This window comes from Oryctolagus cuniculus, chromosome 3 (genome assembly GCF_051225735.1).
Source record: "Oryctolagus cuniculus isolate XC-2025 breed Fujian yellow rabbit chromosome 3, ASM5122573v1, whole genome shotgun sequence".
In the NCBI taxonomy this organism is placed as follows: Eukaryota; Metazoa; Chordata; class Mammalia; order Lagomorpha; family Leporidae; genus Oryctolagus; species Oryctolagus cuniculus.
The window spans coordinates 108,295,294-108,755,000 of record NC_142869.1 but is presented as its reverse complement, the minus strand read 5'-3'; the positions used below and the strand labels follow the sequence as shown (position 1 = coordinate 108,755,000).

General features: G+C 43.3%; 5 protein-coding genes, 3 long non-coding RNA genes and 1 pseudogene across 36 annotated transcripts in view; 3 read left to right on the top strand and 6 right to left on the bottom strand.

Moving 5' to 3' along the window:
* TMEM163 (transmembrane protein 163) overlaps positions 1 to 11,566 on the bottom strand; it is a 262,138-nt gene extending 250,572 nt beyond the window's left edge. Inside the window, exons 1-2 of one of the 4 annotated variants that reach the window (XM_089329309.1) lie at positions 11,039 to 11,566; positions 3,641 to 3,760 (exon numbers count right to left, since the gene is read on the bottom strand). In XM_089329309.1, coding sequence (XP_089185435.1) covers positions 3,641 to 3,760; positions 11,039 to 11,240 — 322 coding nt within the window. In that variant the 5' untranslated portion in view covers positions 11,241 to 11,566. The remainder of the gene's footprint in view (positions 1 to 3,640; positions 3,761 to 11,038) is intronic. The other 3 variants (XM_089329310.1, XM_089329305.1, XM_017342800.4) reach the window with 3 other exon arrangements.
* Positions 11,567 to 15,984: 4,418 nt separating this feature from the next.
* On the bottom strand, positions 15,985 to 34,905 carry LOC138849006 (uncharacterized). Of its 2 annotated transcripts, none has more exons than XR_016231592.1 (3): positions 34,309 to 34,905; positions 33,999 to 34,114; positions 15,985 to 17,909 (listed from the first exon to the last, which is right to left on the bottom strand). It is a non-coding gene; the product is annotated as an uncharacterized LOC138849006 (long non-coding RNA). The 2 variants fall into 2 exon arrangements; XR_011387312.2 differs by lacking the exon at positions 15,985 to 17,909 and adding an exon at positions 30,765 to 31,116 and having other exon boundaries at positions 34,309 to 34,767.
* A 71,945-nt stretch (positions 34,906 to 106,850) lies between these two features.
* On the top strand, positions 106,851 to 180,706 carry ACMSD (aminocarboxymuconate semialdehyde decarboxylase). Of its 6 annotated transcripts, none has more exons than XM_017342804.4 (11): positions 106,851 to 107,045; positions 113,622 to 113,666; positions 128,130 to 128,226; positions 129,546 to 129,595; positions 131,220 to 131,456; positions 135,804 to 135,897; positions 138,222 to 138,317; positions 139,440 to 139,612; positions 165,657 to 165,755; positions 165,904 to 165,985; positions 170,282 to 171,717. In XM_017342804.4, the coding sequence occupies exons 1-11, from the start codon at positions 106,989 to 106,991 to the stop codon at positions 170,284 to 170,286; spliced, it is 1,035 nt and encodes a 344-aa protein (XP_017198293.1). In that variant the 5' UTR covers positions 106,851 to 106,988; the 3' UTR covers positions 170,287 to 171,717. The 6 variants fall into 6 exon arrangements, with proteins under 6 accessions (XP_017198293.1, XP_008256729.1, XP_089185419.1 ...); XM_008258507.5 differs by lacking the exon at positions 170,282 to 171,717 and adding an exon at positions 166,263 to 166,399; XM_089329293.1 differs by lacking the exons at positions 165,904 to 165,985; positions 170,282 to 171,717 and adding an exon at positions 180,527 to 180,706.
* LOC127491784 (uncharacterized) lies at positions 134,306 to 182,026 on the bottom strand. Of its 2 annotated transcripts, XR_011387310.2 has the most exons (4): positions 181,815 to 182,026; positions 163,198 to 163,319; positions 135,752 to 135,964; positions 134,306 to 134,550 (listed from the first exon to the last, which is right to left on the bottom strand). It is a non-coding gene; the product is annotated as an uncharacterized LOC127491784 (long non-coding RNA). The 2 variants fall into 2 exon arrangements; XR_011387311.2 differs by lacking the exons at positions 134,306 to 134,550; positions 135,752 to 135,964 and adding an exon at positions 143,284 to 143,618 and having other exon boundaries at positions 181,815 to 181,990.
* Positions 182,027 to 182,067: 41 nt separating this feature from the next.
* Positions 182,068 to 221,984, top strand: CCNT2 (cyclin T2). 11 transcript variants are annotated; one of them, XR_007920689.3, is made up of 10 exons: positions 182,068 to 182,240; positions 183,060 to 183,141; positions 201,516 to 201,644; positions 204,172 to 204,232; positions 205,992 to 206,054; positions 209,573 to 209,937; positions 211,075 to 211,238; positions 217,221 to 217,291; positions 217,792 to 218,950; positions 219,052 to 221,984. XR_007920689.3 is itself a non-coding variant. In XM_002712420.6 (10 exons), the coding sequence occupies exons 1-10, from the start codon at positions 182,083 to 182,085 to the stop codon at positions 219,117 to 219,119; spliced, it is 2,001 nt and encodes a 666-aa protein (XP_002712466.1). In that variant the 5' UTR covers positions 182,068 to 182,082; the 3' UTR covers positions 219,120 to 221,984. The 11 variants fall into 11 exon arrangements, 10 of the variants coding, with proteins under 10 accessions (XP_002712466.1, XP_008256732.1, XP_089185412.1 ...); XM_002712420.6 differs by having other exon boundaries at positions 209,573 to 209,618; XM_089329286.1 differs by adding an exon at positions 196,785 to 196,947 and having other exon boundaries at positions 182,203 to 182,240; positions 209,573 to 209,618; positions 217,792 to 221,984.
* Positions 221,151 to 290,396, bottom strand: MAP3K19 (mitogen-activated protein kinase kinase kinase 19). 2 transcript variants are annotated; one of them, XM_051849600.3, is made up of 14 exons: positions 290,140 to 290,396; positions 281,131 to 281,326; positions 279,138 to 279,326; positions 277,030 to 277,184; positions 274,351 to 274,466; positions 268,946 to 269,061; positions 262,574 to 262,670; positions 254,579 to 254,654; positions 253,119 to 253,321; positions 243,423 to 243,466; positions 238,691 to 241,111; positions 236,590 to 236,739; positions 234,292 to 234,989; positions 221,151 to 229,770 (listed from the first exon to the last, which is right to left on the bottom strand). In XM_051849600.3, exons 2-14 carry the CDS (start codon positions 281,302 to 281,304, stop codon positions 229,704 to 229,706), a joined length of 4,506 nt encoding a protein of 1,501 aa, XP_051705560.3. In that variant the 5' UTR covers positions 281,305 to 281,326; positions 290,140 to 290,396; the 3' UTR covers positions 221,151 to 229,703. The 2 variants fall into 2 exon arrangements, with proteins under 2 accessions (XP_051705560.3, XP_089185411.1); XM_089329285.1 differs by having other exon boundaries at positions 234,807 to 234,989.
* A 16,590-nt stretch (positions 290,397 to 306,986) lies between these two features.
* On the bottom strand, positions 306,987 to 307,447 carry LOC100350565 (small ribosomal subunit protein eS17). The gene has a single exon (XR_016231131.1). It is a non-coding gene; the product is annotated as a small ribosomal subunit protein eS17 (long non-coding RNA).
* A 1,123-nt stretch (positions 307,448 to 308,570) lies between these two features.
* On the top strand, positions 308,571 to 424,955 carry RAB3GAP1 (RAB3 GTPase activating protein catalytic subunit 1). Of its 8 annotated transcripts, XM_089329280.1 has the most exons (26): positions 308,682 to 308,707; positions 308,809 to 308,864; positions 314,523 to 314,673; positions 315,260 to 315,335; positions 333,555 to 333,687; positions 340,205 to 340,283; positions 361,977 to 362,096; positions 363,904 to 364,069; positions 372,228 to 372,327; positions 376,337 to 376,418; positions 377,729 to 377,797; positions 380,013 to 380,086; positions 381,652 to 381,744; positions 382,192 to 382,361; positions 386,267 to 386,356; positions 387,333 to 387,505; positions 389,757 to 389,811; positions 390,046 to 390,417; positions 403,303 to 403,440; positions 407,397 to 407,624; positions 413,782 to 413,878; positions 413,977 to 414,080; positions 414,196 to 414,311; positions 419,504 to 419,606; positions 422,325 to 422,345; positions 423,181 to 424,955. In XM_089329280.1, exons 6-26 carry the CDS (start codon positions 340,222 to 340,224, stop codon positions 423,415 to 423,417), a joined length of 2,670 nt encoding a protein of 889 aa, XP_089185406.1. In that variant the 5' UTR covers positions 308,682 to 308,707; positions 308,809 to 308,864; positions 314,523 to 314,673; positions 315,260 to 315,335; positions 333,555 to 333,687; positions 340,205 to 340,221; the 3' UTR covers positions 423,418 to 424,955. The 8 variants fall into 8 exon arrangements, with proteins under 8 accessions (XP_008256739.1, XP_002712470.1, XP_069927108.1 ...); XM_008258517.5 differs by lacking the exon at positions 314,523 to 314,673 and having other exon boundaries at positions 308,571 to 308,707; XM_089329282.1 differs by lacking the exon at positions 314,523 to 314,673 and having other exon boundaries at positions 308,660 to 308,707; positions 340,205 to 340,275.
* Positions 335,599 to 340,033, bottom strand: LOC138849133 (zinc finger CCHC-type and RNA-binding motif-containing protein 1 pseudogene; annotated as a pseudogene).
* Positions 424,956 to 459,707: the final 34,752 nt, after the last annotated feature.

Here is a 459,707-nt window from a genome sequence, read left to right as displayed (position 1 = left end):
AGTCCTTGGGCCCCTGCACCCACGTGGGAAACCCAAAAGAGGCTCCTGGTCCTGACTTCCGATCAGCTCAGCTCCAGCCACTGTGGCCATTTGAGGAGTGAATGAGCGGATGGAAGACCTCTCTCTCTCTCTCTCTCTCTCTCTCTCTGCCTAACTCTGACATTCCGGTAAATAAATAAATCTTTAAAAAAAAATAAGGTTCTAGAAATCTGTCTCAGGGGGCTGGCACTGTGGCATAGCAAGTAAAGCCACCATCTGCTGTGCTGGCATCCCACATAGGTGCTGGTTCCAGTATCCACCACTCCACTTCTGATCCAGCTCTCTGCTAATGTTCCTGGGAAAGCAGCAGAGGATGACTCAAGTGCTTGGGCCCCTGCATCCATGTGGGAGACCTGGATGAAGCTTCTGGCTCCTGGCTTCTGGACCAGCCCAGCTCTGGCCATTGCAGCCATTAGGGGAGTGAACCAGTGGATGGAAGATCTCTCTGTCTCTGTCTCTGTCTCTCTGTCTCTCTCTCTATATATATATATATAATGCTGCCTTTCAAGTAAATAAATAAATATAAAAAAATCTGTCTCCATTTATTCGTTTAACAGTTGTAAGGACTGAATTCATGCAAGGATGATGGATGCTCTTCCTGCCCCTGTTTTTTTACCATCTGCAGTGGTAAGAAGATAAGACCATAGGCACATAAATATACAAACACAGTCCGTTTGTCTTCCCCATGATTAATATCCCCTGCCAACACAACACACACACACGTGCAAGCACACTTTCTCATGAGCACACACTATAACGATTTCTCTTCCATACTACAGCACTATATCTAGTAATTCTATAGCAGTTCTCCTAAAAAGTGCTAACTGTTCAACCTGTCCATTTCACTGGATAGGACAAGGTTCACTAAGCCAGAGTTTTCCATTTCATCCATTCTCTACCAGCTACCTCTTTGGAGAATAAGCTTGGGGCTCTCAGGGACACATTTAAAAAAAAAACTTAGGGGTGAGGAGTGGGTATTCTGGACAGTGGGCTAAACTACCACCACTTGAGATGCCAACATTCTAGACTGAGTGCCTGGTTTGAGTTTCAGTTATTCCACACTTCCAATCCAGCTTCCGGCTAATGCACCTGGGAGGCAACAGATGATGGCGCAAGTGCTAGGATCCTGCCACCCACACAGGAGACCCCGATGGAGTTCTTGGTTCCTGGCTTCAGCCTAGTCCAGCCCCAACCTAGCCCAGCCCTGGTCTTTGCTGCCATTTGGAGAGTGAACCAGTGAATAGAATCAATCTCTCTCTCTCTCTTCCTATCTCTCTGTAACTCTTTCAAATATATATATATCCCAATCTTTTTTTTTTTTTTTTTGGACAGGCAGAGTGGACAGTAAGAGAGAGAGAGAGACAGAGAGAAAGGTCTTCCTTTGCCATTGGTTCACCCTCCAAGCAGCCAGCACGCTGCAGCCAGTGCACCACACTGATCTGAAGCCAGGAGCCAGGTGCTTCTCCTGGCCTCCCATGCGGGTGCAGGGCCCAAGCACTTGGGCCATCCTCCACTGCCTTCCTGGGCCACAGCAGAGAGCTGGCCTGGAAGAGGGGCAACCGGGACAGAATCCGGCGCCCCAACCGGGACTAGAACCCAGTGTGCCGGCGCCGCAAGGTGGAGGATTAGCCTCATATTGAGCCACAGCGCCGGCCTCTCAATCTTTTAAAACTATGAAAGGGATTGCAAAAACTGACTGTCAACTTGTAAACAGCACTTTTAAGAGGATTTTAAATATTTCATACTATAAACACATTTAAGAAGCTAAAGAGTAAAACCAACAACTTTCACAACAGGCAAGTCCAAGAGTTTAAAATATGAAACACACACACACACAATAAAGCCAATAAAGCTACTCTACAATTAAAGTGAGGGAAAATATAATTCATCTTCTACCTTTTTAGGTTTAACTTAACCAAAACAAGTTGAAAGCAACTTATGAACAAACTGAATGTACTATAGAAAATAACGGGCATCACATTATAAGCTAATAACATTTTGTAGGCAAGAAGTTAGGGAATTTAAATACTTGCTGTAGTAAAGGGGTGAAATCATAAAAAGCAAAGGAAACCTTTTCCACAAAGCAATGTTGTAATTCTGAATATTACACATTGTTTAAACAGAAATGGAACAAGATTTTTAAGACAACCAAATCGATCAGGTAAAACCAAAATTTTCTCATAATTTTTCCCTATTATGAGACTTAGTTATAGCAAATACAATCTTATTCTCCTGAAGGGAAGACTTGCTCATTATTTCTTCCCAGTCAGGTCCTCAAACATTCACACAATGAAGTCCTAACAGCTTTATTAGGCACATGGACATGTCTGAGTAACCATTATTCTGTTTGTAAACCACCCGCCTTCCTTCCACTCCTCTTTCTTTACATATGTAAATCACAGTGTCTGATCCAGAGGCCCCCACCAGCCACCACAACCAAATTATCCTCCAGGGACATCAATCTGGCTTGTTATTCTTGCTTCAGCATTCAAAAGGGAGGGAGCCCGGAGTAGCTCTTTTCAGGAATCAAAATTCCTCTTGATTAGATTTCTGGCTGGCTGGTAAATGTTTATCCCCTCTAAAAAATGCATTACCCTCTGCTTCTAAATGTTTGGCTTTTCTAGAGCCAAGCTATGGCCCAGTGTTCCCAACATGAATTGCTTCAAGTAATGTCTGCCTAGTTTTGCAGGGAGCATTTGGTCAAATTCTAACATTCCCTCTTGGGAGCCAATTGCATCTTCCTGCAGCAGATCTAACCTTGCAGAATAGAATTTTAAATACACACACACACACACACAGCCCTGTCTTCCAGCGGACACAGTCCTTTCTTTCTCCTACTCTCAGACACCTGATATTGTGCTCACTGCTTAAAGATTTTTCTGTGAGGTAATAACGGCTTCATCACGAAATGCCCAAAACATTCTTTTCTCTGGCATTAAGAAAAACAACAACAAATAGAGCCACAGTTTCTGGCCAAGGTTGGGCCATCACTGGCAATGCTCCAGCCTGTGAATCATCACACGATTAATAAGAATAAATAGCACACGCACATTTCCACAGGAGGCAAATGGTAATGGAGAAAACACATGTCACAGAGTACAGGATCATCTGTGGGCAGGAACCACCCCATTCCCTTAATTGTCATCATTGTTTTTGCTTCCAAGGCCACGGACAACTCCAGAGAAGCACCTCCCATTTTTCTTTCATTAAAATGTACACGTGAATTCACTGCAAACCTTACAGACTGATATCATCTGGGGAAAGGAGAGCGCTCACTGCAATTCTACACTCGTCATGTTGCATTAGGCTTGAAATAAGCATCTCGAGGACACGTCACGTGTCACGTAGCAGCTCAGGCGGAAGGCATCCGACAGGAGATCACTGCACTCCTGGGCTGCCGCTTCCACAAAGCGGCAGACCAGGTCTGCCTCTCTTCCCCTGAACACCCCTTTCCTCTGCAGTACCCTGACATCCAACCAGCTCCAAAAATGTGCTCATCAATAACAGTCAACGCAGAGCAAAAGCGCATCCCGCAGGAGTTAGAGCGTAAGACGGGCAACAGCGCAGGCATGGACCCGCGAGGCTCCTGATGGACACTCACTGAAGGCGGCCACAGCGAGGGCCAGCGTGACGATAATGGAGAACCAGGAGACCCACAGTGCCTTCTTCCGGTAGTTCTGGGCTTCGTGGGGTTTCAGCCGGGTGCTGCTTTCTAGTAAGCCTGACAAAGGCAAGGAGAAAAGGAAGTCAGACATTTTCTTGTTAAGAAACCCACGCCAGAATGGCAATTTCTTATCCAAAGATTGCAAACTGACAGTCGGTGGGCCAAGATGTGTTGTGTTTGGCCCATACTGTGTTGTAACAATTAGGAGATTTCACATGAGAAAGCAGGCTTGCTGGCATGCCCTGAAAACGCTCAGGCTCTGGCAAGGTGACACGGGCAACGTGACATGTGCAAGGTGACAGCAGCTGTCCCTTTGCAACTCTGCAGACCCCAGCGTTCCCTGACATAGCACCCCAGGCCTTTCCCCCATTGCTACCTTAAGCTTTGTGACTCAAGCACAATGCTGCTCCTTCCAACAAGGAAAACAGCCGGACATGCAGCTGGCATTTGGAGCCCTCAGCTGTGGGCATCGATTTCCATGGACCCACCAGCACAGTCCCAACAGGTGGACAGGCCTTCGCCCAGAGCAAGGAGTCAAGAAGTACAAATGCTTTTCTTGCTCCTTCAGACAATTCACAAGAGGAGATGGCCATTTTCTCTTTAACCACACCCAACAACAGCCACCAGACCCAAATTGTGACAGGGCTTCCAAAGTTCGTGGAAACGTATATTATGAAAAACACTACATTCAAAAAAGTTTTTGCACCGAGTTAGCGTTTGGTGCAGCAGTGAGGAAGCCATTTGGGACAGCCCACATTCCATACTGGAGTGGCTGGGTTCAAGTCCTAGCTGTCCTGTTTCCAACTTCCTGCTAACATGTACCCCGAGGCAGCAAGTGATGGCTCAAGTCCTTTGTTCCCTCTGAGAGACTTGGAGTGAGATCTAGCTCCTGGTTCCTGGCTTCAGCAGGGCCCAGCCCCTACAGCTGTAGGCATTGCAGGGTGAACCAATGAATAATAAATATCTCTCTCTCTCTTTCTCTCTCTCTTCCCCTTTCAAATAAAATAAGTCATTAAATTTTCTTTTTAATTTTTTGCATCAAAGCAATCATCTTTCAATTCCATTTTTCACAAACTTTTTTAAAAAATGTATTTGAGAAAAGAGAAACAGAAAACGTCCATCTTATGGTTCATTTCCCAAAGACCCACATCAGTCCTGCCCCGGAGACCAAAGCCAGCTGTCTGCAACCCAAGCCAGGTCTCCTATGTGGGTAGCAGGAACCTAATCATGAGCCACTACCATTAGTACTTCCCAGGGTCTGCACAGGCATGAGGCTGGAACCAGAGCCAAGCTGGGCACCAAGACCCTGCACTCTAACACTCAACAAGTGCATCTCAACCACCATGCCAAATGTCTACCGCTGTACACAATTTTTAAAGCATCATGGTACATGTCATGTTTTCTTCTCTCGAACCTTTATACCAAACCCATGTTAAAAAAAAAAAAAATCCTCGTAATTAAAGTGAGAGAAAGCTGATAAAACCAGAGTTATCTTCCCAGGCAGGCCAGTCTTGCAGGCTTTGAGCGTTGAAAGTCTTTGACGACAACAGAAATTCAAAATGATGCCCAGTCCATGCCCAAGTTCAGTTGCCTGGGGTCAAAGGCTAAAACTTCTTCAGGTTGCCCTTGATGTATGGTTTTTTTCTTCTCCTTTGAAAACAAATTGTATATGGCATCTCTCGGTTACGAAGGAAGCCAAAATTCGCATAAAAAGGAGCCTCCTGCGCCATCTCCGGCTGCACAATCCACACCTTTCCCCCCACAGGCCGAGCAGCTGTAGCACAGCAGCTCACACCACCTGATGCAGGAACGGGTATCACAGGTCAGGCACCCACACAGCATGGGACACAGCACACCTGCATTCACATCAAGACAGCATCCTTTTTCTCTTGCTGGGCGCACACCAAGCCTTGGGTTGCCACAGGAGCCGAAAGGCTGTGTGACACCTTTCCTCCCCCATTAGAAGGGTCACAGCCAACAAAGAAACAGGCTCACAGGAGAAAAGGCCTAACAAGCGTATTTAGTCAAAGTTCTATGTGACGCAGGAGCCTTCAGAAGCAAAGACCCCAAGGCTCACTCAGTGAAGAAGGAGCAGCTGTGTAAGAACGTGACCGATGGGAGGGCCTGGCCTGATGCTAACAGATCATCGAGGGGGAGACGCAGCGAGGCCTGGGGTCCGGATACCTCCTTCCCCTTACGTCTAGGGCAGGATCCCCTCTGGAATGAGGGTCTCATGATCTATAATCAGACAGGGTAGATCTGAAAATTTCTTTAAGGTCAGCTCTTATACAGTTGCGGGGGGGCGGGGGTTTGCAGTAACAGTTCTAGCTTTAACAGCCATCTCTGCAGGAGAAGGGTTTTAGTTTCTACGACCCTCCTTGAGGAGGAAGAAGTGTAATTTTTGTGGACTGCACTGGAGGAGAAAGAGAAGCAGGAGAAAGGGCAGGAGGAAGCCAGGAAGACTCTGCCTCCGAGGCCCTGCCAGCATCCTTTGGTTCGGGGAAATCAGTGAGTCCAAGCACCACCCTTTAGGGTCTTGTTTTCTAAAAAGCTGCAACCTGTTCATGAATTTGAACAAGGACCCTGCTAAAACTTCTCAGTTCTATTTCTTGCCCACACTTGGGCATCCCTGGGCAAGCCCTGCAAAAGCAGGAAGCATTGTCAAGAAGGCTGTGCAGTGAGCCCACGTACCACCCAGAAGATTTTTAAATGATCAAAACCTCATGCGGGAGCAATGCACGGGGAACACACTCGGGAAGCGCAAACACCATCTCTACCACCTCACTGCAAAGATCTTCTCAGACCTCCCTCAGAAATGCACTTGAGAGAGAAGGCAAATACCTTGTCTCTCTCTCGGCAATCCTGCCCAAGCGATGAGGCACAGGAAAATCACAGGTCCCTGAGTCTACTTGTTCCTCACCTGCTGAAAAGTCGTCTCCGGCTAAAGCTGCAACCTAGAACAAGCAGGTCTCATACGCCCAGGAATGCATTTCTCTGCTCCCAAGCAACAGAAGAGGCTTCCTCTCCTGGCCGGTTGGATTTTCAGGGGAAGTGAAGCTATAACACTCAAGTACTGATCCAAATACGCAGTCTGTTTGGTAGGGGTTTTGACAGCAACAATATCAAGAGGTTGATCTGGGGGCCGCGGCCATGGCTCACTTGGTTAATCCTCCGCCTGCGGCGCCAGCATCCCATGTGGGTGCCAGGTTCTAGTCCTGGTTGCTCCTCTTCCAGTCCAGCTCTCTGCTGTGGCCCGGGGAAGGCAGTGGAGGATGGCTCAAGAAGGCAGTGGAGGATGGCTCAAGGCCGTGGCAGCCATTTGGGGGGTGAACCAACAGAAGGAGGACCTTTCTGTTTGTCTCTCTCTCTCTCATTGTCTGTAACTCTACCTGTCAAATAAATAAATAAAAATCTTTCTTTTTAAAAAAGAGTTTTATCCACCAGGGGCAAAAATAAGTTTCCTTGTACCAGTAGCTCCATGTTCTACAAGAAGTGACCACGATCTGGGCTCCCTTTCATGCTCTAACTTTCATTCTTCCCTCCAAAGCCAGCTGGTTTCAACAACCAGCAACAACACGTGATCCACACATGCAGGACAGTCCACACTCTTTGTCTACCAGTGGGGCCCCTGGAGGAGTTCGAGGTGACAGCCCACATGGGCTGGATGGCCACCAAGGTGGCCCTGGGGTCCTTCCAGCAGGAAGACTGGTGAGTCTTCTGCAGACCGCATCCTGTGTGTGTCACCTCCGTAAGATTTGATTTTTTAATTAAAAAACAGAAATGGAGCCCGGTGGGAAAATTGTCCAAAAAGAGAGAGACTTTCCCATTCCTACCTAACTCTATTTATTTCCTAGCAATTTTTTTTTTGTCTGAACATATAGCCAACACTATATGTGGCAAACATCCCATTCCCCAAAGAGAAGTGGAATAGGATGGCCCACCAAGACCTGGCCGAGAAACGGCCGGTGCACATACTGGGGCCTCTACCCCGTGTCAGATGCGGGTTCACTCACCATTCACTAAGATGTGGTGAGGATTCCCAGGGTTTTCAGGAAGGCGGCCTGGTACCAAAGGTAGAAGAATGATGTGGTGGGGAGGCAGGATAACCTAGGGAAGCTAAGACAAGCCCCCCATGTGCACACAGAGCTGTGTCTTCCCTACCCCTAGCCTGGATTTTTCAGGCAAATTTCCTTTTTTTTTTTTTTTTAAGATTTATTTGTTCAAGAGGCAGAGTTACAGAGAGAAAAAGAGAGAGAGGGAGAGACAGAAAGATCTTCCATCTGTTGGTTCACTCCCCAAATAGCCACAACGCCAAGATCTGGGCCTATCCAAAGCCAGGAGCTTCTTCCAGGTCTCCCACATGGGTGCTTAAACCCAAGCACCTGGGCCATCTTCCACTGCTTTCCCAGGCCATAAGCAGAGAGCTGGATAGGAAGAGGAGCAGCCTGAACTCGAACCAGCACCCTTAAGGGATGCCAACGCCACAGGCCAGAGGCTTAGCCTACTATGCCACAGCACCAGCCCCCACAGTCACATTTCTAATCTTGCTCCAATTTTACTATCTGCCACACAGGCCTGGCAATACTAAGCATACAGTTGGATTAACGACTCATCCCCTTATTTATGTGGGGGCAGCAGAAAGCAAATCTACATGCAGAGGTCGGGGCCATCAACTGCTTCCATACCGGCTAGAATTTGTTCCAGTTGCTTTCCCCTTAGACTTTGCCATCCTTGTGTTCTGAGGAGGGGGATTTTTAGTAGATGGAGAGGTAGTGGAAAATGCCGAAGCAGCAAAGTCGCTACAGCTAAGCGGGGCCCTAAGGTCCGAGACAGAATAATAGGAAAACATTTTGGGGGAGAGGGGAATGCTTAAAATCAACTTGGCCTGTTTCCTATGAGTTTAGCCCCTAACACACAAAGCACTTGCTCAATGAAGTACAAGACTCAACCAAATAGTCCGGCAGTCACTGACATTCCAAGCTAGCTTGGTTTCTGGGCACCAGCGCATGTCACTTCCAAGGGGAAAATGCCTCCCAAGTCCCCAAACCCTGGGTCATAAAGCAAGCCTTTGATCAGAGTGAGAGGCACTCTGCAACAGGATCCTGATGGCTCAGGAGGAAGTCAAGACAAAAGACAATGCCAAATACAGGCGCAGATCAAGGGTACCCATCCCCCCACACACACCCTATAGGTATCCAGGCCTAAAGATGGCAAGCCTAGCAGGACGGAGAAGCACAGCAAGCCATTGGCTAGGCTTCCTCCCCCCTCCCCCCCAAACCCTCTCCCCAGCAGGAAAGAGGTAACAGCCCTGGAACCATTCCCAAGGGACGCAAAAAAATCCATCTGGGAAAGAAGCGGCCTGCAAGAAACGAATAACAATACCAAGCACCAATACAAGAAGCCTCCCCAAGTCATCTCTTGGTTTATTTAACCAAAACAACCTGCGCGTCTGTCATTAACTCTTCACCATCAGGAGCGAGCCAAACAAAAGAATGTGACAGCGGCTCTCAGCTCTCCCTGCCACGCACGCGGCTGTGGGCTCTTTGGGGGCCAGGATTTGCCAACAGAGAGGCTGTGTGCGACAAGCAATGCCTTCACACAGGGCACTTGTGAAAGCCACCACATAATGCAGAATGAAAGTCCGCTGGTCAATAGAAAATAATCCGAAGAATGAATCCAGTTTTTTTTTTTTTAACAGACAAGTGTGAGCTGTAAAATAATACTAAATATTAACTCACACCTATCGTTTTGCAGGGTGGGGTGAAAAAGAAGCCGGCTCTTATAGATGACCCGCATGGCTACCAAAAACAACCTCAACTCACTGCGTTCTTCCCCAGTACAAAATCTTTCTAATTCTACGATATTAGGTGCAAGGCGCAAAGGCAATTAGCACACCCCCAACTAAGTACTAGGTTTCCGTGGCTGCTTGCCATGGCACCGGTGGCACCGATCTTGGGCTCTGCAATGCTATCTAGTTAGGCGGGCTTCGGAGCAGAACCGCAAAGCTAGGTGCAGAACTCGTTGTAACTGGAGCCGCTCCAGATCGCGATGAGCCGATCTGCCCATTCTCGGGGAACTGCCTTTTCCATGTCATTTCTTCACTTCTGATTCACATGCTGCAGTTTAGGATTTCCAAGGAGAAAGAAATCGTGCATCCGAACACGAATCCGGAATAAAAATGTACAGGAGATTCTAAGAATAGGACAGAAACCTGCTAAGACTAAAATATACTATAAACCCGCCACAGCCGATCAAATACAGCTTCCAAGAAAAGGGGGTGGAGATGCCAAGAGCCAGTTCCCCGGGGAGAGCTTGGGCTGCAGGGACCCCGCTTCGGCCCCTCAGCGGCTTCAGCAGAGCCCTTGTGAGGGGTCCAATTTGGAAGCAGCAAAAAGCAGAAAGGGTGTAGATGCGGCCAGGAACTGGGTTCCCCCGGCCAGGAGGAATCCAAGCCAAAAGGAAACGAGCGAGAGACAGAGGAGCGGAGGAGTTGCGCGGGAATGAGGTTGCCCCGTTTTCCGAGTGGGCCACTCCCTGGGGGCACGGGTGGGCGGCCGGCGGCTGCATCCGCCTCCCCTCCCCCCCGGGAAATGGCCGTTTGCGGGGTTCCAGGCCAGGGTCCAGGAAGGGCTTTCTGCGGGGATCGGAGATGAGCGCTCCGAAAACTGCCAGGTTTCAGTGACATCCGTCCACATGAGGTTAGTGGCCCGATCCCAAATGCTTCCTGCCTCACCTATCAGACATGTGGGCAGTGACCCGCAGTGACCCTCGGTGACCCGGGTGCCGGTGCGGGGCTGGGCTGCCCAAGGGTGCACGGCAGCCCGGGCCCCGGCTCACACCCGTCCACGAACCCTCTGCTGGAGCAAGCAGCCCGCTGCCGGCGAGGGACACCGCGAGACTCAACTCTCAGAAGGAACTTCCCCTAGGAGCCGAAGCTGGCAATGAGCCCGGTCCCTCGGAGCCGAGCGGGACCCGCAGTCCCCCGGGAGCGCTCGGCTCTGAAAGCAAAAACGCCTCCCGCAAACTTTTCGATTGGTGCCGGCTGGGGCCGGTTGGGGAGGAGGGCGCGGGCCCAGGCGGGGTCGGCCGGGAGGCAGCCGGGTTCTCCAGGCTCGGGGAAGGAGTCGCTGCCGAGGCGGTGCCGGCCGCAGGAGGTGGGGCTGTCTGTCTCCCCCTGCTCTCCGCGCCTCGGCTAGGAAGTCCGCGCTCCGGGCCCCCGCGTGCTCCGAGATGCCGAGCCCAGCGCCCGGCCCTGCCCGGCCCTCGAATAGCGGGAGGCGAGCCGGCCCCGGTCCGCGGTAGGGGCCCGGGAAACCCGGGGCGGTGCCCGCTCACCTCGATCCTCCAGCCCGTCACTGAACTGGCCGCTCTCGCTGATCCGCGGCTGCCGCTCCTCCTCGGGCTGCGGCGGCTCGCGCGCCGGGGTGCCCAGCGGGCCCGGGCTGGGGGCAGCCGCCAAGGGCGTGTGTCCCCGGGGCGGCGGCTGGACGGCGGAGCCAGGGGGACTGCGGCGCTCACTGCCCAAGGCCGGCTCCATGGCGCCGGGCTGCGGATCCTGGAGGAGGCGACGAGTCCGAAGTGCGAGGCGCCGCAGCTCCGAGGGGCTTTGGGAGGGACAGACGGACAGACCGCGTGGAGAGGGAGGGAGGTGCACCGGGATGGAGGCGGGGGAGGTTGGAGAGCCGCGCGGCTAGCGCGGCCGGCGGCGGAGGCTGGGGCCGCGTTGTCGCCGCTGCGCTCCGCCCATGGGGGCAGGTGCGGGCGGCGGGGACCCGCCCCAAGGCGCCGGCGCCGGAGCCCGCGCACCGAGGCAGCTGAGGAGGGTGCAGTGACTCGGTCGGGCCACAGGCGCGGACGCTAGGGGGACTGGCCTAGGGGTGCGAGGGGATGAGCAGGCGGATCCTGCAGTGCTAGGAGAGCACGCGACGAGGGACCCGCTCCACCTGCGCCGCTGGGTGGTGCCCAGAGGGGACCGCTCGCGGTCGGTCAAGCCTGCAGGCAACTGAGCGTTACAAGGTCCGCGCCTGGGCCTCACTGCCCGTCCGTCCCTTCGGTCGTGGGCCTTCTCGGAAGCTTAAACTCTCCTCCCAGTGTCTCTCTCCAGCACCAGCTTAGCCAGTGGACCTGGTGTCAGAGACAGCGGGCGGCTCTGCTGAAGGTGCTTGGAGCCCCGCAGCACCCTCTCGGGCCTTGGATGTCCCATCCAATTCCATAGCCAGCTTGTCATTTCCCCCATGAAAATCGTGCCGGTCTCCAGGACTGCTCCTGTGTCCCTCCCCTGCCTGCCCCTGAGCTCTGGGCTTTGCACACCTCTGCCTGCGCCGCCGCTGGTACCTGGCGCTGGGTTTCAGCGCAGAAGAGAACGCACCATTTTCGAAGCTTCAGCTTGGATATGTAGGTTTCACTATCCAAGGTCTAGAATCTAGATTTCATCTTTAGTCTCTAAATTTAACCAGAGCACTCTGAAATGCTTCACATAAGGGAGTCCGCCCGGGTGGTTTTTTGTTTTGTTTTGGTTTTGGTTTTGATTTTTTTTTTTTTAAGAGTAGCGGGTTTCTTTTCTCCTTGCTTCTTTGCTTAGAATCAAAATCGGAGAATGATGGCCAGCATCTTTGGTGCAGGGGAAGCAGACCTAGAAGTGGGGAGAAGGTCTCATTTTGCTGGGAGGGTTCCATTTAGGAGATCTGCCTTGGCCTTCACCTTGGCCATTTCACTTCACCTTTGTGACCAACTCATTAGTAAACTGAGGTCATTTCAAAGGCCCCTTCCTACTCAGATTTTAAAAATAATAAACAACCTTCAGACATGCTTGCAGACTCCTAGCCCCCACTATCTCCCTCCAGGTTATCCCATTGGGTCCTTCTATCAAGGGCTCTCAAAGAACCACCTGGAGACCAAGCAAAACCAGCCAAGCCTCAAGACCGCTGGAGACTGACCTCATGGCTGATGTGACTGGTCTTGCTAGGACCTGGGTGTGGGTTTTTTTTTTTTTTTTTAATCACCTCCTCATTCTGAATCACCTGGATGTTTGTTTTGTTTGTCTGTTAATGCCTATTCCTCCCTGGCTCTCAAATTCTGATTCAGTAGAATTCAGGTGTTAACTGGGAATCTTTGCAACCCACCTTCTCTCTCTCTCTCTCTCTCTCATCCAGAGAGCAAGCACCACTGTGCTTTCCTCCGGCCCCTCAATTGGGTCTGTGGTCCAGTGCATGGTAAACATGAATGTGCAGGTGCACATGTCGGGGCTCAGAACACAGTACCCCAAAGTATGCCGTGCCCCAGCACACTCAGTACTTTAAAGCAAAAGAGGCTCCGAAGCAATTTTAACTGTCTCCTGCCCTTCTTTCGAAGCTTCCGTTTCTCCCTGGAAGATGTCCATAAGAAATTTGAATTCTTCTTCCGCAAAGTGGGTCCCAGAAACTAGGATGCCTCTCCCTCAAAGAAAGCCATAAAACCTAGACTCTTATCCTACCCTTCCCACCTTTCTGTTTCAGAGCTAGCCGTCACCGCAGCTCACTAGGCTAATCCTCCACCTTGTGGCGCTGGCACACCGGGTTCTAGTCCCGGTCGGGGCGCTGGATTCTGTCCCGGTTGCCCCTCTTCCAGGCCAGCTCTCTGCTGTAGCCAGGGAGTGCAGTGGAGGATGGCCCAAGTGCTTGGGCCCTGCACCCCATGGGAGACCAGGATAAGTACCTGGCTCCTGCCATTGGATCAGTGCGGTGCGCCGGCCGCGGCAGCCATTGGAGGGTGAACCTACAGCAAAGGAAGACCTTTCTCTCTGTCTCTCTCTCACTGTCCACTCTGCCTGTCAAAAAAAAAAAAAAAAGAGAGCTGGCCGAAGAGATCCCCTGACCTGCGCTGTACAATAGTACAGCCTCAAATCTCACTATGGAAGACCTCTGTCCTGAACCCAGGAAGGAAGGATGCCACGTAGAGGCCAAGAAGAACCCACACAGACAGAGTTTACCCGTCCAGTCTGTTACCCTTAGATCACACTCTTTGTTCATCACACTTGTGCACAGCTCTCCATTCTCCACCTGATCAAAGTATAAACATGGATAGCTTTCCTGGTCCTTGGGTCTTGGTTTCTGAATGCTCCCGTGTCACATGACAGTTAGATAACAAATTTGTTATGGTTTTCTTTTGCTAGCCTTCTTTAGCTATAGGAGTGTCGGTCATGACCCTTATGATGGGTGGGGAAAAGTATCACTCCTGCTAAAATTGGGGATCCTAGAAGATGCAGATTCTCAGCTGTTCTGGGATGGAGGTAAGATCCTGCAATTCTCACAAACCTCTGTTGCGGCTGCTGCTGCTGGCCTGGAGACCACATACTGACGAGGAATGATCCAGGGGTTATTTCTTATTCATGGGATAAATATATTTCCCTTCATGTTCCAGCTGCCCTGATTCAATAAGCCACTATTGTCTGCTCCAGAAAGATCCCTCTGACTCCATCCCTCTGACACTCATCCCTGGGTGCTCCTTTTCTGAACTGCAAGCGATTTAATAATTCACTGCATATTTCACATATAGGGCAAGGATGGTGGTGCTTGTCTGATCCACATTACCCACTCACATACACCTGCCTGGGTGCCAAGGATACAGCCCTTGCTGATTAAGTACAAGATAATATTAGCTTACCTCCTTGAAGGACATGCGATGTGCCAGGCACTTTGCTAAGTGCTTTGCATGCACTGTCTTCCTCACTCAGTTACTACTGTCTTCACTTGCTATAGGTAGAAACCAAGGCAAGTCTCCTTAGCGCTACAGTCCGCAGCAGCAGTGCCCCCTAGGGGAGCATCTTGGACATTTTCAGGTTCTTTCTCAAGTTTATCACAATGAGGGGAGGAGGCAGCCGCTGGCATTCAGAGGGAGTGACAGGGATTTGGGAGACATTGTCCCACATGGCCCTCATATGGCAGTTAAAATGTGCTGCTTCTTTGTAAAAATATATTTTTAAATATTTATTCATTTTATTTAAAGGCAGAATTACAGAGAGAAAGGGAGAGACAGAGAGTTTTTCCATCCACTGGTTTGCTCCCCAAATGGACACAACAGCCAGGGCTGAGTCAGGCTGGATGCAGGAGCCAGGAGTTTCATGTGGGTCTCCCACATGAGTGGCAGGTGTCCAACGCTTGGACTGTCTTCCACTGCTTTCCCAGGCCATTAGCAGGGAGCTGGATCAGAAGTAGAGCAGCCAGGACATGAACCCTTGCCTATATGGGATGTCACCATCACAGGCAGCAGCTTTGCCTGCTATGCCACAATGCCAGCCCTTAAAATGTGCTTCTAATTATATTAGAACTTTAATTCTGTTTCACATATAAAAAAATTTTTTGTACCTTTTGAACATACACAGAATTTTCTGGAGCTGCAATTACTGTTAGGTCTAGGAAAAACAGTCCTCTCTTCACGACTTTGAAAAATCAGGACACAGGAGCCTCTTCCACTCACGGCATCTGGGTCAGTAATCAGCACATCTGTGTTTATCCCACGTGTAACTGCCATGGGCAAGCAATCCCTAATGTACACTAATATATTTATTTAGCTCTTCTTTCAAAATGTCAGAAATAAAGAAAAAGTGTCCATGGTAATCCAGAATCTTGTCTTTCTACTCATCAATTGTAAATCCTCACAACTCTATAAAAGTGGGTACAGTATTATCATACCCTGTTGTGAAGATAAGAAAACTGCAGTACGTTAAATAGCATTGCTAAGGAGCTCCTGAGTCTAGCTTTTAACACTCCACTGCTTGACTTCTATGGAAGACCCTAAAAATGACCTAGAGCATGGCTTCTGCCCCTGTTGCTGTGGCATCAGATTTCAGACTGAGGTTGCAGACTAAGTGTGTACTTGTTTCACTTTGTTACATGTGTGGGCTTTGGGAAACCAAACAGAGACATAATATTCATCTTTTGCAAGTCTTGAAGAAACATAAGCAGTACCTGAGAGTTAGGGCCACCCTGGCTGACGTGAACTCCAGGACTGGGGCTGCCTGAGAACCTGCCCTGTACTGCTGTGATTCTAAGCTGACTGCCAATGTCAACCTCAACAGCCTACACAGCAAGCGCCCTAAGGTCTCCTCTTGGAAAACAGGTAGTGTGTGTATCTGCCTGTGCCTGCAGGTGTATGTGTTGAATTTATCAACTCCCTTTCCATTAAAAAATCATGATAAACTAGGGTGGGGTAACAGAACATTTGGAGAAACACATTTATTTGTGATAAGCTTTATTTTAAGAGGCTTTGTGTGCAAAATGTTGTACACTCAATCTTTCATATCTCTGTGTGCATCAACCAACCCTGCATTGAAAAGATTTTTTTTACAAATTGTGTTTATGCTGAACATGTATAAATTGTTTGCTAGTCATTGTTCCCTAAACAATTAAGTATAACAACTATTTGCATCACATTTACATTGTATGAATTATGATAAGTCATCTAGAGATGATTGAAAGTATACAGGAGGATATGCATACGTTACATGCAAATACTATGCCATTTTATATAATGGACTTCAACATCTGCAGATTTTTCCTATCTACACAGGGTCTGGGAACCAATCCTCCTTGGATACAAGGCACCACTGTAATAGGAGACATACAACAAGAATTTCTGCAGCCAGCATTGTGGCACAGTTGGGTTAAGCCGTTGCCTGTAACACTGGCATCCCATATGAGAGCCAGTTGGAGTCTTGACTGCTCCACTTTCGATCTATCTCCCTGCTAATGCACCTGGGAAAGGAGAGGAAGATGGCACAAGCACTTGGGTCCCTGCCACTCTCCTGGGAGACCGGATGGAGTTCCAGGCTCCTGGCTTCAGTCAGGCTCAGTTCAGGCTGTTATGAACATTTGGGGAATGAACCCACAGGTGGAATCTTTTGCTCTCTTGCTCCCTGTCTTTCTCTCTGTCTTTCCCCCTCTCCATCACTCTGCCTTTCAAATAAATAAAACAAATGTTTAAAACAAAAGAGCCTACAGTCTAAGCAGGAAGGTACAGTCGCACAGGCCAGACTTTGTCACTCCCTCTATGGAACAGTGAGCTTTCACATTACCTACACACAATCACCAAAGATAGGGCAACCAACTCATCCCGCTTAGCCAGAGACATTTCTGGAAGTTCCACGTCCTGGAAACCTCCCTCAGTCCCAGGGAAATTAACACAGCCGGCCCCCCTCTAGGATGCTTTTACAGCCTCCCCCCTCCTGAGCAATGGCGTCAGAACCTCCAGGATGGGGCCCGGGTGTGAGTGTTTGGGGAAGACCTCCAGGTGAGTCCAATACACAGGAACCAAAACAATACCCAGGGCACATCAATCACCTGGTGATCTTGGGAAACTGCAGGTTGCAATTTCGCAGGTCTGGGGTGGAGCCCAATTTTCCTACCTTTAACAAGGTCGCTGGCATACCAGAGCTGCTGGTGAATGGGGCCCCTCTGAAGAGCCAGGAATATACAAACAGTCGATTTTGTTTTTATTTGAAAGTCTATACTAGAGGCAGGAAGGGGGCAGGGGTGAGGACTAATTTAACAAAAGGGGAAATGTGAAAATGGAAGTAGCTAAGGATACAGGAAAGAGAGCAGGCAGGTTCAAGGACACCTTAGCCTCTGGAGTTCTCAGCACTCAGCACACTCGAGATGCTGCGGGCACTGAGCACACAGCTGAGGTTCATCTGGAAAAGCTTCGTGGGAGTGAGCTCTAACAGGGACTTGGCAAGGATGGGGGTGCCTCCCAGACAGCACTGGACATGAAGGATCTGGGACAAGAGTAGCACAAAGCCTGTGAATACACAGTCCCACCATTCTCTCCATACTGCGGTTCCTTTGGGGTGAAGACGATTGACATGGGGCACTGTGAAGAGACTTCTAGTGTTGCTGGTGCTTACATTATCATAATTCACGAAGCTTTGCATTTGATTTGCATAATTTCCATTACCAGTTTTTCTTATAGTAAAAATATGTATTACAATTTTGGATCCAGAATGACCAGATATATTGGGCGGGATGGGTCAGGCAGGCTGTGCTGAAGCCAGGCAGCAGTTGCCAGGGGCTACTGCCTGGGCAGGACTCATGCGGCAGCCCTGTGAGCTCCATGGAGAATGTCAAAGATGGAGAGGGGCAGCGGATGACAGAGGATGACAGATAAACTTAGCTGCATCTGACATGAGAAGGGGAAGTACACAAGCTCGAAAGTGTTTCATTTTCTTCTGCTCCTGTTCAGAAAAAAAAAATCTTTTCAGTGGCATCCCCTCCCCCTGATCCTCTTCCTACCCATCTCTGGCTGCTCCTCAGAGCCCCAGACCCATCCATCCAACTCCTCCAAATATCCCCCAGCTGAGTAAGCCCCCCAAATTTAATAGCCCCCAAGTCAGAACCCCAGAATCTGTGCATCTTCAGCCTCCCTTGACTGGTAAATTACAGCACCATCCAGCCCATGATCTGGAGTAAGAATCCTAGAGGTAACTCCACTTGGCTCCTCCTCCCACAGACATGAACAAATGACAAAGCTCTGTTGCCTCCACCCTCTGAACAGCGCTTGCATCTCCCATGCCCGGCTCCTAGTGCTTCTCTGCAGACCTCCTGGCCAGTCTGTCTTGCCCGGGCACAGCCACCTCCAGGGCCCTGCACACCCCTGCTACAGTGCTCTTTCCAGGAAATTGCTCTAAAGACATTGTCCCTCTGTTCACTGTTGTTTCTAAAGTAAAGCCTCAAATCCTTTGTGTGGGTGGAAGATCCTCACTCTCTCTGTCCTGCCTCCCTTCTCTCTTCCTGTACTGTGCTGTCTCTCCCCCTGCCCTCCAGCCTACATCTCTCCAATGGGGCAAAGTATTTTTGGTTTCCCCAAATGGTCTGGATAACTCCATCATCCCTCTGTATAGCTTTTTGCTCTTCTCTCTTCCTGGACCAGTCTTCTCGGCTCTCCTTCAGTCCCAGTCAAAAGCAGGCACACCCTAGGACCTTCAACTCTCTTGAGATTTCCAGTCTGCACAAGTCTTTCCTGATACATCCCCCACTAAGGGGCACCAACTTGTCCTCTGTTTCTCTCCTACTATTTATATCCTATACATACTTCTAGTATAGCCCTCATAACATTTTTTTAGATTTATTTTATTTGTTTGAAAGAGTTACAGAGAGAGGAGAGGCAGAGACAGAGAGAGAGGTCTTCCATGCGATGGTTCACTCCCCAGTTGGCCACAATGGCCAGAGCTGCGCCGATCCGAAGCCAGGAGCCAGGAAATTCTTCCCAGTCTCCCACGTGGGTGCAGGGGCCCAAGGCCTTGAGCCTTCTTCTACTGCTTTCCCAGGGCATAGCAGAGAGCTGAATCGGAAGAGGAGCAGCCAGGACTAGAACCAGTGCCCATAAGGGATGCCGGTGCTTCAGGCCAGGGCTTTAACCCACTGTGCCACAGCGCCACCCCCCCCCCCATAACATTTTTTAAGGTTTATTTATTTATTTGAGAGGCAGAGTTACAGACAGAGAGAGGGTGACAAAGATAGGTCTTCCATCTGCTGATTCACTCCCCACATGGCTGCAATGGCCAGAGCTGGGCCAGACCAAAGCCAGGAGCTTCTTCCAGGTCTTTTATGTGGGTGCAGGGGCCCCAGCACTGGGCCATCTTCCACTGCATTCCCAGGCCATTATCAGGAAACTGGATCAGAAGTGGAGCAGGGCCGGTGCCATGGTTCACTTGGTTAATCCTCCGCCTGCGGCGCCAGCATCCCATATGGGTGCCGGGTTCTAGTCCCGGTTGCTCCTCTTCCAGTCCAGCTCTGTGCTGTGGCCCAGGAGGGCAGCAGGGGATGGCCCAAGTGCTTCGGCCCCTGCATCCACATAGGAGACCAGGAAAAAGCACCTGGCTCCTGGCTTCAGATTGGCACAGCACCAGCAGTGGCGGCCATTTGGGGAGTGAACCAATGGAAGAAAGACCTTTCTCTCTGTCTCTGTCTCTCTCTCTCTCTCTCCTTCTCTCTCTCTCTCTCTCTCTCATTGTCTGTAACTCTGTCAAATAAAAAAAAAAGAAGTGGAGCAGCCAGGACTCGAACTGGCACCCATAGGGGAATGTCAGCACTGCAGGTGGTAGCTTAACCCACTACGCCACACCACCGGCCCCAACCTCATAACATTTTATTTCTCTAATTCTGTTAACATTTCCTTTTTTAAAAAAAAGATTTATTTTTTATATTTGAAAGGGTCAGCAACCGAGACAGGGACACACACACAGTGACAGAAAGAGAGAGATCAATCTCCCATCTGCTAAGTCGCTCCCAAAATGGCTAAAGCAATCAGAGCTGGGTCAGGCCAAAGTCAGGAGTCAGGAACTCCATCCTGGTCTCCCACGAGGCTGGCAGGGGCACAAGCACTTGAGCCATCTTCCACTGCCTGCCCAGGCACACTAGTAGGAAGCTGGATCAAAGTGGAGTAGCTGGGATTTGAACCAGTACTCTCATATGGGGATGCCAGTGTCACAAGTGACAGCTTAGCCCACCGAGCCGTAACGCCATCCTTAATATGCCATTTTATTTTTCCTGAGTGATAGAAAATTTCTGGAGGCAAGAACACAGTTTATTCATCCTATTGTTTAAGGCATTTACTTCAATGTAGGAGGCAGAAAGTAAGTGCCCAGAAAAGAAATGGAAGAAATGAAGGAAGAAATGAAGACAGCTGCAGTTGCTCCTCTACTCAGCCTTAGATAACTGAGCAGACGGGAGAGTTCGGACCTGATCCAACAGAAGCCGCCGTGTCCCGGCTCATCAGTGGGAAAAGGAAGAGAATGCAGTGTGCTAGCTGTCAAACTGCTGAGATTTTCCTCTAGGAAAAAAATGTAACTTTGTATCCCCCCCTCTTAAAGATGACAAACAACCTCCCCTCCCGCTCGGCAGGTACCAGGGCAGATGCTGTTGACATTCCATAATTTTAAACTTGACCCCCTTTTAGTATCTTCCCAAAAACATGCAATATTTTGTGTAAATGTTCTATTGAAGTTTTTTTGGTGTGTGTGTGTGTGTGTGTGTGTGTGTGTGTGTGTTTTTTTTGACAGGCAGAGTGGACAGTGAGAGAGAGAGACAGAGAGAAAGGTCTTCCTTTGCCGTTGGTTCACCCTCCAATGGCCACCGCAGCCGGCGCACAGCGCTAATCTGAAGGCAGGAGCCAGGTGCTTCTCCTGGTCTCCCATGGGGTGCAGGGCCCAAGCACTTGGGCCATCCTCCACTGCACTCCCTGGCCACAGCAGAGAGCTGGCCTGGAAGAGGGGCAACCGGGACAGAATCCGGCACCCCGACCGGGACTAGAACCCGGTGTGCCGGCGCCACAAGACAGAGGATTAGCCTAGTGAGCCGCGGCACCAGCCCTCTATTGAAGTTTAACATATAGGTAGGAAAGTACAGGAATCTTAAGGTTACAGCTCAATAAATTTTCATAAGGTGAACACACGTGGAACCACTTCAGTAAACCAAATATTATCAGTGCCCCCCACAAACCCCTTCATTGCCCCTTCTCAGTCACTAACCCCCCCACCCCGCCCCTCATGAGTAGCCTGGAATATTTACAATGTAGCTCTAACTATTTTGTGGAAAGTTTCTGTATTTTACTACTGCATTTATATACTTTTCAAAGTTTTTAAACATAAAATAAAGCAATACATGCTCATTGTAAGAAGTTGAGACTTAACAGAAGTGCAGAAGTATAGAAAGTAAAGTGAAAGACTTTCCCCCATCAACCTTCCAGCCACACACATACACCATTCCCAAGGTCAAACACTTGGGACAGCACGGTGTGTCTAACAGTTCACACTATATAACAAATAGTGAGAAACTCAATTTGAAGTGACAGAAACAATAGGAGAATGTATTGGCTCACTATTTAATAGTTTTCTGAGTCAATGAACACTGAGGTTGTTTCCAGTGTTGTTATTGCCAACAATGTCACATTGCACACAGAAACTGTAACGAGACTCTGAAAGTGCAGCGGCAGGTCAGGTGCTAGGATTTCTTCAATTCAGCCACTCAACTACGGCAGCAGAGACTCAGTTTCTACCTCCTCGCTCCGCCTTCCACGGTCCCAGCTCCATGCTAGGGGTGGTCACCACCGGGCCGCAACACAGCTGCGGGAAGAATGTGCACTTCCGCAGAGACGGGTTCAGTGAGGGAAAGAACAGCAGAGAGGGAACAAGAGAAAATGGCAGCCGTGGAGTCAAAGTCCGAGGGTTTGGATTGGGCCACATTGGGCTACAAGGCACTCACCAAGACCTGCACAGTTCCCATTCCTGGGTCAATCTTTGTGAACGGGGCCAACAGCTGGAGCTGGGTGTGGGGTCAAGCCCACCCAAACCAAATACATGGCTATCACAAAGTTCATGGGAAACTATGAACATTATGAAAAATTACGTGAAGATTTCAAAAAATCTTACATCAAAATAAATGTATATTTAATTCAATTTTCCATGAATGCTATGAAGTACCCCTTCATGCACAATGAGGGTAGAGTTAGAACGGATCCTAGGTAGGCACCATCATATTCACTGAATAGCCTCTGAGACCTTCTCTGTGTCCAGAATGCTCTCATGTACATGAACACGTAACAGGATCACACTATTCCGCAACTCACTATCCAGCAATTTTATATACAAATAAATCTACTTGGGCTTTTAAAGTTGCCAAGCACCATTGAATAAAATAAAGCAATAATTCAAATACTTTCTAATTGATGAATGTTTAGATTATGTTAAACACTTCTTGTACAAAAAGTCTATATTATTTGTTCATTATGAACAATATCTTAGAAAATACAATCTTTGAAAGGGTTAATTTAAGGTGGTTTGGTTGTATCTGAAGTTCATGCCTTTGAAAGTCTAGGTACATCTCCGTCTAGTCGCCATCCAAATAACAATTTCCTTTGCTTTTGCCATTCACTTAATACAGATAGGAGCTATCCTGCCTCTGTCAAGACAGTAGTAAATAGTTCATTTTTGCTTCGCTGGCAAGGAAATAAAAGCCAGCTGCAGTGACCAACTTCAGATTGGGAGAAGGGAAAATATTATCTTGTCAAGGAGAAACCCGAATTGCATGAAACAGCAGGATGGAAATGAAGCGCAGGGTCACCCAGCCCCGTCTCCCATCTTCTAGCCCAAATCCCAATCCAAACACAGGCAACCTCCTAGTTAGAAAGTCACCTGGGCGCAGTTTGGAGTCAAATACAAAATGGTTGATATGCAGATTTTTCTTGTCTCATTCAACCGTGATCACAAATCTTTATTTCCTCTCCTGGTTAATACTGCGCCAGTTTTGATCCCTTTACTCTTTTCCCTGGCTTCCCGGGGAAGAGCTGGTTCAGCCCTCAGTGGGCTGTCCCAGGATCCAGTTCTGCCCTGTCAGGTGCTTTCTGAAACCTGAGCTCAAACACTCCTGCTGCAGCTCTGGCCTGCGCGCTCTGCCCTTGCTGGGAACACAGTGTTTATGTGCTCTCCTTCCTGGTAGGTGTCAGGGCCCATCTGTCTTGCTCTCTCCCTTTGCAGCTCTGGGATAACTTTTCTCAACTGAATTGTGTCCCCTCTACCCCCAAAATTCACAGGGACATGGAAATCCTAACTTCCCAACCCTCAGCATGGCCGTACATGGAGAGGTAATTAAGGCAAACTGAGGTCACTCAGGTGGGCCCTAGCCCAGTACCACAGGTGTCTTTATGAGATGGGGAGACAAGGACATGGGCTCACAGAGAGGACAGACCACGTAAGACCCGGGTAGGTGTTTATTGCACTACCAAGAGCCAAGAGAGGAGACAATCTGAGTGTCTATAAACTGATGGATTGGTAAAGAAAACGTGGCATATTACTCAATGGAATACTGCTTAGTCATGAAAGAGGCTGAAGCCGTGTCATTAGCAACAACATGGATGAACCTGCAGCACATCAGGTTAGGTGAAATAATCCAGGCACGGAAAGACAAATGCCGCACAACATCACTCACGTGTGGCACCTCAAATACTTGCTGTCTTACATGTAGAGAGTAGAGCAGTGGTTGCCGCAGCCTGGAAAAGGTAGCAGGAGTGGCGGGATGGGGTGAGGGTGGTCAATGGGTGCAAAGTTAGTTGGAGAGAAGGGGTAAGCATTGTGGTTCTGCTGCAGAGTAGGGGGACTGAAGCCAACAATAGCAGAGGGCATCTCTCAAAATAGCTGGAAGAGAAGGTCTGAAAAACTGTCGTCATCACAAAGAAACAGCAAGTGTTGAAGGTGAAGGGTATGCCCATTACCCAGAATGCATCACTACATGTATCACAACACCATAGTGTGGGGTGGGCATTGTGGAACTGTTGGCTAACTGTTAATACTTGGGAAGCCTTCATCCAAGATTGGAGTGCTGGTTCTTTTTTTTTTTTAATTTTATCTTTTTATTTTTTATTTTTGACAGGCAGAGTGGACAGTGAGAGAGAGAGAGAGAAAGGTCTTCCTTTGCCGCTGGTTCACCCTTCCAATGGCCGCCACGGCCGGCGCGCTGCGGCCAGCGCACCACGCTGATCCGATGGCAGGAGCCAGGTGCTTCTCCTGGTCTCCCATGGGGTGCAGGGCCCAAGCACTTGGGCCATCCTCCACTGCACTCCCTGGCCACAGCAGAGAGCTGGCCTGGAAGAGGGGCAACCGGGACAGAATCCGGCGCCCCAACCGGGACTAGAACCCGGCGTGCCGGCGCCTCAAGGCGGAGGATTAGCCTAGTGAGCCGCAGTGCCGGCCGGAAGTGCTGGTTCTTGTCTCTGCTATTTTACGCTTCCAACTGAGCTTCATGCTACTGTGCCTGGGAGGCAGCGAAGGATGGTCTAAGTTCTTGGGTTCCTGTCACTTACTTGCACGATCAGCTGGTGTTCCTGGCTCTTGGTTCAGAGCTGACCCTTGTGGGCATTTGGGGAGAAGACAGCAGCAGATGGCAGATCTCTCTCTCTCTCTCTCTTTATCTCTTATTCTGCCTTTCAAATAAATACCTCTTTCAAAAAAACTCCATCAAATTGCACCTCAAAAATATGTATAATTATGTGTCTAAAAAAAATCCCCATGCCCAAGCCCACCTCAGGTAATCCTGATTAACTCATCTAGGGTGGGGTGTAGACACCAGCATTTTAAACACATTTCTCAGGAGATTCCAGGTTGCAGCCAAGTGACACCCACCTGCCCAGACCCACTGCGTCCTCCGGAAGTCAAGCTGCCATTTTTCTCCCCTGAATTGAGCAGGAACCACTACTGGCTCCCTCTGCTTCTACCTGTACTGCTCTCCCCACGCCCCTCATTCTGCATGCGCAGCTGGAGGAACACTGCTCAAGTACAGGTTTAGTCACCTTCTTGTATCCGCTACAAATCCACCAACTCTTCGTTTGTTAGCCTGTTGTTGACAAGCTCCTCAGCTGAAACCCAAAGCTGTCCACGTGGCCTCTGAGGGCCCCTGCACCTTTATATCACTCCCCACCCCCAACCTCCAGCCACTGTCCTGTCCTGGATTCCCCAAACCTGCACCCTTCATTGTCCTACCCGCTGGATTGCCCTCTGCCTGGCTATTGCCTTCCATCAGTGATGATGTGATCTGGTAAACCCTACCTGACCCTCTCCCCACACCCAGGCTGGGACATGTGCCCTCCTCCCACCAGAGCATGCAGGAAACATACTGCATTGTAATTGCTTTTCCCATCTGTCTCCTTCTCCAGACTGCTAGTCTTTTCTCCCAGCTTCCCTGGGTCCTAACATAGCACCTGGTATGCAAATAGGAATTGCATCAGTGGCAGAGTTCCTTGAATGTATGAATGAATGAATGAATGAACACCTTGCTTGCTCACTCCCAGTTGTATGCTCTCCAAAGACAAGGTAGGACTCTGGGCTGGTGAGTTTGCACATGAAAGGCACGCTCTAGGCTAGGCCCTTAGCATTCTCTAAGAATTGGCTAGCCCCAGGAGAGGCGGCCTCTTCTCAGTAAGGAAAGTTTAAGATGTCAGAACATTGCAATAGGGGCAGGCGTTTAGCCATGCAGTTATGCCATGAGTGAAGACTCCTGCATCTCACATCAGCACAGCTGGATTCAAGCCCTGGCTCTGGCTCCTGACTCCAGCCTCCTGCTAATGCAGACCCTAAGTGGTAGTAGTGATGGCTTAAGTAAAGGGCCTTGCTACCCACACAGGAGAGCTGGATTGAGTTCCCTGCTCTCAGCTTCAGCCCACCCCTGTCCTGGCCATTGTGGCTATTTGGGAAGTGAAACAGTAGATGGGTGTTCTTTCGCCCTTCCTCCTCTTCCCTTCCCTTCCCTTCCCTTCCCTTCCCTTCCCTTCCCTTCCCTTCCCTTCCCTTCCCTCTCTTCCCCTCTCCTCTATTCTCCCCTCTCCTTCCCTTCCCTTCCCTTCCCTTCCCTTCCCTTCCCTTCCCTTCCCTTCCCCCTCTCTCTCTCTCCTCCCCACCCACTTCTCTGCCTCTAAAATAAATAAATATTTTAAAACATTGCAATAGGTGTGGGTGTTGTGGCACAGCAAGTTAAGCCCCTGTTTGGGATATTAGCATCTGCTATCAGAATGCTTGGGTTCAGGTCACACCTCTACTTCTGATCCAGCTTCCTGCTAATGCACACCCTGGGAGGGGAATGAATCAATGAATGCAAGCTCCCATGAGTTCTCTCTCTCTCTCTCTCTCTCTCTCTCTCTCTCTCTGCCTTTCAAATAAATAAAAGTAAATAAGCTTTCAAAACACACTGCAATATACATAAAAATTTAAATCTCTTTACAATACAATGGGGAAGGAAACAGGCTAACAAAGGGCCTTGCTCCCCAGGAGTGGGTCCCTGGGCAGTTTGCACCTTTATCCTGCAGTACCTAAATGACCTGTCCTTAAGGCTGTGCTCTGTCAAATGTCTTCAGGATGGGTGGCCACCTCACCAGCTGGTTTGCCAGTTTATTCACTGATGTATCCCAAGTGCCTGGGACAGGGTCTGCTATGACATTAACACAGTTACAAAGTGGATACATATGGGGCCAGCACTGTGGTGTAGCAGGTAAAGCCACTGCCTGCAGTGGTGGCACCCTATATGGGCGCCATTCAAGTTCCGGCTGCTCGACGTCCCATCCAGCTCTCTGCTATGGCCTGGGAAAGCAGTAGAAGATGGCCAAGTCCTTGGGCCCCTGCACCCACGTGGGAGACCCAGAAGAAGCTCCTGGCTCCTGGCTTTGGAACGGCACAGCTCTGGCCATTGTGGCCAGTTGGGGAGTGAACCAGCAGATGGAAGATCCCCCCCCCCCCCGTCTCTCCTTCTCTCTGTGTGTAACTCTGACTTTCAAATAAAATAAATAAATCTTAAAAAAACAAAACCAAAGTAGAAACATGCTTGTTGCCCTAGTAGGTATAAATGAACAAACCCCTTCTTCAGATAACTCAGTCTTTCTCAGGACTGCACAGGCTTGTCAAACCCCAAGTTCCAAGGAGGCTATGTTGAAAGGTTAATATGAGGTTTTCTTCCCTTTTTCTCATGTGGAGATGGAAAATGATAGGGATGCATTGGATAGAAACGCACAAGATCCTCAGATGAAAGCCCCTTAATCGCTGTGTGTGTATGGGGGCTGGGGGGGGGGGGAATCTGTCCTGACAGCACTTTAATTTGAAAATAGCAATCCCCACCTCAGGAGACTGTGAGGTTTTGTAGCTGTTTATAAACTTGAAAATTGGTTCTAATTCATCATTGCCTGTTAGACAAGTTGCTAATGACCTTGACTTCCAGGTCCTCTCTGAGTCACTGAAATCAGCTCCAGTTGTTCTACATGCAAACAAAATTTGACAAGAAAGATGTCTTCCATGACTTCTTCACCTAATGGAAATGAAAAATCAAGTGACCGGGTTCTAGTTCACCTTGGCCTATCTGTGAGTCTTTATCCTGCCTTGACTTTCTAGTGTCTAAAAACATCCGTTGATATTTATGTATTCTACCTATTGAAATGCAACCCATATCCAAATATCCCTAAAAGCAGAGACTAGATATCACTGGGACCCAGCCTCCCATTCTTAGCCCAAGGTGTCCTGCCTGTGGTTTAGGATCAAAAGGAACTCACTGAATTGAGGGAATAATATAGCTGACCCTACCTGATTCAAGAAGCCATTTGCTTCTCCAACAGCTAAAATCCCATTGGCCAGTACTGTCCAGAGGGATTTGTTTCGGGGAATCCCAGGTCCAGGCAAGGACATGCCAGGTCTGAGGCAGAAGGTAACTGTTAGGAAACTGGCGCAGTTGTAGCCAGGTGGCCGAATGGCCCAGCTACCTGAGCCAGGCTCCACCCCCATCCTAATGGGATTCGCTGCTCATGCTTCCCTGCCCGCCCTCGGGCAAAGTTTTAAAAGGGCCTGTTCCTGAACACGTGCTCTCTTGGTCCTTCTCTCCTGTGCTCTCTTGGCCTCTCTTGGCTTCTCTCCTCCTCTCATCTCTCTTCTCTCTCTCCTCTCTCTCTCTCTCTTTCCCTTCGCCGCCCCTTCCCTCCAGCCTGCTGGGTTTTCCCCAATAAACCCTCTCCCTTACTCCAGTGTCCAGTGTGTTTTGTGATGGCTAACATTAATATATAACAGTAACTCCCTGTATGTAACCCTTCCTGCTGTTCCCCCTACCCCCTCATACCAGCAGACTAAAGCCCACCTGGCTATCATAAAAATCCCCTAAAGAGACAGCACCACTGACCAATCAGAGGAAGGTCACGAGCACTGACCAACCGGGAACTTGAACACAAACTGATCACACACCTCTCAGCCTCAACTTCAGTCTATCAGAACCTTCTCCCCTAACCCCATGGGGACCCAGGAATGAAGCACTAAGGGCCGGGCTCCTTGCCCTGCACTTTGTAATAAGCACCTACTTTCTTTCACCACCCCAATGTCTGATTGGATTTCTGTGCACCAGGCAAGTGGACCCAAGTTTGGGGGGGTCTACAGCTACACCTCTAACTCATTCGGGAGGTTGTTCTGCAGCACTAGGTCCTGAAGAAAGCCAAGAAATTCACTGTGGAGTGCTAACATGAGAGAATTCACCTACGTTCCACCCAGGCTCCCATTTTACAGGTGCAGAATTTGAAGCGCAGTAAGGTGTATCAGTTTCCATAAAAAATTACTACGAGCTCAGAGACTTAAATAATATAAATTGACTGTCTTACTCTTCCGGGGGCGAAGTCTGAAATGAGTGCCCATATGTGAAATCACGGTGTCCGCAGAGCTGGCTTCTTCTGCAGGCTCTGGAGGAAGGCCACTGCCTCGCCTCTCAGCACCTGGAGGCGGCCGGCACGCCTCACCTCCTGCTGCCTGCTCCCGTGCTCTTACCACCTTCTTCTCTTTGACTCGGATTCGCTGCCTCCGTCTGATGAGGACCTTTGCGTCTGTCTTTGCGATAGTCTTCCCATCTCCGGATCCTTATTTTATTACATTTATTGGAAAGACAGAGTTACAGAGAGAGAGAGATCTTTCATCTGATGGTTCACTCCCCAAATGGCTGCAATGGCTGGAGCTGAGCCAATCCAAAGCCAGGAACCAAGGAATTCTTCAGGGTCTCCCACATGGGTGCAAGGGCCAAAGGACCTGGGCCATTCTCTGATGCTTTCCCAGGCACATTAGCAGGCAGCTGGATCGGAAGTGGAGCAGCTGGGACTTGAACCAGTGCTCATAAGGAATGCCGGTGCTTCAGGCCTGGGCTTTAACCCGCTGTGCCACAGCACCAGCCCCCCAATCCTTAATTTAACAGCACCTTCCAAAACCTTTTTGCCAATGAGGCCTAAGGGAAAAACCATGGGTGCTGGAGACTAGAACCTGCGTCCCTGGGAGCCCAGCCTGCCACACCTGCAGAAGTTAACACCACAAGGACAGAGCCAGGCAGCCAAAGACCAAAGCCTCTCATCTGCTCCACTTTATCTTCCGCCTGGCTGTCAGCTGAGGCCTGCCTCTCATTTGAGAGGGAGTAAAACTGAAGGGAGCGCCCATCCCAGGTCCTGCAAGATTGGGCTACCGCCCCGTCTCCCACTCCCCGAGAGCTCCTGCCACGGTGGGAATGCCTACCTCCCCCTGGGTCCTCTACTCCTGCGGAAGCTCTCTGCCTGCTCCTGGTTCCCTCCCACCCCGGCCTGTTCCACGCACCGGACTCAAATCTTTTAACAGTAAACAGTCATTTTTGTTCCCCAAATAAAGATCATTTTTCAAAAATATTATTTATTTATTTATTTGAAAGGCAGAATGGCAGAGATAACTGTGTCCCGAATCACTCCTCCGATGAGTGACGTAGCCTCTGGGGCAGCTCACACTAAGGCAGGAGGTAAAATCAGCCCACAAGAATTGGTCACATCCAAGCCTCTGGAAGGCACCTGTGACCACACTCTTGTACTCCCCACAGCGCCTCTGGCCAGGGGTGTCCTTACATTCAAGAGCGGATGCACCTGGGATGCTCCCTTTCTTTCCACACTCACCGAGAAATCCCTCCTACTATGTACTGAAGGCCTCTGCCCCTCCCCCACCCCCAAAATATTCCTATGCTGAACCCCTAACCTCTGAGACGATGGGGTCTTTAGGAGGGTATTAGTGCCTTTAAAATGAAAGGTTTGTTTTGTTTTTGTTTTTGTTTTTTTGACAGGCAGAGTTAGAGAGAGAGAGAGACAGAGAGAAAGGTCTTCCTTCCGTTGGTGCCCCCACCCCCCACAAATGGCCACTACGGCCAGCTGCGCCGATCCGAAGCCAGGAGCCAGGTGCTTCCTCCTGGTCTCCCATGCGGGTGCAGCGGCCCAAGCACTTGGGCCATCTTCCACTGCCTTCTGGGGCCACAGCAGAGAGATGGACTGGAAGAGGAGCAATCGGGACAGAACCAGTGCCCCAACCAGGACTAGAACCCCAGGTGCTGGCGCTGCAGGTGGAGGATTAGCCTAGTGAGCCGTGGCACCGGCCATTAGTGCCTTTAGAGAAGAGACCCCAGAGAGAAGCTCCTCTCTGCTCCACTATCGGAGGTTACAGTGAGGACATGGACATCTAGGGAAGCAGGCAAGCCCTCACCAGAATCTGAATCTGCACACACCTTGACCTTGGGCTTGCCAACCTTCAGAACTGTGAGAAAGAAATCTCTATTGTTCACAAGCCACCCAGGCTATGTTAATTTGGGATGGTCATCCAAATGGACCAAGCTACTCCTTCAAATCTTTTAACAGTAAACAGTCATTTTTGTTCCCCAAATAAAGATCATTTTTCAAAAATATTATTTATTTATTTATTTGAAAGGCAGAATGGCAGAGATAACGGGAGAGAAAGAGAAATCTTCCATCTGCTGATTCACTCTCCAAATGCCCACAACAGCCAGGGCTGGGCCAGGCTGAAGCCAGGAGCCAGGAACTGGTTCTGGGTGGCAGGAGCCCAAGTATTTGGACATTATTCCATGCCTCCTAGGTGCATTAGCAGCAAACTGGATGGGAAGCAGAGGAACCAGAAATTAGAAAGTCACTTCCATACAGGAGGCAGGTGTCCCAAGTGGCAGCTTAATCTGCTGTGCCAGAATGCCTCCACCACCACCGCAAATAAAGACCTAGCTTACAAATTCTGCTGGATAAGAGTATCCACTATCTCAAATCCACATGAAGTGTTGTTGACTGATAACAGAGCCTCTTCTGAGAAGAGACTTTAATGCAGGGAGAGACGTGAGCACCTTAGATGCAGAGAAACACCTGGCCTCCGCCCAGGCCAGCACTGTAGCCAAATCTCCCATCATCACCAACCCCTTGCTCAGAACTTCCAGGCGCCAGCATTGTGGTGCCAGGAGTTAAACCTCCACACGCAACACCAGCATGTGGTGACAGCCCAAGAGGTTGAGCACCTGCCATCCATGTGGGAGACCCGGATGGAGTTCCTGGCTCCTGGCTTCAGCCTGGTCCAGCCCTGGCTGTTGCAGCCATTTGAGGAGTGCACCAAATGGAAGATTCTCTCTCTCTCTCTCTCTCTCTCTCTCTCTCTGATGCTCTTTCAAATAAACAAATAAATCTCTCTCTCTCTTTTTTTTTTTTTTTTTTTGACTGGCAGAGTGGACAGTGAGAGAGAGAGACAGAGAGAAAGGTCTTCCTTTGCCGTTGGTTCACCCTCCAATGGCCGCCGCGGCCGGCACACCGCGCCAATCCGATGGCAGGAGCCAGGGGCTTCTCCTGGTCTCCCATGGGGTGCAGGGCCCAAGGACTTGGGCCATCCTCCACTGCACTCCCTGGTCACAGCAGAGAGCTGGCCTGGAAGAGGGGCAACCGGGACAGAATCCAGCGCCCCGACTGGGACTAGAACCCGGTGTGCCGGCGCTGCAAGGCGGAGGATTAGCCTAGTGAGCCGCGGCGCCGGCACAAATAAATCTTAAATAACAAAACAAAATAAGCTTCCAGCCTTACCCTGAGCTGATCACTCTTTCCTCTGGGGAAATGAGACAAGGTGAGGAAAATCAGAGCAGGACAGAAGGCCCTCTGAAGATCCCCTCTGACCAAGGTTTTCTGGCTGGCTCAGATCCTTAAGCTCTGGATTGCTTTCGGGCTCATTCACAGCCTGGTCAGTTTTTTCCCAGGTGTGAGACCTGGTAATTCTCCCCCTCCAAGCCAGGAGACCTGATTTCTGGCCCTCATTCTCACTTTCTGATGTCTGCACTGCTGCTCTCCCTCTGGGGGCTGTGGCCGGTCCCCTGGACTTCCTCCACCTTGGCATGCAGTTGTGCTTAGTGCTGTGAGGTGCAGCAGACAGAAACTCACTGGAGGCTTGAGGAGGTGGGAAAGACGGGGCGATGGACCCAGGACTACACCCGTGTGGAGGTGACAGCGGCTCTCTGCCCCACCTCTAGGAGCTGGTGCTCTCTGGATGTTGGTTCACTCACCATCACCTCAGAAAGCCTTCCTCCAGGTGCAGGAAGGATGGCCACTGCTGGCCCCAGGTTCAAATCCTTCCAGCACCTGAGAGGCAGGAGGCTGCCTTTCTCCCCTAGTTTCTACAAAACACAACCCTCCAAAGAAAGGCTGTGATTGTCCTGGCTTGATCACGTGTACAAGGACACCTCACTCTGTCAGGGGTTCAAAGAAGACTCAGCTGCAGCTGCAGCCCCATGACCATTAGGACAGCTGCGAGGAGCACACGGAGCCCCAGTTTCTGCAACGTGCGTGCTTGGGTCTAGCCCAGAGAGATGGAACACCTACAAAACTCAGACACGGCAGCATGATTACACATGGGTAGGCAGCAAGAATCTGCAGAAGCCTAGAGGCCAGCTCAGGAAAGCTGCCCAGGGGCAGGGCGGTTTGGGGGAGGGTGAGGTGGAGTCCTGAATGCGCATGCCTCACATCTCACTGAACCTGGGGACCCTGAAAGCACTCTGCCCATGGTGCCACTCACAGATGACTGAGCACCGGCGTTACAGAACATCCTGTGAGGGGGTACGAGGACATTTCCAGCTCCTCATGGGTTGTTGCACTCTCAGTAGTACCCGCCCAAGAACTGCGAGCAAGAAAAGGAAGAGCTAGACTGGCCCAAGTCTGCCAGGGTCCTGTCTTCGAGGCAGCCATGTGTGCTTTTCTAAGCTAAGCTCTGTAATCAGCAGGGGATAGTGCCCTGGTCCAGCCTGGGTCATGTGCCCCCACGTGGCTACTGTGGGTGGGTGGGTAGGGACAGTATGTGCTATTAATAGAAGGAATAGGAGGAAACTCATGTTCAACAGCCAAAACGCCATAGTACCTCTACCACCAGCTTGGTCTGTGAGTGCCCAATGGCTGTAGTCCACAGTGAGAGATAGAAGACCATGAGACAGAAGTCAGGGGAAGAATGAAGATAAGAACGAGTGAGCCCAGAGGTGTGTGACCTGGGAAGTGGCTCATCTAGTTCTTGGGAGGCCGCAGCTTCCAAGAGGGAAGCTGAAGAAGAATACTCCTACATGGCCAGAAAGCCCAGAGCCATGCCACACCTCCAGTGGTGAGATGCAGCACCTACAAGGGTGCACCTCCAGCCACCTCCAGCTCCACGTTCTCCCACCCACTGCAAAATTCGTAGCATGAGTGATCTCAGAAGGGGCATGAGACAAGCAGGACAGAACAGAGGGAGAAGCCAAGAAAAATCTAGGTTCAACAGAATTCTAACCCCAGAGTGATCCCATGGGAGCCCCATAGCTCAGAGACCACAGAGGGGGGTGGTTATCAGGTCTAGAGAGAAGGAACCTCTTGCACCCCGTATCTGTCACTCTTTGCCTGGGGCCACCCCCAGAGAAAAAGCAGTTATTTGTAGGCACCTATCAGCTGAGAGCTCAGCAGAAGGAAGCAGCTATGCGTAGCCAATACTCACGGCAGCTGGGTGCCTGGTGCACTGAAGAGGATCTAGGTGAGGCCCATAGGCAGGGCTACTGTGAGAATGGATATCCAGTTCTGGGAGCCATTGTCATCACCATCCTGATGTTCTCCCTGTGGGACAGAAGCATAGTAAGCATCACATAGTGCATGATTCTTGGCCGGAGACAACACAAGCATGCATTGGCTGCGGGAGTCTAGAGCCGCAGCCCGTGCCAGCCGCAGTGTGGACTATTCATGTGATCTGGGGTGCATAATTTGATCCCTTTGAGCCTCAGGGTTCTGATCCAAAAAAATGGGCTAATAACCAGAGCTCCATCCTAGGGCTTGTTGCAAGGATGACGTGAGATGTGGGACGTTCTTGGTGCGGTGGTTGAAGCAGGAGGACTTGAGTGGCCCTGGGTTGAGTATCCGCGTCTGCGGTGAGGGCGTCTAAGGAAGCCAGTGCTTGTCTGGAGGTCGTGAAGATGCTGCTTCACTCAAGAACAGGAGAAGGCATTTGCATTACATAAAAGAGGAAGTCCACTGTGATTAAGGAAGACAATCCGCGTTCAGAAAGAGGATGTGAAAGCCGCCTCTGAAGACAGGGGCGATTCATCAAGGCAGTGCCAGCATGCAGGGCCTTCGCTTGGCAGCAGCTCCTTGAGCCCGCGCGGGTCACTGCTCAGAACTGAGGGGCCTCACCCTGGGCTTGCACAGAGATCTGTCAGATGGAGGTCACCGCCTTTAATTTCATGGGTCAGCTTTCCCTGCCTGTAAGCTAACAGCAAGGACGCATGACAAGCAGCAGGTGAGCCTGCGACTCTGACATCAGATCACCCTGGGGCCGCCCGCCTCTGCCCTCAGCAGCTGTGTGACTGTTAACTGGATACTCAGCTTCTCTAAGCCTCATTGCCTTCTTGGTAAACAGGAGAAAATACTACCTCCCTTTAGGGCTGCTTTAAAGAACTGCATTACAAGGCATTTACAATCACTTGAATCACTACCTGGTGCTTCCATCAGTGCCTTTCAATCAATGCCTACTTCCTAAGAATAGCTATTATCATTGTTATTGATGTTCATTTGCTCAACCAATATGTATTGATCATGCCCTCTATGGCAGCACCGTTCCTGGAATAAGGAAAACCCCAGTACAAAAACCACAGAAGGCACCTGCTAAGAAGAAGCAGCAAGGATCTTCATAGAAGGAGAGATATTAAATGAATAAGCAAGAAACACTCCAGGAAGTGTTATGCATAGAATTAAAATAGGGTGATGGGATAGAGAGTGACAGAGTAGATCCGTCAGCCTGGCCTCCCCTGTAGAAAGGCCTCTTTGAGGAGGTGAGGTTCAGGTCGAGATGGACACGATCTTGGAAAATGATCTTGGGAAATGACCAGTGCAAAGGCCCCAACACGGAAGCATGCTGGGCATGTGGGAGCAAGCTCACTATGTCTGAGCGACACACCAAAGGCCAGGGTGGCTGGGGTACAGTGGAGAGGGTTGTGGACAGGGGAGAGGTGAGTCTGGAACAGCGGACAGAGAGACCATGCAGTTTTATAAGGAGCTTGGATCTTAATCTGAACGGGACAGGAAGCAATAGAAGGAGTCTAAGCTAAAAAGAGATATAATCTGAAATAGGCTTCTGCAAGTTCTGGTAATTCCATGCAATATTTAAAGAAGCAGTAACATCACCCTACATATCTTTCAGAATACTGAAGATGGGAAACACTTGCCAATTCATTATACAAAGTTCATATCATCCTAACTGAGGGAATCTGGGCCCAGAAGCAGGCCAGACTAACTCCACCCCACAGCTCCTGGCCAGCACGTACACACTAAACAAAACAGGAACGTTCTTTCTCTGTGGCAACCAGGTGTACAGCTGTCTTCCCACTAACTGTTCAGGGACCTGGCTTCCTGTTTCCCCTTTGTCCTACACTCCTCTAATATCTCCTTTTATCCTCGTAATCACAGTGCTCCTACTCTTACCATGTGTAATTAACATATCTCAAAAGTTCTTACAGGAACGAATGGCTGCTATATCCCAAGCCATCACGCAGGAACAGCACAAGACTGCACTTCTTCAATCAACTGATCCAGAGTACAGATACCTGGCCCCACGTCAACACCCCGAATCAGCAGGAAGTAGCCAGAAACTGGTGCCCCACCTCCCTGTCTCTACTCAGAGCCAGGATTGACGGAACAAGGACGTCAGCCTCACCCATCTTAGTTCCCTACCTGGAAGTCAATCAAATTCCCCAGTGGGCTCCTTTCAAGGGGCCAGTTCAGTCTCACACCCTGTACTCTTCCCCACCCCACCCTCTGCATTCCTTCCCAGGTTTGAAAGCCTGTGGAAAAACCTGGAAAACCTGTAAGAAGAAACTCACCTCCACCTACCAGTCCCTCCTGTGGATCCTTAGCCCACCCTGAGCTACGTAAGACCCAGCCCTCTGGAGGACTGGGCCCTCTGCCATATGTTCAGTCTGTGTGCACACTGGCAGTTCACCACCTCTGCAAATCTGTTTTTCTTCTTGAATAAATTCATCTTGGCTGTGAGTTCGGATCCTGTCTCCTCTCTGTTCTGCTCCCCTTTTCCCTACACTAACAACAAAGCCAGGAGGGCATCACAAGAAAACTGAAGACTAATTAGTCTCATGAAAACAGTTGCAAATATCCCTGACAAACTGTTAGCAGCCTGAATGCAGCACTGTGTAAAAAGAATTGTGCACCATGACCTAGAGGGAGTGACCCCAGGAATGCGAGGCTGACCCAACATCTGAAAATCAGCACACGTACCACTCGTACCACATCTTACTAACACCACAGAGGACAGCCGTACATGTTCACTTCAACAGATGAGAAAAATGCAACATAAAATGGGATGGCTGCTATGGAAAACAGTGCAGTAGTTCTTCCAAAACTTAAAAACAGGATGACCACGATTTAGTAATTCTGCATCTTAGTGTGTATCCAAACTAGGGACTTGAGTACACATTTCTACACTCCAGGCATCCAAGTTCAAAGTAAACCAAGTGTCCTTGGATAAATGAATGGGTAAACAAAATGTGGTCTGTACCTACAAAGGAATACTATTCAGGCCTGAAAAGGAAGGAGGGACAAACATCTGGCCTAGCAGTTAAGATGCCGATGCAGAGGACTGCGTCCCACATTGCAGTGCCTGGGTTCTATTCCAGCTTCAGCTTCTTGCCAGTGTGGACCCCAGGAGGGAGCAGATGGTAGCTCAAGTACTTGGATCTCTGCCACCCATATGAAAGACCTGGATGAGTTCCTGGATCCTGACCTTGGCCTGGCCAGCCCTAGCTGCTGCAGGCATTTGAGGAATGAATTGATGGATAAGAGCTATGCACCCCTCCCATTTCAAATAAATTAAATCAATCAATCAAACTTTTAAAAAAGAGTTCTGGAGATGGTTAGTGGTGATGGTAACACAATGATGTGAATGTACAAGGGTACATCACAAATTTCATGAAAATGAATATTATGAAAAAGCTATGCATGGCTTTCGAAAGTCATTTGTAACAAAAGAAGCTTATCTTTTAATTCATTTTGAACTTTTCCAAGCATCTTTGTATTTAAGACTTATTAAGAGGGGCCGGTGCTGTGGTATAGAGGGTAAAGCCCTGGCCTGAAGTGCCGGCATCCCATATAGGCGCTGGTTCAAGACTTGGCTGCTCCTCTTCCAATCCATCTCTCTGCTATGGCCTGGGAAAGCAGTAGAAGATGGCCCAAGTCCTTGGGCCCCTGCACCCATGTGGGAGACCCAGAAGAAACTCCTGGCTCCTGGCTTCAGATCAGAGCAGCTCCAGCAGCTGCAGCCAATTGGGGAGTGAACCAGTGGATGGAAGACCTTTCTCTCTCTCTCTCTCTCTCTCTCTCTCTCTCTCTCTCTCTCTCTGCCTCTCCTCTATCTGTGTAACTCTGAATTTCAAATAAATAAATAAATCTTAAAAAAAAGACTTACTGAGCTTCACATTTAAAATGGTACATTTTATGGCATGTGCAATTGCAATTTTCTCACAACTTCTTAAAAACAAAGTGAAAGTCACTATGGCCACACAGCAGATGAAACAGTGGCTTCACCGGATCCCCCTTAGCTCAGGACTGCAGAGCCTGGGTTTCCCATTGCTTCAGGCCGAAGAAATGAGTGATGTTTCCTCTGATGTTCTAGCTGCGCCTTCAGTTTGATTCCAATTCCAAACATATTTAACGTCAAACACTTTATTTTTTAAAAGAAGCATTTGAAAAAAATCCAACACCCTTCATGATAAGATCTCTGAACCCCATAGAAAAAGGAGACATCCTCAGTCTGATAGAGGGCATCTAAGGAAAAATCTACAGCTCACCTCACACTTCTTAGGAAGCACTGGTTATTCCCCCTCAGAGATCAGGAACAAGGCAAGGCTGGCCCCTCTCACCACTCCTATCCAACACTGGACTAGCAGTGCCACTGCAAAAGACAACATAAAGAAATCAAACACTTCCAGATTGGAAAGGAAGAAGTTACACTGTTTTTATTTATGGGTTATATGATTTTGTAAGTAGAAAAGCCTGAGGAATCTATCTAAACAAAAACAAAAAACTCAAACTACTAGAACCAATATATTCACAAAAAGTTAGAAATCTGATTTTTTCTATAAGCAAAGAATTTGAATGGCCATTTCACCAAGTATATTCAAATAGCTAAAGGACATACGAAAAGATGCTTCACATCATTAATTGCTGGAGAAATGCCAGTTAAAACCAAAATGAGGGGCCAGGGTTATGGCACAGAATGTTAAGGTACCACTTACAATGCTGGCATCCCATAACAGGGTGCTAGTTCAAGTCCTGGCTGTGCTCCTTCTAATCCAGCTCCCCGCTAATGCACCTGCTAACCATGTGGGAGACCAGGATGAAGTTCCTGAGTCTTGGCTTCAGCCTGGTCCAGATCTTGTTGCTGAGGCCATTTGGAGAGTGAACCTACCTCTCTCTCTCTCTCTCTCTCTCTCTCTCTCTCCCTCCCTCCCTCCTTCTCTCCTTCCCTCCCCCTCCATGTGCATGTGTGTGTGTGCACATGCATGCACACATGTGTGGCTCTGTCTCTCCCTCTCTGTTGCTTCACTTTTCAAATAAATAAATCTTAAATAAAAATCCAAATGGGACATTACCAATTACCTAGTAGAACAATCAAAACAACTGACAATATCAAAGGTTGGCAAGGATGTTGAGAAACTAGAGCCCTAAATACTGACAGAGGACTATCAACTAGTACAGCCATTGTGGAAAATTTTAGAAGTCTTTCAGAAGTTAAGCATGTACTTATCACACAACCTAGCAATTCTACTGCTATTTGCCCCAAAAAATGAAAAATGGATGTCCACAAAAAGACAAGCATGCAGATATTCACAGTAGACTTACTCACGACAGCCGCAAACTGGAAATGATCAAAATGCTCATCACTAATGAGAAATCCAAGTGCAAGGTCTCCACCCAATAGGATGCCCTTGAGCAGTAAGAAGGAAGTGAGTACTGATCAATGCTGCAATGTGCACGAATCTCAAACATTTTGCCAAGTGAAGGAAATCAGACATAAGCAATCACATGTAGTTTGAATCAATGTATGGGAAATTTCCAGAAAAGGCAAGTCTATGAAGGCAGAAAACAGACTTAATAGTTGTCTGCAAACTGGTGACATCCCTGTTTGGGGACATGGAAATGTTTCCAAACTAGATTGTGGGAAAAGCTGTACAACACTACAAATTTGCTAAAAACAATTGAATTGTATGCTAACAGTGGGTGAAATTCACTGAAGAAACATATACCTCAATAAAAACATTCAGAAAACTTGGGGTAACTAGTAAGTGAAGGGAGCTGTTGTAATGATCTCAGGTGAAGGTGATGGTGGAATAAACCAACAAATGGTGGAGCCTTGGGTACACTGTGCTGGCACTGAAAGGACTCGCTGATGGATTAAGCACCTAGAGGGGAACTACATGTAGTGGTGGTGTGGTTGTATTTTTCTCTGTAGAGAACAGGCATTGTGGTTAAATTCTGAGGGTTCCCTGTCACCCAGCGGGCTGAGAGCTCTGGCATATGTGTGGATGGATGGGTGCAGACGTGTATGCATTGGTGGGCGGTGGTGCTTTGAAAAGTACAGCTACTGGATCAGAATTTCAAGGGGTTGTCACCTCAATCTACTTTAAAAAAAAAAAAAATTTCCCTGGGGAGATTCAGAAACACAGCAAAGCTTGTAAACTAATCTGCTACAGGCATTCGGAATTTAAAACAATCCATGAGTTTTGTTCATGGATCTCTGTAAACTCATGTCCATCTTGAAGGTCAACTGCATAGCTGTCCTGTTCCCATTCGCTGTCCCTTGGTCCTGAGAAAATCCAGATCAAAAGTCCTTCCTAAGGGGAATGTCCAGCTTGCTCTGTGTGCTCTGTTCTTCCACTCTTAATTCCCCTTCTCCAGAATGGTGAGCTCTGCTCCCAGGACAGAGAGCACTGCTTGGGAGGGGAAAGCTTGGACAGTGATGGTGTCTGGATTTCCCAAGCCAGACCCATCCACGTGGGAACCTTCTGAAGTGACCTAATCACCAATCCTCCAATAACCACAGAAATCTTGTGGAATTAACTGAATTCACACATATTCCCAACAACCCCTCTAAACTGATCTTTCTTTCTTTTCTCTCTGACCATATCCGCCCCTTCTAAGATCATTGATAGGAGATTTGTGAACTTCTTTGAATCTCTGTACCCCATAACTAGCAATTAGCTTATTTGTATAGGGAAAGTAGAATAACGTCAGCAAGACCAACACTTCTTGGTGGCACATTAGCGTCACCGGGGAAGTATTTAAAAATTGGTGGGCCGGCGCCGCGGCTCACTAGGCTAATCCTCTGCCTAGCGGCGCCGGCACACCGGGTTCTAGTCCCGGTTGGGGCGCCGGATTCTGTCCCAGTTGCCCCTCTTCCAGGCCAGCTCTCTGCTGTGGCCAGGGAGTGCAGTGGAGGATGGCCCAGGTGCTTGGGCCCTGCACCCCATGGGAGACCAGGAAAAGCACCTGGCTCCTGGCTCCTGCCATCGGATCAGCGCGGTGCGCCGGCCGCAGCGCGCCAGCCGCAGCGGCCATTGGAGGGTGAACCAACGGCAAAGGAAGACCTTTCTCTCTGTCTCTCTCTCTCACTGTCCACTCTGCCTGTAAAAAAAAAAAAAAAAAAAAAAAAAAAAAAAAAATTGGTGATGCCCTGGCCACACTCCAGATCAATTCTGTCAGAACCTCTGGGTGGTAGCACGGGAACATGCCCAAGTGATTCCAGAGTGCAGCCAAGGCAAAGAACCACTGATGTAAGTGATCATTAGGGATCCCTAGAGCCTTTTCTCTGATCTACACAAGGGAGCCTCCAAAAAGTTCATGGAAATGCATATTATATTTTAAAAAAAACCATGCTTGGGTTCCAAAATTATTTTCACATTGAAATAAAATCTTATCATTCCATCTTCCATGAGTATTCTTAAACATTTTTTAGAATTTATTTTCATTTTATTTGAAATGCAAAAAGAGAGACAGAGAGATCTTCCACCCATGGATTCACTTTCCCAGATACTCCTAACAACCAAAGCTGGGCCAGGCCACGGCCTGGAGCCCAGGGCTCCATCTGAGTCTCCCACATAGGTAGTAGGGACTAAAGTACTTAAGCCATCATCTGTTGCCTATAGGATGTGCATTAGCAGGAAGCTGTATCAGAAGTGGAGTAGTCAAGGCCGGCGCCGCGGCTCACTAGGCTAATCCTCCGCCTTGCGGCGCCGGCACACCGGGTTCTAGTCCCGGTCGGGGCGCCGGATTCTGTCCCGGTTGCCCCTCTTCCAGGCCAGCCCTCTGCTGTGGCCAGGGAGTGCAGTGGAGGATGGCCCAGGTGCTTGGGCCCTGCACCCCATGGGAGACCAGGAAAAAGCACCTGGCTCCTGGCTCCTGCCATCGGATCAGCGCGGTGCGCCGGCCGCAGTGCGCCGGCCGCAGTGCGCCGGCCGCGGCGGCCATTGGAGGGTGAACCAACGGCAAAAGGAAGACCTTTCTCTCTGTCTCTCTCTCTCACTGTCCACTCTGCCTGTCAAAAAAAAAAAAAAAAAAAAAAAAAAAAAAGAAGTGGAGTAGTCAAGACTCGAACCAGGCACTCCAATACGGGATGCAGGCATCCCAAGTGACAGCGTAAACCACTGTGGCAAACACCTGCTCCTCCATGGACTTTTTTTTTCTTTTCTTTTTTTTTTTTTTAAGCAAAACCCATCTCCCTGAATTGCATGTAAGACCCTCCTTGGTATCTCCTAAACTAGAATAAACTACTGGGGCAGATGTTCTGGTACCCATTTCAAGTTCTGGCTACTTGTGTGCTTCTGACCCAGCTTCCTGCTAACCTGCATCCCAGGAGGAAGTAGGTGATGGCTCGAGTACTTGAGTCCCTGTCACCCACAGGGGAGTCTCAGGCAGAGTTCCTGGCCCCTGGCCTTGGGCTGGCCCAGACCTGGCTGCTGTAGACAGTTGGGGAGAAACCAACAGATGGACCATCTCTCCCTCTGCTCCCCATCGCTCCGCCTTTCAAATAGACAAATAAATCTTTTAAAAACATTTTTTAAAATTATCACCTTGTGAACAGCAGGGGTCACATCTTTTAAAGACATTTCCCAGAAGCCTCCAGAGTCCTCAGAAAGGTGTTGATGGTTTGCTTTTCCATCTTCTGTTTCTGCTAAATGGAGTGAGTTAAAGACAGGACATGTTGACTTTGCCAAGCAGAGACTGTTTTTAAATGTTAATGTGACCTTTGGATTGATCAGATGTCAGCATGAGGTAACAGAATCCTTAGAAATTTGTAGGAAGCTAACTTGGAAATGGAAATCTCTAGACAGCTTAATTCTCTTTGGATTTAGGCATTGCACATTATTTTACTAGAGATTTTCAAAAAGATCATGGAAAATGTATATTATGAAAAAACTACGCATGGGTTTCTCTTTTTTTTTGACAGAGAGAGAGGTCCTTTTTTTTTTTTAAAGATTTATTCATTTATTCGAAAGTCAGAGTTACACATAGAGAGGAGAGGCAGAGAGAGAGAGAGAGAGAGAGAGAGAGGGAGATCTTCCATCCGCTGGTTCACTCCCCAATTGGCCTCAACGGCCAGAGCTGCACCAATCCGAAGCCAGGAGCCAGGAGCTTCCTCCAGGTCTCCCACTTGGGTGCTGGGGCCCAAGGACTTGGGCCATCCTCTATTGCTTTCTCAGGCCATAGCAGAGAGCTGGAAGGGAAGAGGAGCAGCCAGGACTCGAACCAGCGCCCATTATGGGATGCCGGCACTTCAGGCCAGGGTGTTAACCTGCTGCACCACAGCGCTGGCCCCACATGGGTTTCAAAATCTTTTGCACCAAAATAATCTTTGAAATACAATTTTATTTTTTTTTAAAGATTTATTTTATTTATTTGAAAGAGTTACAGAGAGAGAGAGAGAGAGAGAGGTCTTCCATTCCACTGGTTCATTCTCCAAATGATCACAACGGCCAGAGCTGAGCTGATCCGAAGCCAGGAGCCAGGAGCCAGGAGCTTCTTCTGGGTCTCCCACACAGGTGCAGGGGCCCAAGGACTTGAGCCATCTTCTACTGCTTTCCCAGGCCATAGCAGAGAGCTGGATCGGAAGAGGAGCAGCCGGATTGAACCGGCACCCATATGGGATGCCGGTACTGCAGGTGGCAACTTTACTGGCCATGCCACAGCACCACTTTCTGAAATACAATTTTCTATGAACTTTTCGTAGTGCCCACATAAGTGGCATCAATCATTCCTAAACCTCTACAAAAAGTTTGAAGACAACAAGAATGGCACAGAGGGCTAAGCTGCTGCCTGCAATGCCAGCATCCCATTTTGGAGCACCATTTTCAGTCCTGGCTGCTCTGCTTGCAGTCCAGCTCCCTGTCAATGTACCTGGGAAAGCAGCAGAGGATGGCCAAGTGCTTGGACCTCTGTGTGGGGAATCCGACAGGAGCCCCAAAGATGAGTCATGGATCACCTCTTACCCAACAACCAATATTAGGTGGACCGTGGAGAAATTCATGGTAGTCCCAAATAAGTTACAAAGCACTGCTAACCACAAGTAAACTAAATTAAGAATGGAGTTACTTATGCTAAGCTAGGAACTGATGACATCACTTATGCCAAGTTTAGTGTCTGCCAAGAAAAACATCTCCTCATTAGACTAAACAGACGCCTCTGGACAGTCTGATAATGTGTGTGCTAAGGACGGTAACCTCAAGTCCCCTCGATACAGCACAGTGATTGGCAGCACCCGAGGGACACAGCTGATACGCCCTGTCCTAGACAGCGGATTGGTGGCACCCGGGAGATTCAGGGAAAGAACCCGACTGATGACACCAGACCCCCACCAGGGGCCTTTCCCCTGGAGTGGCAAAGATAAAAGGAGAGCTCTTTTCACCGCTCTCCATCCTCTTGGGGTCATGGCCCAGTACCCAGTACATGTGAACCTCTGGATCTCCACATACCTGGAGCTGAAAAACCAGCTCGCTGCTCTGTAGCGGCACAAGATGACTACGGGATCAAACTCCATCAGAGCCGACACCTCGACACCTCTCATCAGCCTGCTGCCAGACCCGACAGAGCTGGACCAGACCTTTCAGCAGGGCACCTCTCCAGCTCAGCACCTGGCTGTCCGCCTGGGAACTTGGAGCCTACTGCCCAGGCTGAAAGTCATCCCACAACTTCCTGCCTGTAAGTGACTGTTCTGAGAGCCCTCTCTCTCTCCGAGTGGTAATGGAGTGGACTCTGGACTTTGGACTTTGACTTTTTGTGACCGTGATACAAACCTTGAGAACGCAACATTTATAATATTAGCCATGTGTAATATGAAGGAATGTGCCTCTATCCTATGATTAAGAATAATGCTGGCCGGCGCCGCGGCTCACTAGGCTAATCCTCCGCCTTGCGGCACCAGCACATTGGGTTCTAGTCCCGGTCAGGGTGCAGGATTCTGTCCCAGTTGCCCCTCTTCCAGGCCAGCTCTCTGCTGTGGCCCGAGAGTGCAGTGGAGGATGACCCAAGTCCTTGGGCCCTGCACCCCATGGGAGACCAGGAGAAGCACCTGGCTCCTGCCTTCGGATCAGCACAGTGCGCCGGCCGCGGCAGCCATTGGAGGGTGAACCAACGGCAAAAAGGAAGACCTTTCTATCTCTCTCTCTCACTGTCCACTCTGCCTGTAAAAATAAAAAAAAAAAAAAAAGAATAATGCTATATGCTTGGCTGCACTTATGTTATTATAGTTGGATTGCCTTTGAGACTGCTTTGATACTAGGTATATGTTAAGATCTGTGGATTAATGAATATAACTACATAGATTGGTATGCAGTAGTGAAGTCGTAGTGTGAATTGGTGTGAACAAAAAAACTTTTCATTGGAAAGACAGTCTTGTGTCCATGTGCTCTTTCTTTCCTGTACTCCGACACGTTGCCCTTAAGCATTGTAGAGCTGCGTGATAGTGGGCACTCGTGACTCTGCCACCACGTAGGAGACCCAGGCTTCTAGCTTTAGCCTGGCCAAGTTCCTGCCATTGCAGCCATTTGGGGAGTGAACCAACAGATGGAAGATCTCTGTCTCTCTCTGTCTCTCCTTTTCTCTCTGTCACTCTTTCTTTCAAATAAATAAAATTAATTTTTTATAAAAAATTTTAAAAAGAGAATGTCTGAAAACCTCACATTGCCTTCCTCTCATTTTAGCCACTGTAAAATTATAACCTCGCACAGGGTCTCCCATTGCAGTCCTTGGCACTATGTAAAAACCCCATGTCCTCCTGGAACTGCCCCTGCACACATGTATGCCCACCGCATCAGTATATCCCCTGGGCAGAACCATCACAAAACAGATGCTTCTCAGCTTGCAGTGGCATTATGCCTTGATGAAGCCAGCATAAATCTGAAATACCATAAATCGGAAATGCACTGGAGACGCCTGACCTGCTGACCCTCATAGCTCAGCCACATAGTGCACTGCATTCCTGCTTGCTCACCTTGGCAATCACAAGGCTGGCTGGGAGCTGCACTGGCTGCTGCCGTGAGCACCATGACAGCATCCTACCACACACGGCTAGCCCAGGCAAAGACTAACACTCAAAGTTCGAAATAAGGTTTCTACTGAATGCCTATCAGCTTCAAACTATTGTAAAACTGAAAAAAAAAAATTATGTCAAACCATCATTAGTCAGGGATAGTCTACGTAACCCTACTCTGATTTTTTTTCCTCACAGCCCTTGTCTAAGCAAGTATCCTCTCTTTCCTGGATGGTGTTTTGTTGTTGTTGTTGTTATTATTATTGTTATTTGTTTTTTAGAATTATTTTATTTATTTGAAAGGCAGAGTTACAGGAGAGGGGGGGAGAAATTGAGAAAGAGAAGTCTTTCATCTGCTGGTTCACTCCCCAGCAGACAGAAGGCAAGAGTCAGGAACTCCATCCTGCTCTCCCACATGGGTGGCAGGGGCACAAGCAATCATGAATGGTGGTGAGGGATGGGGTATGCCTAAAGATGGAAGAAAGGAGGGGAAAGATTCAGACCTTAATGGTTTCAATGAGCCACAGAAACACCTGGAACTGCTGGGTTTCATCCTAAGCAAAGCATTCTTTTTTTTTTTTTTTTTTCCCGACAGGCAGAGTGGACAGTGAGAGAGAGAGACAGAGAGAAAGGTCTTCCTTTTGCCGTTGGTTCACCCTCCAATGGCTGCCGCGGCCAGTGCACTACAGCCAGCGCACCACGCTGATGCGATGGCAGGAGCCAGGTACTTCTCCTGGTCTCCCATGCGGGTGCAGGGCCCAAGGACTTGGGCCATCCTCCACAGCACTCCCTGGGCACAGCAGAGAGCTGGCCTGGAAGAGGGGCAACCGGGACAGAATCCGGCACCCCGACCGGGACTAGAACCCGGTGTGCCGACACCGCAAGGTGGAGGATTAGCCTATTGAGCCATGGCGCCGGCCGCAAAGCATTCTTGAATGTCCTTAGGAATGAAGCCAGGCTACTCAAGAATCCTATTACATGAAACCCAAAGCATCTGTTTCGAAGATTAATTAATTAATTAATTAATTTGGTAGAGTTACAGAGGGGAGAGAGAGAGAGAGAGAGAGAGAGAGAGAGAGAGAGGAATCTTCCATATGCTGGTTTACTCTCCAAATGACCACAACGGCTGGAACTGGGCGAAGCAGGAGCCTGAGATTCTATCTGGGTCTCCCATGTGGGTGCAGGGGCCCAAGGACTTAGGCCAACTCCTGCTGCTTTCCCAGGCATATTAGCAGGGAGCTGGATCAGAAGCAGAAGATCTGGGACTCAAACCAGCACTTATATGGGATGCCTGTGTGTTTAACCCCCTGTACACAATGTAGGCCACCAAAGTATTTAAGATTAAAATAGATAAACAGGCAGATAGATAATTCATTTATTTGGGAGAGAGAGAATTTTCCATCTACTGGTTCATTTCCCCTAATAGTCACAACAGCTGGGGCAGGTCCGGACAAAAGTCAAGAGCCAAGAAATCCGTCCGGGTCTCTCACATGGGTGGCAGAGGACCAAGTACTTGAATCGCCTTCTGTTGCTTTCCCAGGCACATTAGCAGGGACCGAATAGGAAGCAGAGCAGCCAGGATTTCAGCCAGCTCTCTGATACGGGATGCCAGCATTGCAAGTGGCTGCTCCACAGCACCCACCCTCAGTCAAAGCATTCTGACATAGACGCAACTTACCCAGGACACACTGCTGGGAAGTGGCAGGGCCAGGATGCAAAGTCGCATGCTTGCTGCAAAGCCAAAGTGAGCGGATCTCACCTGTGCCCCACGCCTGGTTCTATTCCAACCCTAGTTCTATAAGAAGCTGCAGTCGAACAAGCCTCGAAGCTCCCAGGCCAGGGCTGGCGGTGTGTCCAGAGCTGCTCTTCTCACCCTCCTGGGCCAAAGCTTCTTGCACACGGGCTCTGCGGGTGCCAGGCTCCCTCCTCGGCTCTGTCAGGGGTGGCAGTCCACATAACTACCAGTGAGCCTTGTGGGAAGCCGCTCAGCCTCAGCTTGCACTGCCTGCAGCTCACTGTGCTTACATCTGCAGCTTGCACTCAGCCTGGTTTCTGGACTTGGAGCTCAGCAGGAAAATTCTTCCCCTGAGCCAGCATGTTCTCTTCTGGGGGCCCCAGAGATCCCAGCCACTCATCCCACACTGTCCCCAGAGGGCTTAGGAGGCATGACTGGGGTGCTCTTCCCTTCCCACTCCTGCCCACTCCTGCTCCAACTCCACACCCCAGGAGGCTGGTCCATACAGGTTGAAGCAAATAGGTACCGTGGGATGCCAAAAGCTTCAGCCACCTTCAAATGACTTCCCTGACAACCTGCTACCAGCTCAGCAACTCCACCTTTGGCTAGTCCAGGGACACACAGCAGTATCTGCAGACTCTATCTTTTGCCCAACAAATATACTACTTAACAGGCCCGGCAGATCACTTCCTTGTTTTATGTGAGACTGATACGCTGCCTCCTTTATGGGGAAATAAAACCTATCTCTGTTTAAAACAATGGACTTTGAAAATGTAATTCATTTTTATTCCTGTTTCTCTTTCTCAATGGTCTGTAAACTCTGCAAGTGGGAGGGGCTTTATTTTATTTTATTTTTTTTACTTGCTATTGTAGGCTAAGCATCTAGCACAGTACCTGGCTTACAGTGGCTGTTTATAAATATGTACGGAAAGAATGAGGGAACCGCAGTACAGTAGGGTGTGAAGGGGAGACAGGCAGTGAGACAAGTGGAAACAACTCACTCTTTTAAGGAGATTGGCTGGGAGGGGAGAAAACGGGAGCTGGCTAAGGAATGACATGGGGGGGGGGGCTGTTGCCACTGCTGTTAATGTGGGAGTTGGGGAGAGAGGGATGGTATAGAAGGAGGATTTTCAGACCAACACTGACCACTGCCGACTTCGAGAGGTGGCATCCACTCCGTTTTACAGGTAAAGTGTGTGGTGCACCAGCCCAACTCCATGTAAGAAGGCAGTGGTGCCTGCTGGGGAGGAGGGCAGATGGGGCACGCTCAGAGCACAGTGTGGCTGTAATGTGGTGCTTATCCTTTGAGGCTGGACAGAGGCATGGACAAGGACTCAAGTGGGAGATAGGAAATTAGGGCATGTTTTTCCCAGTGGTATGTTTCTCTTTTATTTTATTGTATTGCATTTTAAAGATTTATTTATTTGAAAGGCAAAGTTACAGAGAGAGAGAAAGAGCGAGGGAGATAGAGAGAGAGAGAAAGAGAGAGAGAGAATCTTCCATCCACTGGTTCACTCCCGAGATGGCTACAATGGTTATGACTGGGCCAGGCTGAAGCCAGGAGCCAGGAGCCTCTTCCAGGTCTCCCACTTGGGTGCAGGGACCCAAGAACTTGAGCCATCTTCCTCTGCTTTGCCAGCAGGGAGCTGGATCGGAAGTGGAGCAGCCAATACTCAAACTAGCACCAACACGGGATGCAGGCATGGCAGGCAGCAGCTTCACCTACCATACAACCATGCCAGCCCTAAGGTTTCAGTGTTATAGGAGGTGAAGCCATGCAGCTTGGAGAGGGCTGGGGCTGAAAGAGCATGAGGAGGCTTTAGAAGAGGAGAAAGTTGACTAAAGACAAGTGAGAGACTGCAACTATGTCTAGGGTTCCCAGACCTGCATCATGGAGAACTGACCACGCTCAGTGGGAAAGAGAGGAAGCCTGGGATGTGACACAGCGCACGGGGGAAGGCTGGAAGGTGTCTTCCATGTACAATCTCCTAGTCTCAATAGCACATAACCCGTCTGTAACGAGCTGTCTGGACTCAGGGATCATGGTCCTAGGGGGACTATTACAGTGCTTTGACAGCCCAGCCGGCAACCAGTCGAAGCCCATCTATTCTCCAAAGTCCCTGAAATCATGAGCTAATGCCCATGCAAACTTCAATGTCACCTCCCACTAGAAGTACTTAGAACCTCTGTCTGGGGAAAGTACTCCCAGTTGTGGATCCATAGACCAGGAACTCCTGTGCCCACCACCACCTGTCTCTGGGGCTCTCTCCCAGCTTCCCTGTCCCACATGTGGGGAGAGTCCTGCACACACAGAGGCTGCAATGCCCTTCGCTCAGCAGCCTCTGGACCCTGCAAGCATTGGAACCAGACTGACCGCTCCCCAGGGCTTTGTGGAGTTGCACAGCAACAGCAGTGCCAGCACCTGCGTTAGAGGGGGTACCCCCTTGACGGAGACATCATTTCCATATCAGGACATTTGACCATGGAAAGGGCCTTCAGACTCTGACCCGGCAGTATCCTATTGCTAGGATTTTATCAGGCTGAGACATCTGCACAGAGGCGTGAAGATAATGTTTGAAGCTGTTCACCGCGCCACTCCTTCTAATCAAGAAAAACTGGAAATGATGAAAATACTCACCCATGGGAGAATGGGTCCATTAGTTATGCTATCCCTGTGTCCCCATACAGAGGAAGGTCCCCATGTGACCTCCGAAAGGATAAAGTAGGCTCACAGACAGGGATATGGTGTGTGATTGATGAAAAAAGTGGGCTAGAATCTAGAGGATGTGTGATAGGAAGTTAGATGCGGATCTAAAAAAGAAAATATACATGTGAAATGCGTGTGTGTGATTACCAATGTGCTTATTAAAAACACCTCACAGGATGAATGCCTCATTATAGACAGTGGTTACCTCTAGAGGAAGGATTAGGAGAGAAGAAATCTGACTTTCATCCTGTCTCTCATAAATTATAAAATTGCCAGAACCATTTTTACAACAAGCGTGTCTTACATCTATAATAAAAGAGGCTTTTAAACCAATCTGAAAGGATATTAGTCACTGTAAATATGTTAGTGCATCATACATTAATCTATAAATATATAATGTTCTCCCAATGAAAATACCAACGTTATAGCAAGCTGATTCTCAAGTTCCTATGGAAAAATAAACAAACTAGAATAACCAGAGATTTTCTGAAAAGGAAGACAACGACAGCAGGTATTAAAATGCACTGTCAAAACTGCAATAATAACAGCATTGCCTGGGTTGTAACCCATGTGTCAGGATTCAGCTTGGCATGACCAGAGTCTTTCTGGTGGTGGGTGAGCACCAGCTTGCCCTTGGGTGACACTGACAGTCCATCCCAAGGGCTGTGACAGGACAACTGAAGTCGTTAGCACAAACTTCAAGCTTGTCTTGCCAGGCTGGCACCTGCAATACTCCTTATTGAAGGCCTCAGTTCCCATTTCCTGACAAAGTCCAGGCATGCTTAGGTTAGCCCCTCACGACTCGCTGGGGCCACAGGGATCCAAGACCACGCTTCTGTCCATCAGTCCCCAGGAAACTGTGTTCTGTGTAATCTTGGATCTGTCCTCTTTCTTTAGTCTCGTAACTTTCTGCCTCACACCCAGGGTTCTTCTGAACCGTCACAAATAGAGAGGTCAATTCAACAGAAGAGAGTCCGGATATAGACACAGATTCTTCTGAAAAATTGTGTTGGGTAAAGATGGCACTTCAAACCAGTGGCAAAAACCAATCCTTCAGTAAATGGGGTTGGGACAACGGGGTTGCTGCTTTGAGGGGAAGGAACAGAACCCCTCATTTGAACCCTGCACCTGATAAATGTCAGGCAAATCTAGATTTAAACATAAAGGATAAGAGTTACCAAGGTATTAGGACAAAGTGAAGCATAATGTGAGACTCTTTAATCCTACAGGAATACAGAGGGCTCTTCTAAGCAATGCACACAGCCAGAGAGTTATACAGGATGTTACTGATGCGTTTGGCTTGATAAGATTCAACTTTTCCTGTGAGGTGATAAATGTCATGAGCAAAGCAAAACAAACCGCAGACCGGAAAAGTATCTGCAAAATGCAAGAGGGGTTAACTTAATATACCAGGCACTTCTAACTCAATTTTTTAAAAGATTTATTTATTTGAAAGGCAGAGGGGAGAGAGAGAGAGAGAGAGAGAGAGAGAGAGAGAGAGAGAGAGAGAGATCTTCCATCCACTGGTTCACTCCTCAAATGGCCACAATTACCCAGGCAGGGCCAGGTTGAAGCCACGAGCCAGGAGCTTCTTCTGGGTCTCCCATGTGAGTGCAGGGGTCCAAGCCCTTGGGTCATCCTCTGCTGCTTTCCCAGGCCATCAGCAGGGAACTGGATTGGAAGTGGAGCAGCCGGGACTCGAACTGGCACCCATATGGTCTGTTGGTTCTGCAAGCCCAGGCTTTAACCCGCTGAGCCACAGTGCCAGCCCCTCTAGCTTAATTTTTAAAAGAGGTCAATGAACCAATAGAAAAATGAGAAAAATCATGAATGGAAAATACACAGTAATATAAATATAAATACAAAAGGTGCATGGCCACATGAAATATGATCCTTCTCACACAAAACGACACAGCATCATTTTTCATCTACTAGGCTGACAAAGACAAAATATTTAAAATAAAGTTTTAGTGAGGCCAGGAGAAAACAGACTCCTGCCTTGCTGGTAAGGGTAGGTACACCAGTGTGGATGTTCTGCCCAGCAGTGAAAACACCACCTGGGTTGTCTGAATCCCATGTTGGAGTGCCTGTTTTGAGTCTCCACTCCTCTGTCTTCAATCCAGTTTCCTAATAATGTGCATCCTGGGAGGGAGGAGGTGATGGCTGAAGTGCCTGGGTCCTTGTTACCCACATGAGAGACCCAGATTGAGTCCCAGGCTCCTAGATTCAGCCCCAGCTGTTGTGGGCATTTGGGATATGATGTAGCAGGTAGAAGATCCCTCTCTTTCTACTTTTCAAATAAAATAAGAATAAATGAATAAATGCTTACAAAGAGTTGTATATCTTCTTGGAAGGGAATTAGGCTGTATCAGGATAAAATATGCACCTACTCTTTGACTCTGCACTCCACTTCTGAGAGTTCTCCCTTCAGATATACATGCGTGCAAAGATGTAGTCACGCATCGCTCAATGACAGGGACACATTCTGGGAAATGCGTTGCTAGGAGATTCTGTCATTGTGTGAATATCATAGAGTGCATTTTCACAAACCTACATGATGTAGGTCAATCACAAAATGTAGCCTTTTGATGCAATCAGTAGATGCAGTAAAGATGGGATGTAGGAACTGCTGCCAGCATAGCACAGATCATTGTTTCCCTGTCAACCTTTTTTTAAATAGAATACACAATATGATAACAATAAAAGTATAGTAACATGGTCACTTACCATTATCAAAAGTAGTCTGGAGGCCGGCACAGTGCCGGCATCCCATATGGGTGCCAGTTCGAGTCCTGGCTATTCCACTTCCGATCCAGCTATCTGCTATGGCTTGGGAAAGCAGTAGAAGATGGCCCAAGTGCTTGGGCCCCTGCGCTCACGTGGGAGACCTGGAAGAAGCTCCTGGCTCCTGGCTCCTGGCTTTGGATCAGCACAACTCTGGCTGTTGTGGCCAATTGGGGAGTGAACCAGTGGATGGAAGACCTCTCTCTCTCTCTCTCTCTCTCTCTCTCTCTCTCTCCCTCTCTGCCTTTCCTTCTCTGTGTGTGTGTAACTCTGATTTTCAAACAATAAATAAATCTTTAAAAAAAATCAGTGCATTTTTGTATTATAAAATATTCTCACTCTCATTATCAAGCCTTATGTACTGTACATAACTCTATGTGCTATACTTCTATACAACTGGCAGCCAGTAGATTTATTGACACCAGGATCATCACAAGTAAGTAAAGCACTGTGCTACAGTGTTATGATGACTACAATGTCGCGAGGCAACAGTAACTTTTCAGCTCCATTATAATCCTGCAGGACCTCCATCATTCACAGGCCTATCACTGACCAAAAAGTTAACTATGTAGCGCCTGCCTGTATACTCACAGTTCACAGAACAAAGAGTAGACACAACCTGTCTATCACTGGGGAACTGGTCAGATAGGCTGAGGCATGTCTATGTCCAAGAATGGAACACTTACAGAAAAGAACCCTGGCCACTTCTGTTTGCTAATAAGTCAATTGTCACATTATCACTTTCTAGTGACAAAAGCAGTGAACAAAGCAGTGTGTGTGTTAAACTGCAATTGGTGGACAAAAGGAGAAATTATACCTGTACTCTAAAAATCTAAAAATCTCTGAAAGCCTACGCTAGAAACTGTATGGTATTTGCATCTCTGGCAAGAGACCAAGAACATAACATTTGTGTAGAACAGAAACTTATTTTTATCATATGCTTCATTCAGACTATTTGAATTGTTTACCAGGTGCATGCATTCATTTTTCAGTTAAGCAAACAAATGTAGCTCAAAATGCAGCATTAGAGATCATTAACTGAGTCCAAATCTCCCGTTCTACAAACAAGGCAATGGAAGCCCAGCCTAATGTCTTCAACAGATGTTTGTGCATACTGCCTTAGTTTCCCATTGCCACAGCAACAAATCACCTTCCACTCAGGGACTTGAAGCCACACAGACTCACTCTGATAGTTCTGCGGGTCAGAGGTCTAAAACAGGGTGTAGGGCCGTGTTCTTCCTGGAAGTTCGGGGGGAGAAGCCATTCATTTCCTGACCTTATCCAGCCTCAAGAGACTGCCCACATTTCTTGGTTCATGGCCCCTTCCAGAATCTCCTTGTTTCTAGCCCTGCCTTCATCATCACATCTCCTCTGGCCCTGGCTCTGCCCCTTCTCCCCTCCTTGGTAGAAGGACCATTGGACCCATGGTGGGTATACCCAGGTAACACAGGATCATCACCTCTCCACATCAAATTCCTTATTGTTATCACAACTGCATGGCAGCATTCACAGTTTTGGGGGTGTTGCGGTGCAGGCATCTTTGGGGACCTACCTTGAGTGCCTTCCTTGTGCTGGTGCCTACTCTGTCCCAGGCGCCGAGGATACAGCTGCAACAACAGCCACACAACCCCTGCCTCATGGAGTTCACACCAGCTTTGGGGGGAGAGACAATAAACAACATGCTAGATGGTGGTCAGTGCCCCAGCGAGAGGGAGAGAGCAGAAAAGGGAGTGAGGGACAGTTGAGACCAGGGTGGAAGGATTTAGAAACAGAAAGCCCTCACTGGGAAGAAAATATGGGTGTGAAGGGCTGGAGGAGATAAAGGGACAGCCAGGACAGCAAATGCAAAGGCCCTGAGGCTGGGGTGCATCTGATATGTCCATGGAGCAGAAGGTGACAAGTGTGGCTGGAGGAGCGGTGGGCAGTGCTGAGAGGGGAGGCCAAGCTGGCAGCGAGTAGCTGATGTGCCATATCGGAAGCCTGCCATTTACTTAAGATGACCTGGATGGAACCTCTGGAAATTTGAGCAGAAGTGTAACAAGATCTGACTTACTAAACTCCAATAAAGCAAGAGAGGAAAGCAGGAAGCGACTGCGGTCTTAGAAGGTGTGGGTTAAAGCGGTAGCAGCGGAGGTGAAGAGCAACAATTTGATTGTACAGGGGGTGGGATAAGGTATCCACGCCAGCCGGATACAGACGGATTGCATGTGGCATGAGAGAGGAAGTTTCAAGTCCAAAACGAGGCTGAGAGTTTGGTCTGAGTGCTGGAAAGACAGAACAGACAAAGGCAAAGCAGGAATCCAGAACTCCTGGCTCTGGTCCTCCCGCCCTGGGGACCTGAGGTGGAGAACTGTTTTTGCATTGCTTATTTTTTGCTTTGCTTAAAAATGATTAATTTCTGTTTTCTTTTTTACGTTGTCATTTGAGAGACAGAGACACACAGAGATCTTCCATCTGCTGGTTTACTTCCCAAATACCAGCAACAGCAGGGGCTGGGCCACGCCGATGCCAGAAACCAGGAACTCCAACTAGGTCTCCCATGTGAGTGGTAGAATCCTAACTACTTGAGTCACCCCTGCTGTCTCCCAGGCATACAGCAGCAAGAAGCTGGAATTTGGAGCACAGCTGGACCTTGAACCCAGACATGGTGATATGGGATATGGGTATCCCAATTGGTGTCTCACCCACTAGCCCAAACACCCACCTGTGTTTCTTTCTTTATCTTTTAAATAGGAAAGCAGTTCATGTTCAATTTACAGACTTTAGAAAAACTAATAAAACATCAAAAATAAAAATGACCTATAATTTCATGAACCCATAAAGAATCCCTTCAAACTATCTGCCATCTTTCCTTTCAGACTCTTGCCAACGCGGAGTAGGTATTTTGTATGCCACACACTGACCAGGCAGTAGGAGCTGATTTGGGGTTTTTATTTTAGAAAGGAATGAGGGAAGAGAAGTGGGTGTCTCCCTGAGGAAAGGGGTGTCACTGCCCCAAGCGCAGGCTTCCTACGTGGGGGTGCTTAGTCTTGGGTGCTGGTCGGTGCCCAGGCCTGGGCTGTGTGCTGCCCGGGCTCTGCCACCCTGGGCAGGTAAGGGGGCCAGGGTTCTGACAGGTGCCCTGGCTCCTGGTGTACAAGCAGGTAACGGGCCCTGGCTGGCGGGATGGCCTCGCAGACCTGGTCGCTGCACGGCTTCCACTCTGCCCAGGAGCCGGGTAAGGGAGAGGCTGCTGCTGTGACAGCAGGAAACATACTTCCTTCCCCAGCTGTGGGATGCAGGGGAGGTGATTGAGCAGCGGTTCCACAGTGGAAACAGAAAACAGTCTCAGGCAAAAGAGTCGGAGAAAGTCTCGGGAATGCATTTCGCTTTTTCGGCTCCCAGAACATCTCCTTCAAAGCAGAGCTGTCACCTTTCTATTCCTGGTCCTGCACGAGGCGCGGAACTCACGGCCCGCCTGCCTTTCCCCTGGGTGTCGTTGAGATTGTGAGACCCAAAGTGTGAGTCCCCAGGGCACAGCTGTTCCAAATACTGCTCGGCAGGGGGGCAGAGAGAGGGCCCAGCCCCTCTGCCCTCAGCTCACCCTCCCCGCTTCCCCGCCAGGATAAGGAGGCCCAGGGACCCCAGACCAGGGATTCTCGTAAGCATGGGGGTGAGTCATGCCCAGCCTCCGTGACCCCAGGACACTTAGCCCTGCCTCCGCAAGAGCCCTGCGGGATGCTCTGTGAAAGCACACCTGGGCCCAGAGCCCACCCAGAGCACGCTCCTGCTCCTCCCTGCCGGCTCCCCCACCTGCAGAGAGGGAGTGATGATACACGCCCCAGAGGGCGAGGCTGACCAAATAAAAAGGCTGCAAAGCCCGGCCCGTGGCGGGGTCCCGGCAAGTGTCACTTCCCTTCCCTGCTCACAGCGGCCAGCCTGGTCCATGCAGAGTCCCTCCCTGGAGATGTCCCCTGGCCACGCACCTCTCCTTCAGCATCTTCTAGTGCTCCTGAAAGGAGCATTTCATTGCCTTGGGAAAAAAAAAAAAAAAAGTGATGCCGTATTTAACGGCTGAAAGTCACAGTTCAGAAGGTTCAGAATAGAAATGACCTGGCACGAGAAGACTAATCCGGGGAAACGGGACTGTGCCTCCTCTGGGGCAATGCAGGTCACTCAAGAAGCCGCCTGCCTCCATGGCAACATTCAACAAGGAGAGGCCTGCAGGGGTCTGCGGACAGGGAAGGAAGCACCGCCCTGTGGTCTGGGGGTCTCTTGGATCAGAGCTGCTGCACGGGGCCAGGCGTGGCCTCCAGGAGAAACATGCATGTGGGTCCCCCAAGTGGAGCCCTGCTATCCGGAATGGCGTCATCCGATCATCCCATGGACCCCTGGCAGAGCACCTGGAGACAAGCTCTCCCAGCCTCTTCCCCATGGGCCGCATCTATAGGTACACAGCAGAGAGCAGTGGCAAATGAAAAACAGCTTCCAGCTAAAGCTCAGGTTCCAGTTTCAATGATTCCCACAAATGGGTACTCAGTGCCTGTGGTGTGGCAGGTGGGATCAAGGCCAACTGCTCCCCACAGCACCATGTGCCCGTACATGCCTCCTCGACAGGCTCCACACCAGCCACTGAGCTGCAGTCACTCCCTTGACCACCTGTCTCACATCTGCAACCTCCACACACAAGCCCTTCCTTCTTCCCCAACCCTCAAGCCCATTCAGATGGCCCCGTTTCACTGTGGACAGGTAAGAGGACCTAGGTCTACATTTGGCCTAACTCTGGGCTGGAAGTCCCATCCAGAAACAGGGACTTTGGTAAGAGAAGAGAGAGCTCTGTGGAACAAATATTCCTGCTATCTCCAGGGACATCTCCTGTGCCTGTAAACTGCCTTTAGGATTTTGTCATAGGCCAGGCATGACTCCCCACAGGCTGGGGCCTTCAGGTGTCTCCCAGCGCATCAGTTGTCCCAGTCAAGACCTTGTACTCATGCTTGGGGCCAGCACTGTGGCATAGCAGGTTAAAGCCCTGGCCTGCAGAGCCAGCATCCCATATAGCCAACAGTTGGAGTCCTAGCTGCTCCACTTCCAATCTAACGTCCTGCTAATGCACCTGGGAAAATAGTGGATGCCCCAAGTGAGAGATGCACCCACGTGAGAGACCCAGAAGAAGCTCTTGGCTCCTAGCTTCAGATTGGTTCAGCTCTGGCCATTGCAGCCATTTGGGAGTGAACCAGTGGATGGAAGACTTCTCTTTCTCTCTCTGCCTCTACCTTGCTCTGTAACTCTACCTCTCAAATGAATAAATAAAATCTTTTTAAAAAAAGATTTATTCTATTTATTTGAAAGTCAGAGTTACAGAGCGAGGTAGATACACACACAGGGAGAGAGAGAGAGAGAGAGGGAGAGCGAGCGAGCTCTTCCATCTGCTGGTTCACTCCCCAGTGGCCGATCCAGATGGCCTAAATGGCCGGAGCTGAGCCGATATGAAATCAGGAGCTTCTTCTGGGTCACTCACCTGGGTGCAGGGGCCCAAGCACTCGGGCCATCCTCCACTACTTTCCCAAGCCATTAGCAGGGAGATGGATTGGAAGTGGAGTAGCTGGGACACGAACCAGGGCCCATATGAGATTTCAGAGCAGCAGGTGGAGGCTTAGCCTACTATGCCACAGCACCGGCCCCTAAAATAAATCTTAAAAAAAAAATAAAAGACCACGTGATCCAGCCGTGATTACCTGGTTTTCCTTCAGAAGGGGTGCAACGAATGCCTCTGATTCGGTATTTCCACTGACACTTGGCTGATCAGAAGAGCGAGGGCCAGCAACTGCTTTCTAATGGTGAAATCAGGGACTTGCTAACTCTCCTGAGTCCTGGTGAGACAGGCACTCTCAGTGGTGAACATGATGGGGTGGAAGTGCATGGTCTGGACAGAATATTCAGAGACAAACAATTACAACACAGTTTGCTAAATAAGGCAGGCAGCTTAGAGAAGACACAGCGAGACTTCAAAAGCTACAGGCACAATCTCCATGGGGCCCCGAAGATATGGCACAAGTGGCAGGGGAAGCAGCAGGTGAAAGGCATTCAGAGGAGGGGCCAGGAAGGGGGCCCTGCAGGAAATTTCACTTTTTTATTTTTTTAAGATTTTACTTATTTTATTTACTTGAGAGGTAGATTTACAGAAAGGGAGAGGAAGAGACACAGAGAGAGGTCTTCTATCCACTGGTTCACTCTCCAAATGGCTGGAACAGCCAGAGCTGGGCCGATCCGAAGCCAGGAGCCAGGAGCTTCTTCCAGGTCTTCCAAGCAGGTGCAGGGGCCCAAGGACTTTGGCCATTTTCTACTGTTTTCCCAGATCATAGCAGAGAGCTGAATCAGAAGTGCAGCAGCCAGGACTCAAACTATCACCCATAAGGGATGCTGGTACTGCAAGTAGATATTTAACCTACAGTATGACTTAAATTTTTTGTTGTTGTTGTTGTTTTATAAGAAGAGAGAAGGGAAGAGAGAGAGAGCAAGTACTCTCATCCACTGGTTCACTCCCCAGAATGCCAGGGCTGGGCCAGCCTGAAGTCTGGAGCCAGGAACTCAATCCAGGTCTCCCAGGTGGGTGGCAGGAACCCAATTACTTGAGCCGTCACTGCTGCCTCCCAGGGCCTACATTAGCAGGGACCTGGAGTCAGGAGCCAGAGCAGGTCATGGTGGACATGGTGGACACTCTGACACAGGAGGCAGTGTCCTAACTGCTGTTTCCACTGCTAGGCCAAAGGCCCACTCCTATGGTGTGGCATTTTTTGAGACGAGCCCTTTCAGGATATTTGCCCATAATATCTCCTATACACAGTCCATAATGAAGGCATTGTGAGCCGAAGGCCCCTTATCCCCTAATCCTGGTATTCGAAAAAAAGAACGCGATTTATCACTGCTGGCAAATCCTGTGGCCGCGCAACTCCCCACCTGTTGAAGCAGTGGCCTTCTCTGCTTCAGATCCCACTGAGACCACGGCAGTCACAGCTCCGCTTGTCCTTTCAGACAGACTTGAAGTCTGTGGGGAAGATGCTAATCTTGGCAGCTGGGCTTTGTTGAGTGACAAAACTATTTTCTAAAAAAAAGTCCCTTTAAATAAGAAGAAGCAAAACTTGGACCACAGAGGAGGATAGAATTTGAACAAGGAGAAAACTTCAGGAAGGGGACAGTGATTAGGGGCCAAGAGATCAGATGCGAATGTCCTGGTTTGCCCTGGGGGGTTAGAAGCTTCCAGAAGGAAAAAGATGCCCACACACGTTCTGAGAGTCTGAGAACACTGAGGGCTCTATGCCAGAGGGGACTGCAGGGAACTCTAAGAACTGCACACGGTTAAGGGCCCTGCGCCAGATGCTGTGAGGGAGAGGCAGAGCAGATCCATGCAAGGGGAGATAGAGGTCCCAGTGGACCAGTCTACACACCCCAGTAGGACCACAAGCACCAGACAAGGACTTGGCAGTGCTAAGAGAACTGGCAGACCAGAGAAAGCCTGGGCGACAGAAGAGGCCACAGAGCTTGGGGCCTTGTGACTGAAGGCTAAACTTCAGCAGCGACCTGCAGAATTCCAGCTAGGAGCCACTTACTCTTCAACGTCATCGGGTGAGATGCTCTCAGACCCCGCAGGATGAGAGCCACCTAGTGGAAGGCAGGGGTAATGCAGAACGCCTGCAAGTCCCTGAGCCCCAGCAGAGGGGGATTCCAGCCCAGAGAATGTGAGCTGGAATCCACAGTTTACCCACATGGACAGTTTTAAACTGGAAGATGCCGAGTTAAATTTAATAAGTGAGAGGCTGGCGCTGTGACGCGGTGGGTAAGGCCACCACCTGCAGTGCCAGAGTCCTGTGTGGGCGCTGGTTTGAGTCCCAGCTGCTCCACTTTCTGATCCAGCTCTCTGCTGTGGCCTGGGAAAGCAAGATGGTCCAAGTGCTTGGGCCCCTGCATCCGTGTGGGAGACCCAGAAGAAGCTCCTGGCTCCTGGCTTTGGAATAGCCCAGCTCCAGCCATTGTGGCCAATTGGGGAGTGAACCAGCCGATGGAGAGTTCTCTCTCTCTCTCTCTCTCTCTCTCTCTCTCTCTCTCCCTCTGCTTCTCTGCAACACTGCCTTTCAAATAAATAAAGAAAATTTCATAAGCAACTGTGTTTTCCTCAGCAGGGGCAAGGAGGGGATGGTCCCAAGCAGGATGGGCTCTGTGAGTGATAAGGTCTCTATATATCATCTTTTTTTAAGATTTATTTATTTATTTGAAAGTCAGGCTTACACAGAGAGAGGAGAGGCAGAGAGAGGGAGAGAGAGAGGTTCACTCTTCAATTGGCCACAACAGCCGTAGCTGCGCCGATCCGAAGCCAGGAGCCAGGAGCTTCTTCTGGGTCTCCCACGTGTGTGCAGGGGCCCAAGGACTTGGACCATCTTCCACTGCTTTCTCACGCCATAGCAGAGAGCTGGATGGGAAGTGGAGCAGCCGGGACTAGAACCAGTGCCCATATGGGATGCCAGCGCTTCAGGCCTGGGTGTTAATCCGCTGCGCTACAGCGCCGGCCCCCATATATCGTCTTTGTGTGACATTGTCGTGTGTAACCTTTCATCCAGCTTCACATATGTAGGGGACTCCAGAAAGTTTATGTAAAATACATATTTTGAGAAAACTATGGATTAAAAAAATTAGGTACCAGAATAAACCTCCTTTTTAATTCTCCTTTTCCACAAACTATTTTAAAAACTGTCATGTGTATTCTCACACACATACACACACATGCATACGCACACAGGCTTTTAAATTACTTCTATGGCAGAAATTACCATCCCCCCCAAAAAAAAATCTGCTCCAAAGTATCATTGTGAAGGTCAACTTTCAACTGGAAAGAGGGAGGACTCAGCTGGGAGGCAGTGGCAGGCGAGCCAGACCTGCAGACTCCAAACCCTGGATCTGCACCCACTAGCTGCGGCCTCGCACAAGTCATCTGTATCTCCAGGCCTCCATTTCCTCACCAGCGACATGCAAGCAGCAGCACTCACCTCCGAGGGCTGTCAGGGGTGGTACGTGAGCTGATATCTGGGAAGAACTTGTAGTGCCTGGCACGCAGTCGGTGCTGGCTAAGTGTCTAACAAGTCGACTTAGCTCCCAGAGCCTCAAACTCTTGTGGATCTTTCTACTGAAAGACTAATGTGGGATAATGATGTAGGATTTTTAAATTCCTTTTCTGGAATCCGGGCAGGCCCTCTGGCTACAGCCCTCCTTGTCCTCTGATCTGTCTATACCACAGATATAAGATTCTTTTGTCTGTTTCTTACACTAAATGAATAAGACGTCTTTGAGCGCTTTGAGAAGTGTAGCATAAATAAAATAGTCTTTGAGGCATTTTTGGTAATCTCTAATGTTTAGCTGTTACATGCTTATTGTTTTTTCTCCTAGGATTCTCCACTTATTTGGTAGCTGAAAAAAGAACAGAAAGAGAAGAAAGAATACCAATCATTCAAAAATACATCTCAGGATGGGTATTTTTGGTGCAATGGATTAAGCTGTCACTGTTTGGGATGTCCACACCCCAAATCAGAGTGCCTGTGTGAAGTCCAGGCTACTCCAAGCTTCCAATTCAGCTTCCCGCTTATGTGTCTGGGGAGCAGCAGAAGATGGCTCAAATACTCGGGTTCCTGCCTCTCATATGGGAGACGCAGATGGAGTTTCGGTTCCTGGCCTCAGCCTGGCCAAGCCCTTGCTGTTGTGGGTGTTCGAGGAGTGACCTAGAGGAAGAAGACCACTCTCTCTCTCCCTCTACCTTTTAAATAAATAAATCATATATATGATGTTTCATGAAGTGTTTGTCATTTAAATCTCATAAAATTAAGAGCTGAAAGGCCTATAGTGTGTCTCTCATATATTTTCTTGGAGATTTTAAAAACATATTTCGGGCCGGCGCCGTGGCTCACTAGGCTAATCCTCCGCCTAGCGGCGCCGGCACACCCAGTTCTAGTCCCGGTCGGGGTGCCGGATTCTGTCCCGGTTGCCCCTCTTCCAGGCCAGCTCTCTGCTGTGGCCCGGGAGTGCAGTGGAGGATGGCCCAAGTGCTTGGGCCCTGCACCCCATGGGAGACCAGGAGAAGTACCTGGCTTCTGGCTCCTGCCTTCGGATAGGCGCGGTGCGCCGGCCACAGCGTGCCAACCGCGGCGGCCATTGGAGGGCGAACCAACGGAACAAAAGGAAGACCTTTCTCTCTCTCTCTCTCTCTCTCTCACTGTCCACTCTGCCTGTAAAAAAAAAAAAATATTTCATCACAATGGTAACATTTAACACATGAGAAGGAATTTCTCTTAGATCTGAATCCAGAAAATTAATCTGACATCTTTCTAAAAATAGAGATGGTTTCTTTCTTGTGTGTCCTTTGCTCTATTTTTAACATTCCACAACTCATTCATTCGCCTTTCCCAGATGTTAGCTGGGAAAAGAAAAATCTTTTCTGAAAACCTAGCTAGAAAAACTCACAGATACACAAAAGTGTTGATAACACCAAAGGTGCAACTGACATCAAAATCTCACCAAAGTCAACATTTTAAGGCTTTTTTGTCGCCACTTCAGCTTTCATTATTACATGCATAGAAATCACAAGATATGTACCTGTGAGAATTTCTTGAATTAACAAACATCCAAAATGTAGAACTAATGGGGATGACATTTAGGCTCTGAGGCAGAGCTAAAATCGGATTTTAAAAGGCTGGTCAGCTGCACAATGCAGATACTGTTTCTAATCTAGTGCAATGCCCACTTCATTGGACAAGGATGCTTCTTGAAGTGGCAGGAAATTTGGGGTTTGGGATATTTTTAGAACAGGCAGTTCCTGCTCTGTTCCTGGACACACACATGAATCACATTCTGCCACCTCCGCACTCGTCACCTCAAGCAGTGTTTGTCCAACTGGGTCATGACCCAATCAAAGGCTCTGACATCAATGTATGGACAAAGCCAGCATTAAAAGAAAAAGAGGGACCAGCGCTGTGGAATAGCAGGTGAAGCTGCCACCTACAGTGCCGGTGTCCCATATGGAGGGCAGTTCGAGTCCAAGCTGCTCCACTCCCAAACCAGCTCTCTGCAATGGCCTGGGAAGGTAGTGGAAGATGGCCCAAGTGCCTGGGCCCCTGCACCCATGTGGGAGACCTGGAAGAAGCTCCTGGCTCCTGGTTTAGGCCTGGCCCAGCTACAGCCATTGCAGCCATCTGGGGAGTGAACCAGTGGATGGAAGCTCTCTCTCTCTCTCTCTCTCTCTCTCTCTCCCTGCTTCTGCAACACTGTAACTCTTTTAAACAAATAAATAAATCTTAAAAAAAAAAAAAAAAAAAACAGGGGGCTGGCGCTGTGGCCTAGAGGGTTTAGCCGCCACCTGCAGTGGCAGCATCCCATATGGGCGCCGGGTTGAGACCCGGATACTCCATTTCCTGTCAAGCTCTCTGCCATGGCCTGGGAAAGCAGTAGAAGATGGCCCAAGGACTTGGGTCCCTGCACCCACAGGGGAGACCTGGAAGAAGCTCCTGGCTCCTAGCTTTGGATCGGCGCAGCTCTGGCTGTTGTGGCCAACTGGGGAGTGAACCATTGGATGGAAGACCTCTCTCTCTGCCTCTACTTCTCTGTTACTCTGCCTTTCAAGTAATTAAATAGATTTTTTAAAAGAATAAGAGATAATAGTAGTATCAGAGCAGTGCATTAGACAATACTGAGAAAGAAAGTTTCATTTCAGTTTTTATGCGTTGAGATATAAAACAAAATATGTGTCTAAGGGTGAATTGCAGTTAAAATATTTGAAAGCCAACGATCTAAGATTACTACATGTGTTTTTCCAATCAGTATATCCTACTAGAAGGAGAGGATATTAGTATAAACCTAATTGAAAATATCTTTTTCTTGGAGAATTGTGTTTAAAGAGTATCATAGACCTTGAAATGATTCGCATCTTCTAAACCATCTTTTAGAGTTAGTCCATCTTTCTGAATATCTATTTATCTTGAGGGAGTAATTCAAAATTCAAACTTCTACACAAAAATATTCACCACACTGTTTGTTACTTGTGATACTGGAAACCATGAACAGCTTAACTGTTCAATAACAGCAATTTCAGAACATGAAGACTGGTTAAATATTGTGCCATCATTAAAAATAGTATTTTCAGAGGATTTATACTAACATGAGAAATGCTCACAATATAATACTGAATTAAAAAAAAAAAACAAACAAGGATTAAAACTGCTCATGTCGGGGCTTACATTTGATCTGGCGGTTCAGACGCTGGTTGGGATGCCTGCATCCCAGATCAGAGTGCCTGGGTTCCATTCCTGACTCTGCCCCCCACTCTTAACTTCCTGAAAACACAGACTTCAAAAGGCAGCAGGTGACAGCTTAGCAGGTTGGGGTCCTGCCACCCACTTGGGAGACCTGGATTGGAGTCCTGGCTCTCAGCTTTGACCCAGCTTGGTCCCAGCCATTGCAGGCATCTGGGAAATAAATCAGCGATGGGTGCTTGTTCTATCTGTCTCTCTCAAACTTTTAAAAATTGCTCATCCTATACTATCTTAGCACAAAACTAATTATAAGAAAAATGCTAAAGTAGTGGTTTTCTGCGCAACCGAGTTATGGGTGGTTTCATTCTGTCTTTCCATAGTTTCCAGGTTTTCTACAGTGCAAGTGTAAAAAAGGATACTTCAAAAGGTTGGTGGAAAAATTGAATTAAAATATAAATTTAAGCACAAGCATTCGGTCTAGCAGTGAAGATGCCCTCATCTCTAATCAGAGAACCTAGGTTCAAGCAACAGTGATGGCCCAAGTAGTTGGGTTCCTGCCATTCACGTGGGACATCACGTGGATTGAATTCCTGGCTCCTCATTTCAGCCTGGCCCAACCCAGCTGTTGCAGGCGTTTGGGGAATGAATCAGTGGATGAAAGCTGTGTGTGTGTGTGTGTGTGTGTGTGTCTGTATGCATGTGCACACACATGCATTTTTCATCTCTGCCTCTCAAGTAAATAAATAATAAACATCTTTATTTTGGAGCAAGATTTTTTGAAATCCACACGCAGTTTTTTCATACTATGCATTTTTCACAAATTTTTTGAAGATCACTTGTATACCTATTAATTAGGGGAAAACGTGTTTCCCTCCACTCAAGAGTTGGTGGTATTTTGTTAGGTAGCAACGGTGTGCTCATCACTGCTTTCGCAAAGATGACATTTGGCTGACTCTGCTGTTGGGCCCGAGTGAAATTTCCCTGTCTTAAAATGCGTTTTCATGGCACCATGTTTTACCTTTTCCCTGGGTGACTGACGCAGAAGCAGCAGCAGCAGGGCCAGAGTTTCTGGGCTCCTCGGCAGCAGGCCGTGTAAGTGTTCTTCCTTCCCCCTCCACGAGAGCTGTTCCCTGTTGCTTGCAGCAAATGATCACTAACCTGGTGACCTCGTGGAGGTCGGAATTCTGAAATGGGTCTCCCTGGGCACAAATTTAAGTGTCAGCAGCCTGCGTTCCTCCTGAAGCCTCTCGGGGAGAATCCGTTCCCTTGCTTTTCCATCTGTGCTCTGGGGATCGGGTCCTTTCCTCCAGCCTCAAAGCCAGCATCATAGCATCTTCCACTCTGCTTCCGCCCTCGCCTCTCATTCTCTCACTGTGACCCCTGCCTTCCTCTTAACACAGACCCCTGTGGTTACTCCGGGCCGGCCAGGATCATCTGTGGGCACTCCCCCTCCTCAACCACCTTGTCCTACTGACCTCAGCACAGTCCCTTTGGCCACAGACAGGACATACTTATGCGTTGTGGGCATTAGGACACGGACATCCGGGCCTGGGGCTGTGGCCCTCATTTTCTGGCAGCCATGCTTGATAGAACATCTGGGAACTGTGGGGATTTCGGCTCTGGTAGTAGAGTGGTTCGAAATTTTACTGGCCCAATCAGTTGTCCCAAACGCAAGGGGACCTTGTGGCTTTCCCACAAGGGGGCACTATGCATTAATAACAATGTCCCTCACCCGGCACTGAGGTGGGCTAGAAAAGAGATGGTAACAAAGCTGATGGTTACTCTGCAACTCTCTAGCACAGGCAAGGTGCAGAACCAACATAAATGGATGCCACAGGCCCTGCAGCTGCAACCAGGGAGCCTTTCTATTGTGTTTTCAGTGATCACGAAAACCAGAGAATGGAGATTATGGGCTCAAAACCTTTACGGGTTCTCACGACTTCCTTTTTATATTAGAACGTTAAGTTCCTCAAGTGATGTCACATTTAGAAAACTTAGAAGATGTAGGGAAGCAATTTTTAAATGTCACTTTCTGTGCTTAAAAAGTGAATGCAAAGTAATTGTGTCCGTGTTCTATCTATTTCTAACATTTTTATTTGTTTATCTTAGAAGCAGGGAGAGAAATAGAGACAGAGAGAGCTCTCATTTGCTAATTTACTCCCCAAATGCCCACAATGGCTGAGGCTGGGCCCAGGCAAAGCCAGGAGCTGACAATTCATGCCAGGTCTCCCACGTGGACCCAAGCCTCTTAAACACTCGGCCAAATACCCACCCCTCAGTGTTTCATTTTGTAAAGACTTTATTTTTTTTTTTTTTACTGAGTTGTGGATTTAGAAAGTTAAAATACATTTAAAAACAATAAGAACACTTGGTTATTAACTATCTTCATACTTACTGTTTTGGGCTTGTTAGTTTTAAACTCAATAGGGTACTGATTGGTTTATTTATTTATTTATTTTATTTACTTGACAGGCAGAGTTACAGAGTCAGTCCTACTGGGTTCTAGAGCCACAGTTGTCTGCAGGCTTAGGATGCTAGTTTTTCTTTCACAGTCTCCAGTGGGTGTTGCTAAAGCTGATAGATGAAATAAAATGCCAGCATTCACAAGCCAATGGACAATGGACGCCGTGGACAAAAAAGTAATTTGATTCTTTCCCATCTGTCTCTTCATTTCCTTTACATTTTTTCCCTCGTAAGACATTTTCCTGCCTGAAATAGTCTGCCTTCCTCCACATTTCCCTAATCTCTGCCCACCCACTCAAACCCCAGCTTAAACACGGCCTCTTCCAAACAGCCGGAGAGAACCCAGAGGCCAGAACTGATCTGGCCCTTCTCTGAGTTTCTCTGGAACTGAGGGTCTGCCCCAAGTCTGACATGAATCACCCAGGGGGGTCCCAGGCATTTTCACGGGACCTGGCGTTACTTTTCCTATCTTTTACAGCTTGGGGAACCTCATCTCAGGTGTGGCAAAGTCTCCCACAAAGTCAGCACCAGTGCAGGACTTGCCCAGCGCCGGGCTGCCCCTTGTGCACAGGATATTGTTGCAAACACGTCTTGATATTTTATAAAGAGAAGAAACTTTTGGATGTTTGTGTCTTTTCACCCTACATACATTATATATGGTTTGAAGATGGAGATATATTTACTTATGCAAAGTACAGCAAACATCTATCGAGTTCCTACTATTTGCCAGACTCTGAGCCAAGTGCTGGAGATGCAAGGATAAATGAAGAGAATCCTGAGCGTCTACGTTCTTAGAGTCTGGCACCGGCCAGAGAAGAAAACCAGCAATGGCCCTGCAGTGTGAAGCATCCTAATGCGGTGAGATGGCAGGGGGTGGCCCACACGGCCCAGGAGACAGGAACACCTTTCCAAAGAAAAGGTGCCAACTGAACCCTGAAAGCAAAGGAGAGCAGAGGGGAGGAGACCCAGCATTCATCCAGCAGATCCTAGGTGCTCCAGATGAGCCAAGAGCCACCCGGGATACATCATTGGGTCCTCATAGCAATACGTGGGGAGGGCTGCTGTGATTCACCTACTGCATTTCACCATCCATTACTGGTAACAGCAACCTCACATGAAAGGAACCTCAGAAAGTTCAAGAGGGAATGGAGCTGTGATGCGGCAGGCTAACTCACTGCCTGTGACATCAACATCCCATAGGAGTGCTGTTTCAAGTCCCACCTCCCTCACTTCCAATCCAGCTCTCTGCTAATGCACCTGGGAAATCAGTGGAAGATGGCTCAAGTGCGTGGGCCCCTGCCACCCAAGTGTGAGACCAGATGTAGTTCCTGACTCCTGGCTTCAATCTGGTCCATCTCTGACTGTCGTGGCCATTTGAGGAGTGAACATGTGGTTGGAAAATCTCTCTGTCTCTCTGTGTGTGTATGTGTGTGTGCCTTTCACATAAATAAACCTTTTTTTAAAAAATTCATGAATGCACAGGTGCTGTGGCATAGCAGGATAAGCCACCTCCTGCAGTGCCGGCATCCAATGTGGGTGCAGGTTCGAGTCTCTGATTCTCCACTTCCAATCCAGCTCCCTACTAATGTGCCTGTTATAGCACAGAAGATGGCCCAAGTGCTTGGGCCCCTCCATCCACGTAGAAGACCTGGAGGAAGCTCCTGTCTCCTGGCTTCGGTCTGCCCAGCTCTGGTTATTGTGGTCATTTGGAGAGTGGATGGAACTAGTGGATGGAAGACTTCTCTCTCTGCCTCTCCCTCTCCCTCTCTGTAACTTTGCCTTTCAAATAAATAAATAAGTCTTTTTTAAAAAGTTCATGAAAAAATAGAATGAAATGATAAGTTTATTTTTGTGCAAAAGATGTTGAAATATTTGCATTTTTTCATAATACATGATAACCATGAATTTTTGAAGACTCCTTGTAGGCAAGCATCTCAAATTTTTTTACACCAAAATAAACTTATCTTTGATTCATTTCCACAAACCTTTTGAATTGTGGTATTGACCTTACATACATAAACCTTGTGTATGTAGCATTTATGTGCTGACACTATTCCAACCCCTTCATGAAGGTTACTTGGTTCATCATGCATTTAAATTACAATAACTCTGTGGAGTAAGCACTATTTCATAGGTAAGTAAAGAAGGCACAGGCAGGTTAAGTAACTTGCTCATAGTCACACAGCAAATAAGTGAGTGGACCAGATTTAAACTAGGCAATCCAGCTCCAGAGTGTGTGCTGCTACGCACCTTACTATATAAATGTCTTCTATTAAAAAAAATGCATTTATGGGGCCGGCACTATGGTGCAGCGGGTTAACGCCCTGGCCTGAAGCACCGGCATCCCATATGGGTGCTGGTTCGAGACCTAGCTGCTCCACTTCCTATCCAGCTCTCTGCTATGGCCTGGGAAAGCAGTAGAAGATGGCCCAAGGACTTGGGTCCCTGCACCCACAGGGGAGACCTGGAAGAAGCTCCTGGCTCCTAGCTTTGGATCGGCGCAGCTCTGGCTGTTGTGGCCAACTGGGGAGTGAACCATTGGATGGAAGACCTCTCTCTCTCTCTGCCTCTCCTCTCAAATAAATAAATAAATCTTTAAAAATTTATTTTATTTATTTGAAAGGCAGAGTTACAGCGTGGCAGAGACAGAGAGAGAGAGAGAGACAGAGATAGAGACCGAGAAAATCTTCTATCCGCTGGTTCCCCAAATGGTCGCAATGGCCAGAGCTGAGCCAATCTGAAGCCAGGAGCCAGGAGCTTCCTCCAGGTCTCCCACACAGGTTCCGGGGCCCAAGCACTTGAGCCATGTTCCACTGCTTCCTTAGGCCATAGCAGAGAGCTGGGTCAGAAGTGGAGCAGCCAGGACTCAAACCAGTACTCATATGGGATGCCGGCACTGCAGGTGGTGGCTTTACCCACTATGCCATAGTGCCAGCCCCAACTCCAGGCTTTTCTAAGAGGCGATGGGCAAGGGGGATATGATCCCACTGGCTGTTCAGGAAGGTCTCTCTCGGACAGTGTATGGAATAGAATGTCAGAGCCCAGATCCAAAACAAGACATGGGTAAGAATGGACAAATGTGAGGGCCTTTAAAATGATCATGGAAAATGGACTTAAAATCTAAGTTATTTTGGTGCAAAAATGTTTTTTTTTTAATCCATGCTTATAGTGGGCCTTTGAAAAAATGAAAAATGCGTAGTATGAGAAAACAATGGGCTGGCGCCGCGGCTCAATAGGCTAATCCTCCACCTGCGGCGCCAGCACACCCGGTTCTAGTCCCAGTTGGGGCACCAGATTCTGTCCCGGTTGCCCCTATTCCAAGCCAGCTCTCTGCTGTGGCCAGGGAGTGCAGTGGAGGATGGCCCAAGTACTTGGGCCCTGTACTGCATGGGAGACCAAGAGAAGCACCTGGCTCCTGGCTTCGGATCAGCGCAATGCGCTGGCCACAGCGCACCGGCTGCGCCGGCCATTGGAGGGTGAACCAACGGCAAAAGAAAGACCTTTCTCTCTGTCTCTCTCTCTCTCTCACTGTCCACTTTGCCTGTCAAAAATAAATAATTAAAAAAAAGAAAACAATGGGGGCAGCCACTGTGGCGCAGTGGGTTAAAGCCCCAGCCTGTAGCGCCAGCATCCTACATGACGCTGGTTCAAGTCCCGGCTGCTCCTCTTCTGATCCAGCTCTCTGCTACGGCCTGGGAAAGCAGTAGAAGGTAACCCAACTCCTTGGGCCCCTGCATCCATGTGGGAGACCCAGAAGAAGCTCTGGCTTCTGGCTTCAGATCAGCTTAGCTCTGGCCATTGCAGTCATTTGGGGAGTGAACCAGCAGATGGAGGACCTCTCTCTCGCTCTTGCTCTCGCTCTCGCTCTATCTCTCTCTGTAACTCTGTCAAATAAATAAAATAAATCTTTTTAAAAATGCATAGATTTCTAAATCTTTTTAGGCCTAAATAAAATTATCTTTTCATTGTGTTTTTCCATGAGCATTTTGAAGTCCCCTCATGCTACTGTTAATATGGGAGGGTGGCAACATATTGGATGTGTGTCTGCCTTGACCCCCCAGCCCTAGTGTTGGACCCAAGGAGTAAATTTTTTAACTTTTATTTAATAAAAATAAATTTCCAAAGTACAACTTTTGGATTATAGCAGCTCCCCCCACCATAACCTCCCTCCCACCCACAACCATCCCATCTCCCGCTTCCTCTCCCATCCCATTCACATAAAGATTCATTTTCAATTATCTTTATATACAGAAGATCAATTTAGTATGTACTAAGTAAAGATTTCAACAGTTTGCACCCACACAGAAACACAAAGTATAAAGTACTGTTTGAGTACTAGTTATACCGTTAATTCTCATAGCACAACACATTAAGGACAGAGATCCTACATGAGGAGTAAGTGTACAGTGACTCCTGTTGTTGACTTAACAATTGACACTCTTATTTATGGCGTCAGTAATCACCTATGGCTCTTCATGAGTTGCCAAGGCTATGGAAGCTTCTCGAGTTTGCCAACTACGACCTTATTTAGACAAGGTCATAGTCAAAGTGGAAGTTCTCTCCTCCCTTCAGAGAAAGGTGCCTCCTTCTTTGATGGCCCTGTTCTTTCCGCTGGGATCTCACAGAGATCTTTCATTTAGGTTTTGTTTTGTTGTTGTTGTTGTTTTTGCCAGATTGTCTTGGCTTTCTATGCCTGAAATAAGGAGTAAATTTTTTATCCTTGAGGAGTTTGTTTGTGGTAGGAAGCTGATACATGACAGAATTTCAACACTGGTTCTAGGAAGAAAAACTTTTGTCTTTGTTTTACTGATGATTGTGAAACTTCTAGAGAAATTACTTTCTGAGAAACAGTACTTCATTTACAGTTGTGGAAAATGTTCCAGGGGCCGGCACTGTGGAGTAGTCGGTAAAGGCACCATCTGCAGTGCCAGCATCCATTTGGATGCCAGTTTGAGATCTGGCTGCTCCACTTTCCATACAGTTCTCTGCCATGGCCTAAGAAAGCAGTAGAAGTTAACCCAAGTCCTTGGGCCCCTGCACCCACGTGGGAGACCTGGAAGAAGCTCCTGGCTCCTGGTTTTGGATCAGCACAGCTCTGGCTGTTGCAGTCATCTGGGGAGTGAACCAGAAGATGGAAGACCTCTCTTTCTCTCACTCTCTCTGCCTCCACCTCTCTGTAATTCTGCCTTTCAAATAAACAAATAAATCTTGAAAGAAAGAAAGAAAGAAAGAAAGAAAGAAAGAAAGAAAGAAAGAAAGAAAGAAAGAAAGAAAGAGGAAGGAAGGAAGGAAGGAAGGAAGGGAGGGAGGGAGGGAGGGAGGGAGGGAGGGAGGGAGGGAGGGAGGGAGGAAGGAAAATGTTCCAGATGGTTCAGGCTTTCTGAGGTCAGTGCTATGGACTCACCACTAATGCTTCCCCACGTTCATACGTTCACATCTTAATCTCCTCTGTTACTAGGTGCTGTCTTCAGGAGGTAGTCAGACCAGGAGGGTGAACAGGTTGAGCGCCCTTACGGAAGGGATCTCAGAGGGCTGCCTTGCCCCTTCCTCCATGAGGATCCAGTGAGAAGCCATCATCTATGGAACAGGAAACAGGCCTGCACTTGACCCAGGCTCTGCCAGTGCCTGATCTTCAGCTCCCAGGCTCTGAAACTGTGAGAATAAGTTTCTGTTGTTTCGGTCACTAGCCTGCGGTATTTTGTGATAGCAGCCCTGACTGATCGAGACAGTCACTCACCTGCTACCTTCTTTCTGGGGCTACTAGGGGAAAGTCTGCTGCCTGGGATCTCCCACTTGCTGGGCTTTTCTCTGCACCCAAGACATCCATGTCTGTGTGAAATACCTAGACCGGGGACACAGCTTCCCAACTGCGTACACAGTAACCACCATTCCTCCAGCAGGCAGCACTAACCCCAACAGCCACACTGCATAGCAAGTGAGCAGGGAAGAAGCGTGGCCACCAACCAGGGCCCTGCTGGTGGGAGCTGGGTGTGCAAAGGGGGTTCAGTCACTTCCGAAGACCACAGTGTGGCAGAAGCAAGTGGGCTTGTTGCTGGGAGGCCGGGTACAGGACAAAGCTAAGGTAGTATAGGTCTTTCTGTCTTAGAGATGCAAGTCCTGACCAGGACATGGGATAGCCTTAGCCCAGGGGAGTAACTAAAGAGCTAACCTGCAGCTCTCTCTGGAATTCCAGTTCATAAGTGGACCCCCACCCCACCCCGCAGTATCTACCCTGAGGCTTCCAATTTGTCCAGTTTTTGTAGGCTCAATAGTGTTTGTTGGTCTATCGCGCTGTCTGTCCCAGAACACTGATAGCAGCAAAGAGTAACTATCTGCTCATCACCTGAAAGGTACCTGGGCAGAGGCTCGACACAACGCTTCAGACATCACAGTGGGAAGCACAAGCTGTCTGAGAGTGAGAGACACACTGACGTCAGTCACGGAAAGAGAGCAGACAAAGGACCGCATTCCCTAGGGACCGGCTGAGAGACATTTTCAGTGGAGAATGGACGGGACAGAACAGAGACTCCATGTTGGAGCAGCAAGGAGCGAGGTCAGACATGCAGCAGCCGTGTGTACCCCACCAGCAACCCCTGCAGCTGGCGCCCGACTGCGAAGCGCCGTCTTCCCAGAGCTAGGTGAGAGGAGGCTGCCGCAGCCTGCACCACTGGCGGCTTTGACTGAGGGAGAATTCCAGGGTCCCTGCTGACCTTGAATCTGGCCTGGGGAGCCAGCAGGGGGCAGAGAGGCCACACTGCTTTCCTCCTCGGCCCCCAGCAAAACACCTGACTCAGTTGGCTGAGGCGAAGCTGCAACCAACGCCCTGCTGACTTGGGGAATGGCAGGTGGCTTGCTCTGGGGACACGGCAGCTCTCAGAGTGGACAGCAGCCCCCGGGCACCCTGTGATTATGTCAAGAACCTCAGACGCTTGTGCCTCCACCACATGCGAAAGCAATCAATCGTAACCACTGGGGAACAGTGGGAAATGTGGCAAGGCCTCCTGTAATCCCAGTCATTCCAATCCAATTTTGTTTTCTTGGCATCATCATGTTGGCCAAACCAAATACTGTTGATCCTCATTGCTTGCAGATTCTGTATTTGCAAAGTTGACTACTTGTTAAAATTTATTTAACCCCCAAATCAATACTCGACTGTTTTGTGTCATTCCCAGTCATGAACTGGGCAGCAAAAAACCTTAGTCTCCTCATGCACTCCTTCCCAGCAAACATCACACAAGATAACTCCCTGCCTTCTTTCAGCTGTACTACTGTAAGCAAATACCCTTCCCTCGACTGAGTGAAGGCCATATTTTTGTACTTTTTCTTAGGACTTCTGCTGTTTCAAATGGCCAAAAAGGTGTTGTGGCATAGCTGGTTAAGCCACCACTTGCAACAATAGCATCTCATATTGGAGTGTAGGATCAAGTCCTGGTTACTCAGATTTCAATTCAGCTTCCTACTAATGTACCTCAGAAGGCAGTGGGAGATGCCCATATATGTCAGCCATTGCCACCCTACTGGGAGACCAGCATGGAGTTCCTGCTCCTGGCTTCAGATTAGCCCAGAACTGGCTATTACAGCCATTTGGAGAGTGAAACAGCAGATGGAAGATCTCTTCCTCTCTCTTTATCTCTGTTACTCTGCCTTTCAATAAATATTTCTTTAAAAAATAAAATAAAATGGCCCCCAAGCATAGATCCCAAGTGCATTTCTTAAGCATAAGAAGGTTGGAATGTGCCTAACAGAGAAAACAGTGTGTAAGATATTAAATAAGATGTCTTTAAACAGAAAGCAAGATTGATTCCCTGATCAAAAACTCCTGTCTTCTGATCCTACATACCCCCTAACCCTGGTTTCCTCTTAGGAGCAATTATTCAGTTTGCTACTTCAATGTTAGCCATGATGTAAAGAACTTGATGACCAGGAATAACAAGAATCACGTGTCTCTGAAAGCTCTTCATTTGACTGTCAGTCTGGTAACTCCTACTCAGTGACCTGGTTCTCAAAGTTTTATCTTGCAGCATTTTGGAAGTATGATGCATGGTTGGCGTTGGGATGCACAATAAAGTACCAGAGTCTGTGTACAACCTTTAAATTATTAAATGAAATTTGCAGTGGTATATGTTGTAATATCACACCCTGTAATGCCTTCTAGAATGGGGGAGGGATGTGTCAGTCATCACAGTTCCCACAGAAAAAATGTGGAGACAGCCTACCAGGTCTTCTGCCTGCGCTTTCTGTTGGCTAAATCCAACTGCACACAGGTGACAAGGGGAGCCAGGACCAACCTCTACAGCACAAAGGGTGAGGAGCGGTCTGGAGGGAGGGTCCTGTGGGAAGTATACCAGCCCAGGGAGCCAGAAAGCAGTGAGGCAGTCATTTCATAATTAACATACAGATACACACTAAGTGCCCCCAAAGGAAAAGAGCCTGATGTTCTGACTGCTTGGAACACAGGAGTGAGGTCTGAAAGGGGGCAGGGAGGCAGGGAGAGGCTCAATAGAGCTGAGCTGGTGCCTGAAGATGAGTAGGAAACAGCATGTGCAAAGGCCTCCAGAGAGGAGGAGCGGGTGCTCTCAGGGAGCTGCTGTAAGAACACAGTCACTTGTTTGAGATCAACTAAATCTTTTTAAATGTGCATGGTTTTCAAGCCAGAAAATCCCCTTATTTTAGGAAAACAAGGTTTCTATTCAAGGAAAACCCTTTACACAAAGACACAAAGCAGCAAGAACCAGATGTGGAGGGCAGTAGCGTTTGTTACAACAAAATTCTGTGTGGTATGTATACACTATGGAGAACCACTCAGCTGTGAAAGGGAAGGGGAGGGGAGGGGAGGGAAGGGAAGGGAAGGAAAGGGAAGGAGGAAGGAGGGGAGGAGGGGAGGGAGGGAGGGAGGGAGGGAGGGAGGAAGGAAGGAAGGAAGGAAGGAAGGAAGGAAGGAAGGAAGGAAGGAAGGAATCCTGTTATTTGCAACAAAATGGATGCAACTGGAAACCATTACACTTAGTGAAATAAGTCAGTCCCAAAAAGACAGACATTATAGGCTTTCCCTGATCCAAGGTAACTAACAGAGTACTCATAATGCATTGGAGGGCAATGGACGTTTTAAGATTCAATCATTGTTTACAGCCCTTGTCTCTTCTGTTGAGGAACAGTGTTTTCTTTTTTTTTTTTTTTAATATCATTTGTTGAACTCTTTTACTTAGTGTAGGGTTAACTTTATGATCATTAAGTAAATTGAAGGTAGATCTTTGTAAAAATTAAGAGTGAGAATGGGGGAAAAAAAGAGAGAGAGAGGGAATGGGAAAGGGAGGAGGAAGAAGTATTGGAGACTGGGCAGGAAAGAGGATAGGGTGAGAAGTATCACTGTGTTCCTAAGTCTCTATATATGAAACACATGAAACTTGTATAACTTAAAGAAAATTAAAAAAAAAAAATTCTGGAAACAGCCTTTGTCCATGCACAAAGAATGATAAAGTCCATCTTATGAGTGGCAGACAATTAAGAAGGCTAAAGTAGACTCAGAAATGCTAAACTGGAAATATCTAAAAGACTCAATGGTCAGGATAAAAAGGATATTTGAGAACAATATAAAAGCATGGTAATGTTTGTGTAAAAAAATCTATATTTATATACACATCTACAAATGTAATAGCAATAGAGAAGGTCCGAATGGATGCCCCCGATATGTGAATGGGAGCAAGAAAAAAATTACTCTTTTTTAAAAGGTTTGTTTATTTGTTTATTTGAAAGGCAGAGTAATTGAGAGGGAGAGAAAGAAGAAGTTGTTCCATCTGCTGGTTCACTTCCTAAATGGCCACAGCAGCCAGGTCTGGGCCAGGCCAAAGCCAGAAGCCAAGAGCTCCCTCCAGGACTCCCATGGGGTAGCAGGGACTCAAGTACCTGGGCCACCATCTGCTGCTTCCCAGGTAGGTTAGCAGGAAGCTGAATCGGAAGATCAGAAGCAGAGATGAGACTCAAACCCGCACTTCAGTGGGGGATGCAAGTGTCCCAAGTGGCAGCTTCACTGGCTCTATTGCAACACATGCCTCAGAAAATGAACTTTGCTCCTTTAAAATCTACCTATTGACTTAGACTCTGTTTGAAGATTTTCCAAGGTAACTTGTGTATAATTCTCATAATTAAATACAGTGATCTATTTAAAAACAGAAAACAAGCTTTTTTGACTCAAGTGTTGCTAGCATCTATGAGTTTTACTCTAGAAAAGATAAGTTCACATACACTAATTACTTCCTACAATTCATCTTAATCCTCAAAGATCCTTTAGGCAAGTTGTTTTCTTTTTTTGTTATTTATTTGAGAGACAGACAGAGACAGAGACAGACAGAGAGAACTCCAAGCTGCTGGTTCACTCCCCAAATGCCCATAACAGCTAGCAATGGCCAGATTAAAGCCAGGAGCCAGAAACACAATCCAAGCTTCCCTTGTGGGTGGCAGAGATCCAGTTATTTGAGCCATCACCACTGTTTCTCAGGCTATGTGTTAGCAGGAAGCTGAAGTCAGGAGCAGAGTCACAAATCAAGTCCAGGCACTCTGAAATGGGATGCAGGCATCCCAACCATCATCTTAAAGGGCCTGGCCAAACATCCACCCAGCTCAGTGGTTTTCAACCCTGGCCACACACAGGAATAAACCAGGGAGCTTTCAAAAATGATGGTGCTCAGGCCTCACATCCAGAAACTGAGTAAACTGGCCCAGGTGGGCACCAAACAAGTGGATTTTGTAAAGCTCTTAAATGATTCCAGTATGCAGCCAAGGCTGAAAAGCCCTACTCTTCGGTATTTTTATCTCATGAGTCTTAAAGGCAAAACCTGGATGAAAGATTTGAGTATCTTGCAGTTGCCATGCTCTTGCAAAGACTAGTGGCTGGAATGGCTTTTGCTAAACCCAACACCACCTGACACTATGAGTTCTGTCAGAGTTAGCAGGTGCACATGCTGACCTCAGAGTTGAAAAGATACCACTGACTACCCAAAGACTGTAGAAGGCATTAAGTCAGGGACTTTGAAGACCAACACAATTATGGAGGACTATGCACTTGGTTATTTCTTGTGCACCTGCTATACTCTAGGCCCTTCAGAACAGGGCACAGACTCTGCAGTCAAGGAGAGCTGAGAGGGTCTGCAAAGACCTCTGAGGGCAGGCAATGCTTGAGGAGTGCCCTAGACTGAGTTTCCAGGCTGGACAGGATGTATACTTCTTATGTACACAGCTAACTGTCCATCTGAGGTTTAGCCAAAGCAGGCTGAGCCTGTGGGAAATCCAAAAGAGAAATCAGACCTACCTGTATGCTTAAGATATGTACTGTCCATTTCTAAGACACTGTGATGGAGGTGACCATTGGAGAAGATGGGTCACTCACACAGGATGAACTGTCCTGGTGTCACGGACTTAAAGTGTCTCTCTACAATTCATATGTTGAGGCACTAACTCCTTGGGAGATAATGAGACTGAGATGAGGTTATGCGTGTAAGATCCTCATGATGGGACTGGTGCCCTTATAAGAAAAAATCAGGGGCCGGCACTGTGGTGTAGTGGGTAAAGCTGCCACCTGCAGTGCTGGCATCCCATATGGACACTGGTTCCAGTCCCGGCTGTTCCACTTCTGATCCAGTTCTCTGCTATGGCCTGGGAAAGCAATAGAAAATGGCCTAAGTCCTTGGGCCCCCTGCATCCATGTGGGAGACCTGGAAGAAGCTCCTGGCTCCTGGCCTTGGATCAGTGCAGCTCTGGCTGTTGTGGCCATCTGGGGAGTGGACCAGTGGATGGAAGACCTCTCTCTGCCTCTGTCTCTCTGTTACTCTGCCTTTCAGATAAATAAATAAATAAATCTTTAAAAAAAAGGAAAGATCATAAATACCTCTCTCTCTCTCTCTCTCTCTCTCTCTCTCTCTCTCCCTCCCTCTCTCTGACACAGAAAGATGGTAGCTATCTGCAAGCCAGGAAGGGAACCCTCACCAGAACCTGACCACACTTGCCCCTTGATCTCATACTTCCAGCCTTCAGCCTTGTGAAAAACTCAAGGCTGTAGTTTAAGCCACCCAGGCAATGGTGTTTTATTATAGCAGTCTGAGCTGACTGAGGCACCTGGGATAGGAGACTTTCTGTTTTATAACAGGGCAGTCCTGACAAACCATCCTTGGTTCTATGAGCCTTGGCCATTCTGTACTTAAATCAGGAAAGTCCCAAATAACTCAGGATGAACTGGTAACCAACTCACCACATATGATGCTCCTATTTCTAAATGGGGCTTTTGTCCCTTTTATTGGACAAAGGCAAGATCGCGTTGCTTCACCCGCGCGGTTTTGCCCCTGAGATGGAAGCATTTGCAAACAAAGGTTAATCCTCCCTTGGCATAAAGATCGCTGCTTTCAGAAACTAAAAGTGGAAGGCTTTTTCTCATGAGCAAAACTTGCACTGCTTTCATGACTCTGAGTGTGAGGAAATGGCCCACAGAGGGGTGCCTGACATTGTACTTATTTTCTATTAATAAACCTAGGCTTCTCTTGAGGCACCAAGGTAAGCTTGATTCAAGTTCTCTTGCAAATGATCACCAAGTGGGATCCTTGCCTGCAATTCAAAGTCAAGTGCAGCTCCTTGTCAGATGGTTGCCGGGAGATAGCCTAGGAGCCAACTCCCCATCTCCTGTGCCATGGTAACGCACAATTATTTCCTCCTCCTCCATTGTCTGGTAGGAGGCTAGATTTCTGAGTGTAGTGTGCTGCCCTTGAATGTTTAGCTTAATCTGGCAGAGAGTAAAAGAGCCCTTCTAACCTTCCTTCTGCACAAACCAAGCTCCCCGTGTGGTGCCAGCCTAGCACTGACTTTTCCTTTGTGATCTTGCCCTGCGGCTGCCATCATTCTTTCTCATCCTCTCGGGGCTTCAGCAAGACACTTTTCAAAGCAGAATACAGTACTCTTTGAACCCCTAAAAGCACAATATTCCTGTAAATGGTGGCTTCTCAAACAGCAGGTAAATTCTGTAATGTTTTCTGACCTAATAGCAGGACGTGTGTTGAACCTGGAGTTGATGGAAACAGGGCTCATGGAGTGGTTTGGCCTCTCCATCGGTAAACTAGAGGTGCAGATTACTGTGGAGATTAGATGAGTGAGTATATGCCATGCTCTTGGAACACTGCTGTCACTAGTAGGTGCTCAATTAACAAGTATACAGAAAGAAGGAAGTTATCATAAGTGTTAGAAGCTTCACTGCTGTCAATCCCCAAGTTGCCCTATGTAATGACATCACGCTGGCCCCATGTTGAGTTGTCTTCAAGCAGAGCTGGCTCTGAGGGATGTGATAGAGTAAGCAGGACCTGCCCTGTCTCCCCATTACTTCACTCTGTTTTTCTGTTTTCTGCACCCTCTGAGAGGTACTCTCTCAGCCTCAGACATCAGATGTGCAATGCACCACCACTCCTGGTTGACTTCCATCTATGAGAATGGATGCATGAATTCAAATGGCCAACAGACACATCAAAAATTGCTCAGGATCACCAGCCATCAGGGAAATGCAAATCACTACTGCAATGAAGTTTCACCTCACTGCAGTTAGAATGGCTCTCATGCAGAAATCAACAAATAACAAATGCTGACAAGGGTATGGGGGAAAAGGCACCCTAATCCACTGTTGGTGGGAATGTAAACTGGTGAACCATTGTGGAAGACAGTATAGAGATACCTCAGAAATCCGAAAATAGATCTACCAATGACCCAGCAATCCCACTCCTGGGAATTTACCCAAGGTAAATGAAATCAATATATGAAAGAGTTACCTGTATCTCCATGTTTATTGCAGCTAGATTCACATATCTAAGATATAGAATCAACCCAGATGTCCATCAACTGATGACTGAATAAAGAAATTATGGTGTATATATATATATATATATATATACACTATGGAGTACTTAAAAATGGAATCCTGTCTTTTGCAACAAAATGGAGACCATTATATTTATTGAAATAAGCCAGTCCCCAAAAGACAGAAACATATGTTTTCTCTGATCTGTGGTAATTAATAGAGTACCTAAAATGTAATTTATACATGTGAAGTTGACATTTTGGGATTTGATAACTGTTTACAGCCCTTGTCTCTACTGTTGAGGAACAGTGGTTCTTTTTTTCTTCATACTATTTATTGAACTCTTTACATAGTGTAGGGTTAATATTATGAGTATAAAGTAAACTGAAAATAGATCTTTGTAAAAATTAAGAATGGAAATAGAAGAGGGAGGAGGAAGCAGGGTGGGAGCATGGGTCAGAGAGAGGGTAGGGTGGGAAGTGTCACTGTGTTCCTAAATCTGTGTATATGCAATACACTGATTTGTATACCTTAAATAAAATTTAAAATAAAAAATAAAAAGAGAGAATGAATACATGAACATGTCATATAGTTTAGTTCTATTGAGTTTTATCCAGGAGTGAAAATCAGAATTGTTTACAGCTTGTTACAAATCCAGATGTCCAGGTCCCAGATAGAGAAATCCTGATTCGATAGTACTGAAGCAAGACCCAGGCATCTGTATTTTTAAAAATTCCCCAGATGGACAGGCATTTGGTCTAGTGGTTACACCACAAGTTAGAACATCTACATCTCATATCAAAGCACTAGATTTGAGTCCCACATCCAGCTCCGGACTCTAGTTTCTTGCTTATAATAAGTACCTTGGGAGGCAGCAAAAAATGGCTCAAGTGGTTGGGTCCCTGCTACCCATTTGGGACACCTGGACTGAATTCCCAACTCCTTGCTTCAGTCTGGTCCAGCCTTGGCTATTTGCAGGCATTTGAGGAGTGAATCAGCAGATGGAACTCCCTCTCCCTCTATCTCCCTCTTTCCCTCTCTCCCTCTCTCTCTCCCCCCTCTCTCCCTCTCTCCCTCTCTCTCCCCCTCCCTCTCTCTCCCTCTCTCCTTCTCTCCCCCCCTCTCCCCCTCTCTCCCCCCTCCCTCTCCCCCTCTCCGTCTCTCTCTCCCCCCTCTCCCCCTCTCCCTCTCTCTCTCCCCCCTCTCTCCCTCTCCCCCCCTCTCTCCATCTCTCTCTCTCTCTCCACCCTCTCTCCCTGTCTCCCTCTGCCCCTCTCCCCCTCTCTGTCTCTCTCTCCCTCTCTCCCCCCTCTCTCCCTCTCCCCCCCTCTCTCCCCCCTCTCTCCCTCTCCCCCCTCTCTCCCTCTCTCCCTCTCTCTCCCTCCCCCCCCCGTCTCTCTCTCTCCCTGCCTCTCAAAAACACCCAGAGACAAAACAAAAACATTTCTGTAGGATAGTCTGATGTATCATGTATGGTGGTAAATATCTACATGCCTTTCTGTGTTCTGATTTTCCTCTATTTAATAAGGAAGGCACACATGCTGTATATACTTGTAGGACTTTTAATCCCAAGCCCATGAATCTCGGGAAAGATAAAATACCATTGAGAATGCCTTCCTTATGTCCTGGCTGCACTTTTACAGCGATCAGTCACAGCCCTTATGACACTCCTTCACCCACTCGCTTATTCCTCTCATCCTCTTTGCTTGGTGTGAGGGACATAGGGATCAGAGACCCTACTTCCTGGAGCAGGCACCTGGTCTAGCGTTTAGAATGCCTCTATGAGGCCCACATCCTGGATCAGAGTGCCTGGGTTCAAATCCTGCTCTGTTCCCCATTCCAGCTTCCTGTTATACAGACTCTGGGAAGCAGCAGAAGACAACCCAAGTAATTGAGTCCCTGCCACAAATGTAGAAAACTCAGATTGAATTCCATGCTCCTGGCTACAGTCTGGCATAGCCCCAGCTTTGCAGGCATTTGAGGAGTGAACCATGATTGAGAGATCTCCTCTCTCTGTCTCTCTTTGACTTTGTGTGTATGTGTGTGCGTGCGCGCGTGCCTCACCAATAAATATATTTTTAATTTTATTTTGTTTATTTTTAAATATTTATTTATTTGAAAGTCAGAGTTACAGAGAGAGAGAGAGAGAAAGGGAAAGACATAGAGAGAGATCTTCTATTTGCTGGTTCACTTCTCAAATGGCTGCAATGGCCAGGGCTGTTCCAGGCAGAAGCCAGGAGCCAAGGATTTCTTCTGGGTGTCGCATGTGGGTGGCAGGGGCCCAAGGACTTGAGCCCTCTCCTGCTGCTTTTCCCAAGCACATTAGCAGAGAGCTGGATCAGAAGTGGAGCAGCCAGGACATGAATCGGCACTCATGTGGGATGCAGGTGTCACAGGAGGCAGCTTAACCTGCTATGCCACAACGCTAGTCCCCATCAAAAAATTTTAAAATGACATTTCCTGCCTCTGAGAAGCTCCTAGAGCACCGAGGAAAGTGTTCACCATGATGATGAGGTGAGAGGACAAGTGAGAGGACCACATGAATGATAAGGCCCGCGATGCATACAGCTTGTATGAGGTATGGGGGCCACAGCGAGGCTGCTACTGCTTACCCATCTGTAACCCCTTCCCCCCACCAGGAGACTGTAAGCCCCTTGAGAACCCTGAATGTCCTCATGTAGGTTTCTCTCAGGTTCAAGGAGGTTTGCAGAGGGTGCAGAGAGGCACGAAAAATATACAGCTGTGAAATGACAAAATTACTAATACATAATTGGATAGAAGCATGCATATTCATTTAGAATGTGAAAAGAAACCAGAACAACTATGGGAGACTTGGATATTGCAGTCCCTTTAGTGCTGGGTGCCTTTCAGTCATTTATCATAAACACAGAGCAGCACCTCTCCTTGCTGACCAGTCTGGCTGCCCACATAGAACGCTTCCCTACCCAGCAGCCATTGGGACTCCAAGGGCCCTGTAAGTGAGGGGTAGGGGACTTCAGTATAAAGCACTTCACATGGAGTATTTCTTCCTCTGCTTCTCCCATGGACAGTCCCACTCTTCATGTCTCCCTGTCTCTCCCTTCCCTTGCCCATTCAGACCTAGGAGAGCTAAGTGCACCCAGTGGTTTCCAACCTTGGGGTACTTCACCACCCCAGAAGCTTCTCCACCACTCCTTGCCCACACTTTGGAAATAGGCCCTTCAAATTAAAGTCTCACAGAGGGGCCGGCTCCATGGTGCAGTGGGTTAATCCTCTGCCTGCAGCACTGGCATCCTGTATGGACACCAGTTCTAATACCGGCTGTTCCTCTTCCAGTCCAGCTCTCTGCTGTGGCCTAGGAAAGCAGTGGAGGATAGCCCAAGTGCTTGGGCCCTTGCACCCGCATGGGAGACTGGGAAGAGGCACCTGTCTCCTGGCTTCAGATCAGTGCAGCTCCAGCCATAGCGGCCATTTGTGGGGTGAACCAGCGGAAGGAAGACCTTTCTCTCTGTCTCTCCCTCTCATTGTCTATAACTCTACCTCTCAAATAAATAAATGAAAAATCCTTTAAAAAAATAAAGTCTCATAGACATTCTCTCCTAATTTAAAAGCACCACCGTGGCTTTTGGTTCACATAGACTAGGAATGTGTTACTGTCTATGTCACATGGGTAAGCTCTATGTATTACTGGGTGATGTACACTATTATATTATGTACCCTACATTCTATATATGATGTCCCTATGATGAATGTACACACTATTCCCAGCTCATTTTAATTCACTGGCATGAAAGTTCATCATTGCTCTTCTAGTGACAGAGATGCCAACACCAATAGAAACCTAAAACAGAAAAGAAGTAAGCCAGGCCTTCCCCTTGGAGCAAACCTATGATGACCTGCAGACAATGAGCCAGCCCCTTCCAGTCTCTACAGGTAAGTCCCAAAAGCAAACGAGGACTCGCAGTCAACCTAGGTCACCTCTGGCTCAGGGGCTTATGTTGCTCAGTGGGCAACAAGGTGAGATCTTTGTTTTGAGCAGAGACAATTTGTCAATAGGCTCCAGCAGGACATGTGATAGATCAAACCACCTACAGCAACTAGCACTGTAAAAATGTGCCAGAACAAGTAACATGCAGAGTCATCCTGGCACTCCAAACTTTAGCCAGTAAGCAGAATTTCAACATGACAAGGGGATCAAGTTTCAGTGATGCAATCAACTCAAATTAACTGAAAACAAAACAAAACAAAAAAGAGATGTGCTAGATAATTGCACAAAAAGTCCAGGGGGCAAGGCTTACTTCAAATGTAGCTGGATTAAGGTAATACTCAAATGATGTCACCAGGAATCAACCTCAATCGATCTCAATCTCTCTCTCTCTCTCTCTCTCTCTCTCTCTCTCTCTCTCCCCCCCCCTCCCATTTCTTCTTCAGTTCTACTTCCTTCAGGGTTGGTTTTCTTTTCATAGAGGCTCTTCCCAAGTGGTGATTAATGACTGTGAATACCCTACCAATTTTATACGCTACCAAAGAGATAGCAACTTTCTCCTTAGAAACAGTCACTGGTATGAGGCCAGGTCTGGCTCACATGTTCATATCTCTAGCAATGTTCCTGACTGCCATCCAGGATGGAACTACAGGGTATGGTTATCCCCACTGAAACCACATCGAGGGGCCAGCACTGTAGTGTAGCAGGTAAAGCTGCCGCCTGTAGTGTTGGCATCCCATATGGGTGCTGGTTCGAGACCTGGCTGCTCCACTTCCAATCCAGCTCTCTGCTATGGCCTGGGAAAGCAGTAGAAAATGGCCCAAGTCCTTGGGCCCCTGCACCCATGTGGAAAAAGCTCCTGGCTCCTGGCTTGGGATCGGCACAGCTCAGGCCAATGCAGCCAACTGGGGAGTGAACTAGCGAATGGAAGACCTCTCTCTCTCTCTCTCTCTCTCTCTTTCTCTCTCTCCTTCTCTCTGTGTGTAACTCTGACTTTCAAGTGAAATAAATAAATCTTTAAAAAATAAAAAGAAAGAAAGGAAACCACATGGACTACGACAGGAGGAGGGTGAGAGGATCCTGTTACCTACAGAAGAGGCAGACATCCTAGAGAGGAAAATACTACATACACGTATGAAATCATGGCTATATAGGCACTGGACTGGGGCTCAAGGACTCAAATCTTAACACAGATACTGGGGCCAGGCTTTTGAGGGTCCTGCGGTTGTTAGGTAGTGGAAGGAAGGGAGACTTGGCATCCCAACCTGGCACATGACCCCAGACTATCAGGTCATTTTACTTCTCAGGTTTTAATGTTCTCAGCAGCAAACCATGGGAGATATAATGCAAGATAGACACTATAACTATTGCCCAGAAAGTCAGAGGGGCATTAGAGCATGGATGAACAATTTTAGTGAAGGCCCATTTCTTGACTGGTAGGCAGCATTTCACAGGGAAATACAGTTAAATAATGTGTAGTTGCAACATGGAATCAGAGTAACATTGATGTATTTTTTGTTCTATTTACATTAAAATCTATTGACTAACCTACATTTTGAATGATTTTCTAGAAAGTATCTGTTCTCTGAGTTATGCACATCTGGTGCATCTTCACACGTTTGACTATATACTATTTTTGTAAAGATTTTATTTATTTGAGAGGTAGAGTTACAGACAGTGATAGGGAGAGACAGAGAAAGGTCATTCATCTGCTGGTTCACTCCCCAGATGGTTGCCATGGCAGGAGCTGAGCCGATCTGAGGCCAGGAGCCAGGAGCTTCTTCTGAGTCTCCCATGCAGGTGCAGGGACCCAAGGACTTGGGTCATCTTCTACTGCTTCCCCAGGCCACAGCAGAGAGCTGGATCAGAAGAGGAGCTGCCAGGACTAGAACCAGGGCCCACATGGGATGCCAGTGCCGCAGGCAAAGGATTAACTCACACCACAGTGTCGGCCTCTATATACTATTTTTTTTCCCAAAGCAACCTTTTATTTAAGGAATACAAACTTCATGCATCTCATAAGTACAGCTTTAGGAATATAGTGATTTTTCCCACCATACCCACTCTCCCACCCACATTGCCACCCCTCCTCCTTCTCCTCCCTCTCCCATTCCCAGTCCCATTCTCCACTAAGATCCACTTTCAACTAACTTCATACTCAGATTAACTAATATATTAACAAATGTATTCCTACCAGTTGTATCAGCAAGGTCTGTCAAGTGTTGGGAAGCTGTTGAACTTGTGGAGACACATGCAAGTTCCCTCAAATTTCAGTTACTGCTTGGAACCTGAAGTGTTTTCATTGGTGAAAATAGTTGTTGATTTCCTTCAAGTCACAAATTCATTTTGTTAATTTTATTTTAAATATTTATTTATTTCTTATTTTTGAAAGACAGAGCTATAGAGAGGGAGAGAGAGAGAGAGAGAGAGAGAGAGAGAGAGAGAGAGGTCTTCCATCCACTGGTTCACTGGCTGCCACAGCAAGAGCTGAGCCAATCTGAAGCCAAGAGCCAGGAGTTTCCTCTGGGTCTCCCATGTGGGTGAAGGGGCCCAAGGACTTGCTTTCCCAGGCCATAGCAGAGAGCTGGATCAGAAGTGGAGCCACTGGGACTCGAACTGGCACACATATGGGATGCTGGCACTGCAGGCAGTGGCTTTACTCACTACACCACAGCATTGGCCCCCATTTTGTTAATTTTAAAGAAACTGTAAAGTATGCACATATATTTTTCAAGGTGTTCTTGATGTAGACATCTCATTTTGCTACATAGAATACTAAAAGATCTATAATCAAAAGCTTAGATTTGGGGCAGCTGGGGTTCTGGCACAGCAGGTTAATCTAGTTTGCAGCACTGGCATACCACATCAGAGTGACAGTTCAACTCCTGGACACTCCACTTCCAATCCAGCTCCCTGCTAATGCTCAGTGGAAGGTGGCCCACATACCTGGGCCCCTTTCACCTGTCTGGGAGATCATGGTGGAGTTCCTGGCTCCTGGCTTCAGCTGTTGTGGCCATTTAGGGAGCGAGCCAGTGGATGGAATCTCTGTCTCTCTGTCTCTCTCTCTCTCCCTCCCTCCCTCTCTCTCTCAGTTGCTCTGCCTTTTAAGTAAATAAATATTTTAAGAGTTTAATTTAACACAATTTAAAAAATTTTAAAGTTTTCTATTTGAGAGACAGGTAGGGATAGAGGGCTCCTTTTCTCTGGCTTATACCCAAAGTGTCTAGAACATCTAGGGCTGGCATGAGGCCAAAGCCAGGAGCCTGCTACTAATTTTCAAGTGTTGATTTGGCAACCTGTAACTTCACCAAATTTTTTATTGGTCCTAATAGTCTCTTGGTGCACCCATGTGGGAGACCTAGATGAAGCTCCTGGCTGCTGGCTTTGGATCAGCACAGCTCCAGCCTTTGAGGCTAACTGGGGAGTGAACCAGCGGATGGAAGACCTCTCTTTCTTCTCTCTCTCTCTCTCTCTCTCTCTCTCTCTCTCTCTCTCTCTTTCTCTATCTGCTTCCCCTTCTCTGTGTAACTCTTTCAAGTAAATAAATAAATCTTAAAAAAAAAAAAAGTGGGCACACATGACTTTGTCCTTGTTGTCACCTCCAGTTTCTGCTGTAACAGTTGCTTTACTTCAATATAAACTAAATGCTTCTCTGCTTGTATATTCTTAGCTTTATTCCAGTCTGTTCCTTGGTCCATGGACATATGACTCAATGACATGAGACTAGAAGAAAGTGGGACAGACTATTTGCATGCTAATTTGAAACTGAAAATCTTTTTTTTTTCAATATATAAGCAGATGCATTTTCTTCATTGAAATACATAGCATATGTTTTGAATAAGAACAGATTGTATTACTGATTCTCAAAAGTTGACAAAATAGTGGCTTAAGAGTTCACAATTTTCTGGTTTTTTTTTTAGATTTATTTATTTATTTGAAAGTCAGAGTTACACAGAGAGAGAGAGAGAGGTCTTCCATCCGCTGGTTCGCTCCCCAGATGACCACAATGACTGGAGCTGCGCCGATCCGAAGCCCAGACTCAGGAGCCTCCTCTGGGTCTTCCACGAGGATGCAGGGGCCCAAGGACTTGGGCCATCCTTCACTGCCTTCCCAGGCCATAGCAGAGAGCTCTATTGGAAGTGGAGCAGCCAGGTCTCGAACTGGTGCCCATATGGGATGTCAGCACTGCAGGTACTGACTTGACCCATTATGCCACAGCGCCGGCCCCTACAATTTTCTTAATCACCATTTTTTGTCTAATTAGACAGGCCTTCTTTCTATCTGGGCCATAGAGCTTTTATTTTTTAAAAATGGATTTTTTGGAAAATCCTTTATATTTTCTCCATGAATTCCATTTATTTCTTCATATATTAAAACTTTGAAATATAAGGAGGGTCACTGGCACCGCGGCTCAATAGGCTAATCCTCCGCCTTGCGGCGCCGGCACACGGGGTTCTAGTCCCGGTGGTTAGGGCACCGGATTCTGTCCTGGTTGCCCCTCTTCCAGGCCAGCTCTCTGCTGTGGCCAGGGAGTGCAGTGGAGGATGGCCCAAGTGCTTGGGCCCTGCACCCCATGGGAGACCAGGAGAAGCACCTGGCTCCTGCCTTCGGATCAGCGTGGTGCGCCGGCCGCAGCGCGCCAGCCATGGCGGCCATTGGAGGGTGAACCAACGGCAAAGGAAGACCTTTCTCTCTGTCTCTCTCTCACTATCCACTCTGCCTGTCAAAAAAAAAAAAAAAAAAAAAAAGAAAGAAAGAAAGAAATATAAGGAGGGTCTACTCTGTGACCAGGTAGTATCATATACAGATAGAGACCAAATGGCTGATCCCCAAACAGCACCTCTATCATTTTAGTCTTGTTGGAAGTACAGGAAAGGAAAGAGTAAACTGACTTCCACAAGTGACTTCTCTACCTTGGTTCTCGTAATAGCCTGTGCAGGAGGTAGTTGTGGTGGGCAAAATACTGGCTCCCCAAAGAAGTGTATATCCTCAGCTGTGGAATATATTACTTTACAAGGCAAAAGAAGATTTTTCCAGATGTGATTAAACTGAAGATCTTGAGACAGGACCATCCCTTTGGATTATCTATGTGGGTCCTATATAATCATAAAAATGATGATGAAGGACACAAGAGAGTCAGAGATGTGACAATGGAAACAGCTTAGAATGATGCAGGGCCCCAGGCCTCAGAGTGCAGGCAGCCTCTAAAAGCTGGAAAAAGCAAAGTAGCTAACTCTGCTCCTTATGCTTCAAAAATGAATGCACCCTGCCAGCACCCTGATTTTAGGTCACTGAGACTCATTTTGACTTCTGATCGCTAGATCTATAAGATAATAAATTGTGTTATTAAAGCCCCTAAGTTTATAGTAGTCATTAGAGCAGCAATAGGAAACCTATACAGTTGGAAACCATTATTGCTCCCGTTCAACAAATGAAACATTAGAGCCAGGTGTTTGGCACAGTGATTAATACATTGGGGTGCCCACATCCCTGGTGCCTGACCTATGCTCCTTCTCTCTCACCTACCCCACCCCTAGCTCCTCTCCATGCCACAAGGGGTCTTGAAATGCAGCCCATGTGTACAAGCTCCATTTACACACCCGTAAGCAGCTACCCCTTGGCTACCCTTTGGGCCTAGGGGTGTACACACAGTGGCACACTCTGTCCTTGGGAAGTTAGGTCCAAGGACCCACATAGAACCTGGAAGCAGACTCAGGGCCACTGGGGATTCCAGGGCCATGGTCTACAGGGGGAGAAGTGGTTACAGGTGGGCAGGTGGACACAGCCTCTTGGCTTCTTGTACTCCTCACTCTAGAGGAGGGCTGAGGCCAGAAGAAAACCAGATCCAAAATACACTAAAGCACGGGGCCCTGAGAAGAGATTCCTTCTTCTCAAACCCAAAAGAAATATTTTCTGCCCCCAAGAAGTGCTCACAAAGATAGATCCTGGGAGATGGACAGAATGCAAGGTTCAAGCTCAGTCAATCACTTGGTGAACAGAAGGGAGCAGTGAGGACAAAGAATCATGATGAACTCAAGTGTTAGACAAGCAAACAGTGGGGGAAGTAATTAGATTAGACATTACATAGCAGCGATACTTTAGTCAGGTCTAAGCTTGGATTTAAATGGCTAGCAATTGAGCAATGATGAAAAATAACATTCTTGTTTTTGTTGTTAATGTTGTGAGAATATTTAAGCATCCTGCCCACAACTGCCGCTTAGAATTCATTCACTCATGGCATGCAGGTCCATTCCTAGGTTGTTGGAGGCTCTGTGGATTACAAGGAACTCAATATCCCTCATGTACCTAAAGTAATGGGTGTTTATTGTTAGGCTATGATGGGTCCCATTGCTAACCTTGGTCTACACCAAGAATTCCTCTCGCCCTGCCAACTAAAAAAAGATTCTGACAGGGCCTGCTCTATCTGGTGTCTATGCCTGTTTTACTAAGTCAAATCTCCATGATTCTGAAGTGCAAAATTGGGGGGAGGGGGGGAGAAAAACTAAAAAAGAGGAGGAGAAAAACTAGAAATCCAAAAGTTGGGTCTGGATAAGAATTGGGGACATGAGACTTCATGTGAGAATAATGTATTTAAGGAAATTTTAAGAAGTTGTATTATGGTCTGTGTGACTCCTTCATAGTGTTTAATAAATACAAGTTAGAGACTTGAGTTACTTTGAATTACATTTAATTGCTGTAATAAACTCTGTTTGTTGACTTGGTGATGTGATGAGACTCCATAGATGAGGGTTTCACAAGTGGACAGCATGTACAGAATAAGGAACCTAGGAAACTTAGAGGGACGTAGGAACAGCCATACTAATGCACTCATGGAAGCCAGCACATAATGCAGCCTTTGATGTGATTTAGAACCAAAAGAAGCTTCCACAACCATCATCTTATGAACCCTCAGCCTCAGACTGGTCAATCCCCTCACACACCACTCACTATGTGACTCAGCTCATCTATACCTGTACTTCTGCTGCTTCCGCCTGACCAACAGTCAGGGTCTTCCTCAACTCCTGGTTCCTGTGATCTCATGACCTCTGCATGCACTCCCTTTCTGTCAGTTGTTTTTAGTGTTAGCCCCTGTGTGCTCATTAGAACCATTTCCAAATCTTCTGGCTGTCTTTCCTTCTAAGCAAATGGTAAGATTGCATTTATTTGCTCCACTAGAAGGTATGTTCTAGCAGAGTATCCAAAGACATTCTTTGGACATTGAAAATTAGTGGAACTGACACATATCATTTCCAGGGGAAGCTTTAAGGGCCAGAGTGTGCATCACCATCATCTCTCCTTTCCCCCTGCCCTGTTGGTCGTTCTGTCCGCCTGGGTCTCAGAGTGAAGAAATCAACATTGTGGACCAGAGCATGCAACTGCGTGGGGACATGAGCAAGAAGATAAGCCTTCACACTGTGAGACCACTGAGATTTGGAGGCTGTTACTGCCATATAAACCACCCTACTCAGTCTCCAAATGTGGTCCCTAAATCAAAAATAGCAGCAGCAGCACCTGAAAACTTGTTAGAGATGCAGATCCTTGGATTCCGGGCCAGACCTAGTGAATCAGGACCTCTGGGAGTAGAGTCTGACAACCTGTATTTTTAGTAAACAATGAAAATTATTCTAGAGCTCACTAACATTTTGAAAGCCACCAACCTAACCTATCCTGTCTGATTCTTCTATCACCAAACATGTGATGTGCTATATCCATAAATAAAATGCACAAGGAGAGAATCTGTTGCTCTTACTGGACCACTGGAACCCTACTGGCAGAGTTCTTGTAACACACCACCTCAGGGACCACTGTCTAGACCATGAACTGACTGTGTTGGGGCACATGCCCCTCTGTGGTTCATCAGCCTTAGCCCCAGGGCCAAAGTTCGGAAGGAGAAAGGAGGGTTATGGATTTGGACAGGGCCACAGTCTGCATGTGGAGCTGTGGAGTTGGCAGGCACTATGATTATTCTCCTCAGTGTTTTAACAAATATAGGTTACAAGAAAACCTAGGAGTTCATATGGGCTTTACTGGTTTATCTTTCTCTTACCTACTTTAGCTTGCCCTCTGCCAACCATAAAGGAAAGTTTTTAAATTTTAGCCCAATCTTTCTGAAGTTTAATGCATGTTAGAATCACTCAAGGAACTTCAAGGACCAAACCTGTGAATTCTGAATCTGGTTTGAGGGTATGTTATGCACCAGGTTTGGCCCCAAGTTTAATTTGAATTTCAAATAAATAATGAAACTTTTTAAGTATAAGTATATCCTGTAAAATATTTGAGATAAATTTTCACTGAAAATATTATTTATGGTTCATCTGAAGTTGGAATTTAATTAGACATCCCTGGGAAACTGGGAGAACTGCAGTGTTAGTCAGTTCTCATCACTATAACTAAGTACCTAATACAAGCTATTTATGAAGGAAGTTTATTCTGGTTCTTGTTTTTTTAAAGACTTATTTATTGATCTATTTTAAAAGCATAGTGACAGAGAGAAAGGGAGAGGCAGAGAAAGAGAGAGATTTTTCATTTTCTGGTTCACTCCCCAATTGGCTACAACAAACAGGTCTGGGCCAGGCTGAAGCCAGGAGCCAGGAACTCCATCCCACATGGTGGCAGGGGCCTGAGTACTTGGGCCATCATCCACTGCCTTCCCAGGTACACTAGCAGGAAGTTGGATCTGAAGAACAGCAGCCAGGATTGAACTATCATCCTGATATGAGATGCAGTAATACAAGTGACGGCTTAATCTGCTGTGCCATAACACCAGCCACCTGCCTTGTGGTATCAGATGTTCACAAGCCATGATCAGGAAGGTCCCATTGATTCTGCCATTAGGTGAGACTGGAGAAAGGCAATGGCAGATGGCAGATCACACGGTGGGCCAGGGAGCAGAGTGGCCGGGCCCTCCTTGGCTTTGATAACCAGCCCTCTCTCCAGAACTACCTTCTGAGGGCACACACTCAGTGACTTAAGGACCTCACACTAGGTCCACCTCCTGAACACATCACTGGATTAAGCTTCCACCTTCTTACTACCATCAACTTATGACTTTGGCGATTAAACGTCTCTAAGAGTTCAGGAGTCAAATCTTGTCCAAACCACAGCAGGTGGGAAGGGGCAGGACGGTGGGAGGTGACTTGTCGCTCCCCGTCTTCGTGGAGGAACGACACAGGACCCTGCACTGTTCTTTTGTCTGCTCGGCCCTCCCCAGGTTTACTGCTGGTTCTTCCCGGGTTGGCTACCGACCCTTCCACCTCCGTGGAAGGGTGGTTCCCCCTGCCACTTTCCCCACTTCCGCGGGGGTGTGGCACACCTCCGGCCGGCTCTCTCGGGGGCTGCACAGGTGTTCCTTCAGATAGATGTTCCTGGTGCATGTTGTCTCTCTCCTCCTTTATAGTCCTCTTCCACCAATCCCAACTCTGCTACCCACACACCGAGTACGCTGCTCTCCTCCAATCAGGAGCAGGTCCTGCTGTGTATTGGTTGAACTGGAGGCAGCTGTGTAGAAGCTGTTTCCTCCTCTCCCAGCGCCATATTGTGGGAGAGCAGATGCATAGAATAAGTCTTAATTCCAGTAACAGTATAGTCCGAGTTGCTCCCCACAGTGACTATCAGTACTTGTAAAGTTCTCCCCAATGACTACCACTGGAGGTTTAAGATTTAGATCCAGTTTTGCCCAACCTGTCCTCAATCCCATGAGAAACAGTTATGATTTTCTATCATCAGAGCCCTAAGTAAGTACAGAGTGGAATTCATTATCTTTTCAACACACACCAAGCAGCAGATTTCACATCCATTTATTTCAGTCTCTCCCTTTTATAGTATTGGAAAGGTATGCAATGACTGACACCCTAGAACTATCATTATGAGTGAAAAGCACATAATTCCCCATTATGTGAATACTACCACTCATTTCTGAATTAGTCATCAGTTATAATAGTGAATGAAGAGGCTGCATCAGAGAAGAGGTGATACTGGATTCAAAGTCACAGTGATAAAAATGATTAAACTCAAGTGCAACACTAGTCTTTAGGATAGCACTTGTATATCTGATTTTTTTTATTTATTTGAAACTCAAAGAGAAAGAGAGATATTGATCTTGCATCCACTGTTTCACTCCCCAGATGGCCACAAAGGTCAGGACTGAGCCAGGCTGAAGACAGGAGCCAGGACTCAGGAACTTCATCCAGGTCTCCCAAGTGGGTGGCAGGGGCCCAAAAACTCAGGCCTTCTTCTGCTGCTTTTCTCAGGCTTCTGCTGCTTTTCCAGGGAGCTGGATCCGAACTGGAGCAGCTGGGATACAAAATAACACCCATCTGGGATGCCAGTATTGCAGGCAGAACTGGACCATATCTCATTTTCTCTTTTAATATTTATTTATTCACACATTTGAAAGGCAAAGCGAGAGAGAGAGAGAGAGAGAGAGATCTTTCATCTGCTGGTTCACTCCCCAAGTAACTACAACAGCCAGAGTTGGCCAGGCCAAAGCCAGGAGCCCGGAACTTCATCCTGGTCTCCCACATGAATGGCAGTGCCCCAATCACCTGGACCATCTTTTGCTGCCTTTACAGGTTTATCATTAGGAGGCTGTATCAGAAGCAGAGTGCTGTGTCTCAAACCAGTGCTCTGATACAGAATTCTGGCATTGCAAGCAGTGGTTTATCCCTTTGTGCCACAACACTGGCCCAATATCTGGTTTTAAGCAAGTCGATCATTTTGACCCAGTTCCAGTAGGCAAGTGCAGAACCTTATTAGGTTACTCTGATTGGGAAAAAAGCTAGTGCACTCAGAGGAGATCCTGGAATGAATCTCAATTCTTGTTCCTGCAGTTGATTGCAAAAAGAGTTTACAGGGTGGGTGTTTGGCACAGCAGTTAAGCATTGCATGGGACACTCACATCCCACAGTGCAATGTCTCAGGTCAAATTCCAGCTCCATTCCCATTTCCAGGATTCCTGCTAATGTGTACCCTGGAAGGCAGCAGGTGATAGCTCAAGAACTTGGGAACCTGCCACTCAGTGGGAGACCTGAATTGAATTCCCCACTCCTTCCCTAAGCCTGGCCCAGCTCCGGGTTATTGTGGGCATTGGAACAGTGAACGGGTGTGGATGGATGATCTCTCTACCTCTGTGTGTCTGTCTCTCTGCTTTTCAAATAAAAAGAGGAGTTCAGGAGGCATCTGGAGTAAGTTATACAGGGCTGTGGGGGTATTGACTCTGTTTTGAGGGAAACAGGTATATGCCATGTCTAGCTTATCACAGTGGGATGAGACATTGGATTAATCTATGACTAAAATGACTCAGAGAAGACAAAACATTGTGTTTCATAGGAAAAGATGGCATTAATGATGGTGACTTTTGAGAACAGTGACAATAGGACACATCAGAAATTCTTTTTAATTATGCTTTTATAAGCCTTTCAAGAGATCAGTGTATTATCACTGCATTAGAAAATATTTCAGAGATAAAAAGTCGCTCATAATCTCACTACTCTAGTAGAAGTGCAGGATGCTTGTGACTGCTTTTCTTCTAGACTTTAAAAATCACTTGGTATATTTCTACCTGAGTATCAGTTAAGCATTCTGAAAGTCCAACCACACAGTAGCCCTGATGCTACTGTAGCAAGTCACCTAGCGTGGAACTCGAATGCCATTTTAAAACTGCTTCTTCTCTGTGAATCTCCAACTCCGTCTCTGTGGACGGTGGACGCCCTCCCTTCCCACCCCATAAAGACCAGAAGGAACAACAGCTCAACACATCTTAGCCTCATCAGATCCTTTCAGATTTTCCTTTGCCCTCCAATGGTCAGAAGATTCTTCCTCTCCAAAGCAACCCTCCACCTGCACTCTAGTGTCCGCCCCACCTGCCCCCTGAGCTAATCTTTCACCTGCTTCCTGGTCCCCCGCTGGATGCCTCCTTGGGTAGCCCACATCCATTGATAACAGAACCCAAGCAGAGGGAGATTAGCATTCCCAACCACCCCTCAAAAGCCTCCCTATCCATGTAATCACACCTAGAATTCCTAGGTGAACTTGCAAAGTTTTACAGGTATGTAAATATACAGATGAATACAAAATATAATTTTTTTCTAGAATTCCTGTCAACTGTTAATACAAGTCCCATGCCATCAGAAGTTATTTCAGGATTTCTCTTGCCCACACAATTTTCCTTGAAGTGCAGTCTAAATTCTGGTGGGCTTGTGTAATAATATGAAAAGCAGCAACTAGAGGCTGGTGCTGCGGCTCAATAGGCTAATCCTTCGCCTGTGGCGCCGGCACACCGGGTTCTAGTCCGGGTCGGGGCGCCAGATTCTGTCCTGGTTGCTCTCTTCCAGTCCAGCTCTCTGCTGTGGCCCAGGAGTGCAGTGGAGGATGGCCCAGGTCCTTGGGCCCTGCACCCGTAAGGGAGACCAGGAGAAACACCTGGCTCCTGGCTATGGATCAGTGCGGTGCGCCGGCCGCAGCAGCCATTGGGGGGTGAACCAATGGAAAAAGGAAGACTCTCTCTGTCTCTCTCTCTCACTGTCAAAAAAATAAAATAAAATAAAAAATAAAGCAGCAACCAGGGGTGGGTGCTTAGCCTAGTGTTTAGGATGCCCACCTCTCACATCAGGTGCCTAGGTTGGACACCTAGCTGGGGCTCTTGATTCCAGCTTCCTGGTTCCAGCTTCCTGGTAACGAGGACCCTGGGAAGTGGCAATGATGACTCAATAGTTGGGTTCCTGTCACCCATGTGGGAGATCTTGATTGAGTTCCCAGTTTCCCAGCTTCAGTACTTCCAGTTGTTGTGGTAATTTGGAGAGTAAACCAGATATCCTTCTCCACCCGCCTCCTCCCCACTCCCCTCTCCCTCCCCTCCCCTCTCTTCTCTCCTCCACTTTTTTTCCCCTCCCCTCCTCTCCTCTTCCTACCTCTACCCTCTTTAAAATAAAAAAGCTGGAGTATTTGCCCTAGCTATGACGATTGGTTAAGATGCCTACATCCCACACAGAGATCTTGAGTTTGAGTCCTGGCTATGGCTCCTGATTCCACCCTCCCGCTAATGCACACCTTGGGAGGCAGAGGCTGATGGCTCAAGTAGGTCTCTGCTGCATACATAGAAGACCTGGTTTGTGTTCCCAGCTCCTGGCTTTGGCCTGGCTCAGGCTCTCAGGCCCAGCAATTACAAGCACCTGGAAAGTGAACCAGCAGATGGACGTTATCTGTCTGTTTGACTGCCTCTCTATCTCTGTCCCTCTGCCTCTCAAATAAAAAACACTGATTCCCCTTACATACCACTTACTCTCTGATACCCATTGTTTTATGTGCCTTCCATGTCTTTACACATTTAATCCTTGCAGTGGCCCAAAATTCCACTATTGTTGGCCCTTATTACACACAGGAAAACAAGTATGTGGAGAATTCAGTAATTTGCCCAAAGAAATAAAGTTCGCAAGTCTAGGCTAGAGTTCCTACTTTGTCGTCCTAGACCCTCTGACTTCCTCTGGTAGTCTACTGCATTAGCAAGAAAAGGAGGTATCTGGTTTGGGTCACTGTTTATGTTGGATTCGTTGAAGCATCTTCCTCCCATCATTAACACACACAGCTACCTGCTGGCTCATTTCTCAGCCTTCAGCACAAGGCCCGTTGATGCCTGGCTTGCTTTCAGCTCTCAGGCCTTGCTAAGCCTCAGGTGCTGTTTATCTACAGACCTCTTGTTTCAGACACAACAGTCAGCAGTTTGCAAGGTTCCACTATCTGATCAAATCCCCCAACTCACCTGAAGTTTCTTTCTCCCACCCCAATCTAGGACCTGCCTCTGGAAGGTAGGGCTTAGGGATACCCTCCTCTGGGACCCACAGTAGCTACACACTGCCCTCTCCTCTGTCTCACTTTTACCTGATCTTTATGTAGTCAGAAGAAAGTTAAAATTTACTCTCAACCCTGGGTCCTCCCAAGTCTATTGCTTAAAGTTTTGCCATTAACCACTGAGGCTAAGATTTTTTTTAATAGAAAACTTTTATTTAATAAATATAAATTTCAAAAGTACAAATTTTGGATTATAGCAGCTTTTTCCCCCCATAACCACTCTCCCACCCACAAACCATCCCATCTCCTACTCCCTCTCCCATCCCATTCTTCATTAAGATTCATTTTCAATTATCTTTGTATACAGAAGATCAACTTAGTATATACTAAGTAAAGACTTCAACAGTTTGCACCCACACAGACACACAAAGCATAAAGTACTGTTTGAAGACTAGTTTTACTGTTAATTCTCATAGTACAACACATTAAGGACAGAGGTCCTACATGGGGAGCAAGTGCACAGTGATTCCTGTTGTTGATTTAACAAATGACATTCTTATTTATGACATCAGTAATCACCCGAGGCTCTTGTCATGAGCTGCCAAGGCTATGGAAGCCTCTTGAGTTCACCAACTCCGACCTTATTTAGACAAGGCCATAGTCAAAGTGGAAGTTCTATCCTCCCTTCAAAGAAAGGTACCTCCTTCTAGGCTAGGACTTTTAAAACTTAAATCCAAGCTGGCCTCAGCTTTTATCCTTATTTTTAAAAAAAGAATATTTGTTTACTTATTTGAAAGGCAAAGATACAGAGAGAGAGAGAGAGGTCTTCATCCACTTTTTCACTCCCCAAATGGCCACAATAATGAGGCCTGGGCCAAGCCGAAGCCAGGAGCCAGGAGCTTCTTCTAGGTGTCCCATGTGGGTAGGTGGGGGCCTCAGGCACTTGGGCCTTCCTCCAATGCTTTCCAGGCGCATTAGCAGGGAGCTGGATCAGAAGTGGAGTAGCTGAGACTCAAACTGGCACCCGTGGCATGTCGGTGCTGCAGGTAGTGGCTTTACCCACTACACCACAGCACTGGCCCCTACTTTTGTTATTTTAGAATTTACTCTTACTATTTACCAAAAAGAATTCACTGTAAAATTGTCTACCATCGCTCTCATTCTCTGTCTTTTCCTTCTTTGCCCCTTCCTTCCGGTCTATCAGGTTTCCCCCAATAAACTTTTTTTTTTTAATTGGAAAAGCAGAGAAATTTATTTATTGGGAAGAGCCAGAGAAATTTTCCATTTGCTGTTTTTTTTTTTAACTTTTATTTAATGAATATAAATTTCCAAAGTACAGCTTATGGATTACAATGGCTTCCCCCCCATAACGTCCCTCCCACCCGCAACCCTCCCCTTTCCCACTCCCTCTCCCCTTCCATTCACATCAAGATTCATTTTTGATTCTCTTTATATACAGAAGATCAGCTGCCCAATAAACTCTTTCCCTTAAAAAAAAAAAGAACTGTCTACCACATTATGCCAGCTGTGGCCTCATATATCTAATAACTGCACCCAGAGGCCATGTTCATTGATTGACCTCCACCATCTGGGTTAGAGCAAGTGCACTCACTGAAGTTTGCACAACAATCCAATCACCTCCTGATGCACTTCTTAGAACATAACTCTGCCAATAAATTTTATATGTGTGCGCATATATGTATGATAGAGAAAATATTTTAAATATTTATATACTTATTTGAAAGGCAGAGTGACAGAGAAAGAGGAAGACACACACACACACACAGATATCTTTCATCCACCATCTGGGTTCTCCCACACGGGTGGCAGGAGTCCAAACACTTGGGCCATCTTCTGTTGCTTTCCTGGGCATGTTAGTGAGAAGCTAGATTGGAAGTAGAGCAGCTGGGGCTCAAAGCAGCATTCTGATATGGGACGCCAGCCTTGCATGTGGCAGCTTAACCTGCTGCACCACAATGCCAACCCGGACAGAGAATTTATTTTAAGGATTGTGCTCTGACAGTTACAGAGGGTGGCCAAGTTCAAACTCTGCAGCAAAGGCCAACAGACTGAAGACCCAGGGAACTAATACTGCGGTTCAAACCCAAAGGCAGTCTGCTATCAGAATTCCCTCTTGTTGGGAAGTCAGGTTTTTTTTGTTAATGCCTCAACCAATTGGATAAAACTCACCCACACTGTGGAGGGTAAATTGCTTTACTCAAAGTCTACTTATTAAATGTTAATTCTACCTACAAAAATACACTTTTCAGGAACATGTAGAACAGTATTGGATGAAATATCTGAATGCCATGACCTAGCCAGGCTAACACATAAAATTAGCCACTGCAAGTACCCACTTGGCTTCTTTTCACACAGAGCTTCATTAATTCAATAGTCCAGATGCAGACAAATTCAAATTCAAATTTAAAAGACTGAAATTAGCTGCTCTCCAAATGGCAAGTATTGATAAAAAAAGGAAAAAATATCAAGAGATCTCTGGGTGCCCAAACCCAGGAGTAACAGAAAGGGACTCTGCTATCTTTGAAAACAAACTTGAACTCACACACAACTTTGCCAGCATCACTTCTCATCCCTGTGCTCTTACAAGGAGATGTTGCCCCTTCTGCCATTAGGGGGCAGAAGTAGTCAAGAGAGGCTTTAGGGGCCGGCATTCGGCACAGCAGTTAAGATGTTGCTTGAGATGCCTGCATTCCATATCTAAGCGCCTAGGTTCAAGTTCCAGCTCCACTTCCAATTCCAATTTCCCACTAATGTACACTCTAGGGGGCCCCAGGTGATGGCCCAAGTAACCCTGCCACCCACAGGAGAGACATGGATTGAATTTCTGACTCTTGACTTCTGGCTGGCTCAACTCTGGCTGTTGTGGCTGTTGTGGATTTGGGGAGTGAACCAGTGGATGAGATATCTGTCTCTCTTGTCCCCTCCCCACCTTACAAATAAATAAAAGAAAATAAACATTTAAAGAGGGAGAGAGAGAAAGGGAGATGTTTTTCCCAGAAGAGTTGATATTTAAACTAAATGTTGAGTCACAGACAGGAGTACCCTTGGCAGAAGGAAGGGCAAGAAAAGATCATTCCAGACTCTAAAGGTCAAGGAAGTAATTAATTAAGACAAACTGGGAATTCGTGACTCTGGGGAAGGCACAAAGTGTTCCCTATGGCTGGAGCATAGGGCACAGTGGCTAAACATGTACACAGTGAGGTGGAAAAGTACATTTGGGGTCTTGTTCCACATGGATGCTTGGACTTAGCAGTGACCAACCGTGGAAAGGCCAAAAGAGGCTTGGGGATGGATTACAGTGGGCCGAGACTGGAGTCAAGAAACCATCGGTAGGTGACCAAAGGGTGCTGGAGAGAGATGATGAGGCCTGCAAGTGAGATGAGAGAGGAGGGAACAGCACTGGGAAATACAACAGGGCTACAGTTTTTAAAATGGTTATTTACTGGGGCCAGTGCTATAGTACAGTAAGTTAATCCTCTGCCTGCAGCACTGGGATCCCATATGGGTGCCAGTTCTAGTCTCGCTGCTCCTCTTCCACTCTAGCTCTCTGCTATGGCCTGGGAAAGCAGTGGAAGATGGCCCAAGTGCTTGGGCCCCTGCACCCATGTAGGGGACCCAGAAGAAGCTCCTGGCTCCTGGCTTTGGATCAGCTCAGCTCTGGCGGTTTGCAGCCATTTGGGGAGTGAACCAGTGGATGAAAGACCTTTCTCTCTGTCTCTACCTCTCACTGTCTGTAACTCTACCTCTCAAATAAATAAATAAAATCATTTAAAAATGATTATTTGTTGATTGTGGAGAACAACAGGCAGAGAGGAAGGAGGGTGGCCTGAATACTTGGGTGTCACTGAGAGAGAAAACACAAGAAAAGGAGAAGATATGGGGTAAAGAATTTCATTTTGGAATGGGAGCTTTCAGAAGTGGTCTGTTCAACCAGTGGAGCTGCCCATCTTCTAGTGCACCACACAGGCCTAGCCGAGGAGAACACAATCACCATCACCACCACAGAGTGAGACATGCCCCTTCCCATATTCCTGGCTCACATAAACTCAGGATTCTTATACAGTGCAAAACAAGGAGGAGAGAAGCCCCTTAATTAGAATGCTAACCCATGTCTTGCTAGTATTTACATATGGTGGACTAACAAATGGATTATGTGTAGTGATATAATTGTTAGGTAATAGTTTCATCTGACTCAAGTTAATAATACCAGAACTCTAAGAAATCAATGGTGGTTCTATTTTGCAAATCATTTTACAGAGACTAAGTACCTCATCCAAGACCATCCAGCTAATAAGTAGCCAAGGCTGAAGTCAGTCCTTGGTATTTGAGCTGATTATAGACATTATACTAAGGCCAAGAGAAAAGAGCTACTCAATCTAATTCTAAACAATTTTTTAAGGGCTGGCACTCTGGCGTAGCAGGTAAAGCCGCCGCCTACAGTGTCAGCACCCCATATAGGAGCCAGTTCAAGGCTCGGCTGCTCCACTTCTGATCCAGCTTTCTGCTATGGCCAGGAAGAGCAGCCCAGAGAAGATGGCCCAAGTCCTTGGGCCCCTGCAGCTACGTGGGAGACCCAGAAGAAGCTCCTGGCTCCTGGCTTCAGATTGGCGCAGCTCCAGCCATTGCGGCCAACTGGGTAGTGAACCAGCAGATGGAAGACCTCTCTCTCTGCCTCTCCTTCTCTCTCTAACTCTGACTTTCAAATAAATAAATAAATCTTTAAAAAAAATTAAAAAGATGGCTTAGAGCTCTGTGGGCTAGGCTGGAGGTTAGTTTTCTTTCCTTGTGTGATGCTTTTGAGATCTTTGGTGGTTCCTGGGCATTGGGACTCCTCTCTGCAGCTCCCAGTAGATTACGTTCACTTGATTGACGTAGGAATAATGGAGCTACATATATTGGGGGTGGATGTTTAGCATTCCTTCTGTTCCTTCTCTGCTTCTTTTTCACAGGAGGGGCAGGAATCCTTAGAGATTCCCCTTTTGGCAAGTAGTTTCTTTTCTCTAGTCTACTGCTTCACTAAGGATCTAGTGATATAGACCATTCAAGATTTTCAGCTTAAAGTGCGAATTTTAGCTTTGTACAAGCCCATAATATGATCTTCCATTCCCCTGTAGGATGCTAATCCCCAAATCTCTAGAATTCTGAAGCCACACTGTATGAGTTCAAACACAGTCTCTATCACATAGTGATGTGTTGCAGTTGATTTCTCAACAATGTTGCACTGGGTTCGTTTCTGAGAGGAGGAGCGTGGTGGGGGCAAGAGGCGGGGAGTCACCACACAGATCCCGGGAGCCGGGTGAAAGCAGGCTTGAGGCGAGCAGCCCGCAGATTCATTTATTTCAGTTAGTACAACAGCTTATATAGCCAAGACCAGCCAATCCGGTCAAGGGGCGGTCTATGCCCCAACCAATCACATCCTGTTGCCAGGCAGTTTCCAAAGCTATCCAATCACAGCCTGTTGCCAGGCAGGCTCCGTTTGCCATGTGGGTTTCAAAGCCATCCAATCACAGCCTGTTGCCAGGCAGGCTCCATTTGCCAGGTGGGTTTCAAGGCCATTCCTGAGTAACTGACGCTGGCTTGCCAGCGGCCATCTTGGCATTGCCTTCTCATTCCACCAAAGTGATGGACAAGCTACTTAATTTCTCTGGCTTCTCCTTCTACAAAGTAGATAATGGTAATAGTTCCTATCTTGTGGGACTGTTATCAGTAACAAATGAGCTGATATGATTAAAGTACTTGGAGCAGTGCCTGGCCCACACACATTGCTCTACAACTGATTGTACCCTTGCTGGGTACTGTCATATGCCTACATGCTAATGTAAGGCTCATTCATCTGGTTTTAGCTCACTTACTTTTAAAATGGATTTTTAGCATTTCTTTTATTTGCTTTCATCTGAGCAACACTGAAAATCGTATCTGTTATCATTTATCCAGATTTGAATTATAGTAGCTGGGCTTTTTGACTCCTTGGTCCCTGCATTGTGCAAGCTGAGCTGAAGGGAGAATCCCAATGCAGAGTCAAGGCTTTGCCAGGGGCCCCGGGGTCCCTTTAACATTGTTTTTTAAGATTATTTATTTATTTGAGAGGCAGAGTGACAAAAAGAGGGAGACACACACACACACACAGATATTGCATCTGCTGGCTCACTCCCCAGATGACAACAGAGCTGGACCAGGCCAAAGTTGGGAATGTGGAACTCCATGCTGGTCTCCCACATGGATGGCAGGGGCCCCAGTACTTGGACCTTCATGTGCTGCTTCCCAGGCACATTAGCAGGGAGCTGCATCAGAAGCAGAGCAGCCAGAACTCAGAACCATGGTTCTGATATGGGATGCCGTCTTCACAAGCAGCAGCTTAGCCCACTGCACCACAACACAGTCCCCCCCTTTAACATTTCACGTGTTCTGGGGGAAAGGGTGGACACAGAACAATAAAGAGCTGTTTGGGTCCAGGCTTTCTTTAGAGGTGGGATGGTGAGCCCCACTTTATGCTCAGGGGAAGCCCACCCCATCTGCTCTGACAATCCCCAAAGGAAACAGTTTCTGTCTTATTTCCCTGACTCTTGGGCTGTGTGTAGTTACACATTACAGCATGCATATCCTCTAACCTCTCACTCAACTGCATATCCTTAGCACACACTAGGTCTCAGTACCTGTTTATTAAATGCATGCATGAATGAATGAGTGAGGGAAAGATAACAGAGGAAGGATATATATGAACAGTGCTCTCTTTCTATGATTTAAAAGCAAAAATGAAATCTTCCCCACAACTTCTCAATATGACAAATTTTCATGAACAAGCAAGTTGTTAAATATTCTTTAATGACATGGAAGTAACTAACTGAACAAAAAGCAAAAGAATCCAAATTGCTTGCTTCTGGGGAGTGAAACCAAGGCCAAGGATCTGTCACTTTTCTTAAAAATCTCTCTGTATTGTCTGATTTTTAACCATGTACTGTTAGACTTTTAACCATGTATATCTTGAAAAAAAAAGTTGAAATATGTAAAAACAAAGACTGGGCAATTTTTGACTTGCTATAACCTAAAGCACCCCTCTGTACTTTTGACATCAGAGGGAAAGTACATTCCTTTTTGACACTTTTTTTTTTTTAATTTTGTGCTCAGAGTCCTGATTACCAAAGAGTGTTGACCCAAAGCCAGGTTGTCAAATAAACAGTGCTTTGAACTTTAATAAGGCAGTTCCAATAGACCAAGACTGGACTGGGCAGGGCTACTAACTGGTGCCTAAAGTAGTCATAAGGAGACTTAGTATATCCATTTACTCCACGAATCTCATAGAGATCCTCTGATAGCAAAACTCCTTTCCTTACATGTGTCTCCTCTGATCCTGTGGAGATGAAAATTGACATCCATAGTCATATTCTACCAAAAGAATGGCCAGATCTAAAACAGGTAATGATGATTAATTTGTTGAATTACTTTTGGAACATTTCCAGAGTTTCTCAATGCCTCTATTTATAGACCTTTCTCTTCTCTGAGGAATTTGATGTTATCTTTCTCTGCTCCTGGGGTGGTTTTAAATCATTTGTTAGCTCTGATTTCCTAATTTCTAAAACTGATTTTTACATTTATTTTGAAAGCATTGGATCAAAGAAGTAGTGCTTTCTTCCCCTCGAATGAAGCATTCTTTAAAATTTCTGGACAATTTAAATAAGGCAGATTTACTTCCTCTAAATCACATATTCTGCTGCTGGGAAGATACATGCCAGCTACAGAATTTAAAGATTTGTTTCAAGTAAAAGACTATTAAAAATGGAATGTGATAGGTTTTAAGGACTTCGAAAATACATCTCTCTTCCAGAATGTTTAAAATATGGTTTAGAAGAACCAAGCTTTGTGAAATTCTTTTAGTCTATTTTAGGATGCTGTCTGAAACCTTTCCTTTTTGATCTGTAAGCTGTAAATTCTTGTTATGAAGAACTAGGGAGTAGGTACATCAAAAATCCCCAGAATAAGTGACACACAAAGGTTTTGCACAATGCATGTCTCTAAAGAGTATTCTCTATGCTTCTCTAAAGATGGAAATGTCCTTTGGTCATTAAGAACTTTTGAAGGAACACTCAAAGAGGAAGGTGGGAAACATGACAGAAATTTTAAATTGGCTTAGTGTCAGGCCTTCCCCAGTCTTTGGCATTTTGCTAATACTTTCACACCACTGAAAATGTTTCATCTCTTTTGTCCCAAGTGGGAAAAAAATGAATCAGCCTCAACTCTAATTAAAATGTGGTTCACTGTGCAAGTAGATCCAACTATTTAATTCTCGTGGTTGTCTCCTGGAAGAACATCCATCTTGAGTGTTTCACTGCCCATTGATACCTTAAGTGAGATGAGTGGTGGGAAGTGCATATTGAAAACTACAAGTGATGCGGAGCCATCTTTGAAAGCCCATCCTACTATAGCTAATGGTAAAAGCAAAACCTATCCTTCTATGGACACAGTCCTGCAAAAGGAGTCTAAATACTAACGCAGGAACATGCTGTTTTGAATACTATTGTCCTCGTCAGATTTTGCTAAGGTGTAAACACCACTTCACAATGTTGAGGATTTTATGAAGGGAATGCACCAGTTACTTCATGGGAGCAGGAGTATGACTGGCTTGTCTGGGAGCTGCATGCAGTTGTCTACTTCCTACAATACTCACCATTTCTATCCTTCATTGATGAGTAGTTGCCTAATGAATGATACAACAAATAAATTTGTTAATTTATGACACAGGCTATGGAAGGAATGGTATATTCCCCAATCTGAGAGTTTTAGAAAAAATCCAAAGTTTAGCATTTGGTATTTTACAATAGCCCTTGGTATATCCCAGCAAACAGTATTAATTCAACATGATGGTTTTTCTCTTCATTTGCATTTCAAAGAACATGCACATGAAATGCTCTAGGAATCACGATAGTCTTTAGAGACACCACCTACCTGAACACTTGGCCAAGAAATCTGGCCAGAATGGCCCATCCTCCAAGACCATGTTAGAACAACAGGGGCTTAAAGCTCCATAGCATTCACATCCTCATCTGGTCAAAGGATTCTGAGGCTGACAGAGTCCTGTGGTCTTGTATGTAGTCATATGTTGAAGTCCTCATGCATAGGTGATAGTATCAGGAGATGAGGCCTTTGGAGGTGATTAGGTCATGAGAGCAAAGCCCTCAATAATGGGATTAGTGCCCTTACAAGAAAGGCCCAAGAAGTTCATCCATCCCTTCTATCATTCAAGAAGTGAGGAGGTACCTCCAGACACTGAATCTGCCAGTGTCTTGACCTTGCACTTGCCAGATTTAAGAACCATGAGTAATAAATGTCTTTCCAGTTGATGGAATTTTGTTACAAGGGCCCATATGCAAGACAGTCATAATTCAGTTGTGCAAGCAGTCATTGTTCAGATATTTCCATCACTTCAGGAAGGAATTTTCGGTTTCTTCCACAAGCAGTTAAGGTACATTGTGCAAAGAACCTGGTTGTTCTATCAGTTCTTGTTGATTTCTCAGCATGGAATTTGGACCTAAAATCAGTCTTCAGAAATTGCCAAACTGATTAAAGCCAACATCCAGAGAAATCCCTTTTCCTGGGGAACACACTCTTTAGGTTCCTTGGGAAGAATAATTGTCTTCCCAATAAACCTAGGTCCTGATGAGATATTTATTCCCTCTGGGCTTGTCCCTAAGTAAGCTGCAAGTACCAAGATTGCCTTCATATGCATTCAACTTTCACCATCTGGAAGACCACAATGCCCTAACATGGTGCTTCCTATTGGCTAAGAGAGGACAACTTGCAATCAGTATTCTGTACCACAACCTCACCTTCCCCCCAATCTTCTGTCTCCCATCCACAAGCCTGCCTCTAGTTTGAGCAGAGAACTGATTGCCAAAAGCTAGCAATTCCTAGGTATACCACCCCATACAGGGTGCCAAAGGCATTCTTAAAACTGCTAGGAAACTGAGAGACACAGAGCATGGGAACAGCCTTACATGCATGTCCTGGAGACTTCCCTGGGACATGTTCAGCTGGCTCTTTCCCCTCCCATAGCCACCTGCTGCCTGAGAGAGGGATGGGGGTTGTCCTGATAAGCCAACCCTCTCACATCCAGGAGTCTCAGATGCTGCAAGCAGATAAATGACACACTTCATAATGATAATAACAGTCAAAATACTCTGTACTTTCAAGGAGATAAATAGGTAGGCAGATAGACAGATACATATAAGAAATCTGAGTCCCTTAAAACCTTGTGACATATGCAGATAAAACTCATATTAGCAACACTGAATGATGAATGAGGTGCTTGAGTCCCAGAATGGACCATAGAATGCCAGAGTACATGAGACCACAAGGTCCCTCAAGGGCATGTCCACTCCACCCACCTTGAGAAAGTGGCCCGGAACATCGCTTCTGTTGGGAACATCCCACTTCCCTCTGCTCCCCAGTGCCTCCTCCATGACCAGCCTGTCCCCCACCCCTCACACTCACTGAGTGCAGCTCCATCACAGGGTCACCGGAGCCTGGCTTCCCAGCCTTAAGTCAAGCAGTTCCGTCAGTTACATGTGAATGCTAGCAAGCTGTGGATGAGAAAACTAGCAGAAAACACAGCTGGACTTTCAAACCAGGACAAGCAAGATAGAGATACACTGAAATGGGGCTGGTACTCCCCTCTCCCACTTCCAGTCTGTATGGTCAGAATGAAATGAATATTAAAGTGACACTAAACTGGGGTGAGCATTTGGCCTAGTAGTTTGGATGCTGGTTAAGACATCCACATTCACTATCAGAGTATCTGGATTCTATACCTACGTCCAGTCTTCACTTTAGCTTCCTGTTAATGCAGACCCTGGCAAGCAACAATGATGTTGCAGGCATTTGAGGAATGGCCCAGCAGATGGGCCCTAGCTTGATCTGTCTCTCTCTCTTGCTCTCCCTACCTCTCAAATAAGTTTTTAAAGTTTTTTTAAGTAACATTAACTGGAACAGAGTTTCCTCTGTCTTCAAACTGTTTCTGAGAAAAGATATTATTTTAAAACATCAGTGTCTAATCTTTTCCCGCTATTTTTTTCAAACTCCCCAGTAGAAGAACGAAAAAAAAAAAAAAAGTAAGTAATACTTTTATTTTAAAAGAGAAAGTTCCTTTGGAAGAACTAATAACTCCTTTCAAACTGCCTTTCCTTCTTAAATATTAATAGACACACCTCCATAACTTTGACCTTCTTGTGCAATGAATCAACACACCCAGGTTGATGATTAACTACCAGTTACAAATGGCCAGGGGTGAAGAAATCTTTCATTTTCACTTGCTAATGATGAGCTTAGTAAGAGTGACAGCATCCTTAAAAAAAAAAAAAAAAAAAGAATCCACCTGTCCACCTGAGGTGGAAAGACAACAGATCTGGGGGCATTTGGTTAAATTCTTTCCGATGAGTCAGGATTCATATTTTCTGCTGTGGCCCAAGAGGCCAGGGAGGAAGAAGTTTCAGGTTGAGCTACAATGAAATCATTTACATTAATGACGATGAAGATGAGGCTTTCCTTTTTCCTTCAACAAGACTTTATTGACTGCATTCCCTGTGCCCAGTGATAATGTCATGGGCCTGTGCATCTTAATCTTGATTCCAGGTTCTTGCTCCCACAGAGATAAGAATTCACAGCAGAGGAATAAACACACTGCACAAGTGAAAGAAGCATTTAAGAGAGACAGAGAAAACTACACTCATGCATTCAGTGTGGACCAGCCTCCACAGATATATATCCATCATGAGTGAGCCAGAGAGTTCCCCATGGTGGGGGAGAGGGGTGGCCAGAGAAGGACCCATACATATGGTCCTGAAGCCAAGAGCAGTCTCTTTTATGAGATAGGAAGTGATGCTCTAATCAAATATACAAATTGGGTAGAGTTCAGACTACATAAGGCTTTGTGAGGGGTTCACAGCACCTCCACTTGGAGCTTAACTTCCACATGGCCATCATGGTGTCTCCTCCTTCCTGGTCCTGGATGAGACAGGTATATCATGGGAAAGTGGGCACATGGATGGCCAGGTAAGCAGGTAGAGTTACAGTAAAGAGCTATGCAGAAATTGTCATAAAATATTCCAGCTCAACTATTCCTTCCTGATCTTCCTGCCTAGTTTACGCATATCAATAGGGCTTTCAAAGATTCTTCTAATAAGGTAAAAAAAATTCTGGCCTTTAACTTAAAAATCAAATATTTACTTATTTTGTTAGCAATAATTTAATTGCCCTTGATCACTATAAGTTTTTTGTTTGTTTGTTTGTTTGACAGGCAGAGTTAGACAGTGAGAGAGAGAGACAGAGAGAAAGGTCTTCCTTTCCGTTGATTCACCCCCAAAATGGCCGCTAAGGCCAGTGCACTGCACCAATCCGAAGCCAGGAGCCAGGTGCTTCCTCCTGGTCCCCCATGTGGGTGCAGGGCCCAAGCACTTGGGCCATCCTCCACTGCCTTCCTGGGCCACAGCAGAGAGCTGGACTGGAAGCAGAGCAACTGGGACAGACCCTGGCACCCCAACCGGGACTAGAACCAGGGATGCCAGCACCACAGGCAGAGGATTAGCCTAGTGAGCCGTGGCGCCGGCCAAGGTTTTAAGAGACAAAAATCTCAGACAAAATTTGACTTAAAGAACCGTTCTGAGGAAAGAGATGCCTGTTTCATCACCCAGGAAGTGCATGCCACTCCATTCATCTACGCTTACTCATAAATACCCATTTCAGAAATGTATTCCCCTGAATTTTTAAAACAGGCTTTTGGGGCCAGCGCCGTGGCTCACTTGGTTAATCCTCTGCCTGTGGCGCCGACATCCCATATGGGCACCAGGTTCTTGTCCCAGTTGCTCTTCTTCCAGTCCAGCTCTCTGCTGTGGCTCGGGAGTGCAGTGGAGGATGGCCCAAGTGCTTGGACCCTGCACCCCATGGGAGACCAGGAGGAAGCACTTGGCTCCTGGCTTTGGATCTGCGTAGTTCTGCCTGTGGCAGCCATTTGGGGTGAACCAATGGAAGGAAGATCTTTCTATCTGTCTCTCTCTCACTGTCTAACTCCATCTGTCAAATAAAAAATAAACAAACAAAAACAAAACAAAACAAACAAACAAAAAAAACACTAGCTTTTGATTTGTCATGCCCGTGAATGCCTATGGGATGCTGGTCATTGTGAGTCAAACACATTCAGACTGTAAATGCCTCCTGGAAAATGCTGTGACCATCATCACTCCCAGAATCCTATATTTTAGATCCCAGGTATGGTTCAATCTAGGATGAGAGCTAGGGGACTATGTGAAGCCCAGACTCAGAGCTGAACAAAGTTGGCCTAAACAGATTGGGTCTCTGCTAGGAGCCCAAGACGTAACTTGAACACTACACTTTCCAAGAAAGTTGGGGAGAACACAAAGTGACAGAAAGCCTCTTCCTTCAATGTTCACCTTAGTGTCTGACTCCAGGGCAGTACACCCAGGAATAAGGCTCTCACTAATACTGCAGCCCCCACCGTATCACCCCCTGCCACCACCATAAACCATCATTGCCACCACCACTGTCACCTTACTATCCACCACAGCATTATTATTACTGCCTCATCATCGTCATCATTGTCATTACCATCATCACCTCCACCACCACCACCACCATCACCATTGTTAGCACTTAAGAAACCCTCTTTATAAGCCAGGCCTGGTGTAAATTCTTTGTATGAATTATCTCAGTTAATTACCTAAGTTAATTCTTTAAAACCCTAAGTCTCAGCCACTCCTGTTAGTCTCATGTTACACATGAAGAATTTTCTTCTCAAAAAAATATACTTAAGAGAGGAAAGTTGACTGATTTCTGTATAAATACTAAGAGATACTTGGGTAGGGGGAAGATGGCAGGGTGATGCCTGAAAGGATGGGGCTCAGGACCCTGTGCTCTGAGGCTGCCCCTGACTGCTGCCCTCTCTTCTGTGTGCTTCAAGTCTGACCGTGTCTCTCTCCACTGCAGAGATTCGGCTATGGAGGCTGGGTGCAGCTCCACCACCACAGCAAGGTGAGTCCCTCTCCAAGTGGGAGCGGGAGGGGGGCCCGGGGCACCCTGAGCCTTGAGCTACCTCACGGCAGGTGCTCCAGAGAACTCATCTCCTCTACCCTCATATTAACTTTGCAGTAGGCAAGAAGGTGGCAGGGGGATTTCTCAGAATTATTAGAAAAAATGGGCATGCCTTCAAAGAGCAGCACTTAGAAAGGTGAATAAGAACTTGTGAGTCCATTAAAAAATTTTTTTGCACTGTATCCAATTTTATCAGTTATTGCTCTGCTGCAAAGAAACTACCTGTTTTCTCCCCGCAGGCTGCCACAGTATACTAAGGCTGCCCAAATACAAGGAAGAGGTAGCTGTGAGCACACGCTAGGGAAATTAAGCTCTGCAGATGAAGGGAAGGAGCTACTGTTATTAAAGGTTTAGTCTGATAAGCACTCAGCCATGGCTGGTTCCAGTTCCTCAAATTATGGTTCGTTGGAATTGGTTCAGAAGTACCTGGAAACTTGGGGAAAATGTATATTCCTGGGCCCCACCCCACACCTACCAAATCAGGAACTCTGGTGGTGGGGCCAATAACCTCCATTAACAAGCCCCATCCCCACCCCCAACCCCGGTTATTCCGATTCACACTCAAGTTTGAGAATCTAAGGATCAACCATTCATTTGTTCACTCACTATTTTCACTGAAACTTGTTTGGTGCCAGGCCCATCAATCTAGACACTGGAAATGTGAACTAGACATATATACTTCCTACCCTCATGGTGCTCAAATTCTAGGCAAATACAAGTCAACATGATCTACTCATAAAATGGAAGTAAAAACATTGCTCAATAGTGAGTGGTAGGCTGGCTATCCAGTGACCTAGGAAGCCCTTGGAGGATAGGAAGGCAAAGCCCAGAAAAGCATTCCTGGCTGAGGTAAAGCAGTGGCAAAGACCAAGTGTGAAAGAGGTGATTTAAGCCGACGCCGCGGCTCACTAGGCTAATCCTCTGCCTTGCGGCGTCGGCACACCGGGTTCTAGTTCCGGTCGGGGCGCCGGATTCTGTCCCGGTTGCCCCTCTTCCAGGCCAGCTCTCTGCTGTGGCCTGGGAGTGCAGTGGAGGATGGCCCAAGTCCTTGAGCCCTGCACCCGCATGGGAGACCAGGAGAAGCACCTGGCTCCTGCCTTTGGATCAGCGCGGTGTGCCGGCTGCAGCACGCCGGTCGCGGCGATCATTGGAGGGTGAACCAACAGCAAAGGAAGGCCTTTCTCTCTGTCTCTCTCTCTCTCACTGTCCACTCTGCCTGTCAAAAAAAAAAAAAAAAAAAAAAAAAAAGAGAGAGAGAGAGGTGATTTGTTCTAGAATGACATTCGGTGTAAATAACACTCTGACCTCAGAATCAACCCTTAAGGCTGATCTGGCTGAAAGGCCTGTGAGAACATTTCAGGCATGGAAAGCCAAGATTCTGTGGCAAAAAAATATCCTACACAGAGGATCTCTGTAAGACCTCAGTGGAAAGAAAGGGTCTTTAAAAATCAAAGAAGGGCCGGCGCTGCGGCTCACTAGGCTAATCCTCCGCCTTGCGGCGCTGGCACACCGGGTTCTAGTCCCGGTCGGGGCGCCGGATTCTGTCCCGGTTGCCCCTCTTCCAGGCCAGCTCTCTGCTGTGGCCAGGGAGTGCAGTGGAGGATGGCCCAGGTGCTTGGGCCCTGCACCCCATGGGAGACCAGGAAAAGCACCTGGCTCCTGGCTCCTGGCTCCTGCCATCGGATCAGCGCGGTGCGCCGGCCGCAGCGCGCCGGCCGCGGCGGCCATTGGAGGGTGAACCAACGGCAAAAGGAAGACCTTTCTCTCTGTCTCTCTCTCTCACTGTCCACTCTGCCTGTCAAAAAAAAAAAAAAAAATCAAAGAAGGATATACTCTTCTCTGAAGGGAGGAGAGAACATCCATTTTGCTTATAGCTGTGTCCAATACCGATGGAGTCTATGGTCTCAAAAGGCTTCCATAGCCGTGGCAGCCCATAGCAAGAGCCTCAGGTGATCACTGACATCATAAATAAGAGTGTTAATTGTTAGAGGAACAACAGAAGTCACTGTGCACTTACTCCTCATGTAGGACCTCCATCCCTAATGAGTTCTACTATGAGAACTGACTGCAAATTTTGTTCCCAACCTGTACTCTGTATGTTGTGCATGTGCATGGGTGCAAACTGTTGAAATCTGTGCTTAACATGGAGTTGGTCCTCTCCGCGGCTCAATAGGCTAATCCTCCACCTGTGGCGCCGGCACACCAGGTTCTAATACCGGTTGGGGTGCCGGATTCTGTCCCAGTTGCCCCTCTTCCAGGCCAGCTCTCTGCTGTGGCCCGGGAGTGCAGTGGAGGATGGCCCAAGTGCTTGGGCCCTGCACCCCATGGGAGACCAGGAAAAGCACCTGGCTCCTGGCTCCTGCCATCGGATCAGCGCGGTGCGCCGGTTGCAGTGCGCCAGCCGCGCCGGCATTTGAAGCGTGAACCAATGGCAAATGGAAGACCTTTCTCTCTGTCTCTCTCTCTCTCACTGTCCACTCTGCCTGTCAAAAAAAAAATCAAACTAAAAATGAACCATAATGAAGAAGGAGATGGGAGAGGGAGAGGGAGGTGGGATGGAAGTTGGGTAGGGGGAGGGTGGGTATGGGAGAAAGAACCACTGTATTCCTAAAGTTGTATCTGTGAAAAAATGCTTTCATTAAATAAAAACTTTAAAAATAAATAAACAGATAGGCAGTACGTTATCACTATCTACAGTCATCCTACTGTGTATTAGAAACATCTTTCTGCTATCTAATCATATCTTAGAACTTGTTTATCAGCCTTCTCCCACCCTTCCCTTCTCCTATTCTCCCTATCCTCTGGGAACCACTATTCTACCCTTAATTTTTATTCTACAAACTTTTTATAGATTCCACAGCAGTGAAGTCATACAGTAACTTATCCTTCTGTGCTAGATTATTCTACTACACATAATGACTTCCAGTTCCAGCCATGCTGTTACAAATAAGTAGATTTTATCTTTTTTTGTGGCTGAATGACATTCCATTGTGTATGGGTGCCAAATTTTCTTCATCTATTTATCAGTTGATTGATAATTAGGGTATTTCCACTTATTGGTTATTGTGAATAGTGAATGTTTGCAATGATAGATATGTTTAACATGACTTGATCATTAAACATTGTATACATTATTTAAAAACATCACATGGTACCATGTAAATATGTATAATTGCTTTGTACCAGATAAAATAAAATTAAAATGAGGTATTAAAAAAAAGAGTTGATTTGTTCAAGGAACAGAAGCAATGGGACTGAGAGACAGTCAAAGGAGATGGTAGGAAATGGGCTTGATCACACAGGGACTTGTGGGACATGCTAAGGAATCTGGTTTTTTTCTCTAAGCAATGCAAATTCTTTGGAAAGGTTTTAATGGCTTTAAAACACCCCTTTGGGGCCGGCGCCGCGGCTCACTAGGCTAATCCTCCACCTTGCGGCACCGGCACACCGGGTTCTAGTCCCGGTTGGGGCGCCGGATTCTGTCCCGGTTGCCCCTCTTCCAGGCCAGCTCTCTGCTGTGGCCAGGGAGTGCAGTGGAGGATGGCCCAAGTGCTTGGGCCCTGCACCCCATGGGAGACCAGGAAAAGCACCTGGCTCCTGGCTCCTGCCATCGGATTAGCGCGGTGTGCCGGCCGCAGTGCACCGGCCGCGGCGGCCATTGGAGAGTGAACCAACGGCAAAAGGAAGACCTTTCTCTCTGTCTCTCTCTCTCTCACTGTCCACTCTGCCTGTCAAAAAAAAAAAAAAAAAAAAAAAAAAAAAAAAAAACACCCCTTTGGTTGCTCTGCACCAGAGCAAGGAGACAACCCAGTATTTATTTAGAATTTGAAAATTCTATTTCCCTAGATTCCTTTGGTAAACAAACATTTGCTGCCCCTGTGATTGACTTAACTTAGAGATTCCTGTTACCTGAAAGGTCTTTCCAAAACATTTCTCTGATTTGCCCTACTTATTTATTCTCTTCTTAACCTTTGGTTTTTCAATGCTCCTATAATGAATTCAGGGATAGTTGTTTGCCATGGTAAAGACTTGCTCAGATTTGAAATATATAATTTGTCTTTTGGTTGAACATTCATAAAATTTAAGTAAGACAGTCCTTGGTTTATAGGACAATCTAGTAGGAACTACATGGGGTGTGGGTGGAATTACACCCTGATGTCCAGAATACCTGAGAGCATTTTAAAAGCTTCAACCCTGGAGTATAGATATAGGGTTCATTTCAAAACCATAGGTCAGCAGCATGTAGAAACACTTGCTGAGTTTCCCAGGACCCTCTAAATTAATCTGTGGGAGCCCTGACCTCCAACATAATGGTACTCAGAGACATGGTCAGGTTATTAGGTTAAATGAGGTTCTGATGGTCCTCCCATGATGAATAAGAAGGCACACCAGAGATCTTGCCCTCTCTCCACTATGTGAGAACACAGCATGAAGACAGCCATCTGCAAGCCAGGAAGAAAGCCCTCTCCAGGAACTGAATCAGCAAGTGCTTTGATCTTGAACTTCACAGCCTTCAGAGCTCAGAGACAGAAATGTTGATGAAGCCACCCAACCTCTGGGGTTGTGTTATAGCAATCCAAGATTAAGATCCTCTGCTCTCAAGATGATTTTCTCCTCACTGGGTAGGCAGGCAGACACCCAAATGGACAAAGAACATATCTATAGCAGTAATTATGTGATGGATGAGCAAAAAAGACAAGAAATCAAAAGGGAATTCAGAGGAGGTGAGGTGCCCAAGGAAGGAAGCAGTGTTCAGAAAGGTAAAGAATGGTATCATGGTAGAGCCAGTGACCATCTAGTCCAGAGTGTGCAAATATGCCCATGGTAACAGTCAATATTGTTTCATGAAACTTTTATCTCCATTTGTATCTGTATAAATAGATATTTATATATAGATATTCTGGGTCACCTTGAAAAATGTATTTTTAATGTGTGATCACAGCCAAAATTGGCTAAAAGCCATTGATAGAATCCAGTGTTCTCGTATTATGTTCTTATTTCTAGGATTAATTTTTTATTACATAAATGATATTGAATAAATTCTCCTTTAATACTTTAAGCCATTAGAAATCAAGCTATAATTTCCTTGATGAGCACTCTCATCCTCAGAAGAAACTCCTATTAACAGTTTGATGGGTCTCTTCAGATCTTTTCTTGTAGTTACACTTCAATATGCATGAACCTGTAGAAATGGCAGTATTATTTCACATGTTTAAGTACAGTTTTAGCTGTATCGGTGAGGTTCCAAACAGAGAGCAAATGACGTATTTAAATTAGAATGCTTTGAAAAGAGTTAAGGAAGAGACTATTTATAAAGGTGCAGGTATGTAAGGAAGTTACAGAGGCAGGCAGGGGTTAGATCATGCAGAGTTTTATAGGTCAGGTTAAGGAGTTTGGATTTTATCTTTGGGGTAATAGGTATCCATTCCAGAGTTTTAAGTGGGATAGTGGCAAGACTTGAGTTGGGGACCAAAGTTTACTCTGATGGCATGTGGCCACTGGATTGAAGAAAGACAACAGCAGAAACAGGGACATCAGGCCGGAGGCTGAGCAGCTGTTTAATGAAAGAGGATGGGGGCATGGACCAGGGCTGAGCAGTGGACAGACATGGACTACTGCAGGATATATTCTGAGATGGAATCAGTGGTATAAGGAAATGGATTAAATGGTAGTATAGCAGGCAGAGGGAAGTGAAATGACAATGTTGTCTCAGAGATAATGCAGGCAGCAAGAACAGAAGTGGTCAAGCCAGGAGGACAAGGAGGTCAGGCAGAGAGGTGAACAACAGGCTGAGCAAATCAGGTATGAGGTGGTTGTAGCAAGGTCTCCCTTTGGAACCTAGGAGTGTGGGACATGGAGTGATGACTAAGTTCGCTTCCTAGTGACAGCGTCTAGGCCATTTCTGCCAACTCTACACCTCAAGCCCAACCAGCAAGACAGCTGGCATGGTCTGGAGGAATAGCCTAAATTCAAAAATATATTTCTGATAATCCATGTGGTGTCAAACATTTGAAACACCAGCCATATTTGAATTTATTTGGAAATAGCATGAGAACCAGAGCTCAAGAATCAAAAGTTCCATAGATTAGGGTCACTAGGACTCTCACTTGGTGTTGGAGATTAGCATGCAGGAGGTGGATCAGGAAGTGCTTTTGGTGTAGACACCAGGAGAAGGAAAGAGGTGGAGGAAGGATACAACAGAAGGCAACTCAGTAAAGGCCTCCACTGAACCTATAAGGAGTTCTGAAGCTAACCTTCAAAACCCTCCCAAGTTTGTGGTGCAGGTTGGGGTAAGGAATATGGGAGAGGAGTCTCCACATCTCATGTCAATCAGTCATTAGAAGTGAACTCTTCCCTGAAAACAGAACAGGACCTTGAGGGAGGCAGCTCTCTTCAGCCAAGGCCATCCAATGGGGGCTGAGAGTTCTCTTCCGGCAATAGTCCCAGAAGCTGGGAAAATAGGCTTTTTTTTTTTTTTTTTTTTTTTTTTTTTTGACAGGCAGAGTGGACAGTGAGAGAGAGAGACAGAGAGAAAGGTCTTCTTTTGCCGTTGGGTCACCCTCCAATGGCCGCCGCGGCCGGCATGCTGCAACCGGTGCACCATGCTAATTCGAAGCCAGGAGCCAGGTGCTTCTCCTGGTCTCCCATGGGGTGCAGGGCCCAAGCACTTGGGCCATCCTCCACTGCACTCCCGGGCCACAGCAGAGAGCTGGCCTGGAAGAGGGGCAACTGGGACAGAATCCGGCATCCCAACCGGTACTAGAACCTGGTATGCCAGCGCCACAGGCAGAGGATTAGCCTATTGAGCCACGGCGCCGGCCGCTCTTTATTCCTAAAGGGGGATCTTGGTGGCCCACCATACCACTCACGAAAGAAGGGCCTTGTACATATTTATTCTAAGTCTTTATTTTATGGTGTTAGGATCTGAGATTCCAGAACAGTGAGTGGTTCACACACAGAATTCCAGACTGCTGACTCTCACAGTATCACACTTTCCACTATACTGTGCTGTTGTTCTGGCCTGAAAAATAATAGTGGTGTATTTTAAATGGATTATATGGATAGTTATGAAGGCTTGGAGGAATTGTTTAACTTTAAAAACTTGGTTTTCTTTCAAGAGCTTGGGAAAAAATGAGATTGAGTTCTGGGTCACATAATTTAGAGCATTTTGCTCACATTACATGGTTTAGTTTAAGATCTGCATTGGTATTGAAGTCAATGTTAGAAGAAAAAAAAAAAAGTGACCTAATAACCTCCTATCTCCTCCCTAAGAAGGAAGTGCTGACCCCTGAGGCACATTTACGGCCTTGTAGGAACACAGGATTCCTGAACATAAAAAGGGATTAAGAATTGATTTTTCTCTATGGCTATTCAAATTTCAAAATTCTAGCTAAAAAAAAAAAATGAGAACTGGGGGCCTATTATAAGGGCACAGCTGTTGGGTAGCAACTTTCATTCAGAAAGAATGATCATTGCTATCATTCAATGTTCTTAAAATGGATCCAGTATGAAGGTTGTGGAGAGAGAAGTTTAATGAGTCTAATTATCCTGCTGTATAATGAGGGCAAGCTCCACTCCCCCTTACACTCTTAAAAAAAATTTAGGTATGATGGGAAGAATCACTATCCTGAATTTGTATTTTTGAAACTTGTACTCACTGAACAAATGGTTTCTTTGGGGGAAAAAAAAAAGATTTATTTGAAAAGCAGAGTTACAGAGAGAAAGACAGGGAGAGTCAGAGAAACAGAGATCTTCCCTCCACTGGTTTGCTCCACAAATGGCCACAAAGGCCAGAGTTGGACCAGACCAAAGCCAGGAGTCAGGAGCTTCATCTGAGTCTCACATGTGAGTTCAGGGGCCCAAGTACTTGAGCTGTCTTCCACTGCTTTCCTAGGTACATTAGCAGGGAGCTGGATCAGAAGTAGAGCATCCAGGACTTGAACCGGTCCCCATATGGGATGCCGGCACCACAGATGTTGGCTTTCCCCGCTATGCCACAGTGCTGTCCCCAAAGATCAAACTCTTTAGAAAATTATAGTAATTAACTTTTGTTGATAAGATGGACACCAACTGCCAAACTATCAGCCTGGTGGGGTAGGAATTGGATTCAGGAACCTAGGTTCTTGCCTAAGTATCTGCTAAGTATCAACTAAGTATCTGGCCTTGGACAAGTCACTGCACATCATGGACTAACTGGTAAAATGCGAAAGCAGAACTAAATGATCCAATTCCACTTTAACATGCTCTGCTTTATCTGAAGTAGAAACTTACTCAGACATCTCACAGAGAAACCCAATTTCCTCTCTTGCACTAGGCTAATATGGTGAAATCTTGCCATCATTTATCGAGCATGCTGTCTGGTCTGGTGAGAAGTCCTTTACAAGCATTCTATTATTGAAATTTTCTGTACCAGCAGGTGTTTTTAGTGGCAAACAATAGAATCCACTCTGGCTAATTTAATTAGAAAAGCAACTCACTGAATTCCTGGGCCAGAGATCAAGTTCAGAGGCTGTGCTGATAGGAACAGTGTCCCCATCACACCCAGTGAGCTGCTCCACTGGAGATGTCAGTACTACCACTTCTTGTCACAGACTGGAGAGCAAGTGTCCTGTTGCTCCTGAGATTGGAGGTTGGAAGCTTTACCAACACTGCCCCAGCCGTCTCTGATCACCTGTCTATAGATGGACTCTGCATCTCCCTGCTTCCTCACACTATTCACGTCTAATCCAAAGTCACAGGTGGATGCCTGTGATTGGCAGTGCCCAGAGCACACGCCAATGTGTCAGCTACAAGGGCGACTTGGAAAGCAAATTTGGATTCTACCTTAGGAAGGCAAAATCATAATGTGAGCATTTCTTCATACATAGGAAGTGTTCCAGGGATGTAGGGTGGTCACAAGCATGACACGTGTAACGATCCACATTTTACAGACAGACAGATAAATAAAGTAAGGCTTAAACTCCAATGGCCCACAACTTAACTAGATACACTGACAGTAAATAATTTAAGGATTTTAAGCCCAGGTTTATCTGAATGCAGAGACCATGGTTTTTGGCACTCTGCTGTACTGGGTAGTTTATGGGGATTCAGCTTTCCTAGTAAGCAACAAAAGAAAACTAAAAATTCTGATTTGTGAGCTGGCGCCGTGGCTCACTAGGCTAATCCTCCGCCTTGCGGTGCCGGCACACCGGGTTCTAGTCCCGGTCGGGGCGCCGGATTCTGTCCCAGTTGCCCCTCTTCCAGGCCAGCTCTCTGCTGTGGCCCGGGAGTGCAGTGGAGGATGGCCCAAGTGCTTGGGCCCTGCACCCCATGGGAGACCAGGAGAAGCACCTGGCTCCTGCCATCGGATCAGCGCGGTGCGCCGGCTGCAGCGCGCCAGTGGTGGCGGCCATTGGAGGATGAACCAATGGCAAAAGGAAGAATTTTCTCTCTGTCTCTCTCTCTCTCACTGTCCACTCTGCCTGTCAAAAAATTTTTAAAAAAATTCTCATTTGCAAATCAAAGTTTCCCAACTTTTTTCCTCCTTGCCATCACTACTCTTCACTTCCTTCTTTACCAAATGGAAATACATATGTTTCTATTTCTTATTTGTGTGATTAGTATCAGTCAGGACTCTTGGTTGCAAGCAACAGACATCAACAATGGTCAGTTTTAAGAAGAAAAGAAAATTTTCCTAAGTATTTTAGGCCCCTCAAGAACTACAAAATGTATGGAGATCAAGCTCATGCAACATGAAGAAACTTAGAGAAGACAAATGACTGATGCCATAGCCCAAGCCACAACTTCAGAACAGCCTGGCTTGGAAGCTGCTGCCCCCAAATGGATTCTGGACACTGCCACCAGCACCACTGCCAATGGAAATTGCATGCATGCCCATGGCTGAAATCACTGGTGGAATAAGCTCAGCTATTTCCATCTTTTTGAAGCACTTGCTGTTGATTCAAAACCAAACACTGACCAGCCAAACTTGGGGTGAGGCGGGCAAGCTCCAAAGCTTTCGGACTTTTGTAAAGGGAGTCTGGGCCCTCATCCACCAAGATCCCTGCATGAGATTCTCTAACCAGGAACATGGTTCAGATGCTAGCCTGGTCAACAGAGGCTCAGAGCCTAATCAATCCTGAAGTCTTGATGTTAGAGATCCAGCTCTGCTGGATATAGACACTTGTCACAATTTCACAAGTCACTTGCTCACTGACCTGTTTCTCAGGCCCTGAGAAATAAAAACATGGATCTGAGGTCTTGCTCATGTATGCGAGATATAAATGGGCGGCATCTGCAGTACTTAAGGATGAAAAGTGGCCAGCTTTCTCCACGCAGGGGCAGGAGGAAAGTCTTGTGTATGGAACAGAGGATGAAGAAAGAAGCTGTGGCAAAGCTTGCAATTCATGATAGAGCCAGACGGAGAAGGAGTAGGGCACAGGATCCCAGCAAAGTGGAGCTCCTGGCTTGCGATCACTACACATCCACTTGTCCAACCCATGGGGCCCAAGGAAAATCCTGAGGCCTGCAGGTGCACCTTCATAAGCAGGGAACAGCAGGAAATAGCCTAATCCACATAATTAATACTGGATAATACTACTTAACATGTGTCTTATACTCCACAAAGTGCTTAGATATGGATTATTGCATGTCATACTGATAAGACCTCTAAGATAAGTCATATTAAATTTTTAGTAGTCTTATAACTATCCCTATATCAAAGAGGAGTTATCTGAGGCTCAAAGATGTTGTTTAACTCACTCACTGCCACATAGTAAGTGGTAGAATGTGGATTTGAACTTGGGTAGTTTGACTTCAGGGTCCCTAGTCTGGAATTTTCTCCTTTTCATTAGGAAACACAAGCTGAAGGTACAGTTTGGAGACCACTGTCATGTTTTGCACAACTATTCAGTTTGGCCCCCTGCATTGAGTATGTAAAAGCTGTATTACATAATGGGCTATACCAATTTATATTTCCACCAACAGTATAAAAGGGTTCCCCTTTCTTTGTAGCCTAATCAACACCTTATCTTTTGTCTTTTTGAGAAAATTTAAGCATACATGAGGTGATATTTTATTGTGGTTTTAATTTTTGTTTCCCTGATGACTAGTGAAGTTTACTTTTTCCTACACATGTTGGACATTTGTATGTCTTCTTTGAGAAATGTCTTTTCAAGTCCTTTGCCTATTTTTTAACTGTATTATTTGTTTTCTTGCTATTGAGTTGTTGGAGTTCCTTCTATATTTTGGATGTTATCCCCTTGTCAGATGTATGGTTCCCAAATATTTTCTCCCATTCTGTAGATTGTCTCTTCACTCTGTTGATTGTTTCCTATGCTGTGTACAGGCATTTCAGTGGCTTTGGCTTTGTTATTTTTGTTCAAGAATGCTTTGGCTATTTGAGGTCTTTTGAAGTGCCCTATGAATTTTAGGATTTTCTTTCTATTTCTGTGAAAAATGTCATTGGCATTTTGATATAGACTTCATTAATCTGTAGATTACCTTGGATAGTGTGGGCATTTCTACAATATTAATTCTTCTTATTCTATGAGCATATCTTTCCATTTGTGTTTTCTTCCATTTCTTTCATCAATGTTTTGTAGGTTTTAGTGTACAGATCTTTCACATCTTTGATTAAATTCATTCCTAAATATTTTATTTGTTGATGCTTCTGTAAATTGGGTTGTTTTCTGGATTTATTTTTTAGATAGTTTATTGTTAGCTTATAGAAATGTTACTGATATTTTAAAAAAGATTTATTATATATATATTTTTTATATTTGAAAGGCAGAGTTAGAGAGAGAGACAGAGAGAGGGCCCTTCCAACTGCCAGTTCACTCCCCAAATGGCCACAATGGCTGAGACTGGCCAAGACAAAGAGTTAGGAACTTCATCTGGGTCTCCTACAAGGATGCTGGGGCCCAAGGACTTGATCCACTTTCCATTGCTTTCCTAGGTGAATTACCAGGGATCTGGATCAGAAGCAGAGCAGCTGAGTCTTGAACCAGCACACATATGGGATGCTGGCACTGCAACTGGTGGCTTAACCTGCTGTGCCACAACACTGGCCCCAAAACACTGTTGTTTTCATGTTGATTTTGTAATCCACAACTTTATCAAATTCGGTTCCAACAGGTTTGGGTTTTTTTGTGGAATCCTTTGGGTTCTGTAATATCACCTCATTTACAGAAACAATTCAACATCTTCCTTTCTGATTTAGATACCTCTTATTTCTTTGTCTTACCTAACTGCTCTGGCTAGAACCTCCAATTCTATGTTCAATAGAAATGGCAAGAGTAGGCATCTTTGTTTTGGTCCTGAGCTTAGAGGAAAAGCTTTCAATTTTTCATTACTGAGTAAGATGTTAGCTGCAACACTGTGTTGGGTACATCCCTTCCTTTAAAAAAAGATTTATTTATTTATTTGAAAGAGTTACACAGAGAGAGGAAAGGCAGAGAGAGAGAGAGAGAGAGAGAAAGAGGTCTTCCATCCGATTGTTCTCTCCCCAATTAGCCACAACAGCCAGAGCTGCACCAATCCGAAGCCAGGAGCCAGGAGCTTCTTCCGGGTCTCCCACGCAGCGGCAGGGGTCCAAGATCTTGGGCCATCTTTCAGTGCTTTCCCAGGCCATAGCAGAGAGCTGAATCGGAAGTGGAGCAGCCAGGATTCAAACCGGCACCCATATGGGATGCCGGCACTGCAGGCAGGGCTTTACCCACTATCCCATAAAGCCAGCTCCAGGGTACATTCCTTCTATACGCAATTTATTAAGAGTTTTTTTTTTAATTACAAAAGAATATTATAATGTAGCTAATGCTTTTCATGCATCCATTGATATGATTATACAGGTTCCTGAGCTAATTTAAAATAAAACTACCATATGATCCAACAATTCCATTTATGGACATACATCTAAGGGAAATGATCAGTAGGCTGAAGAGATAGCTACACTCAATGCAGAATATTCACAATAGCCAAGACATGGAATCGATATAGGTAACCATCAAATGATGAATGAATGAAGAAAATGTGGTGTATATACACAATGAAATACTACTCAGCCTCTTAAAAAAAATGGAAATCTATCACTTTCAATGATCTAGAAGCACATAAAGAACATTATGCTAAGTGAAATAAGTCAGGCATAAGAAGATAAATACTGGGGCCGGCGCTGTGGTAAAAGCCCTGGCCTGAAGCACCAGAATCCCATATAGGCATTGGTTTGAGTCCCGGCTGCTCCTCTTCCAATTCAGCTCTCTGCTATGGCCTGGGAAAGCAGTAGTAGATGGCTCAAGTTCTTGGGCCCCTGCACCCGCATGGGAGACCCTGAAGAAGCTTCTGGATCCTGGCTTCAGATCAGCTCAGTTCTGGCCATTGTAGCCATTTGGGGAGTGAACCAGAGGATGGAAGACCTCTCTCTCTCTCTCTGTCTCTACTTCTCTCTGTAACTCTTTCAAATAAATAGAAATAAATTTTTAAAAAATAGAAGATAAATACTTCACGATCTCACTTATGTATGGACCTTGAAAAGTCAAACTCATAGAAGCAGTGAGCAAAATGAGTTACCAGGGGCTGAGGGGAGTGGGGAGATAATGGGAAAATGGTCAAGGGATACCAAATTTCAACTAGACAGTTGGAGTTAAGTTCGGGAGAGCTATTGTACATTATGGTGTCTATAGTTGATAACAATGTATTGTATGCTTAAAAATTACTAAGAGAATAGATTTCAAGTATCTCAGCACAAATAAGTAATAGATATGCTAATTAGTGTGATTTGGCCATTCCACAATGTGTGTGTGTGTGTGTGTGTGTGTGTGTTTACAGTTTGCTTCACAAAGGCAGTTACACAGGCATGATGGCCAGCGGAAGTGAGCAGTACAGCGACTAATTCTGCTCATTGTTCTGTTCTAATTCTCTTCATTGCCTGCTTTCTCCTGTAGGTGTTCAGATCAGTGTACCCTCCTCTGTTGAACAAACCACTCACCCTCGCTATCCTTATGTTGCTTCATGATAAAACAAGAGGGTTTAACTAAAGAGTCTATCGCAAAGGCCCTTTCCAATTTTAAAATGTAATAGATCTAACATTGTCCAGACACTGAGCCATCCTCTTAGGTGTAATAGCCAGGGGTTCAGACTGGCAAGCCCATCAGCCATCCCCAGTCATGTAGCCCAAAAAGGCCATGACCGTGACCTCACTGTCTCTATGTCCAGCCACTGATACCCACAGAGCACACCTGCCTTGAACTCCAGTTCAAAAAAGACCTGAAGAAGAAGAGCTGAATTCCATTAAATGAACAGATTTCTACTTCTGTAAGGATTAAGTCAAAATCCCTAAAAATGTAGAAACACGTTCCAAAGCATATAGGAAAAGATTAATCAAGTGGGGTTTGGTTGCCTTTTGCTGATGTGAGTATTCTGCCCTAGGGAGAAGCAAAAATGATGAAAGATGGGAAGGTCTTCAGAGTGGTCCAAGAGAACTGCTGGGATCCAGAAGTGCGAATTAGAGAAATGGATCAAAAAGGTACTCGTGATGAGAAATGCTACCAATATTTGCATCTGATGGAAAAGCAACGTCTGCTCTTAAAGTCGTCTGGCCAGCCTGCATGATTTAGGTGGTGACAATTAACGAGCCCCTTTTTTTCTGCCAGGCCAGGCTGTTCTGGCTTCACTAGGGAAGAAGAGAGCCTTCCGCCACAATGCTTTTAGAGTGTGGATTTAAAGTGTTTTTAAGTCAGTTAGACTCTGCCTTAAAATAGTCTATACTATCAAAAAGATAAAAATGGTATTTTATTATTTAAAACATTTTTAAGTTCAAATTATAGACTTATCATAGAAGCAATTAAATGACTAAAAATTAGAAAGCACAGATGAAGCGTGCCAATTTCCTGCCTCGCCAGACTTAGGATCCCATTCCTTTCTGTAGTTTTTCCTGGTGAACTACATACAGAACAGCCCTGATGACACAGAAAGAGTGGAAGCAGAGGCAATTTAAAAAAAAAAAAAGTTAATTAATTGTGTACCCTCAGAATACTGTACAATGGAATCAGTCCAGAAATTTTAAAGAAGAGGAGGAAATTTTTGTTTCAAAGCTGAGTCACTGACTATTTCAAAGAACCACTTGCATTCCTTATATTTAAAAACCAACTAAGTCACCACAATTTCAAAGAATTTCAAAGTCTACCTAAAATAAGATGTGATGACCCTGTTATGCTTTCACTTATTACTCCCTGGCTGACTGTGCTCTCTCTATTATTTTTAACAGTTAGCACTGGATTTAAGTGGCATTCAAGTGCACTTTACAGAAAGCCTATAGCAGCTCTGTAGACCATTCCACAGAACACAGTGTATGTAGCCCTGTTCTAAAAGTACATTGGGTTTGGAGGGGAGCTAGAAAAAGAACATGATTTCCAGACCTAGTTATTCCAGATCACAGAACTCCATCCAGGCCCACTTGGGAGCTTAATCAAATGCACAGGGAAGGTGACTGAGTGACACACTCTGCTATGCATGACCTGAAACAACTGGTGAAGAAATGTGCTGCTTCAGAAAGATGTTACAGGAAGGAGGGTAAAAATTAACCCTTGGCAAATGGGATCAATTAAGTTTTTCTGGAAGGGTCTCATGTTCGTCCTCCCTTCATGCCTCTCCCTAAAAGCTGGAGCTGAGAGGTAAGGGAGACCTGGGAAAGGGCCTGAAAGAAAGGGTGGGGAGCAGCAGCAAGGAGGGGCGGGCAGGAGGAGGCTGGGTGGAGGTTTGCAGGCCTCCTGTTCTAGAAAAGACAGAAAAAGTGCCCAGGTTGTTCTTCTCACCAGCTTTGCCTTTCTTTGTGTCTGTGTCTAGGAGTAACGGTGCAAGCTCTTTCCACAGTTCCCATCATGTTTAGCTACTGGGTGAGTGTAAAACCCCACACCATCTCCTTGATTGTGAAGGCTCATGTCCAGCTCCCCAGCAAGTGGACAGATGCCTCAGTCTGCATGTTAGTCCTACCAAACCCCCATCAAATGTCCTCCCATCCAGAGACCAACAGGGTCCCTCAGCCTCTCACACTGGTGTCCCTTTCCTAGCCTGTCTTCTTAGCCATGGCCGTGCTCCAGCATGGCAGCCAGTAGTCACATGTTGCTATGTGACTCATGTTATAATTCCACTGGCCAGCATGGTTCTAGCCCAGCCCTAATATCCCTCCAGAACTTGCCTCCTCATTCCAGACATGCTCTGCTGTGATTTTGGTGTGGGAACAATAATCATAGCCTAATATGTTGCCTCTCTCAGGAAACACACAGTTCAATAACAGAATTGGAGGCCTTTTGCCAAGTGAAGAAATCTCAAGTACTAACATTTCAGGCACAATTTCAAATCTGTGGAGAGACATTTTGTGCTGAGTGGAGCACACACTAAGCACCTGCTCAACCAAGCAGACAGTCATGCATGCTGTGACTTAAGGAGAATGGAAATATCACCTGCCCACAATACTTTCCTCACCTGTGTTCATAAATCCGGTGTTAATGACTCAGTCCTTATCCGTTCCTATGATAGAATCATTACTTATAATAACGTACCCCAGAAGTGGGTAGTTAGCCTAACGGTTAAAAGATCCATGTCCAATAATGGAGTACCTGGGTTGGATTCGCAGCTCTGGCTCCTGATTCCAACTTCTTGCAGTACAGAGCCTGGGAGGCAGTGGTGATCTCTCTATTAACTGGGTTCCTGACAGCCTGTGGGACACATGGATAGCGTCCACAGCTCCCAGATTCAGCCTCAGCCCAACCCCAGCTGTTGTAGGCATTTGGGGAGTGAACCAGTAGATGGGAGTTCACTCTGTTTCTGTCTCTGTTTCTCTCAAATAAAAATTTAAGTAAAATGAAATGTCCTTAGACTTCAAAATGCCTGAATTTACCAGACTCAGTACTATTCTGATGGGACAACTGGTACTGAGAAACGTATCAGATTCCCAGCCATGGGGTGGGGACAATGGGGTGATGTTGAAAGGAAAGAAAACAATGAAGAAAGAAGTGAGGGGAACAAAAAGCAAAATTCGCCTCAGCATTTTTCTAGGACAACCCTGAGTGTCATAGCCAACAGCAAGGACAGGAAGGAGGACAGGCAGGGACAGAAAGGGTCGATAAGGCAGCCTGGCCTCCCTTAAGAAGGCAAGACAAGGAGGGGTCTTGACTGTGGCTTTGGGCACTTGGCCAGGCCCAGCCTCCTAGCCATAGGGAGGCCATGGAAGATCTGTTCATGGTTGGTAAACTCAGTCCACACACAGCATGAGGATGCCTGGCTCAGCCTTCTGATTCCAGCCTCGATTTTTCTCATTAATCAGCAGTACAGTAGGTGCTTTCCTTGAAAGTGCAGTCTTTACAAAGACCGGCTTCTGGGTGATCTGTGCTTCAGTTCTCTGAGGAGCAAAGTCATGGAGAAGGATGAATACTTTAGCTAAGAAGGGGTAACGTCCAGAAAAAGTGTCTGAGGAAGTAGGTTTTAAAGATGTGCTTTTCCCTTTCCTGTCTCCACCAGGCCAAACCTCAGGACACTTTAGACTTGTGCCGGTTTTTAAATGATGACCTAGCTGCCACCATTGCAAGACACCCCAGGAGGTTTGTGGGTCTGGGGACACTACCCATGCAGGCCCCCGAGCTGGCCGTCAAGGAGATGGAGCGCTGTGTGAAGGAGCTGGGCTTCCCCGGGGTCCAGATTGGCTCCCACATCAATGAGTGGGACTTGAATGAGCGGGAGCTCTTCCCCATCTACACAGTGAGTAGCAGAACTCGCGTGGGCAATACACAGCTGCAGAACGCCCAGCAGGGGCACCGTACGGGGGGCTGACAGGAAGATGAAGGTGCCACCACTCTGGGAGGGAGACTGAGATGCCAATGACATTAGATCTGCTAAAACTCCCCCCAAAGGACCAGGGCATTCTATAGAAGTGCACTTCTGGGTGGAAACACTTCCTAAGCAAGGCCTAAGTTAACTCAGTGATGAAACCTCTCTTCTTTGGATCACCCTTGCTGTCTTTTTAATCTTTGATTTGGAAGTCCAGTTCCTCATCATAGCCACTATGCATAAGAACCTTGTTAACGGCATGCCCTACCCCCACCCCTCAAAGAAAAGAAAAACCACAGTATTTATTTTTGCTTTGAAAAAAAAAACTAATACTTTTCCAAATTATGAAGTAATTTTTAAGAAACTAGAAGATACAGGCCAGCGCTATGGCTCACTTGGCTAATCCTCCCCCTGTGGCACTGGTACCCTGGGTACTAGTCCCGGTTGCTCCTCTTCCAGTCCAGCTCTCTGCTGTGACCCAGGAGGGCAGTGGAGGATGGCCCAAGTGCTTGGGTCCCTGCACCTGCATGGGAGACCAGGAGGAAGCACCCAGCTCCTGGCTTTGGATCGGCGCAGCGCCAGCCTTAGCGGCCATTAGGGAGTGAACCAACGGAAGGGAGACCTTTCTCTCTGTCTCTCTCTCACTGTCTATAACTCTCTTTCCCTCTCTCACTGTCTAACTCTGCCTGTCAAAAAATAAAAAAAAAAGAAAAAGAAACTACAAGATACAGAGAAGCAAACATCACCTATAATCCCACAATCCAAAAATAAGTAGCCACTGATAGTTTTTTATCTGTTTTTTATTTGCATATACCTATATTTTCATGAAATTGGAATTCTGCTACACATCTGCTTTTGTATCCTAATTGAGAACTCCTAACCTAAATGAAAATTCTCTTAATGTATGATTTTAAATAACTGCAGAATATTCCAGTGTATGGATATGTTTTTATTTATTTAACCAATCATCAGTTTAAGTTTTAAGCCATATATTTTGAAAATGTATAAAAATATGCAATGAAAAATAATTCCATGAAAATGTTAACATCTGATGAAAGTAGATGGTGAATATATAGATGTTCATGGTACTATTACTCATGCTTTCTGTATTTAAAATATTTCATAGGAAAATATACTTTCAAAAGTCTATATCATCCTTTTCTGAAGCATACAACTTCAAGTATACATAGTCTTGTAGTCCTCCTCATCAGTCTCCATCAGAGAGAGAGAGAGAGAGAGAGAGAGAGAGGGAGCAAGCTTCCATCCACTGGTTCATTCCCCAAAAGCCCACAATAATCAGAGCTGGGCCAGGCCAAAGCCAGCAGTTCAGAACTCAATCCAGTTCTCAAAATGGGATGGCAGGGAGACATCACCTGCTGCCTCCCAGGGTGTACATGGGCAGGAACTGGATCAGAAGCAGAATAGCCAGGACTCAAACCAAGCACTCTGATATGGGACACGGGCATCCCAAGCAGCAGCTTAACCACTGCATGACACATCCGCACAGTCCCCTCTACTTTTTAATCTTTCTGTAACTAAAAGTGCTGTCCTCAGTACCAGGATACAAGACACATAATTCTTAACTCAATTACATCATTAAACTTCTAACTTTTCTTTTAGAATTATAGTAGTGTCATTTTCTATTATTTTCATTGCAAATGCAAAATCTTTAGTAATGCATTAGATAGATGTTTGTGGACTAACCAAACACTGTAATCACTGATTTATTCATTTAATATTTATTGAGCTCTAACTATGTGCAAAGATTTGTCCATGTTTGTATCTATGGTGACTGCCCACCAGTTGGGGACCTGCCTATTAAATTGCCTCCTAATGACCTGAAAGATTTAATGTTCCTCTAAATATTGAACTCCCTGATGTTTACTGGCTGCAGTGGCTTAGCTGATGCAGAGAATGTTTTCTGGAAACATTAATGAGCGTTGAAAGAGGATTTATTTACTTCTACATCCAAGTTGTTTCATCACAGTGTGAGAGAGACTTCAGCTGCAACTTGTTTTATTATTTATTGGAATTGGGTTTATGAATTGCTAAAAGGCTTAGAAAGCAACCCCAGCCAGTTGGAGTCCATATGGATATTTTCATTTGTGTGACTTGCTTGACTCATAGATTATTCTAACTAGGCTGTTGTGGGGGGCTGCCAGTGTCTGGGGGGATTCAAGAGCATGTCCTGGCCCAGTTGACCCAGTTGACGTGTGATGTCCTGGAGCATGTCCTGGCCCAGTTGACCCAGTTGATGTATGATGTCCTGGAGTAGACAGCATGGTTGTTTGGTTAGCAAGGCTTACTGCCTCACTGCTCTCTAGCTTACGTCAGTAATGTGCTCAAACAAAGAAGAGAAATTACCATGAGCCAAGTTGGTTTTGTCATTTCAAGCTGAGCCTGGCACTCCAATGCATCTAACTACGCCCCTTATCTCCTAGAGTGCCCTTCCTGGTGAGTGAACCCAATCACACATGCTCAGGTCAGCATGAGGCAGACACAGTGGTAGCGCCAGAATTAGTTACCCAGCCTCTATCTGCCTCAGTTTTCTCCTCTGTAAAATGAGGGTAATAAGAGTTCTGCTCTGATAAAGGATTAATTAAAAAGTCTAACAGCCTTTGGTACATGATATGTTCTCAGTTAATGTGAGTTCTGATTCTGAGAGTTTAAGTCACTTCTTTTTGCTTTAGCTACAACCTGTCACAGTACACATGGAGATCAGAAATACTTGTTAATTTGAATTGAATAGAAATGAACCATTACAGGGACACATTATACAATTTTGTTTTGTTTTGCTTTTTAGTTTAAGGCAAAGTGACAAGAGAGTTGGAAAGATAGGGGCGGGGCAGCAGGAGGCAGAGAGAGATCTTCCATCCATTGGTTCACTCCCCAAATACCATAACATCTAGGAATGGGCCAGGCTGAAGCCAGGAGCCAGGAACTCCATCCAGGTCTTGCACATAGGTGGCAGGAACTCAAGCACTTGGGCTATCCTCCACTGTCTTCCACACACATTAGCAGGAAGCTGGATTGGAAGGGAAAGTAGTACTCAGTCCCAGGCACTCTGATATGGGATGTAAGTGTCCCAAGCAATGGCTGAGCCAGCTATGCCATAATACCTACCCCAGAATAAAGTTTTATCCTGATGAAGAGTCAAATCCCACTGATATACCATTATCACAGACCTTTGCCAAACCCAAACTGTCCCAAGAAGTCTATATACTCTTCCCAAACAGCATCCACCATCAGGCATCAGTTAGCTCTTATATTTCTTTTGCTCCCCAGAACCTGTTGAGTTAGGAGTTCCATCTTCAGTCTACACTTTGTTTGCCACTTCCAGAATCCCTTGCTGTCCAAATTATTTTTCTATTTTAAAAATGCTTATTTACACAAGTCATATCGCATCAGCCTGATTAGCACAAATATTTATGTATGAAAGTAAAATGAATCACTCCAGCACTCTAATACTTACATATTTTGTTTTAGGGAAAATCTGTTTTGAATCTTTATAAGCTCTAATATTCAATGCCCACTGAGGGGACTTATTTTAATTAAACACTTGGTTGGATGAAGGTCACTCCATCCAGATGGTATTTCCATTTCTCAGAAGGCCCTGGAACAGGTTTGCCCATGACATTCATCTCACTACCTGCCTGCTGAGGCATCAAGCGCTCTTTCCTCTAAGGTCATCTCATCACACATGCTTTTCAGGGACTCAGATGGTTGCTAGGGGCTATGTGAGTGCCTACAGGCCCCAGAAATTCCCACCCAGTGTTGGGTTCTAATTGGATGATGGGTCAGGCCAGCCTGGTTCCCCACCCTATCACTTTCTCACATTCCACAACCTCAGGTTTCCAAGTGGAAGGGGGAATACTCCACCCTGGCTCTATGCATAGTCTCAGCAGTCATTCTGAGCCAAGTAGGAGTCAGGAGGGAAAATTTCCCCTAAATTCAAGGTACAGGGTTAGTTCTTGGGCATTTTGCTACCAAATGTTTGAGTGACAGATGGTTCCTGTGACTTGCTTTGTCAACCAATATATTAAATTCATCAACCTCAATGATAAATCCACCTATGTCCTCTGTTAATTCTAAGTGTCTTTCTCATTTTCTAAGCAGGAACAGAGTTTGTCAATGAATCTTTTATATAGGTCAACTTCAGAAGTATTTTAGTTCATTTATTCATACCAGTGTAGACTCAGAGAAAACCAGTTTCCCTAAAACAGTACCTGGTATTTCCGGGCTCATCCAAATAACCTCTCTTCCATTGCTTCTTTGAAGGCAGCTGAAAGGCTGAACTGCTCCTTGTTTGTGCATCCCTGGGACATGCAAATGGATGGACGGATGGCCAAATACTGGCTCCCTTGGCTTGTAGGTTTGTGTCAGCATGGGGTTCAGAATAGATGACTAGCTCTTGAGTTTTTCCAATCATATATGGAACCCTATTATGTCAAAGACAGAATGAATAATTAACAGGATTGTAATAGCAACTATTAGTAATGGGGCTCTTTCTCTGATAAGTGTTGTATATATTACCTCATTTGATTGTAATCAAATCCAGTAAGATCTTGAATAAATCACATCATAAACAAAATATGTATGAGGGTACTTCTAAAAAGTTCACAGAAAATGGACATGAAAGATCAGCTTATTTTTGTGCAAAAAGCTTTGAATTCCATGCATAATTTTTCCATTTTCCATGAACTCTTTGAAGAATACTAATATGCATGGATTTAAAAGTTTGTACCACCATTGAGATTTAATGCTATAACGAGTACTCAAACAGTATTTTTCACTTTGTGTTTCTATGTGGGTGCAAACTGTTGAAATCTTTACTTAATGTATACTAAACTGATCTTCTGTATATATAGAAAATTGAAAATGAATCTTGATATGAATGGAAGGGGAGAGAGAGCGGGAAAGGGGAGGGTTGCGGGTGGGAGGGAAGTCATGGGGGGCGGGGGGAGCCAATGTAGTCCATAAGCTGTACTTTGGAAATCTATATTCATTAAATAAAAGTTAAAAAAAAAAAAAACAAAGTTTGTACCAAAAGAAAAGATCTTTCAATTCCAGTTTTCCATGAACTTTGTGAAGTATCCTCATATTTAACCTATGAGGTTGACATTATAAAGAACATTTTACAGATGGAGAAACTGAATCTTGGAGAGGTAAGGAAACCAATGTATTTAGTAAGGCAGCTGCTTAAGCATCTGGAAGGAAGAAACAACTGAAGAGGCTCAGTGTTGTCCAGCTTTAAACAAACTCTCATCCTGATTCACATACTTTGACAATCTTATAGTTATTGCACTTTCCCACATCAAAAATTAAGATGAGCATTTGCATATAGTCATGTCATTATTAATTTATGTAATACAGACATACCAATGCCCTCTGGTATGCTAGGCCCTATACTAGCACTGAGGATTTAGACAGGAACAAAATCTCTGCCCTCATAGAACTTACATGTGCTGGTTAGAGAACAGAAATGATAAACAATGACTCAAGCGAAAAAACAAATAGTCAGCCAATTTCAGAATTTTATTCTGGATACAATGATGGTCTTAGTGGGTTGGAGGATTCCCAGCAGGGAAGCATCACGACCCAACTCACACTGTAGATGTAGCTTAACTTTTGGCTCCTGGATGGAAGGTGGATTGATGGGTATGGCTCAGATAATGGAGAGCAGAAGCTCAGGACTAGTTGGAAGTGATTATGTCCATGCACCCCCAGCCTTCACGAAGTTCTACACACAAGCCATTCCCAGGTGGATCTGAACCCATCATGCTTCCAGAATTCCCAGGAAGCTTGGGAGCCAAGAGTGTCTCTGCCTCTGGAGTAGCAACGGGCACCCAGTGAAGCCTCGTACCACAGCTGGAAGCATCAGGCTTCCAATGAAGGCCCGGGGCACAGCCACGCAGAGCTAGAGAGCTCAAAATCACAGTCTGAAAAGCACTCATCTGGCAAAGCAGTCCACAGCTCTAGCAGCATCACAAAGCATTCAAGATAATTCACTTTATCCCAGTTATTTTCAACTTCAGCTCCAAGAGGCAGCAAAGATTTGGCAAGAACAGAATAAGAGTTAATATCCAGTGAGCACTCACTGCCAGGTGCTGTCCACTGAGTGCTCAGAACAACACTCCCTGGCAGGAACTCACTGTTATTACCCCTCATTTACAAATGGGGAAATTGAGACACAGGCAACTCATATTTGCTGAGTGACTACAATGTGAAGTTCCAACCAGGCGCTTCACTGATGTCATCCTTTGCGAGGCTCCATAGCAGACTTGTAGGATGGACAACACTGACCCCATTTCACAATGCCAGCTCCAGGACACAGAACAGCTTGTCAAAAGCCAAGAGGCAGAAAACTGGAGGAGCTAAAGTTCAGCCTAGACTTACAGTGGTCTGCATCCAAAACTGAAGTAGCAGAGTCAAGACAAAGGCCAGGTCCTCTGTACACTCGGTTGTTCTGCCCATTAGACAACTCTCCCTGCAGTGGTAAATAGGAAGCTTCAGATGGGTCTCCTTGTGGAGTAATGACTTCCATTCACTCAGACCAGCCAGAGGCACAGAAGCCCCCTGTATCTTAGTACCAACAATTCCCCAGCCATCAGCTGACAGGACCCAGCATTAACGCCACTGAGCTTTATCTTGTTTGAAGTGACAAGTCCTGAGCCTTGTGACTATCTCCTCTTTCAGGAATGCCTGCCGAGACTACCATGGCTGTTTGCTCCATGATCATGGGTGGAGTGTTTGAGAAGTTTCCTAAACTGAAAGTATGTTTCGCCCATGGAGGTAAGACTCCATCTGCATTAATCAGCTCAAGCTACCACAACAAAATGCAGATTAGGTGACTTACAACAGAAATGTGTTTTCTCACATTCTGGAGGCTGGAATTCCAAGATCAAGAGTTGGCAGCTCTGGTTTCTAGTGAGAGCTCTCTTCCTAGGCTGCAGATGGGCACCTTCTTGAATTCTCACATGGCCCTTCCTCTATGCATGCAGGGGAGGGGATAGAGGATAGGGAATCACAAAACAAAAACTCTTCCTCTTAGTAAACGTACATCAGTCCTGTTGAAGTACCATCTCATAATCTCATGTAACCTTAATTTTCTCCTTAAGGCCCTTCCTCCAAATACAATCACATTGGGGGTTAGGGCTTCAACATATGAATTTTTGGAAGGGATATAATTCAGTCCATAACATCCTTCCAGCCATGATGCTAGTCACATGATGTGTGAGTACCAAATTCTATTTTGGTAGGCAAGTTTAGTTTGGCTTGTACAGTTTTTTCTTTTTTTATTTAAATGCCTCTACTCAGACCATGCATTCTCTGGTCTGCAATGGTCCCCATCATTCTCTCATTTACAAATGGGCCTATTTCATTCATTTACACTGCCTGTCTCGTCCCTGTAGGTAAAGGAATTTGTGACTCTTGGACACACATGTGCACACATATACACTATCAAACTGTCTATGTTGTTCACTAACCTACTTTTGCTTCTCAATGGCAAAAAGAAAACACTTTTCCATGTTAGTAAACAGATCTCCATCTTTATTCATGCTTCCATGCACAGCATCACATTTTATGGCCACATCATCAGGACTCATATAGTCCCCATTGGATAGGTTGTCTGGGTATTTTGTTTTTTATAACCACGTTATATTTGAAACTCTTAACACATATCTTTAAACATTTGTCTTCTCTCTTAAGGATAAATGTTTCAAATCTGAATTTCTAGATTAGTTAATGTCATTTCTTCTGTTTCATCTCCCAGCATTTGGAACCCAGTAGTTCCTTTGTGAATCAAACATGATCTCTGTTAATCAACTGGACCTCTCATCACATATAACATAAATACTAGAAGAAATGCTTTCCAATCAACACTAGTCCTTCAGAAATGGTTTTTACCTACAGGTGGTGCCTTCCCCTTCACAGTGGGGAGAATCTCCCATGGATTCAGCATGCGCCCAGATCTGTGTGCCCAGGATAACCCAACTAACCCAAAGGAATACCTTGGTTCCTTTTATACGGACTCCTTGGTTCATGATCCTCGGTCTCTTAAGCTGTTAACAGATGTCATAGGCAAGGTAAGCCAGGTCTGCCATTTGGATGGCTTAGGGGGAGAAGACTGCAGGATAAACAATCGACTACTTGGCCTGTCTCCAAAAGATGGATAACAGAGGAGTGGGCATTTGGGGTAGTAGTTAAGATACAAGCTGGGATGCCCATATCCCATAGTGAAATGCCTGGGTTCAAGTCCCCACTCCACACTTTATCCCAGCCTCCTGTTAATGCATATTCTGTAAGGAGTGTCAGTATTTGGGTCCCTGGAACTCATGTAGGATTGAGTTTCTAGTTCCTGGCCCAGCCTCAGCTTTTGTGGACCTTTGGAGAATTAACCAGTAAATAGGAAATACTATGTGTTCCTATGTCTTTCAAATGAATAAATGAAAATATTTAATAAAATGGATGGAAGCAAAGGCATTAGAAGAACGAAGAGGGACAGTGAGGCTTGGGATTAGGATTACTTGCATAGGAGATCCTCTTTAGGGTCTTCTTCAACACAGAGTGCATATCACCAGGATATGTATTATATAAGACCAAGAAAGCCTGGATAATCCACATAGATGGGTACTTCCCCAGATCAACTTCTCTTCTTAGGAGCTCATCCCAAATGACAAGTGCAATGTGGTAAGCAGAAAAAGCAATCAGTTCTCAGATTCAATTAACCTAGGTTACAATACTGGCTCAACCTTTTCCTAGTTGGTTAAATTGTTAATGCAACTGTCCTCATCCACTATATGGAGAGAGCAGAAACATTAAAGAGGGGGAAGTGCAAGGCTGAGAAAAAAGCACTGGACAGGGAGTCAGGGGAAAATGATGAAGATGGTCTCATGTGCCATGCCCTGAAATGCCTTCCTGGAACAACATGGCCTTGGTTTTGAAAATGGTTTTCTCATTTCATCAAAAGACCAGCACAGTGATACTTTAAACCTCTACGAAAAAGTATTTCTCTGTTTGGGTATGCTGGCAGATCTCCCTATTGGTAGCAACCCTCCCTTTAAGTAGGCTCTTCAAATGCTAACTCAGCAATTCGGACAATTTTCAGGGCAAATGTGAAGAGTGTGAAATTTTTAGTATTTAAATTGTTTTGCTACTTACAGATAACTATAGAAGGCTTCTTAATTTTCCCAAGGCAAAAATCTTTGGGGTTTTCAGAAGTATATGGAATAGTTAACTATTTACAATATTTTAAAAACCCTAGCGATTTTTAAAACTTATTTAGTAGAAAAAGAGGCTCTTCATTTGAAACTTGCAAGTAGTATTCCATCTTCAACATGGAGCCTTCATCTCTGGCTTGGGAAGAATCACTGGAATATAAATGCTATGTATTCTAGCTTACAGATTAATTACGTGGTTGAGCTGTGTTTCTTAGTCATCCAGCTTTGTTTTGTCCCTGTGAAGATGGGTGGTTAGCAGTTGGTTGTGACTACTGATTACTTCTTGTTTGCATGGGAGAGGAGGGAAGCAATGGGGAGATATGTAGGAGGGAAACTACAAAGGGGTGAAGCTCAAGGAGACTTTGTGGTCCTGGACTTTGAGCAATGGAGGAGAGGAGAAAGGTTAAGTGGTGTGGAATTGGGGGAAAGGTCATCCTCATTCTACCGCATCAAGCCAGGTACCTCCTCCTAATCTTGGAAATGGAAACAATAGGAGAAAATGCCCTTGGCAAATACAAGGCCCATCTTCTGAGGGACATCATCAGCAGTGAGGGGTACGAACAGCACCTTCAATCAGTGCTCAGGGCAGTGCACATTGGCAGGGGGCTGGAGCCCACAAAAGCAAGGCAAGCACCTCGTGGGAACCAGTGGATAGACCAGTCAGTGAGCACATGTGAGGAGACCCCTGCCTTGAACCCCTAGAAAAATTAAGGGAGCACTCTGCAAGGTTAATAGGATGAGATCTTGCATTCAAACTGCAAAGGCTTGGGCTTTTGCAATTTGGGCATCAAAAGTAAATGTGACCTCATTTTATGGGAACTCAAAAGCTAGAGGTTCCAGGACACAGAAGCAATATATATTAATAATTCAGAATTATCTTTAAAATACTAAGGCTTCCTCATTCTAGTTATATTCATTTGAGCAAATTCTCTTTCAAAGACAATCTTCAAATCAACAGTGAAGGAACGTCCTAGCAGAACATCTGGACTAGGAAGCTACCTGTCCAGTTTAGAGTAAGAATTCATAGAGCTGTAAGGGGAGGTCTCTAGGAAAGGAAAAGATGGAACTGATGGATTCTTGGGGCTGTCTGAGAACTGGAAATAATTATTGTTAGATACTTAGCAGAGCTGTTGATGTATTAGGAACAAATAAGCAGTACACACATAGAAAAGTATGCAAATAAAAAAAAGGAAATAATTAACTCCAAGAAAACAAAAGCTGTATGAGAATGGATAACTAGTGTATTATTTGACTCAGCAGTGAGCAGTGTTTATAGTCATAATAATGTAAACACTAAAAAATGGTTTAAGTGACAATTATAATTCTATTGGGAAAACAGAGAAATTGGGGTAAGACCAGTGACCATAATGGGAAATCAGTAAATACTCTTGAAAGCTAACAACTTGAGAAACAATAGCCCAAGCTTATTTTCTGGGAATATGAAGGTAGTTATCAGAAGATGCAAGTTAAAATGGTAAAAGCAGCTGTTTGGGGGATGTGTGTTTGGAAAGTGGGCACACTTTCATAATAGAGACATTTTATCAATATCTGTTTAGCTAAATATAGATGTTGATTTGATAAATCAAAATTATAAACAATATCATAGGCTAAATCAATATATTCATGAAGGTTATTCAAAAAGTTTCTGGAAATACATATTATGAAAAAACTATACATGGATTTCAAAATTTTTTGTACCCAAATAAGTTTACTTTTTTGGTCCATTTTCCATTAACTTTAAAAAACAGATTTATTTCCTTATTTATTTCTGTTGAAAGGCAGAGTGTCAGAGAGAGTGAGCTATCCAGTAGTCCACTCCCCAAGTGCCCGCAACAGCTGGGGCTGGACCAGGCCAAAGCCAGGAGTCAGGAACTCCACCTGGGTCTCCCACATGAGTGGCAGGAACCCAGGTACTTGGGCCATGATCTGCTGCCTCCAGGAGTGTTAGCAGGAAGCTGGATCAGAAGCAGAAATAGGACCCCATCGCAGGTACTCCAGTATGGAATACAGGTGTCCCAAGCGGCAGCCTAACCCCATGTACCACAACACCAGCCCCTCCATGAACCTTTTGAAACACCATTGCATGTCAGATATGTAAACACCAAAACCATTCTGAGCACCTACTATTCCTAAAACACTATGCTATTTGGTAAAGGAGAACTTAAAGTACATAATGTGTTGGCATCCTTCCATGTCTAAAACTCTTTGATCTTCATCTATGTCTACTCATTTTTAAAAACACTTACAGAATCAGGGGCATCCCATATCAGAGTGCCAGTTCAAGTCCCCAGCTACTCTGCTTCTAATCAACTATCTGCTGATGAACCTGGGAAGTCAACCAGTGAATGAAAGATCCCTCTCTCTCTTTCTCTCTCTCTCTCTCACTTTGCCTTTCAAATAAATAAATAAATCCTTAGAAGACAAAAACCTAAAAATAGTTGCAAAGAATGCTAATTACATGCTATTAGTTGATCACTATAAAAACATGAAAAAAGAAAACTATTCATGATCATAGAAAATACACTATATATATTTATATTTTTTAAAAGATATTTTATTTGAAAGTCAGAGCTACACAGAGAGAGGAGAGGCAGAGAGAGAGAGAGGTCTTCCATCCTCTGGTTCACTCCCCAATTGGCCACAACGGCTGGAGCTGCGCCAATCGGAAGCCAGGAGCCAGGAGCCAGGCGCTTCTTCTGGGTCTCCCATGTGGGTGCAGGGGCCCAAGGACTTGGGCCATCTTCCACTGCTTTCTCAGCCAATAGCAGAGAGCTGGATTGGAAGAAGAGCAGCCACATCTCGAACCGGTGCCCATATGAGATGCCAGCGCTTCAGGCCAGGGTGTTAACCTGCTGCACCACAGCACCAGCCCCTACAAATATTTATATTTAAGTGAATACATTTTTTGAGAGATCAGTCATCTGATACCTGTTATGGTTACATCAGAATGTTGGCTAGCCACTGATAATCTATTACTGCATTTATAATTATCCTAATACGTAGTGGCTTAAAACAATAAACATTTAAAAGAGCACTTCAAAAAGCTCATGGAAGATGCAGATTACATAAAAACTATACATGGATTTCCAATTTTTTTGACAATTTTTTTCAAACTTGCATTTCCATTTTTCCTTCAAGTTTTTGACGTTTCCTCATATTATTTCTCATGGTCTCCGTGTCAGGAATTTCAGAGCAGCTTAACTGATTCAAGGTCTCTCAAGAGGTTGCAAGCATAGTGTCAGTCAGGACTGCTTAAGCAGGGCTAACAGATTCACTTCCAAGGTGGCTTTTCCCTATGATTGGCACACTGGTACTGGGTGTTGGCAGGAGGCCTCAGTTTCTCCCTAGGTGGGCTTCTCCACACAGCTGCCCAGGAACCCTCACAACGCAGCAGCTGGATTCCCCCCAGAATGAGTGCGCTGATGAAATGGAGAGTGGGATGGACAGACAGGCAGAGATGGAGCACATGTGAGGCAGGCTCTACCCTTTTTATGACCTACACTCAGACGCCACACAGCACAGCTTCTGCCACACTTTATGCATCAGAAGTAAGCACTAAATCTGTCCTACACTGAAGGAGAGTAGAATGAGGCACCACCTCCAAGAGGAAGGAACTGCAAAGAATCGGAGGACATTTTAAAACTACCACATTCCATCCTGTGGCCATAAATTGTTTATGCAAAAAATCCTTACCCCTACCTAGACTGCCTCAAAAGTCTCATCCATTCACAGCACCTAGACTTCAAAGTCTAGGATCTCGTTTTGTGGGGAGCAACTGAAACTAGACTAAGTTCTGGAATTAAGACTTATTCTATGCATCTGCTCTCCCACAATATGGCGCTGGGGAGGAGTAAACTTCTACGCAGCTGCCTCTCGCCAATTTGACTGATGAGCTGCAGGAGCTGATCTTGCTCCTGATTGGAGGAGAGCAGCATGCTCGGCGTGTGGGTAGCAGAGTTGGGATTGGTGGAAGAGGACTATAAAGGAGGAGAGAAATAACATGCACCAGGAACATCTGAAGGAACACCTGAGCAGCCCCTGAGAGAGCCGGCCAGCGGTGTGCCGCTCCTCTGTGGAAGCGGGGAAAGTGGCAGGGGGTGCCGCCCCTCCAACGGAGGTGGAGGGGTCGGCAGCCAACCCGGGAAGGACCAGCAGCAAACCCGGGGAGGTGTTTTTTTTTTTTCTTTTGCAGACAAAAGAACAGCGCAGGGTCCTGTGTCGTTCCTCCGCGAATGGGGGAGCGACATCGTTTGAACTTGTGGATAAGACTCACAGTGTTCAATTCCCCTCAATCTGAGGAATGTTAACTAGAAACAAATGTCTTTGCTCTCTGCCCCTCATATAAAATGGCAAGACAGGCACAGAATAGTTGTTCTACACCCTCCCATTCCCAAAGGAGAAAACAGAAGATTCAGAGTAGTCATCAGTCACTTGCAAATCTGAAATCCAGCAGGCACATGTTGGGAGTAGCTTGATGAGAACTCAACGCATAGGAATGATTCACCACAGTGCTTGCTTCTACCCGAGCCCTCCCTTTTCCATGAACATTAGCTTATGACTGGGTTTTTATAGACTGCTTCATGACTGTAACAAGTTTTGGAGCCCAAAGACATAATTTCAGGATCCCAGAAGAGGCAGTCATGGTACATTTCTGTTCTTTTAATCCAAGCTGGTGTGTATCTACCAATATAATTCTTTTTAAAACTTTGTGGGTCTCTTATGAATCTTACTAAATGTCACATCTTTAGGTCAAGCCTTACCCACAAAGCTCTGAGAAGAGTCCTTCTCTACCTTGGGCTTCTGCTAAAGTTGTTGGGGGTCAACATCTTTAAGTTTCCTAGAAGACCTTATTGTTGGACTGTCACTGCCTAAGTTGTTTTTTGAATCACTGCCTAAATCTTTGGGGTCATAACAAGGAGAGAATAGTTATAGGTTGGCCTACTATATTTTTCTGGTTGTACCATGGATTTAATTCTTGCCAGAACTCATCTCTTTATTTTAGCATCATTTGCCATTGGAGTGCCATTGGTGGGGCTGTAAATTCTCAAACCCAACAATTCCTGGTTCTTTTGTGTTTAACAGTTCTTCCTTTAAGGCACTCCTCTTGGATTTTACTACAAGCAGCAAGAAGATAGGCAGCATTTTTAATTCTTTATAATGAAATTTCCTTAGCTACATCATCCAGTTCTTTAAATGTATTTTCTACTGTACATATTACTGTAAATTATAGTATTGCTACATTTTTGCCCTGTAGAGCAAGCATCATCTTTTCTCTAATTTCCAATAACAATTTCCTCATTCTCCCTTTGCCCTTTAGTCTCTCACTACTCTTGAGGTCCTTCCAGCCTCCTCCCACCAGTCATTTCAAGGCCATGCTCCTATTTTTAGGTCCTTGTTATTGCAGCGCCCGCTTCTAGGTACTATATTCTGTGTAAGTTATCTGCTGCTGCATAGCAAATTAACCTAAAGCTCAGTGTTTTAAAATAGCAATGAACATTTATTATCAATGAGTCAGGAATTCAGGAACGCCAGGACTGGGTCATTTGGGTTCAAGATTTTTCCTAAGGTTCAATAAGATGATTGCAACCCATAAATACCCTCCTCCTTCCCTCTCTCCTCTTCCTTCTTTTCCTTGACCGTATTTTATATGAACACTACTTACACTAACTTAACCCCAAGCCCTCTATCCATTGTGTAGCTCTCCTCTCACACATTAAAAACAAATTGGGTAGAGTAGTTTATTAATTCTATATTCTTAAGGAAATATCTTCAGGAACCTTCTAATTTGTTCTAGTATGGACTGAGTAGCTACATAGAACTGCTACACAGCTGTCATGCTGAAGTATGCATTCACTGTCATCCTGAGAATTTCTCTCTCTCTCTCTCTCTCTCTCTCTCTCTCTCTCTCGATCCCTCCATCCTTCACTGGGTTCCTTGTCTCCTTAATCCCACAATTGTATTACTTCTTGGTTTACTCTTTAATTTGGAGTGGCATCCTCTAATAAGCTTCTGAGAAAGGGAGTATGGTCTCTGAAATTTTGTTGCTCTAAAAACATCTTTATTTTTCCCTTACAGTAAGTTAATTTTCTAGATACGTAATTCTATCTTGGAAACCATTGTCTCTCAGAATTTTAAAGACATTGTCCCATTGTATTCTGGATCTAGGATTGCTTCTGAGTAATGTAATGTCATTCTAATCTTTGAATCTTCCATAAAACCTAATTGTCTCCCCAACTCTCCAATCCTTCAAGACTTTTTGTCCTGAAGTCTCACAGTGGCTTTACTTATTGGATATTATGCTAGATATATGGTAAGCCCTTTCATTCTGGAAATTTTTTAACTACTTCTTTAATGATGCCTTTCCTTCTGCCTATCTCTATGGAATTCTTATTATTCTGAAGTGAGACCTTTCTGTCTTGTATTTCAACTTTTTGAATTTTTGTTTTATTCTCCATGAGATTTCATCAATGTTATTGATACAGCCTTCTATTTAGCTGGTCTTCTTTTAATTTCTAAGAACTTGTTATGGTTCTTGTTCTCTGAATATTTTTTAGCATTCTATTCTTGTTGAGTGGATGCAATACCTTTTCTTATCTCTCTGAATATAGTAAGAGTTTTTGGAAGTTTACTTATCCCTTCAAGTCTCCCTCTAAATAGTTTTTTTTTTCTAAATAGTTTAAAAGTATCAAATTTTCCTATTAAATGCTTTCTTCACATATCTGTACTTTGGACAAGTAAAATGTTTCAGTATTTAACTCTTGGGGCAAACAGAGGTAGTAGTTGCACAACAGTATGAATGTGTTCTATGCTACTCAAGTTCACAATTTTACACTGGTTAATTTGATGTCATTTGAATTTCACTTCAATTTTTAAAAGAATGAAGAGGACTGAAATTAAGCCTTTCAGCCACTTCAACAAAATATTTCTTCATATGTTCTTTTTTTTTTAAGATTTATTTATTTATTTGAAAATCAGAGTTACACAGAGAGAGGAGAGGCAAAGAGAGAGACAGATCTTCCATACACTGGTTCACTCCCCAATTGGCCGCAATGGCCAGAGCTGAGCCAATCTGAAGCCAGGAGCCAGGAGCCTCCTCCGGGTCTCCCATGCGGTGCAGGGGCCCAAGAACTTGGGCCATCTTCCACTGCTTTCCCAGGCCATAGCAGAAGGCTAGATTAGAAGTGGAGCAGCTGGGACTCGAACTGGTGCCCATATGGGATGCTGGCACTGCAGGCAGTGGCTTTACCTGCTATGCCACAGAAATTCCTGTTATGCTAAACACAAAGTGTTTATCTCATAGGGAAAGAAATAGCTCACTCTTAGGAGCAACACTGTCATTTTTTTACAATAGGATGAATGTGATAACATCTCAGGCATTCGATGTATGGCTCAGAATATAAACAGAGGCTGGAGATCAATAAGGCTCAATGGCCACTGATTCTTCATCCCTTTGCTGTGTCTTGCAAGTCTTTATGACTTAGGGCTACTCTACCCAGGGGATTCTAAAGAGTTAGGATGACCTGGATGCACTGAAAAGGTTCTTTATCATCAAAGAAAATTTGATTCTTTCCAGAGCTATGTAGGCAGTACAGCATGTCATCTTTGTCAGGAATATCTCCAACATGGTTTCAAACACAAAGGGCGTCTTGCCTAATTCCCACATAACTTGATATTTACATTTATTTTAATACTTCAGTCTCTAAGTACTTTGGTTAAATGATGTTTTCCCAATAGCATAGAACCTTTATTGGATGCCTGTAGGCTTCCTCAGGATAAATGTATAACTTACTGTGTTCTCAAACAGTTGTGGTAGAGACAGAATTCAAGCCCTGGCTCCAACACCTGTTAATGAGATGGCCTTTAATATCAAATTACTGGGGCAGTGGTGATGGTTCTGGTGCTCGAGTCCCTGCCTCTCATATGGGAGTCCTGGATGGACTTCCTGGCTTTCGCCTATTGCTGCATTTGGGGAGTGATCAGTGGATTGGAACTCTCTGTCTTTGCCTCTCATAAATCAGTAAGACAACTGAGTCTCCTCCTAGACAAACTGCATCAGCATCCCTGGGGTAGAGCCCAGTGATTGCATTCTTTTGTAAAGATTTATTTACTGGGAGCCATTGTCGTAGAGTAGTGGGTTAAGCTGCCTTTGGTGCCAGCATCGCATGTGGGTACCTGTTTGAGACCTAGCTGCTCTACTTCCCATCCAGCTCCCTTCTAATTATCCTATGAAAGCAGTGCAAGATGGCCCAAGTGTTTGGGCTCCTACATCCATGTGGGAGACCCTGAAGAAGCTCCTAGTTCCTGGCTTCAGCCTGACCTGGATCTGGCTATTGTGGCCATTTGAGGAGTGAATTGCGATGGAAGATTTCTCTCTCTCTCTCTCTCTCTCTCTCTGTCCCTGGTTTTCAAATAATTTTTTTAAATCTTTTAAAAATATTTTTGTAAACTAAGATTTATTTACTATTATTTGAAAGGCTGATTGACAGAGACATGGAAAGACAAAGAGAAAGAGAGAAAGAGAGAGAGCGAGGTTTTTCCATCAACTGGTTCAGTCCCTAAATGGCCAGAATACCTGAGGCTGGGTCAGGCCAGAGCTATGAGCCAGGAACTCCATTCAGGTCTCCCACATGAGTGGCAGGGGCTCAAGAACTTGTGTCATCTTCTGCTAGGCCCCACCTCTCCCATGGGGCCCTCTCCTCTCTCTGTCTGAAATCTGAGAGAGGGTGGGAGAGAGAGACCTGCATGTTTCCCACCTCTTCCAGGATGAGGGAACACTACCAACAGCTGCCTTGCTGACTTAAGAAGCAAGAGTTGTCTCAGGCCAGTTGAGGGAGAATTCAGAAAGAAAGGGTCAATGTGTGAGTAGGTGCCCAGATGCTATGAGACCCTGTTGGCAAGAGGTTTGAGTCCAAGGGCAAGAGATGTGAGCTGAGCCTGAAGGAAGAAGCAGCCCTTATGGCAAATCTCTATTGACTGCAACTGAGAACAAACAATGTGAAACTTTCCCCTGGGCAGGGAGCAAGTCTATTAAAGCTCAGTTGGATTAGTCAGGCCATGCGTGACTTGGACAATTTGGCCAGGCCCTGGAACTCTGGTCAGAGATATGGCCAGATTCTACTGTGATTTCACAGCAGCCATTTAAATGTACTTTTATTGGAGTGGGCATTTGGTAAAGCAGTTGAGATAAACTTGGGAGGCCCACACCCCACATTGGAGTACTGGAGTTTAAGTCCTGGTTCCAATAGTTATTCTAGCTTCCTGCTAATGTGCACCATGAGAAAGAGTGGTAATGAGTTGAAGTAGTTGGCGTCCCTGCCACCCATGTGGGAGACCTGGATGGACTTCCGGGCTCCTGGCTTTAGCCTGGCTCAACCCTAGCAGTTGTGAGTATTTGGAGAATGAATCAGCAGATGGAAGATCTCTCTCTCTCTCTCTCTCTTTCTCTGTGTGTCTCTGTCTCTCTGCCTTTCAGATAGAAATTTTAAAAATATATCAAACTGCCGGCGCCGTGGCTCAATAGGCTAATCCCCCGCCTTGCGGCGCCGGCACACCGGGTTCTAGTCACGGTCGGGGCGCCGGATTCTGTCCCGGTTGCCCCTCTTCCAGGCCAGCTCTCTGCTGTGGCCAGGGAGTGCAGTGGAGGATGGCCCAAGTGCTTGGGCCCTGCACCCCATGGGAGACCAGGAGAAGCACCTGGCTCTTGCCATCGGATCAGCGCAGTGCGCCGGCCGCAGCGCGCCAGCTGCGGTGGCCATTGGAGGGTGAACCAAAGGCGAAGGAAGACCTTTCTCACTGTCTCTCTCTCTCACTGTCCACTCTGCCTGTCAGAAAAAAAAAAAAAAAATATATATATATATATATATATATATATATCAAATCATTGACTCCTCTCAGCCTCAATGGGGGGACAATGACTAAGCAGAGTTGACATGAAGACCCAAGAGAATACTATGCCAAAAGACTATACAAATGTCAGAGATTTCTGTCACCTATTCTAGTGCTTTACAAACAGTAGGTGTTAAATTGATGTTTGAGCTGCATACTGATTTTGTGGAACTAAAGTTAATCTCACTGACTAGATTAAACCAAGCTCTTTCTCTAGGAAATAATGTCTCAGGGAACCAAATCCCTGGTATACCAGAATTTTTCTAACAAGCTATGTTGTATTTACTGCAAATGCTGCTAAGAGATATGTTAATGAGAAAATAGTAAATTGTTCCTTTTCCAGAAGAAAAATTAAACTCTCTTCCACTATTAGAAATTATTTGGTCAGACACATTTAGGGTTTGCAGCATTACCTGAAAATGTGAAAAAGTCATGCATTCTAGGAGGTGAGCAGTTTATTTCTCTTCCCTGGCAGGAATATTAATCACTATTATTACCAGCTCAGTAAGTCTTTGCCCTCATAATGAACTGTGTGCTGTTGGTAGCTTTAGGGAGGAAAATATATGTTGGAGCATAATGTTGGTGCTGAGAAATCCATCAAGATTACCCACTGCTTTAGTGCCTAGTAAGGAGAGCCAGTATCTGTCTAGAAGGTAGAATTTGAGGATCCCACACGAGGCAGCCAAGGCACCTCAAATGCCCACCAATAGAATTATTTCTTAACAGAGTCTTTAGAAAGGTCCTAATAAAAACGCAGATGCTGTGGAAGGCTACAGTAACAGAGATATTTTTAAAAATTGGTTAACTATATAGTGGATCCCAGAGAATAGAATCTTTTAAAAAAAAATTATTTCTTTACTTGAAAGGCTATTAGAAAGAAAGAGAGAGATCTTCCATCTGATGGTTTACTCCCCAAATGACCACAGCAACCAGGGCTGGGCCAGGCTGAAGCCAGGAACCTAGAACTCCATCTGGGTCTCCCAAAACAGGGCAGGGGTCCAAGCTCATGAGCTGTCTGTCACTGCTTTCCAGACACTTAAACAAGGTAATGGATTGGAAGCATAGCAGTCAGGACTTGAACCAGCACCCATGTGCTAGTGACTTAACCTGCTTTGCTACAACACCAGCACCAGCCACGAAATAGAATCTTAATCATATGGAAGAAAGTTCAGCTTTTAGGGAACCAGGCTCTGGTATGTTTCTTAGGAACCTTGGGGCCGGTGCCATTGCGCACTAGGTTAATCCTCCACCTGCGGTGCGGGCATCCCATAAGGGCGCTGGTTTAAGTACTGGCTGCTCCACTTTTGATCCAGCTCTCTGCTATGGCCTGGGAAAGCAGTAAAAGATGGGCCAAGTCCTTGGGCCCCTGCACTCGTATGGGAGACCTGGAAGAAGCTCCTGGCTCCTGGTTTCAGATCAGCACAGTTCCAGCCATTGCAGCCATTTGGGGAGTGAACCAATATAAGGAATACCATAATCAATTTGCAGCTATTAGATAACCAATGATAGAAATAACAACAGAAAAAGTATTTTTAACCCAAGTATTTTTTAAGCATCTATCAAGTAAAGACAGGGAATAAGCAGTAGAGTACATGACCTTCACCGTCCAGAACCATACAACTCTTTTTAAAAAAAAAAAAAAAAAAAAAAAAAAAAAAAAAAAAGATTTATTTATTTGATGGGGCTGGCACTGTGGCACAGCAGGTTAACATCTTGACCTGAAGCGTCAGCATCCCATAAGGCCGCCAGTTTGAGACTTGGCTGTTCCACTTCCAATCCAGCTCTCTGCTATGGCCTGGGGAAGTGGCAGAAGATGGCCCAAGTCCTTGGACCCCTGCACCCACATGGGAGACCCGGAGGAATCTCCTGGCTCCTGGCTTTGGATCAGAGCAGCTCTGGCCATTGCAGCCATTTGGAGAGTGAAGCAGCAGATGGAAAACCTCTCTTTCTCCCTCCCTCTCTCTCTCTCTCTCTCTCTCTCTCTCTCAGAGAGAGAGGTTTTCCATCCACTGTTCACTCTTCAAATGGCAGCAACAGCCAGAACTGGGCCAATCCGAAGCCAGGAGCCAGGAGCTCCTTCCAGGTCTCCCATACGAGTGCAGGGGCCCAAGGACTTGGCCCATCTTCTACTGCTTTCCCAGGCCATAGCAGAGAGCTGGATCAAAAGTGGAGCAGCCAGTACTTAAACCAGTGCCCTTATGGGATTCCAGCACTGCAGGTGGTGGCTTCACTCACTGTACCACAGCTCCGGCCTTGACCATACACTCTTGAGGAATCCCTTCCCCTCCTCCATTTCACCTGCTGCTATCTCTGCCCCCACTGAACTAGAAACTCAATTAACAAGAATTTCATTTTTAGCTCTTTCAAGCCTACTTCCCTCTCCCTTATAAAATTACTAGCAAGTTCTCAATAATCAAAAGTTTGCCAGAAGTGGGGCCGGCGCACTGAGAAAGCCATGATATGAAATGGAAGAATTGTTGACTGGAAGCAAAATTAATTCCTCGATTTCATTTCCATGCTGATGAAGTTGACAAATGTAATATAAGCATGGGACTTTTAAAAATTATGTTGTATTTTGGAATTGTAAACAGCTTTAGCAAGAGGAAGTTAGAAATAAGGACAAATGAACCTCTAGTGAATATGAAGCAGACAGTTCAGGCTGAGATCAGCTGTTGGCACAGATGTGCACAGACATAACTGGGTCTTCAGGGCTTCTGTCAGCAGGTGCATTTGCTTGGTTTCATATAGTAATGAATACAGAAATCTAGAAACAGAATGGTTAGCCTATCATGGCCTTCCTCTAAATTTTCTAATGTACTTTTCCACAATACTTCAGATATTTGCAAACCTAGGAAAATATTTTTTGGTAGAAATCAAAATGTCATCCTCACAGCAGCTAAAATTTAGAGTACTTAAATGCATTTAGTATTTCAGGCCTAGTTACAATCAGACTTCCTTGTTACATAAATTCAAACACTTATTCCTTCAACCTATATACACTGATAAATCAATTCTTAATTTGATTACAATCATGTGTCAGAATTTTATTCCAAACTTGTCTCAAAAGAAGAAACTTTCTGCAAAGTCTAATTCAAAGAATCCATCTTTCTAGAAATATTTATAGGGCATCAAAATGGTTAGCTATGTTAGACTGGATTTTAGGAAAGAAGAACAAGAAATCTAGCTAATAGCTTCTTTGTATTTTTTTTTAAAGATTTATTTATTTATTTATTTGAAAGACAGAGTTACAGAAAGAGGTAGAGACAGAGAGAGGTCTTCCAACTGCTGGTCCACTCCCCAGATGGCCGCAACAGACAGAGCTGCGCCAATTCGTAGCCACGAGACAGGAGCTTCTTCCAAGTCTCCACGCCAGTGCAGCGGCCCAAGGACTTGGGCCATCTTCTACTGCTATCCCAGGCCACGACAGAGAGCTGGATTGGAAGAGGAGCAGCTGGGACTAGAACCGGCACCCATATGGGATGCCAGCACTTCAGGCCAGGGCATTAACCAGCTGTGCCATAGCGCTGACCCCCTCTTTGTATTATTGGTTAAAGATTCTACACAGGTCTCGAGATTAGTATAAACACGGCCCAGCACTTAATACGACACCACTTGGAACAACTACTCCCCATATCAGAGTGCCTGATTCCAGTTCCCACTCCACTGATTGCAGCTTCCTGCTAATGCAAATCCTTGGAGACAGCAGATGATGGCCCAAATGTTTTGGTCCCTATCACCCACATGGGAGACCTGGATGGAGTTCTGGGTTCCTGATTTCAGCCTGACCCAGTCCTGGCTATTGCGGGCATTTGGCGTGTGAACTAGTGGATAAAAGATCTCTATCTCTATGTCTATCTTTGTCTACATCTCTGTGTCTGTCTGCTTCTCTTTCTCTCTGCCTCTCAAATAAAATGAGAATAAATTAATTTAAAAATTTTAAAAAGACTAATATATTCCTCACTCAGTATCCAAAAAGGTAGGTTCCAGGACTCTCTGCAGATAATAAAATCTGCAGATGCTCAAACCCCTTATATAAAAATACATATTTTGCAAATAACCCTTGCACATTTTAAATCATCCTAGACTACATATAAGACTTTTTAAATGTTTTGTTTATTTATTTAAAAGCTAATAAACCCCCCATGAAAAGCAGCACGTCACAATCATACCACAAACTTTTGTTCCATTTCCCATCTGTAACCAATTCCTTCCTTACGTTTATTAGGGGCCACTTATTTCACTCTAAGGAATTTCAGCTTCACCTTTTGAGCAACGGAAATTTTTTTTTTTTAGATTTATCTATTTGAAAGGCAGAGCGACTGAGGGAGAGGGAAAGGGAAAGAGAGAGAGATCTTCCATTCATTGATTCATTCCCAAATGGTCACAATGACTGGGGTGGAGCAGGCCGAAGCCAGGAGCCTAGAATTCCATCCAGGCCTCCCACATGGTAGCTGAGATCGCAGTACTTGGGCCATGTTCTGTTGCCTCCCAGGAGCATTAGCAGGGAGCTGGATCAGATGCAGAGCAGACAGGACTCAAACCGGCGCCCCAGTATAGGATGTCCATGTCACAAGTGGCCACTTAACCAGCTGCACCACAATGCTGGCCCACAACAGGAAACTGGTGAAGGATGTTAAGCATAGATCCATTGTGATCAATCTGCTGTTTTTAAAAGACCATTCTCTAGTGTTTAGTGATGACTGAAGTACCTGAGACTGGAATCTTGGAGATGTGTTTGAAAACCACAGTATAAGCCCTGCTTAACTCAATAAATAACTACTGGATACCAGGCCTGTGCTCAGAGATGGAGACAGTTTCTACTTCAGTTTTTTTTTCTTGTTTAAAAATATAGCTTTATTTATTTATTTATTTGAAAGGCAGTATTACAGAGAGAAAGGCAAAGTTACAGAAAAAGAAAGAGAGAGAGAGAGAGAGAGTCTACCCACTGGTTCATTTCTCAATTGGCTAGAACGGCCAGATCTGGGCCAATTTGAAGCCAGGAATCTAGTGACTTCTTTCAGGTCTCCCACATGGGTGCAGGGGCCCAAGGTCTTAGGCCTTCTTCTGCTGCTTTCCCAGGAGCATTAGCTAGGAATTGTATCAGCAGTGGAACAAGCAGGACTGGAACTAACGTCCATACAGGATGCAGGTGCTGGGCAGCTTTACTGCTATGGCACCCACAGAGCTGGCCCTCTGTACCGGTTTTTAGCTGACTGAAGGAGATGAAGACACAAACCTGGCTCCACCACACACTAGCTTGACTCTAGGAAAATGAGCTATCTTTGTTACCTCATCTGCTCAATGGGATAATAATAGGACCCACCCCACAGGAACTTACACATGATTCATAAAATTTACATATCTACATAAACATCTATACCAAGATGAATCTGGGTTAAAGGTTAAATGGCAGATCCTTGAATTTTCTTGCATTATTTCTGTCAGCTTGACAAACTGTCAAAATAAAAAATTGCCCTCCTCATTAATGAATCAATTAAATAATAAAAAAGTTTGGGCTAGAAAGGTATTCCAACAGAGGAATCAACCCATTAAAGTCAGGAAACCATAAACTGCTTGGTGGAACTAGAACACAGTGTGACTCAGTAAAGGCTCCCGCAGAAAAGAAAACAACATAGTGACTTGGGAGAACATAAGAGAAATTAAGGAAGGGATTACTTACAAAGGACCAGGATATTACAAAAGCTCCGTTACCATTCCAGGCCGAAACTTAAAGGCAGAGAGGGCTCTGTAAAAAGGGCCTGCTGAGGGGCAGGCATTCGGCACAGCAGTTAAGATGCTGCTTAGGACAGCCGCTTCTCGTATCAGAGTGCCTGCATTGCAGCACTGGCTCTGCTGCTGATCTCAGCTTCCTGCTAATGCACACTCCAGGAGGTGGCAGGTGAGAGCCCAAGTAGTTGAGTTCCCGCCACCCACATGTGAGACCCACAAGGAGTTCCTGGCTCCTGGCTTTGGCCTGACCCGGTCCCAACTGTTGTGGGCATTTGGGGAGTGAACGAACCAGCAGATGAAAGATGCCTTTCTGTCTCTTTTTCTGTCCCTGTCTCTCTTTGCCTTTCGAATAAGAAAAAAAAAAAAAAATGGGAGGTGACAGCATTTGGAGGGACTCTGGATGATTCCACGGGAGAGAGCTGGGGATAAATACTTTTCTCCCATTTTCCAATCCCCTGCCTGCATTGCTCCTTAGCTAGACCCACATAGAAGGTGGAGGTGAAGGGAGCCTTCTGTGTAGTGCTACAGCTCAGCCTCCAGGGGACAGACAGGGGAGGAGGAAGATGGAGAGTAGATCTGGAGATTTCAGAATGTAGCAAGATTTGGTGGGGGAGACAGCCAAGGTAAGAGAGAGAGAGAAAATGAGCATGATGTTGAATATTTAGATGAGGTGTTTAATATTAAAGAGCACATTGAGTGTTAATTGTTGGTGAGGCAGCCAAGAGGTGTCTGGCAGGTAGCCACATGCTTAGGGTTTGAGGTTTAGGAACTAGCACTTGCTTAAGGGTGATGCTGCCAAGCAACACAAAAAGAAGCGCAGCTACACTAGGAATTAGGAGTAGTTAACAGGGCCAGCGCTGTGGTGCAGTAGGTTAATCCTCTGTCCACGGTGCCGGCATCCCATATGGGCACCGGTTCTAGTCCCAGCTGTTCCTCTTCTGATCCAGCTCTCTGCTATGGCCGGGAAATCAGTAGAAGATGACCCAAGTCCTTGGGCTCCTGCACCCGTGTAGGAGACCCAGAGGAAGCTCCTGGCTCCTGGCTTCAGATTAGCCCAGCCCTGGCCACTGCAGCCATTTGGGGAGTGAACTAGCAATGGAAGACTTCTGCCTCTCCCTCTCACTGTCTTTAACTTTACCTGTCAAGTAAATAAATAAATAATCATTTAAAGAAAAGACTAGTTAACACCTGAAGTTTCTACTTTTTCACCATTCACTTTTTCATCTAGTACCTTTCACATTCCCTGCGTTCACTGCAAGTACACTTAATAAAGCCACCAAATCCAACAGCCACTCTTCAGTTCTTCTTAAGCAATACTGAATCAATACCTTTTCTTCAAATATCTCCTGTTGAATTTTCTTCTAATGCCACTTTTTTTGGTTCTTGATTCACCTCACTCTGCTTCTTCAATGCAGCCTCCTGCTATCCTCCATTTCTGCACCTACTACACCCCAGTGCTGATATCCCCTATGGCCCTGTCCCCAGCCCTCATCAGAAACCATGGAGGACAAGAAGGCAGGCAGCAGGAGACATACTTAAAGTAATGAAAAGGAGAAAAAATATAAACTCAAAATACTTTTTAAAAAAGAGATTTATGTATTCATTTGAAAGACAGAGCAACAGAGACAGAGACAGACAGAAAGATCTTCCATCTGCTTGTTCACTCCCCAGATAGCCACAACAGCCAAGTTTAAACCAGGCCAAAGCCAGGAACTGACACTCCATCCTGTCTCCCATGTGGTGGCAGGGGCCCAAGCACTTGACCCATCTTCTGTTGCCTTCCCAAGAGCATTAATGGGAAACTAGATCAGAAGCAGAGCAGCTGGGACTCAAACCAGCACTCTAATATGGGATGCCAGCATGGCAAATGACAGCTTAATCCACAGCACCACAATGCTGGTCCCAAACTAAAAATTCTTTATGAAGCCAAACTATCCTTCAAGAGTGAAGTAGAAATTAAGACATTGCCAGATAAATAAAAACTGGGAGAGTTTACTACTAGTAGAGTACTATACAAGAAATGTGGGGGGGGGGGGGGCCAGGTGTTTAGCCTGGACTCAGTACCTGCCTCCAGCTTCTGACTCCAGCTTCCTGATAATGCAAGACCCGGGAGGCAGCAATGATAGCTCAAGTAGTTCACTTTCTGCCACCCAGTGTGTTAGGTGTAAGATATAGGTCCAAAGAAGGTGTAGAGACAACTGGTCAAAATGGGAAAGACTTTTACTCAAAAAGGACCGCACAGTAATGTCGGACTGTAGCCCACTTGGACAGCAAGTGGGGAGGTCAGAAGTAAGGCCTCAGCCCCTCCGAGTTGGGGGCAGATGTCCTTTTATGCTCTTTGCCTAGGAAAGGGTCCTGTGTTCTTGCAAACACCCACATCCACTGCGATCAAGTGGGCCTGCATGTGCAAGAAGCTCCCGTGGCAGGTGTTTATTAGAATCAACGATGTACATACACTGTGGTCTTATCAGCCTATGTCCCTGGCAAAGAACTATAAAACAAGCCAGCAGAATTTTAGGCAATGAAATACCACAGTGTCATTTTGCTTGCACCCAATTCTATCAGGTGCAGAGTTAACCATTTGTGTCCCATTAACCAAGCAACAATTTGAGAGATCTAAATCAAGTTCCCAGCTTCTGGCTTCAGCCTAGCCATGGCCACTGTGGGCTTTTGGGGAGTAACCAGCAGATGTGAACAATCTTGTCTGTCTCTCAAACAAATAAATAAGTATTTTTAAAATAAATGCTAAAGGGAGTTATTCAGGCTGAAAATAAAGGACACTAGGCAAAGAAGAAATCGTGATGGAGATGAAAAAATATTTAACATGAATTCAGTACAAAAACATAACATCTCATGTGGAAAATGTATAGCTGTAAAATGCTTATAATAAAAAGGAAAAAGATAGAAAAGCTCAGTTTGTACCTTAAGAAAGAAGAAAAACAGAATAAACTATACCCTAAGCAAGCATAAGTAAGGATATAATAAATATTGGAACAGATATATGAAAGAAATATATCACAGAAAAACAGTAGAGAAAATAAAAAAAAACCTTGGTTCTTTGAAAAATCAACAAAATTGGTAAACCTTTAGCTAGGTTGATCAAGAAAAATAAAAGAATACTCAAATTACTAATATTAGAAATGGAACAGGAGGACATTATTATAGACCTTATAAAAATTAGAAGAGTGATAAGTGAAAGCTATGAGCAATTATATGCCAACACATTAGATAACCTAAATGAAATGAAGACAGTCCTAAAAAGACTGCTGAAGCTGACTCAAGAAGAACAGAAATTCCAAATATACCTATAATAAGTAAAGAGACTAGGCCGGCGCCACGGCTCACTAGGCTAATCCTCCGCCTGCGGCACCGGCATCCCAGGTTCTAGTCCAAGTTGGGAAGCCGGATTCTGTCCCAGTTGTTCCTCTTCCAGTCTAGCTCTCTGCTATGGCCTGGGAAGGCAGTGGAGGATGGCCCAAGTGCTTGGGCCCTGCACCCATATGGGAGACCAGGAGGAAGCACCTGGCTCCTGGCTTCAGATCAGTGTAGCGCGCTGGCGGTAGCGGCCATTTGGGGGGTGAACCAGCGAAGGAAGACCTTTCTCTCTGTCTCTCTCTCTCTCTCTCTCACTATCTAACTCTGCCTGTCAAAAAATAAATAAATAAGTAAAGAGACTAGAGTAGTAATTTAAAATTTTTACTTATTTCTTTTTCATTTTACTTAGAAGGCAGACAGAAAGACAAAGATCTTGCATTGGCTAGTTCACTCCCTAAATGACTTTAACAGTCAGGTCTGGGCCAGACCAAAACCAGAAGGCTGGAACTCCATCCAGGTCTCCCAGGTAGGTGACAGGGTCCCAAGCATTTGAGCCATCACCTGCTACCTCCCTGGGCAATATAATCCACAATATTAATAGAATAAAGCTAAAAAACTATACAATCATCTAAGCAGATGAAGACAATTCATTTAACATGATCCAATAGCCCTCTATAAAAAAATTCTCAACAAAACAGAAGCTAACCTCCTTAAATTGATAAATCATATCTATGAAAAACCTATAACTGGTATCATACTTAATGGTGAAAAACTAAAAGGCTCCACTCTTATCACTTCTTTCAGTATAGTACTTGAGGCTCCAGGCAAGGCAATTAGAAAAGAAAAATAAATAAGGGCCCGTGGGTTGTGGCACAGTGGGTTAATGCCCTGGCCTAAGCACCAGCATCCCATATGGGCGTCGGTTCGAGACCCGGCTGCTCCACTTCTGATCCAGCTCTCTGCTATGGCCTGGGAAAGCAGGAGAAGATGGCCCAAGTCCTTGGGCCCCTGCACCCACATGGAGACCTGGAAGAAGCTCCTGGTTCCTGGCTCCTGGCTTCAGATGGGCACAGCTCCAGCCGTTGTGGCCAACTGGAGAGTGAACCATTGGATCAAAGACCTCTCTCTCTCTCTGCCTCTCCTCTCTCTGTGTAACTCTGACTTTCAAATAAATGAATAAATCTTTAAAAAAAAAAAAAGAAAAGAAAAATAAATAAAAGGCATCCCTATTGGAAGGACAGAAGCAAAATTTCCCCCTTTTACAGATTATATGGCCTTATATATAGAAAATAATAAAAAATCCACAAATAAACTATTAGGTATAGATTAAAAATTGTTTTCCTATATACTAGCAGTGAACATTCCATAAATGAAATTAAGGACACATTGTTTAAAAAGAATTAAACCTTCAGAAAAATACAAAAAGGAGAACAAGACATACACTATAAACTAAAAAATACTGTTGAAGAAAATTAAAGAAGACCTGAATAGATGAAAACACAACTCATGTTCATTAATTGGAAAACTAAATATTGTTAAATGGCAACAAATTCATCTACCAATCCAAGGCAATTCCTATACAAATTCCAGATTTGGACAGAAACTGAAAAGTTAACCCTATAATTCAAGCAGAAATGCAAGGGACCCAAAATAGTCAAAACAACCTTCAAAAAGAACTAGTACCGCTCCAGCATCCCATTTCAGAACACCAGTTGGAGTCCTGGCTGTTCCACTTCCAATCCGGCTTCCTGCTAATGTGCCTTGGAAAGCAGCAGAAGACGGCCCAATTACTCAGGCCCCTCCAAACCCATTTGGAGTTCCCAAATGGAGTCCCTGGTTCTTGGTTTTAGCCATTTGGTGATGAAATGAGCAGATAGAAGATATCTTTCTCTGTCTCTCCTTCTCTCTCTGAATATAAAAGTATATCTTAAAAAGAATGAATGAATGAAAGAGAAAAGAGAAGAGAAGAGAAGAGAAGAGAAGAGAAGAGAAGAGAAGAGAAGAGAAGAGAAGAGAAGAGAAGAGAAAAATGGGGCCAGCACTGTGGCGTAATAGTTTAAGCCTCTGCCTGCGGTCCCAGCATCCCATACGGGCGCTGGCTTGTGTCCTGGCTGCTCCTCTCCCTATCCAGCTCTCTGTTTATGGCCTGGGAAGGCAGAGAAGGATGGCCCAAGTGCTTGGACCCCTGCACCCATATGGGAGACCAGAAGAAGCTCCTGGCTCCTGGCTTTGGATCAGCCTAGCTCTGGCTGTCATGGTCACTGGGGAAGTGAACCAGCAGATGGAAGGCCTTTTTCTCTGTCTCTCCCTCTCTCTATCTGTAATTCTGCCTCTCAAATAAATAAATAAATTCTTAAAAAAAAAAAAAAAAGAAAAAGAACAAAGTTGGACTCATATTCCCAATTTCAAAACTTTCTATACAGCCACAGTAATCAAGACCAAGCTGTATTGGCCTACAGATATCACAAGGATCAATTAATTTTCAACAAGAGTCCCAGTACAATTCAATGAAGAATAGCCTTTTCAATATGTGGTTATTAGACAACTGAATATCCACATGTAAAACATAATAAAACTGGATTCCTTCTTCTTTACACCATACACAAAAATTTACTCCAAATGGATCAAAACCTTAAAAGAGCTAAAACCACAAACTACTGGGGGAAAAACAGGTGTAACTTTGGATTAAGCAATGATTTCTTTGATATAACACCAAAAGCACAAACATTCAAAGAAAAAACTGGATGAAAATGTCACCAATATTAAAAACTCTAGTGTTTCAAAAGGTAATTCTAAGAAAGTGAAAATGACAATCCATATAATACAGAAAACATTTGCAAATCATGCATCTGATAAAGCTATAGTATCTAAAATACAAGGGTACTACAAAAAGATTTTCAAAAACACAGTTAAGTTTTAAGCTTATTTTGATGCAAAAACTTTTTGAAATCTATGCATATGAAGAGTCTTTAAAACTGTATATAAAGAAGTGAAATTGACAATGAGATGCGATGACTTTGAACATCCCTTGCCAGTTTTTTTCATAATAATATAGAGTTAATCTTATGTTTATAAAGTTAATTGAAAATAGATCTTAGTAAAAAATAAGAATGGGAATAGGAAAGGGAGGAGGAAAAAGGGTAGAAGTGGAGGTAGGGTGGGAAGAATCACTATGTTCCTAAAATTGTATTTATGAAATGCATGAAGTTTATATACCTTGTATAAAAGGTTTCTGGGAAAAAAATAAATAAAAATAAATTAAGAATCACAGTTGACTCTCCAAAAAAACTTATATAAAATCTGTATTATGAAAAAGCTATGCATAAATTTCAAAATGTTTGCACCAAAATAGACTTATCTTTTAATTCCATTTCCCCATGAATTTTTTGAAGTATACTTGCATATAAAGAATACTTATGACTCAGTAATAAAAAGATAGCAAAATGGATATGAACAGACACAAAGGATATTTTTTAAATATTCAAGCAGAGTTTAGTGAAAAGAAATAATGACGAGTCCACCTGACAAACCAGTCGGGTATCTCAGTAAACATCCGAGAGCCCAGCCTGCATTCAGACTGGAGTTTTTACGGATTTCAGAATGGGCCCTCTCCTCTCTTCAAAGGATCTTGATAGAGACATTTCTGTAAAGAAGACATACAAATGGATCAGGAAGCATATGGGAACGTGTTCAACGTAACTGATCAAGAGAAATGCAAATTAAAGCTACAGTCAGATACCACTTCACATCCACTGGGGTGGCTATAATCCAGAGATGGACAATAACAAGTGTTGGTGTGGATTTGGAGAAACTGGAACCCTCCATACCCTGCTGGGGAGAATGTAGATCACCACAACTACTGTGGAAATTACTCAAACTGTTAAAAATGGACGTATCTTACAACTCAGCAATTCCACTTTTAGGTATATACCCAGGAGAAATAAAAATATATGTATATACATAAACATACATACACACACACATGTGCACACAAACTTGAATACAAATGTTCATAGCAGCATTATTCATAACAGCTAAGAAATAGAAACAATCCAGATGTTGCTCATCTTATGAACAAATAAACAATTGTGGTATGTCTATACAATGGTCTTTTTAATCCAAAAGAAAATGTAGTATTAATTCTATTACAACATGGATAAATCTTAATACATTGTAGCAAATGAAAGAAGGCCACATGCATGATTCCACTTATTGAAAACGCCAGAAATAAACAATTCTGCAGAAACAGAGAATAAATTAGTGTTTTTCAAGGACTAAAGGAAAGAGAGAAAGGGGAGTCACTTTTAATTTGATATAAGGTTTATTTTGAGTGATAAAAATGGTCTGCCATTAAACAAGATGAATAAGACATTTTTAATGTTCCAGAATCAGTGGGATTGCACAAACTCAAGAATATATTAAAACCCACTGAGTTGCATATTTAAAACAGTGAACTTTATGACATGTGGATTATATCTCCAAAAAATTTAAAAAGAAAAGGGCATTTCCTGCTTCTGAAACCTTAGCCCTCCTCCATGGAGGCAAAAGCAGTTACATGTCTCTTAGGTACCATTCCTGAAGTAGAGCATGTAAATAAAAATATATATGGACCTGTGAGAATCTTCTTAGAGAAATATGAGCATAGCAGAACATTGTTTTGGATTTTTCCCCTTCTTTACAATATAACTTCAAGATCATTCCCCTTTACCATATAACTTGGAGATAATTCCATTTTAGCATAAAGAAGTACTCTTAACTTTTTAGTGTTGATATTCTATTATTTAGTTGGCTAGTTGTTTTTTTGTGTGTGTGTGTGTTTTTTTTTTTTTTTTTTTTTGACAGGCAGAGTAGACAGTGAGAGAGACAGAGAGAAAGGTCTCCCTTTCCCTTGGTTCACCCCCGAAATGGCCGATACGGCCGGCGCACTGCGCCAATCCGAAGCCAGGAGCCAGGTGCTTCCTCCTGGTCTCCCATGGGGTGCAGGGCCCAAGCACTTGTGCATCTTCCACTGCCTTCCCGGGCCACAGCAGAGAGCTGGACTGGAAGAGGAACAACCGGGACAGAATCTGGTGCCCCAACCGGGACTAGAGCTGCGGCGGCAGTCAGTTGGCTAGTCTTCTAATGTCACCAAAATTTTGCAACTTATCTCCTTGTATATAATATCTAAGTGGCACACAGTTAAGTTTCTGGTTTAAAATGTGTTTTTCTTATTTTTATTTTGATAAACTATCAACTGCTTTAAAGTTTCTCTTGTTAGATTATGAGGTCCCTGAAACAGGATCTATGTCTGTCCTTTACCAGGGTACATACAGATTCCAGCATATTCTCTGACATACTGCTTCATAAATATGTAGATTGACAAGGTTGTGTATTTTGTTGCACAAAGTATTAAAAGGAAATTTAACATTATCATTCAATAAACCATGATACAACTTATAGAGATAGGAATTATTTGTGAGTTTCTTTTTTCTTGTTTTGCTTTTTATCCAGTTATTTGCTTTTTATTTTTCTTTTCTACCTCCAGGATTTTTTTCAAAAACTTTTGGATAAATTGCAATGTAAGAGAGAATACTTAATTTCATCTAAATATATCAGTATGTTTTACGAAATATATGCATCTGTCTCATATTTCAGCACTGTGTATTTCAGCTATTTTTTAAAAAAGGAGGAAGATGGTGTGATTTATAAATTTAAGAAATTTAACAGCGACACCTGCTGGAAATGTTAGCAAAATAAATTTGACCCATTAAATCTGAAATTTTAGAACAGTTTTATGTCTAGGAATATATTTGTTATTTTACTATTGGAGTGTTTGTAACTATATATATTTATATGTATAAATATATATTTATATATAAATATATAATATATAATAAATATAAATATATAATAAATAAATATATAAATATATATATAAAGTTCACAGGAGGCTCCTTGATATTCTACAAAAGGATGGATAAAATATGTTTCCTTTTTTCAGGATAAAGTAATTCTGGGAACAGATTACCCCTTTCCACTAGGTGAGCTGGAACCTGGGAAACTGATAGAGTCTATGGAAGAATTTGATGAAGAAACAAAGGTACATGCCTTTTACTTCAAGGTCTCCTTCCTGTAATTCCCTGCTCTAATTGGGTTTGGGTTCAGAACACTTGGACATATGGTAACAAAACACAGAGGAACCATTACACTTAATAGCCCTACAACTATTACCTTGTCTCCAAAAATAGCTAAACTACTTCAGAGCATGGGAACATAAAATAGCTGAAAGTCAGCACAGCAGATCTCAATTCTGGACACCAAGGACCAAAGGTATGAGGAACCATATCATAATAATCTTGCATATTAAGATGGATCATGAGAAAAATGCCTAAATTATTACTTTAATATTTCTGTTACAAATCAATCTCTCGAGTTATATTGACACTAGTTACATAGATAGGGATAATAAAGTCTCAATAACAAGGACCTAAGAAATCGCAGTCCCCAAGATTGTGTGCTGGGGGGTGTGGGTGTGTTTATGACTTTGAAGGTGGATAAAAGATACTAACATGTGGTGTAAGGCTACCACTATTATTCTACTCCATAGGCTCCTGAATCATGAGTTTACAATGAGAGGCAGAGTCCTCGGATTACCTCCCCTCTGCCATCCCCTTCCCCACTCCATTCTAAAAATAAATAAATAAATAAATAAGTTCTTCCTAAGGACTTCATTGGCAGTCACTATCTCATCAGAGGTCAGAGATGGTCTAAAATGAGACTATGGGGATAAACTCTTAATAAATCTTATAAAAGTCTTAGTCATAAGCCTTTTACATAATTCTTGGCTTTCTTCTAAATTTACAATCCAGAAGTTGCCTTGAACTCTCTGCTTTAACCATTAGAGAAATACCTCATTAAATTTTCTCAACAGGCTTGAACACATGAACAAATGACAAGAGTTCATGTTGATCTATGCCAGGTGCTAGTTCCAAGTTGTTAACTGGAAAAACACCTTAGTATTTCACACAGAAGTATCCCCTCCAGAACTGACTCATCTTTAGGCACTGAAAGTCTTGCATTGTCAAACATTTACCTATAAATTAAGAGGTTGTATTAAGATGTTTTTAATTTTTTTAAGATTTATTTGTTTATTTGAAAGGCAGAGTTACAAGAGGCAGAAGGAGAGAGAGGTGGGGGAGGGAGAGGGAGAGGGAGAGAGAGAGAGAGAGAGAGAGAGAGAACCTCCATCCACTGTTTCCGTCCCCACATGGTCACAACAGCCGCAGCTGGGCCAGGCCAAAGCCAGGAGCCAGGAGCTCTGTCCTGTTCTCCCACGTGGGTGGCAGAGGCCCAAACATCTTCTGCTGCTTTCCAGGTACATTAGCAGAGAGCTAGATCAGAAGTGGAGCAGCCAGGACTCAAACCAATGCCCATATGGAATGCTGGCACTGCAGACAGCAGCTTTACCCACTATGCCACAATGCTGGCCCCAAAATGTTTTTAATTTTTTACAACAAATGTTGAAAATGAAAAAAGTTACCCAAAATTAAGCAGAGATCAGATTACCTCAAATTCCCTGATTAACAATTTAATGGAATAATAATTATTATTTTATGCCTTTATTGTTTCTTATGTGCTTGTCCCTCTCAAGTTTTTTTTATATAAAAATATTATACTGTCACAAATTCACAATGACATTCTATACAAGGTAACTCATTGTAACACTGGAATAAAATTCTGGAAGCAGCATTTATAAATAATAGATCATACAGTAGAATCTATGCAGCCATAGAAATATTAGAAATAAATTTCTGGCTGGCGCCGCGGCTCAACAGGCTAATCCTCCCCCTTGCGGTGCCGGCACACCGGGTTCTAGTCCCGGTCGGGGTGCCAGATTCTGTCCCGGTTGCCCCTTTTCCAGGCCAGCTCTCTGCTGTGGCCCGGGACAGCAGTGGAGGATGGCCCAAGTGCTTGGGCCCTGCACCCCATGGGAGACCAGGAGAAGCACCTGGCTCCTGCCTTCAGATCAGCGCGGTGCACCAGCCGCAGCACGCTGGCTGCAGTGGACATTAGAGGGTGAACCAACGGCAAAGGAAGACCTTTCTCTCTGTCTCTCTGTCTCTCACAGTCCACTCTGCCTGTCAAAAAAAGGAAGGAAGGAAGGAAGGAAGGAAGGAAGGAAGGAAGGAAGGAAGGAAGGAAGGAAGGAAGGAAGGAAGGAAGGAAGGAAGGAAGGAAGGAAGGAAGGAAGGAAGGAATTTATTTCCAGGGGCCGGCGCCATGGCTGACTTGGTTAATCCTCCACCTGTGGTGCCGGCATCCCATATGGGCGCTGGGTTCTAGTCCCAGTTACTCCTCTTCCAGTCCAGCTCTCTGCTGTGGCCCGGGAAGGCAGTGGAGGATGGCCCAAGTGCTTGGGCCCCTGCACCCACATGGGAGACCAGGAGGAAGCACCGGCTCCTGGCTTCAGATCGGCATAGTTCCAGCTTTAGCGGCCATTTCAGGGGTGAACCAACGGAAGGAAGACCTTTCTATCTGTCTTTCTCTCTCTCACTATCTAACTCTGTCAAATAAAATAAAATAAAATAAAATAGAAATTTCCAGGGGCTGGTGTTGTGGCGTACTGGGTAAAGCTGTCACCTGCAATGCCAGCATTCCACCTGGGCACCATTTTAAGTCCAACCTGCTCCACTTCTGATCTAGCTCCTTGCTAATGTACCTGGAAAGCAGCAGAAGATAACCCAAGTATTTGAGCCCCTGCCACCCACATGGGAGAACAGGACAGAGCTCCTGGCTCCTGGCTTTGGCCTGGCCCAGCTCTGGCTGTTGCAGCCATTTGGGGGAGTGGACCAGAAGATGGAAAATCTCTCTCTGTGTGTCTCCCCATTCTCTGTTTGTTTTTCAAATAAAAAAATATTTATTTTAAAAATTAGATAAACCCATTTGATGAGCACAGCAACACTGGGAGGCCCATAGGCAGTGTGCCCTACCACAGAGATGTGAAGGAAGAAAAAAAACCTTGGAGGTTGAGTGATTTGCCAAAGGTGCTCTAACTGCTGGGTTACAGCACATAGATACAGCCCCTAATCCCTTGACCCCAGGATCACGTCTCCAGCCAACACAACAAAGAATACCCCTCCAAAGGATACTTGGGACCAACCTATTTTAAGAAGTAAAGCAAATAGTTGTTCCAATCACTTCTGAAATCTCTAGAGGAGGATGACCCAAGTGTGCTTCAGGGAAGAACCCTACTAAGAGGCCCTCAAATCAACCACTCTTTAAGGCTGAGATCCATTAAAAGTGCAGATGTCTCACAACAGCATACATACCTCCTTCCAACTCAGCTACATGCCTGTCTTTTACACACTGGATACAAATCAACAGGATAGCACAAAGTTGCCCCTCAAATCATTTCTTCCTGCAGATTTGATACTCTGTGCAGAGGAGTAGGTGGAGAGAAACTGGGGAGTCCTCTTCTCCTGTGCAATCTATGAAATGTACTGATTTTTACCCTCATCTGAAACCCTTTATCTACAGACTTCTGCTCTGAAAAAGCTGACCTCATATCCAGGGCCACATGAAAGGACCACGCGTACACTAGGAGTAGGGAAGCGGCTTTGTGCCGTCTGGGCACTGTTTTCAGCCCTCTTGTCCTACAGACTTGAAGTGTACTTTTCTCTCTCTTCACCTCCAAATAGTCCTCAAGTGCCACAGAAGGGACCACTAAAGGGTTCCAGAGAAGGGCATTTCACTAAGAGGGCTCTTCCTCTCTGGGTTCATGCTGAGGAACCGCAGGTTAAGCCACTGTCTGAGACACCAGCTCTAGTCCAAGCTGCTCCACTTCCAATTCAGCTCACGGTTAACATGCCTGGAAAAGCAGCAGGGGATGGCCCAAGTACTCGGGCCCCTGCCACCCACATGAAGACCTGGATGGAGTTCCAGGCTCCTGATTTCAGCCTGGCCCATTCCTAGATGTTATGGTATTCGGGGAGTGAACCAGGAGATGGATTCTCATTCTCTCTCTCTCTTTCTCTCTCTCTCTCTCTCTCTCTCTCTCTCCAAAAAAACAAAAACAAAACAAAACAAAAAACTCTTCCTCTCTTCCTACAATGAAGTTTCAGATTTAGATTTCAGACAATTGGGCAACAATGCCCCAATAGGATTTAGATAAGAGAATCACTGTATAACCTACTAAAATATTTCTCTCATATTGGAGAGCTGATTTTTAAAAACCTGATAAAGACTCTCAGTAAAGTACTTTTAAAACAACCAATAAGGACAGGCATTCGGCCTTGCAGTTAAGATCTCACTTGAGATACCCACAACCCCTCTCAGAGTACCTGGGTTCAAGTCCTGGCTCCATTCATGATTGCAGCTTCCTGTTAACACACAGGAGGCAGAGGTAATAAGTAGTTGGGTCCCTGCCACCCATATGGTTTCTGGCTTGAGTTCCTGAATCCCAAGCATCTGTGGAGTAAATCAGTGGGTAAAAGATTTTCTCTCTCGCTCGCTTTCTCTCTCTCCCCCTCCATCCCATATCTATGTATGTGTTTATGACTCTCTCTGCCTCTCAGATAAAATTTTTAAATAAATAATATTTTACAATAAAATATTTTCTTTTTTCAGGATAAACTGAAAGCTGGCAATGCCTTGGCATTCTTGGGTCTTGAGAGAAAACAATTTGAATGACTGGATTCACTTTCAAAGCAAACTTTCAAGAAGATATTTCAAAAAAATATGTGTCATACATACGTTACTAAAATCCTATTTAAAACTACTTTACCCAAAAATAGAATATCCCTAAATATCTTAAATTATTCTTAACAAAAATTATTCTCAAGTGTTTTCATTCTAAAAAGCAGTACATTATTTCTTGTGCAAATCAAAAATTATTTTCCCAGTGTCTCTCTAATTTATCTGGAAAAGACAGACTATTTTAATGTCATTAGTGATTTATTTAGAGTAAGAACAATACCAGATTCATCTTTCAGGTCTCACATCTGGTTCTCCATTTTGATCAAGGATATGTTAACTGGGACAAATAACCTGTTTTATTCTTCATTTTAAAATGTTTATTTTTATTTATTGTCATCTACTTGAAAGGTAAAGTGACAGGAAGAGAGAGAGAGATCTTCCTTATCATTCACTCCATTTTTTTGCTTTTGTTTTTTTAAATTTCTGTTTTAAACATCATCACTTATATTTAAACATAAATACATATTATTAAAAGTGTATTGGGGCTGGCGCCATGGTGCAGTATGTTAATCCTCTGCCTGTGGCGCCAGCATCCCATATGGGTGCCAGTTCTAGTCCTAGCTGCCCCTCTTCCAATCCAGCTCTCTGCTGTAGCCAGGGAAAGCAGTAGAAGATGGCCCAAGTGCTTGGGCCCCTGCACCCATATGGTAGACCAAGAAGAAGCACCTGGCTCCTGGCTTCAGATCAGCACAGCTCCAGCCATTGCGGGCATTGGAGAGTGAACCAACAGAAGGAAGACCTTCTCTCTGTCTCTCCCTCTCACTGTCTAACTCTACCTCTCAAGTAAATAAATAAAATCTTTAAAAAAAAAAGTGTATATAGTCTGGCACTGTGGCTTAACAGGTAAAGTTGCCACCTGCAGTGGTGGCATCCCACATGGGTGCTGGTTTGAGTCCCGTCTGCTCCACTTTCAATCCAGCTCTCTGCTATGGCCTGGGAAAGCAAAAGAAGATGGCCCAAATCCTTGGGCCCTTGCACCCACATGGGAGACCAGAGAGAAGCTCCTAGCTCCTAGCTTCAGATCAATGCAACTCCAGTTATTGTGGTCATCTTGGGCGTGAACTAGCAGATAGAAGACCTCTGTCTCTCTCTCTCTCTGCTTCTGCCTCTGTAATTCTGTCTTTCAAATACATAAATAAATCTTAAAATAAAATAAAAGTGTATGAACACACATCAAAAAAGTAGTTTGTATTTAAGCAGGGCAAAACCAGGGTAGTCTTGTTCTACTCACTTTATTTATGGTCACACTGGGAAGGGTGACAAATACCTCTGGCTGAATTCTAAAAATAAAATAAAATTTTCTCAAACTACCCTCTTATTTTGGATCTTTTTCCTTGTATTTTTCTAGAAAATCAAGAGTTGAATGTGGACACATAATCTGTGCTGGCCCTTTTACAGAGTAAAAAAGAGATCTAATTCTTACTGAACTATGTTCACCCCATCCCATTATTTCCACTTTATACATGTAGTTAATTGCTCCATCTCTTTCTCACCCTTCCTGTTGCTTCTAGGATTCTACCCCCCCCCCAACTCTGCTTATTACTTCAATCTGCTTAGAAAGAAAAACAATTTTGAGCAAAGCACCATGTATTCTTGTATTTTCCCTCCTAAATCTCCGAAATGTCTACCCCTTTTCAGTTATTCTTTATTTGAGCACGTTAAACATAGTATTCAATGTTTCTCATGGAAGTAACCTGATCACTTTACCTGCTATCATGTATATATTAAGTGAATGGGTATAGTCGTCTACCCAGATACCCATATACTCATATCCACAGTGTTTTATATGTGCCAGGACTGTGGCAACTCTCCAGGAACTGGGTATACAGAAGTAAAGAAAAAGGATAAAATGTCTTCTCTGACAAAGCCTACAATCTGGAAGGTGAGAAACATAAGGAGGGGAGAATGCAAAGAGGAAAGAAGGAAGGAAATTTTACTTCTACTGATAAGCACTATGAAGAAATTAAAATAGAGAAGTGTGATAATCATTGGGAGAAAGATGGAGGGTAAAATATGAAATTGTGGTGCCAAAGAAAGTTTTTGTAGAGGATTTTGAAGTGAAACTTGAGTAACAGAAGGGACAGACATGGTGAAGAGCCTTCCAGGTGATGTGTAAAGTCTGAGGCAAGGAGCTTTGAGGCTGGATTATGTGAGCCTAGGAAAGAGACATAGACAATGAAGCCCAAAAGCTGACCAGATCAGTAGACCACACTCAACAGTTCAGATTCTTATATTAAGTTTCATACGAAGCCATTTGATGTTTAAACAGGTCTGTGTTGCACTCTGGCTTGTGTAAAAAACAAAACAGCTACATAAAGAATATTAAAGGGGGTTGAGAATGGAAGTAGGGAGAATAGGCAAGAAATGATGTTGATGCAGGCAAGACTAGGGAAGCTGAAATGATGGACTGAATGTGAGGAAGAGGAAAGAAATGCAGGAAAAAAATCAACAATAACTCATGATGTGTGTGTAATGTGTGCACACCATGGTTTATTCAAGCAATCCTTATATCTGGACATTCAGATAATTTCTAATATTTTACAAATATAAATAATACTGCAATGGGCGTTCCAAGGTGGCGGAATAGTGATAGGACAGTCCAAATCACGCAGGGCAAGATTAGTATCTAAAAAGGGTAGGAACTACACATTTGAGATAAAGCCATGGGGAATTCACAGTGGGAAACCCAGCAAGAACAACAGGGACAATCCAGGTCTGTGTCAAAAAAATAAAAAAAGCAGAGGCTTGAACCCGGAGAAGAGAATGCTGGCCCCGGCAGACCAGGTCAGAGGGAATCTGCAGGTCCACAGAGCGGCAGATAGCAGCATGTGGGAGTGCTTGATGAAGTGGCTTTGAAGTTCCACATGGGGGGGAAAAATGAATAGGGACATGGCATATCTCCCCACTCCTCACCCCGCCCTGCAGGGACCAGCAGCCACTGGGAGAAGCCATTCCACTCCTTTGTTGGTTTGTTTTTCCTAATTTTGGATGCAGGCAAGTGGGTGCTGTGCCTGCCTCCCATGCGTGTCCCGACAATAGTGGGGGTCACTTCACCCCTACACCCAAACAGCAAAGGACACAACAATTCAGAAGAATTCATTTCCCTCATGCAAGCTGTAGGGCAAGGGAAAGCCTCACCTATTGGAAGCTCAAGCCCGTCCACCAATATTTAGAAGTGAGCTGGCTTCCAGGAGGCTGGGGCTCCTCACACACACCTGCGTCCCACAGACCCACAGAAGCTAATAACAGAGGGAACCGTGCTCACAGGAGATGCCGCAGCTCAAAAGTACAGTTAATTAAGCAGTGTGAACCAGTGCTGAAAACACCAGGCACTAACACCAGGGTGTCCTGCAGCTGGGGGAGGGAGGTGTCACACCAACACAGGTGAACACCCTCCTCCATCCAGATAACCAGAGAGCTACAAAGCCCCTTAGGGGCCTTACATTAGGTTATTTGCTCCACCATGGAATGCTGAACAGAGCAACCAGGCCTCACCTAGCACACACCTCTTGGTACTCACTGAGAAAGCACAGACATCTCACTAAGCCACAAAGATACAAAACAAAGATAAAAGCAACCAGCTCCCCCTCCCAAAAAAAACTACTGAAATGCTGAAAAAAGGAAAAAACATAAGTAAAAATAAGGAAGACATTATGAGCACCCCCAAAGGAACTCTACAACACTTCAATAGTAGAAGGTAAAGATGAAGAGATTGAGCATATGCCAGAAATGGAATTCGGAAAATTAATCATCAGATTACTTAGAAGCAACCAAAAGAAAATTCATGAACTAAATGAAAATTTTTCCCATGAAATTGAAATATTAAAGAGAAATCAGAATGAAATACTACAAATGAAGAACTATATAAATCAAATACAAAACACAGTGAAAAGTCTTTTTTTAAAAAGATTTATTTATTTATTTGGAAGTCAGAGCTATACAGAGAGAGGCAGAGAGAGAGAGAGAGAGAGGGAGAGAGAGAGAGTTCTTCCCTCCGCTGGTTCATTCCCCAAGATGGCTGCAATGGCCGGAGCTGCACTGATCCAAAGCCGGGAGCCAGGAGCTTCTTCCAGGTCTCCCATGCAGGTGCAGGGGCCCAAGGAATTGAGCCATCTTCTACTGCTTTCCCTGGCCATAGCAGAGAGCTGGTTCAGAATTGGAGCAGCCAGATCTTGAACCGGTGCCCATATGGGATGCCAACGCTTCAGGCCAGGGCGTTAACCCACTGTGCCACAGTGCCAGCCCTTAGTGGAAAGTTTTAACAACAGAGTATGTGAGACAGAAGAAGGAATATCAGAACTAGAAGACAGATTTCTGGAAATTTTACAGTCAGACAAAAAGAAGAAATTAGAAAACTCAAAAACGCTGTTGGAGATCTATAAGATATTATAAAATGGGCTGGTGCCGCGGCTCACTAGGCTAATCCTCCACCTTGCGGCGCCGGCACACCAGGTTCTAGTCCCAGTCGGGGCGCCGGATTCTGTCCCAGTTGCCCCTCTTCCAGGCCAGCTCTCTGCTGGGCCTGGGAGTGCAGTGGAGGATGGCCCAAGTGCTTGGGCCCTGCACCCCATGGGAGACCAGGAGAAGTACCTGGCTCCTGCCATCGGATCAGCACGGTGCGCTGGCCGCAGCGCGCCGGCCGCGGCGGCCATTGGAGGGTGAACCAACGGCAAAGGAAGACCTTTCTCTCTGTCTCTCTCTCTCACTGTCCACTCTGCCTGTCAAAAAATAAAAAAAAAAATATTTGAAAGAGTTACAGAGAGAGAGAGGGAGAGACAGAAAGAGATCTTCCATCTGCTGGTTCCCTCGCTAGGTGGCCACAACCAAAGGCAGGATCCAGAAGCTTCTTCCTGGTCTCCCACGTGGGTGGCAGGGACCCTAGCAATTGGGCCATCTTCTTTTGGTGCTCCCAGATCACTGGCAGGGAGCTGGATAGGAAGCAGAGCAGCCAGGACTCAAACTGGTACGCATATGGGATGAGAGAATAACAGGTGGCAACTTTATCTGCTACACCACAATGTAGTGTAATCTTCAGCTGACTCTGAAGATTTTTAATTTTAATAAAGTCCAGCTTAATCTAATTTTTCTTTCATGGACTGTGATTTTGGTGTTGTAGCTAAAACTTCATTGCCAAATGCAGGGTCACCTACAGATTTCTCTTATGTTATCTCCTAGAAGTTCACTTTGAGTTAAATTCTGTGAAAAGTGTAAGGACTGTATCTGGGTAATTTCTTTAAATGGATGTCCAGCTCTAGCACTGTTTTTTATATTTTAAAGATTTAATTATCCATTTACTTTTTAAAGATTTATTTATTTATTTGAAAGTCAGAGTTACATACAGAGAGAAAGAGAGACAAAGAGAAAGAGAGGTCTTCCATCCACTGGTTCACTCCCCAGTTGGCTGCAATAGCAAGAGCTGCGCCGATTTGAAGCCAGGAACCAAGAGCCTCCTCCGGGTCTCCCATGCAGGTGCAGGGGCCCAAGGACTTGGGCCATCTTCTACTGCTTTCCCAGGCTATGCAGAGAGCTGGATAAGAAATGGAGCAGCCGGGACCGAACCGGTGCTCATATGAGATGCTGGCACTGCAGGCAGTGGCTTTACCCGCTATGTCACAGCATCAGCCCCTACTTATCTATTTACTTTAAAGGCAGAAAAAAAGGAGATAGGGTATGGGAGCACAAGGAAAAAGAGGTCTTTTATCTGGTGGTTCACAACCCAAATGTTCCCAATAGCCAGGTCCTGGCCAGGCTGAAGCCAGGAACTCCATCCTGGTCTCCCACATGGGTGACAGGGGTCTAAGTACTTGGGCCATCCTCTGCTCCTCTCCCAGGCACATTAGCAGGAAATGGGATCAAAAGTGGAGCAGCCAGGACTTAAATCAGAACTCTGATATGGGAGACCAGTATCTTAAGTAAAAATTGAACCTGCTGCATCACATGGGTCCCATTTTTGCTTATTATTTTTGGTCTGTCTATTACAGAGTTTTGCTTAGTGGTTACCATGAGATTTACCAAAAGCATCTTGTAATTATAACAAGTTATTTTGAAACCAGTAACTTAGCATTTCTTATACAGAAAAAAGAGAAGACACTAACTGTATTCTTACATTCCATTCCTCCACACATTTTGCATTTTTGATGTCCTATTTTACAACTTTTTATGCTATCTCTTTACAATGTGATTTACTATTATCTTTGTTTTGGATTTTTAATCTTCATACTGAAGATATTAAAGACTTATACAACATGTTTACACTATTAGTTTTCCACCTTCTGGTATCTTCTTCTTTTGTATGAGTATCTGCTTCTTTTGATTTGAAAGACTCCATTTAACATTTCTTCTACACAGGGATGGTGATGATAACTTCTCTCAGATTTTCTTGTATGCAAATATTTTTCCTTTACACCTGAAAGATAGCTTTACTGGCAACAGTATTGTTGAGTAGCAGTTCTTTTTGCTTTCATCAGTACTGTGAAAGTCTCATCCCCCTCCTTCCTGGCCTGTACAATTTCTGCCAAGAAGCCTGCAGTCTGGTGAGTTTGGACACCTATGTGCTATTTTTCTCCGGGGCCTTTAAGAATCCTCTTTATCTTTAAAACTGGATAGTTCGCTTATTTGTCTTGGGGTATATTTATATGAGTTAAGTTTGATGGGTGAACTTTGACCTCCCTGTACTTGGATAGTTGCCCTTTTCTCTAGGTTTGGACATTTTTGTTATCATCTTTTTGAATATGCTTTCTTCCCTTTTGGCTTACTCACATTCCTCTTAAACCCCAATAAGTCAGATATTTTTATGCTGTACCAAAGTTCCTTTAAGCCCTTCATCCCTCCAAATTCTTTTCTCCTTGAAGTTTGCATTGTCAAAAGCCTGTATTTGGCCGGCACCATGGCTCACTAGGCAAATCCTCTGCTTGCGGCGCTTTCACCCCAGATTCTGTCCCGGTTGCCCCTCTTCCAGTCCAGCTCTCTGCTGTGGCCCAGGAGTGCAGTGGAGGATGGCCCAGGTCTTTGGGCCCTGCAGGAAGACCAGGAGAAGCACCTGGCTCCTGGCTTCAGATTGGCACAGCGCGCCGGCTGCAACACGCTGGCCGTAGTGGCCACTTGGGGAGTGAACCAACGGAAAAAGGAAGACCTTTATCTCTATCTCTCTCTCTCACTAACTCTGCCTGTCAAAAAAAAAAAAAAAAGGCCTATATTTGAGCTACTTGTTCTACTTGATCAATTCTGCTACTGATGTCTTCTATCACGCTTTTAATATCACTTAGTGTACTTTTCAGCTCAAGGACTTGTTTACCCTTTGAAAATTTACTAAGAAAAAAAAAGAAAATGTTCTTCAGAATTGCTGTTAAGTTTCTGTGTTAGAGTATTGAATTACTTTGTGTTTTTCTAAGGATCCTTGAGCTTCCTTAAAATAGCTCATTTGAATTTTGCATTGGAGAGTCTACAAATATCAGTCATTATGTGGTTTCTGGCAGCTCATTTTGTTAGTTCCCTAAAAGTTCCTGATGCTTACTGACATGTTACCTGCACAATGAAGGATTAGTTTTTTTTTAATCTTCATAATCTGGCTTTGTGCCTGTGCTTCCAAAAATTCTAAGTAGCCTGCACATTTTTGAGGCTGAGAACACTTGTTTCAACACTAGGTGGCACCCTAAAAATGAGGTTTACTGCAAGTCCACTGTTGATGTTTCAGTGCTAGAGAGCATCTCCTATCGAAGGTTTGTCCCCAATTCACCATTGGTGTGTTGTTCAGAATGAACTGAGGACACGCTTAAAATACTGTAGTCTATTCTTGTGACCCTCTATGAGGGGCTGAGATAGGCTTAGAGGCTTTGTCCAGTTAGTAGCCTATGTTCAGGTACCACTGGAATCTGCTGTCCCTGGACCTCATTGTGAAAGGACAATCCCACCTCTCTGTTCTTCCCTCAAGTGTACAATTACTCTATTCATGTTGTGCTGCCTGGGGTTGGAGGATGAATGGGACAGGAAGTCCCTGCCTACCAATACGGCAATGCTAGATCACACCAGGAGCCCACAGCCTGCTAAACCCAGCCAGCTCAGCACACTGATACAATCAGCTACAGGTGACAATGGCCAGGATTTAAGTTTGATCAACCATGGCCATGGGTCACCACTTGGCACAAGGGTAGGTCCAGAGTTCCCAACCACAGGCACTGGTCTGGAGACTGTGACCATTAAGACCTTCCCAGTTTTAGGTTTTACCAGCTGAGTACTTAATTCCCCAGCAGCTAGCACACTGCTCCTTGCTCTCCACCCAAGGCTGGAGGAGAAGTATTGAAGACACTCCCTTGGTCACCCAGGCAGACATTAAATTGGATCACACTGGGTCCACTGCTGAGGGCCTTGTACAGCCTCACCAGTGAGTACCAGACTCATACCAATCTGTCTTACCAGGGTGTCAGTCTTCACCTAAGGATACCTCAGGAGGGTCTAGTTATTTTACCTGTTGAGTAATAGCCTTTGGACTCTATCTCATGCTAAGCAGGACTTCAACATTTTCCCACCCTATTCCCCAATGACAGGAGTCTTGTTCCATTGTCTGCCCAAGGTTGGGGAAGAGGAGTGGAGACAGGTCCTTGGATACCTGGCTAAGGAGAGTCCAGGTACTGGCCTGTGAGCAGGGCACATGGTGCTCCACACAGCACTGGATTTTACTACAGCAGGCTTAATAGTGGATTTCAAATTTAAGGTCCAGACTTAACTGTCTCCCCCAAACAAAAAGTAAGGTATCTCTCACTATGCTGTGCTTTTTTTTTTTTTTTTAAGATTTATTTTATTTATTTGAAAGACAGAGTTACAGAGAGAGGTAGAGACAGAAAGAAAGGTCTTCCATCCACTGGTTCATTCCCCAGATGGCCGCAATGGCCGGAGCTGCGCCAATCCGAAGCCAGGAACCAGGAGCCAGGAGCTTCTTCTGGGTCTCCCACGTGGGTACAGGAGCCAAAGGACTTGGGCCATCTTCTACTGCTATCCCAGGCCACAGCAGAGAGCTGGATCGCAAGTGGAGCAGCCGGGACTAGAACCGGAGCCCATATGGGTCATCGGCGCTTCAGGCCAGGGCGTTAACATGCTGTGCCACAACACTGGCCCCTATGCTATGCTTTTTTTAAGCTGAGGGAGAGGTGATGTGAGTAACTTTGTCCTACTACCTTTTTTAATGTGTCATTTCTTATTATTACACTAAAACCAGGTTCTATGTCCTCTAACCTGGCTTCTTTAGCTTTTGTGAAGCCAGCTTGGTATGTGAATAGCCATACCAATTGGTATCTCTGAGAGATTTGCTGGAGCGTTTTACGAAGCTGCCCTCTTGCTTCAGCATAATCTGCATACTTTGTATTTCCTTTGCTTATTGTATTAGCTAGGATACCCAGTGAGTACAATGTTGAAAGGAGTGTGAAGAGAAGATAGTCTTGCCTTGTATGTTAGCTTTCCGCCACTATTTGTAACAAAATACCTAAGGCAACTACCTTTATAAAGAACGGAAGTTGGGACTGCCGCTGTGGTGTAGCAGGTAAAGCTGCCACCTGCAGTGCCAGCACCCCATACAGGCACCAGGGTGCCAGTTCAAGTCTCGCCTGCTCCATTTCCCATCCAGCTCTCTGCTACGGCCTGGGAAAGCAGTAGAAGATGGCCTAAGTGCTTGGGCCCCTCTACCCATGTGGGTAACCCAGAAGAAGCTCCAGGCTCCTGGCTCTGAATCAGCTCAGCTCTGGCTGTTGTGGCCATCTGGGGGGTGAACCAGCAAGTAGAAGACCTTTCTCTCAGCCTCTACCTCTCTGTAACTCTGTCTTTCAAATAAGTAAATAAATCTTTAAAAAAAAAAAAAAAAAAGAAAGTTTATTTTGGCTATGGGTTTTGAAGGTTCAGTCCAAGATCAGGAGGGCCTTACTGGTTCAGCCTCTGGTGATGGTGATCTTGCTGGCAGAGTCCCGGGGGGCACACAGCATCATATGGCAAGAAGGAGTGTGTCTATACCTATGTGATCTTTCATAAAGCTGAGATGTAATCGTGGGCGCTCCACCGTAAACCCAATCAATTCATCTCCTAAAGGCCACCTACAAACACCATAACTGAATTAAGCTTCCACTCTCTTAGTTCCATTAAGAGGGAGATCCGGAAGAAGCTCCTGGCTCCTGCCTTCAAACTGGTACAGCTCCAGCCATTGCAGCCATCTTGGGGAGTGAACCAGCAAATGGAAGCTCTCTCTCTCTGCCTCTGCCTGTCTGTAATTCTGCCTTTCAAATAAATAAATCTTACACATAAAAAAAATTAAAGAACCTAATTTCTCTCCATTAAGTATTATGTTAGCTGTATGGTTCATATACATGCTTTTTATTAAGTTGAAGGATTTCTCCTCTATTCCTAGATGCCAGGTTTTTAAATATCATGAATGGGTGTTGAAGATAGACTTTTAAAATGTCGCTTTAAATCAATGTACCCAGGAACGTGTAAGCAACATAAGGTATGAGGCAAAAAATGTGGGCTAAGAAATGAAGTAATTTAGGTCACCTGTTTGGAATAGCTGCTTACTGATTAATATTCTAGTGCAACTGGGGCAGACAGCACTAAGACAAAGCAGTATGCTGAGTCCAAAAGCCCCAACACCACCTGGAAGTGATGTCACTTAGCACAGGTATGTGGGTGCAGGGGTTAAGGCGCAGCTTGGGATGCTGGCATCTGGAGTGCCTGGTTAAAATCCTAGCTACCACCCCTCTGATCCAGCTGTGGCACTCTTATAGGGTCAATAAACGGGCTTACTCAACAGGTTACTGCAGCCTGTTACTCCAGCCAGCACCAAAGATAACATTTGTGCTGGGCTCCTCTTGCGCTATCTGCTTCTCCCCAGCCTCTACTCCCAGAAACCACATTCAGTTTAAAGATACAAGCTCAGTCTAAACTCAGGGCCCAGCTTATAGATTCAGCTCCTCCAGTGACTAACTGCATAGCTTTTGTTAACTAAAAACCAAACCCACAGCCCGCGTGACGTGGGAGTGACAGAAGATGTAGCGGGGGTGGGGAATTGGGGGGGGACACCTTGGCGCGGACAAACCATGAGCGTTGCTTCCTAGGCGCTAGCCCCGTCCCACAGCCGCACGTCGGCTGTGGCAGTCGAGACGGCTGTTGCACGCCGCCTACGGACCAAGGCATAAAAAGAAGATGGAGGGTGCGGCGTCACGCCGCGACAAGCAGAGGTCTCTCGTCTCAAGGCGTCGTCCGACTAGTCACCGGGACTTCAGAGTCCACGCCCAGACTGCAGGGCGCAGCCGCGCACCCGCCTCTCTGCCCACCCGGCCCCGGCCCAGCCTCTTCCCTGCTCTCCGCCCCTTCACCCCAACCCGAAACCCGGCATGCACCGCGCCGACCTTATCCTTCCGACCCCCACCTGCGGCGCCGGCCAATGACAAGCGGCGCGGAGCATTGTGGTCCCGTGCGCGACAGCAAAGTCGGCGGCCCCAAAAAGAAAGCAAAAGACTAGGGCGAGCGGGTAGGGCGGTACCCGCGCACGCGCACGGGCGGCAGCGAGGGTGGAAAAGGGGCGGCGCGCGGCCTACGGCGAGCGAAGTGGGGCGGGGTCGCCCGGCCTTGGCGGGGAGTCCGCGAGCCGGGAAGGGAGGGGGGCGGGCGAGGGAGCGGGCGGAGGAGGAAGTGTCATGGCGTCGGGCCGTGGAGCTTCTTCTCGCTGGTTCTTTACTCGGGAACAGCTGGAGAACACGCCGAGCCGCCGCTGCGGAGTGGAGGCGGATAAAGAGCTCTCGTACCGGCAGCAGGCGGCCAACCTCATCCAGGACATGGGACAGCGTCTCAATGTGTATCCTTTCCAGTTCTTGGCCCTCCGCCGCTCACGCCCTGTTTCCCTCACCCGCTTGCCGGGCCTGGTGTCCCGTGAACATGGCGCCGCGGCCTCGGCCTTCGATGGGTTTCGGTCGCGCCGTAAGGGAAGAAGGGCTTGGGCTCGGGCGGCCGCGAGGGGCCAGAAGAGGGGGAGGACGAGAGTCAAGTTCTGGGAATGCGGGCCGGGAGGCTGCGTTGTGTAATCTCTGGGGCAGCGCGTGGCGGCGGCGGCGGCGGCGGCGGCGGGGAATGGGAGTGCCGCCCAGGCCGGAGGGGGATTTTAAAAGATATTTGCAGAAGACGAGCGACTGCTTCGACTTCTCCCCGTCGGAGAAGGGGTTGTGAGGTCGGGAGGTTACAGTTCCTGGAAGGCTTGGGCGTTCGCTGCGTCTCCCCGCGCTGCGCGCCGGCTTCATGGCGGTCCTCGCGTACCCTGGGAGCGCACTGGAGGTCTTTATGGTCTTGGCGTGGTTTTGTATGGGTGTGTGCGCCCGCGCTTCCACTGTTTGAGTCGAATCAGTCGTAGCCATTGGTAAATACATCCAGGGCTCTGTTTCTAGCCCTCTGAGAGTGGAGTGCTCAACAGTTAGGATTGTTCCTGTTTATTTGGCGTCGAGCTTGTTCTCTCCCTTCTCCCCTCCACCCTGCAAGCATTTTTTCTAGCTTCGGGTTTGGGTTTGGTTTCGAGTAAATGGGAGGCATTGGGAAAGAACCGCAGACCGGGAATTTTCCATCACGGTTGTTTTGGAAATGAGATCTTGTGATTCTCAGATATTTCCTAAATGTTACATTCCAGCTCTCAGCTTACAATAAACACCGCGATTGTTTATATGCACAGGTTTTATATGCACCATTCCTTCACCAAGTTCAGTAGAAATGTAAGTACTGTTTTTTGGTCTGTTTGTACTACCGCTAAATTGTAAAGTAAATCGATTGCGCAGGAAAAAGTCGGTCATTGATTTTACTGTTGGATTTAATGTTCTAAGTTAACGGTAAAGGTGAATCGCGTGATAACGTTTTGCTTCACACGCACTTTTTTGTTCGTGTGTTTTTGAAGTTTATGATAAACTATAAGGGACTGTGTTAGGCTTTGCTTGGCCTTTCAAGGTAAAAGATAAATAAGAAACATTTCTCTGCCCAAAGAACTATTATACTGGCTGTCTTTACTTTTTATAGTGAGTATTTGAATAATTTCTCTAGTAAAATACTGTATAATTTGGGTAAGCCTAGATGTTCTGTGATACATCGTAATTGCGTTGGGCTCAATATTGTTTCAAATATTATAAATGGGATTGTTACATTCTTTGGAAATGACACTTTAAGAGAGCTAGCTGTTCAGAAATATTTCTGTTCCCAACAGTAATTTCCTAAGATGTTAAACATTTCTGTTTCTCACATTAGTATTAGTTGTCTCCTTAAATTTTTAATGATTCAAAGGTTAACATTTACTTCAAGTACATTGTGTCAGGAGTATGTTTGTCTGTGTTTGACATATAGCTTACACTTGAATACCAGAGTACTGATACCATACACTACCTCTAAGTCTTGGCAACTAGAATAATGGCGCTTTATCTTAGAAAAGACAGTGGCTTTGATGTCTGTTCTTCACGGAGTAAGATGCATACTCTGTTAAATCGATTTACCAAAAAAAAAAAAAAAAAGATTGCATGTTTAGAAATGTTTAATCCTGCCTTTATTCTTTTTTACTCCTTTTTGTAACACTTTTTTCTAGAATGTTATCCTGGAAAATGTGTGTAGGAAAATGGACCATGGAAGACTTTTAAGTTATGGAGGTCATTAGGACCCTGTTTGTTGAAACAAGTCTTAGAAAAGGTCCCTAATAAAATATTGTTATTTAAATGGAAGAGAAACACTATAGGGTTTATTTAGGTTGATTCCTAGTTTACTGTTTGCTGATCAAAAATCCCATTTGGTTTATCAGATTGGCATATAGGTTTGTCTTGAACGTTACATATTTTTGTATACGTTTTGGTCTCTTGCAGTCCCCTGTGCTTCTACTCTTGCTCTATTGACTAAGTGTGATTCTTGATCTGCTTCTGGTTTCCTGGTTATTTCTTTTGCAAGCAGTTAGGCCATTGATGGTGTTGTGGATGAGAAAGGAAGCCATTCATAATAATATTCAGATTAAGGGAGTTAAATTTGTATTTAAATTGTCTCCAAAGGCAATAGTGGACTAGTGAATAATAATATAAATTTTTCCTTAATATCTCAGAATTTTACTTTCCTTAAGTAGCCCTGAATAATGTTGGTAGAAATTACAGGTGTCTCTTTATGTCTGTAGATGTTTTGTTTGCTGAACTGGGTTTATTTCTTCTTGCAGTGTACATTAAAACAAACATATTGTTGAAAGCCAGAATTTAGAGCTTTAAATTAACTGGTGAAGCCCAGGTCATTTGCTTTCTAGCCTTCTATTTCTAGCTTTCTATTTTGCCTAAATGTCATCATAAAGTAAGAAGCCAGAGAATTAATTTTTGTTGATCATAGTTAACATGATAATTGAGATCTCATGTTAATTTGTTTTGAGAAGCAACATTGTACCTTTGGTGTCTAAGTGTTGTCTTTCTTACCTTCATTACTATTATATCAAAAATGGTTTGAATATTTGTGTTGGTGTACTTATATCAATTGTATGGTCTTATTCTTTTATCTCCTCCCTCCCCTGTTTTTTTTTAGGTTGAAGGGGGTAGTCTCAAATTGAATATGAGTCACTTTTAAATTCATATTCTCCCACATTAGGAAATAGCTTTTTTGAAAGTTATAATGGAATGTCATAGTAACTATGAAAAGCATGAGGCTTCACCACAAAGTAAGCTGAATACCATTTGGCAAATAAATTTTATGGAATAGCAAACTTGAATAGTGTTGCTGTATTTTACAAAAAAAAAATTGGTATCAGCATGTGTTGATAACCCAGAAACTGCCTTGTTGTTGTTGAATTCTTTTGTCATTCTCTTGTAGAATTGAGTCCCTATCAGCAGTAAATGATTTTGCTATGTATCTTAGATATATTTATTCTGTTCACTTGGTGCAGTGAAGTTTATGTAATTGGGCTTAGTAATTAAAAGAATTGCCTTGCTGGATCAAGCTCAAAATAAATCTAGTGGTGTATAAGAACTCTGGGGCCAACAGTGCCCCCAAGGAATATCCTAAATGACCACATCTTCTCTTGTGTCGATCTTGACTCAACTTATATTAGAAAATCTGTTTATTATCTTGATGTGAATGGAAGGGGAGAGGGAACAAGAGAGGGGAGGGTTGTGGGTGGGAGGGAAGTTATGGAGGGGAAAAAGCCATTGTAATGCATAAGCGGTACTTTGGAAACTTATATTCATTAAATAAAAGTAAAAAAAAATCTGTTCATTAATGTGGCTTATCAAGTTTATGATGCATTCATTTCTTATACCAATTCAAAGTCTAATGCATTTTCTTAATATCAGGTAGTAAAGAGCACAACATTTTCTAAATATTTTTGTTGGTCCTACTCTATTGTAGCACCTCTCCAATTTCAGCCTTCTCTTTAATTAGTTCTGTTGCCTCTTTTTTTCTTGAACTCCAGCACTTAGAACTTAATGTTGTGGTGTGCAAAATTTAATTGTATTGTGATTCTTTTTAAGACCCCTTTTTAAGATACTGAGAACTGATAATGACTTCTAAGAATATGCCATCTGTGTCCTGAGATTGATTCTATACATCTAAGTTAGATTTGTCAGCTGCTTCACACAAGTAAACTTGTATTTGCTTGTGCCAAAATTTGAGTTTCTTTTTCAAAGTTACAGAGAAAGAGGGAGTTACAGAGATCTTCTCTATGCCGGCTTACTCCCCAAATAGCCCTGATGAAGCCAGGAGCTTAAAACTCCATCTGGGTCTCCTGCTGGATGGCAGAGCACCAAGTACTCTAGCCATCTAGCTCTCTTCTGCTGCTTTCCTAGGCACATTAGCAGGGAGCTGAATCGGAAGTAGCGCAGCTAGTACTTGAACTGGTGCTCGTATGGAATGGCTTAACCCGCTGTACTGTGACGCTGGTCCCTGATTACCACTTTTTGCCCACATTCTGTATTTTTCACTTGAATTGACTCTTAGGGCGTCATTTGAAAATTGGAAGATAACTTTTAAAATTTTTTTTTTTTAATTTGTTGATTTGAGAGAGAGAGGTACAGAGAAAGAGACAGAAAGGTCTTCCTTCTGCTGGTTCACGGATGGTAGGTCTTCATCTTTTGGTTCCCCAAATGGCCACAAAGGCCAGAGGTGGGCCTACCTGAAGCCTGGAGCCAGGAGCTTCTCCTGAGTCTCCCATGCAGGTACAGGGGCTCAAGCACTTGGGCCGTCATCCATTGCTGTCCCAGGCCGTAGCAGAGAGCTGGATGGGAAGTGAAGCAGCCAGGACATGAACCAGCACCATGTTGGGTGGTAGCACCTCAGGCCAAGGCTTAGCCTACTATGCTTTAACACCAGCCTGATAGCTTTTTTTTTTTTTTTTTAAAGATTTTATTTGGAAGTCAGAATTACACAGAGAGATATTCCTCAAATGGCCACAGTGGCCAAGCCGAAGCCAGGAGCTTCATCTGGGTCTCCCACATGGATGCAAGGGCCCAACTGCTTGGGCCATCTTCCACTGTTTTCCCAGGCACATGAGCAGGACATGGAGCAGCCGGTACTCCAAATGGCACCCATATGGAATGCCAGTGCTGCAGATGGCAGCTTAATCTGCTACAAACAGTGCTGGCCTCTGGAAAGTGACTCTTCTTGTGTTACTTTCTTCTCTTGTATAGAAGTGAATGACTTGGAGGAAAGCCATCCTATTATCTCTATCTAGAGAAGTACTCAACAATCCACCCCATTGTTGGGGGGGGGGGGTCATTTGTTCTTTGTTTTGTTTTCTTTTTTGGCTTTACTCAGTGTCACACCAGTGACTAGAAGAGTGCCTCACGTGGAGAAGATAGCACATATTTATCAATGGAATAGATCCATTGTTGCTCACAGGTCTGTGGAGTGAATCCTATCTATATGAGTATATTTTCTCCCACATAATGGGGTTTAAAATATTATCTTTTGTTACAAAACATACATGGGCATATGGTAAATAAAAATGGTACAGAAGGGGTTATGGTAAACCTCCCATCCAAGAGTCTTGAGTTCCCACCCTGCCTTATTAACCATTTTTGTGTATCCTGTCAGAAATATTTCTTGCTTGCAAGCATGTATGTATGTATGTATCTGTTTCATCACAGAAAAGTTTATTTTCTTCTCCTTTCACAGTTCTTTCATCCAGTACACAGCAATGTGAGAATATGCAAAATTGCATATATGCTAGCTGGGATTAGTTGTCACTACTTAGGGGATAGGAATTTTTTTAAGATGGCACTGGAAGGGAGAGTATAGACTTTGAGCCTGTGGTTCTCAACTTTTGTTGATTTTTACCCACAAAGGAACATTTGGCAATGTCTGCCAACAGTTTTGATCATCATGATCATCACAACTGGGTGAGAGGGTGCTTCTGGCATCTGATAGACAGAAACATGCTGCTAAGCTTCCTGCAGTGCACAGGACGGGCCCTGAAACACAGGAAGTTGTCTTGTATGAAGTGTTGTTAGTGCTGAGGTTTAGAAAACCCAATGTTAACATAAAGAATTAAGTCTGTGAAGGAGAATGCTCTAGGCAGAGGATTACCAAAGCTTTGCTGTCTCCACTAGATTTTGATGGCTCAGTAAATTTCATCACTTCTAGTAAGAAATCACCTGTTAATCTATAATTCCCCTCAGGTGCCTTCGTATTAACAGAGATTACATTTGTGATTTTTTTTTTTTAAAGATTTATTTATTTGAAAGTTAGAGTTACACAGAGAGAGTCTTCCGTCCGATGGTTCACTCCCCAGTTGGCCGCAACAGCCGGAGCTGCACCGATCCGGAGCCAGGAGCTTCTTCTGGGTCTTTCACGTGGGTGCAGGGGCCCAAGGACTTGGGCCATCTTCTGTTGCTTTCCCAGGCCATATAGCAGAGAGCTGGATCGGAAGAGGAGCAGCCGGGACTATAACTGGCTCCCATATGGGATGCTGGCTCTTCAGGCCAGGGTGTTAACTTGCTGCGCCACAGCGCCAGCCCCTGTAATCTCTTTTTTAAATTGAGAACTTTAGGGATGCTCTGGTATTCCTAAAATTAACTTTGTTGTGGCATCTCTGACATTAAAAAGAGGTTTGATAGACCTTTTGGTGCTTAATTTTGTCTTATTTCATTAGCTTTGGTTTATTTAATGATTTCATTCTTATTCATTAGCTTTGGTTTATTTAATGATTCATGGGAAGAATTGGATTTATTTTTAATCATAGGGATTTTTAAAAATACATTTGTAAAACTTAGAAAAAGAATTAAAAAATACATTTGTAAAACTTAGGATTTTAAAATTTTTTTTGAAAGGCAGAGAGAGTCTTCCATTCATTGGTTCACTCTCCAAATGCCCACAACAACAAAGTTCAGGCCAGGCTGAAGCCAGGAACTAAGAACTCATCCAGGTCTCCCTTGAGCTGCCATCTGCTGCCTCCAGTTAGCAGGAAGCTGAATCAAGTGTAGGAGCCAGAACTAAACCAGGTGCTCTGGCAGGGGATACAGGCATCCTAAGTGGTAACTTAGTCAACCACTCTGCCAAATGCTCACCCCTGATAGTTAGGTTTATTTGATAGGTGTTTTTTTAAATATTTATTTGAGGTTGATGTCCTCTCTCTTTTTTTTTTTTTTCCACATAAAAACATGGGAATTACAAAGGTTAAATATAGCTTGTCTGAGGTCACACAGCAACTGTGAACAAAAACAAGAATCACACCCAGATTTAGACTGTGTACAAAGCTAACTGTACCTACCTCGAATATCTTACTGGGACCATCTTCACAGGCCTGAAATTTCTCACTGATAGCAGTATGTGTAAAGCCTTTGTGGTGTGCTTGTGATTGACATCAAAATTATCAAGATAAGTCTTTAAAGGTACATTTTACAGTGCTTTAGATGGAGCTGTGCCTCAGAGCAGGATATTTGTGTGAGTCCTGAGGTTCTTTGCTTTAAGTTTTCCCAAGTGGTACTGATGCTTGCTAAATTTGAATACCACTGGTGAATACCACTGGTTTTAATTTTGCTTTTGTTATACTCTGGTCATGTTCTATAGGAGTCAAGTTGGCATATGTTTTATTCTTTACCTTCTGAAGTATCTTGTGAAATCTAAAAAAGATCCCACTATGTAACATTCTCTTAGGTGTGTTTGTCTGGGGTGAAGTATTCTTACTGGGAAAACGGACTCAGTTACTAAGAGACTTGTGCAGATTTTAAACAGACATTGTGTACCTGGGTCTTTTTGGGTTGTTGTTTAAGAGTTATTTATTGGGGCCCGGCATTATGGCGTAACAGGTTAAACTGCCTCCTGTAGTGCCACTGTGGGCATCAGTTTGAGTCCCAGCTGCTCCACTTCTGATCCAGCTCTCCGCTGATGCACCTGTGAAAGCAGCAAGAGTCCTTGGACCCCTGCACCCATGTGGGAAACCCAGAAGAAGCTCTTTGTTCTGGCTTTGGCCTGGCCCAGCCCTGGCCATCAGGGAAGTCAATCAACAGATGGAAAATCTGTGTCTCTTACCTATTAAAAAAAAAAAAAAAGATATTTATTTGAAAGGCAGAATTACACAAAGGGAGAGAGTGACAGAGAGATCAGTCTTCAATCCACTGGTTTACTCCCCAGATGGCCCCAATAGCCAGTGTTGGGCCAAGCTGAAGTTAGCAGCCTGGAACTCCATTCAGGTCTCCCATGTGGGCACAGGATTTTGATCATCCTCTGCTGCTTTCTCAGACTCATTAGCAGGGAGCTGGATTGGAAGTGGAGCAGCTGAGACTCGAACAGTGCACGTATGGGATCCTGACATTGCTGGCAGTGTCTTAACCTGTTGCACCCCAATGCCACCCCATACCTGGGATTTAAATAAAATTGTTTTGCCTAATCCTATACTGTAGTTCTCACTTTCCTGCTTCAGTAGGTTTTAGTAGTACAGCACCGTGTGGCTACTGGTGCCAGTGATGTCTAAGAAAATACAGGAAGTAAATAGTGAAAATTAGATTTTCATTGGCTCAAGTTATTGAACTAAATACAGAAAGGTCTTCAGATTCCTCTTTCAACAGTCAGTCTTAGCAATTTTTTTTCTTTCTTTCTTTTCTTTTTTTTTTTTTTTTTTTTGACAGGCAGAGTGGACAGTGAGAGAGAGACAGAGAAAAAGGTCTTCCTTTGCCGTTGGTTCACCCTCCAATGGCCGCCGCGGCCGGCGCACCGCGCTGATCCGATGGCAGGAGCCAGGAGCCAGGTGCTTTTCCTGGTCTCCCATGGGGTGCAGGGCCCAAGCACCTGGGCCATCCTCCACTGCACTCCCTGGCCACAGCAGAGAGCTGGCCTGGAAGAGGGGCAACCAGGACAGAATCTGGCGCCCCAACCGGGACTAGAACCCGGTGTGCCGGCGCCGCTAGGCGGAGGATTAGCCTAGTGAGCCGCGGCACCGGCCAGTCTTAGCAATTTTGCATTGTGCATCTAGTTTTCCTGGAGAGCCTTTCTCTGCATTCATGTGATTGTGCTTATCAAGCTTTATGACTAGGTTCAAGTTGTAGCTTTAAGTATACCCGCAGATAACTCTAGTTTTCCATCTCTGAATTTCTGTCTCTGATCTTACCTTGAGTGCTATTCACATTCTATTGTATTCCATCTATTCAGTGTTCTTTAATGTACATATATGAGGTAAGTTTTTAGTTATTGTTTTTTAGGGAATAATTAAGTCCTTGAAATGTGTTCTGTTAAATAAAGATGATACATCTAGGGTGCATTTATGAATAAGCATTACAAAGATTATCTAACATTCTGGATTTAATTTTCTCAAATTAATCTGTGGAGCACCTCTAGAAAATTTTCCAAAAAAGCTTCAAATGGTATTTTGAAACATGATGCTCTTATCTGCGTAGTTATAGGTGTGTTGGCCAAAAGAGTATAATGTATTATAAAAATCTTTAAATTGTTTATTTATGTGCTGCTTAGTCCATTTGTCCCAGAACTACGAAATACTTCTTAGTCTGTTTTGTGGTGCTAAAAGAGAATACCTGTGATGAGTAATTTATATTGAACAGAAATTTATTGATTTACACTTCTGGAGGCTAGCAAACCTAAAAATCAAGGCTCCAACATCTGACTAGGGCCTTCTTGCTGACTTACCACATAGCCCAAGGTAAAAGGACAAGAACACAGGAGAGTGAACTCCAGGGCCCTTTTTATGATGTAAATCCGTAGATGAATACAGTCCTTGTGACCCAGACACCTCCCATCAGACTTTTACATCCCAGCAGTGTGCCATTGGGATTCAATTTCCTACACACAGATTCTAGGGCGTACATTCAAAGCATCACCATTTTTAAACAAATAGAGTAGGTTTTTACATTAACAATTATAAGAGAGGTCTTCAGAAAGTTCATAGAAAATGCTTGTCTTTGAATTCATTTACCACAAACTTTTTGAAGTACCCTTTTGTATCGAGTGTTTGCATTGGCCAGGACCCTCAAATATCAGTATAAAGTAAAAGTGGGGGAAGGCTAATAGCATGGTGTGTAAGCTGCTGCTTCCCAGATTGGAGTGCCTGGGTTCAAGTTCCAGCTCTGCTCCCATTTCAGCATCCATTGCTGGGAACCCCTGGGAGGCAGCAGGTGATGACTCAAGTACCTGGCTCCCTCCCAACCACTTGGGGGACCAGATAGAGTTCCCAGCCCCTGCCTTCAAGCTGGCCCCAAGTATTTGGGGATTTGGGGAGTGAAACAGCAGATGGGATCTATTTGGCTCTCTTTCTCTGCCTTTCAGATAAGTAAATACTTTTTTTTTTTTTTTAAAGAGTAAGATTGAACTCATGTTTATGACTAAATATTTAAGACCATTTCAGGAGTACTGTTTTTAGCGTCTAAAATCGGTTAATTTTTAAAGTGAGAATTCAGATCATTATTCAAATATAAACATTGTATACACATTCTAGGCACTAAGAATAAATGATGGAAATCTCTTTACCACCTACAATAGGAGGGGCTTCAACAACTGTAAAAGCAGAATTAAAAGAAATGAATTTAATTGAAGCGCCCTTGGGGCATTTATCTAATCTTTTACACCTAAATAAGTTAAGGTTTTAGTTGTAAAGCTGGCAATATTAAGTACTCTTTTTGTGACCCTGTTTAAAGAAATAAATATCATGTGAAGTTTTCCTCTAAATTATTTTGATCTGAGGGCTGGTGTTGCAGTGCAGCAGGTTAAGCTTCTGCCTTTGACACCAGCATCCCATATGAGCGCCAGCAGTTCAAGACCTGGCTGCTTCCCTTCTGAACCAGCTCTCTACTAATGTGCCTGGGAAAGCAGCGTAATATGACTTGCATGCAGTTCCTGGCTTCAGCTTGGCCCTGCCCCAGCCTTGTGGCCATTTGGTTTGTGAACCAGCAGATAGAAGATTGATCTCTCCCTCTAATTCTGCCTTTCAAATAAATAAAGTGTTTTTTTTTTAATTATTTCATCTGATACAGAAAAAGGAATGAGAGAGAACTAACAGTTCAGTTACTTGTTCAGCATTAAAATTGTAGAATACAAAGTTAATGGTTGTATGCTATATATTCACATGATAGTGGGACCATATTATTTCACAGACATTGAGTGCATAGTAATGTGACAGATAAGGAGGCTTTTTTTTTTTTTTTTTAACAAATAAGACAGGAATAGTGCTTTCCCTAAGGGACATACATTGTAGTGGATGAGACATAAAATACTGATGGTTTACTTTAAACTTGTCTGCCTAATATGGAATTGGCCAAAGACAATAATCAGTTCGAACTGTTTTGTAATAACCTATAAAAATTTTTCTCATGGTATATTTTCATGTTTCATTCTCTTCAGATTGGCAACTGTGGGTTTAAAACTGGCTGTCTAGTCTGATAAGCCATTAAGTGGTTATTAAACTATTTGAAATATGGCTATTGTACTGTTATAATAAATTTTAGTTTAAATTTAAAAATTCAAAATAAAATAATTTCCCATTAAATACAACTTTGTTGTGGTAAGACTGTGTTTCACTTTGTTGAAATATTAGCATCTGAATTGAGATGTGACATCAATGTAAAATACCAAATTTGGAAGGGTTAAATGGGAAAACATGAAAACACATTTAATATTTTTTATATTAAGTAGACATTTGTATCCATCAACAAATAAAATGACTTTGGGATTCGCAATACAGTAATTTCTTCTCCTGACAAATTGCACATTTAAACATTTTTAAAATGAGGGTTCCTTGGATGATAGAATGGTTCTTTTCTGGTCAAGAATCTGAAGGTACTGAAAACTGATATAATTCCAGGCTTGAATAAAAATAGCCAAAAAGAGGTTCTGGCATTTTGGTACAGCAGATTAAGCCTTGGCTTGGAAGTCCTGCATCCTGTGTTGCTGTGTTGAGTCTTGAGTGCTGTGTTGAGTCCCAACTCTGCTTCTGATCTAGTTTCCTGCTAATGTTCCTGGAATACAATAGAATATGGATGGCACAAGTACTTGGGTTCCTGCTGTTCAGGTGGGAGATCTGGGTGGAATTCCTGGCTCCTGGCTTCAGTTTGGCTCAGCCCTGACTGTTGAGGACATTTGGGGAGTAGGCCAGCAGATGGAAAAATCTGTAGCTCTCTGTCACTCTGCCTTTCAGATAAATAAATAACAAAACTTTAAAAAAAAAATCCAAGAGGGAAGGGAAACGAAATTGTGAGGATGTGGGGCAACCTTTAAATGGTGTTTTGTATTGTTGTGGCTCAATAATTGATGTTTTTAATGTCTAGTAATTGTTTGGTTCACTCTAGGTAGACTTATAAATCTGTTCAAATTATTTTTCTTAGCCAAGCACACAAATAAATGATTTTCTGAAATACTTGCATAATTGAAATGTGAAAAGTTAACCACTGTTTAAGAAATGAGTACTAATTCAAGTTTTAAATTGGCAAATGTGTGGTAAAGTTATACATGATTAAGATGCACACTTGTATACGGTCAGCTGATTTTCAATGAAAGTGATGCTTGATTTGTAATGCTTGATTAGACTTTGACTTCCTTGAGATTTCCTTTGCTGGTGTGCATTTATTATATCTATTTAAATTTGAATACCATAAAATTCACATATTTAGGATATATAAATGGATGTGCATACAAAGTTGTCCAACCATCACCATGTTCTAAAGATAGAATATTTTCATCCACCCAAAAAGAAGCCCTGTACCCATTAGCTATTGACAACCTATCCTTTTCCCCTTCCTAGCGATGGGCAACCACTAACTCATTTTCTGTCTCCATATAGTTTCATCTTTTGGACATTTCATATAAATAGAATCCTGCAATATATGGCCTTTTATGTAGCATGTTTTCGAGGCCCATGCATGTTATATGTAGCACATTAGCACTTTATTCATTTCTAATGATGAATACTATTTCATCTGTGCTACAGCTGTACATCTTTCATTTATCAGGTGATGGAAATTTGGGTTAATTTCCACTTGTTGGCTGTAATGAATAATGCTGCTATATACATTCATGTATAAGTTTTTTTTAATATGGTTTCTCTTACTAGAAACCTGAGAAGTTCCCCCCCCTTTTTAAGATGTATTTTATTTATTTTGGACATGTATTTCCATTTCTCTTGGATATATTCATATACCCAAGAATAAGATTGTTAAGTTATATAGTAACTCTAGATTCCAGTAATCTTTTTGAAAACACTTTGAGGAAGGGCCAAACTGTTTTCCAAAATAGGCATGCTATTTTACCATCCTACAAACAATAATAATAGTTTGGTGTTAATTTCTCTACATCCCCCAGCATTTAAAATTATCTTTTTATAGCCATCCTGGTGGTTGTGAAATGGAATCAACCATTCTATGCATTCTTTATATTATGTCTTTCATTTATTTTGAGTTAGTTTTTGTATGTAGTGTAAAGGAAAAGGTTCATTTTATTTTGTTACATACAAATATACAGTTGCTCCAGCACAATTTGTTAAAAAGACTAATCTTTGTCCCACTGCATTGTGTCGACACTTTTATTGAAAATCAGTTGACCATAAATATAAGGGTTTACTTCTCGACTCTGAATTATGCGTCCATTATAGAAATAGAATTATGCGTCCTTGAAAGGCAGAGTTACAGGGAAGGGGGCCTGTGAGGGGAAGGAAGGCGGAGGAAACAACAGAGATCCTCCCTCTGCTGGGGTGGTTCAAAGTCAGGAGTGGAAGCTGCTTCAGGTCTCCCACTGCCCCAAGTGCTTAAGCCATCCTCTGCTGCTTTCCCAGGAGCGTTAGCAGGGAGCTAGATTAGAAGAGCAACCAGAGACTCAAAGCAGCACCCATATGGGATGCTGGCACTGCAGGCTGTGGCTTTACCTGCTACGCCACAGTGCCGGCTGCACTCATACAGCCTTGATTACTGTAACTTCATGTAGTAAGTTTGACATTCAAGAAATCTGCCAGCTTTTTCTTTTGCAAGATTGTTTTGGCTATTCTGGATCCCTTTTCTTTCCATATGAATTTGAGGATAACCTTGTCAGTTTCTGCAAAAAATACAGCTGAGATTTTTATAAAGGTTACATTGAATCTGTGTATAAATTTGGAAAGTATTACTGTTTTCACTAAGCCATCATAAGAGAGGTGAGGTGGCCTTTTGTAAGATCTGGTTTTGTTTGTTTTTAAGGTGTATTTACTTGAATAGCCAGAGGTATAGAGAGAAAGGGACAGGCAGATCTTCTGTCTGCTGATACACTCTCCAAATGTCCATAATGGTCAGGACTGGGCCAGGTCAAAACCAGGAGCCAGGAATTACTTCTGGGTCTCCCACATGGATGGCCAGGGCCCAAGCATTTGGGTCATCTTTTGCTGCTTTTCCAGACACTTTAGCAAGGAGATTGGAAATGTAGCAGCCAAGGCTGAAATTAGTGATCACATGGGGTACCAGTGTCCCAGGTGGCTGCTTAACTTGCTGTACCACAATGCTGGCCCCTTGTATAGAATATTTGAAAACCTATGCAGTGTTAATGTTCTTGTTTCACAATAGTATATGAGTCTTGTTTTTGACTGTTTATTGTGGGTTAGTATGTGCTATGCCTATATAATGGAAAGTAGAGACTTAACTATGAAATGCTAAGTATACTTTAAATAACTTGTAAAATGCAAGATCATATGAAAGTACTACCAAAGGCTTATAGAAAATGGAATTGAAAGGTAAGTTTATTTTTGGTGCAGTCCATACAGTTTTCCATAATACACATTTTCTATGAATTCTTTGGAAGATCCCTTGTATTCATGTATTTCAAAACTTTTTGGATCAAAATAAACCTAATCTTCCAATTCCATTTTCCATGGACTTCTTAAGGTACTTTCATATTAAGAAGATTAAGTGTACTGTTTGGATTTTTTTTTAATGTTTGTTCATTTTTATGTATTTGGAAGGCAGAGCAACAGAGAGAGATAGCTCTTCCACCTGCTGGTTCACTTTCCAGATTCCTGCTACAACTGAGGCTGGGTCAGGAGGAAGCTAGGAGCCAGGAACTCAAGTACTTCAGCATCATCTGCCTCCTAGGCACATTAGCAGGAAGCTGGATCAGAAGCAGAGGTGGGACTGTAACCCAGGGATCCCAGGCTCTCCTATATGGATTGCCAGCATCCCAAGTGGTGACTTAACCCAATACATTCCCATGTCTGCCCCTCAATATACTCTTTTAACTATAATGTGGTCACTCTTTGAAAATCTCTTAATCAGTACTGCTTTTCAGTATTTTTCAGCCTCCATTAAAGCAGCCTTATTTTAAATGTAATTAAGATGTCCCAGTCTTGTTTTTATTTTTATGCTCAACACAGATTTTCTTACATGTCAATATTTCATTCACACATAATTATATGGTTAACAAAACAACTAAAACACCAGGCTGGGTTAATGACATTATCTGCAAAATTATAATTCTGTTTTCAGTGCAGCAAAGTTACAGATTTTAGTTTGAGCAAAATGCTCTTTCTTAATAACTGGGCCTTTTGACTTACTCTACTTTTTATCTTTGTTGGAGACTGGACCTCCCTTGTCTTTCCTTACATCAAAATTCTACTTATATTTTCATATTCTAAGATCTTCTGTCTGTGAGTCTATACTAAAGTGATACCACTACCACTTTCAAAACTATAGTTTTGAAAAAATAATTTCCAAATTTTGAGCTGTGACAACCGGAGTTTGCTGGGTATTTTTTAGTGGGTCCCTTTTAAAGATACTGAAAATAATTGCCCACATTTTCATTAGACAGCTAAACATCTTATGTTTAGATGTTTAGGGTGGTTAATGGGTAGGGAGCAAATGGCTCATGGCATAAAGATGAGACACAAGAACAGACTACAATGAGCCTTTTGTTAATATCAAATAGAAAGCGAACTTGAAGGTTTTTTTATTTGCTTCTCTTGGGGCTTTTTTGGATTAAGAGCTTTAAAGTTGAAAAGTAATGAAACAGATAGGACTAGATACTAAGTACAAACGTACACACAAATCCATGCACAAGATTAATAAAGGAATAAAAACTAGAATAATTCATTTAGAACTGACCAGTACAGCCATCATTGGTGACTTAGGAATTACCTAGGTTTTTGTTAATTTAACCTGTCCTTGTCTCCAGTTATTAAGGTTGAAATCAGCAATGGACAGTGAAGAATGTCAACAGAAGGGGGACAAAAGGGGGGACACAAGGGCCAGGAATGGGCAGGAGGAGAAAAGATGGAGAAGGGAGGGAGTCAGATCAAGAGGTAGGAATGGCAACAGAAGAGTAGAAAAGGAGAAGGGGAAAAAGGATATGGGTGTAAATCATTAAATTAATGTCAGGTGTCATTAACTCCAATGGTCAGATATGCTTAGTTAGCACTGAAACTGAATATTTAAAGAATTAAGTTTAACCACAGAAGGAAAAAGGTGGCCAAGAAGTAAATTTTTAAATAAACTTTTAAATGACTTCTTAAATTTAAAATCAAAGCCAACAATACACAGTTTTTAAGTTTTTTTTAACACAATGATAATAAATACTTGCTATTAGTTGAAGCACTGTTCTGAGTGCTTTTAGTATATATTGGTTCATTCAGTCCTCACTACAACTTGATTAGCAAGTACTGTTTCTCCCATTTTACAGATACAGAAACTGACACAGAGAGAATAAATAATTTGCCTAGACTAGTCAGATAACAAAGCCAGGATTCCATGAGACAGTCTGATTCCTGTATTATAGCTGGCTTCATCATCTCTACCGCCCCCTCTCCATGATTTGTGTGGTGTATCTGTAGAAATGTGTCTTATTTCAAGAATAGTTGAAAAAGTTTTGCATCTATTACAGTAACAAACTCTGGACACCATTTAAAAATTAACTTCCCTTCATTTTCTTTGTAATTTGAGAAAGTTTATAAACTTAAGTATCAACAGTGATCTGATTAAGAAACTGCGTGATTCCTTTCCATAGTAAACTACCAATTTATAATTGGTCACTCAAACCAAACTGTTCTCCATTAATGGTGATAGGAATTCTTGGGGTTTAAACCAAGTTCACATGTGAATAGTTGTTACTTTTTTTTTTTTCTTAAAGATTATTTACTTATTTGAAAGGCAGAGTTACATGAAGAGAGAAGGAGAGGCAGAGAGAGGTCTTCCATCCGCTGGTTCACTCCCCAGTTGGCCGCAATGGCCGGAGCTGCGCCGATCCAAAGCCAGGAGCCAGGAGCTTCCTCCAGGTCTCCCACGTGGGTGCAGGGGCCCAAGGACTTGGGCCATCCTCCACTGCTTTCCCAAGCCATAGCAGAGAGCTGGATCGGAAGTGGAGCAGCTGGGACTCGAACTGGCGCCCATATGGGATGTTGGCACTGCAGGCGGCTGCTTAACCTGTTACGCCACAGTGGTGGCCCCTGTTGTTACTTTCAAAGGTATACTCACCTTTAAAATCCACAGGACAACTAGCAGTATTTCTGCTGTCCAGAACATTGAAAATTCTTTCAAGCTACATAACAAAATCAGTTTTCCATACAAAAATCAGTAATGCCTAGTTTTATCACCTTGCTTATTCATCCTTAAAATTAAAACCTCACATGGATATTCATGAAGTAATTGTCTAAACAGGTGTTTTGTTTTGTTTTGTTTTTACAGCCCTGATGGAGTAAAATGTGTGCAGGCTGTAGAGGAGGAAATGTGAATGGAGTTAGTGGATTTCGCCAGGAACTTTGGAAGAGTGTTGAGTATTAGTATTCCACTAGAGGAGGATGAGAATTGAGTCCTGTTAGAGGGAATAAAAAGACTTCTGTGGGGAGTGTGGGGAAATAAACCAGGAGTCTACCCTGAAGACCAATACTTTGGCTCCCTGGATGCTTTTATATTTGTAGAATTCTAGAATCCTCAGAACTCATTCTTTGTTCTCTTTGAGACTCTTCTAAGGAGAAGACCTGTGCAGGTTGAAAGTGTTTCTAGGTACCAAGTTGCCTCTAGTACTGAGAAGTGTGAAGAGGGAATTGCCTTTCAGTGAACTAAGAAGTTCTGGATCATCTGTCAGTTATGATGGAAATTACTACATTTCAATCTAATTTGACTTTTGTATTGAACCACTTTTGCTTTGCTCTTTGATAAATAGTTGTAGCTTTGAAGACTGGACTAGCCATTCCCCTCTTACATGTGAAATGAGATAATAAATGAGGGATTGTGGGAAATTGTCTTCATTTTATGGAGTGTTTCTTTTAATTGCTGATGTTGACATTGGCTTTTGGAATACTTTGAATTTACTACTGTTACTTTTATATATGTATTATTCACATCTCATTCATTAAGCACACAAACTGAATAGAAGCCAAACAGTGCTAGATGCAGACACAAACAACTGGATCTTCGTGTTTAAGTGACTTCCAAACTAAGTTACTGTTTTCCATCTTTTAATTTTATAACTTTAATTTTTAAAACAAAATAAGTTGAAAGTATTTAGTGCTTTCAAGGAAATGTTTCTGATTGTTGAGAGTTTACCTCACTTGATTTTAGGTCTGTTTTAAAGATTTGTGCAATAGGAAAAGAACTTCTTGAAGTCATGTTCATTCCATTTACTCATCTACAAGTGCAGTGAGATTAGAGAACAGGTCAGTTTCAGATCCAAAACCCAGTGATCAAATTTCATGTCATGTTTTAAATGCTTTCCTCTCAGAGGAAAGGATCCTCCTTACCTGTATCAGAAATGCTCTCGGTGTTAACTACCTAATTCCTATGGTGTCATAATTTATGCCTCTTTCCACCTTCATTTTGGCATCGTTTCTTTATAGTAATCAGTAATCCTAGGATGTAGTGAGGATCATTTAGAAGTCACCTTTCCATGAAATTTCATGCATGTAACTTAAAAATGTTAGTTGTATTTCAAGTATGTCTGTTTTCCAGATCAGCAATTAATGGTTTATTACTAAGTTTTTGAATAAATATTTCAGAATTGATGTTTTCCTGTCCTAGTGTCTTTGTAGTGCTGTGTTTTTATACTTCTACCCAAAGAACTAATGTACTAAACTAAAAGAACTTACTGATTTCTGGATCTCCACTTGGTAGTGTTTCTGCTCTGTTGGTTTATTTTACATTTATACCTACCTTAGTTTTCCATCTACTTTATTGAAATAATAAAGGCATTATGTTGGCAGTTTTATTTGTGGGATTCTCTTACTTTGCCCTGTAGTTCCTTTTTCACCCCTTAAACAAGATTATGTAGCTCTTAGCCAAACAGTGACTCATTGCTTGATTTAAAAGGACACTAGGAAGTGGTGACTGTGTGCCTAAAAGAGTGAGAGTGTAATGGCTATGCTTATTCACTCTTCATCTTTTTTGTTTTTAAAGTATGGCATTATTTTGTTGGAGGTTTCCTTTTTTCCCTTTTTGTCTATAATGTAGATTAATCCTTAAACTTTCTCTTACTTAGCTAAGGTAAAATCTTCTCCCCTTTTCAAAACAAGTAGATTTTATAGATTGAGATAGATAACTAGTTTAATTAATAACTATTGAAACTCTTACATCCATCTTGTCATAGGTAACACAGTTCATAATATTAATAATTCAGTCCTTCCTTGCACACCTCCCACCCCCTTGGAAAGTAGAGGGATTTCTCAAAATGTATTTGTTTTTGAATCACCAAATTTTTATGTTTTCTGCAGATAATATCACCTACTGCATTATTTTTGGCTGCAAAAGTGGAAGAACAGGCTCGAAAACTTGAACATGTTATCAAAGTAGCACATGCTTGTCTTCATCCCCTAGAGCCACTGCTGGATACTAAATGTGATGTATGTAAAAATTTGGATTTTGATTTTTGTTTTGTAAATCTGAAACTTTCTGAATAAAGGCTTAATAAAAATGCAGTTCAATCAGTGTTGCGTTCCTTGTGCTGCCAGGCTTTGATTCAAAGGTACTTCAAAGTGTTATATGTATTTTTATTTATCCTCCCAGCAAACCTGTTTTTTATAAATATATATATATATACCTCGATTTATAAGTGTTCTTGAGACCACAAAGCAAATATCTTTGAAATCAAATTGTTAGCAGATGAGAGTAGAAAAAATTCTAGTTTACCTCTAGAACAGTAATTAGAATTTTGAAGTTATTCCTTTTTTTTTTTTAAGATTTTATTTATTTATTTATTTATTTGAGAGGTAGAGTTATAGATAGTGAGAGGGAGAGACAGAAAGGTCTTCCATCTGCTGGTTCACACCCCAAATGGCCACAATGACCAGAAGCCAGGGGCTTCTTCTTGGTCTCCCATGTGGGTGCAGGGGCCCAAGTGCTTAGGCCATCTTCTACTGCTTTCCCAGGCCATAGTAGAGAGCTGGATTGGAAGAAGAGCAACTGGGACTAGAACCCATGCCCATATGGGATGCCAACACTGCAGGTGGAGGATTAACCTGCGCCACAGCACCAGCCCCTTGTTGCATTATTAATGCATATAGAGTACTACTTATCATTCTGATGTATACTTTTATAAAAAAAAATTTATGTGTTTCTACAAAAGGTAGAGTTATAGAGAGATGGGAAGAGAGGGAGATCGTCCACTGATTGACTCCCCAAATTGCCTCAACAAGTGCTTCTTCCAGATCTCCCACATGGGTGGCAGGGGCCCAAGCACTTGGGCTGTCTTCTGCTACTTCCCCAAGAACATTAGCAGGGAGATAGGTGGGAGATGGAGCAGCCAGGACACAAACCAGAGACTGTGGGGGATGCTATTGTTGTAGGTGGTAGTTTAACCCACATTTGCCACATCTCCAGCCTCTCTGATACATACATTTTACTATGTATTTGTGAGCAGTGTTTTTAACATTTTAGTTTTTCTGAAGAGTAATGCTAGTTTTTGAACATCTCTATAACCATATTAGTAGACTTTATTTGTAAGTACCATTTAAAATTTTTCTGACATCTAAAATGGAAGCTACAATTAATGGAACTTTAAAATCATTTTTCTAGCATTATTTATTATAGGTGAGTTGCTTAATCGAAAACCTTTACCCAGGGAACGACTACCAGATTATAGTAATTCAATTTGACTTGGGTTTAATGTCTAGTTTAGTTGAAGCTTTGATGGAAGTATGTCTGGTTTATTAATGACAACTTTTATTGTAGATATTGGCTTTAATGGAATGAAACATTAATGTAGCCTAGCCATTAAATAATAGGGGATTTGTGATTATTCAAAGATAGTCTAACTTATTGAATACTTAGGGAGTGTTGTTCAAATCATAGAAATCTGTTTTAAAAATCAGCTCTTGGCTTAGTGGTTAAAGACACCAGTTAGGATGCCAGTGTCCCATATTGGATTCTGAGTTGCATTCCTGGCCCCAGCTCCTGATCCTCTTGATTTGTCATATAGGAGGAGCTCCAGCTTCCTCCTCATGCAGGCCCTGGTAGGCACTATATCCAAGCATTTGAGTTCTTGCCAGCCACATGGAAGACCTGGATTCAGTTCCCCACTCCCAGCTTCATTGTGAGCATTTGAGGAATGAACCAACAAACGGGAACTCTTGCTTTTGGTCTGTTTGCCTCCTGAATAAATAAATGTAAAAGGGAGAGTGGGGGGAAGTCAGCCAATGACCTTTCAAAGTGGAGAAGAAGTAATTGGCCCGTTTATTTTCTGAATTAGCGGTATATTCTCATGTAAGTGAATATTTATTTACATGTAATGATCAGTTGTCATGATCTTACTAAGAATGGAATAGCAGAAAACTTTCATTTCCTTTATTTCCAGTAAGAGAATAATTTCTTCAGATTATGTCTCCATGGGGATATACTGTATGATATATTATTTTGGTATTTTATATCTTAAATGTTTTTCTTATAGTCTGGTGATTTCAGTTTTTATTTGAATTTGTCTTTCCTAAAGAAAGGAAGTTAATTCTGAAAACACTGAATTAGCAGTGACTTTGAAGGAATTGCTGTATGAAATGTCCTAGAGTATATTTGTAATCTTATTCCTTGAAGGCAAGTTTCAGTTTAATGTTCTCATTTGGGCTGGTGCTTCTGTCCTTAATGTGACTTTAGAAGCAGCAGTGCCTGGGTAGATGTCCCTTTTTCAGCTAACTTGTCCCCTTTCATATTACTGTTATCTTTAGCTTGTTATTTCCTTTTTTGCTATATTTATATTTTCTATTTTAGAAAGTAATTCATAGACTTATTATAGAAGATTGACCTATCATTCTCACTTTGTTTCCCCCGTACTTCCAAGCTGCTGTGGTTCTTTTGCAGTCAGTCTGTAATTGCTGTGAGATGTAATGTCTTGTGATCTAGTATGTTTGTCTTACATGTTTTAACATTTTTATCTGGCAGGCTTACCTTCAACAGACACAAGAACTGGTTTTACTTGAAACCATAATGCTACAAACACTAGGTATGTACTTAATGCCAGTTGTTATTTTGTATTCTTCACTGGAATATTATAAAAAAATGAAAATTTCTAGAATGATTTTATTATTGAAAAACATTATTTTAAAACAGGTTTTGGATCACAGTATTATTACCTCGTTAAAATAAGGAAACCAGTTTTCTAACATTTCATTTGACATGATTTAATTGAATGGTAAACATAGCCTGCAGTTTGATTTCTTAGGCTTTCAGATAGTTGAAGTATAATGCTTCAACCTGGTTTGCACTGGAGAGTAAAATGGCCCTCTAGGCTATTGCCTGTGATTGTGATGTAGACAAATATAAATGGTAGTCCCTGCTCTTTTAGAGTTATAGTCGGTATTTAATGAAAATGTCACATCATGTTTAATGTGACATAGTAACTATTTAAATGTTGATCATCCTTTTCCAAAAGTTACATTTTCAAGGGTAAGATTCATTTACACTAATCTTTCACCGTGTTACTGCTGAGGAAACTGGAGCCCAAGAAGGTTATGACTTGTCTAAAGTCTTCTAGGAGAACCTAGCAGGGCATGGTAGAAAAAACATGGGCTTTGGGGAAATCTAAATTTAAATTTGTAGCCTGTGATCAGCTTTGTAAACTTGTGGATTTGTAACTGTTTTTGTTATTTATTCCTCTATTCCCAGAAGTTGAATAGAAGTGTGATAAAGCACAGCTTCCCATCATGACAAATTCTTTTTATTACAAAAGTAGCTTGTTTGAAACATAACTTACCTAAAATTTTTTTAATTAAAGGCCTAGAAAGTTTTTGAATTTTATTCCCAATAAATTTGGCATATTATTGTTTTACATAAAGATAGAAATTTTTGAAAAGCAATGGCATTTATGTAATAAAGTTGAAAATGAAATTATTGTGAAATGATTAAGAATTGTTTATTACATAAAATTATGTCAAACTCATGTTTATGATACATTCTTAAGCTTAGAGGAAGAATGGCATTATTTTAAGGGAAACATTGAAATTTAGAATATATACCTGTGTTTTTATTTAAAATATTTTATGTTGAAATATAGTAGAAATATAAATAGAGCACACACCAATCTTCTTGAATCCATATTACCTATTTTTTTTAGGATTTTATTCATTTACTACTTCTGAAGGCACTACATATGACTTCTACTTCTAATAAAAGCAGAAACTCTGCCATACCTGAGGGTTGATTGGATATTGGAAGCTTTTCAACATTTCATCTTTGGTGTTAGTGGTGTTAGAAGCTGGGCTTTAAAGAATCTTACTTGCCCTCTGATTTAATTATTAGTGAAGTAGAGTTAGTAAGGTAACTCACTGACACCCTTTGTTCTAATGTATCATAAAAAATTTAAGACTGTATGATTTAAAAGCTGATTACTGCTGCTGTTACCTAACACATTTAGAAAAAGTGTTCTTTTCACATTTTTTGAAAGGTACAGAATATTAAGTTGAATGTGTGCTTAAACTATGGAACTAGTTTTAATTTAAGGATACTAATTAATTATGATTCAGAATTTTGGATAAATACAGTCTTTGAACTTTAAATAACTGTTTTCAAAATTGAGATGTACTTCAGAAGAAGTTATTTCTTATCTTTGGAGGTATAATGAGCATGCCAGTGATGAGGAAGATTTAAAACTTTGTCTCCAATTTTTTTAAGAATGTATTACACATTTATGATCATGAATGGCGTTTCTCAGGCCAATATTGTAATGGTAAATGATTGGGGAAAAAAAGTGCTTATCATTTCAGGTTTTGAGATCACCATTGAACACCCACACACAGATGTGGTGAAATGTACCCAGTTAGTAAGAGGTAAGTGATCTTTGAAGCTTTTAAGATAAGTATTAGTGGTTTTTTTCCATCTATATTTGATTTGGATGTTTTTTGGTTTTTTATTTTGTTTTCTGCCTTTTGTTGGATTTTATTAAAGTGGGGAAATGTCATTTTAAAGTTTTTGGGTTTTTGTTTTGTTTTTCTTTTGGTATTCTACATCTACTTATTCATGTACTTCTCTCTTTGTGGTTCTGCCTGGTATGTTAGCTTCTTTCAACTTAGGTGAGAAACTCATTTCACTAAAAAGGTTGGAGGATTTCCAAGTATTAGGATTCTCTCCATCCCCCATTTGGCTACACTAGTCCCACTTCAGTTAATACTTAAGATATAGGCCATTGGTGCAGAGGTGCAAACAGTAATACTAATGTCTGGTTTCTGTCAAACTTTAATTTACTTTATAAAAGTGACAACAATTTAAAAATTTTGAGGCCAACCTCAAATTGTTCAGATAAAAATTGCCTCTGTCAACACATTCAACACATTTTTTTATGTCTCATTTTTAGGAATATATGTCCCATATTCATTGAACAAAATTGATTTAATACATTTTAAGTTCTTTAGCATGACTTAAAATGGAGAAATAATTGTAAAACATAATACATGCAGTTTGTGATGTGTCTGTTAAACCTTATATCGAGAAGTATGAAGTTTTGGTATTGTTTACCTTAGGACTTGTTAAGCATGAGGTACATTTTTCTACACCTGTTAATGAATCCATTGTGGTATCCTTAGAAATATTTTTTTTACACAGGTACATGTTGTACTGCTTATCTGCTTTGCTGTTGCCCATTTGAAGTGTTAGGTACTCAGAGCATCTACTTGGAACTTTTAGTGTCTTTTTCCTGTTACTTCTTTTTTGAAAGTGAAATTTTGCAGTTTTTTTATTTTTTTACCACCAGTCTTAGATTTATCCTAAGCAAAATAGGTTGAAGGCCTTGTTTTTAGTATTAAATATTCTCACATTTTATTCATCCTACTTGGAATTCATTTAAAACCTAAATAATATTTTGTTGTGTTAATGACTACATTTTAGAAAAAACTGATACCAGTGTTAGAAACTAGATTCCTAAAATTCTATTTATTTTTTTTCTTAGTAGCATACATTATCATGTGTAAATTAGAACATAATTATAATTCCGGTTTGTGGTTGTATATATTTTATGGTATATTCTCATTTCCAATATTACAGTATAGTATAGAATTATATAAATAGCTATAGTGTTGAATTTTTTTTGAAAAAACATAAAGTAATTGTGTTCTGAAAATTTGAAAAGAGTTAAGCTGAGCTTTTTAAGAATGACAGGGAACTATTTAAGTTTATTTAAATTGAGAGCCTAATGAAGAAAGCCAGAAAGATATTTGTATGTCTTTTTAAAATTCTTTTTTTTTTTTTTTTTTTTTTTTTTTATTTTTGACAGGCAGAGTGGACAGTGAGAGAGAGAGACAGAGAGAAAGGTCTTCCTTTTTGCCATTGTTTCACCCTCCAATGGCCGCCGCTGCAGCCGGCGCACCGCGCTGATCCGATGGCAGGAGCCAGGAGCCAGGTGCTTTTCCTGGTCTCCCATGGGGTGCAGGGCCCAAGCACCTGGGCCATCCTCCACTGCACTCCCTGGCCATAGCAGAGAGCTGGCCTGGAAGAGGGGCAACCGGGACAGAATCCGGCGCCCCGACCGGGACTAGAACCCGGTGTGCCGGCGCCGCAAGGTGGAGGATTAGCCTATTGAGCCACGGCGCCGGCCCTAAAATTCTTTTTATATATTAAGTACAACTGGATTCCAGATTTTTACTCATCAAATTAGAATCAACTTCTTTAAATCCAAAGTTCAATATTTTTTTACATGTTCTCATACATCTAAAGACTGTAGAGACAGGAAATTCATTAATTTGAAAAGCCAAACAAATTTTAAATTAAAACATTTACCAAAACTACAGATTTGATACATCATCCAAAATGAAATATTTAAATCTGAGGGGTTTCTTTGTTTAATGTTTAAAATGTGACTGATTCTTTAAGTCAAACCATGCATATGTTTAATTTCATTTTGTCTGACTAACATTGCCAGTAATGATCATTTATATCACCATTTAAAAATATTCTTTCATATCTGGTGTCTTTTATTCTTTCCTCTATTACAACTTTCAGCTAACAAATGAACATTAATTACCCCCCTCCATTCTTCTCTGTTCAGTAACTGTTTATAGATTATAGAATTTAGATATATTCCAAGGTGAAAATTACTGTGGCAATTTAGAATTGTCTTTTCCTTCCTTCTCTGTATATTTCATTTGATTCAGGGGGTGGAGGAGGGTGGTAAATAAACTTGATTTCTTTAAAGTCCTTTTTTCCTCCCTCCAGAGATGAGAGAGTTGATATAATGCTACTTTGCTACAGAACTGGCTGATGTCATTTTACAGGGACCTTTCACTTCTGTGATTTCTCCTTCCCTCCCCACCAGGAAAGAATGCCATACTTAAGTCACACTGCCTCCAAGACATCTGATGCTTTGATACTCTTCCTTAGCACAACTCTGCTAAATCCAAATCCCTTTTGTAAAACCTTACTTGATGATCCACATGGGGCAACAGGGATTACAGGTGCCATGAATAAAACAAACAAACAAAAACCCAATAGGAGTGGGGAAGGAATTTGAGGCCTGTTAGAGAGGGGTGGAGTTGATGTGAACTGATGCTAGGTGAGCGTGATTATGAATGTTAATGGGAACATGGGGGAACTCCAGCAAGAGTGTTGCTGTTGGGAAGGATAAGACTCAGGAGAAGGGGAGGGAGACTGGAGTCTTAAGAAGCAAGGTAACTTTTTTCTGTTGGGGACCTGTGTTGAAACATTCTGATTTTCCCTAGAGTACCCTTATCTTTTCTTAGTGTTGCCTTTAATTAGTCTATAATTAAAAAAAAAAAAAGAGTAATTGCTTCCTATGTCAACACCCTTATTATGTTTCTACTTTGCTTATTCTCTGTTGACGCTTAATGTAAGCATGAAAAAATTAGCAGTTTGTGCTTTGAGTTTTGGGGGGTGGGGGTTTTATTTTGTTTTGATGGAAGTATTTAAGGCAACTTAAATATGATGACTGAGGAATAAGTCTGGCAGGCAACTCTTTGTATTTTGTATTAGACTTCAAAAATCTTTTCTTCTTCTTCTTCTTCTTTTTTTTTTAAATCCAGGAGAATGCTTTATTGCAACTTTTAGCTGACTAGATGCTTAACTTAGTAACAAGTTTAGCCCTTGTAACTGGCTAGCTAAAAGCAAATCGGCTTGTTTCTCAGATCTTTGGGGGATAGCAAGAAACATTTGAGTGAATGTTGTTGAAGATTTTCAGTAGTATAGAAAATGATGGCGCTCTTGTGATATTTGTAAGTAGTAAGTAAAATTTACTTTTTGTGTACAAATCTTTGAAGTTTTTGTTGTGTTGAGAACTTTTTGATGGTAGCACGTTAACGCTGATAGTATTGTCTTCGTTTTTTTTTTTCTTTTCTTACAGCAAGCAAGGATTTGGCACAGACATCCTATTTCATGGCTACCAACAGGTTGTTATCCTGACCCTCTTTGTTGCACTGTTGTAGCACACTATAGCTTCCTTTAATGCAGGGCCCCCTCAATGTGTCTCTTACCCTTGTTGCAACAGGAGACTGGACCATCTACTGTGGTGGTACCTTCCTGTTTGCTTTGCGGTGTATTGTACAAGGGACTTTGGGCACAGAGGGGTTAAATGCACAATGTGAAGTGTAGTGGTGCTTTCTGATGACATATTCTCGATTTGTGAGTGCATAAGTCTAAAATTGGTAGCCTGAATAACAGCTAAAGATTACAAAGAGCTAAACTTAACGTAGAAATTCGAGCAACTTGGTAAGTATAAAGCTATTTCTAGTTTACAATTATAGTTAAATGACAGTTTTTTTTTAAATTTCACATTGATCCAATCTTTAAAGTTTTTTTAATAAAATTTATGTAACATAGGATTTTTTCTAGATAATACCCACTAGTAGTAAATTAGAAGTAGTCAAGTTCTCTCTATACCTGAGTTTGCATAAATACAATTTTTACATAAAGTTTTTATAACATGAAAAATTGTATGTGTTTGTGGCTGATCAGTCAGCATTTCATCAGTTCTGAAATGGCACTGAAGCCTTTCATATCTAATTAAAATTCTCTTTGAGACTGACTATATTGGTGGTTTAAATTTGTTTTTGAAGTGGTTTGAGGAGAATAGACCAAAACAGTTTCGGTTGATTCTTAATTTCTTGTGACACTTGCTGAGTTCTATTTTAAAATGTACTCTGGCAAATGCAAATATATTTTCTCAGGTTTACATTGTTGGGCTTTAACCTCTGTCCCTAAGAATTTTGAGTAAAAAGGAAAAGACCTCAGTTAAAAACAGTGGTGAGAAAAGGCTAGCTATGGCATGTTATGTGCTCAATTTTTAGTAAATAGTGGGAACATTTTAGCAACATTGTATTTAGCAACATTGAACTTTGAAGTTGATTGGCAAAAGGTAAGTTTTCCTTGTGGCTTCGCTAAAAGAAGACAGAGGTTTACCTAGTTAAGTGTTATATTCTTTTTGATTTACTAGAGAACTGTGTGTTCAGCCACATCAAATAATATCCCTCATCATCATGTGACATAAAATCACTTTATTTAGTTTACAGATAGTCTTTTTCTTTGTATTTTTGCTTTGGCATTACAGAATAAAAATATTATTAAAAAGTTTTAATATTTTATACTTTATAGTTATATTCATATACTGTCTTCCTCTTGTTTTTTAAAACACTTTGAATTTAGATATAAGAATAAAATTTTTGTTATAATATATTTTGTAACTGTTAACCCTTAATTTAATAAAGTAAGATTTTGTACTCTAGATTTTAAGAAGAAAAGTTTTCTCTGTAATTTTGTTTTTGCTTTAATCTCACTGGTAAATGTTTTTCTTTGTTTTACATATTTGAATTTCTGTGGCTCTCCATTTTCAAATCTGCCCTACAACAGTCTGCATCTTACTACCTTCTGTCTTCAGTACAAACCAACAGTGATAGCATGTGTGTGCATTCATTTGGCTTGCAAATGGTCCAATTGGGAGATTCCAGTGTCAACTGATGGAAAGCATTGGTGGGAATATGTGGATCCTACTGTTACTTTAGAATTACTAGATGGTAAGTAGAGAGAAGAAATCTTTTAATTTTTTTATTAGAACATTTGTTTAACTTTTATTATGGGAAAGGCCTGTGTACTTTATATAAGCTTTAAGAATAATAAATTCTTAATTACCAATTGCCATTTGGTCCACCCAGTGCAGCACATACCTACACACATGTATATCACAGTTGTTTTTCTGCTAAATTTTCTACTAAAGATTGTTTTTCTACTAATGTTTTTAAAAATGTGTTTATATTCTATCATCTGAAAGGCAAAGAGAGAAGTCTTCCATCCCCTAGTTTACTCCCCTCCCCAAATGCTGTAACAGCTATGGCAGGGCCAGGAGCTCATTCTGAATCTATCTCATCTGTGGCAGGGACTCAAGTACTTGAGCCGTCATCAGCTACTTCCTAGGGTGGACATTAGCAGAGCTGGGACTTGGCAAGCAGTGCCTTAAATACTATGTCAAAGGCCCACCCCCATTTCATCTATTGTGTTTGTTGAAGATAGGACTCTAGGGGCTGGCACTATGGCATAGCGGGTTAATAAGCTGCCACCTTCAGTGCCAGCATCCCATATGGGCACCAGTTTGAGTCCCAGCAGCTCCACTTCCAATCCAGCACTCTACTAGGGCCTGGGAAAGCAGTAGAAATGGCCCATGTTCTTGTGCCCCTGCACCCATGTGGGAGACCCAGAGAAAGCTTCTGGCTCCTGGCTTCAGCCGTTGCAGCCATCTAGGGAGTGAACCAGTGGATGGAAGACTTCTCTCCCTCTCCCCCTCTCCCCCTCTCCCCCTTTCCCCCTTTCCCTCTCCCTCTCTTTTTAACTCTGACGTTGAAATAAATAAATAAACATTTAAAAGGGGGGCAGGGGGATGGCCTGGAAATTCTCAATAATTCTATTTTAAAAAAAGAAGATGATAAGGACTCTAAAATCACAAGCATAATGATTTAACAATTAACCACTACTGACCATTTAAAGCCCCTACAGGACTTTTACAAAAAGTTTATAGATTAAAATGCTGTAGTTGATAGGACAAGAATATGTGTTTAAAGTATAATTTTGTTGAATTTAAAATGTGTGGACTCCAGCTGGTATGATGCTGCAGGTTAAACCGCCACTTAGAACACTGGCATCCTTTATCAGAGCACTGGTTTGACAGTGCTCCACTTCCAGTCAAGCTTCCTGCTAATGCAACTGAGAAAGTAAGGGATGATGACCCAAGTCCTTGGGCCTTTGCCACCCATGTGGGAGACTCGAATGGAATTCCAGGCTCCTGGCTTCTGCCTGTCCCAGCCCGGGCTGTTGCAGTTATTTGGGGAGTGAACCAGGGAATGGAAGATCTCTTTCTCCCTATCTTTCCCAGTCTCTCTCTCACTGCCTTTCAAATAAATAAAATAAATTTTAAAAAAAGTATAGGTCCAAAGTCAGGCATTAATGGTATAAGATGTGAAGCAGTAAGCTAATTTTTCAAGGAAACTTTTTGTGCTCTTTAGTGCCATTGTTGCCTTACGGTATCAAATATGATTAGACAAAAGGCCAGCACTGCAGCATAGTGAATGAAGCTGCCACCTGTAGTGTCAGCATCCTCTATGGGTGCTGGTTCGAGTCCCAGCTGTTCCACTTCAAATCCAGCTCCCTGCTAGTGCACCCAGGAAAGCAGTACAGGATGAACTAAGTGCCCCTGCACCCACATGGAGACCCAGAGAAGGCTCCTGACTCTGGCTCCCAGCTTTGCCCTGGCCATTGTTGCCATTTGGGGAGTGAATCAGCGGATGGAAAGTCTCTCCATCTCTGTAACTCTGACTTTCAAATAAATTTTTTATTTGTTTATTTAAGGTAAACAAATTTCATGTAATTTATATATACAGATTTAGGAACATAGTGATATTTCCCACCCTTCCTCCTCCTCCCTCTTTCATCCCCTCTGTTAATTTTTACAATGATCTACTTTCAGTGTACGTTATACTCATAAGATTAACCCTACACTAAGTAATTCAGAGTGTCAATTTCATGCCTATACATTATATTTTTGGCACTCTCTTAGTTACCACAGATCAAGAAAACATGGTGTTTGTCTTTTGGGGACTTGCTTATTTCACTACGTTTAATGATTTCCAGTTGCACCCATTTTGTTGCAAAAGACAGCATTTCATTCTTTTTTTATAGCTGAGTAGTATTCCATAATGTATAAATGCCATGATTTCTTTATCAAGTCATCAGTCAGTGGACATCTGGGTTGATTCCATATGTTAGCGATTGTGACTTGAGCTGCAATAAATATGGGGGTACAGATAACTCTTTGATGTGCTGATTTCATTTCCTTTGGGTAAATTCCTAATGATATATATATTTTCAGCTTTCTAAAATATGTCTATACTGTCTTCCACAATGGCTGTACTCATTTACATTCCTATCAACAGTGGATTGGGGTACCTTTTTTTCAACATCCTTGTCAGCATTAGCTGTTGATTTCTGTGTGAGAGCCATTCTAACTAGGGTGAGGTGAAACCTCATTGTGGTTTTGATTTGCATTTCCCTGATGGCTAGTCTACCTGAGCATTTTCTCATGTGTCTGTTGGCCATTTGAAGTTCTTCTTTTGAAAAAAAAAAAAAAAAAAGAATAGATAAGACAAAATTAGGGTATATAGTTCTGTAAATTAGAATTTTACAGTCTCCCAGTAAGAAATTTCTCTGATGGAGAATTAAGAAAAGGTAGCTATCAGAGGTGGCAGATTCTTGGACATCAGTCAGGTAATGTAGATTATTGTTAACTGTTTCATAAAGTGAGAAGCGTGAGTAGATTTGATATGAGGCCTTTTCAGTAATATCTTTGATGTTTCTTTAAAATAGAGATCTGTAGGATGGGAGTTAGGCCTAGTGGTTAAGGTACTGACATCCCGTATCAGAGCACTGGGATTCAATAACTGTTTAGGAGTTTTTGAGCATTAAGATTTCTGTTTCAGTTACATGACTCTACTGTTACAAGCAGCCATAATTTGTTCATAAATGCAGAGTTGTGGCAGGGTAAATTTGTTTACAAAAACAGGAGGCAGCCCAAGTGGCTGTATTTTTGCCTGCTTTCTGTTGTGAAATAATGCTTCTTTGTTGGTTCCCATTATTTTGTAAAAACATCTTTTTCTCAGAATTTTCTCTTAGTGTAATGCCCTATTACTGCCACCACTTGTTTTTTTCCCTTAAATGGTCAGTTTTTCAGGGTTCACCCTGAAGGAAGGAAATCTTTAGCCGTTGAAGTGACATCTAAAAACCAATGGGGACTTTTCTAGTCTTTTTCCTATGTTCTGTAGTCAGTAACTAAAGTAACATCAGTCTTAAATAAGAATAGATTGCTTTCTTTCTCTCTTTCCCCTGCTCTCCCTCCACCCATATCTTTCCCTGTGTCTGTGTATGCGTGTCTAACTTTGCCTCTCAAATAAATAAATCTTTTTTAAAACAGAATAGCATATACACACGATGCTGAAATAAAGCCCATAAAAAGGAAGTACTCTGCCATTGCGTTTAGGTCATAGATAACGGTTTTCATTGTTTTGACATAACTGGAGCCATAAAGATCCCTCTGCATCATTCTGAAAAAATTCAAGTTCATTATTTGCAAAGCAAATGAAATAGGAATCTTGTAAAGTTAACACGTTTAAGACTTTCAGCATATTGTGAAGCAGCTATTTTGTTTTAATCACATACCAAAAGAAAAAAGTAACTTAATATTTAAGGTGTGAAGATATATCTGAATCTTATAATGATGACTGAATTATTGTTGCTATTGTTTACTTAAATAATCCACAACCTAGCTGTAAGGGGTTTTGGATGTATATGGGGAGGTGGTTCTTTTTTACAATTAATAAATGAGTCCTTATATGTGGTTTTGTATTTTAGATTGTTCTCTTTGTTAGTATTGAAGGAGAAGGGTCTCTTATTTTAAGCATCATACTGCATTTCTCTGCTTTTTTATTAGATTATTTGAAATATTATTGTGTTCCTCTGCTATCAAGCTTCATATAGTAGGATACTTAAGAAAAGGGGAAAAAAAAACAAGCTTTTGTGTCTGTTGTCTACCAGAATTTGTTAAGAGGTTAATATATGTTTAGTGTTTGACAATTAAGCTGTTAATTAAATTGAATAAAAACAATTTGTTACTGTTAGACTCAAAAGTATCTTCTACTAACCACATTTACTAGTGTAAAGTAAAAAAAATTGCCCTTTTTTTATACAAATTAAAAAGTGGAGGTTTAGACATTTTGTTTTATCCTAACTATATCAAAAAGCCCCCTGAGACTTTTTAGTAAGGAACAGCCATGAAATTATCAAGGAAATTACATCCGTAAAAACTGATAGTTAAATTTTGGGTCATATGATAATTTTAGATAGCTTTCATGCTTGTAAACATATAACATACTAGTGTGACATTTTTGCATGTTGAATGCTTCTTTGAGACCAAATCAGTATTCTTTTAGTTATTGTCAGTCTTAAAATTTGCCTAGAATAGTTTACAGAGAAGTTTACTGCTTAAGAATAATAAATGAGTCTGTAGTCTCTTGGCAGATGTTCCCTCCACACTGTTGGGGTTTTATTGGCATTACTAAGTGATACTCTAAATCATTTGATTAATGTTAATATATATCTTGAGAGTAGTCAGTAACTATTAGTGATACTATTTTGAGTTATGAAACTATAGTTCATCCTGGCCACACTGCTTTGAATGGATCATCTCATTATAAATCTAAATTTAAGAGAACTGATAAAAATTATGACCAGGGTAGTTTGCTGATACGTTAATAGTATTGATTAGTAGGAAGTATGTTATTGTGTATAGGTGGAGGAATTTCTTTTTTATTATTACCTAATATTACATAATTACCAAACCCAGGAAATTAACATTGGTATAATACTGGTTACTAAACCAGATTAAGTTCAGATGTTCTTATTTTTTCCTAATCTAGTATCTTGTGTTCTATTTAGTTGATAAGCCTTTTTAGTTTCCTAGTATGTGACAGTTCTTTAGTCTTGTCTTGTCTTTTGTAACCTTGACACTTAGGAAGATAATTATTTTAGAGTGTTCCTCAAGTGAGATTTGTCTCATGTTTTCTCATCATTGAAATTATGCAGGGGCCAGCGCCGTGGCTCACTTGGCTAATCCTCCGCCTGCGGCGCCAGCATCCCATATGGGTGCCGGGTTCTAGTCCCAGTTGCTCCTCTTCCAGTCCAGCTCTCTGCTGTGGCCCAGGAAGGCAGTGGAGGGTGGCCCAAGTGCTTGGGCACCTGCACCCTCATGGGAGACCAGGAAGAAGCACCTGGCTCCTGGCTTTGGATTGGCACAGCGCGCCGGCCGTAGCAGCCATTTGGGGGTGTTCCAACGGAAGGAAGACCTTTCTCTCTGTCTCTCCCTCTCACTATCTGTAGCTCTACCTGTCAAATGAATTTAAAAAAGAAAGAAAGAAATTATGCATTTTTGGCCAAAATAAAAAAAAGAACTTCAATGGTAGGTTGTGCTGTTTGTTATGCATCCTAGCAAGGGGTATATACCACATTGATAAGTCTTTTCCAAGGAAATGACAACCATGATAGTTGGTTAAAGATGGTGTCTGCTGGCTCTCTCCACTGTGAAGTTATTATGTTTTTCTTTGTAATTATTAAATATCTCGGGGAAGACACATTGGGATTATACAGATATCCTTTTTTTCATAAAACATTTTGCTCACTGATGTTTAAGGATCTGTTGATACATCTTGCCTGTAACAAATATTGCTGTATCTGCCTAATAGAGACTTTTTATTTGGTAGAGATTATTTTTTATGCTAATCAATTTCCAGAGACTTTGAGAATACCAGTTCAGAGTTGTATCTACTTCTACGTATACTCAAGGTTGACTGTAAGGATAACTGAAGTAGATGAGCTCTTAGAGTCCCTTTTTAGTATTGCCTTGAGAAGAATTAAATACTAAAAGTACCTTCTAAGTTTTAAAATTTAAATTTTATTTTTAGAGCTAACACATGAGTTTCTACAAATATTGGAGAAAACGCCTAGTAGGTTGAAGAAGATTCGAAACTGGAGGGTAAGAGAATTGGCAGGATGTAACACAATATTAATTTGTCACTTATCTAATAACTTTATAGCTAAACAATTTGAATTTGGTTAAATGAACTTTCTCATAAATAATTATAGTGTATCATAACCTACATGCATTCCTAGATTATACAACTATCATGTCCAGTGGACTTTGCTAAGTACCTTATACGTTTTCTTTTTAATTGTCACAGTGATTATGTCAGGAATACTCTATTGAATTTACAAATGGAGAAGCTAGAGCCTAGACAAGTTAACTTACTTTCTCAAATCCTGGGCTAAGATTTCATTTGTGCCTGATTCTAAAACCAGAGTATTCAGCTTTTTATAGTCTTCCCATTATTCCTCCAAATAAGACATTTATTTACTGGCAACAAAATTTTGAATCCCAGGTGTCTTATTTCTTTATATTTAATATAGAATGTTCATAAGCAAAGAGATGTTGTATTAAATTCCTTTGCTATCACTGCCCTTTTGTGTTTTAAATAGGCTAATCAGGCGGCTAAGAAACCAAAAGTAGATGGACAAGTATCAGAGACACCACTTCTTGGTTCATCTTTGGTCCAGAATTCCATTTTAGTAGATAGTGTCACTGGTGTGCCTACCAACCCAAGTTTCCAGAAACCATCTACATCAGCATTTCCTGCGCCAGTACCTCTAAATTCAGGAAATATTTCTGTTCAAGACAGCCATACATCTGATAATTTGTCAGTGCTAGCAACAGGAATGCCAGGTACCTCATACAGTTTGTCATCACACCAAGAATGGCCTCAACATCAAGAATCAGCAAGGACCGAGCAGCTCTATTCACAGAAGCAGGAGACATCCTTGTCTGGTAGCCAATACAACATCAACTTCCAGCAGGGACCTTCTGTATCACTGCATTCAGGATTACATCACAGACCTGACAAAGTTTCTGATCATTCTGTTAAGCAAGAATATTCTCATAAAACAGGGAGCAGTAAACACCATGGGCCAATTTCTGCTACTCCTGGAATAATTCCTCAGAAAATGTCTTTAGATAAATACAGAGAAAAACGTAAGCTAGAAACTCTTGATCTTGATGTAAGGGATCATTATATAGCTTCCCAGGTAGAACAGCAACACAAACATGGACAGTCACAGGCAGCCAGCAGCAGTTCTGTAACATCTCCCATTAAAATGAAAATTCCCATCACAAATACTGAGAAACCTGAGAAATACATGGCAGATAAAAAGGAGAAGAGTGGCTCGCTGAAATTACGGATTCCAATACCGCCCACTGACAAAGGTGCCAGCAAAGAAGAGCTGAAGATGAAGATAAAAGTCTCGTCCTCAGAAAGACACAGCTCTTCTGATGAAGGCAGTGGGAAAAGCAAGCATTCAAGCCCGCATGTTAGCAGAGACCATAAGGAGAAGCACAAGGAGCACCCTTCCAACCGCCACCACACCAGCAGTCACAAGCATTCCCATTCACATAGTGGCAGCAGCAGCAGCGGTGGCAGTAAACACAGTGCTGATGGGATCCCACCCACTGTTCTGAGGAGTCCTGTTGGCCTGAGCAGTGATGGCATTTCTTCTAGTTCCAGTTCTTCAAGGAAGAAGCTGCATGTCAACGATGCATCTCACAACCATCACTCCAAAATGAGCAAAAGTTCCAAAAGTTCAGGTAGTTCATCTAGTTCTTCCTCCTCTGTTAAGCAGTATATATCCTCTCACAACTCTGTTTTTAACCATCCCTTACCCCCTCCTCCCCCTGTCACATACCAGGTGGGCTACGGACATCTCAGCACGCTCGTGAAACTGGACAAGAAGCCAGTGGAGACCAACGGTCCTGATGGCAATCATGAGTACAGTACAAGCAGCCAGCATATGGACTACAAAGACACATTCGACATGCTGGACTCGCTGCTCAGTGCCCAAGGAATGAACATGTAATCACTTGTTTAGGTCACTTTTTTCTTTACTTTTTTTTAATTTAAAAATTGTTGGAATGGAAAACTTCCTCCTGATCTAGCAGTGGTAACACCTGCTGTTGCTGCCACTGCTTCAATATTTGTAAGTGCTGCTTTATTCTTCATTCTGAAAAGAAGAGATTATAGTAAACAAGTTTTTATCTCCACATATGATAGTGTTATAAATACTGCAAAAGCATGGAAGGTGCAAAACTCAATATTTCTACAATTGCAGCTGAGAACATTAGGATGAATGGCTGGCTGCTTCTAGGAATATAAGCTGCCTCAAGCATTGGTTATTTATAATTTGAATACTGTAGCTATTTTTTGTTGTTGCTTGGCTTTTGAATGAGTGTAAATTGTTTTCTTTTGTATATTTATATTTGTATGTATGATTTGCATGTTTCATTGATAAAGGGATAAAACAGTATACTGACAACTGTTTACAAGAAAGTGGAGAAAAATGTACATACATTTTTGTATGTTTAGATATTACCATAAATACTCAGGATTGGAGCTGCTTGTAAGTATAACAATATACAGAATAACTTTATTTTCTCTTGTCAGAGTCCATCACTAATCTAAAACAGAAGTGGCACTTTTTCATGTTAACCTTAAACTCTAGGCCTTACCGAAGGGGGACACTTCACTACCAGATGGGTGTACAGTGCCACACATGGTATGGTCATTTACACTGTGAGGCATGGAACTTTTGCCTTCAGCGGTTCTGACCAGATAGGCTACTGAAATAGCCCCTAGTTTTCTGAAGGCTTGAAGAGGAAAAAAAGTTTACATACTCTTGATGTGAAGTGCATTTAAATGTTTGTTGGCTTGTTGCAGTGCTATAAAACAGAGCTGTTAATAATGGTTGTGTGGATTACTGTGATTTGAAAACTAAATTCACAAAGACTTATTTACATAGTGAAGAGTTAGTTTTTTTCTTAAAGAACTTTAACACTACATATTTTATTACCAGTAAACAGGGATCACTTTTCTTTTAGCATTCAGAATGTCACCATATTCTTAAATATATTCCTCCCCTGATGCGTGTTTGTGTGTGATGCCATATTTCTTTTTCAGGTAAATGCAGTCTTCCTTACAGAAATGAAATTATACCTATGCTCTCTCAATTCTTTTATATTCTAACAATAAATAAAAAGGAAAGATCACTGTGCATTGTACCTGTATTTGTAGCTTATGGTTGTTATCAGGAAGCTCTGTAAAAACTGGTCAGCCTCCAGACAAAGCCACTAGTGGAGGTTTTACATTTGTTTGCACATCTCAGAATATTCCTGTTGACATCAAGTTTGCACAGTCATCTGACTTCTGATAAAGCTATAGACTTGTTTGAATTTGACTTAAGCAAACCAGTAATACAGCTCTTGCTTATCAGTTAATCTTGACTTTATTCTCTGGTAAATCTTGGAGCTGTTGAGTATCTTTGGGATGGGTTGGATTCAAGTTCTGTTGAACTTAAAAACTGTCTTATTTTTTCCTCTGTGTATATGAATTATTTTTTTGTTACAAAGCCACTGATAACGTGCACAGTTGTAATTTTACTCAAGTGTGTTGTGGTTGTAAATATTGAGAGTTTGATCTTGTGCTTTACTTTTATTTAGTAATTACCTAATTTGCCAGTAGCTTTATTACTTTTTTTAAGAGAATTGTTCATTGTTTTGTCAATGTTATTTGAACTTGGGATACTAGGAGCTCTTTCTAGGGCCTTTGCCTAGCTAGCATGTCCTAACGTTTGTTCTTGTCTTGCATAACTTGAGTATTCTCTGTCATTATATGTAACTTTATTGCTCTGTATGGCATAATCTTGTATCCACAAACATGGTAATTTTGATGCAGTTCTTTTACAGTGGTACATAATCCAAGGACTAGTGTAGAATTAAGCTGAGTACAAGATGAGGGGGGGAAGGGGTTTGTTCTTGGTAATTTAGATGTGAAACCTCTACAGAGCTATCATGTGAAATGACATTAGGGCAGTTGTGCTACTGTATAATTGGGGGTAATACCAGGAATTTTAATAAGATTTTGTAAAGAATATCCAGAAAAGTAGTGAACTTATTTTCAGTATGACATAGAAAACAATGTGAATATTTAAGGTCTGTGACTATAGTTAAACTTCACTAAGAATTTGCAGAATTGTTTTTTGAGATGTGGGAATAAAGGTAATTTTGTTGAATCTTTATTGGTGCTAATGATGGACAGTTAAAAAGGTAGCTAGTGTATATTGTTATGGGTCAGTACTTATTAGTACTTCCAAAATGAATTTGAAATGCTATGTATTCACTTTTCACTCTGTAAATGTAATTCTTTACAATTACTTTATTTATTAAAGGGCAGCCAGTTCTAATTTTTACAGGATTGTGTGAGCTATTCAAACTCTTTAACCTCTGAACAGGATATTAAGCTTCCAAAACTACAGTGGAGATAAATATGGAGACTGAAGTTTCATTTCCATTAAAAGAAAACCCTTATTCATATTACCATGAATTTGCTTTAACCATCTCATTTGCGTAAAAGAGTTAATCTGCCTCATCCCATTAGGCTCTACCAAAGAAAAAGACTCAGAGGAATGAGCACGATTAATGTGAGTCTTCTTGTAAGTAGCCATAAATAAACCAAAATAGTGTCATCAGATTTAGGGATGAAATTCCATATGTGCAAAGTACTGTTAAGGTGATAACGTTTTGATGAGATTTTTAAAAAATATTAAAAAGCATTAAACATCCTATAAAAGAGTGACTCATTTTTAAGTTGTGTTTTCCCAGGATCACAGACTTGTTACCTTTATGCAGAAGCATGTCACAAACAGGCTTTATTTACTTCTACCTCTTTAAACAAGTTTTCTAATACTGAGCTCTCGTGCCCCTTAAATATTTGCCTTAGCTACTTTAAAATACATTTTCAGAACCAAAGCAAGGGGTATTTGTTCACAGAACATTCTCAGAGGTCTGCATTGAAAAATGGCAGCAGTGTCCTTCAGTGGTAAAACCTTTGCAAAGCTTCCAGATTGCAAGTGCTTAAGTTCTGAAAAGCCACATCTTCAGCCCTGGGTTTACCTTAGGGAGGGATCACCTGTGCATCTTGATCTTCCTTTTATGTATTCAGATTAGTTATGGTTAAAGTTATTAGGTTGAGTCCACTAAAGAAAGTTTTCTACCAAGAGGTATTGTTTCTTCAGGAATGTGATGAAGGGCTGCTTATATTAATACTTTGTACTGACATTGTAGTCATGTAGGATACCTTTTAAACTAAAGAAATGACTAGTTGACATTTACTTCAGAGAACCGATTTAAAATGTTTTTGTTACCAGACATTCTTGCCTTAAAATAAGGTTTCAAGCACATTTCTTTTATATTTGAGAATTTAATTGCAAATTTGTATTCCTTAAGCAACATTAGAAATAAACCACTGCATTTATATGCATTAATATTATGCAAGTATACTTTGTTGAGTAGATACTTCAAGGTTTTGCATTTACTGTGGAAGTAAGGGTGGTGGGTTGTTCTGCTTGTTGTTTAAGCATGATGACAAGGGTAAAGGAAGACAGTATTGTTCTTAAAAGAGCTCACCTTTCCCAGTTTTTGTCTAAACAAAGTAGTGTTTCTCACCAGCTACTGCCCTTAAATTTTTGCCAGGTGATTTTTAGGGTATCTGCTGAGAAGATTATGAACATTCTTGTTATTAAGAATATATTTGATTTAGTATTTTTCTCAATGGTGGCAGTCTCTCTCAAGAGGCTTTCTTGAGAAGCAGTAGGGTTTGCTAACTCTAACTCCATTTCACCCAAATGAAGAATCAGCAATTCCCATACTCTGGGGAGACTTGAATTAACCAAGTTCAAGACTCCTGCCCGTTTGTTTAAGGCAACACTGATTTATACAGGGTTTGTTACATTGGAAAAGCAGCACATTCTGTCCCTGCCTTCTGGAGGAACCAAGTTCCAAGTCTCATAGGTTAATTTGGAAGTTAAGATCTTTGATCACATCTCAAATCAATGAGTAGCTCCATTGTTGTAACTAATGTAAGCCAAATCCAAAATTTGCTTGTTTTCTAAGTCTTGAAACAGCATCCGCCTTTAGTAGAGATGATCTTGCCGGTGAGGCTGGAGCGTTCAGAGCGTTGTAGCATGGAGAGCATGCGTGTGTTCACTCCGCGTCGTCGGTTTGGGCCCAGCCAGCTTTTGCCTGTGACTTCCCTTTTTCTGTTCTGTAATTCACCATAATCTGTTCTGCCTGACAGATTGGGTACTTTAATAAGCAAGATACATTGACGGCTGCATGGCTAGGAGTAATTCTTTTGTCATAAAAGTGACTTGTTCACTGTGATCCATTAATCACAAAAGTAAATTCTGAGGGCTAATTTCCTAGCTTTGGGAGGGAGCCTCACCTAAAAACCCCAAATATAGGTACTTGTTTAATAGTTTGTTTAATTTGGGTTGCCTGTTTTAAGTAACAGTGAGTACATTCCTACTATATTAAGTCAGGAATACATTCTTAACTAAGATGTGTGTGTTTCAAGCCACTCCACATGATTAGAAAAACTTGCTTTGTGTGTGCTCATTTGTTGTTAACAGTGATTGAGATTTCATTTTCTGAATGTACTCAAACCCCTCCACCATCACCACCACCAAGGACGATTGAATAGGTTGCTTGCTGATAGAAAATTGAATTGAAAACAGGAATATGTGTGTATGGCATGAATCAGTCACTGAATTTCAGCTTCTCAGTATCTATACAATTATTAATAAAATTTGTTTATGGACACCAGAAATCCAAGGCTCTAACATGTCTTGTTGAATTGATGTGAATCAGAAACAACTTTGGATCCCTGGGAAATGCGGGAAGTAAGATTTCTGATATAATTAATATTGAAATAGCTTCAGATGCCCAGAGTATGGCCTCTGGGATCAGGTGGACCACATTCCTGTCACAAACCTAGTGGTAGAATGACCTTGAATGAGTTACTTTGCCTTGACCTTTGCAAACTGTCAGTGCCTGTTCGTGTGAGGTTATGGTTTGAGTGGTCAGGGAGGGCCAGATAAAATCATTGGGATTGGCCGGCGCCGCGGCTCACTAGGCTAATCCTCCGCCTAGCGGCGCCGGCACACCGGGTTCTAGTCCCGGTCGGGGCGCCGGATTCTGTCCCGGTTGCCCCTCTTCCAGGCCAGCCCTCTGCTGTGGCCCGGGAGTGCAGTGGAGGATGGCCCAGGTGCTTGGGCCCTGCACCCCATGGGAGACCAGGAAAAGCACCTGGCTCCTGGCTCCTGCCATCGGATCAGCGCGGTGCGCCGGTCGCATCGCGCTGGCCGCGGCGGCCATTGGAGGGTGAACCAATGGCAAAGGAAGACCTTTCTCTCTGTCTCTCTCTCTCTCACTGTCCACTCTGCCTGTCAAAAAAAAAAAAAAAAAAAAAATCATTGGGATTTAGGAACATCTGAAGAGTAGATTGGGGATACTGAATGTAATGAAGAGGGCCAGTCCCCCTGCAACAAGCTTGAATGCATTACTACATGTCTACTGTTCCAGAATTCACTTAAATTGTTGGAGTTCCGGGGGGGGGGGGGTGTCCCACCTCCTCTTTGGATCTAGCTTCCTGCTAATGTGCGTGGGACATTAGCAGATGATGCAGCAGGTACGTAGGCCCCTGCCACCTACATGGGAGACCCAGATAGTTTCTCGCCCTTATATGCAGCCTGGCCCAGACCTGGCTGTTGTAGGTACTTGGAGAGTGAAACAGCAGAATGAAAATTTCTCCTTGACTCTAATAAAAACTTTAAAAATAGATTCATTATGATTAGTATTTTAGGCTTTTCTTGTTTAACTTCTTGGGTCACTGCCATGAAAGGTGAGTAGTTCACTTATCTGGATCGTTGCCATAAAAGCTAGGGGTAGTTACTTATCTGGAAGGGGAGTTATCCATCAAGAATGGTGGATCCGAGCTCCGCTCCCCACTGGGTTTCCTGGACCTTCCACTCAAGAGAACATAAAACTGACAACTGACTGGAATAACTTTTAAAAGAGAATGAGAATAACGAAGTTACTTCCTCCAAAATGAATCTTAAGCCCAAGTGTAAAATAAGTGTCTAAGTCACATTAGGAAATCTGTTTTTACACCAGTAAAGACTTGTCCTGTTAGCATAGAATAAATTGATTGTTTTTGGTTTTACTTAAGAACTTTTTACAGAGGTAACTGCAGTGTTCATCCAGGTGTGTGGCTTATTTTTTTCCCCTGCTGTTTTCAGTGTGTAATGAGAGGCATCACATGTATTAGCACTAGTATATCTACATATTCCTGCCTCCCACCACCTCACTAATGAGGGTGCTTATCAGACTGCTGAGAGCTTGCTTGAGCCTCTCTGTCCAGGAGTGTACTCACCAGTTTGGTTTTTCAAATCAATGCAGGAATGAGTTCTGGATAACTTTGAGCCTTAGTAGTTGACAACTTCGAGATGCTCTGACAGAAGGAAGTATGTTGCCTTTCCTGGGGACTGTTGGCTGTCAACTTTTCACAATGTTTCGGCATACACAAAACTAACGTTAATGATAGATGCTGCCTACCCCTGGAACTGTAAAGTCAGAATTGCCATGAAAGGGTGTTTTTAAAAAAAAAAAAACTCAGCACCTGCAATTAAATAGCTACTTGAAGCTGAATTAATAAGGGGCTGGTGTTGTGGCATAGCAGGCACCTGTAACACGCATCCCATGGGGCACCAGTTCAAGTTCCAGCTGCTCCACTTCCAACCCAGCTCCCTGCTGATGGGCCTAGGAAAGCAGTGGGAGATGGCCCAAGCCCTTGGGCCCTTGCAGCCACATAAGAAACCCAGAAGAAACTCCTGGATCCAGGCTTTGGCCTGGCCCAGCCTTGGTTATTGAGGCCATTTGAGGAGTGAACTAGCAGATGGAAGACTGACCTCTAACTACCTTGCAAATGAAATCTTAAATAAGAGCTGAAGACTGGGTCTGGCAGGTGATAAAGATTTTTTGGCTGCTCCTTGAGCAGGTGAAGTGGGTTAGTCTCAGAACTGCTTGATGACCAAGAGCCAGGGCTGTTGGCAGTGCCCCTACAATGAGCCACCACACTGCCTATGCCAGAGCTAACCCTGTGTGATGGCAGCTCCCCTAATTCAGCCACTGAGAAGTGTCAATAGTGCAATGCTAGAACAAACCTAAGCAGACACTGTAGCAGTACTCTTGAATTTTACTGGGAGGATTAAGGGGTCTGTGGTTGAGTTTGGACACAGAGCATAATGGGGGGGTGTGAAAACCGGGTCATTTGTTCATGATGCTCATGGAGGGGGATGGCAGTACTGCTAAGTGAAAACTGGCAAGCTTTTCACACCATGTAAGTGATAGTAGGGAGTTAGGGATAAATGAGCTAGAATTGTAGCCAGTCATGCATTGCAACTGATCATTTACCTGTAGATCCAATACATCCACTTTGCCATGGAAGGAGGAGATGTCATGGTGGCCACGTGGAAGCTAAGCTCTATGTGGAGGTGCCAGAAAGCCTCAGGCACACCAAACTCCACCCAGACGGCCCACTTTGTATATGCAGTAAGCACTACTCCGTATCAGAAGAGACTGATAATGTAGGAGGGGCCCTTCTGCTCTTGATCACGCTTGGGGACCTTTCATGTCTCCTCTCCAGCCCCCGATAGGCAGCTCTCTGGCTCACTCGTGACAGATATTTCCATGTGGTGTGGCCCACACACTTAAATATCCTGCTCTTGCTTTATACTGCTGCTTTGAGTTCTGTGGGGGCAAGAGCCTGGAATCACAGTGTGGGCCAGTGAATTTGTCAGTGTTTCCATGGTATTTTGAGGAAAACTTCAGGATGCAGTTGGTATCATTTATAAACTCAATCTGGAAGGCAGCAAAGAAAGGATCGCTCAGGTCAGACAAGCCAGGGCTGATACTGTGCCGCACTGGGTTAAGTTGCACTCTGCAGTGCCAGGATCCCACCTGGGGGTCAGTTCTGAGTCCCAGCTGCTCCACGAATGATCTTGCTCCCCGCTAATGTGCCTGGGAAAGCAGCAGAGAACAGCCTAGTACTTGGGCCCCTGCACCCACGTGGGAGACCCAGAAGAACCTCCTGGCTCCTGGCTTCAGCCTGGCCCAGACCCTGTTTTTGTGGTCATTTTGAGGGCGAGCCAGCAGATGGAAGCTCTCTGTCAGTCCTGTCTCTCTGTTAACTCTTTTCAAATAAATAAATGGATCTTTTAAAAATCATACTTACAAAAAAAAAACAAAAAATAAAGATCATCGGGTGGATAGCCTTGAGAAGGTTGGTTAGCTGTGAACCATACAAGTGTTCTCTACTAGTAAAGGCAGAGTAATACTACCATCCCAGAATCCCAGACAGCAGCTGGAGTTTAATGTGCCTTTTCCCTGCAGACCCACATTCTCCAAAAGGAGGCTGTGGTGGAGACACACATTTGAGCAATGGTAATGGAGAATGTAACACCAAACAACTGCTCATATCTTAAAATGGATGAGTCACAAAAACAACAGAAAGCTCTTGGAACTGAGGCCTGCCTAGTAAAAATGTCAGCATTGGGCACCAGCATTGTGGCATAATGGGTTAAGTCCTGGCCTGAAGCATCGGCATCCCCTATGGGCGCCGGTTCAAGTCCCAGCTGTTCCACTTCTGATCCAGCTCCCTGCAATGCACCTGGGTATTCCACAAAAGATGTTCCAAGTCCTTTGACCCCTGCACCCACATGGGAGACCTGGAAGAAGCTCTTGGCTTCTGCCTGGCCCAGTCCTGGCCATTGGGCCATTTGGGGAGTGAAAATTCTCTCTCTCTCTCTTTCTCTCTCTCTCTTTCTACCTGTCCCCAACAGATGGAGTTCCTGGCTTCTGGCTCATGGCTTCAGCCTGGTCCAGCCTTGGTTGCTGAAACCATCATTTGGGGAGTAAACCTGAAGATGGAAGAACCTTCTGTGTGTGTCTCCCTGTGTCTCTCCCTGGAGGATGCTCTGCCTTTCAAATAAATACTCTGTTAATTCCAAAGTTGTAGTCAGTCTTCTTAGGTATTAATACAGAGGGTAGGTTTTGACACCAGCCTCATGGTCTCTTCCTGAGATCTGGACATAACATACAAACAAGTCCACTCCCTGCCTTTTCCCCACAGAGTTTAAAAGGCTTGCACGTAAACAATGAACTACTCCAAAATTCGGTATAACATTCAGATTTTTTAGAGAATGTCTCCAAAATGAAAAAAAAAAAGCCCTCATTTCACAAAATTACATTTTGAGTCTTGTTGATAAAAAAGCAAAATAAGGAACACATCTCTTAATTGCTCACAAAATATGAAAAAAAAAAAAAAGTGGCAAATTTGAGAGAAAGAAATTAAGATAACACCCCCGAAGACCCACCTATTGTTAGACACTGGCCAAAGTAAAATCTGTTTTGACCTCATCTTGACTGTATTTCACGTTTGTTTTTCCAGAACTTCTAAAGGAGTTTGACAAAGTCTGATACCTGTGATGGAGGACAGCTAAGGTTGGTTTGTAATTGTGCCTTCTTGATGTGATGGCAGCCAATAAAAAAGAATGTGGTTACAGCTTCAGAGAAGTCAACAGTAGCAGAAACCTCAGCAAACATGTTTAGCCCACCCACTTAAAGGGAAAGGACTTGTAAGAGCCCTGAGAGGTCGCACTTCTGGAAGGTTTGCCGACATTCTGAAAATGAATGTGTGTGAAGAGTGACCTCACAGATGACGTTTTGTTCAGATGCAGAGAGAAAACTATGCGGAGCCACTCTCCCTTTATCAGGTCCCCAGCTCCTGTCCTGCCATCTGGTTCAGGCTTAGCTAGTTCTAAATGTGCTAATGACCTAATTCAGTGTGCAAACAGGTAGAGTCCTGAAATCACACTACAGCTCATTGCAGGGAAGGCAGCCTCAGGTTTGTGGCCTCACCTTAAATGCTCCAACTCCTGGGAGAGTTCTGAGGAGCGCTGGGACCCTCGATCACGAGCTGCCAACACCTTTAGCTACTCCTGGGCGATTTAAAGTTAGGATAGCTGCCCGTGTAAGCAATCTGGCCTCTCTCGTCATTTACTTCCTAGCCTTCCCCTAGTCTCCTTTGCCAGAATTAAGTGTCTACTCACCAAGCAAGAAAACAAAAGGTGTTTTTACAATTTATTTTAAACTCATGACATTGAAATTGGCCAAAAATAAAAGGAAAAGTATAAAGCAAGAGAGACTAGTGTAAACACTGGAATAAATTTCCCTGTTTTAAAGAAAATTTTCTTCTCATGCACATGGGTAATTACTCCCAAGGCTTCTGGAAGCTAGCACGAAACTGAGTTAGTGACGCCGCAGGATCTGGTTAAGTTGGGTTAGTTTGAATTCCCGGTGGGCAAACAAAGGTCCCTTAACCGTCACTCCCCGCAGTGAAGCAATAACAGAGCATCTACGGCGGAACTGGGAAGACGGTCCGGATGGATGTTCAGTGGCTTCTCTTCAGGAAGGGGTGGCTCAGGAGCTGGAGAGCCGAGGGTCGCTCATGCTGGTCCCTGAGAAGGAAACAAGTCTTAGAAGGAGAGTGTCACGTGGCTGCCGTGAGCTCTGCGTGGCTGGGATGCAGAGTTTAATACTGCAGGCCCGGCCTCTGACAGGCTACGGTTCCGTCCTTAACTTAAGCAAGGGGTCCATACTCTCCTCGTCAATAAAATGGCAACAACAATAAAAACTGAATTCTTTAGGAAAATTAAATAACATACCAAAGGGCTTCAAAACATCCATGGAAAATGGAATTAAAAGATAAGGGGGGGGGGGGGGGCGCTATGGCGCAGCAGGTTAAAGCCCTGGCCTGAAACGCCAGCATCCCATATGGGCGCCAGTTCTAGTCCTGGCTGCTCCTCTTCCAATCCAGCTCTCTGTTATGGCCTGGGAAAGCAGTGGAAGGTGGCCCAAGTCCTTGGACCCCTGCACCCATCTGGGAAACCCGGAAGAAGCTCCTGGCTCCCGGCTTCAGATCAGCGCAGCTCCGGCCGTTGTGGCCAGCTGGGGAGTGAACCAGCAAATGGCAGACCTCTCTCTCTGCCTCTCCTCTCTCTGTGTAACTCTGACTTTCAAATAAATTGAATAAATCTTAAAAAATAAAAATAAAGTGGAGCCAGGCGTTTGGCCTGGCAGTTAAGATGGCAGTTGGGACACTGTCATCACACGCGGAGTGGCTGGGTGTGCCTGGGGTTGAGTCCTGGCTGGCTCCCAATTCCCCAGCTCCCTGTGAGTGTGCACCCTGGAATGAAGCAGGCGATGGCTCAAGCTCTTGGGTCCCTGCCATCCATGTGGGAGACTCGGATTGATTTCTCAGCTCCCAATCCCAACTACTAAGGGCATTTGGGAAGTGAAACAGTGGTGGGAGCTCTCTGTTGTTCTCTCTCTATCTCCCCCATCTCCCTGCAACATCTATCAAATAATTTTTAATGAGTATATTCCATGAACTTTTTGAAGTCTCCTCTGTATACAAGCTTTTTAAAATTTTTTTTATTATTTATTTTTATTTATTTGAAAGAGTTAGAGATAGAGGTAGAGACAAAGAGAGAGGTCTTCCATCCACTGGTTCACACCCCAGATGCTGCAATGGCCAGAGCTGTGCTGATCCGAAGCCAGGAACCAGGAGCTTCTTCCGGGTCTCACACATGGGTGCAGGGGCCCAAGGACTTGGGTCCTCTTCCACTGCTTTCTCAGGCCATTAGCAGGGAGCTGGATTGGAAGTGGAGCAGCTGGGACCCAAACTGGCAGCCATATTGCATGCTGGTGCTGCAGGCGACAGCTTTACCTGCTACGCCACAGAAGCGGCCCCGGTATATAAGCTTTTAAACAGTGCACTGTAGTTTAAAAATCTGTAGCTATTGTGAGTCCAGAATTGAAAAGACTTTTAAAAGATGTTGAAATGTACTGTGGGGCCGGCGCTGTGGTGTAGCAGGTAAAGCCACTGCCTGCAGTGCCAGCATCCCATAGGGGTGGCTGGTTTGAGTCCTGGCTGCTCCTCTTCTGATCCAGCTCTCTGCTATGGCCTGGGGAAGCAGTGGAAGATGGCCCAAGTCCTTGGGCCCCTGCACCCTCATGGGAGACCCGGAAGAAGCTCCTGGCTCCTGGCTTCAGATCAGTGCAGCTCCAGCCACTGTAGTCATTTGGGAAGTAAACCAGGGGATGGAAGGCCTCTCTTTGCCTCTGCCTCTGCCTCTCTAACTCTGGCTATCTTTTGATAATTGTAAAAGCAAATTGACCACTAGATCATTTTAAAGGTAAAAATGGAAATAAAAGCAGAAATAAAAATGTAAAAATAAGTTTTAAAAACGGAAATAAACAATTTAAAATTCAAAAATTTCAGTTTTATGCGTTATTTCAAAGCACAAACCGCTCACCATCTGGAGGCCCCTTCTCCTAACTTCAAAATCTCGTCTTCAAAAGTCCTTTCCTTGCCGCCTGACGGCCACCGTATTTCTTCTATTCCTGCCAATGTAGCTAATACAGTCAAGCTCAGTAGCTTTTTTCCCCCAACATTCATTATTCTCCTAAATTCTTTTTTTTTTTTTTTTTTTTGACAGGCAAAGTGGACAGTGAGAGAAAGAGACAGAGAGAAAGGTCTTCCTTTGCCATTGGTTCACCCTCCAATGGCTGCCGCGGCCGGTGTGCTGCGGTCCGCGCACCGCGCTGATCCGATGGCAGGAGCCAGGAGCCAGGTGCTTCTCCTGGTCTCCCATGGGGTGCAGGGCCCAAGGACCTGGGCCATCCTCCACTGCACTCCCTGGCCACAGCAGAGAGCTGGCCTGGAAGAGGGGCAACCGGGACAGAATCCGGCGCCCCAACCGGGACTAGAACCCGGTGTGCTGGCGCCGCAAGGCAGAGGATTAGCCTAGTGAGCCGCAACGCCGGCTTCTCCTAAATTCTTAACCACTCACCTGTAGACACCGTCCTCTAGATAACACTGTAAATGAGCCAACATTGCTGTCCAACAAAATGAGCTCTTCCCAGTCGCTTCTGTGGCATTTGCAGTACTAGCTCCTCCCACCCAAGACAGTCTCTGCTTAGACTTGCCGGAACTCTGCCTTCTCGGTTCTTCCAGCTTAGAGCAACTCCGCCTCTCCTCCCCACCCTTCCTTTCTGCAGGTCCACAAGGACTCCGTGATTTACCCACAAACCCTTTCAAAATCATTTGCCTCAGCCCTCTCGGTTTTTTCACTGCCCCTCTTTATTGACTTGATACTGATGTTTAAATAAGAGCTTCCAATTTTAATGACTCTCCTCAGCTCCAATTCCATAGTTCAAGTGTCTCTTTCAATGAAAGGGGCCCTTTTCAACTTTTTGCTCTATGCTCATAACTTTCTGTTATTTTTCCCATTATCCGCAGCTGGTTGATAGGACAACCAAGAAGTCCTATCCAGTCCTCCATCAGCAAGTCCTGGAATCCCTCTCCTACAATCCCACTGCGTCAACACCATCAGCAGTCCCAGCTCTGGGCGCCTGCAGTGTATTTTCTACCCCGAATCCTTTATAGCGCCACGTTCTTCACTCCTATGGCAGCAAGGCTGAACTTGGCCTGACTTCCCACAATGCTCAGTGTGCCAGCAGCCAGACCCTGTCCCTCACCCCAATCTACACTGATTTCTCACTGCTTCCTCAAGTGCATTTCTGTTCCTGGCAGGCATTGCTACTGGCCTTAAAATTCATAGGGAGACCAAGGTGGGAGAGAGGTACATCCATTGGCAGACAGGGAGACCTGTGGATTCTGAGAGTCATTCCAAAAGGGAAAATAGGGGCCGGCACTGTGGCAGGCACTGCTGGCATCCCATATGGGGGCCAGTTCATGTCCTAGCTGCTCTTCTTCCAATCCAGCTCCCTGCTAGTACGTCTGGGAATGCAGTGGAAGATGGCCCAGGTGCTCGGGCCCCACACTCACATGGGAGACCTGGAAGAAGCTCCTGGCTCCTGGCTTCTGATAGGCCCAGCTCCAGCTGCTGCAGCCATTTGGGGATAGAATCAATGGATGGAGGATCTCTCTCTCTCTCCCTCCTTCTCTCTCTCTCTCTCTCTGCCTCTCCTTCTTTCTCTGTGTAACTCTGCCTTTCAAATAAATAAAAACTTTTTTTAAAAAAAGAAAAAGAATGGGAAAATGAACCTCTTGGGAATTTGGGGTTGCTCCATGTGGCTGCTAAAAGCCAGGGTGCTGGGGTTTTCATCTAGGGATAAGAAATCACACACTTCCTTCAAAGACAGGAAATTAAGGTGCAGCCTCAGGCTTGCTGTCCTGTAACTAGGTATCACGCCTGCATAGGTACATAGGGTTGTTTTGCTCTCATCTTCTTACAGGGGCCCAGAAACCCCAACACAACTCGATCTCTGCACTACACACACACACACACACACACACACACACACACACTTTAACCAGAACCATCTTTCTGGGTTTTTTTATGTTTTAGTCTCTGAATTCAGATTCCACGCGAGCACAGGATGCCTGAGTCGAAGTTTGAAAACCACACCACTAGTTTTTCTCTATGATCCCTCATCGTTCTAACATTTTACCCAGAATTTTCGGCCGTGGAAATGAAAGAGGATAAGGAACGGCAAAGGAGGCAATTTTCTAGGGCTTTTGTGTTTCCTCAAATACTCCCCAACTTGACACTTGAAACTTTCTAATCTGAGATTTGCTGCTTTGGCTCAAAATGTTTCCCCTCAACTTAAATGCAAGGTGATGTCAGCTCACCAGAGCCAGTCCCTAGGAAGACATCCAGGTGGTGAATAAGTAGATCTTTAGCGCACTTTGCAAACCCATTGATCTGAGAAGTATCGTCAGGGCCTGATAAGATGTGCAATTGAGGCCCTGCCCCCTGCCCCCCTGCCCCCTGCTCCAACAACGGGCACAATCGCCCATTGCCTGGTGATGATCTTCTCAGCACCAAATCACTGCCTACTTGATTTCAGAACCAAAACGGAGGTTTTACTGGGCCCTTGGTTGCAAGGCGGATGTCTGCTGTTCACAGCCCCTGGGCATTCATCCCCCCAGCCTGTTTCCAGCTTCTTACCTGGTTAGGCACATGCGCACGAAGTCAGCTGCGTTTTCTGAGAAGTGGTCTGGCAGGGAAGGCATCAGCCCTCTGTGAGCTCCTATGTAAAACAGGGCTGCCATCCTGTCCATGGAAGCCAGCGGGGGCTTTCCCGTGGCCATCTCAAACACAGTGCACCCAATGCTCCAGATATCCGATTTCCTTCCGTAGCCAGACTCACTGATGACTTCTGGGGCCATCCAGTATGGAGTCCCGTGTATGGACTTAAGCATGTCACTGTGGGTGCCGTTTAGGCCTGCCCAGGCCAAACGCTTGGCACAGCCAAAATCAATCAGCTTTATGATTCCCGTTGGCATGAGCATAACATTATTCCCTTTGATGTCGCGATGCACCACACAGTTCTCATGGAGATAAGCAACGCCTTGCAGAATTTGTTTTGTATACTTACAGAACACCATCTCCGGCAATGGCCCGAAGCGGTTTATAATACTCGAGATTGAGCCACCAGGGACAAACTCCATGAAAATGCTTACAGTGTTCTCTTCCAAGCGCGTCCCCAGATAGGCCACAATGTTGACATGTTTCAGTGCTTTCAGAAGCTCTACTTCTTCCTGAAGTTTCTGGTACTCTTTTTCAGTAGCTGATTTATCAGAGGTATCCAGAGCCACCTGTTTTACAGCTATTAGCTGCCCTTGGCTAGTGAGACCACAGTATACCTAGAAACACACGTGTACCTCATTAAATCCAGATGCCATAACTGGCTTACACAATGCCTAATGTGACATACTTCACTCTCCTTCCTCCCATGTCCTTGTTTTTTTCAAAGTCGATACACCCCTACCCAAATGCAAAAACATTTAAACAAATGCAGTGTTTCGGCAGCACCAGCATGGGGATGAGCGGCATGGGGAATGAATACCACATGGGCTTCGAGTCTAATGCCTTGGATTGGTTAGAATCTTGGCTTCCCCATTCCAAGCTGTACAACTTTGGGGAAGTTGCGTAACCTGTTTGACTTCAGTTTTTTGCATCTGTAAAACTGAGGAGGGGCCATCGCTGTAGCATAAAAGGTTAAAACTCTGCCTGCAGTGCCAGCATCCCGTATGGGAACCGGTTCAAGTGCCGGCTGCTCCACTTCTGATCCAGCTCCCTGCTAATGCACCTGGGAAAGCAGCAGAGGATGGCCCAGGTGCTTGGGCCCCTGCACCCACATGGGAGCCCCATAGGAAGCTTCTAGGTACTGGCTTTGGCCTGGCAAAGTCCTGGCTGTTGTGGCCTTTTGGGGAATGAAATAGTGAATGGAAGAGCTCTCTTTCTCTCTTTCTCAAACCTCATTTCTCTGTATTTCTGCCTTTCAAATAAATAAATAAATCATTTTTAACCAAAAAAAAGTTTAAAATGAAACTGAGGTCATAGTATTTGCCTCATGGATTTTTTTTTTTTTTTTTGACAGGCAGAGTTAGACAGTGAGAGAGAGACATACACAGAGAGAAAGGTCTTCCTTCTATTGGTTCACCCCCCAAATGGCCGCTACGGCTGGCATGTGGACTGGAAGAGGAGCAACCGGGACAGAACCCAGAGCCCCAGTCGGGACTAGAACTCGGGGTACCAGCACTGCAGGCAGAGGATTAGCCAATGGCCGCATGAGATAGTGGCTTGGGAAAACTCCTCAACAAGTAAATGAGATAGGGTTAGTTCAGCTCTAAAGCTCTATGGAGAGACAAGGAGGCTGGTGGTGACAGTCACTCTTGTGATGTGATCTCAGTGGTTTCATGTCTTCCCACCTTCTCCCTGAGTCCCCAAATGTCCCCAGTGAGAGAAATTGTACACGACTTCTCTGGAGGCCAGTCTTCTGTTTACATCTATGTAAATACTAGCCAAAGTACTAGACTTTTGACTGTCTTAACATGCAATTCACAAAACGTAAGGAACACTTTTTTCTTTCTCTACCCAGCAATGACTCTCCCAACTCCCAAGAACATATTGGGCTGTTGGAGGGAGAGAAGCTTTTTTTCATTGAACTTGAACCTGGGAGAGTGAGAGGCTGGACATGCAATAGCCATTATACAACCACGCGGAACCCGAGAATGAGAGCAAATGAAATGACATTGTTTGGGTTCTGAAACCACCTGTGCACAGAGCCCTACCTACTCAAGATCTTTCTGTTGCATAAGGCAACAAATGTGCTTTCTCTCAAGCCAGTCTGGGTTGGGGTTTCTCTTTCAACTGAAAGAGTGCTAAGTACATGAGTGTGGGCAGATGGGGAGTGGAGAGGATGGTGGAGTAGGGTGGGTTGGTAGGAAGTACTGAACTTACTGTGCCGTAGGCTCCCTTCCCAAGGATCTCACCCTTGGTCCACAGGATAGAGTCTTCATTCTTTAAACTAGTCTCAGGATATGTCTTCTTTTCATTTGCATTGAGAAATTGCTCCTCTCTGCCATGTATCCTGAACCCATTACTGTATGTCTGTAAGAACGAGACAAAGGAAGATCATTAATAAACTCTGAGTCACTGGGATGTAGAGAAGGGGAGCCAGTATATATAAGACCTCTCTCTCTGCATTCTGCCTGCCAAATAAATAAATACCTCATTTACTTATTTATTTATTTAATAAAGTACAGTCCTCCTTTCAAACCTGTCATTCTTATTGTGCGTATATAACTTCCTGAGACAAAGATCTCCTAAAAACAACCTTGTAGGGCGCAGGTGTTAGGCCTAGCAGTTAGGACACATATGTCCCATGTCCGGGTGCCTCGATGTGATGGCCAGCTCCAGCCCTGACTCCAACTTCCTACTGGTACGGACCCTGGCAAGCAGTGGTGATGGTTCAAGTAATAGATTCCTGCTACTCAAATGGGACACCTGGATTGAGTTTCAGGTTCCTGAGGCCAATGTGGCATTTGCAGAGTAAACCAGCAGACAACAGCTGGGTCTCTCTCTCTCTCTCTCCCCTGTGTCACTCTGCTTTCAAATAAGTAAATGATAATGGCGATGCAGAGGCATGTGAAGGCCATTTAGGAACAAGAGATCCTGCAGGGGTGCCTTCCTCGCGAGTATCCACCTGCCTCCCAAGGGCCATTTGTGTTTCTCCTACTCACCCTGCTCACCCTGCTATGTTTCTATGGAAACTAAAGTCTAAGGACAGCTTGGGAAGAAATAGTCACAAAAGGCCAGAATTTGACTCCATGATTACAGTGGAGTTAGGAGCTGATTCTGTGACTGGCTTGTTGATTGCTTCTCCAGTTTAAAATGGTGGAATGGTAGGCTCATCTCTGACAACAGAGGTGTGCACACACCTACCTCCATCTCCCAAATCCCTGTTTCCTTCCTCGCAGAGACCAAGTCCCCCTAGAGGGTGGAGTTGGCCTATTCCCATTGCACATTGCTTAAGGTATGGGCTGGAATCAGATTGGCTAGCCACCACACACCAGCTGCATGATTTTCTAAACCTAGATTTCTCCATCTATGATTGTAGTACCTGTAGAACATTGTAGTGCCTATAGGACATTGTAGTACCTATGGAATTCTTATGAAGTAGAAAAGGAGACAATACGTTGTGTCTCGCTCTCGTGTGTTAAGGTCTCAGCAAACTCAGCTACTACTCAACTACTAAAAATAATTGTCCCTGATCCTGAAATCATGTGGGTACGATGTGATATAATCTGAATTAAAGTTCAATAAATAACATTTCAGCTTGACCTACTGTTTCTGTGTTTAAAATTTGGTAATGGAAGGCTCATGGATTTCATCGAAAATTAAAACAAACAAAACCTACATCTATTGATGTTCTTCTTCCCCACCCACTCCTACATCCTGTGTAGCAAAAGTTGTAAACTTTTTCTGCCCCCCAGGAAGCTTGCTTCTTCCTCCTTCAGAGCAATGGCTGAGTTCTGCACATCACTATGCCCCCAATTAGCCCAGGGACAGAGACACAGGAGGCATTAACCATGTTTTTGTCATAAACCAGCTGGGAGCAAATGTTCTTGCACAGGGAATCTTTGAGAAATATACATTTCATGTCTTCATATGAATAACATGGTGAGTTACCACAGGGTCTGTGTGCATTTCTTCCTGTCTCACACATACCTAACCTTCGGCAATGCTCTGCCTATTATTCTCTCTCGGCTGATAACTGAAACAGTATCTGCTGCGGATTGGAAATGTCATCACTAATAAAATACTGACTTATTTAAGTAGTTGTGCTATGTTAATTTACTGTAAGTGATGAGTGAGTCCACTACGTTCTAGAGGTCAGGCAGTATAATGAATACATCTTAGCCTGGAAGCCAGGGGACCTGGACTCCAACCTTGTGACCAAACACTGACCCCTGGAAGACACTGTTTGTTTAGGGTTTATGCTTCCTGATTTGCAGATTGTCCCTGAGGCCCTTCCCAGCCTGATTCTAGTTATACCAACCTGTGTTTTGACATTTGTTGTGTCTGTGCCCAGTTCTTTGATGCTGTGTCCTCTCCCACCAAGGTCAAGACTGAGGTTTTCAGCATCTGTTTCATTTGCCATCATTTGACAAGAGCTGTTGTCTTTCTCATCAAGAGCTAACAGTTCTGCAGCTAGGCAACCCAAAAGCTCATCTGTCAATTCTTCATTCTTTACTGAGTCCAGACTTTCTGGGGAAATTGAATTTGCAACGCCTAAAGTTTCTCCAAATGTCTGATATGTGATTGACTTATTTGCAAAACTATCATGATCCGCTGGATGTGTCCAATGTTGGTATGTTGGGGAAGAGGACTTTTCCTGTTTCTCTTGGAAAGAGAAACTCATAAACATTTTAGAGTCATCTGAAATGCTGTCAAACTCCAGATCATCAGCTAACATTTGGCTGGCATTTATTTTACCAAGAGTTGCCGTAGTCTGCTTTTCTTGCAATATGTGTTTGTTAGAACCCTTCTCACTGGGCACTGCCCAGCTGTTTTCTGAGGGGACAAACGCGGTCTGCTGGTGCAGCCCTTCAAGCTCTTGCAGATCTCTAAGGCTCACGGTGAGTATTTGATTGCTAGAAAAATCTCCATTAGTAGACTCTTCTACGGAGACTTCTTCAACAGGGGATAAATCTGAGCCAGGAAGGAATTCATTCTGCTCGGTGGAATTCTCAGGAGTCTGAGCCAAGTTCGTGGGCTGAACTTCATCTTGGGCAGATAGAAAGTCATTTCCTGATGATTTTGTCTGCCGATCTGGTTCTGAAGTAACAGCACCATCTTCAGTGTCTCGGAGGTTACTACCTACAGCCCTGCAGCCCTTTTCTTTAGAAATTAAAACTTTGTGCTTTGGTTTAATGCCAAGGGAAGCCTTTGGGGGTTGGGTATGTGGTCTTCTCTGGGCAAGTCTTGTTCTGCTATTGCTGCTCCTCTCATTGTGTGAAGACCGGCATTTACTGGTGGTAGATCTGCCAGATGGAGCTGAGCATATCTCACGGTAATACTTGTTTTCATGCCGTTCAGCTTCTCTGATGTGACAGTAAACAGGGGTCCCAAACATCTCATAGATTCCTGGTCCATCAGCAGCTGAGTTGATTTCTTTGAACATGTCACTGTACTTAAGATCTAGGTAATTCAGTCTCGGTTCTGTTGGTTGAACAGAGAGAGGAACTTGTGATTTTTTTATCCTTGGATTTTTACAGATGCAAGGAAATGACTGCTTTGTAGGTTTCTGGGTCCAGTGAATTGATTCTTTCTTTTCTATCTGTGGCGTAATCCTTTGAAATCTAGGCAGTTGCTGAGGCCTAGGGTCAACAAGTCTCAAAGCAGGGAAAACGTGAGGTTTTATGCTGGCTTTATGAGTGGTGGTCTTAATCGAATCTTCAATGGAAATCATGAAATTGTGAGGTGTCCTGTTACTTGTTTTGGTCTTTGACTCCAATTTATTCCTATGCATATTCACCTTATGCTTGTCATTTTCTGGGTGTGCAAGCATGTTAAAGTTGTTGCTATGAATGGGACCCTTTCTTTTTTGGAGCCTTGGTTTGGCTATAGCTGGTTCCTTGGGGGTTCTACCTCCTGGGAAAGTGATTGGGATAAGAGGCACCATACCATTCACTTCTAGTTTGGTTTCTCCTGCTGTTGATATTTTTATGTTTGTCTGCACACCATCATGACCTTCTGGGACTCTCCCAGTGGGGTCATCAGAGGCTACATTGGTCAAGCCTTTAAGTACAGTAAGTTCTTCTAAACTGTTATTGGATTCCATTGCTTCAACTTCACATAATGAAGTGCTTTTTGAATCAGATTTTCCATTTCTAATCTCTTCACCCTGGTTAGGAGTTATTCCTGAGTGCTGGGCTTCTGGGAGCTTCCTTGGAATGGTACATACAATTTCTGAATTTTGTTCACAGTTTCTGACTCCTGAGCTCTCTTCCTTTCCTGACGAAAGATATTTACAATTCTCTTCTGCTTTTGTCTTTTCACTACCATGGTCAATATTCCCTTCTGTATCTGTAGGAATATTATTTTCCTTACAATTCTCAAAGGCCACCAAAGAATGCCCTTTCTCAAAGTCAGAGATTCCAGCGTTGTCCCATCCGTCTACTTCCTTGGATTGCCAGCTCATCTCCCTCTCCAGGTCTTGTCTGTGATGGCTAGCCTTGCGGAAAGAGCACATATTTCTTGACCAAATGGAGTGATCAGAAGACCTGAGAGTCTGATCCACCAACACCTTCACTGGGGCTTCCTGCTGCTTGTTTGATGGACTAAACTCATCAGATTGACTAACGGGCTCTGAGAGCTTATGAATGAAGGATGTTTGACTTGGAATATTTCTTTGTCTCTCCTTTGGAAATTTGTAATTTGGGGGAATGGGCAACAGTGACAATGGTGGCAGAGGGAACTGAAAGGAAAGAGAAAAGAAGCTATGAAGGAAGAAACTATAAACATAATTAAAGTCACTTGAAAACATTCTAATATTCTCTTAAGAAAGGCATTAAAGTACAAAGCTATCTTGGAGATCACAATTTTAAAATTAAATTTTCCTTCCCAGGAGATTTTTAGAACCAATAAAAATACTTTTTAAAACCAAGATTATTATAAATGCAAAAATTTATGGTTCTATTATTTTGAATGAAGGTGATATAATGTAAAGATTAAAACCTCATGATAAGAGCCATTTTGTTTCTTTTCTCTTTTAACTTTCCATAGAATTAATATCTTTTAAATTAAAATAATTTTTTTTTTACAGGCAGAGTGGACAGTGAGAGAGAGAGAGACAGAGAGAAAGGTCTTCTTTTGCCGTTGGTTCACCCTCCAATGGCCGCCGCGGCGGGCGCACCGCGCTGATCTGAAGCCAGGAGCCAGGTGCTTCTCCTGGTCTCCGATGCAGGTGCAGGGCCCAAGGACTTGGGCCATCCTCCACTGTACTCCCTGGCCACAGCAGAGAGCTGGCCGGGAAGAGGGGCAACCGGACAGAATCTGGCGCCCCGACCGGGACTAGCACCCGGTGTGCCGGCACCGCTAGGCAGAGGATTAGCCTATTGAGCCGTGGTGCCAGCCTAAAATAAAATTTTAAAATTTATTTGTGAGACACAGAAAGAGGTAGAGAGAGAGGTAGACAGAATAAACACTCCTCTGCTGATTTCCTCCCCAAATGCCTGCAGCAGCCGGATGTGGGCCATGGTGAAAACCAGGAGGAGGAAACACAATCCAATTACTTGAGCTATCAACACTGCCCCCAGAATTCCCCCCAGGACCCCCAATGGCAGGAAGCTAGAATGGGAAGTCGGAGCCAGAAATTGAACCCAAGCACTCCCATGTGGGATGCAGGTGCCTCACTAGGCTAAATGCCTGCTTCCCGATTTAAGATTTTTTGAAATCCCAGAGATCAGTTAGCAATGCTCATTGGATTATTGGCTGGTAGTAATGTGTACCTGGGACATAACTACTAGTCACTATGGGCAGAATTGTGGAGAATGGCTTCCAAATGAGCCACAGTCTGCATTAGAACATTAGCAATCCGGGACGGCTTTGCATTTGCCTTTGCCTTGCAACTGTTTTCAAACCAAGGTAGTTTTTATTACTATGAACCTCTAGAGGTCAGTGTAACCCAATGTATAATATTCATCTTGGCAACCACTATGCTATAACCCCCCCGTGTATACAGATTCAAGACCTAATTCAATCTGAATACATGGAGAGCTTCGCAAAATTTGTGGAAATGCCCATAATGAAAAAATTATGAATGGATTTAAAAAAACTTTTGGCACCAAAATAAAGTGATTTTTAAATTCCCTTTCAGCACAGATGTTGAGGTGCGCTCGTATTTACAGGCGTGAGTCTGTGTGTAGCTTCCATTCTCTTGTCACCTGTAAGGGGGAAGGAACAGAAACCTGACCCTAGAAGCTCAGGCATTAGAAGATGCACTGCAGTGTAGTCGATGGGGAACTTTTTTTCTGCCGAGAGCCATTTGGAAATTTATAACAGCATTTGTGGGCGATGTAAAATGATCACCTTACAAACTAGCCCACAATACATTTACTGAATTTCAAGTTGTGCCTGCAGTTGCCTCTGCAGGGCCACATTCAGTGACTTCACAGGCCTTATACAGATTGGGACTTGGACGGTCCCTACCCACGGATGGTGATCTTTGCCATTTCTCAGCACTGACTTGGGAAATAAAGGCAGATTCCTCTGGTGCTTAAACATTTTCCTAGACACACACATTAACTTTTCTTAAGGCCAGTAAACTCCTTTGTATAACACTAAGCAGTACCTATACATCAATAATTTGTCCTCAACAGCTTACGGGATACCGATGGCTAAGAAAACTAAAGAACTGCAATATCTCTCTAAAAGCTTGCTTTATCAATTAGAAAACTAGGCAACTCATTCCACCACTGGATGAAAAGGATCATCTAATTTCTAGGTAGGTTAAAAAATAAAGCAACTTGACAACATGGCCATGAAGGCTATGCACCTGGGCATGGAGAGAACAGGAAACACTGCAGAACAGCCACGCACATGAGAAGGCATGATTTTCCCAGGGATGATTTGCCACTCTCAAAACCCTTTGTGAGTTGTTCGTTGTTTTTCCAAGATATAATTTCTAAGGATTTGGTTCTGAATTGTTTGGGGGCGTTTGCCTCTAACAACAAACGTTCTTGGGTTTTAATCCTTAAGCCAAATAAATATATTAGAATAAAGCTTACCTCAATTCTGCAGCTACTGTACTTTGGATCAGATGTAGAAAATTCTACAAGAAAAACATGATAATTGATATTTTTAGTTGTAGATTGAACATGCTCTGAAAACCAGGGTTTTGGATGGAGTCATCTAATTGCCATGGTTTAAGGAACAGTTGTAGAAATTAAGAGTTTTTTTCCCAGCGGAATCCACATGGAAGCAAGTATGGGATGATTACATAAAACTTCAGGCTACTGCCACTAGGAGGGCTTGTTGTCTTATACAGTTGTCCCCTTCACTGCAATTTCATGATCTGAAGATTTTAAATGGAAAGTCCCAGAAATAAACAATGTATACATTTTCAATTACATAACCTGAGTAGCAGCGTGATAAATTCTTGTTTCATCTTGCTGGGTCCTGCCTGGGGCAGGAATCGTCCCTGTGTACACCACCCACCCACGGGGCACTTGGAGGCCCTTCAGTTATCAGACCTCCAGTCAGGGTGTCGCAACAGTGCTTGTGTCCAAGTAACCCTCAGGTAAGACCCAACACCACGTCACGACCATCATCCTCCTGACTTCAACTCATCACTCAGCACTGTATCATCTCATATCATCACAACAAACCAGGTGAGCACAGTACAAAAAGGTCTTTGGAGAGAAGTCACATTCAGATAACTTTTATTACAGTAGGCTGGGATAATTACTCTATTTGATTATTATTGTTGTTAGTTACTCTCTTCCTGTACCTGATTCGTAAATTAAACTTTGTCATAGGTGTGTATGGATGGGAAAAACATATTAGATATCAAGTGTGATGCCTCAGGCCTCCAGTGGAGGTCTTGGAACATATCCCTTACAGCTAATGGGGCCTATTGTACTAAAATGTACTTTCCAACGGGAAGCACGAGGTCTCTGGGTCAGAGGACAGAACACCGACCACTCAGAGGGCCAGTTCCCTGTGTTGGAATGAGAAGGTCATGCCAAGATGGCCGCTGGCAACTCAGAATGAATCCACAGCAACAGTTCCCCACATGCGACATGATGACAGCCAGGTGTGTCCCTGCATGTGTGGTCGGTTGCAGCACACAGGAAAGAGCCCTGAAATGATGAAACCCAGGTGGTACAGGGGGTGGGGGTGGGGGGGCCCACTTTTCACTCCAGAGAAAGTGAGACCTTGACTAAAATGTAAACAGGTGTCTTGAAGACAAAGCAGAAAAATGTCTTCAAGTTTTCTTACCTTGGAGTGGAAGTCAACAGCTCTTGGGGAGCTGGTCTTTAAGTACCAACACTTATCAGCCAGCCAAGCATCTTTTAGGCTGGTTTCCTAGGTTTCCTTTCATTTGGGAAGCCTGGACTCTGCAGAAATGTGCAAATATTCATGTTTAACTGCCTCCCAACAGCTAAGTAACTAGATAGGTCACAGACTCTGAAAGGCTGGTGTTCTGTCTGTGATGCCTGCATCCCATATGAGCTCTGTCTTGAGTCCTGGCTGCTCCACTTCTGATCCAGCTCACTGCTAATGCCCCTGGGAAAGCAGTGGAAGATGGCCCAGGTGCTTGGGCCCCTGCCACCTACATGGAAGACCCAAACTCAGTTCCTGCCTTCACAGCCCCATCCATTGTGGCCATTTGAGAAGTAAATCAGCAGATGGAAGATTTCTCTGTGTCTATCTTTCCTTTCTCTCTCTATAAATCTGCCTTTCAAATATACACTTTAAAAAAAAAATGAAAGAGGGGCTGACGCTGTGGCATAGTGGGTAAAGCCACCTCCTGAAGTGCTGGCATCCCATGTGGGCACAGGTTCGAATCCCAGCTGCTCCACTTCTGATTCAGCTCTCTGCTATGGCCTGGGAAAGCAATAGAAGGTGGCCCAAGTCCTTGAACCCCTGAACCCGCCTGGGAGACCTGGAAGAAGCTCCTGGCTCCTGGCCCCTGGTTTCAAATCAGCTCAGCTCTGGCTGTTGTGACCATTTCAGGAGTGAACCAGCGATGCAAGACTTCTCTCTGTCTCTCTCTCTCCCTCTGCCTCTCTGTAACTCTGCCTTTCAAATAAAATTAATAAATCTTTTTAAAAAATGAAAGAGGACATAAGGAGTGTGGGGTGGATTTACTCAGTGGAATAAAACCTAAAAGTTTTCTCTTCTTAACAAAAAGGTGTACTGGTCCCCTAAACCCCATCCACCATATCTACATTGGCCAGTGTCTCCAAGGTCAAAACAGGTCACATAAATGGATGAAGTGGGACAAGCAGGAACAGTAGTGAATTGAGATCACGAGCCCCAATTGAAGGGCAGCATTACCCAGCTCTGACTGATGAAGTCTAATCCAGATGGACAACCTAGCATTGCTAGATCTTCCAACTATCAAGAGAAGCCAAAACAATGTAGATTTTACATGAAATATCCCTCTTATTTCTTTGTGTGTTTTTTTTTCTTTTTTAATGCTGTGAAAACCAAACAAAATACTTCTGTAGTAGGGACAGGCTGTCATTTTGAATTTTTGCTTACAGAGAAACAGAATTCACGAGGGTGTGACAGAGGTAGAGCAGCCAACCTCGGGGGAAAAACAGTTACCTAAGAGGAGGACTCCAACAGGAGGGGGCAGAGGCATCCCCACACAGCACAGCTGACCGAGGCACTCCACCCTCTCCCCTCAATTCGTTATGCATTGGTTCAATACATGATGAGTGTCTACTGGCCAGCACTGTCCCAGAAGATGGCACTATATAGCTGTGAACAACAGACAAAAATCTTTGCTCTCATACAGAGCATTTTAGAGGTTAATATTTTTCCATGGAAAAGATATTAGAAGTTAATCCAGAAATATAACTGCATGTTATTTATAGTGGGACCATATGAATAACCTCCTCCTCAGTTAGCAAAAAACCCACAAAAACAAACAAAAAACCTTTCAGGGACCGGTGTTGTGGCGCAGTGGGTTAAACCACCTCCTGTGACACCAGCATCCCATATAAGTGCCAGTTCGAGTTTTAACTACTCTACTTCTAATCTAGCTCCCTTCTAATGCACCTGGGAAGGCAGTGGATGTTGGCCCAAGTGCTTGAGCCCCTGCCACCCACGTGGGAGACCTGGATGGAGTTCCTGTCTCCTGACTTTAGCCCAGCTCAGCCCCAGCCGTTGTGGCCATTTGGGGAATGAACCAGTATAGGGAAGACCTCTGTGTGTGTGTGTGTGTGTGTGTGTCCATCTCTGTGTAACTGCTTTTCAAATAAATTAATTAATTAAATTTAAAAACCCTTTCATGTATTATTACCATCCAGTGTTGGTCAGGAAGGATGTAGAATGAAACCTAGTCTAAAAGATGTAGAATGAAACCTAGTCTAAAAGATTTCTAGCAGGAATGTAGAGGTAGTATCTCTCTGTAGGACAATTGGCAGTATGTGCTGAAAGCTTTTAAAATGTGTAGAGTGGGATGGGTGTTTGACACCTGCATCCAATACCACTGTGCCCAGGGTTTAAGACCCAGCTCCAGTCTCCCATTCCAGGTTCCTGCTAATGTGTGCCCTAGGAAGCAGCAAGTGATGACTGAAGTAGCTGGGTCTTTTCTACCCACATAGGAGACCTAGATTCCTAGTTCCCAGGTTCACCCTGGGCAAGCATTGAATGTTGTAAGTACTTGGGGAGTAAATCAATGGAAGGAAGGTCTCTCTCTCTCTCTCCCTCCCTCCCTCTCTCTTTACTTTCTTTTTTCCCCCCAAAGAAACATTTCGTCTAAGGACTACAGACTTGATGCATTTCATAAGGACAACCTTAGGAATATAGTGATTCTTCCCATCATACCCGCCCTCCCACTGACTCTCCCACCCCTCCTCTTCCTCCCTCTCCCATTCCCAGTCCCATTCTCCACTAGGATCCATTTTCGGTTAACTTTATACAGAAGACCAACTCTATATTAAGTAAAGAGTTCAACAATTTGCACGGTAAAAAAAAAAAAAATTAACAGAATAAAGCAAAACAAAAACTGTTCCTCAACAGTGGAACAGTGGAGACAAGGGTTGTTCAAAGTCATCGCATCTTGAAGTTAACTTCATTTCTTCTTCTTCTTTTTTTTTTTTTAAGAAACTTAACGTTAATGAAGCACCCAAGAATGATACATCTTTTGGGAGCACTTTGACATAATTATAATACAACTCTTTGAGGACAGAGGTCTTGCATGGGAAGTCAGTTCACAGTGACTATTGTTGACGTCAGTGATCACTGAGGCTCCTGACATGAACTGGAAGCCTTTTGAATCCACAAACTCCATCAGTATTTAGACAAAGCCGTAAGCAAAGTGGAAGTTCTCTCCTCTCTTCAGAGGAAAGTAATCCACCTATGATGACCACTTCTTTCACTGGGGTCTCATCCACCGAGATCCTTCATGTAGGAATTTTTTGCCTGTGTCTTGGCTTTCTATGCCTGAAATGCCCTCATGGGCTTTATAGCCAGACCAGAATGCCTTAAGGGCTGATTCTGAGGTCAAAGTACTACTTAAGGTGACTGTCAGTCTATGAGTCTGCTGTGTGGACTGCTTCCCATGTTGGAGCATTCACTCCTTTTTAATTCTGTCTATTATTATTACCAGACCCTTAATCCTATCCATGATCACTTTAACACTTAGGATGGAATTTTTACCACCCAGCTTAAGGGGATTTGGGGTATAAAGTATACCCTTAGAAGTAAGTCTGTAGGAATGTATGAAGAACTATACAGCTTTATAGTTGCAAACTTCATACACTTCAAAATTATAACATTAATAACATGGTGATTCTTTCCACAGTGCCCACCCTCCCACACACACTCCCAAACCCTCTTTCTCCTCCCTCTCTTATTCTCACTCTTATTTTTTACTGACATCTATTTTAATTGATTTATATGTATGTGCTTAAATCTATGTTAATTAAAGAGTTCAATAAATAGTATTAAAAAAAACTGTTCCTCAACAGGCAAGACAAGGGCTGTTCAAGTCATTGCTTTTCAAAGTGTCAATTTCACTTCCACAGATTACCTTTTAGGTGCTCTGCTAGTTATCACAGGTCAGGGAGAATATATGGTATTTGTCCCTTTGGGACTAGCTAATTTCACTAAGTATGATGTTTTCCAGATTCATCCATTTTGTTGAAAATGACCAGATTTCTGGGCTAGTGCTGTGGTGCAGTGGGTAAAGCTGCCACCTGCAGTGCCAGCATCCCATATGGGTGCCAGTTTGAGACCCAGCTGCTCCACTTCCAATCCAGCTCTCTGCTATGGTCTGGGAAAGCAGTAGAAGATGGCCCAAGTCCTTGGGCCCCTGCACTCACGTGGGAGACCTAGAAGAAGCTCCTGGCTCCTGGCTTCAGATTGGCGCAGCTCCAGCTGTTGCAGCCAACTGGGGAGTGAACTAGCAGATAGAAGACCTCTCTCTCTCTCTCTCTCTCTCTCTCCCCTTCTCTCTGTGTAACTCTGACTTTCAAGTAAATAAATAAATCTTTAAAAAAGAAAGACCAGATTTCATTTTATTTACCATTGTGTGTAGACCACAGGCACACAAACAGTGAGAACTCAGCATGGCAAGTGTCAGGACCCTGTGGGGATCCAGAGGAATAGCAATTCATCCGGTGTGGGTGGGGAGGGGGGGTGTGGTTCAGGAAGACTTCCCAGAGGATTGGTATCTCAGTAAGACTTGAAGGATGGCATAATGTTCCAGCAGAAAGAACAGTATTTGTTTAAGGAATGGAAAACATTCGGTAGAGCTAATGATTACCATACTGCTGAAGAAGAGGGGCAAGATAGGCTGAAGAGACACTGCTGAGAGTTGGGACTCCGGGCACTATCCTCACCTCACTCAAAGGGTGGACGTGGACTTGGACTCGGCAAGTGCTGCGAAAGCGAGACTTTTTTCATGGTCTTGCAAGATCAGGTGTCTGGTGGGCGGGCACACCCAGAGCAGTTACATTAAACAATTTATTCTCCATCATGTGGATCCCTCCCCCGGTTCCCCATTGGCTTACACTATGGGGTTCCAGTCTTCCTGGAGGTCAGCTAGGTTTTATTATCTCCATCTGCTTTAGTTTTGCTGAGTTAACCACCCCAGTGTTCTATTTGCTCAGTGCCCTTCGGCTTTGGGACTTTCCAGGTGCATGCACTTTTGCAGTTTGCAACCTAGCTGTTGTAGGTTACGTTAGATTACAACTTTTTTTTTTTTTTTTTTTTTTTTTTTTTTTTTTTTTTTTGACAGGCAGAGTGGACAGTGAGAGAGAGAGACAGAGAGAAAGGTCTTCCTTTGCCGTTGGTTCACCCTCCAATGGCCGCCGCGGCCGGCGCGCTGCGGGCGGCGCACCGCGCTGATCCGATGGCAGGAGCCAGGAGCCAGGTGCTTTTCCTGGTCTCCCATGGGGTGCAGGGCCCAAGCACCTGGGCCATCCTCCACTGCACTCCCTGGCCACAGCAGAGAGCTGGCCTGGAAGAGGGGCAACTGGGACAGAATCCGGCGCCCCGACCGGGACTAGAACCCGGTGTGCCGGCGCCGCTAGGCGGAGGATTAGCCTAGTGAGCCGCGGCGCCGGCCTAGATTGCAACTTTTCACACAAGCACAAGCTGTTCTGTTAGCTAGTTGTTAGTAATTTTTTACTCATAGCTGAACATCCTACTTTGAAAATGAACCAAATGTCTTTACTCTTCACAGAGCCAACTTTGTAGATTTTGAGGAATAAGGCCTTGGGTCTGGGGTGGACATTTTGTTCTGTAGTTAAGATGCCCCCTGGCATCCCATATTGGAGAACCTGGGCTTGGGTCCTGGCTCACTTCAAAATCCAGGTTTCTGCTGATGCAGATGCTGGGAGGCAGAAGGTGATGGCTCAAGTGGTTGGGTCCCTACCACCCATGTGGGAGACCCGAATTGAGTTCAGGACTCCTGGCTTCAGCCTGGCCTTGTCTTTGCTGTTGTGGGCATTTGGACATTAAATCAGCAGATGACAGATCTCTACCTATCATTCTTTCTCCTTTTCAAATATAAAGAGATAAATAAATAAATAAATTTTAAATGCCACTTAAATTTTACCCTACTTCCCCAAATCCCATAGTAATTATTCCATTTTTTCTTGTATTTGCTGAGATGGATCATGGTTCCTCTGGTGTGCAGTCTCTTACTGCAATAAGCCAATGAATGCAACTTGTTGGGTTATAGATTTGTTTCTGTTGGTTTAGGCTGATTGGTTTAAGAGAGTGGTAAGTAAATACCAAAGGCAACATCGTCCCAAGGAGAAACACAGGCATCAGTGCTACTATCTGGCTAATAAGTCTGGGGCCCCTTGTAGCTGGAAGTTGTGTGGCAGGGATCTAGCAATGAGGCTAAGGTAGACTCTGGTCAGCAATGATCCTGGCATCTCACAGTAGCATATTCAAGTCCTTCTGGTGGAAAGCATCCTGTTCACAGGCCACCAAGATTCCTACAGATAAACGTCAGCCAAACATGAGCTCACAATAAAGATTTCCAAACCCTCAAGAAAAAGGATCGACAATAGCACAAGTCAGTAGAAACCAGAAGCAACAAAATGAGATCCCAGGGATTTCCAATTTCAGAATTATCAAATACAGCATATAAAAATAACAGTGTCTCAAATATGTGCAGAAATAAAAGATGGAATCATCAAAACAGCAAGACATTCTCAATATTGAACAAAGAATATTTGGAAAAGAGACAAGTGGAACTTTTAGAAATGAAATATAATTGTTGAGATCAAAACTAAATTAAAAAAAAATGGATCTATCACAATGATACACCCTTACATGTCTACCACAATGGCTAAAGTTCAAGAAGACTGGCAACATCAAATGTTCCTGAGAATGTGAGCAACTGAAACTTTATAGGTAGCACAATTACTTGGGAAAAGCTCTGGCTGCTTCTTAAACATTGCACATTCACTCACCCTAAGAGTTTTACTTTCAGGAATTTACCCAAGAGAAAGATCTTTACAAAAAGATCTGTACAAGGATGACCATAGTAAAGCAGCATTGTGGTGCAGTGGGTTAAACCACTGGTTGTGAGGATGGCATCCCATATCAGAGCGCCAGTTCAAGTGTCTGCTGCTCCGCTTCCTATCCAGCTCCCCACTAATGCACCTGCGAAAACAGCAGCAGATGGCCCAAGCACTTGAGTTCCTCATACTCATGTGGGAGACCCAGATGGAATTCCAGGTTCCTGGCTTCAGCCTGGCCCAGCACTAGCCAATGCAGACATTTGGGGAGTGAACCAGCAGATGAAAGATGCCTTTCTCTCTCTCTCTCTCTGTCTCCCTCCCTCCCTCCTCCCCCCCATCACTCTGCCTTTCAAGTAAGTAAAACAGCTCTTTAAAAAGAATGATCATAGTAATTTTATAACAATTAAAAAGTGGAAGCAGCCATCAACAGAAGACTGAGTATGCAAACTGTGGTACAGTCATACTATGGAATACTGTATAGTTGTAATACACAGCAGAGAAAAAGAAATACTAACATATAATCTAAACTAGATTCTAAATCCAGGATGCAGGTAATTCAGGAGAGATGGAATCATAAGATACAATTTGTAATTCTGTACCTATTTAAAATGCATCCTTTCAAAAGTTGTTCAAACTTGTGTTTTAGATTATATTCTGAAGTCTGATTCTTCTGACATACAGCATGTTGCTGTCTAATCTGTACCTAACCCGTTACAGTTCAGATGGCCTTTCTTGTTCCATGGAACATTCTTCCCTGAAATACACACAGGGCTTTTTCCTCTTCTTCTTCAGGTGTTTACTCAGGTTACCTTCTTCATTTTATTTATTTGAAAGGCAGAGAGATAGACACAGAAAGAGATATCCCATCTGTTGGTTCACTCCCCAAATGCCTACACAGCCAGAGCTGGGCCAAGCTGAAGTCCAGAGCCAGGAATTCAATCCAGGTGTCCCACGGGGTGGTAGGCGGGCAGGGACCCAACTACCTGAGCCCTCACCTGCTTCCTCGTAGGGTCTGCAGTGGCAGGAAGCTGGAGTTGGGAGCTGGAGCTAGGACTCAAATCCAGGCCCTGTGCCATGGGACACAGACATCCCAGCCAGCATCTAAACTACTAGGCCAAACACCTGCCCTCACTCAACCTGCGTAAAATCTCAAACAACCTGCTCAGGTCTGGATGTCTGTGTTGCCCCCAAATTCTTCTCTTAAAATTAGAATTCCCAAGGTGTTGGTATTGAGAAGTGAGCCTTGAGAAGATGATGAGGTCAGCAGAGAGGAGCCTTCCTGAGTGGGTTGAGTGCCCTTATGAAATAGGCCCAAGGGACTCCATGCTCCACTGTGGGAGGACCCAGTGAGAAGCAAGCACCTATGCACCTGGAAATGGGCCTTCTCTGATGCAAAATGTGCTTCTGCTTTGATGTTGAACTTCACAGCCTCTGGAACTGTGAGAAACAAACTTCTGTTGTTTTGAAGCGCCTCTGACTGCGGTCTTTTGTTACAGTAGGCCAAGTGGACTAAGACACCGCCTCGAACCCACCCCCACCCCCCTTTATTCTTCTCCATGGCATTCATCACTGTGTGTTACTGGGTTACTGGTGTAGTGCCTGTGGTCCCCACCCCCAGGAATGTACATCCCACCAGGCCTGGGGTCACTGTTGTCTTGTCCAGGGCTGAGTCTCCAGCATTCCCACCAGGGCCTGGCACAGTAAATGAACACTTGCTGACCCAAAGAATAAAGAAACTGCCGTGGAATTAACCGCCCAGCTCACCTTCAGATTTTCTCTGCTGCCCTTTCAGAAGATGAGGGGCCTCTTCTGGGATGACGGACGTGGAGATATTTGGTTCTGAACAAGGTCTTGGCAATAGGAAGCCCAAGTTCGCACGGCTGAGCTCATGGGAGCCTTGCTCTTCCTTCAGAAGCAGATGTGGCATGGCCAGCGTGCCTGTCCTCGGGTCTGTGCTGTCCACTTCCCTTGGAAGAGAAAAGAACGCGCGCGTGTTTGCTGTGGGCACGCTGAGGCGGCCCGACTAGAAGGGCAGATGCGGTTTGGCTGACACTCGTTGGCTCTCTGGGGCCCACTGCAGCCCGCCATCATTAGAAAGTCAGAGAACTATTTCCACATGGCATTGCCAAGCGGAACGGCTGTGTCCTCGGAGAACACACCCCCTGCACTCTCCGATGTATCCCGGTCTCCTCTGCTCTCGGTGCCCAGTAGCATCTCTGGCCTGGATTCAATTTCGGCCCACTTCCTGGTCCCCATTTCCTAGAGCAGAGAGATCAAAGGCTACCCCATTTTCTCTCCAAAGTCCTTGGTTAACCCAGTGCCACTCAAACTACCTTTGATGAAGGACCAGTTTTAAAATTTTCCAATCCGTGTGGACCTATATTTTTGTGTATTATGGTAAAAGCAGATCACTACAAAAATTAGAGAAAACATACATGTGGAATATAAGCCCCAATTTTTCATTGTCTGGCCAATGAACATAAAACTATACTGTCAAATTGCTATACACATTTTAAATTTATTTATTTTGTTTGTGAAACAGGGACAGAAAGAGCTCCCATTTGCTGGTTCACTCCCTAAATAGCTGGGCCTGGGTCAGGCCAACGTTAGGAGCCAAGAACTCAACCTGTGTCTTCCACAGGAGAGGCAGGGACCTAACTATTTGAGCCTTCCAGGGTGCACACTAGCAGGAAGCTGGACTTGGGAGTGGAGCTGGGCCTTGAACCCACAAGTACAGGATGTAGGCATCTCAAGTGATGTCTTTACTGTTGTGCCAAATGCCTGTTCCCCCCCATACAACCTTCTAAATGGTTCCCTTCATGTTCTGTACTAACCTTGCCATGGAGACAACAGGACCAAGGACCCACACTTTGGGTAGCATTGCTCTAGAGTAAGCTCTGAAAACTAAGCTCATTGGCCAAATCTGGCCTCCAGCCTGTTTTTGTAGTTTTAGTTGGATCACTACCAACTGAGATCCAATATTGTTTACCTATTGTCTATGGCCGTCTTCGAGCTACACTTGTAGAGCTGCATCATTGTGACAGAGGCCACATGATCCGCAGTGTAATGATGAAATATTTAGTATCTTGCCTCTGATACACAATATCTATTGTGACCCTTATTTTAGAATGTTTGGAGTGAATTACTAAAATTGTAGGTTACCATACAAGTATCATCCCTGCAGGCTTAAAGCCCTTCCTAATAGTTGAAAGAATACCACTCACTTGTTTTCTTCGAAATCTTGGCTCCTTTCTTGGGGATGAATGACCTCTCTTGGAAAAGTCACAAAAATCTCAACACCTGTTGAAATGCATGACAGTAGTAGAAGAAGGAAGATAGTGATGAATTCCAGCAATTAGCAGAAGAAATTTGTTTCTATTCAGCTAATTTCTTCTTAATGATTACAGAACAGACATTAACTGGGGACTTAGTTTAACCATCTTTGTGTCTTTCCCGCCCAGAATTGTGATAGGTCCCAAATAAATGCTTGTTTGAAGATCAAAAATATAAAATAAAATTCTATAATGCAGAGTGCTATGCTGTGGGTGGGGAGAAAGTGTGTAAAGTGACTCACAACACCTGCCTCTCAGAGCCGGTGAGACAAGTAAATGGGGTAATTATTGTAGCCCTAAAAGAACCTGCTTATATTTACAAGTTTGCTCATCTCTTGTCTAAGTACAATAAATAATTTCCTCTAGAACCAGTAAGACAGCAAGTTCCTGCCTGTGGAATTGATGTTGCTTATAATTTAATGTGTAAAGCAAATTTATGCAAAAATCAGCCATGAGTCACTCTAAAGTTGCCTGTACTTTAAGGTTTATTCACTCATTTATTTTTTTTCTGTTCAACAAACTTTTATTACATATATGCTTTGTGCTGAACATATAAATAACATGCAACTGTGGTCCTAGGAGAGACCACACGCACACACACACACACACACACACAAACAACTTGTATTAGGAAAAAAAGATGCGTGGATTTAAAAACATTTTTGCACCAAAATAAATGTATCCTTTAATTTCATTTTCCATGAACTTTCTGAGGTAGCTTTGTCTGGGAGGAGGATAAGGGTAGGACAGAAACCAGAAAGATCTGGTCCAGGCCAGCACCCAATGATGTAGCGTAATGGGTAAAGCCACCGCCTGCAGTGCTGGCATCCTATATGGATGCCAGTTCAAGAACTGGCTGCTCTACTTCTGATCCAGCTCTCTGCTATGGCTTGGGAAGGCAGTAGAAGATGGCCCAAGTCCTTGGGCCCCTGCACTCGCGTGGGAGAGCAGGAAGAAGCTTCTGATTCCTAGCTTCGGATAGGCACAGCTCCGGCTGTGCAGCCATCTGGGGAGTGAACCAGTGAGTGGAAGAACTTCTCTCTCTCTCTCTCTGTCTCTCTCTCTTGGCCTCTCTGTAACTCTGACTTTCAAATAAATAAATAACTCTTTAAAGAAAAGAAAAAAAAAGAAAGAAAGAAAGATCTGGTCTACAACCTCCTCTGCCACTTCCTGGCTGACCTTGGGAGAGTTACTATTGTCATTATCATTAGCTCAATTAACCCATTTTTATTCTTTTGAAAGGACTTTGGCTACTCTGCTAAATACATGGAAATCAGCATAGTGAAAGCTTTTTAATTGTTCAACTTTTGTACCTGTACCACTTGAGGTCAGTGCATTGAAAAAAAACATTTGTTTAAAATCCAGCGAATGATTACAGAATTTACTGACTGTCATCCAACAGTACAATTTGTGGTACAATGGAAATATATCCAGCTCAGGTTCCTTCATATTTGTCAGGACAACTTGATTGCATGCTTTCTAATATTACACAATAGCAAGGAACTTCTGTTAAAAATGATGTTTCCTTGGACTGGTCCGTGTCGTTTAACTTTTCAAAGCTCCTGTCACCATGGTAGACTGAAATGAGAGGCTGGGAATTATAGTGTCGGAAGGAACTGAGAGCATCTACTCTAAGCTGTTTATTTCAGAGACAAAGAAACTGATAACCGTGAGTTTGGGTAATATGTTCAAGGTCATTACCCAACTGGCAAAGAGAATAGATGTCCTTCAGGACGTTTTTGTAGTCAGCCTTGACTGTAGAAACTCAATTGCCCTGTTAGCATGAGAAAAACACAGCCTACAGTTCTGGTATCTAGACTGTCAGTGAAATGCATGTACTGGTACAAAGGCTAGATGCACTCAGGCTGAGGCACTTCCAAACACCCGTGGAAAAATGAAACTAAAAAATAAATTTAGGGGCCGGCATCATAGCACAGATTAAGCTACTTCCTACGACACCGACATCCCATATGAGCACCGGTTCAAGTCCCATCTGCTTCGTTGCCAATCCAGCTCTCTTCTAATGTGCTTGGGAAATCAGCAGGTGATGGCCCAAGTACTTGAGCCCTTGCCACCCATGTGGGAGACCTGAATGGAATTCTTGGCTCTTGGCTTCAGCCTGGCCCAGTACCAGCTGTTGTGGCCATTTGGAGAGTGAAGCAGCAGATGGGAGATCCTTCTCTCTCTGTCTCTCCCTCTCTTTCTGTAACTGTCTTTAAAATAAATTAATTTTAAAAAGGTAAATTTTTTTTTTTTTGCAAAATCAGGACCAGCGTTGCAGAGCAGAGGTTAAAACCACTACATGGAGCACCAGTGTCAGTCCCAGCTGCTCCATTTCTGATTCAGCTCCTTGCTAATGCAACTGGGAAGGCAGATGATGATGGCTCAAGTGCTTTGGCCTCTGCCATCCACATGGGAGACCCAGATGGAGTTCCTAGCTCCTGGCTTTGGCCTGGCCACTTGGGGAGTGAACCAGTGGATGTAAGACCTCAGTGGATAGAAAATTTCCTTCTTTTCTCTCTCTTTCTCTGTTGTTATGCTTTTTAAATAAATAAATATTTTTAAAAGTTCAAAAAGCAACACAGAGTTTTTTCTAAATGCATTCTCCATGAAGTTGTTGAAGAACCCTCACATACATGCATTTCAAAAATCCTTTTGCACCAAAATAAACATCTTTTTAATTCCATTTCCCATGAATTTTTGGGGGGGTATTTTTGTCCTTTGCTATGGAAGTTAGAAAACTGAGTAGAATGCACTCACATAAGCACATATCTAAGAATTACTATATTTCTATAATTATGGAGAATGAATAAACCAAGAATGTTTTCAAGCACATGTAATCCATCAAAAGTCTGTTAATTGATTTCTTTTTCCAAAGCAAGAAACAAAGATAGACTAGGCGAGTAGAAGAAATATGTCTTTTTAGAAATTGTTAGAATAGCTGCCATCCAGCTGGCGCCACAACTCACTAGGCTAATCCTCCGCCTGCGGCACAGTCACCCCAGGTTCTAGTCCTGGTTGGGCACCGGATTCTGTCCCGGTTGCTCCTCTTCCAGTCCAGCTCTCTGCTGTGGCCCAGGAAGGCAGTGGAGGGTGGCCCAAGTGATTGGGCCCTGCACTCACATGGGAGACCAGGAGGAAGCGCCTGGCTCCTGGCTTTGGATCGGCGCAGTGCACCGACCGTGGGGGTCATTTTGGGGGTGAACCAATGGAAGGAAGACCTTTTGTGCGCACTCTCTCTCTCACTGTCTAACTCTGCCTGTCTAAAAAAAAAAAAAATAGCTGCCATCCCAGTGTTAGTCTCAAATAGAAAACAAAAAAATGTATAGAATATACTGACTCTGAAATCAACTAGAAACATAGACTTTTTTCTTGATTCTGTCTCTTGAATAGTTTGCGTGGCTAAGGTGTTGTGAATTACACCTCTGAACTTACCCAATGGGCCAAGAAAGAACATGAATTATCACAAGTAAAAATAAAACACTCACCTGCTTTATCTTGAGTGCATTTTTTCACATAACGAGGTGTAAATTAACCCCATCAAAAATGCTACCTTAGAGCGAAATTAAAAAAGCAATATTTCACTCCAGACAAAACATATTTTCTTCACCAAAGAGGTGAAAATGACATTCTAAAAAGGTCGGTGAGGGATCATTAATTTGTTGTTAGTGTTGAAGCCATTATGCAAGTGGAAACTTAAAATCTGGTCCAGTTGAACTCATTCAATGAAGAAAAATTATTTCCTCCAGAAATATCTTACTTTCCTGTGTATTCTCCTTGGTTTTTTTTTTTTTATTTTTTAAGATTTTTTTTTACTTATTTATTTGAGAGGTAGAGTTACAGACAGTGAGAGGGAGATACAGAGAGAAAGGTCTTCCTTCCATTGGTTCACTCTCCAAATGGTCACAACGGCCAGAGCTGTGCTGATCCAAAGCCAGGAGCCAGGAACTTCCTCCAGGTCTCCCACGTGGGTGCAGGGGCCCAAGGATTGGGCCATTTCTACTGCTTTCCCAGGCCACAGCAGCAAGCTGGATCAGAAGAGGAGCAGCCGGGTCTAGAACTGGTGCTCATATGGGATGCTGGCACTGCAGATGGAATATTAACCCACTGCGCCACAGCGCCCGCCCCAAAGTGATGTGCTTTTATGATTGGCTTGTGGGCATCAAGGTTCAAAATAGCTTGACATCCTTCCCATGTTTTGATAATTCCCTAAATTGTGAATCTCAATATAGACTTTTAAAAAAAACAAACTATATGAGAATGGGCATTTGGTCTGGTGGTTCAGACATCAAATAGTGGTAGAGATAGGAGACAGGAGCCTCAGGTAGATGTCAGGGATCCAAAAGGCCCAAGAGATGGAAACTCAAGCCGACATACAAAGGGACATGCTTTGAACAAAATGCCTCACTGCTCAAAAACAAGATAGAGATGCGGTTACAGCTGGACCCTTCCAGCTCCAGCAATGAGAAGGTTATGAGGGACGAAACAACGTGTTCATAAGACCTGGTATTAACTTCCTCCTAGCCCAAAGAATAAAAGCCCCTAGACAGCTTCCGCTCAGAGGTGTTCCTGCTCAGGAACCCCCTCCTGCTATGGGAGCTTTCCTTTGCTGTTTTACTCACCCGTCTTCGCTGGTGCCCCTCATTCTTCACGGTCACAGGATAAGAACCCACATGGCTAGAACTACAGTAGGACACCTGACCCCACATCAGAGTACCTGGCTTCATTCTGGCCTCTGACTCCTGACTCCAGCTCCCTGCTGATGTAAACCTTGGGAGGCAGCGGTGGGGGCCCTAAAGTAATTGGGTTTCGGCCGCCCATGGGTCTGAGTTGAATTCCCAGCTCTAAGTGGCTGCCAGTTTGAGGTATAATTATGGGATTTGCTCCTGAAGATCTAACCTGGAATCCTGGTAAGAACTGAATGTTTATGTGCCCCACCCCCATTCACATATAGACACTCAGGCCTCATGCAATGCAGCTGTACTTGGAGACAGGTCTTTCAGGAAGAATTTAAGGTTACTTGAGAGCGTTAAGAGAGGGGCCCTGATCCCTAGGACTAGTGTGACCCTGTGAGAAGAGACAGCAGACGTTGCCCGCTCCCTCTCTCTGCTCACACAAGGAGGAACGGCCATGTGAGGGCAGCGCAGCCATATCACGCCAGGAAGAGAGCCGCTCACCAGAGCTGCTCCCTGGCAGGACCTGGATCCTGGACTGCCAGCCTCCAGAATGCCCGGAAAACAAACCTTTGCAGCCTGCGCGGCCCACTCTACGCTATTTTGTCATGGCTGCCCGGTGGATGAAAAGACAGTTTCCATTTCTGGCCTTTTCAATAATTCATGAACTTTCTAATATCTTTAAAAAAAAACCTCCTTTTTTAACGCTAACAGAGTAAATTTTTTTATTTGCAACTCAGAATCCTGATGGACATGCATGGTGTCAAAAAAATTTCTCCCTCTCCCCTTCTTTCTTAGCCCCACGCCGTCACTCTGGCTGTCAAATAAATCAATCTTTAGAACAAAATTCAGATTAAATTAAGAATGTTAAGCACAGTCATTTTAGGAAAAAGCCGTTCATTTGCTCACGAGGAGAGCAGGTTGACAGGCTCTATTTCTAGGCTACAAGGTTTAGGGCTCATGTTCTGGAATAAATTTTGCAAAATGGCAGATTTTTGTACTAAGGAAAAGATAGAGATTTTTTTGGGGGGGAATCCATAAATTGTATTTTACACATTATGATCTGCAAAAGCCCACGATACAGTACATGCAGGCAGCACGAATACTTAAGATCTCTATACAGAATGTTAAGGTCTATAGGAGAGATCTAAACATTACAGATTTCATACATATTTTAACTAGTGATGTTCCCTTTTTAATGGAACAAATGACAAGCATTGACTGAATATGTGTATTGACAACAGAATAAAATGTCACACGGTATATGCAAAAGGCCTCCATAAAGTGTGAAACTTCACACATTAGTATGTCCCATTGTCCTATATATAGGACACCTATCAACACTTAAATTGAGTAATGAATAGACCTCTATTGAAACTTGGAAATCAATGCCAAAGTTATTGAAATACTCTCCGAATTGAAAATTTGGGACTTAGTGAGTTAACAACTTGGGATATATTTAAAATAACATGTAAACAGGATCTAAAGAGATGAGATCTAAATGGATATTTAAGATGACGGCAACGTACATACTATGTGACAGAAAAGAGTGATCAGCTCAGCTGAAGTCTCTATCAAGTGTGAAAGAACTTTCATCAGAAAGATAATTGTTTCTTTCCTACTTGAAATACAAGCCGCGAAAGCCTGGGCCCGCAAGAGCTTAGTGGAGATGCCACAGAGGGGTTAGGGTTCCCATACGGAAACCAACACTATTGCAAATCAACTTGAAAAGAACGACCAGCAACGCACTGCCAAGGCGTCTGCATCTCCCTGGAAGACGCCTGGGACTTCCTCAGGCTTCTGAGAACATGGCCTTGAAGTCTAGGAAAGGCAGACAGACCACAAGGACGGGTCAGCAGGGGCCGCGGCGGCTGATTTTAATCAGTTTTTCCAGCCTTCGTGGAGTGCCCTTGAACTCTTCCTCGGTCATTCTCTGCCCGCAGTCTGCGAAGACATTCTGAGTGGGGGCGAGGAGGAAATGGCAGCCTCCTGGGAGGCGCGAGGCCTGAGAAGCACCGGCATTTACCAGGGCAGCTTCCCCGGAGGGTGAGAAATGGAGGCCAGAGAATTGCCAGGGAGAAACTGCGGACGTTGGACAGTAAGGATGGGCGGTGGGCAAATGCAAGAGCGGCGGCTGCTATTTTCCGAAGCGAAAATCTACTGTCTGGTGGTCTGCTAAGCACAAGGGTGACCTACGAAGAGATTTTTAAAAAGTGCACGGAGAATGGAATGAAAATATTAGTTCCTTTATGTGCAAAAAATTTTTTGAAATCCATGCATTGTTTTCTCATCATACTCATTTTTTATGATCTTTCTGAAGACTCCTTGTATGCATGGATTGCAAAAACTTTTTGCACCCAAATAAACTTTTTGGCTATCTTCCTGCCTGCCTGCCTGCCTTTCTCTCTCTCTCTCTCTCTCTCTCTCTCTCTCTCGACAGATAGAGCTCCCATCCACTGGCCCACTCCCCAAATATCTGCAACATCCAAGTCTAGGCTGGGCTGGGCTGAAGCTGGGAGCTAGGCACTCAGTCCAGGTCTCCTTGTAGGTGACAGGGATCCAGCTCTGGAACTAGCACCTGCTGCCTCCCAGGTGCACACTATTGGCAGGAAGCTAGAATTAGAAGCTGGAGGTGAGTGTCCTTACTCAGGCAGCTCCAGTGTGGGATGAAGCATCCTGACAGGCATCTTAAACTGCTAGGCAAAACATTTCCCCCAAACGTATTTATAATTGCATTTTCCCCCATGAACATTTTGGAAGTGCCCATGTATTTGCAATGGGTGCTGTGGAAAATTTCAGACAAGTCCTGGAAAAATAAACAACTGAGACGTGCAGCTTTCAGGCCTGGTTCACTCCCCTACTTTCCCCTCAACAGCTCAGGAACTGTGTGCTTCTGGAAGGGCACACAGCCTTGGAGCTGATGGAGATTCTGCGGGGAAAGAAACTGGGAAAGGATGATATCCGCCAAAGCAAAGGGACTGGGGGTGGTTTCAAGGGACCAGCTGGAAGAGGGCTGCTGGTAGGGCAGGATAAAGGATGCATGAAGGATGTGGGTTGCCCAGATTGGCTGATCCAGACCAGTGGCTAGGATGATGAGTGGTATTGATAGCCATTTGTGTTTTCAAAGTTCTGCTCTGAGCATGCCGAAATTAGGGGGGAAACTCAAATAATCAATGTTATCTGTGTGCACACATCAAGGACAAAAGCCAGATACCTTCTGTTCTGGGCTGCCAGCCTTGTAGCTCACCACCAGGGTCTCCTTCTTCACTAACAAACGTGGAATGACTGCGGTTCTCATCTAGGTCAGAGCCCTGCAAAATCATAAAAGCTCAGTTCTTCAACGCACTAATTTGTGGGCAGAGTGTTGATTTTTTTCATGGCTGAAGTTTTGCACCGTGGATTCCTTTTAAATGGGATCAAGTATTTAGGACTAAAATAATGGGTGAGTATCTGCCCCTGGAGCGCCCTGCTCAGACAGCCGTGGATGTGATTAATTGCATAATCATAAGGGAAGATCAAAGCTGAAATCACATAAACACACAGAAATTCCTTATTTTATACTTTATCATTTCAGAATCCAGGCTGCTAAGCTGCCGCAAATTCCATCAGAGTGGGAAACTGGAAAGAATCCTTCGGCCACAGTCACAGCGAATAGGATCTTTTCCTCACTGCCTGCCCTGGGCATCGTTTACCAGTGGTGGGGATGGAAAGCCATGCCCTTGTGGGAGCTGCAGATAGAACTCCAGACAGAACGGAGGCTGCAAAGCCGATTAAAGCTTTTCCTAGCACGGCTTCCTGATCTAATCATAGCGCAAACTTCTCAAACTGCTTTTTTACCCTCTAGAAAACACTCCTTATGCTGACAAACCAGGTTGAAAGCCAACTTGATTTCTAAGAAGTTCTCCAAACTCTCTAAAGAAGCAAGGTTTTCTTAGTAGGATTCTTTGTTGTTCAAGGGTCCTTTCATTAGAAGTTGTTGCTGGTGATTTTGTGCATTAAAATTTCTGGAACCATGACAGCTGCAAGTGGTAGTTAAAGCATCCCATCACAGTCTGGAGGGGACAATTGGCTCCCTGGCTTCCAGGATCTGGGGGAGCCACTTCTTTGAGGCAACTGTGGAATGTATTTTTTTAATTTTTAAAATTTTTTTATTTTTTGACAGGCAGAGTGGACAGTGAGAGAGAGAGACAGAGAGAAAGGTCTTCCTTTGCTGTTGGTTCACCCTCCAATGGCTGCCGCGGCTGGCGTGCTGCGGCTGGCACATCGCGCTGATCCGAAGCCAGGAGCCAGGTGCTTCTCCTGGTCTCCCATGCAGGTGCAGGGCCCAAGGACTTGGGCCATCCTCCACTGCACTCCTGGGCCACAACAGAGAGCTGGCCTGGAAGAGGGGCAACTGGAACAGAATCCAGCGCCCCAACCGGGACTAGAACCTCGTGTGCCGACGCCACTAGGTGGAGGATTAGCCTATTGAGCCGCGGCGCCGGCCGCAACTGTGGAATAAAAAGGCTTTGCCCTAAATTTAGATACCTTTTATCTGACAGTTCAGACAAATGGCAACTCACAAAATATCTCTGATCTTTTGTTCATTAATTCCCAACAATTAATGGAGTGCTGGTTTGACAACTGGCTACTCCTCTTCTGACCCAGTTCCCTGCTAATACACCTGGGAAAGCAGCAGAAGATGGCCCAACTACTTGGTCCCTGCCATCCATGTGGAAAATCCAGGGACAGATGTTAATAATCATAGGTTGACTTTAATTATCATAGGAAACAATAAAAGTAAAAGCTTCCACTTGTAGTGCCATTAGAATATTTTGGTATTCAATCATAGTAACTTATTTGTTACAAATTACTTTTCTCCCTTTAGAGAAAAGTACCTCCTTCTTTGATGGCCACTTCTTTTCACTGGGGTCTCACTCACAGAGATCCTTCATGTAGGACTTTTTTATTGCCACAGTATCTTGGCTTTCCATGCCTGAAATGCTCTTGACCAGAATGCCTTAAGAGCTGATTCTGAGGTCAGAGTGCTGTTTAGAGGGATTGTCATTCTATGAGGCTACTGTGTAGACTTCTTCCCACAGTGGAACATTCGCTCCTTTTTAATTCTATTATTACCAGACCCTTGATCTTATTTATATGAACCTTTTTTTTATTTATATGAACCTTTTAACACTTAATCCTATCTATATGATCACTTTAACACTCAAGATGGCATTTTTACCACCCAGCTTAATAGAATTTGGGGTGCCATGGCAAGCTTTTAAACTGTACCCTTAGATGTAAATCTATAGGAATGTGTGCATAACTATAACGCTTTACAGTTATAAACTTCCTCCTCCCTCTCCTATTCCCACTCTTATTTTTTACTGAGATCTATTTTCAATTGGCTTTATAGACATATGATTAACTCTATGTTAAATAAAGAGTTCAACAAATAGTATGAAAAAGAGAAAAGAAAAAAAATGTTCCTAGACTATCAAGACAAGAGCTGTTCAAGTCATTGCTTTTCAAAGTGTCAATTTTGCTTCTACAGATTTCCTTTTAGGTACTCTATTAGTTCTCACAGATCAGGGAGAACATCTTGTCCCGCCTCATCACTCTTTGTTTTTATGAATATATATGGGACTGGCCACCTTATTGTTACTTGAATGCACATACTTTGATTAATGGAAAAGTTGGAGAGTGTCAGATGCTTATGGACCATTTGAATTTTTCTTTTTTTGTATATATGGTTTTGTTAATACTGTTAAACTAGAATACTCTATGTGATCTCATAATATATATTCTGCCATATCATATAATCAAGTGATTCAACAAAATTTTTATGCTAAACTTTAGGGAAGTAGCAGCCCTCATTTGGGAGTGTTGAATAAATAGCTGGTTCTCAGCTGTTCCATTCGTTTGTCAGTTGGTCCTTGAGGAAAAGTAGGAAAACAGCAAAGTGTGGTACACCAACCTACAGAATCCATAGCGGTGATTAGCATTTACATTTATTGATGCCAGTCTCTGTTCTAAACATCTTACAGATACTGACTAACTTAATCCTCATGACAGCTCTAAAGGTAGGAATGATTATCTTTGTTTGTAACACCACACAGCTATCTAGTGATAGTCAGGATTCAGAGCTAGACTCTGAGGTCTGATGCTCAAGCTTGTAACCTCCGTGCAGTCTTGGCACTATGAACAGTTTGAAACAAAGAATGTCAACAAAAGGAGAAAGAAAGAAATCAATAGCAATCAGCAAAATAAAGAGAAAGGATACCCAAACATAATTTGTACATTTTATACAGAAAAAAAAAAAAGATGTGTGCCAACAGCAGGGGCCTGGTAAAAATCTCTGCCCTGAAATAAACTGAAGACACATAAACACCACAAACAAAAGGATTAGTTTGAAGGTGATCCTGAAAATGAAGACTCTAGGGACTCCGCTTGCGGAGCTGGCATCCCATATTAGAGCGCTGGTTTGACGACTGGCTGCTCCTCTTCTGACCCAGTTCCCTGCTAATACACCTGGGAAGGCAGCAGAAGATGGCCCAACTACCATGGTAGATGGTCCCTGCCATCCATGTGGAAAATCCAGATCAAGTTCCACGCCTAGGTGTTGCAGCCAGGTGAATAAGTAGATAGAAGATAACACACACACACACTCTCTCTCTCTCTGTCCCTGTCACTCTGCCTTTTAAGGAAGTAAATAAATCTTTGAAAAAGACAATGAAGACTTTGAAAAAGGGGTGGACGTGTGGTACAGCAGGTTAAGCTGCTGCTTGGGGTGCCCAGACCTCATGTTGGAGTGCACGTTTAAGTCCCAGTTACTGTGCTTCTGATCTAGTTTCCTGCTAATGCATCCTGAAAGGTAGCAGCTGACTTGGGAATTTGGGCCCTGTCACCCTTGTGGAAGACCTCAATGGAGTTCCTGGCTCTTAGCTTTGACCAAACCCAGCCTTGGCTGTTGTGAGCATTTGGGAAGTGAACCAGTCTATATTGCTCTCTCTCTCTCTCTATCTCTATCTCTCCCCTCCTTTCTGCATTTCAAATAGATGAAAATAAACATTTTTAAAAGACTTTAAAACAGAAGCAGTTCAGAATTTTCTTTTTATTTTTAAGGGAAAAGGTTTATTGTCAAGTGGGGGAAACCTGACAGGCGGCCTCCCTGTGCACGAGAGAACAGTGAGAATTTTCTAACATATGGTTTGGTGTCACAGGAGTTGAATTGAAATAATAACAACCTAATATTGAGTGAAGGTGAGAAATATTAGAATAGCAAACCCCTAACATAGATGGATTTCATAAATCACTGACAACAACTCAGAAAGTGAAAGGTGGTCAAGAAATAGAGCATGGCATTCTCACCTGCACACAATGGAGCCCCAAAGCCACAGGAGAGAAAAGCAACCTTAAAATTCCAGGTAATGAAGTTTGGAAAGAAGATTCTTTGAGATGGAAAACCACCGGGGAGGGTCTATAAAGAGCCTCTTGAGAGCAATCCTCCCAGCATGACAACTGCTTGTGTTTGTGCACTATAAAGAACTATTTCAGACAGTTAAAAAGAAAAGCAAGCACCCATTCAAAGAAAAGAAGGGAAAGATAACCTTGGGGCTTGCCATTTAAACCCTAGAGAAAGCACTAGAGAAGAAACGGCAAGCCTAACAGTGGAAGAGTCTATTCAGCCCTCAAAAATGAGTTCAACCTTTATTTCAACAACAGTAAGAAGAAATGCATAGCAAAAGTTCAAAGAAAGTCCTGAAGGTGAATGAAAAGAATACTAATATGAAGGAAGTTTTGGTCCTTTCAAAAAGACAATTGCATAAGTATGTTCTAGAAAATGAAAAGCAAATGTGTTTTTGTTCATCAATTTATTTAGGCATCACAGAGACAAAGCTGGAGAGAGACAGGTGGACACAGGGAAAAAGAGCTTCCATCTGCTCATGCATAGTTCTCCTAAGAATCTTTTGAAAGTCCTTTAAAGAGAGTAGTAACATTTTTAACTATTCAGGCTAAGTGAAATTCTTTTAAGAATTATTTTATTTATTTGAAAGGCAGAATGACAGAGAAAGAGAGAGAGAAAACACTCCTATCTGTTGGTCACTCCCCCAGATGGCTACAACATCCAGGGCTGGGCCAGGACTAAGCCAGGAGCCAGGAACTCCACCTGGGTCTCCCAAGTGGGTGTCAGGGGCCCAACTACTCTGTTCTCCACTGCTTTCACCAGCACATTAGCAGAGAATTGGATTGGAAACAGAGCAGCCAGGACTCGAAGCAGCACACAGCTTAACCTACTATACTACAAAGCTAGCCCTTAAATTAATTCTTAAAAACAGTCAAAAGGCAGAAATGAGTATACCATGCGAAGTACATCTCCAGGTCTCTTTCTGGGCAGTCACTGTTACCAATTATATACCTTGGGCATTATTCTATTTTCTATGGGTCACAATGTTGGTTACTAGTATTGTATGGTATAGTATGGTACTGTATTGTATGGGACATGTTGTGGAGTCATTCATCAAAACAGAATGATGATCACACGAGGTGCCCCTTTATGGTCCCCAATGATGGAATTTATATCAGAATAATGATCTCTATTTCAGTATTAATGTACATAAAGACTAGCTAAGTTTAATTGGTATGAGGTCAGCTGCAACAATCTGAAATTAGACACAAACAGTTATGGGCTGAATGTTTGTATCCTCCTAAAATCCATCTTAACCCTCAGTGTGATGGTAGTTGAAAGTGAAGCCTTTCAAAGGTGATTAGGTCATGTGGGTGGAGCCCCTGTGATGATATTAGAGTGCTTATAAAAGAGACCCCATAGGTCTAGCCAGCTCTCCATCCACCACGTGAGAATACAATGACAGGCGGGCAGTCTGCAACCTGGAAAGAGCCCTCACTGGAACCCAACCATGTTGGCACCTTGATCACAGACATCCAGGCTCCAGAAAAGTACAAACACATTTCTTTGTTTATAAACTTCCCAATCTATGGTATTTGTTAATAGTAGCCCCAAATGACTAACACACACACACACACACTTACATTATGTATAAGTTTCAGAATAGATTAGTGGGTTACTGCTCTGACATGAAACTAACTGTGATTTAAGTTTTTATTATTGCATTAAAGTGTATGATTATTACCTATGATTATTACAAAATATCCAAGTAACACTGATGGTGCAGTAAGTGGAACAGGTTTTGCAGCCTTTGTTAGCTTCTTTAAAGAAAGCATCTTGCCGGCGCACGGCTCAATAGGCTAATCCTCTGCCTTGCGGCGCCGGCACACGGGGTTCTAGTCCCGGTCGGGGCGCCGGATTCTGTCCCGGTTGCCCCTCTTCCAGGCCAGCTCTCTGCTGTGGCCCGGGAGTGCAGTGGAGGATGGCCCAAGTCCTTGGGCCCTGCACCTGCATGGCAGACCAGGAGAAGCACCTGGCTCCTGGCTTCGGATCAGTGCGGTGGGCCGACCACAGCGCACCGGCCATGGCGGCCATTGGATGGTGAACCAACGGCAAAGGAAGACCTTTCTCTCTGTCTCTCTCTCTCTCACTGTCCATTCTGCCTGTCAAAAAAAAAAAAAAAAAAAAAAAGCTTCTTACCTCACTGTCACTGATGCTTTGCAAGATTATGTTTTGAGTTTTGGTGACTGTCATTACATCCGTTGGAGAAGAGTTTGTATCATGACAAATGTCAAGCAATGATTCAGCATGTGTTTCTGATGGAAGAAACAGAAGAACATATGTTGGTAAGATTCACCTCAAGCAATTGCATAGGAAAGCTAGCTCTAGGTTCTAGAATCAGCCCCATTTATCAAAAATTTTCCTGAAATAGGGCCTGGGATCCTGTTGACCCTTCAGAGAAATAATTTTTACAGGAAGAAGTATGAGAACAGGACAAATCCATGGAATAGATGACTTACAATTTTTAGAACTCTGTAGTGGTAGCTATCATTATTTAAAGAGAGAAAAAATTAACAGTTACTTTAATTTTGAACAAATAATATATTTTTGAGAGTTAAAGGAAATCAGGCAACAGCTAAATGCCTACCAAGCCTTAAGCTCTGTGAAGAGTTGAATGTAACCAAGAGTCACATTTTGCTTTAATAGAAACCCGGTCACCTCACTCTTAATGTCCTTGATGCAACATCTCTGTGGATGCTGGAATGTGAGGAAGAAATTTTTTTAAAGATTTATTATTTATTTGAAAGTCAGAGTTACACAGAGAGAGGAGAGGCAGAGAGAGAGAGAGAGAGAGAGGTCTTCCATCTGCTGGTTCACTCCCCAGTTGGCCGCAACTGCCGGAGCTGCGCCCATCTGAAGCCAGGAACCAGGAGCCCACTCCAGGTCTCCCAAGTGGGTGCGGGCCCCAAGAACTTGGCCCATCTTCTACTGCTTTCCCAGGTCACAGCAGAGAGCTGGATAGGAAGTGGAGCAGCCGGGACTCGAACTGGTGCCCATATGGGATGCTGGTGGCGCTCCAGGCCAGGGCATTAACCCGCTATGTCACAGCGCTGGCCCAGTGAGGAAGAAATTTTAACCATTAAATCTGTCAGCAGCTGGCTCAGGGTGTGGCACCCTCTTCTGCAGGGGCCCACATGCACAGAAAGGACATTGTCCCTCATGTTTCATGAGGATTAGCCCTCATCATGGTAGACAGAGCTTCTTGAGGGCCAGTGCTGGGCATAGGAAATTAAGCCTCTGCCTGCAGTGCCGGCATCCCATATGGATGCCAGTTTGAGTCCCAGCTGTTCCACTTCCGATCCAGCTCCCTGCTAATGGTCTGGGAAAGCAGTGGAAGATGCCCAAGTCCTTGGGATCCTGCACCCATGTGGAAGACCCAGAAGAAGCTCCTGGCTTTGGATTGGCCCAGCTCAGGCCATTGTGGCCCTTTAGGGAGTGGAACCAGCAGATGGAAGACTTTTCTCTCAGTCTCTCCCTCTCTCTCTCTCTCTCTCTCTCTCTCTCTTTCTCTCTCTGTAACTCTGCCTTTCAAATAAGTAAATATATTTTTTAAAGATTTATTTATTTGAAAGGCAGAGTTACACAGAGAGAGAGAGAGAGGAGAGGCAGAGAGAGAGAGAGAGAGAGGTCTTCCATCCGATGGTTCACTCCCCAGTTGGCTTCAAAGGCCGGAGCTGCACCAATCTGAAGCCAGGAGCCAGGAGCTTCCTCCGGGTCTTCCACGTGGGTGCAGGGCCCAAGCACTTGGACCATCTTTTACTGCTTTCCAAGGCCATAGCAGAGAGCTGGATTGGAAGTGGAGCAGCCAGGACTCGAACCGATGCCCATATGGGATGCCGGTGGCGCTTCAGGCCAGGCGTTAACCTGCTGCGCCACAGCGCCGGCCTGAGTAAATATATTTTTTTAAAGTGTCTTGGTCTATTTCACTTAACTGTGAAACACCTGTATGACTTGTCCAGGGTAGTAAAGTCTTAGGGCTGGCCTAGTCAATGCACGAGTTTCCTTCTCTGAATCTCTACCTGCAGCCCCTTTGTGGGAAGTACAGATGATGACAACACAATGAAGCTAACAAGTTAAATCAGAGCTGTGCAGCCCACCCAGTCATTTTTAAAAAAATTAGATCACATACCTTTTGTTTCTGGTGAGTAAAAGGGGAAATACCATTGAATTAAATAAATAGGTATCAACGGTTATCAATTCAAACAGTTGCGGTTAACAGATCTGTTTTAGGCAAAGCTGCTAAGTGAAACCCCTAACAATGAGCTGGACATGACATTTGCTCTACAGCTGTCAAAGATAAAGGCCCTCAGCTCATCCCAGCATAACTTCCCACCTTGCACTAGAAGCCATATTAAATGTATAGCATTCTGGTGCCGGAACTGAGGTGTAGTGGGTAAAGCCACTGCCTGCAGTGCCGGCATCCCCTATGGGCACTGGTTTGAGATCCAGCTGCTTCACTTCCAATCCAGCTCCCTGCTAATTGCCTGGGAAAGTAGCGAAGGTGGTCCAAGTCCTTGGGCCCCTGCACCTGTGTGGGAGACCTGTAAGAAGCTTCTGGCTCCTGGCTTTGGATTGGTGTAGCTTGCCATTGCAGCCATCTGGGGTGTGAACCAGCGGATGGAAGACCTCTCTCTCTCTCTCTCTCTCTCTCTCTCTCTCCCTCTCACTCCCCCCTCTCTCTCCCTTTCTCTGCCTCTGCCTCTCTGTAATTCTGCCTTTCAAATAAATAAATCTTTTTAAAAAATCTATAGAGTCTGAACACAAACAGTTGATTCCCAGTTAGTTCCCAGGAGTCACTGCTGTCATCTGTATCCCCTTCTGCTACGCTGACCTCTTCGAGTAAGCGTGGGCTCTTTACAACAAAAACTCCCTCTTCCAATGTCTCTTCCACTTACCTTTAGCTGAAAAACATTGACTCCGTACTCAGGCTCTTCCTTTCCTCACTATATTTTCCTTTCTTATTTTGTGCAATCTATTTTCTGCCTTCATTTTGCCCTTGAAACTTCTCCCTTCCTCCCCATATCTGTGATGTAATCTTCTTTCCAATTTGACATTGCTTCCTGCTTCTTTCCTTCTTAGGACTCCCTCTCTCTTTCTCTGTCTTTCTTCTCTGGAGTCTCGAGGTGTTCATCTCTCCGTAAGGGTGTGTGGGTGATTCCATGGGACCCCACAGCCTGGCCGCTGGCAGGCAGCAGAGCTCCAGGCCCATTTCCCCCATCCCCCTTCCTGTTGGAAGCCTTGTGGCTGTGCCTTTGTGGTTGAGAGCTGATGAGCAAGTCCCACATTCCAGATGAGCAACTCTCACATTCCAGATGTAGGCCAATTGCACAAAGGAGCCCAGGGGCCTACGTGGCCTATGTGACCTATAAGTTGATTGGTTACGGGTCTTTTGGCATGCTGCCCCTTCTGCCCTAGAGAATTGCTGTTACTGCCCCAGGCTTTTTCTCCCCCTCTTACCCTATAAAAGTCTGTGCCTGATCGCTAATAAGTGGACATGCTCATCTGGCCTGTCTCCAGTGTTTCTTGTTGAGAGACACCATCGCTCTTCCAGCCCGACAGCTGAGGGTCTTACACAGAGAGACCTCAAGGTGGGTACACCTGCCCAGTTCAGCCCTCTGCAGTTTCGCCTCATCATCCGTCCTTCAACTATCTCATGCACTTTCAGGTCCTCATAAACTTTCTGCAGAGAACTCCCAACCTAACACTTCAACCCCTCCTTAACCACAATCCCTGTAATACAGAAAGTTGCTGCTCAAAAGTCCCAACCTTCTCTCAAAGTCACTGTTTTTTAAGCTCATTACCCATCCCCCCATTCAATACCTTTACCAAATCAGAATATTATGCTATTTTGTTGGTTGTCTTTCTGTCTCTACATTTTTGAGGCCTAAAACTTTATTTTGTTAATTTATTTTTCAAAGATTGATTTATTTAGTTGGAAGGCAGAGTGACACAGAGAGGGAAAAACACAGACAGAAAGAGAGATCTCCCATCTGATGGCTTGCTCCCCAAAGGCTGGCAATAGCCAGGACTGGGTCAGGCTGAAGTCCAGAGACAGGAACTCCATCCAGGTCTCCCCCGGGGGTGGCAAGAGCCCAAGAACCGGGGTCATCAGCAGATGCTTTCCAGGCACATTAACAGGAAGCTGGATCAGAAGTGGAGAAGGGGCCGGCACCATGGCTCACTTCATTAATCCTTTGCCTGTGGCGCCAGCATCCCATGTGAACGCCGGGTTCTAGTCCCAGTTGCTCCTCTTCCAGTCCAGCTCTCTGCTGTGGCCCGGGAAGGCAGTGGAGAATGGCCCCTGCACCTGCATGGGAGACCAGGAGGAAGCACCTGGCTCCTGGCTTTGGATTGGCATAGTTCTGGCTGTAGTGGCCATCTGGGGGAGTTGAACCAATGGAAGGAAGACCTTTCTCTCTGTCTCTCTCTTTCTGTCACTGTCTATCTGTAAAAAAAAAAAAAAAAAAAAAAGTGGAGAAGCTGGGACTCAGTGCTAGGCACTCTGATATGGGATGTGGACATCCCAAGTGGCAGTTTAACTCACTGTGCCACAGTGCCCACCCCAGGTCTGAAACTTCACAATCAACTTCAATGCAACTCTCAACTTTAGTTTCTGCGCCTTCTTCACCAGCTTTACATCTCGAAGTTCTGTGAGTTGTTCTTTCACAACAGACTCATCATACCCAAATACCCAGCACTCTCAGGTGCACCACCACATCCCACCCAAGGACTCTTTATGGGCGTTTCTACCTTCTTAATGGAGATCTCTGCCTTTTCCCTGAAGTCCATTCTACACAGTAAGAACAGGTTAGTTTTCCTAAAACAAGGCTTTCATCGTCCTCAGGTTTAAAATTCTTCAGTGACACTATTTTATTGAGGGAAACATTTGTCCTTCAGCCTAACATTTAAGCCTGTCTCCAGTCGCTTTATGGATTTGATCTTCTGTTTCTCTTTTCTCTGATGTGAATGTTTGGTTCCAGGCTCCCGTCAGCCTCAGGGATTAGTTAAGCTTACTCATGACACACTGCTTCTACAGTACAAAAATCAAGCCCTTTCCTCTTTTCAAGGATCCCAGTGAGACTCACCTGTTCAGGAAACCTTCTTAGGTATACACCTGTCCCCTGCTGAGAAGCCTCAAACAACAAGTCCATCCGACAATACAGACAAGCAGCCCTCACAAGTCACTGGCTGCTCAGCCGCATGCTTGTCACTGCACCTTCCCCTGCAACTGGGTCTGTGCCTCTGCTCAGGTTCTCCTCCCCATCATTAGCGCCCAGGCTTCAGGAACCCCTAACCATCCCCCCTTCCCTTTCAAGTTCACAGCAAACTCTCTTCTCTGACTTCAGTGACGTGTCCCTGACCATTCTTCCCACTCTCAGAAGTCTGGAGCTGGCATTAGCCTGACAGCACCATGGGCCTGCTCAATGACAGCTGTAGGCTGGATTCCTTTAAGTCAATCCATCAGACAGATGTGGGAAAAGGAAGACTCCTAAGAGGGCTCTTTTTCAGTTAAAGAATTGCACACATGGAATAAAAATATTTACCTGGTTTTGGCATAGAATTCATTAGAATGTCCAATAACTGCTGTTTCCTCAAACTCTCTATTTGTGACACATAATGTATTGCTGATTTTCCACTAAAATCGCAGAGTTTGGGATCTCTAAGGATAAAATCAACATCAAAGATTACTTAGTTAAATTTGCTGAAAATGAAAATCAGTATGAGAGGAAAAACCATTGACATCAAATAAGTAAAAGTTTATGTAGTTTGAAGATAATTACTTAAAAGTGTATAAAATAAAGGATGACATTTTTAAAGATGTTGAATGAAAGGGATAAATCTATACCTTATTCCCATGCCCACGCTCCATTCTAAAAACAACTAAGATTTGCAGAAAACATCCAACTTTAGAGAAAAAATGTCATAATTCTTTAAGGGTACATAAATCAAGTAAAGACAAAAATATCTTGATAAACTGCTATCTTATCATCTTAAATTGCTCATTTGATTTTTTTTCCCAATTACTTGGCTAACTGCTAACTTTTATTTATGTTTTCTAATACTAACTGCAAGCTTTTTTATCACTCAAAAATGGTGGATAGGATAGAATCACTCTTCAAAATTAAGCTGATAATGGGAATGAGCATTTACCCTAGTGGTTAAGATACCCAGGGGCAACATCAGAGAACCTGGGTTTGATATTCCCAGCTTCTTGCCAGTGCAGACCCTGAGAGACAGCAGTGATGGCTCAAGTAATTGGGTTTCTGCCACCTGCATGGGAGACCCAGCTAAGTTCCCAACTTTGACCCTGGCCTAGGCCGAGCCACAACAGACATTTGGGGGAATGAACCATGGTTCAGAATGCTCTCTTTCCGTATCGTATTGAATCTTGGTATAAACTATCAGTTTAGAGAAATCTAAAGGATAAATGATGAGAATGCTATTAACAGATTTTAGTGAGGGAAACAATGATAAAACTTGCTTTATTTGTCATGTTCCAGGAGAAGGGGCAAGTTGATCATGGTCTCTGACCTAAAACTTTTGAATTTGAATCTCTTTAATGCTATGGTACTGGACAATGTGTTCTGCGTTGTCACAGTATTCTCCTGTGGTCTTATCTCCATCAAAGGTCATATTTCAAAAGAAATACTATACTGCCACTGCCCTACTACATGGCCTTTAGCAAGTCACTCAACTTGTTGGATCTTAGCTTATTCATCTGCCTGAATTAGTGTTTCTACACACAGCATCCTTTGATCTCCAGCCTTGTAGACTCCACTCCAAACCTATTGAACACCGTCTTTGGAGTGGTGTCCAGAAAACTCCAATTTTAACGATTGCCTCTGTTGTTTCCTAACACAAAAGTCTATGATAGCTACAAAATTCCATTTTATTCCATTATACTCACTGATCCTTTTACAAAAGCTCATGTCCTTGAAGCTCTCCCCCTCTTTTTTATTATTTTTTTTTTTATTTGACAGAGTTAGACAGTGAGAGAGAGAGACAGAGAGAAAGGTCTTCCTTCCATTGGTTCACCCCCGAAATGGCCGCTACGGCCGGCACTGCGCCAATCTGAAGCCAGGAGCCAGGTGCTTCCTCCTGGTCACCCATGTAGGTATAGGTGCCCAAGGACTTGGGCCATCCTCCACTGCCTTCCCAGGCCACAGCAGAGAGCTGGACTGGAAGAGGAGCAACTGGGACTAGAACCCAGTGCCCATATGGGATGCCGGCGCCGCAGCAGAGGATTAACTTAGTGAGTCACAGCACCGGCCCTCCCCCTCTTTTTTTTTTTTTAATGAAATTTATATGAAATACTGAGAAGGAGCTTGAACCATCTGTTCTTACTTGATGATAAGATATCTAGGTAACATCAGTAGCAAATTGCAATTCTTTTTTATAAAGAAAAATTATTCACCTTCTCCCTCTTAAAAGCGCATTTGGCATGTAGCCATTTTTTTTTCTTTTGACAGGCAGAGTGGACAGTGAGAGAGAGAAACAGAGAGAAAGGTCTTCCTTTGCCGTTGGTTCACCCTCCAATGGCCGCCGCGGTCGGTGCACCGCGCTGATCTGAAGCCAGGAGCCAGGTGCTTATCCTGGTCTCCCATGCAGGTGCAAGGCCCAAGGACTTGGGCCATCCTCCACTGCACTCCCAGGCCATAGCAGAGAGCTGGCCTGGAAGAGGGGCAACCGGGACAGAATCCGGCGCCCCAACCGGGACTAGAACCCGGTGTGCCGGCACCACAAGGCGGAGGATTAGCCTAGTGAACCACGGCGCTGGCCATGTAGCCATTTTAATATAACTGAAAATCACTGTTCTAAACTACTTTTGATAGATTGACAATGCTTTTCAAAATAATTAGTAGTGTATTAGGGTAAGCCGCTGCATACTCGAGAATTATTTGACGTTCCTAGTAACTACTAACAGTCATTACCTAAACAAATAAAGAGTTGGATATCATAATAATAATATATACCAAACTTTGACATCTGTACGTCACTTTGCAATTGCAAATTTGCTCTTATGATGATGCATGTGCATTTGACATATTCAAGGGTCCTTCCAAAAGCTCATGGAAAATGGAATTAAAAGATGGTGCCAAATTTCCAGAAACTTTTGGAAGCCCTCTCATGTAACCGAAAACAATCTAGTTGGCATGTGATTTCTATAAGTAACAACGGAACAGACACCTGCTGGCAGGTGCTGGCCAGCCACTCATACTCACGCATGGTGCCTGAGGAGCTCGGATAGAACCTCCACAGGTCTGTATGCTGTTAACATATCAAGACTCTCAAACAGGTCCACATCTCTCACAGCCAGCATCAGAGGGGTCAAGCCATGTTGGTTTTGGAAATTCATGTCCAGGAACTCTTCAGATGCCTTTAAAACATGAATCTTTATTTCCATAGTGTTTTTACTGTCTGGCTCTTGTTACTAATCACGGCATTGTCATTACTCGGCTAATTCTCATTTTAATGTCAATATATTCTTTCTCAAAATCTATCCTGAAAGGAGGTGTTGTGGTGAAAGAAGAGAAGCCCGAAAGACAAACCTGGGTTTCAGTCTCAGCTCCTTGAGCTATTTATTTTGCTTCCCTGGTTCGTGATATCAGGAGCACCCTGTTCAATGGAGATTAAGTCATTTTGGTAAAATAAGGGACATCCAGTTAAATGATGAGTAATTTTCATTTGGGGTATACTTATAGTGACAAAAAATATTTGTTGTTGATCTGAAATCTGAATTGAACTGAGTGTCCTAATTTTATAAGCAAAAGGCAGCAACCCTGTCTGTTGACCTTCAGAGTCCTTACTTGGAAAGCTGGAAACCCAGTGTCTTCCTTGTAGGGTTGCTTTGATGATTAGAATGGAGTCTGAAAGGCACTTTTGAGAGTATCTAACACACATTACTTGAATGAATGAATGATTTACAATAATAAGGCAGCTCATTAAATTGCATTTATGTAGTCAAATGGAGTGGATATGTAGATGTTACTTGTTGCTTCAATGAAACTGGAATTCACTTTGAATAAAACAACACTGAAAAACTACAGGAAGGCCAAAATATCCAAACTGTTTATTTTGTAGACAAAACAACCCACTAATTTCCATCTCTACTTCACTTTACACCATGTCCGTGTATTCAGTGTCTCTACCTCAGCTTCTCTAGGGAACCAAGTGATAATGATATTACCTCAGAGAGGTGCTGTGGGAATTAATTTTTTTCATACTCTGAGAAGAAATCACCTCTTATACCAATGTTTATTATTAGTTAGAACCAATAAAAAGTCTTGAGTTGTTAATAGTCTTGCAACACCATACCAATCTGTTGCTTAAGCTGTGTATCCAGTTACAGGCATCAGTTTATTAAAACTGAGCAGAAAACGTGGTTGTGTAAACAAAAATCAGATTATAATTACAGCTGTTGAAACTACCATTAAAATAAAATTTATTGTCTTTCAAAAAAATTTCTAAGCCTTGGTTCACCATATATGTCAACCTTAGACTAACATTTGGTACAACAAAAAAGATGTAAAGTGGCCTTTGGTTTTGCTACATTTATCCTTGAACTGTACTGAATGTGACTAGAATGTCATTCATTTTCCTTTGTCTGTTTGTGTCTTTACCATAGGGACATGAAGAAGCTGTTTCCTAGCAGCAATTGATTTCCCTTCAGTGGGAAGATCACGTGGTCTAGACAGTACCTCTGAAAGTGAACGCCAACAGTAGACAAATGCAGGTTACTAATAATTAACGCCCTTGATTATGCATATGATCTTACACGATGCTTGGGGGGAAAAGTAGCTGGAAGTAGAAAATCTAAACAAGAGGATCGATAACCCAAGAAGGCAGCATTTTATAAAAGGTATCCTCTTAACTTCTTTAGTCACAATAACTATTATGTAAGGCACAGGCTCTCTGATTCCCTTTTGAAGAGCAAGATAATAACTGCATCGGGCCCGAAGGGATTGAAACAGCAACTGTGCAAATGGCAATGATGTCAAGGGAGCAGTGTAAGCAAGTTGACAGCGGTCCTCCGAGGCTTCCTGCGGGCACATCATTGCCCAGGGGTGCTTCGGGACTTCTCCTAGCAGCATCCAGCTGTAGGAAGGTGGAAAAAAGCCGCTGCTGGATTCTTTCATTGTGTTGTTTGCCACCCCCAAATCCAGTTTGGTCCTGTTCCCTCCCTCCCCACCAAGCACAGATTTCTTGGTTGAAACTTTCTGGGCTTGCATTTGAAAAGAACCTAATTTTCTTTCAAAGGAGTCACATGTAGTCTGTGCCCTCCTTACCATCCAAGCACCCAAAGGCAGAAGCAAACATCCACGTAACTTACCAGTAAGTGCTGAAGTTGTTCGAGATCACCTTGCCATGAACTCTGTAGAAGCTGCCTTTGAGGAGCCTGGACTCCATTGGTAGCCAGGAGCTGCCTTTGGACGTCACAACGAGCCACGTGCACCGCGGTCAGGTTGCTGTAATTGCAGAGGGTGACATCTGCACCCTTTTCCAGAAGAAACCCAACAACCTGCAACACAACGTTCTTATTTTTCAGTGCTAACCGTATTTTCAGAGCTCATGTGGCTCTGATTCATGATACAGGAAAAGAGAATGAGAAGGGAATAAAAACGGAGGACTGAGTTAGATAAAGGTGGCCACTATTTGCCTTTTTAAATGTGGTGAAAAATTCTCCGTATGTGGTTGATATTTTGAATACTATTTTCAAAGACTAGATATTGTAATTTATGTTAAATTCACAAAACAAAGTTTTATAATTGTCTATAACTTAGAATATAAAGCCCAAAAATTGAGGTTTATATAATCTTGACTGCTGCAAATATTTCTGCAAGTGCGTCCAGGGAGACAGTTTCAAATATAGTTTCAAATAGTTTAGGAGTGATTAAATTTTTAATTTATTTGAGAGGCAAAGTGAGACAGAAAAACATAACCCCCATTCTCTGACTCATATTCCCAATTCTCACAACACCCAGGTGGGTGGCAGAGGCGAAATCATTTGATTCGTTACTGCTGCTTCCCAGGGTCCACATTACCAGGAAGCTGGAATCAGGAGCAGAGCTGGGTACTGAAGGTAGGCTCTCTGGTATGGGACGCAGACATTCTAATAATGTGTTAAGTGCTAGACCAAATATCAGCCCCCTGAAGAGGTAATTTATTCAACAAATATGGTTGGGGCCAGCACTGTGGTGCAGAGGGTTAATGCCCTGGCCTAAAGTGCCAGCATACCATATGGGCGCTGGGTTCGAGTCTCGGCTGCTCCACTTCTCATCCAGCTCTCTGCTATGGCCTGGGAAAGCAGTAGAAGATGGTCCTTGGGCCCCTGCACCGACCATTGTGGCCAACTGGGGAGTGAACCAGTGGATGGAAGACCTCTCTCTCTCTCTGCCTCTCCTATCTGTGTAACGCAGCACCGGCCCATTCATTTATCCTCTTGTTAAATATCAATTAACCACCTAGATGTGTCAGCCACCCTGCTAGGAGCTGGAGATACAGTTAGAACACAGACGACGAAGGCCGGTGCCGTGGCTCACTAGGCGCCGGCACACCGGGTTCTAGTCCCAGTCGGGGCACCGGATTCTGTCCCGGTTGCCCCTCTTCCAGTCCAGCTCTCTTCTGTGGCCCGGGGAGGCAGTGGAGGATGGCCCAAGTCCTTGGGCCCTGTACCCACATGGGAGACCGAAGCTCCTGGCTTCGGATCAGCGCAGCGCACAGGCCATAGCAGCCATTTGGGGGGTGAACCAACAAAAGGAAGACCTTTCTCTCTGTCTCTCTCTCTCTCACTGTCTAACTCTGCCTGTCAAAAAAAAAAAAAAAACAAAAAAAAAAACACAACACGGAGGACAAAGTCTCCTTCCCTTTTAGGTCTTATTATTTGATTATTTATTCCTAGTTCCCTACATCAGGTTTAAAGTGGAACCAATGGAAGGAAAGACCTTTCTTTCTGTCTCTCCCTCTCACTGTAGCTCTACCTCTCAAATAAATAAATAAGACCTTTAAAAAAAAATAAAACAGAAAATTCAGTTCCAGATACTGATGGAGTAGAGGGTAGGGAATGAAGAAGAAAAACCTCAGGATCCTTTATGTGGTCCCATTTGAGCAGTAGCTCCTCGTGGGTGGCATTATTGTGTGATTCACCTCTGTATACACTGGGAAGTCTCGTCCCTGGCCTTGGACACAGCAGGCATATCTGTGGGCTGACTGGTGGCACCTGTCTAAATTTAGGATGACTCTTTTGTGCAGATGGGGCATAACCCTGTTCACAATTCTTAGCTTGGGAGAACACTTATCCCTGGGCCCAGCACACCATGTGTTACCTCTGTTAGATTTTCTTCTGCTGCAGTAATGAGGGGTGTATTCCCAGTCTCTGGGTGCTGAAAGTCAAGGTTTCCGAGAATGGAATGGACATTAGTAATATGATCACAGATGAGCTCCACATCACCTTTTGAAACGACTTCCAGACAATCATGAATAAGTTTATTTTTATTCATCTTGCTAGCTCCATATAATTGCCTGCAGGAGAAAAGAAATTACTTTAATTATATGGGAGCCAACAAAGCAATGGGTGGCTCCAGGGTAACATTTTGTCTTTACTGTCACCTGTTTGCTTTTTCATGTGTAAAAATATTATAATAGTTTTAAATACCATTTTGCAAAAGCGAGAAACCTTAAAATTCTGCCAGGTTTTGCATACCTGTGTTAAATTAGGTACAACAATAATTTCAACGTTACTTTGGAGGATCCATGACAGCACAGGAGAAGAACTTAGGAAGGATCAGCAGCGAAAGAACACAGGCTTTGGAGCCTGCCAGCACCTGATTCAAATCCTTTCTCTGGAGATGGCCAGCTGCACGATGCTGAGCAGGCTACTCATCTCCTCTGAGCTTCATATGAGGGATGGGCATTTGGTGTGGCACTTAAGATGCTGCTTGGATATGCCGTATCAGAGTGCCTGGGTTCTGGTTTTGGCCTTGCCTCCAATTCTGAATTTTTCTAATGAAGACCTTAGGAGGCAGCAGGTGAGGGTTTTGATAAAGTCCCTGCCACCCATGTGGGAGAAGTGGATTGAATTCCAAACTCCTGGCTTCAGTCTGGCCCAGCCCTGGCTGTTAAGGGCATTTGGAGAGAGAACTAGGAGATGGGAGATCTCTGCCTGTCTGCCTATCTATCTCTGTCTCTTTCAAATAAATAAAATAATTAAAATGGAACTGACAGTTTCTTCTTCGAAAGGTCAGTGAGGATATGAAATACTATCTGTAAAGTGTATGCACATTCTATAGATGAAAATTTGTGTTGGATTTTATTTCCTTTAATGTTGCTTCTTGACCTCCCTATAGTTGTTCTCTTTGTTGAAGTCCTGTGCTCCCCAAAAAACTGTCAGTTTCTCAAAATCAGGGATACTCCATGCTTCACCCTCTTGCATGTTCCATAATTTCCCCAAAGTGGGAGTCACTGAGGAGCATGGCGGCCCTTGTTCTAGATTTCTCAGAAAATTTTAAATATCCCATTTTATTTCCCAAATCTTTTAAATACCTCTTACATGGCAATTTTGAAGTTACCAAATTACGTCCCTATCCCCTCTATGGAGATTCTTGCTGCTAGAAACAACATAGGATCCTTTCTCACACTTCATATTCCAACTTCTGCTTCTGGCATCATAATCGCTATGTGTAGTCACATGCTGTTTCATTAAAGGGGAGTTTACTTGCAATGACCTGGCATTGGGTTGAAAGCAAAAGAACAAGAGGCTTATTACATAGTGCTGCCTTGTGTGGAAAACTAGGAAAAATACACAAGAAAGTCTAGACTTGATCTTGAATTTTTTAAACACACAAATGCCTTCACAATTCATGGACCAGACTACATAAAGTCCTCTTTTTCAAAAGAGAATGAATTCATTATTCCATGAATTCGTGATTTCATTAGGAAGAGACTGGATGCCCTTCAGGAACTTCCATTGACCTGTCACTACAGAAAATAACAAGAATAGCCAAGGGAAAATACAAAAAGAACATGAGGATTAAGCGCCCACACAAACAACAAATAATGAATCTTATAGACGTCTGAGGAATGGAATGGTGGTATAGCTTGAGATATTCCCTTGATAGAAGGAATCAACAGGGCCGGCACCGCAGCTCACTAGGCTAATCCTCCGTCTTGCGGCGCCGGCACACCAGGTTCTGGTCCCGGTCGGGGTGCCGGATTCTGTCCCGGTTGCCCCTCTTCCAGGCCAGCTCTCTGCTGTGGCCCGGGAGTGCAGTGGAGAATGGCCCAAGTCCTTGGGCCCTGCACCTGCATGGGAGACCAGGAGAAGCACCTGGCTCCTGCCTTCAGATCAGCGTGGTGCACCGGCCGTGGCGGCCATTGGATGGTGAACCAACGGCAAAGGAAGACCTTTCTCTCTGTTTCTCTCTCTCGCTGTCCACTCTGCCTGTCAAAAAAAAAAAAAAAAAAAAAAAAAAAAAAAAAAAAAAACCCATCTGGACAGCCAAAGAAGAGGAGGGAGGGCAGTACTGACAGGGAGAGGCATGAACAAGGGCCTCTACCCAGGGCCGAGGAGCGAGGAGGAGAATAGAACTGAGAGAGATTTACACTGTATTTCTCCTGCAGGCTGGGAAGCCCATGGAGTGTTTCGTGTATTGCCTTTTAGAAACATTAGTACTTTAGGAAGATTGGGGCAGAATGTGGCAAAGCAGGTAAAGCCGCCAACAGCCAGGGCTCAGGCCAGGCCAAAGCCTGGAACAATATCTGGATCTCCCATATGAGTCTCAGGGACCCAAGCCCTTGAGCCATTTTCTGTTATCTCCCAGGGTGCATTAGCAGGAAGCTGGATCTGAAGCAGAGCAGCCAGGACCGGAAGGGCACTCCAATACAGAATGTGGGCATCCCAAGCAGCACCTTGACCCACTGAACCAATTAACTACAGCATAGTTTCAGGTTCACAACAAAGTGGAGCAGAGAGTACAATATGCCCCCTGCTTCCAACCCCTCACTGATCTCTTCACTATCAACAGCCTGTATCCGAGTGGCACAATTGTCACACCTGGCGAACTTCCAAACACAGTACTATCACACAGTTATTCTTTTTTTTTTTTTTTTTTGAGAGGTAGAGTTATAGACAGTGAGAGGTAGAGACAGAGAAAGGTCATCCTTCTATTGGTTCACTCCCCAAATGGCCACAAGGGCTGGAGCTGTGCTGATCCGAAGCCCGGAGCCAGGATCTTCTTCCAGGTCTCCCACATGGGTGCAGGGGCCCAAGCACTTGGGCCATCTTCCATTACCCTCCTGGGCCACAGCAGAGAGCTGGATTGGAAGAGGAGCAACCAGGACTAGAACTCGGCGCCCATATGGGATGCCGGCGCCACAGGTGGAGGATTAACCAAGTGAGCCACGGCGCGCCAGCCCCCAAGCAAAGTCATTCTTTATGTGAGGGCTCGTGCTTGGTGTCTCTTCTATAGGTGAATGAATAACGATGTATACTGATCCCTGTTATATCACAGATACTTTCATAATCCTGGAAGTCCTCTGTGTTCTGTCTGTTCCTCCTTCCCTCCCCTACTAACCCCTGGCATCCAGTGATCTTTAACTGTCTGCAGGAGGCTCCTTTTAAAAATCAAATTGCTCAGAGACTCCTATGATCAGGCGGCCTCATAACAAAAATGGCTTGGTGATTAGAATTCCATCCACAAGCCACTTCATTTTCTAACTGACATTTCTCATTCCCAGCTTGTTTTTTCTTTTGATTTAAACTTTCTAGAATAGATACTCATTTTCCCTTCTGCATTCATTTTTGTTTTCAAAGATTTATTTATTTGAAAGGCAGAGTTACAGAGAGAGAGGGAGAGACAGAGAGAGAGATATTCCAACACCTGGCTCACTCCCCAAATGCCTACACATGAGCCTCCCACATGGGTACAGGGGCCCAAGCACTTTGGCCCTCTTCTGCTGCTTTATCAGGGAGCTGGATCAGAGGTGTAGTAGCCGGGACTCGAAAAGGTACCCACATGGAATGCTGGCGTGTCTGGCAATGGCCTAACCCACTATGCCACAACACTGGCCCCTTCACCCACTATTTTTTTTTTTTTTTTTTTTGACAGGCAGAGTGGACAGTGAGAGAAAGAGACAAAGAGAAAGGTCTTCCTTTGCCGTTGGTTCGCCCTCCAATGGCTGCCGCGGCTGGCGCACTGCGCTGATCTGATGGCAGGAGCCAGGTACTTATCCTGGTCTCCCATGGGGTGCAGGGCCCAAGCACTTGGGCCATCCTCCACTGCACTCCCTGGTCACAGCAGAGAGCTGGCCTGGAAGAGGGGCAACCGGGACAGAATCCGGCGCCCCGACCGGGACTAGAACCCGGTGTGCTGGCGCCGCAAGGCGGAGGATTAGCCTAGTGAGCCGTGGCGCCTGCCTTCACCCACTATTTCTAACAAAGATTGCTTTGAAGTAGACATGAATTCCTCAAGCTTTTCCCTTCCTTTGTTCAAAAGAAGTTATATAATAATAGCAATAATATGATAACAGCAATGATATCCAACATTTATTAAATGTTTACTATGTGCCTCTCATGGCTCTAAATACTTTACATGTATTTTATATATTTAATTCCAAATATTATTATCTCTATTTTACAGATGTGAAAAAGGAGGCATAGACCTTGGCAAAAATAGGATTTCATACTGGAGAGGTGAGAGTGTTAGTGCCCAGGAAGACTTACTGGAACTAGTATTTATGTGTGTATTTTTAATTTTATTTTTTAAAAATGTATTCATTTATTTAAAGGTAGAGTGACAGAAAGAGGCAGAGAGAGAGAAAGAGCACTAGGGGCCGCCATTGTGGCACAGCAGGTTAAACTATTGCTTGCAATGCTGGCATCCTATTTGAGCTCTAGTTCAAGTCCCAGCTCTTCCACTTCTGATCCAGCTCCTTGCTAACGGACCTGGGAAAGCGGAGCAAAATGGCCCAAGTACTTGGGTCCCTGCCACCTACATGGGAGACGCAGATGAAGTTCCATGTTCCTGGTTTCACCTAGCCCCAGCCATTGTGGCCATTTGGGGAGTGAACCAGCAGATGAAAGATCTCTTTCTCTTTGTCTCTCCCTCTCTCTCTCTGTAACTCTGCCTTGAAAATACATAGATCTTTACAGAAATAAATAAGAAAGAGAGAGAGAGAGAGAGAGAGAGAAAGGAAGGAAGGAAGGAAGGAAGGAAGGAAGGAAGGAAGGAAGGAAGGAAGGGAAGGAGAGAGAGAAAGAGAGAGAGAGAAAGAGAGAAAGAGAAGAAGGAAGGAAGGGAGAAAGGGAGGGAGGGAGGGAGGGAGGGGCTGGCACTGTGACTTAGCTGGTAAAGCTGCCTCCTGTAGCACCGACATCCTGGTTTGAGTCCTGGCTGCTCCACTTCCAATCCAGCTCTCTGCTATGCCCTGGGAAAGCAGTAGAAGATGGCCCAAGTCCTTGGGCCCCTGCACCCATGTGGGAGACCTGGAAGAAGCTCCTGGCTTTGGATTGGCCCAGCTCCAGCCATTGTAGCTGATTTCAGAGTGAACTATCGGATGGAAGACCTCTCTCTCTCTCTCTCTCTCTCTCTCTCTCTCTGCCTTTCCTTCTCTCTCTGGGTAACTCTGACTTTCAAATAAAATAATAAACCTTTAAAAAAATAAAGAAAGAGAAAAAGGAACAAAAAAAGAGAGATCTTCATCTGCTTGTTCACTCCCCAGATGCTCACAGCAGCCTTGACTGGGCCAGACCAAGGCCAGGAACCAGGAAGTCCATCCAGGTCTCCCATTAGAGACAAGTGCTTGAGCTAGCATCTGCTGCCTTCCCAGGCACAGTAGTAAAGCTGGATGGGAAGCTGAGCAGCTGCGACTTGGACTCCAACTCGTACTGTGATAGGAGATGCAGGTGTCCTGAGTGGCAGCTTAACCTACTGTACCAAAATGCCTGCCCTCTTTTTAAATTTGCAGATAGATTTATTTGAGAGGCAGAAATAAAGAGAGGGGGGAGAGAGAGAGTACATGCTCACACTCACTGGTTCACTCCCCAAATGCCTGCCACAGCCAGGACTAGGCCAAGTCAAAACCAGGAGACTGAAATTCAACCCAGATCTCCCACATGGGTGGCAGCAACACAATTCCTTGAGCCATCATCACTGCCTCCCAGGGTTTATTAGCAGTAAACTCGAGTCAGGAGTCAGAGGTGGTAGTGCAGGCATTTGGATATGAGATGCACGCATCTTTGCTGCTAGCCCAAATGCTCACCCCAGAGCCAGTATTTAAAGCAACATTTGTACAACAAGTCTGTTTTCATTTTTGTGTTTGGACCTTAGGTAGATGAGGATGAGTACATGCTTCATTAGATCTTGAACTGTGTCAGGTTTTCCTCTTGTTTTATTTTGTATCCCCCCCTCTTTTAACCTCTGATCTTCTCTGAGCCTTGCAGGAACCCAGTGAATTGTGCTGGAAAGGTATCCTAAAATGTGTATGTGTGGTAACAAAGATATGGCGCTACTGTGTGTGTGTTGTGTATGTGTGTGTAGAGTATACAAGTAATACTGTACTAATTGTACACTTGTTACTTATTTTTAAATTGAACATTTTGCTTTTATTCTTCATCTTTGTACTCCAATGCACCCCCCAGTTGATAAACTTCCACCAAATTTTATTATCTCTTCCTTGGGTGACAGACATCTATGCTGTCTCCAGCTTCCCACTTCACACACTGTGATTAATAGCTTTGGGCCTTGTTATGCACCATGCAAAAGTTTTTTTTTCTGAGGCAAAGGGGTCAAGTGTATTTAATTTCAGTCCCTGTCTCCAGATTGTTCTCTAGAAGGAGGTATCAATATACACTCCCACCAGCAGGGCTTGTTTTCTTGAAGAAGGGAACATTTGGTTAACTGCGGTCACTCAATCATCATTATCCTAATCATTAGCTTTTTTTTTTTTTTTTTTTTTTTTTTTTTTAACAGGCAGAGTGGACAGTGAGAGAGAGAGACAGAGAGAAAGGTCTTCCTTTGCCATTGGTTCACCCTGTAATGGCTGCCGCGGCTGGCGCACCATGCTGATCCGATGGCAGGAGCCAGGTACTTATCCTGGTCTCCCATGGGGTGCAGGGCCCAAGCACTTGGGCCATCCTCCACTGCCTTCCCTGGCCACAGCAGAGAGCTGGCCTGGAAGAGGGGCAACCGGGACAGAATCCGGTGCCCCAACTGGGACTAGAACCTGGTGTGCCAGCGCTGCAAGGTGGAGGATTAGCCTAGTGAGCCACGGCGCCAGCCATCATTAGCTTTTAACAAGCTGTGAACCTGGAACTTCACTAAGGCCAGAGGAGCAGATTATATTATCAAAATCAAACATCAGAAAAATTTTGAAGCAAATAACATATCTGTCCCAGCAAATTGCTTTACAATTTGGATTTATATATATGAGAGTACTTCAGAAAGTTCATCCGAAGATGTTTATTTTGGTGCAAAAATTTTTTATATCATGCATAGTTTATTTTTTCTCATAACATGAATTTTTGCCAACTTTTTGAAGACCCTTCATATGTTAGGGAGTTTTGATTTACCTCTTTCCTGTAAACTTTAGGAGAGAGTATTTCACAAGTAGTTTCTAGCACCTAAAATAAAAATTTAGATTTAATCAAACTTAAATCAAATCACTACAATACTGGGCAACATGGTCATTATCTGATCATCCATGGAGTCTTAACACTAATTATTGACTGGAGAAAGACAATGAACATCAAATGAACACTTAGCAATTTTCTAATGCAGAAACAATTCTATTTTTAAAAAATTTTTAAGGTGGATAAATTTTGTGTATTTCATATATGCAAATTTAGGAACACGGTGATACTTACCACCCTACCCTCCCTCCCACCCAAGCTCCCACCCTTTCTTCTCTTTCCTCTCTTATCCCATCTCTTAATTTTTACAATGATCTATTTTCAGTTTACTTTCTGTTTTTTAACTTTTATTTAATAAATATAAATTTCTAAAGTACAACTTTTGGTTCAGCTTACTTTATACTCATAAGATTAACCCCACACAAAGTAAAGAGTAAGAAGAAAAAACAGTGGTCCTCAACAGTAGAGACAGGGCTGTAAACAATCATGGAATCCCAAAATGTCCATTTCACTCCTATATACTACCTACTAGCTACTCTGTCAGTTACCACAGATTAGGGAAAACATACAGTATTTGTCTTTTTGGGATTGGCTTATTTCACTAAGCGTAACAGTTTCCAGTTGCATCCATTTTGTTGCAAAAGACGGGATTTCATGCTTTTTATTCCATAGTGAATATATACCACAATTTCTTTATCCAGTCTTTAGTTGATGAACATCTGGGTTGATTCCCTATCTTAGCTATTGTGAATTGAGCTATAATAAACATGGGGGCACAGATAACTCTTTCATATGCTGATTTCATTTTGTTTGGGTAATTCCCAGGAATGAGATGGTTGTGTCATATGGTAGATCTATTTTCAGCTTTCTGAGTTATCTCCATACTGTCTTCCTCAGTGGCTGTACTAGTTGACATTCTCACCAACAGTGGATTAGGGCACCTTTTCCCCCACATCCTCACCAGCACTGATGGTTTGTTGAGAAATCATTCTTTCAGATAACAAGCACAGATTCACATAGCTTTTTACAGCGGGCTCCCTGTCCTCCTCTGACCTTCAATCTGTACATTTCCATTTAAAGTTTTTTCATAAGAAAACTTCTCAGTTGTCCATTTAGAATTGTTTTGAGCAGTGATTTTTAAGCAATAATGTTTCATTCCACAGAATTTTCTGCTTTAGCATCTATTGATGCCCAGTCTTTTTAACTATATGCATAGATTTTTTACCTGTAAAGTCAGTCAAAGCTTATTATTATATTATATATTTAATTTGGAATCTTATGTGATAGACTGAAAGCAATAGGAGTCCCATTCTATGCTGAGAGATCCTGGCCAAGAAAACAGGTATACAATGTTGAGTGGTTACAAGAAAATTTATAATCTGTAAAGTTTACATGTGTTGGTGTTGAAACTAAAATAAGATTTTGATCCTGGGTATAAGTCAATGGAAGCAAGTGTGTTTATGTATCTTTCTTGTTATCACTAGGCTAGCCTGTACTCTAGAACTATTGGAAGGGATTGTCACAATATTTGAAAAGTCAAAAATTACTTATGACAACTCTATGCAGATCATTCATTGTGATTAGCATCTGCTTTCCTCTATCAGTTTACCTGATATTTCTTCTCAGGGAGTGCTTTGGGGAGAAAAAAAAACCTGCAACATAGCTATTATCCGAAACAATATGAAAAGTGAAGATTTACTTGACTTACCTATGGGGTGTTTTGCCAAGGGAGTTAGTTCACAGCTGAAGAAGCACCAGCCAACATCATCCTAATTCACTGTGGCACTGACTTCTGGGGCAGTTTTTAACCCACACTTCAGCCAGGGATCCGCTGAAAAGCAGCATAAGTTTAGATTTTTTTCTTTGATTATTTTCCAGTATTACACAGCCTAAATGCTTTTAGAAATTAGTAACTTTTAAAGCTAGTTCCTCCTCCACAAACCCTTCAGTTGTTTGCAATGAGACTGTTTAGTTTACAGGCTGTCACCCAGGCAACCACCCACTGTGTGTCTAGCTTGGAGAATTGAAAGCAGGACAATCTCATCCAGGAAAGAAAACAAGAGTTGAGACACGTTTCCAAGCTGCTGTTTCAGTGAATCAAAAAGTCGGACCTCCATGCATTCCCTTGGCTGACAAAATTGCCGTTGTCCTTATCCACTGAGACTTTCTATGGGAAGTCATGCCTTTGTAATCCCTGTACTGTGCCAGTAGGGTCCCTTTACAAGCCTGAATATAGGTCACAGAGTGAGAAGCCAGCTGGTTGTATTTTTAGACTCAGACTTAAGAAAGCACCAGTGGGTAGAAATCCTTACATTAGAACATGCTTCATGTCTAGACAGGTTTGTGGTGTTTTGAAGCAAAAGCTTCATTAAATGGGCTACAGTTTTGTCTGACTCCTAAGTGGCAATAAACCAGGCTAAAATAGCTTCAGGGCATGGACTTCAAAAACATGCTCAAGAGGAAGTAGACTCAGAGCGCTCCACACCGTAAGATCACCTGGCGTCTGTGGGCGGCCAGGTTTTCTTCTGCCACGCACTGAAGGATGCAGGGGATTTCCCTTCTAAAGATGCTCTTCATTCACTGGGGTACACATGGTATAACAACAACAGCTAACACTTGCTGAATACTTACTAGGTTGGTCCTTTACAGGAATGATACTATTTAACCCCAGAGCAATGCTATAGAGCTGATACATCAGCCACCATCAAGCCTACGTTATGGGTGATAACACGGAAGTTTAGAAATTTAAACTAATGAATGGAGGAACCAGGGATGAAACAGCCTGACAACAATGTTGTACTGCGCTAACACAGCAATGTGTGCATGCGTTACACACACACACACACACACACATGTTCACGCACATGCTTCTCCAGTGAATGAAGACTTTATGGTAAAGATTTCTGGGTTTACATAGACTCTTTCAATTCAGTCTAAAGCAGTTTAGCACTGATCCGAGGCTGTTATTCTCTCTTCTACTTTCTGCACTCCAGCTTATTTTTGGCTCGCAGCTGGGATAGTACTCTCTCTTAGGTTCCATGTCAAGAAGTGGTGAGTACTACAGTTTCTGACTTTTAAATTTCTGCAGGGTGATCCTTGGTTTCAAGCTGGTATATAATCAGTGAATTTTGTATTGGTTTCCTAAAGAGTAATCCTCCTCTCATTCTTTCCTGAGGATTTATTTATTTGAAAGAGAGAGTGAGAAAGCAAGAGAGCGAGAGAGGTGTCCCATCTGCTTGTTCACTCCCATGATAGCCAGCTGCAATCTGGGCTGAAGCCAGGAGCCAGGCCCTCTAGCCAGGTCTTCCACATGGGTGGCAGGAACCCAAGCTGATGGGCCACCATCTGCTGCCTCCCAAGCACATTGGCAGAAAGCTGGATTGGAATCCCCGAGGAGCTGGGACCTGAGCTAGACACTGTCCTATGGAATGCAGGCATCCCACGCAGCAGCTTAACCTGCTGTGCCACGATGCCTGCCCTTGGTCTCTCATTTTGAGAAATAATTGCTTATTCAAATCATGGTGTATGTGTCTGTGGTTTTTTTTTTTTTTAAGAAATTCAATTTTTTCAGAAACAGTGAACAGACACACCAGACAAGGACACTATCAAGGACAATATTAGGCATTAAAGACACCAGAGAACTGTAAAAAACTCTAAGGACACCTGGAAGAAGAGGAGTGTTTAATTTTCTGGGATGGAGGGGGATATTCATTTTCCAGGGCTGCCATAACAAAATCCTGTAGACTGGGTCGTTTGAAAAACAGAAATATATTTGCTCTTTGCTCACAATTCTGGGGGCTAGAAGTTCAGATCCAAGGTGTCAGTATTGGTGTCTCCTGAGGCCTCTCTCGGTGTTTGCAGAGGGCCACCTTCTTGAGGTGTCTACACATGACATGTTCTCTGCATCTGTGCATCCCCAGTGTCTCTCCGACTGTCCTAATCTCTTCTCATAAGCACACCAGCCACACTGAATTAGGGTTTATGGTAATGGCCTGATTTTTTTTTCCAAAGATTTATTTATTTACTTGAGAGGCTGAGTTACAGAGAGAGGGAGAAAAAGAGAGAGAGAGGTCTTTCATCTGCTGGTTCACTCCCCAAATGGCCACAACAGCTGGAGCTGGGCCAATTTGAAGCCAGGAGCCAGGAGCTTCCTCCAGGTCTCCCACATCGGTGCAGGGGCCCCAGGAGCTTCCTCCAGGTCTCCCACATGGGTGCAGGGGCCCAAGCACTTGGGGCATCTTCCACTGCCTTTCCAGGCCATTAGCAGGGACATGAACTGGCACTCATATGGGATGCCAGTGCTGCAGGAGGTTGCCTAACCCACCATGCCACAGAGCCAGCCCAGTGGCCTGATTTTATGTTAATCACCTCTTTAGAGACCCTTTCTCCAAATGTAGTCACATTCTGAAGGACCAGGGATTAGTACTTTGATACATGAATTTTGGTATATATAACTCAGCCTTAACAGGGGACATAGGTAGTTTACACAGAAAAGGTAATATCTGAGCCTGAACTTGAAGGACAGTCTGCCAGATAAACTATAGACACAAGGACATTGGAAAGAGATTAAAAAATAGCATGTCCAGAGAAAGCACAGACTGTTGAAAACACTGTATGTGTGGCCGGCACCGCAGCTCACTTGGCTAATCCTCTGTCTGCGGTGCCAGCACCCCAGGTTCCAGTCCCGGTTAGGGCGCCGGATTCTGACCGGTTGCTCCTCTTCCAATCCAGCTCTCTTCTGCAGCCCGGGAAGGCAATGGAGGATGGCCCAAGTCCTTGGGCCCTGCACCTGCATGGGAGACCAGGAGGAAGCACCTGGCTCCTGGCTTTGGATCGGCACAGTGTGCTGGCCATAGCAGCCATTTGGAGGGTGAACCAATGGAAGGAAGACCTTTCTCTCTCTTTCTCACTGTCTAACTCTGCCTGTCAAAAAAAAAAAAAAAAAAAAAAGAATGTAATGGGGACCACAGTACCAGCCCCTCTCACCATTTCTTTTTAACCAGCACGTAAGGGCAAAAGAGAAGGAAGAAGATAAAAAAGAAACAAAAAATTAAATACTGGAAAGGAAGAAACAAAATTGCCGTTTCCACAGTTGATATGAATGTATATGTAGCAAATATAAAAGTATTTATTGGCAGATTTTAAGAATTAATAAAAGAATTTATCAATGGGATTTGATTTAAAAATCAATGTACCAAGATCAACTATATTTCTATATATTGGCAAAAAAAGAAAAGAAAATTTTTGAAAAACTACCATTTATAGTATTGTTAATAAACATCTAATAACTGAATAAATCTAATGGAATATGCCCAATAGGTAAATATTTATTTTTAATAAGTTAAAATAATATATTTATTAAAATACTTACTTTGGAAAACTATAAAATTTATTTCCATAGACTTCAATAAGATATAAATATATAGTTATCCATGGATTAAGAGGCATATATTGCGAAGATGTAACTTCTTTCAAATGATCACAATCAAAACTATTGAAGTCATTTTAGGGGTATTAACAAGCTGATTGAAAAATTACCGTCATGTCTCATTTACTTCACTTTCCTCTACTGCATTTTAAAGACACTGCATTTTTTACAAATGGAAAATGTGCGGGAACCTCTGTCTCCACTGAGCCTGTCAGTGCTGTTTTTCCACACGTACTCATGTTGTGTCTCTGTGTCACATTTTGGTAATTCTTGGGATAAGTCAAAATTGTCCTCACTATTCTATCTGTTAGAGACATGTGTGATCATAGATTCTTGAAGTTACTATTGGGGTTGTTTTGTGGCACCACAAACCATGTCCCACAGAGAACAACAAACTTACTTGATAAATGTTTTGTGCCTCCTGATTGCTCCACTCACAGCTGTTCCCCCGTCTCTCTCCCTGTCCTTGGGTTTCCCTAGTCCTGAGGTGCAACAATATTGAAATCAGGCCAATTAATACTCCTACAATGCTCTGTAACTGTTCAAGTAAGAGGAAGAGTCTCCTGTCTCTCACTTTGAATCGAATCTAGAAATGATTAAGCTAAGTGAGGAATCTATGTTGAAAGCCAAGATAGGCCAAAAGCTAGGCCTGTTGTACTAGATACGCAAGGTGTGAATGCCAGGGAAAAGTTCTTGAAAGACATTAAAAGTACCTCTCCAGTGAACACACAAATGATAAGAAAGTGCAACAGCTGATATGGAGAAAGTTTTAGAGGTCTGAATAGTTTCAGCCACACTATTTCCCTAAGTCAAAGCCTGATCCAAGGTTAGACCTTAACTCTCCTCAATTCTGCAAAAGCTGAGAGAGATGAGGAAACATGTTTATAGCTGGGCCCTGGCAAACATGCTGTTATTTGCTAAGAGGAGAATCCTTATCCCTGGAATGCTTTCTCAGGACATCCCTACCCTGGGATGGCTTATGGTGGATATATGGATTTAAGGATCTTGGCTTCCTAAAAATGCCAGATAAGCTGTTCAGCCATATGACTATAAAATGGAAACATTTCATTACAGAAAGCAAGGGTCTGGATGTTGCCCCAGCCTGCTCCCTGCTTACCTATTCCTGTTGATTGGTTGCATTTGCTTTCCTGGAATTGTTAGTAAAGCTTGAAACTGGGTAATATCTCTGACTGTGGGAGTCTGATGTGCCAGTATGATCCTTTGTGTTCTCTCTCTCTCTCTCTCTCTCACACACACACACACACCATGCTTACTGAGACAGTCATCTTTGAAAAATGCCTTTCAATCTCCTCCAATAGGTAAGATCAGATACTGATATTCTGAAGGCAGAAGAAAAGAAAAATTAAAATTATAAAGACAATAAAGAGGGTATTTCTGGTGGAAAGAGCCCTGGAATACAGGAATTAGGATTACAGAACTCTCATCTTCCTCTTCTTATCTCTATGATGAGCTTACTTTTTCCATTTACAAAATGAAAGAGTTGAACAATATTTTTTCAGAAATCCCTTTTTTTTTTTTTTTTTTTTTTACAGGCAGAATGGACAGTGAGAGAGACAGAGAGAAAGGTCTTCCTTTACCGTTGGTTCACCCTCCAATGGCCGCCGTGGCCGGCGCACTGCATTGATCCGAAGCCAGGAGCCAGGTGCTTCTCCTGGTCTCCCATTGGGTGCAGGGCCCAAGCACTTGGGCCATCCTCCACTGCACTCCCTGGCCACAGCAGAGAGCTGGCCTGGAAGAGGGGCAACCGGGACTAGAACCCCATGTGCCGGCACTGCAGGCGGAGGATTAGCCTAGTGAGCCACAGCACCGGCCTCCTTTGGTTTTAAAAAGCTGGAATTCTAAAACAGTAAGAAAAGTAATTTCTTTATACAGAACTAAGAGAGAGACAAGAACCCGGACAATAGTCTAGTCTTCCTCTGGTGGTCAAAATGTTTGAAAGCCCACCCTCCTTTAGCTGCTCTTGTGAGGGCATAGGTATCTCCCAATCCCCACTGCTCTATCCCACTGCTCACGCGCTCTCTCTCTCTCTCTCTCTCTCTCAAAAACATTTATTTATTTACTTGAAAGTCAGAGTTTCAGAGAGAGGGAGAGAGTGAGAGAGAGCGGGAAGGAGAGATAGCGAGAGAGAGAGATTGTCCATCCACTGGTACACTCCCCAGATGGCCAAAATGAAGGCTAGGGGTCAGGAGCTTCATCCAGGTCTCCCACATGGTGGCAGTGGCCTGAACACTTGGGCCACCTTCCATTGCTTTCCCAGGCCATAAGCAAGGAGCTGGATTGGAGGTGGAGCATCCAGGAAATAAACTGGCATCCATATGAGATGCCGGTGTTGCAGGCAGCAGCTTTATCCACTGCACCACAACACTGGCCCCCTCATGTCCCCACCACTGGTCTCTTTAACCCAATAGACTCTCCCCAATCCACTGAATTCCCATGTCATTTTGTACCTGTATGAGGGTACTTCAGAAACTTTATGAAGAAAGGAATTAAGAGATAAGTTAATTGTGCTGGAAAAAGATTTGAAATCCATGCATAGTCTTTCTTAACATGCATTTTCCATGAACTTTTGGAAGACCTCTTGTTATGACAGTTAACAGTCAGCCTTGTTTTAGAGTTGTTTTTCTCTCGCCATTCAAATGTAATGTCTGAAGGACAAGGAACAAGTTTTAACTGCCTTTGTTTGTTGCATTAGTGATGCATATATACAATGTTTTCAGCAAATGTTTTGAACTGAATATACCCTCGGGGAAAAATAAAAAACAGTGGAGAATTTCACGCACTGGTGTTTTGCTCACTATAGGATAATCTCTAGTTTTCAACAGAGCTGTGCTTTTACTAATTCTGGGTAGGTAGAGAGGAAGAGAAATGATGTCAAGGAATGCTAGTGCCAGGTGAAATGCTGTAAGGTGGGCCTGAAAGGGATGACAGTTACAGTTTGGAGGCCAATGTCGTCTGTAAGAGATAATGGATAATTCTGGAATGCTTGGGCAACCTCAACTATTGAGTAGGAGAGGATTAAAGGATTTGAAAGTTCTAAAAAGAGCTTTTCTGCCGAGGCAGCAGCGGTTTGAATGCAAGCTGCATCTTCTGCATATTAAGCACCATCTATTTGTCTCTTGTGACATGGTTGTGGGAAGAGGTGAGAGTTCTTTTCAGAAAGTCCATGATGAAGCCTTTTTTTTTTTTTTTTTAAGATTCATTTATTTTATTTGAGAGACAGAGTCATAGAGAGGGGGAGAGAGAGAGAGAGAGAGAGAGGTCTTCCATCCACTGGTCCACTCCCCAGAGGGCAGCAATGGCCAGAGATGCACCAATCCAAAGCCAGGAGATTCTTCCAGGTCTCCTATGTGGATGCAGGGGCCTAAGGACTCGAACCATCTTCCCAGGCCATAGCAGAGAGCTGGATCGGAAGTGGAGCAGCCAGGACTTGAACCAGCGCCCATATGGGATGCCAGCACTGTGGGTGGAGGCCCTACCCACTATGCCACAGCGCCAGCCTGGAGCCTGTTGTTTTTAAGAAATACTACCTTCCTAGGAGTATTTTACCCAAAACTTCTCCTTTTCAACCTAGAAAGTGGTGGAAGGAGTAGCGTGTTAAAAGAAGGAAATAAGGTTGACAGGACATCTCAGTGGGCGGAGAACAGACTTAAAAGGTAGTTGAGGGCCGGCACCTCAGCTCACTAGGCTAATCCTCCGCCTTGCGGCGCCAGCACACCGGGTTCTAGTCCCGGTCGGGGCGCCGGATTCTGTTCCAGTTGCCCTTCTTCCAGGCCAGCTCTCTGCTGTGGCCTGGGAGTGCAGTGGAGGATGGCCCAAGTGCTTGGGCCCTGCACCCCATGGGAGACCAGGATAAGTACCTGGCTCCTGGCTTCGGATCAGCGCGGTGCGCCGGCTGCAGCGCGCCAGCCACGGTGGCCATTGGAGTGTGAACCAACGGCAAAGAAAGACCTTTCTCTTTGTCTCTCTCTCTCTCACTGTCCACTCTGCCTGTCAAAAAAAAAAAAGGTAGTTGAGATCCAAGGATCACAGCAGCCTGGAAACATATGAAAGAGATCGAGATTTTCTGTGACTCTGAAAGGGTCGTTAACCAAGGTATTTTGCAAATCAGAAAACCATTGTGAGCAGAAAAGTCTTCAATTCCATGATATGGGGCCAATGATGACACTCTTTAAAGTCCTGGCTCCCAAATATGGTTGACCATCAATTTCATTTGGAGAGATTTTGTAAAATCATGGATTCCTAAAATCCCACTGCAAACACGCAAGACACTTGGAATCACTCTTTATAGGTGAGGAATGCAAATTTACACAAGTAAAATCATTTAGCTTCACCAGCAATCAGGAAAAAGCAAATCAAACCACTTTTTGTTCATCATGTTAGCAAAAATGTATAAAACTCATAATATTATACCTAGGGAAATATGTACTCTAGGACACTATTAGTGAGTGTGTAAGTTAGTAAAGATCATTTTGGATATTGCAATCTGTTGATGTTGTAACCAAGAGTTACAACATCCAGGCAAAAGGGAGAGCAGAGGCCACTAAGGCAGGCAGAGAATCTACTATCCTGAGGTTGTTTTTCAGACAAGGTTTCAGAAGAACTTATTTTTCAACATGGCACTTAGAAGCTCCACAAACGGCTGGTGCCGCGGCTCACTAGGCTAATCCTCCGCCTACAGCGCTGGTACCCCGGGTTCTAGTCCCAGTTGGGGCGCCAGTTCTGTCCCGGTTGCTCCTCTTCCAGTCTAGCTCTCTGCTGTGGCCCGGGATGGCAGCAGAGGATGGCCCAAGTGCTTGGGCCCTGCACCCGCATGGGAGACCAAGAGGAAGCACCTGGCTCCTGGCTTTGGATCAACGCAGCGCACCAGCCATAGCGGTCATTTGGGGAGTGAACCAACGGAAGGAAGACCTTTCTCTCTGTCTCTCTCTCTCACTGTCTAACTCTGCCTGTCAAAAAAAAAAAAAAAAAAAAAAGCCCCACAAACAAGGAGTGGCTCGAGCTGCAAGAAACCAGTTGGAGTTGGGTCTTAGTGACTTGAGTTGAACTTTTCTCTCGATAACACTGCATTTTCCACCCAAGGGAGGGGGAGTTTATAGTGATCTTCTGAACACACAATCTATGCAGTTGTATGTTGCCTGCATGTATGAGTAGGAAGAGCCCCTCTCTCTCCTCTTTGCTACATCTTGGACCTTCCCCAACTCTTACTATAGGGAGGCAGTTTCTCTAGGGAATTACATCTCCTCTCCCCTGCCCCCCGCTGCCCCCATCTCCTTTACTTGTCCCAAGTCAGTAAAGCTTTCCTCTGGGCAACTCCCACTTGGGGCTGATTGATTGCTGACACCCCAGGCAAATGGACCCTTTGTGCCTACAACACTCTCTGTTAGGAAAAGAGTTGCAGATTGGTGCCTCCTCACTCAGGGCACCATAAACATTAGGAAAAAGGCGCAGAATAGAGAGAAGGCACTGTACGAATTTACAGCCAGACAGAATTTATTCAGAGAAAAGAAATTCGTAGAGGTGGGTGACCCACTGTCCGTGTACACATTGATGGAACACTTGGCAGAAGTCCTTGACCCCCAGGGACCGGGCCTTTTTATATCTTAGGAGGGCTAGGGAGGGGGGTAGGGGTCGGGGGGGCAGCAGGTGGAGGGGAATTCCAGCAACTGGTCTTTCAGGTGGGGGTGGGATATGAGGGGAATAGAATGTGAGACCCAATTCAGATTCAAGGGCAGGGAATACATTCCAATGTTTATCTATCTTTTGGTCAAGGAGCGAGAATGGCTAAGGCTTACGTCTTTGTTCTATCACTTGCAACCCAGTGTTCCTACCTCTCAATATTTAGCCTACAGTAATTCTCATACATGATCACTAAGATGCAGGTAGAATGAATTTTTACCTCAAAAAAACCTTCATTCTGGAAAATTTTGAAGTAGTGAATGGTATAGTACAATGAATCCCTATAAGTTCATCATCTAAGTAAGACTTATTTTTTTAACAGAGGTAACTAACAGTCTATATATCAAGCTGTAGGAGACAATGAAGCAAAAGGTCATCCATCTTTACTTCAAATTTTGGAATGCTGTGCAGAGGTACAAAAAAAGGAAAGAGCTTTACATAATGTCTTATGTGGGCTCCAAGTCACATAATTAAGTCAAAAATTGAGTTGTCAAATAACATGTATAGCATGATTCTCTGTGATAAGGAGGTTCAGAGAACATGCCCATGGAGCTGGCCCTACCACTTACCAGCTGTGTGACTGGGCAAGTTGTCTACGTTCTTCTTGTCTCAGTTTCCTCATTGGTAACATAGGGCTGTATGGTAATAGTGTCTCCCTCTTAAGATTATTGTGACAATTAAGTGAGTTGATAGAAGTACTGACTTAGCGTGTTCATATTAAGTGCCAGACATCCTTATTTGTGAAAGAAATTGATTTAGAAGAAGGTTAAAAACTATCTTTACAACAAATTATAAAAAGATACTTATATACGTGCATATGATAGGGTCAGAAGAGATGCACACTTAACTGAGATCAGTGATTGTATGTAGGTTGTGTAAGTGTTGAAAAAACAGTCAAGATCATTTACTTTATGCATATCATTTGAGCCTTTTTCCATGAGAAAACATTCCTATTACTTGTATAATATTACAGCAGTTTAAATTAAAATGCGGATTCTCAGGCTCTACATTTGGTGACAAGTATCTCCAAAGAACAGACATAAATGGAAGATGCCGGATTAAGGGCAGCAGCATAGCAGAAACTGCAGAGGTCGAGATCCTTAAGCCATTGTAACTGGACTGGGGAGAATGTTCAAGGGATCTGAGGAGGGACTCGGCAAGCATTTGGAGATACTATTGCTGCTAAAGTCGTTGAGTGGGGCCGGTGCTGTGGTGTAGCGGGTAGAGCTACCGCCTGCAGCAGCGGCATCCCACGCGGGCACCTGTTCCAATCCCAGCTGCTCCACTTCCCATTCAGCTCTCTGCTATGGCCTGGGAAAACAGTGGAAGACAGCCCAAATCCTTGGGCCTCTGCACCTGCGTGGGAGACCCAGAGGAGGATCCTGGCTCCTGGCTTTGGATCGGTGCAGTTCCGGCTGTTGCAGCCATCTGGGGAGTGAATCAGCAGACAGAAGACCTCTCTCTCTGTCCCTCTCTCTCTGCTTCTGCCTGTCTGTAACTCTGCCTTTCAAATAAATAAACAAATATATTTTTTAAGTAGTGTCTAAGAACAGTGTGACATGGAAGGTCAGGCTGAGGCCTGATACTTCGCATTTATTAATCATCTGTAGCTGGAATAATTCACCATCATGAACAAGGAAATACTGGTGATTAAATAAGATTATACGTGTAAAATACAGTAATTAGTTGTAGATAGGTGCACACGCATATACATGCTCAGCAGAATAATTTTATTTTCCAAATTTGCATTTCATTCTTACTACTCTTTTCAATTATTTTGTCTCCTACAGTCTGATTCAAGATCCATTTAAATATCTTTAAAAATAGAAGACTGTTACCATGCACTGTCCCTTCTGAAACTGCCAGATAATAAGATGCAAGCTTAAGGAGTGAAGCTAGGTGCTCTTGACTTATTATAGGCCTTGAGAATCACGCAATGACTGTGTACTCGAAGCTTTCTGACGGCAGGCACCTTGTTTTTATTTTTTCATTTTCCAGTTTCAGGACCAGGGCCAGGCATATGGCAGTTGCTTCTAACAGAGTTTGCGATGAAGACATGGCTGAATGCAGATGAGCGAATGAAGGCTGCATTATTGCTTTCGAAATTCTCACATGGGTAACTGTACTGCTTTCTGTTTCAAGAAATAGTGGACTGCATTTTTTTAGAATATAAGATACTGTGTGCCTGTTCTGAAAAGTCGCTTGAATATTTTTCTACCTCTGATTTTCTAAAGAGCTTTAGGAAGTTGGGTAACTATCACACATCCTTTTCTAAGCCATTTTATAGTTACTTACGTCTTATCTCTTGGTGCTCAGACTGTGGCAACCCAGCGGGCAGGGATTATTTGAATCCCTCCATGGGATTGACCACCGTGCCATGACAGTAGGCCCTTGATAAATATGACTGAATAAACGGGGAAAACAGTGTCTAATAATGTTGGCGCAGAGAATTTCCCTCCAAACGGTTCCTTGTTCTTGTCTCCTGTCTTCCTCTTCCCGCTGCCCCGTCCATGCAATCATTCTCATGGCAGAATCATGAAGAGTATCCGATTCTCCCCTGCGAAGAGGCCGTCAAGACAGATGAGAACGGTACACTTCCCTGGCTGTGGCTCCTTTCACAAACAATGTTTGCTCTATCACTAAGACCTAATTAAACTGTTATGCCCCCCACTTTTCTCTGAGGACTAAGCTGAGGGTGATTTTTCCAGGCTTCTAATCTCCTAAATTGCCTATGCGGCAAAATATCTCCCTGTGGCCATTATTGGTAACACCTTGAAATAAATGAATTATGCCAGAGAGGAAACACACTTGCATGGAAAAGCCCTTGCCCTTGGACGTGTAGCAAAATAGCTCAATACCCAAAGAAACACAATCTTTTCTGCTTTGTGAACCAGTGAAAATCTAATAAAAGTGTGTCTCCCCTGAGTATTTTACATCATTAGCATGCTGGATTCACACTTCACTTTAACAAATAACTTATTTTAAAAATTTCTCCAGGGAGAAGACATGGAGCCAAAAATATCTTGGAAGAAAACTTTACCTAGCAACCTGATAAGGCTGCTTCATACAATTTCTAAAATTTAACTTCATGCAGCAAAGTCTTTGGGATTTTTTAGTTTCCAATTTTTGTAGGTCCTGAAACTTCTTAATGGCTAAGCAAGAAGAAAAAAAAAAAACACAGTGATGCTCTAGCTGTGAGTAGCACTTTATGGTTTTCGTGGTATATTCATTATAAACGCTGTTGCTAAAATTGATCCAGGACAGCGTGCTTACCATTTTACCTATGGACATAGACCTTGATCTTTGCCACAATCCTACACAGTAATATGTATTACAAATTCCATTTTACTAATAGAGAAATGGGTTTAAATGAAATAAATAAATTGCCCAAGGTCATATAGTTAATAAAAGACTAACTCAGATCTGCCTGACCTTAAATATCATAGCGGGTAAAGCCACTGTCTGTAGTGCTGGCATCTCATATGGTTGCCGGTTCATGTCCCTGCTGCTCCATTTCCAATCCCACTCTCTTCTATGGCCTGAGAAAGCAATAGAAGATGGCTCAAGTCCTTGGCCCTTGCACTTGCATGGGAGACCCAGAGGAGGCTCCTGGCTCCTGGCTTTGGATCAGCGCAGCTCTGGCCTTTGCGGCCAATTGGGGAGTGAACCAGTTGATGGATGACTTTCTCTCTCTCTCTCTCTCTCTTTTAAAAAAACATTTTTATAAAGATTTATTTATTTATTTACTTGAAAGTCAGAGTTACACAGAGAGAGAGGGAGAGGCAGAGAGAGAAAGTCATCCATCCACTCTTTCGTTCCCCAATTGGTCGCAATGGCCAGAGCTGTGCTGATCTGAAAAGAGGAGCCAAGAGCTTCTTTCCAGTCTCCCACTCAGGTGCAGGGGCCCAAGCACCTGAGCCATCTTCCACTGCTTTCCCAGGCCATAGCAGAGAGTGGGATAAGAAGTGGAGCATCCAGGACTCGAACCAGCGTGCATATGAGATGCCAGCACTGTAGGCAGTGGCTTTACCCACTATGCCAAAGCGCTGGCCCCATAAATCAGTCTTTAAAGAAAATCATGGGACTGACTGCAGTTGGCAAAAATCTTTAAGTGAACAAAAAGCCCTTTTCCTTTCATATGTACAAATTTCACTATCTGTCCATCTCTCTTTTCTTTCTCTTCACACAAAAGGCCAAGCTTACCACAGGTGCTTCATTTCCTGTTTCTGTGGGTATTCTGAATTCCTTGGACTGCCTTGCTGCCCAACTCCAGAGGGCGCTGTTCACAAGGTTCTCTGCAGGCGATCTCTCCCAAGCAGGACTTAGACTATGGTGGAGTGGTGAACCCTGGTGTTCCGTGTCCCCCAGCTGGGTGGGTTTCCTCCCTTCTCACCTTATTAAGAACTGTCTCCTTTAGTTCTCCCACCTCCCCTTCATCAGTCTCTCAAGCTACTCCAGCAAACAAGCCTGCCTGTTAGCCACTGCCCGAAAGGCAAACACCTCGGCAAGGTCAGCCAATCAACTTCTCTCTGCTCTCCGCTCTCACTGGCTTTTACAGGAGTCTACAGTTAGCCATCTTCAATGGCGTCCCCTCTCAGGTTCACTGCCAACTCTCTTCCCTGCTTTTTCCTTTCTGTTTTCTCTACCATTTGTTTCCCCTCTCTCTTGCTGGATACTTTCTTCTGTATCCATTTTCTAAACATAACCTTTCTTCAAGGCTTTACATGAGGTGCCTTTTCTCCTCTTTCTACGTCCTTTTCTGTAATCACCTCACCTATTCTTGTTTTTTAAGATTTATTTATTGGGGCTGACGCTGCAGCTCAATAGGCTAATCTTCCGCCTGTGGCACCGGCACACCGGGTTCTAGTCCCGGTCGGGGCACCGGATTCTGTCCTGGTTGTTCCTCTTCCAGTCCAGCTCTCTGCTGTGGCCTGGGAGTGCAGTGGAGGATGGTCCAAGTGCTTGGGCCCTGCACCCCATGGGAGACCAGCAAGAAGCACCTGGCTCCTGGCTTCGGATCAGCGTGGTGCGCCGGCTGCAGCACGCTGGCCGCAGCGGCCATTGGAGGGTGAACCAATGGCGAAAGGAAGACCTTTCTCTCTCTCTCTCTCTCACTGTCCACTCTGCCTGTCAAAAAAAAAAAAAAAGATTTATTTATTGGGGTCGGTGCTGTGGTGCTGTGGTAGTAGGTTAAGCCTCTGCCTGTGGGACCAGCATCCCATATGGGCACCAGTTTGTGTCTCGGCTACTCCTCTTCTGATCCCAACTCTGCTTACTGCCTAGGAAAGCAGCAGATGATGGCCCAAGTCCTTGGGCCCCTGTACCCATGTGGGAGACCCAGAAGAAACTCCTGGTTCCTGGCTTCAGATAAGCCTAGCTCAGGTTTTTGCCATCATTTGGGGAGTGAACTAGTGGATGGAATACCTTTCTCTCATCTCTTTTGCTCTCTGTTTGTAACTCTACCTCTCAAACAAATAAATAAAATCTTCAAAAATATTTTAAAAATAAAAAAATAAAAAAGTTTATTTATTTGAAAGGCAGAGTTATAGAGAGATTGAAGGAGAGACAGGGAGAGGTCTTCCATTCACTGGTTCACTCCCTAAATGGCTGCAATGACTGGAGCTGGGCCAATTTGAAGCCAGGAGCCAGGAGCTTCTTCTGGGTCTCCCATGTGAGTGCAGGGGCCCAAGCACTTGAGCCATCCTCCACTGCTTTCCCACACACATTAGCAGGGAGCTGGATCAGAAGTGGAGCAGCTGGACTCGAACTTTTGCTCTTACGAGATGCCAGTGCTGCAGGCAGGGCTTAACCTGCCACAGTGCCAGTTCCTTTACATATTCTTGCAATCTGAAATACTATTTCAACTCCCAGATTGACATCATCACCCTGGTCTTGCCTCTGAAGCCTATTCCTATATTCAGTATTTTTTCCTCAACAGCTCCCCTGGAACGTCCTGCAGGCCTGTCACGCTTCACATCTGCCAAACTGAGCTCTGGTCATTTTTCTCGCTCCTTCCAGCCTTCCCCATCTCAGGAAACGGCAGAACCTTCACACAGTGGTTAAGGCCAGACATCTTAAAAACAATGATTCCGCTTTTCCATTACCCCCAAGTTCAGTCCTTCAGGAAACCCTGTCTATCTTATCTTCAAAATCTGTACATATCAAATGTGTTCAACTTGTCAGGTGACCTCTCTCATCAAAGCCTCCACCCTACCCGTCCCTGGATGCATTAGCAACATTTGGCCATTTCTACTTCTTTTGCCTTACTCCTATCTCTTCTTCACATTGCGTCCAGACTTATGCAAAATTGTAAATTAATCACACGGCTCTCTTGCTTAAAATAGTTTAGTGACCTCAATAGTACTTCAGATAAAGTCCAACCCTCATCTGAAAGGCCCTATGCAACGTAACCTACGTCCACCTCTCTATCTTAATTGCAAACATTATGCTACAGGTACAAGCCCCTTGCTCAGTTCACTAGACAGATTGGACTTGCCCACCTTTGAGCCTCTGGACAGTCTACTCCCTCTGCTTAGAAGTCTCCAACTCCGGCCAGTGCTGCGACTCACTAGGCTAATCCTCCGCCTGTGGCGCCGGCACCCTGGGTTCTAGTCCTGGTCGGGGCTCCAGATTCTGTCCCGGTTGCTCCTCTTCCAGTCCAGCTCTCTGCTGTGGCCCAGGAGAGCAGTGGAGTATGGCCCAAGTGCTTGGGCCCTGCACCCACATGGGAGACCAGGAGGAAGCACCTGGCTCCTGGCTTCGGATTGGCACAGCGCACTGGCTGTAGTGGTCATTTGGGGGGTGAACCAACGGAAAAGGAAGACCTTTCTCTCTGTCTCTCTCACTGTCTAACTCTGCCTGTAAAAAAAAAAAAAAGAAAAAAGAAGAAGTCTTCTCCAACTCCAACCTGGTTATCTCCATCCTTTCCTTCAGTTCTCCAAGAGTTGTCTTGTCAAGGTTATCATATGTCATTGCTGGCCATGCAGCTAATGTCCAGTCTTCTTACCAGACTGCAATTTCCTTGAAGTCAGTGACTGTATCTACAATACATCTTCATATCTCTGGAGGCTAACAGAGTGATTGGCTTCTATTAGGTGCTTAATACATGCTCATAACTGAGTGAAGGTGCAAGCTGAGACCTCTTGGGGGAGACTGCAGCAGTAGTAACACACAGCTCCTCTCTAATAAAGTGGGTGGAAACTAGGAGGGGCATCAGGAGGTGGGAGCCCAAGGGTTGCCATCGGCAACAAATATCTGTTGTCAAAATTCTGCTGACCTTTAGTTTTGTCACCTGCTCCACCTATATCACCAAGTTTTTGATATCTCTAACTGATTTTATGTATTTTCATTACTGCACTTTCCATAGCTGTACTTTGCAGGCCCTAACCTCCAAATGCCTTCTCCGAGTCACAAAACTCAGTGAGACTAAATTTTTGTTGTTATTGTTACCCCAGGTTTATTGAAAATATGACAGTGTTAACAGAAAGGTTGAAACGGGCCCACGTGGCATTTTGAAATCCATCCCAACTGTAGGCTGAGTGATCTGCAGGTTGGACAGACTGCCAAAATCCAAAAGCTCCAGCATTTCCTTAGTGCCGGGACCTACCTCGGTGATCTGATCCAGGGCTGAGACCTCAGCAACATAATTCTCTCTCCTTTTTCTCTCCGCCTCCTGCAGCCTGGTGGAGATATCTCTAAGCGGGCCTCTCTGAAGCCGCTTCATCGGGGGTGTGACACAGCCTGCTATCCTGTGCGGAGCTTCTTGCAGGGAATGCTGGTGCTCTCCTCGCGCATGTCTTTGCCGGTGTGGAAGTCGTGCCCACGTGAGTGCAGTACTTCTCAGGGTGACCCAGGTTGCCTTCTTCATGGTTTTCATGTGAATGTGGTCCATGTTGGCAGGTCCTGAGTAAAGATGAGACTTGATTTTTTATTCCTTTAAGTATTAGCAAAGGTAGAGGAAACAGTATAATAAACATGTTCCTAATCTTTATTTCATTCCTAGACATTTCCATTATTTTAAAGCAAATTTCAGATATGACGTCATTTCATCTATAAATATTTCAGTATATGTAATACAATTTTTTTAGATTTATTCATTTATTTGAGAGGTAGTGTTACCGAGAGAGAGAGAGAGAGAGAGAGAGAGAGAAAGAGAGAGAGAGAGAGGGAGAGAGAGAAATCTTCCATCTGCTGGTTCACTGCCCAAATGGCCCCAATGGCCAGGGAGGAACCAGGAGGAAGCCAGGAGCCTGGAACTCCATCTGGGCCTCCCATGTGGGTGGAGGAGCCCAAGGATTTGGGCCATCTTCCACCGCTTTCCCAGATGCATTAGCAGGGAGCTGGATTGGAAGTGGAGCAGCTGGGACTTAAACCAGCACCCCTATGAGATGCCTGCCTGGCAGGCAGCAGCTTAATCTGCTGTGTCGCCAGGTCAACCCAGAGATATACTTCTTTATTTATTTATTTCTTTTTAAAAATATTTATTTATTTGTAAGGCAGTTAACGGAGCGATTTTCCAACCGCTGGTTCATGCCCAAGTTACTGCATTAGCTGGGCCTGGGTCAGGGTGAAGCCAGGAGCCTGGAACTCCATCCTGATCTTGTGCGTGGGTGGCAGGGGCCCAAGTATTCGGCCACCTTCTGCTGTTTTCCTAGGAACATTATGGGGGAGCTGGATTGGATGTGGACCATCCAGGACTCAAACTGGCACTCCTGGCTTCGTAGGGGTGGTTTAAACCCACTGTGCCACAAAGCCGGCCCCTATGATTTTAGTTTATGACTTAATCAAAGTGGGTTAAGTTCCCCAAGGGTATTATAGTAATTAGCTCAGTACCTTGCAATCAATAAAGAGAAATTGAACGACGAAAAACCCAATGTGCATTAGGTTTTCTAATACAGTCTTATACGCGTGACTCTAGGCCCTTATCCTTTCTTTTGTTCCCTTCCTGTACTCATTATTCTACAAGCAATTTTCAAAGTTTATTAAACCAGCCAGAGTGGGAGTCGAGCCCGGATACCGTCAGGGGGCGGGGATGTGAACAGGCCCCGCCTCTCGCGCGCCGCCGCCTCCGCCTCCTCTCCTCTCCTCGGCTCTTCTTCCCAGCAGCCCTAGCGCCCGCCCGGCGCTCCTCAAGATGGCGGCCGACAGTGAGGTGAGAGCTTTGCTTCTTACTTACCCCTGTCACTGTGTAAGTTCGCTCCTCAGTGTCATCTTCCGGGGCTCAGTCTCTGTGTTTCCTTCCCCCTCCCGCAGCCCGAGTCCGAGGTATTTGAAATCACGGACTTCACCACTGCCTCGGAATGGGAAAGGTGAGTGAGCCGCGTCTTTAGTTACCCTGGGCCGCGGCGTCTCGCAGCTGCGTCCTAACCAGACACGGGCACGGACGCCACTTCTGTGGGAAAAGTCGGACAGGCCCCCGGTCTTCGCTTCGTGTCCGCTGTGGGCAGCTGCGGACCACTTCCGCGTCGTGCGTCTCGCAAGGACGGGTCCCGGCCCGCCCCGTGCAGCCAAAGCCCTGAGACTCAGGCTCTCAGAAAAAGTTTGTTTCCTCTGCTCTCTGGGCGCTGGCCTTAGAGCTTTTGATTGTCTGGTTGCCGCCCACCAGCAAAAGCAGTTTCCGAGGGTACCACCGCCGTTCCCGTTTGCAGTTTAACCCATTTTTGTTACCGTAAGCAGTGAACTTGACAGCTGGTTTTGTGTTTTGTTTTTTTCTTCCCGTCTACATTGGTCTGCCCCTTTCCGGAGGAAGCCTTTCTTTAGAAGAAGGGTGGCTGTCCATCTGCCACACGCCCACCGTCTCCATCCTGTCTTTGCCAATAACCTTTTACAAAGTCTGCATATGGCGTGAGAACGCCTTGACTCAGGTTGCTGCATTTCGGTGGGTCATGTGCCCAGGCTCCCTGTGCTCCTCCCACTCGGAGGAACAGCTGTCGGGGTGTCGCCCAGAGTCACAGAAGCCCTTCAGTTTTGTGGGTGCTGAGGCCAGAATTTAGACAGTTGCACCGCTTTATAACCTTTCCGGTGGGACTAGGAATTTTGTGACTTTCCTGTCATACAAATGATCGCTGCTGGAAGGATGTTTTGACCTTTAGTACTCTCTAGAAGGAAGAATCACTAAGACATACCCACCCTGGCTCTAGAGCTATACTGCAAAAAACAAAAACAAAAACCCAAACAAAAAAACTTGATTTATATGTTAAAGCAAAGCAACAGTTAAAATGTGAGCCAATTTCTGCCAGCTATATAATTTAGATAAGTGTGGTATTGTTGTGGACTATGATTTTTGGAGACTTTGTAGTAGAAAGGATAGGAAAGGAGCCTTTAGAGTGTGAAGTGGTTGGTTAGACATGAGAAGGGACTGACAGGAGTGCAATTATAGGTGAGAATGAACCTTTGGGATTTCATGAATACATCTTCACGCAGGGAAGGCTGTCTATTAGAGGGCAATAGGGTACTAGGGAAGATGGAACAGGTTACAGCCTCCAAAGCTAAGTAAGAGAATCCAGATTTGGTGCTTTTGATCAGTAGTTCTGCAGTTTTAGTGTGTATCAGAATTATAGATTGCTGAACTCCACTCTTAGAGTTTCTGATACTATGGGTCTGAAGTAGAATCCCACAACCTTTTTTTTTTTATAGATTCGTTTATTTTTTTGAAAGGCAAGAGTTAGAGAGAGGCAGAGAGAGAGAGGTTTTGCATCTGCTGGTTCACTCCCCAAATGGCCACAGTAGCTAGAGCTGTGCCAGTCGGAGCCAGGAGCTTCCTCCGGGTCTCCCATGCAGGTGCAGGGCCCCAGGACTTGGGCCATCTTCTGCTGCTTTCCCAGGCCATAGCAGAGAGTTGGATTGGAAGTGGAGCAGCCAGGTCTTGAACTGGCACCCATATGGGGTGCCGGCACTGCAGATTGGCCTGCTACTTCACAGCACCAGCTCTTACCAAACTTTCTGGCATAGTTACAGGTAATACAGATGCCGCTGGTCTTAAGGTGATAAAGAGTGGCCAGTGTTGTGGTACAGTGTGTTAAGCCACTGTTGGAACATTGGCTTTCTATATCCTGGTGCGCATTCCAGTTGTTCACTTCTGGTCCAGCTTCCTGCTAACGTGCCTGAGAAAGCTGCTGGAAGATGGCCCATGTGCTTGAATTCCATCCATGTGGAAGACCAGGATGAAGTTCTGGGCTCCTAACGTTGGCCTGGATCAGCCCAGGCTGTTCTGGCCATTTTGGGGGTAAACCAGGATATAGATGATTGATCTCTGTCACTCTGCTTTTCAAGTAGATCTTAAAAAAAGAAAAAAAGAACTATAAGCTTGTGATTATAAAATAAACTGAAAGTATGTGATTGCAAAAAAAAAAAAAAAACTATAGATATAATGAAATGATCTTAGAGTTGCCAAGTGATATGATGAGAATTGTTTAAGGACACAAGGTAAAATGAAGGTGAGCAGCTTACCTTATTTGATGTTTATAGTGAGGATAGAATAGGGAATTGTAAGATAATTTCAGAGAAAATTCAGGTTAGATGAGCTTGAAATACATAAAAGTATGAAGAATCAGATGTGGAACTACAGTTTCTTACCTGAAGAAGAAAGATAACAGTGTCGAAGTGAGAAGAGTGCAGTTTTGGGCCTGTTGAATTTGAAATAATGCCTTGAAGGTAGATAGAAAAATCTAAGTAGAATCTTGGGAAAGTCTGGGTGAGGACATAGAGCTTTGAATGAAAAGAATGATCACTGTCCCCTAGTTAAATATTTACATACTTAAATTTTAAAAGTATTCTGAAGTAGAATATAAAATCCTTTAGTTCCTCTTGGAAATAATTAACACAAGAGAACTGTCACAAAGTAGGAAATTTATTTTCTTTTATGCTCTTGCTTGTAGAGCGAAGCAAATGTTCTATAATTCATGAGAAAAATGTTAAGACTTTGGAATCTTTTTTTTTTCTAAAGATTTATTTATTTATGTTAAAGGCAGAGAGAGAGAGAGGTCTTCCATCCGTTGGTTCACTCCCCAAATGGCTGCAATGGTTAGAGCTGGGCCAATCGAAAGCCAGGAGCTGCTTCTGGGTCTCCCACTTGGGTACAGGGGCCCAAGGAGTTGGGTCATTTTCTGCTTTTCCAGGCCATAGCTGAGAGCTGTATCGGAAGTGGAGCAGTCGGGTCTTGAACCAGTGTCCTTATGGGATGCTGGGACTGCAGGCTTTACCCACTACAGCACAGCGCCGGCCCCTAGAATCTTGAATTTTGAATTTAATGCATGAAGGAAAGTTCTTGATCAGTCTGTTACGAATCATAAAGACAATTTATTGAGAAGACTAAATAGAAGCCCATAACTCTTTATCATTTGTCCATTGAAAAAAATACTTACTGAGGCAGGCAGTGTGGCATTGTTACTTTTATTATAACAATAATATTTCATAATAGAGTGAAAAATATCACCTGTAAATCTACTACCATGCAGTAACTACTATTAATTTTTTGACATATTTCCTCCTAAAACTTCTGTGTTAACTTTGGATCAAACCATATTAATACTTCTTTTTTCTTTTAACATTTAACAATTTCTTGTTTCTTCAAAACACAATTTAAAATCAGTTGAGAGAGACAGAGACTGATGGAGAGCACTCCCATCCCTGAATCACTCCCCAGATTCCTGCAACAGCCAAGGCTAGGTGAGGCTGAAGCTGGGAGGTCTCCCATGTGGGTGGGAAGGACCTAACTAGTTGAGCCATCACTTGCTGCTTCCCAAGGTACATATTAGTAGGAAGCTGAAATTAGGAGTGGAGGCAGGACACAGACCCAGGCACTCTGGTCTTCAATAGCACAATTTTTTTTTTTTTAAATTTATTTTTTGACAGGCAGAGTTAGAGACAGAGAGAGAGTTATAGACAGTGAGAGAGAGACAGAAAGGTCTTCCTTCCATTGGTTCACTCCCCAAATGGCTGCCATGGCCAGTGCTGCACTGATCCGAAGCCAGGAGCCAGCACTTCCTCCCGGTTTCCCATGCGGGTGCAGGGACCCAAGGACTTGGGCCATCCTCCACTGCCTTCCCGGGCCACAGCAGAGAGCTGGACTGGAAGAGGAGCAATGGGGACAGAATCCGGCGCCCCAACCAGGGCTAGAACCCGGGGTGCCGGCGCTGCAGGCGGAGGATTAGCCAAGTGAGCCATGGCTCCTGCCCAATAACACAATTTTTAATAGGTATTGTATGTTCATCCTTTGAGTGGTTATATTGATTTAGAACGGTTTGCTGCAATTGGATATTAACATTGCTTATGGCCGGCGCCGTGGCTCACTAGGCTAATCCTCCGCCTTGCGGCGCTGGCACACCGGGTTCTAGTCCCGGTCGGGGCGCCGGATTCTGTCCCGGTTGCCCTTCTTCCAGGCCAGCTCTCTGCTGTGGCCCGGGAGTGCAGTGGAGGATGGCCCAAGTGCTTGGGCCCTGCACCCCATGGGAGACCAGGATAGGTACCTGGCTCCTGCCATCGGATCAGCGCGGTGTGCCGGCCGCAGTGCGGCGGCCATTGGAGGGTGAACCAAGGGCAAAGGAAGACCTTTCTCTCTGTCTTTCTCTCACTGTCCACTCTGCCTGTCAAAACAAAACAAAAACAAAAACATTGCTTATGAATACACATACACAGTTCAAAAACACACAGTTTACCTTTATAAGTGCAATCTACATTTCATACAAATTTTTGCTCATTTTTGGATATATTTTAAATACTCTTTTTTGTAAATATGTAGCTTTATTTCTGGTACACTCATTTTCAAAACTAATAATAGTCATTTGACGGAACCTTCCCCCAGAGTGAAATTAATGTGTGGATTAATATACCTCCTTTAATTTTAAAGAGGAATTAAATGAGAAAGTTCAGTTGGGTCAAATTCTGATTTATTTGAAAGGCACAGTGACAGAGTGAGACACAGAGCGAGATCTTCCATCTTTGGTTCTTTCCCCAAATGCTCACAGCAGCTGGGATTGGGCCAGGCTGAAGCTAGGAGCTGAGAACCTCATCCAGGTTTCTCATGTGCGTAGCAGGGACTCAAGGCCTTGAGCCATCACCTGCTGCCTCCCTGGATGCCCAATAGCAGGAAGCTGAACTCCGAAGCAGAACTGGGGCACAAACCCAGGCACTCTGATGTGGGCGTTATAAGTGGCAGCTTACCCACTGTACCAATTGCCCTCCTCAGTCATTACCATCTTAAACAGAAACATAAATTAATTTATAATGTCACTGAAGAAGAAATATGGTGCCTTTGAATACAGTTTGACTAGAATGAACAACACTGTGGCAATACTTCCTAGGTGTTTTGGGGGAGCAGTGTTGCTGTTAGGCTGTTAGTTTTTATCGTACTTACATAAAAAATAGAGTAATAATCTGTTTTCCTGAAGGTGTCTTTTAATATGTATTTATTACCACCACTGAGATTGACAGTTTTTATTTGCCGATGTTAAACATGTTGCGAAACAAAATGTAATGCTCCTTTTTAGTAAGTTTTCTTGGTCTTTAAATTTAAAGATTGAACAATTGGGGCAGGCGCTGTGACACAGTAGGTTAATCCTCCACCTGTGGTGCCAGCATCCCATTTGGGCGCTGGTTCTGGTCCCAGCTGTTCCTCTTCCTGTCCAGCTCTCTGCTATGGCCTGCAAAAGCAGTGGAAGATGGCCCAAGGGCTTGGGTCCCTGCACCCACGTGGGAGACCCAGAAGAAGTTCTGGCTCCTGACTTTCTATTGGCATAGCTCTGGCTGTTGCAACCATTTGGGTAGTAAACCAGTGGATAGAAGACTTTTCTGTTTCTCCCTCTCACTGTCTGTAACTCTTACCTCTCAATACAATAATAAAATCTTAAAAAGATTAAACAGTGAATAGTTTTTAAGTCTGGAGGTCAGTTTTTTTTTTTTTTAAAGCTAACAGAGTTCTTGTCAGCTTTCCTCTAAAACTTGTTTTGTGTATTTCTTTATTTTAAAAGATTTATTTATTTAATTGAATGAATTATACAGAGAGAGGAAAAGACAGAGAGAGAGATCTTCCATCTGCTGGTTCACTCCCCAAATGGCTTCAATGGCCAGGGCTGGGCCAGACTAAAGCCAGGAGCCAGGAACTTCTTCAAGTTCCCCTAGGTGAGTGCCATGTGCCACTACTTTACCCAGGCACGTTAGCAAGGAGTTGGATAGGAAGTGGAGCAGCCAGGTCTTGACCTGGCGCCTATATTGGATGCCAGCTTTGCAGGCGGTGGCCCCAACTGATTTTATTTCAATGAGCGAGGTTCCAAGATGTTTTCATTATGGGGGAAGTGGGGAGAGCCAAATCAGGCTATTTCTAAATACATTTAAAAGAAAAATATGTCCGTTATTTTGAAGTAGAGGAGAAATTAATGATTTTATAATTATCTTTAATAGTATTGTTTTAGTCAGTTTTTACTTCTGTCCAAAATTTATTGTTTTCATTTTAATAATTTATTCTTAATTTATATTTTATAGAAGGCAGAGTGCTTTTGTTAGGTAAACAGTAGACTTAAATGAATCAAAATAAAAAAATCCTTGAGCTAAATCTTTGTTTTTATTCTGTATCCATTAACATAACCATGTTAAATTTACCAAATATTCTCTAATCATAATGTTAAAATATTAGAAAACTTTTTAAAGACATTGTATAATAGGAAAAATGTTCAGTTAAACATTTAAAAAGCTTTTTTCCCCTCCCTAGGTTTATTTCCAAAGTTGAAGAAGTCTTGAATGACTGGAAATTGATTGGAAACTCTTTGGGAAAGCCACTTGAAAAGGTCAGATCTATTTGCTGGTGTTTCTGATGTTTACTTTGAAACCTCAATTTTTAAGACATTTGCTGCATTTTACACATTTTAATTAAATTTTTTTAAGTTATATGTAACCTAGAAACATATATGGCACCTGGAAAAATTTGGATTTGAATCTGTGGCAAGTGATATTTTTAAGACATTTGTGAAATGTATCTTGAATAATAAAGTTTTATTTATAATGTCATTCTTTGTGAGTGATTTTATTTGTTTCTCCTGATGTTTACTTCTTTCTTGCCTTCTCCCTTAAAATGTTAAAGTTTTTCATTGATCAGAGAAAAATTGAAATTACCAATTTCTTGGATAGAGTATTTTTCTTAACTGAAGAGGAGAAATCTTGATCTTACAATTGACATGTTGTGGTTAACAGATATTTTACTCAATTTTTGTATTTTATGATACCACTAGTAACATGCCCTCCCCTCCCTGCCCTTTTTAACTTATGAATGTTTTGAGGATTTTATTTAAAAATGAAACAAATGGTCTTTGAAATTGAGGTAGAATTTTAATTCTAGTCCAGATTAATTGATACTTTACTCATAAACTGCACTCTGATTTTTTTTTTTTTTTTTTGACAGGCAGAGTGGACAGTGAGAGAGAGAGACAGAAAGAAAGGTCTTCCTTTGCCGTTGGTTCACCCTCCAATGGCCGCCGCGGCCGGCGCACTGCGCTGATCCGATGGCAGGAGCCAGGTACTTATCCTGGTCTCCCATGGGGTGCAGGGGCCATCCTCCACTGCACTCCCTAGCCACAGCAGAGAGCTGGCCTGGAAGAGGGGCAACCGGGACAGAATCCGGCGCCCCGACCGGGACTAGAACCCGGTGTGCTGGTGCCGCAAGGCGGAGGATTAGCCTAGTGAGCCGTGGTGCCAGCTCTGAATGTTTTTTGAAGGATGTACTCAGAGAACAAACAGATTTTTCTGGATTGACTGAAAGTATCTACAGTTTGATTTTAAGCTTATATAGGGGTTTAGTTTGTTGGACAGATTCTTTTTTTTGTGTGTGTGACAGATAGAGTTAGACAGTGAGAGAGACAGAGAGATGTCTTCTTTCCATTGGTTCACCCCCCAAATGGCCGCCATGGCTGGTGCGCTGCGCTGATCCGAAGCCAAGAGCCAGGTGCTTCGTCCTGGTTTCATGTGGGTGTAGGGCCCAAGCACCTGGGCCATCTTCCACTGCCTCCCTGGGCCACAGCAGAGAGCTGGACTGGAAGAGGAGCAGCTGGGACAGAACTGGTGCCCCAACTGGGTCTAGAACCCAGAGTACCGGCACCACAGGCGGAAGATTAGCCTAGTGAGCCGTGGCGCTGGCCAGATAAATTCTTTTGAAGTAAAAATGTTCATTATTATTATAAATTTATTTATTGAGTAATAATTAACTGCAATTTATCCCTCTGTAGGAACTCTCAATTTTTTTTTTTAAGATTTATTTATTTGAAAGTCAGAGTTACACAGAGAGAGAGAGGGAGTGCACACACACAAGTGAGTTTTTTCATATGTTGGTTTATTCCCCAAGTGGCAATGGCCAGAGCTGGGCGGATCCAAAGCCAGGAGCTACGGGCTTCTGGTGGGTGTCCTGCATGGGTGCGTACTTGGGCCATCTTCTGCTTCCCTACTAATGTGCTGGATTGGAAGTGGAGCAGCTGGGTCTCAGTTGTGCCCATATGGGATGTCAGCACTGGCCACAGCACCATCCTCAGGAACTTTCAGTTCTTAATATTTGCTAGGATTTTTCAGCTTTGTGGTATTAAAAGAATTAGTGACTGTCTAAAACGTGTTATGATTTTTCTCTATATGAGTATAAGCAGGAAATGTGACATTACATATAGAAATCACACATCATTAAAGATTTGTTGGAATATATAAATATAGAGATGTTTCAGATTATTCTATTCCACTTGAAACTGATACATAATAACAATTGATACATATGCCAGTAAGACTAAAGGCACAATAATCAGGATATAGCTGGAATGGGAGGTGATTTGCACTGCTAAAAAGAGCTAAATCAGATACTTCTGAGCTCTGATATTCTTATACACGTACATACAGTTATTAGTATGTGCTGGATGTGAGGAGATAGTCAACAGATCTGTGTTGCCACTGAATGTGAATTCTAGTGGGGGAGAAATGCGACAGATAAGATTAACATTTTAAGTGGTAAATTCAATTTCCGGAATTAAATGAGTAATATTTAAGTATATAGTGTATTTCCAGGCATGTAGTAAAAGCTAAAGATGTATTAGTTCCAGCCTGTTTTTCCCTATTAGATAACTACTTAAACAGGTGCGGAAAACATGAGCAAGTTTCAACATGAGCTATAACTGTGATGAATAAAATTTTTAGAACTGTCAGGGCAGAGATTATTTGTCATATATTTGTCAATCCAGCTCCTTGCAAATGTGCCTGGGAAAGCAGCAGAAGATGGCTCAAGCGCCTGGGTCCCTGCACCCATGTGGGAGACCTGGAAAGCTCCTGGCTTCAGTCTGGCCCAGCTCTGGCCTTTGTGGACATTTGGAGAGTTAACTAGCAGATGGAAAATCTCTGTCTCTCCCTCACTCTCTATATCTCTGCCTTTCAAATAAATAAATTTCTAGAAACCTACTATATGATCTTTCTTGGAGAATGTTCCATATGCTGTTGAAAAGAATATTCTGCAGCTGTTGGATGCAGATGTCTGTTGCGTCCAACTGGCCCAAGGTGCAGTTTAAGTTTGTTGCCAGTTTGGCCATTGCTGATAATGGTGTGTTAAAAGTTCCCTACTGTTACTGTGTTGGAGTCTGTCTCCTTTAAGTCTATTGATATTCCTTTAAATATTTAGGTGCTCTGATTTTGGGGATACACACACACACAATTGTTATTTTCTCTTGATAAATTGACTCCTTTATTATTGTGTGATGGCTTTCTTAATGCTTTTAATTTAGTCTGCTTTATCTGATACAAATATGGCCATTCTTGCTTTCTTTTTGCATTTTGTTTGCATCGGATATTTTCCATCATTTTGCTTTCAGCTCAAGTGTATCCTTAGAAATAAATTTCTTACCAGCAGCATATAGTTATCTTTTTTTTCCTTTTAAATCCATTCAGCCATTATGCCTCTTTTAATTGGAATATTGAATCCATTCACATTTAAGATAATTGATATATAAAGTCTTACTACAAATATTTTCTTGTTTTTTTTTTTTTTTAAAGATTTCATTTAGTTATTTGATAGGTAGAGTTATTGACAGTGAGTGGAAGAGACAGAGAGAAAGGTCTTCCTTCCATTGGTTCTCTCCCCAAATGGTCACAACGGCCGGAGCTGCACCGATCCGAAGCCAGGAGCCAGGAGCTTCTTCCCGGTCTCTCATGTCGGTGCAGGGGCCCAAGCACTTGGGCCATCTTCTACTGCTTTCCCAGGCCATAGCAGAGAGCTGGATTGGAAGAGGACTAGAACCGGCACCCGTGTGGGATGCTGGTACCACAGACAGAGGATTAACCTACTGCGCCATGGAGCTGGCCCCTCTAACTTGTTTTCTAACTTTTCTTTTTTTTTAATGGTGAAAAATCAAATATTTACAATTAGCCAGTTAGGTTAAGTTTAGATGATCCCAATTTTGTTGATAACATCCAAAGCATCATAATCAGCAGCCAGAGGAACACATACCTTCTTTGCATCAGGTCTGATCCAGGTATTGACCTTGGCCATGTCATTGTCATAGGTTCTTCACAGCCTGTTTGATCTCTGGTGCTTGTTAGTTTGGACATCCACAGTGAGCATAGTGTCTTCCCTCTTCTTCATAGCAGTTTCAGTGGTCAGTGGGAACTTTATGAAGGCATAGTGGTCAAGCTTCTTTCTCCCAGGTGCTCTTCTGAGGATTTTTGGGCTGCCGGAAGGTGGGTAATGTGCAGATCTTTTTGTGGCTATGGATGAGTTCTTGGCCTTCATGCCTTTGCTTCAGCTTTGGCTTTGGGAGGGGCAGGAGCTTCCTTCTTCAGCCTTGGTGCCATCTTGGTGAAAAAGACTTAAAGGTTTTTTCTAGTTGTTTTCTTTCTTCTCCTTCTCTTGCAGTCTTCCTTTGTGGCTAAATGTTTTTCTCTAGAGGTATGTTTTAATTACTTGCTGATTATTATAAGTTTTTGCTTTGTCCATGAGACTTATAAAAAATTTTGAATATAAGAAGTTGCTTTGGAATTACAGTAACAGCACTCATCATAAAGATAGGAAAAGAAAACAAAAGGAAGAGGAAAAAGTAATTAAAGCTAAACTTGCACTCCATTACCCCTCACATTTTTAATTTTTGAATTTTACATATTTTTATATTGCCTATTTCTTAGCATATTAACGTAGTTAGTATTTTTAATTATTTAGCTTTTCACTCTTCATGCTAAAGATATAAATGGGTTATACACAATGTTTACAATGTTGCAGCCTTCTGAATGTGTATAGTTACTCTTACTAATGAGTTTCATACATTTCAATATTTTCTTTTATTTGGTAGCAACTCTTTAAGTTCAGAAAAGCCCTAATTTAGCATTTCTTGTAAGACAGATCTGGCAGTGATAAATACTCTCAGCTTTTGTTTTTCTGGGAATGTCTTTTTCTTTGCTTCTCTCTTTTTTTTTTTTTTAAATGAAGATTTCTTTATTTGTAAGGCATAGTTAGACAGATCTTCCATCTACTGGTTCTCTCCCCAAAGGGCTACAATTTCTGGGGCTGGGGCTGGGCCAGACTGAGTGCAGGAGCATCATCTGGATCTCTGGATGGGTGCAGGGGCCCAAGCTCTTGGGCCATCCTCTGATGCTTTCCCAGGCGCATTAATAAGGGGTGAGTTGAATTGGAAGTAGAGCAGCCGGGACTCAGACCAGCACCCACGTGGAATGCCAGCATTGCAGGCAACAGCTTGATCCGCTGTGCCACAAGGCTGGTCCTTATTTCTCTTTTATTTCTATAGCTTTACTGGATACAGTATTCTTCGCTGGCAGTTTTTTTCCTTCAGCATGGTGAATGTCTTGTCTCACCCCTTCATGGCTTCTATGGTTTCTGCTGCGATGTCTGTGGTCACGCAAATTGGAACATCCTTACATATCACTTCTGAAAAAAAAAATTTTACTTTATTTGAAAGGCAGAATAACTAAGAGAGGGAGAGAGGAAGAGGGAGGGATCTTTCATTTATTGGTTTACTCCCTGAATGCCTGTGATAGCCATGGCTATGCCAGTCCAAAATCGGGAGCTGGGAATTCCAACTGGGTCTCCTGTGTGGGTAGTGGGAACCCAAGTATTTCAGCCATCATCCACTGCCTCCCAGGAGCACTGACAAAACTGGATCAGAAGTGTAGAGTAGCCAGTACTGGAACCCACATTCTGATGTGGGATGTGGGCCTCCCAAGCAACAGCTTAACACGATGCACTACAACTCCAGCCCCTGAATTTTTGATACTATAAACCAAAAATAACATTTCTTTACTTACTATGTGCTAGACACTTTCTGAGCACCTTATATGTACGTCATCTAATCCTCACAAATGTTCCTGGAGGTTGGTATTGTTATTTAATTGTCATTGTTGTCAATAATTTGTGATTCTTTCATGACTCAAAAAGGACTATCTCAAGTTTTCCTTATTAGGGTATCTAATAACCCTCTGGAGCTAAATTATAGTTGGAAGTTAAAGAACTTTTGAACTGAGCCTTGATACCATCTTCATCTCTTCTAGTTTTTAGCGGGGTATTCTTGATCTGAGATGAGATGACTTCAGAAGAGTGGATTGTATATAGAAGACTAGGGTTTTTTTCTTTTTTAATTATTTAATTCAAGTTTCTGTTCATTTCAAATGGTCTTGATCAAAATATATTTGTGACTGCTTAATTAATATATAGAGCTGGAAACTGCCATGGAAGTGTTTCAAACCATATCACATAATTATATCACAGCATACAGCAACTTCTCAAATACAGTGAATTGTGGATAGCATTGCTAGCCTTCTGGACTACACATGTCTTTCATATTTTTTGCTATCTTTTGACATCATCATTTGTGTTCTTTAGGAGACCAGCTATCTCTTAGAGTTGAGTTTTACTGAGTTGTCATTTGTGTGCTGCTTTGCCAGGTACTTCCGTGCTTGTTTTTTTTTTTTTTTTTTTGAAAACCACTTTGAAAAGTATAAAGTTCTAGGACCACTTGTGACCAAAGAAACACTTGGTTTGTTTTATTTAAAAAATAGATGAATCTCCAGGAAGTTATTTTATGGAATTGTTTTTTAAAGAATTTTTATTTGAAAAACAGAGTTACAGACACAGAGAGAGGGAGAGACAGAGGTATTCCGCCTGCTGTTTAACTCCCTAAATGGCTGCAACAGCCAGGGCTGGACGAGGCCAAAGCCAGGAGCCTCTGGCTTCTCTGGGTCTCAACAGGTGCAGGGGCCCAAACACTTGGGCAGTCTTCTGCTGCTTTCCCCCCAGACATATTAGCAGGAAGCTGGATCAGAAGTAGAGCAGCTGGGTTTTGAACTGGTGCCCATCTGGGATGCCAGTGTTACAGGCAGAGGCTTAACCTACTATGTCACAATGCCGGCCCCATATCTAAATTTTTTTTAAATTTTTATTTAAGATTTATTTATTTCTTATTTGAAAGGGCAAAGTTATAGAGAGGCAGAGAGAGAGAGAGAAAGAGAAAGTCTTCCATCCCCAAATGGCCACAACAGCCAGAGCTGGGCTGATCAGAAGCCAGGAGCCAGGAGCTTCTGGGTCTGCCAGCTGGGTGCAGGGGCCCAAGCACTTGGGTCATCTGCTTTCCCAGGCCATAGCAGAGAGCTGGATTGGAAGTGGAGCACCTCGGACTCAAATTGGCACCCATATGGGATGCTGGCAGCTTTCCCTGTTACACCACAGCACTGGCCCCAATCTAATTTATTTTTAAGTTGTATATAATTTTTTTATTTGAGAGACAGAGTGAAAGAAGCAGGGAGAGATCTTCCATTGCTGGTTTACTCCTCAAGTCACTGCAGCAGCCAGGCTCTACCAGGCTGAAGCCAGGAGCCCACAACAACATCCAGGTCCTCCTGTTTGATGGTAGGTGTCCAAGCACTTGGGCCATGCCCTGCTGCTTCCCATGTGTATTAGCAGTGAGTTGAATGGAAGTGGAGTACTCATGACCTGAACCAGTACCCTGTTATGGGATGCCAGTGTTGCAAGCTGGGGCCTAACCCCCTGTACCATAACACCAGTCTCCTCTCCTCCTCCTCTGCCTTCTCTTCTTCCTCCTCCTCCTCTCATCCCTTCTTTCCCCCTCCCCCTCAGGTGCATTAACAGGAGGCTAGATCAGAAGTAGAGCAGCTGGTACTCAAGCCATCACTCATGGGTTGCCAGTATTTCAAATGGTGGCTTAACCAACTTTATCACAGTGCTGGCTCCTATCTTTATTTTTAAAAATTTCTGCACATAAAAATTTAAAATTGCCTGGGACCTTTGAAGACATAATAGACAAAAATTATTGTGATTAGAATTGAATTTTCTTGGCTGGCGCTGCGGCTCACTTGGCTAATCCTCCACCTGTAGCGCCGGCACCCCAGGTTCTAGTCCCGGTTGGGGCCCTGGATTCTGTCCCGGTTGTTCTTCCACTCCAGCTCTCTGCTGTGGCCCGGGAGGGCAGTGGAGGATGGTCCAAGTGCTTGGGCCCTGCACCCGCATGGAAGACCAGGAAGAATTACCTGGTTCCTGGCTTCGGATCCGCACAGCATGCCGGCCGCAGCACGCTGGCTGTAGCAGCCATTTGGGGGGTGAACCAACGGAAAAGGAAGACCTTTCTCTCTGTCTCTCACTGTCTAACTCTGCCTGTCAAAAAAAAAAAAAAAAAATTGAATTTTCTATTTAAAATTTTATTGAGATGTAATTATAAAGTTCACCAACTGAAAAGTATACATTTCAATGGTTTTTAGAATATTGACAGAGTTGAACAACCATTACTATAATCAATTTATTTTATTTCTGTTTAGTTGAAAGGCAGAAGGACAGAGTGAGTGAGGTCTCCCATCCACTGGTTAACTCCCCAGTAGTCTGCAGTGGCTGGGTCTGGACCTGGCTAAAGTGTTTTGTAGCTGGCTGCTTTCTCTTTACACATTCTCAAGGTTCATCCATATTACAACATTTATCAGTACTTCATTACTTTCATTGTTGAATCATATTCCATTATATGAGTATCCTGCATTTGATGTATGCATTTGTCTACTGATAGAAATTTTGGTTCTTTTCACCTTTTGGTTACTGTGAATACTGCTGTTAGCAGTTGATGTACAAGTTTTTGTATGGACATATGTTTTCATTTCTTTTGGATATACCTACATGTAGAATTTCTAGGTCATATGGTAACATTACCTTTTGCAGGATTAAAACATTATTTTTCAAAAGGGTTGTTCCATTTTACATTCTTCCCAGTGGTGTATAAAGGTCTCAGTCTCTCCATAGCCTCACTAACACTTATTATTATTTTTTTGTTACAGCCATCATAATAGATATGAAGTGATAGTTCTTTGTTGTTTTGATGTTTTTTCCTAATTGCTGATTTTGTTAAGCATATTTACATGTTTTTATAGACTGTTTTATGTCTTGTCTTTAGAGAAATATCTTTTCAGATCTTTTGTCTGCCTTTTTTTAAAATATTTATTTATTTTATTTGAAAGAGTTACACAGAACGAGGAGAGGCAGAGAGAGAGAGAGAGAGAGAGGTCTTCCATCCACTGGTTTACTCCCCAACTGGCCACAGCGACCAGAGCTGCACCAATCCGAAGCCAGGAGCCAGGAGCCAGGAGCTTCTTCTGTGTCTCCCACACTGGTGCAGGGGCCTAAGGACTTGGGCCATCTTCTACTGCTTTCCCAGGCCATAGCAGAGAGCTGGATCTAAGTGGAGTAGCATGCACTCGAACCGGTGCCCATATGGGATGCCGGCACTGCAGGCGGCAGCTTAACCTGCTGTGCCACAGCACTGGCCCCCTTTTGTCCACTTTTGAATTGGATTGTCTTTTTATTATTCAGTTGTAAGAGTTCTTTATATAGTCTGTGTGTGAGTCCCTTCTGAAATACATAATTTGCAAATGTTTTCTCCCATTCTCTATATTGTAACATGTATCATGACTTGACGTTTTACTGTTGTAACATCAGTAGTTTTAGCTCGTAAATTTTGATCTGAAACTCATTTTTAGTTAAATGTTTGTGTCTAGTGTAAGAAAGGGGTCGAACTTCATTCTTTTGTAAGTGGACTTGGAATTGTCATAATTAATTCAAGGTATAGGGACTACCTTTTAGATTGTTTGCTATTTCAGGTTGTTAGACTTGATCACAGCATATATATTATATAAATATGTGTAGTACAGTAGATAATGTACCAGTTATTCCTAGGATCTGGAATATATAGGGGTTATTATAAATAGTGAAAATAGTTTCTAAAATGCTTATTAAGTGTGTTGGTGCTGTTAAGTACTGTGCTGTGAAGATGGATAGACTATAGTCTGTGTTCTCTTTAATGTAGTGGAGTAGTAGATATAAATAATTAAAACAAGGTGGTGTTCTTGTGGTTTAAGCAAGATGCTAAGAGAAATCACTAACTGATTGAAGGTAAAGCAAATTTACTATAAACATTTAGGTTGAACTTTGAAGAATGAGTAATAGAGAGTGACAGTGAGAATAGCCTGTGCATAGGTGTGGGGAAAAAAGCGTACTTCAGGAAACAGAAATTGTTATAACAGAGTAGCTTGAGTGTAGCTGTGAGAGTTCAAACTGGAAAACGGTGGGGCCAAAAAAGACGGCTTTGGATTTTTACCAGTGTGGATACTTGAGGTGCTTGTGATGGAACATTTGTGTATTCCAACTTCTAAATATAATGTTTTTACATTCTTCTGCCGGTTTCTTTGTTTTTATATATATATATATATATAATCTACTTAATATATTATTGTGTCAATAATCTGTTTAGAAATAAAGATAGTCATTCCTCAGTATGCAAGGGGGATTGATGCCAGGACCCCTACAAATACCAAAATCCAAGACTGCTCAATTCCCCCCCCCCCTTTTTTTTTTTGACAGGCCAAGTGGATAGTGAGAGAGAGAGACAGACAGAGAGAAAGGTCTTCCTTTTGCCATTGGTTTACCCTCCAATGGCCGCCACGGCTGGCACACTGCGGCCGGCACACCGCGCCGATCCAAAGCCAGGAGCCAGGTGCTTCTCCTGGTTTCCCATGGGGTGCAGGGCCCAAGCACTTGGGCCATCCTCCACTGCACTCCCGGGCCACAGCAGAGAGCTGGCCTGGAAGAGGGGCAACCGGGACAGAATCCGGTGTCCCGACCGGGACTAGAACCCGGTGTGCTGGCGCCACGAGGTGGAGGATTAGCCTAGTGAGCCGCGGCACTGGCCTCAATTCCCTTTTATAAAACGGTGTAATATTTGCATATAACATATATATCCATCAATATACTTTTTAAAAATTTTTTATTTGAAAGGCAGAGACAGAGAGAGAGGTCTTCCATCTGCTGGTTCACTCCCCAGCTGGCCGCAACAGCCGGAGCTGGGCCGTATCCAAAGCCAGGAACAAGGAGCTTCTTCTGTGTCTCCCATGTGGGTGACAGGAGCTGAAGGACTTGGACCATATTCCTATGCTTTCCCTGGCACATTAGCAGGGAGTTGGATTAGAAGTGGAGCAGCTGGAAATCAATTCTGGTTTCCATATGGAATGCTGGCATTGCAGGAGGTGGCTTTACCTGCTGTGCCACAATGTTAGTCCCATGGGATGCAGGCAACTTAAGCAGCAACCTAACTGCTGTGTCAGATGTATGCCTGCAGCCTGTATCTTTGGATTTTTTTTGTTTAACATAGTTTTTTGTTTTGTTTTGTTTTGTTTTAAAATTTATGTATTTATTTGAAAGACAGAGTTAGAAAAAGCAAAAGGCAGAGAGAAAGAGATGTCTTCTATCTGCTGGTTCACTCCCCAAATGGTCTCACTAGCCAGGGCTGGGCCAGGCCAAAACCAGGTGCTTCATCCAGTTTCCTGCAGGGGTGGCAGTGGCCCAAGCACTTGGGCCATCTTCTGCTGCTTTCTCAGGTGCATTAATAGGGAGCTGGATTGAAGGTGGAGCAGCTTGGACTTGCACTCATATGGGATGCTGGTGTTACAGGAGGTGGCTTAACCCACTGCACCGCAATGTTCAGTCCCTTAACATTTTTTTTTTTAAGATTTTATTTATTTATTTGAGAGATAGAGTTACAGAGAGGGAGAGACAGAGAAAGGTTGTCCTTCCACTGGTTTATCTTCAAGTGGCTGCAAAGGCCGGAACTGAGCCAATCTGAAGCCAGGAGCTTCTTTGGGGTCTTCCATGTGGGTGAGGTGCCCAAGCATGAGGGCCATCTTCCACTGCTTTCCCACATCGTAAGCAGAGAGCTGGATTGGAAGAGGAGCAGCCATGACATCAGGTGGCCCCCATATGGAATGCCAGTGCCCCAGGCGGAGCCTTAGCCTATTACCCCACAGTGCCAGACCCCCCTTAACATGTTTTAAAAATTTATTTGTGTGAAAAGGGTGTTGTAGAACAGCAGTTAAGCCCATGCTTGTGGTTCCTGCTTCCCATATTGGAGTGCCCAGGTTTAAGTTGTTTCCAGTCCAGCTCCCTGCTAATGTTCACTCTGGAGACAACAGATGCTAGCACACACACACACACACACAGAATCTTCCATCTTTTGATCACTCCCCAAATGGCTGAACAGCAGGTCTGAGCCAGGCTGAAGCCAATAACCAGGAACTCCATCATTCTGGTCTCCCACACGGGTGGCAGAGAGCCCACGTAGTTGCGCCATCTTCTGCCTTTTCAGACACATTTGCAGGAGGCTGGAACAGAAGCAGGGCTGCTGGACTCAAACTGGCACTTTGATATGGGATGCCAGGATTGCAAGCAGAAGCTCAACCTGCTGTGTCACATTGGTCCCTCTAATTATTATTATTATTATTATTATTATTATTATTTTTGACAGGCAGAGTGGACAGTGATAGAGAGATAAAGGTCTTCCTTTGCCGTTGGTTCACCCTCCAATGGCCGCCATGGCCGGTGCGATGCGGCCGGCGCACCGCGCTGATCTGAAGCCAGGAGCCAGGTGCTTCTCCTGGTCTCCCATGGGGTGCAGGGCCCAAGGACTTGGGCCATCCTCCACTGCACTCCCGGGCCACAGCAGAGAGCTGGCCTGGAAGAGGGGCAACCGGGACAGAATCTGGCACCCCGACTGGGACTAGAACCCCATGTGCCGGCGCTGCAAGGCAGAGGATTAGCCTGTTGAGCCGTGGCGCTGGCCCCTAATTATCTTTTTTAAAATTAAGTCAGAATTAGAGAGAGGGAGACACAGAGAGAGATATCGTCCATCTGCTGATTCATTCTCCAGATGTCCACACCAGCCAGGGATGTGTCAGGCAGGAGCTTCATATGGGTCTCCTTAGGTGGGTGGGAGAGACGGAAACACTTGGACCATCTTCTGCTTTTCCCAAGCCATTAGCGGGGAGCTGGATGAGAAGTGGAGCAGCCAGGAGACAAACTGGCTCTCATAAGGGATGCTAAGCCACAATGTTGGCTCTCATAATTAATCATCTTCTTAACTTACATGCCTCTTGATAAATATAAGTTTTATTATAATGAAGTTCATTTTTCTCAATTTTTAATTTCATTGTCAATGCTTTTTTAAATACTGTTAAATGCTGTGCCTCTCCAGATATTCAAGATCCCAAGATACTCAGTGTTTTTTTCCATATGAGTACCTAGGTTAATTTCAGGACCGTTTGTTGAAAAGACCATCTTTTTTCTTTCACTGAATTCTAGTGACATCTCTGTTGTAAAATCAAGTATAAGTTTGAGTGTATGAGAGTGCTTTGAAAATTTCCTGGATAATAGAATTAAAGAGAAGTTTGTTTTGGTGCAAAAAAATTTTTTTTAAGTTTTTTTTTTTTTTTTAATTTATTTGAGAGACGGCATTACAGAGAGAGAGAGAGAGAGAGAGAGAGAGAGAGAGAGAGAGAGATCTTCCATCTGCTGATTCACTCCCAAAATGGTTGCAACAACCATGCCTGGGCCAGGCTGGAGCCAGAAGCCAGCTTCTTTTTACTGGTCTCCCACGTGGGTGCAGGGGCCCAAGGACTTGGGCCATCCTCTGCTGCTTTCCATGGTGCATTAGCAGGGAGCTGGGGTAGAAGTGCAGCAGCTGAGACTCAAACCAGTGTCCGTATGGGATGCCAACATTGCAGGCCATGGCTTAACACAACACACTGCAGCACTAGCCCCTGATGCAAAAATTTAGATATGTTTGCAAACTGTTTTCATAGTACACATTTCCATGAAGTTTTGAAGAGCTGTCTTACCTCTGGACTCTTGTTATATATTATTGATCTTAGGATCAATACTACATTGTCTCAGTCACTGCAAAAATAAGTCTTCAAATCAGGTGATATACTTATCAAGATTTTTAGATATTCCTTGTCCTTTGGATTTTCGTATTAGTTTTAGAATCAGCTTGTCAGTATCTACAAATGACTGCTTGAATTTGGATTGCGGTAGTGTTGAGTTTCTAGGTCAACTTGGGGAAAATTGACATCTGTGTATTTTATTTGACAGGCAGAAAGCATGGGGGAGGAGGGGGGGGAGGGAGGGAGAGGGAAAGGGAGGAGGGGGAGAGAGAGAGAGAGAGAGGAATGGAGGTAGGTATCTTGCATCAGTTAGTTAATTTCCCAGATGCCCACAACAACCAGGTCTGGGCCAGGCCAAAGCCAGGAGCCTGGAATTCAGTCTTGGCCTTCCATTGGGTGGTAGGGACCTCTGGTACTCTAGCCATCATCTGTTGCCTCTCAATGATAAGCTTTAACAGGAAACTGGATCACAAGTTGGGGAGATTAGAGTCGAACCAGACACTCTGATAATGGGAAACAAGTGCTCCAAGCAATGTCTAGATTGCTGTACCAACCCCCACCCCAAGAGAACTGACATCTTATCAGTGATGTATCTTTTAATCCTTGCACATGATTTAATGTTTCATAACAATGTTTTCAATTATTTTTAAGTAGAATTCTTGCTCATTTTTTATTAAGTTTATTCCCAAATATTGGGGTTTTTGTGGTAAGAGTGAATTTTTTTTTAAATTTTTACATTCCAAATGTTTGTTGTTAGTATATTAAGACCACAGATTGCTTTTGTGTATGACACAACTTGGAAAACTCAATTTTAGTGATTTTTTGACAGATACCTTTAGATATTCTATGTACATAATCAGGTAATCTCTGAAAAGTCTTATTTTTTCCAACTTGTATGTTTTCTTTTATTATCTTATTGAAGCCTTCAGAAGTTTTTTGCTGTTGTTGTTAATTATTAGGTTAATTTTGATGAACTAGAGTTGCATATCTGGTTCTAATAGTAAATTTATTGTGTACTGGAATTTGGTGTCAAATGACTTTTATAATGGATTAAAGGAAGGATGTAAGAATGATGTTTCTTGGCTAAGTTAAATTATCTTTATAAATCTGGATACAGAACCTGGATGCATTCTCTTCATTGAATACAACCAAATCTTCCTAGAAATAGCTGTTAGTAAGGTTGATAGCAATACTCAAAATTCAAGATTATAGTCAGATAATATCTGTATATCATTTAAAAACAACATTTCATCTTTACTGCAAACTTGAAAAAGGGAATTATTTCCCACATTTTGGACTTATCTTTTCATAGTTTTAGTCTTAACTGCTGTATATTGGATATTCCTCCTAACCTGTGTTAGCCTATACCTTTGGTATAGGTTGTATATGCTTTAATTTAACACAGGTTAGCTTCACTCAAGAAAGCACATAAAAATTATGATTTTGATATATATCACATATGGCTATTCTAATAAATAGATTACTGTGTGATAAAATTACATGTGTGGGTGCAAACTGATGAAATCTTTACTTAGTATATATTGAATTGATCTTCTGTATATAAAGATAATTGAAAATGAATCTTGATGTGAATGGAATGGGAGAGGGAGTGGGAGATGGGAGGGGTGTGAGTGGGAGGGAAATTATTGGGGGGGGAGCCATTGTAATCCATTAACTGTACTTTGAAAATTTATATTTACTAAATAAAAAATTTAAAAAAATTACATAAAGTACCCTTAGGACATTTAAAGTGTTTTAATTCACAATTATAAATACCTTGCCAGGGGCAGTGTAAAACATTCAGGTTTAGGGCTGGCGCCGCGGCTCAGTAGGCTAATCCTCCACCTTGCAGTGCCGGCACACCGGGTTCTAGTCCCGGTCGGGACGCCGGATTCTGTCCCAGTTGCCCCTCTTCCAGGCCAGCTCTCTGCTGTGGCCAGGGAGGGCAGTGGAGGATGGCCCAGGTACTTGGGCCCTGCACCCCATGGGAGACCAGGAGAAGCACCTGGCTCCTGCCATCGGATCAGCGCGGTGCGCCGGCCGCATCGCACCGGCCGTGGCGGCCATTGGAGGGTGAACCAACAGCAAAGGAAGACCTTTCTCTCTGTCTCTCTCTCTCACTGTCCACTCTGCCTGTCAAAAAAAAAAAAAAAAAAAACCTTCTTAAAAAATAATCAGCAGCCTACAGAATCATTGCTTATTATGCATTTTTCCGTCTAATTGGGAATATGTTGTTGCCAAGTTGCTTGGTTGGTGTTTCCTGCCTCATAGTGGTACTATGTTGTAATGACTATTTACCTCTGCAGTGAAAAGAATAGCTGTGGGAGATTAGAGGCCACGCTGGGGTGGGAATATATATATAGAGAGAGAGAGAGAGAGAGAGCGAGAGAGTGAGCACTTCCATCCACTGGTTCATTCCCCAAATGGCCACAACAGCCAGGGCTGGACCAGGCCAAAGCCAGAGCCAGGAGCTTCTTGTGGGTCTCCCATGTGGGTGCAGACACCCAAACACTTGAACCATTTTCCACTGCTTTCCCAGGCACATTAGCAGGGAGCTGGATCAGAAGTGGAGCATCTGGGACTCTAACCGGCAGCGCCCATATGGGATGCCAGTGCTGCAGGCTGTGGCTTTAACTCACTGAGCCACAGTGCCAGCCCCTACAGACTGCTTCTTTATGAAGTACTTTCTACAGACTGCTTCTTTATGAAGTAGTTTCTGGTGTTGAATTATGTTGTGAGCTGTTAATATATAATGTTATCAGAGTTGAGATTTTAAAAATAAAAGTATGTTTTATTGCTACATATTTTCTGATTTTTAAAATTTATAAAATATAATCATTTTCAGTTAATGTGACTGGTAGAGAGTCAAGGGATAGCCTAGAAATTAAGAGACCTGTGTCCCATGCTGGGGTATCTGAGTTCAATTCCCAGCTCTGGCTTCTGACTCTAGCCTTTGGTTAATGCCAATCTTTGGAGGCAGAGGTGATGGCTCATGTCATTGGGTCACTGCCACCCACCTGGCAGATTTTGAATTCTGGATTCCCAGCTTCAGCCTGACAGGGCCCAGCCCTAACTGTTGCTGGCATTTTGGGGAGTGAACAAGCAGATGGGAGCTTTCTCTGAAAAACTTTTAAAAAGTAACATATTGAGACTGGCGTTGTGGCGCAGTAGGTAAAGCTGCCGCCTGCAGTGCTGGCATCCCATACGGGTGCCGATTTGAGTCCCAGCTGCTCCACTTACAATCCAGCTCTCTGCTATGGCCTGAGAAAGCAGTAGAAAATGGCCCATGTGCTTGGGCCCCTGCACCCACTTGGGAGACCCAGAAGAAGCCCCTGGCTTCGGATCAGTCCAGCTCCTGCTGTTGTGGCCATTTGGGAAGTGAAGCACAGGATGGAAGACCTCTCTTTGCCTCTGCCTTTCTGAAACTCTGCCTTTCAAATAAATAAAAAATAAATATTAAAAAGAAAGTAACATTGATTCTGCTATTGGTAGAGAGATTTTGAGGTTTTTTGGTTTGCTTTCTTAATTTGAGAGGCACCCAGAGAGAATGCTCCCATCTGGAGGTTCAATTCCAAAATGCCTGCAATAGCCAGGGCTCTCACGTGAATGGTGGAAACTGGAAGACTGGAGCTGTTACCATTGCCTCCCAGGGTCTGCATTAGCTGGAAGCTGCAGTCAGGAGCTGCAGCAAGGTATCAAATCTATGTACTCCAGTTTGGAACATAGATGTCTTAACTACTAGGCTGAAGACCCACTCTGGTAGAGGCTTTTGTTTTGCATGTGAAGAGGTAAGGAATTTACTGTGTATTTTACTGTGTGAGACTCATCTCACAATAAAATTACTCTAAGATTACAATTTTTGTAAGTTAGTTGGTAGTTAATATTCTAGGGGAATTTTCTTTTTAAAGAATCACTTTGGGGGCCAGTGCTATGGCGCAGTAGGCTAAGCCTCTACCCGTGGTGCCAGCATCCCATATGGATGTTGGTTAGTGTCCTGGCAGCTACTCTTCTGATCCATCTCTCTGTTAATGGCCTGGGAAAGCAGTGGAAGATGGCCCAAGTGCTTGAGTCCTCACACATACATGGGAGACCCGGAAGAAGCCCCTGGCTCCTGGATTCATATTTCAGCTCCGGTTGTTGTGGCCATTTGGGGCATGAACCAACAGATGCAAGACCTTTCTCTGTGTCTCTCCCTCTATGCAACTCTGTCTCTCAAATAAATAAATAGAATCTTTTTCTAAAAAATATTTATTTATTTGAAAGAGTTACACAGAGAGAGAAGGAGAGGCAGAGAGAGAGGGTGGGGGGAGGTCTTCCATTTCACTGGTTCACTCCCCAGTTGGCCGCAACGGCTGGAGCTGTGCTGATCGGAAGCCAGGAGCCTCTTTGGGTCTCCCACATGGGTGTAGGGGCCCAAGGACTTGGGCCATCTTCTACTGCTTTCCCAGGGCATAGCAGAGAGCTGGATTGGAAAGTGGAGCAGCTGGGACTTGAACTGGTGCCCATATGAGATGCTGGCACTGCAGGCGGCGGCTTTACCCGCTATGCCACAGCACCGCCCCCCCCCTTTGTTTTAAATCATTGTGAGAAAACCTTTATAAAGTAAGTTCGTCTTGGTTTTATTCACTTAGGTGTTTTTCTTTTTGTCTTTTATTATGTGGAAGATGACTATGAGTTGAAACTTTTAGATTAATGGACAGGAAAAAGGGGAAAAATACCTTGCCGTTAATAAACTTAATTGTGACTTTTGAATAAGGTGGATATTTTTCTATTGTTAAATACAGGGAATATTCACTTCTGGCATATGGGAAGAGAAATCAGATGAAATTTCCTTTGCTGACTTCAGATTCTCAGTCACTCATCATTATCTTGTACAAGAGTCTACTGATAAAGATGGAAAGGATGAATTACTAGAAGGTAAGTTTTTGTTACATATTTTTTAAAATCTTGACTTGGTTATAATTTTGAATTAGGAATTTATTTACTTCTCTATTCAGTAGTATCTGCTGGAATTATTTTATAATATGCAGTTAATTTTTTCATCTGTGAAGCAGAGAAGAATCACACCACCATTCACTTGAAAATTAATTAAATCAGCATGAATTATTGGGTTCCTAACATGTGTTAGGTGTGGTGCTAAGCCTTATCGCACTCAAACTATTTTCAAGTATGGTAGATAGGATCTGTATGTAATAGTAATGGGAGATAGAAAATGATAAATGACATCCCAAGGCTAATAATATGGTACTGGAGTTCAAAGGAAAAAAGATCCATTTTAATTGAGAAAGATCAGAGAAAGTTTTACGGAGAATTGAGCAGGGAACCTGAGCTTTGAAGGATTACACATAAAGAGAGATTTTCTGTTGATTAGACAGACCGTGGCCATTCATGTGCAGTTGATGGTTCCTGCTTCAATCTGGATTGAGTTCCTGGCTCCTGACTCCTGGCTTTAGACCCTTAGGCTGTGGCAGGTATTTGGAGAAAGAGCCATCAGATGGAAGCTTCTCTACCCTATGTCTAGCTGTCTCTCTCTCTCTCTCTGCCTCTCAAATAAATTAAAACATTCTGGCCACATTGCATAGCAGGTAGAGCCGCCACCTGTAATGCTGGCATCCCTTCTGGGCCCTAGTTCAAGTCCCAGCTGCTCCACTTCCTATCCAGCTACCTGCTGATGGCCTGTGAAGGCAGCATAGGATGGCCCAATGCCTGGGCCCCTGCACTCACGTGGGAGACCCGGAGGAGGCTTCTGCCTCTTGGCTTCCAATTAGGTCGTTTCCGGCCATGGGCATTTGGGGAATGAACCAGCAGATGGAAGATTCTCTCTCTCTCTCTCTCTAACAGTGCATTTCAAATAAATAAATGAATCTTGTAAAAAAAATTTTTAGGGGCCGGCGCCGTGGCTCACTTGGTTAATCCTCCACCTGCGGTGCCAGCATCCCATATGGGCACCGGGTTCTAGTCCCGGTTGCTCCTCTTCCAGTCCAGCTCTCTGCTGTGGCCCGGGAGGGCAGTGGAGGATAGCCCAAGTGCTTGGGCCCCTGCACCTGCATGGGAGACCAGGAAGAAACATCTGGATCCTGGCTTCGGGTCGGCGCAGAGCCGGCTGTTGTGGCCATTTGGGGAGTGAACCAACAGAAAGAGGACCTTTCTCTCCGTCTCTCTCTGTCTGTAACTCTGTCAAATTAAAAAAAAAATTTTTTTAAGAACCAAGTACCTTTAAAAAATAAAATTTTAAATTTTTTCTTTTAAAAAAGTTTATTAACATTTATGAAGTTTTTGTTTCTAGTATTAAATTTCAGAAGTCACGTTAAACCAACCAGACATGAATAAAGTTTTATAATAAACATCTCAAATAAATAGCTTTAATTTCTTCTTCTCATGTGATGACAACAGTATTACTATAATAGTATTTTCTTATTTTTATTAAAATTAACCTTTCTCAAGATTATTGCTAGCAAATTCTGATTTTTAGTATAGTATGTATATCTTATTTGAAATACTTGGGACCAGAAGTACTTGGATTCCAGGCTTTATTGGATTCTGGATTATTTGCATATACATAATGAAATATCTTATAGGGCCTGAGTCTAAATACTTCATTTATGTTTTATATAACCTTTATATACATAGCCTAAAGGTGCTTTTGTATAGTATATGTAGTATTGTTGTACATGAAGCAGGAATTCCATGATGTGGGACATCCTACTTGGGACATCATGTTGACATTCAAAATTTCAGATTTTGTGTGTTTCACATTTCAGATTAGGGATGCTCAAAGTGTACTGTACAAAGGCAAGATGGAAACATATTTTGTACTTCTATATTCCCTTGAACTGTTTTCTAGCAAAAGAACTATTTGGTATTAATTGTTCTTATGCTTTAATTCTAAAAGTAACCTTAGTCCTCAGCTGAACTTTGTGCTCCAAGGCTTTTTTATTTTAAGGATATTTACATAATATAATTTTAATCACTAAGCTATTCCTCATCATTGAAATATCTGTTTTTCTTTATCCTCAGGCATCTTGAGTCATCTGATATTGAGGGGTGTCCTGAACTGGACTTCCATTTTTTTGTTCTCCTTCAGTTTTGGCTTGCTGGAAACATATGGCCTGGCAGATGCCATCCAGAGCAGGGTCTTCTCCTTCATCTTCTGTTTGTTCTGCTTCCTCAATTTCTTCTGGCTCAGGAATTTCCTTCCTTCCGTCCGTCCGTCCGTCCGTCCATCTGTCTTTCTGTCTGTCTTTCAAGGATCATATTCTCAAAGCATATTTTTAGGACAGGCATAACTTAAATATCTACTTTCCCCACATTCATTACACTTGGATTTATCAAAGAAATTTCTTCTTTGGATGAACTCAGCTGCTCTTCCATTCATTGTCAGTAGCAATGCTTGCCTTTATCACTCTCCCAAATAAGAATTTGTTGTTTATTGCCCTGGTGCAGTTGTGTGCAAAGTCTTTATCCAAACGCAAAATGATTGCAATTCCTTTACTCTTCCTGGTATCTTTCATTATTGTAGCATGTAACTTCGACATACTTGGAAAATATCCAGTATAAGACATTGTTTGTCAGTGGAAAAGGCAAGTTAGACACATACAGTTTGCTCTTATTTGGGGCCAGTCCACCACTCAACTTCTTCACATGGGATGGCACCGTATTAGCCCTCTGCCCAAATCGCTTCTCAGCCTTTTGGCTAAGATCAAGTGTAGCCCTTGGCCTAGCTGGCTCACTCCTGATTCCTCCAGCCCACTCACTGTGGCCTGGGCATCTTGGGTCCTGGCAGGAGCAGGCACTGAGAACACCAAAACTCTAGCTTTTCTACTGACTAGTTCCTTGGCCTTTCTAAACTTGTGTTACCTCATCTGTAAAATGAAGTAATACGATCTAGAGGGTTAATGCAAAGATTTAATGAGATGTTTATCTCAGTTTCTGAACCATGTTAGGTACGCAATAGGTGGTAATTAAAATTATCACTAGGTCATATCATCTGTCCTTTGATACACTAGAGTATAACAGTTAAGTTATTGAATAAATGTGAATTTCAGAGATGTGAATCATATACCCTTCCTTATTCGCTCAAAATAAATAGCCTGATGATTTTAAAGTTTTCTTGATTAAAGCAGGTTATTGTTTGTAGTCATTGGACTGAAATATCTATGCCCTTTCCTGTGTAGGAATGACATTATCTTTTCTGTTATTTACTTTTTACAAACAAAACAATAGATAATGTCTGCATTCAGATTCACAAAATAGGACTGGTAACATTAACCATGCATACACATACAAAATATATTTATTGAGCAAAATAAAATTATCAAACTAGATTATGAATATGTATACTTTAGAAGTAAGGGGGGCCGGCGCCGTGGCTCACTAGGCTAATCCTCTGCCTAGCGGCGCCGGCACATGGGGTTCTAGTCCCGGTTGGGGCGCTGGATTCTGTCCCGGTTGCCCCTCTTCCAGGCCAGCTCTCTGCTATGGCCCGGGAGTGCAGTGGAGGATGGCCCAAGTACTTGGGCCCTGCACCCCATGGGAGACCAGGAGAAGCACCTGGCTCCTGGCTTCGGATCAGTGTGGTGCGCTAGCCACAGCGCACCAGCTGCGGCAGCCACTGGAGGGTGAACCAACGGCAAAAAGGAAGACCTTTCTCCCTCTCTCTCTCACTGTCCACTCTGCCTGTCAAAAAAAAAATTAAAAAAAAAAAAAAAAAGAAGGGGAAGAGGGAAATGTGTATAATTGTTGAGGAGTCTGATAATAAGCTAGGAATTTCCATGCCCAGTTGTCTGCTTCTTAATGAAGGAAACTGTTCAAGGTGGAGAAGTTTTAAGGAACATTAATTTGAGGAAAGGGCATACATCAAGGAACACCTGTTGTAGTAAGAAGGCTTTGAATCCTTTTTTTTTTTTTTTAAAGAGACTTTATTTTATTTGAGAGGTAGAGTTACAGACAGTGAGAAGGAGAGACAGAGAGGTCTTCCCTCCATTGGTTCACTCCCCAGATGGCTGCAATGGCCGGAGCTGCCCCGACCTGAAGCCAGGAGCCAGGATCTTCCTCTGGGTCTCCCACACGGGTGCAGGGGCCCAAGGACCCAGGCCATCCTCCACTGCTTTCCCAGGCCATAGCAGAGAGCTGGACTGGAAGAGGAGCAGCCATATGGGATGCTGGCACCATAGGCAGAGGATTAACCTACTGTGCCACGGTGCCGGCCCCTAGAATCATTATTTCTAACATGAACATATGAAGGGGACTGTGGTAGAAGATGAATGATAGTTAAGGTACTGTTACATGTGTGTGGACTGTGCAGGTCACTTTTAATTTAGTTGTGATTAAGCTGTAGCCAGTGTAGTAAGTTACAACCAAAGTTCCACATTAAAAACTATTATCAGAGATCTGAATATTTGAGCACTAATCTTTTATTGGAGTTGCTTATTGCTTTTGGTTAAGTAGAGCATGAAGTCTTTAGTGTTCTCTTATATGCTCTTAGAAAATTCACAAAATAAATATTTGCTAAGCACTTAAAGCTGTGCAACAAAGCAAAATCTTTTTTATGAATGCATTTTTATGCTTTGAATTTATGGATTTTTGAGTGTACATAATGATCATTGATGTTAGTGTCTTCTTATGGATAGCAGTTCAAGTGCTTAAAGATACATTGGTTAGATTTTAGAAGCTGGGTAGAGATTTTACAAGAATATTTAAAATGTCCAGAGAGCTATAAAAAGCCAGCTGAGGGATGTAATATGGAGGTTACAGATATCTATGTATATTTTTGTTTTAATTTTACTTAAGGTATACAAACTTCATGGATTTCATATATGCAAATTTAGGAACATAGTGATTCTTCTTGTTCTTCCCTCTCTCTCGCCTACATTTCCACCCTTTTTCCTCTTCCCTCTCCTATTCCCATTCTTACCATTTACAAAGATCTATTTCTAGTTAACCTTATATTCATAAGACTAACCCTCCACTAAGTAAAGAGTTCAACAAATAGTATGAAGAGAAAAAAAAACACACACTATTCCTCAACAGTAGAGACAAGGGCTATTCAAAATCATATCTCAAAGCATCAGTTTTACTCCAATAGATTGCCTTTTAGGTACTCCATTAGTTACCACAGATCAGAAAAAACATGGTGTATGTCTTTTTGGGACTCGTTTATTTCACTAAGGATAATGGTTTCCAGTTGTATCCATTTTATTGCAAATGACAGGGTTTCTTTTTTTTTTTTACACCACTGGGAAGTATTCCATAATGTGTATATATCATAATTTCTTTATCCAGTCTTCAGTTGATATATATCTGGGTTGATTCCGTATCTTAGCTATTGTGAATTCAGCTGCAATAAATGTGGGAGTACAGATTATTTTTTCCATATGCTGATTTCTTTTCTCTGTAGTTTTTTTTAAAGATTTATTTATTTATTTGAAAGAGTTACACAAAGAGAGAAGGAGAGGCAGAGAGAGAGAGAGAGGTCTTTCATTTCGCTGGTTCACTCCACAATTGGCCACCATGGCTGGAGCTGCACCAATCCAAAGCCAGGAGTTTCTTCCAGGTCTCCCACACAGGTGCAGGGGCCGAAGCACTTGGGCCAGCTTCTACTGCCTTCCCAGGCCATAGCAGAGAGCTGGATCAGAAGTAGAGCAGCCAGGACTCGAACCAGTGCACATATGGGATGCCGGTACTGCAGGTGGCAGCTTTACCTGCTACGCCACAGCACTGGATCCTTCTATGTAATTTTGAAGTAGGGACAAGGGCAAGCCAAAGAGAACAGATTAAACAGGCTTTCCAGTCAAGATGAGTTTGAGTTGTTTGATATCAAAGCAATTTAATATGCAGATAGGAGAGATGTATCTTTTTTATAGGCTGGCTTTGTTTGAAAGGAGGAGAAAGACCTCTCTCCTCAATTCTTTTTCTTTTTTAACTTCTAGTTCATCACTGAGATTTCACTTTGTTTTTTAAAGAAAGTTTTACCTAATTTCGTTATTTGAAAGGCAGAGAGAGAGATTGATTGGTTGATTGATTTTTCCATTCAGTGGTTCACTCCCCAGCTATCCACAACAGCTACATCTGGACCAGGCCAACCACAGGAACGTGGAACTCATTCTAGGTTTTCCTCATGGTGGCAGGGACCCAAAGAGTTGAGCCATCACTTGCTGCCTCCCAGAGTGAGAACTAGCAGGAAACTGGATCAGAAGTGGAACCAGAATTCGGAACCACAAACTCTGCTATGGGATCTGGGTGTCTCAAGTGGTATTTTAACCATTGCGCCTCATGGCTATGTATCCCCAAATCTTAAAGCTAGCCCTAGATGTAAATCTTTAAGTGATTGCAAAAACTACATGAGCTAGCAAGACCTCTGTTTTCTCAAAGCATGTTATAAAATTCTGCCTTAAAATGGACATAACTAACTTTTCATTATCAAATGGTTTTGTAGATGTTATTCCACAGTCTATGCAGGATTTGCTGTGTATGAATAATGACTTTCCTCCAAGAGCGCATTGCCTGGTAAGATGGTATGTATGTATTTTATTCAGATATCTTTCAGTATGCATGTCAGGGAGCCCTAACTTTCTTTCCCCAGGTTCAATGAGTTGCTAGGAGAACTCTCAGCATATAGTTATACTTACAGCTGATGGTTTATAGCAACAGGATGCAAAGCAAAATTGGCAGAGGGAAAAGGCACATGAGGCAAAGTCCAGAGGGAGTCTTTTCCTAATGGAGTCATACGGGTATACTCAGTTCCTTCAGCAACAAGTTATGACAACACATGTGAAACCTTGTCAATCAAGGAAGCTTGTAAGAGGCTTAGCCCATGAGGTGTTGCATTGAAGGCTGGTTATATACATATCCTCTGACTGGCAGAAGGAAATTCCAGATTGCAAGTAGGAAAGAATGTACTTAGCTTAAGACATATTATTTGCATGAACAGTAAAGACACAGTGAGTAACTTTGATCAGTCCTAGGTATGTTAGGAATCCTCCCCACATCTGCATTCCCAGGTGCCAGCCAGGAACTAATCTTGCAAGCAAGTTTTTCTAAGGATAGCTGTCATAGGCCTGCTCTTTACTCTCTTCTGTGCAGTATATTTAATAATCTAAGGTAGTACAGTACCTAACTACTAGCATGGAACACTTAAATATAATAGGAAACTTAATATACGTTGTTGGAAATTGAAATGTTGATATTGGTTATGAGATAAAAACTCATTATGTTTAAATTAAAAACATGATATATTAATGTAAGACATGTATAACATTTAAAAGTCTCTTTGATCTTTTTCAGTTATTCAAAGGATAATTTGTTTATTTTTGAGGAGACCCCAATGTTAAAACATGCCACACTAAAATGTCCTTAGTATGAATATAAGGTCAAGACAGAAGACTGAGTTAATGGAATTTTACATATGGGATTTAAATTATTCTGTTGATGCAAGTCGATCTTTTGGTTTTTTAAAAATTAGGTTAATTCTAATTGAGGGGAAAATTATACTATGTTTTTTTTCTTTTTTTAAAATTTGATTTAAAAAAAAATTTGATTTTTATTACTATAAGAAATGAACTGTGTATCACATTAAAAATTATTTTCAAACACACTGAATACTATTTTTAAAACTGTGAACTTAAGCAACTTAAAAAGGAATTTAATATTTTAAATAACTCATTTAATCCTTCCAGATTCTCTTCTGATTTTTAAGAATATACATACATTTAATATGACTAAATATATCAAAAGACAGCATAACATCATACATTATAGGCTTTGCCTGCATTCATTCAATATTTTTTGAATAGATATTTTTCAGCCAGACATTAAAATATACAAATTTAAGTTTAGTTCCTAGCTGTGTACTTACTATCCTTGCAACTTTGGGAAGTTTGTTTCAATGTTGGTAAAGTCAGAATAATAAATAATATGTACCTTTTGGGTAGTTTTGAAGATTGAGTACAATAATGGGACATATAACAGGTTTCTCAAAGTCTGAATGCTATTATATGATTTCTGTTGAACTTTATAATATATATTTCCAAAGCTGTTGGCAATAATCCATGTCTTTCAAGAGTATGTCCTCAGTGACCTAAGGACTTCCCACTATGCTTCACCTCCTAAATACCATTTTGTGTTAAGTTTCTACCGTTTTAATACTTAACGACTTTGCAGTCTAAAACCTTATATACATTAGGTGGCCGAATTGTATTCAGGTAATAGCATACAGTAAGTGTATATAAGAAATTGTCATAAAAGATTTCTAGAGCAGCTGTATCGTTTTGTATTCCCACCAAAATGTATGAGAGTTCTCATTGTTTTATATCCTCATGAGCTTACTTGATGTTGTCAGTATATTTAATTTTAGCGATTCTAAGATGTGTCATTGTATCTCATCATAATTTTGATTTGGATCTTGAACATCTTTCATGTGTTTATTTGCATATTTATGGTGAATTATCTATTTAAATCTTTTGTAAACATTTTAACTTTTTGTCTTACTGTTGAGGTTTTTTTTAAATTTTTATTTTATTTTATTTGAAATGTAGAGTCACAGAGAGAGATACAGAGTGAGAGATCTTCCATCCACTGGTTCACTCCCAAAATGTCCACAATGGCCCAGGCTGGGCCAGGCCAATGTCAGGAACCAGGAACTTCTTCTGGGTCTCCCACGAGGGTGCAGTGGCCCAAATACTTGGGCTGTCTTCCATTGCTTTCCAAGCGAATTAGCAGGGAAATGGATAGGAAGTAGAACAGCTAGAACTCGAACTGTTGCCCACATGGGATGTTGGTATTGCAAGTGGCAGTTTAACTTGCTGTACTACAACACCAGCCCCTTACTGTTGAGTTTTGAGAGTTTTTATATTCTAGGTATACATACTTTTTAGAATGTTTGACTTGCAGGTATTTTCTCCTGGACTGTGGCTTATCTCTTCATCCTCTTAGCATTGTCTTTTCCAGAATAAAAGTTTTAAAATTTAAGTGGATCATATTTTTGGTGCCAATTTGCAAAACTTTTTTTTTTTAAAGTTTCTTTTTAATTTTGGTGTAATTGAAGTTTCAAAAAAGTTGCAGAGACACAGATTGTGCCGATGTATCCTTTACCAGTTTCGCTTGTTGTTCACAGATTGTATTACCATGGTACATGTGTCAATATTGAGGAACCTATCATGATATTCTATTTATTGCTTAACTTTTTTTTTTTTTTTTTTTTTGACAGGCAGAGTGGACAGTGAGAGAGAGAGGGAGAAAGGTCTTCCTTTTTGCTGTTGGTTCACCCTCCAGTGGCTGCCGCGGCTGGTGCGCTGTGGCTGGCGCACCGCACTGATCCGAAGCCAGGAGCTAGGTGCTTCTCCTGGTCTCCCATGGGGTGCAGGGCCCAAGTACTTGGGCCATCCTCCACTGCCCTCCCGGGCCACAGCAGAGAGCTGGCCTGGAAGAGGGGCAGCAGGGAAAGAATCCGGCACCCTGACCGGGACTAGAACCCCATGTGCCGGCGCCGCAGGCGGAGGATTAGCTGATTGAGCAGTGGCGCCGGCCGCTTAACTTTTTTAAACTAATTTTTCCACTAATACTCATTTTCTGTTCCAGGGCTCAGGCCAAAATACCACATTATGTTTACTCATTATGTCTCCTTAGTCTCTGGTCTGTGAAAGTTTCTCAGACTTTCCTTGTTTTTCATCCCCTTGATTGCTTTAAGATATTGGGTATTTCATAGAATCTGTCTCGATTTGGGTTTATCATATTTTCCTTATACTTAGACGCTGATTGTGGGTTCACCAACGTGAAGTGCCCTTTCCATCATGATATTAATTTCGATAATCTGGGGAATTCTTTCATGTTTTATTCTAAAAATTTTACACTTTATTCTTAGATCTATTACCTTTTTCAAGGTAATTTTTTTTATAAAGTATGAGGCTTAGGTCAGGGTTCTTTTTTTGCACATGAATGTTCAGTTTTCCCAACACTATTTCTTGAAAAGAATATTCATTCTCGGGGCCGGCACTGTGGCGCAGTGGGTTAAAGCCCTGGCCTGAAGTGCTGGCATCCCATATGGGCGCTGGTTCTAGTCCTGGCTGCTTCTCTTCCCATCCAGCTCTCTGCTATGGCCTGGGAAAGCAGTAGAGGATGGCCCCAGTCCTTGGGCCCCTGCACCCGTATGGGAGACCCAGAAGAGGCTCCTGGCTTCTTTCTTTGGATCAGCGCAGTTCTGGCCGTTGTGGCCATCTGTGGAGTAAACTAGCGGATGGAAGACCTCTCTCTGTCTCTACCTCCCTGTAGCTCTGTCTTTCAAATAAATCTACCAAAAAAAAAAAAAAAAAAAAAAAAAAAAAAAGGAATATTTATTCTCTATTGAATTACTTTTAAACCTTTCTCAAAAATCATTTGGCCATAATTATGTGGGTGTATGTCTGCCTGCTATTGGTTTCTATAATTTTATACTAAATCTTTAAAGTAGTGATGCTTCTAGCTTTTTCCTTTTCAAAATTCTTTTGGCTATTCTAGTTCTTTCATCTTTCCATTTCCATTTTAGAATTGGTTTATAGATATTTAAAAAATCTTGCTGGAATTTCATTTGGACTTGCCTTAAATCTGTCAATCAGTTTGTGGAGAACTGACATCTCTACCATGGTGATTGTTCTTTTTATGAACATGCTAGATCTCTCAGTTATTTAAATCTTCTTTGATTTCATTCATCAGTGTCTTATGTTTTTTAGCATTCAGATCCTATAAATGTTTTGTTAGATTTATACTTAATCATTGATTCCTTTAAAGTAGCTATTATAATGGTATTATTTTTTTAAAAATTTATTTCCGGTTGGTTGCTAATGTGTAGGAATCTGACTTGTGTGTCTTGACTTTATGTTCTTTGACCTTGCAAAACTTATTTGTTAGTTCTAAAAGGAATTTTATAGTTTTTATGTGTTTCTCTATGTAAACAGTTGTGTTGTATGTGAATAGTTTTAATTCTTCCTTTTCTTCTCTATGTCTCTTATTTTTTTAACACTGGCCAGTGTTTCTGATAAAATGTTTAATAGGAGTAGTGAGTATAGATGACTCTGTCTTGTTCCTGATCTCAGGGGAAAGCATTTAGTCTTTTACCATTAAATATGATGTTAGCTTTAAGTTTTTTTGTAGATACCCTTCATCAGGTCGAGATATTGTCTATTCTTTGCAGAGAGTTTTTATCATGAAAGGATGTTGCATTTTATCAAATGCTTTTTCTGTTTATATTGATATGATAATTTTTTTCTTTAGATTTTAGTATGATTATAGTGATTGATTTTTATATATCTAACCAGCTTTGCATTCTCAGGATAAACCACACTTTTTCGTTGCAGTTTGTGATTGTGTATATATGTATATATTGCTGAACTTCGTGAGCTATTTTGTTGAGGGCTTTTTTGTCTGTGTTTGTGAGTGAGTAATACTGATCTATTGTTCTGTTTTCTCATACTTCGGTTTTAGTGTAAGAGTAAGGCTGACCCCATAATGTGAGTCATGATGTCTTTTGTTTGCTATTTTCTGAAAGAGGTTATGTAAAACTGATGTTACCTTTTTTAATTGTTTGGTAGAATTTGCTGTTGAAGTTGTCTGGCCCTGCAGTTGTCATTTTATTGAGACAGTCCCTGCCAAAGTCCAGGCTTTAAGTAGGGCTACAGTTCCAGTTCCTAGCCTCATGTATATCTATATTCCTTATAGGTGGTTCAAAATGTTACAGTCTTTGCATGACTTGGATTGATAGGAAATTGCACATAGATAATACTTGAGTAAATCTAAAGGAAGTTAGGATGTTTAAGTTATATAATAGACTGGTAACATCCAAAAGTTATGCAGCTTCCTAGTCCCAGTGTCTTATAAGCAGGACCATAGTTGTAGATATGTGTGATATTGTGCTTCTGGAAGTATAGTTTCCAGGCCTGGCCTTATTTATTGTGAGGTTGAGACACTCTTTTTAAATTTATTTTTAAAATTTATTTTAATGATAGAGAGATGGACATATCTCATCTGATGGTTCATTCCCCAAGTCCCTGCAAACAGCTTGAGGCTGGGCCAGGCCAAAGCTAGTAGCTAGGAATTCAATCCATGTCTCCCATGTAGGAAGTAGAGATCCAGGTACTTGAGCCATCAGCTGCTGCCTCCCAGGGTATGCATTTGCAGGAATCTATTGTTGGAAGCAGAGCCAGGACTTGAACCCAGGCACCCTGATATGGGCTGTATGCATGCTAAGTGACATACTTTTTCTTTTTTCTTTAAGATTTATTTTATTTGAGGCAGAGTTTCAGAGAGAGAGAGGGAGAGACAGAGGTTGTCCATCCACTGGTTCACTCTCCAAATGGCCACAACAGCTGGGACTGGGCCAGGCTGGAGTGAGGAGCCAGGAGCTTCATCAAAGTCTCCAGGGTGTGTGCAGGGGCCCAAGCACTTGGGCCATCTTCCAGTGCTTTCGCAGGCCATTAGCAGGGAGCTGGATTGGAAGAGGAGCAGCTGGGACTCAAACTGGTGCCCATATGGGATGCTGGTGCTGCAGGTGGAGGCTTAACTCGCTGTGCCACAGTGCTGGCTTCCTAATTGACGTTTTAACTAAGTGAGGCCAAAAGCCCATCCTGTGCAACATTCTTGAACATAGCCTCATATGCACATCTGGCAAAGACCCCTCCCCTGAACTGGTACACCTCATCAATCTCAGAGTTGTATAATCGACCTTATGACAACTAGGCTAAAATATATGGTATTTTCAGAAATAAACAGACTTCTGTTATTCTCAGTCTACTCAGTCCATCACAGCATAGTTTTACAGACATCCCTGTGAGGGAGTCATACTAAGAATATTTTAGCTGCCAAAAGACTGATCCTGTAAAACCCTAGCTCCTAATCCCTACCTGTTGGAGTCTGCATGTAGAGCTGATAATTCCTGGGGATTCTTTAGAGTTCTTTCAGTTTCCTCTATGTTTCTGTCACTTAGAAGTCTCCTGTTCATTCTTTCAAATTCAGCTCTGTATTTTAAAGACATTTTCATATTTGATCAGGTACTTCTGTGTGTTTTCAGAGAAGCAGAATCTGCCTCATGTCAGTTAGTCCTATTGTGAAAACTTCTGGTTCTTTCCTCATTTAATCTTTCTTAAAGATTAGACAGCCAACAACCAGGCTTTTGAGAATTGTTTGAAAATTAAGCTTATTGAAAGTATATAGATTATTTTTCATTCAACAAACATTATTTTTAAAGTCTTTACTGCAAACCAGGCACTGGGATACCAAAGATAAAATATGGCCCTAGCCTCAGTCAACTCTGTGATTAGTAGGGGTACAGATTTGGGAACAGACAGTAGCAACACTGTGTAATAAACACTCCAAAAGGGCACGGTGTTTGATACATACTCATAGGGAGTTCCCCTAATTCAGACAGAGCAGGTCAGTAAGATCTTTGAAGGTGAGTTGATATCTGAACTCTAAAAGACAATTGAAAGTAAACTAGGTGATGGTAGGTACAAAGTTAAGTGAGGCAGGAGAGAATTAGAGGTGGAAAGAGGATTTCATACTTGTTCATAGAATATTTAAATTATAATTGTAATAAATTTCATAAAATTGCCAAGGATACAAATTACCTATGTTTCTTAGCTGCTGAAAAATAGCATACATAGAGGTTTTTACCAGTAAGTATTTTCTTTTTTAATGAATACCCATTTTACTTATTTAATGGGAACAAATTTCATGTATTTCACATATATAGGTTTTTTTCCTAAAAAAGAAAAAAAAGATTTATTTATTTATTTACTTGAAAGGCAGAGTTACAGGGAGGCAGAGGCAGACAGAGAGGGGTGTGTGTGTGGGGGGGTCTTCCCTCCACTGGTTCACTCCTAAAATGACTGCAAATGGCCGGAGCTGGGCCTATCCAAAGCCAAGAGCTTGGAGCTTCTTCCAGGTCTCCCATTTGTGTGCAGGAGCCAAGGCTCAAACTGATACCCATGTGGAATGCCAGCGCTGCAGGTGGCAGCTTTACCCGCTGTGCTACAGTGCTGACTCCTCATGTATACAGTTTTTTTGTTTGTTTGTTTGTTTTAAGATTTACTTATTTGTTTGATAGGCAGAGTTACACAGAGAGGAGAGGCAAAGAGAGAGGTCCTCCATCCACTAGTCCACTCCCAAATTGGCCGCAACAGCCGAAGCTGCGCCGATCCAAAGCCAGGAGCCAGGAGCCTCTTCTGGGTGTCCCACACGGGTGCAGGGGCCCAAGGACTTGGGACATCCTCCACTGGTTTCCTAGGCCACAGCAGATAGCTGGATCGGAATTGGAGCAGCTGGGACTCGAACCGGTGCCCATTTGGGATGCCAGCACTGCAGGTGGTGGCCTCACCGTCACACCACAGCGCCAGCCCCTTGTATAGTTTTAAGAACATAATACTTCCCACCAACCCTCTTCCTTCCTTTCTTATTTTTCTTTTAATTTTTATGATGACATAATCTCAACTTACTTTATAATCACAAGTTTATTCAGCTTTTTTAAAAAAAGTAAAGACAGTATAAACTGAGATACAAAGTTGAAAATGCATGACCACAAGAATTTGTGGATGCTGTTTCCCCAGATAGAATCTATATTAAGTTTTGCACAGGGCTGAATGAAAATTAAGAGGGTTTGAGTGTATTTGAAAGGAAATAAAGGCAGATCAAATGAGACCAAGAGACCAGGGCTGCCTCTACTGCAAATTTCTTTCTTTTCAAGGAGCAGTGTACTATATTACTGGATTACTAGATGCGCTAGATCAGACTGCAGCAGCAAGCAGCCCCCAATCTCAGTGGCTCAGACAGTACAACTAAACTTGGGGTGACAGATGTTTGGCACAGCAGATAGGATGCTGCCGGGCATGCCCACATCCCATATTGGAATGTCTGGATTTCCAATACAGTTTCCTGCTTCCTGCTGATGTTACCCTTGGAGGCAGCAGATGATAACTCAAGTACATTGGTCCTTGCCACCCTCTTGGATTAAGACTTGGATTAAGTTCCTGGCTCCTGGCCTCAGCCTGGCCCAGCCCCATCATTGCAGGCATTTGGGGAGTGAACCAGCAGCAGATGGAAGATCTCTCTGTCTCTATGCCTCTCTTCCTTTCAAATAAGTTTTAAAAATAAGGTTTTGTTAAAAGTATTTGTTTATTCATTTGAAAGGCAGAGTTAGAGAGAAAGGAAGGGAGAGGGGGAGGGGAAGGGGGAGGGAGATTGAGATCTTCTATCTGCTAGCTTTCTCCCCAAATGACTGCATTGGCTGGAGCTGGGCTGATCCAAAGCCAGCAGCTGCATCTGGGTCTTCCACGTGGATGCCAGGGCCCACGCACTTGGGCTGTCCTCCATTGTTTTTCCAAGTACATTAGCAGGGAGCTGGATCATAAGCAGAGCAGTCAAGACTTCAACTGGCGCCAACATGGGATGCTGGCACCAGAACCAAACACAAAATTAAACTTAATATAATACTAAATCAACAACAGTGAAAATTTGAAAACCATTATATAATAGTTTCATTTATAAATTCAGATTTATCTCTGTATAATTAGTATAAGTTGACCCTGTCAGAATGAGATAAGTTAAAATATCATTAACATATTTTCAAATCAAACTTTCAGAAACAGATTTTGGAATTTATGTCAAATGCTCAATGTTGTTAGTTCACATGTATTGATATGCATCTATCTTTTTAGTTTTTTTAAATGAAGTACTTGCCAGCTTAACTTTTTAAAGGGTGTTTTATAAAAGTGGTCTTTAAAAGATATGATCACTTTATTGTCATGATATGACTTAGTAGAATATCTATCTCCCTATACACCCATCCTTTCAAAACCTAATGGCTGTTTCTAAAAGCTTTCATTAGGGATTTATTTGATCGATATTTCTTAAAATTATATAAATTGACATAGACTTTAGTCTTAATAGACATTTATGCCTACATGTAAATTCATGAGACCACTTCTGAGTGAGATTTTAATAGGATTGTGTGAGAGGCAGGATGATTACTCGCTAACCCTAAGAGATGTCCACATCCTAAATCCCAGATCCTCTGAATATAGATTAAATCGCAAGAAGGAATGCAGGCAACAGACAAAATTAAGGTTGTTAATCAACTGACCTTACGATAGGGAGATTTATCTAGGATTATCTGGGTTGACTCAGTATAATCCAAACAGTTCTTAAGTCAAAGAGACAAGAGCAGGCATCTGACCTAGCAGTTATGATGCTGGTTATGATGCCCACATCCCATATCAGAGTGCCTAAGTTTGGTTCCTGGCTCTAGTACCCAATCACAGCTTCATGCCTTAGTAGAAGCCAGGAGGCATCAAGTGATAAGTTCAAGTAATTGATTCCTTGTCACCCACGTGAGAAGCTCAGATTGAGTTCCTGGGTCTGTATTCCAGCCTGGCATAGCCTTTGCATTGCAGGCATTTGAAGAGTGAACCAGTGGACAGAAGCTCTCACTTTCTATCTCTGTATCTCTTTCCCTCTCTTTCTCTGCATCTTGAATATATATATTATATAGTTTTTAAAGTTGGAGAAAGAGGGCACCGGTGCTGTGGTGCAGCGGTTAAAGCCCTGGCCTGCAGTGCTAGCATCCCATGTGGGCACTGGTTCAAGTCCTGGCTGCTCCACTTCTTATCCAGCTCCCTGCTAGTGCACCTGGGAAAGCAGTGGAAGATAGCCCAAGTCCTTTGGCCCCTGCACCCTTGTGGGAGACCCAGAAGAAGTTCCGGCTCCTGGCTTTGGATCCACTCAGCTCCAGCCATTGCATCCATTTGTGGAGTGAGCCAGCAGATGGAAGACCTTTCTCTTTCTCTCTGTAATTTTGTATTTCAAATGAATAAAATAAATATTTAAAAAAATACAGAAGAAAGGCGAGTACACAGCAAGAGTGATATGATAGGAAAATTCAGCTTTATGTTGTTTTGAAGTTGGAAGAGAGCTGCCAGCCAATGATTGAGAGCAGTATCTAAAAATTACTAAAGAGAGTGGATCAGTTGTGATACAGCAAGTTAAGCTGTGCAGGGATGCCTAGGCTGCATATTGGAGTGTTAGTTCAAGTACTAGTACGTCAATTCCCGCCCAGCTTCTTGCTAATGTTCCTGGGTGGCAGCAGAAAATGACTTCAGTGCTTGGGCTCCTGCAACCCATGCAGGAGACCCAGATGGAGTTCTGGGTTCCTGGTTTGACTATTGTGGGCATTTGGAGAGTGAATCAGTAGATAGGGGACCTCTCTGTTTCTGTCTCTTCTCTGTGTGTCACTATGACTTTCAAGTAGATAAACATTTATAATGAAACAAACTACACAGGCATGGCATGAATTCTCTCCTAGAGCTTTGTTGATTTAGGCCTAGTGACACCCATATCAGATCTCTGACCTACAGAACTTTAGGTTGATAAATTCGTCTCTCTCTCTCTCTTTCTCTCTTTATTTATTTAAAGGTTTATTTATTTTATTTGAAAGGTGGAGTTACAGAGAGGCAGAGAGAGAGAGAGAAGTCTTCCATCTGCTGGTCCACGCCCCAAATGGCCACAATGGCCAGAGAAGGGCCAGTCCAAAGCCAGGAGCTTCTTCTGGGTCTCCATGCCAGCACTGGGGCCCAAGGACTTGGGTCAACTTCCACTGCTTTCTCAGGCCATAGCAGAGAGCTGGATCTGAAGAGGAACATCCAGGACTCTTAACTGGCTCCTAGGATGGATGCTGGCACTGCAGGCAGCAGCTTTACCTGCTGCAGCACAGCACTGGCCCTAAATTTGTTGTGTGTTTAAGTCACCCATTTTATGGGACTTTGTTACAGTAGTGATACAAACTAATACAGAAAGCATGAGAACTATAGATGCTTGGGGAGGCTGTATTCAGAGTGGGAAAAATACAGGAAAACATAGCTGAATTTAACTGAGGACAAAATTTGTCTCCATTTTTTTGTCTCTGTCCAGCCTTGTCTTTGGGCCTTAGAAAGCTTCAATTACACTTTATTGGTCCCACTAAGGAACAGCAGCAGTAAGCTAAAACACAGTCCAGAAGATGTCTTTTAAAATGTAGTTGAATAATTAGTATGGCTTTTAAAAGTGTTTGTCTTTGTGGTTACCGTTTATTTACAGGGCCTCTGGTAGTGATGGTACAAAATGGTTGGCCATTTCTTCCTGAAAAAAAGTTAATAAATCCAGACACATTATTTTAAAATAACCATTTGTGGCATCTTTTCTTGTTGCTGTTCTTATTACCTCTCCTTTCCTTTGTAATCTGTGTTGGTGGAAACTGTAGCTTTCCAGTGTAGTCTGGCCACAGAAGCTACCAGCTCTGTTGCCTTATGGGTAGATATGATTCTTGTTTGAGGCAAAAATCTGTAGCTTTGCCAACTAAAAATAGCAATTGGATGGAGAACGGGTAGGGAAAACATGAATCTTCGGTAGGCCAAGGTTGCAGTCCCGGCTCCAGGCAAGTGGTGGCTTATTCAGAAGCTTAACAGAGAGATCCTGTATGAGAGCCATAGAAAGGTTGAGGTAGACTCTTCATATCCTTGGATGACATGAAAACTACATTTACGCAGTGGCGATCCAAGAGAGCTCAGACGTAACTGTGATGTTTGAAAGTAAAAGAATTCATCAGGGTGCTTAGAAAGCAGAGCTGGGCTTATTGATTACAGTGCAAGAAAGCAGCAGGCAAGCACGTCAGGTAGGGGCTTACTGTTGCTGTAATATGGAAATCTGTAATGTGTAATCAGGAAGTACATTTGTAGTCACAGTCTTTTCTTAGGGTGACTGTTGCCATATGCTTGCAAGGTGACACTGGGCAGCACAGCCAGAGGCAGTCCATTATAGTATGGACTACAGTGTAAGAAGCGTACTTCAACTACAATTATTTTCTCTGTTAGGTTTTTCTGTGGTGTGAGAGGTTTTCCCAGGTAGATGATTTGCATCTTTGCATGGAGCTGTGGAGGCTGATACCACCATTAGCTTGGGAGACTCCATCAAATACCTGGGGCAACCCTCCACAAGAACTATTTTGAACTTAGAATGCATGGTACTGTTGTGTTCTTATCTCTCCTTCCTTGCTGTCATCTCCTTATTTCACAACATAGTGTTCTCCAGGTTCATCTATATTGTGACAGGTGAGAGGACTTGATCTTTTTAGTGGCTGAATAGTATTCCTCTCTGTATATGTACCATAATTTCTTTTTTACAGAAAGCTTTTATTTAATAAATAAAAATTTCATAAGTACAACTTTGGGATTATAGTGGTTCTTCCCCCCATACCCACCCTCCCACCCCCAAACCATCCCACCTCCTACTCCCTCTCCCATCCCATTCTTCATTAAGATTCATTTTTAATTATCTTTGTATACAGAAGATCAACTCTAAGTAAAGATTTCAACAGTTTGCACCCACACAGGCATACAAAGTATAAAGTACAGTTTGAAGACTAGTTTTACCATTAATTCTCATAGTACAACACATTAAGGACAGAGGTCCTACATGGGGATCAAGTGCACAGTGACTTCTGTGGTTGATTTAACAATTGAAACTCGTATTTGTGACATCAGTAATCACCCTAGGCTCTTATCATGAGCTGCCAAGGCTGTGAAGCCTCTTGAGTCCACAAACTCCGACATTATTTAGACAAAGCCATAATCAAAGTGGAAGTTCTCTCCTCCCTTCAAAGAAAGGTACCTCCTTCTTTGATGGTCCCTTCTTTCCACTAGAATCTCACTCACAGAGATCTTTCACATAGGTCATTTTTTGCTACAGTGTCTTGGCTTTCCATGCCTGAAATACTCTCATGAGCTTTTAAGCCATATCTGAATGCCTTAAGGGCTAATTCTGAGGCCAGAGTGCTGTTTAGGGCATTTGTCATTTAATGAGTCTGCTGTGTGTCCTGCTTCCCATGTCGGATTGTTCTCTCCTTTTTAATTCTACCAATTATTATTAGCAGACACTTGGTCTTATTTATGTGATCCCTTTGACACTTAATCCTATCTTTATGATCAGTTATGGACTTATGATCAGTTATGGATCACTTTAGCAAGATGGCATTGGTACCTACCAACTTAATTGGATTTGGAATCCCATGGCAAGTTTTTAGCTTTACCCTTAGGGTTAAGTCCAAGGGAACGTGTGCCAAACTGTACATCTCCTCCTTCTCTTATTTTTAACAGGGAACAATTTTCAATCGGATTTAAATACCTACGAATAATTCTGTGCTAAGTAAAGAGTTCTACCAATGGTATTAAGGATAAAAAGAAAATACTAAAAAGAATAAAATAGTAAAGTGTTCCTTGACAGTCAGGACAAGGGCTGATCAAGTCATTGCTTCTCATAGTGTCAGTTTCACTAATACAGGTTTCCTTTTAGGTGCTCAGTTGTTACAGATCAGAGAGAACATATACTATTTGTCACTTTGGGACTGGCTTATTTCACTCAGCATGATGTTTTCCAGATTCCTCCATTTTGCTGCAAATGACTGGATTTCTTTTTTTATTTTTTTTAACCACTGTGTAGTATTCTCTGGAGTACATATCCCATAATTTCTTTATCCAGTCTTCCATTGACAGGCATTTAGGTTGATTCCCTATCTTAGCTATTGTGAATTGAGCTGCAGTAAACATTGAAGTGCAGATAGCTCTTTTATTTGCCAATTTACTTTCCCTCAGGTAAATTCTGAGGAATGGGATGGCTTGGTCATTTGGTAGGTCTATATTCAGTTTTCTGAGGTATCTCCAAACTGTCTTCCATAGTGGCTTTACCAATTTGCATTCCCACCAACAGTGGATTAATGTGACTTTTTCCCCACATCCTCGCCAGCATCTATTATTTGTTGATTTCTGTATGAAAGGCATTCTAACAGGTTGAGGTGAAACTTCATTGTGGTTTTGATTTGCAATTCCCTGATGGCTAGTGATCCTGAACATTTTTTCATGTGTCTGTTAGCCATTTGGATTTCTTCTTTTGAAAAATGTCTGTTGAGGTCCTTGGCCCATCTCTTAAATGGGTTGTTTGTTTTGTTGTTGTGGAGTTTCTTGATCTTTGTAGATTCTGGTTATTAATCCTTTATCAGTTGCATAATTTGCAAATATTTACTCCCATTCTTATGGTTTTCTTTTCACTTTCCTGAGTGTTTCTTTTGAAGTACAGAAACTTCTCAATTTGATGTAATCCCAGTTGTTAATTTTGGCTTTGGCTGCCTGTGCCTCTGGGGTCTTTTCCAAGAAGTCTTTGCCTGTGCCAATATCTTGCAGGGTTTCTCCAATGTTCTCTAATAATTTGATGGTGTCAAGTTTTATATTTAGATTTTTAATCCATGTTGAGTGGATTTTTGTGTAAAGTGTAAGGTAGGGGTCTTGCTTCATACTCTGCAGGTGGAAATCTAGTTTTCCCAGCACCATTTGTTGAAATGACTGTCCTTGCTCCAGAAATTGGTTTTAGCTCCTTGATCAAATATAAGTTGGTTGTAAATGTTTGGATTGATTTATGGTGCTTCCATTCTGTTCCATTCATCTATCCATCTGTTTTTGTACCAGTACTAGGTACTAGGCTGCTTTGATTATAACTTCTCTGTAGTATGTGTTGAAATCTGGTATTTTGATGCCTCCAGCTCTGTTTTTGTTGTACAAGATTGCTTTAGCTATTCGAGGTCTCCTGTGCCTCCATATGAATTTCAGCATCATTTTTTCCAGATCTGAGAAGAATGTCTTTGGTATTTTGATTGGCATAGCATTGTATCTGTAAATTGTTTTTGGAAGAATGGATATTTTGATGATACTGAATCTTCCAATCCATGAACATGGAAGATTTTTCCATCTTTTTTGTATCTTCTTCTATTTTTTTCTTTTAAAGTTTTGTAATTCTCATCATAGAGATCTTTAACATCCTTGGTTAAGTTTATTCCAAGGTATTTGATTTTTTTTATAGCTATTGTGAATGGGATTAATCTTAGATGTTCTTTCTCAGCCATGGCATTTTCTGTATATACAAAGGCTGTTAATTTTTGTGTATTGATTTTATATCCTGCTACTTTGCCAAACTCTTCTATGAGTTCCAGTTGTCTCTTAGTTCTTTGGATAAACTAAAGAAAGAGTATCATCTGCAAAGAGAGGTAGTTTGACTTCTTCCTTCCCAATTTGTATCCCATTGATTTCTTTTTCTTGCCTAATTTCTCTGGCTAAAACTTCCAGTACCAGTACTATATTGAAGAGCAGTGGTGAGAGTGGGCATCCATGTCTGGTACTGGATTTCAGTGGGAATGCTTCCAGACTTTCCCCATTTAATGTGATGTTGGCCATGGGTTTGTCATCAATTGCCTTGATTGTGTTGAGGAATGTTCCTTCTATACCCAATTTGCTTAGAGTTTTCATCATGAAAGGGTGTTGTATTTTATCAAATGCTTTCTCGGCATCTATTGAGATAATCATATGGTTTTTCTTTTGCAGTTTGTTAATGTGGTGTATCACATTGTTTGATTAGCAAATGTTGAACCATCCCTGCATACCAAGGATAAATCCCACTTGGTCTGGGTGGATGATCTTTCTGATGTGTTGTTGCATTCTATTGGCGAGAATTTTATTGAGGATTTTTGCATCTGTGTTCATCAAGGAAATTGGTCTGTAATTCTCATTTTCTGCTGCATCTTTTTCAGGTTTAGGAATTAAGGTGTTTCTGGCTTTGTAGAACAAACTTGGGAGGATTCCCTCCCTTTCGGTTGTTTTGAATAGCTTGAGAGAATTGGAGCTAGTTCTTCTTTAAATGTCCGGTAAAATTCAGCAGTGAATCCATCCAGACCCAGCCTTTTCTTTGCTGGGAGGGCCTTTAATACTGATTCAATTTCTGTCTTGGTTATGGGTCTGTTTAGGTTTTCTGTGTCTTCATGGTTCAATTTAGGTAGGTTGCTTGTGTCCAGGAATCTATCCATTTCTGATAGATTCCCAGTTTGTTGGCATACAACTCTTTGTAGTAATTTCTGATGATTGTTTTTATTTCTGTAGTGTCTGTTGTTACATTTACTTTACCTTCTCTAATTTTATTGATTGTGGAGTAATATATTCCAAGTGCTGAAAGAAAGAACTGTCAACTAAGAATTCTATGTCCACTGAAGATGTTTTTCAAAAATAAATGTGAAATAGTGAAGTCATATAAACAAAGACTGAGAAGTTGACTGTATGGTTAGCACTAAAGGCAATAGACAAGGTAACTTGAATCCACGGAAACTGATGAAGAGCACTGGAAATAACTGTAGTAAATACAAAAGGTATATTTTCAAGATAAGAGTCGGTGAACTCAAAAGGCTTCCATAGCCTTGGAAACTCATGACTGGAGCATAGGGAGATTACTGATGCCATAAACAGGAGTGTCAACTTATAAAGTCAACAACAGGAGTCACTGTGCACTTACTCTTCATGTAGGATCTCTGTCCTTAATGTGCGGTACATTGAGATTTAATGCTATAACGAGTACTCAAACAGTATTTTTTCACTTGGTGTTTCTATGTGGGTGCAAACTGTTGAAATCTTTTCTTATTGTATACTAAACTGATCTTCTGTATATAAAGAGAATTGAAAATGAATCTTGATGTAAATGGAAGGGGAGAAGGAGCGGGAAAGGGAGGGTTGTGGGTGGGAGAGAAGTTATGGTGGGGGGGAGCCACTGTACTCCATAAGCTGTACTTTGGAAATTTATATTCATTAAATAAAAGTTAAAAAAAAATAGAAGAAAAAAAACCAAAAGGTATATTTTCTTGATTAAAAAGTATGATCACTTAAGTAATAATTTAGCACCATATTGTTGGATTTATAAAACATAAGTAACTGTAATATATGATAATATTACATGAAGGAGGAGGGGAAGAAATGGAGCAATACTGGGTAAAATTGTTAGATTGTACCAGAATTAACCTGAGTAGATTATAAATTAAAGATGCATATTGTAATATGTAAAGAATCACCAAAGAAAAAATTCAAAATAGGAATTGCTTATTGAGCACCTTTAATTTTTTATTTCCAAGATATTTTTGTAGGTACTATGTATTTAAATACATCTAATAAATGGTTTCTTCTCTGTATTACTACTCTACAGTGTTTGTTTTGTAAATTTAAAACTATTCTGGAATAAAGTGTTTTTTAAAATTAGAAATAAATAAAAATACATTTAAAATGATTTTCTCATTATTTATTATCACCATATTTGGTGGTACAGTTTATTATGCAAATTATTTTTTGTGCCCATTTTAAAGTCTGGTTGATTTCTGTTGTTGATATTTGTTTTTAAAGCCCTCACTGATGTTTGTTAACTTCAGGTCATGATCTCAGGCCTCAAGCAGACCTAGTAAAGAATGTAAATCAGTGACTTATATTGATACTTTCAAGACCATCTTAGTAGGAGAAAATTCATAGAAGAAAGGACATTTAAGGGGGTGGGTAGTGGTAGGGTGGTACTTGAAGTAAATCTTTAAAGACCTGAATCTGTCAGGATTTGGATTTTCGGTGATGGCAGCATGCTGTGTTGCGTGTGGTGGGGAGACATTACAGATAGAGAACACAAAAACATAAGGATAGAAAGTTTATTATAGAAAAATGAGAAGTGAGTCAGTTTGAGGTATTATTAATGGGGAGTATACACTGAAAAATTTTTGTGTATGTGGACAGCAAAATAGTATTTGTTAGCAACTGTCAGTGATAAAAATGCAAAGGTTCTTTTTATCCATGAACTTCTAGGAGTTTATTACACATATATGAGTATTTGTAGAAATAACCTATTGCAGTATTGTTGCAGAAATGTAAAATGAATCAAAGAACAAATCACAAAGGAATTGGCTTTTGAAAGGAAGTATAGAAAGTATATTTAATCTTTTTGATGGGTAGGATAGTATATGGACAGATGGACATTTCTCGAATAGCCAAGAAACCATTGTCAGTAGTTTCATACTAATGTGAAGGGTAGACTGTTCACTAGTTTTGTTTTCTTTCTTCAAAGGACATTTGAAAAAAGGAAAAATATTTTTAAAACCCTGAAAGCTTAAAATTCAAAGCTCTGGCATTATTTGATGCTGCCTGTATATTACTAATTTTGATTTCAGGGGTAGGAGGTTGGAGGCAAGGTGAGGAGATGAAATCATTTTTTGTCATATAAACAAATAGTAACATTATGAATTATACTTTTATACTTTTTCATCTTTATGGTTCTTCAGAGGGTTTCTTTTTTTTTTTTTTTTTTTTTTATTTTATTTTTTTTGACAGGCAGAGTGGATAGTGAGAGAGAGAGAGAGACAGAGAGAAAGGTCTTCCTTTTGCCGTTGGTTCACCCTCCAATGGCCGCCGCGGCCGGCGCGCTGCGGCCGGCGCACCGCGCTGATCCGATGGCAGGAGCCAGGAGCCAGGTGCTTTTTCCTGGTCTCCCCATGGGGTGCAGGGCCCAAGCACCTGGGCCATCCTCCACTGCACTCCCTGGCCACAGCAGAGGGCTGGCCTGGAAGAGGGGCAACCGGGACAGAATCCGGCGCCCCGACCGGGACTAGAACCCGGTGTGCCGGCGCCGCAAGGCGGAGGATTAGCCTAGTGAGCCACGGCGCCGGCCCCAGAGGGTTTCTTGAGGAGAATGTTCATAAAAGTAAATGTTCTGGGGCCAGCACCATGGCTCACTTGATTAATCCTCCGCCTGCGGCCCTGGCCTCCCATGTGGGCGCCAGTTCTAGTCCTGGTTGCTCCTCTTCCAGGCCAGCTCTCTGCTGTGGCCTGGGAAGGCAGTGGAGGATGGCCCCGGTACTTGTGCCCTGCACCCGCATGGGAGACCAGGAGGAGGCACCTGGCTCCTGGCTTTGGATTGGTGCAGCACATGGGCTGTAGCAAGCATTTGGGGGGTGAACCAACAGAGGGAAGACCTTTCTGTCTGTCTCTCTCACTGCCTAACTCTGCCTGTCAAATAATAAAAAAAGTAAATGTTCTTAATTATACATATCTAGAGAGTAAAATAAACTGGTAAACAAGCAATACCTTTCATAAATATTTTCATTTAAAAAATTGTAAAGTGTGGGGCTAGCACTGTGATGTAGCAGGTAAAACTGCTTTCTGCAGTGTTGGCATCCTGTATGGGTGCTGGTTTAAGGCCTGGCTGCTCCACTTCTGATTTGGCTCCCTGCTAATGCGCCTGGGAAAGCAGTGGAAGATGGTACAAGTCCTTGGGCCCCTGCATTGGTGTGGGAGAACTGGAAGAAGCTCCTGGCTTTGGATTGGCTGTGCTCTGGCCATTGGGGCCATTTGTGGAGTGAACCAGCAGAAGGAAGATCTCTCTCTCTTCCCCTCTCTCTTGTTCTGTAACTCTGCCTTTCAGATAAATAAATCTTTTTTTTTTTTAAGCTTTTTTTTTTTTTTTTTATCTTTTATTTAATGAATATAAATTTCCAAAGTACGTCTCATGGGTTACAATGGCTTTCCCCCCCATACCGTCCCTCCCACCCACCACCCTCCCCTTTCCCACTCCCTCTCCCCTTCCATTCACATCAAGATTCATTTTCGATTATCTTAGTATACAGAAGATCAGCTTAGTATACCTTAAGTAAGGATTTCAACAGTTTGTTCCCACACAGAAACATAAAGTGAAAAATAATAGATGATTTTTTTTTAAATGATGATGAAATCAGATCAGACCTATTGTCATGTTTAATCCCAGTGAGAGTCAAGTTGGGAATTGATAGTTTCTTTTTTTTTTTTTTTTTTTTTTTTTTTTTTTTTTTTAACAGAAGATCAGTTTAGTGTACATTAAGTAAAGATTTCAACAGTTTGCACCCCCATAGAAACACAAAGTGAAATATACTGTTTGAGTACTCGTTATAGCATTAAGCCTCAGTGTACAGCACATTAAGGACAGAGATCCTACATGAGGAGTAAGTGCACAGTGACTCCTGTTGTTGACTTTACAAATTGACACTCCTGTCTATGGCATCAGTAATCTCCCTATGCACCAGTCATGAGTTTCCAAGGCTATGGAAGCCGCTTGAGTTCTCCGACTCTTATCTTGTTTAGACAAGGTCATAGTCAAAGTGGAGGTTCTCTCCTCCCTTCAGAGAAAGGCACCTCCCTCTTTGAAGACCTGTTCTTTCCACTGGGATCTCACTCACAGAGATCTTTTTGCCAGAGTGTCTTGGCTTTCCATGCCTGAAATACTCTCATGGGCTTTTCAGCCAGATCCGAGTGCCTTTAGGGCTGATTCTGAGGCCAGAGTGCTACAGATAAATAAATCTTTAAAAAATTTATTACAGGTGATTTTTTTGGCCTAGTTGTTAAATCATTGGTTAGTACAAAATGTCCCACATTTGAGCACCTGGATTTGATCCTTGGCTCTGGCTCCTGTTTTCAGCTTCCTGCTAATGCAGACTGTGGGAAACAGTGGTGATGGCTCAAGTAGTTGGATTCTTGCCAGACATGTGGGAGATCTGGATTGAGTTCCTGGCTTCTGGCCTTGACCTCTGCCTGGTCTTTGGCCAAACTCTGTCCCTTACAGACATTTGGGAAGTGAACTAGTGGCTGGGAGTTCTTTCCCTCTTTTTCTGTCTGTGTGTGTGTCTGCCTCTCAAAAAATTTTTTAAAAAAATATATAGATGATTGGATGGGAGAGAAATTTTTAGTAGGCAAGATTACCAAATAGACCTTACATATTTGTGATGTTTGGCAGCAAATTTGTGATTTTAGGTGACTAGGCAACTAAATTACAAGTTTTTGTTAATGTAGATGTTATAGCAAGAGCTAAGTTGTTTTCTGATAATTGTGTGACTCCTGTTATGTGTTATTGAGTGAAAGAATACAAGAATTCTTTAGCATATTAAGTGAACTTTTATACAACAGATGTATATCATGACTGATAATTATTTTCCTGCCATTTAGGGACTTTCAAACATTACCATATTGAAAGACTAAGTGCTGTCAGTGCTTGCTTTCTTTTATCTTGCAAACATATCTTTAAAGGTGAAATCATTGTTTAACACTTTGTGATTTTATCAGATTGCTTCTAATTTGTCTAGAGAATAGAAGGGAGCTAGTAGGTAAATGAAGTTAGTGCTTCTTAACAAAAATTTAGTATGTTGTATATTCAGCTGCTATTGAAAAAAAAGAAACACCTATAGTTCATACTTTGGCTTGTTAAATTTCCTATCGGGAATTTTTTTCATGTTTTTTCAGTGAGTGGACTTTTAGATCCTGAAGCTTTCCCTGTTCAATATAGTGTTTCCTTTTTTTAAGGTATGGGCTGCGTGAATTTGTGGTGATTGCCCCTGCTGCACACAGTGATGCTGTTCTCAGTGAATCTAAGTGCAACCTTCTTTTGAGTTCTGTTTCCATTGCATTGGGAAACACTGGCTGGTAGGTGGACATAACCTAGACTATACACTAAAGCTATTTTTAATGATAACTTATGAAGGTACACTGTTATAAATATTATATTTTTTAGGGGTAATTAGAAACAGTTCATATACTTACATATTCTTATACTGGAATTTGGTGTGCAAGGACAGAATTAATAAAACTGTTACGGAGGTTATTCCTAAAGGGAATCTAAATAAAAATTTGTTGAAATGGAGAATAAATAGTACTGTTTTTGTGCTTTGTTTTCAGAAACTTACTTTATTAAATTGTCTTCCAAAACAAATTTTAAAATGAGTAATTTTAGATTGGAATAACTTTTTCAAAAGTAATTTTCAAGTATTTTTAGACCTTGTTCTTAAATGGGTGTATTTAAGAACATGAGGTTTGCTTAATCACTGTTTTGAAATTGTATTTAATATATATGTATCGAACAGACCAAGACACTCATTATTTTTAGAGTGGAGAAAAATTTATTTAAGTGGGTGTGATTTGTAGTCTATCCTAATTGGATTTAGTATGGACATTTTTTTAAAAAGAAATGATTAGGATGTTTACTAATATAGCATTATTAACTCAGAAATGTATTGTTATTGTTCTTGTTATTCAAGATATTTATGTTCTAGAGAGTGCCACAAACACTGAATTACCAACTTCTGAACCATTGCTCACGTGAGAACTAGAGAATTAGATTCTTGCAAGCCGAGTTAGATTCTTGCAAGCCTCTGGTCACATTTTGTCAACCAGTTAATATATGTGGGTGCTTTATAAAGTTTGTGGAAAAATGGAACTAAAAGGTAAGTTTATTTTGGTCAAGAAAATTCAAGTCCATGTGTAGTTTTTTTTTTAATAATACATATTTGCCCCAAACTTTTTAAAAAACACTTCGTATGTATGATTTTGAATTTTTTTGCACCAACCTAAACTTTTAATTCTTTCCACAAATTTTTGAAGTACTCTCATATAACTTTTTGTATTTCTGTTTAAAGATTCTTTATCTCATGTATATATTGATTTATTAATAATTGAACTCCCAGCCTATAGTACTATAACCTACCTGAACCAAGTTTATCTAACTCCTGTAAGGCATATCATAACCATCTCGAACCTAGGAACACTACCTTCAACTATTGCTTTTGGACCATTTTGAAGAGTGAAATCATAAACAAAAAACACAAGAAATGTAGCACCAAGTAGATCATGAAAAGGGCACTTGTTTGAGAGCTAAAACAAGAAGGTAAAGAGTGTTCTTTTTTGCCCTTAGCTGGGAACATGGATGTTAAGTTAGGTAACTCAGATTTTGTGTGCAAATGACTGTGAAAATGCTATGCATATTGGTTTTGGGTTTACAAATAAATTTTACTATTTAGTTTGCAACTTTGGAAATCTGTAAATAAGGAGGATCGATTCTATCTTTAAATGATAAACCATAAAATATTATTTTGCAATAATGTTGGTTTAGTATATATTATTTAATACTTGTAAATAAAGTACTTTATTATGAATTTGGAACACTAATATGATTGCTTTTATTCAGAAAAGTTTTCATTATGTTATTTCATGATTTTACCCACTTAATGACAGTGTTCCTAGTAAAGTACCATTATACGATCACTTCTTCAGTTTATTAGTGTAAGGAGAAGGGAACAGTCTCTGATAAAAATATAGACCTGTGTTTTGTAGTGTTGGTTGTTTAGTGCTTTGAATATTTGAGATTAACATAATTTAACACAAGATAAATTTGATATTTGGGTTATTCAGTGTTTAATGAACTTACATTCTATTCCTTTTTAATCATATCCTATAGTCAGGTGCCACTCTTCGTGCAAATTCATCACAAATGGCGAAGAATGTATGTGGGAGAATGTCAGGGTCCTGGTGTCCGAACTGATTTTGAAATGGTTCATCTTCGAAAAGTGCCAAATCAGTATACTCATTTATCAGGTCTGCTGGATATCTTCAAATCAAAGATTGTGAGTTGTCATTGATACTGTCAGTCTTATCTGGGATGCACATAAAAGTACTCATTTGATGACTTTATGAGCTTAAAGAAACATTTCTCTATAATATCAGTAATACAGCTGATTAGAAGAAAGCTATAATTGACTGTATAAATTACTATGTATATTTAAAGAAACAAAATACTTAAATGGATTTTTTTTATTGAACTAATTTAGCCAAAGAAACAGCTGAGTTTTTTTCCAGTTGTTCAGTCTGTCAACATTTATTGACTGTTCTCTTCTACTCCTTGTCCTTTAGTGGTAATATTGCCAGTCTCCCCAGCTTGGTTGGGCTTTAAGTAGCTGCTCACTTGTTCAAACTTCTTGGAGACATGAACCTTTTTTTGGTTCTGAATTGCCTTTTTTTTTTTTTTTTAACTTTGATTCAATTTGATTTGAGATAATCTGACTTGTATTCTGTAAGTGAGAACTGTAGGGTATATTGGGATGTGAAGAATATATCTCTAGTGTTCTATAAAAGCACTGTCATAGGCTGGCGCCACGGCTCACTAGGCTAATCCTCTGCCTGTGGCGCCGGCACCCTGGATTCTAGTCCCAGTTGGGGTGCTGGATTCTGTCCTGGTTGCTCCTCTTCCAGTCCAGCTCTCTGCTGTGGCAGTGGAGGATGGCCCAGGTACTTGGGCCCCTGCACCCGCATGGGAGACCAGGAGGAAGCACCTGGCTCCTGGCTTCGGATTGGCGCAGTGCGCCAGCTGTAGCAGCCATTTCAGGGGTGAACCAGCAGAAGGAAGACCTTTCTGTCTGTCTCTCTCACTGTCTAACTCTGCCTGTTAGGAAAAAAAAAAAAAAAAAAAAAAAAAAAACTGTCATAAAGATGTGGAGGACTTGGACTTGCCTATGCTGCTCTGGGAGAAACATTAGGATTTAATGTGCTGTTTGTGAATACCTATAGAAAAGAGAATAAAGCCAGATAAACCTAGAGAAATATTACCCCTTGCTTATAAGGATGCCAGTTTAAATTTGGGTTATTTTAAGTGCTAAAGTTAATAAGTGATCAAACTTTTTAACAGTTTTTTTATACATAAGGTATTCGTTTTATTTTATTTTATATTTTTTTATTTGAAAGGCAGAGTTAGAGGGAGACAGAAAAAGAGAAATCATCTATCTGTTGGCTCTCTCCCTAAATGCTTGCAATGGCCTGGGGTAGGCCAGGCCAAAGCCAGGAGCCAGGAGCTTCATCTGGGTCTCCGACATGGATGCAGGGACCTAAGCACTTATGCCATCTTCTGCTGCTCTCCAAGGTGCATTAGGGAGCTGGATCATAAGTGGAGCAGCCAAGACTTGAACTGGCACCTATATGAGATGCCTGTGTTGCAGGCAGTGGCTTAACCTGTTGTGCCACATCATCTGCCCCAAATGATTGAACTTTCTTAATAAACTGACATTATATGATACATTGAACAGGGTATATCATTATCTATGTACCATTCATGCCAAAATGTTTAACTTAAATCAGAATGCAAGGAAGTGATCACATATTTCCAAAGTGATACTTTGGAAAGTGACTGATCTAGACTTAAAAATGTCAATGCCATGATAGGCAAAATAAAGGGTGGGAGCTGTTTAAGGGAGACTAACGAGATCTGACAGCGAAATGCAGTACGTAATTCTTGATTGGCTACGTATTCCAAACAAAATAGTTGTAAGGAAAAGATTAGGTTAACTGTGACTATTTTAATATGGGCTATATATTAGAAAATATCAGTGGCTGAAGCATTTAGGGATGAGTGTTAAGAACTTATTTTTAAAAGGTTCAATCAAAGTATTGCATATATTAATAATTAATCAACTTGGTGAAAGTTACGTGTTCACTGTACTGTAGTAGTTCTTTTATCAGAGGAGAATGCGGTTGTGAATAGTACCAAACCATACGTTTTTTCTTGTACATACATACATACATACATACTTAGGCACAGTAAGAGATTAACAACAATAAAGAACAATTATAACAATACAGTGTCAAGAAAGTCACATGAATGTGCCCTGTTTCTCAAATGTTCTTATTGTACTATTCTGATATCCTTCTGGTGCCGAGGTGAGCTGACACAGTACTGTGGTTCACTGTGAGTTAACTGAAACTGGGGAAAGCGAAACCTGGGGTAAGGGAGAACTACTGAGTTTTCCAGCCTTTCTGAACGTTTGACAATTTTAAAAAGGAAAAAAAACAACTACGAAAAAAATGCTAAAATTTCTTTTTAAATAGGTATTATTTGTTAGATATTTAAGATTAGGATTTATTGAGAAAATTTTGTTTTCAATGTTAAGGTGTTAATTAGTATAATGGTAGGAATAATACCACCCAGATAAATCCATTCGACATTTTAAAAAAGTAATGCATGTACCAGGTTAGGAGATTTAAGTAAAGTAAAATATTCTTTTCATCCATTTCCTTACCTCAGAGTAACTGCTGTTAATAGATTCTTGTGGTATCTCCATTTAAAAAAATCATAAAAGCATATATTTTAGAGGGTTCCATGTATATACCTAATTTTCTTTTTTTTTTTTTTTTAAAGATTTATTTATTTTGCTTGAAAGTCAGAGTTACCCAGAGAGAAAGAGAGTCAGAGAGAGGGAGGTCTTCGATCTGCTGGTTCACTCTCCAATTGGCCGCAATGAATGGAGCCGTGCCAATCCGAAGCCAGGAGCCAGGAGCTTCTTCTGGGTCTCCCACGTGGGTTCAGGGGCCCAAGGTCTTGGGTCATCTTCCAATGCTTTCCCAGGCCATAGCAGAGAGCTGGATAGGAAGTGGAACAGCCGGGTCTCAAACCTGTGCCAATATGGGATGCTGGCACTGCAGGTGGCAGCTTTACCTGCTATGCCATAGTGCCAGCCCCTATAGCTAATTTTCTTTTCAAAGGTTTTCTGGGCTGTGAGGTACTGTAAATATTACTTAATTCTGCATGTAGAATTATGGGAAATTTTTTAAAAGGTGGGCATGTGTTAATTTCTACTTCACTAGTCTTCTTTTTCACTCATTAGAAGTCCTCAATTTTATTGAAAATTTTTAGGTCAAGGGGCCGGCACTGTGGCATAGTGGGTTAAAGCCCTGGCCTGAAGCGCCGGCATCCCATATGGGCACCGGTTCTAGTCACAGCTGCTCCACTTCAGATCCAGCTGTCTCTATGGCCTGGGATAGCAGTAGAAGATGGCCTAAGTCCTTGGGCCCATTCACCCATGTGGGAGACCTGGAAGAAGCTCCTGGCTTCGAATCCGCACAGCTCCGGCTGTTGTGGCCATCTGGGGAGTGAACCAGCAAATGGAAGACCTCTCTCTGTCTCTACCTCTCTCTGTAAATCTTTCAAATAAATAAAAATAAATCTTAAAAAAAATTTTTAGGTCAAATTTCTGGCCAGATGCATATATTAATAGTTTGTTCTTTCTTTTTGAGAATACATTAATAAATACTGTTTTATGATCCTTTTGTCACTACTTTGGGTAGCTGACTTTCTGTGTTTTGTTATGTTTTGTTTTAAGATTTTATTTATTTGAGAGAGAGAGTTACAGACAGAAAGAAAGGTCTTCCATCCTCTGGTTCACTCCCCAAATGGCCACAACAGCTGGAGCTGGGCCAATCTGAAGCCAGGAGCCAGGCGATTCTTCCAGGTCTCCTGTGTGGGCCATCTTCCGCTGCTTTCCCAGGCCATAAGCAGAGAGCTGAATCAGAAGAGACACATGGGCCGGCACTGTGGCATAGTGAGTAAAGCCGCCACCAGCATCCCATATGGGCACCAGCTCATGTCCTGGCTGCTCTACTTCCGATCCAGCTCTCTGCTTTGGCCTGGGAAAGCAGTAGAAGGTGGCCTAACTCCTTGGACCCTTGCACCCACCTGGGAGACCTGGAAGAAGCTCCCGACTACTGGCTTCAGATCGGCACAGCTTCAGCTGTTGCGGCCTATTGGGAAGTGAACCAGAAGATGGAGGATTTCTCCCTCTCTCTCTGCCTCTCCTTCTCTCTTTCTTTCTAACTCTGACTTTCAAATAAATACATAAATCTTCTTAAAAAAAAGGAGCAGCCGGGAATGGAACCCGTGCCCATATGGGATGCCAGCACTGCAGGCGGAGGCTTAGTCCCCTATTCCACAGTGCTAACCCCATGAATTTCTGTGTTTTGAAACCAGGGATTGTCTTGATCTGTGGAGTTTGACTTAGATTTTGGCTGTTTATAGTTATACGCTTAAAAAAAGGATTCCTAATCAGTTTGTCATATCATTTGTCAAAAACTTTAACAAAACTCTCTTTTTCATAAAGTTTAGGGTGAATTGTAGTACAATAGTTGAGACCTGGTTGGGTTCATCAGGAGTTTTGCCTGTTTAAAGCTACCTAATATATGAACCTCCTCCTTTACTAGCTTTATAAAAATTACTTTTAAACATCTATTTCATATGTTCAAAGGCACTTACCCTTTACTCAGAGTTTATTTTCAGACACTAATTAATAGAATATGCTTCCTTTTGAGGTACCTAGTTTTCCCGTTTGAAGACACCTACAATTTAAGAACTCTTCTGTAATATTCCTAGATATTAGAGAACTTTCTCCTACCCTGCTACGGCATAACATTGGCCTCTATATTTCATGGTTTTATATTCTGCTTGCTGATTTGTATATTTGTTTTATAACTGTATTTTTTTCATGTTTTGGGACAATTTGTTGGCCCATTTTGAATTGGTAGTTTTATTTTAAAAATTTAACTTTGCCATACGTCCTCTCCAGGTTTTGTGTGGTTGTTTGTTTTTGTTTTTTTGTAATTTTGTGATTGTTCTTTACCTGAAGAATATTTCAGAATGAGGTCTTGAAATGGGTGTTTGGGTTTCTTTCTCTGTGATAATATTGGGGATATTGCATATCTTGTCTTAGAATCTTGGGTTTGTTTGCTCACAATATGAGAGTGATGTTTCTTTTCCCTCACACAATAATTCCAGCCCGCCTGGTAGCCAATGGAAGCCAGTGGCTTCCAATAAAGCCAAGCAAGTGTGCCTTCCCTAGTGTATGGCTTCAGCTGAGAGGCTTGCAGTACCCTCACCCTGGTCAGAGTCCTTTGGGTTCCATTGAATGCAGACTATCATTGCCTTTGTCACACTGGAAGCTCAGCAGACATGTTCCTTAAGCTCCACTTAGCCCTTCAGATTTTCTTTGTTTTCTAGGAACCACAGAGATAACTCATTTCATGTTTGAGCCTAGCTGTTTCTTTAGGGAATCTCTATAGTTACCTGCATTGCTTTGTGACTGGAGCAGAGTGACTGTGTTACGGCTTCTAGACCATTTGCACCTTACTGTGGGTACACACTTATTTTTTATCCACACCTGAAGAAAAATTTGCTAGGATCTTACCTTGCTTGTCTGGGACACAGCAACCAAATTAGCTTTTATGTGGTTATCTACCTTATATTCTAAGTTCATATTAGGTTAATATTCAGATAAAGCTACTGCAGCGACATTTATGGATGCTACTGCTGAGCTAAATGTCACTCCTTTACTATCTGAAGTGCGTTTGTAGACCAGCAGCATTAGCAACACATGGAAATGAATTAAATATGGAGAATGGTATTGAATCTGCATTTTCCCTAGATGATTCCTGTATACATTTATATCCTATTCTACTTAGTATAGATTAAGCATTATGAAAAGAAAATGAGATCATAGGATGTTTGGATGATATTTTTATGATTTTTGGTGAATTTAAAGATAAATCTAAGTTCTCTTTTGTTAACTGATTTGTTTATATAATCTGTTTTGCATGAGTGACCCATTTGTCTTAGTCCAAATTCTGATTAAGTATTCAAGACTGACTGTAATTTTTTTTTTAAAGATTGTATTCTCAAACCTAGTCTTAATATTATTTAAAAAGTGAGTTGGGGACCAACATTTTAAGCCACTGCCTGCAATGCTGGCATCCCATACAGACACCAGGTTTGAGTCCTGGCTGTTCAACTTCTGACCCAGCTCCCTGCTGATGTGCCTGGGAATGCGGCAGAGGATGGCTCAAGTGCCTGGGCTCCTACACCCATGTGGGAGACCCAGATGAAGCTTCTGGATCCTGAGGATGGAAGCTCTCTCTCTCTCCTTCTCTCTCTCTCTTAACTCTGCCTTTCAAATAAATAAAATATCTTAAAAAAAAAAAAAAGTTCATGGAGAATGGAATTAAAAGATAAGGTAACTAAAAATTAAACAAAAATTTTTTTTTAAAAAGTGAGTTGGGGGTGGGAATTTAGCCTAGCAGTTAAGACACCTACCTGCCATGTCAGAGTAACTACATTCAGTTTCCAGCTCTGCCTCCTCCAGCTTCCTGCTAATGCAGACCCTGGGAGGCTGTGGTGATGGCTCAAGTAATTGTATTCTGCCACCCACATGGAAGACTTAGATTGCATTCCTAGCTCCTGGCTTTAGTCTTCCCCTGCCACCCCCATCCCAGCCCCTACCATTGTGGGCATTTAGGAAGTGAACCAGCAGGTGAGGAAATGTTCTTGTTCTCTCCGAGCTCTCTCTCTCAAATGAATAAGTGAATTTTGAAAATAAAAAACAATCAGTCACCTTTTTTTCTCCCCACATTGAATGTGTCTGAAATGAATAGTAGGAAACTATTTCATAATTTAAATTGTAAAAGATATTTTGAAAGAATATTTTTGCTTTATGTTATTTAATATCTCCTTTCTTATTATTAGTAGCAGTATTGTGTAAGCTACCTTATTTTAAAGTAATTTTCTCTGAGATATTGTTTTTAAAGCATTTTTAGCTTTACAGCCTTTTCATCAGATGAAAACATTTATGGAAGCAGTAATACAGAATTATGAAAATGCCTTATACACATAAATTCATAAACATATATAATGATTCTTTGAATAGTTTACTTTTCCATTTTTTAAAATTGAGTCTGACATTTGCTAATACTATTTCTTACTATAGGTTCTTCCTTTTTGATCATTCCTAATTCATCTTCTGAGTGAGAATTTCTTTCATAAAAATAAATAAGATATATTTATTTATTTGAAAGCCACATTACACAGAGAGTAAGGAATCTGCTGCCTTCCTTCCCAAGTGGCTGCAATGCCAGGGCTGGGCCAGGCAGAAGCCCAAAGCCGGGAGCTTTATCTGGATCTCCTATGTGGGTACAGGGGCCCAAGTACCTGGGCCATCTTCTTCTGCTTTCCCAGGCATATTAGCGGGGAGCAACTAGGACTAGAACTGGTACCCATATGGGATGCAGCAGCTTAACCCACTACACCACCACACTGGCCCCTGTCCATTAATATTTTTAAAGATTTTATTTATTTGAAAGGCACAGTGATAGAAAGTGACCTTCCATTTGCTAGTTTATTCCCCAAATGGTCATGATAGTTGGAGCTGGGCCAGGCCAGAGCCAGGAGTCAGGAACTCCATCTAAGTCTGCCATGTGGGTGGCAGGGGCCCAAGTACTTGGACCACCTCACACTTCCTTCCCAGGCACATTAGCAGGGATCTTGACTGGAGGCAGAGCAGTGCTCCAGTGAGGTATGCCAGTGTTGCAGGCAGGCAATGGCTTAACCCAGTATACCACAATACCGCCCCTTTTCCCTTTTTTTTTTTTTTTTTTTTAGATTTATTTATTTTATTTGAAAGGCAGAGTTACAGAGAGAGGTAGAGAGAGAGTGAGAGGTCTTCAATCTGCTGAGTCACTCCCTAAATGGCCGCAATGGCCAGAGGTTTGCCGATCCAAAGCCGGGAGCTAGAGCTTCCTCTGTGTCTCCCATGAGGGTATAGGGCCCCAAGGACTTGGGCCATCTTCCACTGCTTTCCCAGGCCATAGCAGAGAGCTGGATTGTTAAGTGGAACATCGGGACTCATATGGGATGCCAACACTGGAGGCGACAGCTTTACCCACCACGCCATAGCACCAACCCCCTTCCCCTTTCCATTTTTAATGGCTAGATTACACACACTGTTGTGTAACACTATAAACTGAAAATCCACATTTCATAATGGTTGTATTTTACCTATTCCTTAAGTTTGAAATTTTGTCGAATTTAATAGAATAAGAGTACTCACATTAAAATGGTATTATCTTTGTGTACATTGAATTTAATAGAGTAAGAGTACTCACATTTTATATGGTATTGTCTATACATTTGTTTTCTAGGGATGTCCTTTAACTCCACTGCCTCCAGTAAGCATTGCTATTCGATTTACCTATGTACTTCAGGATTGGCAGCAATATTTTTGGCCTCAGCAACCTCCAGGTGAGATCATGTAGAACTGTATTTAACTTACTGAATATAAATAGAGAAGAAAAGAAAATATGTTCAGAAATTAAAATTGCTTAGCTATTTCAAAGCTTTACTGTAGAAGTATTTGTAATTCATTTAAAATGTAATATTGCTGCTTTCATTGCCTTGTCATTTTTTCTCTTAAAGAAAAGCTCTGTAGGTTTTCTACAGATAACATTCTTCGGTATTTGACAATCTGTCTTGGGAAGCTAATATAATTTTAAAGCATCTCCTACTGTAGAACATCATGTACTGTAAATTCTTAAGTAGTGGATGATTAAAATGTCTGGTTTTAGAATTTCTTTCTTTCTTTTTTTTTTTTTTTTTTTCTGACAGGCAGAGTCGATAGTGAGAGAGAGAGAGAGACAGAGAAAAAGGTCTTCCTTTGCCGTTGGTTCACCCTCCAATGGCTGCCGCGGCTGGCACGCTGCGACCGGCATACCATGCTGATCCAAAGGCAGGAGCCAGGTGCTTCTCCTGGTCTCCCATGGGGTGCAGGGCCCAAGCACTTGGGCCATCCTCCACTGCACTCCCTGGCCACAACAGAGAGCTGGCCTGGAAGAGGGGCAACCGGGATAGAATCCGGTGTCCCAACTGGGACTAGAACCTGGTGTGCCGGCGCCACAAGGCGGAAGATTAGCCTATTGAGCCGCGGTACCGGCCCTCCAGCTCCCTTCTAATACACAGCTTCTGAGAGGTTGTAGATGATGGCCTACCTAGCTGGGTCCCTGTCAACCATATGAATTCCTCACTGATAGCTTACACCATACCTTTGGGACATTAGGGGAGTGAGCCAGCAGATCAGAGTTCTGTGTCTGCCTGTTTCTATCTCTCAAATAAATAAAATAGTAAAAAAGCTTTAAAAATATATATTCAAAATTAATTTGCGTGCTTAGATATTGATAAAGGAATTTATTCAGTTTTTAATCAATCATTTTAATTAATCATTAATTGTTAGCCTGTGATAGGCCAGGCTTTGCCAAGGACAGGCTTTGCCAAGGACACAAATATGAATAAGACATGACCTAAATTCTGGAAAATTCAGCCTGATGTGCTATATCTTAATTAAGTGAGTTTTTTTTTCTGGATATTATTTTTACATAAGAGTATAATTATATTGAAGAATGTCTAAAAAATTTAATATAAACTTTTGAATAATTTTTTTATGGATGTGTATTTTAATAAAAATAATTCTGTCAAAATACAACAGGAGTTTTTTCATCTCTCAAGTACAATTTTAATAGGATGTTTTGTGTTAGAATTCTCTCAACCCTCCCATGCCCACAAGTTCCATGCTAATGCAAAATATCAACTTGTGAGGACAAAGGCAGAACCAGTGTGCACAATGTGGAAGATGTCTGTTTCAGCTGTGGTTACTAATGGAGGAGAACCCTACGCAAAGAGGTGGGCGCCTGAGACAGCCACAGGCCACAGCCTGGCTGCAGGTGCAGGTGCCTGGGACTGGCGGTCAAGCTGGCCTCTGCTGTCCAGCTGCCACACGGTGCAGGATTTTATTTTCTTAAACATTTTTCGGTCCATCTCCTCCAAAGAGATATAAACTAGTATTCTTTTCTGTTTATTTTTCTTCCAAGTATTTGATTATTTATAGGCTTGAGACCAAAATTGCTAGGTTAAACATGAAAGTAGAGGTAATGTAGAACTTCTTTAACCTTTTGAATGTTCCATTTTATATATCCTGAGTAATTTAAAACTCTGATGGGCAGTATAAGCTACCTGTACACTACAGCAAAGGGAGATAAGTGCTAAGCTTTAGGTTTGTATTACAAGAAAGATTTACCTGTTTGTGTTGGCATTTGTAGTTCTCAGATAGCAATACCCACTGGACAGTGTGTGGTAGGCTCTGGTTAGAAGTTTCAATGCCTACTCCAGCTTTTATTCTTTCCAAAGCCTCTATTAAACAATTTTAAAGATTTCCCATGTTGGTGTGGTCTGCTGATGAGAAAAGATGCCCAAGAGCTGGAATCCAACAGTACAGTTTTGATTACCAAGAAGGTCTCTGTTAGTGTTCTATTGACAGATTTGAATTGAAAGGCCATAAAAATTCTTAACATTTTCATGTGAAGAGTCTGGGTGATCACTGATGGCATACATAAGAGTGTTAATTGTTAAATTAACAACACTGTGCACTAACCTCCCATATAGGACCTCTGTCCTCAAAGAGTTGTATTATAAATATGTCTAAGTGCTAGCAAAAGATGTATTATTCTTGGGTGCTTCATTAAAGTTGATTAAGTTTCTAAAAATAATGAAATTAACTTCGAGATGCAATGACTTTGAACAGACCTTGTCTTGACTGTTGAGTAACAGTTTTTTGTTTTTCTTGGGTTTTTTTTTTTTTTCGTGCAAATTGTTGAACTCTATACTTGGTATAGAGTTGGTCTTCTGTGTATAAAGTTAATTGAAAATGGATCTTAGTAGAGAATGGGACTGGGAATGGGAGGGGGAAGTGAGGGAGAGGTGAGGGAGTGGGTGGGTAGGTGGGTATAGTGGGAAGAATCACTATATTCCTAAAGTTGTACTTAGGAAATGCATGAAGTCTGTAGTCCTTAAAGGGTTTCTTTGGGGGGAAAATAAATAAACATTTTTTAAAAAGTAAGGAAAAGGGACTGATATGTAAGTTAGACACTGTGGTTGGCATTTTATATCCTATTTTGTGTAATTTTCATTTTACATGAGATAGGAATTATGTTTCTTAGATATACATGTTTCTTAAGAGAATATAAATTTCTTTAAAGTAACTGGCCCAAGGTCAAATGGCCACCAAGTCATAAAGTTTGCATTTGAACACTAGTCAAACTCTAAATCTCCTATTCTTTTCATCCTGTAATGTTACTTCTCAAGTTTTAATTCAGTTAAAATTTTTGTACTATTGTATTTCAGTAATAATTTTAACATACTAATTTATAAAAATGTGCTTATTGTAAATTTTGAAGCTTTTAAAAATTCACATCTTGCAGTAATGCTAATCATTGTGATTTTTATTATTGTAACCATTCTTTAGTTGGGAAAAGGAGATGACTGGACCTAAGAAAACTTACTGAGTCAAGTAATCAAGCCATATTAAAGACTGATTTTAAAAACTTAGAATGTTAATAAATGGCAAGCATGCTTTTAACAAATCTGGGGAGTGTTTGTAACTCAACAATAGACTTTAATTTTAGGAATTCCTGGTATAAATTGTCAAAAGCCATCATCTGTATTATTTCAGGGAGAAATGCATCCTTTGAATGTCTTTAAGAAGTATTTATTACTGCCTCAGGAGGGATGTACTAATGGGGTTGATGTACCCACTAAATTCTCTGATCTCAGATTCTATTTATAATTTAAAGGAGAATTTTTCTTCAACTTTAAATTTTCCATCTGCTGTCATCCAATGTAGAATTTTATGAATTATGACAAATTTGCTAATTTGTTATTCAGAAATTATTGACAGCAAAACTGATGAATGTGGCTTGATAAAATTTTTAAATCCTAGATAATCCTTCTTTTTAGATGATATTAATCATATTCTTAGAAAATATGGAAAAAATTATAGGGATAATATTCTTAAGTAATATTTAAGGAACATTTTAGAAGGATAAAAGTTAGAAGGCATGACTTGAATGAAACAATGCAAAAATAAAGAATAAATGTACTCTCTTACTTAATGTTCTTGTTAGTGGGTGAAACCTTTAATATTTGTATGTGTTCCATAATAAATGCTTTTGGGGTTGATGCTGTGGCACAGCTAGTTAAAGCTCCATTTTGGGAATGAAGACCTCTCTTTCTCTCTCTCTCTCTCTCTCTCTCTCTCTGTCTCTCTCTCTCTCTCTCTCTTTCTCTACACTTCTGCCTTTCAAATAAATTAAATGCTTCTAAAGCTATAATTTTCCATAACGCTTAACCTAAATAGATTAGATTATTATTTGTCTTTTTCCTTTTTTTTTGTGCCAAATACTAGAATAATGTTTCTTTTGTTCAGATATAGATGCCCTGGTAGGAGGAGAAGTTGGAGGCTTGGAGTTTGGCAAGTTACCATTTGGTGCCTGTGAAGATCCTATTAGGTAAGATCCCAATAGGTAATTAGATTTTCAGCCTATCTTAAATTTTGGGATGATTTTAAATTCAGATTGACTTTACAGTGCTTTATGATACTGTGGACTATTGTAATGAGTACAGTGCTGGGAATTTATAACCACCCCTGCTTTCTTTATTGCATTTACAAGACTTTTGGAAATGTAATATTCATTTACCATAAGAATTTGGCCAACTGTAGTCTTTGGGCCAGACCTGGCCAGTAGCCTGTTTTTGTATGGCTAGTGAGCTCAGAATGATATTCACACTTTAAGGATTATTTAAAAAAAAAACAAGAAGAAGAAGACAATGTAATAGAGCCTGTACATGGTTCACAGTGCCTAAAGTACTTATACTGGTTCTTTGAAGAAAGTTTTCCAACTCCTGATGTATAATATGAATTTTCAAAATTGAGAGGCAATTCACTGACCATAAAATTTACCATTTTTAAATGTGTAATTTAGTTGTTTATAGTATTTAGAGAGTTTGTGCAATCATCACCACTGTACAATTCCAGAGCATTTTCGTTACCTCAAAAAGAAACTCTTCACCTTTTAGACATAATCCCACTTTCCATAATCTTTCTGGCTCCTCCAGCTCTAGGCAAACATTAATCTTTCTGTCACTGTGGATTTGTTTGTTCTGGACATTTCATGTAAATGGAGCCATACTAAATGTGGACTTTGGTGTTTGGTTTTTTTATTTAAGTGTCGTGGTTTTTTTTGTTTGTTTGTTTGTTTTTTTGTTTTTGACAGGCAGAGTGGACAGTGAGAGAGAGAGATAGAGAGAAAGGTCTTCCTTTGCCGTTGGTTCACCCTCCAGTGGCTGCCGCGGCCAGCGCGCTGCGGCCGGCGCACCACACTGATCCGATGGCAGGAGCCAGGTGCTTCTCCTGGTCTCCCATGGGGTGCAGGGCCCAAGCACTTGGAAGCGTAGTGTTTTTGAGGTTCATCCATGTTGTAGCCTGATTCAGTATATGACTGTAAATATGCCATTGGATGGATATACTGTATAACACATTTTGTTGATCCATTCATGTTTGCATTATACTTTTGGTTATTATGTGTAACATGACTTTTTAATGTCTGGAAAACATTAATTTCATATGCATGTGGTACCATTTGCTAAACCAGTTGTTTTCAGTTCCTTGTTTTATAAGTAACACCACTTTTCTCAGACTTGCATGTACATTTTTGGTTATTTCTTTGGAATGTATTTCTAGAAGTTGAATTAGTGTATCAGGACTATATGTATAATATGTTAAAGCTTGTAGATATATTTTATGTTTTGTTTGTTTTAGTGAACTTCATTTAGCAACTACATGGCCTCATCTCACTGAAGGAATCATTGTGGATAATGATGTTTATTCGTAAGTATGTTAATGGTAATATGTTGAGATTAAAAAGCTTAAGTAAAATAATTGCAAAGTGGTTAGAAATTTTCCTTTTTTTGTTTACATCAGTTTCTTATAAGATTGGTTGATTTTTCTTTTCTTTTTTTTAATATTTATTTATTTGAAAGTGTTACACAGAGAGAAAGAGAAAGAAAACTTCTATCCTCTGGTTCACTCCCCAGATAGCCACAGCAGCCCAGGATGAGCCATGCCAACACCAGGAGCTAGGTGCTCCATCTGGATCTCCCATATGGGTGGCAACCGCCCAAACACTTGGGCCATTTTCTGCTGCTTTTCCCAGGCCATTAGCAGGGAGCTGGACCAGAAGTAGAGTAGCCAGGACACAAACCAGCACCCATATGGGATGCCAGCATTGTAGGCGGCAGCTTTACTTGCTGGCCGCTGATTTTTCTGTTTTTAAAGTAACTTTTTAGACCCAATAATATGTGTTAGAGATGTGTTTTAGTTTTTGAAGATCAGATCCTTAGTTCAGGAATAATGAACAGTTGAATCTGTGTTTTAGCATAGAAGTTTGAGATTGGATGCATAATTCTTTTGAACTTTTCTTTGCTAATAATGAAGATTTCATGAAGTGCTTTGAAGAGATGATAATCATGAGAATGTGTGGGAATAATATTGATCATTAAACATTGTAAATAAGAAAATATCCATGCCCTCTACTCCTGTGCACTGGAGGCAACTTAAAAGTTACAGCAAGCATTATTTAGAAAGAAGATAAACAGGACATGCTTGATTCAGAGCAGTGAGAAATAGGACATTTTTCTTTAGTTATTAAAATAAATTTGTTGTATTTGCAGACTGTGAAAGTAACACAAGTTCTCTTTTTCAAATAATTTAGATGTAAATAAGAAAGTTAAGACTTATTCAAAAAATAATCACTTATTATTTTGGTGTATTTTTTAAAGTTTGTATATTAATTTCCTTTATTCATTTTAATATATAATTTTATATTTTTTATGCCAATCAGTATAAATCTTTGTTGTTATTCTTGGATTGCTGCCATAGTATTCCATTAATATAATATACCACACCATAGTATAATCTGTTTGAGAAAATAGGGCACATTTGATCTTGTCTAAGTTTTATAATCTCTTTTTTATGTTAATAGTGAAACAAAAAAGTTGTTTAAGATGATTTTGTACATTTGCTTGTTTTTCATTGCTTTTTTGCATTAATCCTAAAATGTAATCCTCTTATTAGGTTATATTAGTATGTGTTACCTTTTCAGAATGATTTTATATATGTTTTATTATTTGATGTTTCTTTTTATGTGTTTTTCTTTGTCTAAGAACTTTGATTTCTTAAGATTTTATTTATTTATTTTTAAGGACTTACTCTATTTATTTGAAAGGCAGAGTTAAAAAGAGAGAGGAAGAGGCAGAGAGAGCAAGCTCTTCCATCCTCTGGTTCACTCCCCAAATGGCCACAGTGGTCAGACCAAAGCTGGGAACTAGTAGCTTCATCTGGGTCTCCCAAGTGGGTGCAAGGGCCCAAGCAATTGGACCATCTTCCTCTGCTTTCCTAGGCACAAGAACAGGGAACTGGATGAGAAGTGGAGTATCTGGGACGCAAACTGACACCTTTACGGGATGTTCACATCAAAGGCTGTGTCTTTACCCACTATACCACAACACCAATCCTAAGATTTCATTTTATTTTTTTTATTTATTTTTTGTTATTTGACAGGTAGAGTTATAGATAGTGAGAGAGAGAGACAGAGAGAAAGGTCTTCTTTCCATTGGGTCACTCTCCAAATGGCTACTACGGCCAGCGCTGCACTGATCCGAAGCCAGGAACCAGGTGCTTCTTCCTGGTCTCCCATGTGGGTGCAGGGGCCCAAGGACTTGGGCCATCCTCCACTGCACTCCTGGGCCACAGCAGAGAGCTGGGCTGGAAGAGGAGCAACCAGGACTAGAACCTGGCACCCATATGGGATGCCAGCGCCGCAGGCAGAGGATTAACCAAGTGAGCCACTGCACCAGCCCCTACCAAGATTTTATTTTTAAGAACCTTATCCAAATGACTTTATGTATCTGGATAACCGTTGTATGTGAGGGAGGCAAAATAGATTGCTTGTCCTTTTATTTAATGTTTTACTAAACTACACTTTGATCAGTTTGTGGATCTTGCGGATTTTCATTATTTGGATCTTTAATGTTTTGCATTTCAGTGATCTGGATCCTCTTCAAGCTCCTCATTGGTCTGTTAGAGTTCGAAAAGCTGATAATCCTCAGTGTTTGCTAGGTAAGATACATATTGTGTTCCTTTCCTGAAATATTGCCAATCTGCCTGTGTTCTTTACACTTTATTTTCCCTACCCACCCCTGACAGGTTTTTTTTTTTTTTTTAATGACCTCCTCAGTTAGCACTGTATAGAAAAAACTTTGCCAACCGTAGTGAATCCTTTTTGGATGATACTAACAGAATTTCTTTTTTGTCTTTCAGTTTTAACTAGGCTATACTACATCTCAGAATTTCCCATTATTCTCTAATTATTTCATTTTTATTCATCTGGTGGTTTTATATTACTCCCTTTACTTCTGTTCTGGTCAGTGGAGCCTCTTTTGCTTTTTGTTGTCTCTCTGGACATAAAGTATATGATAAGAAAAGCATTAATTTTGACAGACTTAGAACTCATCTATAAGATGATACCACCTCTTTTTCAAATAATTTAGATGTAAATAAGAAAGTTAAGACTTACTCAAAAAATAATCACTTATTATTTTGGTGTATTTTTTAAAGTTTGTATGTTAATTTCCTTTATTCATTTTAATATATAATTTTATATCTTTTATGCCAATCGGTATAAATCTTTGTTGTTACTCTTGGATTGCCGCTGTTTTCTGATATGAGAAAAGAGGTGTGAATAAAAGATGATGTTATATAAAGACCAAGTGAAATAACAAATGGAAGTACGTAGAAAATGTAGCTATTCAGCAATAAACTCTGTAGTAAATATCACACTCTTTCCACTCTTTCCTCTCTTATAAAAAAACTAAAACATACCATTAATATGCAACAGAAACTGAAATATCTTCATCTTATCTCATTTAATCATCTGAAATGTCTTTAGAGATTTATTTTTAATGTTTTAATGGATTTTTCTTTTTTTACAGGCAGAGTTAGACAGAGATAGAGACAGAGAGAAAGGTCTTCCTTTTTCTGTTGGTTCACCCCCAAGGGGCTGCTATGGCCAGCGCTTTGCAGCTAGCGCGCTGCGCTGATCTGAAACCAGGAGCCAGGTGCTTCTTCCTGGTCTCCCATGCGGGCGCAGGGCCCAAGCACTTGGGCCATCCTCCACTGCCCTCTCGGGCCACAGCAGAGAGCTGGACTGGAAGAGGAGCAACCGGAACAGAATCCGGCGCCCCAACCGAGACTAGAACTTGGGGTGCCGGCGCCACAGGCAGAGGATTAGCCTAGTGAGCAGCAGCACCGGCCGATTTTTAATTTTTTTAATCGATTCAAATGCTAGTCTTAGAGGGACAGATGGAGACATGACTTCTCTTCATGCAGTAATATTCTATTAAGATATGCAACTTAATGATAATAGACAGTATTTGTCTCTTTACAGTTTGTTTAAATGTTTGATATCATTAGATATAGTTATTTTCCTTTTATTATAGAAGGAAATCTAAGGAATTATTTTTAATAAAAAAAGAAGGAACAAAGCTACCTTTGGAAAAACTAAATGGCTTAACTTTTCTACCATATGTTAGTTAATAGCTTTTGTGGAAAGACATATGCTTTAATTTATAGGACTCATTTCTTTCAGTTTAGTGTCATAAATGAATAATGGCTTTTCTATGTAGGTGATTTTGTTACTGAGTTTTTTAAAATTTGCCGTCGAAAGGAGTCAACTGATGAGATCCTTGGACGATCCACATTTGAGGAAGAAGGAAGAGGTGATGTATTTTTTTTTTAAATGTTATTTTCAAATATGTTACCCTTTTTCTTTAGCACATTTTTCCAGCAAATTTTCATCTAAGTTTTGATGGACTAGACAGGTACTATTTGTTTCCAGGTTTATATCCAGAGCTTGTTAAGACATTAAGTGCATTTATGAAGTTTTTTTGTTTTTGTTTTTGCATCAAAAATGTAGGATATTTTGAAAAGTAGAGTCTTGATGGTTTATTTTTGATGTCCTGTGGAAAAAAATACCTTTTGTGATACCTTTGTCATTTCATGCTTCTATATAAAACTTAATGTAGTTACTAAAATTTTATAATTCTGAGTCCATCGAAAACTAATAAAAAGAATATACAATCATCAATTTACTCAGCATTTTAAGATATTTTATAAAGGTTGCTATGGTTGTTGATATCATTCATATTTATGTCTTATTTTTATAGAAATTGCTGATATAACTCATGCTTTGTCAAAGTTGACAGAGCCAGCACCTGTTCCAATTCATAAATTATCAGTTTCAAATATGGTACACACTGCAAAGAAGAAAATACGAAAACACAGAGGTGTAGAAGAATCACCACTGAATAATGATGTCCTCAATACCATTCTCTTGGTAACTAAGTGTCCTTTCTTTCTATGTCTCTATATATGAGCATTTATTCATTATATATTTAGTCCCTTCTTTATGGCAAGCAGTGAATTGAGAATGTACTGGTAAGATGAATGAAACAAAGTCTCCACAGTCAGAGAATTCCCACAGATGTAGTGGAAAGCAGGGAAGTAGACAGTAGTTAAAACTTAATGTGGCCAGTGAGAAGTCTAACAAAGGAGCTGTAAGAACACAGCAGAGAATATGTCTATCTCTGGGCCATGGGAATCAGCTAAAGCTTTGTAAGGAGGCACCTTTGAGCTTTATCGTGAAGTAAAAGCTTTAGAAGTAGAGGAAGAACAGAGTCCCTGGGAATGTTCAGGGATGAAACTGAAGAGGTAGCAGGTAACCTGCCATCTGAAACAGTGTGTCTTTTTTTGTTTTTACTTATTTTGAAGATTTATTTATTTTTATTTGAAAGAGTTACAGAGAGAGAGAAAGGAGAGAGATCTTCTATCTACTGGTTCAGTCTCCAAATGGCTTTATTGGCCAGGGTTGGGCCAGGCAGAAGTCAGGAGCCAGGAGCTTCATCTGGGTCTGCCACATGGGTGCAGGGGCCCAATCACTTGGGCCATCTTCCATTGCTTTCCCAGGTGCATTAGCAGGGAGCTGGATCAGAAGTAGAGCATCTCGGACTTGAACAAGCACCCAGATGGGATGCCAGCACTGTAGAAAGTTATTTAACTGGCTCCACCACAGTGTCAGCCCCCAGTTTTGTTTTATTTTGTTTTATTGTATTTGAGAGGGAAATGGGGGGATGGAGAAGGAGACACAGAGAGATCTTCCATTCTCTTCTGTTCATTTGATTCACTCCTCAAATAGCCAGGACTTGGCCAGGCAAACCTAGTACTCTGGAGCTCCATCTGGACCTCCTCCATGAGTGGCATAGACTCAGTGCTTGAGCTGTCATCTCCTGCCTCCCAAGGTGTGCATTATCAGGAAACTGTAATTAGAGGTAGAGCTGGGACTCAAAACCAGGCTCCCTTATGTGATGCATGCGTCCCAAGCAGCATCTTAACTTTTAGGCCAGATGCCTGCCTCCTGAAGCACCAGACTTTATCTTGGAGTTTAATATATTTTAAACAGAAGAGCAATGTGATCAGAGTTGTATTTTTAAAATGTTCCCTTGACAGCAGTCTAGAGAAGGTTTTACAGTGATGAGCATTGAGTAGAGGGTTAGGATAGCTTCTGAGTAAGTCATGATGGAATGCCAATCTGACTCACACCGGGGCTTAATGTTGTCTCACTATCTGACTTTGAACAAGTCACTTCAGTATCTCATCAATGAAATGAGACTAATGAAACTTGGTAATCTTTTGAGGATTAAAGTTCGGTGATACTATAAGAGACATTGGATAAATGCTAGCTATTATTATTGTGATTATAGTTAAAATCATACATTTCACAATTTGTGTGTTAAGACCGTCTTGGAAAAATCTTCACGAGTAGTGTAATGAAAAGAAAACCAGACCATGGGCCTGCGTTGTGACATAGTGGGTAAATTTGCCTGCCTGTAATGCTGGCACCCCATATGGGCACTGGTTTAAGTCCCTGCTGCTCCACTTCTGATACAGCTCCCTGCTAATGCCTGGGAAAGCAGCAGAGAATGGCTCAAGTACTTCAGCTTGTGCACCCATGTTGGGGAGATCTAGAAGAAACTCCTGGCTGCCAGCTTTAGACTGGCCCAGCTCTGGCAGTTGACAACCATATGGGGAGTGAACCAATGGGTGAAAGATTTTTCTTTCTCTCTCTCTCTCCCCTCCCCCCTTTCTCTCTCTGTAACTCTGGCTTTCAAATAAATAAGTTTTAAAAAGAAAAAAAAAGGATACCGGGCTTAGAAACTTGTTAATCTTGTCCTTGAGCAAGACTCTTAGCTAGATTTTCAGTTTGTACATCATGAGATGTTGGTGGTGATATTTAGCTCACATCATGGTATGAGAATAGGATATTGTTTGTAAATGGGCCTCGTACTGTTGTTTAGCACACAGTAGTTCTCATTTTTAAAAGTCTGTTGTGCATGTTCTGTAGTATGTGCTAAAGTATATGTAGTAAGAGGAATACCTAGTCAGTAGTACCACAAAACAGTTGGAAGGCACATAGTGAAAGGACTGAAATTTTTTTTTTTTTTTTTTTTTTGACAGCAGAGTTAGATAGTGAGAGAGAGAGAGAGAGAAAGGTCTTCCTTTCCATTGGTTCACCCCCCAAATGGCCACTATGGCCGGCACGCTGCGCCGATCCGAAGCCAGGAGCTTCCTCCTGGTCTCCCATGTAGGTGCAGGGCCCAGGCACTCCACTGCCTTCCCGGGCCACAGCAGAGAGCTGGAGTGGAAGAGGAGCAACCGGGACTAGAACCCAGGGTGCCGGCGCCACAGGCGTAGGATTAGCCAAGTGAGCCATGGCACTGGCCAAGGACTGAAATTTCTGTAGAGCAGTTTCCTTCTTATTTACATATCCTTTGGATTTTATTCAAACTGTATACCTTATGGAGTTCTTATAACACTTATTTCTGGTTATAAATAATGTATTATATTTGAAAAATCAAAAAGTATGGAAAAACAAACCCACAATTATCATTTTTGTGTATATCCTTTTTCCTATGTATTTTCTTATGTATTAAAAATTATAACATGTATATTCATTTTGCTTCTTGGCTTTCACAAAATGCTATGCTATAAACATTGCTTATGTCACTCAAAACACTTCCTATGTATTTTTATTTTTTATTTATTTAGGTTTATTACCTAGAAACCTTTTATTTAAGGTATACAAACTTCATGCATTTCATAAATACAAATTTAGGAACATGGTGATTCTTCTCACCCTACTCCCTTCCACCTATACTCCCACCTTTCTCCTCCTCCCTCTCCTATTCCCATTCACTAAGATCTGTTTTTTAATTACCTTTATACAATGAGATTAACCCTACACTAAGTATAGGGTTCAACAAGTAATATTTTAAAAAAAAAACTCTTCCTCAATAATTGAGACAAGGGCTGTTCAAAGTCATTGCATCTCAAAGTATCAATTTCACTTCTATAGATTACCTTTTAGGTACTCTGTTATTACCACAGATCAGGGAGAACATGTGGTTATTTGTCTTTTTGGGACTGGCTTATTTCGCTAAGTCTGTTTCCTAGTTGCATCCATTTTGTTGCAAATGACAGGTTTTCATTTATTTTTAATGCTGTATAGTAATCCGTGATGCACATATCCCATAATTTCTTTATCCAGTCGTCAGTTCATAGACATCTGGGTTGATTCCATATCTTAGCTATTGTGAATTGAGCTGCACTGCTTATTGTTGTATGCCCTGAAATTTTTCTACCACCCTTACCTGCCCATACACAGACACATAACACACCTACCATGTAGAAAAGATATGGTGGTCATTACAGAGTTAGGCTGCTTCTCACTTTCCAAGGGTATCTCATGTTTAAGTTTCTCTTTATCATAACTTAGTGCTTCATATATGAAAACCTGTGGATGATATGACTTCACAGATTATCATGGACATATAGGGATTTTTTATAGTTTTAGGTTTTTAATAATATTAACAATTTCAGTAAAACTTACTAGCTTTGCAGAGGCATGAAATCAATACTGAAGATATTTTACTTTTATACAGTTAAGACCACATGGGTATTTTAAGAAAAAATGTCTTATTTCTGAAACTGACAAGTCACTGAAGTTTTGTGTGCTTTCACAGAAAAATAAAAGAAATTTGAGAATGTAGAACCAACTGAGTGGTATAGTAAGAACATTCCCACAGTTTCAATAGCAGAAATCATTGAAAAGTCAAATAGGGTTTTATTGTCAACAAAAATGGGATATGTGATCTAAAATGCAATTGTTTTCTTTCCTCCCCTAAGTTCTTATTCCCTGATGCTGCTTCTGAGAAACCAGTAGATGGAACTTCTTCAACAGACAACAGTAACCCTCCATCAGAGAGTGAAGACTATGTAAGCTGATTCGGATTTTAGTATTAAAATATTTTAAATATATTAAGTTTCTGGGTGTTGCTGTATGTCTAGGTTAGTAGTCTAAATATCTTTTTATTTAAAAGTCATCTTTGGAAAATTGAGTTGGAAATCATGTCCTCCACTGATAATTACCTACTATAAAACACTGATGTATCAAGAATTTTTCTGAAAATAATGAGAAAATAGCATAAATGTACTGTGTATAGTAGCTGTAGAATTCTCCTCATTTTAGAATTGTTGTGAAATCATTAAATTTATGTTTTGTAGCAGATTCTTCTGTATATTTAAAATGAGACAGTGAGTAGGAAACTTCTTAATGGAGTAAAATGTGTAAGATGCAGTAAGATTTTCATGTTTCTAAGCCCGAGAAATAAGAGTTTAAATGACAGTTTTAAGAAATCTTCAAAAAGTTAATGGAGAATGTGTATTATGAAAAAGCTTTATGAATTTCAAAATTTTGCACCAAAGTAAACTCAGCTTTTCATTCCATTTTCCCACAACTTTTGAAGTCCCTTGTTTATCAAACTGTTTACAGTAGTTATTGAAAAGTAGGTTTCATGAGGTAAGGAGGATTGGCAAAGGCTTTTATACTTTTCATTGTATACAGTTCTGATTTTGTTTTGTTTTTTATTTTTACCACAAGGATGTACTTTTTGTATTTAAAAGATTTTTAAAACAACATGAAATTTAGAATACTTAAAAAAGTACACAAGAAAATGAAAGCTGTGGTTTTAGCATCATCAAATTATAGCTTCACTTCTTTGAGTGTAATAGAACAATGGAAAACATGAAACTACCTAATAACAATCTCAGCAGTAGTGTGTTAGGCATTTGGTAAAAGCTGGTTTTGGAAAGATAGGTTTGTTTTAGCATTAAAATTTGCTCTACTTACTTTTTGATTATACTTGTAAGTATGTTAACAAGTTTTGATTTGTTTCTGTTTTATTAAATTTAGAATCTCTACAATCAATTCAAATCTGCACCATCTGATAGTTTAACATACAAATTAGCCTTGTGCCTTTGTATGATCAATTTCTACCATGGAGGATTGAAAGGAGTGGCACATCTCTGGCAGGAATTTGTTCTTGAAATGCGCTTCAGATGGGAAAACAATTTTCTGATTCCAGGGTAATATTTTCAATTTCAAGTTATTTAGATAGGATTTTTTGTTTTTAGCAGACATTTAACTTTGACCCATTCCCTTCTAAGAAATCTGTCTCCAGAAAGTGGTGAGAAGCATGAAACTGATTTATGTTCAGAGGTGTTCACTGCAGGAAACATATAATAGGAAAAAGAGAACAAAACAACCTAAATATTAAACATAAAAGGATATTTAAGTAAATTATGTTGTACTTGCACAATGGAACATTTAGAATCCATTATAAATTTTTTATAAGAATCTTTAAATAACATAAAAAGTTCCTGATGTTTGGATATAAAGTAAAATGTGGAATTGTCTCTACATACAGCTTTTTTTTTTTTTTAAGATTTATTTTAGATGCTGCTGCCTGCAGTGCCAGCATCCCATATGAGCGTTGCTTTGAGTCCTGGCTGCTCCACTTCCAATTCAGCTCTCTGCTATTGCCTGAGGAAGCAGTAGAAGATGGCCCAAGTCGTTGGGCCCCTGTACCCGCGTGGGAAGACTTAAAGGAAGCTCCCAGCTTCAGATCGGTGCACCTCTGGCCATTGCGGCCAATTAGGGAGTGAACCAGCGGGTGGAAGACCTCTCTCTCTCTCTCTACCTCTCCTTCTCTCTGTGTGTAACTCTTTCAAATATTTATTTCTTTGAAAGTCGGAGTTACGGAGAGAAAGAGACAGAGAGAGATCCGCCATCCATTAGTTCACTCCCCAAATGGTTACAACAGCCAAGGCTGCTCCAGGCTGGAGCCAGGAGCTTCATCTTGATCTCCCACATGGGTGCAGGGGCCCAAGCACTTGGGCTATCTTCTGCTGCTTTCCCAGGCACGTTAGCAGGGAGCTGGATCAGAAGTGAGCAGCCCGGACTCGAACCAACACTCATATGGAATGCCAGTGCTGCAGATACAGACAGTGACTTAGCTTGTTGTGCCACAACACAGCCACTACACGTGCTTTTTTTTTTAATCAAAAAAAATTTTTTTAATATTTATTTATTTATTTGAAAGGCAGAGTTATAGAGAGGCAGAAAGAGAGAAGTCTTCCATCCACTGATTCACTCCCAACTGGCCGGAACTGGGCCGATCCAAAGCTAGGAGCCAGGAGCTTCTTCTGGGTCTCCCATGCGGGTGCAGGGGCCCAGGGACCTCTGCCATAGCAGAGAGCTTGATCAGAAGTGGAGCAGCCAGGATTCGAACTGGCACCCATATGGGATGCTGGCACCCCAGGCAGCAGTTTTACCCGCTATACCACAGTGCCAACCCCTTCTCCATGTGCTTTCAGTCATGCCCATATATATATATACACACACACACACACACACACACACACACACGTATAGAAAAATGTTTGGAGAAAATACAGTCAAATGATAACATATTTCCCAATTATATGTATTTTTATTTTAATCTTTGTAGTTTTCTAAGCAATATGTATTATGTATTTTCTAAGCCATAACATGTATTTTGTTTTGAGGGAAAACATCTTTAGACTTCACTATAATTTCAGATATTAAACATTACCCATAATTTTGGTACAGTTATATTTTGGTGTTTTACTTAATCAAATGAAAGATTTTAGTTAGCATGTCTATTGCTGTGGAGAATCATGATATGAAAATATAAAATGGTGATTGATCCAGAAATGTTTATGGTCTTTCATTTGCCAGTCTTTGTGTAGCTGGATTCACTCCTAGCTTTAACCAGTTTGCTCTGGAATCTGTTACTAACCCAGAAGTGTATACAATGTGAAGGAGAATTGCCCAGCTTGCTGGGAACCTAGCAGCTAAAGACTAGAGACAGTATGGGGTCTGTTTGGCAAAACGGAGGTAGAATTCTTGGTTTTTATAGTAAGAATCCACTATGATAATTGACAACTGAATATATAGACTGATTGACTTTGTATGATATGAAATATTGTATGCTGGCTATTTCCAGGAATAAATCTGGAGATTTTTTTTCTCATTTTAAATTTGTATTAACCTGAAAACTATCACTAGTTTGTCACTATGTTTTGAAATAATGTTAAATTTGCTGTTGATGATTTTTAGACTAGGAGGATAAAATGAATGTTGGTCTTTTCATTAAAATGTACTCCCCATCTGGATCTTAGTTACCCTACCTATAGAAATCTGATTTTGATTGCTTATCAATAGAGCTAAAAATTTTAGTACTATAAAAAATAAGTATATCTGAAGCATTTTTACTAAAACTTAACTTTCTTTTCTCATTATTTTATTTGATAGATTAGCAAGTGGACCCCCAGATCTAAGATGTTGTTTACTACATCAGAAACTACAGGTAAAGATGTCCCACAGACTATATAAATGTGGTCTTGACTTCATCAGAGCTTATTCAAATACTTAATAGAATAATGCATTATAGGCTATTCTCATTGTGCTGCTATCTGTTGCTTATCATCACTGATGATTCACATCAGGGGTGAGGGTCAGAGAATGAATTATTCAGGTGGTGAATAGATTTTTATTTTTGTGTAACTAATTCAACTATAAGTGTTATTTTTGTTTTCTTAAGATGTTAAATTGTTGTATTGAAAGAAAGAAGGCCCGTGATGAGGGGAAAAAGACAAGCACTTCAGATAACGTCACTAATACATGGTCAGTGGATGCTAGAAAAACTGGAGACCAGCTGGGGCCAGATAATCTCAATGATGCAGATAAGGAGAAGGGAGAGATGGGAAAGTCTTGGGATTCCTGGAGTGACAGTGAAGAAGAATTTTTTGAGTGCCTAAGTGATACTGAAGAACTTAAGGGAAATGGACAAGACAGTGGCAAGAAAGGAGCCCCTAAGGAGATGGCAAATTTAAAGCCAGAAGGACGTCTCCATCAGCATGGGAAACTTACACTGCTGCATAACGGAGAACCTCTCTACATTCCAGTTACCCAGGTAGGATGCACTGGCTTTCTCAGTTTATTTTTTTATGTATGTAATTTCATTCTGGTAGGAACTGATATCTTAGGGTAAGGGAAATTCCTTATAAAAAGTTGATGTTTAAAGATTTAAGATTTGAAATCTAAATAGATTTTATTTTTTAGGTCATGCCATGTTTGAATTTGAGAAATGTTTTAAAGTTTATAAGTAGATAGTATCTCATCATGCATAGGGTATCTATTTCTTAAATTGAGTGGTAGATACACAAGTGTTTGAAGACAAAATCCAAAAATATGGAAAGGAAAAAACAAAAATTATTCATCGCTTCAAAAATATACTTTGGAGTAATTTTATACTGTTAGGACATAGAACAGCAACATTGCCAACCCTAAGGAAGAAGAGTTTTTGTTGATTTGTTTTCGTGTAAATAATAAATAGCTATGTTGTGAAAAATTCAATCTAGAAAAAGATGAAAGCCAGTACCCAGTAACTCATCTCTAATCCCTAAAAGTAACCTCTGTTTTTGGTTTGGATTATATTTCTTACACCCGTTTCTAGGCATTGGTACACATATCAAAAAGTTCATGAAAAAATCAAAAATTCATCTTGGTCCAAAAAGCCTTGAATTTCATGCATATGAGTCATCCTATCAAAGGTCAAGAAATGGGGCTGGTGCTGTGGTGTCCTGGGTTAAACCATTATCTGCAGCACCAGCATCCCATGTGGACACCAGTTTGAGTTCTGGCTGCTCATCTTCCAATCCAGCTCTCTTCTATGGCCTGGGAAAGCAGCAGAAGATAGCCCAAGTCCTTGGGCTCCTGCACCCACATGGGAGACCCAGAAAAAGCTCCTGAATCCTGGCTTTGGCCTGCTGCAGCCGCAGTTGTTGTGGCTGTTTGGGGAGTGAGCTAGTGGATGGAAGATCTCTCTCCTCCCTTTCTGTCTGTCTCTGCCTCTCTTCCTATAACTCTGGCTTTATTTATTTATTTTTTTTAAGATTCATTTTATTTATTTGAAAGAGTTACAGAGAGAGGTAGAGACACAGAGAGAGATCTTCCATCCGCTGGTTCACTCCCCAGATGGCCACAACAGCCAAAGCTGTGCGGATTCGAAGCCAGGAGCCAGGAGCTTCTTCCAGGTCTCCCATGTGGGTGCAGGGGCCCAAGGACTTGGGCCATCTTCTGCTTTCTCAGGCCATAGCAGAGAGCTGGATCGGAAGAGGAACAGCCAGGACTAGAACCAGCACCCATATGGAATGCCGATGCTTCAGGCCAGGGCTTTAACCTGCTGCACCATAGCGCTGGTCCCAACTCTGGCTTTCAAATAAATAAATGAATCTTTAAAATGGAAAAAAAAAAAAAAAAAAGAAACATGTATTATGAAAAAATCGTGGATTTTAAAATATTTTTTTGTCAAACATTTTTTAATTCCGTGTTTCGATGAACTTTTTGAAATACCCTCATACTGATAGATATTTTATGGACTTATTTTTGGTTTTTGTGTGTTTAAGATTGATTTATTCAAAGGCAGAATGACAGAGAAAGGGAAAAAAAGAAACAGATCTTTCATTTGCTGCTTCACTCCCCAAATGGATGCAATGGTCAGGGCTGGGCCAAGCGGAAGCCAGGAGCCTGGAACCCCCAAGCTGGGTCTGCCATGTGGGTGGCCTTCCTCTGTTGCCTTCCCAGGCACATTGGCAGGAGACTGGATCAGAGTAGCTGGTACAAGAACTGAAGCATGACTTTGTCTTAACCCCGCTGCTCCATGATGCCAGCCTGTTTTTGTTTTTAAATGTGTGCACTGGTGTGTAACATTTTGTTTAACAAATATGTCATGAAGATCTTTCCATGTTACTACATTGTAGACTCCTTAATTTTTCATTGCTGTGTAATATTTCATGGCTTAGAAGAGTTTTGTAGTTCATTTAACCATTCCCCTTTTGATCACAGTATTTGTTCTATGCCAGTTTTATTTGTACCTTGTGTGTTCCTGTATGAGTGCTGCTTTAAGGAGGATAATGAGAAAAGGAATTGCTGGGTAAACTTACATATGAGTTACTAACTTCCTTTTCAGAAAAGCTGCATCTGTTTTAAACTTTCATCTGTGCTGCATGTTAAGGGAATAACAATTCTCTCTCCAATTTTCCTTCCTCACTTTCTTTTCACAAGTACCTAATATATGTCAACTATCATTCTAGACTTGGGGAATTTGTAACCAGCTAGACAACAAGACCTTCACAACTGTAGTACTTTACTTTGAATTTTTAAATAATTGATGTTACTTTTAAATGATTGATGTTATGAATCATAGAAATTTTTGTCTATAATGGTGAAAAATAAGTGTTTTAGATTTTATTTTCCTGATTTTTGATAAATCTAAGCATCTTTTATTTATTGAGCATCTTGTCCTATGAATTGCCTTTCATTTATTCTTTTAGGTTGCTATCCTACTCTTAATTCATATGAATTCTTCATATTTCAGATATAAATCCTCATATACTCGTATATTATATTTTCTCAGTCATTTTTTTAAATGTCTGTTACTCATTAAGAGTTAATACAGTGTTGTATAGAGTTTGGTGAATTGTTTCACATTTATACGCCCAGGTAACTACTTGCCAGATCAAGACAGAAAATTCTCATTATCCTAGAACACTGCTTACTGATTAGAAGAACTTTCTATGAAAATGGAAATGTTTTATATTCTCTGTCTCTGCTATCTAGTACTGTAGCCATTCTCCCCCTGTGCCTCTGTTGAGTGCTTGAAATGTGATGAATGCAGATAAGGAACTGAAATTTTTATTTATTTAAATAGCCAGATGTATTGGATAGTGTAGCCCAGTACTCTCCTTCAGATAATTTTTTTTCCTAACCTTTATCACCATAAGTTAGTTTCGTCATTTTTGGACTTCATTAAAGGAATCATTTTGTTTACTCTTTATATATAATCATACCTAGTGTACCATTGAGCTTCTATTTCTTTATCATATGTGAAATTCATTCATGTCCACTGCATGCCTCAGTATTTGTGCATGTGTTTGGTGGTTTTCTATTATATGAATATGCCACAATTGTTCACCTTTGATAGACATTTGGGGCATTTTTCATTTGGGCTATTATGAATATGGCTACTGTGAGCATCCCAATTAGTATCTTTTTTCTCTCAAGATTATTTTTTTGAAAGACAAAATTATAGAGAAAAAGATCTCCCATCTGCTGGTTCACTCCCCAAGTGGTTACAACAGCCCAACGCAGGAGGCAGGGATTCCCTCCTGGTATACCACATGGGCGGCAGTGGTCAAAGTACTTGAGCCATCTTCTCTCCTTTCCCAAGCACAGTAGCAGGGAGCTGAGCTGGAACCGGTACTCATGTGGAATGCCAGCATCACAGGCAGCAGCTTAACCTGCTAGACCACAACGCGGGGCCCCTGTAGTTAGTGTCTTTTGGTGGACCTAGGCACTCACTCTCTTTTGGATTTTTTTTTTTTTTTTTTTTTTAAGATTTGTTTATTTGAAAGGCAGAGTTAGAGAGGCAGGGAGTGGGGGAGAGAGAGAGAGAAGAGAGAGGTCTTCTATCTGCTGGTTCATTCACCAGATGGCTGCAGCTGTGCTGATCCAAAGCCAGGAGCTTCTTCCCAGCCTCCCACGTGAGTTCATGGGCCCAAGGACTTGGGCCATCTTCTACTGCTTTCCCAGGCTAACGCAGAGAGCTGAATCAGAAGTGGAGCAGCCAGGACTCGAATCAGTGCCCATATGGGATGCTGGCACTGCAGGCCGCGGCTTTACCTGCTATGCTACAGTGCCAGTCCCTGGATATGTTCTTCAGAGTAGAATTGTTTGGGCATATGGTATAAACATGTTTCAGCTTTAGTAGATATTTCTAAACAGTCTGCAGAGTGGTTAAAGTAATCTACATTCCTAATCAATAGTGTACAATAGTGTAGTTATCTTACATGTTTCCTCCTACTTGATGTGACAGGATTTCCTAAGACCACTCTGAGGTTTGATGGCTTGCTAGGAGGATTCAACATATTAGAGGCTGTGATTTATTACTACAAAAGGATACAAAGCATAATCAGGAAAGGGAAAAGGGGAAAAGGATGGAGTTTGGAGCAACTCAGGCACAGACTTCCCAGAATCTTCTCACACAGCATGTGCTTAATTCCTCCAGCAATGAATTGAGACCCCACACCTGAAATGTTATCTTCTGGAGAAGCTTGCAAAGAGGCACAGTGGTTTTTTTGTTGGTTTTTGTTTTATTTGAAAGGCAGAGTTATAGAAAGAGAGGGAGAGACAGAAAAAAAGAGAGCTCTTCCATTCACTGGTTCACTCCCCAAATGGATGCAATGGCATAGGCTATGCTAGGCCAAAGCTAGGAGTGTGTAGCTTCTTCTAGGTATCACGTGGGTGCAGGGGCCCAAGCACCTGAACCATTCTCCATTGCCTTCCCAGGCATACTAACAGGGAGCTGGATTGGAAGTGGAGCAGCTGAGTTCTCAAACCAGTGCCCATATAGGATACCAGCATCACAGGTAGCAGCTTAACCCGCTTTGCCACAACACTGGCCCCAAGGCACAGTGGTTTTTATTGGAGGTTGGTCATGAAGGCACCCTTTGCCTAGCATGTGTCATAATTTCTGACTCCTAGAAGGAAAGCAGGTGTTAAGCATAACCTGTATTGTTAGCAGAAAACGTTTAGATACAGTGAGCCATTGTTAAGTTCTGGGAATGGTGAGGACCATCCCAAAATCCACATTCCCAGATGCCAGCCAAGAACCTGCTTTGCAAATAGGCCTTTTTAAGGATAGCGTTCATGGGCCTGCTATGTTAATAGCTCTTTTATGCACTTTTGATGTTTTCTTGAAGTATCTGTTCAAGGCTATTTCTTTAAAAAAAAAGACAGCCTTTTTTTTTTTAATAATTTCTTCATAGGAATTATCCGTAAATTTGGGATATGAGTCCTTGGGTATTTGCAAATATCATTTATTTTTAGTAGTTTAAAGGTCACTTGGAATTTTCTGTCTACACAGGCTTGTAATCCATTAATAAAGATAGTTTGAATTCTAATTTTCCAGTCTTTACCCTTTTTAATTCCTTGTCTTGTTGCCCTGGCTAAGGTCTCCTGTTTAGTGGTGATTACTGAACATCCTTCTCTTGTTCCCAACCTTAAGAGAGCATACGGTAATCCATGCTAAGGAAGTTCTTTTTTTTTTCCCTAGTTTGCTGAAAGTTACTATCACAAACAGATAATGCTTTGTATATATTAAAGTAATCGTATTTTCCTTTATTCTATTAAAGTGATAAGTTCCATTATTTTTTGAATATTAAAATATCCTCGGCCGGCGCCGCGGCTCACTAGGCTAATCCTCCACCTAGCGGCGCCAGCACACCGGGTTCTAGTCCCGGTCGAGGCGCCGGATTCTGTCCTGGTTGCCCCTCTTCCAGGCCAGCTCTCTGCTGTGGCCCGGGAGTGCAGTGGAGGATGGCCAAGTGCTTGGGCCCTGCACCCCATGGGAGACCAGGAAAAGCACCTGGCTCCTGGCTCCTGCCATCGGATCAGCGTGGTGCGCCGGCTGCAGCGCGGCGGCCATTGGAGGGTGAACCAACAGCAAAGGAAGACCTTTCTCTCTGTCTCTCTCTCTCACTGTCCACTCTGCCTGTCAAAAAATAAAAAAAATAAATAAATAAAATATCCTCACATTCATGGATAAATCTTCCTTTGGTATTCCTCTCTTTTATACGGCAGCCTTTAAATTTCTTATGTTCTTGTCAGGGAAGTGTTTCTTCTTTTTTATTCTGTGAACCAGTTTGTATAAGGCAAATTTTATTGCTTTAAATGTTGAAAATAATTCATCAATGAAATCACTCTGACTCTAAAGTTTTGTTTGTAGAAGTATTTTTGGTGATGGCTTAATTTTAAATTACATGTCTTTTAATAGGTATAGAAGTATTCTTGTTTCTTATTTCTTGTGTCACTTTAAGTAAAAAATGTCATGTCTGCTGGAATAAAGCATTGCATGGTTATCTTTTATGGTTTTTGAATATCTGTGGAATATATTGAAGTTTTAATTTTAAAAGTGATATTTTTGCATCTTTTTTCTTGAGCAGTCATAGGATTTTTTTTTTTTTTTTTTTGGACAGGCAGAGTTAGACAGTGAGAGAGAGACAGAGACAGAGAGAAAGGTCTTCCTTCCGTTGGTTCACCCCCCAAAATGGCCTCTACGGCCGGAGCTCTGTGCCAATCCAAAGCCAGGAGCCAGGTGCCTCCTCCTGGTCTCCTATACGGATGCAGGGGCCCAAGCACCTGGGCCATCCTCCACTGCTTTCCTGGGCCACAGCAGAGAGCTGGACTGGAAGAGGAGCAACCAGGACAGAATCCGGTGCCCCAGCCGGGACTAGAATCCAGGTGCCGCAGGTGGAGGATTAGCCTAGTGAGCTGCAGTGCCAGCCAAGCAGTCATAGGATTTTATTAATTCTCCAAATCTTTCTCCTAAAAACATTTTTTAGTTTTGATCTTTTTGCATTTTCCTTTTTTTTTTTTTTTTTTGGCCAGGCAGAGTTAGACAGTGAGAGAGCGAGTTATAGACAGTGAGAGAGAGACAGAGAGAAAGGTCTTCCTTCCATTGGTTCACTCCCCTAATGGCTGTTAGGGCCAGCACTTCGCCAATCCTAAGCCAGGAGCCGGGTACTTCCTCCTGGTCTCCCATGCAGGTGCAGGGACCCCAAGCACTCGGGCCATCCTCCACTGCCCTCCTGGGCCACAGCAGAGAGCTGGACTGGAAGAGGAGCAACTGGGATTAGAACCTGGCGCCTATGTGGGATGCTGTGCCACAGGCGGAGGATTAACCAAGTGAGCCACGGTGCTGGCCCCCTATTCTTCATATTTTGAAATGAGTTGATGAATTGGAATATCTATACGATGAGATGTGTGCTTCCATTGTATCCTTCAACTTTGATTTTATGTGATATATAGTAATGTGTTTTGGGGCTGGCACTGTGGCTTAGCAGTAAAGCTGCTTCCTGCAGTGCCAGTATCCCATATGGGCACCAGGTTGAGTCCCAGCTGCTCCACTTCCAATCCAGCTCCCTGCTAATGTGCCTAGGAAGGCAGCAGAAAATGGTCCAAGTCATTGGGCCCCTGCACCCATATGGGAGACCCAGAAGAAGCTCCAGGTTCCTGGCTTCAGATTGGCTCATCTCTGGCCATTGCGGCCATTTGGGGAGTGAACCAGCAGATGGAAGATTCTCTCTCTCTCTCTCTCTGCAACCCTGCCTTTCAAATAAATAAATAAATCTTTTAAAAAATTATAATGTTTAAGATTTATTTTATTTAAAAGGCAGAGTGAAAGAGAGGTAAAGAGAGAGAAGTCTTCCATCCCTTGGTTCACTCCCCAGATGGCCGCAATGTCCAGAGCTGAGCTTATCTGAAGCCAGCAGCCGGGAGCCTCCTCTGGGTACCCCACAAGGGCACAGGGGCTCAAGGACTTGGGCCATCCTCCGCTGCTTTCCCAAGCCATAGCAGAGAGCTGGATCGGAAGTGGAGCAGCCAGGACTTGAACCAGTGCCCATATGGGATGCTGGCACTGGAGGTGACAGCTTTACCCGCGAGGCCACAGTGCTGGCCCCATACTGTGTTTTAATAGTCATGAATTTTAATGAATTACCAGTTACCATGAGGTAGATGGTAATTAAAACATGGCTTCTAACTTTATCATGCATATTTATATTATTTCTTTGCCAGGTGTCATTTTCTTGATTGGTTGTTTTTTGACAGCCCTTATAGCGCCATTTACTTCATTAAATTCCTTTGAAAGTAAGTTAGATTTTAGGTATTGGTTGAGTTTTTGTATTAGGGCAGAATCTTCTAATGCTAAAAACCAAGTGTATGCTCTAATGTTGTTATAGAATATACAGTTGCTATTGAGGTCTTGCATACACTCAAGGTTTGGGATCTAGTAAATCTAGTAGGTATATTAGCACCAATATATAGTAACGGTATTACTAGTACAAACTGTTTCCTTTTTTTTGTCTTAAAATTTACTTACTTACGTATTTATTTATTTGAAAGGCAGAGAGAAAGAGGATTAGCAGCAGAGAGAAAGATCCTTCATCCTCTGATTTACTCCACAAATGGCTACCATAGCCAAATCTGGGCCAGGCTGAAGCCCGGAGTCAGAAACTCCATCCTGGTCTCCCATATTTGTGGCACAGGCCCAAGTACTTGGGCCATCATCTACTGCCTTACTGACACATTAGTAGGAAGCTAAATCAGAAGTGGCCTAGCTAGGACTTGAATGGGCACTCTGATATGAGATGTTGGCATTGCCATAATACTAGCCTCGGTGTTTCTTGTCTGAACCTTGTGCTTCTTACCTTAAAAAACAATAGCGGACAAGCATCTGGCACAGAAGTTGACACTTGGAATGTGCCTGGGTTCAAGTCTTCCACTCTGCTTCTGATTCCAGCTTCCTGCTAATATGCACCATGGGAGGCAGCAGGTGATGTCACAAATAGTTGGGTCCTCACCACCCACATGAGGGACCTGTTAGAGGAAGGATACAAAAAAACCTAAATATGAACAGTGAGCCCTGTTTTTTAGCTAATTTGCATAATTGTTTTTGGTGCTATTGGATTAACAGACTTTGAAAGAGTTCTTTAAGCTCATGCTTTTTCTTGAAATAAAAAATGCTCTTTTATGTAGTGCTTTATTTTTCTTATTAATTTATATCACATACTTGAGTTTTCATATTTGAATTTATCTTCTAAATCTAAACTTATTTTTCTTTCAACATGCACATATATATATATATTTGGAGATTAATTTTATTTCTTACCTTTAAATAGATATGTAGGCACAATTTTAGTCTATTTTACTTTATTTATTTAAGGCTCATTTTATTTGAATTGTAACCATTAAATATTTAAATGGTTAGAATTCAAAATGATCACAGTTGATATCAGTGTAATTTCAGACTTTAGAAGTTAACTTAAAATGTAGGGTTTTTGTTGTTTTTTTGTTGTTTTTTTTTTGTTTGTTTTTTGACAGGCTGCATGAGAGAGAGAGAGACAGAGACAGAGACAGAGACAGAGAGACAAAGGTCTTCCTTTTCCTTTGGTTCACCCCCCAAATGGCTGCTACGGCCGGCGTGCTGCACCAATCCAACGCAAGGAGCCAGGTGCTTCCTCCTGGTCTCCCATGTGGGTGCAGGGCCCAAGTACTTGGGCCATCCTCCACTGCCTTCCCGGCCACAGCAGAGAGCTGGACTGGAAGAGGAGCAACCGGGACAGAACCGGCGCCCCAACTGGGACTAGAACCCTTGGTGCCGGCACCACAGGCAGAGGATTAGCCTAGTGAGCCACGGCACTGGCCAAATGTGTGTGTGTGTGTGTGTGTTTTTAAGGGCAAAGTTAGAGAGAGAAAGGACGGACAGGCACAGAAAAAGAGATATCCTCCATCCAGTCAGAGCTGGGCAGGCCGAAGACAGGAGCCTGGAGCTCCTGTGTGGGGGTCAGGTACCCAAATACCTGGCCCATCTTCTGCTTTCCCAGGCATACCAACAAGTGAGCTGGATGGGAAGTGGAACAGCCAGGACTCAAAATGATGTGCATATGGAATACTGGCACTGCAGACAGAGGCTTAACCTGCTGTGCCACAGTTTACCAGCCCCTAAAACATTCTGTTAATCACTTACCTATTACCTCTCCCCACCAACCCCAAAACATATATATACACACATACACACAGCATTTGTATAGACGGCTGCCACCTGCAGCTCCAGCATCCCGTTTGAGTCCCAGCTTCTTCACTTCCAATGTAGTGCTCTGCTTATGGCCTGGGAAAGCACCAGAGAGAGGATGGCTCACATCCTTGGGTCCCTGCACCCACATGGAAGACCTGGAAGAAGCTCCTGGCTACTGACATTGGCCTGGCCCAGCCCCAGCAGTTGCAGCCATTTGGGACGTGAACCAGCAGATAGAAGACCTCTCTCTAACTGCACATTTCAAATAAATAAAATAAATCTTTAAAAAAGATTATATAGGTCCTTGCTTCATAGGAATTCAAATTCAATAATGTGTTCCATTTAGATAGTCATAGGTCCAACTTACGACTAGAAAAAGCTTAAAGACTGTATCTACTATTCTAGAGCTAGGGTCAGAAATATTTAAGTTGTTTTTGACAGGCAGAGTGACAGAGAGGGAAAAACAGAGATAAAGCATGAGAGAGAGAGAGATCTCCCATCCACTAATTCACTCCCCAAATGCTGCAACAGCTGAGACTGGGTCAGGTTGCCAGGTTGCCAGGAGCCAGAAACTCCATCTGGGTCTCATGGGTGGCAAGAATCCAAATACTCGGGACGTTATCTGCTGCCTCCTAGGTACATTGCTAAGTAGCTGGATCAAAAAGGGAGGTAGAGGGGCTGGCACCATGGCACAGTGGGTTAAAACCCTAGTCTTCAGCACCAGCATCCCATATAGGCGCCAGTTCAAGTCCCAGCTGCCCCTCTTCCAATTCAGCTCTCTGCTATTGCCTGGGAAAGCAGTAGAAGATGGCCCAAGTCTTTGGGCCCCTGTACCTGCGTGGGAGACTCGGAAGAAGCTCCTGGCTTCAGATCAGCTCAGCTCTGGCCGTTATGGTCATTTGGGGAGTGAACCAGCAGAATGGAAGACACCCCCCCTCTCCCTGGCTCTACCTGTCTCTGTAACTCTTTCAAATAAATAATTTAAAAAAAAAAAAAAAAAAAAAAAAAAAAGGAAGGAAGAGAGGTAGAACTTGATCCCAGGCACTCCCCCCCACCTTTTTTTTAAAAGATTTATTTATTTGAAAGGCAAAGTTACAGAAGCAGAGAGAGAGATCTTCAATCTGTTGGTTCACTCTCCAAATGGCTGCAATGGTCAGAGCTGGGCCAATCCAAAGCCAGGAGCCATGAGCTTCTTCCAGGGCTCCCACGTTGGTGTAAGGATCCAAGTTCTTGGGCCATCTTCTACTCTGCTATCCCAGGGCATAGCAGAGAACTGGATTGGAAGTGCAGCAGCCGAGACTCGAACTGGCATCCATATGGGATGCCAGCGCTGCATCAGCTTTACCCTCTAAGCCACAGCACCGGTCCCCTAGGCACTCTGATAGAGGATGTCAGCATTCCAAGCAGTGAGTTAACCTGCTGTGCCACAATGCCTGCTTGTAGAAGAGAAATCTGTTGCAGTGAGAGTCCTTAGCCAGTATACTGGAGCCACGCTAGTAGTTGTTAAAGCAGTATCAGACAGATGTTCTTGAGGCTCTTTTCAGTTTACTTTCTGATAGTTTTGCCACCAGAAGTTGGTGATGTTCGGTAAGACCCTTTGTGCTTCAGATCCATCACATGTACAATACTCTGACTCCCTCTCAGAGATCATATGAGTGAGAAAATTTGGGGCATATTCAGCAGTAGTACATATGAAAATGTATGGTCCCCAGGCTCCTTATTCTTTTTATCCTGTTCTCTGCTGATAGAGAGTTGAGGTCTCCAAGTTGATGTGTAGTCAGTATCCTTTCAAGATCCTCCTCCTTCTCCCACGGCTTATGATTTCAGGACCACTTTTTTTTTGTTCGTGTTTTTTAAGATTTATTTACTTCAAAGGCGGAGTTACAGAGAGATACCTTCATCCCCTGATTTGCTCCCCAAATGATCACAATAGCCAAGGCTGGGCCAAGCCAAAGACAGGAGCCCAAAGACTTGGACCATCCTCTCTTGCCTTCTCAGGTGCACCAGCAGGGACCTGAATTGAAAGTGGAGCAGCCAGGACTTGATCTGGCACTCAAATGAGATGCTGTCATTGCAGATGATAGCTTAATCCACTATGCCACAAGGCCAGTCCCCAAAAGTCCACTTTCTTAATAGAAGGAATGAAGGCCTCTGCTCTTGCAAATACTACTTCACCAGAAATTCTTACAATTTGTGAATTTGAGATATTTTGATACGTGTACTTTATCAGAGTCATAAAGTAGAGAATGAAACTCATAAGTGTTTGTCTTCAATTACTAATGTTTATTGAGCATGTTCCAGGATTCATTCTTAACAACAGTACATTAACCAAAGTTTGGGTGATGGCCTAAAGTCACAGAACTGGATGAAAACAGAAGCATATTGTCTTGGAACCACTCTGCCATACTGCCTTACTGAGTATTATTCACTTGGAGTATCACTGTGAGACTCTCACTTCATACTTGTTAAGTGCTTTAAAGTGATTGTAGAGAAAACAGAAACCATAACCAGAGATGGTCACAGAGCAGTTCCTTCCCATTTTTTTCCCCAAATTGAACCATATCCATTGTTTACAATAAAAACTTTATTGGAACTAGTGATGACACATATTAGGACTTATTTATCACTGTTAATCTTACTTGTGAAGAAGATGAAGCAATAAAATCATATTTATTCCTCTCAATTTGTTAGGTTTTAAATGTAGAGTCTAGGGGTCGGTGCTGGGGGCATAGTGGTAAAGCTACCACCTATACTGCTGGCATCCATTAAGACCCAGCTGCTGCTCCGCTTCCTATCCAGCTCTCTGCCATGACCTGGGAAAGTAGTGGAAATGGCCCAAGTCCTGGGGCCCCTGCACCTGCGCAGGAGTCCCAGGAGAAGGTCCATGGCTCCTGGTTTCAGATTGGCTCAGCTGCAACCGTTGCAGCCATTTGGGGAGTAAACCAGTGGATGGAAGACACCTCTCTTCCTCTCTGTAACTCTGCCTTTCAAATAAATAAATATAAAAAAAGTAGAGTCTAGAAACATGAATTTCTCTGAATTCTTCCAAGTACCTCTCTGTGACTGCTACAGCGGAAATAACTATTGCCTATATTCTATTTTTATAATTCTGTTTCATCTAAAAAGGGTTGTTCATGAGCCTTGTTCTTTTGTGCTTCATAGGAACCAGCACCTATGACAGAAGATCTGCTGGAAGAGCAGTCTGAGGTCTTAGCTAAATTAGGTACATCGGCAGAAGGGGCTCACCTCCGAGCACGCATGCAGAGTGCCTGTCTGCTCTCAGATATGGAGTCTTTTAAGGTGAGTCACACTTTCAGAGCTCTAGGGTGTGTTTTGAGCTATTCTGGAACGGAACTGTGAAAGTCACTCTGTAAAGTGGTATGAAAGCCTGAATATCTTTTCTTGTTAAGATGTTGTAACTATTAATGAAATCCAAACACTTACCTCCATCCCCCAAAGAACATAGTCAAACTTGTTTCTTAAGTCTAAAAAAAAGAAAAGGGCCAATCTGTTATTAATAGTTGAAAGTTGAGAACTGAATCATTTCTATCTGTGTATTGGGATGCTTTCTTCTAACATTGTGTGTAGTTCAGCCACTTTAATGCAGGACTTTTTAGGGGACCCTTAGAATTTAATGTCAGTTACTTCATGTGATCAACAAACCTTTGATTGCCTACTGTGTGACTCATGCTGTCATCAAAAGAGTAAGAAGTACAGTGTTGGCCAGTGCCGCGGCTCACTAAGCTAATCCTCCGCCTTGCGGTGCCAGTACACCAGGTTCTAGTCCCGGTCGGGGCGCCGGATTCTGTCCCGGTTGCCCCTCTTCCAGGCCAGCTCACAGCTCTCTGCTGTGGCCAGGGAGTGCAGTTGAGGATGGCCCAAGTACTTGGACCCTGTACCCCATGGGAGACCAGGATAAGTACCTGGCTCCTGCCATCGGATCAGCGTGTGCGCCGGCCGCAGCACACCGGCCGCGACGGCCATTGGAGGGTGAACCAACAGCAAAGGAAGACCTTTCTCTCTCTCTCTCTCTCTCTGTCCACTCTGCCTGTCAAAAAAAAAAAAAAAGTACAGTGTTTATCCTGTGCCATAGTCTATTGGAGTTGTGGGCAGAGAGGTGTAAATAATTATGTGATGAGTTGTTATAAAGTTAAAACAGTAGGCCAGCGCCACGGCTCACTTGGCTAATCCTCTGCCTGCAGCGCCGGCACCCTGGGTTCTAGTCCCGGTTGGGGCACCGGATTCTGTCCCAGTTGCTCCTCTTCCAGGCCAGCTCTCTGCTTTGGCCGGGAAGGCAGTGGAGGATGGCCCAAGTGCTTGGGCCCTGCACCCACATGGGAGATCAGGAGGAAGCTCCTGGATCCTGGCTTCGGATCAGCGCAGTGCACTGGCCGCAGCGCACCAGCTGTGGTGGCCATTTGGGGGGTGAACCAACAGAAAACAGGAAGACCTTTGTCTCTCTGTCTCTCTCTCACTGTCTAACTCTGCCTGTCAAAAAAACAAAACAAAACAAAAACATTGATTATGCTGAGTCAGTCACTCAAGGTTTCATCATCTAGGATGATTAGGCATTGCTACCTGGAAAAGGATATTTCAGGGTTAGATATAGGCCTGTGTCTAGAACGTACAGGATTTAGGGAAAGATGACATTTGGCTTATTAGTTTAAAAACCCAGATAAAGAAAGGTTGACTCTTATTTTTGAAAGCAAAAGCAAGTCCATGAATATTTTTAAAAATACCAAGTAGTAGACAAGGCATTTGACTTAGTGTTATGGTGCCAGTTAGTCTGTTCTGCATTAGAATACCTGAGTATTTTTGTTTTTTTTTGTTTTTCTGTTTAAAGATTTCTTTCTTTAATTGAAAGTCAGAGTTGCAGAGAGAGGAAGAGACAGAGAAAGAGGTCTTCCATCCACTGGTTCATTCCCCAAATGACCACAAAGGCTGGGGATAGACCAGGTCAAAAACAGGAGCCTGGAACTCCATCCAGATCTTCCACATGGGTGGCAGGAGCCCAAAGTACTTGGTCCATCTTACACTGCTTTCCCAGGCACATTAGCAAGGGAGCTGGATCAGAAGAGGAGCAGTCAGGACTCCAACTGGTAGTCATATGGGATGTGTGCATTGCATGCAGTCCCAGAATACCTGGGTTTGACCCCCGACTCTGTCTCCTGTTTCCAGCTTTCTGCCAGTGCAGACCCTGGGAGGCAGCAGTAATGGGCCCAGAGGTTAGGTTCCTGCCACTCATGTGGGGAAACCTGGATTGAGTTCCCAGCTCCCAGCTTTGGCCCTGGCCTTTGTAGGGGAGAATGGGGCAGAACCACTGTGGGAGTTCTGTTTCTGTCCTTTTGCCTCTCCCAAAATGAGTAGCACAGGGCCAAAGGCTTCTTTTCATTACTGCTGATCCTGAGCTGTCTCCAAGGCCCAGACTTAACATGTCTTATGTGTCTTCCATCTCCCCAATGTTTAGCCCCTTTAGTCCTGCTTCTGTGGTATGTATGCCAGTCTGAGTTTTTCCTGAACACCTAAGCTACTCTCATTCTTCTGTGCTAACAAATTTCAATGACAATAAAAGGGAACCTTGTCCCTGCTTATTTTTCTTCATCTTTACTAAAAGAAAAATCTTTAGTAAACCTCTTAAGAGCTGTATATTTTTCTTGAAGACAAAAATGATACAGAAAATCTGTGACTTCTGTTCTGCCATAAGTCAAGAAAGAGATGTGTTGCTTAAAAACAGAAAGTACTGTAGATGAAGAGAAGCCAGTTGGCTCTCGGGGCACACGTAAAACCACAACGGCAGGAGAGAAGAATGGGCTTGGGGGCATGTGCCCAGCAGAAAACACCAGGCAGCACAGCAGTTGTGTTCTATCTGATCTCTCCTGTCTTCATCTGTCTCATCCTGCTACAGTGTCTTGGCAGAGGCCTGTGTAGGAAGAAATTCCATATTGGAACTTTGACAGTTTTTTCCCATAGGAACACATGAGTCTCCCTGGTAAGGTTCTATATAGTTCCTTTAACTTCGGCAGAACTTCGCTAGACTCTGGACTAATCTGGCACCTACAAATCTTTAATAACATTATTTTAATCAGATAATAGTATTTCCAATAGCCAAGGTATACATCTGCCCTCTTTGGGAATCAGTAAATTAAAGGAAATCTGTAGTCACTCTGAAATACATGTAACTGCCTTTCTCTTTTTATGTGGGAGTGACTTAGGGGCCCTCAAAGAGTACTCAGAACTTCAGATGAATGCTGATAATGTGCCCAAGGCACCTAGACCTCGCAATCCCAGAAGATTGGTCAATTGTGGAATATGTCCTGGAAGTACATACTGTAACAGTAATATGTCCTGGAAGTTACATTACTGTAACAGTAAACCCTTGACCTCTCCTCTGGTAGCTACAGAACAAAAAATTCTCATGTAAAATACCTTTTTTGGCATGATTTTTTGTCTCTCTCTCTCTCTGCCTTTTAAGTAGATGAAAATAACTTTAAAAACAAAACAAAACAAAAATCCCTCTATACCTTACCACTAACACTATGAAACTGTTTTCCAGGCTTGAAAGTAGAAACACTAGAAGGTTTTTGGCATCATCTTTAGTCCTAGAGAATTACGGAATTATCCACTGAATAAAAATCTTAATCCTTTTGGTTTCAGAAGTCTTAGAAAAATAGTTTGAATTCCAGCTCCTTAGTAGCAAACAGAAAAGCTTAAATGATGTTAATTTGTTATATAAAGCACAAGAATTTGATGGCTGAATAGAACATTTTTGAGGTTAGCTAATATCTATTGCAGTATTAGTATTGATTTACTGAGGAAAGGAGCAGAACTTCTCCATGGTTTTGTTATTATTCTGACCGTGTTGTATATTATTTTAGTTGATTTGGATTTATTTGCCACTTTTCTAAGTGTTGAGTAGTTATTATACAATTTTAAACTGTTATATAGCATATAATCTGTTTAAGAAAATTATTTTCACATCAAATTTTTATTTCCAAATTCATCAAATTAAAATGTTTTCTTTTTCTATGAAACAGACAGCACAAGTAAAATGCTTTTGGCACTTTAAGGTTTGTTGTTTTAAAGGTGACACCCAAGCTGATGTTACATATTAGAGTGTAAGAATTAGGGTTTTTTGTTTGTTTCTGTAAATGTGAATGTGTGACTTGGCAAACAGGCTTATAATTACTGTTGACTTACTTGATCCTGCTGAATTTTTTGTTTAAAAAATATATTTGCCTTCTTTTTCTTTGTTTTAGGCAGCTAATCCAGGTTGTTTTCTGGAAGATTTTGTGAGGTGGTATTCACCCAGGGATTATATAGAAGAGGAGGTGATTGATGAAAAGGGCAATGTGGTTTTGAAAGGAGAACTAAGTGCACGAATGAAGATTCCAAGCAATATGTGGGTCGAAGCCTGGGAAACAGCTAAGCCAATTCCTGCTAGACGGCAAAGGAGACTGTTTGATGATACTCGGGAAGCAGAAAAGGTAATTGAGGTTTGGGTTTTTACGTTTAAAATGTTGATTATTACGCTTGAATTTTAGCAACTCAGTATCACAGACAAAAGTTTTGGATATACTTGATAAGCAAAGCACTGAAATTCAGTGTACCTTTTATATGAGGGTACTTCATAAGTTCATAGAAAAATAGAATAAGTTTATTATGGTACAGAAATTGTTGTGATTCATGCATATAAGGGATCTTGAAAAACTATGTGGAAAGTGTACTATGAAAACCGTGTGCATGGATTTCAAATATTTTTGCATGAAAACAAATATATTTTAATTCCATTTGTCAGGATCTTTTTGAAGTACTCTGGCATATCTATTTAAGATTTTAGAACTAGTTGCAAGTAGGCCAAAGAAGTCCTATGTAGTTTAGACGAGTGCTTACCACTGGACTGTTTCACAAATAGGTGTCAAAACCTGTTTAAAATGGACATGTCCTTTGACCCAGTAATTCTACCACTGAAAAGTTTATTAAGGGAATAATGATAAATACACAGAGCTCTGTATATCAGTGATGCTCAAAGTTCGTTAGTAAAAATATTTCAAAAATAAGAGGTTTGGTTTAACAAATTACGGTGTATCCATGTTGTACACTGGTTTGGCTATATCTAAAAACATTTAGAGTTCTGGAGAACGGTGGCCCTTGCCTGATATCAAGTTGTCTAGTGTACCTTCATATTTCTCTAACTCCCCACCCCCCAGAAAAGAAAAAACTCATGATGTTAATAAGTAAACAAATCCATGCCTTCAGTATTACTAGGAGATAGAGATTATAGTGACTTTAAAATTAACAGTAAGTTGAAAAGTCAGCCAAATTCCATTGGCTCTCTCAATGCTGTATAACCCTATGGTTGTAGCAAGTAGCAGCAAAGAGTCTTAAGAAAAAGAGCCAAGATATGCAGAGGACTTAGTCAAAGGATAAAACTGTCCCAGAGAGCACATAACACTAAGTGGCAAATATTCCACAAGGGGAAGGCTTAATGGTTCAACAAGACTGGAAGTAATGCTTTGGAGAGAATCACTTATAGAGGGAAGAAATGATACTCCTTAGAGACAAAGCAATTGTGGGAAAGAAGGAAATAAGATGAGAAAATTAAGGATTTTGAAGAAATGAAAGAGAAACAAGACAATCAACTTCCTCTGCTCCCGACTGTCCACTAAAGAAACTGCAAAAGAAGGTGCTTCCCAACTAACTGTGACATTACTAGAAGAGAGCAGACCCCCTCCATAAAGAACTACAATAAAAGACAGAAAATCAGCCCTGAAGCAGAAGAAAATTATAACACAACATTCAAACAGTCAAGCAAACAAGCATAGAAGATATGAAAAATAACATTTAATCAGACATACTAAAAACCACGGACAGAAATTTTTACAAAATGAAATCTCAGCTGATTTTAAATCAAAATAAGGAAAAATACAATGTTAAAAATGTTAAAAAATAAAGTATAAGAGGCCCAAGAAAGGATAGATTTCCTAATGATTTTGATTAAATTTAAATATAAAAAGCAGTCATAGCCAAGAGGATAAAAATGAAAGGAATAAAAGGAACTGCAGAGAAAATAGAAGTGAAAGATGAGTAGAAGTAGTTTTCCTTTTACTATTGTCCTTGAAGAAGAAAAAAACACTAAATCAAAAGTAATATTGTTAAATTTAATTTTTATTTATTTGAAAGGCAAAGGGTATGGGGGAGGGGGGTTCCATTTGCTGGTTCACTCTCTAAATGCAACAGCCAGGGCTGGGTCAAGATAAAGCAGGGAACCTGGAACTCCAGTCCAGGCCTCCCATGTGAATAGCTGAGACCCAGATACTACAAGCCATCTCCTCTTGCCTCCCAAGGTGCACATTATCAGGATGCTGTAATGGGAAGCACGTCCAGGACTCAAACCTAATCACTCTAATACACAGTGTGCATGTTCCAAACAGTGTCTTAACCATTGCACCAAACTCTCTATCCCAGAACTAATGTTTAAAACTGCAATAAAAGAAAATAATAATCTGCATTTTAAAAGGGCTCACCAGGTATGGGGGAAAATTGACCTGGAGTGATCAACTCCAAAATACTTCACTATAAAACTGCTAGACCAGAGGCCAGAGCTGTGGCGTAACAGGTAAACCTGCCACCTGCAGTGCCAGCATCCATATGGGCGTCAGTTCAAGTCCCGGCTGCTCCACTTCCAATCCAGTTCTCTGTTATGGCCTGGGAAAGCAGTAGAAGACGACCCAAGTCTTTGGGTTCAGCCTTGGGCTCCTGCACCTGCGTGAGACCCAGAGGAAGCTCCTCGCTTTGGGTTGGTGCAGCTCCGGCTGTTGCAGCCAATTGGAGAGTGAACCAGCAGATGGAAGACCTCTCTCTCTCTGCCTCTCCTTCTTTGTGTAATTCTGAATTTCAAATAAATCAATCTTACCAAAAAAAAACAAAAAACAAAACAAAAAAACCTACAGACCATAAGTATTTTTTTTAAAAAATCAGACCCTCCAGACAAAAGATAATAGTAAGTTACAAGGGCAAGATGTCAGAATTCTCAAAAACAACATATAAAGCAAAGCAACTTGGAGCAACATTTCTAAGAAATCTTAGAAAAAATGTGTATTTCAAGTAAACAGAAGCAGTTAGCATTGTGGTAAAGCAGATCAAGATGCTAGTTTGAGTCCTGGGTGCTCTGCTTCTGATCCAGCTTTGTGATGATGCACTTGGGAAGGCAGTAGATGATGGTCCAAATGCTTGGGTCTCTGCCACACATGTGGGAAACCTGGATGCTGTTCTTAGTTGCTAAGTTCAGTGTGGCCCAGCCAAAACTATTGCAGGCATTTGGGAATTCAACTGGCAGATGGAGGATTTTTTTTTTTTTTTTTTTTTTTTTTGACAAGAGTGGACAGTGAGAGAGACAGGCAGAGAGAAAGGTCTTCCTTTGCCGTTGGTTCACCCTCCAATGGCTGCTGCGGCCGGTGCACCACGCCAATCCGAAGGCGGGAGCCAGGTGCTTATCCTGGTCTCCTTTATGGGGTGCAGGGCCCAAGGACTTGGGCCATCCTCCACTGCACTCCCTGGCCACAGCAGAGAGCTGGCCTGGAAGAGGGGCATCTGGGACAGAGTCCGGCGCCTCAACTGGGACTAGAACCCGGTGTGCCGGCGCCACAAGGTGGAGGATTAGCCTATTGAGCCGCGGCGCCGGCCGAGGATCTCTCTTACACACACATGCCTCCCTCTCTCTGATGCTCTGCCTTTCAAATAAATACTTAGGAAAAAAGCATTTTCCCGGAGTTTTTGCACATACAGTAATGTATATTTGTGCCCTTCCTAAAGAATCTGCTAGAGCTGCACTGTCCAGAACTATCTGCATTGCTACAAATGTTCTATTATCTACATGCTATCCAAACTAATACCCACTGCCCACATGTGGCTAGTGGTTCCCTTATTAATCATTATTGTGTAGAAAGATGGGTGAACTTCATCCAACTAAGAGATGCTGGGTAAACTTTGGCAAAGAACTGATGGTACACATTTCACTTAAGTTTAGAACTAAATCACAGGTAAGGTAAGAGCATACATAGAATATATAAAAATTAGACTTTAGACAAAATAGAAAAAATGCAACTAAAAAATTGGAACAAAAAAGAAGGGGAGGAAGTCTTTGCAGAATTAGAAATTTATGTAGGTATTCTACGCTTCAGGAGGTGGAGGTGGAGTATAAGCGTGGACTAAACAGAGTAACCTCCTCCAAAAGAGTCCAGCAAACAAAGGAAAGGGAAAGGAGTAATGTAGTATAGTGACAAAACAGACATGACCTTGGCAAGTGGTGTAGGTTAACATCGATAGGGATAAGTCATATTGATAGTGTGTGCTCTTTTTTTTTGACAGGTAGAGTTATAGACAGTGAGAGAGAGAGAGACAAGAGAGAAAGGTCTTCCATTGGTTCACTCCCCAAATGGCTGCTACAGCCGGCACTGTACCAGCCCAAAGCCAGGAGCCAGGTGCTTCCTCCTGGTCTCCCATGCGGGTGCAGGTGCCCAAGCACTTGGGCCATCCTCCACTGCCCTCCCGGGCCACAGCAGAGAGCTGGACTGGAAGAGGGGCAACCGGGACTAGAACCCGGCACCCATATGGGATGCCGGTGCCACAGGTGGAGGATTAGTCAGGTGAGCCACGGCGCCAGCCCAATAGTGTGTACTCTTGATACTGTGTTGACAATGGCTCTTTACCTCTCTGGTCTTCCTCCCAAAATATGTAATTCCAGTTAATCATTGGAAAATATCAGATAAACCCATCTGAGGTACTTTTCACAAAATATTTGATATCCTAGAGGTGTATCTGAAACAGTAAATGTAAAAGCTAAGAAAATGACTACATAAATGTTGACAATATTATTCATAATTGCCAAATGGTGGAGCAAACCCAGATGTCTAGTAACTGATAATTGGGTAAGCAGAGTAGGATTCCAGCCCTACAGTGGAATATTATTGAGCCATAAAAATGAAATCTTAATGTGTGTTGCAACAGGGAGAAACCTTAAGAGAAAGAAAACAGAAATTAAAGACTATATATTTCATAAATCTCTTTATATGAAGAGTCCATAATGGGCAAGACTACAGAGAAAGTAGTTTCCAGGAAATAGGAACTAAGCGTGACACAGGGAAAATGGGGAATGAACCACTTTTGGGTACTGAGTTTCTTGTGGGGGTGAAACCAGTGTTCTGTATTTAGATAATGGTGATTGTACATAAACTTGTTACATATGCCAAAAACCACTGAACTGTGCATTTTAAAGTGGCAAATTTTAAGGTCTGTCTCAGTTTTTAAAAACTAACAGTTTGAGTAAAGTACAGAATTTAACTTGAAAAAGGGAAGGGAGATTATACTTAAAATGTCAGTATTACTAAATACACACTGAAAAACAGTTCGATTAATTGGATTAAAGAGCTGTAACAATGAAAGGCAATGCATGTTTGTTAAGTGGATCCTGTACTTGTGGTGTGTATTACTTAATTTTAAAAAAGTTTATCATACAAGACTCAAAAACCCATATTAAATCATTAAATGAAAAAATAAAGCTATAAAACTATGTCAATTGTTAATTTTTGTTAAAAAATTAATTGCATCCCATTTGTGGCCTAGAAACATATCTGAGAGGATAAATATAAAAATGTGTTGTTCCTTGGGAAGTAGGTGTTCAGGAGAATTTCTGAATAATATTCTCTATTTATGAGGCTCACATTGTGAGATATTACTGCTTAAAGGTAGGATCTGTGTATTACGCATAATTCTGTATTTTTACTACGACATGTAATACAGTTTCCATTTTGGAAAAACAGTAAACCAAAACAAATAAAGCAAGCAAAAAAAAAAATCGTGGAAGGTCACTAACAATGTTTAGAAATACTAAGTGAGAGGGGCCGGCACTGTGGTGCAGCGGATTAATGCTCTGGCCTGAAGCACCGGCATCCCATATGGGCGCCAGTTCAAGACCTGGCTGCTCCACTTCCAATCCAGCTCTCTGCTATGGCCTTGGAAAGCAATGGAAGATGGCCCAAGTCCTTGGGCCCCTTCACCTGCGTAGGAGACCCGGAAGAAGCTCCTGGCTTCAGATCGGCGCAGCTCTGGCCAACTGGGGAGTGAACTATCGGATGGAAGACCTCTCTCTCTCTCTCTCTGCCTCTCCTCCTCTCTGAGTAACTAACAAATAAATAAATAAATCTTAAAAAATAAAAAAGAAATACTAAGTGAGAAAATCCATAAAATAGCATTTTATATATTTAATATTAATGCCCTTAATATATTATATGGATTAGATATCTTTAAAAACTGGAATGAAAATGCTGTTTATAATTGTTATCTTCAGGTAGCACAATTTACAGTTATTTTCTTTTCCTAATTAGCATATATTACATATGGAGGCAGAAATTAGGAAACTTGTCATAATTATTAATGACTGATGTTCTTAGGTGCTTTCAGCAACATTATTCTTATCTTTGGGAGTAGCAGCTGTGTAACTGGTTGAGGAGGGGTAGGTACTAAGAGAGCTATCTACTCTCCTGTTACAGAAGTGAGTTAGTGGTTGAAGATTTTCACTTATATGACGGCTTCCTTCTCTTGACACCTGAATTGGTTATTTATGTAATGTTGTGGCTCCTTCAGGTGCTGCACTACCTAGCAATCCAGAAACCTGCAGACCTTGCCCGACACCTGTTACCCTGTGTGATTCATGCAGCTGTACTCAAGGTAAAGGAAGAAGGTAAATGTCTTATTTGATTAGTCATTAGTTCATTTCCAAAATAAAAGTTTATTTAACTTAAGGTATTTAATACTGACTTTGATCTTTTTTAAAAATAGAAAGTCTGGAAAACATTTCTTCTGTTAAGAAGATTATAAAGCAGATAATATCCCATTCCAGTAAAGTTTTGCACTTCCCTAATCCAGAAGACAAGAAATTGGAAGTAAGTTTGATGTAGTATCACAGTCTTACCAAGCATTTACCCTTCTTGGAAATAATTATTTTAAAGATATTTTTTGCTGTCTTTCAATATATATCTCTCCCTTTCCCACTGTTAGGAAATCATTCATCAAATTACTAATGTAGAAGCTATCATTGCTAGAGCCCGATCACTGAAAGCCAAGTTTGGAACTGAGAAATGTGAACAGGAAGAAGAAAAGGAAGATCTTGAAAGGTAATTAATTGCTATTTGGTTAATTGAGTTTTGCCTGTGGTGGAAAAAGCCGCCACCTTTTGTAGAAAAATTGTAGAGCTCACAGTTTTGTTTGAAGTAAGAATTAACTAGAAATGCACCAAGATGGGAGAACAGGGAGGGAGCTTACTGCTGTAGTCTAGGGGAAGATAGTTTAAAAACTTGGAGAGAGTGGAATCTCAGGGAAGAGTTAGGGAGAAGAGGGCAGAGGAAACTCCATGCAGATTAGAGGGACGCCATAGACTTACCTTGAGGGCATGGATGTGCACATCTCAGGACCCCAGCAGCTGAGAGCCTCAGCACCAGCTTTGGAGAGTAAGGTGAGACCAGACTGCATCAGCTCAACCCACTGGAGATAAAGCTGTGGGAAGAGCCTGGCATGAGTCTGGTTTGGAGCCCTGTGGGGGAGAGTACACCTGCCAACCTAAAAGGGATTAAAAAAGGATCACATTTCTCTCTCCAACAACCCAGCACCAGTTTCCTATAACTAGCTGAGAGTGGGCAGGTGCCATTTTGGACATACGTTAACAGCTGCACCAGCTGTTGTCCACATGGCCAACAACCAGCTGAGAGGAGATGCCTAAGTCTGGCTGGGAGAATTGACAGGGGACTAGGTGCTCGTGATGTGAGAGCCTTGTGTTCTAGGACTGTGAAAACACTGTGGCTGCCTGTGAGGGCACAGGGTATGGCTGGGTCTTTGGGCAGTCACTGTGGGCAGCTCCATACTCTCAGGGCTCCCCAATTCCCTGGTGAGGGTCATTGCTGTAAGATTTGTGCTCACACCAAGGACTGCACAGATCTTTGTGTGGTTCTTGTGGCAGCACAGATGAATATTGTACCCACTGGGTTAGTACCCAGGCATTGGTCTTCTTGGAGGAGAGGAGGCAAACGTGAGACTGTGCCAACAGATCTGAACAAACCTCCCCTCTGGCAAAAAAATAAATAAAAGATTTACCACACCCTATTTGGGAATCACCTTGGACACTCCCCTCACCCAGCATATGCCTCTGGGTATTCACTGAAAGACCAGACACTCCACTAATCCACAGGGGAAAAATAAATCAACAAGTGTCTTCACAAATGCTTAAAAATAAACACAACATTTCAAGAAACAAGAATAAGAAAGACAGTGTGATTTCCCCCCAAAAGAACATAACAACACTAAAATACTAGAATGTGAAAATGAAGAGATTGAAGAAATGCCAGAAACAGAATTCAAAATATTGATCATAGGATTACTTAGAAGTAATCAGAAGCAATCCATGAACTTAAAGAAATCCATACATGACATGAAAGAAATTTTTTTCTCATGAAATTGAGATTTTAAACAGAAATTTAAACAAATTTGGAAATGAAGAATTCAGTAGTTCAAATAAAAAAATGTGGTAGAAAGCTGTAACAGAATAAGTGAGGTAGAAGAAAATACCCAAGTTAGAAAACAGATCTCTGGAAATTTTGCAATTAGACCAAAAAAGAAGTAGAAATTAGAAAACTAAAAAACAGTGTTGACGATCTATAGGATACTATCAAGGCCGGCGCCGCAGCTCAATAGGCTAATCCTCTGCCTGCGGCGCCGGCACACCGGGTTCTAGTCCTGGTCGGGGTGCCAGATTCGGTCCTGGTTGCTTCTCTTCCAGTCCAGCTCTCTGCTGTGGCCTGGAAGTGCAGTGGAAGATGGCCCAAGTCCTTGGGCCCTGCACCTGCAAGGGAGACCAGGAGAAGCACCTGGCTCCTGGCTACGGATCTGAGCCGCGTGCTGGCTGCAATGCAGCGGCCATTGAGGGGTGAACCAACGGAAAAAGGAAGACCTTTCTCTCTCTCTCTCTCTCTCTCTCTCACTCTCACTCTCACTCTCCACTCTGCCTGTCAAAAAAAATAAAAATAAAAATAAAAGGATACTATCAAGTGACCCAACACACAGGTCTTAAGAGTTCCTGAAGGCGTGGAAAGAGAAAGGATTAGAAGGCCTTTACAGTGAAATAATTACAGAAAATTTCCCTAATTTGGAGAAAGAATGGTACGTCCAAGTACAGGAAGCACTTTGGACACCTAATAGACATGACCAGAAAAAATTCTCACCATGACACATTTTGTCAAACATTAAAACATAAAGAAAAGATTCTAAAATGTGCACAAGAGAAATGTCAAATTACTTTCAGAGGATCTCCAATTAGACTAACAGACTTCTCATCAGAAACCCTACAGGCTAGGAGAGTATACTAAACCCTGAAAAGCTCTCATGTATGAATGAAGGTGAAATAAAGGCCTTCTATAACAAACAGAAATTGAAAGAATTTGTCACCACATGTCCACTCCTACAAAAGATGCTTAAGGATGGGCTACACACAGAAACATGGTCATCACTGTGAAAGAACGTGAAGGCCGAAAATCTCCCAGTAAAAGTACAGAAGAAATCCAAAGTAAACAATAGGAATATTTATGGGAAAATGGCAGGGCAAAGTCATTACTTGTCCATAGTCACCTTGAATATAAATAGCCTCAACTCTCCAATTAAAAGATAAAGACTGGTAGAATGGAAAAAAATCTATTTGCTGCCTATAAAAATACATCTCACCAACAAAGATACACGTAGACTTAAAGTGAAAAGATGGAAAAAGATATTCCATGCTAACAGGAAACAAAAGAGAGCTGATACAGCCATTCTAATATCAGACAAAATAGACTTTAACACAAAAACTGTTAAAAGGGACAAAGAAGGGCATTATGTAATGATTTATGGATCAATTCAAGAAAATGTGACTATAATAAATGTATCAGTACCCACCTGGTTATTTAAAAGAAATGTCAATGGATCTAAAGGGAGACATAGACTCCCCTACAGTAATGGGGGACTTCAATACCCAACATTCAGCAATGGACAGATCAACCAAACAGAAAATCAGCAAAGAGACAACAGTTAATCAACACTACAGACCAAACAGACCTAATGGATATCTATAGAACTTTTCATCCTACAGTTGCAGAATACACATTATTCTCACCAGTGTATGGAACTTTATCTAGGATAGACCACATGCTAGGCCATAAAGCATGTCTTAGCAAATTCAAAAAAAAAATCTAAATCGTACCATGCATCATCTCTGACTACAATAGAATGAAGCTAGAAACCAGTAACTCAAGAATCTCTAGAACATGTGGGAACACTTGGAGACTGAGCAACGTGTTCCTGAATGAACAGTGGCTCATAGAAAGAGAAATCAAAAATTGTTGATTTTTGTATAATATTTGTTGAGCTCTTAGTGTAGGGTTAATCTCATGTGTATAAAGTTAATTGAAAATAGATCTTAGTAAAAAATAAGAATTGGGAATAGGAGAGGGAAGAAGGATGGGAGTAGGGGTAGGAGGGTAGATATAGTGGGAAGAATCACTGTGTTCTCTTAAAGTTGTACTTAAGTCCATGAAGTTCGTATATCTTAAAAGGTTTCTGGGGGAAAACAAACATCTCAAACATCTGATTCATGCTCAAAAAGAAAAGTTTACTAGTGACAGAGAAATACTTAATTATCATAGGATTCAACCTTTCATAGTTTGAGTCTCTCCTAGATGTTTCCATTTCTCCCACTTTGAGAAATTTTCTACTGGAGCCTCGTTTTCTAGGGACTCCTTTGTTTGCTCTTGGGCAGGTGGTACCTGAAGTACCCTGCAGAAGAGCTGTTCTGTTATTCACAGTACCTCCAAACTGTACTTTCAGCTCTCACCATTCCTTCTGGACTAATGTGGGGTGTTCTTAAGCTATGTAACTCTGCACTGGTCCTGTTTTATTTTAAAGCAAGATTTATAGCAGAGGTGTGTATCTTATGGACCTTGCAAAAATGTTTTGAAAGAGTGGCCAGATGGCTTCTCCCAGGTAAGGCAAAGGATTGAAGTAGTCTTTACTCTCTGTGATATGCACACCATTTCCAACAGAGCTTGTGTTGGCGAGTCCATTTTCTGCCCATGTTTTTTGAAAGGACAATGTTTTACTGCACGATCAAGTATTTCAAAATTAGCTTGTCCAGTTGCTTGAATTTGTCATCTTCATCAGCCTTCCATGAGAAACAGTATTGATGATAAATAATATATGATAAGACATTTTCTATATATATTTTTTTTTTTTTTTTTTTTTTTTTGACAGGCAGAGTGGACTGTGAGAGACAGAGAGACAGAGAGAAAGGTCTTCCTTTGCCGTTGGTTCACCCTCCGATGGCCGCCGCAGCCAGCGCGCTGCGGCCGGTGCACAGCGCTGATCTGATGGCAGGAGCCAGGTACTTATCCTGGTCTCCCATGGGGTGCAGGGCCCAAGCACTTGGGCCTTCCTCCACTGCACTCGCGGGCCATAGCAGAGAGCTGGCCTGGAAGAGGGGCAACCGGGACAGAATCCGGTGCTGTGACCAGGACTAGAGCCTGGTGTACCGGCGCCGCAAGGCGGAGGATTAGCCTAGTGAGCCGTGGCGCCAGCCATTTGCTATAGCTTTTAACAAGTTCTTGTTTGAATTTTCTTTTACTGAGTGAAAATTTCTCCCAGCCTGCTTTGCTCTGGAGAATTCCTTGCTTTTCAAAGAGAAGCAGCTCTAATCAAGGGAATTGTTTTTAAAATAGCAGTATGAATTAGTGAACAGGTGGTGTAAGCTTGACGGCACTGTGCCTTCAACTGTTGGTACCACCATACATTTCATCTGTGTTAAGCTTGTAAGTATAGCATTCCCAGCACAAAATGGCACAAGTTAAAATTGCGGCATTGCCCAGCAAAACATATTTTATGCAGTACACACACATGTATACACCCCTTAAAGAAACAAAAACAAAAAATTGGATCATTGCTCTGTTGGATAAATAAAACTTGATTTCTGTTGTCCGATATGTTTTTTGATCTTTTATTTAGTGGAGGATTTTCTAAGCTTCTAGTCTGAAGAAAAAGTACTGTTTTTCTCTTTGAGGGAGATAGGCTTTTAAAAAAATGTATAAGAACAGTTGAAAAAGTAGGAATATTATCAGCGGAGTCAATTTTCATTCCAAATGTTAATCTGTCCTTTTATAAAAATATAAAATCTCTTCTCCAGCCTTAGTAGGTGTTGCTAGGATCAATTTGAAGATTTGTCTACAAAATACCAGGGATAGTGCATGCATGTGACTTTGACAGCTTGTTCTCCAGCCTTCCATTGCCTCTCTCTCAGGTTTGTGAACTGCCTCTTGGAGCAACCTGAAGTGTTAGTCTCCGGAGCAGGAAGAGGACACGCTGGCAGGATCATTCACAAGCTGTTTGTGAATGCGCAGAGGGTATGTGAGCTTCCTCCCTGACTCTCGTGATCTCTCCGCCTCATATCAGGAAGATGCTGTTTTGAGTCCTACATGGACTTAGTCTAAGTCTGGGTGTTGAACTGAGAACTGAAGAAACAATGACTCTGACTTCGGAATCTTTGAAATTCATTGGTTTGTATATACATGTTTGAGTAAAATGATAAGTATACGTATTAGAAGGGTCTGAAGTCTGTTATAGAAGCCAGGAGGGACTCAGCAGTGATGAGATGTGCTGTGGGAAAAAATGTTTACAAGTTTCAAATCAGAATAGTGTTCAGTTTCTCCATTTTTTTCCCAGCGTACTGTAAAGTAGATTCGTAACTCAGTTTGAATTGTAAATTTAACTAGTCTTATAATGGTGAAGAGGTATAACTTTAGGATTCCTAGAAAGGAAGAGGAAAATTTCAGATGTTTAGTAGGACTATGGAAATGTGGGCTTCTGCATAGACAGAAGCTGAATGTGAAAAGTTACCTTCCTCATTACCTCTACTGTGCAAATAGAGGTTTTTAAGTGATACAAACCTTGATAACTGGTTATACAGAGTTGGCATCCCACACTGGATTCTCATGCTAGAGTTCATTCATATGAGGAATTTGGTAAGGTACTATAATGTATATTAAATACAGAGTTCCCTTTACCTGACCCTGTGATACCAGAATGACTCAGTTTTGAGAGTGTAATACTCGGAGTCAAGTACAATAAATAATTTCTATTGGTTTATATATGGAATAACAATTTCATAATCCCTGTCAGTTTGGTGTGGAGTGCATCATTTATATTCAAAATCATAGCCAAATAAACTGATCTGCATTTTTAGCAAGAGCTAAAAACACATTTATGATAGCTCCCTAATTTAAGAATTTCACATTAAAAATCAGAAAGTATTTTTCTTTATACTAGGCTTCTGGAAAACAATTAGTGCTTAATTTATTTTTGTCTTTGACATCAAACCAAGAACTGAGTTTGTTTTCATGTCCTTTAATAACTGTGCCAGCTCACTGCCAAGATACTTACAAGCACATTTCCTAGTATTGTAAAAACTTTTTCCTCTGGTCAGTTTTGAAAACTTATGTTAAGATTTAAAATCTAAAGTATCTTACGTTTTTAGTGCTGAGAGTGTTACTTGTTTTGGGTATAATGGTAAGCAAAATTACTTTCCCCAAAATGGAAATAGCCTTCCTTCTTGCTTCCCTGACAGTAAGTAGAGGCTCAATATAGAAGTTTTAAAAGGGGCAGGCATTTAGCCTAGCAGTCACAATGTCCCATGTTCCACATCAGAGTACTTGGGTTCCATTCCCAGCTCTGGATCCTGACTCCAGCTTCTTGCTAATGTAGACCTAGCACACAGCAAGTGATGCCAAAGTGATTCTGCCACCTATGTGAGCGACCTGGTGTCCCCAGCTCCCAGGTTTGGCTTGCCCTGGCACTGGCCATTGCGAGCAGTTAGGAAAAGAAGCAGTGCAAAGGGAGCTCTTTCTGCCACTCAAATAAGTTTTAGAAAATGTTACTTGGTGGCTGGCGCCACAGCTCTCTAGGTTAATCCTCCTCCTGCGGCGCCGGCACCCCGGGTTCTACTCCCGGTTGGGGCACTGGATTCTGTCCCCGCTGCTCCTCTTCCAGTCCAGCTCTCTGCTGTGGCCCAGGAGGGCAGTGGAGGATGGCCCAAATGCTTGGGCCCTGTACCCGCATGGGAGACCAGGAGAAAGTACCTGGCTCCTGGCTTCAGATCAGCATGGCACGCTGGCTGCAGCGCGCTGTCCAAAGCGGCTATTTGGGGGGTGAACCAATGGAAGGAAAACCTTTCTGTCTCTAACTCTGTCAAAAAAAAAAAAAAAAGTTACTTGGTAACAGAAAATCACAAAGAATTCATATAATTTCATTATCCAATGACAGTCATGTAACATGTAACATCTAATATATACATGGTTATTTTTATAACAATAAGTATAGTTTACTATTTCTATTTAATATTCATAAAATAGCTAAGTCACTAAACATAGGAGTGTGTCATCTTTTCAATGTATAGTTTATATCCTTTAATGGGTACTGAAATTGTACATTGATTCCATGTTACATAATTTAAACAGGCTTCTCAGTCAATGTTTTTAGGGAAAACAAAGTTTTTTCACCTAACTGTCCATAATTGGCACTATATCAATTTTAGTAAAAAATATTCAGATTTTAGCATTTAAAAAGATGTGATTACATTTCAGTGAGAATTTACAGCAAGTAGTAATTTTATATATTTAGATCCTTAAAATTATAATTTATAATGAACTTAATCATGATTATAAGTGTCTGTGGTATGTATATATATTTAAATGGCATTCAGTAAAGAAACAGTTGAATTGTTTCAGTCTTGCTAACTTGAATAACACACACCTATTAAATTCACTAGATTAATCTTTTTCAAGACATGAGCATTTTTAGCATCTTGACGTTAAAGAAATTCCTCATTAAATGATCCTGCATGGCACCGGTTGACCCACCAGGTGCATGGGGAGTGGGAAGTGTCTGCTCTGTTTGACAGCTTGGTGTGATTTTGTCCATTCTGAACTTTCTTTTGGTAGAATCATTCGTGTTACTCAATGTAGTGCATGCTGTCTCAGAAATAACCTCAGACTCTCTCCTCCAGCCCTTTAAAACCATCTTGCTTGTTTCCCTTTCATCACTGTTTCTTTTCTCACTTTCTCAAGCTGACTGAATCTTCTGATGAGGTAACAAAATAGCCTTTGTCCTCGTAGTTCCTTGTTCGCTCCCATCTCCTCTAACATCATAAGGTCATTGAAGCCAATCACCTCTTAACAGTCTGGATTTGGCATAACCATTCTGGCTGATGTCTATTTAGCTTAACATGATTTCATGTTTCCATTGCCAAAACAAATTTTTTTCCAAATAGATGCTATTGTGCTAGAAGTAATCAGAGTTATAAATGAAGGCTGTATTTTAATATAGTTTAGTGAAAAAAATAGATGCCTTTACTATCGAGAACTTCTCTTTTGTGGCTGTGGCTATTTGGACCTCTCCCTTCTTCATCACATTAAATGCTGCCCAGCAAACAAAACCAGCACCCCCGCTTTAATTTGGCAAGTGAATCTTAAAAGGAATTGACTAGAAAAATCGAGATAAAAATCATTCCAGACTCTGGAGAAAAACAGTTCCTCACTGGGCTGAGGGTGTGAGACTTGGACATGTTCACTGCTAGAAGACTTAGTAGCAACCTGTACATTCCCATGATCTCCTTGCATCACGTGTCTGAACATGGCCCTCACTTGTCAGCGAGATTGCCTGGCAGTGTGTATCCTTTCCATCCCTGCGCTGCGCCTAGCTGTTCACGCAGTAATTGAAGCTTCTTGCATTTTCTGTGTTGCATTGTGTGGTTTTTTGTTTTGTTTTGTTTTGTTTTGTTTTTAGTAACACATAGCTGACTGCATTCCTGTGTAATGTAGGTTGTTTTTATGTTATTACGTTTTCTCATGTGTCCCGCCAAGTATCTGAATTTAACATTTGACGTGCTTTTGAATTCAGTTCTTGCATTTGTTTCTCTTGAAGGCTGCAGCCATGGCTCCACCAGAGGAGGAATTAAAGAGAATGGGCATCCCAGAAGAAAGGCGGCAGAACTCCGTGTCAGACTTCCCGCCGCCTGCTGGCCGGGAGCTGATTTTGCGTGCCACCGTGCCGCGGCCTGCTCCATACTCCAAAGCTCTACCCCAGAGGATGTACAGCGTTCTCACCAAGGAGGACTTTAGACTTGCAGGTGCCTTTTCCTCTGATACCTCCTTCTTCTAATTCTAGCAAGACCTCACTGGGGGCTTCGGAGATGGCGCTGCTTTGCTCTGCGGTCGAGTGTACCAGGGATGACCTTTGAGGCCTTTGCGATGGCGCCGTCTGGTGGAGTGATCAGGAATCACACCAGCATCTGAAGGACTTCCCCACCCCGAAGCTTGAGCTCTTGTGTCTTGGTAGGGGCAGAGGAAATGGGCTGGAGCTGCTGGGAGATTTCTGCCCCGAAGAGCGGATATTTGTGCATGGGGGGGGACAGGCCCAGCAGAGGCACTCTGCCTGCACTCAGGTGGGATCGCATTCACGTCGTTCTCACAGCACCAGGTACACTACCAGAGTCCAGGTAGGCACTTGGTGGTTACACGTATTAGTATCAGGTGTGCAAGTAGAGCTCTGTCAGTTCTGTGAGGTGTCTGGATATTTGGGTGGTAGCTTTTAATTCCAGAATACATGTTTTTAAAATACTAGAAGACATTCTGTTTATTCAATCACCTGGTGGTCACCCTTATGCTGATTGACTTGATGAACATTTTGAATATTCTAGAAGAAGCCCTAGGATTTCAGTTTATTTTTCCATTAACTGTAATCTAAATGTATTCCTACATGTTAAATATCACTGCAAATTAGTTTTATATATATCTTGTAAGAAGTGTTTTAATTTTCCTTGTGGTGGTGGTGTCCCTTCCCTGACTACACAGTGTGCTTTCTCTTCATGCTGCTGGCCATGTATTTAATGAAGCAGATCTGAGCACATGCAAAACATCCAGCCTGGGTACCTAGAGACTATCATGTAGTTAGCGTCCTGTGCTTAATGTGCTAATGTCCTGAGTAGAAGATTGCCTTAATGCTCTGTTTTTGTATTGTAGTTCAAATGAAGATAATCTGTGTATGGGAATGTGTAGCATCAGAGTAAGGGTGACTGCACCATACTTCTCGTTAAGTGAGGGTCAGGATGTGTTCAGTCTGTGTTGCTGTATGATCTTTTTTGTAGTCTCCAATTATTTTTAGGCCTAAGATTCCTACTCTAATCCAAAGTAAAAAATAGTTAGACTGAAGCATAAACTTCGCTTGTGTAACTTTGAAGAACTGATAGAGCTGTGCAAACTTATATTTTTGTAAACAAAAATACACACAATACATGTATGTAGGAGGGTTCTTCACAAAGTTCATGGCTAGTGAAATAAATTCATCTGTTTTGATGCAAGAAAATTGAAACCCATGCATTTAAGGGGTTTTCACAGAGTTCATGGGAAATGTGTATTATGAAAAAACTATGCAGGATTGCAAATTTTTTTGCCCCAAAATAAACTTTGCCGTGAATATGTTGAATTTCTGTCATATACATGAAGTAGGCAAGGCCCTGGCTGGTCTCACTGCTGCTGGCAAACTCCATAGTCGCAGACCTGAGGACTGAGCACTGGACCAAGTAGAAACCGTTTGCTCTTGTTACGTCAAGAGGGTGTTAACCCAAAAATCCGACAGCCCAGAGTCTGGGCTTTAAAAAGGCTTTGTGAGTCTATAATAAAAAGGAGTGCATTACTGTCTGTGGCCGTTTTTCTTACTTTCTTCTCTCTGGTGGACATTCAGTCTCATTTCACTTAGTTTTGTGCTGAGTCTCACAAAAATAATGGTCAAGAACATCCTATGTGTGCTGATTTTGAATGGCACCTGGTGGTTTACAGATCCGTAGGGTACAGTGTGTATGTGACCTTCAGCATGAGCATACAGCGTGCAGTGGTCAGCTCAGGGCCAGGATTCCTACCTCTAAGGCAGCCGCTCCATGTTATCTTACTATAGTTAAGTGCTTGTGTATTTCACAGGTATTTAAGTACCTACTTTGTATCAGGTTCTATACTAGGCAGTGAAGATAAAATCAAAATCCTTATTCAGACGGAAAATGACATTTCACTGCCATCAAATGTCGAGTATCGTCAACTCAGCTGTGAAGTGGAGCCTCAACATTTCTCATACAAACCCATTCATTCACTTACTAACAATGGAGTAATAAATGCAGTGATGGATGAAGTTTTTACCTGAGGCTTTGGGGATTAGGAAAATCACCCAAGATGCCCGAATTTCTGGATTGAGGCCAGAGCAGGAGCTTCCCAAGCAGCAGGAAGTGTAGTGCACGGTTTACCGGGAGCCCCGGAACACCTGTGGTCTCGGCTGTGCTCCTGTTCCTGATAAAAAGCAGGCTCGATTCCCTGCCCCTTCCGTCTAGACCCAGCACTGTCGTTGCTCAGGGGGTGCCAGCAAACAGGACGTAGGCAGAGATTTGAAAAGCACTTACACACTTGCCTTCCCTTTCCACCCTGAAGTCCAAACCCCCACGCAGAGAGACCTGCTGCAAGCCAGAGTCGTGTGCGACACCAAAAACTGATAGGCGGGTTAGGGAGCGCAGCACAGAGGCAGCAGAATGGTGGGAAACAAGGAAACAGGACGTGTCTGAGGACAGCCAGCATTGCCACTGGGCTGGAGTACAGTGTCCTGATGGGGAGAGGGCAAGAAGTGAAGACGGTGAAGTAAGCTAAGGCAAGCTCAGAAACTCCAGCAGCCACAGCACGAAGTTCAGCTGTGAGACATTGAATCAGGTGTGTTTTGTTCTTTTAAATTAATTTCAGAGATTGAGATCCCAATTACTGGTTCAGTCCCTAAATTCCTGCAGTGGCCAAGGGATGAAGCCCTGAGTCAGGAACTCAACCCAGATTGCCTCGTGGGCAGCAGGAACCCGATTACTTGAGCTGTCCCCGCTATCTTGCAGGGTCCACAATAGCAGGAAGCTCAGTCAGGAGCCAGAGGTGGGGTCAAACCCAAGCCCTCCAGTGTGGGTCCCTGGCATCCTAATGTGTCACATGGCCCCACTGAAGGGTTTTAAGGAGAGTGATGTGATGTTTTTTGTTTTGTTTTATTTTTAGAATGGCCAGGGCAGTGGAGTAGAGAGGTTAAGAAAGTGTACAGGGACCTAGAGCTCGTAGAGCTTGCACTGCTTTGTCAGCCCCCTAGGAGGATGCTAACACCTCTTCGCTTTTTTATTCTGTGTGCTTTGAACTGTGCTCCCAAGAGGTGGATCCAACAAAGCATTCTTCACGTGGGGGCCCTGCCATGCCTTGCACCTTATACCTCCACAGGGACTCAGGCTTGTCTGCCTACTGCTGCACTGAGTTCATGTTGCACTCAGTAGTCCCATGGGTCCCTGCTGGGTGCCAGGCACAGTTCTAGGCTCTGGAGAGACAGCAGTGAACAGAATGAAGGGAAAGCCTTGCCCTCGTGGAAGGCATGAACCAAGTCAGGAGCAGCGACGGTGGTTTGGGCAGGAGGGCAGTGATCAGCTTTGCTAAATACAGGGATTTGCATGAAAAAGCTTGTGGAAAAGGCATGGTATGAAAATACCGTACATGAATTTCAAGACAATTTTGCAACTTAATAAGCCCCTTTTAAGTCCATTTTTCCATGAAATTTGTGAACTTCCCCCTCATACTTTGAAGGCAGGGTGCACGGAATTTGCTAATGGCTTCAGTGAGGCTGTGAGGAGGACAGCAACAACTTGAGGTTTGCGGCATGAGTGATGCGGCCCTTTACTGAGATGGGCAAGACTGGAGGAAGAGCATGTTATGGGGGCGGTAGGGATGGAGACAGACTTCGGGCACATTAGTTTTGAGACAGAGGCTTACATTAGCTAGCCTCTGAGATGGCCCCCAGTGATCACACTTTCAGCATCCTGGAATTCTCTCCCTTGGGTAGCCACCTCCCCATCCCCATTATGCCAGGGTTGGGCTCTGTGACCAACCTGATATGGAAGACAGTGAGGCCTTGCTTCCAAAGTTATGAGACATCACAACTCCTGTTCCCTTTCTCTTGTCATTTGCTCTGAGCAAAGTCAAGACCATGTCACAACTGACAGAATACCCAGGTGGTTGGGACCACTACTGCGATATAGTAGGCTAAGCCTCTGCCTGTGGCGTTGGCATCCCATATGGGCACCAGTTCATGCCCTGGCTGCTCCTCTTCCAATCCTGCTCTCTGCTATGGTCTGGGAAAGCAGTAGAAGATGGCTCAAGTGCTTGGGCCCCTGCACCCACATGGGGGACACAGAACAATGGCTCCTGGCTTTGGATTGATCTAGCTCTGGCCATTGCAGCCATTTAGGGAAAGCTTAGGGCTTACAGTAGAAACTGGGAAATGTAGGCAGTACTTAGACCACAGCCAGCGTGAGGTCAGCTAATGAACTGGCTCCCAGCAAAGCAAAGAGGTTTGAGACAGAGATCAGGACCATGAAGACCTGCAGAGGAGACCATGGAGGAGTAGCTAAGGTAGAAGGAAAACCTGAAGTGTGATGTTTTAGAAGCTAAGAGAAAAAAACTACTTCAACAAGGAAGGGTTTGGTTCTCGTGTCAGATTCCATTGAGACGTCAAGATGAGTATGAAGAAGTAAGTGTTGTCTTATCTGTATACTGGTAACAATTGCATTCAGAGAGGTCAAAGAAAACTCCTACTGGGAAACCACACCCAAGTGCCTGCCCGGAGGGACCATCGGTGTCCCCCAGAACCTTTTCTTAGCACCTGTGCATACTCCTGAAACTTCTGCTCCAAGCTAGATGGGATTTTGGTTATGCGCTGCTCCTTTCCAGGATCTAGAGGGAAGAATAATAGAAAAAGAACACAGAGCCACAGCCCAGTGTTCTTCAAACCACCAGCTAACGCTGCTCCTGTTGGCTCACTTTCCTGGGCACGTGACAAATGCTGGCTGAACGAATGCTTCTCTGTATTGACGGAGGCTGCGTTGCGTTTCAGGCTTCTGGCCTGTTCGGGTTTTGGCCATTGGACTCCATGGAATTAGCCCACTGCCGAACATTAGCTCCTGAAAGCAAAGGACAGCTGCGGCCCCTTCTCAAAATCTGACAAGGGGGCCTTGGCAGCCGTCTGTGAAAACGGACTTGGCAGATTCCTGAAACACAAGGCACGCTCGGTCGTGTTGGCACCATGTCTTGGCAGCGCCCTCTCCCTGGCAGTTTGTCATGCGTGACAGGTGCACATGGATCAATCCTCCCCAAGTGAACAGTCTCACCTACTACAAGGCGCATTCGGGGCCAGCGTAGCCAAGGCAGGCAGCTGGATGAGACGGTGGAACACGGCACAGCACCTGCTGGCTGGGCTCGGGCCTCAATACTACACTGCTGCAGGCTGTGCTTGGCAGAGATCTGAGACAGCCGAGAGGCATACTTCTCCCTGCCTTCCGATCGGCTGAGCCTCTAAGGAAGTTATATTTCTTCCCTATCAAGGACAAGAAAGGATGGATTTTTTTTTAAATGCAAAGTCTTCCAGGATCTTGGTTTCAAGCTTGCATATTTGAATCCATCTTATCCGGGAGGGAGGCGTGGGCGATGACTGGTGAGGGAAACAGGGCAGGCCGGGCTGCCTCCTGCGGGAGGAGCAGCAGCTAACTGCTCTGCAACACTCCGGCCCGCGACAGGGGTACTTTCCCAGAAAGATTCCGTCACTGTATCAGCTCCCCAGGGCTGCCATAAACAAAGCATCACAGTTTCAGAAGCCCCAAGTCCAGGGTCAAGGCGTCTGCAGGGCCACACACCCCACCACCACGCCCTGAAATCCTTGCTTGCCACCTCTGAGCATCTGCTGGGTGCCGGCAGTCCTCAGCATTCCCGCGCTGGAGCTGCAGGCCCTGCAGTGGCTGCCGGCACAAGGCCTTCTCTCCATGCGTCTGGGTCTCTTCTCAACACCAATCGTGTTGGATTTAGGGACCATCCTTTCCCAGCATGACGTCATCTGCAACAACCCGACTGGCAAGCAAGGTCACGTACAGGACCAGGGTTTAGGGCTTCTGTTGCTGGGAGGTGTGTGTGTTGGGGGGGGTGGTCATAATCAACCCATAAAACCCACATTCAGAAGCCCTGATGCCCACCACAGTGGTGGAAAACCTTGGGGTGTCTGAGGTATGAAAGCCCAGCCCTTAGCTCTGGGTAGATCAGCTTCAGATCCCAGCCGGCCTTAATGTTTCCTTGTCACCTAAGTGCTTTGGGCTTCCATTTTATTTGAGAGGTTGAGTTACAGACAGAGGGAGAGACAGAGAGAGGTCTTCTATCCACTGGTTCACTCCCCAAAAGGCCACAACAATCGGGGCTGAGCCAATCCAAAACCAGGAGCTTCTTCCCGGTCTCCCACGCAGGTGCAGGGGCTCAAGCACCCAGGCCATAGCAGAGAGCTGGATTGGAAGAGGAGCAGCCGGGACTTGAACCAGTGTCCACATGGGATGCTGGCACTGCAGGCAGAGGCTTAGCCCACTACACCACAGCACTGGCCCCCAAGCTTCCATTTTCTTCTCTGCCAAATGGGGACAAAAGTAGTATCCAAGAGACTGTTGTAAAACTGTAAGCACTATCTGAGAAGTGCCCGGTAGAATACTTAGGTCACTTAATAGACAAGCTGTTTAGGCTCAGGGATGCAGGTACAGATGAGCGAGTGATTTGTTGTTGGATTCGAGCTCTGTTTTAATGAGCGGGCACAGCTAACCAAGCAGCGTTCCTAGAGACAACTGTCCAAGCTGCCACCATCTCAGATGAACCATCTCCCGGCATTCCTTCTCCCTACCCGGGGGTCACAGGAGGCTCCACAGAGTGTATGACATTCGAAGGCTGGGGTGGCTTTGGCGAGGCCGGGGCAGGGGGGGGATCCCGGGAGGAGCCCAGGTTCCAGGCCGAGGGATGACCTGAGCTGAGGTTCTCAGAGTCTGTGTAGCTGCAGGACTGAGAAGCCAAGCTTGGAGCAGAGCCTCTCAGGCCTGTTCAGGGGTTTGCCCTTGCTCCATGAAAGCAGAGGAGCTCCAAGAGGTTTGCAGCAGAGGAAGAAACGACCAAGACCACACTGAGACCCATTAGGAAGCTGCTACAGCAATCCCAGCAAGCGACAGCAGTGGCCTTGACCTACAGCAGTGACAATGGGAAGAAGGGCTGAGCAAAGAAAGGCATTGATTAGTCTTGGGGCAGGACTGGAGGTGGGCGGTGAAGCCTGGGATACTCTGGGGACCCCACTGTGACCTTGAGGTGCCTGGCACGGATGGGTGCTTGTAATGGCCACCTGTCAGCGTGGCAGCCGGGTGGGATCTGCACTCCTTCCTGGGGTTGCCACCCAGGAGGATGCGGACTCCGTCCCTCAGGCACCCTGCAATCCGCAGGCGGGCCACACGCCAGCCAGGGAGGGAGAGGCCGCCTCCACCGGTGCCTCGCTCACGCAGCCTTCTCCGTGCGTGCTAACCACGAGCGGTGGCCTCGGCCACCTCGGGGGCAGTGAGGGACGCAGATCAAAACCGCTCTCCGGCGGGTGCTTCAGCCACTTGGCAGTTCGGGTAACTAATGACTTGTCAGGGCTATTTATTCCCATTCTTTTCTCGGCCCTATTTTTGGCACAGAACACGCTTTATTTTTGCCCGCGTTATATAACGAGGGAACTGCATTCTTAGTTACCCACTGTCACTCTGCCTTATCTTGCCTACACGAAAAAAAGGCAGTATTTTTAGAGTGTGAATTTCCCAGGCGTTCAACTATTCTGGGACTGAAGTCCTAACGTCAAGATGGAGGAAGCAGGGGGTAGAGGGGGAGGGAGAGACAGACAGACAGACTCCACCTTTGCCTTGGGCACAGCCGAGTGCTGACTTCTGCTGGCCTGCGAAGCTGGCTGGGCCGGAGCCCCGCCTGCCCCGTGCCTCCCTGGCCCAGGCTGCTCTCCGCAAAGGCTCTTCCATTGTCGGGAGTTCAGGCATACCCCTCACTGCTTTCCCTGCTCCTGTCGTGATACCGAGGGAAAATGAGTATGAGCGCGACCTCTCTTCTCAGCCACTCTGAACTCAGAGGCTGGATCTCCAGAGGCGTGGGGGACTGGAACCTCGAGAGGAGGGCCTGCCAAGTGCAGGGAGAGGCCCAGGTGTGAGATCGTTAGGCTGATGGGTTTGGATCATGTGTGGGGACAGGAAGGCTGGCAAATGAATCTCGCTGCCCCTCTCTGGTGGGAACTAGAGGTTCTTTGTGAAAAATTGGCCAGGTAAAGAAAGCAAAGGGGCCGATGTGGCTCGGTCACCTTACCTGCCGCTGTGATGCTGGCCCCCCATGAATGCCAGTTTGAGGCCTGGGCTGCCCCACTGCCAATCCAGTTCCTGGCTACTGTGCCTCAGAAAGCAGCACAAGATCACCCAAGGGCCAGGGCCGCCCACGTGGGAGGCCTGGATGAAGCTCCTCACTCCTGGCTTCCACCCGGTTCAGCCAGACTTGTTGATGCCATCTGGGGAGTGAACCAGTGGATGGAAGATCTCCCTCTCTTTTTAACTCCACCTTTCAAATAGATAAGAAAAAAAAAGTTGTAAGAACAGTACAGGAAAGTCCTGTAGTCCTTTCTCCAGACATGCCTACCATCAGTGTGTTGGCACTTTGGTTTTCTATGTGTAGTGTTTAATGAATCTGTTAAATAATGTCTGTGAATGACCCCATTCCCCTGCTGCCTGCTTGTTTTTTCCTTCTCCCTTGTGCTCTGATGGAGGTGAGAGACAAAAGCCAAGTTAGGCCGAATCCCAGAAAAGAAGTTGTCAAAATGGCCATGGAGCCGATTTAGATGTTCAGACTCGAACTCTATCTGAAGTGGTAGAGATTATTGGCATCTACCGCACATGACAAAAAGCAATGAAATGAATTTTGAGGGTAAAGAAAACAGCACTCTAGATACTCTAAAAATCAAGCCCATAGCAACTGAAATCCTGGGTAAAGATTAACCATCTTTTAACATACATACTGTGCAGATTTTAATTTTTAACAAAGATAATTTACAATGCAAAAGTAGGAATAGCTTTGGCAAGAGATATACAAGTTTTTAAAAAGGAGAAAATCGTGAGATTGTTGAAAAAAATTGAGACACTAATATGCCATTATCCTTGTATGGAAAGACGCAGTATCACAAAGATGTCTCTTCCCGCCCACAATGATCTATGAAATTCCAATACAAGCCCAAGACAGGGAGACGGGCGTTGTGATGCAGCAGGTGAAGTCGCTGCGTGGGACTCCCGCATCCTGTACTGGAGGGTCTGGTATGAATCCCGACTCTGCTTCTGATCCAGCTTCCTGTTAATGAGCACCCTGGCAGGCTGGAGATGATGGCTCAAGTACTTGAGTCCCTGCCACAAACAAGGCAGACCTAGAGAGAGTTCGAGGCTCCTAACCCAGCCCTGGCTGTTGCAGGCATTTGGGGAATAAACTGTGGACAGAACAGCCTCCCCCTCCCTGTCTTGCTGCCTTTCAAATAAATCATTATAAAAATATATGGGTTTTTGTTTAACTGTTGCTAGGACAAGAAGAGTTGCATATCAAATGTGTATAATAGAAAGGTTGGGGCTGGCGTTGTGGCTTAGTAGGTTAAGCCTCCATGCTGGTATCCCATATGGGCGCCGATTGGAGTCCCAGCTGCTCCACTTCCCATCCAGCTCTCTGCTATGGCCCGGGAAAGCAGCGGAAGATGGCCCAAGTCCTCGGGTCCCTGCATTTGCATGGGAGACCTGGAAGAAGCTCCCGGCTCCTGGCTTTGGGTGGGCCCAGCTCTGGCAGTTGCAACCAGAAGATATAAAACTTTCTCTACATCTCACTGTGTCTAGAACTCTACTTCCCAAATTTTAAAAAAATTAAGAGAGAGGCATGAACAACCAAATTACTCCTGAAGAACACTGCATAGAGAATATACGAAGCTGAATGCAGCCCTAATAATAAAGAATGGGGTGAACTTGGTGCAGAACAGAGTTCAGAAATAGACCTGGCCGGCACCACAGCTCACTAGGCTAATCTTCTGCCTGCAGCGCTGGCACACCGGGTTCCTAGTCCCGGTCGGGACGCTGGATTCTGTCCCGGTTGCTCCTCTTCCAGTCCAGCTCTCTGCTGTGGCCCGGGAGTGCAGTGGAAGATGGCCCAGGTGCTTGGGCCCTGCACCCCATGGGAGACCAGGAGAAGCACCTGGCTCCTGGCTTCGGATCAGCATGGTGCGCTGGCTACAGTGGCCATTGGGGAGTGAACCAACGGCAAAGGAAGACCTTTCTCTGCCTCTCTCTCACTGTCTAACTCTGCCTGTCAAAAAAAAAAAAAAAAAAAAAAAAAAAAAAAAAAAAAAAAACGAAAGAAAAAGAAATAGACCCATACATATAAGGAAACCAAGTTCCGACAGTGACAGTGAGGCAGATCAGAGGAAACGAAGGGACATTGAATAACCGTGCTTGCACGAGGTGTTATCTCTTGTATCCTAAGAGGGAAAATACATGAAATTGGATCCCTACATCACTCTCAAAAAAAAAAAAAAATCAATTCCTGACAGATAAGAGACTCTTATAGTCCTCTTACAAATAAAACATTGAGAATACTATATGGGAACGTAGCTTTAAAATTTCAGAGTACAGAGATCTTTCTTAAATGAGACAAAGACTATGAAGCATAAAGGAAAAAAAAGACTATTAAACCAGACAACCTGAATATTACAGACTTCTGCTCAGTTAAACAGCATAATGAAGGGGAGATAAGCTACAGACTGGAAAAAGCTACGCACACATCGACCACCACCACGGATGTGTCCAGAACAAATTTTTTAAATCTCCCCTCAAATCAGTAAGAAAAAGGTAAAAATTTAATAGTCAGATAGTCACAAAGAGAAAGACCATCACAGACGACACTGGTATAAGAATGAGCAAAACACTCAGGAGAATATGTTCAACCTCAGTGGTGATTTGAGAAATGTCAATCAAAAATCACATTGAGATGCTATTTCACACACGCACAGATTTTAAAATCATGGTCAAATGTTGATCAGGACTGAGCAACAGGGCCTCTTATCCACTTGTACTGACGAGAGTAGAAACTGCCACAATGGTAGAAAATTCTGTGCTGCATAATAGAGTTTGAACAGGTAGATCAACGTAGCTGCCCTTGGGTTTGTGCTTTAGGGTGTGACACTCCAAAGTGTGACCCCCAGACCAGCTGCAAATTCTCCAGCTACCCAGATCTACTGGGCTAAGGCCCACATGCACTCTAAGACTCTGATGCGTACTCAATTTGAGAACCACTGCTATCAAAAAACACTGGTACACGGAGGCCCCAAGGGACATGAGTGGACGTGCTCACAGCGATGCTGTATGAGATGCACAGCCCAGCTGGCCGCTTGGCACAGTGGTGAAGATGCTGCTCTTGATACCTGCCTCCCGGGCCAGAGTGCTTGGGCTTCAGTCCTGGCCCTGCTTCCTGCTAACTTACACCTCGGGGGGCAGAGGCAACGGGTGTTTGGGTTCCTGCCCTGCCGCTCACGTGAGAGATCTGGATGGAGTTCAAAGGCTCCTGGCACTGGCCTGGGCCAGCCCTGTCTGCTGCTGGCCTGTGGGGAGTGAACCACTGGACAGACAGTATCTCCCTATCTCTGTCACTCTGCCTTTCAAGTCAAATACTAAAATAAGTGAGTAAAAATTAAAGAAATCCACAAACCCTGGTGTCCGTTGACAGTAGAAATGAAAATCATATCATAAATTAATAAATAAACACTGTTAACACACATTAGCGTGGATGAGTATTCCAAACATACAACAGATGTAAGAAGCACAACACAGAGACCTATTTGTAGGAAGATTCCATTCACCTGAAGGTAAACATGCCCCTCTCAATGGTAATTGTTTACCTAAAAAGAATTCCTTAGACCAATCAGGTTTAGAGTTTTTGAGAGGTCTTCAGAAAGATCATGGAAAATGCAAACTATTAAAGTGTGAATTTAAAACGCTTTTTTACGTCAAGATAAACTTAACTTTTCATTCTATTTTTCCACCAACCCTTTGAAGTACCCTCATCTCAGCATAAACAAAGATGCAGCTTCCAAGACCAGAGCACAGCCCGAGAGCTCAGAGCAACGAGGTCATAAAGCAGCATCAACAGAAAAAAACGGCGGCGAGACATCAAAACAACTTCATTGGCTTCAGCAAGTCATTCTAACCATCAGTTCCCTACAGCTTAACTAGTTGTTTATACCCGAGTTGTTTACAGGGCCTCCAGCAGCAAACCATAGCTCAGTCACTGAGATTAATGTCTGTACTGGTTAGGCCCAGTACAGGTGTTTGGTCCAAGCCCATGGCCTCCTACAGAACACCACTTAACTCCCTCCTTATGCTCGGGCTCCCACTGGGGCATCGGCAGCATCTCTGGGTTTTTGGTCTTGATGCATCATCCACAGGTTATGATGTCCTTGTGACCACACATTTCTTTGAGTCCCAGAGAGCACTTGTCATTCCACACACGGCCATCTATGGACATCGCCGACTTTGTGAGGATACGTCATGCTAGGGAGATGGCTTGCGTGACCATGGAGAGACTCATCCAAGAGCATGGGGCGCATTTCTTAGGCAGGTTCCCCATGAATCAAACCTACCAAAACTCTATAGGCCCCACGCTAAGCAGAGTCTGCTTATTCATGTTTCTGAGTCTCTACCATACCAAAGGCATTTGCCACTGCACGTTCCTCCGGCCCAGCTAGGAGGTAATCCAGACTCCAGTCACTAAGGGCCAGTGGGTTCAGCCACGGTTTGGGATGCCTGTATCCCGGATCAGAGAGCCCAGGTTTGAGCACTGGCTCTGCTGCCCACTCCAGCTTCCTGCCCGTGTGCAGCCTCCCAGTCTCATGGGAGACCTGGATTCAGTTCCCAGCTGCTGACCTTGGTCTCTCAGCCCTGACTGTTGCAGCCATTTGGGGAGTGACCCAGAGGATGATAAATCTGTTTTTCAAATAGATAACTTTAAAAATGTTTAAAAAAAAAAAAAACACTGTTTTTAGTACTAAATAAATGGCCCCAAAATGGTAGACAAGAGAAGCTCAAGTCAGCCATTCATCTATTTGTAGATATTAACACAGGTTACAGGGAGTGGGCCATCCTCTACTCCACAACACTTAGCACAATTACTACTGTCCTGCATTTTCTTCTTAAAAATTTTATTTGAAAGGCAGAGAGAAACTGAGATCTCCTGTTCGCTGGATCAGTCCCTGAACACCTGAAACAGCTGGTGCTGGTCCAGGCCAAAGCCAGGAGCTGGGGACTCAATCCAGGTCTCCCACGTGGGTAGCAGGGAGCCAAGCGTGTGAGCCACGGCCTGCTGCTCCCAGGGTGCGACAGAGGAAGCCGGAACGCAGAGTGGAGCCAGGACTCCAGCCCCTGCACTCCGCCATGGGATGTCGGCGTCCCCAGCGGCTTAACTGCTGTGCCAAACACCCACTCCTGCGTTTCCTCAATTCCCTTGTGTGTGCTTGTTCCTCCCGGGACACCCCACGAGGGAAGGAACTACACCGACTTGGTTTCTCACACACTCCTGGCTCTACAAGAGGTACGTACGGGTGGTTAAATGCCATGTATCCATGGTCAGCCTCGGTTAACTTGTCGTTACTCAGTTTCCCAATCAGTCAAGACACAGTGCACACTTTCCACAGCTGTTTCAGGGCAGTTTCTAGTAGCCTATTCCAATCCATAAAGGTAACCTGGCAATATTCCCAACAGTCAGAATCACATCTATCCAAAAACATATTCTAGTATTTCAACTTACTCACAATGACTCAGACATTTCACAAGTATCTACCACTTAATCCAACATAGCCTACGTGAAAACCTCATTGTTGAAAAAGATTTTTGCAACTTTGACAGCTCATTTGCTGGTTTCCATCCCAGTTACATTCACCTAATTTACCTGTGTTTAGCAAGAATGCTTGAACCGCTCACCAAGATGTTAGTTTCTGAAGGAGTTCAAGAAATACCACCCCCAAAACATGCTGTTTTGGTAAAGGCTTACTTTCAGTCAAAGGCATTTGAAGACCACCCAAACGCAAGACTGAGTTCCCCTCCATTTTCTCACGAGCCTCCCAAGGGATTCACGTTCTCAGGCCTCTGAAGCCGAACTCTCATCACGGGAGAGGAGACTGCCCCTCACCTGGACACACCCTCACCCGTTCTAGGGGCCCAGGCCCTTGCTCAGACACCGGGTGCTCTGAGGGGATTCTCTTCACCCCATGACTGTTTTTTCAGCCGGGTATTGAGCCACAAGACCCTTGCTGCGCTCTTCACCGACTCCCTAATCATTGCTGTAATCAGACATCAGCCTGCCAGGATAAAGCCGCCTGCAGAGGAAGGCGGTTCAGAGGAGACTGGCAAAGGGGCAGCTGCTTCCAGACCTGAGTCTCCGCCTTTTCATTGTCAAGGCCCCCACGATGCGCGCTCCTCCCCCCAGGTGTAAGTTCCCTTCACCCACGACGGCTCTAGAACACAGGCAGCGCCCCAGCAGCCGTGGTTCTTGAGCGCGAGCACTCCGTTCAGGAAGAGCAGGGTAAGCAAAGTACCTAGCTCCTTCCTGGACTAGGACCCCCCAGAAATAAACAGTCTTTCCAAGCCCAAACGCCCCTACTGCAGCCACTGTAACTCCAAGTTATTTCTGGTAGGGTTTACCCACTTCTGTCTTAAATAAGACACATTCTGACTTCTCTATGAAATTCACCAGCGTTCCAAATGCAGACTCCAGACCTTGGACTCTGAGAGCGTGTCTCACCTGGGCGGCTACCACTCCCACCCCCACCCCATGTCATTTGCCCTCTCATAGCCCAAACTGGCCCTTGTGTAACACTGGATGGAGCTCCCCAGGGCGGGGGTATTCCAGAAGCTTCACCGACTACCGAGCCCGTTCACTTCTTTTTTTTTTTTTTTTTTTAACTTTTATTTAATGAATTTAAATTTCCAAAGTACAGCTTATGGATTACAATGGTTTCCCCCCATAACGTCCCTCCCACCCACAACCCTCCCCTTTCCCACTCCCTCTCCCCTTCCATTCACATCAAGATTCATTTTCGATTCTCTTTATATACAGAAGATCAGTTTAGCATACATTAAGTAGAGATTTCAACAGTTTGCTCCCACACAGAAACATAAAGTGAAAAATACTGTTTGAGTACTAGTTATAGCATTAAATCTCAATGTACAGCACACTAAGGACAAAGATCCTACATGAGGAGTAAGTGCACAGTGACTCCTGTTGTTGATTTAACAAATTGACACTCTTGTTTATGGCATCAGTAATCACCCTAGGCTCTTGTCATGAGCTGCCAAGGCTATGGAAGCCCCCTGAGTTCACTGACTCTGATAATTTTTAGACAAGGCCATGGTCAAAGTGGAAGTTCTCTCCTCCCTTCAGAGAAAGGTACCTCCTTCTTTGATGACCCATTCTTTCCACTGGGATCTCACTTGCGGAGATCTTTCAAATAGGTGTTTTTTTGTTGTTGTTTTGTTTTGTTTTGTTTTGTTTTTCCCCAGAGTGTCTTGGCTTTCCATGCCTGAAATAGTCTCATGGGCTTTTCAGCCGGATCCGCATGCCTTAAGGGCTGATTCTGAGGCCAGAGTGCTGTTTAGGACATCTGCCATTCTATGGGTCTGCTGTGTATCTCGCTTCCCATGTTGGATCATTCTCTCCCTTTTTTATTCTATCAGCTAGTATTTGCAGACACTAGTCTTGTTTATGTGATCCCTTTGGTTCTTAGTCCTACCATTATGATCAATTGTGAACAGAAATTGATCACTGGGACTAGTGAGATGGCATTGGTACATGCCACCTTGATGGGATTGAATTGGAATCCCCTGGTATGTTTCTAACTCTACCGTTTGAGGTAAGTCAGCTTGAGCATGTCCCGAATTGCACATCTCTTCCCTCTCTTATTCCCACTCTTATATTTAACAATGATCACTTTTCAGTTAAGTTTCAGCACTTAAGAAGAATTGTGTATTGATTACAGTATTCAACCAAAAGTATTAAGTAGAACAAACAAAAAAAAATACTAAGAGGGATAACATATCAAGTTGCTCATCAACAGTCAGGACAAGGGCTGATCAAGTCACCGTTTCTCATAGTGTTCATTTCACTTTAACAGGTTTCCTTTTTGGTGCTCAGTTAGTTGTCACCAATCAGGGAGAACATATGATATTTGTCCCTTTGGGACTGGCTTATTTCACTCAGCATAATGTTTTCCAAATTCCTAACAGGGAGCACTTTTCAGTTAAAATTTAAACACCTAAGAATAATTGTGTGTTAATTACAGAGTTCAACCAATGGTACTAGAACAAAAAGAAAAATACTAAAATGGATAAAGTATTACATTGTACATCAACCGTCACATCAACCGTCACTGTTTCTCATAGTGTCCATTTCATTTCAACAAGTTTCCCCTTTGGTGCTCAGTTAGTTGTCGCCGATGGGAGAACATATGATATTTGTCCCTTTGGGACTGGCTTAATTCACTCAGCACGATGTTTTCCAAATTCCTCCATCTTGTTGCAAATGACCGGGTTTCGTTGTTTTTGACTGCTGTATAGTATTCTATAGAGTACATATCCCATAATTTCTTTATCCAGTCTACCGTTGATGGGCATTTAGGTTGGTTCCAGGTCTTAGCTATTGTGAATTGAGCTGCAATAAACATTAGGGTGCAGACCGCTTTTTTGTTTGCCAATTTAAATTCCTTTGGGTAAATTCCAAGGAGTGGGATGGCTGGGTCGAACGGTAGGGTTATCTTCAGGTTTCTGAGGAATCTCCAGACTGACTTCCATAGTGGCTTGACCAGTTTGCATTCCCACCAACAGTGGGTTAGTGTCCCTTTTTCCCCACATCCTCTCCAGCATCTATTGTTGATAGATTTCTGAATGTGAGCCATTCTAACTGGGGTGAGGTGGAACCTCATTGTGGTTTTGATTTGCATTTCCCTGATTGCTAGTGATCTTGAACATTTTTTCATGTGTCTGTTGGCCATTTGGATTTCCTCTTTTGAAAAATGTCTATTAAGGTCCTTGGCCCATCTCTTAAGTGGGTTGTTTGTTTTGATGTTGTGGAGTTTCTTGATTTCTTTGTAGATTCTGGTTATCAACCCTTTATCAGTTGCATAGTTTGCAAATATATTTTCCCATTCTGTCAGTTGTCTCTTCACTTTCCTGACTGTTTCTTTTGCAGTACAGAAACTTCTCAATTTGATGCAATCCCAATAGTTAATTTTGGCTTTGACTGCCTGTGCTTCTGGGGTGTTTTCCAAGAAGTCATTGCCGGTACCTATATCTTGCAGGATTTTTCCAATGCTCTCTAATAATTTGATGGTGTCAGGTCATAGATTTAAGTCTTTAATCCATGTTGAGTGAATTTTTGTGTAAGGTGAAAGGTAGGAGTCTTGCTTCATGATTCTGCACGTGGAAATCCAATTTTCCCAGCACCATTTATTGAATAGACTGTCCTTACTCCAGGATTTGGTTTTGGATCCTTGATCAAATATGAGTTGGCTGTAGATGTTTGGATTGATTTCTGGTGTTTCAATTCTGTTCCATTGGTCTATCCGTCTGCTTCTGTACCAGTACCATGCTGTTTTGATAACAACTGCCCTGTAGTATGTCCTGAAATCTGGTATTGTGATGCCTCCAGCTTTGTTTTTGTTGTACAAGATTGCTTTAGCTATTCGAGGTCTCCTGTGTCTCCATATGAATTTTAGCATCATTTTTTCCAGATCTGAGAAGAAGGTCTTCGGTATCTTGATTGGTATTGCATTGAATCTATAAATTGCTTTCAGGAGAATGGACATTTTGATGATATTGATTCTTCCAATCCATGAGCATGGAAGATTTTTCCATTTCTTGGTATCCTCTTCTATTTCTTTCTTTAAGGTTTTGTAATTTTCATCGTAGAGATCTTGAACGTCCTTGGTTAAGTTTATTCCAAGGTATTTGATGGTTTTTGTAGCTATTGTGAATGGGATTGATCTTAGAAGTTCTTCCTCAGCCATGGCATTGCCTGTGTATACAAAGGCTGTTGATTTTTGTGCATTGATTTTATACCCTGCTACTTTGCCAAACTCTTCTATGAGTTCCAATAATCTCTTAGTAGAGTTCTTTGGGTCCCCTAAATAAAGAATCATGTCATCTGCAAAGAGGGATAGTTTGAGTTCTTCCTTCCCAATTTGTATCCCTTTAATTTCTTTTTTCTTGCCTAATAGCTCTGGCTAGAACTTCCAGAACTATATTGAATAGCAGTGTTGAGAGTGGGCATCCCTGTCTGGTACCAGATCTCAGTGGAAATGCTTCCAACTTTTCCCCATTCAATAGGATGTTGACTGTGGGTTTTTCATAGATTGCTTTGATTGTATTGAGGAATGTGCCTTCCAAACCCAGTTTGCTTAGAGTTTTGATCATGAACCGGTGTTGTATTTTATCAAATGCTTTCTCGGCATCTATTGAGATAATCATATGGTTTTTCTTCTGCAGTCTGTTAATGTGGTGTATCACATTGATTGTCTTGCGCACATTAAACCATCCCTGCATACCAGGGATAAATCCCACTTGGTCTGGGTGGATGATCTTTCTGATGTGTTGTTGCATTCTATTGGCGAGAATTTTATTGAGGATTTTTGCATCTATGTTCATCAGGGATATTGGTCTGTAATTCTCTTTCAATGCTGCATCTTTTTCCAGCTTAGGAATTAAGGTGATGCTGGCTTCATAGAAAGAATTTGGGAGGACTCCCTCTTTTTCGATTGCTCTGAATAGTTTGAGAAGAATTGGAGTCATTTCTTCTTTACATGTCTGGTAGAATTCAGCAGTGAATCCGTCTGGTCCTGGGCTTTTCTTTGTTGGGAGGGCCTTTATTACTATTTCAATTTCTGTCTCAGTTACGGGTCTGTTTAGGTTTTCTATGTCTTCCTGGTTCAATTTAGGTAGGTTGCATGTGTCCAGGAATCTATCCATTTCTGATAGGTTTCCCTGTTTGCTGGCATACAAGTCCTTTAGTAATTTCTGATGATTCTTTTTATTTCTGTGGTGTCTGTTGTTATGTTTCCTTTTTCACCTCTGATTTTATTGTTTTGGGTCTTTTCTCTTCTTTTTTTAGTTAGTTGGGCCAATGGGGTGTCAATTTTGTTTATTTTTTCAAAAAACCAGCTCCTCATTTGGCTGATTTTTTTGTAATTTTTTTTTGATTCAATCCTGTTGATTTCTTCTCTGATTTTAATTATTTCTCTTCTCCTACTAGATTTGGGTATGGTTTGCTGTAGGTTTTCTAGATCCTTGAGGTGAATTGAAAGCTCATCTATTTGGTGCCTTTCCAATTTCTTGATGTAGGCACCTATTGATATAAACTTTCCTCTTAACACTGCTTTTGCTGCGTCCCATAAGTTTTGGTATGTTGTGCTGTTATCCTCATTTACTTCCAGAAAGTTTTTGATTTCTCTTCTAATTTCTTCTATGACCCATTGTTCATTCAGGAGCATGTTATTCAATCTCCATGTGTTTGCATATGCTCTAGGGATTCCTGAGTTGCTAATTTCCAACTTCATTCCTTTATGGTCTGAGAAGCTGCATGGTATGATTCTAATTCTTTTGAATTTGCTGAGACTTGCTTTATGGCCTAGTATGTGGTCAATCCTAGAGAAGGTTCCATGTACTGCTGAGAAGAATGTAAAATCTTTAGCTGTAGGATTGAAAGTTCTATAGTTCTGTATATATCTGTTAGATCCATTTGGAGCCTGTTCACTTCTTTCCGTTTTGTTACTCAGTTTAGTTCCTGTCCAGCCCAGACACCCGTGGCCACCTACACAGTCCAGTCCTGCTCCTCTCTCACGACTTGCAGATGCAGTCCAGACCAAAATAAGCTAACAAAACACTCAGCTCACAACAGAAATCCAGGAGAGAGCTTACCCACAGTCCTGTGAGGCAGCAAGTGAAGAGGGAGCAGGACGGCTTTGGTGGGTCCACCCTGCCTGCCCCGGGCTCCAGGGCCGAGCAAGTCTGCTCAGATCCTGCCATGGTGCTGAAATGGCCGACTGGAAACTCCTTAGGCCGACAAACTGTGATAGTGTTTAAATGAGCAAAACAAAACCGATGTGTCAATCAGGCAGCTTCCAGAACCACAGCTGACTCTGAGAACGCCAACCAAAGAAAATAACTTAACTGGCTACAGCCTGGCCAATCAACCAGCCAACTGGTTACAGCTTAACTCATCAGTCGCTCTGAGCCTTCAGCAAACAATCAAAGCTCAGTTACTGTCATCAAACCTGGTGGCTTTGTTCTGCTGGGCCCAGAACAGGTCCCCAGGCCCACTCCATGGCCTCCAACAAGTATTATTTAACAGAACTATGAACTTGTGTGGAGCTCCTATAAAGAACAGAGCAGTGTTCCGCACACCATTTAGGACATGGGTTCTGTCTGTGCAGAAGGAGGGGCTATCATTGTGGAGCAAAGCCCAGTCCTTAAAGGCATGAAGGCGGTGCTACTTTCTGAACCTACTGATTTTACTTTTTTTTTTTAAATAAGATTTTATTATTTCTTTGAAAGGCACAGTTACAGAGAGAAAGACACACAGAGAGGTCATCTATCTGCTGGTTATTCCCCAAATGGCTGCAACAGTCGGTGCTGGGCCAGGCCAGAGCCAGGAGCCTGGAACTCCATCTGGGTCTGCCATGTGGGTGGCCGGGGCCCAAGAACTCCAGCCATCCTCCACCGCCTTCCCAGGTGCATTAGTAGGGAGCTGGATTGGAAGCAGAGCAGCGAGGACTTGAACCGACAGTCATAGGACACTGTAGGCAGACACTGTAGGCAGTGGCTAACCAGCTGAGCCACAATGCTAGCCCTTGATTTTACTGTTTTCTAAAAAGAGCTTATTTTTGCATGCTAAAATGGGAACTAGGAGTTTCCATCCCATCAGAGGTAGGATCCCATCACAGAGGCCACAGCAATTACTGCGGGATGGATGCCTGAGTCTGTGTTGTCTCTTTGGCCCTCCCCTCTCTGCCGTATCTCCTCTCACAGAGGATAAGAGGTTTAGCCAGGGCCTGGGCTAGTGGCAGACCTAGGCCTGAGGGATAGACAAGTCAGGCCTGGTAGCTGTGCTGGGCCAGCAGCCTGCTTCCCTGGGAAACTTCAGCCAGACCGGATGGCTCCTGTTTGACAGTAAGAGCATGATTTTGTAAGTCGTGCAGACACAGACATGGGTTTGGGGTGGGGGGAAAAGCAGGGCACCCAGAAGAGCCGAAGGGATGGAACACTGCAGCCTTGGGTCCTGCCAACGCGCAAGCAGCTCCCAGCCCGCACCGACCGGTGGAAACGGTGGAAACGTGGTAGGGGCTCATCCAGCAAGGGCGTGAGGATGGTTCTCCTCTGCTTGCCTATGAAGGCAGCGCTGTGCTCTCAGCTCCTGTGCCTGGGCCAGACGGCTTCACGCATCTGAAGATGCCAGGTTCCAGCAGGGAACTGCGGGCTGCCTCAGCGACCGGGCTGCAGCCAGCTCAGGACGCTCTGGAACGCAAAGTCTGGACTGCAGCAGGGAGCGGGTTCCTTTGTTACTCTTCCTGAAAAGCATGGTAAACACCACTGGGCTTGCATGGGGCCCTGAAGAACGATCTTTCCGCTTTAGAATGATCCAGAAATGCCACTCAGTGCAAGGCTCTTTTTGGCAGACCCGGCAGCCAGCTCAAGGATATGTTCACCTGGGCTTACACCTCTGTGGCTTGTGGGAAGGGAGGGAGCCCTCCAATGCTCCTTCAATTTTCAGACAAACAACAGGAAAACTCCTCGGAAAACATCCTACATTGTCAGGTTTGATAGTCACCGTCCATTTTAAGTTTATGAAAATATAAGGGGCTGGCGCCGCGGCTCACTAGGCTAATCCTCCGCCTGCGGCACCGGCACACCCGGTTCTAGTCCCGGTTGCTCCTCTTCCAGTCCAGCTCTCTGCTGTGGCCCGGAAAGGCAGTGGAGGATGGCCCAGGTCCTTGGGCCCTGCACCCGCATGGGAGACCAGAAGGAAGCACCTGGCTCCTGGCTTCAGATAGGCACAGCACACTGGCCATAGCAGCCATTTGGAGGGTGAACCAACAGAAGGAAGACCTTTCTCTCTGTCTCTCTCTCACTGTCTAACTCTGCCTGTCAAAAAAAGAAAATATAAGGTTCCTTTCTAATGAAAACAACCACAGAGACAGAGCAACAACACGTGAGGGCAGCAGTCCCATCGAGGAACTGTGCTGGCTCATTTAGCTTCTCCGTGGACTCAGATCCATGGAGCACAGGGCCGAGGTCCTGGTGGGAGCTGGGTGACTGGCGTTTGACGAGCACCGGCATTGCTGTTGTGTTCTTCGGTCATCAGGAGTGGTCTCCTTGTGGGCATGCGTGCGCTCAGGAGCTTTCCAGCAATGCACCTGTGATGTCATCGTTCCGTGCAAGCTGGTCAAGATCAGTGAGAGTCCAGGGAAGGCAGGAGGCTGCAGCTGAAGGTGTCACCTATAAAACAACAAGGGGGCCGGCGCCATGGCTCACTAGGCTAATCCTCCGCCTTGTGGCGCCGGCATACCGGGTTCTAGTCCCGGTCGGGGCGCCGGATTCTGTCCCGGTTGCCCCTCTTCCAGGCCAGCTCTCTGCTGTGGCCAGGGAGTGCAGTGGAGGATGGCCCAAGTGCTTGGGCCCTGCACCCTACAGGAGACCAGGAGAAGCACCTGGCTCCTGCCATCGGATCAGCGCGGTGCGCTGACCGCAGCGCACCAGCCGCAGCGGCCATTGGAGGGTGAACCAACGGCAAAGGAAGACCTTTCTCTGTCTCTCTCGCTCTCACTGTCCACTCCGCCTGTCAAAAAAAAAAAAAAAAAGAGGGGAGGGAGGCTCCAAAATGATGCCCCACCCCCACAGGCCTGCAGGCCAGCCCCGCCCAAGGGGCTGTGTTTCCTGAGGTTTGCCTGCTCTGCTCTAAATCCACCAGGCACAGGGAGAGCACTGAGGGTGAGCCCACTCACACGCCTCTGGGTATTTCTATGCCACTCAGTATTTCTGAACTGGGTGAGCAGGAAAAGTCTCAGTTCCTTCAGTGGCAAAATGGGGATGTGGTTCCTTGCCCTTTTATTATTATTTTTTTTAATATTTATTTTATCTATTTGAAAGACAGAGTTACAGAGAGAGGTAGAGACAGAGAGAAAGGTCTTCCATCCACTGGTTCACTCCCCAGATGACCACAACGGCCGGAGCTGTGCCAATCTGAAGCCAGGAGCCAGGAGCTTCTTCTGGGTCTCCCACGTGAGTGCAGGGGCCCAAGGACCTGGGCCATCCTCTACTGCTATCCCAGGCCTTAGCAGAGAGCTGGATCAGACAGCCGGGACTCAAACCTGCGCCCATATGGGATGCTGGTGCTTCAGGCCAGGGCGTTAACCCCCTGTGCCACAGCGCTGGCCCCATGTGCCTTGCCCTTTTATTTGCCACAGAGCTCTGGCTCTAGATTGAGGACTAATTTTCCTTTTTAAGATTTATTTTATTTATTTGAAAGAATTACACAGAGAGAGGAGATGCAGAGAGAGTGAGAGAGAGAGGTCTTCCATCCACTGCTTCACTCCCCAGTTGGCTGCAACAGCCGGAGCCACGCCGATCTGAAGCCAGGAGCCAGGAGCTTCCTCCATGTCTTTCCACGTGGGTGCAGGGGCCCAAGCACTTGAACCATCCTCCATTGCCATAGTTCAGAGCTGGATCGGAAGTGGAGCAGTCAGGACTTGAACCGGTGCCCATATGGGATGCCAGCGCTGCAGGCTGGGGCTCTAACCCTCTGCGCCACAGCGCCAGCTCTAATTTTCAGCATAACTATAGAGTGGGTGACACATGTATTTGAAACCGTGCCATTTAAGACTCACAGCCTCGTCTCACACTAATCATCCAGTCCACCCGCTGGTCAGAACCACTCCTCATACACCTGCCATGGACCACCCCGCCTCACTTACATGCCCTTCAGAGCCTGTGCTTGCTGGACTAGGGAATTCCTGCTCGGCTTAGCACAGAGGAGGGCAGCCGCGACTGTCACAGTGCCACAGACCAGCTAGTTCTTTGAATTGACTAGATGGCAAATTCTTGAAGATGCTGTATTGGCATCATTCTTTAATCCTTCCAACGCTTGCACTACATACAATGCATTCACTGAACACGTGGATGGGTTGACACCAAAGTACGTTGATGATGATTGCTTTGATTCAAGCTCAGTACTGTTTCTGGTATGACATGATTTCCAAGTAGGTGTACATTGGGACCTACACCATTGTTCATCGTAATTGACTCGACACCTAGCTCTAGGTCATTGTATGTCTAAGGAGGCCTGGGACCCTTCCTCCACCCCAAACCACGTGAGCAATGCCTTGCTTGTCTGTACTTTTACCACGGGAATGTATTCAACAATGCATCATCAGGTTCCCATGTTTTTGACTTTCATATAATGAAATGAATTTCACATAAATGAAGTCACAGTTTATGCACCTTTTCTGACTTGGCTGCGTTGTACTTTCTGTTTGTGGTATCACCCACACTGATGTGCACAACCTAACCTATCACCTACGTGCAGTGATTCATTTGGTTCCCCCAATAATTCAGTTCAGCATTTTTCCTCTCTCCAATCTATCCAGTTGTTGAGAATTTTTGCTCTGCAGGCAATGCTCTGAAAACACGGGGGCGTTGGCTTATTCACACGCAGACTTTCTCCAGGGTGTATACCCAGGGGGCGAGCTGCACCTTCAACTTCACTGGATAATGCCCGACTGTTTCTCAAAGTGGTTACACTATCTTGCAAATCCACTACTGGACTGAGTTCTGGGCTTCAACTTCCGCCTGGTCCAGCCCTGACTGTGGTGGGCATTTAAACAGCGAAACAACAGGTAGGAAATCTCTCTCTCTGTCTCTCTGCCTTTCAGATAAAATACAAATAAATACATTTTTAAAATTAAAAAGCACCCTAAACAACTTCTCTGAAACAGCTGGCATCCTCGCGCTGGGATGCTCCCAGCAGGAGTTCCCACAAGCGGGCGGCCTTCCCCAGGCTCTCCCCGGATGCGGCTGAAGCTCTGCCAGCGCTGTTCTTATCAGAAGCGCCAGGCTCCTGGCTGCACGGAGTGTGAATGAGTTGCTGCTTCCAGAGAGGAAGACAAGGAGCAAACGTCTGTGCGTTCTCCTGGTCCCAGCAGAGCCTGCTGCCCGAGAGACCTAGCACTCGCACGGCGAGGGGCAGCCCGGGAGGGAGGGAGGGGGCCCTGCGGAGGCTTCTGTCTCAACACCGACTTCCCAGTCTGCTGAAGACTGTGCGCTGGCCTTGCATGGGGAGGGCCAACCTAACCCAGCTGGCATTTTTAAAAAAGGAAGTAAGGGAAAGGCCTTCACTAAAGAATAGAAGACCAGGGGTTGGGCTTCCGGCCTCCTAGTGAAGACTGCTTAAGATGCTCGCACCCTGTCACGGAGCGCCTGGGCTCCACAACCTCCTCTGGCTCCTGACCGCAGCTTCTTGCTCAGGTGCATCCTGGGAGGCAGAGGTGAGGGCTCCAGTGACTGAGTTTCTGTCGTCCACGAGGGACACCCCCATTGACTTCTCGGTCCCCAGCTTCAGCCCTTGGCCCCCTGGCCCAGGGGGAGTGAACTTACAGATCGGAGTTCTCTCTCGCTCTCTTTCTCTCTCTCTAATAAATAAAAACTAAAAGACAAAAACAGCACACCAAAAGAATAAAGATCAAACCAAACCAAACCTCAACTCACAAATCTCTTTTGGAGGTGGGTGTTTAGAGTGTGCTGCCAATATAGGCCATGGCTGTGTGTGGCTACTGGGACTGGGGAACTGAATTTTAACTTTTGTTAAGTTTTAATTAATTTAGAAACCAAAGCAGTGGAAAATACAATATTATTGTTTTGGTAAAACTACATTTCATCTTAACCATTGAAAATTTAGCATCTGAGATTGAGTTGTTCTCTAAGTACGTACACATTTTTGAAGACGTAGTATAAAAAACAGTACCTTTTAAATTGATTAGATGTTAAGATAATCATATTTTTATACACTGAATTAAATAGAGTGTTACAAATACTTGCCTGTTTCTTTTTACTATTTTTTTTTCTCAATTAAAATTTATTTATTTATTTATTTATTTATTTATTTTTTTATCTTTTATTTAATGAATATAAATTTCCAAAGTACGACTCATGGGTTACAATGGCTTCCCCCCCATACCGTCCCTCCCACCAACAACCCTCCCCTTTCCCACTCCCTCTCCCCTTCCATTCACATCAAGATTCATTTTCGATTATCTTAATATACAGAAGATCAGCTTAGTATACCTTAAGTAAGTATTTCAACAGTTTGCTCCCACACAGAAACATAAAGTGAAAAATAATAGATGATTTTTTTTAAATGATGATGAAATCAGATCAGACCTATTGTCATGTTTAATCCCAGTGAGAGTCAAGTTGGGAATTGAAAATTTCTTTTTTTTTTTTTTTTTTTTTTACAGAAGATCAGTTTAGTGTACATTAAGTAAAGATTTCAGTCGTTTACACCCCCATAGAAACACAAAGTGAAATATACTGTTTGAGTACTCGTTATAGCATTAAGCCTCAGTGTACAGCACGTTAAGGACCGAGATCCTACATGAGGAGTAAGTGCACAGTGACTCCTGTTGTTGACTTTACCAATTGACACTCCTGTTTATGGCATCAGTAATCTCCCTATGCACCAGTTATGAGTTTCCAAGGCTATGGAAGCCCCTTGAGTTCTCCGACTCTTATCTTGTTTAGACACGGTCATAGTCAAAGTGGAGGTTCTCTCCTCCCTTCAGAGAAAGGCACCTCCCTCTTTGAAGCAGCTACTAGAAATTTAAAAATTGCCTATGTGGAATGACATCAACAAGAAGGTAGTGTAGGAGGCGCTAGGAGCCTGTCTACCTAGACAGCTGTACTGGCACAATCTGTTGGAGCTAACTGGTTGGGAACTCTGCAGTCTTTTCAAATGCTTGCACCTGCTTGGGAAAGGTTTGAACAGCAAACTGCAGTTAATTTTGGCCAATTCTCACCCTTAGCAAAAGTTGTGCCTAGGAGTCGGTGCTGTGGCTGCTTTGTATCAGGACTCGGAGAACAAGACGCCAGGCCTCTTAACAGGAAGTATCTTTTATTACGCTAGCATAAGGCCCAAGTGGAATTTTTTATCCAAAATCCTGAGCCCTGAACAAAGAAGGGTTTTCCCTATGTTTGGTTTTAGCCTCTTTGTCTCCCTTGTATGGTCACCTGCATACATTTGATTGGATATTCTCCTGTTACATGGTGGCCACAGGATGGATTGGAAGGCCCACCCTTTCTCATTTACCCCTCTTTTCCTTTAGTGGAAACATATTTAAGGACTGGGACATGCAACAGCAAGCACATACATGATGAGTTTATACAGACACTGCGTATGCTGATGGAAAGGTTCAGGCTCAGAGAAGGCAGAGAGGGCCTGGCATTCCTACCTACACGAGAACAGAGCGACAACAAAAACAAGCAACCTGAGGGGAAGATGTGCAGGGTTACCAAAGTATAAGATTCAAACGTCCAGTATTCAATAAAAAGTCACCACAACGCATACAAAGAAATAGAAAAGTATGGCTACTTCAAAGGAAAGAGATAAATCAGCAGACACTGACCTTGAGGCAGACCAAAAGGTGGACTTGCTACAGGAGGACTTGACGGCAGCTGGCTTAAAGATGCTTAGAGCTACAGGAAGTTGGGGACGACATCAGGAAAACAATATATGAATAACAGGGAAATATCAGCAAGAGAAAATGACAAAGAAACCGAAAGGAAATTCAAGAGCTTAAAATTACAGTAAGTAAAACTTAGAGAAATTCAAAAATACATTTGAGTAGGCAGGAGAAAGAATCAACAAACGGGAAGAAAGGGCAACTGACATCCTCACGTAAATAACAATGTAAAAAACTGAGGAAGAGTGAACAGAGCCTGAGGAACTGTGAGGCACCATGAAGCAGAACAATGTACGCATCATGGGAGCCACGGAAGAGACAAGCGGGAAAGACAGATTATTTGAAGAAATAACGGCATGCATGTCCCAAAGAAGTTCAATGAACTTGACTTGATGAGACTCAAAAGACAAAGAATCTTGAAAAAGGCAAGACAAAAGTGACTCATCACTGCAAATGTTGCTGAGTAAGATCAGCAGATTTCTTACCACAGTCAGAAGGCCTTGGACTGATACATTCAGAGTGATGCAAGGAGAAAAATTGTCAACTGAGAATCCTATATCCAGCAAAAACAGCCTCATTAATACGAGGGAGAAGTTAAAACCCCAAGATAAACACAAGTTAAATGAGGTCATTACCACTAGACCAGCCCCGAAAGAAATGCTGAAGGGAGTCCTGTAGGTTGAAATTAGACATTATGGAACAATAATTCAAAATCACAGGAAGAAATAAGTACCTGTAGTAAAGACAAATGCGTGGGCAATTATAAAAGCTAGCATTATTGTCATTTGTTTCATTACTCCACTTTTTGTTTTCACATGATTGCAAAGACTAATGCATAAAAGAAGTAATTATTAGTCTGTTTTTGGACACACAGTACATAAAAATATAATTCTGTGATATCAATAAGCTAAAGGATTCAGGAATAGACTGTATAGAAACAACTTTTAAGTACTATTGAAGTTAAGATGGTATAAATTAAAAGTACAACACTATAACTTTAGGATATTATATGTAATTGCCATGATAACTGCAAAGAAATTAGCTAGAGAATATACATAAGAGGAAATAAGAAGTGAATGATAATATTTTACTGCAATAAAAAGCTAAATATAAAAGACAAAAATGTAGAGAATGATGGAGAAAAAGGCTTTAATATACATAGTAAACAAATAAAAAATGCAAGAAATCCCTCCTCAGTAATTTTTAATGGCTCATTAAAAATTTATTTTTAAATTTATTTTTACTTTATATCAAAAGCAGAGAGATCTTCCAACCCCTTGTTCACTCCCCAAATGCCTGCAACAGCCAGGGTTGAGCTAGACTGAAGCCAGAAGCCTAGACACTCATCTCCCACGGAAGTGGAAGGGACCCAGGTACTTGAGCCATCATCTTCTGCCTCCCAAGGTGCCCATTACCAGGAAGTTGGAGAAGCCAGGACTCAAACAGGCACTCCAATATGGGATACAGGTGTCCCATGCATTGTCTTAACCAGTGCACCCAAACCCCAGTCTTCCTTCTTAATAGTTACTTTAAATGTAAATATATCAAACTTTCCAACAAAAGACTGAGATGGGAAGAAAAGATTTAAAAATTATTCATTCAATTATATTCTGTATGTTAGAAACTTTAGATCCCAGACAGAAATAGATACAACAGATAAGATGAAAAATGGTACTAAAAGCAAATAATAATCCAATGAGAGTGAGAGTGGCTATATTATTATTAGACAAAACAAATCTTAAATCAGAAAATGTTATAAGACACAAAGGACCTTACCTATTAATAAAATGTTCAGTATAGAAAGAAAAGACAATAATTATAAGCATTTATGTACCTAATAGATGCAAAAGTTATCAACTTAAAGGAGAACTATATAGTTTTTTAAAAAATTTTATTTAATGAATGCAAATTTCATAGGTACAACTTTAAGAATATAGTGGTCCTTCCTCTCATAGTTGCCCTCCCACCCCTACTCACATCCCACCTCCTACTCCCTCTCCCATCCCATTCTGCATCAAGATTCTTTTTTTTTTTTTTTTTTTTTGACAGGCAGAGTTAAACAGTGAGAGAGACAGACAGAGAGAAAGGTCTTCCTTCCATTGATTCACCCCCCAAATGGCCACTTCGGCTGGCGCTGTGCCGATCCGAAGCCAAGAGCCAGGTGCTTCCTCCTGGTCTCCCATGTGGGTGTAGGGCCCAAGCACTTGGGCCATCCTCCACTGCCTTCCCGGGCCATAGCAGAGAGCTGGACTGGAAGAGGAGCAACCAGGACAGAATCCGGCACCCCAACCTGGACTAGAACCCGGGGTGCCAGTGCCGCAGGTGGAGGATTAGCCAAGTGGGCCGCGGCACCAACCCGAGAGTCATTTTTAATTAACTTTATATACAGAAGACCTACTCTATACTAAGTAAAGATTTCAACAATTTGCAGCTACACAGACACACAAAGCATAAACTACTGTTTGAGAACAAATTTTGCAGTTAATTCTCATAGTACAACTCATTAAGGACAGAGGTTCTAAATGGGAAGTGCACAGTGACGTCTGTTGTTAATTTAGCAATTAAAAGCTCTTATTTATAACATCAGTACCATCAGCTGCCAAGGCTATGGAAGCATTTTGTGACCACAAACTCCGTCAATATTTAGACATGGCCATAAGCAAAGTGGAAGTTCTCTCCTCTTTTCAGAGAAAAGTACATCCCTCTTTGATGGACCCTTCTTTCTACTGGAGTCTCACTCACAGAGATCCTTCATGTAGGATATTTATTGCAGTGTCTTGGCTTTCCATGCCTGAAATACTCTCATGGGCTTTACGGCCACATCCGAATGCCTTAAGGGCTGATTCCAAGGTCAGAGTTACTTAAAGCGATTGTCATTCTATGAGTCTGCTGTGTGGACTGCTTCCCGTGTTGGACATTCCCTCCTTTTTAATTCTGTTTGTTATTATCGTTACCAGGCACTTGATGCTATTTATATGCTCTCTTTAACACTTAATCCTATTTGTATGTCACTTTAACAATATGATCACTTTAACAATTAAGATGACATTTTCGTCACCAATTTTAATGGGATTTGGAGTCCCATGACAAGTTTTTAAGCTGTACCCTTAGAAGTAAGTCTGTAGGACTGTATGCAGAACTATACAGCTTTACAGAGAACTACATAGTTTAAAAATAATAGCTAGAGGGGCCAGCACTGTGGTGTAGTGGGTAAAGCTGCTGCCTGCAGTGTCAGCATCCCATATGGGCAACAGTTTCAGTCTCGGCTGCTCCACTTCTGATCAAGCTCTCTGCTACGGCCTGGGAAAGCAGTACAAGATGGCCCAAGTCCTTGGGCCCCTGCACCCACGTGGGAGACCCGGAAGACACTCTTGGTTCCTGGCTTCGGATTGGCTCAGCTCCAGCTGCTGCGGCCAACTGGGGAGTAATCCAGTGGATCAAAGACTGCTCTCTCTCTCTGTGCCTCTCATTCTCTCTCTGTGTAACTCTGACTTTCAAATAAATAAATAAATCTTTAAAAAATAACAAAATAGGGGCCAGCGCTGTGGCGCAGCAGGTTAAAGCCTTGGCCTGAAGTGCCGGCATCCCATATGGGCACTGGTTCTAGTCCAGGCTGCTCCTCTTCCAATCCAGCTCTTTGTTATGGCCTGGGAAGGGAGTAGAGGATGGCCCAAGTCCTTGGGCCCCTACACCCATGTGGGAGACCCGGAAGAAGCTCCTGGCTCCTGGCTTTTTCAGATCTGCGCAGCTTTGGCCATTGCAGCCATCTGGGGAGTGAACCAGCGGATGGAAGACCTCTCTCTCTGACTCCACCTCTCTCTGTAACTCTCTTTCAAGTAAATAAAATAAGTCTTAAAAAAAATAAATAGGGCCGGCACCGTGGCTCCCCATATGGGCGCTGGGTTCTACTCCCGGTTGCTCCTCTTCCAATCCAGCTCTCAGCTGTGGTCTGGTAGGGCAGTGGAGGATGGCTCAGGTTCATGGGAGACCATGAAGAAGCACCTGGCTCCTGGCTTTGGATCGGCGCAGCTGAAGCCAGAAGTCAGGAGCCAGGAGCAGCATCCAGGTCTCCCACACAAGTAGAAGGGTCCCATTCACTTGGGCCATCTCCTGACTTTTCTTAGGCCATTAGCAAGGAGCTGGATCAGAAGTGGAGCAGCTGGGAAACGAAGCAGTGCCCATATAAGATGCTGGCATCGCAGGTGACAGCTTTATCTGCTACGTCACAACATGGGTCTTTCAATAGACTATTTTAAAAGTTAGCTATTATACAAAGTATCTGGGGCTGGTGCTGTGGTGTAGTAGGTAAAGCTGCCTCTTGTGGCACTGGCATCCCATTTGGGCACCAGTTTGAGTCCCAGCTGCTCCAGTTCGGATCCAGCTCCCTGTAGCCACTTGGAAGACCTGGCTGAAGCTCCTGGCTCCATGCTTTGGTCTGGCCCAGCTCTAGCTGTTGCGGCCTTATCACAGGGGAAACTAGAAAGCACTTATTGAAGAATGAAGAGAAAACACAGCACATTATAATTTATGCTATAACTGAAAGTGGCGCTAAGAGCAAAACTTACAGCCATATATGTTTATGTATAAAAAGGAAGAAAGATCTCATATCAACACTGTCGAATCAACACTATAACTTGAAACTGAAGAACTAGGAAGGGGCTGGTATTATGATGCAGTGGGTTAAGCTGCTGCCTGTAATGCTAGTATCCTATATGGCACTAATTTAAGTCCCAGCTGCTCAGCTTCTGATCCAGTTCCCTACTAATGTGTCTGGGAAAGCAGCATAAGATCGTCCAAATAATCCAAATACCTGGGCCCCTGCATCCATGTGGGAGACCTGGTTGGAGTTCCAGGCTCCTGGTTTCAGCCGGGGCCATGGTTGTGGTCATTTGAGTGAACCAGAAGATGGAAGATCTCTCTCCCTATTTTTTTGTAACTCTGCCTTTCAAATAAACAAATAAATAAATCTTTAAAGGGGGGGGACTAGGTAAAGAATAATCTAAACTCCAAGCTAGGACAAGAAAGGAAATAATAAAGATTAGAGGAGGAAGTTTCTGAAAATAGAGAACAGAAGAGCAATAGAGAAAAATCAATTCAATTAACAGCTGCTTCTTCAAAAGATCAATAAAATTAATAAGCCTTTATCTAGAAAGAATGAGAAAAAAAGAGAAGCCAAATTAATAATTACTACAATAAGTAATGTAAGATTATTAGAGTATTATGGACAGACATATGCCAACAAATTGGCATGAAATAGTCAAATTCCTAGAATGACAAAACCTACCAAGACTGATTCAAGTAGAAAGAGAAAATGTGAATAGATCTATTCCTAGGAAAGAGGTTGAATTAGTGATAAAACCTCCTAACAAGCAAAAATTCTGGGCCTGATGATTTCACTGAAGAAGTCTTTGAAATAATTAAAGAAAAACTAGTAATGTTCTTTTCAAACTCTTCTCAAAAACTGAAGAGAAAGAAACAATTCCTCATTAAATCTATGAGGCCAGTATTGCCTTAATACCACAGCCAGGCAAGTATATTACAAGAGAGAAAAACACAGACCAATATCCCTTGTGAACATTGAAAAAAAAAAAAAAAGCTCAAAATACTAGTAAACTGAATTCTGTAGTATAATAAAAGGATGTTATGCTATGACAAATTGGGATTTATTCCTGGAATGCAAGGATGGTTCAACATACAAAAACTGATTAACAGAATACACTACAATACACTACATTAACAGAATGGAATACAAAAACCATACGATCATTTGATGCAGAGCAAGAATTTCACAAAATTCAATACCCTTTTATAAGAACACTAAGTAAGCTGGCAATGGAAGGCAACATATTAAGGTCTCTCTAAGAAAAGCTCAGAGCTAACTTCATACTTAATGATGAAAGAATGATTTTCCTCTAAGATCAGGAACATAACATGCCTGCTTTCATCACTTCTATGCAATACAGTGTTTGTCAATGTGAGTTACAAGAAAGATGGCTTGAAAGGCAGAGTGTCAGAGAGAGGAAGAGGTGGAGAGAGACAGAATCTTCTATCCACTGTTTTATTCCCCAGGTGGCCACAATGGCAGGGGCTGGGCCAGGCTGATGTCAATAACCTTGAACTCCATCCATGGGTGGCAGAAGCCCAAGGACTTGGGCCATCCTCTGCTGTTTTCCCAGGTATGCTAGCAGGGAACTGGGTGGGAAGTGGAGCAGTTGGGACTTCAATCGGTCATATGGGATGTCAGCACTGCAAGGGGTGGCTTAATTAGCTGACTGTGCTACAACGCCAGCCCCCAGGACAGATCACTTGTGTGTGCTAAACAACAGGCCTGGAGATCCTTCTCTCCCTGTTGCCAAGGTGAAGTCAAGTGGCACTGGGGCTGGGTGTTGAGGTAAGTGTGCTCATTCTCTGTGATACACCAGTTTTCCTGCAGCAGGGCCACTCCAGCATCCCTCCTGGATATGAGGGTCCAAGATCTTGATTATGGCTGCAACCCATGTAATGATCTCCAATTGTACTTTATTAACCTCAAAATTGGCATTCTGAATTCCACCTATGTGACTCCAGTGTCATATTTCTTTATTGGTTTTCAATTTGATGTGGGGACAGAAGTATTAGTAACTGTCATTCAAGCCTCCTAATATTTTTTGAACAGCATAGCAATGCTTCATGTGTGCTTTAAAAAAATATCTGTTTGGGGCAAGCACTTGATACAGCAGTTAAAACATCTATATCCCATATCAGAGTGTGTGGGTTTGAGTCCAGGCTCTGCTTCCAATTCTAGCTTCCTGCTAAAGTGCACCCTGGGAGGCAGCAGGTCATGGCTCAAGCACTTGAGTCCCTGACACAGAAGTGGAAGACCTAGGTTGTGTTCCAGACTACTGGCTTTGACCTGGCTCAGCCTCAGCTGTTGCGGGCACTTGGGGAGTGAATCTACAGATGGAAGTACTCTCTCTTGTTCGCTCTCACCCCCTTTCTCTTTTTCTGTCATTCTGCTTTTTAAATATGAATAAATATAACTTTAAAAATTCATTTGTTGAAAGCCCAGGCATAAGTGAAGTCATAGTTTCGTAAGTGATGATTATGCAGAAAGTAGGTGAAATATTTTACAGGATTACACAGGAGATTCTAAAAATGAACCATTGCAATCCAGGGTTCCAACCAGGATCTGGCTGTGTTCACAGCATTGGTGTGTAAACCCGTGCTGAACATATGCTGGGTTCAGGTACCATGACAGCATTTTTTTGTAAATATTTATTTATTTATTTGAAAGAGTTACACAGAGAGAGAATGAGAGGCACAGAGAGAGAGAGAGAGAGGTCTTCCATCCGTTGGTTCACTCTCCAATTGGCCACAACATCAGGAGCTGTGCCAATCCGAAGCCAGGAGCTTTTTCTGGGTCTCCCACGTGGGTGCAGGGGCTCAAGGACTTGGGCCATCTTCCACTGCTTTCCCAGGCCATAGCAGAGAGCTGGATTGGAGCAGCTGGAACTTGAACCGGCATCCATATGGGATGCCAGCACTGCAGGCGGTGGCTTTATCTGCTATGCCACAGCACAGCCCCAACAGTGCTTTCTTGAGCTCATTTTGCCGGCCAAATCAGAACTATGTTGGGATCTTTCTTAAGTAGGCATCAGCTGTCATACAGATGAAGTGTCTGGAGGTTTTGCAATCCAATGATTAAATGTAGTTGAAGGGAAGGCAGAAGTGGTCTACACACCTTAGCAGAGAGACCATGAAACATGAACACTTTAAGAAATGTGGAATAATTAATGATATTTTTAAGGTATTCCCTTGGCTAGTCTGCAGAAAATAATTAGTATCTACTGCTGGGAAGACCCTAGCCAGTGACTTGAGAGAACTGGGAGAGAAACTGCTGAGGCAGCGAGGAAGGCAGTTAAACTCAGAATACATTTTAGTACCAGTGACATTTCTCAATAGTACAAAGGAACACAACCAGCCTGGCAAAACACCCTTAACAACAGAACACAAACTTGAGATGGGATGGGACATTTTTCTGATGGTTGAATATTCAAATAGATTGGTACAGTAACTAGGAGCTCAATTTTCCAGTTCAAAAGAATGATGGAATGAGAGACTGGGAATGAACAAGAAGCAACAGAACATGAAACATTATTTCTGTACCCTATTTTTTATGCTTGATATCCATGATTCTGTATACTAGTAAACAAAATCTTTCTATTTTACATTCAAGAGTGTTGACTTCTTTGACATATAAAGTGTTTCATATTTTTTAATATTTATTTTTTATTTATTTTCATTGACTTGAAAGGCAGAGCAACACAGAGAGACAAAGACAGAGATCTTCCATTTACCACTTCATTTCCCAAATGCTTGCAAGAGTATGGACTGGGCCAAGCTGAACCCAGGAGCCCAGAACTTGGTATCCAAGTCTCCCATGTGGGTAACACGGGCCCAAGCATTTGAGCCATCATGTACTGCCTCCCAAAGTGCCCATTAACAGGAAGCCGGATCAGAAGCGGAGTAGCCAGGGCTCAAACCAGGTATTCCCATATGGGATGTGGGTGTCCCAAGTGGAGGATTAACCTGCTGTATCACAATGCCTGCTCCTAGACTTCTATTTCTAAAGCTGGCACTATGTCATAGAAGGTTAAAGCCTCGTGTAGTGCTAGCATCCCAGATGGGCACCCGTTTGAGTCTCAGCTGCCCTACTTCCCAACCAGCTCTCTGCTAATGGACTGGGA

Excerpts from the sequence above, each read along its gene's own strand:
- ACMSD (XM_008258507.5), top strand. The coding sequence starts at position 106,989 with ATGAAAATTGACATCCATAGTCATATTCTACCAAAAGAATGGCCAGAT. Across the intron at positions 113,667-128,129 it reads AGCTCCACCACCACAGCAAG|GGAGAAGCAAAAATGATGAA; the intron begins GTGAGTCCCTCT and ends ATTCTGCCCTAG. Across the intron at positions 129,596-131,219 it reads CCATCATGTTTAGCTACTGG|GCCAAACCTCAGGACACTTT; the intron begins GTGAGTGTAAAA and ends TGTCTCCACCAG.
- CCNT2 (XM_008258510.5), top strand. The coding sequence starts at position 182,083 with ATGGCGTCGGGCCGTGGAGCTTCTTCTCGCTGGTTCTTTACTCGGGAA. Across the intron at positions 183,142-201,515 it reads TCACCAAGTTCAGTAGAAAT|ATAATATCACCTACTGCATT; the intron begins GTAAGTACTGTT and ends TGTTTTCTGCAG. Across the intron at positions 201,645-204,171 it reads TGCTGGATACTAAATGTGAT|GCTTACCTTCAACAGACACA; the intron begins GTATGTAAAAAT and ends TTTATCTGGCAG.
- MAP3K19 (XM_051849600.3), bottom strand. The coding sequence starts at position 281,304 with ATGAATAAAAATAAACTTATTCATGATTGTCTGGAAGTCGTTTCAAAA. Across the intron at positions 279,327-281,130 it reads CAGAAGAAAATCTAACAGAG|GTTGTTGGGTTTCTTCTGGA; the intron begins GTAACACATGGT and ends GTTGTGTTGCAG. Across the intron at positions 243,467-253,118 it reads GCAGCAGAGAAAATCTGAAG|AATTTTCTACATCTGATCCA; the intron begins GTGAGCTGGGCG and ends TTTTTCTTGTAG.
- RAB3GAP1 (XM_008258517.5), top strand. Across the intron at positions 308,865-315,259 it reads ACTGCCTCGGAATGGGAAAG|GTTTATTTCCAAAGTTGAAG; the intron begins GTGAGTGAGCCG and ends TCCCCTCCCTAG. Across the intron at positions 414,081-414,195 it reads CAGAAGACAAGAAATTGGAA|GAAATCATTCATCAAATTAC; the intron begins GTAAGTTTGATG and ends TCCCACTGTTAG.